Source organism: Pinus tabuliformis, chromosome 3_2 (assembly GCF_031772625.1).
Source record: "Pinus tabuliformis cultivar Carrire ecotype Pingquan chromosome 3_2, CPIR1, whole genome shotgun sequence".
Taxonomy (NCBI): Eukaryota; Viridiplantae; Streptophyta; class Pinopsida; order Pinales; family Pinaceae; genus Pinus; species Pinus tabuliformis.
Genome location: NC_142302.1, coordinates 258,981,670 through 259,558,385, shown reverse-complemented (window position 1 = coordinate 259,558,385; position 576,716 = coordinate 258,981,670). Strand labels below are relative to the sequence as shown.

Sequence of the window (576,716 nt, the reverse complement as noted above, 5' to 3'; positions counted from 1 at the left end):
ATGGAATGGGTTCTCTCCCATTGGTTTTCTTGTCCTAGGTCCAAGCATCCATTGAGTGCTCTAGGGTTTTTTATAGTGTCAAAAGTCAAAAGTCCTTTGGAGGACTCATGTATCAAAGAAAATAAATGTATTATATAATAAAAAATTGTCTATAAACCACCAAAATGATCACGTCATCCAACTCTTAAAGTCGGCCTAGAAGAGGCATATGCACCCACTCAAAAGGCTATATAAAGGGAGGAATTTGACCTCCATTATATACACACTTGGATATACTTCTCTGATCTGATCTAAGGTAAAAAAAAGAGGTGTGAAGAAACTAGAAGAAGGTAGTGAAGATGAAATAAAGATTTGACCTATGTTTTCCTCCCTCACACATGTGAGTTTTCTATGGAAGGCTAGGGTTTCCACAGGTCCGAAGTTTGCAGAGACAATGACAGATTCGTCAAGCAAATTTATGGGTGGTTGGCCTAGTGTTTTGGTCAGTAGTCTTGTGTCTTGGTCCTGGAAGAATTCATTGAAAGAAATTTTATAAGCATATGAATTTATTTTGGCTTTCCCCTTGTGGATTTTTCCCTAGCTTGGAGCCTCTCTTTGGCATCTCTATTGTTTGCATTGTGATTTTCTTGTTTGGTATTTATCTTGATGATGAAAAACAAAATAATTAAAGAAGAACGAAAAGGTATCACAAGAACTTGTCAAAGATAAGAGAAATATATTATAAAAACAATTTTATAGTCTACCCTAGATTTCTTAACACTGAGAACAATCTTCATCATCATCTTGACTTACGTGCTTTTGATCTTCATAAAGATCTTGAAGTTTTTCCCAAAGATGTTTGATTGTTAAGCATGGAACAACTTTTGATTTTATAGTGTCTAGAAGATTATTAAGGATTAGATTCATGGCTTTTGTATTGTACCTTCTAGATTAATCAGTAGATATGTCTCTATAGACAATAGAGTGTCCTACCTCATATCCATGAGCTTGCAAATAAGCTTTTGTTCTTCCTTTCCAAAATACAAAACCTCATTCACTAAACATAGTCCATGACTAACTAGTTTCTCTTCATTAGCAGTAATAGGATCTAAAATTATTTCAATACCTGACTTGCTTATTTGGTTTTCCCATCTGTGCACTCTGAGATCTTCCTTCCAGTTGTTAAGCTACTACTAGACGAACCTTCTTTGATACTACTTGTTGGAAATACTGAGAGAGGGGTGAATCAATAATTTATTATCAATTAGTATTTTTTAATTTCACAGAGTATTAATTGCTACTAGCATAAAAAAAACATAAACACCATTCAACAGTGCATAACAATAGAGATAGTAGACGCAGATATTTTTAGGTGGAAACCCCTTTGAGACAAAAACCATCGAACGCTTCTGAATATTTGTCTTCAAAAGATTTGCATCAAGTTTTCAACTCCAACTGAAGGAGGCTCCAACCGCCTGATTTACAGGATCCAACTGGTAGGATGTTCCTATGCCTTGTTTATCAGTTGTATTAGGAAGGACACTCCAATGCCTTAGATTTCATGCTCCAACCTGACGGATGCTCCAACACCTTGTTTACTAGCTGCTACTGAACGAACATTCCAATGCCCTATGAAAGAGACAACCTTCCCTAGAACCACCATTCCACCCTTCAATGTTCTAAGGCTACAACTTGGAGGATACTCCACTCTCCTACCATTCACCAACCTACCACCTTAATTAGCCGGTGGACCTCATTTCAAAATTTGCAGACTAGATCCACATGTGCTCTAGATCAATACAAAATATACTAAGATATAATCACTGATACTTTTGTTTCATATGTATATCAATATCAAACCTTGACAACCTCATTTCTCAAATCACATCAATCCCTAGCTATCAATGCTAATGTTTTACTTCAACTTTTGTTGTTGAAACCCTAGCTACACAATTGTGACCAACACTGCTTTTCGTATAGATATATCTATTATCAACTCAAGCAATAGTATGCCCAATCCATTGACCAAATTACCTATACTATCTATTCTCTAGGATCTCAATATTGTAATACTGCAACTGCCATGAGCATAACCCTAAATGCCACCAATCTTAACGATGCCCAACTGTAGGTTGTATCCTTGACAAATTTGTGATCATATGATGGCATACCAATACACTGCAACAAACCTTGGCTAATCATACCAATGTCATCAACTATTGTGAATGCTTATGATCTTAATACTTTTCCCAATTCTCAATTTGGATCAATAATGCTCTAAAAAATCATGTTAAACCATATAGTAAACTAATAGTTCTACAAATTTTCCAATGTCTTCCAGTTCCAAAATAACTATATATGACCATATATATGTTCTATGATTTTATTCTTTCATTCATCCTTCAAATGACTTGCCAGAACACCCACATTTGTTAAATATGCAAAAAAATGAACAAATATGAAAGGAAGACATACCTCTAAGGCCCACAAACCAAAAACTTAAAAGTTCAGATACATATGTTAATCCAATATACATACTATGTAATATGCCATCTTTTATAAAATTTTCCTGGCCCACAACCCACTAACTTGTGAATCCAACATATAGATGAAGTATACTATGTAAATCAACAAATTAATCTAATGTATTCAAGATCACAAACTTTGTGAGACCCGTGGCTGTAGTTGTGGAAGCATCCATTCCTCTTACAATTGAGTGAATCTTTCATAGACATTTGAATTGAGACAAATACATTATAAGTTCATGGACGCCAAAATAAAGCAAACCAGATATTGTTATCAACAAAAGAACATGTGCATCATGCTCCAAAGTTTGAGAAATATCCTTGCGTATACATAGACTATGTGGAATTTGTACTTGTGAAATGGAGGCCAAATGGTATCTCAAGCCTTGAACACCACAATTTATAAACAATAATCATGTCCAGTGATGGCCCTAATCTACAATAGTAGACTCGATTGAACGTGCTAATTAATTTTCAGCAGTGCGTACTTGTTCTCAAAACCTAGCTACTTTGGGATGATCACAAATGATGCCACAAATAATTAAGAGTGAGGAAATAAGACTCTTGGCCTGAGATATTTCGATCTTCAACTGCAAGAGAGATGCCAAATGAATCCCACAAAGCATACAAATACACCCCAATGAATCCTAGAAGTATGATAATAAAACCAATGAACCCTTCATCGGATATTGAAATGTTGTTCAGGGGCCTAGACTTTCATAGCATGATCATAGTTGATATTGCATTAGATGTTAAAAGTGTAACTAGGTTCAGTCTTCATAATGACATTTGTAATTGTGACTTTATGTAATTGATGAAAATAAGAGAATAAAAGTATTTTTGTAGTACTTGATTCATGTGTTTCATGATCAAGGAATTTTATTTTAGTTAAGGTTCCCATTGAGAACCTTTAGGATTTGTCATCTAGTCATAAAAGTTAAATTGAGTCAATTTCATGTATGAGGATCCTTCTTGGGCATGCTACATTTTGTATGAGTCATTAAAATAAGTATGAAATCCCTCCAAGCCAAGCACATGACCTCTCCTTCAATTCGGCTTCAAAAGGAATAGTAATATCTCTCCAAATGACACATCGGCCTAGCTTGATGATAAGTCAACTTATTATCATTCCAAACAACTATAAATAGGCCACTTAGCCTCATTTTAGAGAGAAAAATTTTGGTCAAGGTATGCAATAAGAAAGAAGTGTGAGAAACCTAAGAAGGAAGCCTCCTCACCAGCGAAGAAGAAGGGAAGATATACAAACTATTCCAGATCTATTTTAGGGTCGTCTCTTGTCACTTGTACGAGGAAGGAAGGCAAGATTTTTTGCAGAAGAAGTCGTGAAGAGTTCTAGAAGGGTAGAGGCTAGTAGGGTCAGAGGGAAGCCGAATCAAGGGAAGATTCATTGAATACATCAAGTCGAAGTATGGAAGGAAGTCTCCCCTCCAAGAAAAGTGATAACACGGTACATCATACATTACATGTGCTGCATTCTAGGGTTGTTGAAGTAGCAGGTCTAATATAAGAAGTCGATATCTGAAAGATAGCAGAGAAGGAAGGAGAAGAAAGTAGTTTGACCATTAAAGAAAGGAGTTAAACTAAGAGGTCTTGTGGCTTGTTCTTGGAGTGGAAACTAGGACAAGGGTCTTGGACTTGGTATTTGTCAATTAGAGTATCTATATGAAGAAGATTTTTTTTGGGTTTTCCTCTCAAGTGGGGGAGGTTTTGGTCCTGGCTTATAGCCTATATTTTGTGTCTCTTGTCTCTTTATGGTTTATGCTTGGTAACTATTTGATGAAGAATAACATAATAATAACATAAGTAAAAGAATATCCTAATAAAGAAGTAAAAATAATTCACAATCAATTATCTATCTAAGAGAAATCACCTATTCTCCATGCCCTATATTTCTCAACATGGTATTCAGAGCTAAGGTGACTAAGTCAAGGAAGGGCATCTTATCAAAGGACACTCAAGGATCAAATCTAAAGGATGGAATCAAAGAGAAGATCATCTTGAAATCAAGATCTACAAAGAAAGCATTAAGAACCTAGATCAAATAATTCTACAAAGTATTGGGATCATCAACAAGAAAAGAAGGCCAAAACCCTACATCTACTCGAGTTGAAAAGATCTACGAATCAAGTTGAAGTGTTGTGAAGACTATTCATGCACAAGAAGCTAGATCAAAAGGCACTATCATCAAGACTCTAAGCCGATCTCTCTCTCATTGAAACAAGATTCCTACCATTGAAGACATCATCAAGAAGTCATCATTGATCTTCATCAACAAGACTTCACCATCAAAGGGATCTCCCTCTCTGTGAGGTCAAGGATCATTATTGAAGACAACTATCTTCATCAAGGAGAAGTTTTATATTCTATATATCATCATCAACATCAAGGAAGTAGCAAGGAGAAGGAGCACCCTATCAAGTAATTATATTTATTTCCACATCTGAATCTGTCAAATGTCTTTTTGCAAGGAAAGAAACAAATTGGTTGGGGCTTCAAACTATCTTGCATGGAATAAAAGGATAGATCTTCATTGAAAATGAGGTTATGGAACATGTCAAAGGATCTATCACTAAATCAAGAAAGGAAGATGCTCAATATCTTGTAAAGTATATGAAAGGGGAAGTTAGGGCTCAAAGGATTAGAATAGAATCTATCAAGGATCCCCTCATCCCATATGTATTCAAACTCGAAACTTCAAAATAAATCTATGAAAAACTGGTAGAGTTGTATTCCGTAAGCATTGCTGGAGAAGTTATCTCATTAAGGCAAGAAATCTACAAGCTGAAGATGTCAAGGGAGGATGGAATAGCCTTATATTTTATGAGGATATCTAAATCTGGGATCAAATACAAGATCTTGGAAAAGTCTTGTATGATAGAGAAATGACTACAATTGTACTAAATGCACTACTAGAGGAGTGGGGTAACTTTACTTCAAGAATTTATGGGAAGAAAAAAGCTACTCCATTCTAAGAACTATGGTACTGTGCAATATTGAAGAATCTAGAACAATGTTGTAGGAACCCCGCCCCCCGGAACAAATGCCCGAAACACGATCCGTATGGATCAGTGGCCGTACGAAATGCATTTCAGAATTTTTGAAATGCAGATCGGGCTGAAAAAAATGGTTCCTGCCTTGTCGGAACCGTATGGACCGATTCATGTTTCATATGACAGATCGGTCTTACTATCCATGGTGGTTTCGAGTTGGATCCGTACAGATCGGGACTGCTTCGCTGGGCAGCCAACCGTTTTCGCCGCACAGGCCACAATTTGGCTCTTTTTTTTACTTTTATTTTTAATTTTTGTTTGTTGGGGGTGGGTCCAACTTGGGTTAGGGTGAGGAGTGAAGGGATTAAAAGACCCTTTCATCTCTCATTTTCTCACTTCTATTTTATGGGAGCTTGGAAAAGAGAGGAGAAGAGAGCTTGGAGAAGAGAGGAGAAAAGAGGAGAGACTTGAAGAGAGTTCGGAGGAGTGAAGAAGGAGGAGCTAAGAGAAGGAGGAGCTTGGAGGAGTAAAAAAGGGCTTCCATCTACAAGGGATAAAAAGGTAAGTGCAAACTCCAAACTCCCTTATTTTTTTGTTATTGTTTTTTGTATTTTCTCCTCCCTCTCCTAGTCTTTCCCATTATTTCTACTTTCTCATTTAATTGCACGTTGTCCACCACCTATATCCATATTCCAAGATGGTGTTATTTTGGCTTCTATGTATCATTCCACTTTTGGTTTTATTGATGGAAAGGGGGAGTAAGAATAGAAGGAGAATAACAAGAGGTAGTGGTCCCCATATGAGTGACCCAATGCATGATGTGGAGGAAGGGGGTGAACCTGAAGGGAACACTGGAACACTAAAGGGGAAAGCTACATTGATACCCTTGTGGAACTACATGACCAAACTTGAAGGGGGAAAGGGTGGTGGAAGCTACAATTTTTTGTTCCCTCATGGTTGTCATGGAGGAAAACCATTTAGTGGTTCAAACAATGTAAACTTTTAAATGAGAACTATAAACTCAAAACGAGAACTCTAGCTAAAAAACCCCAAAAAAACATGAAAAACAGTGCTAAAAACGAGAAGTGTTGATGTTGGAATAACACTTCTTTTTAGGGTAAATTTTCAACATGTCTTAAAAATGGCAGTGAAAACCAATTTTTTGTGCAAAAATTGTGCAAAAAACACCCTGGAAACGAAAAGTGTTGATGTTGGAATAACACTTTTTTCCTAGGGTAAATTTTCAACATGTTTTGATGAAATAAGTTTTTTTTTTTTTTTTGTTAAGGACAAATTTTCAACATTTTGAAATAATGGCGTAAAAGATTTTATCATGACTCCGAAAAACATTAAAATTTCAAAAGAATAATGAAAACATAAATTTAAAAAATAAAAAACAAAAATTAAAACAATGAAAAAGAAACAAAACAGTTTTAAAAAATTAACAAAACATAAATAAAAATATATATTAAAAAAACATAAAAAAAAAAAAAAAAAAAAAGACAAAAAAATCAAATATATAAAAAAGGCAAAAAAAAAAAAAATTAACAAAAAAAAACCAATAATAAAAATGTTAAAAAAGAATAACAAAATTAACCGATAACAATTAAAAAACTATTTTTTTTTTTAAATATAAAGAAATAAATAATAACAAAAACATATTTTCCAAAAAAAACATAAAGAATGTAAAAAAAATTATACGATAAAAGAATTTGGAAAAAAAAAAAGTTATTTAAAAAAACTATCAAATTAAGTTTAAAAAAAAAAGACAAAACAAAAACAAAGGAAAACAAACTAGATTTAAAAAAAAAAAAACTAGAAAATTAACCAAAAAAAAAAATTAAAACATTTTAAATAATTAAAAAACAAAATTAAGAAACAAACAAACCAAAAAAATTAAAAAACTACTAAAATTAAATTAAAAACATTTAAAAAAAAATCCATTATAATTAAAAAAAATATATTTTCAAAATAAAAAAAATAAAAAAAATTGCGCCCCGACAGGACGTTGGGCCACTGAAGTCCGATTCTAAGAATCGGCCTTTAGACAACCCATGGGGGCGCGACCTTGGGCGGCGAAGCTGCGTGAATCAACCCTCAACCACCCGGTGGCCTGTGGGGGCGTATCCCTGGGCGGTGAAGTTGCGTGAATCGTCCCTCAGCTACCCAAGGCCGCGCCCCCACGGGCCAGGGTGGCTGCCCGTGGGGACACAATTTTTTTTTTCAAAGTTTGAATATATATATATATATATATATATATATATATATATAAAATTTTAATGGTTTTTTGTTTTTAAGGTTTATTATAATTTTTTGTGTTTTTTTAAATGTTTTTAGTTTAATTTTAGTAGTTTTTAATTTTTTTTTTTAAATTATTTAAAACGTTTTAATTGGTTTGGTTTTTTTTTTTTTTTTTTGGTTAATTTTCTAGTTTTTTTTTTTTAGTTTTTTGTTAATGATTTTTTAAATTTTTGTATTTTTATTTACTTAATTTTATAGTTTTTTTAAATTTCGTTTTTTTTTTTTTTTTCCCAATTTTTTTTTGTCGTTTCAATAAAAAAAATTACATTTTTTATGTTTTTTTTTTTTTTTCGTTTTTTATATATATTTTTATATTTGTTTTTTTAAGTAATCAACATTTAAAAAAAGAGAAATAAGACAACTAGAAAATTTGTTAAGTAATCATAATTTAAAAAACAATTGGACTTGAAAAATTTAAAGTGTCAAAAAACGTAACATTTAAAAAAAAATATCCACACTTAATACATTAGAAAATTTAAAGTGTCAAAAATAGGCCCTCTAAAAAAAGAGTTGACGTTGCATCAACACGTTCAAAATCAGCATGAAAATCACTAACATTTAAAAACAAATATTTATATTTGATACATAAGAAAATTTAAAGTGTCAAAAATATGCTTCGAAAAAAAAAGAAGTGTATTTTGCATCACCACTTTTCAAAATCAGTTGACTTTTTTGCTACCTCAATGAAACAGGTAATCATATCCGTTCCTGTTTCAAAGTTTACATTGTTTTCATATACCCGTGCGAGGAGGCATATTTGTGGGGTGATGGACAATGATGATAAAAAGGGTGTTATGGGGATACAAATTTGCCCAAACATTTCAACTGACCAAAGAATAAAATACATCCAAATAGAGGAGGTTTCACAAAAAAAGAAAGAATCAAAAAACTCAGTCTAAATCAAGGGCAACCTCTAGATTTGGTAGCTCATCTCCTCTTGGTACTTTTGCAAGCTCTAGAGGTAAAAGAACAATGGGAGATTTCTTGAACGTTGTTGGGAGGGATGATGTGGATGGAAAGATAGTCCTATTTCTTTGTCCTCGCATTGTACCATTCACTGTGCTTCGCTCTCCCTATTGGCATGAAATGGTAAAGGCCATCATTGAAGCCCCAAAAGGATACAAGCCCCACAATTATGAGAAAGCTAGAATGATGTTATTAGAAAGAGAAAAAGCAAAGATTCAAAGAGATTTGACACGTTTTACAAATGAGTGGGTGGATTGTGGGGTATCCATTGTAGTAGATGGGTGGACAAATATTAGAAACCAACATTTGATAAATGTTCTTGGTGTTTCTGTTAGTGGTGCAATATTTATTACATGTCATGACTCCTCCTCCATCAGTGCATCTTCCGAAAACATTGCAGATCTCCTATTGCAATCAATCAAAGATGTTGGTCCAAATAATGTTGTTCAAGTGATCACAGATAATGCAACAAATTGTAAGGAAACAAGAAAAGTTATTGAGCATACTCATCCACACATCTTTTGGTCTGGTTTCCTGGTGCACACATGAAACCTTTTGATGCATGATATTGTGAAGCATAAATAATGTGGGTGGATTAATGAGATTTACAGGAGAGGGAAGCAACTCATTAAATTTATCATAGGGCATACAACGGTAAACTGCTTCTATGGCACTTACTCCAAGTCGCAGTTGCTTAAACTTGCAAAAACAAGATTTGCAAGTTATTACCTCACCTTTAGGTGGCTAGTGAAGGTGAGACAAAATTTAACTAATATGGTGGTTGTTGAATCATGGGAGAAAATTAACACTGATAGAGATGGTGATAATGCAACCAAGGACACTATTCTTGACATGTACTTTTGGTCACAAGTTAAATATGTTTTGCAAATCACCAAACCAATTTATTACATGATCAAGTTTGCAGATTCAAATCGACCAATAATTGGGGAGGTGTATGAGAAAATGGATAGCATGTTGAGACAGATCAAAGACATTGTTGAGCCTAGAGATATCACCTTGTACAATTATATTTGTGCAGAGGTGGAAAACCGATGGGAAATGCTTGCATGCATTAGCATATGTTTTGACACCTAAATACTATCATCCATCATGGCTTTCAACACCAACACCTGGGGGGGGGGGAGTGTTACCGGGAAAAGTGTCTATTTAGAACTGCTCTATCCCACTAAGGTGTGACAGTTGCCTTAGAAACAAACAGAGAAAACTACTTTTGTATTTCCTTTATGAATTAAAGATAGAGGGGGATAGAAAGAACCGACCTGTGTCTTGCGCTAATCCTTTGATACAATCCCTCTCTTCTTTGACAGCTTCTAGCTACCTGCTCCCTTACTTGCCCAGCTTCACCAAGTTCCTGTAAGATCACAGAAGAAGAAAACTACACAAAGACATGGATCTATATTCATAAAAAGCTTAGGATCAGATTTAAGCTAAACATACAAATGTAACAAGCATCAATGATACACAAGCATGTAGGAGAAACTCAAATACTTTTATTGATATAACAAGAAGATCCAGGAGGAGTTACAACCGATGATTCCTGATCCAGCATCAACCTCCCAGCAAAGAAGCCCCTTCTTCACCTCCAACAAAGCATAAATCACCCAATACTCTGATATTTATCTCAAAACCAACAGCAATTCCTTGCAATGCACAAAATTCCAGCCTCTGGATCTCTGGGATAAGGGATCCATATATAGATGTATGCAGGGAGGATGAGTCAGCTTATGATTTGATTAGTGGCTTCTCTCTGTCAGTTCTTGCTTCCACTTGGAGACTGAAAGCCTCTTACTCATCCTTGGTCGAATTCAGTGAGGCAAGTGTCATTGGAGAAGGTTCTGGAAGCTTCCATTGTCTTTCCACCTCGCGGAATGGCACTGCCATTTGTCATTTCCCGCTCAACGCACCCTGATAGTGCATTTAGGTGCGTTGCAACGCACCCAGCTAGTGTATTTAGGTGCTATGCAACGCAGCTAGCTAGTGGAGCAGCTGAAATGATCCTGATTTGACTGATTCTGAGCAGTTTCTGGTGGAGAAATTCTGGGAGAAGCTGTAATTTGTTGACCTTGTTCCTTTAGGGGTTGGAACAACACTTTTAGGGATTTACGAGCCCTTGGTTTATGGACATTTCATGCTTGGTGCTGCAAGGCACAAAAATGTCTATAACAGTTGCCCCCTAAAGTATGAGGCCGTTAATCGGGTGAAATGCTTTATTATGAGGATCCGAAGTTCTTTCAATGCTGGGAGGAGACCTGTAATAAGATACAATAAAATACATTATCTTCATACTATTTTTCATGATCTAGCTGAGGCGGGCATTCCCATGCTCAGCTTTATAAATTCATTTTCATGTACATAGGACAGACAATCGTCTGAGTGTAGACTGATGATTCTGATAGAGCCATCATCCTTTTGGTAGGATGATTATCTGTGCTGCAATGTTGTACATTTAATGTCTTTATATTCCTGAATATATATCGTAGCCCGGATGGATGAAACTAGATCCGGGGTCTTCAATCTCGTCCGATCTTCACTCGAAGTACAAGTCGATCCATGTGAGAAATGTTTTGAAGTCGAACATGGAAAGACATCGCTTGATTACCAGTCAATGATGTAAACTGTTAACAAGCGCGAGAGGAATCACCGATAATGATAATGACCCTCAAGGTACTACAGTACAATTCACGTGGTGTGAATAAAGGACTTGGCGTCGAACACCACGCAAAATCTTTCGGTCGAAGGCCATTGATGTAAACCTGTCGCCGGAAGTGAGAAACTTGCCATTGAGGCATGCAAGCTTCAAAGTACTGAATGGGGTGTTCCTAGACCAACTTCTTGGATAATGAGTTGATGTCGACAAGAAGTGATCCGTCAAAGGAGGGCCTTAATGAATCCCACATCAATGACACGGAACGGAGCAAATGATTTTGATGGAGGTGAAAACGATCTGATGATATATGGTTCAGGGTGGCGGTCATGAAAGTATGGAGTATAATGTATGGTAGTGGGTGGGACACAGGTGACTTCTCTGGATGACTTCTCTTGAACATGTCGGCGACACTTATGTGATGGATTGGTAGCATTAACCCCAAATGTGGATGGTATGACGTGACCATGGTGATGTGACCGATGAATGAAACAACCCAACCTGACTCGGACACGGAGTGGAAGTGTCATGTTCAAGAGCGACTTGCTACCAACAAAGATTCTTTGAGTTTTCTTCCCAATTTTTCCCCAGTCATTGCTGACCAGTACCTCTTTATTTTTGTCAAGCTTGAGGAGGATGACATATGCTTGTTCTATAATTTGCCCTTCGGGAAAACCCATCGCTATGTTTTAACGAGCCTAGCAATAGTGAAACTCGTTCTCGTCTAAAGACAAGTTTGTCGCTATTAATCTTTTTAACGAGTTTAACGACAAAGATAACTCGGTCCTTTTCATTTTTAGAGAGTCTGAAAAGATACGTAAAGGTAACTCCAAAATTCCTTTTTCGTCATCTAATCCCTTAAGTCTGAAAAAACATAAAACAATACAAAAGGGATGAATTTTCGATAGTTTTAACGAGCCGAAGAAAACAAGCGCTCGATCTTTTTGTGCAATAATCCCTCAGGTCCAAAAAGATTAAAATCTAGAGGAGGGATAGCACTTCCTGTCCCTTTAACGAGCTGGAAGGCCAAGGACTCGGCAATCTTTTCATATTTTACGAGTCAGTTGAAAAGAGCTTAAAGGAGACTCGTCTTTTGAGGAACGAGTGATAAAATGGGTAGCAGCTGATTCCAGGTAAGGTTTGGAATTTTCCAATCATGACAGTGTCACAAGGATGGCTAGTGAAATCACTCTTCGCAGCTGTTCCTCAAAATGGGTAAACAATCAAATGGAGGTGAATGATCGGCCAATGGAAAAGTGGAGGTGACGGTGCAAACACGACCAAGGCTTTAATGGTTGAAGTTCTACATTCACGGTGGTTATTTACCGGGGAATAGTTCATTTTTTAACGAGCTTAAACGCGGGTGGAAACATTTGCTCGGTCCGGGCTTATTTTTTAACGAGCTTGAACCTCGCGGTAAACACTGCTCGATCCGGGTTTATTTTTTAACGAGCTTGAACCTCGCGGCAACATTGCTCGATTAATCCAGTCATATGATAAGAATGTCTCATATAAAAACGACAATTTTTAGAGTTTTGCCCCACATCCTTTCTTTATGCAAGTTAGGTAACGACTAATCTAAAAAACAGATAAATAATCGCTCTTTGCTTGCACTCCAAAAGGTTTGCATGCCCCCAGGTATAAAACAGAGTTTCAAGGTTACCTCTACTTCTCTCCGCCAAAACATTTGTTTTAACGAGAGAGGCCTACCTCTTACAGGTTACCCAAAGATTGTTCTATTCACACTGCAAACAAAACACTTCTTTGGCAATGTCTACCGAGATAAACAAAGGTAAGTGGCGGCGCTCGCCAACCCACATAACTTTGACAAGAGAATCTTGTTCTAGAATAACCCCTCTTCCAATCACGGACGGGGTATAGACTAGTCATATTCTCCCGCGGAAACCTACCCTATACCCGAAGTTTTCCTGCCGAAGCAAACCAGGACGCACGCCCCCAGGGTTTCAGTCATATCCCTCCGAATTACTCGCGCTCATTGGGAGGACGGACTGGAGATTGAGACATTTCTTGCGTGAAAAGACCATTTAGGGATGGTATATGACTATTTGCTCTGTATGATCCGGGGAATGAAAGCTGGTCTACGAGCTTGACCACTCTTCCTTCGTGCGGAAAACACATTACTCTAAAGAGTGAGGAGACAATCGCTCCCATGCAATAAATATAGTCTCTTCCAAGGAGTAGATTGTAATCTAGGGGTCCTTGAACTACCATTACGTTCAGGTGAATGGTTTTCCCTCTCAATGTTATGGGCATATCGGGAAGGATCCCTAAAGGTCGACTGGTTCCTTTATCAAAGCCTGTCATATTTCTCATCTCAGGAAAAAGCGATGGCGAACCAAGCGCTTTCCAAGCAGTCGAGGAAAGGATACTCACAGAAGCCCCCTCATCTATGATGGTACCAACCATGACCATTCTATATATTTGAACGATAATTCGGAATGGTATGCTTGCTGGTAAACGGGGTCTGCCTAGTTGATTCCAGTCGAAGGAGACAACTAGGTTGCTTGGAGGTGGGATCGAATAGACGGCCGGGTATGACTCTGATGAACTTCCTTCCTGCGGTAAAGGAACGGGTATATTGCCCCCATGTTCGTTGGAGTCTGTGCTTATGAAGAGAATTTGGACGGTGTCATCCTTGTTCTTTTCAATGATTGTATCATCTGAAGATGAAACCTCTGAAGGCAAGACCGGGTCAACTGCCGCCTCGACCTTTTGACTTTCATCTGGTATGGATCCAGATGGTTTATCTTCAATGATAGGTGCTTCAGCTGACCACCTAAGTGGGCCAGCTGGATTTTCAACTGGCGATGGACTCGGCAAGAGTTTTTTATATCCAGGAGGAAGTCGTAACGGTGAAACCGGACGATCATCCAAAACTCTTTTAGCTTCGTCTAAGAAGGGACAACGGTGGACGGCATGATCGCCTTCACACAGTTTACAAGGAAATCTATATTTTCCTTTTTGTCCTGGGACTTCACTTTCACTAGTTGACGGTGCGCTTTCAACATGATCACCAGAGGTTGACGACACCGGGTTGTGCAATCTAGGGGACCAGTCCCTTAATATCCGAGGGATGCAAGGACAATCTCTATGAAAGTGGTCTCCTTTGCAAATGACACATGGCGATTTAGGCCTGGTCGGTGCAGTGTGTGGATTTTCGTTAGACGACACTCATTTTCCCCCATTCGCCTTTGGCTCCTTCTTCTTCTTCTCTTTCTTCTTCTTTTCCTTCTTCTCCTTAGGAACCTGACTTTTGGCTTTACCAGCCCCATCAAGCGAAGAGGAAGGAAGAGAGGAAGAATTAGATGAAGTAGAAGGTTGGTGGGCAACTCTTGACTCGTCTAATTGCTGATTCAATTGTTCAGGAAAACCAATTGTCAGTCCTGGAAGCGACAATGTGGCCATATGGGGTGCACCAACATCTCCCCAAGAGGAGAAGGGACTAGGATTTCCACCAAGGGGAATTCCTTGGTTGGTAGACTCCATTTTCTCAACCCAAGATCAACGTAGGAAAGGGGTAATGAATATTCCGTTTAAAATAAATTTTAAGACACTTTGACACAACTTGTTTTTTCAGTTTTAAAGAGTCGAGAAAAAATAAAAGATGACTCTAGTCTCCTTCGATTTTTAATGAGCCTGAAGTGACAAGTGCTCAGATGGACCTTTTCCGTTAAGGAGTCTGAAAAGGAACGAAAGGGACTGCTCTGGAGATCTAGGTAGAGGGAGTACCAAACCAATCGCAAAACTGCAGAATACTTTTTACGGTACGACAGTCAATCTTCCCGAATGCTGTGTTCAGTGCATTGCGATCAATAGGGCAGCAAACACGGCTTCCTATGGATAAAGGATTTAAGCCTATAGGGGTCTCCAATATATACTCGACGGTACGTGGGAGCACAAGTCCGTACTGGCACTTATTGTCTCAAAGTGGAGGAATCACCCAACCATCAGTGAGGACAACAGTTACCAGGCTTTACGACGCCGGAATATGTCTCTAGCCTAGACCTCTAAATGTTGTGCGTTAAGTTCCAAAGCGTTGTTAGATTCATTGAATTTATTTTAAGTTGATCTTTCTTATGAAGTTTTCCTTTTGGGTTCACCACGAGATGTAGATGTAATTCCTAAAATGCAATCTAAAGATGATAAGAAAACTTTTATCTCTTTTCAGCAATGAAAATTCTAGCTACTAGGGGAAAAGAAAGACACAATCTTTTCACAAAGAGCAAAGAGCACACTGTAAATGCACTTTTCCTAAATCAAGCCAAACAGAATGTTAATATGCAAATGCACATGTGCATGTATTTTTTTTCGACTTTCTTAATATTGATGCTAAAAAGAAAGTTGATGTACAAATCTGAATTTGCTTTCAAGCGACAAACACAAACAAGCTTCTTTTCGAAATCAAAAGATAAAGATGATTACGACACTTTACGATTTTGAAATGAACACTCATTTTTGACACTGGAAAATCACAAATTCAGACCAAAGGCAAAAGTAAAAGTATAGTCAACCATCAACAGCAATCAAACTTTTCCTATGATCAAAATCGACACTTACGACAGATCTAAATCAAAGGACGACAGTACGACTATTCTACTTTTACAATGGAAAACTGTAAATGATGCAACAAACACACAAAAACATCTACAGTTCTTTTGTACCAAGGAGGCGGAATTACAGCAAGGAAAAGGGGTTTTTAAACAGACACATACACTGATCACAGGCTGCAAAAATCAGAGATAAAACTGGAAAGAATGAAGCACTAGAACCTCAGCTGCACAGGGCTAGTCTGATCAGCGCACCTGTAACACAGAGAAACTGGATTGCAGCACAGGTTTCCCTCTCGGGAACTGCGCTGAAATGCAAGGACTCTTCACAGTACCTGTGCTGGGGCAGAAATGAGAATTATGTCCGGGTTTTGGGTCACGGTTTGCAGTTTAGTCTTTGGTTTTTGGCCGAGTAAAAGCAATCAGTAATGCACAATCAGAGGGTAGATCTAAGGAGGGTCTAAGAGCTATCACAAAGGGCAATCAGATCATTTGTGAATCAGCTGTTCAAATCATAAACAGATCCAGTGAATGGATTGAAGTAGCAGATGTCTACTTTGCATTTGTTATGGCAAAGGCAGTTCGAATGCTACTTATAAGCTTATGAAACAAACAACAAAAGATACACAAAACTAATTAGACAATCATCCCCAGCGGAGTCGCCATTTTGTTACTGGGAAAAGTGTCTATTTAGAACTGCTCTATTCCACTAAGGTGTGACAGCTGCCTTAGAAAAAAACATAGAAAACTACTTTTGTATTTCCTTTATGAATTAAAGATAGAGGGGGATAGAAAGAACCGACCTGTGTCTTGCGCTAATCCTTTGATACAATCCCTCTCTTCTTTGACAGCTTCCAGCTACCTGCTCCCTTACTTGCCTAGCTTCACCAAGTTCCTGTAAGATCACAGAAGAAGAAAACTACACAAAGACATGGATCTATATTCATAAAAAGCTTAGGATCAGATTTAAGCTAAACATACAAATATAACAAGCATCAATGATACACAAGCATGTAGGAGAAACTCAAATACTTTTATTGATATAACAAGAAGATCCAGGAGGAGTTACAACCGATGATTCCTGATCCAGCATCAACCTCCCAGCAAAGAAGCCCCTTCTTCACCTCCAACAAAGCATAAATCACCCAATACTCTAATATCTATCTCAAAACCAACAACAATTCCTTGCAATGCACAAAATTCCAGCCTCTGGATCTCTGGGATAAGGGATCCATATATAGATGTATGCAGGGAGGATGAGTCAGCTTATGATTTGATTAGTGGCTTCTCTCTGTCAGTTCTTGCTTCCACTTGGAGACTGAAAGCCTCTTACTCATCCTTGGTCGAATTCAGTGAGGCAAGTGTCATTGGAGAAGGTTCTGGAAGCTTCCATTGTCTTTCCACCTCACGGAATGGCACTGCCATTTGTCATTTCCCGCTCAACGCACCCTGATAGTGCATTTAGGTGCGTTGCAACGCACCCAGCTAGTGTATTTAGGTGCTATGCAACGCAGCTAGCTAGTGGAGCAGCTGAAATGATCCTGATTTGACTGATTCTGAGCAGTTTCTGGTGGAGAACTTCTGGGAGAAGCTATAATTTGTTGACCTTGTTCCTTTAGGGGTTGGAACAACACTTTTAGGGATTTAGGAGTCCTTGGTTTATGGACATTTCATGCTTGGTGCTGCAAGGCACAAAAATGTCTATAACAGGGAGTAGGAGAAAACCACACCTAGATCTACAGGTTCACGAAAAATATATGATTGCATTGAGTAAATTAGTCCCTGATGAGGAGGAGGCTATCATGGTACAAAGACAGTTGAGAAACTATATGCTTGACACTGGTCCATTTGGGAGCATGCATGAAATTAGAGATTGAGTGACTTTTTCTTCTCTTGAGTGGTGGAACATGCATGGAGGTGCTTCTCCACTTCTACAAACTTTGGCATTGTGGATGTTATAACAAGTGGTAAACACTTCTTCTGTAGAGAGGCGTTGGAGCTCTTATTCTTTCATCCACGGTTTTAAAAGGAATAGGTTGAGTTTAGACCGGGCAGAGAGATTGGTTTATGTTCATTACGACTTGTGATTGTTGACCCATTACTGTGATGATGCAAAGCAATACCTTAAGGTTTGGGACAGGAATCCAGAGGAGCGCAATTTGGAGAATGGAGTGTTGTGATTAGAGAAATTAGAGGACGCTCTTGTCCAGGTATGTCCATTATCATATGAATTTCAAAACTCAATCAATAAGTGCTATGTCCATTGAATTTAAATGTGTAAATTTTTCTTATAATCATTTCTCTAATTCCCATTTTTATTTTTTTTGTTAACTAGTGGTTTTTTTTTGTATGATTTTTTTGAGCAATTCTAGGATGATGATGATCTAGTTGATATGCCACCCCCATCTGGTCCCTTGGTTCCCAGGTTCCATGGTTCAACACCAATAGTAGGGGGTTCGTCTTCATCAATTTCAATGCCACAACTTCCACAGGCACCATCTTCTTCATTGCCACCACGTGGAGGCCCACCGCCACATTCTCTTAGTGGTGGAAAGAGGAGAGGTTAGTAGATATATTCACAATTTACTACTTTTGTCATAGATTAATCATTAGACTTGTAGGCTTGTTGTGAATTTGAACTTTTTTGTCTTGGTTGTGGCCAAGTGGCCTATTTTGTAAACATTATTATTTGAATTTTGGACATGACTAATGTTGATAGTTGTTCACTTGCTAGATAATATGTTTTATGCTTTATGTTTTATAATATGCTCAAATGTTTTATGTTTTATAATATGCTTAAAAATTTGATCTATATTTGTAATTTCTAGGATGTAGATGGTTGATGCTCGAATAATTGATCATTGATATAAAATGGAATCATGGATGCCATATCTATCTTGATTTATGTAAAAAAATGCATATTTTCATGTCTTCTACAACTCATTTGGTATTTAGGATGTTTGTTTTCAATATAAATGCAATATATATATATATAGATATATATATATATATATTTGTGTGTGTGTATATAGTAGATTCTTCCGAGACGCTTCGCTTCCTATATTTTTACAAAATGATGCTTTCGCATCCCCGCTTCCAAAAAACATCCCCGCTTCATGCAACGTTGATCTAGACTAAAGGTCAAATATGATGTGGGAGAAGGTGAGAAAAATCAAGCTTATGCTTCAATAACAAGAAGAAAGAGAAATTTTGGAAAGTTTGGTTCCTGGAAAAAGAAAAGGGACATGTCTAAGATTAAATTTTATGGGTGTCAAGAAAATGGACACTGAAAAATAGATTGTCCTAAGATCAAGATGGATAATAACAAGAGAGGAAGAGAAGAATCTCATATCATTGAAGAAGTGGAGGAAGCTAAAAAGAAGAAGTCCAAGATAAAGGAAGTAAGATATCTCTACTATGACTGAGATAGTCTCCCTCACCTAAGTTCTTTTCAAGTTCCTAAGACTTCCGTTGTAATATATGGCCATCATGATTCACTAAGAAAAATGACGGGATGCATCAAGGCATCATATAACCATTGAAAGAAAGAGCTTGGGACATCATCATAGAGAAGCATGAAAGATGGTTAGAATCTATGGAAGTCAAGGATATAGATCTTGGGAATCTCATTGGAAACATAAGTGGCAAGGTCATGTAGTACAAGTTTCATCATATATCTGTCAAAAGGAAACATCTGTTGATGGGGATATTTTAGATCCTCAAGATTCTCTTATGGAATCTTCATTGAAGGTTAACCGATCAAGAAAGGAATAAAATGTTTCATCAAGAATTCCAAACTTGTGGAATTCATGGGATGATGGTATGATGACATAAAAGGTGAAGAAGATCAAAGGGTTGAAACTCTTTGAATCAAGGAAGTTGGTGTAGGAATTCTAGATGACCCAAAGAAAAATGTGGTATGTATGCTTATATTCAATATTAGAGTCATTTCATATGGTTGCAAGTAACATGGATCTATCTTAAGAGCATGATAAAAATAAAAAGTATCTCCTCCTCTGAAATGATGCAAGAAGGCATGAGTCACACATTGTCTAGATGAAATCAACATAATATGTCCTCATATGTAATATGAGGTGGTTGACAACAACTGGAGGAATTCTGCTTTAAAATTCCTAGAAATTAAATGTGTGAAGAAAGGAAGATATCATGGGATATTAAACCATGAAAAAAAAAGGAAATCAACATCCAAGGACCAAGAAGATTTGACTAGGATACCTCCATGAAATATATGAAGGCTTTGATGGAGTCTGAAAAAGAAAGAGATCCTTGAAAATATATATATATATATATATATATATATTTGGAGATGTGTCAATATGTATGAAGGATGTTGATGCAAACTAGAAGATGTCATGATGAAATACCATCACAAAAGTAACTTTGATTTTAATGTTCATTTCTTTATTTTTTAACAAATATTTGGATGGGCTTATGCAGGGTTTCCGAGGAAAGATCTATGGATATCTTCCACCATTGATGCACATATAGTAGGATGAAATATCCTTAATGAGACATGGCATGAAGGCATGTAAGGTATGAAATGATGGATCACTTTCTGATGATGACATGACTGACTCAAGAATGAAAGTGATGGATGGTTTGTGCCCTATGAAGAAGTCCCAAACCTGAAGGCTTCTAGATAACTAAAAGAAGTTCATGACATCATGAGGAGAAGTTCTTCAAACAATTGTTTGTCCCATAATCTCCACCCGAGGAGATATTGTAGGTCCCTAATTGATCCAGGTAGATATTGGTGGCCACCCGCCTATTCCACTTGGAACCCCACCATTATTTCTTTTAGTTTTTTAGTTTCCTTATTTGTAGCACAATTTACTATTTTTGGCAGTTTTTTGGGTCCTGAACTTCCGGAGTCTTTTTGAGGCCCTAAACCACATTTTTTGGGAAAATCGGGGCCAACATGGGTCGTGGACGATTTTTGGCCATGCAAAAGTTGTAGTCCTTAGATAGATATTTCTAACAAGGTAGTGTGCATGTCGAACGGATATTGCATGCCAAAGTTACGACCCCGGGAAGTTGATGTACTAATTTACCCAAATGGGGCCCATAGTTTGGTGCTTCGTCTCCTAGGGTTAGATTTTTGGATGTTCAGGGTTTTCCATTGTTTCTCAATAATAAATAGGCCTTTGAGCCTCATTGTAACACACTTCAGAGGCATGTAGTTCCACATCTCAGAGATAAGCTACCATCGCCCAAGCTAGTCTCATTTCCATTCTATTTGTAAGCATATTTCAGTATTCGATATTAATGAAATGAAGTGTTATTTCTGCTGCATCTATGTATTTATGGTTATATATGTAATTTTTTGTGTTCCTGGTTAAATCCATATCACTAATTAAGAGGGAGCCTGGAAACAAGTTTCTTACTTGGTAGAAACTTGGAAGCAAAATTTCCTAAGCCAAGAGGGAGCTTAAGTATATTCCTTCCATAGGAATGAGTACATTCCTTTATTGGAATATATATGTCCTCCCAAATTGAGAGGGAGAGATAGACACATCATTTCTATCTTCAATTGGGAAGGGTAAATGGAGGATTGGTCAAACATCTACCATTTGATGCTCTTTGAGAATGTGTTAGGGCATCCAAGATAAGAGTATTTGTAGAGGATCGATATTCTTTGAGGACTGGGAATCTAAGATAAGAATAGTCCTAGTAGAACACACTCTGAGAACCCGAGTGGGATATGTTCCGAGAGAGACAATGATGATGGTTTTTACACATCATTGGTCTCGCCAGCATTGTCCTCAGATATCGTGGAGAGATAGAGTTGTTAGTCAAGGCCTTGCTATCTGACAATTTTGGTTGATATGATGCCACAAAGATGGGTTACCAATCTAACTCTTCTTATGAGAAATTCTTCAGATTGAGAATGACCAAGTACCATTATGAATAACTTCCTAGTTAAGAGGGAGTGTTGAAAAGTGTAACTAGGTTCGGTCTTCATAATGAAATGTGTAATTGTGATTTTATGTAACTGATGAAAATAAGAAAATAAAATTATTTTTGTAGTACTTGATTCATGGGTTCATGGTCAAGGAATTTTATTTTAGTTAAGGTTCCCATTAAGAACCTTTAGGAATTGTCATCTAATCATAAAATTCAAAATGAGTCAATGTCATGTATGAAGGACCCTTCATGTTACATTTTGTATGAGTCATTAAAATAAGTATGAAAACCCTCAAAGACAAGCACAATACCTCTCCTTAAAGTTGGCTTCACGATTTTTTGTAGAAGAAGTCGTGAAGAGTTCTAGAAGGGTTGAGGCTAGTAGGGTCACTTGGGTAAGATGTATCAAGGGAAGATTCATTGAATACATCAATCCGAAGTATTTAAGGAAGTCTCCTCTCTACGTAAAGTGATAATAAGGTAAATCGTACATTACACGTGATTCATACTAGGATTGCTGAAGGTAGCAGGTCTAATCTAAGAAGTCGAGACCTGAAAGATAACAGAGAAGGAAGGAGAAGAAAGTAGTTTGGCCATTGAAGAAAGTATTTAAACTAAGAGGTCTTGTGGCTTGGTCTTGGAGTGGAAAATAGGTCAAGGGTATTGGTCTTAGTATTTGTCAATTGAAGTCTCTATAAGAAGAAGAATTTGTTTGGGTTTTCCTCTCAAGGGGGAGAGGCTTTGGCCCTCACTAATAGCCTATATTTTGTGTCTCTTGTCTCTTTATGGTTTATGATTGGTTCATGTTTGATGAATAATAACATAATAATAATATACGTAAAAGAAGATCTTAATCAAGAAGTAAAAAGAATTCACAATCAGTTATCTATCTAAGAGAAATAACCAAATTTCCATGCCCTAGATTTCTCAAAAATTACATCCCAATGAATCATAATCACCAAATGAATCCCACAGAGAATACAAATACATCCCAATGGATCCCAAGAGTACGCTAATAAAACCAACGAACCCTTCATCATGTATTGCAATGTTGTTCAGGGGTTGAGACTTTCATAGCATGATCATAGTTGATATTGCATTATAAAATTCCTTTAGGAGGACTAAACCATTACACTCATATAGTTTTTATAGGGGGCTCATAGAGGCAGTCGAATGCTTATTTGGAGGGAGATATTAAAAGGTTAAATTCAAACTTAGAGGAAAAAACCCCTTCTTTGAATATTTATTTTCAATATAGATTTTCAATTCCTTAAAATAACCTTTTTAATTATTTAATTTGTTGGAGAAGAGTCACATAATTTTGAAAAATTTACTTGGCCAAAGAAGAGTTGCCACATCTTCATCCTTTGGGGTTGTAGCCCACAAATTTTGGGATTTGGCCTTCCAAAGGGAATATCTTGCAAAACATAAGGTGCCACAAGGTGTACCATATACTGTTGGAATCAACATGATGAGGAGCATTAACCGGCGATGATATTGTGAGAAGATACACTGATCTTCAACTTTAAATACTTTAATAAATGTGGGGCTTCTAGGCTTTTCTAAGGGCTTGTTCCTTTTGAGATTCCATCTGATGAAACATAGACAAATATTAAGTGTGTTCATTAACATACATTGGCATCACTGTCACAACACCATTCAACATATTACGCACTGGTATATCTCAAAAAATATTAATGAGTGATGCAACTGAAATGTTTCATTGTTGCAATGAAGTTATTTTCTTGTTCTTGGTTGAGATAGGGATTCAGGAGGACATCCTTAGAGAAAGCCAAAAATTTCCATGGATCGCATATTTTATACTTCAGATTTGAGAAAAACAATCATAGAGGTATAACACTAGCCCTGACAATAATGGAGAATATTAAGACTTATAAAATTTCTCTAGGAATCCATAAAATTTCCTAAAGGTCACACAACCAAATACCCTCAATTATTCACCACGAAGTATCCATAGAAAAATAATTTTGAGTTACTTCATTAATTAGGACGAGAGGATAGAGCTTCAGAAAATTTGAACTAGCCCCAAAACTGATGAGGTTATTCCACAAGAAGGCTCTAATTAATGCTTCATAAATCCATGAACAATGATAGGTCTAGTATGCAAGATTCAAGTCTTAAGACAGTTTCTTCCAGTGCAAAATTTTTTGACCTCAAAATATACGCATGTATCCTCAACGACTTGGATCAAAGATAAGCATGTTACCTTTGACACTCAGACATAATAGATCAAAGGATAATCATGTAACCTCTATCTCTTTGAAACTCGGACAAGATAGCTTCATAAATATTTTGCTTCAGACTTCAATTGAGTGCCATGTATTCCAATGATTTGTGCCTTAAGAGGGCCGAAAAACACAATGATGAAAATCCTTAGAAAGCTTGAGCTATCCTACAAATGTTCCAAAAAAATTTCTTCAAATTTGTCTTAGAATTTCCACAATCTTTTGCAAAGGGATGTCTCAATAAAATGCTTCAAAAGGTTACATAGATTGTTCAAATATTCTCTCACAATCTAATTCAGACTTTCCCTACCACATGGTCGAAATTCCCACAGAAGAACATTATGTCTGTGTGTATGAATGTGGCCATAAAAAAATTTATATGAGTCTATATAGGGTTCCAAATGACCTTAGAATCCCCAAAAAAACCCTTTCATAAAGACAAACAAAGAAAACCCCACAAAATTGCTTCAAATCTTCGACAAACCTCATATCTTCAAGACTACACAAGGTGGTAGATGGTCATTAAGATAGCTCATACAAGATCAACATTTAATCCATACCACTGTTGAGAAATCAAGTCACCTTATATATTTAAGAAGAGAATTTATATTCAGGACAACTTATGCAAAATAGAAGGGAAATATGAAATTCAAATTCAATAATTGGAGCCAAAATATTTTTAATTTTTGGAGGCTGACTAGAAATTTAATATATTATTCCATTTATTTTTCCAAATTTTTAATATGTTCTTGCAAGTAAATCCAATCAAAATATGCCCTCATTATCTTGTTTCAAGGACTTTGACCATTATTTTGAGGCAACAACTTCAAAAGGGCATATCTCTTCAATCAAAATGACACATGAGGTGTTACACTTGTTGTTAGAATCATAACGACAAGTGATATTAGATGAAGATGGTACTGTAAGTGAAAAAATTGATATGTTCATCCAAATCCCTCATCCAATGAGGGGCATCATGGTCACATTGTAGGAGCTTCTTCTAAGGTATCTTAATCAGTGAAGCTTCCAATCAATGTAGTCTAGACAAATATTAAGAGCGCTCAAACATTGATGTTGGCATCAATGACAATATCAATCAATAAACCCTCCTTCTAGGGTTTATAAATTAGTGAAGCTTCCAATCAATGCAGTCTAGACAAATATTAAGAGAGTTCAAACACCGATGTTGGCATCAATGACAACATCAATCAATAGATCCTCCATCCAAACAAAAATATATTGTTGTGTGTATTGAATACTTGATTAAGTGGGCTAAGGTGAAAGCTGAGTGAAAGAAACAACTAAGAAAAAGGTGGCAAAATCCTTGAGGGTGTAGATTTTCCTTGTAGAATCAAATTGTAGATTGTAATATGTTAAACCAATTGAATTTAATGTACTCTACTCATCAACAAAAATAATAAATGATCGATGAAATCACGAAGCATATAAGAGAAAGAATTCACTCACACATAACACAATGATTTTCTAGGGAAAGCCACACCTAAAAACCCTTGTTATCTATATATTGCATTAGTAAAATAATCTGGATGAATACAATATGATTAGCTCAACCTTGAGCTCAACCTGCACAAGTATTTTTTATCCTCTACCTGACTGAGTTCCTTTAGCCAATACTTAGCCAAATTTCCAAGCCTCCAAGCTCCTAATTCCTCGCGTTGTTCCCTTGGGAATTAGCCTCTATTTAATGTGGAAATTTCTCAATTATGAATTGTGTAATCCTCATAGGCCTTTCTTTGACTGCATGCACCATCGGTTTAATTTATATGATTTTACAAATGATAATACATCGTCCCTGAACTCCAATCTCAACTAGCTCTTTCTCTAATTTGACATGCATGAGTTAATTATGAGTGAATCTTCAGTTTACTTGTTTATCACTATAGGTTACACCCCACTATTGCAGGTTACACCCCACTACTACAAGTTACACCCCACTACTACAAGTTACACCCCACTACTTCAGGTTACACACCACTACAATGAGTTACACCCCACTATTGTAGGTTACATCCCACTACTGCAGGTTACACCCCACTATTGGACCTCCCACTAATTCCTCCAGCAGTTGGAACTAGTTTAGCTGACTTTAACTCAGTTAGACTTAATTAAATAATTACAACTCAAAATAAACTCAACTAGTGCTCCTAATTGTAGGAGACACTCTATATGACTCTAGTTAGACTTTAACCTTGTTAACTATTACAAGTTGTCGTGAGATGTAAAATTGCAATTTAATTCCCAATTTAATTCAAGGACAAATTAAATTAATATTTTTCTTGATGTTATTTTAACATTTCTTCTTGTTATTTTTCACACTCCCTCTCAACAAGAAAGGAATTCAAATCTATCTTGCTTCAATACCCTTGGAATGTTTTGCATGCAACACTTGTCACTGTTTTTGTTTCTACTGCAACATCTGCAAACCAAAAAGACATCCAAACAAGATAAATTGAATCAACTGTGTCTGCAATTGTCTACTAGGAAAAACTATGTTGTTGTTGACTCTGCTACTAAGCCTCCTTCTCTACTGTCAACATTCCTATGCACTCCTCAGTATTTGGCTAACACTAATCCTCCTGCTACTGAATAATGTGAGCCCCCATAGCAAGGTAATTATCCATGAGACAAAAAACACCTCAATGGATCCTGCCCAATTTCTGAAATTCTTGGACTAATATTTCATATCACCCCACCTCACACCTTAAGGTATGGCTGAATGTGCTCCTTCTGCTCACTTAGCTCAACATTTCCCCCTACTGGAGGTCTCTTCTTGAGTGGATGTCTCCACTAGTCCTCCTCTCTTCTTCTCCAATTGTGGCTACTCCACAACTTGTTGAGGATGCTTTTGAGGTTGCATGTTGAGAGGTAATTCATGATCTCTCTCAACCACCAAGTATCTAGTCTCTGCCTTACTCCTCAAGGCTTTACATGTGTCTTGTACCTCAAGTGTATATAGGTTCTTGACTCACACACTGATATGTTTCACTTGTCTCATAATGACGTGTCTAAGGAAAACCTTTATTTTTCTAAAAATCACATCGTAGCCACAGTCTTCTAATACTGCGATGAAAAAAATATTCGTCTTTAGTCCTAGAACATACATATCATTTGTGAGTCTAAGAGGAGAGCCAGACTCCCTCTAAAAATTAACATTAATGAGGTCGGTCGCGCTATACCTCCCATCATCTCCAAAATCTATGTTCTGCTTGAGGTCTTTCTCCTCCAAGTCATTGAAGAGATCTCTATTCCTCGTCATATGGAAGGAGGCACTGCTGTTGAGATACCACATGCTTCCCATTACAGTTCTTTCCATGCATGCAATACGAGTGAAATCAAGTTCAAATTATGAATCTAGAGCTTCACCCGTTGCTGCTACTGCTAACTCCTTCTTGCTTGTTTTCTTCTGTGGGAATTTTGTGGCATAGTTCTTGAACTCGTGACAGTGAAAACACTTGATTTTCGATAAGTCCTTATTCTTTCTGCCCTCCTTGCCTTGTAACTTGTTTCCCTTGGATTTATTTTCTTTGATGACTAACACAAAGTTGTCTTCCACTTATTTGGATGAGGTCCCATCTCTGGTGTTATGTCGAATCTCTTCTGGTACCAAGTCAGACCACAACCGCTCCCACTCTGGTAGCTTCTCCCTCCCATTAACTAAGTCTTGGTAGTTGTGCCAGCACTTGGGAAAGCCTAGAAGTGCTAGGCTCACCATATCATCGTTAGAAAATGTAACACCAACACCTCCAAGCTCATCCTGACATTGGATGAACTTGGTTAAGTACTTCGGTATAATGTCGCCCTTCTCCATCTTGATCTTTGTGAGCTTGTCCTTCATTTCTAGCTTCCCGTAGTCATTATTGTTTTGAAATTGGTCTAGCAAGGCCTTCCACATTGCAAATGAAGTCTCCTTACCCTGGAGGTTTGAGACAATATGATCTTGAACTCCTTATAGGATAATCCTTATTGCCTTCTCCGCACACTTTCTCCACTCTGCCAGATCCTGAGCATCAATTGGCTTAGGAATATCTTTGTCTATGAATTCCTTAAGCCTATTGTCTTCCAACACTACCTCCATCTTATCCTTCCAAGCAATATAGTTTGAACTACTCTCAAGGGAATATTCGAGTCTCAATCCATAAAATGACATACTGCTAGCTTTGAAATATGATACTGCAAATTCGATTTCTCCTACAAAATACAAAATTGTATTCTCCTGTTCTATATTGATTTATCTCCAATACCATGTATATTTTCCTTGTAGATTCAAACTGCAGAGTGTAATATGCTAAAATAATTGTCTTGAATATACTCTACTCATCAGCGGAAACAATAAATGATCGATAAAATCACGAAGCATATAAGAGAAATAATTCAATCACACATAACACAACGATTTTATGGGGAAAGTCACAACTAAAAACCCCTGCTATCTGTATATTGCATTAGTCAAAGAATCTAGATGAATACAATATTCTCAACTCAACTTACAAAAGTATTTTCTATCCTCTACCTAATTGTCTGCCTTTGGCCAATACATAGCCAAATTTCCAAGCCTCCAAGCTCCTAATTCCTGGCGTTCTTCGCTTGGGAATTAGCCTCTATTTCATGTGGAAATTCCTCAATTATGAATTATGTAATCCTCATAGGCCTTCCTTTGACTGCATGCACCATCGGTTTAATTTAGATGATTTTACAACTGATAGTACATTGTCCCTGAACTCCAATCTCAACTAGTCTTTCTCTGATTTGACATGCATGAGTTAATTATGAGTGAATCTTCAGTTTACTGGTTGATCATTGCAGGTTACAACCCACTACTGCAGGTTAGACCCCACTACAACAAGTTACACTTCACTACTGTAAGTTTGATCTAGGTGGATATTGGTGGCCACCCGCCAATTCCACTTGGACCCCCACCATTGTTTCTTTCAGTTTTTCAGTTTCCTTAGTTGTAGCATAGTTTACTATTTTTAGCAATTTTTTCAAGTCCTAAACTTCTGGAGCCGTTTTGAGGCCCTAAACGATGTTTTTTGGAAATCTACCGCTATCAATTTTCTGTCTAAAATCATCTTTTTTGTCATAGGCCTTGGAGAGAGCTTTCCAATAGGTTATCATGCACGTCAAATGGAGATAATATGACCAAGTCACGACCCTGGGAAGTTGGTTGTCCAACTCACCCCAATGGGGCCCATAAACGCTTGGTGTTACATCTCCTCGGGTTAGAGTTTTGGTTGTTTAGCGTTTGCTCTTATTGTTCAATAATAAAAAAATCCCTTGAGCCTCATTGTTACACAGTTCAGAGGCATGTATCTGCCACATCTCTTCTTAGAGATAAGCTACCATCGCTCGAGCTAGTATTATTTCCATTCTGTTTGTAAGCATATTTCAGTATTTGATATTAATGAAATGAAGTGTTATTTCTACTACATCTTTTTATTTATGGTTATATCTGTAATTTGTTGCGTTCCCACTTAATTTTGGATCAAAGTTACACCCCACTACTGGACCTCCCACTAATTCCTCCATCAGTTGGAACTAGTTTAACTGACTTCAACTTAGATAGACTGAATTAAATAATTAAAACTCAAAATAAACTCAACTAGTGCTCCTAATTGTATGAGGTACTCTACATGACTCTAGTTAGACCCTCAACTCAAATTAACTAAGCTAACTAAGTCAAATTAACTTGGTTAACTATTACAAGTTGTCATGAGATGTGGAATTACAATTTAATTCCCAATTTAATTCAAGGACAAGTTAAATTTGTATTTTTCTTGATGTTATTTTAACATTTCTTGTTGTTATTTTCAACAGAGGGGAAACATCTTCTACAAGTTTGGTTTCCTAAGATAATTGGTGACAAACCAAGGTTCCAAATTCACCTCTAATATTATTGAGGGGATAATGAAGCAACAACACATTTGACACTAGAAATCCACTTCCTACCACCCATAAGCAAATGGGAAGGTGGAATTCACTAACTAGCATTTGGAGAATACTTTGGCCAATGTCATAAAGACTAGCAGAAAATATTGGGAAGAAAGGATTATTGAGGCCACCTAGGCCTACAACACCACTTGGAAAACCACCACTGGGTTCACCCCCTATGATTTAGTATATGGAAAGAAGGTTATTATCTTTTGAGTTTGAGTACAACACATTGAGGATGACAATCTTGCTTGACATGGATCTCACAAAAGCACAAGATAAAAGGTTATAGCAATTAAATGCACTTGATGAATATAGGATGCAAGCCTTATTGCATACCAATGTGGTACAACTACAAAGAAAATATGGCATGACAATAATATTAAAACTAGAGCCTTCCAGGAGGGTGATTGGGCCCTCTTGTGTAACTCTGGTTTTAAGGATTTTGAAGGGAAGCTCATGAAAATATGATTGGGGCCTTATATAGTTGAAAAATTCTATGATAATGGATTAGTCAATCATTAGAACTATAAATGAAGAGCATATTCCACTTTTAGTAAATGGTTATTAGTTGAAATTATATAAGAAGCCCCTCTCCAAGTTGAATTTACTGATCTAATAAGTAACGAGTTGATTTTTATTTAGAGCCTCAAAGCTCCAAATCCATTTAGCCTATGAATAGCAAGAAAGAAAGAAAGACAAAAAATAAATAAGAAATTAGAGAAAAAAAACCTCTAGTGAAAACCTCCAATAAGGTATTTGAGTAAGTCTCATTAGTTGAAAACCTCAACGAGACAACTAGTGAGTCTAAGAAAAAGAAACACAATAAATAACCCCAGATGAAAACTTCCTCCAGGTAATTGGGGTAGACCTACTGGCTGAAAACCTCCATGAAGCAGTTAGTGGGCCTCGAAAAAGAAAAAAAGAAGAAAAATGAAAAAAAGATAAATTGTTATGTTTTATCTTACCTTGATTTTTGTGCAAGTATCACAGAGGAAAGGACCAGCAAAGTGGATCAAACAGACCAACCTACACACTTGGCCCAAGGAATCAATTCATGCATTCTCATAGGGCCCAGATAGTGCCCCTACACCATTTTTCATCATAATCTCACATTCATTGCATCATATCCACATCTCCAAATCTTTTCCATACATTTCTTCCCACTTCCTTGAATTACTATAGGAAATCCTGTAATGATATAGGATTATCCCAAATTTAATAAAAAGTTACATATTGAGGAATATCTTTGCATCTAAGATAGGAAATAGCATTAGAGGCATCCTAACACCTATCCATTCCATCAATCATCCCATTTTTTCCTCCATTGTTCACAATTTTAAATCCTGCAGCAACACAAAATTCTTGTTTTTCCATCGCACCCATAATCAAAAGCCTTTCCATCACCATCATCAACTCCTACTTGAATTATCAACACCCCTTGTTTTTTTAGAAGAGTATTTTGATGAGGGATCTATGTTGTTACTATAAGAGACTACATGGTATTTGGCATTCTTGAGAAAGATCAAAGCATGCCACAAAGTCGTACATCTCCATAGTAGCATTAGCCATTCAGGCACCCTTTCCAGTTCTAAACAAATGATCTTAAGTAGTTATAGGATTTCCCATAAACTATTACAAGATTACTTGTTCAGCAGCAAGAGCATGACAACACCTGCAAATAAATCAAAGCAACCTCCAACATCACAAAATGGTAAAACATCAAGTATGAGAATTTCTTACAATTACCATTTGAACTCATTTGAAGCATTGGGAAATGTTATGAGTGCAAAAGGTGAATAGTTTTGTAGGCAGATAAGACTAACTAAGGTCTCAGTTAAATTTGGTAGAAAAATCCACTTTTTCTAAGAGTTCTCCACATGTGCGAGGGAAAATAAGACAAAATCAAGGGATCATTCAAGAAGTAGGTCGTTGTCACTTACTAATGACAAGAAAAGTGGGAGTACAAGGACACTAAGTGTTAGGCCCCTATACTACTAGTGTAACCCCTTATTGTTATTAGTACAACCCCCTTATTATATTGATGTACCCATGTAGTGCCCATGTTGTTACTATTGTGCCCCATAGAAGCCCACTATTGTTATTATTGTGCCCTTACATTATTATTGTTATGTCGGCTCTGATTATATTATGACCCCTTAGACTCCTATATATAGAAAGGAGGTCTTTTCATTTGTATCATCCAAGAATTGTTCATTTATGTAATGTAAAGGAGGTTTCCCCCTCGAAGAGGCTGAATTTCTAAGGCATTGATCTATCTTTTCTATCTTTTTGTGAGTTGGTTTCATAACATTTGGTATCAGAGCTTTGGATTCTAGGGTTTCGCTACTCCAAATAGGTCATCGTGGAATTTTCACTATAACTTTTTTTTGCGACGTTTCAGAAGTGAAAAAAAAAACCCATTTGAGACAAAATCTCACTAAACCTCGGATCTGGATTTCAAATCTTTTCGCGCTATATTTGCGGAGATATGATCTGAGGAAGTTGGTCTTTTTGCAGACTCCTGAATTACATTCCAAACAGGTGACCTGGGGAAAATTATCATAACATTCTCTCTGAGCATCGGATTGAAATTTCATAAGAAGGTACAGAAATAGGACAGATTGTAGTTTCTTGTATATATTTTTCAGAGCCAAAGGTCAAAACAATGACACGTGGCACGTCTTACAAATTCGCTCTACTGAACTAGTCTATAATCAGGTCACTGCGGGAGATTTGGCATAACTCTTCCTTGGAGAATCCAATTTGGATCAGACTGGTGGCATTGGAAAGAGGATGTAGAGGGCTACTACATGTTGCAATTTCAAAACTTAAAGATATGAAAGTATAGAGTTACAGTCGTTTGAAGATCGAGCTCCTAAAATCAAGAAAAAGCAAGATGAGGAAGTTTGATGGCAAGGATCCGGTAAATTGGATACTTTAGATGGAGCAATATTTTGATCTACATGGTGTACCACTATTACAAAAGGTATGTATTGCATCTTCATATTTAGAACCGGATCAATTTTTATGGTATAAAGGGCTTTGTTCTCGTAAACAACTTGTTACGTGGTCAATTTTCACGGAGGAAATGATAGCACATTATGAGGATACAAAGAGCAACACCTTCTTTAGAGCAATACCACAACAATTGGAAAGAGGAAAAAGGCTTTTTTACATAGTGGAAAGTAAAATTATGGAAACAAGGAAGTCTATCCCTCACAACTATAAAGATGGAAGTGTTGTTTCTCCTAGCCTTCCACAACCTACAAGGGTTACACCACAACAATTAGAAGAAAAAAAAGAAAAAGGGCTTTGTTACAATTGTGATAGAAAATGCACTAAAGGTCATAAGTGTGCTGAGAAGAAATTATTTTACATAGAGTATGAGGAGGAGGAAGAAAAGGATCAAGAAACATCAAAAGAAGAGGATATATGTCAGGACCCAACCCCAGAGAAAGAAGAAATGAATCAGACCATATCTTGTAAATCATTGGCAAGAATTACCACTCCTCAAACTCTCAAGATAGAAGGACATATCAAGAAGAAAAAGGTGCAAGAAGTGAAATATCACATCGAGAAAGAAGAAATGAATCCAACCATATCTTGTAATTCATTGGTTGGAATTACTACTCCTCAAACTATCAAGATAGAAGTACATATCAAGAAGAAAAATGTTCAAGAAGTGAAAGATCACATCTAGCATCAGGAAATGAATCCAACCATATCTTGTAAAGGATTGGAAGAAATTACCACTCAAACTCTAAAGATAGAAGGACATATCAAGAAGAAAAAGGTTCAAGCAGTGAAAGATCACATCGAGCATCAACAACAAGTTCTCCAACTTTAAAGGATAATGCCACTTTGGTGCAAAATCAAATGAAACAATAGGTAGATCAAAATCGTAGTGAAAAATGTTTTGATGTAGGTGATTGGGTATTTTTACTGCTACATCTCAAGCAAGCTATTTATGAGAAGGAAATGTTGGCAATACTACATGCACTTAAAAAATGGCGACCTTACCGAATGGGAAGACACTTCAAGGTAAAAATGGATCATGATAGTCTTAAATACTTTTTAGAACAACTATTATCTTTAGAAGAACAGAAAAAATGTGTCACAAATATGTTGGGTTATGACTTTGACATCATCTATAGAAAATGGAAGCAAAATTTTGTTGCAGATGCACTCTCAAGAAAGGATGAGGACGTGGAAGCATTGTTTTGTGCTATTTCTATTATCCAACCAGATTGGATAAATGAAGCAAGGGATGAATGGAAGAAGGAGTCCAACAATGTAAACTTTGAAACGGGAACTATAAACTCAAAACGGGAACTCTAGCCAAAAAATCCCAAAAAAACATCAAAAACAGTGCTAAAAACGAAAAGTGTGTATACTGGAACGATGATTTTATTTTTTAGGGGTCAATTTTGAACATGTTTTAAAAATGGCAGTGACTACGAAATTTATATAAAATTTTTGTGCAAAATATAGCTTCAAAATGAAAAAGTGATGATACTGGAACGATGATTTTTTTTTTTAAGGTCAATTTTCAAACTTTTTAAAAAATGCTAGTAAAACCAAATTTTTATGTGCCAAACAAAGTTGTTTATGAGGAAAAAAACACATTAATGTTTTTGGTAGAATATCATTTTTCTTTCCTAAGTATAAATTCAACATGTTTTCAACCATTACATGCCATGGTTATTACACCTAAACATAGATGGACAAATTTAACATATCACATCAGGCACATTTCCCTGATTATCCTTATTTTAATTTTGAGCATGAAAAATTCATAGGAGGCCAGGATTTCGCTAAAAAGAGGAACTGGAGTCAGATTACATTGAATCTCCTCTAATGACCCTCGCTAAACTGATCACCCTCTCCATAAAATATGTTCACAAAAAGTTCACAAGGAATCCCAGAAGCAAGTTTCATTTGTTCTAAAGCAACTCAGTTACACCTCAAGAACCTTATTACTCCCTCATAAATGTGTTCCCGAGAAATGAAGGTAGGATAACTTCATTTGCTATCAATAAATCTCAAACCTAGTTGCCAGAGGATTTTCTCTCAAGAATGAAAACTTCATTTGCTATCAATAAATCTCAAACCTAGATGCTAGAGGATTTTCTCTCAAGAATGAAATAATTGGAAAAAACAAGAAAGTTCCCAGAAGATAACTCTAGTGTCAATCACAATCCTAATAATGCATCATCAGTGAAATCATACCCCACATGTAGGGAGAATCCGATGAGCTACCTACGACCACTCGATTTACTTTGATTAGAGTATCTAAGGCCATAATAATAATATATTCTAATTTCTTTCCAAACCTTTAAAGGAAGGTCACTGTCACTGTCATCTTATGAACCACAATAATAACTTTGATGGCATTTTAAATATAGTTACATGGTATTTTGTGTTTGTCTTATTTTGTTGCAGGTGACTCATGAGGAGCACATTGATGCTAATACCACAATGGGAAACACAACCAAAATGAGCAAACTAAGTTTGGACCTCCATTAACATCAATTACCACTGAGAAAGAATTACATTTGTCAAATTCACTGCGAATATCTTAACAACAACATAAAAACATCTCCCTTGGCAACAATTCTAAAAAGTCAACTAAGTCAAGAATTTACACCCAATATAAGGAGACACCCCTATTAATATGGTTATTCAGTGTGTTGCTTCCCCCACTATTATCAATTAGATGTTACCCATCCTCATATCTAAATAAAAGAAAAAGGAGAAATAAAATAAATGAAAAGCACCCCAATGGGGGAAGTAACGAGGGATATAAAAACCTTTTATGGGACTATGAACATCTAGTTGGTAGTAAATGCTTATTATTTCATTGTGGTGATTACATTGTAGACATAGAAACTCATTAATATTGGAAGAATACTTTTAGAAATCCTTGAGTCATATTTAAGGAGTCAATAATAACCCTAATGACTTCACAACACACCCTATTACCAACTATCTTATATCTGACATTTAGTCATTAATTTGATCTTATATCTATCATTTAGTCATTAATTTGATTATTTTCTTATTATTGAGTTATATAATTATATCATATTATGTTTGATCCTAAATCAAATATTTATCAGAGTGAGGAAAAGATACTCCAAACTATACTCACCAGAAACTACAGTAAATAAATGGGAAACCTACATGAATAAAACAAAACTACAATGCAATTTAATTGATCAAAATAAAATAAAACTACAATGCAATTTAACTCATCAAAATAAAACAAAACTACCTTGCAATTAGATTGAGACTACACTTACTGAGAAATCAGTAGATGTATGTGTAATCTTTAAAATATCCAAATCGATTTCCCATGTTGTATAATCTATGGGTTTATCCATGAAATTCTCACCATATTCCAAAATCGACAAAGAATGGATTTACGAGACTAATAAATCATTGAAATCTATAATTTAAAATATTGAAAATGATACAAAATGTTTTAAAATTGTTTCAATCATAAATATTGCACATAAAATTATATTTCTGCCAAATTAGCTATGTTTTACATTTAGAATAGCTAGTAAGATAATAAATTTGGTTTTGAGAATTTTTGTATCCATTTATCAACCTACACCATAAATTATATGATACTTAATATACAATGAATTTCCAAAAATTTCCATATTACAAGGAACCATCTAAATTCCACACTACCAAATATTTTAGGTTCATATATTACAAAAAAAATCTTTAAAAATATACAATAATTACTTATTTATCAAACCAACCACACTTGTAATTTATAACATAAAGAAATAACATCTATTAATATAAAATGTTGAATATAATACAAAATATTAAACCGTGTAATTTAATATTTAAGCAAAATCTCAATGAAAAAGTCTAGAAAAAACAAAATTTCCTATTTACTAGGATAATTTAATTATCTTAATTTTTCTCATAGATTTAAATTTGATAAATCTATGCATTATAAATTTATAAATTATATGATTTTTACTTAGCTTTCCAGATTATAAATTTATAAATTCTATATTTTTTACTTTACTTTACAATGACATAATTATCATAGATTTCTACGTATTTCATTTGCTGTAAATTTCTTATGCATAAAACTACATCCATCCACCATTATCATTTATTAACGTATGCCATTCACAGTAAATGAATGCTCGAATATGTAATTGTGATTAAAAAACTGCGAAGAATCTAATATCATGAACTCTAATATCCAGTGCATCATTCCTAAGCCGAACTCGAATTGCCGTTTTAATTCGCAAATCGAATAGAACTGAATTTTTTTCAGCAATACGGCCGAATTTGGTAACTATTACTATACTGCATTTCAAAAGATGAGCTCCGCACACCCATTTCCTGTTCTCTTTTCTTCTACTTTGAGGCGAGTTGATTGGGCTATTAGAGTATTCGAGCAATCCGGTGGTGGGGCGATTCTGAGAATCGACCCGCCACCGCCCCGCCACCACCGCTGGTGGCGGGGCAGTGGCGGGTCGATTCTCAGAATCGCCCCACCACCCGATTGCACCATGATGTGAGTCTGAGTCTGAATTATGAACACTTTTTCTCCTTATTGAAATGGAAGACTATCGGGACTCGGAGAAGATCCGTGCTAAAATTCACCCAACCAGAATATGACTATGTGGGTCACAATTTCCTTATGAATGACAACCACGACAAGTTTTTGGTTTCCTATCATATTTAAAAAGTGTATCTTTGTAAGAGGATTTTCAATCATTAGAGTATTCGAGCAATCGGGTGGTGGGGCGATTCTGAGAATCAACCTGCCACTGCCCCGCCATAATCGAGGTGAACTTATTGATCTTTGGGGGACTTTACTACGTGCAAATCAACTTGCAACTAAGGAATTAGCAGTGTTTGGCAACTCTAAGGTGATTATTAACTGACTACAAATAATGTTTAATTTTCAGCCGCAACCCTCACATATTAATTTTGAGCCGCATCCCTCACGTATTGGATCCAATCAATTAGAACATTGATGAGGACTTTCCAGAAGTTAACATTTACGCATATCTATAAAAAGAAGAATCATGTAACAGATCTCTCCCAAAAAGGAGATGCAATAGCTTGCCTGGAAAAATCTATTTCATAGCTTATGACAATGGATCCCTTCTCAATTTGGAGAGTATAAAAATAAAATGGATTGTCTTTAACAGCTTCAATAGAATCTGTTATGAAGATGTTCATTTGAAATAGTTTTGTTATATCTTTTTTCATGAAAATCTTTTAGAACACAAACGGTTATTGTTTTGGAAATACTGTAACAACAAATGGTACACAATTATATGAGATAAATATTCTAAATAGTTTGTAGAATTATAAAGACTATAATGTCATAAGTTTTCTTTCTTTCCATAATCAATCTGTGAAGCATGATAGTTTTTTCTTATTCAAAAAGTTAAAAGTGTAACCAATAAAATCCAAACTCTAGATTAAAAGGTCAAATTACATTGATGTTTCAAAATTGAATTCCTTCCATTATTTAAATAAATTTATCAAATTGTTTGGGCTTAACTTTTACCAAATATCCCACTCAAAAAGTTTCTAAAACAAAAATTTAAACACACTATAAACTGCAAAAAAAAATCTAAAAGAAATGTAAACTCCAATCAAACAACTCCAAGGTCCCGGTAAAGGACACAACCTCAGTGTCCATTATTCTCCTCTGATGTTTGGTAAAAGTACAATGCCATTTTGTTAACCTCATTCTCATTTACAAAATCATCAAATATAAAATACATATATTGCAATCATGTTGACTCACGGTGTGTTATATATTTTATTATGGTTTATTCACGTAGACGTAACGTAATCATGTTTACTCACTGTCTGTTACATATTTTATTTTGGTTTATTCACGTAGACTTAACTTGCGAGAATACAAATAAATAAATTCAAAATAATATTCACAATTATAGTATTTTCTCGCTCTCATTTTTCTACAGCTTTTCCATTAAACAGTCTCTGAATAATTCTAATTAAAATAGATGATTTTATTTTTTATTTTTTTGGGGGAAAAAACGCGAAAATAATTTAACAAAATACAGTTTATTAAATTAACTAAAACCAGCTGAAAAGATGAAAACTTACATAAAAACTTACATGGTCACGGGTTGTGCTTGACTCGGGTTTCCGGAATTTTAATTTGTTTATGTAAAAAATTAGTTTAACAGTGGAGATTTAACCTCCGCATAATATCTAAAATATTCACATTAATATTTACAGATCAAATGCTCAATTGATTCCAGAATTATTTATGGGTTTGTTGAAAAATCCATTTAAAAATCTTAATTAAAGTATATTTTGGGTTGTCACCCCCTGTCCAACTTTTCACAACTGAGCCGCATAAACTTAGCTATATCCAAATTAGGTTTAAATTCACTGCATCCGAGAAATCCAACACACCCAAGCTATATTCTTTAATTTCGTTCTTGATTTCTTCCATTGCTTAACGCCTCCTTTGTGTCGACACTTCTTGGCTTGGTTTCATTATGTATATGAGTCGTGGCTAAAGAAAGGGTCATGTTCATTCAATCGGTTTGGCTAACGCATGTCTCCCATGAGCCGAGCCAACCCATGGCCTATACAACCAATTTATGAGATCTGTTGAAACTGCATGCCCCCACACGATGCGTCCCCACATAGCCGACTTGGGATTATATTGGTAGAACAGATGATAGTAGCCCTTGTAGAACAATGGCGCATTTGGATCATTCATTCAATGTTTAACGGACTGAAAATGATACGCTGTTCTATAATGAGTATTCGAGCAATCGGGTGGTGACCCGTCATCGCCCCGCCACCAGCGGTGGTGGCGGGGCGGTGGCCCACCCCCTGATTGCTCGAATACTCTAATAGCCCAAGCAACTCTCCTCAAAGTAGAAGAAAAGAGAACATGAAATGGGTGTGCGGAGCTCATCTTTTGAAATGTTGTATACATGCACAAAGAACTTTGACCATCAGCGCATGGTTCTCCAAATTATAACACTGATGCTGATGGCCTATACAACCAATTTATGAGATCTGTTGAAACTGCATGCCCCCACACGATGCGTCCCCACACAGCCGACTTGGGATTATATTGGTAGAACAGATGATAGTAGCCCTTGTAGAACAATGGCGCATTTGGATCATTCATTCAATGTTTAACGGGCTGAAAATGATACGCTGTTCTATAATGAGTATTCGAGCAATCGGGTGGTGGGGCGATTCTGAGAATCGACCCGCCACCGCCCCGCCACCAGTGGTGGCGGGTCGATTCTCAGAATCGCCCCACCACCCGATTGCTCGAATACTCTAATAGCCCAAGCAACTCTCCTCAAAGTAGAAGAAAAGAGAACAGGAAATGGGTGTGCGGAGCTCATCTTTTGAAATGTCGTATACATGCACAAAGAACTTTGACCATCAGCGCATGGTTCTCCAAATTATAACACTGATGCTGATGGCGATTGTGATTGTGCAGAAACTCTTCTAGGAGCTCTGTTGAGCGGTGATTTCTCTTTGTTGGAAACAATATATTTGTGCATTTACGTGGGGTGATATTTATCTTTAATATTTTTTGCGTTATATATATATTTTTTTTATTAAAATCTTTTCAAATTTACCCATTTTCATATTAAATGTTTTGAGTTAGTCTAATTACAATTTGTGGTTTATTAATATTGTTATTAATCTTATGTAATTTATAACTTTGAATACATTTAACAAATAATGTTAATTAACCAAATTAGCATGAATATTAATTTTTATTTTAGCATTTTAATTTCTTATGATAAAGTAAGTTTGTTAGTTGAAAAGTTGTATTCACTTTTTAAAAGTCATAAATATTTAAATGGAATATGGTATGTACACCTCCATATCCTAAACAAGAGAATTGTCGCCCAAATTAATTGTATATATTTATTGCTATCCAAAATAAGTTCCAAGATAAGTTTCATGCATCTGTTATGGTTTGTCACTTTCCATTTTCTCCATTTTTATGTTTAAATTCTTTCAATTTAATTATTAATTCAATAATTTATGAAAGTTACACCTTATTTCTTTTTATTTAAATTTAAGAAAATTTCTGTTTTCCCTAATTGGAATTTTTCTTCACTTGATTAACATTGGTAGTGGATGATATGTAGTGAGTTCTTTTTATATATTACAATTCACCATTATTAAATTAGTTGAGTTTGTTTTATTAATTTTGAAAATTGGTGTAGAATTGATATAAAATGTTTTAAAGTGATTTCATGTTTGTGAAAATATTGAATTTTGATAAAAATGAATGTTGAGTAGAATGATAAATACATTCTATTTTATAAAGTGACATGGGCGTTGAGGAGGTGACATGGGCGTTGAGTATGTGTTTGCATTACCATCTTTTCTTAAATGGTATTTGAAATAGTTATTCAAGAAAATTTCTAAACATTTCAGCCTTTCATTCAGCAAAGAATTAATGCTCTTCAATTTCTTCTAGATGCAATGCAAGAAATTGGGTTGAAGAAAGGGGACTTTAATTAATCACGTGTGGCAAAAAAGGCAAAGAAACCCCAACCATCATTACATGGAATGTTTGGAAAGACATACATTGGGAGATTCACAGACATCAAAGACCCATTAGAAGAGGAAAATGAACAAAATGAAACATAAAATATTGTGGAAGAAGACAATGATGAAACTCTAGAGGACGAAGAGTTTGGATTACGTGACATTTTTGATTAAATTTAAGTTATGCTTGGAAATCAAGCTTTGCAATGTTTTGACTTTGACATTTTATGAGAAGAATAAACACTCAATTAGGGTTGTTATACGTTCAATATTTGTAACATGTGATTTTCACATTGATTTTTAAGTTAATCATTATTTTTTGAAAAAAAAGTGATTATTATTATTTTTTTGACATGAAATTCATAAAAAAAACTATTATTTAACCATTTTTAGTTAAAATTATCGTATAAAAATTGTGATTTTGACATGTCAATTCTAGTAAAAAATTATCAAAACATGTAGTTTTTTAGTTATATTTATGTTAAAAATGGTTATTTTTATGTCCATTGTTAAAAAATATTGTTTTTTAGAAATAATTATTTCATGTGGAGCGAAAAATTAATTAAGGATGTATAAATATGTAGAATATCGAAAATTCTAAATATCGACCTCCTAATTTAAAAATGCAAAACAATAAAAACCTTACTAAAAAAAGTTAAAATTAAAATAAAAAACAAGAAAATGTGAAGAAAACGACCACTTCAAAAATGATCAAATTTACAAAATAATTATTTACATTTTATACATTAGAAAATTTAAAGCCAAAAAACAGGTCTTTTAAAAAAAGGGGGTGATGCAAAATACTCACTTTTTTAAATCAGCATGAAAATCACTACCATTCAAAAACGTAATGTACATAAAACTATCCTTCCCATGACATTCCTTCCAAAAACTATGCTCTGAAAAAAACATGTTCGTTCTGCATCACCCCTTTTCAAAATCAGGTCACTTTTTTGCTATCTCTACGAAACGGGTAACAGTATCAGTTCCCGTTTCAAAGTTTACATTGTTCGGACGAAGAAGTATGGCCACTTATTCAAAATTTGCAAAAGATCCCAATTCAAACAATATTGCCAGAAATTGAAGAGGAAGGAAAAATCATATTGGAACCTGGAGTAGTCACAGAAACAAGACCCCGACAACTATGAAATCGATAAATTTCAGAGCATCTCATCAAGTGGAAGAACTTACCCGTTGAAGATTCCACATGGGAGGACAAGAATTTTATACAGAAGCATCAAGAACTACTCAAGCGTTGAGGACAACACTTTTTGAAGGAGAGGGGCATGTTAGGCCCCTATACTACTAGTGTAACCCCTTATTGTTATTAGTACAACTCCCTTATTATATTGATGTACCCATGTAGTGCCCATATTATTACTATTATGCCCCATAGAAGCCCACTATTGTTATTATTGTGCCCTTACATTATTATTGTTATGTCGGCTCTGATTATGTTATGACCCCTTAGACTCCTATATATAGAAAGGAGGTCTTTTCATTTGTATCATCCAAGAGTTGTTCATTTATGTAATGTAAAGGAGGTTGCCCCCTTGAAGAGGCTAAATTTCTAAGGCATTGATCTATCTTTTCTATCTTTTTGTGAGTTGGTTTCATAACACTAAGACCAAAGGAGGTAGGTGGGGGCCAACTTAACTACCGCACGCTGAGGTTTATCTCATCCACCACTTGACATTGTCTTCACTTAACCCCAGGATCAACTTCATCTCACCACCTATTCTAACTTCTTGTTATGCATGAAATTAGTTTAAAAAAACTTGGAAGTCTAGCCCCAAAACAAGAGAAGGTTCCATATATCAGAACTAGTATGTAACAAGTTACAGGATATTGAGGATTTTGCTACATGGCACAAAACATCACTAGAAATGCTCGCAGAGGTCCCAAATAAGCTAAGAAAAAAATGTTTCCTCACGAAATCATAAGTCTAGCATCTCTCCACTTCCTTACTTATGTCTGACACAAGGATTGATGCTTAATTACTTGAATTTATCAATCATCAGGTTTTATATCAAGGGTTTGGATTAACAAAGGAAAAATTAATCAATATTTTGTCTTCAAATATGCCGAATGGTTTAAAATATGGAGTGATAAGTCATTTTAAAGAATTGGTTGAAACTTGTGAATTTTTATTACCTACAAAATTCCCTACTACCAAACCCTAATTCCTATAATAGCACAAAGACAATATTCCCTTGAAATTATTTTTTTCCAAACTTGTGAAAGTTGTGTCATACAATGGGAGAGGGATTCAACAGGAAATAACCCCCTGATACCATTGAAATTCATCAAAATCTTGAGGTTAGGGCTATCTTAGAAAATTGTCACTAGCTAAGGTTCTTTGAGAAACTTACAAGATATGATGATGAAATTTACCTAGAGTTTGCCATAAACTTAAAACACCTTGAAGGCGAGGAAGTAGTCATTGCAATCAAAGGGTTGATAACACACATTGATGAAAATTTAATTAGTAGGGTCACTACCCTTCCAAAGGGGATATAATGGAGTAAAGAGGAGAGATAAGAAGTCATTAATTCCAAGAAAGGATTTTTCCTCCCTAAATGAGCAACTAGTTGAAGACAAAAATGGAGTTGGAAAGTAGAGTGTATTGTTGTACCCTGGAGACAACCCCTGGTTGTGGGAGGTCAATGCCCAGGACATCTATAAAAATATGATGATTTTTTTTAAATGACTGGTTAGAGCAGGGTCATGAGGAATTCAATGAATATTCTAGTTCAGAAACTCATCATTCTTGACCAAAATGGCCAGGTCATTGAGGATTGCGGGCCCTTAAATTGATGAAGTGGCAAGAAGAAATTAATATAAGAGACTAGATTAAAACTTGAGCCAAATGGAATTCAAGCTCTAAAACCTGAGAGTGACATTAATGAAAAAATAGAAAATATGAATGGAATTTTGGAAATGGTGGAGCTTCTATTAAGGTCCTTAAATTAATTGCAAGTACCATTTGCAGCACAAAGAAGCATAGGTAAATCCACAACTACACTTAAGTGAACCTGCTTCTACATACACCTATTTTAGCATAAGAAAAAATAGCATGAAATACTAAGCACACAAGAGAAAGCAATACATACTACAATTTTCTCAAAACCTGGAATCAAACTAATATTTTACTAACAAATTTATGAGAGACTTCATTATTACATGACTATCAAACTCCCACCCTTCAAACCCTTACTTTATCTTCATATCTCACTTTTATGTTTTTTTGCCAAGTTAACTATCAAAATCAGTTATCTAACTAATTTGTTATTACAATTATGAAATTGTTTTATCTAACTAATTTGTCATTACATTTAAGAAATTGTTTAATTTATTTTATAGGGTTTATATAATTTACTATTAATAAAAACATTTAAATAAATTTAATATTATATATAAAATAATATATAATATTAAATTCTCTCCCATTTCAATAAATTTACTACAGTGCATGGTCGGGGCTTTTATTTAACCCAAAAACTTATCTACAATAAACCTTTGAAAAAATGAGATGGAATAGAACGAAGGCCAAAACTGCAAACCACAAACCACTATGCAGGGATTCCTATTGTGGTTTCAAATAGGTAGGGGGAAGGGGAGTGGTCCCCGCTTTCAACACAAACCATAGATCTAATCATGGGTAGTATTGATAAAACTACTCAACACGGGGGTTCCCCTCCTCTTAAACTTCGACCAGATGAGGATTGTTTCAGTTGACTCCTCGGCGTTGACCAAATATCAAACGCCAATCATTGGAACACTTGCAGGATACTAAAGTTATGAAATATTTCTTGCACCTATACATAGCCTCTTTCAAGTTTCATGATGTTGCCTCTAATATTGTAATTATTCTTCTTCGGTATCTGTACATGTTTTTAATAACATGAGAATTTCATAGTTTAAATTTGTGAGAAGAAGTTTTCCCCAAGAATGATATGATTTGCATTCTCTCCAACTCCAAATCGAAATTTCACAATATCATCCATCTCAAGATGTCGAACATCAACGCGTCACCTCTGCAAATTCTAACTTTTAACATATTTGTTCATAGGAATTCTCCTTACAAACAAATTCCAACCCCACTATACACTTTGATATTCAACAAGTTTTTTTTAATACATCCAAAGTCATAAGCATAGGAAGGCTTTTCAATGTCACAACAGAACACCAAGGCAGCCCTTGCACTCCCATGATTTGTTCAATGTGTCTTTGGTTAGTGCTGTCTAGCAACAAGGCAGATTCTTGCCTATGACTTTCATTGGGTATCATAAATATGTAAACTATGATCTGATGCATGCCACCAAAGGGTGTGTGCATGCTGATGTCATTCAATATTACTATAGAAACCTGAATTTCCTATGCATATCTCATGTTCCTCAAACTTGTCAAGAATCCGTGTAACGTTACTCTGTGTAACCTCCTCAAACTTGTCAAGAATCCGTGTAACGTTACTCTGTGTAACCTCATATCAAGTAATACTTTTGATTTAACTTGAATCATAAATAAACATGTATCCAAATATGCTTGTTTACGAAGCTCTTCCATAAGATTCTAATGAAACGTGACCAATCAAGAAATTATGCCTGACATTTTATCGTCTTGGGCAAAATTTTGCTTTGAAAAGGCCATGTGCCAAGTACCTGAATAAATCTGAAATCTGGAACAAAATGCCTATAGCTTGCCATAATATTTGACAATAAAAATCACTGGGCATCATGCTTACTGCTTCTGTTTGTTGTTTAACCTCACAAATATGTAAACCCCATCCCGCTACCTCATTAAAGTAGTATGGAACCAAAGTCCCACCATGAAGAGGAATGGATGTAGAGAAAAGTGGGTACTATGGAATTGAGCAAATAATTCCATTCTTCTCTAACTTTATAAGAAGTTATATTATCATATGAACTCCAATACTTGCTCCATCAACACCTTTGGTCACAATACATTTTTTCAGTTGTGCTCCACGAAGGGGAAACTACTATCTTCAAAGCAAGCTCACAAATATGTTGCAGCACATTCTTTTCATAATCTGGGAAAAATTAAATCTTGAAAGCTATGAAAAAATCGTAAGTAGGAAAAATAATCTCGTGTCTTCCCTTTGGCTTTTTTTCTGAGCAGCATAGTTTGCGTAACTTGGTGTATACCCTTTTAAGAAGATCAGCAAAATCTCCCATACCATTCACATTTTTTTTAATCTTCCCCTATGGAAGTCAATTGCGGTCATTCTGAAAAAAACCCATGTTGATATTTTTTTGAAATTCGCCTCCAATTGTCCAAAATGAGCACTTGGAATTCATTGTTTGATACCCATGCGAAAATTTACCAAAGGTTGATTAATATCACACTTCCCAACAATTTCAATTTTTCATGTTGTGACTTTTGAACTCTCCAGTTTCAAAATAACATAAATAGAAATATGCATTCCAAGACAACAACAATTCCAATTAAGATTGCAACTAGTGTTTTTGCCTTGATGTTCTTTTCTTGGAGCTAGAAGTCCATGTTATGATGTTCTTTTCTTATGTGGCTCGTAATTGAAGTTGCAACCTCTACTTCTCCTCTTCTGCTTCTTGTAGAATTCTCCTCAATTCAACATTCTCTACTTGAATGCCCTTGTTGATCTCTTCATTTAAATGATTAGAAGAAGATGAAGAAGAAGAATATTTTCTCGAAGATGGAGATGGAGCATTGTCCTCTGCGCTCTCTTTATCCTACTCCTCTTTTGTCATTTTCTACTCAGAATCTGCAAACAATATATCTACCATGTTTTCCATCCTATAGAAGGCCTCGTAGAGATCTTGGTTCTTCTCCATTTCCCTTCTTGTGGCACATTCAATTTCTCCCATGAGGACTTTCACAATCCTTGGAAAAAAGGTTAGACCATTCTAATACCACTTGATCTAGGAAATTTTCATGAGTGCTTTCAAACAAAAATCCCCATTATATAAAACCTTTCATTGACACTTACTTCTACTTATGAAATCATGAGCAATGTGAATTATTAAATGACACTTTAGTAAACCATCGACATGAAACAAGGAACAAATAAGAAGCAAGCATAAACACATGATATGATAACAAAGTTCATCCAATGAGGTCTATGTCTATGGGCCTAATGTCAAGAGTGGAGAGGTCACTTCATTAGTCGTTGCAAGAAGATGATGAGCACATGATGCAATCTCTGTCAATACAAGGATGAACCCCCTTATCTAGAGTGGCATGTCTCTCCCAAGAGACGTTCTCTCACAAAAATCTCACTCACAAGATGTTCTCCTTCAGCATGACAAAGGAACAATCTCTCACATAAAGTGGCATACAATGATCCTCTCACACAAGGTGGCATAAATGGACCTCTTGAATTTGTTGATCAAATTCAAATCATAATCTCAATCAAAACCAGATGAACACATAATAAAAAAAAATACATATTATACTTCCAAGTCTAGGGAGGGCCTAAAAAATGGCTATTCAGATGAAGAAATGACCTACTTCATCGTGCTCCTTGCGAGAAATCATGAAATTTGAGTATAAACACGACCCCTTTCTATCTCAGTCAAATCTGGGCTCCTCGGGAATCTTTTAGATTCATCACAAGATTCTCTTATGGACATGGGTGAAAAATATGTTGCTCATATGAAGAAATAGATTACACCATCAAAATCCTAGTGAAAAACTGGTTCAAATGAGTATAAACTTGATATGATTCTGACATCGTAAAAATTCTGCCATCAGGGAATCTTTTAGATTCCTCAAGATTCTACTAAAGAATACTAGCGGTTCTAAACCTTCGGCATGCGGTAATACATCCAAAAAATTATCCCATCTGACGTGCACTCCCCATTTGGAAACGAGAATATTCCCCTAAAATATTATGTGGAATATTTTATACAATATTATTGTCTTGATACAAGTGACCAACACTATGTCTAGGTTTTTGCCATGCGGTTCCTCTCGGCCTCTATCTTCATTACCCGAATGGCCAATGAACAAGGTATACATATAAGAGTTTCGACAGACTTATCAAAATCTTCAACTATCATAATAGTTGGGTGAATTAAATTTGGTAGTTGGTTGGGATGTGGTTGGTCCCAAGTTCAATTCCCCGTGCTCCATATTTTAATAAACAACATACTTGTCATCGTATATAGTTGTGTTGATCCCAAGTTCAATTCCCCGTGCTCCATATTTTAATAAACAACATACTTGTCATCGTATATAGTTGTGTTGATCATCGAGTAGTTAGCAACATGACCACCGTTAACAAAATATAATATTTAAACAACTTCATAAACAATTTTTTTGTCGGCATATATAAGGTTTTCGTTGCCAGATAAACCATACAAAAGCCTATATATAACAAGATGGGTTGCATGGAAGCTAGTTCATGCCTTAAGCGGGGAGCGAGGCAGGGAGCGAGTGGTTGAGGTTAGGGATTTGTTTCAACTACCTGATTGGATCTCTCTTGGTTGTGCACTCAGTAAGGTGAAAAACAGATACGACTAGGGGCTTTGTTGGTTTGTAAAATTTTAGTCTACAAATTGTTACAAACTTGACTAAGTCGACCAATTTGAGTCAGAATTAGTCCTCGGTCTAGTTTAAAGGCTGATTATATTAGTTGTGAGGTCTAGCTAGCCGAACCAACCAATTCTAGTTCCGAATTCGCTGGGTTTAAAAACATTGTAGTAAGAAATAGAGTCTAAGGCACATTGTTGGTTGGTCCTATTATCCACTAGCCTATAGAGGAATTGTCCTCACAAGCATGTGTTGCTGGAGAAGGTAATGAATGGAAGAAGATTTGGAATTTTTTTTTTTTTTTTTTTATAACTTAAGGAATATGACCATGATAGAAGAAGAAATCAACAAGTAGCAGACCATCTTATGTTGATAATGATTAATACACAGTCCCAGTCAGAAGGGAGCAGAACAAGTCCTGTCAATTCGTGTTAATGCATTGGTTTGGTTTCAAAGGACTCAAAATTCCATACTAGATAACAGTCTTGAGGAGTTAGAGAAAGTTTGGAAAATCCTTACAACCAAAGACCACATTGTGATGATTGTCAGGGCTTAAATGAATTGTGATTGTGCTCTGTTTTGGGTGATGAAAATTCAAATATAGTCTGACCTTATGTGTCCAAAGTTCAGACTGGTGCAAAAGTTTAGCAGATATTGAATAATACCAGTTTCTTGATTTCATGGACATGGATGTTAAAGTTCTTTCAGTGTCTAAGGAGCTCTAAAGAATATACAAAATGCTCTTGGAAAGGGAAGGTTCAATGAATGAAGTAAATGAAATTTCTTGGTTATGGGTCATAGTGAAACCAAAGTAATGTGACAGGGTTGCATCGTTAGCCGTTTTTTATCCACCAGTATGTTTGAAATATTTCAAAGGATCCTGAAGGTTGAGAGGCACCACTCCAAACAGTGGTTATGATGGATTAGTGTTGTTATGGAAATGTATGTCCCTTCTCATCAGAGAGGCAGAGGTATGACAAATTTGGGCTAATTATCTGCCATAAATTCTAGTACAAATTACCCAGGTCTACTAGCACTAACACTAGAAGATAGACCTGGCAGTAACAGAACAATATATAGTGGGACTCTTTGCAGGTTTTTACAAATATCTGTGATATTTCCAGAGTATTCAAGTATGGTGCATCACTTGATCAACATTAAAACTTGTACTGTGGTTCATAATTGGTCATTTTCTTCTGTTTTTGCATGAATAAATCACTAGCTTAATATACAATTTGCTGCCGACAGTGCTCCAGTTTGATCACACTCAAAGTTCATATAATATTTCAACATCTTTATTTGTTAACATGGAGAAATATTACAATGATAAAACATGTACTAGATTTAATGAGTAGTTATAGAAAACAAGAAATTAGTTGAACCATAATGCTTATTAAAAAAATGTAACAAATCTAACTAAAAATGTTCCAAACCTACTTTGCAATGCTCGCAACTTCAACATATGCATCCTCAATCTGTTCTGCAAGCTTGTGGAGAAATATATTTGATATGCCCCCTGCAGCGACTCTATTCAAAATTCCAACATATGCATCATGAATCTGTTCTGCAAGGCCGTGGAGAAATATATTTGATATGTCCCCTGCAGTGACAATAAATCTATTCCAAATTCCATTAAAGTAGCCATCTTCACATTTCTTTCTATGAAGCTTAACCAACCCAATGACCTTGAGGAGGGGGACAAAACCTAGTATTTTTGCAATGTCTGCAAAGTATCCATCTTCGCATTGGTTTCTATGAAGCTTCACGGACCCAGTGGCCCTGAGGAGGGGGACAAAGTAGCCCAACACCACTAATAGCATCCCCCAAAAGAGTGCATATGCATTATTTTCCTAGTGATTTCTGACAACTTAGTGAGGCTTAACATCCTCATTAGGTTGGAGGATTCCAGAACTACCAGATCTGAATACAGAAGTCCAAGAACATTGCACATAATGATGAGGGTTGGATGAACATTAGCACATAATGATTAGGCGTAGGAATTCATCTGGTAGGTCCATACACTGTAGAGCTACAAACATTCAATCTATTAAAAATAACTCTTATATGGTATGTACAAACAACAAGGGAAATTAAGAGGCTTGGCAATTCATCCATACAAAGAAGAGCATTTTGATATAATGATAGAGGTTTGCGAGTTCATCCAGTTAGCTTTACTAGGGATTACTGGAAAAAATCATATATGGTATGCAGTGAGCAATGAGATGAGTATTTTGTTAGTAGCATTGCAGCAATGAGTTGACTAGAATGATACATTTTCATATAATGATGAGACCTGTTAATTCATCCAGAAAAAATTGTCCAAGGCCTACTGGAAAATCTCTTATATGGTAGAATTGAACTGTGAGATGGTTATTCTGTCAATAACATTGCAGAAATAAGACAATGATGAGGCTACAAAAAAAATGGAAATCAAGTTATAAAAATAAAAAGATGTAGAACAAAAACTACATTTACATTTATCCTAGACCATTTCATTAAGCTAGTTGTCCAACCAATTCAAGATCTCAGTGCAATGAAGAGGTCATGTTCATCCATAATATAACATTCAAAACAAGAGAAGCATAGTTTATTAAAAGATGAAAAATTTAGAGATGCTATCTGAGATTTCTTATTCTACCATTATAGTTATTCTACTATATGTCCAAGCCTAAGAAATAAGAACACACGGGTACCTCTCTCTTTCTTCAATTAAATCATTCAATTGATGTCTTAGCTTCTGAACTTCCTGTTGCTACCCATCGTAATCAAGTAAATAGTTTCAAAAATTTCTCATTGAAGTGCTTTGACAACTATTAAGCATACACTCCACAACTTGGGCACAATATGCCACTATTGTTGAAGAAGAGCTTCCTAAAGCAAGCATGAATATTTTATTCAAGAAGGAAGTCATTCGAAAGGATCTTTCTCTCAATTCATCAGAGGATGAGGATACATCTCCTCAGTCTCCAACATAGGCATACATCCCAGAATATGAAGAAACTATACTAGGAGAGAGGTTGTCACAATGTCACAAAAGGTTTGCTCCATTCAAACCCTCCTCTGCTGATATGGTTTTCATCCTAGATGTGTATTACTCTGATCTAGATACAGAGAAGATTATTAAGTCATCCAGTAAGAAAATAAAACAAACAATATAAGGAGAAGGGATTGTGACATAAGAATCGATGGTCACTGAAAACACTGCTACATAGATATATGAGACCATCTCAGTCAGAGTCTCCTTTATACAATCCTCTCGAGACAACATTGTTCAGATGATGAAGCATCTGGAATAGAACAAGGAAAAGATCAAAGCTTTGTAACATGCTAATGAAGAATTGAGGAACAAATGTGATGTTGCATCTGCTAGATCCCAAGACATGCTCGCTTTAAAAAGTTGTGCATTGAAATCAGTTAAGGAGCTCCACACAACTCATAATGAATTGTACGCTCATGCAGATCAACTTCGAAACATCACACAAATATTTCACTAGTTCATTGCAGGAGCATAAATGAATATAAATCATGTTGAGCAAGCCAAATTATTGATTGAAGACCCCACCAGGTGGGAGGAAGAATACAAAGGTCATCCTCAACACCCTCCCATGATGAGTCTTTACAAAAATAGGTTCCATACAGTGGAAAATGATAGAAGCTTAGCTGCTTCCAAGGTACTAATAAAAAAATCTTCAACCTTTCATCAAGATGGAGATTCCTTGCTCAATTCCACTTCAGGACTCATTTCCTGCCTCCATCTCCCTCCATTGCTCAATTCCGAAGTGGAGAAAATAAAAATATCAGAGAATTTGTCGAAAATCAACCAATTGGCCAAGACAAAATTGGACAAAATTTAAGAATTGGAGCACCTTACTATGCAGGATATTGAAAAATTGGTCCTTTGGTTCAATGCCTTGTCACCTATAGTAGCTAACCCGGGTGTTGAAACTTCTTCTTTATGGGTGTGCACTGAATCATAAATTGGTGGAGGATCAACCTAGTTGGGGGCTAGGAACTTCTCAATCAGCCAGTGTTATAATGCTTTCTATTCTCAAGATTATTACAGTTGAAAACATGAGAAATTTATTTTCCTAGAAAGAAAAAGACAAGAAGAAAATGCAAAAAAGTAAAATAAATCTCTAGTCACCAACCACAATCCAATTCTTAATACATGTTTGATACATATTTGTACAAGGGACAGATTGGCACCATATCTAACAAACCAACTACCTATGTTTTTCACCCGTGTTAATTTGAAAAGGGCCTACTTGGTTTGCAGACAAAAGCCCTAATTTTTTTGCCAGAGGTGGAGCCCAACCTTGGCCATCATCTGCTCCATCAACATTCATAGTGATTTTTTTTTTTAATTTTTTTTATTTTTATTGCCGATTCTACAGTTTCCATTTTCTCCCCAGCAAAAAGCTCTAGCTTCTTAGGTACCCAACCCCTAGCTTAGTCAGACAATAAATTCACTATCTATAAGTATAGTCCTTTTCACTTGCATGAAAAACCCACCCTAATAGAAACAACTCATCGGGCAGCCGTGGTGGAATAGACGCAGAGGGGGGGTTGTTGGTCTTTCCGGTTAGTACCACTAGGATGGGTGTTGGTGTCATTGGTCACATTAGTGATAAACTGGTAATTTTAGATGTCTATGAATTGCAAATTGCAGCTACCCAAAATAAAATATGCCAATTTCAGTTTTCCATGGAAGATAATTAAGGTGTCCAAGCTACCCAAAAATGATTATAAAAAATTGGAAAAAAATTATAGCCACCAACAGAGAACAACATAATAATTTCAATAGATCTGTTGATAAGAGCGTTGGGTTAGAATTTTTCATTACAAAATTCAATGCACGCAGATGTAGCATGTATAGGCAAAAGTTTCCTCGCTCCTTAAATTAAAAAAAAAAATCCTTTATCTAGATTAGATAGATTTAAATGCAACAGAGTGAATTCATGAATACAGGAAAATATAACATAGATTAGATAGATTTAAATGCAACAGAGTGAATTCTTGAATACAGGAAAACATAACATAAAAATATGTGGCGAGGTTCTAACCAGGTGAAATCAACACTACCATCACCCTGCAATGACTAATGATGCACAAATAAACAAATTTTTTCATTCATACATTCTAATGATGCACAAATAAACATATTTTGTCATTCATATGAATGTATGAGAATGTTGGAAAATAAAAAAGTAATAAATTAAATTAAAAAGAGAGGTTGTCACACCCTTGCATGCTTCCCAGGTGTCAGAGGTATCGATTCACAAGTTCAAATGTGTGTTCGTCTAGAGTTATCTGGAAACACCTTCTTCTATTGTCAGTTAAAGAAATCTGAATTGTCTTAGACTTCATGGTAGGAATCCTGAGCACAGTAACAATCAAAATTGCATCCACACATGATGTTCAAATGCCCTCGACATTGGCATCCCCAGGCAATTTGACCTCCTCCTCTGTCTGCGAGATCTCTCCTTGAATGTGAATTGGGATTTCTCTCTAATAAGTTTCTGCAACTTCCTTCACATCCTCCCTAACCTGAGCATATGAGATACACTTGCTCCCTCAATGCCCATGCCTTCCTCTACCGCCGCCAACGATTCTTTCACAGATAAAGCAAAAATGCCTCTAGATTCTTCGAAAGGAGATGAGAAGACCAGACCAGGACTACGGGATGAAGAGACCAAACTAGGAATGCAGGGTGAACCAGAAAGACCATGGCAACATGTAATCCTTGGGCGTTTCTTTAATGTCCATCATCGCAGGTTCCACACCCTTGTTTTCCTCATGGAAGTGGTAATATGACGCCTAAACAAAATAGAGATATTCTCCCGCTCTTCTTCAGGGAATTGAAACTGAGCTTGTTACACAGTTGTTAAATAATAGAAACCCCAAAGGATCCCTTGAATCATGGCCATTCCCTCGAGAGTTTCCCTTACATAAACCAGGGATGAATGAATGTGAGTTTGGTTCATTTGGTTAGCTTCTCCATCTGGCATGGAAGTAGGACCTATGGCCACAGTTCCATTCATACAGGGTCATAGGCATTTATACATAGCCAATTGCTAGTAACTTTTGGGTTGGGCTGGGAGAATAGGCTGGAATCGGGAAGCTCCCTTTCCCCTTTTCTGCATCTTTGTTTGAAAAAGAACCACTTACTTCGAACCAGTCTTGCGGTACCTGTTCCAGAAGCTGAGGCAGATACTGAAGTAGCAATGGAAGCATATTCATGAATTCCTGTTACAATTGAGCATTGGGATGGGTAGAAGTAGAAGGTCTTTACTCTTAGGTAACTTCTTTATTTTTTCTTCATGATTAATTTTCACTTCACAATCATCCACTTCGCAAATGCTTTTATGGCTCTTTGATGTTATGAATATTTTGATGCTCAAGATCATCGATCATGCTTGTATGGCTAATAGATTCATAATGAAGATTTCAAACTCATCGATCACGATTGTATTCATGTTGCAGAATTCCTTCAGATTGTTCATTCCTCGGATTCCTTCAAACTGATCTCCGGTGCTATTAAAAACTATGACAGTTTTATTGATCAAACTCATTCAGCTCATCAAGCTCAACGCTGAAAGATGAGCATGCACAGAGCCATGTGGTCTAGTCTCTATGTGGTCTGCTGGCAGGTTGGTGGTATCTATGTGGTCTGGTGTCAGGTTTGTGGCATGTCGCGTAATTTTCCAGACACATATGTAAAATATGAGACACATATGTAGCAGGGGATATATATGTAACAGGGGATATATCTAAAATGAAAACCAAAAATTTCATGCCATGGAACTAATTTTGGCATTAGTTTACACTCCTTAAATATATGAACAAAAAAATACACATAATATATGATTTGTTTTGGTTTTCTTTGGGAAGGGGCCAAATAAGACGATGAAACAGAAAAAATTATGGTCGAAACAATAAAACTATTTTCGAAGCCATGGTGAGGCAGGGATTAACTGGGTTAAAATAATATTAACGCCTACTATTTTGATTACTATAGTCCCATCCACACTGCGACAGGGACTGATAATACCAAACATTTTGAGTTCATTGGTTAATATAGTTGTGTATTATTTAAAATGGGTACACCATATGCCCACCCTCTAATTTGTTTTAATATAACCAATCCCCGAAAAAAAAACCAAATTCATTGGGATGGTTTGGTTATAAATTTTGGATCTTTATGGGTTGGACCATAACCACATATGATTTTTGTTATCTCTCTCTCTCTCTCTCTATATATATATAGATATAGATATAGTTTTAATGAGATCTTTTAAAATTATTTTATTTGTCTTATGTAGGTGCAAGGAGCTAATGACTGAGCGCCAAGTGTCAATGGATGATTGGATAGTTTGTTGCTACATGTGCCTTATGGGTCTGATTTTTCCTGTTGACTACGATTCCATGTGGCACTCTATGGGTCTCCCTCTTTTTCTTGTACTTTCAAACTTCAAACTACAATAAGTTTGTCATACGAGCCCAAATTTGAGTGTCATTTTCTCCATTGGATTCAAAACGATGAGATCTACGACTTGGACTTGATTTTACTGAGAGTTGAAGAATTTAATTTTTGAGGTTTTCCAGAGCCACCTAGATCAAAGGTGGATGTGCATTGTAATTAAGCTTCTGTCCTATGGACTAGGAGGAAATGGATATTGAATTTTGACTTGAGCTAAAACTACTTTCTAAAGTTAAAGCATCATCATCGTTCCCATTTCTATTTGAAGTCAAATTCTCCATATTCACACTCCCACCATCAACATCCTCATCATTGTTTTTGTAGCAGATGCTAATGCAGATCCATGGTTCTCAAGTTGTATATTTATACTTGTTAAAACCACCTTTTCCATCTATATTTGGTGATTGTGAATATGTAGCTATAATTCCATCTTAAGAAACATCACAATTGACATTTCCTGTGCCAAAAGTCTTAAAATATCTTTGGTTAAGTTCATTGTAAGAATGAAAAAAGATTCGGGATCCTTCCTGAAAATGTTGTTTCACAACCATGCTTGTTAATTAATGCAAGTAAATGAACTTGAATCTCGCTCCATGTCAACAAAAGATATTCCTCGTTGAAACTTTTTATCCACTCCTGAAATTGCAACACCTCAACTTGTAACATTCACAAATTTTCAGCTCTTGTTTGGATCTCATTTTCAGGTGCCTTCTTTTCCTCATGTGACTTGCTTAATTCTTCCATCAATCGCTCTATATTGTTGTCCCTTTGAGCAACCCTTATGAATTGGAGATCTCCTTTTGCAAATTTTCTAAATTTCAAGTTATGATTGTAGTCTCTTCATTGAGGGATGTTTTTCCTAATTGCAAAACACACATCTCCATCTTCAAAAGTTTTAGATATGTACTAGCTGTCAATGTTACAGTAGAAAGGATTTTTTTTAACTTCCTCAACATGTAAATTTTTTGTTTGAAGGTACTTGCTTTCTCAAATATAATCTTGAGCGAATTCATGTTGTCAGCATTTGTTCTTTCTAATCACTTCCCTGCAATATTAAGTAGAATAAGTATGTTTCGAAGCTTCGTCATCTATACTTTCAGTTCCTTTTTAAATATCATTTTAGAGGAAAGGTTATTCAACAATGAAATATTTTTTATGTTTGTTGTATGTGAATCATCCTTTCTAGTTATAATATTTGTTGAATTATTACACCATGATGGAATGAGATTTCATTCAAGAGGTCCCCTCTAGCATGCTTTCAATAAAAAATGCACTCTTTCTTCTTTGCTTATCTTTGACACAATTTCCATTGGATAAAGCTAGAAACATTTTAGTAAATAAGCAACAAGTCTCCCAAAATATATCACCTCTAAATAATCCAAGTACTTCAAAATAGGCAGAGAAATATGAACCTCATGAAGCATTTGTACATAATGAAGCATATTCTCAACAATTTCTTTTGCCATATATAATTTTCAGTACCCATTCTTTCACCTTGAGAATTAGAGTTTGCGTAAGGAAACCCCCTGCATTTTATCCCTATGATATTTTTCTAAAACACCTACCATACCCAAAGGATGAGATAGCATATCATATTGTCAAGTATATCTCTTATGAAGGAAGGTTGAGCATATTTTATGCTTACCAATTTAGGCTTGTTTATCAATTAAGATTCAAAGTTGACCTTCCTATTCATGAAAGGCTAAGTATTACACGCTTCCTCCTCTAATCCCTAAAAGAGATGAACACCATAGTGAAGGAGGGAATATAGAATTACCTAGCCTCATTAGATTAATAGATATGGATGTTGAGCTTTCAAGTGCAATAGAAACAAGCACTAATTTATGAAATACTGCTAATTAATTCAAATGATGTAGATCTTCCTTAAACAACTCCAATTTATCATTAAGCAATTACACTTCATAAATTAAATCATAAAACCATAAGGAAAGTAGAGATCACAATGCATAAAGAGAACACAAGATTTACCATGGGAAAACCCACTTGGGGGAAAAACATAGCAACATTTTTCTTAGAGAAATTTTTTAGTTCAACAAGAGATACATCTAATGCAACTAGTCAACTATGAGGTCAAACTAACCAACAATTATTATGATCAAACTTGGTCAATAGGACTCAAGTCAAGCCTAAAATATTCCAACAACTCAACTTGATCTAATATACCCTAGGCTAAAATACGACATCCAAGAAACTCTCTACAAACCTATAAATTTGGGCCCCCAGTGTGCCCAAAATGTTGAAAAGTGTAATTAGGTTTGGTCTTCATAATGACATGTAATTGTGATTTTATGTAAAGAGATGTAAAGAAGAAAAAAAAAATTATTGTAATGCTTGCATCATGGGTTTCATGAGCAAGAGATTTTGTTTTAGTAAAGGCTCCCATTGAGAGCCCTTAGGAATATTTTCATCTAGTTGTAAAAGTATAAAAGAGTCATTGCCATGTAATGAAGACATGTTACACATTGTAAAGAGTCATACTTATCTATGTAAAGTCATCCTCCGGCACCTTGTCACTAGCTCTCATGAAGTCAACCTACAACAAAGGAATAAGTTTAGAAAATGAAGTCGGCCTGCTATAGGGATCATGTCAGCATAATGGACATGGACCAAAGATTATATATACCCATACTAGGCCTCATTCGGATACATGCAATTCGGTGAAGGAAGTCTAAGAATAAGTGTGAAAATGAGTCTCTAGGTCAGCGAAGGAGGAAGAGAAAATAACGAAGGAAGATGGTCATCATTGGAGGACTGTCTCTAGGCCATATTACCCTCACATGTGCGAAAAATTGTAGGTCCAAAAGGTGACAAGGTCCAAAGTTTGCAACAGTAAAAGGGTGATCAAGTTTAAGAAGGGACTTCACTCTAGGAGGTCAAGTAAGAAGGTGAAATGAGTCTCTTTCTTGAGAATACTATACAAGGAGCGAAGAACATCTAGGGATTCTTTGGTGGAGTTGTTGAACATCAAGAAGAGGCTGAAATCCTAAAGGAAGCCAAGAAGAAAAGGAAGAAGAGCAAATTGGAAAGAAGGCTAGTGAGTTGGTATTGGGAGGATTTTAGTGTCAAGGATCCTTTTCATGGTCTTGTATTCGTCAATTGAAGATCTATAAGAATAATTTTGTTTGGGTTTTCCTCTTAAAGAGTGATATTTTTTGGCCCTAGCTGAAAATCCTATATACTATGTCTTTTGTCTCTTTATTGTTCACGATTTGGTAATTGCTTGATGAAAATAACACAATAATAACTCAAGAAGAGAAGATTGTAATCAAGAAATAAAAGGTCTATCACAAGTAGAGAAATAACCTAATTATTGATGCCCTAGATTTCTCAACATGGTTACAGAGCTAAGGTGCTAAAGTCAAGAAGAGGCATCTAATCAAGGAGGCACACAAGGATCGAGTTTTCAAGAAAGAGATCAAAGCGAGACAAAAACTAGCAAAGCAAAAGATCCACATCATACCAAAACCCTAGATTGAAGAAATATACTTCAACAAGAGTCTTGAATCATCATCAAGGAAGGAGCAGAGAAAATTTCAAAATCCTAGAAGCATTTCTAATTTGCACTTATTCACCATCACGGAATTTGAAGTATCTTGAGGATAGAAGGTTAAAAACACTATTATCATCTTCTAAAGGTTCCAAGGCTCTATCATCTTCAACAAAGAAACATCCGAGAAGCATAGGGATCAAGTTGAATATTCTATCTTCACCTATCAAGTAAGTACCTTTTCTATAATCCAGTCTAGCAAAATGACTTCATGTTTCAAGGAAAAATATAAGTTGGTTGGGACATCAAACTTCCTTTCTTGGAAAAGAAGGATAGACATAGTCCTCGAAGTAAATGAAGTTATTGATCATGTTCACAGGAATGTCTCCAAAAAAACTAAAGATCAAGCACTATTTGAATAAAGGGATCTAAAGGCTCAAATATTCTTAAGGAATCTATCAAAGATCCCCTCATTTCCTACATAGTCGAGTTGGAGACATCAAAAGAAATATATGATAAGTTGGTAGAACTATTCTCTGAAAGTACAATAAGGAAGATCATATCACTTAAATATGATCTATATGAATTGAAGGTATCAAAGGATGAAGGGATATCTTCATGTCTCTCAAAAGAATCCCAAATAAAAAATCAACTGCAAGATTTAGGAGAGATGATATATGATAAGGAAATGATCTCCATTATTCTGAATGCATTGACAGATGAACAAGTGTTGCGGCCTTAGAATTCTGTTGCTGAAACATGGGGGAGAACCACCCGGTTTGGACCTTACGACAACTCCTTTTTCGTTTAAAGTGGTGGCTCCGACTGGGGATAATGGGACCAGTTTCCCAGTGTGGGTTTTAAGATGAGAGTGGGTGGTTCATGAGTGTTTGCAATAGAATAATGATAATATAAATGACTTATTCTATGATGCAATTATCTAACTAATTTATTCTAATATAAACCCCAGTATTCCTATGTGGTATGTGATCTACAAAGATCTGCTCAACATGTGATAATAAAGATTGATCACAACTAAACAGAGATGATAACGTATAAAGATAATTTCTTTGACTAAATAGTTAGTCAAAGAAATTTATAAAATATATCACATATATGATGAGTTATATATGAAAATCACAATTTCAGCTAGGCATCATACAAAAGTGCAATTAACGCTTAACAGAAACAATAAACCTCACATACAATTCATGAAATTAAAGTTTTGCCACTAATTAAATGTAAACATAATCAATCATACAAGATAATAGTACCATATGTGCAAAGTCCTACCCATTTGAAAAATGACATAGACCAACTTCTTTCTTCAAATCAAATTGTCTCCCAATAATAAAATAGTGCATCAAAAAAGGAAAGTAGTCTGATATCTAAAAGAAACGATCATGTTCCATAATTTCACCAAAGCATTCACAAACTTACAATAGTGCATTCTTTGCAAATGTTTTTGATAAAATTCTGGACCCTTCTCTAAATGCATGAGAAGGGTATCAATACTATTCTAATTAATGCGCAAAAATAGATTATACAAAAGTTGAGGATGTTTCAAACAACCTTGCTCCTAATTAGGTAACTAACTCCAAAAATAAACAGTGTCTAAATGAAAAGAACTAAGAGGATTACTTGTTGTCTACCAGCTTGTCCTTCAAATCGCATATATTGGTCATCGGTTGAATTTAAGGTGGTGCCCCAAAATGTGTCTTGAGCTGTCCTATGAAAACCGCATCGGTGAGGGGTGACAACATCCGTTGAGCTGTATGAAGGGAGCATTTGAGAGTCATAATCTGGCTATGTGGCTTGACGAGGTACTGCCAATACAACTCCCAGTTGGTCCTGGTCAATTTTGTAATTACCTCCCTTTGAGTCTCCGCCTTTTCTTGCCAGCTTTTATACAGAGCATTTGAATTGGTAATTTCTTTCAGATTGCCTTCTTTAATCAGGTTGGTGGCAAATATTGTGTGATTCACTGCCTTAATGATATTCTTTGATACCTCGGCTGCCCTTGCGACTGCTAGCTCGACCTGTTTGATTCTCACATCCCAATCCGTGAAGAGAATGTCTTTATGAGTTTCCTCAATCTCGGGTAGATTGGCTTTCTTTCCATCTTTTGTTTCCTGCCATTCGATGAACTCAGAGATTCTGGTGTTTAAATCATTAAACTTGATTCTCTAGTTGATTGCCTTATCTGTCAGTTGGTCACTAGTAGTCAGATAAGGAGTAATGTGTGACATCTTTTGGTAGAAATACTCTTGCTGTTTCACCAAAAGGGAATTTAATTCTAGTGCCTCTTTAATAAACTCCTCAGTAGTGGGAACATCCTTGTATCTTTCCATGGCTTGCTGCATTTCTTGGAGTTGCATGTTTTTGGCTAATATATCAGCTTCATGGCTTATTTTCAGGACCTCCATGTCTTGCTGCAATTGTGTGAGCTGCTCAGCCGCTTGCCTGTTTACACTTTCTTTCTCTGCTTCGAGCTGTTGCTTGAGTTGTGAAATCCTCTCCTCTTTTTCCCTTAACAAAGTAGAGACTTCAGTAGCCTTGTCCATAGTGGCCGATGCATATGCTCCTATGAACTGTGATAGTCTACAAGTTATCAACCAGATTGAAAGGAATGTCCTTCCAAACAACGTCCATCGGCTCGTTTCCAGGTGGGAATTCGAGTGTGTCTACCCTTTTCCTTTTTTTTCTGCCTTCTTACTACAACCTTGTGGAGAGGGCTATAGAACACATCAAGTGGAGGTATTTCAGTTACTTTCAAAACAATTTCTGATGTGGGCAGAGAAGGGATAATTTCAGTATGCTGGGACATTGTCGCTTGTTCCTCCATAGGCTTGGACTATTCACCGATAGACTTGGGCTCTATATCCTTATGAACATGCAAAGGAGTTTTATATTCCACTGTTTCTTGGGTATTTGTCGCTTTGGGAGTGCCTTGCAATTTCTGATTAAATTGATCCCACTCTTGCTCCAAACTACTGCCTTTGACCTCTGAACTGATTTCTGTAGTTAGGGTGCTCATCACTTGTTTCTCAGCTGACTTCCTACTGGACTCAACTGTGTTATCTGTGTCTTGGGGTTTCCCTGTGTCTGGTGTCTTCTCAGTATTTACCTGAGAATCTACTCGAGAACTAGGACCTTCACTATCAACAATGACACTTGGTGTAGGCTTATCCTCGGGCTTTAACAAATGCATTGGGATTACTTCGAGCCTTTCATTTCTGAATTCTTGAAAGCTTTGAAAATCTTCAAGTTTTAGATTCACCTTTTCCCATTCGAACGCTTGTTCAAAGGATTCAGCCGACTGTAAAAAGTCTTCAAAATCATTATCCTCATGGTTGTATTACTTGAGCTTTACTGCGGTAGTGATATTATATGCCACTTTGTCTGGATCAAATTGCCTCTTAGGCAATGTATGAAGCTTGACAGCTTCCATATGTGCTGACTCTTTAGTAGCATGAGAAAAATTTGCTAAAGCAAAAGAAACACATAGGAAAAAAGGGCCTGTTAGTGTCAGTCTTTCCAGCCTTCCTCCAGTGATCAAATATTCTCTTACAAAGTGATTTTAAGGTGTCAAGGTCAAATTTTGTCATTTCAATGAGTTTTCAAGCAAAATTTGGTCACTAGGCATTAGGTCTAGGGTTTGCTTTCACTCCTTCCAAAGTTGCCCAAATGTCAGTCTATGTCACTATTCAGCTGAGTCTATCATTATTTAGAGGGTTTTCATCATCATGTCAGGTTCCATTGGGTCATTTTACACCTTTTTCATGCTTCAGTTGCACCTAGGCAAGGTTCATTTCCCTCTCCTAGGGTTTTGAAGGCAATTTCTCTTGAATGGTCAAATCAATAGCAAAACTTGTATCCAGAGGTTCACACACCTTCCCCTATCCTTAAAATACCTTATCAAACACTTCCCATCACTGAGATCCCCCAAATTCCTCATTTTCGCACAAACCCTAGTTTCTTGCTACAACCTGGCAATTTTCTAGGTTGGGCATGTGTTTTGCCCTTTTGGACCCCTTCCCCTCACTCAATCTCTGAGATTCCACTTTTCCCTGCTTCTTAACATCTCTCCCTACTTCCCAAAATTTTCTCAACAATTTAGAAGCCCCTTATCCCCTTCATTTCGCTTCATTTCGACAATTCCCTTGTTCCACACATCAGGATAGGTTTCACTCAAATGATGTTTATGAGAAATAAAAGATGAATTTGGGAAAAATTAGAGAGTTTTTTGTCCAAAACAGGCCAAGGAATAAAAACCTCCTTCACTTTTTACACAGGTGTCATGGTTTTAGAGAAATGTCAAAAATACAATCGCCTCGGGAGAATTGATGAACCTCTGAAGTGACCTTGGGAAAATCACGTTTTCTCCTAGCTTGGTTGTCCAAATGGCTTTCTTGATGAGTCAAATGATAACTTGACACAAATATATTTCCAATGAGCTATAATGAGATCAATTTGGAGTTGAGGAAGGCTTTCAAAAGTTGACTGTAACAACACTCTGCCTTTGGGCAGCCTCATTTGGCACATTTTGACCAGTCTTGGGAGATTTTATTTTTGACAGGGAAAATGAACTCCAAATTGAATTCTAGTTGGGTTGGAATGTAGACTCAAATACCTTTCCAACGAGCTATCCTGCACCTAATTTGGACACCGGGAAGGCCTCCAAAAGTCTCCTGGAAAAAGGCATGGCGCATATAAAGAGCGCGGCACACATGGAGAAAATTTCCAATGTAAATTTACACTGGCGCGGCGCATATAAAGTGCGCGGCGCATATAGCCTCAAGCCTGAAAATTTTTGGAAAATTCAACAAATTGCTAATGCTTTGCCTAGATTTTCCAGGTAGGATTGCTATCTTGCTGTTGCATTAAGTTTTATGATAAGAGACCGTGGTTGATGGGTGATAGTGGTTGCAACAAAAAGTCTCAAAACCTACTTCTAAAGATCCTCAAGATAATTGCTGCCAAGGTTTTTGAAAAATAGTTTGTCACTAAATATATCATTTTCCCATAATTTTCTCCTCCATTTGACTCCATTTTTCCCCAAATCCTATTGCTCCCTACCCCCTAAAAATCATTACATCCCTATTCCCAAATCCCTGCTACCCATTCAAATCCTAAAACCCCAAAACCCTAGCCCTTGTAAAAATCTCCCAACCCTATACAACAATCCCAAACCCTAAACCCTATTCCTATACATAAATCCCCAAACCTCACACTCCTAAAACACAATCAAGTGACTGTCCTCACATTGCAGACTTCACTTGATTGAACAATATCCTTACCCTCACTCCATTATACCTACTGTTCCATATTCCTCACAGCTCCTCATTTCCCTTGGCATATTTGGCACTTGGAGACAAAGACATCAAGCCTTCATTTCTCATTTTCAACAAATCAAACATACACTTTTCATGGACTTTCAACACCATGGAGGCGGGCACCGATACATCATATGACCAAGACAATGACTTTACAACTGAAACTGCATACACCAGGAGGGTACTGAGGATGCACAAAACACATGATCGGCTCCAAATCTTGACTGAAGCTTCTTTGGTTGAGCATGGCACTTTATGGGGGACCTATAGTCCAAATTTCAAGAAATTTGGAGAAATTTTTGACATTTTGGAATTTTTGCACTAAAAAACAGGTTTTTTCTCTATATGCGTCGCGCACCTTGCGCGACGCATAGGATTGGGAGCTCCAAATTACAAATGGCTTGCAGTTTTGGATTTGTCATGAGAAATCATGAATTTTGGTACTTGGACAAGAAACTTGGGCAAGTTCTGGGTCCCCAAAAGGTCAAAAAACATGCAAAAAATGACCTCACTGCCCCTATTTTGACACACAGGAAGCAGTCTTGGGAGAATGCACTTTTGGAGAGGCAAATGGACACCAAATTGGAAAATTCCACTTGGGTTGGAAAGTAGACAGGCAGGGCTTTCCAACAAGCCAACCTAAGCTCAATTTGGACTTCAGAAAGTGCCTCAAAATCAGCAGCAAAGTAGCGCGACACATATAGAAATCAGCGCGGCGCATATAGATTTTTTGCCCAATTTTTCATCTTTCAGCTTAGAAATTCGGCCAGTTTGACTAGTTTTGATTTGTGATGTAATTTTTGACTTCTCTTGATGTAATTGATTGAACATGATGTAATTTTGACACTTATTTACTTGTTCTAGAAGATTCATTCACCAAAGAGTGAAAATTTAATGAATGAATTAGTTTCCTACCTTATAGAGGCAAGTTGTTTTGACTGCCTAGATTTTAGTGCTTTGTTTAGAATTGGTTGAAACAGTTCCTAGAATGATGAGATCGACCCCTAGAGGCAAGGGAAGAGGTTGGCTTGCCTATATTATGTAATTTCTAAGTCATTTTCATGGTTGGACTCTTGGGAAAAGCTTGACACTCTATTGTACATTCACTTCTACATTTTTGGCAAAGGAAAGACCAGGGTTTTGCAGCACTGTTTAGGATCCTTGTGGCTTTATGTGCTGATGGTGTGCTTCTTTCAGTAATTGTAAGTTTTTATGTGTATCATTTTCCTTCTCTCATCTTCTGCAATTGAACAAATGAAGTGTTAAGGCAGAATCCATAGATTGTTATGTTCTGCCTTTAAGTTTGTTTGATTTTCCATGTTTTCGTCTGTTTAAGGAGAATCCTTGAAAGCTTCTTGCTCTCCTTAGCTTCTCATCAGTCAGATCTAGCCATTCATTCTCTTTAAAAGCATCAAGACAATCGCCTACCTTGCCCCAAGTAGACCTCTGCAAAAACTGTGTCTCATCCCTACACCCAAAATTGCCTTTCCCTTTGATTCAACAAAAACCTCAAAAAATCAACCTCAAACTCTTTGTACTTCATACCTAGCCTAAGATCAGTTACAAATTTAGTCATCTCAAGCCTCATCAGTTACCTTTTTCTGAGATTGACCCGGAGAGAGCCCTCTCCTGTCCTCGTAGGGCTAGCTACGAGGCTGAGCGTGGTTTGATGTGGACCTAGAACCTTGTCTTTTCAGCCTGAGACAAATCTAGGCTCTAATAGGGCTATAATGACTTCTTGCTATCTTTGAGAACTTTAGTCAGGCTTTTTCCCACGGTTTAGTAGGAAATCTCTCTTGCTAATAATTTATCAGAAACATGTAAAGGAAGGACATGTGGATCAGCTATGCTACCAAAAACCCTAATGTAGGTGAAGCATTCTTCAATGAAATATTTTCCGACAGTAAATAGGTCTATTGCGGCTTCTTGGGAAAACCTGGGGGCTTTATTGAAAATTATTTGATGTAGGGGAAACACAACAACATGAAATATTTTATAGAAGTGAGGTATATAATGCGATTCCCATATTTGTTTATGACTGAGATGGATTGGGTAGGGGTCCTGTAAGGTCCATTTCCAACCCATGGTTGGAAATGTCATGAAAAAACAGATGACATCCATAATGTATGCACTAAAACATAACAGATGGAGGTTACCTGGAGAGGAGGCTTTCTTCTGTTGATATTCTGTAATGGTGGCGGCTAGGTTATCATATAGGATGGAAGGCCAATTCATGATGTGGGAATTAACACATGAATCAATCAGAGGGATCCATTCTATGGAAAACTTAGTATTATTGGGTAGCCCATATAATCTACATAACATAGTTGTTGCATAGTTGTAGGGGTTTTCCAAAGAGGCTATAACATACATACCCGATTTGTCATATTTGAATTTGTTGTCCAATACTCTCCAACCCTGAATCAGCTTGAAGGGGTCTGGGTTCTTCTTTTTGAAGTTGGCCACAAATGTGTTGTCGTAGATATCCCGAGGGTCAGGTATTTGGTACATTTTCTTCAAGTCCTCTGCTCTGAATGACCTTATGAGCTCCATTCTTGAATTCTTGAATTGCCTATGTTCAATGATGAGGTTTTCCATCACCCACCTGATCATATCCATGTATGGAAGGATTTTAGGTCTTTCTCCTATCCTATGAAGGAAAGAACAAGAAGCATCTTTGAATTGAAGTCCTGAAGGCCTTGTTGAGTCAACTGTTTCTCTCATGACAGTGATTTTAGGACGTTCGTCCTCAAGCCTATTGTATATGTCCTCCCAAGTTGTTGTGCCTCCGACAACGTCTCAAGCTATATCAGAGAAAATAGGATCCATCTCTATAAACACGGATTCAACAATGGTCTGATTGCTCTGTTTTTGCATCACCTTCCTTAGTGACATGTCTTTTGTAGCTTGCCTGAAATAGACAAGATATATTAGCACAAATGGTATCGGGTAATTATGATTGAAAGCTTCTCTGCAATTACTTTGGATCGTGAGAAAGGTTTAATGAGATACTCGATGTTAACTACCCATAACTTGGAAAATGATTATCCTTCCTTGGGCCGCTAAATGTTTATTAACCTATCAATTTGTTCATTTTTATATTTAAAACGTAATTATTTCACACGTTTTACCTCTCTTAATTGCACATTGCAATATTTAAATGGATACAGTATAGCGGTACTAGATGCATAAAGCGAAATGCGATTGCGAATATCGCAATATCGTATTTCGCAAATCACTAATAGAAATTCTAATGGCACAACTAAATTTATTCTTAAGTTTGCGAAGTGTGAAATGCAATTTGCGAAATGACAAGATGTTATTTATCAGGCTATTGCAGCGGGAGACTTGATCGCAGATCGCAATTTTTTGAAGATGTTTTAAGATAGTCACACAGAAAAGTGTGATTTGTGATTTGCGATGCGTATTTCATCCTTACTTCGTTTTGCAAGGTTTTGCTAGGTATTTTCTTAGAGTTAGGTATTATTATCCTAAGCCTACCAATTTAAAAGGGTCCCCATTTATAACTCTAACCTTAGCTATTGTTGTTTATAAATGGGGGCGTTGTTTCGTAGTACAACAATTGGAGATTCACTTGGGAGAACCAGTTATCTTTGAGTAGTTTTATGAAATTTCTAAAAATTTTCAAAGTAATTAGAGTTATAAGAATAGTGATTACATGAGTTATAAGGTAAACAACATTTCTCTAGAATCATCATTACTTGCTCACTGTACTTATTTTATTACTTTACTCTTGTAATGATAAAAATATAAACCTTCGCATCAACCAATAATAAGATTTAAAGTAATATAGCAGGTGTGTTCTGCAGATTAGTTTTTTGGTGTTTACTCATTTATCATAGATAGAGCCTTTGCTGCCAGCAGGTGTTCATAGCCTTGACAGGGTTATCTTTTAACCAAAAATGATTCATTATCCCATTTGAAGGAATTTTCAAATTCAAAATGACATTCACTTGCTTTGAATCTCACTTGGACCTTGTCTCTTTTTTCCTTTTTGAATATAATATTTTTCTTTTTGGTTTCTTAAAAGAAATTGTCTAGGCGTGGTAACCTAATAATGACAATGCCATTCATTGGTTGTAACTAAACTGAACAAGCTAGCTCTTGATGAGACCCCTTGTCTTCTGATCGAGGAGATCATTAGCTATTACCTTGTTTGATATGCAGTATTGGTAATATCAGTTTAATCATTTCCCTATGAACATGGTAAACAAGCTCGTAATGAGACTTTTTATCTTCTAAGTTTTGTATATTTTAGAATTACACTCTAAAAAAGGAAAATTTTATCAGATGGGGTGAATCATTGGTTCTTTTGAGAATTTTGGATGATAATGATAGAGTTTTTTAAGATACTCATCTACAGAAAGTCCTTACTAGGTTAAAGATTCTTTTCTTGACTGATAACAAAACATTCATACTCTATAAAGATAAGAGTTTGTTCGTAGAATAAATGTTTTAAGAAAGATCAAGTTTTTCCAAAGAAATCAAGTTTACTTTAGTACTCAAATGCCCTAATTATTTCTTTTAACTCTTACTTACGTATAAAAGCGAAAAAACAGAAATATTATCAAAGATTTTATTTTGAAAAGCCAAAAGAAAATAACCGTTATTTTCCTAAGAATCCTAAAAGCAATATGTTACAAAATGGGAAGAGGTTATCTCTTAAGAAAAGTATTTTTTCAAAATTTTCCCATTAACGGGCAAAGAATTCTTCTTACCTGACAAGTCTTGTAAAAGAAATGTTGATTGTCCAATTTTTTCAATGATTTGAAAAGGGCCAAGCCATAGTCTGTGGAATTTGGTATGTGTTAGAGTCGGTCTGGTCAGTCCTCCGTCAGAGATCAAAACTCTTTATGCATTTCATGTTTAGGTGTCCCGCTCCATTCACTCAGCTGCATTCTGCTAGGGGCATGCCATAATCTGACGGAGAAGGTCATGCTAGTCATTCCCCTCATGTTTGGTTCTTGCTGGCTTATGTCTTTGTGTCAAATAATCAAAAAGTCCATAACAGTTAAGGTCTGGTCCTTTAACAGACAAAAGTCATTTTTGGTCATTAGGTCTAGGGATTGATCAATTTGGTCTTTAAATATGTCCAGTAAAGCCATGCAGGCCAGAGTGATGTTCTTGCAAAGTAATGATCCGCAGAGTTTCATCATCATATTGATAAACTTCGACTGTTCTTCAAAACTCTGTTTTGAAGAAAAGTCAAACAGTGCTATTGGTGAAAAAAATTTCAAAAGGGGTCTACAGTTGATTTCTTCAGATGCAGTCATGGTTTCCGTGGCCAAATGTCCTGTCGTGCAATCCCTGCAAAGAGTGCTAAAAACGTCATCGCTTGAGCTAAAATTTCAAAGGGAAAGTGAAAATCAGTGTGTTCTAAAGTCAGTGAAAAAGTGTCAAAACATAACATTAGAAAAATGGGTTTTCAAGGAAGAAAAAATTTAACCCATCACTTCCAAGGCTATATATACAAGTTTTCATCAAAATCAAAGGCATTGTGCTAATCCAAGCCTTGGAGAAACGTTGCAAAAGGTGTGAGTGTGCATCGTGAGTGTTTGAGGGAGTTGGAGGCAGTTTGAAGGAGCGTGGCGCATATACTCAGGGGCGCGGCACACACAGAGCCTGCCCGCAATTCAAATTTTCCATAGGCACGGCGCATACCCAAGGCACGACACAGTGGGTTTTGCGCGTGACGCACACAGACCAAGGGCCGAAACAAGGCCAAATCACCTCCAAATTTTTGTGAAGCCCATCAAATTAAAAGGTAGGCTCTTTGACATCATTGGTTCATCAAGTTTTATAAATGATATGGTGGTTTATAGCGATGTTTGAATGCAACCAAATTCAATAAAATCAACCATAAGAAATCACCAAAAAACCATGATGGCTAGGGTTGCTAAAGTGGGTTGTTAGTGCCAAGGTTCCATTCCACCCATCATTTTCCCCTCACCTACCATTTTTCCTATCCTCCCTTTCTCATTTTTCCTAATATCCCTGCCCTAAATTACTACCAAACCCTCTCACCTATCCCTCCACTATTTGGTCAACATAACATCCCAAACCCTACCTTGTTAAAACCCCAAACCCTACCCTATCGAAATACCCAAACTCCTCCCATATCCCTAAACAAATTTCTCCCTATAACCCCTATTCCCATTACATTACTCCCCTCCTAATACTCCCTTGTTTCATTGTTCCCCTTGGTGGCAGATATCAAAGCAACACCCAGCTTCACCATCATCAAAGGGGTAGCCTAAATACAGTTTATAAATAGCAGTCATGGCATCCGAGGTTTCATCAGAGTATGAGGTGGAGACCCACAGTGATACAACTTCAGGAGAACAGGCCCCTAGGAGACATCACAGGAGTGGAAAACATGTTAGGGATGAGCCAAACACCCTCACTGAGTTGCAGGCATGCCCTCTTGCTATGTCATGTTTCCAGCATTTAGCATGTCTTGAATTTTGTCAAAGGGTGGCAAATGTCAGAGTTCATCATGAGTTGGCCCGTCTTTTTGCACTTCACCTACATGGAGGTCAGTCTATCTTGGCTGGGGTCACTTTCACATTGACACCCGAAACCGTATCAGTGGCAACAGGCATACCAAACATTGGAGAACAGTGGCATAAGAAGAAGAAGGTGGAGAGGCATCATTATGAGCCTTACATTAAGGCCAGTTGTTTGAGTCAGCTCACGAGAGTTTTCCCATTCATATTTTTGAGAGATGAGTATGCTCCACTCATGAAATTGATCATGAAGTACTTCAATTGTGAGGGGAGGTTTTCTCGCTTTTATGCCTATCACATCAGGTTGCTCATGCACTTTACCAGGGTGCGGATGATGAACCTCCCATTTTTCATTTGTGGGAACATAGAGAGGATGAAAAATTTCATGCAGCACAAGACCCCTCGACAGCAGCTCAACAGTGTTTATCACTTTGCTCTTATGCAAATTTTGGTGGACCATCAGTTGGGATTGCAAGGTATTGCTTGGGAGGACTTCATCTCCCGTGACTTCTTTAGCGCTCCACAGGTAGTATTAGAGGCAGATCATTAGATAGGTGGCCCATCTCATCAGTATGAGCGACATGAGACTGCTACTATGCCAGTATACATCACCTATCAAAAAGGCAGTAGACCTTTGTTTGCAGCAGCAAAGCGAGTGTTATCTCCACCCGGGGTGGAAGGGGCCTCGCTTCCAACATCAGCATCATAGGAGCAGGGCAGAGGTAAGGAGACAGTGCAAGAGGAAGGGCCATCAGGTGAACGAGAGACCGAATTCGTTCTCCTTCATGATGATGAGACAGATACAGAACCTACAAATGCAGAGCTTACAGAGATCATCCAGGAGCAGCAATCAGTGATTGAGGCCTTATCCTTGACTTGGAGAGGGCCAAGTGGAACATGAAGTACCTGGAGTAGAGAAACAAGTAGCTTGAGGATCATCGAGCGATTATGGAGCTTCAAAACATTCGTGAGCATTGCCAAGCTGCTCAAAGGAGAAGAGCTGAGCTCACATCATTGGAGCAAGAAATCAATGAGGATCAGGAGGCCCATCTTGAGAGTGTGAAAATGCACTTGGAGAGGCTACTGGACAAGGTTGATCAGGACCTTGCTTTGCTGAGACACATGGCTTATCATTATAGGACACGAAATATGAGTGCAAGGGCTTGGATAAGGAGCTTGAAGGCGAAACTGAGGAAAGCAACAAGAAAAGAAAAAGAGGCAAAAGAGCAAGATCGGCTTTGAATCTTGGCTGAGGCTTCCTTGGCCCATCATAACACCCCATAGAGAACTTCCAGCCCAAATTTCAAGAAATTTGGGGAATTTTTGGTCACATGACAAATTTTTGGGCAAAACACAGGGTTTTTCTCCCTATGGCTAAAAATCTAGAGCTCCAAATGAGGAATGGTTTGCATTTTTGGATTCATCATGGAAAATCATGAATATTGGTGTCCGGACAAGAAATTTGGGCAAGATCTGAGTCTCCAGGAGGTCAAAAACACCCAAAAAATGGCCTCTCTGCCCCTTTTTTGACACAGAGGAAGCAGTCTTGGGAGAATGAAGATTTGGAGGGGCAAATGAGCACCAAATTTAGAAATTCTCATTGGGTTAGAAAGTAGACAGGACAGTATTTCTAACAAGCCCACTTGGGCACATTTTGGACACCTACAAGTGCCACAAAACATGCCCCAAAGTAGTGCGGCGCACAGAGGAAAAATTGCCAAATTTGCTTCCGTTTTGCGAAATTTCGATTCGCGACTTCTCCAAGTGGTCCCGCTCATCTACACTTCGATTTTTTGGCACCAAAGGCGGAATTTAAAGCATTTTCTCTCCAGATGGGCTTCTATCCAAGTGGCGAAGGAAGGAAAACGGTCACCCAAGCCAAATGTCATGTTTGTAGCGCTGCACCTGTAGCTGATGGTTGGCTCTTCATCTCCATTTTGTAATGATTCGAGTAACTCCCCAACCCTTGGGCATTCTATCTCTTCATGGCACATTCTATATATTGTATGTAAGCTATTTGCAAAGGGTTGGTTGGCTTGTAACTTCTGGGAGACTGTGGGAAAGAAACTCTGTTTCTTCACTGTGTATTTTTGATAGAGAATTAATGAAAGGCGGCGACTCTGTTTCATGAGATTCTTGTGGTTGTGAGTGTAGAAAATGTGTCTCTTATGTTTTCATATGTATTTCGTTATGTTTCATAATTCAATTCATGTTCATTTCCAGTGAAATTTTCTAAGTGAGATTAGGTAGAATTCAATTTTATTGCTCTTCCTGTGGGAAAATTTCATGTTCAGTGTTCTTCTTCTGATGAAAAGGATTCATGTTCCTATGCCATTTTCACACTCCTCAGCAATCTCTCCGTTCCGTGTTATTCCAAACTAAATTGCTACACTTTCCGCCTGCCTTGCCTCACGAAGTAATCTGTGCCTTTGTATTAAATTCCCTTTTCTTTGCTAACAGTTGGTCCCATACCATCCCAGAAGCTCGGTCATTCGTAAAAATTGTTTCTTGTATCCATATTTACTTACTAGCCTAAGATCAATATTTCATTTTAAGTCATATCAGACCGTTTTTTTCTTATCTATTCACTGAGCGTGACTCGAAGAGAGCCCTCTCCTGTTCTGGTAGGGCTAGCTACCAGACTGAGCGTGGTTTGTGGTTACCCTGAATTTCGCCTTCCTTTAGCCTAGGGCAGATTTAGGTGCTAACATAGTGGCGACTCCACTGGGGAACAAAACTGAAATCAAATCCCCTTGTTTTATAATAATTCTAAGCTTCTGGATGATGAGCTTAGGATTGGATAGGCTGAGTAAGTTGGTTGTGTCCTGTGATTTTTCTCAATAGCACGCTGGCTTCGAGACGATATACCAGAGCCAATCCAGACCCGGATCCTCCTCACATTTACGAAAATCCCAATTTGATTCCAAGACTCCTTCGTCAAGAAAGCACCATAACTCCCGTGTTCAAGTCTCATTCATGTCCTGACATTTTCGAGTATCTTGAAGAGCTTGAGTTTGACGAACGATTTGAAATATCATTGTTTGAGTCTAAGTCCGAAAGGGCTATTGATTATACTATCCTCAATCCTCAATTTCTTGTAGATATAGAAACAGAAAGAGCTAATCAATCAATTGATAATTATATTGCAACACAACCTCAAACTCCAATTGCTAGCCCCTTACAAACTGTGTGCACTCCTCCAACACCTCCGAGGCCAAATCCACCGGGAGTGATGGCTGCCCGTTTCGCACCCCTTGTTCTGTTAGGATATTCCGACACATAGGATATAGTTAAGTTCAACTTGGTCTAGTATAGAGTTAGGTTAGAGTTAGGTAAAGTGTGTTTCTTTACCGTTGTACATTTTGTAACTTACAATCCGACGGTCACGATATGTAGTGATCCGACGGTTCACTCTCACCTCGGTATTACCGACACTTGATCCGTGGCTTGACACCCGATTGGTCCATGAGTTCTATTTAAAGCGCATGGAGGGTCATTGTTCGGGTAATCTGTGCATGAGAGAAGCTTATGTAAATTTTCATTCTTTGATTAATAAATTGCCTGTAGTACCCACGTTGGGACAGGCCGTGGACTGTTTCCCTCCTTGCACTCTGAGGGTTTTAACCACGTCAAAAATACTGGTGTATTGATTTGAGATCTGGTTGTGAGCGGTGTCCTTTTGGTATTCTTTCTGTGGAACTTACCCTGTAAATTCTTACATGGTATCAGAGCTATTTGAGGGCCGCGTCCGTTGGTGATCCAAATCTGAAGCCGGTAGAACTGCATGCGGCTGTCGTTTCCTAGATCTGCTGTTTTTGACTGCTTTCGGGTCGAGAGGACTGCTCTGTTGCATTCGGAGCATCTGTTCCAGTGAGGAACCCCTTTCGTTTCACACGAAAAGGTTTCCGGTAGCCCTAGCTGCGTCATTTTTCAGATCGGGAGGTATACAGTGTTTTTTTTGCAGTTTACTGTTAATTTCTCTCTGCTTATTTCGGTCTCAGTTTATTTAGCCTTTTTTTTTAACCGGATCTATACCTTTCATTTCTGCGTATGCTCTTTGCCCTGCGACTCTGTGCGATCTGGGCAAATCAGAAACAGAAAGGAAGGATTTTTCTCATGCGTATGCTCTTTTCCCTGCACCTTAGTGTGATCTCGGAAAATCAGAAACATTGAGAAAAATATTTAGTTTTTCGGCTAAAGCTAACCTTGAGATTTTTTTTTAAAAATTTCTAGTTTTTTGGCTAAAGCTAACTTCGAGCCGCAAGGTTCGTTTTTCTTTGCATATTCGTGTTGGGTTTTGTGTTTTGTGTTTTGTAGGGAAAAAGAGCTTTCTCAAGGCAAGCACGCAAACCGAGGCCCCCCCCCCCTCTCTCTCTCTCTCTCTCAAATTTTTTGTATAGATCAATTGGTTCAAAGCTATTTTTAGAGAGTAGAGGTCTTGGGTTCAAGTCTCCATTTTGTGGGGGCGGATTTTTTCATTCCCGCACATTCGCGCACTTTGCCGGCATCGTCAACAAGTTTTTTTCAAAAAAGCCATAACTTCTTCATCCGGAAGCCTTTTTCAGAGCCGTTTTTTTTAAAACCGCCTATTTTTTCGAGATCTATCCGTTGGTACACTTACTTTCAGCATCTTCAGCTTCAGTTTTTAAAAAAAAATGGAAAGTCCATGCCAAGTCATTCTTGACAGCACTAACTACTTCCAATGGGTAGAATACATGGAAGATTTACTTAGAAGTAAAGGTCTCTTCAGAATAGCCACAAACCAAGAGAAGAAACCAACAGATGAAGACAAGGCGGCAAAATGGGAAAATAGACAAGATCAAGCACGTGGTTTGATAGGGATGTCTATTTCTCCTGATCTTAGATTCCACATTGCAGGACTTGAGACTCCTCATGAAGCATTAGAAAAGCTTGCTAAAGTTTTTGGGATTAAAAATGAAATTAGATCCCATCAACTTGAAAATGAGCTGCTTACTTTGGATCCTAATAATTTTTCTTGCATTGAAGATTTCTTGTCCAAATTCAAGACCCTTAGATATCTCTTGGAAGGTGTTAAAGTTAAGAAAGATGATGGTAACCTTATTTATTCCATCCTTACTAAGTTAGGACCAGCCTACTCTGTATTTGTTTCCACTTTCCATTCTACAAGGGAAGCTTTCATTTGTCAAGGACAAGAATACAAGGCCCCTTCCTTTGACTCCTTTTGTGATTCCTTAATAAGAGAACAAGAAAAACTCTTACACCTTGGTCTTCTTAATCTTGGAAACTCTTCCACGAAAGCGTTAGCCGCCCAGCAGCACCCAAATTCAAAGAATCCTAAGAAGTCATATCCTCAAAAGAATGGTCCTAAACCATCTCAGCCTCAAAATGAAAGATCATTTCAGCAAAATGATAAGACCAATAAAAACAAATGGAAGAAGACTGATAGACATTGTAACTTTTGTAATCGAGATGGCCACTTAGAATCTAAATGCTTTAAGAAGATGGAAGCCTTGGAAGCCACAATGAAGAAACATAACATCCATCTGGAGCCTACTTCAACTTCAACTTCCGGAACCGCACTTTCTGCATGTCATCGTCAATCATCTCAGTCTGGTTATGCATTAAATGTATCTTCTTCTTCTTCTCATTCTCATGAGTGGCTCATTGATTCTGGAGCCTCTTGTCACATGGCCAAAAACCAAGCCATGTTTTCTTCTTTAAATGATTGTAACACCAAAAATATATATATTGGTGATGATAGATCTCTTAATGTTGTAGGGACTGGAACTGTTCATCTAGACAATGGTCAGTTCAATGATGTATTATGTGTTCCAAACTTATCCTGCAACCTTCTATCTGTCTATCAGATAACTCATTCAGGTGAAGGTAAAATTGTTGAATTTTCACCTCATGATGTTGTAATCAAGGATCTAAAAGATCCTAAACAGATTCTAGCTACTGGTCTTGCTGATGATTCCAAAAGGTTGTATAAGTTTCACAACTTTGGGTCATCCCATCTTCCCTCAGTATTTGTTGCTCATAATGATGAAGTGAGCAAACTTTGGCATGAGCGGTTTGGTCACTTAAACTATCGCTCCCTTCAGCATCTATGTAAAGAAAATATGGTGACAGGTCTTCCTATGGTATCTTGCAAAGATGGTGTTTGTTCCGGATGTGTACTCGGAAAACATCATCGGGACAGTTTTGACAAACGTGCCTCTTGGCACGCCTCAGCCCCTTTACAGCTTGTGCACAGTGATTTATGTGGTCCTCTTCCTGTTGCTTCATTCTCTGGCTGCAAGTACTTTCGTTTTTTTATGGCACTCCTAATAGTATTACTGCTCAGCAACATGTAGACAAAATGGCAGACTTCTATGAACTCCATGAGATCGATGCGGAGAATGTGGCAATGAGACTCTTTGTACAGACATTTGCAGGTGATGTGAGGAAATGGTTCAGAGGTTTGCCGGCAGCAAGTATCACTACCTTGGCTGAACTACAAAGACAATTTTTAAATCGATGGGAAGTGAAAAAGAATCCCCTTCAAATTCTGGCTGAATATGAAAAAATCAAACGAAACGCTGGTGAGTCGGTCCAAGATTATTGTGTTAGATTCAATGCAGTCTATAACGAAATTCCAGATCATCTAAAGCCACCTGTGGGACTAGCTATGATGAAGTTTCCAGATGGTTTTGATGCTGACATGGCCTACCAATTAAGAGAGAGAGAACCGGCCACAATGGAAGACATGCAGAAAATTGCGGTCAGCATTGAAGCAAATCTTCTGTCCAAAAGAGCTAGAGCCGAAGCAGAAAAGAAAATCACTGTGAAAGAAGAGTCTTCTTCAATGGATCAACTACTCAAAAAGGTAGAGAAGATGCTTGAAAGGGTGAAGCTCGACAAGCCTGAGCCACAAGTTATAAATCCTAACTTCCGTGGCCAGCAGCAGCCACAATATAGAATAAGACAGAGAGATCAGCGAACCCAAGAGCAGGCAGCACAACAACCAGTACAGACACCTTTGCAGCAGAATTTTGTGCGTGGACTGGATTCAGACGAGGACGAGAATGTAATAGGTGAGGAAAACCACCTCTTTACTCCAGATGAGCTGCCTACTTACGTTACCGAAGAAGAAGAGTGTGCGATGAGTTTAGCTGCACACAAAGACACAGATTTCATTCTAGCTAGTGACACTGTTTTAGAAGAAGAATCAGAGGAGTATCAAAGGGGGTATATGAATGCTCTGTCCACACAACAGCAACGATATTCACTTAGAAACAAAGATGTGCCGACCAAACCAATTCAGAAAGAGAAGGAGGTTGAAATAGCAAAGAATGATTCATCAGCTACACAAAGAAAAGGAAAGCAGGTCGTTGGTCCGGAGAGCAACAAATCAAAATCAGCAGAACAATCATAGCAGCAAGCTGCATCAAAAGAAAAAGAAAAGAAAGAGATCCCAGTCAAAAAGGTAGAAAATACTCCCGCTTTTAGCTTAGTGAATGAGATTTCTAAGTTAAAGGTATCCATCCCCTTGACTGAAATAATGAAGAATAGCAGTTATAGAGGACAAATATCTAAGATGTTGAATTTGGACCCAATGTCCGACATGGTGAATGTTTAAGACGATCAGCCTGAAATGATTTTTGGGCCAGCATGGAATGGTGAGTCTCCTGATAGCGATATGCCACCCTTTTATATCAGTTTATGATTGCATGATTTTGTGTTACATAATTCCATGTTCGATTGCGGAGCTTCTCACAATCTCATGCCCAAGGCTATCATGGATAAGCTCGATCTGGACATCACCCGGCAATACCATGATCTCTATTCATTTGATTCCAACAGAGTGAGATGTATAGGACTCTTCAAAGACTTGGTTGTGAGTTTGGATCAGCTTCCCATGAAGAATGTTTTGATGGATGTGGTGGTAGCAGATATTCCTCCAAGGTTTGGCATGCTTCTTTCCAGGTCTTGGGTAGCGAAATTGAAAGGGACACCACAGCTGGATTTCTCCTATGCAACGATCCCGGTGTTTGGACAAATGAGGAAATTATATCGGGAACAAAAAATGAAATATATGATCACAAGCAAGGAGAAACCTATAAATCATCCAATTAACTATGTACATATAGATTTAGAATCTTTTGTTTGTTTTTAGATAGTTTAAATGATATAGATAGTCAGATAGTAGAAGCAGATGATATTCCGGAAATAACAGAAAATTTTAGAGAAATTTTGAAGAAAGAAGGACAAGAAAAGCAGAAAAATGTTGGGCAATCAGCTAAAAGCAATGGACAACAAGTAGACAAGACACAGCAAATAGATTTCCAGCACTTGCAAGAGGATGAAGAAGGTTTGTGGACCATGGATTTTGATGGAGCAGCGGGAAATGATGGCGCTGGAATTGGAATTTGGGTATGCAGTCCTTTCTCCACCCCAAACAAAATGCCTAGCAGCGTGAGGGTTTGCTCTTACAAGCTGGCCTTTGAGTGTTCAAACAATGAAGCTGAGTATGAAGCTCTGATTGCTGGCCTGAAGATTCTTAGAAAGCTGAATGCTAAAAGGTTCGGTATATGGCAACTCCGAATTGGTAATAAAGCAGGTCAGAGGTGAGTATCAAGCAAAGCATCCTAGGATGTGGGCCTACCGTAATGCAGTTTTAGACATCTTAGAATTATTTTCAGAATACACCTTGACATGTGTGCCTCATATACAAAATAGTATTGCTGATGCTCTTGCCAAGGCAGCAAGTAGTTTGAAGATCCCCATGAACTCCAGCAATAACTTTGAAATCCATGTCAAGCATCGTCCAACCATTCCAGACAATCAAATATATTGGCAAGTGTATCAAGATGATGAGGAGATTAAGGATTTTCTGCAAAACAAAGGCAAGTTCAAAGAAACCTCAATTGATGTAGAAAATGACGATGGTAAAGGGAATGGTACAGATGACGTGCAGATCAATGAAATGGATGTGTTGCAGCTGAAGAATAACATTATTCCTAAAGGCTTGATACCTCTAGAAGAACTTTTTGATCAGGATGATGTAGCCTGCAAGCCAACATTACAGCCAACAGAGAAGAGTGTAGAAGAGGTCAACATCAGAACAACTGCCAATCCTAAGTTGGTAAAATTGTCTAAAGCATTGCCGGCAAAGATCAAGGACAAATACATCAGTTTGATGGCTTCATTTGCAGATGTGTTTTCTTGGGACTATTATGATTTAAAGACCTATGATACCAATATTATTCAGCAGATGATACCCATCAAGCCCAATCAAAAACCATTTAGACAGAAGTTGAGAAGGATAAATCCAAAGTTGCTGCCATCTATTGAAAAGGAGGTAAACAGGTTGTACAAGTCAGGTATCATTGTGCCCATCAGATTTTCAGATTGGATCTCTAACTTGGTGCTCGTACAAAAGAAGACAGGTGAGATCCGCTTGTGTATTGATTTTAGAAATCTAAATAAAGTATCATTGAAGGACAATTATCCACTACCCAAAATGGACCATATAATTCAGCGAGTAGTGGGGGCATCTCGTATGTCATTGCTGATGGTTATTCCGGATATAACCAAATTTCTGTCCATGAAGATGACAGAGACAAGACAACATTCACCACTCCATGGGGAAACTTTCATTATGCCAAAATGCCTTTCGGTTTAAAGAATGCAGGTGCCACATTTCAGCGTGAAATGGACTTGGATTTTGCAAATGAGAAGGATGTGTTTTTGGTGGTGTACCTGGATGATTTGACAGTGTTTTCCAAATCTGATGAAGAGCACATGCATCATCTAAAAACTATCTTTCAAAAGTGCAGAAAATATGGTTTATTGATGAATCCGAAGAAGAGCTTATTCGCCATGGAGGAAGGAAAATTACTCGGGCATATTATCTCAAAAGATGGCATTCATATTGATCCAGCATGTGTGCAAGCAATTCAGCAAATCGATCTGCCCCGGAATAAAAAAGAGATACAATCGTTCAAAAGTAAGATGAATTTTCTGCGTCACTTTGTGCCTAATCTTGCTAAACACTTAAGAGAGATGACCAACATGCTCAAGAAGGACAGCCAAGTGAAATGGATAGAGGAGGCTGTAAAATCTTTCAACTTGGTCAAATTGGCCCTATCTTCAGCTCCAGTTTTAGTCAGCCCGGACTACACTCAGGATTTCATATTGTTTTCATTTGCTTCGGAGCACACTATGGCAGCAGTATTATTGCAGAAAAGAGATGATCATGAAAGACCCATAGCATTGTTCAGCAGGGCTATAAGAGATGCAGCTTTAAAGTACAACATCATTGAGAAGCAAGCCCTGGCACTAGTGAAAGCATTGAAGGATTTCCGGGTATATATTCTACATTCTCACATTTTGGCCTATGTTCCTAACGCTGCTGTAAAAGATGTTTTAGTGCAGACCGATCCGGAAGGAAGAAGGGGAAAATGGATTGCAGCCTTGCTGGAATATGATGTGGAAATAAAGCCCACAAAGCTGGTAAAAGGACAGGGATTGGTGAAGTTAATGGCCAAATCAAACTTGCATGCCTTGGACATAAATCTGATCGCTGCTATGTCCGATGAGAACGAGGAAATATCGTCAATTCAGGTATCGAAAATGTTTGCTCTATCCCCATGGTATTCAGATATAATATATGTACTAAAAAATCTATCAACACCGCCCGGCATAACTAGAAACAAAGCGAGAACACTCAAGTTGAAGGCTGCCAAGTTTTGCATTTTAAATTCTGCGCTGTATTGGAAAGACCCCGGTGGCGTTTTGTTAAATTGTTTGGTGGAAGAGGAGGCAAAGAAAGTCATGGAAGATTTCCACGGAGGAGAGTGTGGTGGTCACCGTTTTTGGAAGTCAACAACAAATAAAATTTTGAGAGTAGGGTACTATTGGCCTACATTGTTTGCTGATGTGTACAAGATGGTCAAGTGCTGTCATAAATGTCAGATTTTCGAAGGAAAACAGAAATTACAACCTTTGTCACTTAAGCCTATTGAGGTGAGCGCTCCTTTCCAGCAGTGGGGGTTGGATTTCATTGGTGAAATTCATCCCGCTTCTTCCGGTCAGCATAGATGGATCCTCACAGCGATAGATTATTTCACAAAATGGATTGAGGCAACTCCCACCAGACAAGCTACAGATACGGTAATCATTTCATTTCTTGAAAATAACATCTTGTCTCGCTTTGGTTGTCCAAATAAGTTAATCACCGATAATGCAACAGCTTTCAAATAAAAAAGGATGGTAGAATTTTGTCATAAATATCACATCATTTTGGGTCACTCAACTGCCTATCATCCGCAAGGCAATGGATTGGCGGAGTCTTCGAATAAATCATTGGTCAACATCATCAAGAAGCTGCTGGAAATAAATAAAAAGAGCTGGAATAAGAGGTTGGTCCATGCGCTTTGGGCAGATCGGATCAGTCAGAAAAAATCCATTGGTATGTCACCGTTTGAGCTTGTTTATGGAGTTGACATAATATTTCCCACCTCTCTTGCTGCCCCGGTAGTCAGACTTCTTCAGGAGGCCAGTAGTGAAGAAGATCCCATGCAGAGAAGGTTGAATCAAATGGTCCACTTGTAGCAGACAAGAGAAGAAGTTTTCAAGAACACATCCAAATTGCAAGGAGAAAATAAAGAAAATCTATGACAGAAAAGCAAAGGCCGATAGATTTCAGTTGGATGATGTGGTGTTGAAGTGGGATGCAAGGAATGAAGAGAAAGGTAAGCATGGAAAGTTCGAGAATCTTTGGAAAGGTCCTTTCAAGATTGCAGCATATAGGGGTCAGAATGCCTTTCTTCTGAAGGAAATGAACGGGGAAGATTGTCCTGGAGGGCCGATCAATGGTCGGCTGCTCAAGCGGTACCACTGCTGATTTATTAACGCTGCTTCCACTGTCATTGTAAATACCATTTTTATTTCAGTTTGGTTTCAGTTTGTCAAGTTAGTTTTTGAGTCATTTCAATGTCAAGTTTGAGTCAATTTCTTGGTCATTTCAGTTTCATAAATAAGTCAGAGTCCTATGTTGTAGTCGAAATGATGACTCCATAGCCCAATGGACAAAAGGCACTGTCTAGCTCCTCCAGATATTTGTTGTTCTTGGCACCTCCAAGGAGCTACCATCCCCCATTGGAGCCAATATTAGAGTCGGCCTGGTCATTCCTCCGTCAGAGATCAAAAATATTTATGCATTTCATGTTTAGGTGTCCCACTCCATTCACTCAGCTGCATTCCGCTAGGGGCATGCCATAATCTGACGGAGAAGGTCATGCTAGTCATTTCCCCTCATGTTTGGTTCCTGCTGGCTTATGTCTTTGTGTCAAATAATCAAAAAGTCCATAATAGTTAAGGTCTGGTCCTTTAACAGACGAAAGTCATTTTTGGTCATTAGGTCTAGGGATTGATCAATTTGGTCTTTAAATATGTCCAGTAAAGCCATGCAGGCCAGAGTGATGTTCTTGCAAAGTAATGATCCGCAAAGTTTCATCATCATATTGATAAACTTCGACTGTTCTTCAAAACTCTGTTTTGAAGAAAAGTCAAACAGTGCTATTGGTGACAAAATTTTCAAAAGGGGTCTACAGTTGATTTCTTTAGATGCAGTCATGGTTTCTGTGGCCGAATGTCCTATCGTGCAATCCCTGCAAAGAGTGCCGAAAATGTCATCGTTTGAGCTAAAATTTCAAAGGGAAAGTGAAAATCAGTGTTTTCTAAAGTCAGTGAAAAAGTGTCAAAACATAACATTAGAAAAATGGGTTTTCAAGGAAGAAAAAATTTAACCCATCACTTCCAAGGCTATATATACAAATTTTCATCAAAATCAAAGGAATTGTGCTAATCCAAGCCTTGGAGAAATGTCGCAAAAGGTGTGAGTGTGCATCGTGAGTGTTTGAGGGAGTTGGAGGCATTTTGAAGGAGCGCGGCGCATATACTCAGGGGCGCGGCGCACACAGAGGGCGCGGCGCACACAGAGCCTGCCCGCAGTTAAAATTTTCCACAGGCGCGGCGCATACCCAGGGCGCGGCACACTAGGTTTTGCGTGCGACACACATAGAACAAGGGCCGAAACAAGGCCAAATCACCTCCAAATTTTTGTGAAGCCCATCAAATTAAAAGGTAGGCTCTTTGACATCAATGGTTCATCAAGTTTTATAAATGATATGGTGGTTTATAGCAATGTTTGAATGCAACCAAATTCAATAAAATCAACCATAAGAAATCACCAAAAAATCATGATGGCTAGGGTTGCTAAAGTGGGTTGTTAGTGCTAAGGTTCCATTCCACCCATCATTTTCCCCTCACCTACCATTTTTCCTAATATCCCTGCCCTAAATTACTACCAAACCCTCTCACCTATCCCTCCACTATTTGGTCAACATAACATCCCAAACCCTACCCTATCGAAATACCCAAACTCCTCCCATATCCCTAAACAAATTTCTCCCTATAACCCCTATTCCCATTACATTACTCCCCTCCTAATACTCCCTTGTTTCATTGTTCCCCTTGGTGGCAGATATCAAAGCAACACCCAGCTTCACCATCATCAAAGGGGCAGCCTAAATACAGTTTATAAACAGCAGTCATGGCATCTGAGGTTTCATCAGAGTATGAGGTGGAGACCCACAGTGATACAACTTCAGGAGAACAGGCCCCTAGGAGACATCACAGGAGTGGAAAACATGTTAGGGATGAGCCAAACACCCTCACTGAGTTGCAGGCATGCCCTCTTGCTATGTCATGTTTCCAGCATTTAGCATGTCTTGAATTTTGTCAAAGGGTGGCAAATGTCAGAGTTCATCATGAGTTGGCCCGTCTTTTTGCACTTCACCTACATGGAGGTAAGACTATCTTGGCTGGGGTCACTTTCACATTGACACCCGAAACCGTATCAGTGGCAACATGCATACCAAACATTGGAGAACAGTGGCATAAGAAGAAGAAGGTGGAGAGGCATCATTATGAGCCTTACATTATGGCCAGTTATTTGAGTCAGCTCACGAGAGTTTTTCCATTTAGATTTTTGAGAGATGAGTATGCTCCGCTCATGAAATTGATCATGAAGTACTTCAGTTGTGAGGGGAGGTTTTCTCGCCTTTATGCCTATCACATGAGGTTGCTCATGCACTTTACCAGGGTGCAGATGATGAACCTCCCATTTTTTATTTGTGGGAACATAGAGAGGATGAAAATTTTCATGCAACACAAGACCCCTTGACAGTAGCTCAATAGTGTTTATCACTTTGCTCTTATCCAGATTTTGGTGGACCATCAGTTGGGATTACAGGGTATTGCTTGGGAGGACTTTATCTCCCATGAATTCTTCAACGCTCCACAGGTAGTATCAGAGGTAGAACATGAGATAGGTGGCCCATCTCATCAGTATGAGCGACATGAGACTGCTACTATGCCAGTATACATCACCTATCAGAAAGGCAATAGACCTTTGTTTGCAGCAGCAAAGCGAGTGTTATCTCCACCCGGGGTGGAAGGGGCCTCGCTTCCGACATCAGCATCCTAGGAGCAGGGCATAGGTAAGGAGACAATGCAGGAGGAAGGGCCATCAGGTGAACGAGAGACCGAATTCGTTCTCCTTCATGATGATGAGACAGATACAGAAACTACAAATGCAGAGCTTACAGAGATCATCCAGGAGCAGCAATAAGTGATTGAGGCCTTATCCCTTGACTTGGAGAGGGCCAAGTGGAACATGAAGTACCTGGAGCAAAGAAACAAGCAGCTTGAGGACCAGCGGGCGATTATGGAGCTGCAAAACATTCGTGAGCATCGCCAAGATGCTCAAAGGAGAAGAGCTGAGCTCACATCATTGGAGCAAGAAATCAATGAGGATCAGGAGGCCCATCTCGAGAGCGTGAACATGCACTTGGAGAGGCTGCTGGAAAAGGCTGATCAGGACCTTGCCTTGCTGAGACACATGGCTTATCATTACAGGACACGAAATATGAGTGCAAGGGCCTGGATAAGGAGCTTGAAGGCGAAACTGAGGAAAGCAACAAGAAAAGCAAAAGAGGAAAAAGAGCAAGATCAGCTTCGAATCTTGGCTGAGGCTTCCTTGGCCCATCATAACACCCCATAGAGAATTTCCAACCCAAATTTCAAGAAATTTGGGGAATTTTTGGTCACATGACAAATTTTTGGGCAAAACACAGGGTTTTTCTCCCTATGGCTAGAAATCTATAGCTCCAAATGAGGAATGGTTTGAATTTTGGGATTCAGCATGGAAAATCACGACTACTAGTGTCTAGACAAGAAATTTGGGCAAGATCTGAGTCTCAAGGAGGTCAAAAACACCAAAAAAATGGCCTCTCTGCCCCTTTTTTGATAGACAGGAAGCAGTCTTGGGAGAATGAAGATTTGGAGGGGAAAATGAGCACCAAATTCAGAAATTCCAGTTGGGTTAGAAAGTAGACAGGACAGGATTTCCAACAAGCCCACTTGGGCACATTTTGGACACCTGCAAGTTCCCCAAAACAAGCCCCAAAGTAGCGCGGCGCACAGAGAAAATGGTGCGGCGCACAGAGGAAAAATTGCCAAATTTGCTTCCGTTTCGCAAAATTTCGATTCGCGACTTCTTCAAGTGGGCCCGCTCATCTACACTTCGGTTTTTTGGCACCAAAGGCAGAATTTAAAGCATTTTCTCTCCAGATGGGCTTCTATCCAAGTGGCGAAGGAAGGCAAACGGTCACCCAAGCCAAATGTCATGTTTGTAGCGCTGCACCTGTAGCTGATGGTTGGCTCTTCATCTCCATTTTGTAATGATTCTAGTAACTCCCCAACCCTTGGGCATTCTATCTCTTCATGGCACATTCTATATATTGTATGTAAGTTATTTGCAAAGGGTTGGTTGGCTTGTAACTTATGAGAGACTGTGGGAAAGAAACTCTGTTTCTTCACTGTGTATTTTTGACAGAGAATTAATGAAAGGCAGCGGCTCTGTTTCATGATATTCTTGTAGTTGTGAGTGTAGCAAATGTGTCTCTTATGTTTTCATATGTATTTCGTTATGTTTCATAATTCAATTCATGTTCATTCCTAGTGAAATTTTCTGAGTGAGATTAGGTAGAATTCAATTTTATTGCTATGCCTGTGGGAAAATTTCATGTTCAGTGTTCTTCTTCTGATGAAAAGGATTCATGTTCCTATGCCCTTTTCACACTCCTCAGCAATCTCTCTGTTCCACGTTATTCCAAACTAAATTGCTACACTTTCCGCCTACCTTGCCTCACGAAGTAATCCGTGCCTTTGTATTAAATTCTCTGTTCTTTGCTGACCGTTGGTCCCATACCATCCCAGAAGCTCAGTCATTCGTAATTTTTTTTTCTTGTATCCATATTCACTTACTAGCCTAAGATCAATATTTCATTGTAAGTCATCTCAGACCATTTTGTGCTTATCTATTCACTGAGCGTGACTCGGAGAGACCCCTCTCCTGTTCTGGTAGGGCTAGCTACCAGACTGAGCATGATTTGTGGTTACCCTGAATTTCGCCTTCCTTCAGCCTAGGGCATATTTAGGTGCTAACAATATGTCTACCTTTTTCCTTGTGTGCTTTGTCCCATTTCAAAACTAATTCACCTACTTCAAAAGTTTTTTGACTGGCGGAAGTCGTATCGTAAGAAGCTTTGACTAATTGTTGATGATGGAAGTGGGTTGCTTTAGCCTTTTCTCGTTCTTCTTCAAGCTTAAGAATCTAAAACTGTCTAGCCTGGAGAGAAGAAGAAGGATTTTCATCGATGAATTGTAATAGGGTAAGAGATGGGATTGCTATGTTTGTGGGAATAACATCTTCTTTTCCATAAACTAAAGCAAAAGGAGAAGAACCAATAGAGGCTTTCAGAGTAATTTTATCTGCCCATAAAGCAAATGTTAATGCTTTGTGCCAATTCCTGTGATTTTGATCAAAATTCCTTTTGATAATTCTAATGAGGTTCTTGTTTATTGATTCTACTAATCCATTACCTTGTGGATAATAATTGGCTGAATATTTCAACTTGAAATCTCGCTTTAGAGCAAATTCTACCATTGTATTTCCAAAAAAGTAAGGTGAATTTTCAAACATTAAAGCTGAGGGTAAGTCAAACCTGGTAATTATGCATTGATTAATGAAGTCTGTGATGCTTTATGTATTAGCTATATTTTATGGGACAACTTCTACCCACTTTGTAAAATAATCAGTAGCTGTAAGGATGTACCTATGCTGTTTGGAAGAGTTAGGAACAATCTCACCAATTATGTCTAATCCCCATTGTTCAAATGGTTTTTGGATGTTAATTGGTTGTAAAGGAAATGTTGGATTTCTTTCTCTTCCGTCTATGGTTTGACAATTGTTTCTCTTTCTTGCATATTCATGTGCATCCTTAAATACTGTTGGCCAATAATATCATGCATGCAGGATTTTGTGAGCTGTGGTATGTCCCCCGAAATGTCCTCCGGCTGGTCCATCATGTAATTCCTGCATGACCTTTTTGGCTTCAGGTTTCTCCAGTCATCTTAGCAATATTGAATCATAATTTTTTCTAAATAATACATCATTGACTAGTTCATACTGATTTAATTTCAATCTTAAAGCTCACTTTGTTTTATAATTAAGATGCATAGGAGCATATCAGTTTTTTAGATAAAATTTCAAATCAACATATTGTGATTGCATATCATTGAGGCTTACCTCTGATATTTTCACTTCATTACCTTGATCTTCTTCTAGAGGTAACTGGGAAGCTCCTGTTAACGTCCTACAAAAACCTTGGCCCTTGACAATTTTAGCTAGAGAGATTTCTACATCATATTCTTGAAGCACAGTAACCCAAGTAGCTCTTTTCTCCCCTACTTCTCTTTGGACTAATAATTATCTTACTGTAGGGTAGGGTACAACTATATTTGTATGGGCTTTAAGAAGAAAAGGTCTGAAATGTTTCAAAGTTTTAAAAACAACAAATTCTTGTTTCTCGACAGCTGAATAATTTAATTCGGCACCTTGCAAGTTAGAATTGAAAAAAGAGATGGGTGCCTTGATATTTTCATCCTTTAGCTGTGTCAAACTGTTGCATATGATGTATCAGATGAAAAAGCATATAATACAAAAGGTTTGAGAAAGTCAGGGATTTTCAATGAAGGAGCATTAATAATGGCTTTTTTAATCAACTCAAATGACTCTCTTTCATTCTTGTTCCATCTGAAAACTACATTTTTTTTGTATCATTGCTTGAAGGGGTAGGACGATTTGTGATAAATCTGGAACAAATATTTTTACAAAATTTATTTGGCCTAGGAATGATTGCATGGTTTTTTTGTTGTGTGGGAGGGGAATCTTTTCGATCTCTTGGAATCTATCAGGATCAATGTAAATTCCTTTCTTGGACACTATAAACCCAAGGAGTTTTCCTTCTGGTGAAGCAAAATAAGATTTTTTGGGATTTAAGGAAATGGAATATCTCTTGCATCTTTTGAAAATGTGCTTCAAGTCAACTAAATGTTTGTTCCTATCCTTAGAATAGACTTTGATGCCATCCAAGTAAATAACAACTGATTTATAAATTATACCTTTGAAGGCAATGTCCATAGCACATTGAAATGTGGCACCAACATTAATGAGTCCGAAAGGCATCTTCTGATAGGCATATGTTCCCCACTTGGTCCTGAATGTTATCTTCAATCTATCATTTGGATGCATAAGAATTTGATTGTATCCTGAGAATCCATCTAGAAAAGACATTAATTCGGAGCCTGCAACTGATTGCAATATGTGTTCCATAGTAGGCAAGGGAAAATTATCTTTTTGACAAGCTTTATTCAGGTTTCTAAAATAAATACAAATACTAATAAGGGCACCTACCCACTGAGTGTCTAACAGGGAAGATTATTTTGGCCTTCAGAAGCTTGTTTAATTCAGATTTGATTTGACTCTTAAAGTTTGGGTGGATTTTGCGAAGCTTCTGTTGAACTAGCTTTTCGTCCGAAGTCATAGGTATGGTATGTTGAATTACAGAGGTATCGTAGGTCTTGAGATCTGCATAATCCCAGGAAAGACATCTTTGTATGTTTTCAACAACCTAATGAATGATATTCTTTCTTCAAATGATAGGTCAAGACCTAGGTTGACATTTTGAGGTTTTTCAGTTGACCCTAGGTTTACTACTTCAAATCTCAAAGTAGAACTTTGAGTTTTGGAGTTGGTAATTTTCTTGAACCTATCCTTTAGATCATAGAGATCTTCCATCTTAACTACAGACTTTGGGATTGGGTTTTGATCATGATTATGTTTGATTTCTAGATCATGCTCATGTTCATTTATGATCTGTTCTTCATACGACCCTTCTGATGTAAGGAAATTAAATATATCTGCATCGTTGTTGAATTCTCTCCAATTTGTTACATTAAATCTATTGAAAATCTATTTGGACTAAAGTCTTCTGAGGGTATAAGCTTGGATGCCACATTAGCAAGTAATTCAACACTTGCGTTTGTAGTCTAGGGACTGAAGAAATGTTAAAAGCAGAAAAATGAGAAGTCAAATACTGGGCTAACGATTGATAATGTTTAAGGTGCCCAGAGACACAATGAATTGTATTTCTCACATGTTTCACAATTATTTCAGAATCACCATAAACTTGCAGGTATTTGACATTAAGACTGATGGCTTTATACAATCCTTGGATTAGTGCTTCATATTCAACGATATTATTAGTGCACTGGAATTCAAGTCTGCAAGCTAGCATGGTTTTCTCTCCTTGTGGATTGGTCAGAATGCATCCTGCGCCCGCATCGTCTTCAGATTTAGAACCATCGAAATAGAGAGTCCAGAATAGAGAGTTATTTGAAACTTTATCTACTAAATTTAGACATTTGGAAGCATCTGTTTGTGAAAAAATTTCGATTTGAGAAACTACAACATTATCTGGAAAGGGAGACCTCTGAGCATTAAAGGATCCAAAAAATGACTCGGCTGAGTAATTTCCAATGATATTATTAGTGAAGGCAACAGGTTTGTTGCTTCCCTTGAGGTCAGTGACTATATATTTCATGAATTTCTCTTAGTCTACCCTGATTTGTTTTGGTTTACCATTGTGTGGCAACCACATGTGAGACCAATCAATTGTGAAATAACCGTGCAACTTTTCATACCAATCCCTACTGAGAATCAAACCATAAAATTTAGGGATATCAGCCACCAAAATATCAATTATTTGTGAAACTTTTGGATTAGAGGAAAGCCTAATTGAAACTGATGTTATCTCTCCAAGAACCTCTACTTTTGTCCTGTCTAACTGAACTATGTGTACTGCATATTTTTGAGGTGTAATGTTCAATTTGGTACACACAGCTCTTGGCATTATATTTGAGGAGGCTCCTGAATCAACAAGGCAGTTATGAAAATTCCTGTTGAAAATTTCATAAGTGAGAAGAAATGGAGGAATATGAGAAATAGACCTATCACCAATTAGAACTAGATCTGAAGGATCTACTTTGTTTGAGGATGAGGGAGGTTTTCCCATATCGTAGGCAGCTTGAGTAACTACAACAGATGACAGAGGAGATACATGAACTGCTTTTAACTCTCTTAATAGAATTTTTTGTTGCTACTTGAGTTTAGTGAGCTCATGTAATGAGATGTTTTCTCTAGTCTTTTTCATGTCTTCAACTATATTGTATTCCATTGTATCTGAGATTACCAATGTTTTTGAGGCATTTGGGGAATCTAGAGGAATAGGATCAGTTTGGCTAGTCTTAGATTTCTTAGCTATTGTTTTCTCCTTTGCAGGAGTAGCAGTTTTTTGTTTCTAATTTGTGATAGACATGTCAGGAGAGTTTTTACTTCTTGTAGTCACTGGCATTGCTTGTGCCTCTTCTTCATTTGGGAGGATGAAATCCCACATTCCATTTAATTCAATTTCTTCTTCCATTTCAGCTTCCTCTTCATTTGGTGAATCTTCTTCTACTTCTTGATCAGACTCAGCATTTGAAATGGTGTTTGGGGGTTGCGATGCAAAAGAAGGGTTCCTTTTGAATGAGAGAAAAGGTTTCTTGGGAGCAAAGGATTCTGCGACCTGTTTTTTGATTTCAACCATTTCATTAGACATTGTTTTTAACACTTTCTGAAGGCCTTTAAGATTGAAAGGGTCCTTTGAAGCTTACTTCTTAGAGTCATTCTTAAACGTTACTTTCTTTGACTTCATTTCGTCTATTTGTGATCTCTTTTCCAAAGCTATAATTCTTCTTTCTACAGGCATGGCTTCTTTCATGTTTTCTACAAAAGTATCCTTATTGGCTCTATCTACAAAAATTGCAATATTAGAAGGAAGAGATGATATATACCATTCTATTTGTACATCTACAATAGGTTCAGAGGTAGCTGGGATTTTATTTAGCAACTTATTAAATTTGGAGTTGAAATATTTGATCTTTTCATCTGGATTAGCTTTCAAATTATAAAGATCATTGATCAAGGATGCTATGGTCCTATCATCACCAAATTTTCAAGGAATACTTCTTGAAAGGTATCCCAGTCTCTAATTGAACTTGCTAGAAGGGAAAAATACCAAGATCCAACAGATCCTTGGAAAGTATAAGGAAACAGTCTGATTAGAACATATTCATGTGCGACCCCATTAAGATTCATGGCTAACATAAAATTATTTAGATGTTCTTCGAACGGGAGAGCATAGTCAGGATTGTATTTAGGCAACCATTTTTCTGGGTTTGCTGGGAGTGCATTTGGATTTGAAACTAGGATAACACCACGATTTTTCCAAGGTTGATTGGCCATAACTTGAGTTGGAGACTAAGAAGATGGGAAGGTTAATCCAGAAGTAAGTATAGATGGCGAAGAACTTACTACTGGATTAGTACTACTAATGGTATTACTAATTGGAGAAGTGGATAGTTGAGAAGTCATGGATTGAGTAGAAGCGAATGGGGAAGTGAATGGATGGAAAGGTGATGTGATCTCATTGGTATCTGTTTCAGATCTTGATGAAGTAACTTTCCTATGTCATGGAGGGATGGGGAACTCGAAAGGGGTGACCCAAAGCCTTTCACTTTGTAGTATAGTCAATACACTAGTTTGTTGTAATAAGGAGGTAACACTTTCTTTAGAAACTTCGGGTCTCTCTGGTTTCTTGGAGGAAATGGATATCTGTTCCAATTTTTGTATCAAAGAATGAATTTCGGGAGACTCGGAAGTGTAATCTGAAGAGGATGGTTGCCTTACTACTTCAGGAGACGAGGGAGATGTTTCTACAACTTCAGACTTCTGATCAAGATATTCTGAACGAGATATAGAAGGTGTATAAATTGTGGATGGGTTTTGACTCTTATGAATGTTTTGTGAATGATCTTTAGGTTTATTTGCCATTCACAGTCGAATGCCCTCCTTCTAGCTCCAAAATGTTGTGGCCTCATAATTCTGCTGCCAAAACATGGGGGATAACCACCCGGTCCGGACCTTAAGACAACTCCTTTTCCGTTTAAAGTGGTGGCTCTGACTTGGGATAATGGGACCAATTTCCCAGTGTGGATTTTAAGATGAGAGCAGGTGGTTCATGAGTGTTTGCAATAGAATAATGATAATATAAATGACTTATTTTATGATTCGATTCTCTAACTAACTTATTCTAATACAAACCCGAGTATTGCTGTGTGGTATGCGATCTACAAAGATATCTGCTCAACATGTGATAATAAAGATTGATCACAACTAAACATAAATGATAACATATAAAGATAATTTCTTTGACTAAATAGTTAGTCAAACAAATTTATAAAATATATCGCATATATGATGAGTTATATATGAAAATCAAAATTTCAGTTAGGCATGATACAAAAGTGCAATTAACGCTTAACAAAAACAATAAACCTCACATACAATTCATGAATGTAAAGTTTTTCCACTAATTAAATGTAAACAGAATTAATCATATAAGATAATAGTACCATATGTGCAAAGTTCTGCTCATTTGACAAATGAAATATACCAACTTCTTTCTTCAAATCCAATCGTCTCCCAAGAATACAGTAGTGCATCAACAAAGGAAAGTAGTATGATATCTAAAAGAAATGATCATGTTCGATAATTTCACCAAAGCATTCACAAACTTACAATAGTGCATTATTTGCAAATGTTTTTGATAAAATTATAGACCCTTCTCTAAATGCATGAGAAGGGTATAAATACTATTCTAAATAATGTGCAAAAATATATTATACAAAATTTGAGGAGGTTTCAAACAACCTTCCTCCTAACTAGGTAACTAACTCCAAAAATAAACAATGGCTAAATGAACAAAACTAAGAGGATGACTTGCTGTCTGCTAGCTTTTCCTTCAAATTGCATATATCGGTCATCGGTTTTTGGGGAGGTTCCCCAAAATGTGTCCTGAGCTGTCCTGTGAAAATCACATTGGTGAGGGGTGGCAGCGTCTGCTGAGTTGTATAAAGGGAAAAATTGAGAGTCATAATATGGCTATGTGGCTTGACGAGGTACTACTAATATGACTCCCAGTTGGTCCTGGTCAATTTTGTAATTGCCTCTCTTTGAGTCTCTGCCTTTTCTTGCTAGCTTTTATAGAGAGCATTTAAATCGGGAATTTCTTTCAGATTGCCTTCTTTAATCAAGTTGGTGGCAAACAGGGTGTGATTCACTACCTTAATGATATTCTTTGATACCCCAACTACCCTTGCGATTGCTATCTCGTCCTGTTTGATTCTCACATCCCAATCCATGAAGAGAATGTCTTTATGAGTTTCCTCAATCTCGGGTAGATTGGCTTTCCTTCTGTCTTCTGTTTTCGACCATTCGATGAACTTAGAGATTCTGGTGTTTAAATAATTAAACTCAGTTCTCTGGTCGATTGCCATATCTGTCAGCTGGTCACTAGTAGTTAGATAGGGAGTAATGTGTGACATCTTTTGGCATAAATACTCTTGTTGTTTCAATAGAAGGGAATTTAATTCCAATGCCTCTTTAATAAGCTCCTCAGTAGTGGGAACATCCTTGTATCTTTCCATGGCTTGCTGCATTTCTTAGAGTTTCATTTTTTTGGCCGATATATCGGCTTCATGGCTTATTTTCAGGACCTCCATGTCTTGCTGCAATTATGCGAGCTGCTCATCTGCTTGCCTATTTACGCTTGCTTTCTCTGCTTTGAGATGTTGCTTGAGCTGTGAAATCCTCTCCTCTTTTTCCCTTAACAAAGTAGAGTCTTCAGTATCCTTGTCCATAGTGGCCGATGCATATGCTCTTGTGAACTGTGATAGTCTAGTCAAGTTCTCGGTCGGATTGAAAGCAATGTCCTTCCAAACAACGTCCATCAGCTCGTTTCCAGGTGGGAATTCAGGTGTGTCTACCCTTTTCCTTTTTCTTTTCCTTCTCACTAAATTTTTTTGGAGAGGGATATAGAACACATCAAGTGGAGGTATTTCAATTACTTTCAAAACAATTTATGATGTGGGCAGAGCAGGGATAATTTCAGTATGTTGGGACATTGTCGCCTGTTCCTTCATAGGCTTGGACTACTCACTGATAGACTTGGGCTCTATATCCTTATGAACATGTAGCGGAGTTTTATATTCCACTATTTCTTGGGTATTTGTCACTTTGGGAGTTCCTTTAATTTCTTATTAAACTGATCCCACTCCTGCTCCAAACTACTGCCTTTGACCTCTAAACTGATTTTTGTAGTCGGGGTACTCATCACTTGTTTCTTAGCTGACTTCCTGTTGGACTCAAATATGTTATCTAGATCTTGGGGTTTCCCTGTGTTTAGTGTCTTCTCAGTATTTACCTAAGAATCTACTTGAGAAATAGGACCTTCACTATCAACAGTGAAATTTGGTGTAGCCTTATCCTCGGGCTTTAACAAATGAATTGGGATCACTTCGAGCCTTTCATTTCTGAATTCCTGAAATCTTTGAAAATCTTCCGATTTCATATTTTCCTTTACCCATTTGAACGCTTATTTGAAGGATTCGGCCGATTGTAACAAGTCTTCAAAATCGTTATCCTCATGGTTGTATTGCTTGAGCTTTACTGCAGTAGTGATATTATATGCCACTTTGTCTGGATCAAATTTCCTCTTAGGCAATGTATGAAGCCTGAGGGCTTCCATATGTGTTGACTCTTTAGTAGCATGAACAAAATTTTCTAAAGCAAAAGAACCACACTTGATAGGAAAAGAGGGCCATAATGACTTCTTGTTGTCTTTGAGAACTTTAGTCAGGCCTTTTCCCACGGTTTGGTAGGCAATCTCTCTTGCTAATAATTTATCAGAAACATATAAAGGAAGGACATGTGGATCGGCTGTGCTACCAAGAATCCTAATGTAGCTGAACCATTCTTCAATGAAATATTTTCCGACAGTAAACAGGTCTGTTACGGCTTCTTGGGAAAACCTGGGGGCTTTCTTATTGAAAATTATTTGATGTAGGGGCAACACAACAACATGAAATATTTTATAGAAGTGAGGTATATAATGCGATTCCCATATTTTTTTATGACTGAGATGGATTGGGTAGGGGTCCTGTAAGGTCCATTTCCAACCCATGGTTGGAAATGTCATGCAAAAAACAGATGACATCCATAATGTAGGCATTAAAATAGAACGAAGGGATGTTATCTGGAGAGGAGGCTCTCTTTTGTAAATATTTTTTAATGGTGGTGGCTAGGTTATCAGATAGGATGGAGGGCCAATTCATGATGTGGGAATTAACACAAGCATCAATCAAAGGAATCCATTCTATGGAAAACTTAGTATTATTGGGTAGCCCATATAATCTACATAACATAGCTACTGCATAGTTGTAGGGGTTTTCCAAAGAGGCTATAGCATACATACCCAATTTTTCATATTTGAATTTGTTGTCCAATACTCTCCAACCCTGAATCAGCTTGAAGGGGTTTGGGTTCTTCTTTGTGAAGTTGGCCACAAATGTGTTGTCGTAGATATCCTGAGGGTCAGGTATGTGGTACATTTTCTTCAAGTCCTCTGCTCTGAACGACCCTATGAGCTCCATTCTTGAATTCTTGAATTGCCTATCTTCAATGATGAGGTTTTCGATCACCCACCTGATCATATCCATGTATGGAAGGATTTTAGCTCTTGCTCCTATCCTATGAAGGAAAGAATAGGAAGAATCTCTGAATTGAAGTCTCAAAGGCCTTGTTGAGTCAACTATTGCTCTCGTGATAGTGATTTTAGGACGTTCGTCCTCAAGCCTATTGTATATGACCTCCCAAGCTGTTGCGTCTCTATCAGTGTCAGAAACTGTATCAGATAAAATAAGAGCCATCTCTGTAAACTCGGATTCAACAATGGTCTTCTTGCTTTTTTTCTGCATCACCTTCCTTAGTGACATGTCTTTTGTAGCTTGTCTGAAATAGACAAGGTATATCAACGTAGACGGTATCGGGTAATTAAGACTGAAAGCTTCTATGAAACGGATTTGGATAGTGAGAAAGGTTTAATGAGATACTTGATGTTAACTACCCATAACTTGGAAAATGATTATCCTTCCTTGGGCCGCTAAATATTTATTAACCTGTCAATTCGTTCATTTTGATATTTAAAACGTAATTATTTCACATGTTTCACTGCTCTTAATCACACATCACAATCTTTAAATGGATACAGTATAGCGCTACTAGATGCATAAAGCGAAATGCGATTGTGAATATCACTATATCGCATTTCAAAAATTGCTAATGGACATTCTAATGGCATAGCTAAATTTCTTGCGAAGTTTGCGAAGTGCGGAATGCGATTTTCAAAATGAAAAGGTGCTATTTATTGGGCTATCACAGCGGGATACTTGATCGCAGATCACAATTTTTTGAAGATGTTTTAAGATAGTCATGCAGAAAAGTGTGATTTGTGATTTGCGAAGCAGATTTCATCCTTAGTTCGTTTTGCAAGGTTTTTCTAGGTATTTTCTTAGATTTATGTATTATTATCCTAAGCCTAAAAATTTAAAAGGGTCCCCATTTATAACTCTAACCTTAGCTATTGTTCTTTATAAATGGGGGGGTTCTTTCATAGTACAACAACAAGGTAACCTTGTATCTAATAAGGAAGAGGAATCCATCCCATTCAACAACTTGTGGTCTCTATGCAAGACAGAGGAAAATAGGTTGAAGGGAGAAAGTGATAAAAGATCAAATAAAAGGAGTCAAACAGTGATAGAGAAAGGGAAAGTTTGGTAAATCTAGTCCTCAAAAGCAAAGGAATAACATGTCTAAAGTTCAGTGCTGTAGATGTCAAGAATATGGGCACTATAGAAGAGATTTTCTGAAAAGGGATAATAACAAGAGAAACAAGGAAGAAGCCCATATTACCAAAGAAGTGAAAGAACCTAAGAAAAACAAACCTAAGAAGGAGGAAGTGAAATATCACTGCTATGACTGAAATAATCTCCTTCACTAAAAGGTATTATTCTATTGTGTAAAGTATAGATAGAAAGCCTTGTAAATAAGATAGGACACATCATATTAGAGTATGGAATCATGGTAGAAGCATTAAACTAGCTTGAATCATAGGAAACATGGAGGATGTTTGAAACAAAACCTATAACAAACATCTATGTAGGATATAGCTCTTGGAAACCTCATTGAAAACTCAAGTTATACTCATGAAAAGGGAGAAGTCATCTAGTACAAGGTTCATCATACATCTATCAAAAGGAAACTTCTGTTGATGGGGATACTTTAGATCCTCAAGATTTTCTCATAGAATATTCATTGAAAGGTTCACTGATCATGAGGGGAAGCAAGTGTTTCATCAAAAATTCCAAAATTGTGGAATTCATGGGATGATGGTATGATGATGTAATAGAGAAGTAGATCAAAGGAATTACTTCATTCAAGGGAAGATGTTACAAGAAGTTTGGATGACCCAAAGGAAAGATGAGGCACGTATGCTTACATTTTATATTAATGAAGTCATGTTATATGTTTGTTAGAAACATGGATCAATGCTCTATCTTGAGAAACATGATCAAAGAAAGGATTTTCTCCCTCAAAGTATGTAGAAATGCATGGGTCACATATTTAATAGATGAAATCAACATAATATGTCCTCATATGGAGTATGAGGTGATTGACTATAATTGAGGAACTCTAATTGGAAGTTCCTAAAGAAGGAAAGAAAGAGACTATGGAATATGCAACAATGGAAAAGGTCGGCAACATCCGAAAGACCAAGAAGATTTGACTATGTTATCTCCTAGAAAGATATAAAGACTTTGATGGAAAGTCTGGAAAATATGGAGACCCTTGACAATACATATATTTTGGATATGTGTCAACATGTATGATGGATGTTGATGCCTACTAGAATATGTCATGATAAAAATACCCTCACAAAGGTAATTATAATTTAAGTGTTCATTTCTTATTTTTGAACTAGTATCTAGATGGGCATATGTAAGGCTACCAAAAGGAAGAATTGTGGATGTATTCCCAAAGGAACATGTAGAATAATGTAAGATCCTCTGAAAAAATCATATGAAGAAGGCAACATGACATGAAGAAAGGCCAGATATAGACTGATGGATCACTTTCTGATGAAAGAAATGATGACATGACTAACTCTTGGATGAAAGTGATAGATGGTTTGTGCCCTGTGTAGAAGTCCCAAAAGATGAAGACTCTGTGATGAAGGAATTCATAACATCGAAGGAAGGAGTTCTTCAAGCAGATAAGGAGCTATTGTAGGTCCCTAATTAAGAGGGAACCTAGAAATAAGTTTCTTACTTGGAAGAAACTTGGAAATTCCTAATCCAAGAGGGAGCTTAGGTACATTCCTTCTATAGGAATGAGTACATTCCTTTATTGGAATAGGTATGTCCTCCCTAATTGGTAGGGAGAGATAGACTCATCATTCTTGCCTTAACTTGGGAAGATATAATAAAGGATTGGGTAATCATTTGGCATCTGATACTCTTTAAGGATGAGATAGGGCATCCAAGATAAGAGGAGTCATGGAGGACCTATATTCTTTGAGTACTGGGAGTCCAAGATAAGAATAGTCCTTATGGACACACCCTAAGAACCTGGTTGGGGTATTTTCCAAGAGAGACAATGATTAGGGTGTCTATAAATCATTGGTCTCGCCAGTAGTGAGCTAGATCTTGTGGAGAGATAGAGTTGTTAGTGAAGGCCTTTCTATGTAACAACATTAGTTGATATGATGCTATACAAATGGGTCACCAATCTGATTCTTCTTATGAGAAATCCTTCATATTGAGAATGAAAAAATACCATCATGAATACCTCCCTAGTTAAGAGGAAGTGTTGAAAAGTGTAACTAGGTTCGGCCTTCATAATGACATGTAATTGTGATTTTTTGTAAAGAGATGTAAAGAAGAAAAATAAAATTTTTGTAATGCTTGCATCATGGGTTTCATGAGCAAGAGATTTTATTTTAGTAAAGGCTCCCATTGTGAGCTTTTAGGAATATTGTCATCTAGTCATAAAAGTCTAAAAGAGTCATCGTCATGTAATGAAGACATGTTACACATTGTAAAGAGTCATACTTGTTTATGTTCATCCTCCAAGACCTTGTCACTAGCTCTCATGAAGTCGGCCTACAAAAAAGGAATAATTTTAGAAGATGAAGTCAGCCTGTTATAGGGATCATGTTGGCCTAATGGACATGGACCAAAGATTATATATACACATACTCGGCCTCATTTGGAGACATGAAATTCGGTGAAGGAAGTTTAAGAAGAAGTGTGAAAATGAGTCTCTAGATCAACGAAGGAGGAAGAGAAATAGTGAAGGAAGAGGGTCATCATTGGAGTACTATCTCTAATGCCAGATTACCCTCACATGTGCGAAAATTTGCAGGTCCAAAAGGTGACGAGGTTCGAAGTTTGCAGCAATAAAAAGGTGATCAAGTTTAAGAAGGGAATTTTCTCTAAGACACCGAGTAAGAAGGTGAAATGAGTCTCTTTCTTGAGAAGACTATACAAGGAGCAAAGAAAATCTAGGGTTTTTGTGGTGGAGTTCTTGAATGTCAAGAAGAGGCTGAAATCCTAAAGGAAGTCGAGAAGTAGAGGAAGAAGAGCATATTGAAAACAAGGCTAGTGACTTGGTCTTGGGAGGATTCTAGTGTCAAGCGTCTTTTTCATGGTCTTATTATTCGTCAATTGAAGATTTATAAGAATATTTCTGTTTGGGTTTTCCTCTCAAAGAGTGAGAATTTTTTGCCCTTGCTGACAAGCCTATATATTGTGTCTTTTGTCTCCTTATTGTTCATGATTTGGTAATTGTCTTGATGAAAAGAACATAATAATAACTCAAGAAGAGAATATTATAATCAAGAAATAAAAGGTATATCACAAGAAATTATCATAAATATAGAAATCACTTAATTATTGATGCCCTAGATTTCTTAACACAGAAATTTGGCTTGCCCAAAATATGTTGCCTAGAAAATTGCCAAGAAACACACATGTGAGCTAGAAGATAGAGATATATAGATGCTAAAGATGAATTTTTCCTTCTGGTCCTTCTTTATCCTTCTTCTCCTTTGCATGGATGCCTAGAAATAGACTTTCTTGTGTGAGGCTGAATGGTGTCTTTGTGGAGGAGGTTGAATGCTTTTATATAGTATTTTACCTTTGTGAATGGGTTTAACTCTTTAGTGGGGCCGAATTGACTTGAGGGAGGGTCAAACTGACTATTTTGGAGCCAAAAATTCAAAATTCAAATTTCAAAATTCAAAATTTTCTCTTTTAAATATGACATGAAAAACATGTCTTATATAAATTCTTTCAAGGGATAAACAAAGAAAATGGCATAAAGAACATGTCTTACAAATTATTTATACATTAAAAGGGCTAAAATATAAATTTTGAAGGCCAACCATAGCTAGAAAATTCAACACTCCCTCTTAGTTAGGAAGGCATTCATAATGACTAGATAAATGTTCTTTTAGTTGAAAATTTTTCTCTAAGAAAAGGTTATAACAAATCATCACCATAATCAAGTCATAATTGTGACACATGGTAAACCAATAGCATCAATCAATTACCATAATCTGGTCAATACATTAGACCTATGGTATATCCTTACCATAATTTGGATCAATAATTCAGACATGATAAATCATCAACATCAACTAATTACCATAATTCATGTTAGTGCTTCAGACCTTCGATATATACTCACCATAATTTGGGTCAATGCTTCAAACTCACGATACATCATTTAGCATTAGCCAATCGCCATAATTCGGCTTGATACCTAACACATGGTATCCAAACTATTCTTGGTTCACCATCATTCAGTTCAATGACACGTGGTGAATCTCCAAAGGCCACACTCTAACTGTATAATCCGATCCTCGATGCTAAATGAACTGGATTCTCTAGGACCATTCTTCTTCATTCGAGTAAACATACTAGACACATGAAGAAAAATTTTCCTTTTCCAGACCATTCTCCCTAATTCAAGTCAATATACTTGACACAGGGAGGATCTCAATTTACAATTCTATCTAATCATCACTTCCTCTCAATGAGAGAGGGCGTTCTAAAAAATTCCCAAGATTGTCCCTAAAGTATACAAACTTTTGTCTAGACAGAGGCTTTGTAAGAATATCAACGATCTACTCACCAGTAGAGACATAGTGGAGCTTCATTAATCCCTTATGCACCATGTCACATGAAGTGGTAATTTATCTTGATGTTCTTTGACCTGTCATGGAAAACCAAAGTATTTGTCTACTTCAAACAAGTTTTATTACCGCAATATATCATGGTCGGCTCTAGCACATGATTAAATAGGCTTGCGAGTAACTTCTAAAGCCACACTACTTCACAAATCTCTAAATTTGTTGCAATATATTCTTCCTTGGTAGTACTGACTGCAATAGATGTATGCTTCCTGCTCATCCATAAAATCATAACAAACCCCAAACTAAAGCAACCTCAAGAGGTACTCTTTCTATCATCAACACTCCCTGCCCAATCTGCATTTGTATATCCCTGTAGCTCTATGTCACCATTTGATGCATATCTCAAATAATAATCAATTGTACCACATAAATGCCTCAATACATGATTTTCTACAATCTAATGATCATCTCTTGGTTCCACCTGGATCTAGATTCAAGTGTTTAATACAAATAAAATGGATGGCATGCTATTAACTAAATACATTAGTGAGCTAATTAGCTTCTGGTACATGAATGGATCTACCAAATCTAGCTCAGAGTCTTTCAACTTTTCCAAATTTATCGCCATGGGAGTTTCCATCAATTTATAATCCAATATTCCAAACTTTTGCAGGATCTTAATAACAAAATTTCCTTGAGCAAGGAGGATTTCACTAGAAGTTTCCTTAATTCTAGTCCTAAGTAATAGTGCATCAACCCAAGATCCTTCATATCAAATTCAAAGGCCAACTCCCTCTTACATCGAATAATGAGATGCTACACACCTATCAAAAATGACTCGTCAACATATAATAATAGAATCACAGGTTCATTCTTCTCGACCTTGAAATATAGGTTTATATCTAATCACTTTTGGAGAAACCAATTCTTGTCAAGTAGTTGTCAATTTGTGAATACAAGGCTCTTGGTGTTTGCTTAAGTCCATACAAGGCTTTCTTCAATCTATAGACATAAGACTCTCTTCCATGAACCTCAAAACCTTGATTTTTTTCAATATACGCTTCTTCCTCAAATATGCCATTAAGAGAAGCAACATTTACATCCATCTTATGTAAATTCCAACCCATAGAAGAATAAATAGAAATAACAGATCTAATGGTAGTATACTTGGCAACCAGAGAAAAAGTGTCATCATAGTCTTCTCCCTCTTTCTGGGAGAACCCTCCAACCATAAATCTCTCCTTGTATTTGTTAATACTGCCATCCATTGTATGTTTGATCTTTTATACCCATTTGTAGGTCACTATGGATTTCCCTTCAGGTCTAAGCACAATCTCCCATACATCATTTTCATAATCGATTGGTATTATTCCAACATCCCATCCTTCCATACTTGTTGGATAGTTGATTCTTCAAAAGTGGAAGGTTTAAAATCAATAATATTATTCATTTGTGTTGCATATCAAGAATACCTATTAGGTCTCTTCCTTTCCCCGAAGGCGTTATCTAGTGTTTCATGTCTTTTTACTTCATGCAAGATATATCAAATCCAAGCTAGCCTCTTTCTAATTTCAGGAACAACAATCAGATCCACTGGTTTTCTAGGCCCTTTTGGCTCTTCTTGACGATCTATGAGATGCTTTACAATATTGTATGGACCTATACCTTCTTCCTTGGGAGTTTCACATTATTTTCCATCATCAAAATCCATGGAAACTTCTTTATATTTCCAATAGACAACATTTTCATCAAAGGTCATGTCCCGACTAACTTAAACCTATATTTGACATGGAACATAAATTCTATATGTCTTTGATGACTCATTGTATCCAAAAAATACTCCTCTATTTCCCAAAGCCTCTAGCTTCCTTCTCTTATCTTTAGGTATATGGATATAAATAGGACAACCAAATAATCTCAAATGACCAACCTGTGTTTTTGTCTAGTGAATGCTTCTTCGGGAGCCTTATTTTCCAGAACTTGATGAGGACTTCTATTTTGAATGTAAACAACTGTCATAGATGATTCAATCCATAGAAACATAGGAAATTATTGATCATGCATCATTGCCTTGACATATTATTCGATGTTGTATTCTTTCTTTAAGCAACTCCATTTTGTTATCGAGTATAAGTCATTATCGAATCCCTCTTAATCACAACTTCTTTGCAAAAGGAAAAAAGCTCCTTAGAAGTATATTCTCCTCCATTATAAGATATTAGGATCTTCATCTTCTTTCCCTTCAAATTTTCAACTTCATCCTTAAACTCCTAAAGCTAGTCAAAGACCTTATCCTTTTTCTTCATGAAGTAAATCCATGTCCTACGAGAGAAATCATCAATAAATGTTACATAGTATAAGAAGCCCCAAAGATATTTATTGGCATTGGACCACATATATCAAAATGGACTAGATCCAAAATTTCCTTGGATCTACTTTCGCTGGTTGGAAAAGGCTTGTTGTCATTATTTCCAAGTGCACAACCTTAACATACTTATTCATGCTCCACCTGCAATTCTAGAGCACTTGAAACCATCTGTTTTAAAGTAGGAAAAGATCTATAGTGAAGGTGAGTGTATCTTCTATGAAAAATATCACATTGATTAATATCCTTATGTACAAATGCTTGACTAGGTTAGTTCAAGAGTCTATACAACCTTCCTTCACGAATTCCAATTACTCTAGCATAATCTATACTAGAGCCCTTTGGCCATACAAGAACTTTTCCATCAACAAATGCTACTCTATCTCCCTTATCTTCCAAACATGAAATAGAAACCAAATTCTTTTTCAAACCAGGTACATAGTATATTGCTTAGATGAACGTTTTCACCTAATACCAACTCAATAGAAGTCTTTACAATTACTTTCACTGCATAATTGTTGTTGTCTCCTAGCTCTACCTTTTGTGATAATCTTTTTTCCATTAAACTTGTGCAGTTGTCAAGATCTCCCATCATGTGCCTTAAGGCACCACTATCTACTATCCATAAATCATCGATATCTGCAATAGAAACTGTAAGAGAAGAGAAATAAAATAAATATTTTTCACTTGATGTTGAGAAATGGCAACAAGAAATTCTAGTTTAATTTGTCCTTGAATTAAACTGAGAATTAAAATCGAATTCTATTCTCATAGAAAATTGTAAGTAATTAATTAAGTTTAATTAACTTAATTAGCTTAGGAATTTTGATTTGGAAGTCTTTCTGTAATCATGCATTTGTTCTACCTAAATTTTAGGGGTCCAGGATGAGTTTATTTAAGTTGTAATTAGATAACTCAGTTTGAATGAGTTATAGACAATTAAAATAGTTCTAATTTTTGGTGGAACTGATAGAGGATTAGAAGTGAGTTGGTGCACTAGTGCATGTGGTGAAGTAAAATTATAAGTGCGGACACGAACGAATTCCTCTAACCTGATAATGGGTCTAGCCACAATAGATACATTCTATGGAAGATTTCCTTAGGTTAGAATCAATCAAGAGGGCCTACCTCTTGGTCACTTATCCTGCTTGATGATGTCCTCGCTTGCTTGCTCCAACAATCTCTCGCTTCCTTCTTCAAGCTCCTAAAACAAGTAAACAATAACAACACACAAACATAATAATAGACAAATTGCAATTCCAACTACTTAACAAGTCAAGAAACATTAAGACATGAATATGTAATATTACAAAACATGTAGGAAATCAATCGATAGTTGCATATATTAATATCAAAGAGAGATTACAACCATTCGTCTTGACATTGCAGTCTTCCTTTGACAAGACTAGGTTCCCACACACTTCTGCTAGCATTCCATGATGGCCTCAATCAACAATAGTTTTAAGGCTCTTCCCTTTAGGCTTCACTCCAAACCAAAACATACTTCTCCCTCACACAACTAGATAGCTACAACTAGTAATAGCTTTCTTCTCTACTCCAAACCAAAATAGCACCAAAACTTTGCAACTATAACACTCACACACTAGTTTGTGCTTGGGAAGAAGGGAGGTTTATAGAGGAAATATGGATGGGAGATGGATCCTCTTCTTATGGGAGAAGGACTTATCCCTTGAGGTAGTTCCATCATTATAGGGGAAAGGAGCCCAAATTTTCATCCTCAACCCCATCTGCCCAAACCATTTACCAGACTTCTGTTACGAAGCTTCTAGAGATGGAAGCTTTAGTTCTAATTTTAAAAAAATTTCCATAATAGGACTGATGTGACTGGAACATAACTCAGTCGCTCCAGTTGGCATGAGGAGTAGTGATAATATCTGCACATCAGCGCAGGGAAGACAAAGGCCATTAGCGTCGGTCCTGTAAACTGGGCAAAACAAAAGTTTAAGGGGAAATGGTGCAAAAGGGAAATGATCTGCTCATGAAGAGGGACACAATGGAAGTTTCTTCATGAAGCAAAAGCATGTGGGGTTCACTGTAGAGGTCCTCCAGGATCAAGGAATGGGGAGTATAGGGACAGTGGAAAAATGTTGTGTAACGGATGCCCCATAAAGTGTGAAGGTCGAGCTAGAGTGAGGGATGAAATGCTTTATAAATCAATGCGGGGAAACGGTCTGCCATCAGAAAGCCTGCAAGCAAGTCCATATACATATACATAAAATGAGATTTCTATCAAATGATACCTGAATCGTGGCATGGAAGCAGCCATCCAGAGAATGATCATGTAAATGGATCTAGGTATGGGCGCAACCATCCGTCAAAGAGGGCCATAATGAAACCAAGGTATGGTCGCAGCCATCTGTCAAAGAGGATCATAATGAAACCAAGGTATGGTCACAACCATCCAAGTCTGGCACTAGATGACAACTCGAAAGCGCTTTTAGAAAAAGGCCTTAATTTTGCTCTAGTTCCTACAAAAATACCTGTGCATGATATCATTAGTAACATTGAGGTAATCATCAGAAACACTAATCAAAATGTTGCAGAAGAAATAAGACAAGATGTGGCTAGAATTCTCAGAAATGCCAGACCTCCTCCCAGCAACATCTCCAAAGAAGAATCCTTAGCGTTAAAAAACATCAGAAAGAACAAGGACATCATAATTCTAAAAGCAGACAAAGGAAATACCACTGTTATTATGGATAGGACAAATTATGACAATAAGATGGAAGAACACCTGAATAAGAGTGGCTGCTATAGAATGCTTAACAAAGACCCCAGCAACAAAATTCTCCGCCTCGTGAGAAACAAAATCAAAAACTCCTCTCTTGATTCTACTATTAAGAACAGATTAATTCCAAATAGTGTTGTCATCCCTAGAATTTATGGGGTTCCCAAGATACATAAATCTGGAATTCCTCTCAGACCCATTGTGAACACCATGGGATCCCCCACTTACTGGTTAGCAAAATACCTTACAAACAAGCTCAGACCTTTATCAGGTAACACTCCCTCTTATATCAAAGATTCTGCTTCTTTCATAGAATGGATTAAAAACCTAGAAGTTAGTGATAATGATCTCCTAGTTAGCTTTGACGTAGTGTCTCTCTACACTATGATTCCTGTAGATAAAGCCATAGAAGTTTTAAAGAATATTACAGACCATGAAACTGTAGACCTAGTAGACATTTGCCTAAAATCTTCATACTTCAGCTTCAAAGGTAAAATCTATGAGCAAACTCATGGAGTTGCCATGGGTTCTCCTTTATCTCCTCTGATTTCCAATTTATATATGGAACATTTTGAACAAATGGCCCTTAAATCTTTCCCCTTTACCCCCGATGAATGGAAAAGATATGTAGATGATATTTTCGCTAAATGGAGACATGGTTTAGATAAGCTTAATGAATTCTTATCCCACTTAAACAGCCTCTCTGAGCACATTAAATTCACTATTGAGATTGAAAAAGACAACCAACTCCCCTTCCTAGATGTCCTCCTTACCAAGAAAAATGGCAAACTAAGCCACCAGGTCTTCAGAAAACAAACTCACACCGACAGATATCTTCACTCTAATTCCCACCACCATCCAAAGCAAAAAGTAGGAGTCATCAAAACCCTAGCTACCAGAGCTTCAAGAATCTCTGACCCTGAACATTTAGAAGATGAACTTAACCATCTCTACAAGGTCTTCATCAACAATGGCTATCAAAGAAACATTATCCAAAAGATATTTAAAGAATCCACAACCAATAAACAAAAAAGAATAACTTTGGAAAACCCTAGAATCTCCTTACCCTATATCAAAGGAACAACTGACAAAATCGCTAGAATTCTCACCAAGCATAACATTAGGGTTGCCTTCACACCCCCTAACACCATCAAAAACATGCTAGATTCTGCCAAAGACCCTATTGACCCAAAAAATCTCAAAGGTGTTTACTCTGTTCCTTGCTCTTGTGGCAAAGTCTATATAGGAGAATCAGGGAGATCCTTTGGCATTAGGCTAAAGGAGCATATTAATGACATTTCAAGAAATAGGTCAAAAAAATCTGGTCTAGCTGAACATGCATGTTCCTCCTCACATTATATTTGCATGGAACAAGCTAAATTAATTCATAAGGAAGACCATCATTTAAAAAGAAGGGTAAAAGAAGCAATCGAAATCGAAAAATCCTCTAATAATATGAATAGAGACGACGGACTAAAGTTAAGTGACACCTGGAAACCCCTTCTAAATAAAATAAAAAAGCAGCAAACATAGTTGCATCCACATGACAAGAAATTAATAAATAAATATATAAATAAATAAACTCAAAAAAAAATAATAAATAAATAAATAAATAAACAAGAATTTAATTAAAGCTAAATAAATAAATAACAATAATATAAAAATAAATAAATAAATAAATATAAAATAAATAAATAAATAAATAAATAAATAAAATAAAATAAAATAAAAATTAATTAATTATCATTTAATTTATCATTTACTAGCCGACCAAAAAAAAAAAAAGCTAAAATTTTTCCAAATAACTATTAATAAGCTCCGCATGTCTCTCTTCTCAAACACAAATCTCATTGCCCTGAAGATGGACTCACTAAGTTAGTCCGAAACGTTGGTTTCAAAACTGCTCACATGTTTTTCCTCACAAATAAAAAAGGATTACATACGATAACTCATGGTCTGGTCACAACCAGCCATCTGCAAGAGACATGCATATCATCACAACCATGTCACACCACTTCGCAACCTGGAATTTTGTGATTTGAGTCTAGGGTCTTGCTCTCCAACACGACCCGATCAAAGTACAGATCCTAGCATGTGAATAGATGTGTTGACATCAAACATGCTAGAAAGTCATTTGATTATTGGTCAATGATGTAAAATGTTAAAAAGCGCGAGAGAAACCACCAATAATGACAATGGTCTTCAAGGTACTATCAACACAATTCACGGAATGTGAATATAGGAACTGAAGTTGAACACCCGTGAAATCACTTGATCGAAAGCCAATGATGTGAACTTGTCGTCGAGTGCGAATAACTTTCCATTAGGGCATGCAAGCTGTAAGGTATCAGAAAGGAGTCTCTTGGTCAACTTCTCGGATAGTGAGTTGAAGTCGACGAAAAGCGATCGCATTGAAGGGGGGCCATAATGAATCCTACATCATCGACGGGAGATGAGAGGATGCAAAATGATTTGGGATGATACAGAGAATTAGAGGTAAGTGTAACTGCAGAAGGACAACTCTTGAACATATCGACACAATTGGAATTTTGGCAGCTTTTGGATCCATAGGATCAATGGTCATGATGACGTAGCAGAGATCAAATGGAAGGAAAAATGAACGGCCCAAACCCAGGAAGGTCAACAATGCCAAGGAGGATGTCCCAACCTGATACAAAGCAAAGAGTGTCATGTTCAAGAGTGAGCTGCCGACATGACTGATAGATTTACAAATTCCCCCCCACCATTTTTGGAAAGTACCCCAATCATTTTTTAATCGCAAGCTTGAAGGGGATAGCATATGCTTGCATTGTAAATTCATCCTTCAGATGAATCCGGCCTAGTGAGTTTAACAAGCCCTAGGAAGGAGAAGCTCACATTCATCATGGTGACGAATCCGATGTCATTTAATATTTTAACGAGTCCGACAAAGGTGTAACTCAGTATCTTTTTCATGTTTAGAGAGTTTAAAAAAGACACGTAAAAGAAGACTCCACATGGTCCCTTTTCATACATTTCTATCTCTCAAGTCTGAAAAGGTAGAAAACGATACTCGAGAGAACCGCTTGACCATTCCAGTCAAGGAGTACCTTTTTTGTAAATAGTGCCTCCCAGCCCGAAAAAAGGGGTAAACTTGATATTTTCATTAAAAAATGAATAAAAAAGGGAAAAGTAAATATATTTTTACCATTTACCATTTTACCTTTGCTGTGAAGACTTTTTACCCACTTTCGCCCTAGTTGTTCCAGAGCAGTTTGCAGGAGATCCGGGAGGTCAATTGATGAGCCGCTAGTTCCAGGTAACAACCGAAGCCCTAAGCTCCATTTTCATGCTATTTATTTCTTCTTTTAGCCATTTTTTTGGATTTTTAGGGAGGTTTTTAAAAATATTTTTTGCCCTTGGTCGACGCGATTTCCAGGCACGAAATCACGCTGGTCGAGGGTGATTAGCAAAGCCATCCACACTGATCAGTGCAATTGTTTTTAAAATAGGCGCGCCAATGCCGTGGATAGGGAAAAATCCTATGTTCTCAAAAACTGACCATTTAATCTTGAATTTTATGTGCCAAGGATGATTATTGACTCAAATTAATGGCTTTTGCAGGAGAGAATCATCGAAAATGGTGGATTGGAAGGAACGGGAACATGAAGATGTTGACACCCAGGCAATGAATGACCCAAATTTCCTGGAGGCCTTGAGGACTTGCGGGCTCCTCAAATTCTTTTGTACCCCAGGAATGTGGGCCCAACTCGAGTTGCTTTGATACCTGATAAGTCTTTGGGACATTAATCGGGAGATTTTTGTCATTGGTGACCTAGAGATGTAGTTGACAACTTCAGATATTTACTTCATCACCAGACTGTCTCACAGAGGTGAGGTAGTGAACTTGTATGGGTCAAGTTCGATCGAGGCAAGCATATCTTCCCTTCTTGCCGAACACTGCCCTGAGGCCATGAAATCCAAGAGTGGGAAGATATAGATTTCCAGTGTGCGGGATCAGACACTGAGGGTGCTTCTACTAACTATCAATAGAGTGGCGGGGTCCCAGGTGGAACATGAGACTAACAAGTCGAAGTTCCTTTATGCTATTGACTGCACAACTCCCATGATCTTCAACAGGGCAGAGGCCATGAAGATGAACATGAAGCGCCAGTTGTCCAAGGCCACGGTGGGGAATTTGAAGCAATTTGGCTTCAAATATGTACTTGTGACCTTCTTTTCGAAACGAGTGCCAATTGTTCTAGTATCCTCTGACTGAGGTAGATCCTCCTATGCCACGCAATTTGTGGATGGCCCGTTGGAGTCATTTGATGCCCAATATCACTGGGGGTCAGCATATGTCATACTGACCTGCATTCTTCTCATGGCTACGACGACAAATGATCGTCATGGAGGACTGACCTAACGGTGGCAATGATTTCTGTGGAGATCCAGATATGCCCTTACCAGATGGAGAGGACTTTGATGACCAAGGTAAAAAATCAAATTTTTAATTTTGAGATTTTTTAATTGTTTTCGATATACATGTGCTTATAACATTTCTCTTGTTTATGCAGAATTTGGACCACATCAGCCATATGGGATGTCCTTGATAGCCAGGTGCATCGACCGCCCTATTGATGTTGTTACCCCTTATCAAGAAGGGAGCGATAACAAGGAGGAGATCGCAAGGAACCTTTAGGGGTTAACTCACGGTATCCCAGAGTATGCTCGGATAGGAGACATGCCCTGTCAGTACCAGAGACAAATGGTGGGAATCTGAGATCTGCCAATTGCTAAGTCACGTTGCACGAGCTGTCTCATGCTACCATGACCACCATGCTGATTAGTTCCTAGGTCCAACACTTACATATTTTTGAGGCCTGCGTGCCACAGATGTATGAGGCCTGCGCACCGCCAATGTTATTTTAAACACACATATTATGTTTTGGGGTTCTGATGTATCAAAAATTCTCACCACATATATATATATATATACATGTATGTATGTATGTATGTATGTATGTATGTATGTATATATATATATATATATGTTGTATTTTCCTATCTATTATGGTACAATTGGTTTTTAATATCTTTTACATGTTTCATAAATGTCTATCCAACACGTAATTAGCTAATGCATCTATCAATGTATTCATGCGTCTAGGAATATGATGATACGTAATATAATAAAAATGCCTTTCCAATAGACGGATACGGAGATACATTCTCAATATTTGAGGGTTCCTGACAGAATATTTCCTGTTGAGTTGAAGGACGACAAGTTGTGAATCTAGGTTGACAACCAATTCTCTGATGCCCAGATCAATGGCTACTAACAACAGTTCGATGACCACACTGTATTCAGCAATGTTGTTGGTTGTGCGACCTAGGCAGATACCTTGAAGGTCAATCAACTCATCGTTAGGGTCATAGATAGCCCATGCCATGGATGATAGGTTCCGAGTACTACGACAACCACCATCAGTGAAACCAATGTGAGGAGTCGCAGACATCTGCAAAGCAAGAAAATCATAGTAAACAGGAAAGTTGTTTGAAAACTATCACACAAAACCACACTATAAAAAAATGAATCACACACCAATGTACATAAGTAACCATGCAAGATGACCCAGGCATAGTACTTTTTGAGGTAAAGCCCGTTTCAAGGCATATCGAGAGGATTTCCTTCATAATCAATAAGCTCATAGGCTTCTTTCTACAAAACGTGTTTCACGATATAGGGCCCATGCCACATAGGTTCGAACTTTCCTGCCCCCAACTTATTGTTAGCTTGGTCGTATAATAAGACCAAATCACCCTCAGATAATGCGCGAGGGGAGATCGACTGATCGAAATTGGATTTGACCCGTTTCTTTCGTGCTTTGATGACCAAGGCAGTGAGACGACAAGTCTTGTCCAGTCGTTCTAAATATAGGAGTTGTTCCTCTTGAGGTAATGTTTCGGGGAGGAGTTCAACAAGTAGCTTGAGTGAAGGAATCTCGCATTCGATCGGTAATGTTGCTTCCAAACCATAGATCGGCTGGAATGGTGTGAAACTAGTTGCATCTTTGGTTGAAGTTTGATAATCCCACAAAGCTGAAAAGAGCATGAGATGCCAATTTGACTTGTGCATCCCAATAGTACGCCGAAGCATTGTGACCAAAAACTTGTTCACGGCTTCAACTTGGCCGTTGGACTGAGGGTAATATGGGGTCGAGCCATCATGGCGTAAACCCAATGCAGATGTCAGATCTACCATCATGTAATCTCTGAAATGGGATCCATGATCTATTACAATGGCTTGGGGTACGCTGAACCTGGAAATAACATGGTTAAAAAGGAATTGAGCTGTCGTCTTACCATATGCAAAATATGTAGGCGTCGCTTCGGCCCATTTGGTGAAATAATCCACAGTGACGATAATATAGCCATGCCCCCCGGTCGAATGAGGGTTACATGTCATATAATCGATGCCCCATTTGGCAAAGGGACCAATGGTAATGACGGGGTGTACGTGAGTGGGACGGGCGTGCATCTTGCATTGGTAAATTTGGCATTCGTGGCACTTACAGACATCAAGAATGCAGTCCTTGAAGATAGATGACGAAAAATAACCAGCACGAAGGATTTTTTGAGTTGTGGTGTAAACAAACATATGACCACCACATGCCCCGGAGTGGCAATCATTGAGAGCTCTTTCAACTTCCTCGATCGTAAGGCATCAACAAAGAACTGAATCGACATGAACACCGTATAAAGTATCGCCAATAATACAGTAGGGTTGGGAATGATGTTGAATCCTTCGACGATCATCCTTGGTCAATGCGGACCGAAACTTGGACGTTTGGAGATACACGATGATATCACCATACCATGGATCAATGGTGCTAATTAGGAAAAGGGTCTCATCTAGAAGTTGTTCATATGCACCAGTAGGGAGAGCTTTGGAGGGAAGGGAACAAATAAATTCGGCAAAAACAAGTGACTTCTTAGATTTGGCTGTAGTGAAGACCAAATTGAATTCTTGCAGGATAATGATCCATTTAGAATACTTGCCCCCCAGCAACTGGCGAGCCAAGATATAGGTCATAGGGTTGCAATCAGAAATCATTATAGTTGTATGTAAAAGGATATAGTGCTGAAAGCGTTGAACAACCTGAATGGCAACCAAAGCCAACTTCTCGACATGTGCATAATGTGTTTCAATGTCGAGGAGATTCCAACTAAGGTAGTAGATTACATGTTCGCTGCCTTCGTCGTCGTCTTGTACCAAAACCATAGAAATGGTGCTAGGGGTCGCGGCTAGGTAAAGGAAGTAATCTCGATAATAATCCGGCAAATGCAACAAAGGAGCATTTATGAAAACCGCCTTGAGATTGTCAAAAGATTTTTGGGCCACCTCGACCCATGCAAAGGGCATTCCTTGTTTGAGAAAATGAGTAAATCCTGTGGCTAGCCTGACATAGTTGGGTATAAAACGACAGAGAAAGTTGTCCTTTCCTTGTAGGCTCTGGAGTTGGTGCAGTGAGGATGGGGGGGTAAATTTACAATGGCCTCGACTTTTAGCGAATCCAGGCGAATACCATCCTTGGAAATGATGAATCTGAGGAGTCTTCCTGATTCCACGTAGAAAACACATTTTTGTGGATTTAACCGAATGTTATAATGTCTGCAGCGTAGAAAAATCTTCCGAAGATGGTCTGGGTGATCTTGGCGCTTACGAGAATGGGCAGGAAGGTCATCCAAGTAAGGCTAGACAATGTTGCGAATATCATGAAATGCGTAGGACATTTCCCGTTGAAATGTGGCTCCAACATTTTTGAGGCCGAAAGGGAGCTTCTTGTATGCGAACATACCCCATGGGTAGATAAAGGTTATCTTTTCTTGGTCGGTCAGTGCGATATTAATCTGGTAATAACCAGAAAAATCATCCATAAAGGAAAAGATCTCGCTCCCGGTACATTCATCAGTGATTTGATCAATGAAGGGAGTAGGATAGTTGTCTTTAGGACAGACATGATTAAGATCTCGATAATCCACGCAAACGCAGATCGTCCCTTGTTTTTTAGTCACCGGGACAATATTGGACACCCAGTCTGTAAGGGGAATGGGATAGATGAACCCAACCTTGAGAAGCTTTTCAACTTCACCCTTAATGGCAGTGGCCTTCCTAGGGTGCACTGGGCGAAGCCGTTGGCGAACGGGCTTTGCGTGCGAATACGTTGGTATTTTGTGCACCACAATGCTAGGATCAATGCCAGGCATTTCTTCGTAAGACCATGCAAACACATCATGGAATTCCTGAAATAGACGAGTATATGTCTTGATCTCATCCAGAGAACAAGATACCCCAATATGAACATGTTCAACGATACCAAGTTTGATAGAAATGTCAATCGACATCATTTGGGTAATATTACCCAGATTTCCTTCCGACCATACTTCATGAGTAACAGTCAGTGGCAAAAATGGAGAAGATGACTCTTCGAAAGCGGTAGACATGACCACCGGGCAAGGCAGAACAAGGAGCGATGATGAGTATCGATCCATGGTGGTTATTCAAGAGACATGATTTCCATGATACCTTCATCACTGAGGAAGGCCTCGACTAAGGGATCAGATGATTCCAAAGTGCCAAGCCAAGGGGATTGAAAGTACATATCTAGAGAGGTCTTCGACATATGAGAATCGGAGGATGCAGAGTTCGAAGCCGAAACAATTTCCACGTAATTGACTTCGGCAGGAGTAAGCAGCATAACCTCGCCCCAAGTATCAACAAGATTGTTGGAAATAATACTGAGAGGGGGGGGGGGGTGAATCAGTATTATCAAGTTCTTTTAATAAATCTTCCTTATTTACACTTTGAATTATTTTTGCATGTCAGTATCATAAAATAATGAGCATGAACAAAGAAAACAAATAGTCACACCAAAGAACACCAGATGTAAGGTGGAAACCCAATGTGGGTGAAAACCACCTGCTGCAATATGTCTCTATCTTCTTTCAAATTAGAAACTTCTTTTACAATGGTTTTGTACTGGTGCAGTCCTTTACCAGTACGCAGGCTGCAACGTGCAGAGAGCTACAACTCTCTCTCATTTTCCAGTCTCTTCTGGAAGGGAGCTACAACCCCCTACTTCTTTTCTTTCAAGGACCACTTTTCATAAATTTTCAAACTGGATCCATAAACATCAAGAGATCATCAAGTAAAAGTAAATCACCTAGTCAACTGCAGTAACCAGATCAACAATAACAGTAAACAGAACCCAAAACACCTTATCAACAGAGAAAAGTCAGTCAAATAAATGCCTCAATACAGATACACAGTTTTTCTTTCTCTGGCCTGCGTGGCTACGCACTTCACCTTCTGCTCCACTGCGTATACCCGCAGAGAGCCTTCTACTGCACCGCGTACCTACGCACTGTTTCTTCAATCGCGTTGCGTACTGTTACTGTAGGCACACACCCACAGATACTATCGCTCTGCGTACTGCTACTGTAACCACGCACCCACAGATGCTATCGCGCCGCATACCTACGCACATGCGGCTTCTGAAGCGCCGCGTACTTTCCCTGTGCCTACGCACCTGAACCTCTGTCACGCTGCGTACCCACGCACTACGCCTTCTTCTGCTCTGTGTATCCACACACTTCTCCTTCTTCTGCTCTGCGTACCCACACACTTGCACCATTAATCACCTGCGTACCTCTGATTAGGGCCAAATTGGCAGTCCCCCAGTGTGCCATCGATAGTCAGATTCTCAGATATGATCATGCGCTCGAGAGATCACCCTTCATAGATTCGATTTCAACTTCACTTTTATATAGATCAAGCTTTTAAAACAATAACCCAATATTTCAGATCTTAAGATATTCAATTTTCAAAGATACTTAGCCAAGTGATCTCCTTTGCTTTATATAGGCAAGCTCTTCCTAAAATCATGGATCAATACCATAGATAACCAATACAAGGGGCCCAAAAACATGGGGCTCAATAATAATAATAATATAAAGCAATACCACGGGCCAAAACCATAGAATCAAGAACGGCGGGCTAAATACCACGGGCCAAAACCATAGAATCAAGAACGGCGGGCTAAATACCACGGGCCAAACATAAGAAACCCCACGTGAGCGCGCTTCTCTGCCTTGAAGTAAGTGAACTGGGGGTACGCACCTTCTGAACGAGTGACCTGCGTGTGCGGCCGCAGTCCCTTCACGGCGTACCTGCGGGTACGCACCTTTTGAACTATTCTCCTGCGTACTTCTTAATTTTCAACATTTTGAGAGCCTGATCAGAGCATTGCCACTTGAGGGTGTTGCCATCAAGTACAACATCTGTATCATAGAGCCATACCAGAATCATAATGCCAACAATCTCCCCCTTTGGACTTGATGGCAACCTCAAAATCTTCAACGTCATTCTCCCCCTTTGACATCAAGGGCAAAGGGTTATGCTCCCCCTAAGAACATGCTCCTCCTGAATATAAACCAGATCTGCAAAGAAGAACCATAATCCACCAAACACCATAAATGACCATGAAAGAGATAGAGACATATTGCAGCAATATTCAGACCAACATCCATGATCTCCTTCTGTACGTCCTCCATAATGCCAACAATGCATTATATGCTCCCCCTGAACCTGTGCCATTCGATCTTCAACCAATCCGCAATTGCGTACAACCAACCATCAGAAGAGATTCAACAAGATGATGCATCAACAACCCCCAGCTTTTGCCTGAGGTATTCAAAGGTCTCCCTGGGCAATGGTTTGGTGAGTATATCAGCAACTTGTTCCTTAGAAGGAACATACTCCAACTTGACCTTTTGTTCAAGTACTTGTTCCCGGAGAAAATGATACTTGATCGGTATATGCTTGGTCTTTGAATGCATGACTGGGTTCTTTGAAATGCTGATTGCACTTGTGTTATCACATAAGATGGAGATAGGTGGTGTACAAGTGATTTGAAAATCCTGCAAGGTCTGCATCATCCAAAGGAGTTGAGTGCAACAAGATGCAGCAGCAACATATTCTGCTTCAGCTGTAGACAAGGCAATCGAACTCTGTTTCTTGCTGAACCAAGATACTAATCTGGAACCCATAAAGAACGCACCACCACTTGTGCTCTTCCTGTCATCCACGCTTCCTGCCCAATCTGCATCTGTATAAGCATGAAGTGTGAGATCTGTATCTCTAGGATACCATAAGCCATAATTTTGAGTCCCTTGAAGATATTTAAAGATTCTCTTCACTGCCTGAAGATGAGCTTCCTTCGGATTCGCTTGAAATCTTCCAACTATTCCCACTGCATGCATGATGTCTGGTCGGGTACCTGTCAAATAAAGTAGACTTCCAATCATAGATCTGTAGGTTGGTTGATGCACTGCTGCTGATTCATCATTTGCACTGAGGCTACATCCTGTGACCATGGGTGTACATACTGGTTTTGCATCTTCCATGCCATATTTCTTCAAAATCTGCTTGAGATACTTGGTTTGAGACAAAAAGATCCCTCCTTCTTTTTGTTGGATTTGCAAACCAAGGAAATATGTCAGTTCTCCCAGCAAGGACATTTCGAATTCTTTCTGCATCACCAAGGCAAAGCTTTGACTCATAGCTTCTTCATTGCTGCCAAAGATAATGTCATCTACATACACAACAAGTATTAGCAATTTGTCATTTTCAACTTGTATATAAAGATTGCTGTCTGCTGATCCTTTTGAAAAACCTTGTTGATGAAGATATTTGTCCAAACGATAGTACCAAGCCCTTGGAGCTTGTTTGAGCCCATAGAGAGCCTTTTTCAATATGCATACAAGATTTGGATCATTTCCAAGAATGAAACCATCTGGCTTCTCAATGTATACTTCTTCTTCCAAGTCTCCATTCAGAAAGGCTGATTTCACGTCCATTTGAAATACTTTGAAGTTTTGAAAGCTTGAGAGAGCAAGGAACATTCCGATGGCCTCAAGTCTTGCAACAGGAGCAAAGGTTTCTTCAAAATCTATTCCTTCTTGCTGCGCATACCCTTTACAAACAAGTCTGGCCTTGCTTCTAATTACTTCTCCATTTTCATTCAATTTATTTTTGAAGACCCATTTTGTCCCTATAACATTCTTATCCTTTGGTCTAGGAACCAGCTCCCAAGTGTTGTTCTTTTCGATCTGCTCAAGTTCTTCATCCATTGCTTTCACCCAACATTCATCTTTGCATGCCTCTTTCACATTTTGTGGTTCAGTGGAAGAGAGTAATGCCAAATAGCTTGAAGCTTCTGCAACTGTTCTTCTTGTTTGTACACCTGCTTCTTTCTGCCCCAAAATCTGAGATTCTGGATGATTCTTCTGAACATATCTGGATGGAGTCTTCTCTTCTATCCTTTTCTGCTCTTCTGGTTCTTCTTGAGGTTCTTCTTCTTCATCATTCTGTCTTTGAGGGTAGTCTTCATCTTCTTCGATATCTTCATGATTTACTTGCCTAGGAATGTATCCCTTCTCATCAACCACTACATCAATGCTGTCAACAATTCTTCCAAGTCTTTTATTGTAGCACTTGTATGCTTTGCTGTGTGGAGAATAACCAAGAAGAATGCCTTCATCTGCTCTAGGTTCAAGTTTTCCAAGTTGCTCATCAGTATTCTTAATATAGCATTTTCTCCCAAAGATTTTGAAGTGCTTTACCGAAGGAGTCTCACCATACCAGAGCTCATGAGGAGTTTGAGTGCTGTTCACCCGGACATTTGTTTGTTGAGAATAACAACCGCAGCATATGCAACTTCACCCCAGAAAGTTGCGGGAGTTCCAGACTCATCAAGCATAGCACGAGCCATTTGTTGGACTGTTCTGTTCATTCTTTCCACTACTCCATTTTGCTGAGGAGTTCTAGCTGTAGAGAATTCTCTTCTTATCCCATGTTCTTCACAAAAATCGAAAAATTCATTTGAGGTAAACTCCCCACCTCTGTCGGATCTGAGGCACTTAATTTTGTATCCTGATTCATTTTCAACCAAGGCTTTAAAGGATTTGAATTTTTCGAATGCTTCATCTTTGTGCTTCATAAGTCCTAACCAGACAAACCTAGAGAAATCGTCAATGAATAATATCAAGTATTCTTCTCCTCGAGGTGTCCTTTTCCTGAATGGTCCACATACATCTGTATGTACAAGCTCAAGAGGCATGCTAGCTGCTCCTTCCTTCTCTGGAAAGTTAGTTCTGGTTTGCTTTCCAAACTGACATGATTTGCATATGGTGTTGTCTGGAATTTTGATATCTGGAAGACCGCGAACTGCCTGATATTTGCATGCTTTCCTTATTTGTGAAAAGCTTAGATGCCCCAACCTCCAGTTCCATAACCAGTGTTCATCATCCTTGCTTAGATAGCATTGTTGTTGTCCTTCTTCAAATATGAATAGATTATTTGGAGTTCTTTTACCTTTGATCACCGTTTTACCTGTATCAAGATCACGAACAAGACATCCATTTTATCTAAATATCACCTCGGTTCCTTGATCACACATCTGGCTGACACTCAGAAGATTATGCTTCAATCCATCAACATACAAAACATTTCCAGCTTTGACCTTTTCTTTTAACTGAGCAGTGCCTTTTCCTTTTATAGTTGCAGGAGTATCATTTCCAAAAGAAATTTTCTTTTCCTTTTCTAAAGCAGAATATGATTCAAGTTTTTCTTTATCACCTGTCATATGCTTCGAACATCCACTGTCAATGTACCATAGATTTTCCTGTCCCTCTGCATAAAATGCTATCCCACATCTTTCTGTTTGTGGTTCCTTTATTCTCCATGTTTTGGTGCTTGAGGCTTGTTCCTTTGTCTGCTGAAACCTGCTCCTGCATTTAGAATCTTCATGACCAAAGTTATTGCAAATAGAACATTCAACTTCATTTTCAAGAACCGAAAAGTTGTTATAGGTCCTTTTTGTAATCCAGGTCATACTTCTTTGTTTTTGAGCTTCTCTAGTCATGATCGTTTTATAGGCAACACATTGAGCTGCTTTGTGACCAAAGTTATGGCAAGAAAAGCATTGTCCATTGAAGAAACTTCTGCGGTTATCAAATCTTCCGGCCAAACGATTGTAATTTCTATTGTCATTCATTCTTGAAGCAAATTGAGAAGATTTTACCTGTGGCTGGTTGTAGCTTTTGTTCATCCTTAAGACGGATTGCCCCTGGTTTTCCTGATAGTCTTTGTTTGTAATTGGTCCCTGCTTTACCTGGTGATCTCCATTGTGCTTTTGCTCATTCCTTCTTGCTGCATCAAGATAACTCTTTGAGGTGGATGCTTGAGAAGTTTCTCCATTATAGCCCAGACCTGTCTTGTTTAGAGGAGAACGCTGTACATTGATGATCTCATCCAGAGTTTCAGATCCTTTGACAAACTTAAGATTAATAGCCTTTGTTTTCTCAGTCTCTTTTCTAAGACCAACAATTTCACCTTCTAACTTTTCAAGATATTTTTCTTTTTCATCAATTTGAAGTTGTAGAGTATCAATGATCCTATTCTTTTCTTTTATACATGTCTTGAGTCTAGAAATTTCCTCATAAAAGCTATCCACATCTATAGCATCCATGTAATCATCATCTTCAAATGCCATTAAAAGTTTATAGTCATTACCTCGTTCATCTTCATCACTATTTGATAGACCATCACTATCTTCATGAGTGTAGTAGCTTTTCTTATTTGCAATCTGTTTCTTGTTCCATCTAGCAGGTTCCTTTCCTTTATCCTTATGAGGAAATTTCGCAGCATAATGACCTACTCTTCCACAAGCAAAGCATTTAAAAGTTAACTTACCTCTGAACCTTCCAGTACCCCTTTGAAGATTTCTGACAAAATTTGATTCTTCTTCTTCTTCTTCTGGCACGTGACTTGCTTCATAATAGTCTCCTTTGCCTGAAGCCTTGAAAGCAGCTTCTCTTCTGTCTGATGGACCTCCCTTTCTCATTTCATAAGCAGTTAGAATTTCGTGTAGCTGAGACATAGTAAGAATTCGTAGATTTTCCTTTTCTTCTATTGCAGACACTTTAGATTCAAACTTGGGGGACAATGATCTTAGAACTTTTTCAACCACAATAGCCTCTTTTATTTCTTCACCCAAGTTTTTCATGCAATTAACAATCTCATCTACCCGAAGGAAATAGTTAGCCACACTTTCATCATTATACATTCTGAGATTCTCATACTGAATCCTGAGGGTTTGAAGTTTAGCACGCTTTACCTGTTCATCTCCTTCGTAGCTCAAGACAATCTTGTCCCATATTTCCTTTGCGGATTTATATTGCATAACCTTTACGAATTCTGTTTGAGATAAGCATCCTAGCAGAGTATTGATTGCTTTAGCATTTGTTTCATATTTCTTCTTCTCAGCCGAATCTGTAGGAGTAGCTGAAGGAAAAGTGTAGCCTGTATCTATGATATCCCAAACTTCTGTACCAAGAGATTGAAGATAGGCAGTAACTCTTACCTTCCAATAATTGAAGTTTGTCCCATCAAAGATTGGTGGCCTGATTGATGCTTCCCTCTCGTAGTTGCTCATGATGAATGATCTTCCTTCAAGTGATCAAGCTTCTTTGAAGGACCTGCTCTGATACCAATTGTTGGAAATAATACTGAGAGGGGGGGGGGGTGAATCAGTATTATCAAGTTCTTTTAATAAATCTTCCTTATTTACACTTTGAATTATTTTTGCATGTCAGTACCATAAAATAATGAGCATGAACAAAGAAAACAAATAGTCACACCAAAGAACACCAGATGTAAGGTGGAAACCCAATGTGGGTGAAAACCACCTGCTGCAATATGTCTCTATCTTCTTTCAAATTAGAAACTTCTTTTACAATGGTTTTGTACTGGTGCAGTCCTTTACCAGTACGCAGGCTGCAACCTGCAGAGAGCTACAACTCTCTCTCGTTTTCCAGTCTCTCTTGGAAGGGAGCTACAACCCCCTACTTCTTTTCTTTCAAGGACCACTTTTCATAAATTTTCAAACTGGATCCATAAACATCAAGAGATCATCAAGTACAAGTAAATCACCCAGTCAACTGCAGTAACCAGATCAACAATAACAGTAAACAGAACCCAGAACACCTTATCAACAGAGAAAAGTCAGTCAAATAAATGCCTTAATACAGATACGCAGTTTTTCTTTCTCTGGCCTGCGTGGCTACGCACTTCACCTTCTGCTCCCCTGCGTATACCCGCAGAGAGCCTTCTGCTGCACCGCGTACCCACGCACTGTTTCTTCAATCGCGCTGCATACTGTTACTGTAGGCACGCACCCACAGATACTATCGCGCCACGTACTGCTACTGTAGCCACGCACCCACAGATGCTATCGCACCGCGTACCTACGCACCTGCGGCTTCTGAAGCGCCGCGTACTTTCCCTGTGCCTACGCACCTGAACCTCTGTCGCGCTACGTACCCACGCACTGCGCCTTCTTCTGCTCTGCGTACCCACGCACTTCTCCTTCTTCTGCTCTGCATACCCACACACTTGCACCGTTAATCACCTGCGTACCTATGATTAGGGCCAAATTGGCAGTCCCCCAGTGTGCCACCGATAGTCAGATTCTCAGATCTGATCATGCGCTCGAGAGATCACCCTTCATAGATTCGCTTTCAACTTCACTTTTATATAGATCAAGCTTTTAAAACAATAACCCAATATTTCAGATCTTAAGATATTCAATTTTCAAAGATACGTAGCCAAGTGATCTCCTTTGCTTTATATAGGCAAGCTCTTCCTAAAATCATGGATCAATACCATAGATAACCAATACAAGGGGCCCAAAAACATGGGGCTCAATAATAATAATAATATAAAGCAATACCACGGGCCAAAACCATAGAATCAAGAATGGCGGGCTAAATACCACGGGCCAAACATAAGAAACCCCACGTGAGCGCGCTTCTTTGCCTTGAAGTAAGTGAACTGGGGGTATGCACCTTCTGAACGGGTGACCTGCGTGTGCGGCCGCAGTCCCTTCACGGCGTACCTGCGGGTACGCACCTTTTGAAATATTCTCCTGGGCACTTCTTAATTTTCAACATTTTGAGAGCCTGATCAGAGCATTTCCACTTGAGGGTGTTGCCATCAAGTACAACATCTGTATCATAGAGCCATACCAGAATCATAATGCCAACAAAGATCTAGTGCAGGTATGATCCAAGGATCAGATTTGACCGAGATCATGTTGACAGAGGCAACATGTGGAGGTGGGAGTGGAAGAATTCCCATTAAGGAAGAATATTTGAAGAGACCTACCCCCACACTCTCATAGGGAGCACTAGAGTGCTTGACGTATGGAACATTTCCATTCGAGGAGGAAGAGGCAAAGAAAGACAGTTGATCAACGGTGACAATTTTCCCTTGATGGGGAAAATGAATCACGCAAAACAAGGAGGAGGCCACGGCATGCATGGAATGAGTCTAACTTTGGCCGAGTAGAAGATTGTAATTGAGATTGGCATTGACAATTTCTACTTTGACTTGCACTATCTTGACTTCTAGGGTGATGGCAAGGTTAGGTAAGACACCGAAGGGTCACGAATCGTGCCCATCGAAAGCTTCCAAAGTGTTCAAATACTGGTTCAATGTAGGGGAACCAATAGCCTTCCAACATGCAATTGACATGATGCAGGTGGAAGCACCTTCATTGATAACAATGGAGTGGATGGTACTCTCATTGATGATTACTTGAATAAGAAAGGAAATCTGATGAGGGAGCCGTGGAACATGGTTCTCTAGATCGAAACATATCAAATAGAATCGGTGGGATCGATGCCCCTGATGACTGACAACAAATGTTTCTGCTGTGATGGGCAGCTTTGGAGTACCTCGAGAGCCTACATGGTTGACAGCGCCTGAGCCAAATCCTCAACAATATTTTAGTGCTGAGCAACCCGGTCGTTGGGATTATATGAGGATTTCCGCAACACACCTCGAGAGGGTGGCCGTGTAGCAGAATCAGGGTTAGGGCGCTGAATTTGTAGAGGTCCAGAACTCGGGGTAGAAGAAGAAGGTGTAGCTTCTTTCTCTTTCCCAGCTACCGAAGCTGGAGTTTGATAGTATTTCGATAAGGTAGCTACATTAATAGGCATGCTCATCATGTACACTTGAGATCCAGAGGAAGCAGATCGAGGTTGATCTACCATTTGGGTCTGCTGAGATGGAAACGACTCTTTGAGGATAGCATGGGTCCCTTTGAGCAGGCAACTAACTTCATCGTCTAGGACAATCCTTAGTGTAGTGATCCTCCTTGCAAATGAGGTAATGATAATTAGGTTTCCGTTGCGAAGATTAGCCAACAGACGATTTGGGAGGACCCTGTTTCGGGGCATCGGTTTTAGCTTTGCCTTTGTATTTCTTTTTTACTTTCGTGGATTTGTCTGCTGTGATAGACTGGATAGCGTGGACATCTGAGGTTTTACCAGGGCTAGGTGGATTCTGAGATGAACTATTAGGAGCAGCATTCGAGGCCGTATTCTGTTTGGAAGAATTTTTAGCAGGGGTCTGGGATACTGAACCAATAACTCCATCAACGGGAGGAACAACTATTGACTTTGATGTTGCGGGATCATATGATGGCTGCGGAGCATTAGGTAATAACATGTATAAAGTGCCAGACTGAGAGTAAACTAGATCCAAGTACTAGGCACGAGCGATGGCCTGCTCTTCAGTAACACATCCACCCATAGCTATATCGCAAGAAATTTGGGCTATGAATGATTTGGTAAACCATTCAGTGAGAAACTAATAAAAAATCTTGAATTTGATCAGGCGACGTCTATGTCTCCATTCATGGATGTGATCAGAGATGTGTGTTTCAGTATCTTGCTTAAGCGATGTGAGCAAATAGGTGCCAGTTTCATAACAAACGGGCAACTGAAAATGCGTGAGGAAAGCCATGGCTAAAGAGTTAAAGTCATGGTAAGTACTTTTAGGTACCTCGATGTACCATTTCGCTGCAGCACCCATGAGGGTTCGTTGGAAAAGACGAAGACGAATGGAATCATCCATGTACAAGTTCGACGAGCACTAGAGGTGATATGTCATCACATGGGCCTGAGGATCTTCTTTAGCTTTTCCATCGAACTTTGGGCAATCATTTGGTATCTTGGACGACACCAGAGGCTAGTACAGAGAATGAAGGATCGGATCATTCGTAAGGCGCGATACATCTGCCAACTCAAGTGTAGCCAAGAAAGGTAATTGAGTGTTAAAAGGCATGGGAGGTCGATAAGTGGGTCCATAGGGAGGATCCCATCCCTGCTGGTAAGGATTTTGGCCCCACAATGGGGGATTTTGGCCATATGGCATCTAAGGCTACCCCCATTGCGGATTACCTTGACCATAGGGAGGATTTTGACCTTGAATACCTTGAAACTATCCAGGCATAGGTTGTTGATAAGCAACGTACGAGTTAAAAGCCTGTTGAGCCTGTTGACCTTGGACATATGGATATGGGACCTGTTGTCCTTGAACATAGGGCTGATGAACCTGTTGTCCCTGAAAAAGAGGATTCTGGACCTACAGTGCTTGGGCATAAGGTTTATACACATGTTTCCCTTGGACGTAGGGGTTTTGTACCTGGTGCCCTTGGCCAGCAGGATTCTAAACTTGTTGACCTAGGATAAGAGGTTTTTGGGCCTGCTGCTGCAGGACTTGACCTTGACCCTGCCCCTGCAAGGGTTGACCTTGTTGGTATGTATATAAGGGTTATCTCTGCCTTGGTTTGTTTTGTTGTTGCAAGGGTTGACATTGCGGTTGAAAAAATTGTCCCTGGGGTTGCATAGGTTGGCTCTCGAGGGTATGGGTTGAGAGGTGTGCTGAGCATATTGCATCTACTGTTGTGCACCTTGCTGCAACTGTTGTAAGGATTGACCTTGCGATTGTTGCAGGTGACCTTGCTGCGGGATAATTTTCCCTTGCTATTATGCAGAGAGCCATTTCTGCAACAAAGGTTGCCCTTGCGGTAACAAAGGCTGCCCTGGTTGTTGTAAAGGTTGTCCTTGTTGTTGCAAGAATACTTGAACAGTGCCCAGGAAATTACCAAACTGAATCTGGCCGTAGCCAGGCTGGATGTACTGCCCATATTGGAGGGTGTAAGGTTGATTAACCAATCCTTGAAAACCATACGGAATGTAAGGATTTTGGTATTGGACCTGAGCCCCATAGGGCTGCTGACCATTGCTCAATCCAGATGGACCAATGGGATTCTGAACCTATTGGTACCAGACATTACTTGATCCAGTAGGATCAGCAGGGTTATAAATAATACCAAAAGAGGGCTAGTTTATACCAAGCATGTGAGATGCTCACATTAGTGGCACCTGACACCATAGAAACATTCAGGTTCTTCCCCCCCAGGTGGTGGCACAATCTGGCCACTGACTAATGGGACAGAGGAACTGATAGAGACAATCTTTGAAACTATCGGTTGTGACTGACGTGTAACTGGGATCGATGATACAAGAGTATTCAAAATGGTGGGTTGCACCGGGACTAAAGTAACAACCTGTTGGGAAGTTGTGTTCATGACGAACGGACCTGACGTAGGCCTGATGCCTGATGCCCATACAGGATTATGGTAAAGTGATGAGGCACTAGGTGTACTTGAAACCAAGTGCCCCAAAGACACATAGTTGGGTGGAAAACTGGCGGGAATACCTTCCAAAAAAGTGAAACCCTCAGGAGGAAACTGCAATTGCAATTCTTACCCCTCAATAGTGTGTGGAGTAGAAATTTCGGACTCATCCGGAGATGTGACTGGAGCATCACCTTCGGGTTCCATGTTTGAAAACAAATGACAACGAATGATCGAACATGTACTGGGGGATAGTTCCAAAGGAACACCTGGTTGGTCGTACAGACTGTAAGGACGCTAAAGTGATATCTCAACAACGTCGAATAGAGGGTTCATAGGATAGATAACCAGTCCAAGTTGACCGCCAGTGGTCGACAAGTTCTCTGGAGTTCGAACGGAATTGTCCAGAGATTCTGGGCCAAGATCAACAGATGACCCTGTATTGAAAGTGGGTGGGGGATGAGATGACAATGGTTGAACACTCAAAACAATTGCAAGTTCAACATTTTGGTCCTCAAGTGACTCTGATAACTCAGGAAACGACTCCTCAGACAATCTTTCAAATGGAGGAGAGGAAGAGGAATTGTGTGAACCAGATGGTTTAGCCACGATGACCTTGTCTTAGTCGACGGAAAAAATAACTTCAAGGATTTAAAATGTCCTTTTAAGGGAACACATGATCGCGGACAATCAATTATTAAGACGCATAAAATACTAATGCTCTTTCATTTTTTAAGAGTCGAGAAAGAAAAAAACATGACTCTATCACTTTCGATTAGAAATGAGCTCGAAAGGACAAGTTCTCAAATGATATTTTAAATTTAATGAGTCAAAAATATCAAATGACTACTTTAGATGATCTAGGTAAATAGGATTACCAGGCAATCGTGAACTGCAGAATACCTCCTGGCAAACCAAGAAGTACGAGCAGGCAATCTTCCCGAATGCCATGTTCGATGTATCATGTTTGCAAGGTGGTCGACCCAGCTTCCTAAGGATAAAAGGATTGCAGCCTAGTGGGGTCTCATGTTATATACTCAACGGTATGGGGAGCACAAATCTGTACTAGTGTTGTCTAATGCCGAAGCTAACAACAGCTGCTAGCTTTAACGATGCCGGAACACGTCTCTAGCCTAGACCTTCTAGATATGATCGTTAATGTCAAATGTGCCTTAGGTTAATTGATTCATAATAAAGTTTATCTTGAGTTAAGTTTCAATTTTCAGGTCTTATAGATGCTACTAGAAAAAACCTTAAATGCAACTAAATGAAACAAGACTCTTTCAATTCGATGAAATGCCTACACTAGAGAGGGTAGAAACTACTCAATCAAATACAAACAATCAAGCAACTGAAAATGAAATGATCTTTCACTATCTTACTTTTTCAAAAAATAAACTAATGAAAAATGCATTCTAATTCCTAATTTCCTGACAAGCACTTATCTGTTAGTCCTTTAAGAAGCAAAAATTCTCTTCCTTTTTCAAATGCTGATGCAATTCTAGTCTTTTAAAAGATGAAAATTATCGTGACATAATGATGCAACAATCTAGAATTTCATACTTTTTCATGAAACAACAAAACAAGCTTTCACATACAATCTTTCAATGAAAAAGTTCTTGAGACAATAAGGTCTTCAAGCAGATGAAAACATGAAAAGAGAAGTTCATTTAGATCAATGAACCATCGACTTTGCCAAACACAAGACCAACAATGTAATCTATGTCGAAAAAGAAACGTTCAAGAAAGTCAATGAAACTTTTTCAAACTTGTGCAAAAAGAGGTCAAATTCGTAAAAAGGACCAAAACAAAATGCAAAGAGTAAACACACCTACAACCCGGCTTAGTGATTTGACAAACTGCTGAATGGGAGACCAACTATATTTCCTCAAAGACCAAGCACCACATATGCCTAGAAAACGCATCAATTATCGCAAGGGAAGAGTAGCAACAGAGACGAAAGATCAGAGAAGCACTTGAAATTATTAAGCATCCTTGTAATCTGAACAGAGACAATGGTATGGAGATTAGCGGGAGCTGGCTTCCCCTGATCAGGGAAATCAAAAAGCATCAACCCATCCCCAGGTAAGTCTTCAAGCAGGTAAGTTTTTCCTCCCTCTCCTATCCTATTATTATTGGTCAGTACTTTTTATTTATAGCATAATTAGAATTATTAACATTAAAATACTTTAATATATTAATTTCTACATAATGATTAATTAATATATTAATTATTATATTAATTAATTATTTATAATTGTTAATATAATTTGGTTCATATATTAATTTAATTTATATATAGAAATTGATATATTCCCTAGTATTTCTATAATAATTAATTTTTTATCCCTTCATTTTATTAAAATAGCTCCTTTAACCTAATAATTAACTTTTTAATACTTTAATATAATAATTTCTATATAACTATTAATTAATATATTAATTATTATATTGATAAATTATAAATATTTATTATTTATAATTATTAATATGAATTAATTTAATATATTAAATTAATTTATATAGAAATTAATATATTTTAGTTCTATTATCAAAAATTTTAGTATCAGTTCTAATTCCTTTTTAATCTATAGGTTATAAACCTAATAATTATTAAAATAAATTTTTTTTATAAAAATTCAATAAAATAAAAGTAATTTATTAAAAATGAAAAATAAATTAAAAATAAAAATAAAATAAAAATAAATTTAGATTCAAGCCGACCATGTGCTGTTCCTAAAAATTGTGTCCTCATGAGTATTTATTCTATCCATTCTGCTCTTCTTTTATCATCATTCTCTAACCCTGATGATGGATCCCATTTGGGATTTGAAACGTTGGTATAAAAATGTGCATATTGTGGATTCTCCGGTCAATGATTCGAAAAGTACAAACCACAGATCTCTTAAATCCAAAATAGACAAATTGCAATTCAACCTACTCAACAAGTCAAGAAACATTAAGACATGAATATGCAATATTACATAACATGTAGGAAATCAATCGATAGTTGCATATATTAATATCAAAGAGAGATTACAACCATTCGTCTTGACGTTGCATTCTTCCTCTAACAAGACCAGGTTCCCACACACTTCTACTAGCATTCCATGATGGCCTCAATTAACAATAGTTTTAAGGCTCTTCCCTTTAGGCTTCACTCCAAACCAAAACACACTTCTCCCTCACACAACTAGATAGCTACAACTAGTAATAGCTTGTTTGTCTACTCCAAACCAAAATAGCATCAAAACTTTGCAACTATAACTCTCACACACTAGTTTGTGCTTGGGAAGAAGGGAGGTTTATACAGGAAATATGGATGGGAGACGGATCCTCTTCTTATGGGAGAAGGACTTATCCCCTGAGGTAGTTCCATCATTATAGGGGAAAGGATCCCAAACTGTCATCCTCGACCCCATCTAGCCAAACCATTTACCAGACTTCCGTTACGAAACTTCTAGAGCTAGAAGCTTCGGCTCTAATTTTAAAAAACTTTCCATAACAAGACCGGCACGACTGGAACACAACTCAGTCGCTCCGGTCAGCGCGAGGAGTAGTGCTAATCTCTACACATCAGTGCGGGGAAGACAAAGGCCATTAGCACCAGTCTTGTAAAGTGGGAAAAACAGAAGTTTTAGGGGAAATTTTGCAAAAGGGAAATGATTTGCTCATGAAGAGGACACAATGGAAGTTTCTTCATCAAGGTAAATCATGTGGGGTTCACTGTAGATGTCCTCCAAGATCAAGGAACGGGGAGTACAAGGACAGTGACAAAATGTTGTATAACAGTGCATCCTCAATGCTACTCTAGCTAACTGAAGATTCCCTCATGAGAAAATTAGGCATGTCAGTTCAGAGAAAGACCTAGTTGAGACTAGAGTGCAGGGACAGTGTACTATCAATTGTAAAATTATCCAGTTATACATATCATGCATGCAATCCGAAGAGGACATAGTTTTGGATTGTGCAATTATGGAAGAAGGAATTCCCAACTAAATATAGGCTATTCCTATCAGGAATTGAGCAAGGAAATAGGGGTTGTACAGGTCAGTGTGATCTTGTGAGGCAGAGAGTTGATCATACTTGTGTAGGAATTGTTCTTGTGAGAACAAGTTTTGTATTCACTCAGATTAATGATTAATGCAATAGATAGTTTTGATTTTGAGCAGAGGATTTCCCCAGATAAACAATTGTGTTATGTGCCTTTGATTATCTTCCTCTTTTCGATTATTGTTTTCATCGATCTATTGGTTTTTGTTTTTTAAAGATTAGAATAAATTCTTGTTTTATGTTTTAATACATTTATGATTTGTGAATCTATAGGAAAATCTACATGGTATTAGAGCTTAAGAGAGTATACTAGAGGAGATTTCGAAGTTTTTAGTTTTGAATTACAAGTGAAATTCAAATTTGCAATACATACTTCAGGATTGACAAATGGATTTCTACGTTTGAGCCTCGAGTATGCCTTGGAAGGCATCTCGAATTATATAGCTTGGAAGGATAGGATGGAGGCTGTGATGGAGGATAATGGCCTCAAGGAATTCATTGATTAAGAAATTCATAAGCCAACAGAATCAGATGCACAGAATCTAACCAAATGGAAGAAGTGTGTGGCAAAGGCGAGGTGGATAATCCTTGAGGGAGTTTGAGACCACATTGTCTCGAGTCTCCATGGGAAGGAAACTCCGTATGTTATGTGGAAAGCAATGATGAACCTATTCCAGAATATCAGTGACCATAGGAAGTTGGCACTGAAAGACAAATTTGAAAAATAAAGATGGAGAAAGGTGAGACCATTTCAAAATACTTGACCAAGTTCATTCACTATCATGATGAGCTTGGAAGTGTTGGAATAATTGTGGCCAAGGATGATATGGTGATCATAGCTCTCCTAGTCCTTCCCAAGAGTTGGAATAACTATCAAGACTCTATTAATGGGAGGGAGAAGCTGCCAGATTGGGAAAGACTGTGGTCAGATTTGATGTAGGTGGAGATTAGAAGGAACACCAGAGATGGTTCCTCATCAAAGCCTGATGATGAGGAAAATTGTGCCTTAGCAAGTAAGGAAAGGAAAGGGAAAGGGAAGGAACCCCATTCCAAATTAGATTCTTTCCATGGAGGTAAGAAGAAATACATGAAGAAAGTTAAGTGCTTTCATTGGCAGAAGTTGTTCCATTTTACTACAAATTGTCTACTCAAGAAGTCCAAGAAGAAGTCCTCATGAGGAGCTGCTAGTGAGGTTTTGGCCTCTCAATTCTAATTGGACTTTACTTTCATTGCATGCATGGTGTCATCAATGATGGGTAGTGTATGGTACCTTGACAGTGGAGATTCATTCCACATGAATGGTGACATGGAGTTTTTCAGTGACCTGGAGGAGAAAGATCTCCAAATGCATACTGAGATGGGTGACGACGAGAGGTATAGTGATATTGGATTGAGCATAGTTACTTTCAGAGGGAGCAGGGTTGTCCTCTCACCTTGAGGGATTTTATTTATGTTCCCTAGTTGAAGAAGAACTTAGTATCAGTCGCCATGCTTGAGGATAGAGGCTCTTATGTGATTTTATCGAAAGGAAAGACGTTCCTTCAACACATAGCCACGTGTTAGGTAAAGAAGATAGGGATTCAAGTTAAGAATCTCTATAATTTGGAGGTAGAGGATTGTGCTGCTTTGAGCATGAAAGTAGAGAAGGTGCAGAGGTGAGACATTGGTGAGTTATGGCATAGTCGATTGGGCCACTTGCATCATGGGGCTTGGAAAATCATGCATAAGATCTCTACTGGTCTTCCCAAAGGTACGCTAGAGAAAGTTGATACACGCAAGGGGTGTACTTTGGGAAAATACACCAAGGCTTCCTTTCACAAAAAAGACAGTCGAGAAGAGGTAATTCTAGAGCGCGTCCATTCATATGTGTGTGGACCATTCTTGACAACATCCATGTCAAAACACAGGTATTATGTTATATTTGTTGACGAATTTTCTCGTAAATGCTGGATATTTTTCATGCAGAAGAAGGATCGAACTTTCAGAAAGTTTTGTGAATTTAAAGCATTTGTTGAGACAGATTCTGAAAAGAAGGTTAAAGCTCTGAGGAATGATAATGGTGGTGATTATGTCTCAAATGAGTTTAAGAACTTATGTGGAGTAGAAGGGATTAAACAGGAGTTGGCGGCACCCCATAACCCACAACAAAATGGGGTGGACGAGAGGAAGAACATAAGCATTGTAGGGGAAGCACGGGCGATGTTGCATGATCAGGGCCTACCACTACACTTGTGTTTTAAGACATGCAACTCAATAGTTTATTTTCATAACCGTAGCCCCCATGAGATTCTTGGGATGAAGACACCAGTGGAGGATTATTTTGGTAAGAGACTGGATGTCGGTCACTTCATGATTTTTGAGTCATTCGTACATTGCCATGTGAAAAAAGATGCATGGAAGAAGCTTGAGCATACATCAGAGTTGGGGATATTGGTGGGGTACGCTGATACACCTCACAACTATCGGGTGTACTTGTCGACTAGAAGGATGACAATGGTTCACAGGGATGTTAGATTCAATGAGGAGAATACCATGCGAGTTTCCCTTGAGAGGGAGCTTGAGCTACATGTGGTTGAGGAGGTTTTAGTTGCTAAGGTTAAGGAGCCTTAGATTGATGTGGAGAAACCACATGCAGAGGATCCAAGAGTGGAGACATCCACTCAAGCAAAGTCTTCTAGAGATGGGAGAAAGCGCACCAGAGAGGCCAACAGGTTCTTGCATGATGCACAGGAGAATGTGGGAGTACCCACATCTCAGTGCAGGTATAGGAGGTCACTTGAGAAGTACACTAGATACATGGATCTTATGAGAAAATGTGTTGATACAAAGCCATCATCCTTTGAGGAAGTAGTACAATAGCTAGTTTGGGTTGATGCCATGGTGGAGGAGTATGAATCCATAGTTCGTAACAATGTTTGGGATGTGGTCCGAGACCAAAGGACAAGTCAGTGGTGAGCTCCTGATGGCTTTACAAGGTAAAGAAAGTTGTAGATGGTAGTGTGGAGAAGCATAAGGCCATATTGGTGGCCTGTGGCTTTTCATAGGTAGAGGGGATTGACTATGATGAGACCTTTTCTCCTATTGCAAGGTACTCATCGATCAGATCTATATTGGCACTATCAGCACAAATGGGTTGGAAGATACATCAGATGGATGTAAAGACAACTTTCCTTAATGGCATGATTGAGGAAAAGGTGTACATAGAGCCTGAAGGTTTTGAGACCTTAGACCATGAGTCACATGTGTGTCGGCTCAAGAGGGTGTTGTATGGGTTGAAGTAAGCACCTTGTGCTTGGTGCACTAGGATCAATAGCTACTTCACCAATTTGGGATTAACCAAGAGTGAATTGAATGCGAACTTGTACCACATAGTGGTGGAAGGTAAATTGTTGATCATAGTTTTGTATGTCGGCGATTTGATTTTGACAGGTGATGATCATCTAATCAAGTCTTGCAAGGAGGACCTTGCAAGAGAGTTTGAGATGAAATATGTGGGGCTCATGCATTAATTTCTAGGCATGGAAGTATGACAGGGTGATGGGGAATTGTTTGTGTCTTAGGGTAAGTATGCCAACGAGATACTCAGGAGGTTCCACATGGAGAGAAACAAACCCATTGAGACTCCTCTAACATGTAACTGGAGGAAGGAGGATGATATTTCAGGGGAATTAGTGGAACCTACTATTTACAGGTAGCTTGTGGGTTCACTCATGTATTTGGTGAACACACGACTAGATATGTGCTATGTAATTAACCAGATTAGTCAAGCAATGGTTAGGCCTACCAAGCTTTATTGGAAGGCGGCAAAGCATGTGTTGAGATACCTCAAGGGAACTACTCAGTATGGATTTTGGTATAGATGGAAAGAGGGAGTGAAACTTCAAGGCTTCACTAATGTATATTGGGTAAGGATTCCATCCAATAGGAAGAGCATATTAGGAGGGATCTTCAGTATTGGGTCAGCGGAAATTTCTTGGTACAACAAGAAACGGAGATTGGTTGCACTTAGTTCGGCAGAGGCAAAGTACATGGCTGCAATTCAGGCAACATGTGAGGCCATTTGGATGAGGAAGATTCTAGTTGGTTTGTTTGGTCAGCAAATGGATCCAACTGTGTTTTACTGTGATAATGGGAGTTGTATCAAACTCTATGAAGATTCAGTTTTTCATGATCGGTCTAAGCATATTGATATCTAATATCATCATCTCAAAGATTGTGCATTGAGGCGGGTTATGTTGTTAGAGTACATTCCCACAAAGGAGAAAGATGTTGAAATTTTGAAAAAGGCATTATCAAGATGTAAATTCCAGTTTCACAGAGACAGGATCGGGGTAGCCGATAATCCCTTTCTTGTTGAGAGGGAGTGTTGAGAATTGGAAACAAGAAATTATAGCTTAATTTGTCCTTGAATTAAATTGAGAATTAAAATCGAATTATATTCTCATAACAATTTGTAAATAGTTAATTAAGTTTAATTAACTTAATTATCTTAGGAATTTCGAGTTGGAAGTATTTTTATAGTCATGTATTAGTTCTCCCTAAATTTTAGGGGTCCAGGATGAGTTTATTTGAGTTGTAATTAGATAACTCAGTTTGACTGAGTTATAGATAGTTAAACTAGTTCTAACTGTTGGTGGAACTAGTAGAGGATTAATAGTGAGTTGGTGCATTGGTGCATCCTTAGTGCTACTCCAACTAACCGAAGATTCCCTCATGATAAACTCATGCATGTCAGTTCATAGAAAGACCCAGTTGAGACTAGAGTGCGGGGACAATGTACTATAAGTTGTAGAATGATCCAAGTTGTACAGATCATGCATGCAATCAGAAGAGGAAATAGTTTGGATTGCATAATTATGGAAGAAGGAATTCCTGATTAAATATGGGCTATTCCTCTCAAGAATTACACAAGGAAATAGGGGATCAATATGCAAAAAATTTTGCTAAGTGTTGGTCAGTGCGGGCTTGTGAGGCAAAGAGTTGATCGTACTTGTGTAGGAATTGTTCTTTTCAGAACAATTTTTGTATTATCACTCATATTTCTGATTAATGCAATAGATAATCAGGGTTTTGAGCAGTGGATTTCCCCAGAGAAACAATTATGTTATGTGTCTTTGATTATCTTCCTCTTGTCGATTATTGTTTTCATCGATCTATTGGCTTCAGATGTTTAAAGAGTAGAGTAGATTCTTGTCTTGTGTTTTAGTACATTACATGGGTTGTGAATCTACAGGAAAATCTACACTTGATTCTTCATTCTTGGGTCTCTTTGTAAGTTCGTTGATGTCTATTTCAATGGAATGCTACTTTCCCTTTCTCTTTCTATGATTCAAAATTTCAATACAATCATGTCTATAGTGACCAAATTTGTGGCATTGATAGCATTGAACTTTTGACATATCTCTCTTTCCTTGAGGAATATATCTTCTTCCTTCGGGTCTTCTTCCTTCATTTCTTCTTTGGAAAACAAACTTATTTGTTCCTCCTCCCTTCTTGAAATGTGTTGCATATGCTTGAGAGTCACCTTATTTGGATATTTGAATCTTCCCTCTTGACATGAGCATTGATTATTATTGAGTGCATGCAGTCCATGGTTCATCAAAATTTAGAGCTTCTTTTCTACCACATATCCCCGATGCAAATGAATTCCATGATTCAGGTAAATCATTAAGTGGTTAGTCACTATTTCCTTTTAAGGAATAATTTCATCAATTTCTTAAAGTCGATCTCTCAATTGAGAAATACTCATGAGATATGAGGTTATAGTATAATTCCTTGTAATTCTAACATCATGAAGCTCATTCTTCAAACTCATTGATTGACCAATATTGTTGATAGTGTATAAATTAGTTAGGGCATCATAAATTTTCTTTGAAGAGTCAAGATTTTTTATGTATGGAATCAAATGATCTCTGATAGAATCTACAATGATACTTCTAGATGTAATATCATCTTTCTCAAATTTTAATTTTTCTTCATCCTTTTTGGGTTCAATGACCTTTCCCTTCACAACACCCAAGAGTTCATTCTTTGCAAGAAGGAGATCAATCCTTATTTTCCAAGCCCTGAGTTTGTAGCTCCTTCTAATTTGGTTTCAACCTGCATATAAGAATGAGCCATAGTAACAAAAAAATAGATATATCTTAGATGAGGTCTTCTATCCCTTTAGGAAAGCTTTCCAAGAGTGATCTCAATGTCCTATCCTTCATCAAATCTATAATAACATGTTGATTTATCAAGTGCAATAGAAATAAACACTAATTTCTGAAACACTAATAATTACTTCAAATGATGTAGATCTTCTTCTAACAGTTCTGGTTTATCATTATGAAATTACACTTCATAAATTTAACGATAAAACCATAAGGGTAGTAGAGATCAACCTTTTTCTTAGAGAAATTCTTCAGTTCAACAAGAGATCATCTAGCTAGTCAACTATGTGTTGAAAAGTGTAACTAGGTTCAGTCTTCATAATGACATACGTAATTGTGATTTTATGTAATTGATGAAAATAAGAAAAATAAAATTATTATTTTAATGCTTGTCTCATGGGTTTCATGAGCAAGGAATTTTATATTTAGTGATGGCTCCCGTTGTGAGCCTTAAGGATTTGTCATCTAGTCATAAAAGTCAATTTGAGTCTATGTCATGTATGAAGGAGCCTTCTTGGGCATGCTACATTTTGTATGAGTCATTAGATAAGTATAAGTAGCCATCCAAGACAAGCACAAGAATCTCCCTTCAATCAAACTTCAAAAGGAATAGTAATGTCTCTTCAAAGGACATGTCAGCTCAGCTTCCTATCATGGAAAACAACTATAAATAATCCACTCGACATCATTTTAGAGTAGATATTATCGGTCAAGGTATGCAGTTGGAAGAAGTGTGAAAAGGTCATCAAAGAATCTTTATAACCAACAAGAAGGAGGAAAGGAGAAGCAAGGTCTTTTGGCTTTGGTTTGGGACTATTTCTTGGGAAAAAAAATTCACACGTGTGGAAGAAACTAGGGTTTCTATAGTGGGTCCATATTTTGTAATAAAGAAAAAGAAAAGGATCTCCCAATCTATCCTATTGCTAGTCGAGTTAATCTAGAGAAGCTTCCAAGTATAGCGAAGGAAGGAATCACCTCCAAAACATGTCTCTACTCCTCACACGTGTGGTATTACAACAGTTTAAGGTGCAAATCTATAGAAAAGAGGTTGAAGTTTCAGGGTAGCTGAGAAGTGCAGAAGAAGGAGAAGTTTGACTTGTGTTGACTTGTGAAAGGAAGAGAAGCAACAAAGAGAAAGAAATTGTGTCTTGGTATTGGAGTGGAAAATAGGTCAAGGGTCTTGGTCTTGGTATTCATCAATTGGAATCTCTATAAGAAGAAGAATTTGTTTGGGTTTTCCTCCCAAGTGGGAGAGGTTTTGGCATTGGATAATAGCCTATATTCTATGTTTTTTGTCTCTTTATGGTTTATGCATTGGTAGTTGTTTGATGAAAAAGAACACTATAATATAAATAAAGGAAGATCCTAATCTAAGAAAATAAAAAGCATTCACAAGCAGTTACATTCACAAGTAGTTACTAATAGAAGATAAATCACTTGATCTCAATGCCCTAGATTTCTCAACATGGTATCAGAGCTAAGATGATTAAGTCAAGGAAGGGCATCTTATCAAGGACACTCAAGGATCAAATCTCAAGGAAGGCATCAAAGAGGATATCATCTTGAAGTCAAAGGAAACATCATAATTCTAGATCAAAGAATTTTACAAAGAAGTATTGGGATCATCATCAAGAAAAGAAGGCTAAAACCCTACATCTACTCAAGTTGAAGAGATCTATGAATCAAGTTAAAGTGGTTTGAAGACTATTCATCCAAATGAATCTAGATCAAAAGGCGGTGTCATCTCACTCTCTGTGGGATCAATGATCATTCTTGAAGAAAACTACCTTCATTGATCTGAGTTGACTCAACTCCCATATTTAACCAAGATCTTTTTCTTTCATGATGTGATTAGAATTTCATTTAAAAGAGCATAAAGGAACACATATGCATGTTGTAAAGAAGAAGGAACATGACAAGAATCAAAAACATAAAACACAAGACGTTGATAATGGAGTTCGTCCAGGAGGGACTACGTCTCCGCACCCCAATGTCAAGATGGTGTAGGCTAGTGCATCAAGTGCTGGAAAGAGTGATGATGTACATGAATGTGTTTTCTCTATCATGCAAGGAATATGCCCTCATGCAGGAGTGGCTCCAAGAGATGTTCCACTACAGGAACTCTCATTCAAAAAAGGACTCCTATCAACATGACATAATTTCATGTATGTTAATAATGAGCATCCCGCCAACATGGCATCAAAGGGATATCAATTCAAACATACATGGTGACACATGAGTATCCTTTCAACATGACGACAAATGGATCTCAATCAAAACATGACAATATGTACATCGCACATCAAGAACAAAACAAGATCCCACATCAAACATCACACAGGGATCTATACAACACAATGCATCTCAAGAAAAGTGACAAAGAAGTACATGATCACACTACATATACCTCACATCTAGGAGTTATTTGAAGAAGATGATGATAAACTGCTGGATCTAGCTATAGCATCAATCTTGTGGCATCGAAGATCATGGAAATGACTGCTTGCCCATTGAATGATGACACCTTGTTTTGCTCTACAACAACCCCCCATTTCATATCATTTTTATTCTCAAAACTATAATATGAAATGGGCCCCTTTTTATTTTAATTGGTATCAACTTAGTATTATTCAAAAAGGTCCAAAAACAAAATGAAAACATTACAAAACCTTTTTGATAAACCAATTAATTGGTCTTATAATATATAAATGAGTAATATTTTATCATTGCGATAAAGCAATCGCCAGATCGCATGTCGCAATGACAAAGGAGGCATAACTTAAAGACCCATTGGTTTTCTTCGACGCGACAACACGCAAAAGGCTATCGGATATCGGCAATAACGAGTTATCATAACAAACGTCCCTTTCGCTCCGATGCGATGCGATATCGCTATCGGCGATCGGAGATGTACCATGCATGCTTTTCAAAGTTCTCAGTTAATGCTCCCGATGCGATGCGATATCACTATCAGCAATCGAGGATTCCAAAAGGAACCAATATAACGATTTAAGTTTTCCCCGACGGCCGATTGCGATAAAGCCAAAAGCGTGAATTTCAAAGAATTGATAAAGCAGGGATATTACGATTAATTCGTATTAAAGGCCTTATCTTCCCAACAACGATTCACCTGTGCTCAACTGCCAAAACTTCCAAGGCACGCTTAAACAAATCATTTGGCCAATAAACGATATGATGGGCATTTAAAGGATTGATAGGTTTTAACAGCCATTTAATGGAATAGTAAGTCTAAAAAATCTTTTCACAGATTGTATCTGCGGCCACTTTAAGTTAATCCTTCATCATGCATTGATTAATATATCTCGCTCAATTTTGGTTTGCGCTACCAATTCTCTGTATTACGTTCATTTTCACTCCTGTGCAGAACTCTTCCGAAGCAGTAGATTTAAGCAGAATGGGGAAGAAGTCTAAGAAGACTGCAATAGCCTCCGCTTCGCCAGCCACAGGACAACTCATCGCTGATCCAGGAACTAAAAGAAAAGGATTGATATCTGACACTACATGTCTAGGACTCGGAAAAACTACTTGGCAAAGTACCTATAATTTGATTGAAGCCGAAGAACCCGAGGTGACAGCAGTACAAGCCACAGTAGATACCACTCGAAAATCTGATGCTACTCTAAAGGATTTAGCCGACTCTTTCCTTCATCGGATAGTAGCTCGGGAACAAATTCTCCCATATACGGATGTAGTGAGGTGGGCAATTGAGGAAATCCCAATCACAGACAGAACCTTTTGCACCAGAGATGGGAGAATCTTCGGTTCATTTCAACCTAATGATTTGAGGCAAATGTATCATTTTCCTGTACCAGAGAAGAAGTACAACAAGGCATTCCTGGAGAAATTCAGAGAAGAGAACGAAATTGAATCCGAACCCATTCGGGATTGGAGGCAGAATCCAACAAAACACAAGCATGAGTCTTCGGGTAAGTACTCTGTTGATTCTCTGTGTTCTCCTTATTGTTATGCTGGGATAATGATGTGTAGGTTGTGGGGGTTGCATGATTCCGCTAATTCCACTATAGAAATGGTTCCTTTGATGGAAGCGGCATGTAATAGTGAAATAATGGATTGGGCAAATATACTGTCAGATAAGCTAGCAACCGCAGTTCTTGATTTTAGAAGCAAAACCCGCGTCACTGAAAGGCTTATTCCCCCATTCTACTACAGCGCTTATATCCTGGACACCCTGTGTTTTAATTCTGAATTTCCCGTGCTTGGATGGAGGTGGACTCCAGAAGACCCCATGCCCATTCATATATACCATCAAAGTTGTGGAAAACTTACTATAAGCACCATTTATACCAAATCTGCAATGGCTTTATGTTACCCATTCACTACTCTATTTTTGATAAACCTGCTCCTAAGATTTCCTACCAAGCAGGGGTTGATTTGACATCCATAGGAAGATGGTTCGGAGAGGAAAAATTTACTTATATAAGAATTTTCGGCAGCCAAGCTAAACCTCATGTCCTTCCTTTGTACATACCCGATAAACTGTTGGCTAGGGAGATAGCCTATCAGATTATGTCCGAAGGAGTTACACAAACTCTAAAGAAAAATAAGAAGCAGGTTTGGCCCTCTTTTCCTCTGAGATGCGGTGTCTACACTTTGCATGATTTTAAACATGCAGAGAAAGAAGCTGAAAAGATGAAGGCATTAACTCTAGCAACTCTCCCTAATAGGCGATTTGATCCAAACAAAGTCGCCTATAATGCACTTGAACAGGCCAAATTGACAAAGTTTGATCATAAAGAAGATAAGTTCGATGACCTGTTCTCCTCAGCCGAGTCAATGTCCCAAGTTAAATCGCTGGCCAGAATGGAATACAAAGATGACGGGTTAGTTGAATTCAACAGACTTAGAGAACAGAGGTTGCGAACTCTGCCTCTAGATCTGTTAGCAACAACCTCAACGACAGAATCAAGCGAGCCTGAGCAACGACTCACTAAGGAACCTTTTATTACATCAAAGAACAGGATGAAGTTCATATGAAAAACAAGAGGAAACCCAGACGAAAGAGCAGAAACAGAGTAGCATAGAGGTGAATGTAGATGCTCAGATTGACCCGAAATTGCTCCAGGAATGGCAGCAATTCGACTCAATCATCAGCAATCTTGAGTGCTCTAAGGAAGTCGAGACATCAAAAGCGGCTGACACACAGGAGACAACTTCAAAACAGGTTCCAAGTGGAACCAGCGGCCTACCCAGTTCTAAAGAAGTAGAGATAATCCCTAAAGATCCCTCCGATCAGATTATTTTGCAAGTAGAAGAAATTCCTCCCTTAGATGTCTTCTATAGCCCAAGACACAAGGTTGTGGTAAAATGACAGCGGAAAAGGAGAAGGACTGATCAACCTTCCCTATTCCCAGAACAAACAGTGACGGGCAACGTGGTTTGGAAAGAGGAATTTGACCCCTCTGATGACCTGACAAAACTATCTCAATATGCTGGAGCCTATTCGGCAGCGACAATAGACAAGGCATCAGAGGTGAGTAATTTATTAAAAACAAAAGACCAGGAGATCTTTTCACTACAAGCACAACTATCGGAGGCATAGCAGAAGGCGGAGCAAGCAGAACGGCAATTGTTTACACAACAGCAAATAAATAATCAATTGACTAAACAATTGCAGGAAGAGAAACAGAGAATTGATTACAGTGTAGTTCAAAAGCATAAATAGCTGTCTGAGGCATTGGCACAACTAAAAGTAGCAAATGAACAAATGATGAAGTCAAAAGATGAGCAAATTGCTCAACTATCAGCCCAGCTAAAGAAAACAAAGAATCTTCCACAACTAGCTGAATTCAGAGCAGAGGCATTACCAATAAACAAGGCATTGATAAGAAAGATAAAGCTTGTATGTCAACAAATCGCCCAGGCGGAACCGTTATGCGATTTGACGACATCAATAAGTGAAAAATCGGAAAAAGCTAGAACAGACTTGGATCAAGCCAATGAAACACTAACTAATTTTCTTGAGTGGTAAGACACCGATCAGGGACAGGCGGCTAATTTACCAAAAATCCTGGAATCACATAAGGAGATATTATTTACCGAATGGCAGTGCCAGTTAATGAAAGCAGAGAGAGCAATTTCAAGATGCAAATTAACCACAAGTAATTTGGTTGAATTGGTTAATAATACTCTCTACTTGTCTAACATGATTTCTCAATGTACTCCAGGTAAATTGACAGCGGCTAAAACATTGGAGCAGTCATGTTATCCGGAACTAGAGAAAAATGGGAGATTAATCGCAGGAATTAACAATTTGACATGGGACACCTATTGGTTCTTCTTAGTCAAACCATACAGCCAGAGAGCCGCCCTCAAATGCCTCACAGATGCAATCGGGTATATCATTCCCGATATACAGGATGCCACCTATGCTGCCCAACTCAATTCTCGTCTCAACAGACCACCAGAAGTGGAGCAAATGCTGGCATATCGCAAGCTGAGCGTAATTAATCAATTTCATAGGTAGTTAGATTAATTAAGTATTTATAGACCCTTTCATGTATTTAGAAAGGGTCGTAAGTTTTGTATATGACTTAAAACCTGAAGTTACACTACTATACTTCAGGCATATTCTTTTATAAAACTGGGCCAATCATTCTGATTTTGACAAAGAAGCTTTTATGCGAATGTGCACTACTGTCTTTGTTTGAAAGTATTTCTGAGTCAAAAGAAGAATTTCAAATAGCGATTGATATTGGGAGTGATTAGCAGCTCATATGGTACTATTATCTATGTCTGAGTTCATTCTTTTTATATGAATTGTCATTTGATCGCTTTTGCTATTATCGGATATATGCATGTGTTTTAAACAACATTCTTTATTCCTTCCACTATTGGATGTTTACAGTATGCTTTTCTTTTGATCATATATGTATCGATAATATAAATGATAAGTGTAGCAATATTGTGTTAATCACTTTGTTTAACTATTTAAACAAAGTAATCATTGAATGAATAAATGTCTATGTTTATTAGATAGAGTCATCTATATGCCTGTCAATAGACAAAGATCATCAAGCGCTACATTTCAAAGAATAATAGTTCTCGAGATTAGTAGTAGTTCTTTTATTTTTGCTGATAGATTAAGTTATTCACTTATCGTTAGATTAGATAATAAATCGTTCATCCACCCCTTTTATTCATTATTGGGAAACTGGTCCCATTATATCCAGTCGGAGCCACCATTCCAAACGGAAAAGGAGCTGTATTAAGGTCCGGACCGGGTGGTTATCCCCAATGTTGATACAACGATTTTCGGGGCATCAACACACCTGCACTCCACTTTGAATAGTGGCCGAAAAATGGAATGACCAAATGGAAAATAGGATTACACCATCAGATTCATGGTGTTGAATAGTGTAAAATCAACTGTCAAATTTCTGAATTCCGATAAAGTGAAAATATAGGGCTACAAGAATCTTTTAGATTCCCCCTAGATTCCTTAGAGATTCCTTCCTCTAGGTCATCTAAGGATCTATTGCTCAGATCAAAATTCTGATCTCGCCATTGAGATCCTTACGAAATTTTGAGAAGAATTAGTATGAAGTTGGTTGCGTTCTAACTCTGGCGAATTTCAGCCTCCAAGGAATCTAGAAGATTCCCTTAAGATTCTCAAAGATTCTCCTCTACAGGGAATATTCAAATCTGCTGCTTAAAAGGTGAATCCGCCCTCGCCATAGCATTCCCTATGAAAATCTGAGAAAATTGACTGTAAAATTGATTACATTCTGATCAAAAGAATTTTTACCTCCCAAGGAATCTTAAAGCTTCCTTAAAGAATCTTCATGAAAATATTCCCTATAATATTCTAGGAATCTGCCTCATTTTCTGTGCCCAAGGTGGACCCCCACTATGCTGCCATGCCTCCGTTCCGTCACTCTCCCATTCGTTATTCCGTCCTCCATTCTCCCCGTGCAAATGAAGTTGAAGGTTTATATAGACGTTCATGGGCGGAGTTAACAAAACCCGACCACTTGGCGTATTGGTTGGTTCGCCCAGGATAGGGCGTTATCTCCCTGCATAGATCACGGGTTTGAATCTCAAAAGTGGCAATTTGTTTTATTTTTTAACATGGCACGTTGTATTAATGGCATGCGGTTTTGGGTTGACCGTTATAGTGTTACGTTTTTGTTCTTTGGGTTGGGCCGCCCATGTGGTCGGGCAGGTTCAATTCCCGTCGGCCCATAAATATTATATGGCACATATTTGTTGGTGGGGGGCATGGGCTGAGTCCACCGGAGGTGGCCCACCCACCCCAACGTTTAAACATATTTGTTATGAGGGTTGGTGGTTGGGGGTCCAGCGAGGTCACGACCGCCAGCCCAATTTTAATAAAAATTTGTTTTAATATATACCTAGTTTGGGTCCAATGGAGGTGGCAGGGGTCATGGCCCACCACCTATTTTAATATTTTATTTTTTTATTTTTTTCATAATAATGTCATTTTTTAAAAAAATTTCTAATATAAGGGATATTAGACAAATTAAGTATCCAACAAATTTTCCCGCTCTCGGGAGCTAGATTCCATGTCCGGGGCTCGGTCAATTTGTAGGACCATTAAATTTGGCCCAGTGGCCAACTTTGACTGAAAATTTGACTGGCTCTTTCTCCCTCATACGAGCTCAGATTTGAGCGTCGTTCGCACCATTGGAATCAGCGTGACAAGCACTTCGATCTGGTGTTGGTTTGGGAGAATCTAACCACTTTGAATTTTGACCCTTTCTAAGTCCTTTGGGACTTCTGCATGTGTTTGGAGCTACCTAGATCAATCTTCCCCACTAAGGAGCTTTTGGTGCTCCAAAAGTATGAAAGTAATATGCCATTGCTTTGTACCTTGTCTGCACTTACAAGTATCCGATATGTCACCCTTCCTTCTCCTTCACCTTTTTCCTTCGAAGCCATAAGCGATGAGCCGACACCTGCAACCTCTACAAACATGTAGTACATTTCTACAAATTACATGCTTAATTCATATGACCAACTAATGACCCAAGCATCCCATACTTTCCACGAGTTTATAACACATACTCGGTGGTCAAGTTTACATCAAAATGGAAACAATACCCCAGCTATGAAAACAAGGCCAACATATCATTGTTGCTTCAACAAGAGATGGAAAACACATCATCACTGTAACACGTGATTTACAAAAATAAGGCCAAACACTATTGTTTCTCCGACAAGTGATGGAAAACACATCATCACTTTCACAGTTTAAAATGCAACTCAAAATAAGACTAGACATCATTGTTGCTTAACAAGTGATGGAAAACACATCATCACTTTTACATCTTAAAATGCAACAAATGATTTACAAAATCATGATCGTGACAAGATAACAACTATAGAAACCATTTTTCACTTATCGATGTGAATGGATCATCCCCCTGTGGTGGTTTTTCTTGTCGAACGACCGTTTCCCCTGGTTCATGCACAGATGCTTTGTTTTTAAGGTTCTCCTATGGATGGAGCCTCCAACATGTGGATCTTTGATGAACACTTCTGTCGCAACGACTACAATAGGTCTTCTTTCTCTAGATCTGATTTACCTTCTTCTTTGCCTGTTGTTGAGAGGGTCTTTCACGCCTCATCTTTTTGTGTGCTGCTATTCTTTTCCATCACTCAACAAATGTATGGTTATGTAATCCATAAAAGGTACATGTTTTTCGATGCCATGTTTTATGTCCATTATTAACAACATGATTGCAATCGAAATGAATATTCGAATATTGAGACTTGTTATAGCTTTCCTTGTTGTCTTTGGTGTAATTATGGCGATGAGAGCTTGCCTCAGCTCTTTCCTTGTAATGGGAACTACCATGGGATGATGGGGATGTGTTCCCATCATTCTCTTTCCTCGATTATTTCAACGATGTCTCAGAAGCATCTGACACCTTTGAAAATTCTCCTTCAGTGTATCCCAAGCCTGCAAATCGAGGTTTCTGCAAAACCTCCAATGGCTGAGTAATGCCTCGGCTATTAACACCAAGTTCTTCTTCCTCTTTGTACCTCATCTTAGTAAGGAGCCTCATGTTTGTCCTTGTAATTGGTATCTCCACATTTCCAACATAAATTATACTATGTGAGGATGAAACTAAATGGAAATCAACATCTTTTACCTCCACTTTCGATTTGGAAAGAACTAGTGAGGGCTTCTCATTATCTATTGTTGGTGGTTCGCTAGTTGTCTTAACATATTCCCCAAATTCCTTTCTGACATACCCAAGTCCTGTTCGACACGATAATTCCTCTACTTTGATGGGGTTGACAATGCCTTGGCCATTAATGCCCAAGCCTTTTCCTTCATACCCTATTTTCTTCAATAGTTTGGAGCCAATTCCTGTGGTATGATTTTCAAAAACAACGAAATCATCATCATGAGACATACATGAAATCAGAGAACTACTTTTTACCTCATATGGGTCACGCTGCAACTTTTCCAAGGCCTCATCCTTAGCTTGCAGATGTTGTAGCAAACTATGTTTCTCCTCTTTCTCTTCTTGTAGAAGCATCTTCAATTCAAAGTTATCTACTTGAAGTCTCTGGTTGTTGTGCTTCAGTTCTTCCAGGGCCTCTTCCGTGGCTCACAACTGAAGTTGCACTTGCTGCTTTTCCTCTGTCTTTATTTGTAGAGCTTGATACATTATATCCACCTTTTTGGACACTCTGAGCATGGTCTCATACATCGTTTTGTCATCCTCCATTGTTGCACGTTCCATTCTTCACGTTCGCAATTCACTCCCACGCAAAGACCGCTCTGATACCAAACTTAATCCGAGTTTACTCAACTCCTAGGTTTAACCAAGATCTTTTGCTTTCGTGATGTGATTAGAATTTCATTTAAAAGAGCATAAAGGAACACATATGCATGATGTAAAGAAGAAGGAACATGACAAGAATCAACAACATATAACACAAGACATTGATAACAGAGTTCGTCCAAGAGGGACTACGTCTCCGGGCCCTGGTGTCAAGATGGTGTAGGCTACTACATTAAGTGCTGGAAAGAGTGATGATGTACATGAATGTGTTTTCTCTATCATGCAAGGAATATGCCCTCACACAGGAGTGGCTCCAAGAGATGTTCCGCTACAGGAACTCTCGTTCAAAAAAGGACTCCTATTAGCATGACATAATTTCATGTATGTTAATAATGATCATCCCGCAAACATGGCATCAAAGGGATCTCAATTCAAACATACATGGAAACACATGAGTATCCCATCAACATGATGACAAAGGGATCTCAATCAAAACATGACAATAAGTACATCTCACATCAAGAACAAAATAAGATCCCGCATCAAACATCAAACAAGGATCTATACAGCACAATGCATCTCAAGCAAAGCGAAAAATAAGTACATGATCACACTGCAAATACCTCACATCAAGGAGTTATCTGAAGAAGAGGATGATAAATTGTTGGATCTGGCTGTACCATCAATCTCGTGGCATCAAATATCATGGAAATGACTGCTCGCCCATTAAATGTTGACACCTGCACTCCACTTTTGAAAGTGGCTGAAAATGGAATGATCAAATGGAAAATATGATTACACCATCAAATTTGTGGCGTCGAATAGTGTAAAATCAACTTTCAACTTTCTGGATTCCGACAAAGTGAAAATTTGGGGCTACAGGAATCTTTTAGATTCCCCCTAGATTCCTCAGAGATTCCCTCCTCTGGGTCATCTGAAGATCTGTTGCTTAAATCAAAATTCTGATCTCTCCATTGAGATCCTTGTGAAATTCCGAGAATAATGAGTATGAAGTTGGCTGCATTCTGACTCTGGAAAATTTCAGCCTCCAAGGAATCTAGAAGATTCCCTCAAGATTCTTGAAGATTCTCCTATACTAGGAATCTTCAGATCTGCTGCTCAAAAGGAAAATCCAACCTCTCTATAGCATTCCCTCCGAAAATCTGAGAAAATTGACTGTAAACTTAATTACATTCTGATCAAAAGAATTTTTACCTCCCAAGGAATCTTAAAGATTCCTCAAGGATCTGCATGAAAATATTCCCTGGAATATTCTGGGCATCTGCCTCGTTTTCCATGCCCAAAGTGGACCCACTCTGCACTACCATGCCTTCGTTCCATCACTCTCCCATTCGTTGTTTCCTCCTCCGTTCTCCTCGTGCAAATGAAGTTGAAGGTTTATATAGACGTTCGTGGGCAAAGTTAACAAAACCCAGCCACTTGGTGTATTAGTTGGTCCACCCAGGATAGGGCATTGGTTCCCCTCATAGATCATGAGTTCGAATCTCGAAAGTGGAATTTTTTTTTCCTTTTTAACATGGAGTGTTGTATTAATGGCATGTGGTTTTGGGTTGACCGTTATAGTGTTATGGTTTTGTTGTTTGGGTTGGGCAGCTCGTGGAGCGGGCCGACCACATGGCCAAGTGGGTTCGATTCCCGCTGGCCCATAAATATTATATGGTACATATTTTTTGGTGGGGGAGGGGCGTTGGTCGGGTCCATCGTAGGTGGCCTACCCACCCCAAAGTTTAAACATATTTGTTATGAGGGTTGGTGGTTGGGGGTCCGGTGGGGTCACTGCTGCCGACCCATTTTTAATAAAATTTGTTTTAACATGTACCTAGTTTGGGTCCAATGGAGGTGGCGGGGGTCATGGCTCGCCACCTATATATATATATATATATATATATATATATATATATATATATATATATATATATATATATATATATATATAGATATATATATATTATTATTACTTTTTTTCATAGTAATGTCCTTTATTTTTAAATTTGTCTAATATAAGGGATATTAGACAAATTAAGTATCCAACAAATTCGCCCACTCTCGGGAGCTAGATACCATGCCCGAGACTCGGTCAATTTGTAGGACAATTAAACTTGGCCCACTATGCAACTTTGATCGAATCTTTGACTGGCTCTTTCTCCCTCATACGAACTCAGATTTGAGCATCGTTGGCACTGTTGGAATCAGGGTGATGAGCACTTCGATATGGTGCTGGTTTGGGAGAAATCTGAACACTTTGAATTTTGACCCTTTCTGAGTCCTCTGGGACTTCTGCATGTGTCTGGAGCCACCTAGATCATTCATCAAGGAGAAGTTTTCTATTCTATATATCATCATCAACATCAAGGAAGAAGCAAGGAGAAGGAGCATCCTATCAAGTAATTATATTTATGTCCACGTCTGAATCTATCAAAATGTCTTCTTGCAAGGAAAGCAACAAATTGGTTTGGGCTTCAAACTATCTCGCATGGAATAAAAGGACATATCTGAATCTCATTGAAAATGAGGTATGGAACATGTCAAAGGATCAATCACTAAACCAGGAAAGGAATATTCTCAAGCTCTTGCAAAGTATATGAAAGGGGAAGTTAGGTCTCGAAGGATTCTCATAGAATCCATCAAGGATCCCCTCATCCCATATGTATCTAAACTCAAAAATTCAAAAGAAATATATGACAAACTAGTAGAGTTGCATTCTATAAGCACTATTGGAGCAGTCATATCTTTAAGGAAAGAAATCTACAAGCTGAAGATGTCAAGAGAAGATGGAATACCCTCATACTTTATGAGGATATCTGAAATATGGGATCAACTACAAGATCTGGGAGAGGTCATGTCTGATAGAGAAATGACTATAGTTGTACTCAATGCACTACTAGAGGAGTGGTGAAACTTTACTTCAAGTATTTATGGGAAGAAAGAAGCTACTCCATTCCAATATCTATGGTCATTATTTAATATTAAATAATATAGACTAAAGGCCAAATCTGAAGTGGGAGCAGGTGAGAAAAATCAAGCTTATGTTACAATGACAAGGAGAAAGGGTGGAAAGTTTGGTTCTCAGAAAAAGAAAAGGTACATGGCTAAGATTCAATGCTATGGGTGTCAATAATATGGAGACTACAAAAGAGATTATCCTAAGACCAAGAAGGAAAATAACAAAAGAGGAAGAGAAGAGGCACATATCACCAAAGAAAAGCTGAAAAGAAGAAGTCCAAGAAAGAGGAAGTAAGAGGTATCTATTACTGAGATAGTCTTCTTCACATAAGTTCTTTTTAAGTTCCTAAGTCTTCTATTGTATGATATGTCTATCAAGGCATCATAGAAGCATTGAAAGCAAGAGCTCAGGAGATCATCATATAGAAGCATGAAATACGGTTAGAATCTATGGAATTCAAGGATATCTCTTGGAAATCTCATTGGAAACATAATTGGAAAGGTCATCTAGTACAAGGTTCATCATGCATTTGTTAAAAGGAAATATTTGCTGATGGGGATGCTTTAGATCCTCAATATTCTCTGATGGAGTCTTCATTTAAAGGTTCACCGATCATGAGGGGAGGCAAGTGTTTCATCAAGAATTCCAAACTTGTGGAATTCATGGGATGATGATATGATGACATAAGAGGTGAATCATATCAAGGGATTGAAGCTATTTTCAATCAAGGAATATACTAAAGGAAGTTTGGATGACATAAAGAAAAATGAGGTATGTATGCTTATATTCAATATTGTAAAGTCATGTCATATGGTTGTAGGTAACATAGATAAATTCTCTATCTTGAGAGCATAATCTATAGTAATAATATTCTCCTTCAAAGGAGTGCAGGAATGCATGGGTCACACATTCACAAAATGAAATCAACATAATATGTCCTAATATGAAGTATGAGGTGGTTGACATTAATTGGAGGAACTTTGATTCAAAGTTCCTGAGCATGAAATGTGTGAAGAAAGGAAGGAAGAGATCGTGGATATGAAACCATGGGAAAATACAATCAACATCCAAAGACCAAGAATATTTGACTAGGATATCTCCATTAAAGATATGAAGACTCTGATAAAGTATGAAAAGGAAGAGACCCTTGACAATATATATATTTAGGATATGTGTCAATATGTATGCAGGACGTTGATGCAAACTAGAAGATGGCATGATGAAATACCATCACAAAGGTAATTTTTATTTAGGTGTTCATTTCTTATTTTTGAACAAATATCTAGATGGGCTTATGTAGGTTTGCCAAGGGAAGATCTATGGATGACTTCCACAACCTATTCTCATGTAGTATTATAAAATATCCTTATGGAAACATGGCATGAAGAAGGAAGCATGACATGAAGAAGGCAACATGACATGAAGGAAGGCTATATATGAATAGATGGATCACTTTCCATTGATGACATGATTGAATCATGGATGAAAGTGATGGATGGTCTATTCCCTATGAAGAAATCCCAAAACATGAAGACTCTTGAAAAACAAAAAGAAGCTCATGATGTCATGAGGAGGATTTCTTCAAGCAGTTGATTGTCTGATCATCTCCACATGAGGAGCTAACATAGGTCCCTAATTAAGAGGGAGCCTCAAAACAAGTTTTATTACTTGGAAGAAACTTGGAAACAAAAAATTCCTAAGCCAAGAGGGAGCTTAGGTACATTCCGTCCATAGGAATGAGTACATTCCTTTATTGGAATAGATGTGTCCTCCCTAATTAAGAGGGGGAGATAGAGACATCATTCTTGTCTTCACTTGGGAAGACATAATGGAGGATTAGGTAAACATCTGGCATCCAATGCCCTTTGAGGATGTGTTAGGGCATGAAAAATAAGAGTATTCATAGAGGACCAATATTCTTTGAGGACTGGGAATCCAAGATAATAATAGTCCTGGTGGAACACACCCTGAGAACCCAAGTGAGGTATGTTTAGAGAGAGACAATGATGAGGGTGTCTATACAACATTTGTCTCACCAAAATTGTGCTCAAATCTCATGGAGAGATAGAACTATTAGTCAATGCCTTGCTATGTGATAATGCTAGTTGATATGACGCTAAAAACAAGGGTTACCAATCCGGATCTTCATATGAAAAATTCTTCATATTGAGAATGACCAAGTACCATTATGAATACCTCCCTAGTTAAGAGGGAGTGTTGAGAAGTGTAACTAGGTTTGGTCTTCATAATGAAATGTGTAATTGTTATTTTATGTAATCGATGAAAAGAAAAAAAATAAAATTATTATTGTAATGGTTGTCTTATGGGTTTCATGAGCAAGGAATTTTATTTTTAGTGATGGCTCCCATTGTGGGCCTTTAGGATTTTTCATCTAGTCATAAAAGTCAATTTGAGTCTATGTCACGTATGAAGGACCATTCTTGGGCATTTTACATTTTGTATGAGACATTAGATAAGTATAAATATCCCTCCATGACAAGCATAAGCATCTCCCTTCAAGGGCATGTCAACTCATCTTCATGTTAAGTTAGCTTATTATCATGGAGAACAACTATAAATAGGCCACTCGGCCTCATTTCAGAGCATAAATTTTCGGTCAAGATTTCCAGTTAGAAGAAGTGTGAAAAGGTCATCAAAGAAGCCTTATAACCAACAAGAAGGAGGAAAGGAGCAGCGGAGTATTTTGGCATTGGTTTGGGATTGTTTCTTGGGAAAGCAACTTCACACATACGACAGAAACTAGGGTTTCTACAGTGGATCCATCTGTTGTAATAAAGAACAAGAAAGGGATACCCAATTTTGTCATATTGCTGGACAAGATCATCTAGAGAAGCTTCCAAGTATAGCGAAGGAAGGAATCAACTCCCAAACTTGTCTCTACTCCTCACATGTGTGGTATTACAACAGTACGATATGTAGATCTATGGAAAAGAGGCTGAAGTTTCAGGGTAGTTGAGAAGTGTAGAAGAATGAGAAGTTTGACCTGTGTTGACTTGTGCAAGGAAGAGAAGCAACAAAGAGAAATAACTTGTTTCTTGGTCTTGGAGTGGAAAATAGGTCAAGGGTCTTGGTCGTGGTATTCGTCAATTGGAATCTCTATAAGAAGAAGAATTTTTTCAGGTTTCCCTCTCAAGTGCAAGAGATTTTGGCCCTATATGATAGCCTATATTTTTTGTCTCTTGTCTATTTATGGTTTATGCGTTGGTAGTTGTTTGACAAAAAAGAACACTAATAATCTAAATAAAGGAATATCCTAATCTAAGAAAGTAAAAAGCATTCACAAGCAGTTACTAATAGAAGAGAAATCACTTGATCAAGATGCCCTAGATGTCCCAATACTATGAGGTAAAACTAAAAACAATGCTCATGGTCAAACTTCGTCAACATCCCTCAAGTCAAGCCTCCAATCTTCCTAGCAACTAGGCCTAATCTAATATTCCCTAGGCCAAAATTTGGCCTCCCAGAAAATCTCCAAAAGCCTAGAAATTTTGCGTGTCAATTTACCCAAAAATTTGGTCTACCCACAATATGCCGCCCTGAAGCACACATTCGAGCTATAAGTGTGAGAGAGAGAGAGAGAGAGAGAGAGAGAGAGAGATGCTAAAGATAAATTTGTCCTTCTTGTCCTTATTCATCCTTCTCCTTCAGTTGGACGCACAGAAACTGTCATTCTTGTCTGAGGTCAAATGGTGTCTTTGTGGAGGACGTTGAATGCCTGTATATAGTTTTCTTTCTTCATAAATGTGTGTGTCTCTTCATTGGGATTGACTTGACTTGAGGGAGGGCCGACTTGACTATTTTGGAGCTAAAAATTCAAATTTCAAATTTCAAATTTTCTCTTATAAATATGACATGAAAAGCATGTCTTATATATGTTAGGATATTCCGACACATAGGAAATAGTTAAGTATAAATTGGTCTAGTGTAGATTTAGGTAAAGTGTGTTTCTTTACTATGTACTTTTGTAACTTACAATCTGATGGTCATGATATGTAGTGATTCGACGGTTCATTCTCTCCTCGGTATTACCAACACTTGATCCGTGGCTTAACACCCAATTGGTCCATGATCTCTATTTAAAGAGCATGCAGGGTCATTTGTAGGGTAACCATTCATGAGAGAAGTTTATGTAAATTTTCATCCTTTTATTAATAAATTTCCTGAAGTGGCCACGTTGGCTCAGGCCATGGACTATTTCCCTCTTTGATGGTTTTAACCATGTCAACAATATTGGTGTATTGATCTGTGATTTGTTTGTGAGCGGTGTCCTTTGGTGTTCTGTCTGAGGAACTTACCCTGTAAATTCCTACAATATAAATTATTTCAAGGGATAAATAATGAAAATCAAATGAAGAACGTGTCTTACAAATTATTTTTACATTACATGGGCTAAAATATAAATTATCAAGATCGACCATAGCTAGAAATTTAAAAAATAGATGCATTAGAACATCTTCAGTGACCCATTCCCTAGGTGTATCCTTTTGACATGGATAGAAAAACCTTCTTATAGGCCCAGGCTAAATTACTAGAACCTCAAAAAGAGTTCACAGAACCCCAATTTGAATTGGCAAAACCTCAGACAGGAATAATAGAGCCTCACGAAGAATAGACAAAGCCTCAAGTAGAGTTGATAAACCACAAAAGAGGTCAACCAAAAAGAGGGTAGAAAATGCACTGGAAAGCCTTGTAGCACATAGAGGAGAAGAAATCTTGTCAAAAGAAGAAAAATAAATTTCAGCTATAGCAGCACTTAGCACCCCCACAACGCCAAAGATAAGTGAATCTTCCCAATATGTTACTTACACTAGGTAGATAAAAGGCACCAAAATATGGTATAGTGGCAAGCCTAGGCCACCTTCTCCCACTCATATCACCATTAAAGAGACCCCTATCCCATAAATAGTAGAGCCTCGGGATAAACAAGAGAAGAAGTTAAAGGCACCAAAGATAAAAACATAAAAAAAAATACAAACATTTCTTGAGGAAATGAGGCAACAAATAAAATCAAAGGAGCAATATGCTCAAGTGTAGGAACAAGCTTCCCTACTATAGGAACAACTTGCAAAAATTACAAAGTGAAATGGCAGCAAAGAAACCAATTCAAAGGAGAACCATGTCCTTCTATTCTTGGATTGAGGAAGGAAAAAAACTTCCCATACACGTAGCACCACAACTATTCCTTGTAGTAGAGAAAGAGAAGGTTCAATCTCACCAATAGAAGATAATTTCCCAATATAACAGTGTCGTTGTTATCTCCAAAATGGAAAATGAGATGAAGAGAATGAGAGAATAAATGGCACTCTTAAGGTTTAGTGAATCAAATAGAAGAGATCATTTGGAGAAGGAAAACAAGTAGTTGAAAAACCAATTATAGTAGACACAAAAATTACTATAGGAGAGGGACACTGAGGTTGCAACTTTGGAAATAAAATTAGTCACCATGGCACACCTTGTTGAATTTATAACTATGGTCGGTATTTATAATGTATATTTGGTAACTTAATATACTTGTATTTATCATTGTAAAGCATATTTATAAATTCTAGAGTCAAAGGAAAATTTATTTTGAGTCAAAATCCTATTGTGACTTTTTAAAGATGAAAATTTGAATTTTTTAAATGTAACTTTTGGCTCCAAAAGTGACAAGTCAGTGTCCCTCAATGTCAAGTCGACCTTGGCCAAGAGACACATTCATTCAACCAAGATAGACTACTACATAAGGTATCTTGACCTCCTTCACTTGAGCATTCACATTCTCTCACACAAGAAAATTTCTAGGCAAGCAAGCAAAGGACAAGGAGGAATAAGACGAATAGTAGCAAAAAATATCTCTCTTTTCTCTCTTGCAACTTGCACGTGTGGGTTGGATATTCTCTCTATCATTTACATATTTATGGGGAAATTTTTGTAGGGGGGCGAATTTTTTTGGGTAATTGGGGCAACTATTGCAAGGCCGAAATTTATAGGGAAACTTGCAATTCTAGGAGGGACAAAATTTTGGGTCAAATAGGGAAAAAAAAATTGGATCAAATTGGGTGACTTGACTTGGAGGAGAATACAAAATTTGACCATAGGTCTAGGTGTGTCTCTTATCGAACAAGAATAATTTCTCTATTGGAAAAGGTTGTTGGATTTCCCCCTTTGTGTGTTTTCCAAGGGTAATGTTATGAAATTTATGACAGAGAGATCAATTATTACTAAGATTTACCGATATTTACAGAGATGAATAATATAATAACCAGCAATAATACACATCAATATTATACACATAATATTTATCCAGGAAAACCCCAAATCCAGGGAAAAACCCAACCCAATGAGATCTCATTAGCATTGGCCAAAACCCTGGCGGCCAAGTGAGCCTTCACCACTCACCTCCAGGCCTCTCTTACAATGAAGTATTCTTAGCCTTTTATAGGTTCCATTTCATGAAATACCACATACAATAATACCATGGGTACACTATACCATGTGCCCAAAATCACTACTATTTAACCAGGTCAACCTTAACTCAAGCCCCGAGTCAATTTTACATAACAATTCCCCCCTTAAACTTGACTTAGGGTTCCTTGACTAAATCCAACCAAAACCTACTAAGTGAGACAATATCGCTCACTCTAGCCCTTACCCCCTTCAAATTTTTTACCAGGGGTTTGTTAACCCGACATCCCCCTATTACCTAGGTCTAACCCAGATTTTACTAGTAATTACCTAGGGGTACGCATGCCTTACCAGGTCTTACAGTAGTATGCCCATTTACATGCAAATTAAAAATTTCACTCCATTATAATAAAAATTTTTTTGTTTACCCTTGTTGTTGTCTTTGTACATATGACATCAATGTCCATATAAAAGGAACCCATCTACTAAATTACATGGGTCACCAACCACTGTAACCGCTAGTTATCTAGGCGTTCTTTTCAGGTACATGGTTCATCAATTAATTAATCCATGTGCACATATCCTCCTCGTCCACTGAATCTCTCATGACCCAATAGTGTGCAGCTTTGCTTCACAATCTATGGCTTTTGATCTAGATCTGCAAGGAAAACTCAATTATCTCTCTATCTACCAGGCTAATACAAACCCTTGGCAACAAAAAATGTCCTTCTAAAGCCAACTTAGCTCTGATACCAATTGTTAAGAAATTTACAGCAGAGAGATAAATTATTACTAAGATTTACCGAGATTTACAGAGAGGAATAATAAAATAACCAGCAACAATACACATAAATATTATACACATAATATTTATCCAGGAAAACCCCAAATCTGGGGAAAAACCCAACCCAATGAGATCTCATTAGCATTAGCCAAAACCCTAGTCAATCCGGCCAAGTGAGCCTTCACCACTCACCTCTAGGCCTCTCTTACCACACCACGAACCATAATACCATGGGTACACTATACCATGTGCCCAAAACCACTACTATTTAACCAGGTCAACCTTAACTCAAACCCCGAGTCAATTTTACCCAAAAAGTAAATATTATCTTATTTTGTGCATTATGATCTCTATTATCCTATTATTCTTTATGGTTGAATTTTTGGAGTATATTTTCTGAATAATATATTGGAATAATTTAAAACAAGATCTACATCAAAAGTAATTAGTAGAATTTCATAAAGAATGTGCTAACCCTAATTGCACTAAGAATATCAACATGGTTTCAAAGCTTTGGTCAAGGAAGAAAGGAACATTGGGATCACCTTGACAAAACCATGGAGAGTTTTTATTCAAGTCCTTATTGTACATTGGTTTCTATGACTTCCTATATGAAATATGAAAACAAGCTAGAGGAAGCATTGAACTTCAGAGCTTGGAAAGTTAGAATAGATATTAATCTTGCAAAGAACAAAGTTTTTGACATTGTGAAAGGGAAGATTGTTGAACCAAAAGATGTAGGAAAAAAAACATTCAAGAAGGATGACATCACTACTATGAATCTTATAGTGGACTCCATTAGGGATCATCTGGTTCGCTACATTGCAAAACTTGATACTTCAAACAAGATTTATGATGCCCTAATGAATCTCTACACTATCAAGAATGTTGGTAAATCAATGATCTTAAAGAGTGAACTTTGAAATATAAGGATGACTAATGTTGACACAATGGCTTCTTACTTCATAAGGATTTCACAAATAATATATCAGATTCAAGCAATTGGTGAATCCATTCTTGATCAAGAACAAGTGATTACAACACTCAATAGTCTTCCTAGATCATGGGTTGTTTTTGCAGTAGGTATAAGTAGTTGGAAGGAATCTCCTACATTTGAACAACTATGGACATCTTGTGCTTAATAAGGATCAAGATTAATGACTTAGAGATCGTCAATATGAGGAATTTCAAGCCCTTGCAGCTCGTTTCAAGAACAAGGGAAAGAATATGTTTGGACCTCAATACAAGAAGTCAGGAAAGGGTTATTCTTCCTCCCATAAGAAGAAGAAAGACTTATCAAATATCCAATGTGATGGATGTCAGGAATATGGACATTTCAAGATACATTTTCATAATATGGTCAATAACAAGAAGAGAAAAGGGAAACAACATGCTTCTGTAGAAAATGTTGAAGATGAAAAACTAAAGAAGGCCAAAGGTGATAAGGATTTATTTTAATTTTCTACTTTGACAGGTTCCTTTACAGATGATGATAACATTTGGCTAGTAGACAATGGAGCATCAAGACACATGACCAGAAAATGTGGGAATATTTTAAGCATGACAAAAAATAAGTTGCCTCAAAGGGTTGAACTTGGAGACAATCATAGCTAAGAAATAAAAGGAGTTGGAAATGCATCCATAGAGATAGAATTTGGTAACAATGTACATCTCAACAATGTTCTTTATGTACTAGGTTTGAAAAAGAATATTGTCTTTGTTTCTTTTTTGAAAGATAAAAGAGATAAAGTAGCTTTTATGGATGGAAACGTACTTGTTTGGTCCAAGGTCTCTAGTATAGATGATGTTATGGTTATTAGGATCTGTGATGGAAGGTTGTATAGACTTGTGATTCAACTAGATCAAGAACTAGTAAATGATGAGATAAATCCAAGTGAGTTATGGCATAGAACATATGGACATCTTCATTTCAAAGAATTGTCTGGGTTGAGTCAAATAGTGTCAGGGGTTCCTAAACTGTAGATAAAGAATGATGGTGTATGCAAAGGTTGTGCTCTTGGGAAGAACATTAAGAAACCATTTCCAAATAGTGATAACATATCTAAGGAATATTTGCACTTGATTCATTCTGATGTATGTGGTATAATGCTTATGAAATCGCTTGGTGGTTCATTGTGCAATGTGACATTTATTGATGACTTATCCCATAATACATGGATATATCTCTTGAAGACTAATGATGAGGTATTTGACAAGTTCTAGGAATTCAAAGCTAAACTGGAAAACTTGACAGGTACAAATATCAAGATATTGAGACCCGGCAATGGAGGAGAATACACCTTGAAAGAGCTTGTTGCTTTCTACAAGAAATTTGGGATTAAGAGGGAGCTATTTGTCCCCTATAATCCAAAACAGAATGGTGTAGTAGAATGAAAGAATAGGTCCATTGAATAATTTGTCAAGGCCATGATACATGATTTGGACTTGTCATTGTTTTTATGGGGGGAAGCATCACAGACAACTGTGTACATTCAAAATAGAAGTCCTCATAAAGTTTTGAAAGGCATGACTCCTAAAGAATCATTATCTAACATGAATCCAGAGGTTGGACACATGAGAATATTTGGTTGTCTTGTATAAATTCATGTTCCTAAGGATAATAGGAACAAACTTGATCATTCAAGAAAGAAAAGCATATTTTCTTGTTACAATGAATCATCAAAAGCCTACAAAATATACATTCTAGAGCAACAATGGATTGAGGTTAGCCAAGATGTAACCTTCAATGAGAAAGTGGCATATTGTAAGTCTAAGGAAGTCTCCATGGATTCGTTGGATGAATTAAAGCAAGAGACCTCAAGGGAGGAGCATTCGAGTTCTACATAATGTACCAAAAGGCCAAAAGGGCCTCAAAATCTAGTAGAACCAACCATAGTTCCAGAGATCAAGAAGAGACCATCATGGCTTAGATCTACATTAGAAGAGGAAGAAGGACATGCTGATCATTATGGCACATCTAGAGAAGTTAAGAAACCCAAGAGGTTTTTTATCTATGTATCTCTCATGACAAAACTTATTGATGGAGAACCTTCCACATATGAAGGAGCAGGTAGCCAACAAGTATGGAAGGTAGTGATGAATAAAGAGTACCAATATATAATGAAGAATGATGTTAGGGAGATTGTGCCAAGTCCTAAAGGGAAGTCAATGGTGACTTCCAATTGGATATACAATATCAAGCATGTTGTAAATCATAGTATTGACAAATACAAGGCACGGTTCGTGGCCAGAGGATTATCCCAAAAAGAGGGAGAATAATATGATGATACATTTGTTCCATTTTTCAGGCACACCTATATTAGATCCATCATTTCTCTTGTTTCTTTGTTGGGATGGAAATTGCACCATATGGATGCGAAGACTACTTTTCTCAATGGTGTGATTGAGGAAGAGGTGTACATAGAGAAGCATCAAGGATTTGAGGTATATGGAGAGGAATACCATGTTTGCAGGTTGAAGAAGGCCTTGTATGGACTCAAGAAAGCTACAAGGCTTGTATGCTCATATTGACAACTATCTGATGAGACTGGGATTTACCAAGAGCAATGTCGATCCAAACCTTTACTTTAAGGTTGTGAAGAATGAACCTGTGATATTAGTATTATATTTTGATGACTTGTTTCTGATAAGTTTTGAGCCTCTTATCATTTAGTGCAAGAAGAAATTGGATTCAAAGTTTGATATGAAGGAACTTGGGTTGATGCTAGGACTATAAGTATGGAAAAAAACTTGGCGAAGTCTTCCTTAGTCAAAGAAAGTATGTGTTAAATATCGAGATTTGATATGATGGATTGCAAATCCATGGCGACTCCCATGGTGACTAACTTAAAGAAGTTATGAGGCCCTGACTCCATATTGGTAGATTCATCCATTTTTTGGAAACTGATTGGTTCATTGATGTATGTTGTTAACGCTAGGTCGAACATATGCTTTACTATAAACATGTTGAGGCAGTGATAGGTTGAACCGAGACATGAGCATTGGATTGCAGTAAAGCACATCTTGAGATATTTGCGTGGTATGGTAAATTATGGCTAGAGATATGTTGGAAACAAGGATGTATATCTTCAGGGATATATGAATGTTTATTGGGCAGGAATTGTTGAAGATACGAAGAGTACCTTAGGAGCATGCTTCAGTTTCGGATCCGCTATGATATCTTGGATGAGCAAGAAGAAGAGATTGATTGCAATTAGCACTTCTGAAGCAGAGTACATCATAGTATGGTCAATGAAGCTTGTACCGAAGCAGTATGGCTCTAGAAGTTAATGAGACTTGTACCGAAGCAATATGGCTCTAGAAGTTGTTCGCAAGATTGTTCAGCAAAGAGTTGGAACCGACAGTGATACACTGCGATAATCAAATTTGTGTGAAGCTTTCAGAGAATCTTTCATTCCATGATAGCCCAAAGCATAATGAGATTAAGTACCACTACATATATTACATGGTGTAGAGGAGATCAATAAGCTCAAGTACATCTCCATCGATGAGCCGATAGTTTATGTTCTGATGAAGTCGTTGTTGAGAAACAAGTTTGTGTACTTCATAGGCAAGTTGTGGCTCATGGATATTACCCCTCTCATTGAGAGGGAGTGTTGACATATTTGTAGCATGTATGGGCATTCCCTCAAAAGGGATAATGGGTCCAAGAGACCAATAGTGCTCAATAGGGAGGGTTGAGTGAGTGTCTCTTAGAGGAGGACCCTAATCACACATTAGAATAATGGAGTGAGTTCATGGACCTTGATCACACACCAGGCATGATGGAGTGAGGTACTTCAACATGTGGACCCTGATCACACACTAGGAAGGGTGGATTGAGGTACTGGACCCTAATCACACAGTAGATAGAGTGGAGTGAGGTCCTTCCATCATCTAGACCCAATCACCAACAATGAAGGGGTTGAGTGAGGCCTTGAACCAAAGTGATCACTAGGAAGGGTGAATGAGTGCTTTCCAGTTGAGGGTCTCAATGTTTTTTGCCTAGGGAAAGGCCATGGGATTCGAGGACTGATTACTCTAGAGGAGTGAGTCCTGATATGCTGATGACATTGCCATGGATTTGGTACCACCCTAGATATGGCCACTAGCAGATGTCGATTTTAGATGATGATCTTGATGATGGTGGATAACCTTTTTCTTTAGAGAAATTTGTAAATTTGAGAACACCTATGATAGTGATTATGAATACCTCCCTAGCTAAGAGAGAGTGTTGAATTTGTAACTATGTTTTGTCTTCATAATGTATATTTGGTCACTTTATGTACTTGTATTTATCATTTTAAATCATATTTAAATTCTAGAGTAAAAGGAAAATTTATTTTGATTCAAAGTCCCATTGCGAATTTTTAAAGATGAAATTTTGAATTTTTGAAATGTAACTTTTAGCTCCAAAAGTGACAAGTCAGCTTCCCTCCAAGTTGAGTTGGCCCTAGCCAAGACACACATCCATTCAAACAAGACAAACTACTATATAAAGGCAGATCAACCTCCTACTCACACAAGACAGTTTCTAAGAAAGCAAGTGAAGGACAAGAAGGATGAATAGGATGAATGGAAGGAAGAATTATCTCTTTCTTTTATCTCTTGTAACTTGCACGTGTGGATTGGCTATTCTCTATGTGGTTAGAATTTTCCTAGGGAAATTGTTGTAAGGGGTACAAATTCTGTGGGAAACTGGGGAAATTGTTGTAAGGCCGAAATTTTCGGGGAAACTGGTAATTGTAGAAGGGCCAAAATTCTAGCTCAGACAGGCAAAATGAATTGTTGAACCATATTGGGTGACTTGACTTGGAGGAGAAGAACAAGTTTGACCATATGTCTAGGTGTGTCTCTCATTGAACAAGAAAAAATTCTCTATTGAAAAAGGTTGGGCTTTTCTCCTTTGTGGGTTTTCCAAAAATAAATCTTGTCTTATTTTGTGCATTATGATCTCTATTGTTCTACTATTATTTATGGTTGAATTTATGAAGTATAATTTTTGAATGACATATTGGAATACGTTAAAATAAGATCTACATCAAAAGTAATTATCAAAATTTTAGAAAAATTGTGTTAACCCTAATTGCACTAAGAATATCAGCACACCTCCCTTTAGAGGTAGCCAATTCCAAGAAAATCTCAAAGACTTACTCCTTATTCCTAAAATACCAATAGTGTAGGTTTCAGATAAATATGATTGCACACAAATGATCCCTCCCTCTACAATAAATTGGGGACTTCATTAACTTATGCCTACAATGCAACATAAAAGACAAGACCAAGGCTGCTAAATTTTTACCTTCACAACCTAGTGCTTCTAGATCTGATTGTATGCGACCCAAATCCATATTTTGGAGATGCATAGTTAATGGCCCTAGCATCTTGGCTAAGGCACGAGGAGGTTGGAGTTGAAGAACTCAAAAGAACCATGGATGCAAAAATAAAGGATCCACTTTGGGTTAGACTTAAACATCCCAATCCATCTATCCTCACTCAAGTGTGCTTGGGGTTCCAACCATTGGATTTAATTGATGTAGCTATGCCTATTGTATCTTCACCGACCAAGTCCTCCCATGCTCAAATCGAGGCAGACAAGGAAGCCATTTTTTTAGCAAATCCAACACCTTCAACAATAGGTCCATGATATCCCGCAAAAATCCAATGCCAAGTACAAGCAACGACATGACCAACACAAGGTTCCACATAAGTTTCAAGCACGGGGGCTTCACTCAATGAACCTCTAAGATATCACGTGCATCCGTGGCATACTAAAAAATACCCTTTATTTGACTACATATTGCAAAATACCTCTAAAAATCACAATATTTAACCCCCTACCAATATGAACCCAATACACCTTCCCAATTTAAAAAACCCCTAATTTCACTAGATATTGTAGGTATCCATTTTTTCATTAACATTTTTTATACCCCTTTATATTTTTTCATTAACTTTGAGCTCCATTTTTTATATATACCAATATAAAAACCCTTTACCCCCTATATATCTCCCAATATATTATGTCACTTTTTCCTCAATATATACCCCCCAATATGAATGCATGTGGTATGGTATTTCTTCCCTAATGAAGCCACCATAGTTTCAAGTTGGTGATAAGTTGTGGTTACATTTATAAAAAGATCACCTCACGAGCCCCAATAGAATAATCATACCACTTCGATATGGGTTGTACAAAATCACAAAGACAATGGGTGACAATTCTTTTGAATTAAGTATCCCCCCATTCCTTGGCTTGTACCCATTGTTCAATGTGAAGCTGCTTCAACCATATTATCCACCTCTATTAGATGCCTTAGAGGGAGCTAAGCAATTCCCCCCCCTCCCCCATAGAGCTCAATCCTAACTGCATTAAATAGGCCACAATGGATCATATCATGAACACCAAGATGTATGATACTTACCAACAACATATCCAACTCTATTGGGTTGTGAAAGCTGAGCAACTTCTTCACCAAGGCAAGTGGCTCACCAAGAGCCAAATTCAACATAAATTTCCCCATTTGATGGGGGGCGCTCAACGTAATGGAGATCATTACTTCTTGAGAGTGAAGGATTGATCTGGGTAGATATTGGTGGCCATCCACCTACTCCACTGAATCAAAGAAATATTCTCCATCTTCACAGTTTTTCTACAATTTTTCGGATCCTAAACTTCCAAGGCCATTTTGAGGCCCTAAATAATGTTTTTTGACATGATCAGTTGAAATGTGTAATTCTCAATTAGACCTTTCCAACATGTTACCGAGTGTGCCAAAGATACATTGTATGCAAAATATATGTCCCTGGGAAGTTGGTGTACCAACCTGAGTGGGGCCCACAAGCCTTTTGGCATTTCTTCTCATAGGATTAGGTTTTTGGATGTTTAAGGTTCCATCATTGCTTCTGATGTTGAAAAGGGACTTTCACCCTCAGTCTAACTCATCATGGTGAAAGCGCATAGTCGTCACATTTCTTCAAAAGATAAGCTACCACCATTCATGTTAGTTTGTTTCATTCTACAGTTTTATTATTTCAACACCTTCCATTTATTAATAGAGGCCAAGTTTCACTGTCTCTTTGTGCTTTGGTTATAAATTTGTATTTCATTTTGTTCCCTTCATAAATCTGGATCAAGGTCATATGGGAAATTCAATTTGGGAGGAGGTAAAACTACATCTCTGATGCATGTACAATGCAACATAAGAAAACAATTAATGGATTACAAGCAAATTAAGTAGTGTGGAATAAATTATAGTATTCAAAAGTGATCAGTTTGAATTGTAAACTGGTCAAAACGGCCAGTTCATTAACTGAAGCTACCCTATCGGTAGAAAAATTGGGTCGAACTACCCTCAATAATTTTTTAGTCAAACCGGGCATAAACTGACCGGTTTATGACGAAAAAGACTTATTTTCCCATAAACTGGTTGGTTCCATCATAAATCGATTGGTTCACTATCATGTTGGACACAGAACACAGTTATTTTGGTTTTTGAGGTGGTTTTGAGGGAAACTATGGATTGTTTCCCTCCAAAAACAACCCCTCCAACCCAATAAAAGGAGGTCTCCCCTCTCATTTGCCTCACACATCTCACTTGAAGTTTTTGTGAGCCTCATTGTGAGCTTGGAGAGTGTTGAGTTTTTCTAGAGTAGTGGAACCGCATAAAGTTTAAGCTAAGTAGTAGCCACCATGCCTCCAAAAGCCAAGGATACTACAAGGGTTCATTGTGATATGATTAATGGAAAAACGATTTGCAAATATTGCCAAAAATCTATTGAAGGAGGGGGTATTAACAGGTTCAAACAACACATGGTTGGGATAGGAGGCCATGTAAAGCCATGTAGAGGACCAAATGAAGTAATAGGGCATATTAGGCAGCATACCTTCAGAAGTTTGAGACTCAAGTCACTCAACCACCAAAGAAGTTTATGACTCAAGTAATTGCAAAGTTTGAGAGTTGAGACTCAACCAACTAAATTTGGTCATGATGAGAAGTTTCAAGTGATAATGTTGATCACTAATATCATATATGTAGAATTTTTGTAGGCCAGTGACCCCATAGCTTGTAGGCTTTGTTTTTGGACTTTAGATGCCATTTAGATCCTCACTGATTATATATTTTGTTGTTGATATGTATTGCACTTGATGCCATTTTGATATATGCACCTTTACATGTGTTGTAGCGGCTACAACCACCCTCCAAAGTTTTTCCTTCACTTCGTTTTTGAATCCTCCCTCCTCAAAATCTTAGCATCCATCTTGTACTTCTCAATTACTTGTGTTTCATTTGATTTTATCTTTTGCTTAACAACTTGTTTTCACTTACTTGTTCTGTCGACTAACTGCAAGCTGACCCAACAACTTGGTTCACATCTGGTCTTTGTGTTTTTTAGGAAAACTGAGCAATCCTAAAGGGCATCTGCCTTGCACTCAAGAATTGCGTAGAGCAGCCCAACAACTACCTTGCACTCAGAAATTTCATAGAGCAAGCCAACAACCTTCCTCTGGAAAATTACACAGAGCAAGTAGCCTAGCCTTGCTCTAGAAAATAGCGCAGACCATCCTGACAGTGAGTTGAGGCTCAAAACTGCATTGAGGCTCAAAACTACACTGACCCAACAGGCAGCCAACCTTGCTTTGGGAAATTGTGTAGAAATTGTGAGACAGTCGAGGCCACTCCACCTAGAAACAATGCAAAAGCTTCCCCTCAGTGGTTCTTTGTTGCATGTGCTGGTAGGTTATAAAAAAGCACAATTATTCATTGCATGCATGGCAACTTTTCCTCGAAAAAGTAAATGAAAAAAAATGAAAAATCATCCCTAGATTTTAGGGATCTATTTTTAGCATTGGGAGTTACATGCAAAATCGATTTAGAAAATTCCTGCCAAGTGTCGCTTTTTCCTATGTTTGTGGCATGTGCATCATAAACCCTAAATCTAACAAATCTATTTAATGGATGCCCTAGAGCTCATTCTTCACTTTCGATCTTGGATCTCTGGCATTCTCGAGGCATCTAGGAACCTTCGCACAGTCGGAACAACTTTTCCAGGTAAGTTTTATTTTCATGTCTTTTGTCACTTTTTCTGTCGCTTTTGATTTCTTGTCTTGTGTGAGTGTTGTTTTCCTTGTTTTAGTGAATGACCATTAGCGTTTCAATGTATTTTAACTTGGAGAAGTGTTGTTTCAGGTTTTTCATTGCATTTCCTTAGTGTCGCATGCATGACCCTGTTTCTACACTAACAGTCGTCGTTGCGGTGATTCCCTTCATGAGCTTCATTGTTTTCTGTTTGATTGATTTCTACAATTTTTGGATTGCATGCATGTTTATTCACTCATATTTGCACCATCTTTGCACACTTATTCAATCCTTCTCGTTTTCAGGTTTTCCTTGGGTAGATATGCATTACCTTGGCCCAGATCTTGCTTCTCCTGGCATGCACTACGCATTCTCGGAAGTCAAGGCTCTGCATTGTCTCCAAGAATTCTGCAGAGGTTTCCCGACACTAGCTCCCAGCTATACTTTACACAATCCTGGGAGACAGTGCCCAATCCATCCCACTGGGACTGCACAATGCGCATTTCTAGACAACAACCCACCTAGACTGAACTACGCATTGCACAGTTCCAGTCCACAGTCAGCCTCTCTGGATTGTACTCTGCACAGTTCTAGTCAGCAGTAGGCCTCACTAGTAGCTGGGACTACACAATGCGCAATTCTAGCTGATAGTCTCCCAGCTTCTTAGATTCAATGTTGTGCAGTCTTTCCCAACAATCATCAAGTGTGTTGTATGATTGATTCCTAAGTTGCTTTATGATTTTCAGCTAACATTGGCTTTCCATGAGCTTCTTCTCTGTCTCCAGGTACAACATGTGTTGAGTATATTCTCAGCAATACAAGTAACATGGCCTCCGATGGAGTTGGATCAAAGGACATAGTTGAAAATAGTACTGGAGATGTGGTTGAACAAGTGTCTATGAGCTTGCGCATTTAAGCAAACACATATTTGTTCATTGAGAAAGACATTAAGATCACATGGCAAGACATCAACACTATATTCACAGGAAACTTTGAGGAGAATCTGGAGGACAGTCATGTCTATGTCAACATTCATAAGTCTAGATTGTACAAGGTTGCATGTAGGTATCCCATCTTCCCGTGCACAGGTGTGATCCATTGGATTGTCTCACACATTGATCCCGAGACGATGATAATGAGCACTGTTAGTGGAATAGAGCTTGTTACCTTCAGGGAAGAATATTATCAACAGATGTATCATTTGCCGCAACCAATGAATAGCATGGATGCACTGTTCTACACTCCCAACAGCAGCGCAAACACAAGAGACATCTTGAAGCATTGGGTAAGGGAGCCATCCAAGTTCAGGACGACACCCAACCAGATCTACAAGACAAAGACACTCAAGAAGGTTTACCGAATCTTGGTCATCTTTGCACATTGCTTGTATGCCCAAGAGAGTATGGAGACCTTCCCGTAGAGTTGGGTTGTTATGTTGGATCAGCTTGAAAGTGAAGGAAATCCTTTCAACTACTCTGACATGTTGTCTCTTCAGCTGAAAGTGCATGTATCAAATGTCTGGAGCTCACCCAAGGATCAAAAAGCAAGATTCTTCATGTCTGCCTACTTGCTCGATATAATCTATGCCCGTCAATAGCTTCCTGGCATGGGTTGGGCATGGACAACTTCAGAGAATGTTGTGAACGTATATTGCAAGTTTCTCTTAGAACATATCTACTGAGGAGTCATGGCTAGACTATCTGACCACTTCATTGCCCCTCTATACACGATGATCTCTGAATATGATCTTCCTTTCCTGTCCCATGCAACAATGGAGGTGTTGTTGGACATTGCATATTGGTACGCCTCACTTGATGGCACCTTCATCAGGATGTAAAATGTAGAGAAGGCTCTGGATTTGTTGCTAAAGTTTTCCATAGACAAGTTGGTCATGCAAGAGGTTTCATACCGCATCTCGACAGGGTTATCAACTAGATTGCATAGGAAGAAGAAGGAACCATGGCCTATGATTCATTTGTGGATTGGTTTATACACGATCCAGAGTTTGAAAGAAGAAGACGCCAAGTTCAAGGACTTCAAGAAGTTTAAGTTTGGGACAAAGAGTTTCAATCAGTACGATCTGCATGGCTTATGCAGGGACCATTGTATGAGAGTGTATTATCCTTGGATCCACGGGGCATGTCAATAGCCAAAGGAAGACCCTTGGAGATATTGTTATAACTCCTCTAGGCTCAATGAACTAGTTAGCATAGTAGTAGAGTGGCTAGCAACACCACAGGGATCAACAACAACAATAGCAGCAAACTTGCGCAAGACAAAGGCAAGATGAAGATTGTCGAAAGTGAAAAGGCGGAGCAAAGCTACAAGTTTAAGGAAGATCCACTTCTTGAGAGAGTAGCTTTGGAGATTGAGGAAAAGAGGCGATAGTGTGAGAGGAGAAGAGCACATAAAAGAATAGATAAGCAAATATTGGAAGTAGTAGGAAGAAAATTGCAGGAAGTAGAGCAGAAGCTCAAAGAAGAACAAGAGTTGTGCATAAGAGAGCAGGAAGTGCAGTAGGGACAGGAACAGGAGGAAGTGCAAGGCACTCAGACAGTGCAAAATGAGCTGATACATGTTGAAGACTCAGAGCCTCTAGCAGCAGATGATGATTAGGGTGAGCATCCATAGGAATGGGAACTTGCTCAGTAGGATGAACCGATAGTGGAACCAATGGACATGGATATGGTATAGACGGAACAGTATCAGGACATTGACCTCATACCAAAAGAAATCGAGGTCACCCCACATGCTTCACCAGCTCCAGCAGTAGAGAAAGTCCCAAGTGAAAAAGGGGATACCATTCTCCTTGAGGATGATCCGAGAACATATGTGTACAACATAGGCTTTGATGAGTCACAACACAAAGTTGTATAGGCATGCAAAGCACACATCTTGGATGAGCATGCATCACCTACACACTTTGAAGAATGGGTGACTGTTTCAGATGTGGGAAGACAAGGTGATTGTTTCAGATGTGGGAAGACATCCAGCTACCTTGGCCGATGCTACAAAGGCTTATGCTGAAGCCATGAGATCAAGTGTGAAGTTCTTGATAACAGAAAATGAGTGCATGGCTAAGGAATTGCAAGCAACTAGGTAGAGAGAGGAACAATCAACAGGATCCGCAAGAGTAGAGATGAAGAAAGAGGTACTTGTTGAAGTGCCGGCTCTTGAGACAGTCATGCAGAGACTATATGACAGGTTTGTCACCGTGCACAAGGCAGTTTTCCTTCTACATGGCCATCAACATCAATACATCAAGATAGCACGCACACTCACAGACATGCATGCCGTTGTTGATCATGTACAGACATGGAAAATGAGGTAAAAGGGAGCCCCGCTTCACTTGCACAAGATGATGAAGCCACAGGTAGAGTTGTAAAAAGCATGCATCTGGAGTCTAATTCGGAACTTTGAGGAACTCTCGTCACTCATCACTAATGTTGAGGCTTCATATGCACAGTTGTTCAGGAGTTTGGATGTCGTTGTGAGAAAGTACGGTACCCCATCAATTAGAAAACTCACCGAAGCAAAAGAGAAGAACCAAGTCTGACTGGAGCTCGACACGTACTTTAATCAGTTAATGCACATAGCCACCAGCACAGATTTGCAGATCAACACAAAGAACATGCAGAGGTATGTCATCGGTTCGGTCGTGCTCAGGACTAAGTTGTGCATGTTTAGGAAAAGTTGGATAGAGGTTCCAAATTAGTATACATGGAAGCAATGGAGGCAAGAGTTTGTTTCCAGAAAGGCATCATCAAATAGTACACAGACACCATTACGCAATACCAAGCTTGGCATTAGTTTGTCACCGAAGATCACAAAGAGGATGTTGACAACTTGGTCTTTCCACAACCATCCAAGTCTTAGTGTTGTCTTATCTTTCTAACTCAAGCCTATTTTTGTCCCACATGGGTATATGTGGAAAACGTATCATTATTGTAAACATGACGTAAAGTGAAATTCCAAGTGTCATTAGTGGAATGCAAATAGTCATATGTAATGTAAAGAGTTTTGTAATGAAGTTGAAGAGTCATGAGGGTAGTCCAAGAGTCACAAAGGGGAATGTCAAGGGGTACCACACCCTTTATTATAAATAGAACCTCATAACTCATAGTATAGGATTTTTGGAGCCAAGCTTTTGCTAGGCATTGCTTAGAGAGGGCTTGGAGAGTATTGTGACGAACCTTGGCTTCTCCACAGTGCAGAGAAAGTACATCTCTTTGGAGGAGCAGACGTTGTTGACTGTAATGTTCCACTATTGGGGCTAGTGGTTTTCAATGGTGTATGTATGGATGGAACTTTCACTATTGACTGTAACGTTCCACTAATGGGGCTAGTGGTTACCAATGGTGTATGTATGGATGGAACTTTCACTATATATATATATATATATATATATATATATATATATATATATATATATATATATATAGAGCCAACACGTCTTCATGCATATGTTTTTATTATAGTTTGACTATTTTTGTTACTTTAGCAATGAATGTTGTTTAACTTACACATTTTTGTATACAATTGTATGAATCTTGTTGAAGTCGTGTTGTTGGTTTAACTCATCACTTTGGATTTTCAACTATTCTACTTTCCGGCTTGTGATGTCATTCATCTCATGTGTTCCTTTCATGTTGCATACTATTACAAGTTTTTAAGGGATACACTTATTTTCACCCTTCGTGTGTTAGAACCCCCCATGCATCTCACTTGACTTACTACAAGGTCACACACTTGCTTCCAACAAAGATATATTTCTTACCTCTGCACATTATCACAATCAAGGCATAGCTTTACTACCCACTGATGGGACTCCTACTTCAAATGGTATGAGGTCTAGTTGGGACTTCTTACCGAGGAGATCCCCTGACATGTTGGCGAGTCCAGCACAGTCAACATTTCTGGCACTAGAAGGAGGGCCAAATGACAAGCTGAGTCCTCAAAGTCTGTTTTGAATCTCTACACACCTGTCATGACTAATTATACAGTTAATCCTATGAGATTTTTGTCTTATGGAAATGATTTTGAAATATCAAAGGATATCTGGAATGACTTGTCACATAACACATAAGATGGTGAAGGTGGAGCAGATTTTATTAGACGCAAAGTTTCCTTCACTGGTTTCTATTAAGGCATGAAATCCATTAGGATTACATTGCCTGTTCGTTTTTCGCATTCGTGCTTCATGGGTATGAAATAATGTGGCATGTCACACTACCCGATGCCTTTATTCACTCTTTTAATTAGTTGGTTGGAGAGTTGACAATTGCTTTCTATCAGTATGATCGTCAAGCACTCAAAAAGAAAATTCTAGAATTAGGGAAAGCACCTAATGAATCCCTCGTGCAATTTTTGGAACGCTTTCGTAATCTCACATATCAAATCCCTGAAAATGAAATTGATTGGAAATTTATTCGTGAAATATTTAAGTATCTTCTTCACATATCTGAAAATCTGCATATCTTAGAATCGTTTGAACCCCTCCCAGCATACCTCAGTGTTAGAGCTGCCAAATCCAAGATGGACAATGTTTTTGTCACAGGTGACCGTCCATCATCCTCTCATCAAACAACTCTAGCTCTGCAGTGCGAGATGGGAAAAGGTACATGTACATATGTTGAACTATCACATCCTCCCACCCCACCTTCTCTAGATATCTACACAGATTTGACTTGAAAAATTATTGGTTGTCATGATGTCTCATTTTCTTCTCATTCTGTTGATCCTTTGGATTGTATTGTGTTGTGTTCTCTCGTTCCGGACTCCACACTTGTTCTTCACGAGGATCAAGTTGTCGACAAAGTTGAGGTTGAGAAGCCAACCTACACTGTCATTTATGATGAGTATGTGTGGTTATTTGAAGAATAAGTCGCAACGAAGGATGATCTCCCTCCATCCGGACCTCATCCGCTTTATCCTGATATCTTTCGTGATTCTGCCATTTTTATTTTCCTTGTGAAAACTCATCATCGGATGTTTCTGCTTCCAATCATTCACAAAACACACCAGATGTCAGTCTGTCATTACATTGAAGAGAGGACACATCTTTCTTTGCAATCCTCCCATTATATCATCTTTTCTTTCTGAAAACCCATAGGGGGAACATTCTTGTTTTTCATCAACCCCTCTATATGATTCATCGGATCATGAGGATGTTGATGAACATATCGAATTGTATGATCGTGGTTTTTGTGATCTTTTTACTCCTTCATTCGATCACGATGTTGATTCATTCATTGTTGATCTTTCTAAGCCACCAGTCTTTGATGATTTACCTACTAATGAAGTGGAAACCCCATAAGTTGTCGAGGCACTTCGGCCCAAGCCGATGTTTATTTCAAGTTCTCTCTGTCTTGAGGTCAATTCCCCTTCAGATCAAAAATTTCTTGAAACACCCAAGGATCCTCATCACTCTCTTATTTACATTGAAGATCAATCTAGTTCACAGATTTCACATCCTCCACCTGAATCACATGATCCCATCGCTCATGCATTGGAGGAATCATACACAACGAGCACTCTTGTGAAACATAAGTTGTCTTCCTTTTTCATGTTTGCTCGTTTGTCATGGTCAAAAGAGTGTGTGTGCTTATTATCCGCATATAGTGTGTTGCATCACCATGATATGTTCGCAGAATGCTTATCTTGTGCTTTTACTCGTTTCTTTTATGTGGACGCTTTTAAACTTGGATCGTGTTGGTCTTCACTATTTTATCTTTCTTGTTTGTTGGTTTACATGCTTATCTTTCTTGTTAACCATGCCTTCACCAACATGGGTCAACCAATGCGTCGGTGGTTGCATTGGAAATATCACTTCACGTGAATAGGCCCATGTGTTGTTTAGTTTAGGAGTAGGAGTAGTGTTTGCTTTTGTTTTTCTTTGTTTGCATGCTTTCTTTGCTTTCTTGTTTAGGTTTCTTGCTTGCTTGCGTACTTGGTTTGATTTATTTTACTTCTTCTCTTTTCTTGTTTGTTTTTTTACTTGTTATGTACCCATAGGTTTAGTTTTGCATGAAACCATGTGTGGATCTTGAGACATGCAGGGTGAAGTACAAGAGGGCTTGCACAACTATCAACAATTGGTTATCTGTTGTTCTCTCTCTTTATGAAGAGATTTTTTTCTTCAATCGATGATACCCTGATGGAAAATATGTTATGTTTAGAGTGAGTCTTGGTGAAAACACAACACTCTCACTTTTAACTAGTACCACCTACTCTAATCGGTTCTTTTGGGTTAACCCTTGCCATCTCAATCAAGTAGAGTAAGGTGAGGGGGAAAACCTTAAAAAGTATGTCAAAGGTATATATAACATACTTCTCTAAAAGGATAAACTCTTCTATTCTCAATAAGTTGGGATCCCTCTTCCTCTTATGAAATAAATAAGTGCCTATGCACAGTTCTTTGAAAATGAAAAAATGAAAAAAGAAAAGAAAAACAAACAAACAAAAAAATAAGGCGAAAGAAGAGAAAGGCTTCCTGTGTAGAGAAGTGATGCAAGTAACTCTGTCAAGGTACTGACCAGGCTCATTGGCAACGAAGCGATGCTTGTGTGCTTGCGTGACTTCGTTGCGGTACTATCCAGGCCCACTGGCAGCGGAGCAACACCGGAGATGAAACTAAGACTCTGGAATTTATATTACTTGTGCACCAATATACCCCTCATCCCCAATCAAAATAACTCAGTTAACTTGGCTTGGTATGTGTGTTGACTAATCAAGAGAATGACACGGATTATATCTTTAACTCAAGCTTAGGGTTGAAGCCATGACGATCAAAGAATCAAACAATACTTCTAAAGGAGTTAGACTCGCTTTACACGAAACAAGGTCCATACATAGAGCTCAAGTTCTACCAGTGTGTCACCAATGTTGTAGTAGATACAACCACCCTCCAAAATTTTTCCTTCGCTTTGTTTTGGAGCCTCCCTCCTCGAAATCTTAGCAGTCATCTTGTATTTCTTAGGTACTTGTGTTTCATTCTATTTTATCTTTCTCTTAATAGCTTGTGTTCACTTCCTTGTTTTGTCAACTAACCGCAAGCTGATCCAGCAACTTGGTTCACATCTGCTCTTTGTGTTGTCTAGGAAAACTGTGCAATCCTAGGGGGCAGTTTCCTTGCACTCAGGAATTGCGCAGAACAATCCAACAGATGCCTTGCACTCAGAAATTGCGTGAAGCAGGCCAGTAACCTTCCTCTGGAAAATTGAATAGAGAAGATAACCTAAACTTGCTCTGGAAAAGAGCACATACCATCCCGACAATGAGTTGAGGCTCAAAACTGCACTGACCCCGCAGGCAGCCAGCCTTTCTCTGAGAAATTGTGCAGAACTTGTGAGACAATCGGGGCCACTTAGCCCAGAAACAACGTATAAGCTTCCCTTCAGCGGATGTCTATTACATGTGCTGGTAATTTTTTCGGTTCCCTCTAGAAAAAGACAATTCTTCCTTGCATGCCTAGATTTAGGGATCTATTTTTAGCACTGGGAGTTACATGCAAAACCGAATTAGAAACTTCCTGCCAAGTGTCACTTTTTCCTAGATTTGTGGCATGTGCGTCATAAACCCTAAATCTAACAAATCTATTTAATGGACACCCTAGAGCTCATTCTTCACTTTCGATCTTGGATCTCTGGAATTCTCGAGGCATCTAGGAACCTTCAACACAATCGGCACAACTTTTCTAGGTAAGTTTTGTTTTTCATGTCTTTTCCCGCTTTTTCTTTCGCTTTTGATTTCTTTGCTTGTGTGAGTGTTGTTTCCCTTGTTTTAGTGAACAACCATTAGTGTTTCAATGTATTTTAACTCAGAGAAGTGTTGTTTCAAGTTTTGCATTGCAATTCCTTAGTGTCACATGCATGACCATGTTTCTACACTAATAGTCATCGTTGCGGTGAATCTCGTCATGAGCTTCATTTTTTTCCATTCGAATGATTTCTGCTATTGCTTGGATTGCATGCATGTCTATTCACTTAGATCTGCACCATCTTTGCACACTCATTCAGTCCTTTTCATTTTTAGGTTGCCCTTGGGCAGATTTGGGCTGCCTTGGCCCAGACCTTGCTTCTCCCGACATGCACTGTACATTCTCGGAAGTCAAGGCTCTGCTTTGCCTTTAGGAATTGCACAGAGGTTGCCCGACACTGGCTCCCAGTTGTGCTCTGTGCAATCTTAGGAGATAGTGCCCAGTCTAGCCCACTGGAACTACGCAATGTGTAGTACCAACCAACAACCCAGCTTGACTAAACTACCATTGTGCAGTTCCAGTCCATAGTTAGCCTCTCTCAACTACGCAGTTCCAGTCATTAGCAAGCCTCACTGGTAACCGGGACTGTGCAATGCGCAGTTCTAGCTGACAGACTCCGAACCTCTTAGAGCCAATGTTGCACAATCTTGTCCAATAGTCATCCAGTTTGCTGCATGATTGATTCCCGAGTTTCTTTATACTTTTTAGATAACATTGGCTTGCCGTGAGTTTCTTCTTTGTCTCTAGGTACAATAGGTGTTGAGTAGCTTCTCAGCAGCACAGGTAACATGGCCTCCATGAGAGTTGGATCAAAGGACACAGTTGAAAGAAGTACTGGATATGTGGTTGAAAAGGTGTCTATGAGCTTGCCCATGTATGGAGACACATGTTAGAAAAATATTATATATGACAGAGAAATGCAAGACATATAACATGCGGAAAAACACAAACACATAAAACCAAAGAGACACAGATATACATGGTTCACCCAGTTTGGGCTACGTCCACCTAGAACAACCAGTCCTTCCTTTCTCTTATCCAACAAAATGAAGAGACACAACCTACAACAGATCCGTTGTAATATTCTTTGTTCTCTCTCACAATCTCACCTCTCTGTTTCTCACTCTGAGAATACACATTTATATCATAGCATCAATACAATACCCTCATACAAATAGAGGGGTTTCCTTCTAGGGAAAAAAACCCTAAGCTAAACATAAATTCTACCGTCAAATCATCCGCCCAATGAACAGCCCAGATTGACTAGAAATTACTATACGTTTACAAGGCAATTTACATTTATTTTTAGTTTCGGGGCAGCCCCGCCGGGGGACCGGGGTCCCTCGCTGGGGGAAATATCCCCCCCCCCCTGCACCCCCTCATGTTGAGGGGTGTACAATCTTCCTGGGGTATACATCTGGCTGAAACAAAGGCCTCTAAATTAGGATGATAATCATGCTCCACACCCAACAATCTCCCACTTGGAGAATGATTGTAGCAACTCCACCGCTGCTTCATTATGCTGGACAATGACTCCTCTTTGGACCTAGATGTTTCTCATCTTCATTGTCATCCTTGAAGCCCAATTGAAACTGAGCATGTTCTCAGTTTCTCCCTGGTTACAACTTTTGTTAGCATATCTGCAAGATTTTGGCTACTGTGTATCTTTTCCAGCTTCAACTCTCCATCTTCCAACACTGATCATATGAAATGGTACTTGAGCTGTATGTGTTTAGTCCTAGAATGAAATGTTGAGTTCTTTTCAAGATGAATGGCACTTTGGCTATCACTGTATAACATGCCCATATCATGCTTCTTACCCAATTCATCCATAAACCTTTGTAACCAAATCATTTCTTTACTAGCCTTTGTAGCAGAAACATACTCCGCTTCTATTGTTGAAAGTGAAACAACACTTTGGATTTTTGAAACCCAAGTGAAACTTGTTCCACCTACAGTAAATACATATCCTGTAGTGCTCCTCCTATTATATCTGTCACTTGCCATATCTGCATCAACATATTCCTATAAAGAAATGTTTGAACCACCAAAGAATAATGCTTGATTTGTGGTACCTCTCAAATATCTGAGAATCCATTTCATTGCCATCCAATGTTCTTTTCCTGGATTGTTCATGTACCTACTTAAAATTCCCACTGCATGTGCAATATCAGGCCTTGTGCAGACCATTGCATACATTAAGCTTCCAACTACTGATGCATATGGAACTTTATACATATAATCCATATCTTCATGGGTATTTGGGCACATCTCCTTACTAAGTTTGAAATGGCTAGCAAAAGGTGTACTAACTGGTTTTTCATTGTGCATATTAAATCTTTTCAACACCTTTTGTATGTACTCATTCTGAGACAATGTTAATTTGTGATTTTTCTCTGTCTCTAGTTATTCTCATACCAAGGATTTATTTTGCAACTCCCAAATCCTTCATTGCAAATTAATTTGCCAATTTTCTTTTGAGCACATTTATTTCCTGCATATTAGGCCCTAAAGCATGTCATCTACATACAATAACAATATAATATAGCTGCCATCATTTTTCTTTTTCATGTAAACACAATGATCAGAGTGACATCTAGTATAACCTTGTTCAAACATAAACTTGTCAAATTTTAGATACCACTTCTTTGGAGCCTGTTTTAAGCCATACAAGCTCTTCTTCGACTTGCACACTAATTTCTCCTTCCCTTTTACCTCATATCCTTGTGGCTGTTGCATATATATCTCTTCCTCCAAATCCCCATGGAGAAAGGTTATCTTTACATCTAATTGCTCAAGATGCAAATCTTCAACTGCTACTAGACTTAAAATAGTTCTGATTGAAGTCATTTTAACGACAGGAGAAAATATTTCATCAAAATCAATACCTTTCTTCTGTGCAAACCCCTTCACCACAAATCTAGCTTTGTACCTTTGTTTTCCTCCATCTTCTTCCTTCAGCCTATAAACCCATTTATTCTGCAATGTAGTTTTACCTGCAGGCAACCTGACTAAGTCCCAAGTTTGGTTATGCATTAAGGAGTCCATCTCTTCTTCCATGGCTAGCTCCCACTTCTTCTTGCTTTCAACCTGCATTGATAACATTCGGGTTCACCAGAATCAGTCAACAATAAATAATATAATGAAGGAGAGTATCGTTCAGGGGGTATACTTATCCTGGTAGATCTTCTAACACCACTTTCAGGTGTTTGGGGTGCTTGTTGCTATTGTGATGGTTGATGTTGTTGTGGTTGTTGATTATTATTATTTTCAGGCATCTTTACTTTTTCAGTGATCTCATCAAGAACTGTGTATTCCTTGTTTTCTTTTTCCTGTTTCTTTTCCTGCAACTGATTCTTATACAATACCTTTTCATTGAATATTACATCTCTGCTCCTAATGATTTTGTGATTTTCATGATCATATAAGTGATAACCAAAATCATTAACACCATATCCAATAAAGGTACATTTCTTTGATTTTGCCTCAGGCTTTGTTCTATTTTCTTTATTAATATGGACAAAGGCCTCACAACCAAAAGGCTTTAAAAAAGAGTAGTTTACCTTTTTACCTGTCCTTGCTTCCTCTGGAACACCACCACCCAAGGAACTTGAAGGCCCTCTGTTTATTAGATAAACAGCAGTATCTACAGCATCTACCCAAAATTATAAAGGCAATCCTGCATGTAATCTCATGCACCTTGCATGCTCCATGATTGTTCTGTTCATCCTTTCTGACACACCATTTTCTTGTGGTGTTCTTGGAACTATATTCTCTCTGCAAATTCCATGCTCTAAACAGTACCTATCAAACTCTTTGCTACAATATTCACCTCCATTGTCTGATCTGAGACACTTCAATTTCTTTCCTGTCTCAATCTCAACCAAAGCTTTCCATTTCTTGAAAGTATCAAATACATCAGAGTTATTCTAAATACAATAAATCCAAATTTTTCTAGTTGCATCATCAATAAAAGTAACATAATAACGAGATCCACCGAGAGATGATACCTGAGCAGGTCCCCATACATCTGTATGCACAAGCTCTAATTTTTCGCTCCTCTTTTCTTTTCCAACTCTGAGAAATCTGACTCTCTTCTGTTTTCTATATATGCAATTCTCACAGAAGTCCAAATCAACATTCTTCAAACCTGGCAACAAATTCCTTGAGTGAAGAATCTTCATCCCCTTCTCACTCATGTGTCATAAATACAATGTACCAACCTTTTCGCCTTTTGCTATTACCAAGGCTGCTTTGGTGACCTTCCAAGCTTTATCTGTGAAGGTTGTCACACAACCTTCACTACCTAACTGCCCTGTTGAAATTAGATTTTTCTTTAGATCTGAAACATGCCTTACCTCCTTTAGTAGCCATTGGTTTCCATTCTATTGTTTTACAAGAACCTCACCCATTCCAACAATTTTATAGGGTTTATCATCACCCAAATGGACTTGTCCAAAATCTCCTTGAACATAGTCATGAAAATATTTCTTATCAGGTGTGGCATGGAATGAGGCCCCTGAATCTACCACCCAGGAATCAGTAATATTTTCAAAAGAAAGAATCAAAGCATCTTGTAACACCTCACCTGTCACATTTGCTTCATGATTGTTTTCTTGCTGTGCATCTCCTTCTTTTCCCTTCCGAGATCTACAGTCTTTCTTTAGGTGTCCTTTATTTCTGCATTTCCATCACATTATCCCTGATCTGGACTTGGATCTGCCTTTCCTTGATTTACTATGATATCCTGAGCTCTTTCTTCTTTCCATTCTTCTTCCCCTAGACTCTGCATTCAAAGCATTACCCGATGTCTCACCGAAGCTTTTCCATCACATTTCCTCGCTAAGGATAGCATTAAAAACATCATCAAAATTTAAAGTACTAGATCCAGAAACAGAGTTACTAATGGCCATTACTAAACCATTCCAACTTTCTGGAAATGAGCACAAGAATAACAGAGCTCTAAATTCATCATCAAATTTTACCCCTACAGAACTTAACTGGCTTGTAACTGTATTAAAATCATTTAAATGGTCTGCAACAGATCCACCTTTCGACATCTTCATATTAAATAACCGTTTCATAAGAAATACCTTGTTTAAGGCCGAGGGTTTTTCATATAGTTTCACAAACGCTTGAATCAAACCCTCTGTCGTTGTTTCCTTCGAAATGTTGAAGGCGACCGACGCTGCGAGGCACACCCGTACTATTCTGAGTGCCTTTCTATCGAGAATGTTCCATTCTGCATCTGTCATAGCCGTCGGCTTCTTTGCTTTTCCACTCAATGGTAGGTACATATCTTTCTGATACAGATAATCTTCCATCTGCATCTTCCACAGCGAGAATTTTTGGCGTGAAATTTCTCGACCCTAAACTTACCATCTTCCGCCATTTCTCCCACTCGAACGAGGAACCCTTCTTTCCTGCGAGTTTATCAACCAAATAGACCTTCGGATCTGATACTAGTTGTTAGAAAAATATTATATATGAAAGAGAAATGCAAGACATATAATATGCGGAAAAACACAAACACATAAAACCAAAGAGACACAGATATACGTGGTTCACCCAGTTTGGCCTATGTCCACCTCGAACAGCCAGTCCTTCCTTTCTATTATCTAGCAAAATGAAGAGACGCAACCTACAACAGATCTGTTGTAATATTCTCTATTCTCTCTCATAGTCTCACCTCTCTATTTCTCGCTCTAAGAATACACATCTATATCGCAGCCTCAATACAATACCCTCATACAAAGGGAGGGGTTGCCTTCTAGGGAAAAAAACCCTAAACTAAACATAAATTCTACTGTCAGATCATCCACCTAATGAACGGCCCAGATTGACTAGAAAATACTATACTTTTACAAGGAAATTTTACATCTGTCTTTAGCTTCGGGGACGCTGCCCCCAAAACCCCCGCTGGGGGACCGGGGTCCCCCATCTTGAGGGGTGTACAATCTTCCTAGGGTATACATCCGACTAAAACAAAGACCTCTAAATTAAGATGATAATCATGCTCCACACCCAACAACACACATTTATTCATTGAGAAAGACATCAAGATCACATGGCAAGACATCATCACTATATTCATAGGAAACTTTGAGCAGAATCTGGAGGACCGTCATGTCTATGTCAACATTCATAAGTCATGATTGTACAAGGTTGCATGCAAGTATCCCATGTTCCCATGCACAAATGTGATCCACTTGATTGTCTCACACACTGATCCTGAGACGATGATACTGAGTAGTGTCACTGGAGTAGATCTTGCAACCTTCAGGGTGGATGATTATCAACAGATGTATCATTTTCCGCAACCGGTGAATAGGATGGATGCACTATTTGACACTCCCAACAAAGACATGAACACAAGAGACATCTTAAAGCATTAGGTAAGGGAACCATCAAAGTGCAGGATGACACCCAACTAGATCTACAAGACAAAGACACTCAGGAAGGCTTACCAACTCTTGGTCGTCTTTGTATGTTGCTTGTATGGACAAGAGAGTACGGAGACCTTCCCGTAGAGTTGGGTTTTTATGTTGGATCAATTGGAAAGTGAAGGAAAGCCTTTCAACTGGTTGACATGTTGGCTATTTAGCTGAAAGTGTACGTATCAAATGCCAAGAGCCCACCCAAGGATCAACAAGCAAGATTCTTCATGTCTGCCTACCTTCTTGATGAAATCTATGCCGTCAATAGTTTCCTTGCATGGGTTGGGCATGGACACCTTCAGAGAATGTTGTGAATGTATATTGCAAGTTGCTCTCAGAATGTAGCTATAGAGGATTCATGGCTAGACTATATAACCACTTCATTACCCCTCTGTACACAATGATATTTGAATAATATAAGCCTTGCATGTACCATGCAGCAATGGAGGCATTGTTGAACATTGCAGATTGGTACGCCTCACTCGATGACACCTTCATCAGGATGTACAACATGGAGAAGGCTCTACATTTGTTGCCAAATTTTTCCACATACAAGCTTGTCATATAGGAGGTTACATACCACATTTCGATAGGGTTAGCAGCTAGGTTGCACAGGAAGAAGAAGGCAACACGGCTTATGCTTCCTTTGCGGATTGGGTTGTACGTGGTTCGGAGTTTAAAATAAGCGGATAATGAGGTCAAGGACTTCAAGAAGTTTAAGTTCGGCACCAAGAGTTTCAATCTGTATGATTTGCATGGCTTATGTAGGGACCATTGTATGAGAGTGTGCTATTCTTAGATCCACGGGGCGTGTCATTGGCCAGAGAAAGACCCTTAGAGATATTTCTATAACTCCTCTATGCTCAATGAACCAGTCAACATGGAAGTAGAGTGGCTAGCAGCTGCACAAGGAGCAACAGCAACAACAACCACAAGTAGCAAACCTGTGCAAAACAAAGGCAAGAGGAATATTTCCGAAAGCGTAGAGGTGGAGAAAAGCTACAAATTTAAGGAAGATCCACTTGTTGAGAGAGTAGCTTTAGAGATTGAGGCAAAGAGGTGACAATGCGAGAGGAGAGGAGCGCAAAAAAAACGAGATAAGCAAAGATTGGAAGAATCAGAGAGAAATTTGCAGGAAGTAGGCAGAAGCTCAAAGAAGAACAAGAGCTACACAAAAGTGAATAGGAAGCGCAACAGGGACAAGAACAGGAACAGGAGGAAGTGCAAGGTGCTCAGGCAACGGAAATTGTGCCAATACAGGTTGAAGACTCAAAGCCTCCAGCAATAGATGATGAACAGGGTGAGCAGCTGCAAGAACATGAACTTGCCCAGTAGGATGAACTGGTAGTAGAACCGAAGGACATAGAGATGGTACAGCCTAGGACACTGACCTCATGCCAAAAGCAATCAAGGTCACCCCACAGGCTTCACCAACTCCAGCAGCAGAGCAAGTCCCAACTGAACAAGGCGATATCGTTCTCCTTGAGGATGATCCAGGAATAGATGTGGACAACATAGCCTTTGATGAGTCACAACACAGAGTTGTACGGGAGGAGAGCACATCCTGGATGAGAATGCATCACCTGCGCACTTTCAAGAATGCGTGATTGTGTCGGATGTGCGAAGACATCTAGCTTCCTTGGCCGATGCTACAAAGGCTTATGCCAAAGCCACTAGCTCAAGTGGGAAGTTCTTGATAGCAGAAAATGAGCATGGTTAAGGAATTGCAAGCATCCAGGTAGAGAGAGAAACAATCAACAGATCCACCAAAGCAGAGATGAAGAAAGTGATACTTGCTGAAGTTTCGGCTCTTGAGACATTCATGCAGAGATTGTATGATAGGTTCATCATTGTGCACAAGGCAATTGTCTATCTACATGGTCATCAGATAGCGCGCACACTCATAGACATACATGTCATTGTTGATCATTTACAAACATGGACTATGAGGTACAATGGAGCCCCGCTTCACTTGCACAAGATGATGAAGCCGCGGGTAGAGTTGGACAAAGCACGCATCCAGAGTCTGATCCGGAACTATGAGGAACTCCCGCCGCTCATCACCAATGTTGAGGCTTTGTATGCACGGTTGTTCAGTAGTTTGGATTTCATGGTGAGAAAGTATGGTACCCCATCAATTGGAACACTCACTGAAGCCAAAGAGAAGAACAAAGCCCAACTAGATCACAACGCGTACTTTGATCAGTTGATGCACATGGCCACCATTGCAGATTTGCAGATTAGCACAGAGAAAATGTAGAGGTATGTCGTTGGTTCAGTCGTGCTCAGGACTAATTTGCGCATGTTACAAGATGAGTTGGACAAGGTTCCAGATCAGTATACTCGGAAGTAATCGAGGCGAGAATTCATTTCCATAAAGACATCATCACACAGTACACAAACACCATTGCGTAATACCAAGTTTGGCATCAGTTCATCATCGAAGATCATAGAGAGGATGTTCACGAGTTGTCTTTCCACAACAATCTGAGTCTTATTGTTGTCTTATCTCGCTGACTCAAGCCTATTTTTGTCCCACATGGGTATATGTGGAAAACGTATTATTATTGTAAACATGATGTAAAGTGAAATTCCAAGTGTCATTAGTGGAATGCAAACAATCATATGTAATGTAAAGAGTTATGTAATGCAGTGGAAGAGTCATGAGGGTAGTCCAAGGGTCACAAAAGGGAATGTCAAGGGTCACCCCACCCTTTATTATAAATAGAACCTTGTAAATCATAGTACAGGCTTTTGGGAGCCAATATTTTGCTAGGCGTTGCTTAGAGAGGGCTTCGAGAGTATTGTGACGAGCCTTGGCTTCTTCACAGTGCAGAGCGAGTACATCTCTTTGTAGGAGCAAGTGGTGTTGACTGTAATGTTCCACTAATGGGGCTAGTGGTTGTCAATGGTGTATGTATGGATGGAACTTTCACTATATATATAACAGCGCCGACACGTCTTCATGCATATGTTGTTATTGTAGTTCGACTATTCTGGTTACTTTAGCGATGTATGTTGTTTAACTTACAGACTTGTGTATGAACTCTTTTGTATACGATTGTATGAATCTTGTTGAAGTTGTGTTGTTGGTTTAACCCGTCACTTTGGATTGTCGACTATTCTGCTTTCCATCTTGTGATGTCATTCAATTCATGTGTTCCTTTTAGGTTGCGTACTATTACAGGCTTCTAAGGGATACACTTCTTTTCCCCCTCCATGTTTATAACCCCCCATGCATCTCACTTGACTCGCTGCGAGGTCAAACACTTACTTCCGACAAAGATATCTTGCTTACCTCTGCGCGTTATCGCAGTCAAGGCATAGCTTTACTACCCATTACTGGGACTCCTACTCCAAACGGTCTGAGGTCTAGTTGGGACTTCTTACCGGGGAGATTCCCTGACATGTTGCTGGGTCCAACACCGTCAACTATAGAAATTCCCACTGTAGATCAACAGATTATGCAATATACTAAAGCAAAATACAAGATCTAGTTCTACAACAAACTTGCAGAAACTTAATTGAATATGAGCAAGATCAAATAGAACACATATAACTGAGAATGAGAAATCAATCACACATGAACACAAGAATAACCCGGGGAAAGCCTCATCCTAAAGCCCCAATCTCTATATTATCATACAAGTGTAAATATGTCCAGATTACACAAAGCTTTAGCTCACAAGCTATCCAGCTCTCAGTACAATCCCTCAATGCTGCTCATTGTTGAAAATAGCAACAAGAAATGCTAAAATTAGTAATGATAAAAATAGCATTGCTATAAATAATATTTTAGGTACCAGTGTTGGGCATAGTAACAAGGAATGAAAAATGGAAATGGTAAAAATAAGCATTGCTATAAATAGTATTTCCGGATAGATTCCAATTTTAGTTAGTCCCTGAACTAAAATTGAGAAGTAAAATTCGAATTTGATCTTAGCAGTTGTTTGTAAAATAGTTAATTAATTCATCTTGAATTAATTAGTTGGAGAAATTCAAACATGAAGTCTTTGTGAAGACATGCAACAGTGATCCCATTGATTGAGGAATTTATCCCTTAGTTAAAGAGATGAGGATGAGTTGTAATATTGAGTTGTAATTAGTTAGCTCAGTTAACTGAGTTAAGTCGAGTTAGATTAGTTCAAATAGTTTGTTGAACTAATTGTGAGTTTAGTTAGTTAATGCATGCATGCATGTAACTGTTGCACTTCAAATAACTGAATATTCTCTCATAAATAACTCATGCATGTCAGTTCAGTAAGAGACCCAGTTTAGATCAGACGAAGGGACAATGTACTATCAATTGCAGGATTTTTCCTATATAGAAAACTCATCCATGTAGAAGGAATTATCTCCTTCAGGATTGTGCAGTTACTACTGAGCCAAGTGAGCCGTATGAGGTGGGAATTCACACAAGTGGAAGCACTGGACTACAGGAAAAATTGCACAAGGAAATAGGAGGCTTGGACGGCACAGGAGAAGGTTTGTGAGAAGCCTTTGACTATCTATGAGTAGTAGAGGGATTGTACTGAGAGCTGGATAGCTTATGAGCTAAAGCTTTGTGTAATCTGAACATATTTCCACTTGTATGATAATACAGATATCGGGGTTTTTAGATGAGGCTTTCCCCAGAGTATTCTTCTGTGTTCATATGTGATTGATTTCTCATTCTCTGTTATATGTGTTCTATTTGATCTTGCTCAAAATCAATTAAGCTTCCGCAAGTTTGTTTATAGAAGTAGATCATGTATTTTTCTTTAGTATATTGCATTATCTGGTGGTCTATAGTGAGAATTTCTACATGGTATCAGAGCAAAGGTGATCAAAGGAGAGAACTGTATACAAGAAGGGAGAAGTTCGAATTTTGAGGTTCCTGAATATAGAAATCGAGTTCTTATCACATCTCAATTTCACCAATGGCATTCAACAGTTTAAGACTCGAGTATGCCCTTGATGGTAGCTCAAATTATATAGCCTGGAAGGATCGCATGGAAGCAATATTAGAGGACAACGGTCTAAAGGACTTCATTGATCAAGAAGTCCCCAAGATGGCAGCAACTAATGCTACAGAATTGGAGGAATGGAAGAAATGTGTGGCTAGAGCAAGGAGAATCATCCTAGAGGGAGTTCGAGACCACATTGTCTCGAGCCACCATGGGCAGGAGACACCATTTTCGATGAGGAAAACATTGAAAGATCTATATCAGAGCAGAAATGATCAGAGGAAGTTGGCACTGAAGACAAGCTTCGGAAAATCAAGTGTGAAAAGGGCGACACGATCTCTACATATCTAAACAAGCTCACCACCAGTAGGGATGAGCTTGGAAGTGTAGGGATCACGACAGTTGATGATGACATGGTGAGTCTTGCACTCCTCGATCTTCCTAAGAGTTGGCATAGCTACCAAGACTCAGTTAATGGAAGAGAAAAACTGCCAAATTGGGAACGACTTTGGTTGGATCTAATGCAGGAGGAGATAATAAGAAACACCAGAGATGAATCTTGATCATCCAAGGAGGATGAAGAAAATTGTGCCTTAGCGAGTAAGGCAAAGAAATGGAAGGAGAAAGGTTCTCATCCCAAATCGAGTTCTTCCTATAGTGGGAAGAAGGTTGTCAAATCAAAAGTGTGATGCTTTCATTGTCATGAGGTGGGCCATTTTACTACAAATTGTCCACTGAAGAAATCCAAGATGGGATCCAAGGAAGGATCTGAAGGTGAGGCATTGGCCTCACAGTTCGAGTTGGATTTCACCCTCTTCACATGCATGGTTTCATCCATGGTGGGATGTGTTGGTTTCTTGACAGTGGAACTTCTTTCCACATGACCGGTGACAAGAGTTTGTTTAGTACCTTGGAGGAGAAAGATCTCTAAATACTCATAGCGATGGGTAATGATGAAAAGTATAGTGTCTCAAGTGTAGGCACAGTTGTTTTTAAGAGGGAGCATGGAGCTCGCATTACCTTGACCAATGTCAAGTATGTACCAGGACTGAGGAAAAATTTGGTGTCGATCGCAATGCTGGAAGACAAAGGCTATGATGTAGTCTTCAATAAGGGAAAGGTTTTCCTTCGACACATCACCATGAGACAAGTGAATCAGATCGGTTCACGAGTCAAGAACCTGTATGCTCTTGAGGTTCAAGATGCATGCAAAGCCTTGAGGAGCAAGGCAACTGATGGAGACTTGGTGGTTGAGAGGGAGAGTACATTACCTCTCAACATGCAGTGGCAAAAGAAGTCTCAAACAATTGTGGAGGAGCCATAATCGGTGAAGCAGCTTCAGGAGGTTGTGGAGTAGCCACAACTGGAGAAGCAAAGAGGAGACCAAGTGGAGGCATACACTCATGCAAAGACCTCTAGTAGGAGGAAATTTCAAGCCAAGTGGGTAGAGGAATCACATGCATCCATACCTCCAGGTCGGAGGTGGGGCAATGTGGAGTGATAGTCCCAAAAAGGCTGGAATAGGGGCAGGATCATTGAGGTACCCAACCTCTTTGATTAGACCTTGCTATGGGAGCCCAGGTGAGGAGTAGCAAGACTAGCTGAGTGGGTAAATACAGATGCGGATGGAGCAATAGAGAGAGCTATAGTGCAAAAATTCCAAGACAATGCAGAGCTAGCAAGCTGCAACAATGCGAGAGGCACAAGAGTGTTGCACTAGTGCAAGATGGCACAGAGAGGTGTGCAACGGTGCAAGATGCATGGAGTGTTGCAGCAGCTCAGAGGTCACAGAGGGAGCACTCATCAGCGGCAAAGGGAGCTTCAGCATCAGAGGTTATTTCTAGCCAAACAGGGAGGTCAGTTGGGAGACTTTTTGTTTCTAGAGTTGCTGGAGCAACAACACTTGGGAGAAGTGTTGCATGCAAAACATTCCAAAGGTTCAGGATCGAGTTCGAGTTGAATGCCTTTCTTGTTGAGAGGGAGTGTTGAAAATAGCAACAAGAAATGCTAAAATTAGAAATGATATAAATAGCATTTCAGGTACCAGTGTTGGACGTAGCAACAAGGAATAAAAAATGGAGATGATAAAAATAGCATTGCTATAAATAGTATTTCGGGATAGATTCCAATTTTAGTTAGTCCCTAAACTAAAATTGAGAAGTAAAATTTGAATTTGATCTTAGCAGTAGTTTGTAAAATAATTAATTAATTCATCTTGAGTTAATTAGTTGGAGAAATTCAAACATGAAGTCTTTGTGAAGACATGCAATAGTTATCCCATTGATTGAGGAATTTATCCCTTAGTTAAAGAGATAAGGATGAGTTGTAATTAGTTAGCTCAGTTAACTGAGTTAAGTCCAGTTAGATTAGCTCAAATATTTTGTTGAACTAATTGTGAGTTCATTTAGTTAATGCATGCATGCATGTAACTGCTGCACTTCAGATAACTAAATATTCTCTCATAAATAACTCATGCATGTCAGTTCAGTCAGAGACCTAGTTGAGATTAGAGGAAGGGACCGTGTACTATTAGTTGGAGGATTTTTCCTGTATAGGAAACTCATCCATGCAAAAGGAATTATCTCCTTCAAGATTGCATAGTTACTACTGAGCCAGGTGAGCAGTGTGAGGTTGGAATTCACACAAGTGGAAGCACTGGACCCTAGGAAAAACTATGCAAGGAAATAGGAGGCTTGAACGGCACAGGAGAAGGTTTGTGAGAAGCCTTTGACTGTCTATGAGCAGCAGAGGGATTGTACTGAGAGATGGATAGCTTGTAAGCTAAAGCTTTGTGTAATCCGAACATATTTCCACTTGTATGATAATACAGAGATCGGGGTTTTTAGCTGAGGCTTTCCCCAGAGTATTCTTTTGTGTTCATATGTGATTGATTTCTCATTCTCTGTTATATGTGTTCTATTTGATCTTGCTCAAAATCGATTAAGCTTCCGCAAGTTTGTTTGTAGAAGTAGATCAAGTATTTTTCTCTAGTCTATTGCATTATCTGGTGATCTACAGTGGGAATTTCTACACTCATAGATAGTCAAAGGCTTCTCACAAACCTTCTCCTCTGCCCTCCAAGCCTCATATTTCCTTGCGCAGTTTTCCTTGGGGTCCAGTGCTGCCACCTGTGTGAATTGGCCTCTTCACACACTCACTAACCTCTAATCTAACTGCACAATCCTGAAGGAGATAATTCCTTCTGCATGGATGAGTTTCCTATATAGGAAAATTCCTCCAACTAATAGTACATTGTCCCTTCCTCTGATCTCAACTGGGTCTCTGACTAAACTGACATGCATGAGTTATTTATGAGAGAATATTCATTTATCTGAAGTGCAGTAGTTACATACATGCATGCATTAACTAACTGAACTCACAATCAGTTCCACAAACTGTTGGAACTAATCTAACTGGACTTAACTCAATTAACTAAGCTAACTAATTACAACTCAAAGTACAACTCATCTAATAACTTTAATTAAGGGATAACTTCCTCAATCAAAGGGATAATTGTTGCATGTCTTCACATAGACTTCATGTTTGATTTTCTCCAACTAATTAACTCAAAATGAATTAATTAATTATTTTACAAACAACTGCTAATATCAAATTCAAATTTTACTTCCCTATTTTAGTTCAAGGACTAACTAAAATAGGAATCTAACTTGAAATTCTATTTATAGCAATGCTATTTTTAGCGCTTCCATTTTTCATTCCTTGTTGCTATGTCGAACACTAGTACCCGAACTGCTATTTATAGCAGTGCTATTTTTAGCGCTTCTATTTTTAGCATTTCTTGTTGCTATTTTCAACACTCCCTCTCAACAAGAAAGACATTCAACTCGAACCCGATATTGAACCTTTGGAATGTTTTGCATGTAACACTTCTCCCAAGTGTTGTTGCTCCAGCAACTCTAGAAACAAAAAATCTCCCAACTGACCTCCTTGTTGGGCTAGAAACATCCTCTGATGCTGAAGCTTCCTCTGCCACTGAAAAGTGCTCCCTCTATGACCTCTGAGCTGTTGCAACACTCCATGCATCTCGCACCATTGCACACCTCTCTGTGCCATCCTACACTGGTGCAACACTCTTGTGCCTCTCGTATTGTTGCAACCTGCTAGCTCTGCACTGTCTTGGAGCTCTCTTTGCCACTCCATTCGCATCTTCATCTACCCACTCAGCCAGTCTTGCTACTCCTCGTCGGGCTCCTGTAGCAAGGTCTAATCAAAGAGGTTGGGTACCTCAATGATCCTGCCCCTATTCCAGCCTTCTTGGGACTGTCACTCCACATTGCCCCACCTCCTACTTGGAGGTATGGATGCATGTGATCCCTCTGCCCACTTGGCTCGAAATTCCCCCCTACCGGAGGTCTCTGCATGAGTGGATGCATCCACTTGATCTCCTCTCAGTTTCTCTAGTTGTGGCTGCTCCACAACCTACTGAAGTTGCTTCACCAATTATGGCTCCTCCACAATTGTCTGAGACTTATTCTGGCACTGCATGTTGAGAGGTAATGTACTCTCCCTCTCAACCACCAAGTCTCCATCAGTTGCCTTGCTCCTCAAGGCTTTGCATGCATCTTGAACCTCAAGAGCATACAGGTTCTTGACTCGTGAACCGATCTGCTTCACCTGTCTCGTGGTGATGTGTTGAAGGAAAACCTTTCCCTTACTGAAGACTACATCATAGCCTTTGTCTTCCAACATTGCGATCGACACCAAATTTTTCCTCAATCCTGGTACATACATGCCATCAGTCAAGGTAATGAGAGCTCCATGCTCCCTGTGAAAAACAATTGTGCCTACACCTAAGACACTATACTTTTCATCATTACCCATCGCTATGAGTATCTGGAGATCTTTCTCCTCCAAGGTACTGAACAAACTCTTATCGCCGGTCATGTGGAAAGAAGCTCCACTATCAAGAAACCAACCACATCCCACCATGGATGAAACCATGCATGTGAAGAGGGTGAAATCCAACTCAAACTGTGAGGCCAATTCCTCACCTTTAGATCCTTCCTTGGATCCCATCTTAGATTTCTTCAGTGGAAAATTTGTAGCAAAATGGCCCACCTCATGACAATGAAAGCATCGCACTTTCGATTTGTCAACCTTCTTCCCACCATAGGAAGAACTTGATTTGGGATGAGACTCCTTCTCCTTTCGTTTCTTTGCCTTACTCGCTAAGGCGCAGTTTTCTTCATCCTCCTTGGATGAAGAACCATCTCTGGTGCTTCTTCTTATCTCCTCCTGCATCAGATCCGACCAAAGTTGTTCCCAATCTGGCAGTTTCTCTCTTCTATTTACCAATTCTTGGTAGCTATGCCAGCTCTTAGGAAGACCGAGGAGAGCAAGACTCACCATGTCATCATCAGCTGTCGTGATCCCTACACTTCCAAGCTCATCTCTATAGGTGGTGAGCTTTTTCAGATATGTAGAGATCGTGTCGCCCTTTTCACACTTGATTTTCTGAAGCTTGTCTTTCAGTGCCAGCTTCCTTTGATCGTTGTTGTTTTGATATAGATCTTTCAATGTTTTCCACATCAAAAACGGTCTCTCCTTCCCATGGAGGCTCAAGGCAATGTGGTCTTGAACTCCCTCCAGAAGGGTTCTCCTTGCTCTAGCCACACATTTCTTCCATTTCGCCAATTCTGTAGCATTAGTTGCTACCGGCTTGGGGACTTCTTGATCAATGAAGTCCTTTAGACCGTTGTCCTCTAATACTGCTTCCATGTGATCCTTCCAGGATATATAATTCGAGCTGCCATCAAGAGCATACTCGAGTCTTAAACCATTGAACACCATTGGTGAAATTTGAGATGTGATAAGAATTCGAATTCTATAATCAGGAACTTGAAAATTCGAACTTCTCCTTCTTTGTATATTGTTCTTCACTTTTATCACCTTTGCTCCGATACCATGTAGAAATTCCCACTGTAGATCAACATATTATGCAATATACTAAAGTAAAATACAAGATCTACTTCTACAACAAACTTGCGAAAGCTTAATTGAATATGAGCAAGATCAAATAGAACACATATAACTGAGAATGAGAAATCAATCACACATGAACACAAAAGAATAACCCGGGGAAAGCCTCAGCCTAAAACCCCAATCTCTGTATTATCATACAAGTGGAAATATGTCTAGATTACACAAAGCTTTAGCTCACAAGCTATCCAGCTCTTAGTACAATCCCTCAATGCTGCTCATAGACAGTCAAATACTTCTCACAAACCTTCTCCTTTGCCCTCCAAGCCTCTTATTTCCTTGCACAGTTTTCCTTGGGGTACAGTGCTGCCACCTGTGTGAATTGGCCTCTTCACACACTCACTAACCTCTGATCTAACTGCGCAATCCTGAAGGAGATAATTCCTTCTGCATGGATGAGTTTCCTATATAGGAAAATTCCTCCAACTGATAGTACTTTTTCGCTTCCTCTGATCTCAACTGGGTCTCTGACTGAACTGACATGCATGAGTTATTTATGGGAGAATATTCAGTTATCTGAAGTGCAGTAGTTACATGTATGCATGCATTAACTAACTGAACTCACATTCAGTTCCACAAACTATTGGAACTGATCTAACTGGACTTAACTCAGTTAATTGAGCTAACTAATTACAACTCAAAGTACAACTCATCCTGATCACTTTAATTAAGGGATATCTTCCTCAATCAAAAGGATAATTGTTGCATGTCTTCACATAGACTTCATGTTTGATTTTCCCCAACTAATTAACTCAAGATGAATTAATTAATTATTTTACAAACAGTTGCTAATATCAAATTCGAATTTTACTTATATATTTTAGTTTAGGGACTAACTAAAATAGGATCTAACCAAAAATGCTATTTATAGCAATGCTATTTTTAGCACTTCCATTTTTCATTCCTTGTTGCTATGTCGAACACTAGTACCCGAACTACTATTTATAGCGGTGCTATTTTTAGCACTTCTATTTTTAGCATTTCTTGTTGCTATTTTCAACATCAACAACATGGTATATATATCAGAAAACTTTTCTTATTTTGTCTCTATAGTTTTGGAATCATGGTTTTAAATCTTAAAAATAGTTTTTTTCCATTAGAAAAATTATTTCATATGTTTTTTTAAAACTAGTTTGACTAATTCCGGTTTACAACCCGATTTATTAGGTGGACATGTCCAGTCATTGGTTCTAAATTTGAATACTATGGAATAAATAAAGATAATTTAAAAATAAAAATAAAAATGAAATGACTCAGGGTGGAATAAACTAAAGATTAGAGGAGGGAAAAATATGAATTATGAATGAAAATTAAATAAATTGTGAAAGATGTAACAAAAATGAGAAACAAAGAATAAGTAAAAAAGAAAACTTGGGGAAAGATAGAATCAAGAGAGTAGTGAGAACAATAAGGATTTTGTTAAGATAAGAAGAGGGAAATAAGGATGAAGACATTGAAGAAAGGTTATGAGACATAATAGGGAACTGAGATGTAGATTATAGGCAACTCACAAGGAGAGGAGGAAAATCCAGTAAGATGATGTTAAAATAATGATCATTTCTCGTATTTTAAGATTATTTTTGTTATGTAGTTGTTAGGTCTCAAAATTTTTATTTTAGATAGAGAATTATTGGTTGAAATATTTGTAGAGAGATTGTAAGAAATGATTGAATCAAACGTTTCTTCATAGCCATGTATAAATATTGATCATCTTAATCAAAATGTCTATGTGTTTTCTTATTATTAAACTAATGCATTGCTCCATATTCATTGGTGTAATATTCTTCATTTGGTATTAGAGTTTGAGTTGAGAAATTTTGTGAAACTTATTATGATTCTTGATGAATTTTGTTCATGCTAATTTGTGCCACTTCACATAACATCAAATCGTAAATGGAAGACCAACGTGAACTATGTAATAACAACAAATAAGGCACTAATTTGTGCCTCTTCACATAACATCAAATTGTAAACTCAACTGGAGGGTCGCTTCACGGAATTTTCACCCTATACCATAGGGCAGAATCATTGTCCATGCATCCTAAATTCATATGGCACCTTTGCACTTGTCACCTTTTCGAGAATCTTTTAACTCTTTTTTCTTCATAGGGCACCTTTCCGACAGGGCACCTTTAGTCAACTTCATAGCTTGATTTTTCATAGGGAAATTTTGCTCAGATTCAGAGGGCACCTTTGCTGAATTTTCATCTGTAACCTTTTCTAAAAAGGTCGACTTATCTAAAAAGGCTCAAGGCTTGGAGGCCCATCAAGACTCAAGGCTCAAGGAGGGGCCCATCAAGGCTTCAACCCGTCGGGCAAGTTCTTAAATGGCATATCAACGTGAACTCTGTAATAACAATTGTTGAGACAATGTGGAAGAGTTAAGTTTTGAAGCCGTAAGTCTGCATGTCCAAGGAAACTTGTGACGACAACCATGATCGAACAATTGTGAACCACTGTGAGTGAACCATAAGTCTACAACGAACCATTGTTTTGAGAACCGGTGAACCATTTCCTGTAGCTTGTAACATGTAAAGCGAAGACCTGCAGCCTGTAGAATGTCCTGTAGCGCATGAAGACTTGCATTGTATAGCGTGACCTCTGTGGCGTGTGGAGGATCAATTACTAGACTTATGACCAGACTTGTGGTATGGATGATGTGTGATCAAGGATAGTTGGTTTTCATTTTTTTAATTCATTTGAAGGACTGCTTGTTTTATGTTAAAGTGCATAAGCATAAGCTCTAAGGCTAATTGTATCTATTAGAACATGGTAATGCATGGAGCATCCTATGTTTGTGATGGTTGTGGTGAAGTCCAAGTGAACAACCTCATATGAATTTAAAAATAAATAAACAAATAGAGTTAATATTTTAAAGTGCATGCATATGAGAGGGTATGTTTTCTATTAAACAAGTGGACATATTGTAATTCACATTCGTCTTTTTTTTTTGTCAAGTTGTTTGTGATCTTCTGGGTTTGACTTATGGCTTAAGGAGCCATGACCCAGGGGCATCTAATCCGTCAAAGTTACTTGGGGAACGCACCCGGCCTGGGCCACACCAACCTGTTGTGCTGTACAACAACCCCCCATTTCATAAATTTTTTCTTTAAAAATCATAATATGAAATGGGTCCCTTTTAAACATAGATGTGTGAATAAATTGGTATTAACCCATTATTAGAAAAAACCCTCATCAAAAGGTCCGACTAAAATATGATATCCCTTTTAAACAATGATAAAATAGGTCTTTTAAACAAATCATAAATCTTTTTATTATTACGATAAAGCGATCGCAAGATCGCATATCGCAATAATAAGAGGAACATAAATAAAGGCCGATTGAATTACTCCAATCCGAAAAGGGAAATCGCTATCGGATATCGGGAAAAGGCAAAGCACATCGTATATAAGGCACCCCCCATTCCTCCGATGCGATAAAAGGTATCGCTATCGGCAATCGGCTGTGGTAATCAATGCATTAACTGTGACACCTTTAAATCTCCCGATGCGATAAGGCGTATCGCCATCGACGATCGGCGATTTCGCAATAGCGTAAGTAAAGTGACCCGAGCCCTGCCCCGATTGCGATGCATTAAATCAAGGCGCGCGTTTCTAAGCATATTAAAGATTGGCATACATTATATCACCTTTGGTGATTGAACGATATTTTGGACTATTATTAAAACCCTCCCTTTCACGTCGCCAATCATCAAATGCGATTAGCCGCCAAAACTCTAAGCCACACTTGAATCAATTATTCACCATATAGACGTTATGATGGATATTTAAAAGCTCCCTTATCATGATTGACAAGTGAAGCGGCCAATTAATGAAGCAGTTATGCTGAGATTTTCTACTTAGATTCTATCTGCAGCAATTTCACTATGATCTTTGTTTACTCGCTAATAGATATAACTCTTTCATATTGGCTCATGTTATCCATTTCTTTGTATCACGCTGGTTTCCTTCCTTGTGTAGAATTCCGTCGAAGTATCAAGTTTTAAGCAAATGGGAAAGAAATCCAAGAGATTCGCTGCAGCAGTGGCCCCTGCAGTAATAGTCCAGCCCACCAGTGACCCAGGACCCAGCAAAAAGGGCCTAATTTCGGACACTACATGTCTCGGCCTTGGAAATACAAGCTGGCAAAGCATTTATAATTTAATTGAGGTAGAAGAACCGGAGGAAGTTTCTGAAGAAGCTACTGCAGGCTCAACTAATAAATCAGACGCCTCCCTGAAAGATTTGGCCGACTCATTTTTACACAGGATAGCAGCTCGGGAGAAAATTCTTCCTTACACTGATGTGGTCAGATGGGTGGTTGAACAAATTCTTATTTCTAATAGAACATTTTGCACAGTGGATGGAAGAGTTTTCAGTTCATTTCAACCTGATGACTTGAGGAAAATGTATCATTTGCCCGAACCTGAAAAGAAATACAACAAAGCCTTTCTGGAGAAATTCACAGAGGAGAACGAGACGGAATCAGCTCCGATTAGACAATGGAGACAGAATCCCGCAAAGCACAAACATGAATCATCGGGTAAGTACTCCGTGGATTCCTTGGCATCTCCTTACTGTTACGCTGGGGCAATGATGTGTAGGATATGGGGAATGCATGATTCAGCAAAATTTACTATCGAAATGGTTCCTTTAATGGAAGCGGTTGTTAGTAGTTATGTCATGGATTAGGCGAATATATTGTCTAATAAATTAGCCTCTGCAATTCTTGGTTTTAGATTCAATTCATGCAAAACCACTAGGACTATTCCACCCTTCTTTTACAGTGCTTATGTTATGGATATGCTTTGCTTTAATTCCGAATACCCGATACTTGGGTGGAGGTGGACGCCACAGGACCCTAAGCCAATCCACATCTATCATCAGATGTTAAGGAAGGCACATTATAAAGACCACTTGTATGAAATCTGTAATGGTTTCATGTTGCCTATCTATTATGCCATTTTTGATAAGCCTGCCCCAAGGATTTCCGAGGAGGCAAAAGTTGACTTGACTGCTGTGGGAAATTGGTTCGGGGAAGATAAACTCACATATATAAGGGTGTTTGGTAGTGCCACAAGACCCCATGTCCTCCCATTATATGTACCTGATAAACTATTAGCACGAGAATTAGCTTACCAAATAACAACCGCTGGAACGTCCAAAACTCTTAGGACTTCCAAAAAGCAGCTATGGCCCATATTCCCTTTGAGATGCGGTGTTTATACCATACTTGATTGGAAACATGCTGAGAAGGAGATAGGAAAAATAAATATGCTCAATCTTGCGACCATTCCTAATAGGCAATTCGATCCCCGGAAGGTTGCCTATAATGTGCTTGAACAAGCCAAACTTACTAAGTTTGACCATGAGAAAGATGAATTTGATGATCTATTTTCTTCAGCAGAATCATTGTCTCAGGTTAAAACATTGGCCAGGATGAAATATAATGATGAAGGACTGGTAGAATTTAATAGGCTCAGAGAACAGAGGTTGCAAACTCTGCCTCTGGACTTATTGGCTACTACACCAACAACTAAGTCAAGAAAGCCTGAACAGAAGAGTATTGGCGAGCCTCCAGCTACAGAGAAAATTCTCGAAAAGGGAAAAGAGTCAAAAAAAGGAAAAGAGAAGGAAACAGAGCGGGAGAAAGAAAAGAAGCAGGACAGTGAAGTTATTGATTTAGAGACTCAAATTGATCCTAAACTCCTCCAAGAGTGGCAACAATTTGACTCTATTATAAACAATCCCAAGATTTCACAAGGATTCGACACACCCCAAGTGACAGTCAGTCAAGAAATGACCACGACTACGATTCCAATTAAAGGAACCAGCGGCCTACCCAGTAGCAAAGATGCGGAAATAATTCCCAAAGATCCATCCGATTAGATTGTTTTACAGATAGAATACATACCACCATTAGATGTCTTTTATAGTCTTAAACATAGTGTTGTGGTGAAAAGACAGAGGAAAAGGAGGAGACTTGATCAATCTTCCCTTTTGCCAGATCAAACAGAGATGGCTAATGTGGTGTGGAAGGAGGAATTGAACCCTTCAGATGACCTTACGAAACTCTCCCAGTATGTTGGAGCATATTCAGTAGCCACCATGGATAAAGCCTCGGAAGTAAGGAGTCTCCTTAAGGAAAAAGATCAACTGATTGGTTTATTGCAGTCGCAGATGTCTGAAGCACAACGGAAAATAGAACAATTGGAACAACAGCTATCAACACAGCGGCAGACAAACAACTAATTAAATGAGCAATTGCTCAAAGAGAAATAGAGGATAGATTCAAGTGCAGTGCAGAAACAGAAGGAATTGTCCGAAGCATTGGCCATATTAAAGGCGATGAATGAACAAATGAGCAAGATTAAGGATGAGAAAATCGCTCAACTGTCACAAGAAGTAGAAAAGTTCAGGAGCCTTCCTCAAGTAGCAGAGTTTAGAACAGAAGCTCTACAAATCAATAAGGCATTGATTACACAACTAAAACTGCTATGTCATAACATTTCTCTAGCTGAACCTCTTTGTGAGATTACTACATCAATAGTTGATAAATCAGTTGAAGCTAGACAGGATTTAGAACAGGCCGATGAGACCTTAACCAGTTTTCTTGCTTGGAAAGACTCCCTTGAAGGACAGGCTTCAGATCTGCCCAAAATTCTAGAGTCACACAAAGACATCCTATTCCTAGAATGGCAGATGCAACTAATGAAGGCAGAAAGAGAAACCTCAAGATGTCGGTTATCTACTAGCAATTTAATTGAATTTGTCAATGACACTCTTTATCTGTCTAACATGATTTCACAGTGTAATCCAGGTAAATTGACATCGGCCAAAGCCTTGGAACAAACATGCAATCAGGAATTGGAAAAGAAAGGAAGACTAATCGCTGGCATCCAAAGTTTAACTTGGGATACCTTTTGGTTTTTCTTAATCAAGCCACACAGTCAGAGGGCTGCACTCAAATGTTTAACTGATGCCATCAGTTGCATGATCCCCGAGATCCAAGATGCCATATATTCAGTTCAACTGAATTCTCACCTAAGTCGCCCTCCAGAGTTGCAACCGATGCTAGATATCTGCCAGCTCAAGCCGAAGGGAGATCATCCAAAACAATGAATCATGCTTCCGACTGAGGACAAGCCGATTTTGAAGAGATATTCATAGCATAGTTGTACCAATTAAATAGCACTTTTATTTTGTAATTAGTTAACTTAATTAGTATTTATAGGCCCTTTCATGCATTTGGAAAGGGTCCTCAGTTTTTGTATAAACTCAAATTAGTAAGTCAGACTATTGTGCTTCTGATCTATTTTTTATGAAGACTGGGCCAATATTTTGAATTTTGACGAAGAAAGCTTTAATGACATGTGCACTATTGCCTTTTGTGGAAGTGTTTCTAAGTTAAAAGAACGAATTTGAATGTGGTTGATATCGGGAGTGATTCAAATAACATATGGTACTATTATCTATTCTCTTGTGTCATTCTTTTATGTGAATTGGTATTCGTTTAAATTTTGCTATCATTGAATGTATGTATGTGTTTTAACAGCAATCCTTGTACTTTTCACTATTGAATGTCTAAGGACTGTTATTCTTTCAATCATATCTATGTCTATGATATATATGAGGAATAGTGTAATAATGTTTACTTGATTGCTTTGTTCAACTATTTGGGCTTAGTAATTAACATATGAATAAATATGTTTGTTTACCAACAAGAGTCATCTATATGCATGTTTGTGGATGAAGACCATCAAAAGTTACGCTAAAAGCAGCAATTCCCCGGGATAGGATAGTTGTTTATAATTTTATTTTTAGATTAAACCATTCATCCATTATCATTAGATATTATAGAATCAATCATTTATCCATCCTATATACCAATCATTGGGAAACTGGTCCCATTATATCCAGTCAGAGCCACCACACCAAACGGAAAAGGAGCTGCCTTTAAGGTCTGGACCGGGTGGTTATCCCCGATGTTGATGCAACGATTTTCGAGGCATCAACATTTTTGGCGCTAGAAGGAGGGCATGAACTGTGAATGGCGAGCAAACCTAAACCTATAACCCATTCTGAGAGTAAATCTCTGTCCACCTCACCTCGTACCTCTCGTTTGCATGCTGGAACTCCAGTATTCAAGCGAGAAGAAGAGGAATCAACTACCACTGCTCAAACCCACCATACTTCAGAACGATTAAGTCCTGAGTCCCCTGAAGTTCAGTCTCTCATCCATAAACTTCAAGGCTTTTCGATATCACCACAGAAATCTGAGGTATCTCAAGGCAGTGAGACTTCGCAATTAAATCTACCTCACCCTCTAACCAGACTTCAGAGCGGAAAGCTCGGTATCGAACCTACTGAGTTTCCTTTACCTAAAAGGAAAAGGGAAAAAAAGAATACTGAAGGATCTGACAGTGAAACTTTCTCATCATCATCTTCCATCTCATCTTCCCCAGCGCGAAGTCAGCCATCCACTCCTCCATTACATATTTTTGTTCAACAAGGATCAGGAACTTCAACATCCCAACCTATTCAATCCTCAATATCAACTCCTTCCCAAACATCTGGAATATCATCAGCAATATCATCCACTACTAGTTTTTCAATGGCTCAGAATCCATGGAATAGTCCTGGTGCGGTCACCATGCCTGCACCATTACACCCATTGCCTGATTTTCCTGAAAAATGGTTACCCAAGTTTAATCCAGATGCTGGAACACAAGCCGAAGAACATATTAATAATTTCATGTTATCAGTTAATTTGAAAGGAGTGACAGAGGAAGATGTTGTCGTTAGGCTTTTCTGTTATAGACATTTTTGTGCCTTACAGCATGGAGCATGAAATGTCAATAATCTAAGGGATCCAAAGTCCCTAAACATGTTGTTCTTACCCTTAGAGGAACAAGGTTAGCAAACCACAGCACTGCAAATCAGTTCTCCACTGAAAAACACTCAAAAACAGGTCAATTTTGGATCATAGCAGCTGCTCCAAAGGCTACATGCGCTGCATCGCAAGTGCAACAAAGGCTACCTGTGCTAGGCATACTTTGACATGTGGAGGAATCTTTTTCTCAATGTGCCAGTGCCCAGGAAGCTTCCAAAAAGACACTTGATCATAAGATTCGCCTAATGATGAGTTAAGAGCTTCTAAAACTCCAAGTGGAAGGCAGAAACTCTGAGTGAAGGACTGAAGAACAACTGGAGTTGAAGAGGACAACGAGTCACACATCAAGCTGACTTATCTTCACTCCAAAACTCTATATAAGGATCTCATCCCATGGGATCTAGGGAAGGCCGGAATTTAGTGCAAAGGATTGCTGTTGGTTTACAGTTGTGAGCATTGGGTGATTGCTTGAGGGAGGTGAAGAAGAGATTTCTCTCCGTCGGGAAGGTGATGCTGGATTGGACCTCTCGTGGTTGTATCACCGCCTGAACCTTACTTCCATATATTAATAAAGCTTTTGAGGTTCTTCTATTCGCATGTGTTTTCAATGGTGTATTGTCTTACTTGCGTCTTTGATTTATGCTAATCCTTGAATCAGTTATGAATGCATGCTTCTTGTAGTTTCCTTTCTTTGTCTTGTTTGCAGGATCTCGTGTAGCTGGGCCCGTGAAAAGACTTGGATCTGGGAGCAAGCGGCAAACAAAGGAGATTGGATCGACCATTTGCGCAAGACATCGGTAAGTGGATCTCTTCCTTCTATCTCTTGCATGTCATAAAGAAGAAACTTTAGATAGCTTTGCTTTCAGCTGTTGCTAAGGAACTGTCACCCTTAGAGTGGGTTAGGGTCATTCCGAGTTGGATACTTTCCCCCACAACAGACTGGCGACTCCGCTGGGGAGCGTGTCTTGTTGGTAGCTTGTGTTTCTTGCTATTCATTTCTTAAACAAAAGAGTACCGAATCGAACTGCATGCGAGTCCTTCGAATGCAAAGTAGAGGGCAGCTACTCTAGCCCAGTGCTGGGCCTGTTTATGATTTGAAGAGCAGATCCACAAGGACTCTTTTTAGCTCTTTGTGATAGTGTTCATCTTCCTTTAATCATCCTCTAGTGTATACTTGACTGACAGCCTCTGATTTGGCCAAAAACCGCTCATTTTTTAGCAAACTGTGACCCGGAATCTGAGAGAGACGTGACTTGTCTCATCAGTGCAGCTGCAACAAAGGCTACCTGCACTGCAACGCAGGTCCCGAAGGGGCTACCTGCGCTGCATCTCAGATTGACAGTGCAACACCTGCGCTGATCCAGTTTTGCCTTGTGCAACTGGGATTCCCCACTGTCTGTTGCTCAGTTTTCAGTATTGTTTTTGCAGCCTGTTGTCAACCTGTATACCCAGCTGAAACCACTTCTCTTTGCCTTCATTCCGCCTCAGTTGTGTGAAGAAACCGTGATTGTTCTTATTGTATTTCTTGCTGTCATTCACAGTTTCCCGTAACGAAAGTGAACTAGTCTTGCTATGACCTCTTGGATCTAGACCTATGAGAAAGTGTCGTTGTGATTCTAAGAGCTAGTTTATTGCTGTTCATAGCTGCTTGAGCATTTGCTTTCGTTATATGGTTTGAATTTCAGTATTTCTTGTGTTGAAATGAGTGAATCTTAAGGTGTTCTTTTGATTATTGGACATAAACTTGTTTGCTTTCGCTTGAAATTGAATTCGAAATTATACAACAACTTTCTTTTTGTAATACATCAACATTAAGGAAGAAGAAAAGAAATACTTGCATTGTGCATGTGCATTTTGACAGTTTGCATGTCAATTTAGGAAAAGTGCATCAGTGTGTGCTCTATGATCTGTTTGAAAAGATGATGTCTTTCTTTTCCTTCAGTAGTTAAGGTTTTCATAAGTTGAAAGAATTGAAAAAGCTTGCTTACCATTCTTAGACTGCATTTAGGAGTTGTATCATACATCACGTGGTGATCCATAAAGGCAAACTGCTAAGCAAGATCAACCTAAAAAGAACTGAATTTATCTAACAGCGCTTTGAAACATAACGAAACACAGTAGAGGTCTAGGTAGAGACGTGAACCGGCGTCGTTAAACATAGTGACTGTTGATCTCTACGAAGGTGGGTGATTCCTCCTGAGGGACGATAGCACTAATACGGACTTGTGCCCCCGCGTACCGTCGCGTATATTGGGGGACCCCTATAGGAACAAAGCCTTTATCCATAGGAAGCTGTGTCGGCCGCCCTACTGATCGCGATGCAGTGAACACAACATTCACGAAGATCGACCACTCGTACCGTAAAACGTATTCTGTGGTTTCGCGAAAGGTTTGGCACACCCTTGCCTAGAACTCCAGAGTAGTTTCTTTTGGCCTTTTTCAAACTCTATAACTGAAAAAGTCCATCCGAGCATTTGTCACTTCGGGCTCGTTAATACATCGAAGGAGACTAGAGTCATCTTTAGCTTTTTCTCGACTCTTAAAAATTGAAAAAGCAAGTTGTGTCTAAAGCGTCGTCATATAAAATTCATTTTAAACGGAACATAATCACTTCCTATTCCTGCGTTGATCTTCGAAGTTAGTCTTTTGGCATCGTAAGTTCTTGTAGAATCGCTAAGAAATCTTTTGGATAGACTAGATATGTCTGAACAACCGTCGAAATCTAGGACTGTGTCGTCTGACACAGCAGCAGCAGAACCTCCTGCTGCTACTCCAACGATGTTCGCTGGTATATCATCTGTCCCGGTAAATTGTCAACAACAAGCCAGAGTCCAATCAGGGACGACAATATGGTTAGTTCCTATTTCTTCATCCGGATTATCATCTGGTACTTCTTATGTTGAAACTCAACAAATTGATCCAATGTGTCTTCAAAGGCCAATTTACCCTTTAAGTACTGGATTTCCACCATGTGGAGGGCAGTATGCTCTTTCGTTGTTCCCTCCTAGAGAACAACCATATGAGAGTTTACAACAAGGATCAGGTCAAACTGGAATTACATCCAGCGGTCGGGTACCAATGCTGCCTCAACAATCAGGAGTTGCATATTCAATGCAACCAGTACACCCTGTGTCGAATATTCCCACCACACCTGCTATGGCGAAAGCGTCGCAAGTACAAGCGCTACCTGTTGTAATACAACAACCTCTTGTCTCAGCGGCTCAATCACAATCTCAGGGTAGTGCCTCCTTATCTGGAGCGACTCAAGCTCAAACAAGTACTGTGACTCCTCATCTTGGTCAATCATCCAGTATTGGTCAACAGCAAATGGTCCAACAACCAAAGCTGGTTCAATCTCAACAACCGCCATTCCAGCAATCATATCAAGGACCTGAGCAACAAGTCTTTGTGAGTAATGGGCAACCATGCTATAATGGTTATGCCCATCAACTTTGTCAAAGTTGTCAGCATTATGCTGGTCTGCAAAGACCCATTGCTCCGGCGATACCATCTTATCCTGGATATGCTTCGCCTAACCTGAATCAACAGTTGCCCTTTGTAGCAACTCTAGAATTGCCAGATCTAAACCGGCTGACGAATGATCCAATTGCTTATGCCCCTTGGTGGCCAGCGATTCTGCATAAACTTCCATCGGACATTCCTAAATTCAATGGAAATCCAGGTGAAGACCCGTCGAATCACGTCATGACTTTTCATCTGTGGTGTTCATCGAACACTCTAAACGATGATTCGATAAGACTTCGCCTCTTCCAGAGGACATTGACAGGTCCAGCGGCTAAATGGTACATTGAATTGCCAAGAGCCTCTTTCGACAATTTCAACTCCTTAGCCACGACTTTCTTAACCCATTTTCAATTACCGATAAGGTATGAAACGGGAACAGAACTCCTTACCAACTTCAAACAGACAATGGCCACTCACATATCTGATCATATACATGAGTGGCGACGTCGTTGTAGGATGGTGAAAACTTACGTTCCCGATCAGCTGTTAGCTGAATGGTTTATAAAGTCGTTACTTCCGGCTATAACGGAAGATGTGGCCAAGGGGGGGGTCGTAACAGAGGAGCAGGTCATTGCTCGTGCTCAATATCTGGACTTAGTATATACTCAGTCTGGCACGCTCTACGACAAAATACCTGACGCCCCCAGACCTGAATTTTCAATTCCTCCCCCTCCTAAATCGAATACTGACTCTCACGCCAGTAATGGCGTGACTGGCAAACGCAAAATTTCTAGTCAAAATGCAAATGAGGAACTTCTTGCCTCAGAAGTAAATGCCATGTCGACCGACAAGGGCAAACAACTGAAGCAACCAGGGGGCAAGAAGAAAAAGAAAAGGAAAGGGAGACCCCCAACAGGGTGTCATATATGCGATGAGGATCATTGGACGAAAGATTGTCCACATATAGCTGAAGTTAAGAAACTCTTCAAGAGTTCAAAAACCCCAGCAGTATTGACTGATCTGTTTCCTAATCCAAGACAAAATCTGGTTGCTAATCAAAATGCTTCCCGATCCCAAGTGCTTATGTTGTCTACCTCAAAGCAGCAGAATAATGCTTTGACAAGGAATAAAGATTACAGGAATCCAAAGCAGTTGAACTACAAGGCAAATAAACAACCTAGTAGTTCAACAACAACTTTGGCCAAAGTCGTGCCACCCATCATTCCTGAACCAATGATAAAGTCGCCAAAGGGAGTAGTACACAAGTCTACATTTAATCCTCGTGAAAAAATAACACAGGATTATAATATAATAGAGGACCTGGCCCAATCGTCGTCCGCTATGTCGACACTTGAGGTACCGCAAAATTGCACCTCCCAAGAGCAAGCTTTATTATCAGCCATAGGTGGGATCGGCCCAATGGATTCCAATCTTGTGGCCTTTGATCATAAAGGATATGACCCTAAGATACCAGCTCAACTAGCTTTCCTTATTCAAGTGAAAGCCCTCAACAAAACTGTTCACCGAACAATTATTGATGAGGGGGCATCTACATGTCTTATGTCGATGAGTTGCTGGAAAAATTTAGGCTCACCACCCTTGTCGAAATCGTCAACGACGTTAAAAGCATTTGATGGACGATCATACACTCCATACGGGATTCTAAGTAACTTGCAAGTTGAACTGGGGGGAAAAACAGTAGAAGTTGATGTTGAAGTAATCGATGGAAACCTCGATTACAACATCCTACTGGGAAGGCCTTGGATATATGCCATGGCTGCAGTTGTGTCGACCTACTTCAGGACGATTGTATTTCCTTTTCAAGGAAAAATTACAATCGTCGACCAACAAACATTTCTCCCCAACAGTTCTCAAGTTACGGGAAGCAGCACAATGATCCATGACAGTAATCAATCGCTCCAAAATATCGGAATAGGTCTCCTAAAAGACCTTGCCTTAATGGGTACTTTTGCCCTACCGCCGGTGAGTAATCTGGCGGAAGTAGCCACAGTGGAAACCTACAATATGAAATCTTCTATATCCAACGGATTCAGAAGATTCCTAAATATTTTGTCAGCATGGATCATCGCCCTAATGGAAATACTGTAAATACAGTGGGCTCCGAGGACGGTTCTTATCTCGTGTCAACCTCGTTAAAAAATGAAACAAGGAGTCACGAGGATAGTTCTTTTACTATGTCAACCTCATTAAAAAATGAAACAAATCCCCTTGTCAAAATTCAAAGGTAAACCTTCATTCCAACCACCAAGTTGAATGCAATGAAGCTTGGGGGGCACCCTCCTTTGACATGCGTTATTATGATGCTGGGGGCATGCAAAAGAACGAGCAGTTTTGGCAAAGTTCATGCTCGTTAAAAAATAAACGCAAGATACGAGCAGTTTTGGCAAAGTTCATGCTCGTTAAAAAATAAACGCAAGATACGAGCAGTTTTGGCAAAGTTCATGCTCGTTAAAAAATAAACGCAAGAACCGAGCAGTTTTAACGCGGACTTCATGCTCGTTAAAAAATAAACATAAGCATGTGAGCAAGCTTTCCCCAGAGTTCGAGCTCATCCAGAAAAAATGAACCGGTAAATAACCATTTGAGACCGTAAATTCGTCAGCCATAAAAGCCTTGGTCGTGTTTGTGCACCGTCACCTCCACTTTTCATTTGGCCGATCATTCACATCCACTTGATTGTTTACCTATTTTGAGGAACAGCTGCGAAGAGTGATCCCACCTAGCCATCCTTGTAATACTGCCGTGATTGGAAAATTCCAACCTGTACCTGGAATCTGTTGCTATCCCTGTTTATCACTCGTTCCTCAAAATACGAGTCTTCTTTGAGCTCTTTTCACTGACTCGTAAAAAATGAAAAGTTTGCCGAGTTTTGGCCTTCCAGCTCGTTAAAAGGACCGGAAGAGCTATCCCTCCTCTAGATTTTAATCTTTTTGGACCTGAGGGATTATTGCACAAAAAGATCGAGCGCTTGTCTAGTTCGGCTCGATAAAGATATCGAACATTCATCCCTTCTGTATTGTTTTATACTTTTTCGGACTTAAGGGATTAGATGACGAAAAAGGACCCCTGGAGTCTACTTTATGTACACTTTTCAGACTCTCTAAAAATGAAAAGGACCGAGTTGTCTTTGTCACTGGGCTCGTTAAAAATATTAGATAGCGACAAACTTGTCTTTAGACGAGAACGAGTTTCCCTATCGCTAGGCTCGTTAAAACATAGCGATGGGCTTGCCCGAAGGGCAGGTTATAGAACAAGCATATGTTATCCTCCTCAAGCTTGACAAAAATAAAGAGGTACTGGTCAGAAATGACTGGGGAAAAATTGGGAGAACCTCAAAGCTTAATGGTAGCAAGTCGCTCTTGAACATGACACTTTTGCCTCCGTAAATATCGGGTTGGGTTATTATCATTCACCGGTCCCTTCGCCATGGTCTCGCCATATCATCCATACATGGGGTAATGCTACCGATCCATCACATCAGTGTCGTTATATGTTCAAGAGATGTCATTCAGAAAGTGTCAACTGGGTCCCATCCACTACCGTACATCATCTTTCATCCTTCCATGACCGCCACCCTGAATCATATTTCACAGATCGTTTTCACCATCATCACTAGCTCCGTTCCGTGTCACTGATGTGGGATTCATTAAGGCCCTCCTTTGACGGATCACTTCTTGTCGACATCAGCTCATTATCCAAGAAGTTGATCTAGGAACACCCCCTCAGTACTTTGAAGCTTGCATGCCTCAATGGCAAGTTTCTCACTCCCGGCGATAGGTATACATTAATGACCTTCGACCAGGAGACTTTGCGTGGTGTTCGACGTCAGATCCTATATTCACACCACGTGAATTGTGCTGCAGTACCTTGAGGGTCATCATCATTATCGGTGATTCCTCTCGTGCTTGTTAACAGTTTACATAATTGACTGGTAATCAAGCGATGTCTTTCCATGTTCGACTTCAAGAAATTCTCACATGGATCGACTTGTACTAGAGTGAAGATCGGACAAGTTTGAAGACCCCGGATCTAGTTTCATCCATCCGGGTTGCGATATATATTCAGGAGATAAAAACATAGACATGTGCAACAAATGATCATCCTACTAAAAAGGATGATAATTAAAAGCAGAGAATTATCGGTCTATTATCAGACGATCGTCTGTTTATGTACAGCAAATGTATTTATAAAGCTGAGCATGGGAAATGCCCGCATCAGCTAGATCATGAAAAGAAAAGTATGAAAAGATAATGTATTGTATTGTATTTTGTTACAGGTCACCTCCCGACGATTGAATGAACTTCGGATCCTCCTAATAAAGCATTTCACCCGATAAACGACCTCATACTTTAGGGGGCAACTGTTATAGACATTTTTGTGCCTTACAACATGGAGCATGAAATGTCAATAATCTAAGGGATCCAAAGTCCCTAAACATGTTGTTCTTACCCTTAGAGGAACAAGGTCAGCAAACCACAGCACTGCAAATCAGTTCTCCACTGAAAAACACTCAAAAACAGGTCAATTTTGGATCATAGCAGCTGCTCCAAAGGCTACCTGCGCTGCATCGCAAGTGCAACAAAGGCTACCTGCGCTGCATCGCAAGTGCAACAAAGGCTACCTGCGCTGGGCGTACTTTGACATGTGGAGGAATCTTTTTCTCAATGTGCCAGTGCCCAAGAAGCTTCCAAAAAGACACTTGATCATAAGATTCGCCTAATGATGAGTTAAGAGCTTCTAAAACTCCAAGTGGAAGGCAGAAACTCTGAGTGAAGGACTGAAGAACAACTGGAGTTGAAGAGGACAACGAGTCACACATCAAGCTGACTTATCTTCACTCCAAAACTCTATATAAGGATCTCATCCCATGGGATCTAGGGAAGGCCGGAATTTAGCGCAAAGGATTGCTGTTGGTTTACAGTTGTGAGCATTGGGTGATTGCTTGAGGGAGGTGAAGAAGAGATTTCTCTCCGTCGGGAAGGTGATGCTGGATTGGACCTCTCGTGGTTGTATCACCGCCTGAACCTTACTTCCATATATTAATAAAGCTTTTGAGGTTCTTCTATTCGCATGTGTTTTCAATGGTGTATTGTCTTACTTGCGTCTTTGATTTATGCTAATCCTTGAATCAGTTATGAATGCATGCTTCTTGTAGTTTCCTTTCTTTGTCTTGTTTGCAGGATCTCGTGTAGCTGGGCCCGTGAAAAGACTTGGATCTGGGAGCAAGCGGCAAACAAAGGAGATTGGATCGACCATTTGCGCAAGACATCGGTAAGTGGATCTCTTCCTTCTATCTCTTGCATGTCATAAAGAAGAAACTTTAGATAGCTTTGCTTTCAGCTGTTGCTAAGGAACTGTCACCCTTAGAGTGGGTTAGGGTCATTCCGAGTTGGATACTTTCCCCCACAACATTTTCCCTTATACTTTGCAAGGATCAGCTGGGTCTTGGTATTTTTCCCTACCCTCTGGATCCATTACCAGTTGGAACATTTTCCAAGAACAGTTTCTTACTAAGTATGGCGATGATAGATCTTTAGCCACATTAATCAATGATCTCTCCAATCTTAGGATAGAGCTTAAAGAACCTATTAAGGAATTCAACTCACGATTTAATAAACTCTTGAATAAGATTCCAACCGCCTCTAAACCAAGTGAGCAAATCAGAAGTGAATGGTATATAACTGTCCTACCCTCAAATATAGCTATTTTTGTAGACAGGGCTGCAAAACCAACTTTAGCTGAAAACATGAAAGAGGCGCTCGTTGTAGAGAAACGTATTAATGCTTTAGAAAAGAAAGCTACTCTTGAAGATAGAAAATCCAAAAAAGTTTCTTTCAAGGATGATTCAAAGAAGAAAACCCCTAAAGATCCATATGATATGGAAGGTTACAAAAAGTCCTCAAGACCATGTCAAATGAAATGGTCGAAATCAAGAAGCAAGTAGCTGAAACCTAAACAAAAAGGCCATTTAGAAATTTTAAGAAACCTGAATCAAAACCACCAAATGTTATATCCAATGCTGATTCAGATCCTGAAGAAGAAGAAGAAGATGAAACAGTATTGCCATCTGAGGAACTTGAAGAAGAGGAGACTGTCGAATGTCATGGGATGTGGGATTTTATTTTACCCACCTTCGATATAGAAAATGAACAAGAAGCTTTCCCTGTGACTACCAGGAGTAAAGGTACTCCTGAACCTGTCCAGACAACTTCGAAGTAAAGGAATGCAGGTTCCACTACTACCAAAGAAAATATTCCTACAAAGAAAGCTTCAACGATACCATCCCAAAATCAACCATCATCTTCAAATCTACCTTCAACATCTAAGACATTGGTAGTATCAGATTCTATGGACTACAATATTATCGAAGATATGAAGAAGACTGAGGAGAATATTACTATGTTTGAACTTAGCAAACTCAAACATCAACAGAAATTACTTCTTAAGGAGTTAAATGTCGTTCCTTCTTCACCTCTTCCTAATGCTGTATTGTCCAAAGCTCTAATGATTTAGGCCAACCACCTTCTGGTAGAGTGGAAGCTACTGATGCGGTCTTAATTGGGGATAGATCAAATTATCATACTCCTCCTTTCCTCTTAACCTATGAAATCTATAATAGAAATCTACACAACTGTTTGATTGACTCAGGGGCTTCCTCTAATATAATGCCAACTTCAGTTTGTTCGAAACTGAACATTGAAGCCCAAAAGTATGCAATTCATATTGTACATTTGGATAGAACTAAGGTCCAGGTTTTAGGGGAAATCAACTCAATATTTATTAGGTTATCAGCTGATCCTAGAGTGGTCCAAAGAATTGATATTTTGATCGCTGATATACCTGAATTCTATGGGTTGATTTTAAGTAGAGATTGGTCTGAAAAACTCCATGGTTATATTTCTACCGATTGGTCCCATATGTGGTTACCTTATAAAGGAAAACCAAATCAGATCAAGATTGATCGAGAGAAACACATGACCCATACAGTTACCGAGTTTGAACAAGAAAACCAACCAATAGCATTCAATAACAATATTTTGGGGAATTATTCATCTAAATCATTCTTTGGCAATTTCACTGCCCAACCATCTCCTTTCCCAGTTAATAATTTCACATCTCAGATCGAAAACTTTTCACAAACAGATAGCTCAAGATGTGTTAATGTCGCTAAGAAAACTGTAAATAAAATTGTTGATAATTCTTTATTTTGGTCACTATATTTTGACGGGTCTAAATCTAGTGAAGGTTCAGGAGCAGGATGTATTTTAGTTAGTCCTCAGGGAGAAAAAACTATGTTATCATGCAGATTGGAATTTGAATGCACAAATAACACAGCTGAATATGAGGCCCTAGTTCAAGGACTCTACAAAGCAATTGGCCTCAAGGTTCAATATCTGAAAGTGTTTGGTGATTCAGAAATTGTTATTAAACAGGTTAGAAATTCAATTCATTGTCTTTCTGGTCATCTTAAACACTATCAGTCTCTGGTACAGGAACTCATCTCTCAATTTTTAGCATTCAATATTTCTCCCATCCCTAGGTCCCAGAATGCAGCAGCAGACCTGCTAGCTAATGTTGCTTCCAGACTCCTACCATCCGAAGATTACAACCTGGATAGATTTTTAGTAGAGTTAATTTTTAGACCATCAATTCCCGATAATGTCACAAATTGGAGAGTGTTCAATCATGATGAAGACATTTTAAACTTCTTGACTTCTGACAAGTCCTACGATGACCAAATCATTGATGAAAGGGATCATGACCTTCAGATGAAAGAAAAGCAAGAGGAAAACTCAATACCAAAACCAGTGGTCAAGCTTGAAGATCTTTATGATATTAAAGACAGGTTTAAACGGGTAACCAATTCAAAACTCCAGAGTTCCACTTTAAGATTTCAATTGATAAACCTAGGTACTGAGGAAAACCCTCAAAACATCAATTTGGGACTAGGACTTTCTTTAGAAGAAAGAACAACATTCATTAGGCTGTTAACAAAAAACAAATATGTCTTCGCTTGGAAATATGATGATTTGAAAACATACGATGCATCAATCATTCAAGATACTGTTCCAATGCTCTCTGAACAAAAACCAGTGCAACAGAAGTTAAGAAAGATTCATCCTAACCTAGAGAGTTAAATAAAGGTGGAATTAAATAAACTCTTGAAGGCTAAGATAATTTTTCCTGTGAGACATTTAAACTGGGTCTCCAATATGGTGCCTGTTAGAAAGAAAAATGGCGATATCAGGATTTGCATTGATTTCAGAAATCTTAATAAGGCAAGCCAAAAGGATAACTTCCCTTTACCTACTATGGAGCAGACATTACATTCGGTAGCTGGTTCAAAACTAATGTCCTTTTTAGACGGTTTTTCAAGATATAACCAAATTCTGGTTCATCCTGATCACAGGCTTAAAACCACCTTCAGAACTAAGTGGGGAACTTATGCCTACCAAAAAATGCCTTTTGGACTCATTAATGCAGGAGCTACATTTCAGAGAGCCATGGACATAGCGTTCAAAGGATTGCTCAATAAATCAGTAGTCGTCTATTTAGATGATATTACTGTATTTTCCAAGAAAAGGTTAAAACAAATCTTTGAACGTTGTAGAAAGTATGGTATCTCTCTTAATCCGAAGAAGTCCTTTTTTGCCCTTAACCAAGGAAAACTTTTAGGCTTCATTGTTTCAAAAGATGGTATCTTTATTGATCCAGACAAAATTAAAGAGATTTCTGAAATTCCATTCCCTCATAATAAAAAATCCATGCAGTCATTTTTGGGTCAAATTAACTTTGTTAAAAGGTTCGTTCCAGATTTTTCCCAGATTATTTTACCATTGCAAATGATGATTAAGAAAAATTTGGTGTTTAAATGGGGATCTGCAGAAAAGGAGGCATTTGATTCCATTAAACAATCAATAATTAATGCCCCTTCTTTAAGCACTCCCAATTTTTCTAATCATTTCATACTATATACCCTCGCATTCGCTTCGTCATATGCAGCAGTGTTGACTCAAATTAATGATCAAAACTTGGAAGCACCAATTTCGTTTTATAGCTCAAATCTTCAAGGTGCTGAACTAAATTATTCGGAAGTTGAAAAACAAGCCTTTGCTGTGTATAAAGCCATAAAACACTACAGGCCCTTCCTCTTAAAAGCTCACACAAAAATTATAGTTCCTTTTTCAGCAGTAAGACAATTACTAGTTCAAAGGGAATTAGGGGAAATGTTAGGGTCCCACCCTAACCCCCTTATTTATGTAGTGGGATCGAGTCATAGTAAAGAGTCAATAAAGCCCATATTAATAATTGTAAGTGGTTAACCCGCAATTAATGACGGGACCACAATTAGTTGCAAATGGGCCATGGTATTAGATAGATGGTATTAATAAAACTCATGGTATTGATCCATGGTATTGCATGTATGAGTCATATATAAAGGATAGAGACTCCCTGCGAGGAGCATCGTGTCTTATTTTTGTATTGAGCTCGGCTCTATTGGAGGTTGCCCCCTCGAAGAGGCCAGTGAACATTGCTTTCTGAATAATAAAATATTTGCTATTGTCTCTCACTATTCTATGTTCTGCGTATCTTTCTTCGCATATTCTGTATTTGGGTATCTTTTGCAGGTTAAGAGCATAACAAGTGGTACCAGAGCACTTTCTTGGGCAAAAGTGGAGAAATTTTTTTATTTTTTTGCAAGATTTCGGGGGCGGCGAGTTTGCAGATCAGATCTATATATTTTGGTGCAAGATCTGCAAAATCTAATTGCAGATCTGGATTCTTTGTGAAAAGATAGCCAATTTCAAAAAAAAATCGGTTGAATCGGAGTCTGAATGAAGGAGATATCGCTGATCTAAAAATCAGTGGGGTTGTAGACAATTTTTCAGGGCAGTGAGTTTGCGGCGTAGATCTGGACGTCCTAGTGCAATATCTACAAAATATAATTGTAGATCTGAAATCTTTGTGAAAAAATACCTAATTTCAAAAAAACAATCAGTCGAATCGGAGTCCGGATGAGGGAGATATCACTGATTTAAAATCAGCTCTTTTTGCAAAAATTTTGGTGACGGCGAGAGAGTTGCAGTGTAGATATGAAATTCTAGTGCCCGTATCAAGATTTCTATCACATGGGCAGATGCAGAATGATTGTTCCATTTCCAAAAACAGGTCATAATATGAATTCTGAGCAATATTGACTAAACTGTGACAATTCCAAATTTTCGCCAAGTGAATTTTTTCCAAACCTTCATGGCTTCTAGCAAAGAATTTTTTACAGGGAATGATAAGGGTCCTACTATTGAAGAATACATAAAAGAACAGAAATCATTAGGGAAAAACAATTGGAAATGGTGGGTAGTGGAGCTATTTAGAGAGGAGGCAGCCACATGGCAGGGATTTCTTCACCTCAAACTCTCAAAATCAGAGGTTTTATTAAACATCGCCCAGTAGTAGTCTTGATTGATAGTGGAAGTACACATAATTTCTTCCATCAAAAAATCGCAGAAGCAATGCATTGTTTTGTACGAGAAGTTTCTAACTTCCAAGTCCAAATTGCAGATGGGGGCACAATGAAATGTGAAGGCCGCTGTGAAAATGTCAAACTTCAAATGGGGGATTATCAGTTGAAGACCCACATGTTTGCCATACACATGGGAGGGTGCGACATTGTCCTCGGTGCTGAATGGCTTCGCACTCTTGGGCCAATCACAATGGATTTCCAAGAGTTATATGTGAGTTTTAAGTAGAACAACTCCACACATACCCTCCGTGGACTCCAGGCGGGAGCTCCCTCTATCATCAGCTCGCATAGGATGGAAAATTTTCTAAAAAAGGGCCATCATGGAGTTATAGCTCAATTTAATGCCATCCAGGCAGTCGAAACCAAGTCTCTGTCGATTCATCCTGAGATGCAACAGATTTTAAATAACCATCTGCCGGTCTTTGACAAGCCTCATGAGCTTCCACCCTCGAGAGGGGAACATGATCATAGCATCACCTTGGTTCCAGGGGCCCAACCCCCAAATGTGCGCCCATACAGATATCCGTTCACCCAAAAGAATGAAATAGAAAAAAAATCAAGGAACTTTTGGAAGCAGGTGCCATTCGTCCCGGCATTAGTCCTTATTCATCACCGGTGGTCATGGTGCTCAAGAAATATGGGGAGTGGCGGATGTGTCCAGACTTCAGGGCCCTCAATAAGTTGATAGTCAAAGATAAATTTCCCATCCCGGTGGTTGACGATTTGCTGGATGAACTCAATGGGGCTCAATTCTTCACTAAGCTGGATCTTCACTCAGGCTACCACCAAATTCGCATGAAGGAAGTCGACATTCCAAAGACTGCTTTCTGAACTCATGAAGGCCATTATGAGTTCCTGGTCATGCCATTCGGTCTTTGTAATGCCCCATCTACTTTCAGAGCCTTATGAACCACCTTCTCAAACCATATCTCAAGAAATTTGTCCTTGTCTTCTTCGATGACATCCTCATCTATAGTTGCACTTGGGCCGCACATCTTCAGCATGTAGATCTACTCTTGCAATTGCTCCGCAAGCATAAATTATTTGTCAAGATGTCCAAGTGTTCGTTTGGCATGGAAGAAGTTGAGTATTTGGGCCACATTATGGGGCGTGAAGGTGTCAAGGTGGACCCCAAAAAGATCCAAGCAATGCAGGATTAGCCTCAACCTAAGACCTTGAAGAGCTTGAGAGGATTTTTGGGTCTCACAGCCTATTATCGCAAATTTTTTCCGCAATTATGGTCGCATAGTGAAGCCCCTCACTCAACTCCTGAAGAAAAATTCATTCTTCTAGAACGAGGACGCATAAGAGGCATTTACAGCTCTCAAAAATGCCATGTGTTCCACTCCAGTCTTAGCACTACCTGACTTCACCAAATCTTTTGTCATTGAATGTGATGCTTCGGGTACGGGTATTGGGGCGGTCTTAATGCAGGAAGGGTGACCTTTGGCCTTGATAAGCCAATAACTAAGTGGGAAGAATCTGGGCCAATCTACCTATGAGAAGAAAATGATGGCCATTTTACATGCAGTAGAGACCTGGCGACCTTACTTATTGGGGCGACGTTTCCAAATCCACACAGACCATCACAGTCTTAAATATTTTTTGGAGCAACGCCTATCCTCCCCACAACAAAATAAATGGCTCGCCAAAATGCTGGGATATGATTATGAGATCATTTACAAGAAAGGGCAAGAAAATAGTGTAGCAGATGCATTATCTCGCCAATTTGAGGAGGGAAGTACCCTGCTAGCAATTTCCCTTCCCATTCCAGAATGGATTGAAGAAGCTCGTAGGGAATGGTTTTCACATCCCGAGCTCTCCCAACTCATTTCTCAATTGCAGGCGGATCCAAATTCCACCAAGGGCTACTCGTGGCAGGATGAGATTCTTCGCTACAGGGACAGAGTCATAATATCGCCAACATCCACCCTCAAAAGTCGTATTTTGGCAGAATTGCACTCATCCCCCATTGCAGGACATTCAGGCTTTCAGAAGACGTATGTTCGCACCAGAAGATCATTTTTTGGACAGGCATGAAAAAGGACATCCTCACTTTTGTAGCAGAATGTGATGTCTGTCAACGCCACAAAGGGGAGACTGTCAAAGCACCAAGCACATTACAACCATTGCCCATCCCGGCAGCAATATGGACGGAGGTTTCTATGGATTTCATTACAGGTCTTACAAAGTCAGGAAACAAGTCAGTCATCATGGTGGTTGTGGACAGACTTTCGAAGTATGCTCATTTCTGCGCCCTACCCCACCCATTTACACCGAATTTGGTCGCTCAATCTTTCATGGATCAGATCTTCAAATTGCATGGCATGCCCACTTCTATTGTGTCCGATCGCAACCCGATCTTCACCAGTAATTTTTGGCAGGAACTCTTCAGGCTACAAGGCACCCAACTAAAACTCAGTACTTCTTATCATCCACAAACGGATGGTCAAACGGAAGTCGTCAACAAATGTCTGGAAACCTACCTTAGGTGTTTCACTTCAGAAAAGCAACATATTTGGGTACAATGGTTACCTCTAGCTGAATGGTGGTATAACACCAACTATCATGCCACCACCAAAATGACTCCCTATGAAGCAGTATATGGTCAACTCCCTCCTTCCCCTACTTATATCAATGGGGGCTCAAAGGTACAAGCAGTGAATCAACTCCTACAAAACCGCGCAACCATGCTCGCCCATATTAGAGAGAATCTTCATCAAGCTCAAAACCGCATAAAGCAACAGGTAGACCAGCATCGCTCAGAGCGCCAATTTCAAGAAGGGGATCAGGTCTTTTTGAGGCTGCAACCATATAAGCAAACATCACTCAAAGACAAGGGTTGTCAGAAACTATCTCCAAAATTCTACGGACCATATCAAGTACTTCAGCGCATTGGAGAAGTAGCCTACAAGCTGGCTTTTCCGCCTACTGTAAAAATCCATCCAGTTTTCCATGTCTCATGCCTCAAGAAAGTGATTGGGAACAATTGCAGAATTCAAACCAGTCTACCTGAATTGGACGAGGAAGGGTCAATCTGGCTCCAACCTGAACAAGTCCTAGACACACAAGAAAGGCATCTGCATGGCCGCATGATTAGGGAAGTTCTCGTCAAGTGGAAAGACACCTCTCCGAAAGATGCAACTTGGGAACCAGCCACTATTCTTCAACAGTTTCCGCAGCTTCAGCCTTGAGGACAAGGCTATTCTTAAGGGGGAGGGCATGTTAGGGTCCCACCCTAACCCCCTTATTTATGTAGTGGGATCGAGTCATAGTAAAGAGTCAATAAAGCCCATATTAATAATTGTAAGTGGTTAACCCGCAATTAATGACGGGACCACAATTAGTTGCAAATGGGCCATGGTATTAGATAGATGGTATTAATAAAACCCATGGTATTGATCCATGGTATTGCATGTATGAGTCATATATAAAAGATAGAGACTCCCTGCGAGGAGCATCGTGTCTTATTTTTGTAACGAGCTCGACTCTATTGGAGGTTGCCCCCTCGAAGAGGCCAGTGAACATTGCTTTCTGTATAATAAAATATTTGTTGTTGTCTCTCACTATTCTATGTTCTGGGTATCTTTCTTCGCATATTTTGTATTTGGGTATCTTTTGCAGGTTAAGAGCATAATAGGAAAAGAGAGAAAATTGGGTCACAGCATTACAAGAATATAACTTGGAAATCAAGCCAGCAAAGATTGTCAAAGGCCAAGGTTTTTGTAGGTTGTTAGCAAGAGCATCCAACATTCAAGAACCTGAAAGTACAAAGGATACTGAAGAAATCAATCAGAGAAGTACCACAGGTCCTGAATCACAATATACAGATCTGATTTTCTATTTGAAAAATGGGTACGCTCCTTCCAATCTCTCCTATAAAAACAAACGTGCCATTAGATTGAAATCAAAAAACTTCACAATTATAGATGATGTATTATTTAAGCGAAATTATGATTCAATTTTATTAAGATGCTTAGAAAAACCTGAAGCTCAAAAAGTTTTGCAGGAACTTCATGATGGACCGGCAGGAGGACATTTTGGAGCTAACACCACAGCTCACAAAATCATTCATGCTAGGTATTATTGGCCCACCTTGTTCAGAGATACTCATGAATATGTAAGGAAATGCCAAAGTTGTCAAACATCCAGTGGAAGACAAAGAAAACCAGCTTTCCCTTTGCAACCAGTCAACATTGAACAACCATTTGAGCAATGGGGATTGGACATCATTGGAGAAATCACTCCACATTCATCCAAACAACATAAGTATATCCTTACTGCCACTGATTACTTTACTAAGTGGGTTGAAGCAATTCCTTTAAAGACAACGAACTCTAAGGCAATTATGGAATTCATTGACCAATTCATTATTACCAGGTTTGGTGTCCCAAACGCTCTTGTTTTTGATAATGCATCTTATTTCTCTGGAAATTCTATGTTTGAGTTCGCTATCAAAAGGGGATTTAAATTGAGGTATTCTGCAAATTACTACCCTCAGGGCAATGGTTTGGCAGAGTCTACCAATAAAAACCTTATTAGAATTATTAAGCGAACTATTGAACAAAATCATAAAAACTGGCATAAATCTTTGATATTTGCACTATGGGCTGATAGAATAACCCAAAAAGCCTCTATAGGCACTTCTCCATTCAATCTAGTGTATAGAAAGGAAGCTGTCATACCAGCTAACTTAGTGCTTCCATCCTTAGCTTTAGTGCAGTTTATTGAAGAAATTCCCTCATCTTCTATTCAACTAAGACACGATAAAATTTTGAAACTAGAAAAAGAAAGGGAAAAAGCCAAAATTATACATGCAAAACATCAGCGAATTATCAAGTCATCTTTTGATACAACTTCAACCAGTTCAAAACAATTACAAGTTGGTGATCTAGTTTTGAAATGGGATAAAGCCCATGAGGATAAAGGAAAACACACAAAGTTCCAGAAAATGTGGCTCGGGCCATTTCAAATCAATGAGAAGATAGGCCCTTCTACTTTCATACTGCAAGATCTATTAGGAAAGAGAGACTCTCTTCCTGTTAACGGCCTTATCTTGAAAAAATTCTTCAATTGAGGAGGTAACCCCTTTTCCCTTTGTAAATATTCAATTTTTAGTTAAATTTTTGTACATAGTTTAGATTGTTAGGATTATAGAAAAGTAAAGTTAGCCTTCCATTGGTCTTTACTATATTGAAAAAAGTTTCTCAAAAGAAACAGTTATGATATTTGCTTTTAAAATGGAAGCCTTAAACGAAAGGAAGATTTCTAGGAAATTAGGTATATTTAGATTCTGAAACCCCATTTTATTTTTGTGAACTCTTCTCAAGGATTAGAAGTACTATAAACCATTTTAATGTTTTTAAGAAGCCTGAAAACGGTTATCAATACAAAACAGATACCGATTCAATCTTAGCATCTTCAACTCTTATCCTGTCATCCATCTTCTCTTAAGGAGAAAATTGTTCATCCCATTCATCAAGGGTTATAATTACTCAGAGTGTAATTCTAAAATATATTTGAGGTAAAAGATAAGAGGTCTTATTACAAGCCTGCTTACCATGATCATAGGGAAATAATTCAACTGACATTACCAATACTGCATATCAAAACAGGGTAATGGCTTATAATTATAAGACAAGGGGTCTCATCACGAGCCAGCTTGTTCAGTTAAATTATCACCAGTTAATGGCATTGTCAAATAGTTGGCTACCAAACCAGGACAACGAATTTTTATCTTGCAAAATAAAGAAAAGGAAAAAATGATACAAAAATATGAAAACATATTTCTGGATTCATTCTTTTTAATTATACTCTGAAACAGATGGGATAATGAACGATCAAATGGTTAAAAGGTATCCCTGTCGAGACTATAGACGTTTGCTGGCAGCAGAGGCTCTACCTATGACAAAGGAGTCATTATAAAGCTAAGTTGGAAAAGTTTTTGTTTTATCATTAGCAACCAATTAAGGCTAATTTAAAACATAGAATGTATTTAATTGTAACATGAGAAGAGAATAGCAGAAATAGTTATCATTACATTCAGAATTTATGTTTGCCTAGTTATATTAGAATTTTTCGCCCAGATAAGATTTTCAGATTCAAAAAGTTTAAGTATTCTAACTTTTCCTAGAGATAACTGTTTCTCCTAGTGAATCGCCAATTGCTGTGCTGTAAAACAACCCCCCATTTCATAAAATTTTTCTTTAAAAATCATAATATGAAATGGGTCCTGTTATCACTAAACAAATTTCAAAGAAAAGGGGTAAGGTGAGGAAGAATTGGTCTTGGTCACTTTCATGTTCCTTTCATGCATAAGAAGCACTTGGCAAGCTCAGGGTCAGCATAGATCAAAGTTCTCCATTTCAATTCAAGCAAGGCAGTTAGCACTCAAGAAGAAGAATGTAGCTTTGAGGAAGTCAAAAAGGAAATTGATGTCTACCAACCTTGAGATTTCCAAATTCAAGGAAAGTGCAAGGAAACATGCAATTGAAAAGGAAAAATTGAAGATCTAAAAACACAGCTAAGCCAGTGGGAAAGGTTTCCTTAACTAAGGAAAGTCACGCAGCAAGTAAGGTTAAGTCCTCAAATTTTGATGATTTGCCTTGTTGAATTTTTCCTTGAAAAATGATGCCTCTGCATTTAGTTTTGAACAACTTTAGAACAGATGAAAGGGACATTCCAAGATAAATAAACTCAAGACAGTCGGATTTCGGCATTAAGCTGTGTTTTTGAAATTACACAGCAGTTTCGCAGCGCGCTGCGAAACCCCTGTAGCAGCCTGTTTCAGCAGAAAAAACTCTGTTTTCTGCGTTTACTAGTAAATTTCCAGAAGGGGTTCTGAGCAGCTGAAAACTTAATTTTGAAAAATGAAAGAGGCTTTTATTCCTAACATACCAAAATACAAAAACCTCTTTCATTTTCTTCAAATTCGTTCTGAGGTGGGAGGAATTTATGGTTAAACTTGCGCTACGAAACTGCTGAAAGTCAAGCTTTGTCTACTGGTTTTAGCAGTCTTTTTCAAAATCAGTTTTTGGTTACAAGAAGACGTATTTTGGAATTATGAGGGAGGTTTCTCTTCATAAAATGTCCATATACAATAACCTATCTCACTTTATTCATAAGTGTTTTCAGTTGGGATATACTAAACTTTCATTGAGACCCTAATTTCAGAAAACGGATTTTTCCTGTTTGCCACGTGTTTTTCAAGGACAGTTTCTGGACAGCTGGAGAAATGTTTTCAAAAACCAGGAGAGGTTTTTGTTCTAGGAAACATGGGATACAAAAACCTCCTTCAGTTTCGTAAAATGTGTCATGGATGAAGAGATAAAGGCTCTGCAATTTTCAAGGATCTAAACCTAAAAACAGGAAAACATGTTCCCTAATTTCTAGGGTTTGTCATCAGCAGTTGGGTGACCACGTGGGAGGCTTCATCAAATTCGACTCCTTGAGGTTGCAAGTTGTCAAATAATGCTTTAAATGCTTAGATAAGGTTGTTGAATCATGATAAGGAGTTACACTCCTAGTTGTATTAGGTCTCTAGGACTGCTAGTTAGGTGTCATTTGCATTTAATAGTTAGTTTTGAGTATCAATAGGTGTCATAGTAGGATGAATTCGAATTTCCCTCATGCTGGAGGAGGAATCTAAGTTGTGTAAAGAGATCTATATATAGCAGAAGAGCTAATGTACAAGGGGTTGGAAATCTTTATGGAAAAGCTTGTATTTGGCATATGTATGACTCATTTTCAATAATAGATGCTTGACTTTGCTTCTCAGGATTCATGAAGGGTTTTTCATGTTCAGAATATGTGATGTTGTCCTTTTTCTTAATTCTTACAGTGGTATGGATGTATAATCCCTCAGAATTCACTGAATGTGCTCTGACTTCCTGTATACATGCATAAACTGTGTGTCCCATATGAGTTTATGTTCTGAATATTTAAACGTTGAATGCCCTGACTTCCATGTAAGGTTGAGTTCATTGTTATATTGAGGTGTTGTTGACTCCATAAGCCCAATGGATAGTTTTGTTTAATGTGTTTCCACCATTCATATTTTTCATACTTGTTTCATAGAGTTAGCCATCTAATCTTTATCAAAATCGTTAACCTTTGAGAGAGCCCTCTCAGGTTGAGGAGGCTAAGCCTCAGCCAAAAGTTGGTTTGAAATAGTTACTTGAAGTCTTCCTGATCTACAGCTTTCCAGGGCCTGATTTTGAGATAACAGGTCCATTTTAAACATAGATGTGTGAATAAATTGGTATTAACCCATTATTAGAAAAAACCCTCATCAAAAGGTCCCACTGAAATATGATATCCCTTTTAAACAATGATAAAATAGGTCTTTTAAACAAATCATAAAGCTTTTTATTATTATGATAAAGCGATCGCAAGATCGCATATCGCAATAATAAGAGGAACATAAATAAAGGCCCATTGAATTACTCCGATCCGAAAAGGGAAATCGCTATCGGATATCGGGAAAAGGCAAAGCGCATCGTATATAAGGAACCCTCCATTCCTCCGATGCGATAAAAGGTATCGCTATCGACAATCAGTTGTGGTAATTAATGCATTAACGATGACACCTTTAAATCTCCCGATGCGATAAGGCGTATCGCCATCGGCGATCGGCGATTTCACAATAGCGTAAGTAAAGTGACCCGAGCCCTGCCCTGATTGCGATGCATTAAATCAAGGCACACGTTTCTAAGCATATTAAAGATTGGCATGCATTATATCACCTTTGGTGATTGAACGATATTTTGGACTATTATTAAAACCCTCCCTTTCACGTCGCCAATCATCAAATGCGACTAGCTGCCAAAAATATAAGCCACGCTTGAATCAATTATTCACCATATAGACGTTATGATGGATATTTAAAAGCTCCCTTATCATGATTGATAGGTGAAGCGGACAATTAATGAAGCAGTTATGCCGAGATTTTCCACTTAGATTCTATCTGCGGCAATTTCACTATGATCTTTGTTTACTCGCTAATAGATATAACTCTTTCATATTGGCTCATGTTATCCATTTCTCTGTATCACGTTGGTTTCCTTCCTTGTGCAGAATTCCATCGAAATATCAAGTTTTAAGCAAATGGGAAAGAAATCCAAGAGATCCGCTGCAACAGCGGCCCCTGCAGTAATAGTCCAGCCCACCAGTGACCCATGACCCAGCAAAAAGGGCCTAATTTCGGACACTACATGTCTCGGCCTTGGAAATACAAGCTCGCAAAGCATTTATAATTTAATTGAGGCAGAAGAACCGGAGGAAGTGTCCGAAGAAGCTACTGCAGGCTCAACTAATAAATCAGACGCCTCCCTGAAAGATTTGGCCGACTCATTTTTACACAGGATAGCAGCTCGGGAGAAAAAACTTCCTTACACTGATGTAGTCAGATGGGTGGTCGAACAAATTCCTGTTTCTAATAGAATGTTTTGCACAGTGGATGGAAGAGTTTTTGGTTCATTTCAGCCTGATGACTTGAGGAAAATGTATCATTTGCCCGAACCTGAAAAGAAATACAACAAAGCCTTTCTGGAGAAATTCGCAGAGGAGAATGAGACGGAATCAGCCCCAATTAGACAATGGAGACAGAATCCCGCAAAGCACAAACATGAATCATCGGGTAAGTACTCCGTGGATTCCTTGGCATCTCCTTACTGTTACGCTGGGGCAATGATGTGTAGGATATGGGGAATGCATGATTCAGCAAAATTTACTATCGAAATGGTTCCTTTAATGGAAGCGACTGTTAGTAGTTATGTCATGGATTGGGCGAATATATTGTCTGATAAATTAGCCTCTGCAATTCTTGATTTTAGATTCAATTCATGTAAAACCATCAGGACTATTCCCCCCTTCTATTACAGTGCTTATGTTATGGATATGCTTTGCTTTAATTCCGAATACCCGATACTTGGGTGGAGGTGGACGCCACAAGACCCTAAGCCAATCCACATCTATCATCAGATGTTACGGAAGGCACATTATAAAGACCACTTGTATCAAATTTGTAATGGTTTGATGTTGCCTATCTATTATGTCATTTTTGATAAGCCTGCCCCAAGGATTTCCGAGGAGGCAGAAGTTGACTTGACTGCTGTGGGAAATTGGTTCGGGGAAGATAAATTCACATATATAAGGGTGTTTGGTAGCGCCACAAGACCCCATGTCCTCCCATTATATGTACCTGATAAACTATTGGCACGAGAATTAGCTTACCAAATAACAACCGCTGGAACGTCCAAAACTCTTAGGACTTCCAAAAAGCAGCTATGGCCCATATTCCCTTTGAGATGCGGTGTTTATACCATACTTGATTGGAAACATGCTGAGAAGGAGACAAGAAAAATAAATATGCTCAATCTTGCGACCATTCCTAATAGGCAATTCGATCCCCGGAAGGTTGCCTATAATGTGCTTGAACAAGCCAAACTTACTAAGTTTGACCATGAGAAAGATGAATTTGATGATCTATTTTCTTCAGCAGAATCATTGTCTCAGGTTAAAACATTGGCCAGGATGAAATGTAATGATGAAGGACTGGTAGAATTCAACAGGCTCAGAGAACAGAGGTTGCAAACTCTGCCTCTGGACTTGTTGGCTACTACACCAACAACTAAGTCAAGCGAGCCTGAACAGAAGAGTATTGACGAGCCTCTTGCTACAGAGAAAATTCCCAAAAAGGGAAAAGAGTCAGAAAAAGGAAAAGAGAAGGAAACAGAGCAGGAGAAAGAAAAGAAGCAGGACAATGAAGTTATTGATTTAGAGACTCAAATTGATCCCAAACTCCTCCAAGAGTGGCAACAATTTGATTCTATTATAAACAATCTCGAGATTTCACAAGGATTCGGCACACCCCAAGTGACAGTCAGTCAAGAAACGACCACGACTACGGTTCCAATTGAAGGAACCAGCGGCCTACCCAGTAGCAAAGATGCGGAAATAATTCCCAAAGATCCATCGATCATATTATTTTATAGATAGAAGACATACCACCATTAGATATCTTTTACAGTCCTAAACACAGGGCTGTGGTGAAAAGACAGAGGAAAAGGAGGAGACTTGATCAATCTTCCCTTTTGCCAGATCAAACAGAGATGGCTAATGTGGTGTGGAAGGAGGAATTGAACCCTTTCGATGACCTTACGAAACTATCCCAGTATGCCGGAGCATATTCGACAGCCACCATGGATAAAGCCTCGGAAGTAAGTAGTCTCCTTAAGGAAAAAGATCAAATGATTGGTTCATTGCAGTCGCAGATGTCAGAAGCATAGCGGAAAATAGAACAATTGGAACAACAACTATCAACACAGCGGCAGACAAACAGCTAATTAAATGAGCAATTGCTCAAAGAGAAACAGAGGATAGATTCGAGCGCAGTGCAAAAACAAAAGGAATTGTCTGAAGCATTGGCCAGATTAAAGGCGATGAATGAACAAATGAGCAAGACTAAGGATGAGAAAATCGCTCAACTGTCACAAGAAGTAGAAAAGTTCAGGAGCCTTCCTCAAGTAGCAGAGTTCAGAACAGAAGCTCTACAAATCAATAAGGCATTGATTACACAGCTAAAACTGCTATGTCATAACATTTCTCTGGCTGAACCTCTTTGTGAGATTACTACATCAATAGTTGATAAATCAGTTGAAGCTAGACAAGATTTAGAACAGGCCGATGAGACCTTAACCAGTTTTCTTGCTTGGCAAGACTCCCTTGAAGGACAGGCTTCAGATCTGCCCAAAATTCTAGAGTCACACAAAGACATCCTGTTCCTAGAATGGCAGACACAACTAATGAAGGCAGAAAGAGAAACCTCAAGATGTCGATTATCTACTAGAAATTTAATTGAATTTGTCAATGACACTCTTTATCTGTCAAACATGATTTCACAGTGTAATCCAGGTAAATTGACATCGGCCAAAGCCTTGGAGCAAACATGCAATCAGGAATTGGAAAAGAAAGGAATACTAATCACTGGCATCCAAAGTTTAACTTGGGATACCTTTTGGTTTTTCTTAATCAAGCCATACAGTCAGAGGGCCGCACTCAAATGTTTAACTGATGCCATCAGTTGCATGATCCCCGAGATCCAAGATGCCACATATTCAGTTATGAATTCTTGCTTAAGTCGCCTTCCAGAGTTGCAACCGATGCTAGATATCTGCCAGCTCAAGCCGAAGGGAGATCGTCCAAAACAATGAATCATGCTGCCGACTGAGGACAAGCCGATTTTGAAGAGATATTCATAGCATAGTTGTACCAATTAAATAGCACTTTTATTTTGTAATTAGTTAGCTTAATTAGTATTTATAAGCCCTTTCATGCATTTGGAAAGGGTCCTCAGTTTTTGTATAAACTCAAATCAGTAAGTCACACTATTGTGCTTCTGATCTATTTTTTATGAAGACCGTGCCAGTATTCTGAATTTTGACGAAGAAAGCTTTGATGACATGTGCACTATTGCCTTTTGTGGAAGTGTTTCTAAGTTAAAAGAAGGAATTTGAATGCGGTTGATATCGGGAGTGATTCAAATAACATATGGTACTATTATCTATTCTCTTGTGTCATTCTTTTATGTGAATCGGTATTCATTTAAATTTTGCTATCGTTGAATGTATGTATGTGTTTTAATAGCAATCCTTGTACTTTTCACTGTTGAATGTCTAAGGACTGTTATTCTTTCTATCATATCTATGTCTATGATATATATGAGGAATAGTGTAATAATGTTTGCTTGATTGCTTTGTTCAACTATTTGGGCTTAGTAATTATCATATGAATAAATATCTTTGTTTACCAACAAGAGTCATCTATATGCTTGTTTGTGGATGAAGACCATCAAAAGTTACGCTAAAAGCAGCAATTCCCCGGGATAGGATAGTTGTTTATAATTTTATTTTTAGATTAAACCATTCATCCATTATCATTAGATATTAGAGAATCAATCATTTATCCATCCTATATACGAATCATTGGGAAACTGGTCCCATTATATCCAATCGGAGCCACCACACCAAACGGAAAAGGAGCTGCCTTTAAGGTCTGGACCGGGTGGTTATCCCCGATGTTGATGCAGCGATTTTCGAGGCATCAACACAACCCTAAGTTAACTAGATTTTTTAGCATGTCTCCTCCTTCTAGCACAGGGCACAACCATCCCCAGCAAAATTCTATTATGGGTAACCTTACCAACGAGACCCATCCTCAATTAGTTATGTTAATAAAACTTGACATCTTTATATTTTTAATAAAATTCATTTTATAAAAAAAAAACACCGAAATATGAAAAACTTTAAAAAGATTCTTGTGAAAAGTTTCACCACATTTATTTATTTATTTATGAAAATATGAGAAAGAATTAGCAAAGTATCTCGCATAGTGTTGGTGAATTTTAATCCAATTGTAAACAGAGTTTATTATTTCCTATTCTTATTGAACACTCTACGTACAAAGAGTTTTATCTTTTTTCTTATTGGGATTATATTGTAATTTTTTTATAAATAAGATGTAAATGTGTATATGGAATGTAATATTTTATATTTTCAAAATAATAATAAAAAAGTGGGAGTGGTTGAGTTTCAATTTTGTGTGCCTTTTTTTGTTTTTATATTTTGTTCAATTTTTACAATGGCAATCATTAATATAGTATTTTAAAATTTACGAAATACTAATTATTTTCATTAAAACAAAAAAAATCAACGAATATTTATAAGCAACTATCTATGGGTATAATCTAAGTTATATGATTTGTGTTCAATGACTTTAAAACTTGAAAAAAATTAAAATTTTGAAACTAAAATTTCGCATTAAATTCACAATAGTAAAAAGAAAATTGGAAATTATACATATATAAAAATATATAGATATATATATATATATGAATGGTGGTAACTCTTTAGATTTATATATATAGAGTTAAGAATTATTAACTCTTTATATATATATATATATATATATATATATATATATATATTTCAACATTCAATTGTGGGAAAACTTAGTATAATTTAATTGTCAAATCAGGTGTGAAGACAATTATATTTGGTTGCTAGTAGTGAATGTAGGTTGACTCATTGTTGTTATTCAAGGAAAACCATGATACCTGGAATGATCTATTGGTAGTTCGTAGAGGGGAAGATTTTCATCTTGCCAGATGCCTTTGAGTCTTGGGTCATTAACATGTTTTACGAGGAAGTGTTAATTTGGTAGCTCAAGGAAAAATTCCCTCCTTTGGACAGTCTTCCTCATCAAACAAAACCCCTCCTATCCCTTGGAAGAATTTAATTTGGTTGAGGAAAATGTAATTTTAATTTGGAAACCCACATGTGCACAAAAGGACAGGTTGTCCCTACAAAGAATTTGGACACCCTTTGAAGCCTATAAATACAAGTCATGTGACCCTCATTTAGAAACCATCATCAAGCATATTCTTCTTCTCTCTTCTTTGATTTGGCTCGCACAAGTATAAAGTGGTTTGCGTATATTGGTTTGTACAAGTCTGAAATTGCAGGGTTTGAAGCTCACACGTGTCATCTAAGGTTTTCATTTGTAGTTGCAGGGTTGCTACAGGGAATTTTCGGTTGCAACCGCAGGCATGCAGACTTATCCATGTGGTTGGAGGGTTTCAACCACACGCACATACACTCTCTCTGTAGAAATTTTGAATAATATAACAATTATTCATAGAGATTATCCCAATAATACACTATTTGCGGAATGCATGCATAATACATAACCTCCTCTACGTTGATCATCAATTTTGCGGAATTAAAAACAATGAAACATCAATCGCATTCACACATTAACATAGTATGTACTGGGGAAAGCATATAGCTGAAAACCCCCAACTATCTGTATATTATAATGATAGAGAACATGTAACAATACATAGTACAATACTCCTCACAAGTACTCAGTACTATCTCCACCTGTTACACACAAACTAGCTCAGATCTGAATCAAGTCACAGGTTCAAATCTCCTTCGCTGTCTACCTGCCTCTACTATGCAATCCAAAGCAAGAATAGGAATGATCCAAGCTCGTTTTCCTTGGCTTGTACTGCACAATCCTCATTGGAAATCTCCATCAATGCATGTGCAAATCTCATGCACAGCTATAGTCACAACTGATAGCAGTCTCACTCTTTTACCCACCTCTAACACTTGTCTCCACTGAACTGTCCATGCACTGAGTTAACTGATGTATTCTTTAGTTGCTTTATGAGTTAATAATTAGTGAATTAATTAACAATTAATTCACATCACTCATCACTAGTGTATTCTGCAGTTAGACTAAATACAACTAGTTCAACCAAGTCAAACTGAACACAACTCCATCAACCCCTCAATCAACTCCACCAAACTCAATCACTTGAGTTCTAACTAAAGTCCATCATGCAATAGCTCAATTGACCCATAAGAAAAGCGTATTTCCTTCTGGCAGCTACATGTGCCACATCTGTAGCTCGAACTGAAGTGCTCCAAGAGGATAAGATAATGTTTATAGTCCAAATATTATTAAGAGCTAATAATATTCGACTGTTCTATTTTTAGCCTGGCAATCTAAAAATAGACTCCGCCCATATGTCTAAAAATAGAATTCCATCTATTTTTACCACCATGACCAATCATCCTCAAATAGCATCCTGCAACTCATAGAGCATGATCCATATGTCTAAAAATAGACTTTGCGCCAAAAATAGCCTGCGGGCCCACTTAGTGAAGACAACTCCTTTCCACTAAGCTCCATCATCTTGTTGCATTTTCAACACTCCCTCTCAACAAGATATGGATTATCAGCAACCCCTATCCTGCCTCGGTGGTATTCGAATTTGCTCCTGGTGAGCGCCTTCGTCAAGATATCAGCATCCTAATCCTCTGTTGGAATGTATGAAAGTAACATGATTCTCCGCTGCACACAATCTATGATATGATGGTACCTGATGTCGATGTGCTTGGATCTATCATGAAATATTGGATTAGCCGAGAGTTTAATGCAACTCTGGTTATCACAATAAATCACTGTAGGCTCCAAGTGTGACTCGAACAACCCGACCAGGATCTTCCTCATCCATATAGCCTCGCATGCAGCCAAACTTGCTGCCATATACTCGGCCTCTACTGAACTGAGTGCCATGGATCTCTGCTTCCTGCTGTACCAAGAAACTGTTGTCGACCCGATACTGAAAATCCCTCCAGATGTGCTCTTTCTGTCCGTTGGGCTCCCTGCCCAATCTGCATCCGTGAAGCCACATAGCTTCAACTCGTCCTCCTGTCTGTACCACAATCCATATCCCGATGTGCCTCTGAGATAACGCAATACATGCTTGCCTGCCTTCCAGTAGAGCTTGGTTGGCTTAACCATAGATTGTGAAAGTTGGTTAACAGCATAGCATATATCGGGTCGTGTATTGACTAGATACATAAGCGACCCCACCAACTGTCGATAAACAGTGGCATCCACTACCTCCGCTGAAGTAGCATCCTCCTTCCTCCAACCTCCAGGAAGAGGAGTATCAACAGGCTTGCAGCCATGCATGTTGAACTTCTCCAATATCTCCCAAGCATACTGACCCTAAGAAACAAATAGTCCGTCACTGCACTGCCAAATTTCCAATCCCAGGAAATAATGAAGGAGGCCCAAGTCCTTCATCTCAAACTCCTTAGAAAGATCATCCTTGCATGAAAGTATCAACAGCTCATCACCTGTTAGAATCAAATCATCTACATAAAGTACAATGATAAGCAACTTACCCTCCACCACAATCTGGTATAGGTTAGGATCTGCCTCACTCTTGGAGAATCCAGGTTCGGTGAAATAACTGTCTATCCATGTGTACCAAGCACGTGGTGCTTGTTTCAACCCATACAGCGCTCTCTTGAGCCTGCACACATGCGACTTACTGCTGAAGATCTCGAAACCTTCAGGTTGCTCTATGTACACCTCCTCCTCAATGACTCCGTTGAGAAACGCAGTCTTCACATCCATCTGATGAATGTGCCACCCCATCTGCGCTGAGAGAGCAAGAATCTTCTGTATGGAAGAATACCTTGCGACAGGTGCAAAGGTCTCCTCATAATCGATCCCCTCTATCTGTGAAAAGCCTCGGGCAACAAATCTTGCCTTGTACTTCTCCACACTCCTGTCAGCTGCCTGCTTAACCTTATAGATCGATCTCGAACCCACCACTGATTTCCCTTCCGATCTTGGGACAATCTCCTATGCACTGTTTCTGACAATCGAATCATACTCTTCCACCATGTCATCTACCCATGCGGGATCCTCCACAACTTCCTCGAAAGAGGATGGCTCAGTCACAACACATTTGCTCACAAGAGCCATGTATCCAGTGTACCGATCAGGTGACTGTCTCTGTCTGCGTTGTCCTGTAGGTGGTCCTACAACCTTCTCTGCATCTTGAGCCAGTCGCTCAGCTTCTGTAGTGCGCTTTCGCCCTCTGATGGTTGGCGCTGCATGAGTGGTCTCTTCCACTCCATGAACTTCATCTTGTGGCTGATCCACGTCCTGAAGCTCATCCTTAGGAACTAATAGCTCCTCATCTGCATGCAAGTGTGGCTCCCTCTCAAGCGAACACTTCATGGCTTTCTCCTCCTGAAATTTGATATCCCGTAGCACAACAGTCTTGTGACTGTCTGGAAAATACACACGATAATTGTGGGGCGTATCAGTGTACCCCACAAATATCCCAACCTCTACGATCAGCTCCAGCTTCTTCCTGGCATCCTTTGTCACATGCATGTAAACGTTAGAACCAAAAATCCTCAAATGGGAAATATCAGGCCTCTTACCAGAATAAGCCTCCTCGGGTGTACTCATGCCAAGTATCCTGTGAGGACAACGGTTCTGCACATATACTGCAATATTGCATGCTTCCGCCCACAAGTGAAGGGGTAGGCCCTGATCATCCAACATCGCCCGTGCAACACCCACAATCGTTCTATTCTTCCGCTCAGCAACCCCGTTCTGCTGTGGGTTATGGGGAGCTATGAGCTCTCTTCGAATCCCTTCTGCGCTGCAAAAGTCCTTGGACTCGCCAGAGATGAGTTCACCAATATTGTCTCTCCTAAGAGCCTTCACCTTCTTCCCCGATTCCTTCTCAACCAGTGCTTTGAACTCACAGAACTTTGAGTATGTCTCGCTCTTCTTCTACATGAAGAAGATCCAGCACTTTCGAGAGAAATCATCAACAAAGATCACATAGTACCTGTGCTTTGCTGTCGAAGCTACTGAGAAAGGTCCACACACGTCTGTGTGAATTCTCTCAAGGATCGTCGTGGCGCGACTATCCTTCTTGTGAAAGGTGGCTTTTACAAATTTTCCCAAAGTACACCCCTTGCACTGATCTGACTGCACAAGAGTGCCTTTAGGAAGCCCAGTAGTAATCTGCTGCAGTATCTTCAAGGCTCCATGGTGAAGGTGGCCCAATCTCCTGTGCCACAACTCGCCATCATCCCGACTCACCAATCCTTTTGCCTTGCATGCCATTTCTACGCAGCCATCTACATGCAACTGATAAAGGTTCCTGACTCGAACCCCTATCTTCCGGGTTTCTCCAGTTGTCTTACTGCGTAGGAAAGCCTTTCCCTCGCTAAAAACAACATCATATCCCTTGTTTTCTAACATCGCCACAGAGATAAGATTCTTCTTCAATCCTAGAACATGCATCACTTCCTTCAATACGAAGGGTTTACCAGACTCCCTCTCAAAGGAAATGGTACCGATACCGGTCGCACTGTATCTACCATCATCGCCCATCTCAATGTGCACTCCAAGATCTTTCTCCTCCAGAGCAGAAAACAAATCTCGATCTCCTGTCACGTGAAAAGACACACCACTGTCCAAGAACCATACCAATCCAATCACACTTGATACCAAGCATGCGATCAATGAAAAATCCAGCTCAAATTGCGAGGCTAAGGCCTCTCCAGCTGCAGATCCAGCAGCTTACTTATTTTTCTTCTTCTGCGGACAATTTGTGGCATAATGTCCATGTTGGTGACAGTGAAAGCACTTCACCTTGGACATGTCCTGCTTCTTGCCTTTCGCACCAGAATGAGAAGCTTTCTTGTTCTTCCCCTTCTTTGCTTTGGCAGCCAAAGCGCAATTTTCTTCATCAGATGCCTTTGATGAAGATCTGTCCCTGGTATTCCGCCTAATCTCCTCCTGCACAAGATTTGACCAAAGTCTCTCCCATCCTAGTAATTCCTCTCGACCATTGACAGAGTCCTGATAGGAATGCCAACTCTTCGGAAGACCAAGGAGAGCCAAGATCACCAAGTCCTCATCATCGACAGTCACCCCCACACTTCCCAGCTCATCCCGACATTGAGTGAACTTCGTGAGATACTTGGGCATACTGTCTCCTTTCTCACACTTAATGTTTCTGAGTTTATCCTTGAGCGCCAACTTCCTCTGGTCGCTCTTGCTTTGGAATAGATATGTCAACGCTTTCCACATCAAGTATGGAGAATCCTTTCCATGTAGGCTGGATACAATGTGATCCTTCACACCCTCCAACAGAATCCTTCGACACTTTGCTGTCTTCTTTTTCCAAACCTCAACGTGAGCAGCATCAGTAGGCTTTGGGACCTCAGCCTCTACGAACTCCTTCAACCCATTGTCATCTAACACCGCCTCCATCCTGTCTTTCCATGCAATATAATTCGAGCTGCCCTCAAGAGCATACTCCAATCGCAATCCGTTGAAAGACATTTCAAATTCGAATTCCACTAGCTCAAAAATCAACCGCTTCTGATCTAAAATTCATGAGAACAAAGTATTTCTCGTACAGAGATTGAATGTATGGGATTTTACCAGATATCTCACCTTCCAAAAGAAGGATGAATCCAGAGGCTACCTGGCCTGATTACAAACTCTGCCTGAAGAAATAAAATGTAACCACTTTATGAATAATAGATCTGATGATCAACTCTGCTCTGATACCATGTAGAAATTTTGAATAATATAACACTTATTCACAGAGATTATCCCGATTATACACTATTTGTGGAATGCATGCATAATACATAACCTCCTCTACATTGATCATCAATTTTGCGGAATTAAAAACAATGAAACATCAATCGCATGCGCACATTAACATAGTATGTACTGGGGAAAGCATACAGATGAAAACCCCCAACTATCTGTATATTATAATGATAGAGAACATGTAACAATACATAGTACAATACTCCTTACAAGGACTCAGTACTATCTCCACCTGTTACACACAAACTAGCTCAGATCTGAATCAAGTCACAGGTTCAAATCTCCTCCACTGTCTGCCTGCCTCTACTGCGCAATCCAAAGCAAGAATAGGAATGATCCAAGCTCGTTTTCCTTGGCTTGTACTGCGCAATCCTCATTGGCAATCTCCATCAATGCATGTGCAAATCTCATGCACAGCTATAGTCACAACTGATAGCAGTCTCACTCTTTCACCCACCTCTAACACTTGTCTCCACTGAACTGTCCATGCACTGAGTTAACTGATGTATTCTTTAGTTGCTTTATGAGTTAATAATTAGTGAATTAATTAACAATTAATTCACATCACTCATCACTAGTGTATTCTGCAGTTAGACTAAATACAACTAGTTCAACCAAGTCAAACTGAACACAACTCCATCAACTCCTCAATCAACTCCACCAAACTCAATCACTTGAGTTCTAACTGAAGTCCATCATGCAATAGCTCAACTGACCCATAAGAAAATCGTATTTCCTTCTGACAGTTGCATGTGCCACATCTGTAGCTCGAACTGAAGTGCTCCAAGAGGATAAGATAATGTTTATAGTCCAAATATTATTAAGAGCTAATAATATTCGACTGTTCTATTTTTAGCCTGACAGTCTAAAAATAGACTCCACCCATATGTCTAAAAATAGAAGTCCATCTATTTTTACCAACATGACCAATCATCCACAAATAGCATCCTGCAACTCATAGACCATGATCCATATGTCTAAAAATAGACATAGTCTAAAAATAGACTTTGCGCCAAAAATAGCCTGCGGGCCCACTTAGTGAAGTTGACTCCTTTCCACTAAGCTCCATCATCTTGTTGCATTTTCAACACTCTCTGTGCGGTTGGAAACTAGGGTCTCATTTTTACAATTGATCACAGGCTAGAAAGTTATCTCTGATCATTGTTGTTTCTAGGTTCATATTTCTAAACATTGTTGGGTTGTTTTGTTGGATAATTTTGTGATTGAAGGTCTTAATCATTGTACTCTCTCTTTGCTGAAACATTCAATGACAATATAATAAAATGAAGACTTTGAAATGGTTTTCCCCCTTGTGGGATTTTTCCCTGGTCTCTGACCAATCCTCGTGTCTCTATGTGTGAATGTTTTTCTTCATTGTTCCTTTATGTTCCGCTACATTGATTATCATATTGTTTTCTCTGTATAATTTCATATGTTGTTAAGGATGTTATGATGTTGTGGGGTAAATTAAATATATAAATGATGAAACACAATTATCTAAAGCAAAGAACAATATAGCCCTAAGAAAAATTAATGGGAAGTCAAGCTCTTAGCTAAGAAAAAATAATTTTAGGGCATACTCCAGGCCCATATAATAATAATAAATGTCGACAATATATATATATATATATATATATATATATATATATATTATTCAAATATTATATTTCTAATATAGTTATTTATAAATATAGAAATTTATTTATAAAAAAATTGTAAGCTAATACAAAATTTTCTATTAACAGCAAAAAGGATTACATTGAATACATATAGTTAACAACAGACCAAAAGAACTGACCTGGGAGGTCATGCCTCCAACCATATATGACATACCAAGCACATTTTCAACCTGTAAACATATGTGAAAAGATCTCTTCTAATATCAAACACCAAAGGTGTTAAAGGGTTTTTCTTTTTTCCCCTTTCTCTTACAAACATCTACCCATCCTACATATTTATAAGTTACAATTGAGGAGGATGACATATCCTCATTTTTCAGAGAAATCTCCACCACTACCGCCTCCTCAGAGTGCAGGACATCCTATCACTATCTAAATGATCCAGGGAAAATTTTAAGAAGCCCCCCTAAATTTACATGTATAATAAATGGGCGAATCTCCATGGTATATAAGAAAAATGGAAGGCGATTTTATCAATAATATGATATGTATATATAATTTTTTGGCGAATCTCTCACCAGGCATGGCGAATATTTTACTCAATTATAAAATCTTGTGTTTATTGAATACACAAATGAAATCATTGCATTTCTTTAAAATATCTTTTGAAATCAAAATTACCGATATTTGATACCTTAGTAGATCCAGAGTAAAGATGGATCTATGCAGGTGAATACCATGGGTCAATACCATGTGCCATTTTGGTGAATACCATGGGTCAATACCATGTGCCATTTTTATTTTTATTAATACTAATATCAGGGTTAATAATGTTTTTTTGCATGGTATTAATAACAATCTAGTCCATGGTATTTGTCCCATAGTATTTTGCCCATAGGTTTCACCTAAATATAAAGCATTTTTTGAGTGTTCATAAATATAAGGTGACTTATGGAGTAAATATAAAAAAAGGTTTTATTTGTTTACCATACCTCTCGTTTATTTATATTTTTATTAATTTACCATACCTATTTTACAAATATGGTATTTGGCCCATAGGATTCACTTAAATAAAATCTCTTTCTTGAGCCTTCATAAATAGAACGAGGGTTATGGACTAAATATAAAAAGAGGTTTTATTTATTTACCATGCGTCTAGTTTATTTATATTTTTATTTATTTACCATACCTTTTGAGTAAGTATAAAAATGTTAATAAATTTACTGCATAACATAAATAATTACTAAGAGGAATAAATATAAAAATAACCAGCAACAACCATAAACACATAAACACAAATGTTTATCCAGGAAAACCACAAATCCGGTGAAAAGCTCAACCTAATAAGATCTCATTAGCATTGGCCAAAACCCTGGCCAATCCGACCAAGTGAGCCTTCGCGGCTCACCTCCAAGTCTTGCATTACAATGAAGTCCTTCCAGTCTTTTGTAAGCTCCATTACATATAATACCACGGGCATAATACTATGGGTGCACAATACCATGTGCCCCAAAACCATCACTGTTTAACCTCGTCAACTTTGACTCTATCCCAAGTCAAGTTTACCTAACAAAAAAAAGCGTTTTATTTATTTACCATACCTCCACTTTACTTATATTTTTATTTGTTTACACCCTTGCATGTATATAAGGTGATTTATGGAGTAAATATAATTTTTTTTTAATTTATTTACCATACTTCTCATTTATTTATATTTTTATTAATTTACCATACCTCTTTTATAAATATGGTATTTGGGCCTTTGGCCCATAGGATTCGCTTAAATAAAACCTATTCTTGAAAACGGGCGAATGGATTCACTTAAATAAAACCTATTCTTGAAAATGGGCGAATTTGAAGGTTGTAACTCCTAATTTCAAGGGCTAAATTAACCTTTTTTACCCTCTCCCTTAAAAGAAGGTGGGCTATTTGAGGTGATTTGTAAAAGTGTACTATGATACAAAATAATCGCCCACTAAAAATTTAAAACCCCTTAATTTCGCCAAAGGGGGAACATTCGCCCCTAAAATGATCAAACTCATGAAGTCATTTCCGCCCACTAGTTGTAGTCACGATTAATGTTGTTGAGCATTCATTCTTCGTAGTCTAAGGATTATTTTCCATTGAGGATGGACGTGTATCGACTGTGGGTTGCATAGGATCTTGCGAGGCTGGAGAATCAGGAGATGTCTTTTCTTGTTGAGGGTTTTCCTTCATATTACTTGTCGCGTTCTTGATGTTTGAAGCTTCCTTCTGATCACGCCATCCATAGTGGGTTTTCATGGCTTCGGGGATCCTGACACCCCTTTAGGGCATGAACTTTAAGATGACCCGGGCTGTTGACAAGATCTGCATCTAAAAGTTGTGTTTTCATAATCTAGAGGCTGATGATGTTCCTTGCCCTCCCATTTTAGGATGATTTTATGTGGGAGACCTGCACTTAAATCTAATTCAACATAAATGAAAAAAAATGAGATGAACTCATGAGCTAGTCTCCCATTGTCTATTTTGACAAAGCATCCAATAACATTTCTAATAGCTTCAAGGAAATCCATTTGAATCCACTGGAGGGGTAAGTTTGGAAATATTATTGAAACCAGAGTTGCCAGTCTTCATGGAGCGCAGGTTGAACTCCGGAAACCATGGTTGAATTGAGAGTCCCGAACGACCCCAACACTAGGGACCCTAGTCAAAAACCATTTTTCGCTCTTCAAGATCCTTAAAGAAGACTACAAAATAACCTTTGTAACAAAATAACATATCACAGCTCTGCGTCCAATTCTCAAAAACCTAGTTCCCAAGGGCAGAAGTCGACAACCATAATCCATTAAAACGACAGATGACTGCATGTTGAACATAATAATGAAATCTTTATTGTGGTGAAGAGCGCATTCATCTAGAGCATTGGAGCTTCCAATGAATGTTCAACCACAAAGGTCTGGTCAAAAAGATCCTTTAAGGGTTGGGAACTAGAATCTGAATTAAGATCTTCTTTAAATGAGAAGGGTTTTGAGGTAAAGGATGCCCCATTTCCTTTGGCACCTCCTCGCAGTATGGCAATGAGAGAGATAGAGGCATCCTTCTTGATGCCATAATCCCTTAGATCATTTTCCAAATTTAATTGCCTCCCCTCATAAAGGATTCTCATGCTCCCTTTTGGAATACTTGTCAGCGTATAAATTTTTCCTTCAAGTGAAGATATAACCTCCCATTCACAGACCCTGAGGCACAAATATTTTCCAGATATGATTTTACAAAATATTGGGAACATAGCCTCCAAACCACCAGTACCATCTAACGGATAAATATTGGTGTCAATGGCTTTGGGATCATGCTCATCTATGGTGGTTGAGAAATCATCCCGTTCCTCCTCTCCACGGGGTCCCTCTCATGTGCACTTATCTTTGTGCCTTGATATTTTGGGAAGCCCCTAGTAACCTGATGCAGAGCATCTGGCATTCATATCCTTTGTGAACCATCTTGTTGAGGAGTTCATCGCATTCAACAACGCCTAGGAGGACGATATTGGATCGTCGTGCTACAACCAACGAAGCCCCTAAATTGGAAGCATCCATTGAGCAGAGCACTCCAAATCCGCTACCCATAGAAACCCCACATAGGGGAAAATGCCAAAACTCCACCATGAAAGACCAATCTTGACTATATAGCTCATGACAAGTAGGGACAAACGTAGGAAATCCATATCCAAAGGCAGAGAAAGTGTCTGGAGAAGCACCTATGGCAGTGACAACTACAAGCTTGAAAAAACTACGTAGAGAAAACCTAGCGAGTCTCTCCATCTCTTTTTTAATTTTGCAAATCAAACTTATAGTTTCAAGAAATTCTCTTTGAAATTCGAGCAAATTTGATCACAAAAAGAGTTAACAATTCCTTAAAAGAAAAAAACAAGTTTATATCATTTAAATATTTATAATATAAACGAAAAATTAACACAAAGATATTAGATTACAACAAAATATATATATATATATATATATATATAAAATTTAAGTGTGGTACCAATAAAAAATTAACACATATATAGTGAAAATATAAAAAATTTAAATATTAAAATATATTTTTAATTTACATATATTTTTTTTACATTAATTTTTATATTTTATTGAAATATTACGCTTTTATTATAATTGTTTATAAATTTATATAATTTAAGTGTGCAGTATAAATAAAAAATAAAAAATAAAAAATTGTAAAAGTAAAGATAAACAAATAGAAATGAAAAATATTAGTAAAAAAATGTTGTATTATATGTAAATTAACATCATGAGCATCTTTCCAAAGCTAACTTAACTCGTATTGGAATATCCCTCTTTGTCAAGTTTGGTATTTAGAGACAACATTCTATTAGTGTAAATAACTTGGATTATTTTAATTTTTTTTAAGCGAGTAAGTTTAGCATTTAAGGTTTTATTGTTTTTTCTTAAAAAAAATATTATTACGAATTTCTTTAAATTTCATGTGATTTCATAATAACTTGAAACGAATTTCAATAAAATTTTAGATAAAATTCATGAAAATATTGGTGTTCATGTTTGACTTGGTTCAACTTGAGATTTCCCAATCTTAAAAGCAAAAATAATTTTCGAAAAAAAAATAGATATCAAGAAACACAAAAACTTCAATATTTTCTTTTGTCACAAATTTGATCATCTTAAAAAATATTGGTATGCGAAATTAAAAGATAATGAACCAAAAAAAAAAAGTGTCAATACAATTATTGAAGAAACCAAAAGAAAAAGAGGTAAGTGTAGAGGATCAAATAGTAGACTTGTGACCAGACACGTGGTATAGATGATGTGTGTGAAGTATTGTTGGCATGCATTTTTTTAACTCATTTGAAAGACCGGTTATTTTATGTTGAAGTGCCAGCTACTTTTTTGCATACAAATAAATATAAAGCACATAAGTTCTAAGGCTAAGGCTAACTATATTATGTATCTATTGGAAAATGGTAATGCACGGAACATCCTATGTTTTTAATGGTTGAATAGTCAAAGGTGAAGTCTAACTGAACATAGTATGAATTAATAGAAGAAAAAAAAAGAGGTCGGAAATATTCTTAAAGTGCGTGCACATAGGAGAGTCATGTTTTTCATTAAACAAGTTCATATATGGGTAATTCATATTCTTCATCATTTTTTTAAGGTAGGTTATTTGTTAGATTTTTTAGAAAGTTTTTTGGTATTTATTTTTCGCATAGTTTAACGAGGTGGAGGAGTTGCCTGGAAAGTTATAGAAATTTCGGTTATATTTAGAGAAAATTTGGCAAGGATTTTTGTAAATCCAAATTATAGTTGTTAAACTTCAAAATTTTAGGTGTCCTAGACATTTTTGATGGTGCTGAATCCATTTCTACCATCAAAAACACGATTCAAACACTACCTCTACAAAAAAATTTGAAATTGTTTTCCCTGGATTCCGGCCACTTTTGGTCATCCAGGCAATTCCTTCCCCTCATTAGACGACTCCTTTATTTTTGGTCAAAATTGCTCAAAAATCTTGTAGGGATTTGTTAGAATCACAAATTTGAGTTGTGAGCTCTTCACAATTTAAGTGCCCCAGGGGTTTTTCAGTTTATTGAATTCATATATGTATTCAAGACCCAATTTAAACAACAAAAATAAAAGAGCTGACAAAAAAATATATTCATCGAATTCCAACCAAAATCTCCCAAAAAATATAATAGTTAAACACTGTCTTTTTTTAATAAGGTTCATTCTATGAAAAAACAACAAATGAAAAAGGAAAAACCTTTAAATATTCTTGTGGAAAATTTTGGCCACAACCCTTTTTTTAATAATTTTTTGAGGACATGAGAAAGAGGTGGCAAAGGATGTTAGAGAGCTATAATACTATAAATACAAAGAGTTTCTTAAAAGAGAGTTTATTGGGATTATTTTGTAAAAAAATTCTAAATCAGATGTAAATGTGTAATGGAGTATAATATTTTCAATTCTTAATATGATGGAAAAAGTGAGTTAAAGTGGTTGAGTCTTAATTTTTTGGGATAACTATGCCAATTTTGAGTTGAAGTGAGACATTGCTTATGTTTTTTTTGTTTATTTTAACATCATGTTCAATCTCTACAATGACAACAAGCAATACATTGTTACTAAAACTTGCAAGTATTAATTATTTTCATTTGAACAAAAGAATGCAACCAATATTTATAAGCAAATATATATGAGAATTGGTAATTAATGGTTATGACCTAATTCATATGGTTTGTGTTTTTGTTCAAGTTCGTTCGACAAAAATTCAGAAATAAAATTTGATATATATATATATATATATATATATATATATATATATATATATATATATATATATCAAAATTCAACGACTTTAAAGTTTGACAAAAATTCAGTAAATAAAATTTGGTACATATTATAGTTAAGAATTGTTGTATAACTCACGTATATATTAATAATGAAAACAAAATTTAAAGATTAAAATATTTTTGAATATATATATGTGTGTGTGTGTGTGTTTCTTGAAATATTATACTTATATCATAGTTATTTGTATAAAAAAAATTAGCACACAGACATTCAAAAATAATAAATGATAAAAACAAATTAATATATATCTCCAAGCCTAAAAGGGTCAAGAATCTTTATAAATTAGAATCTTATTGTAGAAGACCAACTTGAGCTAAGGAAAGAGGTCCAAAAGGTAAAGGAGGTAAAGAAAAGAAGGAAAATGAGCAATCATTAGGAATAGGAAAGTTATTATCTTAGATATAGTCCAAAATAAAGGTGATAAATAGGAATTGGGCACACTCTGAATCCTCTTCTGGATTGTCGTAGTTTTCCATGGCCTAAAGGTCTTATGTTAAGTTGGATCCCAAGTGATATTGATATTATTTTCTTAGTTGAAACTTGGGAGAATAAGGAATCTAGGGTCACTCACATAGATGGATTCATTCTCTGGTCAACCTGGAACAAGAAATCCTCTTGTAGAGGTTTTGGTCGTACAACTTGTTATATAAAAAATAATGTTTCTTCTCACATTCGGCTTCAATCAGTACCTTTGGATCGAAATTTCTGACACTAGCACTACTAGGATTTTTCTCACAAACTGTTATTTTTCTCCTATCAACTCTACCTCCTATAGGAAAAACATCTTGGATAAGGATTGCCCCTTCAATACCTTAGAATAGGATATCCATAGTCTAAGGAATGAAGGCAATATATTTTTGCTTGGGGACTTCAATGCTAGAATTGCTACTAACCAAGCTACTCTCCTAAGTAATAAATCAAACCATAACCCCTTATGGCTAGAGGAGGATTTTGGCTTAGCTAGTAGCTTCAAAATAAATTTTGAAGATACAATTGAGAACCTATTTGGTATCAAGCTAATCAAGTTGTGTAGTTCCCAAGACATGATTATTTGTAATGAGATCAATAAGTTGCCAACCTCTAGTTGAATGACTTGTATTCATGGGCTTGAAAGTAGTGTTGTGGATTACACGATATCTAATACTCTTGTTCTCAACTATATTGTAAATTTTGACCTCCTAAATGACCAAGAGCTTGATTCAAACCACAAACCTCTATCCTTAACTCTTAAACCTAGCATGAAAACCAACCACATGCAAAAGAATTGTGAGAGTCAAAAGCATACTCGTTTTGACATAAATAAAATGGATCCCTTCTTAGAGGATTTAAAAATGGACTTAGATTTATTAACATATAATGATATAATTGATCACATCTACCACAATTTTACTACTACCTTTTCCACTACCGTTAACATGTTCTCTACCGATGGGTCATATAAAAGGAATAAGAGAACTTCCAACCCTCGGTATGATAATGATTGTAAAATTTCCAGGAAAGCGATTTGAGATGCCCCTAACAAAACTATAAAGCTTGAAAAAATCAGTATGTATAAAGCTCTTCTAAAAAGCAAGAAAAGGTCTTGTATAAATAAGTGGCAAGAGAGTCTTCTTCATCTTTCTAAAGTCGAACCCATAAAGTTCCGGAGGAATATTATTGTTTGTAAAACGAAGGAAAATAATTTGATACCCATAAAGAACTAGGATAATTATATTAAGAATCTTTATGATTCCCCAGACACCATGGGAAACATTTTAAACACTCCTATAGAGGAGGACTACTTTTCTTTGGAAGACATGGGGATTGGGATTAAGAAGATCACTAGTGGCTAGGGATATTGAAGGCTACCAAGCTGAAATTTTCAAGATGGGAATGTGAAAATTCAGAAAACCTGAATCCTATTGCAGCAACTAGTATTATTTCTCCTAATTTTTAATTAATTTAACAATTTATTTGCTACAACAAATATTAAAATAAACACACTGCAACCTTCACAAATAAAAAAGAGGAAAAATAATGCGTTAGAAACTGAGAAATGCTAGCACATACACATAAAATATGAGACAATTATTTTTGAACAAATGTCCCCAGAAAAACCCAACTTGGAAAAACCGGTGCAGCAGTGAGGGTTTTTATTATTATGTAGCAGTGAAAATATGAGTACAATTTGGATGCCTAAACCCAGTAATCCATTGCAAGAAAATATGGGAAAAATTATTGAAGGGAATTACCCTTCCTCCACAAGCAATCCCAACGCAACCTGCCTACAGAGAACTCGGCATCCTAAAGCCTCTGCGTTGCACTGCACAGTCACTATGACGTCAAGCCTCTAACTGGTCTCTGATGAAGTCACTTTTTCTTCTGTTGTTGAAGAAATTGTCTCTTTGGCCCTCTAGAACCTCTGCCTGGCCACTAGAACTGAGTATGGATTTTCTCCTCAACAAATCGAACTGCCCTCTCTAAAGCAATTGTGCAACCCTCTACGCTGCCTCACTGGGAAAACTCGACCTTGTTGCTGTTGCATCTCCAAATATGTAAAACTTCCTCTAGATCACTATCCATGCCCCTCACTCACTGCTTCAATCTTTGGCTCTCTCTCCAACAACTAATTGTTGCTACTCAGGAAATCGGTCTACCAAGGAAATCGAACTACTTAAGTGTATTCTCCAAGTGCCCATCGACTTCTTCTTATAATCCTTTGTTGGGACTCCAAGGGCCAAGATTAAATCTTAATCAATGGCTAGGATCATCTTGAAGTCAATCTGTGTGAGTTTCTAGATGTTTCTCACCATGACTTAATTAATTTTGATTAATTAACCATATTCCCTAAGTTTAGACCTCGAAAATATTTAAAAACTCGTTAATAATCTAATTAAGCCATCTCTAAGTGGAATTTCCAAAAACGATTTCTGGGTCTTGGATATCTCATGCATTCTAGCCTCTTCACCAAATTTCATGGCTAGAACACATCCAATGCTACAAAAACTAACACTCCCTCTTAGCAAGGAATGTGTTCTAGCATTACACACCTTGTCACAACACTTTATTTCTGTATCATCTCCTATAACGTTGTTGATGTCTAGTTGCTACTGCCCACCAACTATTGTGCAACCCTTATGTTGCATCTGTGTTGTTGTTGACACTGCCGGAAATATTTAAAAACTAGTTAATAATCTAATTAAGCCATCTCTAGGTGGAATTTCCAAAAATGATTTTTGGGTCTTGGAGATCTCATGCATTCTAGCCTCTTCACCAAATTTCGTGGCTAGAACACATCCAAGGCTACAAAAAATAACACTCCCTAATAGCGAGGAATGTGTTCTAGCATTGCACACCCTTTTATTTTTGTATCATCTCCTATAACATTGTTGATGTCTGGCTTTTGCTACCCACCAACTATTGTGAAACTCTTATGTTGCATCTATGTTGCTGTTGACATTGCCATATTGTTGCCAACATTGCATCTGCACTGCAACTCCCTCTCATTTGTTGTTGCTGCAACTGAAACATCTACAATTGAAAGGAATCTAAAATGTTGAATCAATTATGTTCAGTGTGATGCATCTATCTCCTGAGTCTCTGACTACTACTAGCATCTTCATTGTCATTGAAGAATTTGTGTTGTTGCCAACTCTGCACTGAGTCACCTGCTATGTTGTCAACACTGCACTACATTCCTCAGTATTTGAGTGCTACTAGTCTGCAACTGTCATGCAGGTTCTGACTGCATCAACTATCATTGATCCATCATGCTACTAAATATTGTGGGCCTTCGTATCCAGGTGATGATCCACGAGGTGGAATCCTCAAGGACCCTACCCAATCTCTGTAGCTCTCTAGGGCTACAACTCCAAGTTGTTGAGAATGCAACAAGATAATGAAGCTTAGTGGAAAGAAGTCGCCTTCACTAAGTGGACCCGCAGGCCATTTTTGGCGCAAAGTCTATTTTTAGACTATGTCTATTTTTAGACATATGGATCATGGTCTATGAGTTGCAGGATGCTATTTGTGGATGATTGATCAAGTTGGTAAAAATATATGGACTTCTATTTTTAGACATATGGGTGGTTTCTATTTTTAGACTGTCAGGCTAAAAAAAGAATAGTTGAATATTATTAGCTCATAATAATATTTGGACTATAAACATTATCTTATCCTCTTGGAGCACTTCAATTTGAGCTATAGATGTGGCACATGTAGCTGTCAGAAGGAAATACGCTTTTCTTGTGGGTCAGTTGAGCTATTGCATGCAGGACTTCAGTTAAAACTCACGTGGTTGAGTTTGGTGGAGTTTATTGTGGAGTTGATGGAGTTGTGTTCAGTTTGACTTGGTTAAACTAGTTGTATTTAGTCTAACTGCCGAATACACTAGTGATGAGTGATGTGAATTAATTGTTAATTAATTCACTAATTATTAACTCATAAAGCAACTAAGAATACATCAGTTAACTCAGTGCATGGACAGTTCAGTGGAGACAGGTGTTAGAGGTTGAGATTGCTATCAGTTGTGACTATAGTTGTGCATGAGATATTGCACAATCAGTGGGATTGAGTAATGCCAATGAGGATTGTGTGGTTCAGCCAAGGAAATACGAGTTTGCTTCAGCCATTCATCATTATTCTCTTGCAGGATTGCGTAGTGGAGACAGGCAAACAGTGGAGGAGATTTGAGGAATCAGATCTGAGCTAGTTTGTGTGTAACAGGTGGAGATAGTACTGAGTACTTGTGAGGAGTATTGTACTATGTATTGTTACATGTTCTCAATCATTATAATATACAGATAGTGTGGGGTTTTCAGCTGTATGCTTTCCCCGGGTTACATACTGTGTTAATGTGTGCATGCGATTGATGTTTCATTGTTTTTAATGCTGCTAAATTGATGATCAACGTAGAGGAGGTTATGTATTATGCATTTATTCTGCAATAGTGTATAATCAGGATAATCTCTGTGAGTAAATGTCATATTATTCAAAATTTCTACATGGTATCAGAGCAGTTGATCATCGGATCTACTATTCAGAAAGTGTTTACATTTTATTTCTTCAGGAAAAGTATGTAATCGGGCCAAGTAGCCTTTGGATTCATCCTTCCTTTGGAAGGTGAGATATCCGGTAAAAGCCCATACAGTCAATCTCTGTACGAGAAATACTTTGTTCTCACGAATTTTAGATCAGAGGTGGTTGAGTTTTGAGCTGGTGGAATTCAAATTTGCAGCAGTGTTTTCTTGGTGTCAAAGTTGAAATGTCTTTCAACGGATTGCGATTAGAGTATGCTCTTGAAGGCAGCTCGAATTATATTGCATGGAAAGATAGGATGGAGGCGGTGTTAGATGACAATGGGCTTGTTATAGACATTTTTGTGCCTTACAGCTCTAAGCATGAAATGTCCATAAACCAAGGGATCCTAAGTCCCTAAAAGTGTTGTTCCGGCCCCTAAAGGAACAAGGTCAACAAATTACAGCTTCTCCCAGAAGTTCTCCACCAGAAACTGCTCAGAATCAGTCAAATCAAGATCATTTCAGCTGCTCCACTAGCTAGCTGTGTTGCATAGCACCCAAGTACACTAGCTAGGTGCATTGCAACGCACCTAAATGCACTACCAGGGTGCGTTGAGCGGGAAATGACAAATGGCAGTATCATTCCGCGAGGTGGACAGACAATGGAAGCTTCCAGAATCTTCCCCAATGACACTTGCCTCACTGAGTTCGACCAAGGATGAGTAAGAGGCTCTCAGTCTCCAAGTGGAAGCAAGAACTGACAGAGAGAGGCCACTAGTCAAATCATAAGCTGACTCATCCTCTTTGCATACATCTATATATGGATCCCTCATCCCAGAGATCCAGGGGCTGGAATTTTGTACATTGCAGAGAATTGTTGTTGGTTTTGAGATAGATATCAGAGTATTGGGTGATTTATGCTTTGTTGGAGGTGAAGAGGGGATTCCTTTGCTGGGAGGTTGATGCTGGATCAGGAATCATCGGTTGTAACTCCTCCTGGATCTTCTTGTTATATCAATAAAACTATTTGAGTTTCTCCTACATGCTTGTGTATCATTGATGTTTGTTACATTTGTATGTTTAGCTTAAATCTGATCCTAAGCTATTTATGAATATAAATCCATGTCTTTGTGTAGTTTTCTTCTTCTGTGATCTTACAGGAACTTGGTGAAGCTGGGCAAGTAAGGGAGCAGGTAGCTGGAAGCTGTCAAAGAGGAGAGAGATTGGATCAAAGGACTAGCGCAAGACACAGGTTGGTTCATCCTATTCCTCTTCGTTTATAGTTCATAAAGAAGAATACGAAAGTAGTTTTCTCTGTTTGTTTCTAAGGTCACTGTCACACCTTAGTGGGATAGGGTCGTTCTGAGTAGACACTTTTCCCGTTAACAAAATGGCGACTCCGCTGGGGATCGTGTCTAGTTAGTTTGTTTGTGTTTCTCTTGTTGTTTGTTTCATAAACTTAGAAGTAGCAATCGAACTGCATTTTCCATTAACAAATGCAAAGTAGACATCTGCTACTTCAATCCATCCACTGGATCTGTTTATGATTTGAACAGCTGATTCACAAATGATCTGATTGCCCTTTGTGATAGCTCTTAGACCTCCTTTAAATCCACCCTCTGATTGTGCATTACTGATTGCTTTTACTCGGCCAAAAACCATAGATTAAACTGCAAACCGTGACCCAGAACCCGGATAGAATTCTCGTTTCTGCCCCAGCGCAGGCTCTGTGAAGAGATTCTGCATTTCAACGCAGTTCCCGAGAGGGCTACTTGCGCTGCAATCCAGTTTCTCTGTGTAACAGGTGCGCTGATCAGCCTAGCCTTGTGCAGCTGAGGTTCTTTGCTTCATTTTTTCAGTTTTGTCTCTGATTTTTGCAGCCTGTGATCAGTGTATGTGTCTGTTTAAAAACCCCTTTTCTTTGCCTTAATTCCGCCTCCTTTGTACAAAAAGACTGTAGATGTTTTTGTGTATTTGTTACATCATTTACAGTTTTCCATTGAAAAAGTAGAATAGTCATACTGTCGTCCTTTCATTTAGATCTGTCGTAAGTGTCGATTTTGATCTTAGGAGAAAGTTTATTTGCTGTTGACAGTCGATTATGCTCTTACTTTTTTCTTTGGTTTGAATTTGTGACTTTCTAGTGTCGAAACGAGTATTTATTTCAAAATCATAAAGTGTCGTAATCATCTCTACCTTTTGATTTCGAAAAGAAGCTTGTTTGTGTTTGTCACTTGAAAGCAAATTCAGATTTGTACATCAACTTTCTTTTTAGGCATCAATATTAAGAAAGTGAAAACAAATACATGCACATGTGCATTTGCATATTGATAGTCTGTTTGGCTTGATTTAGGAAAAGTGCATTTACAGTGTGCTCTTTGCTCTTTGAGAAAAGATTGTGTCTTTCTTTTCCCCTTGTAGCTAGGATTTTCATTGCTGAAAAGAGATAAAAGTTTGCTTATCATCTTTAGATTGCATTTTAGGAATTACATCTACATCTCGTGGTGATCCCAAAAGGCAAACTTCTAAGAAAGATCAACTTAAAATAAATTGAATGAATCTAACAACGCTTTGGAACTTAACGCACAACATTTAGAGGTCTAGGCTAGAGACGTATTCCGGCGTCGTAAAGCCTGGTAACTGTTGTCCTCACTGATGGTTGGGTGATTCCTCCACTTTGAGACGATAAGTGCCAATACGGACTTGTGCTCCCACGTACCGTCGAGTATATATTGGGAGACCCCTATAGGCTTAAAACCTTTAATCCATAGGAAGCCGTGTCGGCCGCCCTACTGATCGCAATGCACCGAACACAGCATTCGGGAAGATTGACTGCCGTACCGTAAAAAGTATTCTGCAGTTTTGCGATTGGTTTGGTACTCCCTCTACCTAGATCTCCAGAGCAGTCCCTTTCGTTCCTTTTCAGACTCCTTAACGGAAAAGGTCCATCTGAGCACTTGGCACTTCAGGCTCATTAAAAATCGAAGGAGACTAGAGTCATCTTTTGTTTTTTCTCGACTCTTAAAAATTGAAAAAACAGGTTGTGTCAAAGCATCTAAAAATTTATTTTAAACGGAATATTCATACCCTTTTCCTACGTTGATCTTAGGTTGAGAAAATGGAGTCTACCAACCAAGGAATTCCCCTTGGTGGAAATCCTAGTCCCTTCTCCTCTTTGGGAGATGTTGGTGCACCCCATATGGCCACATTGTCGCTTCCAGGACTGACAATTGGCTTGCCAGTCTGGCTCTTCTCAACCAATGTCATTCAGAACACCACCATTCCTGAACAATCGAATCAGCAATTAGACGAGTCCAGAGTTGCCCACCAACCTTCTACTTCCTCTAATTCTTCCTCTCCTCCTTCCTCTTCGCTTGATGGGGCTGGCAAAGCCAAAAGTCAAGTTCCTAAGGAGAAGAAGGAGAAGAAGAAGAAAGAGAAGAAGAAGAAGGAGCCAAAGGCGAATGGGGGAAAACGAGTGTCGTCTAACGAAAATCCACACACTGCACCGACCAGGCCTAAATCGCCATGTGTCATTTGCAAAGGAGACCACTTTCACAGAGATTGTCCTTGCATCCCTCGGATACTAAGGGACTGGTCTCCTCGTTTGCACAATCCGGTGTCATCAACCTCTGGTGATCATGTTGAAAGCACACCGTCAACTAGCGAAAGTGAAGTCCCAGGACAAAAAAGGAAAGCTAGATTTCCTTGTAAACTGTGCGAAGGCAATCATGCCATCCACCGTTGTCCCTTCTTAGACGAAGCGAAAAGAGTTTTGGATGATCGTCCGGTTTCACCATTACAACTTCCTCCTGGATATAAAAAACTCTTGCCGAGTCCGTCGCTAGTTGAGAATCCAGCTGGCTCGCTCAAGTGGTCGGCTGAAGCGCCTATCATTGAGGATAAACCATCTGAATCCATACCAGACGAAAGTCAAAAGGTCGAGGCGGCAGTTGACCCGGTCTTGCCTTCAGAGGTTCTATCTTCGGATGATACAGTCACTGAAGAGAACAAGGATGACACCGTCCAAATTCTCTTCATCAACACAGACTCCGACGAACATGGGGGCAATTTACCCATTCCCTTACCGCAAGAGGGAAGTTCGTCAGAGCCATACCCGGCCGTCTACTCGGTCCCACCTCCAAGCAACCTAGTTGTCTCCTTCGATTGGAATCAACTAGGCAGACCCCGTTTACCAGCAAGCATACCATTCCGAATTATCATTCAAATATATAGAATGGTCATGGCTGGTACCATCATAGATGAGGGGGCTTCTGTGAGTATCCTTTCCTCTACTGCTTGGAAAGCGCTTGGTTCACCATCGCTTTTGCCTGAGATGAGAAATCTGACAGGCTTTGATAAAGGAACCAGTCGACCTTTAGGGATCCTTCCCGATGTACCCATAACATTGAGAAGGAAGACAGTTCAAATGAACGTAATGGTTGTTCAAGGACCCTTGGATTATAGCCTACTCCTTGGACGAGACTATATTTATTGCATGGGAGCCATCGTCTCCTCACTCTTTAGAGTAATGTGTTTTCCTCACGAAGGAATAGTGGTCAAGCTCGTGGACCAGCTTTCATTTCCCGGATCACGCATAGCAAATAGTCATATACCATCCCTAAATGGTCTCTTCACGCAAGAAATGTCTCAATCTCCAGTCCGTCCTCCCGATGAGCGCGAGTAATTCGGAGGGATATGACTGAAACCCAGGAGGCATGCATCCTGGTCTGCTTCGGCAGGAAAACTTCAGGTATAGGGTAGGTTTCCACGGGAGAATATGACTAGTCTGTACCCCGTCCGTCGATGGAAGAGGGGTTATTCTAGAATAAGATTCTCTTGTCAAAGTTATGTGAGTTGGCGGGCATCGTCACTCACCTTTGTTTATTTCGAGCAACATCGCCAAAGAAGTGTTTTGTTTGCACCGCGAATAGAACAATCTTTGGGTAACCTGTAAGAGGTAGGCCTTTCCTGATAGAACAAATGTTTTGTCTGCAAATTGAGGGGTAACCTTGAAACCATATTTTATACCTGGGGGCATGCAAACCTTTTGGAGTGCAAGCAAAGAGCGATTATTTATCTGTTTTTTGGATTGGTCGTTTCCTAACTTGCATAAAGAAAGGATGTGGGGCAACACTCGAAAGATTGCCGAGTTTTTATATGAGACTTTCTTATCATATGACTGGATTAATCGAGCAGTTTTAGCACATAGTTCAAGCTCGTTAAAAAATAAACATAAGACATGAGCAAATGTTTCCACCCGCGTTTAAGCTCGTTAAAAAATAAACTATTCCCCGGTAAATAACCACCATGAATGAAGCATTTCAGCCATTAAAGCCTTGGTCTTGTTTGCACCATCACCTCCACTTTTCCATTGGCCGATCATTCACCTCCATTTGATTGTTTACCCATTTTGAGGAACAGCTGCGAAGAGTGATTTCACTAGCCATCCTTGTGACACTGCCGTGATTGGAAAATTCCAAGCCTTACCTGGAATCAGCTGCTACCCATTTTATCACTCGTTCCTCAAAAGACGAGTCTTCTTTAAGCTCTTTTCAACTGACTCGTAAAATATGAAAAGATTGCCGAGTTTTGGCCTTCCAGCTCGTTAAAGCGACCGGAAGTGCTATCCCTCCTCTAGATTTTAATCTTTTTGGACCTGAGGGATTATTGCACCAAAAGATCGAGCGCTTGTTTTGTTCGGCTCGTTAAAACTATCGAAAATTCATCCCTTCTGTATTGTTTTATACTTTTTCGGACTTAAGGGATTAGATGACGAAAAAGGAATTTTGGAGTTACCTTTACATACCTTTTCAGACTCTCTAAAAATGAAAAGGACCGAGTTATCTTTGTCGTTAAACTCGTTTAAAAAGATTAATAGCGACAAACGTGTCTTTAGACGAGAACGAGTTTCACTATCGCTAGGCTCGTTAAAACATAGCGATGGGTTTGCCCGAATGGAAAATTATAGAACAAGCATATGTTATCCTCCTCAAGCTTGACAAAAATAAAGAGGTACTGGTCAGCAATGACTGGGGAAAAATTGGAAAGAAAACTCAAAGAATCTTTATTGGTAGCAAGTCGCTCTTGAACATGACACTTCCACTTCGTGCCTGAGTCGGGTTGGGTTGTTTCATTCACCGGTCACATCACCATGGTCACGCCATACCATCCACATTTGGGGTAAATGCTACCAATCCATCACATAAGTGTCGCCGACATGTTCAAGAGAAGTCATCCAGAGAAGTCACCCGTGTCCCATCCACTACCATACATTATACTTCATTCTTTCATGACCGCCATCCTGAACCATATATCATCAGATCGTTTTCACCTCCATCAAAATCATTTGCTCCGTTCCGTGTCATTGATGTGGGATTCATTAAGGCCCTCCTTTGACGGATCGCTTCTTGTCGACACCAGCTCATTATCCAAGAAGTTGATCTAGGAACACCCCATTCAGTACTTTGAAGCTTGCATGCCTCAATGGCAAGTTTCTCACTTCCGGCGACAGGTATACATCAATGACCTTCGACCGAAAGATTTTGCGTGGTGTTCGACGCCAAGTCATTTATTCACACCACGTGAATTGTACTGCAGTACCTTGAGGGTCATCATCATTATCGGTGATTCCTCTCGCGCTTGTTAACAGTTTACATCATTGACTGGTAATCAAGCGATGTCCTTCCATGTTCGACTTCAAAACATTTCTCACATGGATCGACTTGTACTTCGAGTGAAGATCGGACGAGATTGAAGACCCCGGATCTAGTTTCATCCATCCGAGCTGCGATATATATTCAGGAAAATAAAGACATTGAAATGTACAGCACTGCAGCACAGATAATCATCCTACCAAAAGGATGATGGCTCTATCAGAATCATCAGTCTACCATCAGACGATTGTCTGTCCTATGTACATGAAAATGAATTTATAAAGCTGAGCATGGGAATGCCCGCCTCAGCTAGATCATGAAAACAGTATGAAGATAATGTATTGTATTGTATCTTATTACAGGTCTCCTCCCAGCATTGAAAGAACTTTGGATCCTCCTAATAAAGCATTTCACCCGATAAACGGCCTCATACTTTAGGGGGCAACTGTTATAGACATTTTTGTGCCTTACAGCTCTAAGCATGAAATGTCCATAAACCAAGGGATCCTAAGTCCCTAAAAGTGTTGTTCCAGCCCCTAAAGGAACAAGGTCAACAAATTACAGCTTCTCCCAGAAGTTCTCCACCAGAAACTGCTCAGAATCAGTCAAATCAGGATCATTTCAGCTGCTCCACTAGCTAGCTACGTTGCATAGCACCCAAGTACACTAGCTAGGTGCATTGCAACGCACCTAAATGCACTACTAGGGTGCGTTGAGCGGGAAATGACAAATGGCAGTATCATTCCGCGAGTTGGACAGACAATGGAAGCTTCCAGAATCTTCCCCAATGACACTTGCCTCACTGAGTTCGACCAAGGATGAGTAAGAGGCTCTCAGTCTCCAAGTGGAAGCAAGAACTAACAGAGAGAGGCCACTAGTCAAATCATAAGCTGACTCATCCTCTTTGCATACATCTATATATGGATCCCTCATCCCAGAGATCCAGGGGCTAGAATTTTGTACATTGCAGAGAATTGTTGTTGGTTTTGAGATAGATATCAAGTATTGGGTGATTTATGCTTTGTTGGAGGTGAAGAGGGGATTCCTTTGCTGGGAGGTTGATGCTGGATCAGGAATCATCGGTTGTAACTCCTCCTGGATCCTCTTGTTATATCAATAAAACTATTTGAGTTTCTCCTACATGCTTGTGTATCATTGATGTTTGTTACATTTGTATGTTTAGCTTAAATCTGATCCTAAGCTATTTATGAATATAAATCCATGTCTTTGTGTAGTTTTCTTCTTCTGTGATCTTACAAGAACTTGGTGAAGCTGGGAAAGTAAGGGAGCAGGTAGCTGGAAGCTATCAAAGAGGAGAGAGATTGGATCAAAGGACTAGCGCAAGACACAGGTTGGTTCATCCTATTCCTCTTCGTTATAGTTCATAAAGAAGAATACGAAAGTAGTTTTCTCTGTTTGTTTCTAAGGTCACTGTCACACCTTAGTGGGATAGGGTCGTTCTGAGTAGACACTTTTCCCGTTAACAGGGCTGAAGGAGTTCATAGAGGCTAAGGTCCCAAAGCCTGCTGATACTGCGCAAGTTGAGGCTTGGCAAAAGAAGACAACAAAGTGTCGAGGGATTCTTTTGGAGGGCGTGAAGGATCACATTGTGTCCAGCCTGCACGGAAAGGCTTCTCCATACTTGATGTGGAAAGCGTTGACAGATCTATTCTAAAGCAAGAGCGATCAGAGGAAGCTGGCACTCAAGGATAACCTCAGAAACATTAAGTGCGAGAAGGGAGACAGTATGCCCAAGTATCTCACGAAGTTCACTCAGTGCAGGGATGAGCTGGGAAATGTGGGGGTGACTGTCGATGATGAGGAGTTGGTAAGCTTGGCTCTCCTTGGTCTTCCGAAGAGTTGGCATTCCTATCAGGACTCTGTCAATGGTCGAGAGAAATTGCCAGGATGGGAGAGACTTTGGTCAGATCTTGTGCAGGAGGAGATCAAGCGGAATACCAGGGACGGATCTTCATTAAAGGCACCTGATGAAGAAAATTGCGCTTTGGCTGCCAAAGCAAAGAAGGGGAAGAACAAGAAAGCTTCTCATTCAGATGCGAAAGGCAAGAGGCAGGACATGTCCAAGGTGAAGTGCTTTCATTGTCACCAGCATGGACACTATGCCACAAATTGTCCACAGAAGAAGAAAAAAAAACAAGCTGCTGGATTTGCAGCGGGAGAGGCCTTGGCCTCGCAGTTTGAGCTTGATTTTTCGTTAATCGCATGCTTGGTATCAAGTGTGATGGGATCGGTATGGTTCTTTCACAATGGTGCGTCTTTTCACATGACAGGAGATCGAGATTTGTTTTCTGATCTGGAGGAGAAAGATCTTGGAGTGCACATCGAGATGGGCAATGATGGTAGATACAGTGCGACCGATATCGGTACCATTTCCTTTGAGAGGGAGTCTGGTAAACCCTTCGTATTGAAGGAAGTGATGCATGTTCCAGGATTGAAGAAGAATCTTATCTCTGTGGCGATGTTAGAAGACAAGGGATATGATGTTGTTTTCAGTGAGGGAAAGGCTTTCCTACGCATTAAGACAACTGGAGAAACCTAGAAGATAGGGGTTCGAGTCAGGAACCTTTATCAGTTGCATGTAGATGGCTGCGCAGCAATGGCATGCAAGGTAGAAGGATTGGTGAGCCGGGATGATGGCGAGTTGTGGCACAGGAGATTGGGTCACCTTCACCATGGAGCCTTGAAGATACTGCAGCAGATCACTACTGGGCTTCCTAAAGGCACTCTTGCGCAGTCAGATCAGTGCAAGGGGTGTACTTTGGGAAAGTTTGTGAAAGCCACCTTTCACGAGAAGGATAGTCGCACCACGAAGATCCTTGAGAGAATTCACACAGACGTGTGTGGACCTTTCTCAATAGCTTCGACAACAAAGCACAGGTATTATGTGATCTTTGTTGATGATTTCTCTTGAAAGTGCTAGATCTTCTTCATGCAAAAGAAGAGCGAGACATACTCAAAGTTCTGTGAGTTCAAAGCACTGGTCGAGAAGGAGTCAGAGAAGAAGGTGAAGGCTCTTAGGAGTGACAATGGTGGTGAATTCATCTCTGACGAGTTCAAGGATTTCTGCAGCGCAGAAGGGATTCAAAGAGAGCTCATAGCTCCCCATAACCCATAGCAGAACGGGGTTGCTGAGCGGAAGAACAGAACAATCGTGGGTGTTGCACGGGCGATGTTGCATGATCAGGGCCTACCCCTTCACTTGTGGGCGGAAGCATGCAATACTGTAGTATATGTGCAGAACCGTTGTCCTCACAGGATACTTGGCATGAGTACACCCGAGGAGGCTTATTCTGGTAAGAGGCCTAATATTTCTCATTTGAGGATTTTTGGTTCTAACGTTTACATGCACGTGACAAAGGATGTCAGGAAGAAGTTGGAGCTGACCACAGAGGTTGGGATATTTGTGGGGTACACTGATACGCCCCACAACTATCGTGTGTATTTGCCAGACAGTGGCAAGACTGTTGTGCGATGGGATATAAAATTTCAGGAGGAGAAAGCCATGAAGTGTTCGCTTGAGAGGGAGCCACACTTGCATGCAGATGAGGAGCTATTAGTTCCTAAGAATGAGCTTCAGGACGTGGATCAACCACATGACGAAGTTCATGGAGTGGAAGAGACCACTCATGCAGTGCCAACCATCAAAGGGCGAAAGCGCTTGACAGAAGCTGAGCGACTAGCTCAAGATGTAGATAAGGTTGTAGGACCACCTACAACTCAACGTAGAGAGAGACAGTCACCTGATTGGTACACTGGATACATGGCTCTTGTGAGCAAATGTGTTGTGACTGAGCCATCCTCTTTCGAGGAAGCTGTGGAGGATCCCGCATGGGTAGATGCCATGGTGGAAGAGTATGATTCGATTGTCAGAAACACTGCATAGGAGATTGTCCCAAGACCGAAAGGGAAATCAGTGGTGGGTTCGAGATCAATCTACAAGGTTAAGCAGGCAGCTGACAGGAGTGTGGAGAAGTACAAGGCCGATTTGTTGCCCGAGGCTTTTCACAGATAGAGGGGATCGATTATGAGGAGACCTTTGCACCTGTCGCAAGGTATTCTTCCATACGGACGATTCTTGCTCTCTCAGCGCAGATGGGGTGGCACATTCATCAAATGGATGTGAAGACTATATTCCTCAACGGAGTCATTGAGGAGGAGGTGTACATAGAGTAGCCTGAAGGTTTCGAGATCTTCAGCAGCAAGTCGCATGTGTGCAGGCTCAAGAGAGCACTGTATGGGTTGAAACAAGCACCACGTGCTTGGTACACATGGATAGACAGTTATTTCACCGAACTTGGATTCTCCAAGAGTGAGGCGGATCCTAACCTATACCAGATTGTGGTGGAGGGTAAGTTGCTTATCATTGTACTTTATGTAGATGATTTGATTCTAACAGGTGATGAGCTGTTGATACTTTCATGCAAGGATGATCTTTCTAAGGGTTTGAGATGAAGGACTTGGGCCTCCTTCATTATTTCCTGGGATTGAAAATTTGGCAGCGCAGTGATGGACTATTTGTTTCTCAGGGTAAGTATGCTCGGAGATACTGGAGAAGTTCAACATGCATGGCTGCAAGCCTGTTGATACTCCTCTTCCTGGAGGTTGGAGGAAGGAGGATGCTACTTCAGCAGAAGTAGTGGATGCCACTGTTTATCAACAGTTGGTGGGGTCGCTTATGTATCTGGTCAATACACGACCCGATATATGCTATGTTGTTAACCAGCTTTCACAAGCTATGGTTAAGCCAACCAAGCTCTTCTGGAAGGCAGGCAAGCATGTATTGTGTTATCTCAGAGGCACATCGGGATATGAATTGTGGTACAGATAGGAGGATGAGGTGAAGCTATGTGGCTTCACGGATGCAGATTGGGCAGAGAGCCCAACGGATAGAAAGAGCACATCTGGAGGGGTCTTTAGTATCGGGCCGACAGCAGTTTCTTGGTACAGCAGGAAGCAGAGATCCGTGGCACTAAGTTCAGTAGAGGCCGAGTATATGGCAGCAAGTTTGGCTGCATGCGAGGCTATATGGATGAGGAAGATCTTGGTCGGGTTGTTCGGTTCATACTTGGAGCCTACTGTGATTTATTGTGATAACCAGAGTTGCATTAAACTCTTGGCTAATCTAGTATTTCATGATAGATCTAAGCACATTGACATCAGGTACCATCATATCAGAGATTGTGTGCAGCGGAGAATCATGTTACTTTCATACATTCCAACGGAGGATCAGGATGTTGATATCTTGACGAAGGCACTCACCAGGAGCAAATTCGAATACCACCGAGGCAGGATAGGGGTTGCTGATAATCCATATCTTGTTGAGAGGGAGTGTTGAGAATGCAACAAGATGATGGAGCTTAGTGGAAAGAAGTCGCCTTCACTAAGTGGGCCCGCAGGCTATTTTTGGCGCAAAGTCTATTTTTAGACATATGGATCATGGTCTATGAGTTGCAGGATGCTATTTGTGGATGATTGATCAAGTTGGTAAAAATAGATGGACTTCTATTTTTAGACATATGGGCGGTTTCTATTTTTAGACTGTCAGGCTAAAAATAGGATAGTTGAATATTATTAGCTCATTATAATATTTGGACTATAAACGTTATCTTATCCTCTTGGAGCACTTCAGTTTGAGCCACAGATGTGGCACATGCAGCTGTCAGAAGGAAATACGCTTTTCTTGTGGGTCAGTTGAGCTATTGCATGCAGTGCTTCAGTTAGAACTCATGTGGTTGAGTTTGGTGGAGTTGATTGTGGAGTTGATGGAGTTGTGTTCAGTTTGACTTGGTTAAACTAGTTGTATTTAGTTTAACTGCAGAATACACTAGCGATGAGTGATGTGAATTAATTGTTAATTAATTCACTAATTATTAACTCATAAAGCAACTAAAGAATACATCAGTTAACTCAGTGCATGGACAGTTCAGTGGAGACAGGTGTTAGAGGTTGAGATTGCTATCAGTTGTGACTATAGTTGTGCATGAGATATTGCACAATCAGTGGGATTGAGTAATGCAAATGAGGATTGTGTGGTTCAACCAAGGAAATACGAGTTTGCTTCAGCCATTCATCATTATTCTCTTGCAGGATTTCACAGTGGAGGCAGGCAAACAGTGGAGGAGATTTGAGGCATCAGATCTGAGCTAGTTTGTATGTAACAGGTGGAGATAGTACTGAGTACTTGTGAGGAGTATTGTACTATGTATTGTTACATATTCTCAATCATTATAATATACATATAGTGTGGGGTTTTCAGCTGTATGCTTTCCCCCGGTTACATACTGTGTTAATGTGTGCATGTGATTGATGTTTCATTGTTTTTAATGCTGCTAAATTGATGATCAATGTAGAGGAGGTTATGTATTATGCATGTATTCCGCAATAGTGTATAATCGGGATAATCTCTGTGAATAAGTGTCATATTATTCAAAATTTCTACACAAGTCTCCCCACCTCACCCTTGGAGGTATCGTTGCCATTGTCGCAAAGTCTTCCTCCAACCTAGAGGACAACTTGTCAATCTCAGCTAACGCTGCCTGCTAGTCCTAGTTTTATGAATTATCCTTCTTCCGGAGAAGACATTGCATGTTGTAGTGACTGAGCTCACCACACCTGAAGCACTTGAACTTTGATAGGTCTTTCTTCTTATTTCTTTGTTCTCTTTTCCCTTGACTGGGACCCCTTGATGTGAGGGCCACATTCTCCTCCTCCTTCACCACCTTCAATTCGATGTTGCTACTGCCACTAATGAAGCTCTTTAACAGAGCTCGTCTCAACTCCTCATGCTGCAAATCAACCCACATTTTGTCCCATCTTAGTAGTGTGTCTCCTCCCAATATACTATGGACGAAGACCTGCCAATCCTCTGAGACACTATTGAGTGCCGATCGTACTAACTCTGAAGGTTGACACGCTACCCTAATAGCTAACAGCTAGTCTTGGACCTCCTAAATCCTGGTGAGAAAGGGATCTATGCCTCCCCCCTTCTGCATCCTAATGCAACTCAGCTTTTCCTCTAGGAACATCTTTCATTGCTCGGAAGTACCCTGGTACAATGTGGAGAGAGCATCCCACATTTATTTGGTCGTTCCCTTAGCCACTATATGTGATATTATATGATCTTGAACTCCATCCAAGATCAACCGCTTTGCCCTCGCCATTTCCTTATTGTATTCTTTCTGCTGATTTGCATCCCAGGGAACTCCCACTACATTATCAATGTAGGCTTTCAGGCCATATTCATCTAGAGGGAAGGACATCCTAGCATTCCAAATGACATAGTTGGAGGATCCATCCAACCTATCCTAATCTCGAAGCCCTACAGTGGCCATCTCTAAAACTTTCGAAAACTCCCTCTTTCCCTATGCTCGGTTTTTGCTCTATTATTTGCACTCCCTTCTGGAATGTGTGGTTCTATTAGCTGATACTGCCAATCTGAAACTAGGAATATCGAACTTTAGGGACTCAAAGTTCCCTGAGAGAAATTTTACCTCGGTTGTGTGTGCTTTTCTCTTCCACCCAACGCGAATTCTGCTTCTGCAACTTACAGCAAAACCCTCTGCGTCCAACCAAGAATCTGGTCAATGAAAAATTGAGTTGTTATGACTTCCTCTACCTGTTGGAATCACTAATATGGGAGATTCGAACTTTTTTTGCCCCCTGCACTAAAAAATCAAACTTCCCCAAGCAACTCGGCCTGCCTGGAAATGAATTACATTGCCTCAATAATTTTGGCCAGTTGCTCCTTCTAAGCAACGAAATTATTTCCTTCTCTTATGAGCTTCCCGTTGATCACTTACGCTCTAATACCATGTGAAATTTTCGAAAACTAGAATCCTTTCGCGGAAACTGGTTTTATTTCTCCTAATTGTTAATTAATTTAACAATTTATCTGCTACGACAAATATCAAAATAAACACACTGCAACCTTCACAAATAACACTGCAGAAAAATAATGCGCTGGAAACTGAGAAATGCTAAAGAACACACATAAAATATGAGACAAATATTTTTGGGCAAATGTCCCCAGAAAATACCCAACTTGGGAAAATTGGTGCAGGAGTGAAGGTTTTTATTATTATTCAGTAGTGAAAATCTTAGTACAATCTGGATGCCTGAAACTGGAACTCCACAGCAAGAAAATATAGGAAAAATTATTGAAGGGAATTACCCTTCCTCCACAAGCAATCTTGGCATAGCCTGCCTACATAGAACTCAGCCTCCTAAAGCCTTTATGTAGCCTCTGCACTACACTACATACTCAATATGACGTCAAGCCTCTAACTAGTCTCTGATGAAGTCGTTCTGCCTTTTGTTGCTGAGGAAATTGTCTCTCCGACCCTCTGGAACCTCTGCCCAGCCACTGGAACTTAGTACAAATTTTCTCCTCAAAAAATCAAATTGGCCTCTCTGAAGCAATTACACAGTCCTCTGTGCTACCTCATTGGGAAAATTCGACCCTCTTGTTGCTACCTCTCCAGATCTGGAAAAACTTCCTCTAGATCACTGTCCCTGCCCCTCACTCACTGCTTCGATCTCAAGCTCTCTTTGGAAACTAACTGTTGCTACTCAGGAAATCGATCTGCCAGAAATCGAACTTCTCAAGTGTATTCTCCAAGTGCCCATCGACTTCTTCTTATAATCCTCTGTTGGGACTCCAACGACCAAGATTAGATATTAATCAACGGCTAGGATCATCTTGAAGTCGATCTGTGTGGGTTTTTAGATGATTCTCAACTTGACTTAATTAATTTTGATTAATTAAACATATTCCCTAAGTTTAGACTTAGGAAATATTTAAAAATTGGTTAATAATCTAATTAAGCCATCTCTAGGAGGAATTTCCAAAAACGATTTCTGGGTCTTAGAGATCTCATGCATTCTAGCCTCTCCAACAAATTTTGTGGCTAGAACACATTTGATGCTACAAAAACTAACAGAGAAAATCTATCTCCATCCCTCATATACACAAAATCCTCAATTTGGCAGTGAAACACAACTTCCCTAAGCCTTGGACGCAAAGCCTTATTGAGCCTATCTTTAAAAGTGGGGATACAAACATTCCCTCTAACTATAGGACCATTATGATCAGCCACATTTTAGCCAAATTATATGGGCTCATTTTAGAAAACAAGATTAGTCTCTGGCTTGAAAACCATGGTAAAAGAGCTAAAGGGAAAGTTGGTTTTAGGAGACATCACTCGACTATTGACCATCTTTTCACTCTCAATATCATTGCCAAGGAATGTTGCAATAATAAAATTAACCTTTTCTTTTCTTTTGTTGACTTTAGAAAATCCTTTGACATGATTCCGCAGGATAAGCCATGGCAGATACTTGAAGAGATAATGGTTCCTATCGAGTTGAGGGTTATTGTGACTAAGCTATATGATAATGTTCTTTCCAAGCTTAAGACCATTGAGGGTTGGTATGAACAAATTAAATGCAATATCGAAGTTAAGGAAGGGTGTCCCTATCCCCTACCAATTTTGGCATTTACATTGATAAGCTAGAAGAGTGTTTGGAAGCTGCAGGATGTGATGGCCCCAAACTCACTAGTATGGTCATTAATCTTCTCCTTTATGTTGAGGATATCATTCTTCTTTCCAGAATCCATGATGATCTTGACAAGAAGCTTAGAATCCTCCTTGATAACTACTCCAAGATGGGTATGACTTCTATTAATGACAAGAATAAAGTCATGATAATTAAATCCAAAAATATCAACAATGATAATTTCATTTATGATGACAATCACTTGGAGAAAGTTACTTCATACAAATATTTAGGTATTGGCATTCACCATCAATATCAACTAGAATTATAACATTGAGAAAAGGATAATAGGAGGATGAAAAGCTTATTATGGACTTGAAAACAATTATAAGTCAACAATTCTTTGGGTATGGAGTAAACAAATGCTCCTCTTTGAGACTCTCATCACCCCTGTTATATTATATGGATGTGAGGTTTGGGGTTGTAGTATATCTAGAGAACCGTGAAGAAATATTGAGTTGATAGAAAATAAATTTATAACTTACAACCTCAAGATTAAAGGAGAAACTCCTTACCCCGTCATATTGATTGAAGCCAGTGTTTCCTCCATTGAAAGCATGGTTATGTTTAGGTATCTAATGTATAAGAAGAAGCTTTACAACAAAAATGCCAAGAGGTTCCCCAAAATTACTTCTAACTATAAACAAAACCCCCACCTCCACCTCAAGCGAGGCTGGCATAAAGATACCCAGCCTTGCATTGACCATTGGGGGATAAAGAAAGAGACGATCTTAGAGAATAAGGATAATATTAAAAATACTATTACTTCCAAATTTTAGGATAAGTTATGTGTCGATAAGGAGTTAGAAGGAAAAATGAAGCCAAGGTATTATAAGGAGGTGATCAACCCCAATCTTGCAAACCGTTTTTTTTTTTTTTTTTGGCTAGTGCTAAGAAGAAAATGAACGCTGTGAAGATAAAAACTAATTCTCATGAGTTTTGGATTGAGACTAGGCGTTGGCCAATTCCCAAAACACCTTGGAATGAAAGAGTACATCACCTTTGTAATACTAAGAAGGTTGAGATGAAAAACACGTTCTCTTGGATTTCCCCGCTCTTACTCACATCCGTTCTCATTTCCAAAACCTTTTCCACACTACCAACCTTTTTGATTTGTTAAGTTTGCAAAACTATAATGATATGGGAACACTTCTCTCCCTTCTTTTTTATCATAGAAATAAAATTTTATAGTCTCAATTAATCTCTTTATTTCTTAAGGTCTGATAGATCATATTGGTCTTAGTAGACGTTAATTATCATTGTCATCATATTTCTTTTATATATTTAATTGAAATATTTTTTAATATACACATATTTCTTTTACATATTTAATTTGTATATTTTAATTGAAATATTACATTTCTACTATTATTGTTTATAAATATTTAAATTTATATCATTTAAGTGTATGTGGCATAAAAAATTAACACACACACATATAATTTAAAATATAATTTTAATTTACATATGTTTCTTTTATATATTTAAATTTTATATTTGATTGAACATTAATATTATAACTATAAATGTTTATAAATATATATATACTTTATTGAAATATTAAATTTCTAAAATATTATATATATATATAACAATAATAAATTACAATAAAATTAAAAATTAAAAATTTATGTCCTCTTTTATATATTTAATTTTTATAGTTTATTAAATTATTACACTTCAATTATAATTGTTATATATATATATATATATATATGATGTATATTTTATTCATCAAATAAGAATGAAAATACATTTTGCATATGTGAGGTTGCATTCCAAAGACGGACATAAAAGATAGAAAAAAACACCTAAAAGAAGTCCAAAAGGATCAAGCTAGAGACCCTTCCTCAAGGAAGAAGAAAGCTACACATTTTAACAAACATTTTAAATGAACCCTATGGATCGCACAAAGCAAACCCTAAGCCATAGAACAGAGAAAATCATAAAAACATGGCACAAAGGCTCGACAAAATACACAAAAGGGTGCAGGAACAACTAGGAATAGGCTTCCTAGATAGTCCAAAGAATAAGCTTAGATATGGGCCTCATAAAAAACCATTGCAGAAAAACCCAAAATAACCCATGATAGACCATACGCAAATGACTGCAACCATGACTCTGGAGGAAGGACATGAAACGACAGTAGCACGAATTGGGCAGGCACACTAGCATAAGCCACAATCAAACACGTCGCCATAAAAGGAAGCAGTGACAACAAACCCTGCAAAGAAGAAAGCCCCAGAATAAAACCAAAGCTAGAAGGCCCAGGACAACCAACGATAATCACAAGACCGATGACCCACAAATGCAGCAACAAGAGACCACAAATGACTACAACAAAACGGACAATGGTGCAACTTTGACCAGATGAAGCCCTAAAAAAAAGCATGCGACCATAACAAAACCACACAAACCAACCCACCACAGTAAGGGTACCATAGACCCACATCAACAATGTCACCAACAAGGAAAAATTGTTGTGAAATCAAGCGACAAAAGGCATGAACCAGGGGTTCAGACAGCGAGGGTTCCATCTGTCGCGCCCCCACTCCCCCTAACTCCCTCGATATATATATATATATATATATATATATATATATATATATATATATATATATCAAAGATTAAAATAATTTTTAATTTACATCTCTTTTACATATTTAACTTTTATATCTTATTGAAATATTTCACTTCTATCATAATTGTTTATAAATATATAAATCTAAATCATTAAATGTGTATGGTATAAATAAAAAATTAACATATCAAAATTGTGAAAATAAAGATAAACAAATAGAAATGAAAATTATTATTAAAAAAAAATCATGTTATATGTATATTAACATTATGAGCATCCTCCTAAAGCTAACTTAACCTGTATTGGTATCTCCCTTGTTGTCAAGTTTGACATTCAGAGACAACATTTTGTTAGTGCAAGACACCTGGAATTTTTTATTTTTTTAAGCGAGTACATTTTAGCCTTTAGGGTTTTATTGCTTTTTATTACAATGCTCTTTGAATTTCTTGTGATTTCATAACAAACTTGAAATAAATTTCAATAGAATGTTAGATAAAATTCATGAGATTATTAGTGTTCATGTTTGACAAAGCACCTATGAATGAGCAACAATCACTAAACTACAAACATTAAGGATTAAATGTGAAAATGCAAAGATGCAAAGTAATGCATTAGTGAATTATTACATTACAAAAGTTTAGGATATTTTGAATCAGATATGACATTAGGTAAAGAAGTTCCAAAAAGAAGAATGATTGAGAAGAGGTTAAGGAGCTTAGTACAAAAATTTGAAATGGTCATTATAATATCAAGGTTTTTAAATATCACAATGTAATGAGGATTGATGAATTAAGTAGATATTTGTTAGTTGTTGAAGAGATTTCTTCAAGTGAGAAAATGGAAGATGCTTTATCTAAAAGTATATAGGAGAAGATAAAGAACTGGAGGAAAATTTCATAATCAAGGTTTTTAGAATCATAATACAAATTAAAAAAAAAAAAAAAATACAAGGGAATGTATTTTCTTCAAGAGGTAGTGGAAGAAGTCTAAGTCAGTTTAGAGGCAAAAGCAGAGATGGATCTCGAGGAAGTATAAGAAGAGTAAGTGGAATAGGAAGACATGGATATCAAGAAAGACAAGGACAAAATTTTTTTGTTTGCCACAAATTTGGTCATCTTGAAAATTATTGTTATGAAAATAGAGTGTATATTGATTTGAGATGTTTAATACATATGACATCTCAGGAAGAGTTGTTTACTAGAATACATGGTAACTATTCTAGTAAAGTTATATTTGGTGATGACAATATATCATAGTTGAACAAGAAAGATACATTTTCAATTTCAACATTGCAAGGGAAAAGAATCTTATTGATGACAATTTGCTAACACCAACATTGAGGAAGAATCTAGTTTCTGTGGGACAAATGATGGAGCAGAATGGTAAATTAGCATTCAACAATAAAAATGCTTAATCATGGATAAGTTGAATAAAGATGTAGTTGTATCAAGAGGAGAAATCACTGAGGATAGAATTTTAAAGCTCTATTTTGATTCAAGCAACTCACATAGTTTGAATGCTACAAAGTGAATAACAAGCTTTGGAATTTAAGTTTGGTTTTCTTAAGGAAGAATAATATGGTGAATGGTATTTCTTATATCAAAATGGATGATGAAGTATGTAAAGGATGCATATTTTGGAAGCAACATAGAGAAACATTTTCAAACAGGGCATGGAAGGCTAGAGAACTAACATTGATAAATTCAAATTTGTGTGGTCCAATGAAGACAATGTCTTTTGGAAAGATATATCATTTTCTTACTTTCATTGATGATTATTGCAAGAAGACTTGGGTGTATTTTTTACTAGAGAAATGTAAAATGTTTTCTTATTTCCTTTAGTTTAAGGAAATGGTAGAAAAGCATAGTAGCTTGAAAAATTTTACCCTAAGAACATATAATGAGGGAGAATATAAATCAAATGAATTTCTAAAATATTGCGGAAAAAATGGAATAAAGTGAGAATTTACAAATTCATACTCTCTTCAACAAAATGTAGTTGTTGAAAGGAAACATAGGATCATAGTTGAAATGGCTCAAAACATGTTAAAAACAAAGTCTCTTGGAAATGAATTTTGGGTTGAAGTAGTGCACATGAAAATTTACACTCTCAACATATGTCCTGCAAGAGTAGTGTTGAATTTGACTCTAGAAGAAACTTGGTTAGGATATAAACCAAGTGTTGGCATATGAAAGTATTTGGTTGCACTACATATGCACGTGTCTAAGGAAAAGTGGAGAAAATTAGATAAAAAAAGTACAAAGTGTATCTCTATTTGGTATTATACTGAAACAAACAACTACATGTTATTTGATCCTTAAACATAACAAGCCATAATAAGCTGAGATGTTGTCTTTGGTGAGCAAGGACTTTATTACCTAGAATATGTACAGATAGAATCAGATAAACATGAGGTAGAAATTGGTTATGGATCCAATGTTAAGGCAGATAATAATAAGCCTAAGTGACTAACCAAAGGTCATTCTGAAAATGATATGTTGGATAAAAATTTTGAAAAAAGAATCACTAGATCACAAAGTTCAACTATAAATTTTTCACTTATGGCTAAAGTAATCATATATCAATGATCCAAATAATTATGCAGAAGCATCAACGAAGAAAAAATGAAATGAAGCCATGGAAGTCGAGTTTAATGCTTTGGTAAAGGATGATACTTGGACTTGGTCAAATTACCGAAAGGAAATCACACTCAATGGGTGTATAATACTAAGCATAAATCAGACGGTTCATTGATAAACATAAATCTTATTTAGTTGCAAAAGGGTATGCTCAAAAAGAAGGGATTGATTTTACAGAGACATTTGCTTCGATAACCAAAATGAATACAATCATGATGGTTCTTATATTGGTTGCATAATATAAATGGACAATTTATCAGATGGATATTAAATCAACATTCTTAAATGGTTATGTAGATAAAGAAATCTATGTAAAGTAGCCCGAAGGTTTTAAATTCCAGGAAACGAAGATCATGTGTACATGTTAAAGAAAGATTTGTAAGGGTTGAAGAAAGCACCAAGGGCTTGTTATTCAAGAATTGAATACCAATCTTTATATAATTCAGTCATGACAAGACATTCTTATTGTTGAACTTTATTCGAACAATTTTGGATTGTTTCAAAGGTTTAAGTCACATATGGTTGCAGAATTTGAAATGAAAGATCTTGTTGAGATGCAAGTTTATTGGGAATTGAAGTACAATGAAAGAAATATAGTAATAATATTTCATAAATCAAGTATACTTGGGATATTTTAAAGAAGTTCAACATGTTGAGTTGCAAACCAGATGCAACTCCTTTGCAAGTTGGGTTGTATTTATACAAAAAGTACGAATCCAATCCATTTTATGCTAGTCTATATCATCAGCTGGTTGGAAGCGTGATCTACTTAACTACAACTTGACTAGATATAATTTTTGCAGTTAATATCATATCCAGATTATGTAAGAATCCAAAAAATTGCTTTAGAAGGAAGCTAAGAGGTTTTTGAGATATCTGCATGGTACCGCTGGCTATGGATTAGTATATAGATCTCCACAGTATTTTAATCTAATTGGTTATAAAGATTCAAGTTGGGCAAGTCACATGGATGTAGGAAAATCAACTTCCACGTATTCACTCAACATGGGTTCAACAACAGTTGCTTGGAGTATTCAAAAGCAACCTACAATCTCTCTCTCCACAACTGAAGCAAAGTATAAGTAGCAACAACAACTTGTGAACCAATATGATTAAGAAAATATTTGGAAGATCTACATGAGCAACAGGAGAAACCTACTAGGTTGATTTGTGGCAATCAAAGTGCTATTAAAATGACCAAGAATCTAGTTTTTGACAAGAAGACCAAACATATTGATATTTAGTATCATTTTTCTTCGAGACTTCATTCAACAAGGTGTAATCGAGATCATGTATTACATAATAAAATATCAGGTTGTTGGAAATATTGTTATTGTTGATGTCAAAGATAAGGGGGGCTAAATATGTCCAAGATAAATATTGGAAATGAATATCGTTGGAAATATTGATTTTGGACTTTTGATGCCCCATTTGGATACCTTATCTTTGAAGGAATTTTTTCTCCAATTACCTAGATCAAATGGGAACATAGGACATATGGTTGGAAATATTATTCCAAGACTTTTCCAAAGATATATGGCACTCCCTATTGTGAAATTTTATAAACTGAAATTCTATTGCAGCAACTGATTTATTTCACCTACTTATTATTCACAATAAGTTATTTATGAAATACCTTCAACAAATATTAAAATAAATTCTATTGCAGTTATCACACAATTACCCAGAGAAAAATACATGCACAAGAACCAATCATATCAACACAGTTGTTTTTGGACAATTATCCCCAGAAAAACCCAATGTGGAAAAATCCGTGCAACAGATGAGGGCTTTATTAATCTTCAATAGCAATTGCTTTTACAAGGAATGATTTTACAGAGAAACTGGAAGAAAATGCCTGAGACTTTCCCTTTGAGACTTTCTGACACTTTGGAGACCCTGCTCCCACTCATGCGTCACCTCTGCGTCACTCTGTTTGGCTCAGTGTGGCCCTGAGTGGCTCTGCATCCCTCTGCGCCAGCCTACGTGAGGGTTGCATCTCTCCTCTGCACTGTGTCTCTCTCTGTGTTGTCTCCCACTATCCCTGTGTCACCTCCTCCTCAATCAATGCCTGTTGTTGATGCCCTCCTCTTCCTCCACCCTGCAACTCTCCCTATGAAACCGATCTCCTTTACTTGAGAATCGATTTTCCTAGAGATACTAAGTATCTGTAGGTGTGTCTCCAAATGATCCTCAAGTCTTCTCTATACTTTTCATGTTGATGAATCAACGGGCAAGATTAAGTCCCTAATCAACAGCTAATATTAAAACAGACTTGATCCTCGTCTCTTAGAAGCTTCTTAGCCTTATCTTTATTAATACCCATTAATATTTTTATTTTCCTAAGTTTAGACTTAGGAACCCATTAAAAATGTTAATTATTTTAATAACTCCTCATCCGAGTGGAATTTCTCAAAACGATTTCTAGGTCCTGGAGATCTCATGTGCCTTAGCCTCTCCTCCAAATTTCAAGTCTAGAACACATCTGATGCTACCACAAATAAACAATCCCTCTTAGCGAAGAATGTGCTCTAGCAATGCTTCACTAAAGAAACATCACATTGATCTTTCGCATCGGTACCTATGTTGATGCTTGGCCTGCTGCCTCACATCCCTTGCACCGTTTCTTCCTGTATTGTTGCCCATGACACTGCCACTACCACTGATGTACATGTACTACATCTCCCTCTCAACATGTTACATCATGTTGCCCATAGCACTGCCACTGCTAGTTGTTGCACTGCAACTCCTGACACTTATCCGTTTCTGCTAGTGAAATGGATTCTTTACCATCCCCATCTTCTCCCTAAAATAAACAAACTTTGTTCTTCCTAGAGCCTTGGTGAGGATGTCTTCCACCTGTTCTCCTGTAGGAGTGTACCTCAATTGTATTGCTCCTTGTTGGACACAGTCTCTGACAAAGTGACACCTGATATCAATGTGCTTCGACCGATCATGAAATACTGGATTCTCAGAGAGCTTGATGCAACTTTGATTATCACACATGATCACGGTCGCTTCCATCATTCTCTTGAATAGATTCACACTAAATTTCCTAAGCCATATGGCTTCACACAAATTTGTGCTAGTTGCCATATATTCTGCTTCAGTTGAGCTCAGAGCCACGGATTTTTGTTTCCTACTACACCAAGAGGTCATTCCTAATCCAATGTTGAAACATTACCCAGTTGTACTTTTTTGATCCACTGAACTTCCAGCCCAATCTGTGTCAGTGAACCCACTAAGCCTGATGTCATTGCCTCTAGTTTACAATAGTCCATGCTCGACTATTCCTTGTATATACCTAAGAACATGTTTGGTTGCTTCCCAGTGCGCCCTCTTAGGTTCCACCATGAACTGACTGAGGGTGTTGACAGCGTAACAAATGTCTAGCCTGGTATTGACCAGATACATTAGGGACCCCCTATAAGTTTCCTATACAAGGTGGGATCAATGTCTTTATCTTTTGATGCATCAATCTTCTTCCAATTGGTGATCATCGGAGTGGCCATAGGTCTACAATCTTGCATCCTGAATCTCTTCAAGATTTCCGTAGCATATCTCCCTTGTCTAAGGAAGATCTTACCCTTTTGCTGCCAAACTTCCAACCCTAGGAAATAATGCATCTGTCCCAAATCCTTCATGTCGAATTATGTGGCTAGGTTCTTCTTGTAGTCTTTGATGAGCCTGGATGATCCTGTCAAGAAGAGATCATCCACATATAACACTAGGATGAGGCTCATTCTCTACGAGAAGATAATAGAGATTAGGGTCTGCATCACTCTTGACAAACCCCATCTTCTGTAAGTAGCCATCAATTCGATCGTACCATGCTCTAGGTGCTTGTTTAAGCCCATATAAGGCTTTCTTTAATCTGCATACATGAGATTTCTTCTCATGTGTCTCAAAACCTTCTGGTTGTTCAATGTATACTTCTTCTTCTATTACCCGGTTCAAGAATGTCGTCTTGACATCCATCTGATGAATCTCCCACCCCATCTAAGTTGCAAGAGATATCACAGTTCTAATAAAAGTATACCTAGCTACTTGGGCAAAGTTTTCTTCGTAGCCTATCCCTTCCTTCTGAGCATATCCATTAGTCACAAACCTGGCTTTGTATTTCTCCACACTGTCGTCTGCAGCTTATTTGACCTTGTAGATCCATCTTGAACCTACCACTAATTTGTCTTGAGGCCTACTTACCACTTCCCAGACATCATTGACCATTATATAGTTGTATTCCTCCAACATAGCATCTACCCATACTTGATGCTGAATGGCCTCCTTAAAAACTAGAAGGTTCCCCAACCTGAGCTACTAAGGCCTGGTATCTATCTGGTTGTCTTCGCTCCCTTTTATTATTCCTGGGTGCACCAATGAAGTCCTTTGCATCCCATAGAATCTATCGGAGTTCCTAACTCGTTCTTCCATTGGTAGTAGGCACATCTATCAGCGCTTCCTCTTCCTGAGATTCCTCCTATTTTGAAGCTTTGTCTTTAGGAGAATTTTTGGTACTAGTTTCCGTTGGTCGAAGTGGTTTGACCAATGGCTCGTCTTTCGACTGCTCCTCGGAAGACATTTCTCGGGATTTCCTGAAAGCTTTGTCCTCCATGAACTTTACATCCCGCCGAACTACTACCTTTTAACTCCTTGGAAGATAGACTCTATATGCCTTAGCATTCTCGCTATATCCCACAAGATATCATTTCTCAGCAGTTTGATCTAATTTCTTTCTCTTTTCTTCGGGTATACGACAATACGCTAAACTCCCAAATATCCTGAAATGACTGACTTCAAGTGTCTTCCCCGTGAAGACCTTCTCCGGAGTGATTTTGCCCAATGCCCTATGTGGAGTCCCGTTCTGGACATAAACTGTCATGTTTCATGCTTCTGCACATAGAAATTTAGGCATATCCTGATCATACAACATTTCCCTAGTTGCTTCTACAATAGTCCTGTTTTTCCTTTCTGCTACTCCATTCTGCTCCAGATTGTAGGGAGTTGTCCACTCTCTTCTGATGCCTTCCTTAGTGCAAAAATCGGTGAAGTCCTTATCAACATACTCTCCACCATTGTCTGAGCGCAACAATTTTATCTTCTTTCATGTCAGATTCTCCACTAGAGCCTTGAACTCTTTGAATCGACCAAAAACCTCATCCTTGGTTTTCATAAAGTAGATCTAAGTCTTTCTGGAATGGTCATCGAAGAAGGAGATGAAGCATTCAGCACCACTAAGAGCTTTTGTGGACATCGGTCTGCAGATATCTGAGTGTATCAATCCTAGCACACTCTTAGCGCTATTGTTACTTCTGGAAAACGTTGCTTTGGCATACTTTCCCAGAGCGCACCCTCTGCATATATCATCTCGTTCAGTACTTAGTTGTGGAACTCCTAATATTGGTTTCCTCAGAATTCTCAGAGCCCCATGGTGTAAGTGTCCTATCCTCCTATGCCATAGTTCATTCAAATCTTTGTCTCCATTACTACTGGTGATTCTAGCTGCAACATGTACAACATGTTACTTTTGATTCCAATCTGGGCTTTCTTTTTCCAACTCGGGTGTTTGACATATACTTTCTCCTTGATGAATAAAACGGCATAGCCCTTGTTTTGAAGTTGAGATATAGAGAGTAAGTTCATCCCCAATCCTAGCACATGTGGCACATTGGTTTCTCGAAGCCGCTCTCTTGCTTCGGTTTGAAAGACCACAGTACCTCTTCCTACTGGAGTACACTTTGCCTTATTTCCCATGGTGATCTGAAAATTCATTCTTTCTTCCTAATAATCTGAAAAACATTCTCAAATTCTCGTCATATGCTAGGAAACTCCATTGTCTATATACCAAACCTCAGAGGAGGCAGATCTTGCTAAGCAAGCGACTTCGTCTTGCAATCTGGAAGCTAAAATAGAATAATCATAATTCATGTCCCTTGTGCATGCTTCTGGAAATTTGCGTGAGTCCCCTTGAGTGGATGTATCTGCATCATGTTTTTGACCCACAGTTGATTTCTCTCTCATGTTCCTGGATCTATGCTCTGATACCATGTGAAAATTTCTAAACTGAAATTCTTCTGCAGCAACTAATTTATTTCACCTACTTATTATTCACAATAAGTTATTTATGAAATCCCTTCAACAAATATTAAAATAAATTCTATTGCAGTTATCACACAAGTACCCAGAGAATAATACATGCACAAGAACCAATCATATCAACACATTTGTTTTTGGACAATTGTCCCCGAAAAAACCCAATGTAGGAAAATCGATGCAGCAGATGAGGGCTTTATTAATCTTCAGCAGCAATTGCTTTTACAAGGAATGATTTTACAAATAAACTGAAAGAAAACGCCTGAGACTTTCCCTTTGAGACTTTCTAGCACTTTGGAGACCCTGCTCCCACTCCTGCGTCACCTCTGTGTCACTTTGTGTGGCTCAGCGTGGCCCTGAGTGGCTCTGCGTCCCTCTACGCCAACCTGTGTGAGGGTTGCGTCTCTCCTCTAGATTGTGTCTCTCTCTGCATTGTCTCCCATTGTCCCTGCGTCACCTCCTCCTCAGTCATTGCCTGTTGCTGATGCCCTCCTCTTCCTCCACCCCACAACTCCCGCTCTGAAATCGATCTCCTTTACTTGAGAATTGATTTTCCTAGAGATATTGAGTATTTGTCGGTGTGTCTCCAAATGATCCTCAAGTCTTCTCTTATACTTTTCCTGTTGACGAATCAACGACCGAGATTAAGTCCCTAACCAACGGCTAAGATTAAAATAGACTTGATCATCGTCTTTTAGAAGCTCTCACCCTTATCTTTATTAATATCCATTAATATTTTTATTTTCCTAAGTTTAGACTTAGAAACCCATTAAAAATATTAATTATTTTAATAACTCCTCGTCCGGGTGGAATTTCCCAAAATGATTTCTAGGTCTTGGAGATCTCATGTGCCTTAGCATCTCCTCCAAATTTCAAGGCTAGAGCACATCCGATGCTACCAAAACTCAACACGTATAACTCCATAGGCATGAAGAGATTTGAAAGATTTCGTCAAAATGACCGAACTAAAGTACAAGCAGGCTTGCCTAACCAATTTTACAAGTCAACCCCATAAGTGAATGTACAAACACTATAAATAAAGGGCATATGAGCTCATTTGAACACAATCCATGCAAGAAGAGATCTAAGGTTGTAAGAGGAGCTGAGGAATAACTTTTGGGGTGATTCTTAGAGTCTAAGGTTGGAAGTAGAAATGTGATTTATGGGGTGAATGAGTCATATGGGAATTTTCACTATAACTCTTATTATGGGATGTTTTGTACTGTGAATCTTGGAGGATACAAATAGAATATCTTCATGTATGTATTGTTCAAATTTCAAACCTTGGTGCACTATAATTTCAGGTAAATGCTCTAAGAAAGTTAGACTTTATAAATGCTCCTAAAATCTTCTTCAAACAAGCCAACGTCAAATTTTCACTATAACTTTTGTTCTAGGATGTTTCAAACTGTGAAACTTGGAGGATATAGATGGCATATCATAATGTACCCATGGTTAAAATTGTAGACATTTGTGTGCTATAATTTTGGATATGTGCTCTGCGAAAGTTAGGCTTCCTAAATGCTCCTGTAATCTTCTTCAAACATGTCAGCTTGGAATATTTTCTATAACTTTTGTTGGGGATGTTTCAAACCATGAAACTCGGAGGATATATATAAAATGTTTTCATGTACCTATGGTTCAAATTACAAGCCTTGGTTCACTATAATTTTGAAGAGATGCTCCAAGGAACTTAGGATTCTTGAATGCTTCTAAAATCTTCTTCAATTAGGTCAGCTTTGTATTTTTGTTATATCTTTCTTTTTGTGATGTTTTAGAACATGAAATATTGAGGAGACAAAGAAGAGATCTGAAGGAACTTATGATAGAAATTTTAGATCATTTTTAGCTATAATTTTGAAGATATGATATGATTAAATTTAGTGTTCTTGAATGCTCCTGAAACATGCTTGAAACATGTCATCTTGGTATTTTTGCTATAACTTTATTTCTAAGATGTTTCAAACTGTGAAATTTGGATGAAACAGAAAAGAGATCTCTAGGTACCTATGGTATACATTTCATAATCTAACTTCCAAAATTGGATATGTGGCATGTTGTGCAAATTCGTTCCTGGGAAGAAGACAAAAGCAACAAGTTTTGGGAGAAGTAGAATTGATGAAGGAAGAAGCAACAGGCAGGCCTATTGAAGGCTAAAGTAACTAACAGACCTAATGAATGTATAAGAAGAAAGCAAACTTGGTAAATGTAGAAGAAACTAACATACATTGTGAAGAAGTAAGCAAAGTAAGTGAAGTAGTTTGATGCCTATAGATATTTGCAGCAATGGGGATTGGTGTCTCTTATAGGTTGGTGCATACAAATCTTGCAATAATGTGGATTAGTGTCTCTTGTAGGTTGGTTCCTATAAAACAATAGAGCAGATTGGGGTCTTTGGTATGTTGTTGTCTGATGGCCCTCAGTATTGCAACAACATTGTTGCAACTCCTAAGGGTCTCAACCTTAATTGTCAACCTAGGGTTCATAAAAACTTAAGAGGGGTCAGAATTGTATGTGTAATAAGAAATGTCTATTTATTTTGTTGACTCTTATATGAGTGGAAGTGTTGACATGAGATTTATTTACACAGACAATTTTAATTGTTCCATGCTACATGATCAAATTGCAAATTGCTACCATGAGTTTGTTTTGCTACAGAAGACAGTTCAGTGAGCAGTGAAATGTGCTAAATGCAAGGTTGGAAAGAAAAAGGGGTTAGGGAAAGGCTAAGAAATGATAATTCACTCATTTCCATGTCGTCACATTAGTGGTAGAAGGATTTATTCAACAAAATGTGTGGTTATAGAGTCTCCTATAGCTGCAAAAGCAAGGGACTATGTAGTCACGGTGAAACAATAATGACGGAAAACAACTAAATAGTAATAACTTGAGTGAACTAAAATGAATAAATAAATATGTAAATTGAAAAATATAACCACTACTAATGCTATCATCTAATGCTCAAGCATTGTGCAACAAAAGATTGTTTAGAAACAAGCTAAGTAATCCTGCATAAAAGTAATATTCATAAATGAACTATGGAAATGAACAAATGCATCAAGAATAATGATACGAAAGTGGTTTTGAGCACCTGGGCTGGGCCCTAACCTAAGGAAGCTCAGATCCTTGAAGGAGAAGCATACTAAAAACTAGAACCAAAGATGACTTCCATTAGTTAAAGAATTGCTTGTACATGATAGAAAAATTCAGAACTTGGAAATTAAACTTCCAAATGCTCACTATTGTTATTCTCATTATCCTGCTAGCTTGATAATGGGATAATTGAGACCTCTATTTATAGAAAATGAATTAGGGGAAGCCTCCATAAAATGAGGATTGTTTTCCCTCCAAAACTCATAGAAAATTAGATCATGTTCCCTAAGTGACCTCATAACAACACGAAAGAGTATTTATTTTCTCAATCTAGTTGAGTTTGAACCTTATGTAGTAGGGGACAGGTCCCATGAATCTCTCTTGTTGAATATCCTCGTAATATGTGCAAAACCCTTTTAATATCGTGCACAATAATAATATTAGGCATGTAAAGCATGACAAATCTCTTGAGCCATCCTAGGAACTCATTTAAGCTAAGAAAATGTTATTAAGTGTTAAAAAGAAGGTCTAATATAGCTTTTATGTGCCTAGGAAAGGGTAGATGGGCATTATGTTTTACCTAATTGGGAGGTCCATCATAACCCCCTACTTAAACTATGGCTCACCCTTTGAGCAACCTACTCCTCCTCCTTCCTATGTTTTTCATCATTCGTATCTTTGATAACATGCTTGACATTCCATGCTTAGCTAGAAGTGGATGTGTTTGTTGAATGGAAACCTACATTTTCTTCAATGCGCTGCCACTCCTTTGACTCCTCTTCCTAACTTTGAATGCTCATAAAGTCCTAATAGTAGGGGTGGATTAAATCTAAGTCCAATCCATTGAAATCTAAGCTTCTAAATGATCCTTTTATACAAAGGAGTCTTGTAAAGTGTAGCTTGCAACCTATTAGGTGAATGGTATTATGATCTTCATGATGTGAGGTAGTGCTTGCCATCTCCTTTGGCAAGCTTGTGAGCTCTTCTCTCCCAACAGTCTGAAATTGTCTTCAAAGTGGAGGATGACCTCCACTTGCCTGTTTTTGTAAAATTCCACCATTTAGGATCCTCTGCTAGGAGTGCATGAGACTAGGGTCAATAGAGTTGTGGAGGGATTTGTCATAGCTATGTTGAACATATGGAAGGTTTCCATCCCATGTATGCAGGTGCTTGGAGTTGTACATATGCAAGATATGCACAATCATCATGTTGACCACTTGTGTTTGTCCATCTTATTGGGGATGAAAGGCAGTGGATTCGGTCAACTTGGTGTCCATGAGACACCAAAGACCAAATGGCATTGAGGAACCTATTGTCCCTATTTGAAATAATGGTTTGTGGTACCTTAACATGAACCCAAACATGCTCAAGAAAGAGTTTAGCAATGGCTTCAACTATGATACTCTTATTGCACAGTGCTAGAATGGCCATCTTAGAGAACTGGTCGACCACCACAAACACACAATCATTATCATGCTTGGTAGATGGAAAAACTGACATGTAATCCATGGACACTGAATCTCATGTCTTGTACAGGTTAGGTAAAGGAGTGTACAACTGTAACATACCTCCCTGCCATTTTTATTTTTATTTTTTTGAATTGTGACTAATTGAACCAGTTCAAAATTGTATTGATGACTTTATTTGCATATGCCAGAGCCCTATCAATTTTTCCTTTTATTTGTAAATAGTGATGAGGTTAGTTGGTTGCAACATCCCAACCTCCCTAATCTGAATATGGCCAAGTATCAATGTACTTGTTCTCATTGGAAAATATATACCCACAGAATTTACGTCTGAAATTTGAAAGACATGAAAACCAATGTGACAGCCTAATACACCTATCACTATGTTACTTGACAGCTCACTATTGAATACATGAACGTAAAAGTTTGGGAGCATAGTCAAGCAGAATTTCCCTGAAGGTTAACATGTATTTACTCTTGTGCATTACTACATACATATTGTAGCTTCAACGTTTGTACAACAGTTCAATATATGAAACAGAGTCTCAGAAATTGATTCAGTCAAATGACTTACGGAAGCATGGCAGACAGGTAAACACCAGGGTACCAAAGCAATTTCTGCCATAGCAGGACAGGTGATCTATAGTATAAACTAAATACTGAAACACATGGTTGGTACATAATCATTCTCTATTCTAACACCCCAGTCTAAATGTAACACTTGTTGTGACATCCCTATTATATAGCATGCGTCCCTATTTTTTCTGTTGATGAACATGTCTCCAAAACTAAACATTTCCTAACTAAGATCTGCTATTTTCCAAACGCAGTCCTTGCTAAGGACAGTTTCTCAAGATCTAACCTATTTATTGGATTGAGATTCCTCTCAATTTCTTTTTCGACATAAGACATGGACAATTTCTATGGGTGCTTGGTGGGTTTATTGTTACCACTAACATTCGTTTGCTAGTTATATCTCTACTACAACACACAACATACAGAGGAGAGCCAAGAAGATATAGGAACTTTACTACAGGTTATAAATTTTGAGCTTAATCCAATAAAATGAAAAAGGAAACGATCAGAAGATCCACCGGAGGTATCCACATCAAGCTACATAGTGATTTTAAACTAGATAATTTCTTAGTGTTTGATTTGGCAGCATCTCAAGCAATCTACAAACTAGAAAACCTTTAAACTCATCCTATAAGAAAGCATCTCAAACAATCAGAAAACTAGAAACTTTTACACTCATCGCATAAGAGAGTACGCCGAACAATTTGAAAGATTTTATGGCCATGGCAAAGAAATAGAAAGACAGATAAGTTTGCTGCCAAATCTTAGTGTTTGATTGTTACCAATATCCATTGGTCATGGAATGATGTTGCATAATTCGTTGGGACAGTCCAATAACCTCTGTCAAGAAACCTCTTAGACGACAATATTATTCGACCGCAAGGGGAATGTAGGTGTAGACTGGCCAAGGATCACACAATTAGGTTTCATATGACCAGCAGCACTATGTTGTAATTTCATGCATCCAACACCATGTTAAAAAGACAACATTTGTTTAAGCACCAGTATTTTATATCCATTCCTCAAAATGACACCCAAAATATCGTATGCAGAATGACATAGTCTATGTCAATTCCTCTTAATAACACATGATAATCACCCAGAAAATTCACATTTCAAATGGCATGAGACAGCATTTGTTTATGCACTATTAGTCTATATTAATAATAATACCTCAGAAGCAAACTTGAGAAAGCGTACGTATAATATGATGCATTACAGCTTCCCTTACTAAATGCATAAGAAACCAAGTATTGTTACAGTTAAGAAGGGTATGAATAAACCGTTACACACACACCAGCATGGTTACAACCATTAATTTTAATTCTTTTACTATGTTATATACTAACAATATCCATCCTTACAAAAGGTATGAGTGAACCATTAGGTGTACAATCCATAAAGAGAGCATACATACATCAAATAATTACTATTGCACAATCCTTGAGGAAGACATGTATGAGTAGGACCAATTAAATGCTAGAGCCATCAAAGCAAATTAATTAAGGTGCAGACCTCAGAGAATATTTACATTACAGAGAAGTACCAAGATAAGATTATCATTGGACATGATCATACCTTAGGTCAAACAGGGGCAATGTTATGGTGTGCTACAGCCAATAGTATATGACTAGATATCCATTCCATGGATTATGTTTGAGGCAAAGGGTAGGTTTTTTCCCCTGGCCTTCATGGTACTTTTTATTATAATCTCAAGGACCTAAGACTATGCATTAATCAGTACCGGAGATCTTGCATCCTACCATCCCAGGGTGCGTTGCCTACACAGTCTATGGTTATACTTTGGCAGAGGTATTGATCAACTGGTGCATAGTAAGCTACCCAGATAATTTCAACCAATAAATCACTTCAGGAGGGACACTGGGGTAAGGTTCAAAATTTTCCACCCAACCATTGGCAAGTTGCCCAAGGTGCAGCTGCCACCCCCTAGCTGATGAAACCCATCCCAATGTCCATCCCAAGGAATCCAAAGGTCTAAGCCACCTCTACCCTACATGTAAGTGCTTAGTTATAGACAAACATAGGGATTCCAGAGAAATTTCTCCTCCACCCTTCAGCCCATGAGGGACTCCAAAAGCCAAAATCCCCACCCATGCTTAATTTAGGGAATCCAAGGATGTGCCTCCACCCTGCATGTAAATGCTTAGTTGTAGGCTAGTACAGGGATTCCAAAGGAATTTCTCCTCTACCTTTCAGCTCATGAGGGACTCTAGAGGCCAAAATACCCACTCGTGCTTAATTTAGGGAATCCAGGGATGTGCCTCCACCCTTAAATGACTCAGCAGCTCCACCCAAAGCTCGGAATCCATAGCCTACAAGTTGAGAGCATCCAGCAAGAAGACCAGTGTTGGGCATCTAAAGGCCTCCACCCTCTTTGCTAATGAGGGCTCCATAGGTCACAATTCCATACTCAGTCCATTTCGTGTACACCTCAGTTTATAATTTCATCCTCATAATTAAAGATGTTATAGCTATAGAGTAGTTGCATGAGGCATAAAGGGTGTCCTAGGTGTTAGGGACTCCCAAATATTATGCAGCGAGGAAGACCAACTATAGTAACTACTAGAGAGTATTATTTCAATTAGCAAACTTCTAAGAAGCACCTTTTGCATACATCAAAAGCTAAAATGTAGCTAAAAGGTGCAGGGAACCAATACGCTCCATTGTTACAAGGCAGGGCACCAAGAACACCTTATTTTGGTAGAGGTGACTATAAGGAATTTTTTCATGACTAAAATAATGGAGGGTCGTTTGTTAACCTAGTCAATCAAAGTGTAGCAGGAAGTGTATTTCTAGTCAAACTGTGTGTAGGAGGTATTAATCCCCGAATTTTTGGGCATGTCAGGTGAGGCAAAATGGACATAGTGCTACCTGGGGAGTATATTCTCTAGCATAATTTATTTAGAACATGTATCCACAATCTTAGTTGATCCAATTTTGTATGATTCCTGTTTGTCAAGCTAAACCCTAGCATCCAAACACTAGCTAGGCAAGGAAAAACAATAGTAATCAATCTCTAAGACCTTAATTGGTTCAACGTGACTCACCTATATTGTTGTAGGTCCCCCTGCCGCCCTCGTGATGCTGACAACACGCCTCTGAGCTCGTGCCTCCGTTTCTTTGTCGTAAATTCCCTTATTATCCTCCTTTGATGTTGATTCAATGCCATATTCTTCTTCTCCTCACTCATTCACTCCTATTGTTTTCTTTCTCTCGTTCTTCCCTTGTCCTCTCCTGGCCCAATTCCTCCCTTTTTCTATTGTTCAACCCCTGCCTCTGGTTAGTTATCGCTTGGCTAATTGGGTTTCCATCTCCTACAATTTGGCCTCCCTTATTCTCCCAACTTGCCATTTGCCTTCTTCCTAGGCTTCTTCTAGAATTGACCAGGTGTGGGGGAAAAATTATCCTTCGCCATGTGCAAATACAAGGTAAAATATCTACCATCCCTTCCCCAATTGCTCGTTGTGAACCCTATCTAGTGTACACCTCCCGCTTCTCAGTTTTTGGTTGGGTTGTATATGCCTTGTCCGCCTGACTGAAAAAGGAAAACCTTATGTTGTCCCCCATACACCAGGTCTTAGGTTTATCCCATACTTGGCTATTCAGTATGATATAACTTTAATTATTATCATGACCTGAGGTTCCACCTAGCTCCTCCTAGGTAGTCAAATAAGTTCTTACCTGATGTATTTGAAGTATTTTTTCAACATCATGAATCAAAAGAATGTGTTATTAGTAATCATAAGTGGCCACCTTAAAGAGGGACTATTATGCTGGTGATTAAAGCATCATTAATGTACGGTCACTAGTTAGGGTTTTGATCAATTGGTTGCTATTCATTATTATATTTGTGGGCATAGTATATTTATGATCTTCCCATGTATATAAGGATAAGTAAGAAGTGTTTACCATGATCATGCAAATGTAACTTCAATATGCACACCAAGATTAACAACAAAATATTTACCATATCTATACAAAAGCAAAGTGATGGGGCAATATATACATTACATACATGAATGTACTAAGATCAGGACCATTAGCTTCAAAACTACATATTTACAACATGATTGGGTTCATTACAACAAACCTTGCATTTTTTATGGTTGGTTTCGCAATGGAACAAGTGGCGCAAAATCTAATATACCACTAGACATCTTGTCGAAGCTTTGGTCGGTAGAAATACTATTAAAGTATTGTTATTGTCTTCTCCACGTCAAAATTCCCTGCCACCCAACTGTAATGTGCCTCCTAGATTGACTTGGCAAGCTCGCTTGAAGGAACACAAAATTAGCCCAAGTAGCACAACAATGCATCCTAGAAGTGGAAGTTTGGAACTTGTTTGCCGCCATCAACATTCAGTATGTGTCAGTGAATTATGAGTCACTATTGTATAATCATGGCCACCCAGAGGTCTCATGCCCACAAGAGCTAAAAATTGTGGTTAACACCACAATTGAGGACCGACTGAAGCAGTTTGCAACGTAATTGGTGTCACCCTTCTTGCATTTGATGGTCAAATGGAATTGCTGCAGGTATGTGGACCATTTATAATGATGATCACTTTGTAACTTCCCTTGTGTCTACATAAATTGTAGAGGTTTGTGATCGATGTGGATGATCGTCTCTTTCCCCATAATATAATGCTTCCATTGTCAACAAGCTTGCACAATGTAGTACTTCTCCTTATCATAGGAAGGATATCTTTGAATAGTATCAGAGTATTTCATTCTGATAGGCCATCATATGTCTTTCTTGAGTGAGGACTACACCAATGGGATAATCAAAGGCATTTGTCTCAATCTCAAATGGCTATTGCAAGTTTGGTAGGGTGAGGACTAATGCAGAGCAAAGGTGGTGATTTAGATCATAGAATGTCTTTGGTTGTGACTTAGACCAAAAAAGCTTTGCTTTGCTCTTCCCTTGGTCACTTCACTGGGCCAAGTGATATAAGAGAACTCCAACACGAATGTTCAATAGAAGTTAGCAAGGCCCAAGAAGCTATGAAGCCCTATTAGAATCGTTGGGGTTGGCCAAACTCGAATAACTTGGATCTTGGGTGGATACACATACATGATTTTCTCATCAATGATGTAGCCTAGGTATTGGACCTTGTTCATGTTGAAGGAGCATTTTTCCAAGTTAGCACATAGTTTGCGTTGTCACAGTGTGAAGGACTTATTGAATATGTTGCAAGTGTTATGCCCAACTCTTGCTAAAGATGAGGATATCATCCAAATATACAACCACAAAAGAATTGGTGAAAGGACGCAAGATATCATCCATCATCCTCATAAAAGTTGTCGAGGCATTCATCAGACCAAAGGGCATGACCAACCATTCAAAAAGACCCTCCTTGGACTTAAAAGCAGTTTTCCATACATCAGTTGGTTCTATTGGACTTGGTGTTAGACGAACTACAAATCAATCTTACTAAAGTACTTAACCCCCTTGAGTTGGTCAACAAGGTTGTCAATTTGGGGAATCAGGTATCAGTTCCTCACTATGATTTTTTCCCGGGCGTAATAATCAATGCAAAGTCGCCAAATCTCGTATGTTTTCTACACGAGTACAATTGGGCTTCCACAGGGTGAGGAATGTTAAAATTGGGTAGCATTGAGAGGTACTCCCACAAGCCCTTAGTGCTAGGCTTATGAGAGAAAATCACTCACAAAGATTGTGTGGGATTTGCCCCCGAGTTCGGGGTTTTGGACCCAAAGGAGTAGCCTTGGAACCCAAGCAAAATAATTTAATAATCTAATTTAATGTTGAGGTTGAGTTGGAGGGCTCTTGAAGGAAAGGAGGGCTTCCTATAAGACCTAAGAGACAAATATAAATAGAGCCAATGGAGATGCTAATGGACAAGAAGTGTGATGGACTATTCTTCTTATGAGGAGGCTAAAAGTGACATAGCCATAGATCTAACGAAGGAAGAAGGTCATAGGAGCAAAGGATAGCTAGAGAGGTGGAATCTTTTATGTGTTCTAGACAGCGAAAGGAAGTTGTTACCAAAGGAAGAAAGGAAGCAAAGTTTTGTGGTTAAAGAAGGTTTGTCTGAGGACTATGTTTGAATAGTCATGCTCAAAAAGAAGTCGTGAAGGATGTTTGGAGGCCTAGTTACAGGTTGCAGGGCCTACCGTCAAACAAATAAGGAGCTAGTTGAAGACCGAACAACAGATCAAGGAGTAGACAGAAGGCTAGTAAAGGTAGGTCAAGGTGGTCTACAACTAGTTGAGGTGGACAGTAAGGCAACAACAAGCTGGCAGCAAGGTTTAAGGGATGTTGAAGAAGAACAAAAGCTAACAACAAGGGTATTAGGGTGGATGCAAGGGACAATAATAGTTGAAGGAGGATTGTGGGCTAAAGAAACATTCCCAAGTAAGTGAATTGGTTTGTTGATTAACCTAATTAGCTGCCCATAGCCTTATCGCGCGAACTAAGGCAGTCGTTAGTGGTGAGTTAGCGTGTTACAGCACTGATACAGATATCTCCTTGCACTAGGAAGCGCACAACAGTAGTATTTGAAGCCTTGTAGATGTTGTATGTTGCACAGATCATAGTATTCAAAACCAGTCGATTCAAACCATAAATCGGTCAAACTAGCCACTTCATTAGGTTGGGCCATCCAACCACTAGAAAAATAAGTTTTGAACCTTGCGGGATAGGGTTTTTGGGCCCAACCGACCATAAATCAGTTGATTTATTGTTAGGCCACTACAAACCGCATGACAGGCATATTTGTGCTTTTTGAAGCGGTTTTGAGGAAAACTAGGGGTTGTTTCCCTCCAAAATAGCCCCTCCAAGCCTTTAGAAGCATGTCTCCCCTCTCAGTTGCTTCACACAACTCAACCCTAGTAATGTTGGCAATCAATGGTAATGTTAAATTCTTAAAGTAAAAGGATGAAAATAAAATATAAAGGAAAAAAATAAAAGATAAAGGAAATGTCAGTTTTACTTAAATTTTTAACATTACCATGAAATGACTCTAGATGTTTGAGAGTGGTTTTGATCTCATTAGATTTCATATGGAAAAACTAGAATTTTAGATCTCACTCAAAATCCAGCAGACTTAATAGTTTTCAAGGTTTCGGGATTTGGGGGATTGCAATGTTTCCATTTGATTTTGTCATGTGTGAGGGTATAAGATTGGCATTTGATTAAGAGCATGAAGACCTTTAAGTACCTTGATGTTGTTGGCATTGATTGTTGAACTTTGTTGATATCGGTGATATTGGTTGGTGAACTCCTCTACCATGGCTCTAACAAAAATGCACCATTCACTAGAAGGAAAATAATTGGTGAGGCGTGCTAATTTTTTTCTACCATATTATAAGGTTGAGGAGATGAACCCTTCACTCAAACCAAAATCATTGGTTAGGCATGATAAACTTTTTCAATGTCTACCATATTATAAGGTTGAGCAATCCAAGTCTAAAGACTTTGAGCTACATGATGTTTATGTAGCTCTTGTTGATGATCCCATTTCTAAAGGTGTTGAATCAATGATGAGTTTTATGAGTGAGCATGTTGATCAATGATTTGTAGTTTTAATGTCTAGTTTTGTTGCTATTGTTACTACCACTAAGGTTGCAGAGGAGTCTGAGGAGTCCTTAGCAATGTTGCATTAATCATTATCGGGATTAAATCGGTGCGGGGAAAAAATTGGTAAAAATCGGGAAAAAATCGTAACATACAAAAATATTCATTTTTTTTCAATTTTTTTAATATCTAAAGCATCTACAACATAAAATAAATACATTGACACATAAATATGATAAAAGAACTAATATATAAGATGTTTAATATCATTTCTAGTGCCACATCACACATAACAATGAATCATGTCCTGAATAGTAAGTCTTGACTCATGACTCCCAACTCAGCCTCAAAATATCAACAAAAAATATAATAATGTATCTCATATCATGAGTCATAATGTCATATACAATGAAATGAACCAAATAACTAAAGTCTAATACTACTGATTTCCTTTGCCCCTCTAGATGTAGATGTCGGTGGAGTTGGCAGTGGACTCTGCTGTGCTCTAGAAGCTGAAGAACTAGGAGCTATAGGAGGTAGACCACGTCCTCTACTGGTGACAGGGGTAGCTTGGGTAGGCTGTGTCACCTCCTCCTCCTCATAATTTTATTTTATTTTTTATCTATTTTATTTTATTTTTTTCGAGATTTTTTCATAAAAATCGCTGAAAAAAATACATGTATTTATCGGCAGATAATATCGCCGATTTCAAAAACTGAGCCAGACAATGTTTATATAGCTCATGTTGATGATCCCATGTCTAGTAGTGTTGATGAGTTTGATCATGATTAGCAGTGATCATGTTGATCACTAATATTTAGACTTGTAGGCCAATGGCCCCATAGCTTGTAGCATTTTTTTTGGACTCTAGAGGCCATTTAGTGTCTCATTGATTGTGAATTTTGTTGTTGATATGTGTTGCACTCGGTGCCATTTTGATATATTCCCCTTTATATGGTATATAGATGAGCAAACCTTACATATTTTGCTTCTATTGGTTTGGAATCACTGTTTTAAATCTTAAAAATAGTTTTTTCATTGAGATCATACCAGTCTTGGTTTGACCAGTTCTAGTTTGAAACCCAGTTAGATAGGTGGGCCAATCTAGTGAACAGTTTCAATTCTCAATACTATGGGACATATGAGAGCCTGAGGGACTTGGCCTCAGCCCTAAGAGTTTTGGTCAAGAGGATTTCACTTAATATTGGCGTAGTATAAGGATTGTAAAGGGCCATGATCCCTAGTATGGGAGCCTTGTGTGTATTCTTATTAATGGACTTGTAAGAAGCTTGTTTGGGTAATGAAATCTTGTGTACTATCTTTGATCTGATTGTTGGTATATTTCATTGCGTAGGATTCTTTTAAGTTAGGCATTTCTAGTGTGCTTATGTTCCCTAGCTAAAGGCATAGATGAAATATGTGGCGCATGGATTTTTAACATGGTATAATTGCTACTTTGAAGAGAACTTGGGTCAGAAGTGTGCACAGGTGGTAGCTCTAAGAGAGAGTTGTGCTGTCTTGTTGTTGAAGGAAGGACAATTGGTCAAAATGGTTTCTCGCTTGAGGTTTGAGGACCAATTGGAAGGGACTTCCAACTACATTCATGGAAGGAAAAAATCAAGCTAATATTGTTGGTGAATGATCTGTGGGATTATGCCAACACCGAGATCAAAACACCAAGTGATGTAACAGCTTTGAGTTTGCATAACAAAGTTTATGCAAAGTCCAAGTTGATAATTTTTTATGGAGCGAGGGATCACTTGAAATTTGAGTAAACCTATAAGGATATAAGTCAAAAATACAATTAAAAAATGTAGTTTTATTTCTTTTCTTTTAAAAATTCATAACTCTTATTTTATCATTTTTATTATTTTATTATTATTTTCCTTAGGAGGTCCATTTTAGACCTCAAAATTCCCCTAATGACTGCAATAAAGGACTTCTCAGAACAGTGGAAGCCATTCATTAAAGGAGTATTCTCACAGGAGAAACTTCCAAATTGGAACAGGTTAAGGAATGATTTCATCTAGGAGGAACTTCGAAACGAGGATCTTCAATGGAAGACTAATGGGGAAAACATCGCCCTCACAAGTAAGTTGAAGAAGGGAAAAGGGAAGTTCAACAATGGAAACAAGGACTTAAGAAAAGTGAAATGCTTTGCATGTGAAGAGTATGGTCATTATGCAAGCAAGTGTTTGCACAAGAAGAAGAAAGGAGGAAAAGAGAAAAAGCCTGAAATGGCAATGGCTACTCCAACTATAGTTGACGAGGATGAGTTCACTACAAGATTCGACTAGGAGGATTCTTTGATCTCTCATTTCTCCAAGAGCACCATTTGTGAGGGTGCTTGGTTCATAGATAGCGTAGCATTGAAGCATATGATAGGAACTAGAGAAGTATTTGAGAGCTTGACCGAGTGGGATTCTAAGCTACATGCAAAGATTAGTAATAAGAGTCAACATACAATTAAAGGAATAGGGACTATACCATTCAAGATGAAGTTAGGAGCATTGCTACAAGTCCAGGATGTACTTTGGGTACTGGAGCTCAAGTGCAACATGCTTTTAGTCTCACCAATTGAGGCAAAGTGGTTCGATGTTATTTTCTAGAGCGGAAAAATGAAGCTCAAGCCTAATGGATCTAGCTCTAACCTAGGATTTGTTCCTAGAGTCAAAGAGAATGGCCTATATATGCCAAACAATGCCCATAGTCCAAGGAAAGAAGAAGGTTATTGAGACTCAAAGGGAGTCTACTTCGAAAGGGAGTTCGCAAGTTGAGAGGGAGAGTTAGCAACCCCAAAAGAGTGCATCAAAGGAGACTTCCATATCTGAGAAGCAGCAATGGACTAGCTTAAGGCCTATCAAGAGTAGAAGAGGCAGGCGACTTCTAGTAGCAAGAAGGGTTTTGTTTTTATAGCAAGTTTTGCTTTAGTGATGAAAGAAGAAGCATATGATGAATGTTGGAGAGTAACAATGGAAGATGATGTGTTTGAGTGCGGGAAACAGAGATACTTCCAAGGAATGGAAGTACCACCCTCGCTAAGAGGGAGTGTGGAAATTGGGTAACATCGGGAGGTACTCCCACAAGCCCTTGGTGTTAGGCTTCTCAGAGAAAATCACCCACAAAGATAATGTGTGGGCTTTGCACTCGATTTTAGGGTATTGGAACCAAAGGGGTGGCCTTGGAACCCAAGAAAGAGAATTTAATAATCTAATTTAACGCTGAGGTTGAGTTGGAGGGCTCTTGAAGGAAAGGAGAGCTTCGTAAGAGACCTAAGAGACAAATATAAATAGAGCCAATGGAGAGGCTAATGGACAAGAAGTGTGATGGACTATTCTTCTTGTGAGGAGGCTAAAAGTGACCCAGCTATAGATCTATGGAAGGAAGAAGGTTGCAGGAGCAAAGAACAGCTAGAGAGGTGGAATATTTTCTATGTTTTGTACAACAAAAGGGAGTCATTGCCAAAGGAAGAAAGGACGTTGATTTTTGTGGTCAAGAAGGGTATGTTTAAGGACTGCGTTTTGTTAGTTTTTGTAGCATCAGAGGTGTTCTAGTCTCGAAACTTTATGGAGAGGCTAAAACACAAGAGTTCTCCATAATCCAGAAATTGTTTCTGGAAATTCCACCTAGAAGTGTCTCAATTAGATTATTGGCCTATTTTTAAATATTTCCTAAGTCTAATATTAGGAAAAGGGGTTAATTAATCAGTATTAATTGAGAAAGGTGTGAATCATCTAGAAACTCACGCGGATCGACTAAGAAATAATCTTAGCCCTTGATTAAGTTTTAATCTTGGTTGTTGGGGTCCCAACAAAAGATTGTAAAGAAGTCGATGGGTAGATGGAGAACACACACTTGAAATAACTTTCCTTGGAGACTTCGATTTTCCTGAGAGTAGCAGTTGTTGCCAGAAGAGTTCGAACTTCAAAAGGGAAGCAGAGAGAGAGGGGCAAGGACAATGAGGCCAAAGGAAGATTTTCCAAATCCAGTGAGTACTTCACAGAGAGGCCAATATTTTATCCAAGAATTTGCTCAGAGGCAACGCAGACCCTCAAGTGAGCAGTTCGATTTTGTTGGAGGGGAAGACGTTTTCAGTTCCAGAGGTCGGGAAGAGTTTCCAGAGGGCCGAAGAAGCATTTTCCCAGTCAGCAGTAGGCAGGACGGCTAGATTGGAAGTCGATTCAAGCAACATGTGTGGCAGGTAGCTGTAGAGTGATGCAGAGCCTGCGCAGGCCAAGTTGGACGGCTAGCTTTTTAAGGGGCAATCAAGTGCCGAGAATGCTCGGAGAGGGTGATTTCCCTCAAATAATTTTTTCCAGTATTTTCTCTTTAGAATTGCCAGTTTTTGGCATCGAGATGGTACTCAGATTATTTCATTGTTGCTTAATAATTAAAACCCTCATTTGTTGCATCGTTTTTCCCAAGTTGGGTTTTTCCGGGGACTTTTGTCCAAAAATAGTTGTCAATTTTTGTGTGTGTGTGCGAGAATATTTCTTAGCTTCCAACGCTATTATTTTCCGCAGTATTTTTGTGAAGTTTGCAGTGTTTATTTCATTGTTGTCGTAGCAATAAACTGCTAAATTAATAAAAATCTAGAAGCAATAATACCAATTGTTGCAACATGATTTCAGACTTGAAATTCTCACATGGTATCAGAGTGATTTTGATCAGACAGGGAAGCTTAGAAGCGGAAGCAGAAATTCGTTGTTCGGAGTGAGCAGCAGGACGAATTTTTGGAGGTTGTGCAGAGCCTAAGCCAGGCAGTGCGAGTTGCTCATAAAAGTTCGATTTTTCAGTGCAGGTTGGCAGAAAAATTCGACTTGCCACTTGAGTAATTTTAGCAAGAAGAGGGAGCAACAACTCAGGTATTTTCACTGGGCAGATTCCTCGTTTGGGCGCAGAAGGACTTTTGCAGTAGTTTGTAATAGAAAAATCAATGTCGAATGGAAGAGAAAGGCACACACAGAGGGAAATTTCTCTCAGGGGATTTCGAGTTCTAGAAATCCGAATTTTTTTTCCTGTTGCAGATTCACAGAAAATGTGAGAAATTTTTCTCACTCCAACAGAGAGTGCGAATAGTTGATTCAGTATCCAAGTAGAAGAAGAGGGAGATTTTCGACCAGAATCAGAGATGGCCACAGTTGGGCTTAGAGATCAGGATAGGTTGGAGGGAGCCTCCAACTTTGTCATCTAGAAGGCTAGGATGTCCTTCCTGCTAGATGAACATGGCCTAAAAGCCTATGTGGATAATGTGGTGGCAGTTCCTCAAGATGCAGATCAACTAAAAGAGTACGGGAAGGAGATGGCGAAGGCAAACGATTGATCTTGGATAGTATCCGGGACCATATAGTCTCACATGTGGCACACAAAGGGACGACCAAGGAAATGTGGGATGCTCTCGTCTAGCTATATCAGAACACTTCTGAGCAACGGAAGATGTTCCTGTAGGAGAAGCTGAGAAGCATCAAAATGATGAAGGGTGAAAGCATAGACTCCTTCCTCACCAGGATTCAGGAGGTCCGAGGTCAGCTTGCAGTCGTTGGGGAGGCACCTCAACCAACAAAGCTTATACGTTTGGCACTGAATAGTGTCTCAGAGGAGTGGAAGGTGTTAGTCCAAAGTATCTTGGGCAGAGACATTGCCTAGATGGGACAGGATGTGGTCAGACTTGTAGTAGGAAGAGTTGAGGTGAGCTCTACTAAAGAGTACCATCAGCGGGAATAGCAACAAGGGTGTGAAGGGTGAGAAGGAAGAGGAGAATGTGACCCTAGCATCGAAGGGTCCCAGTCAGGGATAGGGGAAAAAAAGAAGAAAAAGGACCTATATAAAGCCAAGTTACTTCAGGTGTGGTGAGCTTGGCCAGGTGTGGTGAGCTTGGCCACTACAGTATGCAGTGTCCTCTTAGAAAGAAGGACAAGCAGGAGAAGCAGGAGAAGCAGGAAAATCGACAGCGTCCACAAAGATAGATAAGTTGTCCTCCAGGCTGGAGGAAGATTTCGCGATGTTTGCATCTGTACCTCCAAGAGAGAGGTGGGGCGATATGGAGTTATAGTCCCGGAGTTGTAGAGTTGGAGCAAGATCCTTGAGGTGTCCTCCTCATGGACCATTACCTTGCTACAGGGGCCCATAGTATTCAGTAGCAGGATGGATCGGTGTTAGTGATGTAGTTAGATTACCTGAATGACAGTTGCAGAGTAGTGGCAGTCAGGGGTTAAGGAGCACAATGCAGTGTTGACAGCAGAGCAGGAAGCTCAGTAGAAGAGTTAGCAGTAGCGCAAATTCTTTAGTGGACAATGCAATGGCTAGTAGTAGTCAAATACTCAGGAGACAAATGCAACAAACACAGTTGATTCAGTATTTAGGACGCTTCTCAGATGCAGTAGTTGTAGTTGCAGCAGCAACAGATGAGTGAAAGTTGCAGTGCAGATGCAGAGTTGGTAGTAGTATGGTAATGTCAACAATAGCACAGATGCAACATCAAATTAGTACAGTGATTAGTGTGCAGTACTCAAACATTAGCAGTGTGATAAAGGGTGATACAGAGACAGGGTGTTGTAGCAGCAATGTAGCACTAGAACACCTTCCTCGCTAAGAGGGAGTGTTAGTTTTTGTAGCATCGAAGGTGTTCTAGTCTCGAAACTTTGTGGAGAGGCTAAAACAGAAGAGTTCTTCATACCCCAAAAATCGTTTTTGGAACTTCCACCTAGAAGTGTCTCAATTAGATTATTAGCCTATTCTTAAATATTTTCTAACTCTAAACTTATGAAAAAGATTTAATTAATCAGTATTAATTGAGAAAGGTGTGAATCATCTAGAAACTCACACAGATCGACTGAGAAATAATCTTAGCCCTTGATTAAGTTTTAATCTTGGTCGTTGGAGTTCCAACAGAAGATTATAAGAAGAAATCGATGGGTAGATAGAGAACACACACTTGAGATCAATTTTCTTAGAGAGTTTGATTTTCCCGAGAGTAATAGTTGTTGCCGGAAGAGTTCGAGCTTTCGAAGGGAATTAGAGATAGAGAGGCGCAGGAATAATGAGGTCGAAGGAAGATTTTCCAAATCCAGTGAGTACTTTGTAGAGAGGTCGAGATTTTCTCCAGGAGGTTGCGCAAAGACAGCGCAGACCCTCAAGTGAGCAGTTTGATTTTGTTGGAGGGGAAGATGTTTTTAGTTCCAGAGGCCAGGAAAACTTTTGAGAGGGTCGGAAAAGCATTTTCCCATTCAGTAGCAAGCAGAACGGCTAGATTGGCAATTGTTTCAAGAAGCACGTGTGGCAGCGAGCTCCAGAGTGATGCAAAGCCTGTGCAGGTCAAGTTGGATGGCTAGCTCTTTCAGGGGTAGTCAAGTGTTGGGATCGCTCTGAGAGATGGTAATTTCCCTCAGATAATTTTTGCCAGTATTTTCTCTGCAAGATTGTCAATTTTCGACATCTAGATTGTACTCAAGTTATTTCACTGTTGCTTAATAATTAAAACCCTCAGTTGTTACACCAGTTTTCTCAAGCTGGATTTTTCCATGGACTTTTGTCTAAAATTAATTGTCAATTTTTTGTGTGCACGAGAATATTTCTCAGTTTCCAGCGCTATTATTTTCCGCAGTATTTTTGTGAAGATTATTGTGTGTTTATTTCATTTTTGTTGTAGCAATAAACTGCTAAATTAATTAACAGTTAGAAGAAATAATACCAGTTGTTGCAATAGGATTTTAGACTTGAAATTCTCACATGTTTGACTAGTCGTGGTCTAAAAGAAGCAACCAAGGACATTTGAAAGTTTGGTTATAGGGTGTAGGTCGTAGGTCCTGACAAACAAGGAGTTGGCTAAAGATTGAACATCAGAGCGAGGAGCACAAACTGAAGGCTAGTAAAAGTAGGTCGAGATAGTCTGCAGCTAGCTGAGGTGGACAATAAAGCTACAACAAGTTGGCAACAAGGTTTAAGGGTTGTTGAAGAAGAAAAAGGCGAACAGAAAGGGTATTGGGGTGGCTACAAGAGACAATAGTAGCTGAAGGAGGACTACAAGCTAAAGGAACATGCCCAAGTAAGTGAATTGGTTTGTTGATTAACCTAGTTTGCTACAACAATAGTATTTGAAGTGTTGTAGGTGTTGTATGTTGGGAAGATGAGGGTCTAAGAAACTTGTCCTTATCCCTAAGAGTTTTGGTTAAGAGGACTTATCCTGATATTGGCATTGTACATAGATTGTAAAGGGCCATGATCCCTAGTACAAGAGCCGCATGTTTTCTTATTAATGGACTTGTAAAAAATTTGTTTGGGAAATAAAATCTTGTGTACTATCATTGATCTGATTTGTTGTTATATTCTACTATGCAAAATTGTTTAAAGTTAGGCATTTTTAGTGTCTTTATGTTTCCTAACTAAAGGCATGGACCAAATCTAGGGTGTGTGGATTTCTAAGGAACTCAGTTGGAAGTGCCCATTTTGGAGCAACTTTGGGACCCGATGCTTGAATCCCTCATTTTCTAGAACATAGCAGCGGTAGATTGGCCCATTTGGTAAAGGTGTGTCGGGGGTCAGATCAATTGAATGTTTGACCTGACAGTGCAGAAGTACCTCGATGGGTGAGGAGGAGGTGCCTTTGTATTCTTCCATAACTTTTTCCACCTGCTTCTGTTGCGTTGAGAGGCATTGTGTGGAGGCCATGGATGTGGCCATAATCTTCTCCTTACTTTGACAGAAAATCAAGAAGAAGACAAATTTCCCAGTCTAGGAGATGACCTTATTACAATGATTAACAGAGATCAAAGAAATTGCACTATGTGGAGCTACCTCTAGTATCATGTATAGTTGTATTCTTAAAGTAATAATAACACTACGAGGTCTAGACTCATATACAACATGATGCTTCTGGAAGTATGGTTGGCCTAAAATAACATTACAAACTTCAAGGGGAGCAATATCACACAATATCTCATCCTTTAAGGGCTTGATGTCGTAGGGAAGGCGACAATATTAACTGATGTGGAGATCTCGTCCTTTATAGAGCCACTAGATGGTGTATGGCTACGAGTGTGGTTGGAACAAACAAAGTTCATTCTTCAGGTTAAATGCTCCAGAAGACTTGGAATATAAAGATCTCCATTAAGATACAAGAATATATATATTAAAATGTATGAATAAGAATGATGATACAATGAGAGTGAAGACCCTGTATATATAGCCAGGTAAGTACCCTTTCACGAACAGGCATGTCTACAGAGACATGCCTCTTTGTTTAACTAATTATTAACTAACTAATCATTATTACAATTATTTATATTTATATTATTTATATATATATTATTTGTAACATTGCCTTCCTCCTCAAAAATCTTTGTCCTCAAAGCTTTTTGATGCAAAAAGGCTTGATCTCTTTTTCGGTTTCGAATGTCTTCTCGTCTCGGCACTGTCATCTTTGTTGATACAAGTTGATATGATCTTCTAAGTGACAAACAAAACTGTCGCACTGAGAAGGGATCAAACCATCCTAGATTAATCTTCTGTGGAATATTCTGATCACTGGAATTTCGTAACGAATTGTCATCATAGGACTGGATTGAGGTTACATCAATATTCTTTGGAACATCAGTTTGTTGTTTCTGTTCTGAATGGTCCCGATACATAGCTTGGTTGAGTTGTCTACTCTCATGATTCAGATGTCGATAGGGAACCTTTTTGGTTTGACTTTCCCTTATTAGGTGTGGAAATTTTTTTATTTCCTTCTGGTACTATGGTTGTTGAGTTAGGTACACAATCTTCATTTGGAATTTTCATCATCTGGATTGTAACATGTGAGTGTGTTTTTCCTTCAACTGATTGATCCTCTTCTTGAGTTCTGCTATTGACTGGTTCAATATTTGTTTCTTTATCTTCAACTGGGGATGTTATGACTGGCGACTTCGATACTTCCTCTTGAATACAATGTTCTAACTTGTCTTTTAACAACTTCTTGTCCTTCTTAAGCTTTTTAATTTGTGTTAGTAATTTTTCGCAATGATCCAGTCGAAAAAAAATTTCATCTCTATTAGCAGTGATTTTGTCAATTTTATTTTGCATATTTTGTAGTACTTTTTTACCTTCTTGAAAAATTACTTTTGAAATATCTTGGATGTCTTCTAGTGTTACTGAATTTGGCTTCATGGTGACATCCTGTAGTGTTATTTTTTTCTTTTTGTAAAAAAATGTCAAAAACTTCTTTTTCGTATTCAGGTTGAAGGCACTGTTGGAATTTCTAAGTCTAACTGTTAGAAACCCTTCATGTACTTTTCTGATTTATTTGTCTACTTGTTCTGATTAATTAACAAGTTATTTACCATGTAAATACTGAAAATAAATACAAGTACATACTCAACACATTACAAATCATCAACTGAAGGAAACAAAACAAGCACACAAGTGACACCGTTGCTTTTGGACCAATGTCCCCAGAAAAACCCAATGCAGGAAAACCAGTGCAGCTATTTGAGGGTTTTATTATTATGCAGTTTTTGAATATAATCTGGGTGCCAAAACCAGCTCACCCAACATAGAATAATCTCGGTAGTAGTACCTATCTATTCGGAAGTAGATATTCTAGCTGAAACTCCGAATAAACACTCTGACAGCTCCCAACTCCAATTTGCCCCACGAAAACCCCAGCGTCCTCTAGGGACTACGTCAACCCTTCCTGGCCCTGTGTCAGCCCAATAACCCCTGCGTCAACCTCTGGAGGCACTGTGCCAGCATTTAGAGCCTCTGCATCACCCACGTTGGCTTTCTGAGGCACTGCGCAGCTCTTGGTTGCCTCTGTGTGGGCCCTAGCTGGCTCTGCGTGGCCTCTCGCTGGCTCTACGTCCCTCTCTCCCGGCTTCTTCATTGATTCTCCCGGTACCCTCTCTGCCTCTCTGCTTCTATATTCACTACCCCTCAGGTGCAACTCTAATCAATCTTTCGACTTCCTCAAAAAACCTTGCCCCGAAAAATCAAAATCTTGATCAACTCGGTGTGTTTTCCAAGTGACCCTCAAGCCTCCTCTTATACTTTTCTCATTGACAAATCAACGACCGAGATTAAGTCCCTAATCAATGGCTAAGATTAGATCTGGCTTGATCCATGACTTTTGGACCAGTCTAACACATTTTTATATTAATTCACATTAATATTTTATTTTCCCTAAAGTTTAGACTTAGGGACTCCATTAAAAATATTAATTATTTTAATATCTCCCAAACTGTTTAGAATCTGCCCAAACCCTTTCTGGGTATTGGAGGTCTCATGTGTCTTAGTCTCTTCACCAATTTTCATGGCTAGAGCACATCTGATGCTACCCCAAATCAATAGGAACCAAGGGTTTCCATCCAAGGTAAACCCAAAATAATGTCACCTTGATCGCTCCATAGGGTTTGAACTGAGAAGTGCGATATAAATGTATAATCCTCAATGTTTAACTGTAAATTGGTTAGGTCATATTTTTTGTTGCCAAAACAGTCTAATTTTTCGATTATATTTGACTCTGGGATCACTAATTGGTTTGCGATTTTAGGCGTTATATAATTTTTATCTTCGGCAGGTGAGATAGCAATAGTGACATCTTTTCCCACAATGGACCCTTTAATTCTAAATAGCACTGAAGCATAATTACGTGAAGTTTTCGGAAATCTTCCTTCCTTCAATTCTGAATTAGACTCCATTTTTCTCAACCTTATGGTTTTAAAAGTACCCCTTTTAATATTTACAATAAACACTTTATACCTTTTTTTTTAATCTTCAAAAACTTTTAATTATTTCTTCCCCCTTTTTTTTAATAATATCCTCTTCCTTTTAAAAGGAATCTTAATATATTTACACAATATGGTATAACTTGGCACTTAAATCCCTTTCTAAAAGGTGTTTGAACCTTATAACTCCTTATGTATTTCAAAAAGACAATTTAAATAGTCTTTAGTTGACTTTATATATATATATATATATATATATATATATATATATATATATAGCAATGTTGCATTAATCGTTATCGGGATAATATCGACGCGAGGAAAAAATCAGAAAAAAATTGTAATTATTGGAAAATAATCGGAAATAATTAGGAAAAAACCGTTTGGTACAAAAATATTCATTTTTTTTCAATTTTTTTAATATCTAAACTATCTACAACATAAAATAAATACATTGACACATAAATATGATAAAAGAACTAATATATAAGATGTTTAATATCATTTCTAGTGCTAAAATCACACATAACATTAAATCATGTCCTAAATAGTAAGTCCTGACTCCTGAGTCCCAACTCAGCCTCAAAATATCAACAAAAAATATAATAATGTATCTCATCATGTCATAATGTCATATACAATAAAATGAAGAAAATAACTAAAGTCTAATCCTATTGATTTCCTCTGCCCCTCTTGCGAGAAAATGCCACAGCTTTCCTTTTCCCTCTAGACGTAGATGCTGGTGCTGGTGGAGTTGGCAGTGGAGTCTGATGTGCTCTAGAAGCTGAAGAACTAGAAGTAGGAGCTATAGGAGGTAGACCACGTCCTCTACTGGTGGCAGGGGTAGCCCAGGCAGGTGGTGTCACCTCCTCCTCCTGTTCCTCCTCCTCCTCCTCCCCCTCCACTACATCCTGCACTAACCAATCATTAGCAAACTCCATGAGAGGCCTCTCGGCCTCAACCCTCCATGCAGCAGTGGTGTCAATCCCATCCAATGAGATGGCCTCCACATCAGGTGTCCTCTCAAGTTGCCTCAACCACAATCGAAGATTGTAGTAGACGTAGACCATGTCATTAAGTCATTGGGACTACAACTTGTACAAAGATCATGAAATAATAATTAATAATTAAAAAAAAATATTGTTTAATGAATTCAAAAATTTATTTGGAAATTTGCAATATTTTAAATGTTTAAGTGTTAACCTGTTGCGCTTCTTGTTGTGTATTTTTTCAAATACACTCCAGTTGCACTCACATCCTGAGGAGCTACATGTTTGGCTGAGGATGCGAATGGCAAGATTTTGCAGAAAGGGTACCCTGCCACCATACATTCTCCACCATGCATCTACAACAAAATTACAAATAAAATTTTAGATAAACATAAGAAAAAAATGGAATTTGAAGAGACAATGAAATTTGAAACAAAGTTACAAACTAAAAAATACCTGGCATTTTAATCGTCATATCAATGACAGCGATCTCAAAGCCAAATGTGCCACCTGCCATCCTATATGTCTCAATTTCTTTAGAGATCTCTATACGTCTGGAGATCGCAACATCTTTTGGACATAGGATAAGAATCCATCCATGATCTCAGCATCAAAGACAAACCCACATGCATAAGAAAATGCGGGGTTCAGGAAAAACCCAACAGCATGAATGGGACGATGGAGTGTGTTGTTCCATCGCTCATCAATCACTCCCCATAGGAGGAGTTGTCTCTGAAACCCATCATCTCCCTTATCATCATAGTAGGCCCGAATGGCTTCTTTGGCCCTGTCCATGGCCTCATACAAATAGCCCATTGCAGGCTTCTCACCATCAACCAACCGAAGAACCTTTACCAAAGGTTCAGTAACAGCGCACACCTCCTGCACTCCCGCCCAGAAGTCTTCCTGGTATGAAACTAGTCTGCATACGACCTCTCCCTCTGGTTTGCGGCTCATTGGCAAAGCATGCCACTCCTCTGAAAGAAACATTCTCTTCACATCCCACATAGAATTCAAGAGGGATTGAAGAGATATCAAACTGGTGGCAAACCGCGTAATGGCGGGGTGCACCAACTCTTTGTTGTTGGTGAATCTTCTCATCAAGCTAAACACAGATGTATGGTTATATATCAATTTTGTAATGCTTTTGGATGAATCAACAATATCTTTGACAAAGGGAATTTTCCCTATGTCCTCCAAAATCAAATCAATATAGTGTGCATCACAAGGTGTCCAAAATAAAGTAGGATGCCTGTCCATAAGCATCCTGCCAGCAACAACATAATTTGCAGCATTGTCCGTTATGACTTGGACAACATTTTCTGCACCCACCTCCAAAATAAACACATCTAGCAAATCACATAAAGTTCTTGCATCTTTGATTTGTGCATATGCATCAACAGATTTGATAAACATAGTCCCCTTGGGACAACTAACCAAGAAGTTTATAAGGGTTCTCCCCTTTTGGTCAGTCCAACCATCTGACATAACAGTGCATCCTATTTGTGCCCATGATGCCCTAAAATCCTCCAATATTTGGGTGCAGTCAAGCTTTTCATTTTGAAGAATCTGGCCTTTAAAATCATGATAAGGGGGGATTTTGTACCCTGGGCCAACACTTGTAATAGCATCAACAGCAGGTTGAAAAAATGGATTATTCCTTACAATGCTGAAAGGAATATCACTCCAAAGGAGAAATTTTGCCAGCAACTTGTCAGCTTGTTCTTTCTCAGTTCTTTTTAGCATTGAACTGATAGATGGCTGTGAACCAGGTGTGGTTCAAGGAACAAAAAATGATGTGGCAGCTACCGGATTGGTTGATGCTGCAGTAGAACCAGTGCCACTTGCTTCAGCTGACTTTTTTAGTTGCCTCTTCATTTCTTCTTTGGCCTCTCTATTCTGGTCTAAAGCTTCCAATGCTTTCATGGCTCTTCGGATGAGTTCAGGATTTGTTTTTGTGCAAGGCCCTACATCAAATCCAGGGATTTGTGCAAGGTGATACTTCAATCTGTACACCCCCCGGACATATGGAACCCACACAACTTGCAAGTCAAGTTTAGTCTATCATTCGGAGCTTTAGGTTCACCAAATTCCCAGAAAGGGTCCAATTTCCTTGGCATATTTGTTTTTTAACTTTAAAGTTGAAAACTTAAATGGTGTTTCAGTGAAGTTGTGAACCTATGGGAAAATAAGGATTACAATTTAGTATTTACAAGTTACAAACTTACAATTTAGTATTTTAATTTTTACATTGTACAAAAACTAAAAAAAATTACATACATTTTAAGAAACCCCATTCCAGAATCCAAACCCAACCAAAAAAAACTAAAACAATACATCAAAAACCCCATTCCAGAATCCAAACCCAACCAAAAAAACTAAAAAAAAATTACATTGGGCAAATTTCATAAACCCCATTCCAAACCCAAGTTACCCAACCAAAAACAATGAAAAAAAACAAAAACAATGAAAACAAAAAAAAATTGGTGCCCATACCAAGTTACCCAACCAAAAACAATGAAAAAAAACAAAAACAATGTTTAAAAACAATGAAAACAAAAAAAATTGGTGCCCATACCGTTTCTATGGAGATAATCGGTCTCCTCCTCTTGATTTTCTCCTCCACGCACTTGAAAAATCTCCAAGCCCTCTCCAACACTCCACTGCCCTCCGCGCGCCTAACTGTGCAAATGAAATGAAAAAAATCGAATTTTGCATTATAAAACCTCGCTGCCCCGACCCTCAGCGATAAATTGGGAAAAAATCGCGTATAAAAAAAACGCGAGTATTACTCGCAATAATATCGGCTTCGGGAAAAAATCGCGATATTATCGTGATTTTAACAACACTGATATATAGTAATCCTTATTCCTCTTTCAAATAGTAATCCTTATTCCTCTTTCAAAGCTGTGTAATGAATATATTATCGCGATTTTAACAACACTGATATATAGTAATCCTTATTCCTCTTTCAAAGTTGTGTAATGAATCTTTACTAATTCATTTTCTTTAAATGGGCATGGGATATTTTTATTTGACTTTCGACACTTGGCCCTTTAATATTTCTATAATTCCAATTTTTTTTTTGACAATATGTTCACCCTATAACTCAATGACTTATTAATAAATTTGGATTTTGACCAATCGATATGTTGTATAGGTGCGACCCTTCAGATTGGAGTTTTTATTTTTATTATTTTTAAATAACATTTGCAGTGTATAGGTTGTACGGAGAAACTTCATGCTAGCAACTACCACAAAGGTTGTTGGTTGAAGCAACATGGAGATTGTTGGCAACAGGTGTTGCAGATTGGAGGAAGGGACACAATGGGTGATCTTCGGCGGCAGTGGCGACGACAGAGGTGTCTATGGTGTGCTCATGACACAAAAGGGTTAGGAAACCAATCGTTATGTTCAAGAGGGCCTTTGTTTGGGTAGGAAATAGGGGTGGGGGTCATGACATTGATAGTGGGTAATTAAGTGATTCTTGGGAACGCAACCAGTGTATGGTTCCGATGCAACTGAACTATATCTCATGATCAATAAAGGTAGGTTCATTCATTGGGTGTCAGCGGAATGGTTGCGGCGTGGGAGAATGTGGTGGCTTGGTTTGCCTAGTTCGTCAGGCTGCCAGAGGTGGCTCATAGTTTTTTTTTTATTATTATTTTTTTAACATATAATTAATTTTATTTTTTTTATATTAATTTTTATTTTTTAACTTTTGATTTTTTTTCTAGTTTTTTATTTTATTTTTTTTATATAATGCTTTTTTCCTTTTATATTTTTTCTTTTAAACTATTTTTTTTGTAATTTTTTTGTAATAATAATAATAGCTTCTTTTTTTTAATATATTTTTTTAAATGGCCTAGGGCCTCTGACGAAATCAGTGATGGAGAAACTCCAAGTTTGGTGTAGCGAATGCTTCAGTGACGACGACAACAAGGTTTACGATTTTTATTGCCAAGGACTAGGATCGGAGAACGAGCTTTGTGTAGCGTTGAAGCGGTCAAAGGATCGAACTACTCTGATACCAAATGGAACGAACAAAGTTCGTTCTTCAAGTTAAATGCTCCAAAAGACTTGGAATATAAAGATCTCCATTAAGATACAAGAATATATATATTAAAATGTATGAGTAAGAATGATAATACAATGAGTGAGAGCCCTATATATATAGTCAGGTAAGTACCTCTTTGTTTAACTAATTATTAACTAACTAATCATTACATGATTATTACTATTATTTATATATATTTTATTCGTAACGGTGTTGTCGATAGGACCAACCAGTTGACGACCTCTACTGGAATGAGGTTATTTTGACTTCTGCGATCAACAATGAAATGCAATGGAGCACCCTTCACCCACATTTGTGAGTGAAAGAGGCGCTCACCTTTTTCTAGATCTTGAAGCTCACATTGTTAGACCTTGGTGGTGGCAACGGTGGCACCAGGTTCTGCATCGATGATCTATTTCCCCTTGTCTAGGTCTAATTCAGAGTTGGAAACTACATCTGACTTTGAGGATTTTAGATCGGCCACGAATGATTGCTTTATGCAACATTCATCGGTGTTATGAGGGGAGCTCTTATGTAACTTGCATCGCTTTCCCATGTCTTTCTTTGTCTTCTAATCACTATCGAATGCCCTTACCCTCCGATTATAAGGAATTTGCAGATCCAAAGCCTCACTTGTGTTTAGATTTTTGCTCAATTTTGATACCATATCGATATGTTGTGCCAAGTGAGGAGATGTCTAGAAACTTCATTTCTCTCTTGATGTAGTTGTGTAGATTAGCACCAGATGTCACTCGGAGTTTTTGATACCCAACTTGGTGTGCAAGGTATGACAGATATTTGTGAACTATAGCATTGTTTGGTCCCTATCTTGTTGTAGTGTGGTCCATCTCATGTACTAGTCTGTGTAGCTTCCAACGTAGTAATATTGTTCCTTAATAGCATTCCTAAAAGAGCCCCAAGTGGGTGTGATTGTAAACAGTGTAGATTCCTCCATGCCTTTTGCTCTCGGTAAGTTTCCCACCAATCTTTGACATTGGGGGCAACCTTAAGGAGTGCAAAGGTAATATTTTCTCTATCGAAAAAATTGTGGACTGAAAAGTACACTTCTAGAAGATTTAACCATTTGTCTAGAGCATCTGCATCTATCTAGCCTTCAGATATAGAAATATCAAAATTACTTATACCTATAAGGGGGTGGCGCCTCGAAAGTGGCCAGTTGATGAAGATGTGTCAACTATTGGCATCCATCAAAGGATCTGGGAAAAATTATCGATCATCTCATCCCTTCGTCGCATGAGGGATTCCTCGAGCAACAGTTTAATAGGATCTCTTGTTCTCTCGTCTTTCTTTTCTTCCACCATGGGAGGTCATCAAGGTTGGCAAGGACGGTCTTGCAAGGACTCAAGCAGTTAGAGTCTCAATTCCTTATACCCCAACCTCGTTGGGGACATGCATAGAAAAATATATAAAGAGCAAACTACTTTGATACCACTGATCAAGATTTATGAAGGGAATGAAATGAAACACAAATTTATAACCAAAACACAGAGATATATTGAAACTTTCCTTCTATTAATAAATGCAAGGTGTTGAAACTATAAAAATGCAAAATGAAAAAAACTAGCTGAAATGGTAGTAGCTTGTCTCTAAGAAGAGATATAACGGCTATACAACTTCTCCAGAGGGAGGTACAATGAAGCTGAAAGGCCCTTTTAACATCATACGCAATGAGGAAACCCTAAACATCCAAAAACCTAACCCTAGGAGATGAAACACCAAAAGGCGTGGGCCCCATTCAGATTAGTTGATACATCAACTTCCCAGGGTCATAACTTTTGTATACATTAAAATTCAATTACCGTTGTGATCTCTAATAAAATGGGCACAATTACTTGTAACTTATCCTTGCCTAGTTTACTCTTGGAATACAACAGAGTTTCAAAGTTTCAAAATAATTGTATGGTGAAGTAAAGGTGTCAAGACACAACAAAATGGCTAATTGAAAATATATATATACTCCTCCCAAATTGAATTTCCCGCATGAAACCCTGCAGATACCTGGCCTCATCTACCATTTGCAACATTTATTTATTTTTCCTACTATGTGCCATGACGATGAGTGTGAAGTATTCAAGCTCTAATAATAAAGAATAGAAGTCCAATGATCATAGTGAGATACAACCGTTTTGTAGCTTGTAAGAATCTTAGACCTAATCTGTGGGAAGAATATAAGTTAGATAATAGTTTCCAAAAGATCTGATCTGATCTATGTTTTTCTGTATTTAATTCACATATGCTTTATTATGTGAACAATCAATTATAATTTTTATGTTTCAACTTCGTCACCTGAAAATTGTAGTATAGTTGAAGTTTAATGTCTCTTTTTATTGGAGACAACTTGGATGTCCCTTCTTTTTTTGCATTAATAGTCTTCTCTTCCTGAATTATATGTGACTTTCATTTAAAATTCTATAAGAAAAATTCTGGAATGATTTCACTAAAAACTTGATAATGTATAACCACTGGAATAACTCTGGTAGACTCATACTTCATATGTCTGAACTCTACCAATAAACTGTATCTTGGATTTCTTCCATAACAATGGCTGCAAGAGCGGGCCGGTAAACAGTTGATTTCATATTCCTAACAAGTACAAAAATCTGAGACTTTTTCTTCCATTTTGTCTCATTCCATTGTTCTGCTCTCAGTTGTCCCAGAATAGTTCCTTCACAGAAGGCTAGAGCCACAGCTGGAACACTGTTACAGTCCAAAAGAAAATGTTTTCAATGTTTCTGAATTGAAATCAAACTGTCCCACTGAGCACCCTAAACCATGATTTTAAAAAACAGTTAATCCCATACCTGCCCCGACAAACACCAGTAGTAACAAATCCAATTGGCATCCGCAAATTTTCTTTCCCACATGTTGAAGCCATGTCTGCAGATTGCATTATTTCCCTATTGTCCCTCCATTGCTGCCTGCATTCTGCATTCCTCAGAGTAGGAGGAATCTCCAGCCCTTGCCATCCTTGAGATCTGCTTTCTCCTCAAAATTTGTTAGTGACAACAATAGCAAACATTCAGTGACAACCAAATGAAAAATCTTTTCTTCCATAAATCACTTCTCAGAGTAAATTGGAGTCCATAAGCAATTTGCACAAAATAATTAATGTTGACAAATGATGCAACATTGAAACAGTCAGCTCCCATTAGACTTGTTTGTTTAAAAGACATATTAAAAGGGAAAAAAGCAGGAAAAACTGGCAACTGCGATTAAGAAATATACAGACCTAGAACAATATGAAGTAAAATCATTCACTGTTGGTGCACATACAATAGCACCTTCTTCAAAAGCACCTTTTCGAGGGGCATAAAGAAGAACTCTCAAAAAGCAAGGTTTACAATCAGCAATTACGGCGTTTGACCCTTTCAAGCTCCACGCAAGTCTTCCCTTTTCCATCAAACAAAAATAACTTAGTTTTCCACCATTATAAGTCTCTGGAAATATAAGCAAGTGAAGGCCATTTATTCCTCTCAAATGCTGCCTCAATATGGCTGCAGTCCTTGCTATGAAACCAGGAAAACAAGAGTATGTATTTTGACTTGGGGATAAATCACAACCAACTGAATCTGTATTTCGCTTTTTTTCTCGAATTTCAAACTTGTTCTGTTCAGAACCTCCTGAGCCAAAAGCACATTCATTCTCCGATGCTAATATTCCACTTTCTGCTTCTGTAGTATTGACTAGCATATTCACTCCCCCATTGCATCCTGTTTGGGCAGCCCTCTGTATACAGTACCACGGAGGAGGAACGAAAATTGAAGGGGGGCTTTTTGATGGAGGCCTAAGAGCAATCGTCTCTTCATATGCTGCAGCTTCATCATTCATATGGTCCTCATAGGCTTTGCAGTCAGGGAAGTCATATGGAAATGATGGTAAACCTGCCTGCAAAGACAAACCGTCCATGAGCAATCTATAATTATCAATGCTAAAAAATTTTAAATGAGCTGCTCAGTCTCTGTCTAGATTGTAATCCATTAACTGGCTTTGATCTGCATAAGCAGAAAAAATCTGAAAAATGATTTTACAATGCTCACATCAATTGACAGCCACCGGCGCTCCCTTAATCCAATCACTTGTACTCCTCCAAGGACAAGAGGAATCCAAAAGGCTCGAACCCATCTTATTGGAAGAATAATGGACCATCTACCAAAATATCAGAAAGATAAGTATAACCAATATGCTAGGTTGCACTAAACAATTTCAGAAAGTTGCTCATAAAATTGTTGGCTGGAACTAAGAAGCTAAGTTGATAGATTACAAGCTAGAAGCAACAAATGTGCTTGAGCTTGGCAAAGAGGGGTTGAAATGCATAATCAAAGATCCCAAAATACTTCCTGGAAAAACAGACTTTTGTATACAACAGAACCCAAATAAATAGCATCACAATTGTACACTTGTAATATGGAAATTTTCAATCCTGTTTTGAAGAACATTAGAAACATTATAAATCAGAAAGATCAGCATTCAATTGAAGGCAAATTTCTGAGCAAATTGAGCAGATGAAAGTTAAATGCTCATTTTGTAAAAGATACCCATATGGTACTCATCTTCTTTCAATCATCAAAGTCGTAATGCTCGATTAACAATGACAACTATGGTTAAAGAAGGTTCTAACAGGACCATATAGATAAGAAACTAGACATGGAGCAAATAAAATAAGATAGATATGATACTTTTACTTAAAACTTTATTAGACTATGTCAATCATCTCTGCACCTACTTTCAAAGGAAAAGAGAGAATAAAATGTCATCTTCTAGCCAGTCTACACCTCTAAGATATTTTCCTGCTTCGGGCTACAAATTGAAGGAGTTTCGATGTTATTTTATAGCAATGTCCTCAAAAATATATAACCTTCATCATGTTGTCCTCAATACTTGTATCTTCCATAGGATTCTAGGCCAAAAACTGTTCTTGAGTCTTGTTCACATCAAAAGGGACATACTTTTGTGTTCACTCAATATCCTATCATGGTACAATTTTCCTGAAGAGTGTGTCAATAACACTTGGTCTATTTATCAAAAAATAAGTATCAGAGAATGTAGAAAAAGTATGTATTTGCTTGTGTAAAGAAAATACCTAATTAAGCCAACTAATCAGCCAAAACTGAAAACTAAGAGTAAGGTAAACCTCTAGCAGGCATTCCCACTACAACTTAAATCCACAGGTTGCACCATGTCCACCAACCAAGGCATAAGCAAAGACTCCAAGAACACACCTTATTCTAGTCATGAATGCTCTTCCAGCTACAGAATTTCAGTCTACAGTCTATAGACAAAAGAGAAACTAAACAGTGAAAAGCTGATATTTACCAGGGGAAAGGACGAAAGTACTGAGACTGTTTTATCAGGTTTTACTATTTTAGCAATCCACGCATTATAACTTCGTGGAATATTTGAAATGGGCATGAGAACTTCAGCTACAATATCGGTTGTGAAATTCATGGGTCATATTCTAGCCTTCACTTCCCCGTTTTGCCTATGGATTATAGTTTCTACAAAACAGCCTCATTAAGATCTACAACAATGTACAATGCAGCAGCCAAAGAGTGAACGCAAAACTTAAGATGCAAAGCAGTAAAAGAAATGAATTATAAACTACATCCTAGAGCTCCTACTTAGAACTACATCAGAGAAATAAGGAACATACAAAAACATTATCATTCATGCCTCCTATTCCTGGTCCATGTTCTGAACAACTATAAATTTCAAGCAGAGAGTGACTTCCAAGGAGAGTGCAGAAAGTTTCTGGACGAAAAATATGAGATTGATTTGTCAAGTGAAGCAGGTGCCTAAGAGATTACAGCACCACTGGGATGACAAGCTCAATTGGAAATGGGTAAAATCTCTGTTCTTTTGGGGTGACAGGCTCTTTTGGTCTGTTTTCTTTCTCTTAGATGTTACCGGGTCTTATAAAAGTGAACCAAAATAAACGAAATGTTTTACTTCAGGAAGAATTTTAAAGGGGAAATGATGCTTCACTTTATCAAGGGCCCTATGAATATGAGAGCATTCTTTGAGTCTTCCAAGACAAAATTACAATTATGCACAATTTTGAGTTTTGCTATGATGGACTTAGGAAAAGTGGGTTAGGAGGACCCCACTTTGCAATTTTGGCTCCAACATAGGAGAAAGGGAAGAAAATTGAAATCATAGTGGATGGTGTTGAAGAATGTATCTAGTGTCGGTCTTCATAATTGTATTTGTCAAAAGAAAAGAAAAATAATTTTTTTATTAAAGAAAGATTGACTTATTAAAGCACGGGTTTCATGCTTGGGTCAATGGTCAATGCAAGCATTGTGTGCTCTAGGTTTTATATCTTGAGTCAGGGACATAGTCATGATGTAAAAGACCCTTCATGGGCATACTTAGTCAAAGAAGAAAAATTATCTCTATGTCAAAACGGGACTCCTCCACCAAGTCAGCCCTCCTCTAAATGTCAGCCTATCTCTCCTACAAGTCGGCCTCAAAGGAGCCTCATTCTACTATATATACTCAAGCAACTCAACCTATTGAGAGACACTCATTCATCCTCATTTGATCTGCAGTTTGGCTTAAGTTAGGAAACGCAAACACCTAGAAAGAAAAGAGAGTCAAGTCAAGCAAAAAAGAAAGGAAGTCTGTCACGCTATGGAGAACCAAAATTTTGATGTCACACATATGATCTTGAAGCTGATTACAGGGGTCGAGATTAAGAGATTGAGTTGCAGAAGTTGCAGGGAAGAAGAAGACAAGGATCTAGACGACTACTTGTGTTAAGGGCTGACTTGGTGGTTGGAGTGAGTCTATATCTTTGGTCAAAGGTCAGGAATGTCTCAATCTGATTTGAATCTACTAGTGGAAGAGTTCAACTGAGTTTTCCCCTAAACGAGGGGTTTTGCCCAGGCTGAGCGCCTATATCTTGTATTCTCTTGTTGTCTTTGAAGTTTTGGCAATTGTCTTGATGATAATAATGAAATAACAAAGAAGAAGAAGAATTAACTAATCACAATAAATTGTCAAGTAAAAGAGAAATCAAATTAATGAGAAGCCCTAACAATGTTACCCTAGATTTCTCAAGATGGTTTCAGAGCTTGGTTGATTTGTGTAAGGGTAGGAAGAAGGTCATCAAAGGCTTCAAGGCATCAAGAAGAACCTAAATACCTAGGACTGAGTTCCTAGAGGCATCAAATCGAAATTTTGGGCACATCTAGAAGCCCTAGTCACTGTGTTAAGGCCGCAGGCCTGAGGAGAAAAGAGCAAAGTTTTCAAGAGGCTCATAACTCCTGTTCTGGAGCATTGAAAGGCTAATCTGATAGCCTATAGAAGGTCGAGCACTTTGAAGAAAAGAATGCAGTTCTGGGCACAATATAAAAGACCTGTAATCGTCATTGAAAGGGTCCGAATTCTCTGAGCCTCATCAGAAATCCAAACTTCAGAAGCACTATGCATATACATGGTTGATCGAATCATTGTTTGAGCTTTCTCTTGAAAGGCTAGGAGCAGTTTCTATCATTAGCAAAGGAAGCACGTAGTCCGAGTTTGTTGAAGATCCTATAAGCCTAGTTGAAAGGCTTGAAGAGAAGCTACAGCTATCCTAAAGAGGAGCCAAGTCTCCTATACTAAAGCTCTGTGCATAAATATATTTCAGAATGCTTGTTTTAAAACTTCAATCACTTGGATAGGGAATCGAGACTCCTCATAAAGCACAACTGTATAGCCACAGTCATCTTGTGAGTGGACCGAGACCCTTTCTAATCTTGAAACATTGCAAATAGAATTATTTATCTAAGAAGAAGAATCAAAAATTCTGAGCATAGGTGTTTTGGATAAAGTACATCCACAGTGATACTCAAAAGGAGCCAAGATCTACTCTATAGACCTGTGCATCTAAAATTGTTTGAAGACACTCTAGGTCAATCTCGAACAATTCATCAAATTACAATCCTGTACCATCATCTTGCAGAGATATAGAAGCCGAATTCTTGCATTAGAAAAAAACAATTCTGGATAATATATATATATATATATATATATATATAGGAGTAGACTACACAGTCACATAGGAAGCCGACCTTGTGAAGTTTGGACAGTGGGACAAGAATTACCACACCTTTTTAGAACCTGTTGTGTGTTAGTTGAGTATACAGTGGAAGTCTCTGAGCTACATATACTTCAGTGCTTTTGGAAAAGCCCTATTTGTAGGGACTTCACAAGAAAAAGACAGAGTGGTCATCTTTTAAGATTCTCTGGTCTTCAAAAGAAAAGTTACAGGAAAGAAAGGAGCTTGCAGTTGTAAAAAGATTATGCACCAACTTGTAGAAAGATCATTGAAGTCATCAAACAAAGTTGTAGAACCAGACAAGCAGGATGTCAAGGAATGGAATAAACACTTCAAGAACGAGATCTTGTGAAGGCAGCAGTCCTGTAATGGCATCCTGTAGCAGGTAATTTATAATGGTTTCTTTGATCATGAAGTACAGAGGTAAGCAATCATGGGGTACGTATATCATATTTATTTGTTAAGGGTCTACCAAAAGATGGTATAGGGTTAATTGCTTATGTGGTTCTAGGGTATGTTGTTTTCATTATTGAAAGTTGATTGTAATCCCTAGATGGTTCATGAGAAACCCTAGTGATGAGAAAACCCTAATCCTAAGTTGTTTGTTCCCTCATAAAAACCCTATATCTAGATTTCTAGGGCGTATATCATAAACCCTAGTGATGATTGATGTGGATGATGATTCGATTCTTACTAAATCTAGGGTTTGTACTTAGAAACTCTAGGATTCCATCCTCCATTGTTGCATAGAAACCCTAGATTGACAAATTGACATCATGCTTATGGTATCACATATTTTGCTTGGTTGCATTTGTCGTTAAGTATTGCAGGTATAAAGATTATGGCTAAATTCGGCGAAAGCACTTCAATGAAGGAAACCCTATAAGGTTTGTAAAAGGAACAACTCCAGGTATGTCTAAGACCATAAGAACATCTTCATTAAAGGATACGATCATTTTAAAATTTATTACTAGTTTCTTATGTTTAGGTTTTTGAATCGTAAGGATTCTTGTTAGGGTGATTAATCATTAGATTGAATCTACGCTTATCATGCTATCTCTTGTTTGATCATTTTTGGTCAAACCCTAAATTTTAGGGTTCACGATAACACCCTAGCCTCTTGATGCTTAGGGTATGTTGACAATAAAACCCTAGCCAATTTAGCGTTTGATGAATTAGAGTTTATGGCAAAACTCTTGTAATAGAAAATGTGAAGATCCTAGGAATGAAACCCTAGGTGTATGTGCTTTTGCATAATCAAAACCCTAGCTTGATCATAATTGTTGTATAACTTTGATGTCTTAATCTAAGGTCTACATCAAAAGCCCTAGAAAAATTGATGTGAAATTCTAGATAATGTAATCTTAGATATAAAATGCTTTCAATGCTAACTTGATATACATGATTATTGAAATCTAGGGTTCTTAAACCCTAGTAGAGTCTAACATAAAGTTCTAAGTGCATATTGTTGAAAGTTGAAAACCTAGATATACAATGTTATGATTGGATTGACTTTATTTTGTTGATGATATCCAAGACTTTAAGTCTTGATGATGAAATCTAGGGATTGTAACAAAACCCTAGAAAAATGGTTAAAGTCGAAAAATTCGAATAGATGAGACTCTTTCTAATCTTGGGAACATATATAAGATTATGTTTTGGATATCTAAAAGTTTGATTTCTTATTGCTCCCATGCTAACTTGATATAGCTGATTTTATGCTCTTGTGAATATGTAAGTATTGTTGAATAATTGCAAGTATAAGGTCTTCAAGATGTTGAAGATGGTTGTCTACCTCATACTTATTAATAACGATAAAACAGGGAACTACAAGAATGACCTTGATACTAGATGAAATGATGTCTTTCCAATGATATGATATTATAAAGAAAGAAGTTGTGATCAAGAAGTTTGATAAAGAAAGAGTATGTCTCCCTAATTGAGAGGGATCTTGAACAAAAGTGAATGACATGACAAAAAGGCCATGAAGATGTTTAATCAAAGAATAGTTGAAACACTACCGATGGTTATTCGTGAAGTTGTGGTGTTGTGAAAAATGCCTAGGTTGTGTTTAGTGTTGTTGTAAAAAGAAGAAAGATTATGACGAAAATGTATTTGGATAATATGATGTCAACCGAAGCAACATCATAATGTTCGAGGACCCCAAAGTTTTGTGCTAACTTGTGTATATTTGAGAAGTTTATTACTAATTGGGGTTGTGATTGTACAGGTAGATCTCTCCATAAAAGATGAAACATTTTAGAAGCATGCTTGGATTGATGAACTTGACAAAATTTAGTTGATAAGCAGAGATGAAGCATCTTGGGGGGACAAGATGCATGGGAGGACATTTGGCCAGCCTATGATAATGTCTAGATTCCTGAAGTAGGGAGGGTGGCGTTGGTCATAGAGCTTCGACCTTGGATACGAACCTATATCCTCGAGTTGGTGTTAGAGCCAAAGCTTGATGGTTCCTATAGAGGTTGAAGATTGAAATACACCTCAGTCCCACCCGGTTAGAAATTATAGTCAAGTATCTAATCTATAGCACTGTGTGTGCTATGCCTCTTCGTAGAGCATATCATTTTGAAATCTTCCACCTTTGTATAAATGTAATTAGGAATAACTCCCTAGTTAAGAGGGAGTGTTGAAGAATGTATGTAGTGTCAGTCTTCATAATTGTATTTGTCAAATGAAAAGAAAAATATATTTTTTATTAAAGAAAGATTGACTTATTAAAGCATGGGTTTCATGCTTGGGTCAATGGTCAATAGGTCAAAGCACCCATTGTGTGCTCTAGGGTTTATATCTTGAGTCAAGGTCATAGTCATGATGTAAGACCCTTCATGGGCATCTTTAGTCAAAGAAGAAAAAATATTTCTATGTCAAAAAGGGACTCCACCAAGTTAGGCCTCCTCTACATGTCGGCTTATCTCTCCTACAAGTCGGCCTCAAAGGAGCCTCATTCTACTATATACACTCAAGAAACTCAACATATTGATTAGCACTCATTCATCCTCACCCAATTAGCAGTTTGGCTTAAGGTAATGCGAAGACCGAGAAAGAAATGAGAGTCAAGTCAAGCAAAAAAAAAGGGAAGTCTGCCACGTTATGTGTGAAAATTCCTTAATCTAACACATCAGAATCCCCTACTGCAATTTTTGGTTTACTATCTCCTACTTGTTCTTTACATTAACAAGTTATTTAATTGCATAAGCATCGAAGTAAACACAAATGCAACCTTCACAGACATACAAACCATACACTGAAGTAAACAGAAACAATAACACAAGGGACACTGTTATTTTTTGACAATCGTCCCCGAGAAAACCCAATGCAGGAAAACCGGTGCAGCATTTATGAGGGTTTTATTATTAAGCAGATTCTTGAATACAACTAGGGTGTCAAAATTGGTTCACCCAATAGAGAATGTCCTTGGCAGTAGTACCTCAATCCGGAGACAAATATTCCGACAAATCAGCAACCGGATGATCAACCCCACAGTGACTCTGACTGTTCCTTGTGCTGGACAGCGAAAGCTGCTCCAAGCACTGATCTGAAATTGCGTCACTCTTCAAGAACTGCGTCACCCTCTCTCGGCTGATCTGCTCTCATTCTGCCCCACAGAATCTTCCCAGCGCTGCCTTTGAAGCCCTCTGTTTCCTCTACATCAGCCTCTACGGCCCTATGCACTGCCTCCTTCGGCCTCTGCGTCAGCCCTTCTTGGGCCTGCGCTATCTCTCCCGGCACTTCACTGCCTCTTTGCTACGTATTCTTCAGCCTTGGATGAAAATCCCTTTTTGAACTGCCCCTCGCTGCAATTGATCACTAACTCGATTTCCTCAGCAAACCCTCAAGCCTCCTCTTATACTTTTTTTGTTGATGATTCAACGACCGAGATTAAGTCCCTAATCAACGGCTAAGATTAGAACTGGCTTGATCCTCGTCACTTAGAACTTTCTCACCCATTTTATATTAATACACATTAATATTTTTATTTTCCTAAGTTTAGACTTAGGAACCCATTAAAAATATTAATTATTTTAATATCTCTTCATCCGGGTGGAATTTCTCCAAACAATTTTTGGGTCTTGGAGATTTCATGTGTTTTAGCCTCTCCACCAAATTTCATGGCTAGAGCACATCTGATGCTACCCAAAATCAACACTCCCTCTTAGCGAGGAATGTGCTCTAGCAATGCTTCATCATTGAAGCATCACACTAATCTTCCGCATCAGTCCTTTGCACTGATGCTTGGCCTGCTGCCCCGCATCCACTGCATTGTTGCTTCCTGTACTGCTGCCCATGACACTGCCACTGCCACTGCTACATTTGTACTGCAACTCCCTCTCAAAATGTTGCATCATGTTGCCCATAGCACTGCCATTGCTAACTGTTGCACTGCAACTCAGTTACCAAGAAGTAACTGACTTCACCCAAACATTGACATCTTGGTCAGTCTGGAAGCCTCGTGATGCTGAAGGTACCTCAGCTACTATCCTATGCTCCCTCCGTTGCCACTGCGCTGCTGCAAACACCTTTGTGCCTCTCACACTTTTGCAACCTCCACTGTGCTGCCTCAGATTTCGGCACTCTAGCACTGCCATTATTGCTCCATCACACCTTGCTCCACTTGACACCTGTCATCATGCTACTTTCATTAAGGGCTCCCGTAGCCGGATGTGATCCAAGAGTTCGGGCACCTCAAGGATCTTACCCGTCTTCTGTAGTCCTCTCAACTACAGCTCAATGTCTCCCTACCTCTTCTCTAGAGGCGCATGAGCACTCATGGCACAATAGTCATCAGTCTCGACATCCTTCTCCACCTTTGTTGGAGCAGCCTTTAAGTCAGAAGCTTCTCCCTTGCCTTTCTTCCTGGGGCACTGAGAGGCATAATGTCCAAGCTCCCCACAGTTGAAGCACTTGACCTTGGAGATATCTTTCTTCTTCCTCTTTTGAACCCCCTGTTGTCCTACAGATGCTAGAGCTGCATCCTCCTCCTCCTCTTTCTTGATTCAAACTCCCTTACCTCTACTCCTCACCTTTGTCAACCTCCTGATCTCTTCCTGTCGAAGAGATGCCCACATCTCCTCCCAACTGGGGAGAGCCACTCTGCCCAAAATGCGTTGGACAAACGTCTCCCATTCCTCGGAGACTGCATTCAGATCAATCCTGACCATAAACTTTGGATCCGGTGTAGACCCCACAGAAGTAAGCTAGTAACGAATTCCTTGCAACCTGAGAAGTAACGGACCTATCTCCTCTCCTTTCTGCATCTAATATGACCTCAGTTGATTCTCTAATAACATCTTCCACTACAGGGAAGAGCCCTGGTATAAGGTGGTCAACGTCTGCCACATCTCCCTTACTGTGTTCTTCTCAGCAATATGTGGTATGACATGATCCTTGACCCCGTCTAGAATCATGCATTTCGCCTTTGCCTCGGCCTCCTCATACTTCTCATTTGCATTAGGGTCAACTGGGACAACAACTGTTTTCAAGGCATAGTCCTTGATGCGATGTTTATCCAGGATTGTCAGGATCCTAGCCTTCCAGATGACAAAATTGGAAGCCCGCCCAGTCTGTCCTGATCCCTCAATCCGTTCACTGCCATCTCTGCTCCTCTTCTCTAGACTCCCTCTAAGTCTTTGATTTCCCTCTCGGAAATCCTCTGGCCAACTATCGAATCACTCCTCTCCAATCCTCCTTTGCCTCTACAACCCGGATCTAGATTTCTTGGCTAGAAATTTGTCAAGGTAGTGCTTCCCTCTACCTTGGTCCAGTTTCCTTAGACATTGTTCTGCACTCATAGAAACAACGTCCCACCTGCTCCACATATCAAAATCTGCTCAGCGCCCTTAGCCCTGACAACTGAAGAATCTAAAGCCCTTCGAGCTCTGCCCAATCACAATGAGAGGCGAATCAGCTCCTCCTGGCCACTGCGTCAATCCTTCCTGGCTAAGAAAGATGACTTGGCACTGTGTAGGTCTAAATTGTCCCCCCTCTACCTCTGCACTGGCCTGGATAGCTGATACAGCGATTGCGTCTTCCTCTCCCGGCTCAGAATGCTGACGCAGGCACTACGTAGGTCTGAATTGTCCCCCCTCTACCTCTGCGTTGGCCTAGATAGCTCACACAGCTACTGTGTGGGCTCCTCCCAGCTACCACGTCTTCCTCTCCCAGCTCATAATGCTGACGCAGGCACTGCGTTAGCCTCTGTATCACACTCTCTGCACTGTGTCACTCCTCCTCTCGCCTCTTCAGCTCTAGAACAGTGCTATATCTCGGGACAGTCGCTTCTCTGCTGCAAATTATCAGATTATCTTGGTTGGTGTCTTCAGTCGCCTCTGATCTGCAATCGCTCTGATACCAGGTGAAAATTCCTGAATCTAACACATCGGAAACCCCTACTACAATTTTTGGTTTACTATCTCCTACTTGTTCTTTACATTAACAAGTTATTTAATTGCATAAACATCGAAGTAAACACAAATGCAGCGTTCACAGATATACAGATCATGCACTGAAGTAAACAGAAACAATAACACAAGGGACACTGTTATTTTTTTACAATCGTCCCCGGAAAAACCCAATGCGGGAAAACTGGTGCAGCGAATATGAGGGTTTTATTATTAAGCAGATTCTTGAATACAACTAGAGTGCCAGAATTGGCTCACCCAACCGAGAATGTCCTTGGCAGTAATACCTCTATCTGGAGACAGATATTCCGGGAAATCAGCAACCGCATGATCAACCCCATAGTGACTCTGACTATTCCTTGCGCTGGATAGCAAAATCTGGTCCAAGCACTGCTCAAGAACTGGGTCACATTTCAAGCACTGCATCACCCTCTCCGGCTGATCTGCTCTTAGTCTACCCCACAGAATCTTCCTAGCGCTGCCTCTGAAGCCCTATGCGTCCTCTACGTCAGCCTCTACGGCTTTTGCATTAGCCTCTACGGCCCTCTGCGCTGCCTCCTTCGGCCTCTGCGTCAGCGCTTCTTGGGCCTACGTTGTCTCTCCCGACACTTCACTGCCTCTCTGCTACGTATTCTTCAGCCTTGAATGAAAATCCCTTGCTGAAATGCCCCTCACTACAACTAATCACTAACTCGATTTCCTCAGCAAACCTCATCCCAGAAAATCAAATTCTTGATCTCTCTTGGTGTGTCTCCAACTGATCCTCAAGCCTCCTCTTATACTTTTTTTGTTGACGATTCAATGGCCGAGATTAAGTCCCTAATCAACGGCTAAGATTAGAACTGGCTTGATCCTCGTCACTTAGAACTTTCTCACCCATTTTATATTAATACACATTAATATTTTTATTTTCCTAAGTTTAGACCTTAGGAACCCATTAAAAATATTACTTATTTTAATATCTCTTCATCCGGGTGGAATTTCTCTAAACGATTTATGGGTCTTGGAGATCTCATGTGCTTTAGCCTCTCCACCAAATTTCATGGCTAGAGCACATCCGATGCTACCCAAAATCAACACTATGGAAAACCAAAATTTTGATGTCACACATATGATCTTGACGCTGATAATAGGGGTTGAGACTAAGAGATTGAGTTGCAAAAGTTGCAGGGAAGAAAAAGACAAGGATCTAAACGACTACATGCATTAAGGGTTGACTTGGTGGTTGCAGTGAGTCTATATATTTGGTCAAAGATCAGGAATGCCTCAATCTAATTTGAATCTACTAGTGGAAGAGTTTGAATGGGTTTTCCCCTAAGCGAGGGGTTTTGCCCTAGCTGAGTGCCTACATCTTGTGTTCTCTTGGTGTCTTTGAAGTTTTGGCAATTGTCTTGATGATAATAATGTAATAACAAAGTATAAGAAGAAGAAGAATTAACTAATCACAAGAAATTGTCAAGTAAAAGAGAAATCAAATTAATGAGAAGCCCTAACAATGTTGCCCTAGATTTCTCAATAGATGGTGGGGGCCACCCCAAGAGGAATATGCACCCCTTGAAGCAACACGCACTTGTGGAGAGAGAGAGAGACAAGAGGGGGTCGATGTATGGGACCCACATGGAGAGAGAAGGAGCTCAATGATAAATAGGAGGAGAATGCATCATTTTGGGGCTTTTGATCATTTGACAATTGAACTCTCTTGTACGCTTGAGCTGTTGAGCCAAGTCTACACAGTGTTGTTCAGCACACGAGATTTCCGAGGGGAGATCTCACCTCCATCTTCGATGGACTTCGAGTGCCACCCTAGGGGAGCTATTGCTACACTTTGGAGTTGTTCTGGGAGATTCTACAGGGGAATTCGAGCCATTCTTGGAACAGGCTCGACGCAGAAGGGCACACGCACTCTTAGGTAGGTGAGATAGCAATAGTGACATCTTTTCCCGCAATGGACCCTTTAATTCTAAATAGCACTGAATCATAATTACGTGAAGTTTTTGGATATCTTCCATCCTTCAATTCCAAATTAGATTCCATTTTATTTTTTGATCGATAATAAACCTTCAAACTTATTATTCCTTAAAACCTTAGTATTGAATTTTAAAAATTTCTCCTTTATCTTTCTTTAGCAATTGTATAAACTTTATAACCCCTTATATATTATTTTCCTTGTATACCATTTTATATCTCTTATAAAAATATCCTTCTTATATATATATATATATATATATATATATATATACCTTCCTCTTTTTAATTATGAACCTTTCAACTTAAATTTATTTTATTTGACTTTATGAATATTTATTTACTTTTTTTTTTGTTGCTGCCTTTGAATACCCTTTTTTTTTCTTTTTTCATTTTTTCTTTTTAATTAGAATTTCTAAGATATATATAATATATGTTTTTTAAAGCGCAAAACAATTATCAATAATAACGAGACCAAATTGACCCTTCCTATATGTACGCCTTTTTCCAATGAATAATTATATATAGTTTAAATTTATAATTTATATGTTCAAAAAAACTTAAATCTTTTCCCTTTGCTCTTAATCCACCCAAACAGTCAAGGTGCATGATTTGGTAATAGCGAAGGGTTTTATATATATTTTTTGTTATTACTATATAATATAACCAAATGATGTGGGCGTAATGGGCGGGTGGGGTGCAATGTTTCGAGCTCTTAAAAAATGCCAATGAACACGACTTTAGAAGGGCATTGGTCGTGGAGAGAGTGATGGTGGATAACAGTGGTTGGCAACATCAGCTTGCTGGAGCTGGCGATGATGTAGGGCGACAACTTAGTAGACAACGCTAGTAGTGGCACGGTATTGTAGAGAGGAAGGGAGGACAAGGGTAGATGGAAGGATCAGGACGTTCGATGGATTAATGGTTGGTTGCAGATTTATTAGCAGCAACGTGTTGTTGGCCCGTTGTGGCTTGATCGGAAACAACGGCAACGGCGATGGTGGCTTATGGCCACTGGTCGACAGCCTTGGCAGCCGCTATGCAAGGTATATCCCTTTTGATATATATTTTTGGTTGATTTATATAAGGTGCTTTGATATATATATTTTAATACAATTTATTTTTATTATTAATTTTTATTTTTCTAATATATATATATATATATATATATATATATATATATTTTTACTTTGTTTTTGTTGAATTCTTTTTAACTTTTAAATTTTAATAATTTTTTTGAATTTTTTGCCTCTAATTTTTTTTTTTCACACGGCCAAAGGCCTAAGTGGCGATATGGAAAACTCCAACTTTTTGTAGCGAAACGCTTCAACGGCAACAATGTTGACAAGTTTCATGGTCAAGGACCTTGATCGGAGAAGGTGGCTCTATGCATCGGTTAAGCAAGCTAGAGGACCGAACTGCTCTGATACCAAAATGAAGAGAACAAAGTTCGTTCTTCGAATTAAATACTCCAGAAGACTTGGAATATGAAGATATCCATTGAGGATACAAATATTATATATTAAATGTATGAATAAGATGATGATACAATGAGAGTGAGGGGCCTGCTTATATATTAGGCAGGTGCCTCTTCATGGAAAGTCATGTCCCATTTAGACATGCCCTTTCAACCTAATTACTAATTAACTAATCATTATTACAATTACCCTCATTACTTATATTTATATTATTTATATATATTTTAGTCGTAACATATGCGTTGTTAATAATTGCCTTCTGAGACCTAGATCTCCCAGAAAAAAAAGTGAATACTTTTGCGGAATCCCTGATCAAATAAATCCCTCACTCAACGCCACTTCCCTTTTTGTGATGGCACAACTATGATTCCACTTTTCTTGTAATTCTTTGTTTCATGAGTGTGAGTATCAGTGAATGGGGGACTTTTGACTTCAACTTCCACTTTGATCAACATAAAATAGTTTCTCAAGTGAAGTCTTCTATTGTGGTTAGCATTTCCATGACCTTTTTAAAGTTGCAACACACATGCAATGCTTTGACAACATATACTACCACAAAGGAGGGATATAACAGAGTCAAAAGACTGCAGAGGCCGTATAGGGATGTCAAAGGTTCGAATATAACATGTACCAAATCGCTATTGGTAGAAAGTAAATGAATATTGCAGCATTTACTTGCCATTTTACTATGCTCTCAGCTACATACTAGTTCCAGAAAATTAGCAAAGAGGAACGACAAAGATCACTTAATATTTGCGCATTTACTAGCCACTCACTATATTTTGCAACTTGTTTTATTAATTGTTGAGCTTGAATTGTTTGAAAAATGGCTCCAATTGCTGGAGTAATAGAGTTACTAAACAATTTGATACTCTCTACTATGGATAATACAGTCAAAATAAACAAAGGATTTTCTCACTAATATTCACAGTTGTTTACAACATGCATAAGAAAATATATATTTTTTGCAGCTTGAATCTCTGCTACAGCAAGAGGAGCTACAACAACATAGTCATGATTTCAAACTTGTTTTTGTTCCGAATAATCCCATTTTTTAGTCCAAAGTTTATTGTAATCAACAGCAAGAAATTGTTCAGATCAATGAACCCAATACAAGAGCAGGTTTGAATGCAGAAGCCAAGATTCAGCGTACACTTCCCAAGTCAATCATCAGACCTTGGGAAGAGCTTGTCCATAACAAGCATAGAATTGGTCTTGGATATGACAAGGATGTGTCCTTTCATATTTCAGATTACTCAAAGCGCATCCAGTTTCAGAGTGCTGGATTTATTCACGACAATTCATCTTTAGTTGTTCCAAATCCTCCTTTTCCACAACAGCGACAACAGAATGTTAAATGCCAACATTGTGACCGAGTTGGCCATCTGAAAGATCATTGTTTTGATCTTCATCCATGTGAGCATTATCATAAAACCACTCATCATTCAAACAGATGCTTCAGAAACAAACCTCCTGCAAGAACAAAGATTCACCTTGGATGGATCGCTTCTTGGCAATGGGCTTCAACAACCACGAAGATATTTAAGTCATATGTCAGAATTTCTTCTAGAGTATTGAACAGTCTTGCAGTTGAGTTTTCTCCATCTTCTCACCTTGTATCTGACAGGGGGGAAGTGATGGTCATATACAAGCTTCAAAGCCACATCAAGCGAGCCTGAGCCACAACTTTCCATACCAGATTCAGAGTTGTAGCCAGAGACAAAGATGCCCCTGAGCATGCCTTTGGTTGGTGGTTAGCCTTAAACCATCTATACGGGGTGAGACCTCCCTCTTCAAAACATTTGGAGAACTTCCTCTTGCAGAAGACTTTAGCTTCATGCCACATTTGGAAGAGCTCCGGGAACTGCACTAAGCGTTCCAGTGTTGGTGGTCATCCTTAAACCACCACCTTATGCCAACATTTCAGAGAGCACATTCAGCCTAGTGCTGCCATGCATTTTGCACATTTTTTATTACAGCTCTCTTCTTGAACTCACGAGTCATACATACCCCATAGGATTAAGGGTGGGGATGTTGGACACCTAATCCTCTAAGAGTTGGTGTTGACGCTGAATAGTCAAAGGGAGTCCAAGAGACCACTTGGAATATGAAACCAAGGATCACTTCAATGTATTATAAATATGTATCATTGTAAATAATAATGGATTCAAGGATTATCTTTCATATCTCATGTCCACCATGGTTATTTTGAACACATATATTGTACTCCCCTTGATTTGATAATAAAATGGCTCAGCTTAGAGCAGATTTTGGGAAATTTGTGGTTGTCTAATTGCATGTTTGGATTTTGTGTTGCATGTTGTGATTTTGCTTGATTATCACTGTTAATTTCCTAGTAGGAATATTACAGCTAATGCAGGAAATCTATTACCCCTTTAATGACATGTTCATGATCTTAAGATGAAGCACAAACCATCACATGCTCCCTCCCATGCGAGTGAGAAGAATCAGATTCGCTCTGTCCCATGTGGTTAATAAATTGTTAATGATCTTACTTTCAACTTGCAATGAATGGTTTCTATTTCAGTTTAATTATCTAGATTTTGTATTCTTTTTACTTTCTGAAGTTTCTTAATAATCTTTTTTGCTTATCTTAGTTGTTATATATATTCCCATATTTTTTTCAAACTACATATTTTCAATACTTTCTTTTTAATCATATCAAATACAAATCAGAATCTGAATGTCTATAGGGTAAATATGTATACAATCAAGTGCCAAATCACATTTTATTTAAAGTTGCTTTATTGTGTGCATGTTCCATAACCCGTCATCTAATTGACTGTCTATAAAAAGTTTGTAAATGAAATAGCAACAATTTTGTATGTTTAGATGTTTCAATGCAAGCAGTTTCCACGCCCATATTACTAAACATTTCTGAGGTTAAAATAACATTCTATTTTGAGGTGCAAGAACCATATACAGTAAATTATGAAACAAAATTCCACGGTTATAAAGTATCCTTACAGAATTGCTAAATTTCATAATGCTAAATTTCATAATGGCTAAATAAAGTTTGATGTCAACCCTAGAAAATGGCTAAAAATGCATGAAAAACTTTAAATTAGTTTCCATAATGCACTTTTAAACAAGACCTAACCCTAGGACATACATTAACAAGTCATTAAATGCCTAAAACACAAGATTTTGCTACAATTGAACCCTAATTTACCACAAAACAAAAAAAAATGACTTATATTTTAAAAGAATGCCACAAATGAGATAGACTAGTGTCTTCTCAATCTAGGGCATATGGAGTCTAAGATACAAAAAATTCTAGGGTTTACTTGGAGTGATTCTAAATTCAAACAAAATTAGGGGCAACAGATTCTAAATATAGAAAAAATTAGGGAAGATAAACTACATACCCTAGGGTTTATAATTCAGGTTACCTATCTCTATTCCTCAAAATACTTGAAAGAAGGATTTAGTTCAACAACAGACAATAAAGAAAATACCATATAAACTAATTTAGCACAAGAACCTTAATCCCACGGAACATAATACCAAGATAAAGCAAATAAACTAACTTACTTCACAATAGAATGTCCAAGATCCACCATAAGCATCCATTTAACAAGATCACATCACATCACAAGATCCACCCACAAAAGTTGCTCTACTAGTCCTCCATTGTGCATTAGAGAAAAAGACCACTAATAAAGAGTTTTATGTTCCAAATGTGACAATGATCCAAGAGGAAATCGACTCCCTTATTGATATGAGGTTAACCAAGTAGATTTCCTTCAAATTAGACTAAAAAGCCCTAAAAATTATTAAATTCGTGATACAAGGTGGATGTGTCATCATGCCAACCCCAAAGATAGCTAAATCAATGAAATAACACAAAAATAAGCCTCAATGTGTTGAAGAATGTAACTAGGTTCAGTCTTCATATTTATATTTGAGCCATTACGAATGTATTCATCGAAAAATGTAAAAGAAAAATTTATTATTATTCTTATTAAAGCATGGGTTTCATGCTGGGTCATCATTTTATAGGTCAAAGTCCCCATTGAGGACTTCTAGGTTTTATATTGAGTCATTAGAGTTATTGTCCATTTAATGAGACCTTTCTTAGGCTTTTGAATCAAGTAAAAAGAATTATTATTGAGTCAAATATGTAATTTGTCACCTACACACCAATTCGACCCTTGCTTGATGAAGTCGGCCTACAAGAGGACAATTTGACCCAGAAAAGAGACTATATGTACAAGTGCAGTTTGATCTATTTGCTCATTGTAATGTCCCTCCCTAAATTATTTTGGAACAAGATTAATTTCTACATTTTGGGGCCGATTTTGGAGGTGGTGGGGCCCATTTGATTTTATTAGGAGGCTAGACTTAGTAGAAGTTATTTCGATGTGGTTAATTTGTACGTGGTGGGCATCCACACTAGGAGAATATGCATTCCCTAGTTCGATTTGCATGGAGGGAAAATCGATGGTTAAGTGAGGGACCAACGATGGAGGGAAAGTGCTCCATGAAATCTATATAAGGAAGGCAACTCTCCTCATTTCGGCATCTTATCTTTTCACATATTGAACTCAATCTTAGTTGCTCGAGCTGCTTAGTCGGGTTACTGTGTTGTTTAGCACACGAGTGTCTTCGAGCGGAGATCTCAACCCTTGCTTCGGTGAATTTCGAGTGTCAGCCCTAGAAGGGAGTTCTTCTTCATCTCAGTTCGTAGCAGCAGCAAGGAAATGAGTTACATCAACTGTAAGTCCAGTACCAGCAGTAGGGGGATTTACAACAGCGTGGGGATTGCGTAGTCATGGCGTGAGGCACTCCGAGAAGTTGGGGAGACAAGAGCATCCTTTCATCATTTTCAGGAGTATAGAGGGCAGCTACAGACAAGAGGGCCATCCTACACGCAGCTCTCATTTCATCACACACAGGACTGCATCATCTCCTCCATGATTGTGTAGTCATTGGAGTGAGACTCTTTGGGGCAGCACCATCCGGGGGAGTTTGGAGTTGGGGTGCTGGGAGATCATTTGGAGGGCCATTTGAGGAGGATTGTTGGAGTTGGGAGAGCAGAGATTGACAGGATCAGTCACAGCAACAGAATTCGAAATTGGAGGAGGGCCAAGCTATGAAGGGTCAATTTTTGAAGGTTGGAACCAAGGGAAACCCTTTCTGGGATTTTCTGGGTTTTAGGCAAGGATCACATTCCTAATTTTATAGAATATTTTGGGCAAATCTGAGAGGTCAAACAGAGGTCCCAACTCAGCCAACAATTAAAGGAGCTAAGGGGAATTTGGGCCAAAATTCTAAGGTCAACATTTGGCCAATTTCGCCATGGGTTATTCTGGGTTTCTTGCGTAGAGGCTAGGATAAATTTCCCAAAATTTTAAGAGCAACAAGGAAAGCTCTAATAGCGGATCATTTCAAGTAGCAACACCTTTCTGGGCAGTAATAGCGCAACTCTTGGGCCGGATTACTAGCAGATTTGAGGAGGGTATTCCAATGTTCAATTTGGGCTTTTGCTAGCTTGCCTAGAGCAAGCCCAGGTGCACACATTCCAGCACCTTGTCGTACAACACTTCCAATTCAATAAAATGGTAGACAGCGCAGTTTGGTTGCCAATTTTGTGGTCTGAGGGTCTGATTTAATTTTATGGTGTGATTTTTATTGCCTGCTTTGCATAGCACTATTTTTCCTAGTTTGGAACATTATACTCATCAACTCAACAAGTTCAATACACCAGAAGGAAGTGCAAAAAGGTGCGAAGTTCAAGGAGAAGAAGGAAGGATTGCAGAAGAAGAACAAGACAAAGTTTTTGGGCTATCTCTCTCTCTCTTTTATGCAAATTGATGAAGTCAGCCTACAAGAGGACAATTTGACCCACATAAGACACTATATGTACAAGTGCAATTTGATCTATTTGCTCATCAACTCAACAAGTTCAATACACTAGAAGGAATTGCAGAAAAGTGTGAAGTTCAAGGAGAAGAAGGAAGGATTGTAGAAGAAGAACAAGATGAAGTTTCTGGGCTATCTCTCTCTCTCTTTTATGCTAAGTTACTAGGTTGTTGCTGGGTCAAAGATCTAATGCTGGGAAGGTCGAAGTTCTAGATTTGTTGGGTCAAAGTTCTACTGCTGGGAAGGTCGAAGTTCTAGATTTGCTGGGTTAGAGTTCTAGTACTGTAGGGTCGAAGATCAAGATCGAAGTTGCTGGAAGGAAGGGTTGACTTGGTTGTTGGAGGAAGTTTGTGTCTAGATCGAAGAGTCTTGGATCATCTCATCTTAACTACTGAAGGAAGAAATTTGACTAGGTTTTCCCCTAGATAGGGGTTTTGCCCTGGCTGAGTGCCTACATCTTGTGTCTGTTGTTCTTGTGATCTTCATACACACATAATTTGGTAATTTCTTGATGAAAGATAATATAATAAAGAAGTAAACAAAGCCAACATAATTCACAAGTAATTATCAAGAAAGAGAAATCAAACCCTAATTCTACTAGCAGTGAATACTCAACACAATGAAGCAACGTGTAAGTCTAGAGTCCTCAAAAGGTGACATCATAATTCAAAAGGGATGTTTCTCCATGAAAAGGTGCAATGAATAGCTCAAGGGATGTATCTTATCCCATAAGTCATGCTTCTCCTCCAAATGGTGTGCCACAACACCAAAGTAGGATCTTAAGCCCACGCCATCCTCCAAAGCTCATGTCATCATCAAATGAGGTGCTAGGATGACATCATCAAGCTAGGGCATCATCTCATCAAGGTAGAAAGTGAATCTACCCCTCCTACAAGTCCCAAGTGATCAACACCACCAATCACCATCAAGAAGGTACAATGACATCGTAAGGGTGTCTTGTCATCTAAGTCAATGTCCTAACATCAAAGGTCAATGTCCCAAGTCCTGGGGCTGGAGGAGGGTCGCATCATTTATGCTAAGTCCTCATCAAGGACAACACTCCTCAAAGGGGCTCCAAAGTCCATCATCAACTGTTATGTGTCATCAAAGAATGTGGTTGTATATCCTCTACAAAGTGCTAGAGAAGTATCATCTCACCCCTCAAGGGAACCTAGCTGCACCTATAAGAATCACCTAACACATACTGAAGGAATCAAGTGAAATCAACATTGTGTGCATAAGAACCATAAAAGCATCAAGGTGGACCATATTCAATGACAAATCCATTAAAGTACTTCTCACAAGTATCATCTTCAAATGTCCTACAACTTATGATTGTGCACAAGTTACCACACTTAAGTATGGCAGGGTTATCACATGACCTTATTAAGTACTTCCAACCCTAATGGGAGGAACAATTCCTAAGCCAATCCTTTCAAATGATAAGTGCAAGTATTAGGTGTTATGACTTGGGGTTTAATTCATGAAAGCTTTCATAGTCTTATACTAGGTTATGCAAACCATTGTCCATGAGCGCCTTTGTAGAGGGAGCACTTAGCTGCTTGAGTTACCTTCCCTCACCTTTGTTTTCCCAAGCCCCCATATTTTCCTTTTTCAGTCTTGCTTTGATACAGCTTGTTTAACAAGCTTTATTGATTTATCAAATAATAATAATGATATGATCCCCCATTTAATGATGGGCAGTTTATTGCTTGGTTGGGATCTTCAAAGAGAATTCCTTTTACTCTAATAAGCACAATATGCATGGTGTTAAATTTAGGTATGTTCTATGCTTTAAGCAATTTATTTCAATTTTCACAGTTAGCTCAATACCTTTTCCAAATTAGCAATCACATCAGCATTAAAGTAAACTGCAGATAGAACATAAACATAAATCGCAGAAGACAAGCCAAGATAAGAGGACACAAGATGTGGCGCTAGCCAAGGACAAACCCCAATATGGGGAAACCCTTGATCAATTCTTCTTATATGTTCTTCAATAGTTCAGCAGAGAGAGAGAGAGAGAGATAGTACGTTTACAACAGAAGTCAACACTTTGACTTATCTAGATAAGAGCAAAGATCATCTCTAAGAAGATGATACATGAGATCAGTTGAAGGCATGTTGCTTCAACTAATTCTCCAAGGTGACTCCTTCACCTATCGTTGTGTTGCATTTCGTCATCATGCTGCACCTCACTACGCTGCACCATGCTGCACCCATCATCACTATGCTGCATCTCATCACGCTTCATTAATCATGACTATACCCATCATTGTACTGCATTACATGCCATTGATGCACCATGTTGCCATCCTGACCTATGTGTTGGCTGCACCTTGCTTGCTTGTTGTCCCTAGCATGCTTGTTGTCCTTAGCATGCTTGTTGTTGCATGCTAGTTGTCCCTTGCATGCTAGCTGTAACATTGCATGCTTGGTGTATTTGTTGTTAAGTACCATACAACTGTCCCAATGTTAGTTAGTTGTCCCTTGCATGCTGCTCTCCTTCAAAGAGAGATGCTCTGGCTGTTTCGGCAGTTCCCAGCAGTTCCGATTGTTCCCAGCAGTTCTGGTTGTTCCAGGCAGTTCCGGCTTTTTCGACAGTTCCGGCTTTTCCAGCAGTTCTGGCATTTCCGGCTTTTCTGGCTTTCCGATAGTTCCGGCTTTTCCAGCTTTTCTGGCAATTCTGGCTTTTCCGGCAATTTCGTCTTTTCCAGCAATTCCGGCTTTTCTGACTTTTCTAGCAGTTCCGGCTTTTCTGGCAGTTCCGGCTTTTCCAGCAGTTTCGGCTTTTCTGGCAGTTCCGGCTTTTCCAGCATTTCTAGCTGTTCCGGCTTTTCCGGCAGTTTCGGCTTTCTACCCTCTGGATCAGGCCAATGTTATTCCTTAAGATCTCTCCTCCTACTAAAACTCAAAGACAAGTAGAGAGAGGAAGAGATCCGAGGTGTGTTGAAATGAATTGAAGGCCACCTCTATTTATACTAAAACGTTGAGCACATGTGGGGTTTATTTGGTTGTTGGCCGACCTTGACGAATTGTCTTATAACGCAAATAAATTCATAACTCCATGAATACTTATCGGAATCGGATGATCTTTAGATCAATCCTACACCTCTTGATGAGAGGGATCCAAGAAAAATATCAACTTCCATAAATAAGATGACCCACATGGAGTTTGGCCCTAGTTGCCAATTTTAACACTCCCTCTCAACTAGGGAGAACTCCATCCATTGATCCATATGTCCAATTGTACTATCTCTGCCATCAATGCCCTGCACTGCTCTGCTCGACTCAGATCTGTTAAGCTCTGCTTTGCTTTTATCTGCTGAGCTCTGCTCTGCTGAACCATGAAGAAGAAGAATTGATCGAGAATGTCTCATACCATTCTCTACTGACCCGAAGTCAGTTTCATCTGAAGAGAGTGTGTCACATCACTCTTACTAACCCGAAGTCAGTTTTATTGATCCCAGATCAATATCACAAGAGAGTGTCTCAAACCACTCATACTGATCCCAAATCAGTTTCATTGATCCCAGATCAATGTCACAAGAGAGTGTCTCAAACCACTCATACTGATCCCAAATCAGTTTCATTGATCCCAGATCAATGGAGGTCATCCTAGCATAGGGAGTACGGTAAATACAGCGATGCGTCCATCAATAGTACTACTATGGTCCCGATCCTCATTTCCCTGCTCATTGATCAGATGAGAGGTAATTCCCATGAGTCCCAGACTACTCTAAGTGTAGAAGATAGTGAATCAAGGAATAGAAAAGAAGCATGATGAATCTAAGAGCTTGAGTCGAAGTGTAAAGTGTGTCTTGGGTCATAGAGTAGGAGAAGGCTCTGCAGCTGTGTGCGCAGAGGCCTAGTAGTCCGCAGCTGAGTGCGCGGACCCTTGCAGCTGAGTGCGCAGGGCAGGTCGAGTCTGTAACCGTGGGAAGAATTAATAAAGAGAAGTTTACCATATTTCTGTGTATCTTTTCTTGCTTTATGTATTATTGGGTATAATTTGCAAGTTTACTGTTTATTTGCTGCGCAAACTTATATGTATGTGTTGTATAAATAAATATAACACAAGGCTTCTACTTACGCGAAGATAACTAACTAGTGTAAGAAGGTAAGTAAGATCTCGAGTGTGATTTAGGGAAATAGTGCAGAATGCTACTCCAACAGCACGGAAGCCCCACAGCCCCTAGTTAGGGCTGTGCGAAGGCGAATCTATCAGGGCGCGAAGGCCAGGGAAGTGCGCGAAGCAACCTACGCGCAGGGACTAGCAGTTGGACCAAATCAACCCCTCAGACATCTCAAGGGTGCGGAAACCTGGTTCCAGCACCCCCCCATACTACTTTGGGTGAGACCTCAGTCCGCGCTCCACGGACTGTTGCCGAAAGGGCCAGTAGTACAGGGATTTGTTTGGCTAATTAACTCCGACCCTGGGTCAAGCCCCAACAAACCAGCAGAGCTGCATGTCCCTCAAGTTCATTCAATGTATTTCGAAGCCAAACCGGCCTCTGCTTAGTTTCAGGAATAATAGTTGGGTCCACTAGTTCATTGGGCCCTTCTAGCTTTACTTGATGATCTATAAGGTGATCCATACGTACGGGGGGACCTGGACTCACATTCTTGGAAGCTTGATGTTCCTCATCATCATTAGAATCGATATGAGCTTCTTCGGACTTTCAATAAGTTGCATTTTCATCAAAGGCAACGTGTCGGCTAACTTCCATATGTCGTTGTCCTCGAACATAAAGTTTGTAGGCCTTTGATGACTCACTATATCCAATAAATATTCCCTTATTTCCATAAGGCTCCAGCTTCGTCCTCTGTTCCCTTGGTACGTGAATTTAAACTGGACAACCAAAGATCCCCAAAAGCCAAACCTCTAGTTTCTCACATGTGAACGCTCCTTTAGGAGTCTTATCCCACAATATGTAGTGAGGACTTCTAATTTGAACATAAATTGTTGTCATAGATGCTTCTCCCTATAAGAACATAGGCAAATCTTGGTCATGAATCATCACCTTCGAAGCTTCCATGATGGATCTATTCTTTCTTTCAGCAACCCCATTTTGTTGGGTATTGTAAGGGACTATCAACTCCCTCTTACTTCTAGCTTGCTTGCAAAAGGCAATGAGTTCCTTGGAAGTGTATTCTCCTACATTATCTGACCTCATAATCTTGATCTTCTTTCCTATCGAGTTTTCTACATGAGCCTTGAACTGTTTAAACTTGTTGAAGACCTTATCCTTGTGTCAGAAAATCAGAAAGGAAGAAAGATTTCCTTCTCTTGATAATTACTTGTGATTACCTTTGAATTCTTATTATCTTCTTATCATCAAGCAGCTACCAAAACATAAGTACACAAAGACCAACACAACAAAGACACGGGATGTAGGCTCTCAGCCAAGGCTAAAACCCCATTTCTAAGGGAAAACCTGAAAATTCTCTTCTCTTCTATAAAACCAAATCAAATGAGATGACCAAGACAAAGACCTCCTCCAATCCACCAAGTCAGCCTTCCAAGATGATTCTTCCAAGATGATCAAGATCATCTTTTAGTCAATGAGATTTAGCCTTCTTCAACATTGCAGCAAACCCAGACTTCGTCCTCCTGCAACAAAATTTTGGCCCTACTGCAGACCTGCAACTTCGACCCTCCTGCAATAGCCTAGAAACTCGCACATGTGGCAGAAAAGAGAGAACTTCGGCTTCTTTTTCTTTGACAAGAGTCTCCTTCTTCTTCACTAGGGTTTCTTCTTCTTTTCTAGGTAATTCACACTCTTTCTTCACTTCAAATTGCAGATCAAACATGTTGATTTGATGGATGCTCAAAATAGGTCGAATGGCACTGCTTTTATAGTCTTTCTGTGAGATCGAATTCCTTCAATGAGGCCAACTTGACTACAGAGCAGGCTAACTTGGTGGAGGAGGCATAAAATACAATTTTGACTCAAAAATAATTTTTTTCTTGACATACAAAGCCCAAGAAGGGTCTAGACCATAATGATAAGGACTATGACTCATGACATAAACCCTAGAAGCACTCAACGGGTGATTTTGACCTAGAAATAAAACAAATGAAGCATGAAACCCATGCTTATAAATAAATTTTCTTTTACAATAAAATTTATTTTCTTACTTTTGACAAATACATTACATCATTACTCAAATATAATTATGAAGGCTGATACTAGTTACATTTCTCAATACTCCCTCTTAACTTGGGAGGTATTCATAATTGTTCAACCAGTACAAGGTTGACCTCAATTTGAAATGTTCTTAAGAAGACTACAACAACATACACAATGTTGGGGATACTCTAACTGCCAAGGTATCCTCCCAATAGGGACTAAGGTGTCATATAGGCCTCTGCCACTATAGGTACCATCAGGCTATAGCTCTAGTATCAATCATGTTGATAGGTGGTTGTCATTGATGTCAACCCAAGCAGCATCAGGAGCTACCCCGATCTTTGTTGAAAAATTTGGCATGGAAATTCGTGGTTTCTTGTCCCCTAATCAATCTAGATAGATTCTCATCGAGAAGATATTAATCTTTTTCAGAGCATTAGTTAATCTTCAATTATTATAACTATTCAGTAAAAGCAGTAAACAACAATGCAAAAGATAGAGATGGTACGCACAAGATTTTCAGGTGGAAAACCCCCTCTAGGTCAAAACCACCAACCGCTTTTCTAATAAGTTCTTTAATCTCCAACCCCAACTGAAAAGAAAGTTACAACTTCTTAGACCTCTAGAAAAGCATTCTTCTCCAACTCCCACTGGAAGGATGTCCCAATGCCCTAGTTTTATCAGCAGTCAGCTGAAAGGATGCCCAACACCCTAGCGAGCTACAACTCACCCTAGCACCACCCTACCACCCTGAAGTGTTTACAAGCCCCAACTTGAAGGTGACTTCATTCACCTACCTAGCACCACGCTACCACCCTATAGAGACAAAATAAATAAAATATGTGGACTCCCATATCAGGGACAATGATCCACGTTACAATCATTTTCAATAAATGACAGACAACACTAGGACCATACCCTTATTCTGATAGACATTGACAATAAAACTGACTCTCCCCAACAATGCCCTTTACAACTTTTAGGCAACTTGACTCTTTACAAAATATGGGCTCTCGTACCAGGGACAATGGCCTAGTTACAATGATTTGACTCTTGATTTTTTACAATGCTTCTCAACACATATGACAGTTGTTGATGATGTGACTATGATGGTTGCTCTGTCTTCATAGGATGTGCAATCTGACTTGTTGAAAGGATGCCTTCAAGAGGTGATGAGAACACTTGTTTGGTTGTCACTTCAATACCTTGTGTTCTAGAAACTTCTTCCACTTGCAAATAAAAGTTCCCAAGACAATACCCAATACCCAAAGATAAAACAAAATACCCCTTTTATGAAACTTACCTCTACCTGCAATACACTTGTTAGTCCAAAAACAATAAATATACAAGGCTTACAAATTAGATGATAATGATACGTAGCTTAAGTAAGCTTGTGCCTTGTGTACTGCCCTTATGATGTCTCTTGACTTGTCAACCAACTTTACAATCAACCAAGGACTAGACTGACTGTCAACTATGACAGACCTAAAGGATACTTTACACACTACCTAGACCTAACAACAAACCAAAGAAAACTACACAAGAATCTTAATCAAGAACTAACTATGATAGACCCTAATCAATGCAACAAACCTTGACATAATTATGTGACAGTCTTTAATGCAAGTTGTGTGTGACAAACTTTAATGCAAGGTGTATGAAAGACTTTAATGCAAGGTGTATGACAGACTTTAATGTAAGTTGTGTGACAGAGTTATCATAAATGTTAGACAACATAAACTACTCACTATAGTGGAATGCCCTAAGTCTTACCCAAGAGCCTTAGAAACATATGCTTATGTACACAATAGTCCTAATGCATATCCCCACAAGATATAATACGCATGCAACAAGAATATGGCACAAGACTTTATACCACAATCTTAATTACAACAAGACCTATACACCAGACCTAGAATACAATGCCCTAGCCTTATTGAACTAAACCTTAAAAAAGACTAAACAATACACTTGTTTACACCTCACACCTCAAGAATACTCACAATTTTATGTCTTGATTAAACCTTCTATATACGTCGCACTTAAATCAGGCTTGTGGATGATACCTTTAAGAGTTCAGATGCCCTTCCAACTAGTGCTAGCTCCTCATTGGTTGTTGCTTGATTCTTTTCAAACTTTATGCACCAGATATCACTCAAACGTCACAAAGGTTTCCTTAAAATGCCATTCACTTCCCTAGAATGAATGTTACAGCCTATGGTTAGGTCTTCATGTATTGATTGAGAACTTGAGTAACCTTCCAAACACCTCAATGCCTACAAAAGTCTTTTAAAAACCGTACAGGTCTTGGTTCATCAAGATAAAAGGTCAATCCATGATCATTAGGTAAAGTCAACATATTTTAGTCCTTCGCTAGCCTCTAAACTACTTCATTGCTCCTACTCCAAAACTGTTCTAGCATACGGTGCCCTAAAAGGAGGTTTTACAGGTCTCGGTCAAGGCATACAATAGTTTAGATCTTAATACATGCCAGCAAAAACCAATATCCAAACAGTGATATAAAAAACCTTCCTCGCACTACCATGGATCTCTGTAATTAATCTTCATTGAAGCCCGAATTTCAGTGGAGACCTCCTTTTGATTAGACGTTGAGCACTTGCATTCATTTGTGAGATAGAGAGTAGTTTTTATAGTGATTGGTGACCATTTAGGATAAGAAGAGTAGGGCTTCAAAAGTTGACCATTGGAGGATTAGCAGGGGTTTCAATAGGTGAATGTTTGAGGAGAATTTTGAGGTAGACTAAATGATATTATTTAAGCCCTAAGAAAACCATTATAATGAAAAGTTAGATGTTGAAAGCCTTATGTCAATGTATTATAGCATTTTGGGGAGTGCTTCATTAATGAATGTTGGAGGAGACTTTAGGATCTCTAATTATTTTGAAATATTTATTTATTTATTTATTTTTAAAATGCTTTGCCTTAAGCTCCACTAAAATTTGAAGTCAATGATTGGTTTAGTGCATATGGTCTTACCTGGTTGTGAAGTCAATAATTGGTTTATTTCCTTTCGTTCTTGAAATTATTCAACTTATACACAATGAGATTGTGGCGAGAATTATTGTCATATATTGACAACATAGGTGAATTAATGATAATGTGTTATGTCACAACCCTTTGGGGTTTTAGCCCACAAAGCTGGGTCTTCAACTTAAAATACCAATAACTTTCAAACCGCAAAGAACTGTGTGGGGTACCACATATCATCTAAAAGCCCTTTTCGAGGAGTCCATCTAAATTGATTAGGGCACAAGAAACCACGAATTTCCATGCCAAATTTGCCGACAAAGATTGAGGTAGCTCCTAGTGCTGCTTGGGTTGACATCAATGACAACCACCTATCAACAATCTCCCCCTTTGGCATTGATGGCAACACAAGTACTCCCCCTGTGATCATAACTCCCCCTAACACCATGCTTCTATCATTCCTAAAGCTTTTTCTCCCCCTTTCAAATCAATGGCAAAGGGTAACTCCCCCTAACAACCTGCCTCTCTTGCGGACCTATGACCTGCCTTAACTCCCCCTATCTACTTGACGAGATAATGGAGTGTTCTAATGAAAACTTGGGAGAATCCCAAGTTTTCGGCGAAGATACTCAAATGTCTCATGCGGCAATGGTTTGGTAAAGATACCAGCGATTTGTACTTTTTCCCCAATGTATTCAACTTTGATGTTCTTCTCGGCAACTTGTTTTCCAACAAAGTGGTAATTGATTGGAATGTGTTTTGTTTTTTAATGCATCACAAGATTCTGGGAGATACTTATGGCATTAGTGTTATCACAAAAGATTGGAATGGGTTCATCAAACTTTACTTGAAGATCTTACAAGGTTTGTTTCATCTAGAGGACTTGCGTACAACAAGCAGTTGCTGCTATGTATTATGCTTCTGCTATGGATAAGGAGATTGAAGATTGCTTCTTGCTCAACCACGAAACAAGACAACCACCTAGATAGAAGGTTGCTCCACTGGTGCTCTTACAATCATCAACACTTCTTGCCCAATCAATAATTGTATATGTTGTAATAATTAACTCGTTTACTTTAGGATACCATAGTCCATATTCTGTGGTTCCCTTGAGATATCGGAAGATCATTTTTACTGCAATGACATGAGATTCTTTTGGTGTTGCTTGGCTACCTGTCTGACTGCCTACATCACATCTGGTCTGTATCCGTAAATAAATCATCCATACTTTGCTTGCAACTTGTCAACTTCGAAATGCTTTTTCTGAATGCTTGCTTGACATACTATGCTTCACATGAACTATTACTGTTGATTTTATATGTCAATATGAATTAACTTGACCTGCGACTGAAACTGTCCTTAATATTCCTTTATGGTTGTTGTCTATCAACCAGCCAATGATTGATCTTCAAATATGCCATTGTTGTTGCTTCGACTCCCCCTCTCCAATATTCACGGAGTCATCATGTTGGATTCTTCAAAATAATGTACCACCCAACTCTTCGGCTGGATTATCCTGAACCTTTTCACGGTCTAATGTACTTGTAGTTGCCTCAATATTTGTTGCCTTTACAAAGCCTGAAAGCATTACCGCTGAAACTTTTTCATTTTCTTGATCTTCTTGCATCTGTTGTCCTTCCCTGTACCTTATGTTAGGGTTGTTATTCATCGAGGATTCCATCTTGTACCTGCAAACTCAAGTTATTTGCCCATACTTATGGCATTTGTAGCATTCAATGTTGGCCCTAAATAATGGAGCATATGATGTAAACTTTCTACTGTCAAAGTCGTCGTGAAACATGTCTTGTGATCCTGCAAACCTACTTCTAGGATACCTGCTTCTAAGGTTTTTATTCCATTGATAATTGTACCTATTTTGACAATCCCCACCCATATGTCCAAAGTTAGAACATGAAAAACAATAACCATTAAACGAATTTGTGTACTTGAATGAGTTATCTTATCTAAATGGTATTTTCTATTCCTTCCTGTCTCTTGATTACTTCTTGGAGTTGTGTCATTTTTAATCTTCTTTTGTCCTTTATTTTGATTTGGCATTTGAATGCTCGTGAACTCATCCAATGCTCTAGAGCTACTTGCAAGGTTTTGCTGGACATTTCCCCTTTTTGCTTCCTTTCGTAGAGAGACTATTTTGACTTCTAGTTCTTTCTTTGCCTTGTTTTAACTCATTCTTGAGTGATTCTTCAATTTGTTTGGCTTCTTCTAATTGTACTCTAAGACTGGTGATTTCTTCTTCATTCCTTTTGTTGAGGTTCTTGGTGTGTTCTTTTACTTCCTTCAATTCAACTTCCAGAGAATTGACATTTTTCCTTTCTGTTTTGAGTTCTTTTATAACTCTGACAACTTCGTTTTGAAATTCGATTTCAATCATTTCTTCTTCTTCATCTTCTTCTTCATTAGGTGCTTCCTTCTTTTTGTGCTTAGCCATAAATAATACTCTTTCTTTGTTTTCTTCATCACTGTCACTCTCTTCTTCAGATGAGGAGCTATCTTCCTTGGAGAAGAAGCTTTTCTTAAACCCTTTCTTGTTGAAATTTCGACCCTTCTTTCCTTTTGTATATGTTTCATTCTTATGAGGACACTTAGCTGCAAAATGACCAATCTCACCACAATCAAAACATGCTAACGGAAGTTTTCCTTTGTACTTACCTGTTCCTCTTTTCATCTTCCTCGTAAGGTAGGCAAATTCTTCATTTGAAAATTCCTCTTCTCCTTCCTCTTCTTTGCAATTACTAGATCTTGGTTTAGATACCTGTTTGCCCTTCCCAGTCTTCTTGGATGCTGAAAATGCAGTTTCTATATTAGATGAACCATTTTCCTCTTCAATCCTCATTTCATATGCTGTAAGTATCCCATGTAGTTCATCCATACTCAAGCTGCTTAGATCTGATCTATCTTCTAAGACAAAAACCTTAGGATTAAATCTTGCTGGAAGAGTTTTGAGGACTTTCCGAATGATGACCTTTTTGTCAACTGGTTCTCCTAATCCTTCCAATGCATTTGTTATTTCATCTACACGTTGAAAGTAAGTTACAATGTTCTCATCTTCTTTCATCCTTAGTTGTTCAAATTGAGCTCTGTAAATTTGAAGTTTTGCTTCCTTGACCTTCGAGTCTCCTGCATATATGTTTTGAAGCTTGTCCCATAATTCCTTAATTGTTTTACAACCCAATACTTTAACATAGACAATTTGAGTAAGTCAAAGGAATTTGAGTAAGTCCACATAAGATCCTTTCTTTGGCATCATTTTTGGTATTTTTCTTACCTTGTTCATTTGTTGCTGCTTTGTAGCCCTGCTCTACTATTTCCCAAACTTCATATCCTTGCACAAGTAAATGAACCTACATCCTTCTGCTCCAAAGTGCATAGTTATCTCCATTAAATAGAGGAACTCTATTCTTGGTGTACTCCATGATCTCCTTCCAGTTGCTAAACTGTTACTGAAGGAACCAGGCTCTGATACCAATTGTTCGAAACACTGGGGGGGGGTGTGAATCAATATTCCTTAGCAATTAGCACTTTATTAATCTTTTTTAGAGCATTAGTTAATCTTCAGTTATTATAATTATTTAGTAAAAAAAGTGAACAACAATGCAAAATATAGAGATAGTAAGCACAAGATTTTTAGGTGGAAAACCCCCTCTGGGTCAAAAACCACTAAACGCTTTTCTAATAAGTTCTTTAATCTCAAGCCCCAACTAAAAAGAAAGCTACAACTTCCTAGAACTCTAGAAAAGCATTAAGTGGTTTTTGACCTGGAGAGGATTCTCCACCTAAAAATCTTTTGCTTACTATCTCTATCTTTTGCATTGTTGTTTACTGCTTTTACTAAATAATTATAATAACAGAAAATTAACTAATGTTCTAAAAAAAATTAATAAAGTGCTAATTGCTAAGAAATATTGATTCACCCCTCCTCTTAGTATTTCCAACAAATCCAACAGGTTATAGATACCAGCTAGGCCTCCATGTCCTCACACCAACCCTTATAGGGATCCAAGTATCAACACTAAACTAGAGCTCCACACGATACCCTCCCTCATGGGATCTAGACATCAACTGAGATCTCAATATTAACCAGGCCAAGGTGTCCTTCCAAGTACCATCATATAGGTAGTTTTATGGTACTCATCTCTCCCTCTTAACAAAACTAGAGATATCCACCAATCCGAGCATGCTCCTAACATAACCTAACTTCTTGTTGGGAAGAGATTTTGTCAACACATCAGCTATTTGTTCATTTATTGGCACGTACTATAGCTTCACGACCCCAACTAGTATCAAACTTCCAATATATGCATTCTTGTATGCTAGCACAACAACTTCGAGGTCTTCAACTATTCTCCAATAGCGCCAAACTTCAATCTCAGCACTTTCCAATTCTTGTCCACGACTTCATCAATCACGAACACAACTTTATTAATCACGAATAAACATTTGTAGTGCTTTGGCAATTCTCCAATCCTCATTCTTTCTTCATGGTCTTCACTATAGTTGTCACAATATGTCCTCCCTCTTAACTGGGGAGATATACACTTTCTTTATTCAAGCTTCTTCTCTATTATGGGACAAATTTATCACCAATTCAGACACACATGGTCCTTCTTTAGCATCATCATATCATCGGATAACTTCAATCTTCTATCTTCACATGGCAACAAGGTCATCTATTAATTCAGCAATGTAAACTTTAATGCCATCAAGACTCTTATAGCTCCCTTTTTCTATCATGCTCAACATTATCATCATCATCAAATATGAGGTAGGTACACATCTTCAACATCTTTGTAATCAAGCATGAACATATATATACAAAAGCATGAAGTTAATTTTATCAATATATGGTTAGCATATTATTACAATAGGAGCATCTAGTGTTAAGAAATCAAACGTTAGATATCCAAAACCCAAAACTAGTTAGGTTCACAATCAACAAGGGTTACATCCTTCATGTCCTAGATTTTTACAACAAGCTTTGCTAGGATTTTGTCACAAACCCTAGATACCATCATCAAAACTAAATCTTAGATATCAATAATCAAATCAAGTCAATCAAAGCAAAACCATTTTTACATCTAGAGTTTCTAGAATCTTATATCAATCTCTACTAGGGTTTTGTCATAAACCCTAGATATAATCATCAAAACTTTAATATTAGATATACAATTGTACTAAGATAGGGTTTCAATCATATGGAAGCATATACACCTAGGGTTTCATTCCTAGGATCTCAAAATCAGCTATTACAAGGGTTTTGTCATAAACCCTAATTCATCAAACCCGAAATAGCTAGGGTTTCCTCATATGTTCTAGATGTCATCAACAAACACTAAAAGGTTAGGATTTCATTGTTAACATCAACAAACCTTAAGCATCAAAAGGCTAGGGTTTTATAGTGAACCCTAAAGATTAGGGTTTTACCAAAGTGAACAAAAAATAAAGAGTATGACAAAGGTTGATTTAATTTAAAGATTAATCACCCTAACAAATAAGAATCTTTACGATTTAAAACCCTAGACATGAGAGAGTTAGTAATATAAAGGAAGACAAAATTATCGTACCTTTTCATATGAGGAATATCTACAACAAATTTTGTAATTTTAAGCATACCTTCAGTTGCTCCTTTTACAAACCTTGTAGGGTTTCCTTATAGAAGGGTTTCCTTATAGAAGGGCTTCCTCTGCAACAAATCTTCTTCCTTCTTATTTGAAGTCTCTCTTAGAATCTGGCCATAATCCTTATTGCAAGCATTCGTTTAGAGTATACCTACAAACTTTCCCTCCAAGGAGAGCACAAGAGAAAGGATTATAAACAAGCACAAAAAGAAACTAGACAAATAGAGGAAGTCAACAAAGAAAAGAAATGAAGAATAGAATACTTATCTTTTTATAAAATGGTGGGAAGCTCCCTCTTGATCTTACATCAATCTAGTCTTGTGAGGGATTCCTTCAACTCATCAAAACAAATCAAGCAACATATTACATCTATGAACACTAGAAATCAAAAAGAAAGATTGATTTTACAAAAATTAAAACAATAACTTGTACTATAGGTAAAGGATCTATGAGACAGAGGATTCTAAAGTCAAAGACTTATTCTATGAGACTTCATAGAATAAGTCTTTGACTTTAGAATCCTTTGCTTTAGATTTCTTGGAAGGATTATCATAATTAGCAACTATAGCTTGGTCCATTTCTCTCTTCTTCTTCTTAGGATTATCAGGGCATTGATTCTTATAATGTCCCATCTTATGGCAATGATAGCATTCTATTTTAGAGAGATCAATCTTCCCATGATTTTTCTTTGGCCCATAAACATCTGATTTCCTCCTTTCTTCTTGACACGAGTAGAGTAGGCATTCGGAACATTTTCTTCATTTTCGTCTTTTCCCTCTACTAAAGAAAGACGAGCTTCTTCTTGTATACATGCATACCACATTTCTTCGAAAGATGGATAATTCCTTCAACTATTAATTTGAGTTGCAAAGGCATTCCAAGACTTTGGTAGTCCTAGAAGAGCAACAATCACAAGTTCTTTATCAGGGACTATCTCATCAATTACTTGCAACTCATCTTCTATACGCGCAATTCTTACAAAATAGGAATACACTTGTAACAAACTAAATTTATATAAAAGTAAACACAAATAATGTAAAAGACAACAAATAAGATTAATGATTAATTAGTTAACAATTAATGAAAAGGTATATCCCTAGGGACATAACTGTTAGTGAAAGGGTACTTAATTGGCTATATATACAAGATCCTCATTCTCATTTGTATCATCCTACATCAATTCTTTTATACAATATACAATTTACTATTACTATCCTACAATGGATGTCTTAGTCTTCGAAGTACTTTAAATATTTTCGTTGCGTATACGACTTTTGGTTGTTACATTGGTATCAGAGTTGTTCAATCCTCTGAATGCTCAACCGCTGAAGAGAATCAGTCTGATCTAGCCTTTGGCCATTAAATCTTCGTCAACCTTGTTGTCGTCACAATTGAAGTGTTTCGCTACACAAAGTTGGAGTTTCTTTGTTTCGTCATTCGGGGCATTGGCCATTAAACAAACAAACAAAAAAGAAAGAAAAAAATAAGATAGTCAAAGAAAAAAAAAGTACATATAAAGATTAAAAAAAAAAAAATTAAAAAAATATAATCCGATGTAAATTTTGAAGGAGAACATTCATATATATAAAAGGGTTGTACATTATTGATAAAAAGTGCATGATAAAGTTAATAGGGAATCTTTCCAAATATATTTAAAACTATACGTAAGAGAAGGAAGAGTAGATAATATTATCTTGATTCTTCATTAAGTGGTTTACAAGCTAGTGGTTTTAGCAACCCGTGGTAATGACCCATAGTATTTTCAAGGTAAAAGAAAAACAAAAGGAATACAAAAACTTTTCATGTGAATGATAAGTTTTACCTTTCACGTAGAGAAAATTAACCGAGTCAAAGGCACATAAGTGGACATATTTTATATTATAACCCAAAGAGGTGAATAGCCACGTTTCACTAGGGTTGTAACTTTTCAAAAAGAAAAAGAAAATCTTATAAATAAAAGATATGTAAAGAAAAATTTTATATTATAAAGGGGTATTTTAAAGAAAATTCAAGTCATAAAATTATTGAAAATATATATAAGTACAAAGCGGGTATTATTATAGAAGGTTTAAATCTAGAACTATAAAGAGACATAAGGATGACAAGTTATAACAAAAGAATAGTACTTTTTAAAAGCATTATAATAAATATAAGGTGCAGTTTATTTAAATAGTGGAGCTATATTAACTTATTTTAAAGTGGGAAAAAATATATAATTGAGGAAAATAAAAGTTAAAGGAATTTATAAAGGTGTTCAAGTTTATCAAATAAAAGGGCACTTATTTTAAAGAAGAAGTCCATTTTTGAAGAAAAAAGTGAATGCAGCCTAATTCTAAAATGATGAAGGACGATTTTCCTATAAAGGTGTTTTAATTACACATCACAAGTTAATTACATTAAGAGGGACTATTCAAGAGACAAAAGTTAATATTGTTATTAGTACAAGTAACGACGAAAATTACATAAATATTAATCTAGCGAATCGACTATTAATTTCAGATGCCAATGTAGGCGAAACAACAAAATGGAAAAAAATATGAAATTAATGATTTACAAATAACAGTAGATCATTATGAGTGCATATCCCAATTTTGTGTTGTAAAAATGTATGACATGGAGATTGACATAATTTTTGCTCAACCTTGGTTTAGAGAATTGGATGCATTCATGTTAAACATAGAGAAAAAAATGTTGATGTTTTCTTATAACAGAAGGATGATCACATTTCGAGACATGACAATGAAGTCAAAATCGATAATTTCCTCGTCAGAAGACTTTAAAGATGTTACGAAATTAATATCTCAAAGGAATCAAAACTCAATATCGGAGAAGCAAAAAGAGTTTGAGGATGCCATATCAAATAAAGCAACGAAAATTCTCATTTAAAAGATCATATCCAGAAACTACTTGCACAAGTCAAAAAGTGTAAAACTAAGAAGCAAAAGTTAGAACAAGAAAAAGAAAGCTTTTACGAAAATGTTAGAAATATATATTTCTAATTGCTATTAAACTGATAATAAAACACCAGATAATTTCTTAATGTAATATATATATTGATAAAAATTGAATGATGTTTACAAGGCTGAGGCGGTGCTCCTTCAATAGGAGTTGACTAGCCATGCCTAATTAGAGAGACATGTCCTTTGGGGACTAATGTCTCTTCATTTAGCTAATTATCTGTTAATTAATTGATTACAACTAATAATGTATTTATTTAAATAATATTTTAATGTTTTGATATTTTAATTAATTGTTATGAATTTTAAGTTCATAACATTGTCTTCCCCTTAAGATGCTTGTCCTCAAAGCATAGGTAGACCTGGGTGTTGATGCAAGTAACATTCTGATTCCCAAGATGAATCTTCCTCTGGTAACCTCTTCCATTTGATGAGGTGTTCCTTTATTGTCTTGGATCGTAAAACCTTTTCTCGGGTAGTGAGTATACCTTCAAGTCTAAGGACTATTCTTCCTTCTTCATCGGTCTCTGGTATTTTTGTTTGTGCTATTTGGTTTTGCCCTAATACTCTTTTGAGACTTGATACGTGAAAGGTATTATGGATTTGGCAGTTGTCGGTAACTTTAACCCATAAGCTACACTACTTATCTTTTTGATTATCTGGTACGGTCCATAATATTTAGGTGACAATTTATTCTTCCCTTGCTATTTTAGTGATAGTTGCTTATAAGGTTGGAGTCTAACAAAGACCCAATCTCCCTCCTCGAACTCTCTTTCAGAACGGTGTTGGTCGGCTTGTTGTTTCATTCTATTATGAGCCATGGTTAGATTTTCTTTTAGTAAGTTGATGATCCTTCAACTTTCTCCTAGGTGGTCTTTAACTGCTGGTACCCTAGAATCAAGGAGTGCAAAGTCCTTCCACCTCGGTGGCTCGTAACCATATAAAGCTTGGAAGGGTGTCATCTTAGCTGACGTGTGGTACGCAGTATTATACCACCATTCTGACAGGTGTAGCCACTGTGTCCATCTATTTTGTTTACCTCTAACGAAACAACGAAGATATGTTTCCAAACATTTATTAACGATTTCAGTTTGCCCATATGTTTGGGGGTGATAGACCGAACTCATATTGATGGATATTCCTGCTTGATGGTAGAATTCCTTCCAAAAATTTCCTTTAAAGCTTACATCTCTATCGATGACTATGACCTTAGAAAACCAGTGTAGTTTGTAGATATTTTTACAAAACACATCAGCGATTTGTTTAGTTGTGTCAGTCTTTTTAATAGCCATAAAGTGGGCATATTTAGTGAGCCTGTCGACTACTACAAATATTTTATCCTTTCCGTCAGATGCAGGGATTCCTTCAGTTAAATCCATCAAAATCTCCTCCCACTTCTGATTTGGAATGTGTAGTGGATGTAGCAATCCTAGAGTTGGAGCATTTTCGCTCTTGTTTCTTTGACAAATATCACATTCTGCAACATATTTCTGAATTTCCTTGCTCATACCCTTCCAATAGAATGACTCTTGGATGTTGTAGTAAGTCTTGTAGAAACTGACATGTCCGGCTGCTGGTGAATTGTGAGACTCTTTTAGTATTTTCACCTTAAATTTGGATGCAAGAGTTAGGTTAATTCTACCCTTGTACCATAAGATGTCATTTTTCCACTCGAAATTGGTATACTGACTGATATTGTTAATCATGGAGTCACAATCCTTATCCTTGGCATATTCAACTCGCATTTTGTCCAACCATTCCAAAACAACTATCATGGCGACACATGTTGTGTGATCGTCATCTTTACATGAGAGTGCATCAACTACAACATTCTCCTTTCCCTTCTTGTGTAATATTTCTAAATCGAAAGTTGACAACTTCTCTATCCACTTCTATTATTTTGTTGATAATGTCTTTTGCTGAAGTAAAAATTGAAGACTGATGTGGTCAATTCAGATTGAAAATTTACTTCCAAGCAAATATTAGCGCCACTTCATCAAAGCGTGTATGATGGCGAGCATCTCCTTTTGGTATGTTGATTTTAAGCCTTCTCGTTTATTAAGTTTCCTACTCTCAAATGCTATAGGGTGGTTGTCCTGCATTAATACAGCTCCAATTCCAAACCCAAAAGCATCACATTCGACTACGAATGGTTTGGCGAAGTCAGGAGTTGCTAGTACTGGTGTGCTTGACGTAACTTCCTTTAATTCCTCAAAACACTTTTCTGCTTAGTCATCCCACTTAAAAGCATTTGTCTTTAACAAATTCGTCAGGGGTGTTGTTAGATGTGCATAGTTTTTTATAAATCTTTTGTAATACCCTGTTAAACCTAAAAATCCCCTCAGCTTAGATATGTTCTTGGGTTTGGGCCATTCTTTGATTGCCTTGATTTTGTTGGGATCCACTTGGACTCCTTCCCTCGATATAATATGTCCTAGGTATTCAACTTCCTTCTGCCCAAACGTACATTTTGATAGCTTGGCGTAAAACTAGTTCTTTTCCAAAACAGACAACACTTCTTCTAGATGTTTGAGATGTTCTTTCCATGTCTTACTGTAGACTAGAATATCATCGAAGAAAACTAATACAAACTTCTGAAGATAAGGGTGAAAGAGCTCATTCATGGTTGCTTGGAAGGTGGCTGGTGCATTTGTTAATCCAAATGGCATGACCTTGAACTCGTAATGCCCTTCATGAGCCCTGAATGTTGTCTTTTCGATGTCATCTAATCTTACTCGTATTTGGTAGTAGCCTGATCTTAGATCTAACTTGGAAAAATATTCAGCACCGTGTAATTCATCTAGCGCTTCATCAATGCACGGAATTGGAAACTTATGTTTAATAGTGATTTTGTTTAAGCCTTTGTAATCTATACATAATCGGAAAGATTCATCCTTCTTTCTGACCAGTACTACGGGTGCAGCGTATGGACTTCTACTCTTCGTAATAATTCCATGCTTCAGCAGGTCTTGTATTAAGCGTTCTATTTCTATCTTGTGGTGATGGGGATAACGATATGGCTTAACATTAACTAGAGTTGAGTCTGGTTTGACTTCAATAATGTGTTCAATTTGCCTTTCCGATGGTAACTTTATTGGTAGATCTTGGAAAACCTTCTCGTATCTTTGGATCAAAGCTGAAATCTCTGATGGTTGATGAGTCCCTTCTATCGATAATAATTCCAAGTGCTGACATTGTGCAACAAATGTTGGTGCCCCCTTGCGAATAAGCTTCTTCATCTGTTGAGCGGAGATGACTTGCGTTGGTGGTGCCTGAAACTCGAACAACTGATATTTCCTTCCATCCCATTTGAATCTAATGAACTGTTTTATGTGATTTGCTAAGTATGTGCCTAGTGTTCTTAACCATTGTACACCCAAAACAACATCTACTCCTCCTAGGGGAACCGTATAAAAACTAGACTCCATTGCATAGTCACTTAATTGCAACTTAACCTTATGGCGCTTGCCCACTCCATCTATATGTTTTCCATCTGCTACCATAACCTTTAAGTCTGCTACCGAGCAAGCAAAGATGTTCAGTGTTTTTGCAACATTGACATCTACAAAGTTGTGCGTACTTCCTGAGTCTACTAGAACGATAACACTTTGCTTCTTAATGTGACCTTTAAGCTTCAGTGTTTGTGGTTGAACTATCTGTGATGGCTGCTATGGAAATTTGTGGCATATCGTCTTCTGATTCTGGACTAGGGTTTACATTTTCTTCATTGTCCTCTTCGTCAGAGTTGTCTTTTGAATATTCCTCTTCTTGTTCAGCTTCACAGTTGTATAATTTTTGTGTTGCGCACTTGTGTCCTACGTAATACTTGTCTCCGCACTTCCAGCATTTGCCATCCTTTTCCTTTTCGACATTAGAATGTTGTTTGCCTTCATTTCGCAATGGTGGTGGGATGTACTTGCTAGTATTCTCTGACGAGGGCTTACTTGCCTCCCCTTTGGAATAGTTGTTAGTCATGTCGTTACTGACATATGGTGCTTTGTGAAGTTTATATTTCCGCTTGATAATTATGGTTGCGTGTCTGGCCTCCTCAATGGTTTTTGGGTTTATGCAATTTTAACTCTTCGCAAATGTAATCTTTAAGGCCACAAAGATACATTTTTAGCAGCTCCTCATTTGAAAACCCTCGCTGCCTTACTGCTAATACTTCCCATTCGTGAGTGTATTCACTCACTGATCCTTTTTACTTCAGGTGAAAAAATCTCACGTAGACATCATCCTCCTCCTCATCATGAAACCTTTTTAAAAAAGCGTTTTTAAAGTTTGGCCAATTGAACGAGAAACCGGTGCATTTAGACGACCACCACAAAAACCAATCGTACGCTTCTGCTTCTAAGTAGTTGGATGCAGTCATGACTCTTTCTTGTTCATCGAGTGGAGGGTTTGCTAGAAAAATTGCATCCATCTTATTTACCCATACGACAGCGCCTTTAAAGTTCTTACCATCATACTTCAGTAATTCATTTTTTATTTTAAGATGGTTCCTTCCGGAAGATTGAGTATAATATTGGCTTCCTTCGACGTGAATTTGGGGTATTTGTTGCTTCTCACACCCTAGTAACTTATGCTCTAAAGAAGTCTCCCCTTCTGGAGTCTTGGGACTCTATGTAGCTGAAGGTGGATCGGTCTCTCCGAAGCGTCGGCTCATTAAGTTTTTTAAGTAAGAGATCGTTGGCCATCTGGCCCTGCTTACTAACTGACTTCTCGACGCTATCCAGGCGTTTATTTAGCTTGTTGATGTCCTCTTGGATCTTTTTCATACCGTCATTGTTGTCGCTTGTCATTTTGTTTTGATTAAGTTAAATTAATGCCACCCCGCTAAACAATCATGTCGCCCGGTCTTCGACGGTTGACCCTTCCCTTTGCAGTCTCACAACGGTTGACCTTACCCTCTACGCGGATATCAAACCACGACTGCAGCACCATTTGGCCATGGCAATCGACGGCGGGTCGCAAGTCAACCTTTTGCTCAGATATCAAACCACGACTGCATCACCAACTTGGTCATGGCAATCGACGACAGGTAGAACTTGCGACAACACGGTGGTTTGTGGATGGTGTTCGCAGAGGCTGTTTGACGGACAACATGTTAGCGTTGTGTAATGGTTAGCAACAAAGTCACAACAACCATCACCAGTATATGCCTGCACCTGCCCAGTCACGGCCTTGGACCTGCAGATGGGACCGGTGGTCGAATTCTGTTCGGCGTGTGCTCAATTGACCGCAGTGAAATTTCTCCCCACGCAGACATCGATTCCTACACGTTACTTTTCTTCCACACGGTAGAGCACAGGGAACTTCGATTTTTCCGGTAATTCTTGCAACAGCAACCGCAGAGCAGGCTGAGGATTAGAGGCTGTAGGGCCTGACGGCCAGCGGGATGTCTTGGGCGTCACCAGACGGTTTCGGCTCTAATACAAATGTTAGAAATATATATATTTCTAATTGCTATAAAACTGATAATAAAACAATAGATAATTTCTTAATGCAATATATATATATATATATATATATATATATATATATATATTGATAAAAATTGAATGATGTTTACAAGGCTGAGGCGGTGGTCCTTAAATAGGAGTTGACTGACCATGCCTAATCAAAGAGACATGTCCTTTGGGGACTGATGTCTCTTCATTTTAGCTAATTATCTGTTAATTAATTGATTACAACTATTAATGTATTTATTTAAATAATGTTTTGATATTTTAATTAATTGTTATGAATTTTAAGTTCATAACAGAGAAGCTCAACGAAAGTTTATCAGAGAAGGAAGAGGAAAATTTACACTTAAAGAACCTTAATAAAAAATTATTAGAACAAATTAAAAAATTAAAAGATCAAGAGAAGGATAATAGCGACAAGATCAACCATTCAGAAAAAGAACTTTTACATCTAAAAAAACATAACCAAAATCTTCTTAACCAAATTAAAAAACTTAAGACCGATAAGAAACCATTGAAGACTAGATACGAAGAACTTACTGCAAAGGAAGCATCAAAATCTCCAGATGTAGCAGTCCAAACTGGAGAAACAAACATCAATACCACTAATCTTGCAATTCAGGTGAATCCAAACCCTACTGAAGTAAAGACGTACTCAAAGGTTGCAGTTCAAATGATGGACACCCCAAATGAGGATTCAGTAGTCAAGTCAACAACAACAATGTCTGAAGGAAATCAGGAAACTTCCATAAAAACGTTTGAGGAAGCTCAAACAAGAAAAATTCCTTATCTACATCTGAATCACAAGAGTAGACACCTTAATCAATCTACAAATCTATATCACGCAGAACATAAAAAAAACTTATGTTCCGAATAATATTGAAGTGAGCTCAATCCAGTCATACGATAACTATTCACCACACATCTCCAAGGATCATAAGATTCCCCAGAAGATTAATCTAGGATGGTCTGATCCGTTTTCAGTACGACAATTTTGTCTATCCCTCATAACTGTTAGATGCACATGGAATGTGAAGAAACATGAATGATAAAACAATGAAATTGCATTTCTATTGATAGAGATATACATTTACAAAACATTGGAGTGACCGTTGGATTCATCGTCCAACGTCTCTTGGACTCCTTTCACTGTTTATCTTCCACACCGTAACCTTTAGAGGATTGGGTGTCCAACATTCCCCCCCTTAATTCGAACGGGTATGTATGAGTCCAAGAAGAGAGTTGTAATATAAAATGTGCAAAAATGCATGGCAACACTAGGCTGAATGTGCTCTCTGAAATGTTGGTATAAGGGGGTGGTTTAAGGATGACCACCAACACTAGAACGCTTAGTGCAGTTCCCGAAACTCTTCCAAAGATGGCAAGAAGATGAAGTCTTCTGCTAGAGGAAGTGTCCCTGATGGTTTGGAGAGGGAGACCTTCAACCTGAAACAGGGAGGTCTACAACCTGCAGTGGTTTAAGGATGACCACCAACTCTGGAATGATTAATGCAATTCCTAAAACTCTTCCAAAACTGGCAAGAAGTTGAAGTCTTCTGCTAGAGGAAGTGTTCCCAATTCTTTGAAGAGATGTCTCAACCTCGCATAGATGGTTTAAGACTGATCATCAACTGAAGGCATGCTCAAGGGCATCTTTGTCTCTGGCTACAACTCTGAATCTGGTATGGTAGGTTGTGTCTCAGGCTTGCTTGATGTGGCTTTGAAGCTTGTAGATGACCATCACTTCCCCCCCTGTCAGATAGAAGGTGAGATGATGGATAAAACTCAGCTGCAAGACTTTTCAATTCTCTAGAAGAAATTTTGACATATGACTGAAATATCTTCTTGGTTGTTGAGGCCCATTGCCAAGAAGCGATCCATCCAAGATGAATATTTGTTCTTATAGAAAACGTTTTTTTTGAAGCATCTGTTTGAAGAATGAGTGGTTTTATGACAGTGCTCACATGGATGAAGATCAAAACAATGATCTTTCATATGGCCAACTCGATCAAAATGTTGGAATTTAACTTTTTGCTGTGAATGTGGAGGAGCAAAATCTAGAACAGGAGAAGGTGAACCGCCATGAAGAAACCCAACACTTTGAAATTGAATGGGCTTGGAATAGTCTGGAATATGAAAGGACACCTCCTTGTCATATCCAAGACCTGTTATGTGCTTGTTGTTGACAAGTTCTTCCCAAGGTCTGATGATGGGCTTGGGAAGCATATGCTAAGTTTTTGCTTCTGCATGAAACTTTGCTCTTGCACTAGGCACTAAATGTGAATCAACCTCAGTCTTACTAATTTCATCACTTGTTGGTTGTTGATTATCCTTGAACAGAGGATTGTTTTGAACAAAAACAAGTTCAAAAGGATGTGTTTTCTGTTGTAACTCATCTTGTTGAAGCTGTGATTCGAGCTACAAAAATTCTATATTTTCTTGTGCATTGTGCAGGCAGTTCTGAATATCTGTGAGAGTGTCTTTGCTGACTTTCACTGTGCTTTTAGCAGTAGACATGATTAGAGTTCTTAATAACTCTAACAAAGGGTCAATTTGAGCCATTTTATTAACAACTCAAACTTAGCAAAAGAAGGAGATTCAAAAAACTTGGATGCTTGAGTTTGCTATACTGCCTCAAGGGAAACTCCAAAAAAGCAAGCTCTATGTGCCCAAAACATGAGTGAGACTTTGATGGTGACTGCAATTTTTGAAAATGATGACCATTTTTTTTTAGAACTTCCAACTATGGAATTCCCAAAGGACAAGCCCTACTACTCAAATTATGGAAGACCCAACTCAGAAAACAAACCTAACTTGGAATTTTAGCAAAGGGATTGCAAATAAATGGTTCCAAATACTCTCTCTTTTAATGAAGAATTCTTATAGAAACCATATACAGAAACAACACCAAAACTTGAGATCTTCAAGGACTAATGCAGTTTCTTTTAAAAAAATATACCCCAAAATTGAATGTGGGCAAATTGTACCAAGACTCTGAAATTTTGTGAGGTGGCCCTTATTATATTTGAAGCTCAGAGAATAAATAGAATGAGAGTGCAGCCACACCATGGCGGTGGAGAATGACAGTGATTTAGGTGGACAAAGCAGTCAAGCAGTTCAGCAAAGTTCAAATGATCAACTGAAGAATCTTAGCCTTATGGATGAATTTAATTACTTTTCTTGTAATGCCATCAATTAAGGAATCTGACCCCATTCAAAAACCAAAAACCTATTGATTTCATTGGCAAAAGTGGTCCAGTGATCCAATAAAGCCTGATTGATCAACTAAAAAATCTTAGGCTTATGTGTATGCATGTAATTACTTTGCTTGTGATGCCATCAATTAATGGTTGCCCACTGCAGAACCAGGCACTTGATCAATCGAAGACTCTACTCCATTCCTAACCCAGATGCCTCCCATTTTAATATATGGTACGACACGTATAGAGAAAAAATGGTCTATGTAATACTCACAGGTTGCTCAGAGCACAAGAATTCCAAGAGACTATGCATGGTATTGCATGCGTTATATAGTGGTAGCGGTAATTAAAACGAAAACTGGTAGTATTAAACGCATATGGCAGCGGATTGCAGAGACTGTAGGGCCACAGACAGCGTGGTATGAACTATATGCAACAGAGCATAAAACACAGTTGTATGGAGGTGTTTTTGTAAACCAGCATTTGTATATACAATAAACGCAGCGGTATCACTGTGGAGTATGGACCAGCGTGGAGTATGGATGTGGGTAATAGCGTTCAAAGTAGGAGGCTGTGGGATTGGGAGCGTGCAATGTAACCATAGCGTTCAACTGTGGTCACCACAGTTATGGTATGAAACATTCAACACTAAAACACAGCTAGCGTATACCATTCAACGCTAAAACACAATGAGCGTTCAGGTAACAGTAAAATGTGGGCAACAGAAGCAATAAAGCATTACGACTGGAAGCCACAAGAAACCAGTGGACCGGGAGCTTCATGTTAACCAAGTGGATTGTGGAATGTGAGAAGGGAGAGTGCAAGTCTGGGCAGCGCCACCACATTGAAAGTCGCAAGTTCGTTCTTCACTGGGAGCTCCAACAATGGTATGATACCATGCGTTATATTAAAAACCACAGTAGGTCATAACACCATCATGTAACATTAAAATATAAAAGCAACATTCACAGACATAACACTCGGTTTCCGCGTCATTGCACAGACATTTCATTCTCCATGTAGATTGGCGAAGAGTGCGGTAGTTCAAATTGTTTTGGATGCAACGGCCAACCTTCAATTTTTCAAGTTTTAAAGGGCATTAGGTAGCCAAGAAAGTGAAAATGCTCAAGCAGAAATGATAGATCTGACAAGCTGAGCAAATGATAGAACTCAGATTGGAGCAGGGCAGGAATGGCTCGGCTCTAATACCATGTTAGACGCACATGGAATGTGAAGAAACATGAATGATAAAACAATGAAATTGCATTTCCATTGATAGAGATATACATTTACAATACATTGGAGTGACCGTTGGATTCACCTTCCAACGTCTCTAGGACTCCTTTGACTGTTTATCTTCCACACCAAAACCTTAGAGGATTAGGTGTCCAACAAGAACATCATATTGTCTTGTATCTACAAAGATGAAAGCTCAGAAATAAGAAGATATTCCGATCAACAAAAGAGAACCGATCCTTCATCAATAAGCTTTGAGGGCAAAGCTTTTTGAAGGGGAAGGCAATGTAACAAACTAAATTTATATAAAAATAAACACAAATAATGTAAAAGACAACAAATAAGATTAATGATTAATTAGTTAGCAATTAATGAAAAGGTATGTCCCTAAGGACATAACCGTTAGTGAAAGGGTATTTACCTAGCTACATATACAAGACCCTCATTCTCATTTGTAACATCCTACATCAATTCTTTTATACAATACACAATTTACTATTACTATCCTACAATGGATGTCTTAGTCTTCGAAGTATTTTAAATATTTCCTCTGCGTATACGACTTGTGGTTGTTACAACACTGTATCATCCTTTGTCATTTTGATTATTCAGAATTCATTCTTGAGACTTGCCACTTGCCAAATATTCTTGATTGTAAAAAATTTGAAGAGAGCATCATACATTTTTATTGAAAAATCTAGTGTGGATATGTAGGGAATCAAGTTGTCTTTGACTCCATCCACTATTAAGTTCATGGCAAGAATATCAGTTTCTTTGTACTTCTCCTTTCCAACACCATCAGAGGGTTCCTTCACCTTTCCTAGTACAAAATTCAATACCTTATTTTTTGCAAGGATGAGGTCCATCCTTGTCTTCCATGCTCTAAAGTTAGAGTGTCCTTGAATCTTGTTCTCAGACTTCATTGATGAGGCCATAGGTGTACTTACTTGATGAAAACTAGATATCTTTATAGCCTTCAATTATCTTTCAAGACTTTCTTTCTTCTATCAAATGGACTTCTCTTCTACTTATGATCTTACTTGCAAACTTTTATTGAATCCTTCCTTAATATGATGAGAGCTATTGATCTTTAAGTTTCCTTTTTCCTTCTTCTTCACCTTAGCTCTAGTACGATGTTAGAAAATCAGAAAGGCAGAAGGACTTCCTTCTCTTGATAGTTACTTGTGATTATCTTTCAATTCTTATTATCTTCTTTTATCTTCTTATCATCAAGCAGCTACCAAAACATACGTACATGAAGACCAACACAACAAAGAAACAGTATTTAGGCTCTCAACAAGGGCTAATACACCTTTTCTAGGGGAAAAACCTTAAAATTATTTTCTCTATAAAACCAAATCAGATGAGATGACCAAGACAAAGACCTCCTCCAATCCACCAAGTCAATCTCCCAAGATGATTCTTCCAAGATGATCAAGATCAGCTTCTAGTGAACAAGAGTTAGCCTTCTTCAACACTGCAACAAACCCAGACAACTTCATCCTCCTACAACAAAATTTCTTCCCTACTGCAGACCTGTAACTTCGGCCCTCAACCCAGAAACTCGCACGTATGGCAGAAAAGAGAGAATTTCGGCTTCCTTTTGCTTTGACAAGTATCTCCTTCTTCTTCGCACTTCTTTTCTAGGTAATTCGCACTTCTTTCTTCACTTCAAATTGCAAATCGAACTTGTTGATTGGATGGATGCTCAAAATAAGTCGAATGACACTGCTTTTATAGTCTTTCTGTGAAGTCGAATTACTTCAATGAGGTTGACTTGACTGGAGGGCAGGCCGACTTGGTGGAGGAGGCACAAAATACAATTTTGACTCAAAAATAAATCTATTTCTTTACATACAAATCCCAAGAAGGGTCTAGACCATAATGACAAGGATTATGACTAATGACATAAACCCTAAAAGCACTCAATGGGAGCTTTTGACCTAGAAATAAAATAAATGAAGCATGAAACCCATGCTTATAAATAAATTTTCTTTTGCAATAAATTTTATTTTCTTTCTTTTGACAAATACATTACATCATGACTCAAATATAATTATGAAGACCGATACTAGTTACATTTCTCAACACCTTAGCCTTCATGAAATAAATCCATGTCTTTCGTGAGAAGACATCAATAAAAGTCACGTAGTATAGGAAGCCACCCAGAGATGATGTTGTCATAGGTCGACATACATTTGGACGTATTAGATCCAAGATTCCCTTGGACTTACTATCACTACTTGGAGACAATCCCTTCACATTCTTGCCAAGTGCACAACCTTTGCATACTCCTTCATGTTCTATCTGGAGTTTTGGAATACCTATAACCATCTTCTTTAATGTTGTTAATATTTGTTGTGTATGTGAGCAAATCTTCTATGCCATAATTCACACAAATCAATGTTATTGTACTAATGCTTGAGTTGGTCATTCCAGGAGTCTATACAAGCCTCCTTCTCTAACGCCAATCACTTTAGGTAGAAATCAAATTCTTTTTCAAACTAGGTACATACAATACATCATTTAAATGAATATTTTCACTTGACTCCAATTGGAAATATCTTTCTTTTCTTGAGGGGCAGGTCTTCTAGCTGTATTTCTTCCTTGGAAACCAAACATCATTCTTCCTCCACCATTCTTAGACTGGGCTACAAATGCTTGGGAATCACCATCTTGAGGTCTCTAAATCTTTCCCTTTGATATAAGTCTAGATTCCTCTTGGGTACAAGAGATCCATAGTTCCTCAAAACCTGGAATATCATTTCTACCAAAAATACTAGACAAAAATGAGTCCCATGATTCAAGTAGCCCATTAATAGTTGTAGTCACTAGTCCTAGTTCCAGAGATAATTTCCCCAATGGTTTGAAGTTGATCTCTTAAATGAGTTATCCTCATGAAGTAGGAGGCCAAAATGTTTGTTCTAGTCATTTGAATGTCATGAAGTTGATTCCTTAAGGACATTTTCTGACCAATGTTGTCGATAGTATATAACCCTACTAGGGCATCATACACTTTCTTTGAAGTTTGTAACTCTGAAACAAATGGAATTAACTAATCTTTGATGGATTCAATAAGAATCCTCTTTGCCTTGACTTCAGCCTTTTTGTGCTTAACTTTTCCTTCATCGTCTTCAGTAACTTTTCCTTTTACATATTGTAAGATATCATTCTCTTCAAGAATGAGATCAATTCTTGTCTTCCATGTCTTGAAGTTTGTTGCACCTTCTTGTTTCCTTCCTTACAAGAGGGAGCTATCCGTTTAGAGTTCTTGGTCATAGATAATAATGCTGAAAAGAGAGTCTTCTAATTCAGAGAGAGGGTTTTCAAGGAGTGATCTCAATGTCCTTTCTTCACCAAAGCTCTGATAGCATGTTGATTTTTCAAGCGCAATAGGAACACGCACAAGTTCCTGACACTAATAATTACTTTTAATGATATTGATATTATCTTTAGCACTTCTAGTTTATCATTAAGCAATTATACTTCAGATAGTCAACCATAAAATGTAGTAGGATAGCAGAGATCGCAATAAGACAATGATGCACGAAGACAACACAAATTTTATCCTGGGGAAACCCTCTTCTAGGGAAAAGCCACGCAACCTTTTTTAGATGAAATTATTCAATTCAACAAGAGATACATCTAATGTTCCAATCAAAATAAAATCAAACTGACTAGCAAGAAAGCCCCGATCAAACCTGGTCAAATTGTCTTCAAGCCAGGTCAAACTACTGCGCAAAAGGATTTGGTCAACTCTAGTCCACTAGGCCAAATTTCAGCCTCTTACTTAACCACGGAGAATTCGATCTAATGCCCAATGAACCCCCCAGAAAACTTCAGCCTCTTAACCACAGAGAATTCGATCTGCTGCCAAATGAACTACCCAGAAAACTTCGGCCTCTTTCCATATGTGGGAGGTCAAACAGAGTCAAAACAAGAGCTCGATCAACACTTGCATAATCTGGTCAAACTTCAAATTGTTCCTTCCTTTCTCCTTTGCTTAGATAGACAGAAGATATCTTGTGTTTGTGTGATATGAATTGGTTGTTGGATGAGGAAGTCGAAATGCCTTTATATAGTGAATTGATAAGTCTGAATGGGTGTGACAAGGGCGCAAGCCCACTTGATCTTTTGGTGTCAAAAATTTTTGATTTTGAAAAATTGAATTTCCCTCTTTTGAAGTTGACTTGAAATCCACATTTATATTTATCTTTTCATATATATTTGGAGGGCTAAAAAATATTAATTATGGACACCGACCATAGCTACAAAATTCAACAATCATAAGGACTACTTATGGCAATGGACTCCAATGAGTGATAGGCCAGTTATGAGTATAAATCTTGGCATGTCGCTGAGTTAATGAAACTTGAAATGTGGTTCAAAAGTGAAACCAGGAGGAAAACAATCTCAAGTCAAGAGTGTCAGGCACCAAACTTTGCAAGGATGATGTCTTGTGGTATTTTCTACTTGCATCTAGTTATGTACCAAAGGAGAAGGATTTGCACTCTCTTGACTAAAGCCTAATCAACCTCCAATAAATAAGGCCCCCAAACCTCTAAGCCATTTATAATTATGGGCTAAATAAAGGAATCCATTAGAGACATCTTGGACGGGATGTCCTAAAAACAATGCCAACAACACTATCTCTCAAGAGTGGCTAGGGAGCCATAACCTTTTTCTACATGAGGTTGAAAAGCATGTTGAAGACTAAAGTGAGGCCTTGAGAACTATACCCCCAAATAAGTATAAGTGTTGATGATCTAAATCTCCTCTTCTATGAAAAAGAAATGGTAGTCTAATAGAGCCTTCTCTGACCCATTGAAGAACACCACCCCGGTTTCACCTAGGTTGAACTTCAGCTATCAAAGATCACAAATAAATGCCAGAGCATCTAAATGTCTCTATACACCCCCTGAAGATGATGCCAATAGTAACACATTGTTAGCGAAGAGCAAGATAGAAATCATGGTCTAGTGAAGAAAGCACCCATCACCATCCTAGATATGATCATGCAAGGACTCAAGCTCATCTATGTAGATACCAAAAAGAGTGGGGGACAAGGGGAATCCATGCTTGATGCCAATGGTACTCCTAATAAAGTCAAACATCCTATGAGCAATGCAAAGATTGTTGAAGTTTCTAAGTTTACTTAGTTTAGAAACCATTCATGCACTTTTTCTAATTTATTCCTACCTACTTGTTATTTTTCTTTAACAAGTTATTTACAAAGTAAATACTGAAAATAAACACCAGTGCATGCTCAACATATTACAGATCAGCAACTAAAAGAAATAAGAACAAACACACCACATGACACCATTATTTTTGGACCAATGTCCCCGGAAAAACCCAATGCGGGAAAATCGGTGTAGCTATCTGACGATTTTCTTATTAAGCAATATCAGAGTACAATCTGAGTGCCAAAACTGGCCTACTCAACAGAGAATTTCCTTAGTAGCTATACCTCAAAGTTTGAGAGAAATCTCCTGGCTGAAACCCCAGAAAATCCTTCCGGCAGCTCCTCGGCACAAAACTGCTTTGCAACCCCAGCATCTGCCGAATCTGGAATGCGCTAGCGCCTCTCTGTCTTGTGCTGGCCCTGCATCAGCTTTCTGGGCCTCTGCATCAGACACGCTGGTCTCTCTAGTGCTTTGTGCAACACTTGGCTGCCTCTGCGTGGCCCTGCGTGAGCCCTTGCTGGCTCTGTGTCACTCTCCTTGGCTGCTGCGCTGCTCTCCCAGCACAAACCTTGCCTTCTCTGTTTCTCTGTACTCAATGCCCCCCAGCTGCTCTCCCGATCACTGATTCTATCTCTCTTAGCAAACCTCGCTCTAGATAATAGAATTACTGATCACTCTGGTGTCTTCCAAGTGACCCTCAAGCCTCCTCTTATACTTTTCTCGTTGATAAATCAACAACTGAGATTAAGTCCCTAATTAACAGCTAAGATTAGGTCTGGCTTGATCCATGTCTTTTGGACCATTCTAACACAGATTCATATTAATACACATTAATATTTTATTTTCAGTAAGTTTAGACTTAGGGACTCCATTAAAAATATTCATTATTTTAATATCTCCTGATCTGTTTAGAATCTGCCCAAACCCTTTCTAGGTATTGGAGATCCCATGTGCCCCAACCTCTCCACCAAATTTTGTGGCTAGATCACATCCGATGCTACCCCAAATCAACACTCCCTCTTAGCGAGGATTGTACTCTAACAATACTCCTCACTGAGTATTACTCTGATCATCCGACATCGGTACCTGTGCTGATGCTAGGCCTTCCAACCCAACATCCTCTGCACCACTGCATCCTATACTGCTGTCCATGGTTCTGCCACTGCCACTGTTGCATCTGTACGACAGCGCCCTCTGCATCCGTGCTGCTGCTAGTCCTTTCTCCCAGCACTGCATCCGCACTGCACCTCCTCTCATCATGTTGCATCGTGCTGCCCACTGCTGCACTACAACTCAGTTATTGAGAAGTAAGTAACTGATCTCCCAACTGACTTCCTTGTTGGGCTAGAAACACCCACTGATGCTGAAGCTTCCTCTGTCGCTGACAAGTGCTCCCTATCTCTGACCTCTGCGTTGTTGCAACAACTCTCTGCATCTCACACTATTGCACACCTCTTTGTGCCATCCTGCACTGGTGCAACACTCACGTGCCTCTTGCACTCTGCAGCCTGCTAGCCTTGTGTTGTCTCGAGACTCCTGCACTGTAGCTTTGTCTGTTGCTCCATTCGCATCCGTCTCTACCCACTCAGTCAGTCCTGCTACTCCTCGTCGGGTCTCCCGTAGCAAGGTCTAATCCAAGAGGCTGGGTACCTCAAGGATCCTGCCCCTCATCGCCTGTAATCCGCCTGACTACAGCTCAATGCCTCCCCACTTCCGCTCAAGTGGCGTGTGTGCACTCATGGCACAGTCATCGTTTGTCAAAACTTCCTTCTCTGCCCGTGTTGGCACTGCCTTAGTCTCAGAAGACTCTCCCTTACTCTTCTTCCTTGAGCACTGGGTCACATAATGACCCATCTCCCCACAGTGGAAGCACTTGATCTTGGAGAGATCTTTCTTCTTCTGCTTCTCCTGCTTTCCCTCAGATGCTAGGGCCACATCCTCCTCCTCCTACTTGACCTTGATCCCTTTGTTTCTGCTACCTGCCTTTGACTGTCGTCTGATCTCTTCCTGGTGAAGAGCTGCCCACATCTTGTCCCAAGGTGGGAGAGTCCCTCTGCCCAAGATACTCTGAACAAACACTTCCCAATCTTCTGAGACAGCATTCAGGGTTGTCCTCACCATAAGCTCCTGATCCGGTGTCGCTCCTATAGCAGTCAACTGGTCTTGGATCTCATTCAGTCCTCCAAGGAAGGTGTCAATCAATTGACCCTTCTTCATCTGATACGACCTCATCTAGTTCTCGAGCAACATTCTTCTCTGCACAGAAGTATGCTGGTACAGGTTCTTGAGAGCCTCCCACATCTCAACTGTCGTTTCCTTCTCGGCTATATGTGGTACCACATGATCCTTGACCCCATCAAGGATAATGCACTTGGCCCTCGCCATCGCCTCTTCGTACTTGTCGTTATCATTGGGGTCGACTGGGATAGCTATAACCTTCAAGGCGAAGTTCTTGACACGATTCCTGTCAAGCACTGATAAGATTCTAGCCTTCCAGACTACGAAGTTCGATGCTCCATCCAGTCTATCCTGGTCTCTTACCCTGTGTAGTGCCATGACGCTCCTCTACTTCCCTCCTGGAAGTTCTCTGTTCAACTCCTCTGAGTCTCTACTTCCCATCTGGAAGTTCTCTTTTGGACTCCCTTTGAGCCCTGATTTTCCTCCTGGAAATCCTTCTTGTCGCTTGTCGAGATGCCCCCTACTCTGATCGTCTTGTGCAACTACACTGCTGATCCAGGTTCCTCGGCTAGAAACCCTCGGTAACAACTCCTTTGGCCCTGCTCTGTCAGGTACTGTTCTGACTACAGTACCTCACCAACTCCACTTTGCAATATTTATGCACCCTTCTAGACTCCAGCAACTGCCTCTCTATGAACTGCATCAGCCCCTCTGCCTCACGCTGGCTCTGCATCACCCCAAATGGGTCTGTGTCAGCCCTCTGGCCCTCTGCGTCAGCAACGCTGGCCTCCCTGAGGCTCTACACAGCTCCCGGCTTCTTTCGTGTGGCTTTAGCTAGCTCTGCATCACACTTCTTGGCTTCTGAACTACTAGAAACAACTTTTGTCACCTTGGGATAGTTGTTTTCTACTGCTATTGCTCCGCTCAGATGATGTCTTTTAGTCCTCCTGTGATCTGCAATCACGCTTTGATATCATGTTGAAGTTTCTAAGTTTACTTAGTTTAGAAACCCTTCATGCACTTTTTCTAATTTATTCCTACCTACTTGTTATTTTTCTTTAACAAGTTATTTACAAAGTAAATACTGAAAATAAACACCAGTGCATGCTCAACATATTACAGATCAACAACTAAAAGAAACAAGAACAAACACACCACATGACACCATTATTTTTTGACCAATGTCCCCAGAAAAACCCAATGCGGGAAAATCGATGCAGCTATCTGAGGGTTTTCTTATTAAGCAATATCATAGTACAATCTGGGTGTCGAAACTAGCCTACCCAACGGAGAGAAATCTCCTGGCTGAAACCCCGAAAAATCCTTCCCGTAGCTCCTCAAGACAAAACTGCTTTGCAACCCCAGCGTCTGCCCAATCTGGACTACGTCAACCCCTCTTTGTCTCACGCTAGCCCGGCGTCAACCTTTCTTGGCCTGTGTCAGCCCCAGGAGGCCCTGCGTCAGCTTTCTGGGCCTCTGCATCAAACACGCTGGCCTCTCTGGTGCTCTGCGCAGCACTTGGCTGCCTTTGCGTGACCCCTTGATGGCTCTGCGTCACTCTCCTTGGTTGTTGCGCTGCTCTCCCGACACAATCTCTGCCTTCTCTGTTTCTCTGTACTCAATGCCCCTCATCTGCTCTCCCGATCACTGATTCTATCTCTCTTAGCAAATCCCGCTCTAGAGAATAGAATGACTGATCACTCTAGTGTCTTCCAAGTGACCCTCAAGCCTCCTCTTATACTTTTCTCGTTGATAAATCAATGGTCGAGATTAAATCCCTAATCAACAGCTAAGATTAGATCTGGCTTGATCCATGTCTTTTGGACCATTCTAACACAGATTCATATTAATACACATTAATATTTTATTTTCCCTAAGTTTAGACTTAGGGACTACATTAAAAATATTAATTATTTTAATATCTACTGATCTGTTTAGAATCTGCCCAAACCCTTTCTAGGTATTTGAGATCTCATGTGCCCCAACCTCTCCACCAAATTTTGTCTCTAGATCACATCTGATGCTACCCCAAATCAACAAAGATGACCATGAACTAACTCATACAAGCCCATAATGGCAATCAGAAGTGTCTCATAAATACCAATGCCTTTGAGTCTCTGGAACAATGCCTCAGGTAAAATAGAGTCAAAATCTTTCCAAAAGTCTATAAAATAGCAATAGGTTTTCGAAGAGTGATGTTGCACCTCCTCAATAACGGCCTCGAGTGTAAGGATGTGATTAATGGTCTAATGTGTGATACAGAAATTTGCTTGTCCCCTAGCTCTAAGGAATCTCCTCTCAAGCTTGCTAGAGAGGCTCATATGAAAGACATGATTGTCCTATAGTTGTTTGGATGTAAATTGAGACTTGATTTGTGGATTGGGTGAATAGTGTGGTGCAACCAAGCTTGTGGAAACCCTGTATAAAAAACATGATTAAATAGGTCAACCAAGTAGCAATAGAGGGAAGGAAGACCGTGTTTAAAGAATTCTACTAGAATCCTTCCTCCTCTACCACTTTGTTGGTACTCATCTCCCAAATAGCCTCCTGAATAACTTGATAGGAGAATAAATAGTAAGAAAGCGAGGAGAGGTGACTTGAATTGAGGTTTGCACAAGGACAGTAATAATAATAATAATAATCTATTTTTAAGGTCACTACCAAGCCATACACCAAATTGGTATATGAGGCCACATTGTTTGTGGGACAAGGGACACACCTCCGTGTAGCGATTTGACTACTAAAGTCTAAGGAGGTGTACATACTCTACCGCCCTCAGGATTTGAACTTGTGACCTCTTATGAGGAAGCACATGTTCTTAACCATTAGGCCTAGCTAGTGGAGGCATGGGAGAACATGGAAAATAGATTGAGATCAAGTAGGAGGAGGGAGTGGCAGAGAAAGGAGGTGTGCTAGAAGTTTTTAGGGGTATGGAGAAGGGAAGCACACAATTCAAGCCTCCAAGATATGAAGAAGCATTTCTTGTGGTGAAAGGAAGCACTAGTAGGAAGCTTTAATGATCATGGGAGAAGGCATCGCTAAGTTAGCTACGGAGGGCTTTGCAATCTACATCATACCATCAGTTTTTGGGGAGAGAGGTGGTTCGAGTGGTGCGAGGATATATTTTAAGCACTACTTTCGGGATAGCAGATGAAAGACAAACATATTTAGTTGATGCAAAGTTGAGAGATGAGAATAGGGGTTCAAAGGGTAACAACTAGAGGAGTTGGGTTGAAAAGATGTTCAGGTCTCCATTGTCGAAAAGAATAATCAATGAATGAATTGAATTGATTTACAATGAGCAATGAAGCTCAATAAATAATACAAATGTATTTACAGAAACAGCAAGTTTCTACTAAGAAACAGAAACAGCAAGTTTCTAATAAGAAACTGCTAATAAGATCACAGACGATCTTATCCGAATAAAATACATAAATGAGCATTAAACACTAAAATAGCATTATTCTAATACCCTCCCTTAATGCTCAATCTATTTACAACACCTATAGACCCTCTGAATTTTACAAACTTATCAGGACCAAGGGGCTTGGTGAAGATGTCTACTGGCTGCTCCGTTGTGGGAACATACAACAACTAAATGGATCTGTCTTCAACAAGCTGTCGAATGTAGTGACAATGGGTTTCCACATGCTTTGTTCGTTCATGGAAGACTGGATTCTTGGCGAGTTTGAGCACTCCCTGATTATCACAGAACAAGGGAGTAGGACCTGCCTGGGAAACATGCATATCCGCAAACATACGTCGAAGCCAAACTGCCTCACTAGATGCCCTAACTACTCCCCGATACTCTACTCCTGTCGAGGAGAGAGCCACTGCCTACTGCTTCTTACTAGTCCATGTGACAGCACCGGATCCCAGACTAAAACACATACCCATCGGTAGATTTACGATCATCAACTGAACCTGCCCAGTGGGAATCTGTGTAACCACTGAGTGTAGGATATGAACTCCAAGTGTACAGAAGTCCATAATCAGGAGTGCCACTCACATAACGCAGCACACGTTTTGCTGCTATCCAATGATCAGCCTTAGGAGTTATCATGAAGCGTGAAATGTAGCTAACCGCAAAACTGATATCAGGTCTAGTGGCAGTAAGGTAGATGAGGCTGCCCACTAATTGCCTGAATAAAGATTCATCCACAAGTGATGAGGATGACTGAGCTAAAAGTTTGAGCCCTGGTTCCATAAAAGGCGTGGCAGGTTTGCAATCCTGCATTCTGAACGTGTCCACAAGACTTCTGGCATACTTGGACTGAGAGAGAAAGATGTCGTTCTCAATCTGCTAGACTTCAACCCCCAAACAGTAATGAAGAAGTCCCAAATCTGTCATATCAAAAGTGTTGCACAAATCCTGTTTGATCCCATGGATCAAATGTGTTGAATTGCCAGTAGTAATGATAAGGTCATCCACATAGACAACCACAAACAAAATATCATCACCAGTATGCTTGATATACAAGTTTGCATCAGATGGATTCCTCTGAAAGCCATGATCTGTTAGGTACTTATCAATTTTCATGTACCAAGCCTGAGGGGCTTGTTTCAGACCATAGAGTGCTTTGACTAATCTATAGACTTTCTGTTCTTGACCGGCAACCTTGAATCCTGGAGACTGCGTCATGTAGACTTCCTCCTGTAAGTCAACATTCACTTTACGTCCATCTGATGGACTTTCCAAATGAACTGAGCTGCTAAGGCAAGGACGAGCCATATGGTACTCATCTTGGTTGTAGGAGCAAAGGTCTCCTCATAGTCTATGCCTTCCTTCTGTGAGAACCCTCGAGCAACAAGGCGAGCCTTATACTTGTCTAGGGTTCCGTCAGCTTTGTATTTCACTTTATACACCCATTTGCAGCTAATGGGCTTCTTCCCTGCAGGAAGATCAAAAAGGGTCCAAGTGTGATTCTTCTGAAGACTCTGGAATTCAACTTCCATAGCCTGTTCCCACTCAGGTATACCCTTAGCCTCTAAATAGGTTTGAGGCTCAAAAACACTGTGTAGGTTAGCCATAAGAGCAAAATTTACTGTAGGCTACTGTTTGCTCTTATTTTTGGAAGTTCTACCTTCAAGGAGCTCATTATCCCGGAGATCACCAATTGTTTTAGCCCACCATTTAGGCCGGAGAGTAGAACCAATATCTGGAGTAGGTGGAGGAGGCTCAAGAACAACAAGAGCAGCGAGAGGAGGATTATTTTCCGAAGGGAACTCAGGTAGTGCATCATCAAATACTGATGTTGCATCATCCCTCCCATCAGGTGGACCTAACGGAAGAAGAACACTGTGAGGCTGATCCTCAGAACACTGCTCAGAAGGAGGGGACTGAAAGAACCCTCTGTCTTCATCAAATACTACATCCCGAATGAAGATAAGACGATCAGTGTCTATATCTATCAGTCTATAGGCCTTGTGGTGATCATTGTACCCTGTCATCATGAGTTTTTGGCTTTTGGAATCCAACTTAGAGCGCTTAGCAGCTGGAATCCAAACATATGCAACCGACCCAAACACTTTGAGGTGACTAATCTTAGGCTTACGGCCACGGCCAAACCAAACCTCTTCTGGAGTCTTCCCCTTAACAACCTGAGTAGGTGATCGGTTAAGAAGATAGACAGCAGTAAACACAGCATCAGCCCAAAATTTGTTCGGAACACTCTTGTGTTGTAACATGGAACGAGCCATTTCAACAACTGTACGGTTGCGACGTTCGACAACACTGTTCTGCTGAGGAGTGTAGGGTGTAGTTAACTGGCGTTTGATGCCATGGGTATCATAGAAGTTGGAGAAAGCAGAAGAACAAAATTACCCCCTGTTATCTGTCCTAAGAGTTATGATATTACAGCCAGACTCTTTTTCAACTAAGGAATTAAACTTCTGAAAGATACCAAATACATCAGATTTATGTTTTAGAAAGTACACCCACATCTTTCTACTGAAATCATCTACAATAAGCAAAAACTATTTGCAACCAGTAACTGAAGATGTACTCAAAGGACCACAAATATCAGCATGAATTAACTGGAGCAATGTTTTAAAACTCCGACTCGGCCGAGGGTTGACTCCGACTCCGACTCCGACTCGATATTGACTCGGCCAGCTCGATTTCAATGACTCGATCGTTGTAAAAAATACATTAAATATTTATTTTATTTTATAAAAAAACATAATTTTAAAGATTTTCATTCATGTTTCCAAACACACAGCATTTTCTCTCTGTTATCTTAGAAGGCATGATATTCTTCCAAGTTATGAGTGTCTTTTTGGTGGTAGTAGCACCATAACGCAATCTTATAGGTTAAAGTATTAGGTTTACCCAGTAAGGCGAATGGTTCTAGTTTTAGTCTTTGGTGGGGGTATGCTGGTAGCCTCATCGCTGATCGCATTCTTGTTTGAAACATGAAGTCTATAAGCTTTAGGCTTGCCTTCACCACAAAAGCCTTAGCATGACCAGTTTCTAATATAATGAGTTAATTAATGTTTGCTTCGAAGTTCGAGCGTGGAGTGTGTGGGTGTTATTGAATGTATAGACATACTTTTTTATCATGATGTGCTGCATTGGTAAAAGGGCATGTGAACCCATCATCAGGAAGGGTGGTCACTGTGTTATGGAATGCAATGCATGCTCAGCGAATCAAGGTTGAATTGAGCCTTTTGTCATGTTGTTTTGTGTTTAAAATGGTTACTAGGCCATGTTTATCAACTTCAGCAATGCTTACATGTGTGACAAATTGAACAACGAGGAGCTAAATAGCACTTAACCAATTTTTAAAACAACTTGGAGTCCCCAACACTCAGCAAAATCTTAAAAATTTTAAAAATATATATAAAAAACGTTGTTTTCGGTGTTTACTGGCCGCATGAAGTGACCCGGCCGAGTAGATACGAATCCGGCCAAGTCGGCCGATTTAAGATTGACCCGACCGAGTCATGCCATGACTGGGCCAGGTCAATCTTAACTCGGTCGACCGAACTGGATCTTCTGCCGAGTCGCAAATTTTTTAACCGACTCGAACCAACTAGGTCGAGTCGATTCTGAGCCGGCCAGCTTTTAAAACACTGAACTGGAGTACCTTAGATGCGCGCCAAGATTCTCCATCCTTGAATGAAGACCGATGTTGCTTGCCAGCTTGATAGTCGCTGCACACTCCCAAATGTTGAGTCTGAATATCAGCTAACCCTGACACAAGTCCCTCCGAGATAGCTGAGAGAGATACTAAATGTTTAGATGCCCATATCTCTGATGCCACAAAGTGCTGATGGGAGAAACACGAGCTGCTAGAACCACTTCTGGAGAATCACCAGCGTCAAGAAGCCTGTATAGGCCATGAACCTCTAGGCCAACAGCAACCATAAGATGAGTTTCCCTGTCAATAATGGAGCACTTGTGCGCACTGAACACCACATCGAGCTGAGAAGAGTTCCTCATAATCTGGCTGACAGACAGCAAATTAAGTTCCATACCAGGAACATAGTACACATTCAGGAAGATGAGTGTGCACCCATCAGACTGGATCTGAACTGTACCTCGGCCAACCACTGTGTACTCCTCACCTCTGTCGAATACCACGGAATCACTGAAAGATGAGAAGTCAGTAAACCAATCACGCCTGTGTGAGAAATGACGTGATGCACCAGAGTCAATGTACTAGGCAAAAGGCGGGGCATGATCTGAGGACCTCTTAGCCATAAAGGCGTAAAAGGCAGATTCCTTCTACTCGAAATGTTTTGCAACATTCGCTTTCTGATGAGACCCTCCCTGCTTCTTTTGTTCAGAAGCAATCCTCTGTCGGCAATATTTCTTCATGTAGCCGAACTTGTGACAGTAATTACACTACACATTTTTCTTCTTAGCAGGATCAGAAGGCTAAGAAGAACCTTTCTGCTGAAAGGACTAAGAGGACTGATATTTGGCAGCAAAAGCATTTTCTGAGGAGGCTGATGAAGCACCACTACCAAACTGTTGTTTCCAACGATCCTGCTGCAGGAGTTTGGTGCATAACTTCGGAAACTTCAGATCAACATTAGTGGAGGTAATGTTGAGTGTTTCTATGAAGTTTTCATAAGGTTTTGGTAAACTTTTCAGAGCAATGACTACCATATCTTCTTCCTCCATGGTCCGACCAATGGCTTCAAGTTGATCTCGAATGTCTTTAATCTTGTTAAGATGTTCCTGAAAAGACATACGTTCGTCCATCATGATGGAGAACAACTGATTCTTCAGAAAGAAAGCTCTGCTCTTGTCGGATGTCTCGTGCAATTCCTTCAAGTGGAGGTAATGTTGAGTGTTTCTATGAAGTGCTCATAAGGTTTTGGTAAACTTTTCAGAGTGATGACTACCATATCTTCTTCCTCCATGGTCCGACCAATGGCTTCAAGTTGATCTCGAATGTCTTTAATCTTGTTAAGATGTTCCTGAAAAGACATACGTTCGTCCATCATGATGGAGAACAACTGATTCTTTAGAAAGAAAGCTCTGCTCTTGTCGGATGTCTCGTGCAATTCCTTCAAATGTTGCCAGATTTCAGCAGATGTCTTGCCAAAAGGAATCTGTGGTAACTGATCATCAGTCACAGAGAGTTTGAGAAGCATAACAGCCTCTTGATTTCGATCATCAAACTTATCTTGATCTTCACCAGGTGTACCAGGACTGAGCTCTTTGCCCAACACGAGCTGGTGAAGACACCTATATTCAAAAATGGTCAACATTCTCTGTTTCTAGATGTTATAATTGGTGCCATTAAAGCGCTGACTGCCTTCCAACATCAGGTTGGTTAGTGAGGCCATCTGCACGTTTCCAAGGACACACAAAATAACAAAGGAGTCCGACACGAATTTCAATGCAAATGTCGGCCGATCCGGACAAAATTTGACAAGCGCTGGTGCAATATGAAATAGAACCAGAAATCGTTCTGAGAAGCTTAGGCAAGGAGAAACTTGGAGGTAATTGCATGCCCAAAAACTAACGTGTATGCAAAAAATCTATGTTTTCTGAAGAACCAAAAACATATACTGAGAGAGATTGATACGGGCAAGCGTGGGCAAAAATTTTGAAAGTCAAAGCTACTAGAATTGTAGGGGGCAAATTGGGAGCGATACCAGACGTAATTGAGAGCAACGAGACCAATCCCTCGCAAAAGCCCAACCAGCAATCGAATTACGGCAATGGCACACGTCCAATTATATTGACATTTCTGGCCGCTACAAAAACAGGCACCGACTGCACGTGTAATCCGAGACTTATCCTCTCAGCATCGCGAGCCACCTTGTCCAAGTGCAAGAGATACTGATTCCTCGAATGATAAATCGCCCGCAGGAGCCTCTTGACCCTCTCTCCATCATCGTAAGATCCCGATATCAGATACGCCAGTCTGGACGCAGCAGGTATCCCATCCACACTGGATTCGAATTTGAATATGAGCTTGCGTGGCGGCACCTCCGGGCGGCGAGAGTACTAGGTGGGTCACAAGGGCAACGCCAAAACTCCAAGAAGAATCCGACCTCGAAGCAACAGGCACCAACGACAACTATCTCACTAAAAAAATTCAGACTCCTAGAGAGCAATTTCGAAATGAAGCATGAAATTTTTCAAACAATGAAAAATTATTTCGAAAAAAATACCCGAGCTCTGATACCATAATCAATGAATGAATTGAATTGATTTACAATGAGCAATGAAGCTCAATAAATAATACAAATGTATTTATAGAAACAACGAGTTTCTACTAAGAAACTGCTAATAGGATCACAAACGATCTTATCTGAATAAAATACATAAATGAGCATTAAACACTAAAATAGCATTATTCTAATAAAGAATAGAGATCCAAGGTAGGCACGAGTGAGGCAAAATTTGTTGGAAAATGTAACTAATTTCGGTCTTCATAATTGTTTATGTACTCATGTCATTATGTATATCTTATGTTACAAGAAAAAGAACAAAGAAAAAAAACATTATTTTTCAGCATGGGTTTCGTGCTCCATTTTGATGGTCATCTAGGTCAAGCACGTTCTTCACGCTTCTAGGGTTTGTCATGTCAAAAGAATTTTTTTCTTGAGACAAGAGAGTCTGTATCATTTGTATAAGACCCTATTGGGCAAGTTGTAACATGTAAAAGATATTAATTTTGAGTCTAGAAAGTCCTAGAAACCTCCAAGCACAAGTCGACCCTGGCAATGACAAGTCGGCCTAAAGGAGGGTATTCGAACCCCTCAAATGTGTATAAATAGAAGCAACATCGACCTCATTTAGCACCAATTCGATCTCTCTCAAGAAGAAATTCGATCTATAGCTGGGAACAAGGAAGAAGCTAGAGCGAAGGCCAAGGAAGCAAGGAGAAGTCAAGAAGAAGAAAGAAAGTTTGTTTTTGGGCTCTTTTCTCTCACACGTGTGAATATTAGGGTTTCTGCAGCTTCAAGGAAGGTTGAAAATTGCAGGTCTAAATTGCAGGAGGCCGAATTACAAATCCAAGTTGCAAGAGGGTTGAATTCTCTAGTTTGACCTTGGAGACCTTGGATTGTTTGAACGAAAACTTCTTGAGGAATTAACACGTGCCAGAATTAGGGTTTCTGCAGCTACTACAGGCCGAAGTTGAAGTTGGAAGTTGGTTGAACCAGAATTGATCCTCGTTGATTTGGTTGATCTCTGACCTAATTGAAAGGGCTTCTTGGACGACTGACTTGGTGCTTGGAGGAGGACTTAGTCTAGGGTTTGGATCTTGGTTTTCTCATTTGAAGCAAACTCTATAAGAAGAGAAGAGATTATTTCTGTGTTTTCCCCTTGAAGGGGTTTTGCCCTAGCTTGGAGCCTATATATCTTGTGTCCATTGTCTTTATTATTTTTCTCTTGATAATTGTTTGATGAAAATATCTAATAAAGAAACACAAGCAATTATTAAGGTTATGGAGAAAATTGAATTAATAGTTGCCCTCTTGCATTCTCCAACATGGTATCAGAGCAAAGATGAACAAGAGAAGGCAACTAAAGGATCATCTTGAAGGGTTTGTCAAGGAGAATCACTTACAAAAGGAAACAAGGAAAGAAGACCCGTTGATCTAGAAGGAGGGTTACTACATCAAGAAGACCTCATCATCAAGCTCTCATTGAACGAAGGAGGGACAAGTATTTGTTGAAGATTCTCTAGTACATCATCTTGAATGAGAAGGAAACAACAAGGAGTCTTGGGATAATCATTCACTATTTGAAGTTGTTTCAAATAAATCATTATTGAAGGCATCCTAGAAGTCATCACTCTAGGACATCTTTGAAGTCTCCTTGTAGGTCTTGAAAAAATCAAGATAGTTGGAGACATCATCTAGAAGGAAGAGTCTTGGTTGACAAGTAAGTATTATATTGTCTTCTATGCCTCAATCTACAGATAACATGGCTACATTTTGCAAGGAAAGCAACAAGCTCATTGGATTAACAAACTTCCTAGAATGGAAGAAAAGGATTGACTTCGCACCAGTGTTTTAAAAATCGGCCGGTTTGAACCGGTAACCGGTCAAACTAGTTGGTTCACTAGCCCATCGGGTCAAACCGGCAGAAAAACCCAGTTTGACCCCTCCCTTCACCAAAAAAATTAGAAAAACCGGTCCTAACCAGCCAGTTTAGGATGGAACTGGCCGATTTAGGATGGAACCAGCCAATTTAGGATGGAATCGGCCAGTTTATTGCTAGGGCAACCATAATCCCCACAGAATGCATTTTTTTGAGTTTTGAAGCTGTTTTGAGGGAAATTTGGGGTTGTTTTCCTCCAAATATAGTCCCTCCAAGAAAAACATGCCTACCCTCTCATTTTCCTTACACAATTAATGGTAATGCTAAATTCTTGAAGTAAAAGTGACATTTCCTTTCATTTTCATTTTCATCATTTTACTTAAATTTTTTACATTACCATGAAATGACTCAGGATGTTTGACAGTGATTTCGACCTCATTGGATTTCATATAGAGAAACTAGAATTTTATATTTCACTCAAAATTCAACAGACTTAATGGTTTTGAGGATTTCATAGTTTGGGGGTTTGCAATGTTTCCATTTAATTCTATCATGTGTGAGGGTATGAGGTTGGCATTTGTTCAAGAGCATGAAGCCCTTTAAGAACTTTCATGTTGGTGGCATTGATTGTTGAACTTTGTTGATGTTGGTGGTATTGACTGTTGAACTCCTCTACCATGTCCTTAACAAGAATGCACTCTTCACTCAAAGGAAAACAACTGGTTAGACATGCTAATCATTTTTTACCACATTATAAGGTTGAGGAGATGAACCCTTCACTCAAACCAAAATCATTGGTTAGGCATGTTAAACCTTTTCAATTTCTATCATGTTATAAGGTTGAGCAATCCAAGTCTAAAGACTTTGAGCTAGATGATGTTTATGTATCTCTTGTTGATGATGTTTATGTATTTCAAGTAGCGTTGAATCAATGATGAGTTTCATGAGTGACCATGTTGATCAGTGATTTGTAGTTTTGATGTCTATTTTTGCTACTACTACTAAAGTTGTAGAGGAGTTTTAGGAGTCCTCAAACTCTGAGCCATATTATTTATGTAGCTCATGTTGATGATCTCTTGTCTAGTAGTGGTGATGAGTTTGATCATGATGAGGAGTGATCATGTTGTTGATCATTGATATGTAGACTTGTAGTAGGTCAGTGACCCCATAGCTTAGAGCATTGTTTTCGGACTCTAGAGGCCATTTAGAGCCTCATTGATTATGTATTTTGTTGCGGATATGTATTGCACTCGATGCCATTTTGATATATTCACCTTTACATGGTACATAGATGAGCAAACCTTGCATATTTTGTTTCTATTGGCTTGGAATCATGGTTTTAAATCTTAAAAATAGTCTTTTTTCATTAAAAAGTAATTATTTAATGTATTTTTTAAAAACTGGTTCGTTTAGACCTGACCAGTCTCGGTTTGACTAGTTCCGATTTGAAACCCAGTTGATTAGGTGGACGGGTCTGGTCACCAGTTCTGTTTTTTAAAACATTGCTTCGCACTCACAGAAAATGAAGTCATGGAGTATGCCCTTCGAGAAGTAGTTGTTCCAAACAAAGAGAAGACTCAAGAATTAACAAAATACAATGCAGAAGTAAGGGCACAAAGGATCATTGTTGAATCCATTAAAGATCATCTTGTTCCCTTTATTGCTGATTTGAAGACATCAAAGGCTATGTATGATAGAATGGTAAGGTTGTACTCTATAAGTACATCAGGTCAAAAGATTTCCTTGAGGAATCAATTATATAAAATAAGGAAATCGAAGGATGAAGGCATGCCCATCTATCTAATGAAGATCTCACAAATAAGATATTAATTGCAAGGGATTGGGGAGACTGTTTCTGACTCTGCAATGACCATTTGTGTATTAAATGCCTTGCCGCCTGATTGGAGAAGTTTTGCAACTAATATCTACTCAAAGAAGGATAAGAAACCTTTTGATGAGTTGTGGGCTCAATGTATCTTGGAAGAATCAAGGATTAAAGCAAAGGATGACACTGAATCAAATGAAAGGTCTCAAGCCTTTATTGCAAGGTCCAAGAAGTTGAAGAAAGGGAAGTTTGGAAAGTCCAAGAAAAAGACAGATATGTCCAAGTTCAACGAGTATGGTCACTTTAAGAGGGATTATCCAAACAAGCAAAACAACAAAAGGAAAGAAGTGACACTCACATAATTGAAGAAAACAGAGAACCTAACAAGAAGTCGAAAGGAAAAGCTCCCAAGGACCTTTACTATTGAAGGAAGTTCCATCTTTGTTAGGTTCTTTATGAAATTTGTCTTTCTTTTATTAAGTAGAAAGTAGAGTAGCATGCATCGTTGCATTCTCTAGAAAAGTCTTGATCTTTGTAAAAGCATGGCATCATAGATACAAGCATGTGATAGTAGAATTAGAGTCTACATGATCAAGTTGCTTTGAAAAGTTATCTATTATCAAAGAATGAAAAGATTAGGATCATATTGCATATTGTAGTTCATCCAAGAATTTTCTAACATCATGTTAGAGGTAGTCATTTTGCAAAAGGGTATCATCAAGATCCTATACGATCCATCACTCTCGAAGGTTCTTGGAAGAACAATTATGACTAGTATGTATTCCATCTAGTATGGAGTCAATACTCTTAAAGGATGAAGGAATGCAGATGGTCAAAGACAATGAAATTCTCCCTTATGAAAATAAACCTATCTCTAGCAAGTATAAAAAGCAAGCTCGTTTAAAGGATGGCTAGATGGTTATATGGAAGCAAAGGTATGCATATTTTAAGTAAACTCTTCCTTAAGATAAGGTTTCATATTTAAGAATCATGAAGAGTTCCATGTGGTTACTTGATGCCTAGAAGACGAAGTTTGGTCAAGACTCTCCCACAAGATAGCATAAAGATGATAATATTGGTCAACATCAAGTATGGTCTCCGGAAGAAAGAAAGGGAGTTAATAATGACAACTCCTAAAAGAAGATATTGTAGCTTGGTAATCAAGCTCGATCCATGGGTACTCTAATTAAAATGAATGCATGAAGAAAGATTCATGTGGAGATGGATCATGCGAAAGGATGTTGATCTCGAAGAACTCAAGCAAGTTGATGCTTTGATGAGAGGGCCATCATGACAAGGTAAGTCTGATACTTAATACTTTTATATTGGTTATCTAGTTAACATGTTGTTTTGCTACCTGGTAGGACATTGCAGGAATGCATGATGACAGTTGAGGCAAGTTCAACTGTGGGTGTTGAACTCAATTCAAAGAACATATGAATTGAGTATATGATTTTGGCAATTATGAAGTCAAGGTGTTCACATCATCACCTTCGGATTGAAAGGTAGCAGTATAAGAGGATAACCTGATGTTCATAAAGATCACTTTCAGAGGGAGCTATGTTTTGGAAGGGTCAATATAATGCCTTCATTGATGACAACTAAGGGAAAGTGATGTGAAAAGTTGATGGTCTGAACCCTATCACAACATTGAAGGAAGAAGATGGCTCCATGATACCCTGGCAGGAAGAAAGCTCGATATAATGAGAAACGAAGGAAAAGAGGGAGCCATTCAGCGATCTCCATGAAGAACTGGTAGTTGATACATTTATGAAGACAAGATATGAAGCTTGTGGTTGTGACTTCCCAAATTGGAAGGAAGTCAAAAATCTCCTCTATCTTTGAGGAGTAAAGGAGTCTCCTTGAATAGAAGCAAGAATCTATTCCCTGATGAAGAGGGAATAGGGATATACTCTCTAGTTGAGAGGGAGTGATGATGAACATGACATTTGTATTCTCCATGTGTCATGCACTTGACCACGAACAACGTAAACTTTGAAACAGGAACAGATACGATTACCCATTTTTTTGAAGTAGCAAAAAAATCATTCGATTTTGAAAAACGTTGATTCAAAATACACTTCTTTTTTTCGGAGCATATTTTTGACACTTTAAATTTTCTTATGTATCACATATAAATATTTGTTTTTAAATGTTACATTTTTTGACACTTTAATGTTTCTTAAATGTTGATTACTTAACAAATTTTCTAGTTTTCTTATCTCTCTTTTTTTAAATGTTGATTACTTAGAAAAACAAATATAAAAATATATATAAAAAAAGACAAAAAAAAACATAAAAAATGTAAGAAAAAAAAAATTATCTTGTAAACGATAAAAAATTAAAAACAAAAAAACAAAAATTTTAAAAAACTATAAAAATAAATAAATAAAATTAAAATTAAAAAATTAAAAACAAACCTGATTTAATTATTAAAAAAAGCATAATTAATTAAAAAAAAATTATTGAAAATACACTATAAAATAAAAATAAAAATAAAAATTTGGAGTGACGCTCCCACCAAGGGACCCGGGGTGTAGCCGTGGGCGGGGGAGATGCGTGCAGCTCCCCCTTCCCACAACCGTGCCCCTCAGGCCCCTGGGCAGGGGGCGAAGGTCCGATTCTCACGCAGTTCCGCCCGCCCACAACCGCGCCCGCCGGAACCATGGGTGGGAGCAGCGCTCCAAATTTTTTTATTTTTTTATAATGTATTGTTAATAAAAAAATTAAGATTTTTTTTAATTAATTATTTTTTTAAGTATGATGTTTTTTAATATATTTTTTATGATTTTAATTTATTTAACGGTTTTTTTTAAAAAAAATTGTTTGTTTGTGAATTTGTTTTTAAATTATTTAAAATGGTTTTAACTTTTTTGGTTAATTTTTTAGGTTTTTTTTCAAACAGGTTTGTTTTTTAATTTATTTTCTTTTAGGTTTTTTAATAATTTTTTAAAATGTGTATTTTTATTTATTTATTTCTATAGTTTAAAAAAAAAATTGTTTTTTATGGTTTTTTTTAAATATGTTTTGTTATTATTTATTTCTTTATATTCTTTTAATTTTTTTTTCATTTTTTAATTCTTATCTTTTATAGGTTAATTTTTATTTTTTTCACATTTTTATGATTGAATTTTTTTTTGTCTTTTCTTGGTTAACTTTGTTTTTGTTTTTGTTTTTATTTTTATTTTTATGTTTGATTTTTGTTTGTCTTTCTTATAAATTTGATATTTTTTGTCATTTTTTAAATTTTATGTTTTTTTAATATATATTTTTATTTACTTTTTGTTTTTTTTTTTCATTGTTTTTATTTTGTTTTTATTTTTAAATTTATGTTTTCATTATTCTTTTGAAATTTTAATGTTTTTCAGAGTCATGATAAAATATTTTACACCATTATTTCAAAATGTTGAAAATTTATCCTGAATAAACAAACAAACAAACGTTATTTCAACATCAACACATCAACCACTTTTCATTTTCATAGTGTTTTTGCACAATTTTCGCACAAAGAATTGGTTTTCACTGCCATTTTTAAAACATGTTGAAAATTTACCCTAGAAACAAAAAGTGTTATTTCAGCATCAACACTTGTCATTTTCGAGTTCATTTTTCATGTTTTTGGAGGGGTTTTCGCTGAAGTTCTCGTTTTGAGTTTATAGTTCCCGTTTCAAAGTTTACATTGTTCAAGACTAACAGTCGTAAGTCTAAGTGAAGACCATGAAGGGAGAATGGTGAAAGGAGGATTGGATAAGCATCTGTGATTTCCTTGAGGATAGAATAGGAAATGGAAAAACACTCTTTAAGGATTGGACAGGTATCCAAGACAAGAGTGGTAGAAGAGGATCGATATTCTTTGAGGATTCAAAATCCAAGATAAGAATAGTCCTTAGAGGACATACCTAGTCAACATCCGAATGGAGTATGTACCTTGAAGAGGTAGTGTGGTATCTGACGTAAAGCCTCCCAGCATTATGCTTTTGTATAAGAAAAAGCTTGTCAAGTTAAGGCCTTGCTATGTTGACAATGTTGGTTATAATGTTTGATGCTTAAAGATGGCTTGCCAATCCAACACTTCTTATGAGAACTCTTCATTTTGAGAATAACCTTGTACTAGGTGTACAATTATGAATACCTCCCTAGTTAAGAGGGAGTGTTGGAAAATATAACTAGTTTCGGTTTTCATAATTGTCTATCTACTTGTGTCATTATGTATATCTTATTACAAGAAAAAGAAGAAAGAAACAAATATTATTTTTGAGCATGAGTTTCATGCTCCAATTTGATGATCACCTAGGTCAAGCATGTTCTTCATGCTTCTAGGTTTTGTCATGTCAAAAGAATATTTTTCTTGAGTCGAGTCATTATCATTTGTATGAGACCCTATTGGGCAAGTTGTAACATGTACGACAAATTAATTTTGAGTCTAGAAAATCGGACCTAGCAATGAAAAGTCGACCTAAAGGAGGGTATTCGAACCCCTCAAAAGTGTATAAATAGAAGCAACATCAACCTCATTTAGCACCAATTCGATCTATCTCAAGAAGAAGTTCAATCTGTAGCTGGAAACAAGGAAGAAGCTAAAGCAAAGGCCAAGGAATCAAGGAGAAGTCAAGAAGAAGAAAGAAAGTTTGTTTTTGGGCTCTTTTTTCTCGCACATGCAAAGATTAGGCTTTCTACAACTTCAAGGAAGGTCAAAAATTGTAGGTTCGGATTGCAGGAGGTCGAATTATAGATCCAAGTTGCAAGAGGGTTGAATTCTCTAGTTTGACCTTGGAGACCTTGCCTTGTTTGAAGGAAGACTTCTCGAGGAATTGAAATGAGCCAAAATTAGGGTTTCTGCAACTACTATAGGGCCAAAGTTGCAAGTCGAAGTTGGGGGGTGAAGTTGAAGTTAGAAGCTTGTTGAACCAGAATTGATCCTTGCTCATTTGATTGATCTCTGACCTAATTGGAAGGGCTTCATGGAGGGATGACTTAGTGCTTGGAGGAGGACTTAGTCTAGGGTTTGGGTCTTGGTTTTCTCATTTGAAGCAGATTTTATAAGAAGAGAAGAGATTCTTTTTGGGTTTTTCCCTAGCTTGGTGTCCATACCTTGCGTCCATTGTCTTTATTGTTTTGCTCTTGATAATTGTTTGATGAAAAGATCTAATAAAGAAACATGAGAAGATAAATACAGTTCACAAGCAATTATTAAGGTTAAGGAGAAAATTGAATTAATAGTTGCCCTATTGCATTCTCCAACAAAATTTGGGGAGAGGGGAGATCAACTTGAAGGGGAAAGGAACAGAGGGGGTAGTCAGCTAAGGAAGGGGGTTTAAAGAAGCACACCTAGGTAAGTAGCTTTCAACTAGTCATGACTTATTCAACTTCACTAACTCCCCCACAGTGCAGGAAGCATGTGAAGTGATTGGAAACCAAGAAATGGGGAGGTCATTCGGTATCAGCAACTCGTGAGATTTTCCCAGCTATAAGAGGTGCCTACGATATGCTCTTCCAACAACTTGTGAAGTACTATTGTCTCAGGATCCACCTCCAAAGCACAAAAAGTATCTTCAGACAAGTCATGGGGAGGAATCAAAAGAGCTCTGGTGTGGATGTTGAAGTCACATAGTGTTAGAAAACCAGAAAGGTAGAAAGATTTTCTTGCCCTGAAAATTACTTGTGTTATACTTATGTTCTTATTTACTTTCTTTATATTCTTCTTTTATCCTCTTCTCATCAAGCAATCATCAAAATAAAACATGAAGATCAAGGACACTAGGTATAGGCACTCAGCCAGTGCTAAAACCCTTAAGAAGGGAAAAACCCAATCAAACTCTTCCACTAGTAGATTCAAATCAAACTTGAGACAATCCAAGGCCTTAGACCAGACCAAAAGACCTTCCTCCTCCACCAAGTCAACCTTCCAAGATGATGAACCAAACACTAGAAGTCAACTTTTGTCAAACTGCTTCAACCCAGCTTCAAGTCAGAATTTCGGCCCTACTACAGCCCTACAACTTTGGCCCTCCAACAGCTTCAGAATTTTGCACATGTGAGTCAAAGGAGAGAGAAATGGTCTCCAAACTTCTTCACTAGGGTTTCTTCTCCTTCACTAGGGTTTTTCTCCTTCTTCCAAGAATTTCGCACTCTCTTTTCTTCTCCAACAACTGCAGATTGAACTTGTTGTGAATGTGCTCCAAATGAGGTCGAGTTGTTGCCTTTATATAGTGGATTTTACCTTCCAATGAGGTCGACTTGTCTAGGTTGAGGCCGACTTGGTGGAGGAGGCCTAAATGACTCATTTTACATAAAAATAATTTTTTTTCTTGATAAACAAAGCCCAAGAAGGGTCTATTACATGATGACATGGACAAGGACTCTTGACACAAACCCTAGAAGCCTACAATGTAGGCTTTGACTTATTAATCATTGACCCAAGCACAAAACCCATGCTTTAATAAGTCAATTTCTTTTTCTTTTTTTTGACAAATACATTACATTATGACTCAAAACAATTATGAAGACCGACACTTGTTACATTCTTCAACGCTCCCTCCTAACAAGGGAGGTATTCATAATTACATATATACAAAGATACATGCAAGATCTCAAAATGATATGCTCTATTAAGAGTCATAGCACACGCAATGCTACTGATTAGATACCTGACCAAGGTATCTAACCAAGTCGGACTAAGGTGTGTTCCAAGCGTTAGCCACTCTAGGTACCATCAAGCTTTAGCTCTAACACCAACCCAAGGATCTAGGTGTCTATCCAAGGTCAAAGCTCTAAGGCCAACGACACCCTCCCTACTTCGGGATCTAGACATCATCATAGGTCGGCCAGATGTCCTCTGAAGCATCTTGTTTCCTCAAGATGCTTCATCTCTCCTTATAAAATAAACCAAATATATCCACCAATCCAAGTATGCTTCAAACATTCAACCTTATTATGGAGCGATCTGCACAAACCTTTGGGATTTTCAAATATACTGATGTTGCTTAGGTCATCATTATATTATCCAAACACATCTTATTTGGAAGCTATCTTCTTCAACTTTTCTAGTAGCTCCAAACTTGGCCTTGGCACTTCTTTCAAAAACATCCAAGTATTGTTCACAACGAATAACCATCAGTATTGCTTCATTTATTCTTCGATTTCAAACATCCTCGTGGCCTTTTCATTAAGTTATTCACTTTTCTTCAAACTCCCTCTCAACTAGGGAGATACACACTCTTCTTTATCCAAGGACAAGTCCAACAACTATCTTATTCTTCTAGTCATAAGCTTCGTCTTTTGTATTAACAATTCATTGGAGAATTTCTATCTTCCAAAACTTCACCATTCCTTAACAAGATCATCTATCAAACTTTGATTTCATCGAGGTTCTCACAACTCCCTCTTTCCATCATGCTCAACATCATCATCAAATTATCATCAAATATGAGGTAAGCATCTTCATCATCTTGAAGACTATGTACATATAAACCTTAACAACAAGTACAACCAAATACAAATATACATGTACAAAAGCATGAAGTCAACTTTATCAATATGTCATTATCATAATAAATCAAATTTTAGACATTCAAGACCTAAACCTAGTTAGGTTTTATAATCAATCAAGAGTTTCATCCATTAGACTTCTTGCAACAACATTTACTAGAGTTTCATCACAAACCCTAGATTTTATCATCAAAACTAAATCATATCAATAATAAAAAAACAATATAATTCTAGTGTTTCATCATCAAGCCCTAAAATATCAATCTCTACTAGGGTTTTGTTACAAACCCTAGATTTCAAAAACTAAAACATGAATATCAACAATCAAGTTAGCATATTATCACATCTCTATGGGTTCCATCAATACTTTCTAGAAATTTATATCAGTCTCATACTAGGGTCTTATTGTAATCCCTAGATACAAACATCAAACTCCAAAAATTAGATATACAATAAATCTTAACCAGGCTAGGGTTTCAAGTATACGAAAGCACATACACCCAAGATTTTCATTCCTAGGATTGACTATTGCAAGGGTTTTGTCATAAACCCTAATTCTATAATTCTATGGTTTTATCATATAGCCTAGACATCAGCAACAAACCATAAAAGGTTAGGGTTTCATAACATCAACAAATCTTGAACATCAAGAGAGTAGGAATTTCATCATAGGTTTCAAACTTTATCATCAAACCCTAAGTGGACTAGGGTTTCATACCCTAAGCACCAAAAGGTTAGATTTTTACAATGAACCTTAAGATTAGGGTTTTATCAAAACAAAATGACAAGAGATAATATAATAAGGGTAGATTCAATCTAACGATTAATCACCCTAACAAGAATCTTTATGATTCAAAAATCCTAGACATAAGAGGTTTAGTAATATATAAAGCAAATTTCAAATGAGAATGTTCACACCTTCTTCTGCAACAAGTTAAAATCAAAACACACCTTGAGTTGTTATTTAACAAACCTTGTAGAGTTTCTTTAGCAACAAGCCTACTTTCATGACACAAGTCCTTTCTTGAAGTTTCTTCCATAACCTCTGTGTAATCTTACAAGCTTTCCTACCAAGGAAAATACAAAGAAAGGATTATGAGTATACAATACAAATAAATCTAGGTGTGTGGAGGAAATCAAATATGAAAGAGGAAACAAAGAACAATATACTTATATTTTGGTAAAATGGTGAAGGCTCCCTCTTAATCCAATCTTTCTGAGGGATACCTATAACTTAACAAAACAAATCAAGAATTTCTAATAAGACATATAAAAGAAAAACTTTACAAAACTTAAAATAGTGATCTAGAGGAATATGCAAGGAAAGACTTAATAGTATAAGTCCTTGACTTTGAATTCTTCAGCGTTGTTCTTCTTTGGTGGAGCTTCATCAACAACATTTGCATGCTCTCTTTCTCTCTTTTTATTCCTTGTATTTTCAAGACATTGACTCTTGTAATGTCTCATCTTATGACAATTGTAGCATTCAATCTTTGATAGATCAACCTTCTTCTTTGGTCCTTTGAATTTCTTATATCCCCCCTTCTTCTTCTGATTAGTAGAGTATGCATTGGAGGTGTTGTCCTCATCTTATTGTTTGCTAATGAGATGTGGGCTTCTTCTTGACTGCAAGCATTCCACATTTGTTTAAAAGATGGTGTGTCCTTCCAACTACTAATACCTGATGCAAAAGAGCTCCATGATTTTGGTAGACTTAATAGTGCAGCAATCACAAGTTATTTTTTTGGTATAGCTTCATCAATGGCTTGGAGCTCATCTCTTATTCAGAGATCCTCACAAAATATGAAGGAATAGTATCATCTTTTGTCATCTTCATTGTTCTTAGTTCATTCTTGAGACTAGCTATTTGTCCAATGTTCTTGATGGTGAATAGTTTGGAGAGAGCTTCATACATCCCTTGTGTAGTATCTATGTTGGATATGTAGGGGATTAGATTGTCCTTTACTCCATCCACAATTAGATTCATGGCCAAGATGTCAGTTTCCCTGTACTTTTCTTTTCCTGCATCATTTGTTGGTTTTTGAACTTTCCCTTGAACAAATTCTAATACTTTATGTTTTGCAAGGATGAGATCCATCCTTTTCTTCCATGCTCTATAGTTGGTAGCTCCTTCTAACTTATTCTCTATCTTCATTGAAGTTTCCATAGATTTTATAATGTTTTCCTTACTAGATAATAGGTCTTCCTCTTCTTATATGATCCTTCTCTTTGACCCTTTTCAATAGATCTTCAAGCTGCCCTTTTCTTTCCTCCTTCACCTTAGCTTTGCTACCATGTTAAAAAACCAGAAAGGCAGAAAGATTTTCTTGTCCGGACAATTACTTGTGTTATACTTATGTTCTTATTTACTTTCTTTATATTCTTCCTTTATCCTCTTCTCATCAAGCAATCATCAAAATAAAACATGAAGATCAAGGACACCAGATATAGGCACTCAGCCAAGGCTAAAATCGTTAATAAGGGGAAAACCCAGTCAAATTCTTCCACTAGTAGATTCAAATCAAACTTGAGACAATCCAAGACCTTAGACCAGACCAAAAAACCTTCCTCCTCCACCAAGTCAACCTTCCAAGATGATGAACCAAACACTAAAAGTCAACTTTTGTCAAACTACTTCAACCCAGCTTCAAGTTAGAATTTCAGCCCTACTACAGCCCTGCAACTCTGTCCCTCCAGCAAATTCAAAATTTCACACGTGTGAGTCAAAGGAGAGAGAAAATGGTTTCCAAACTTCTTCGTTAGGGTTTCTTCTCCTTCGCTAGGGTTTTTCTCCTTCTTCCAAGAATTTCGCACTCTCTTTTCTTCTCCAACAACTGCAAATCGAACTTCTTGTGAATGTGCTCCAAATGAGGTTGAGTTGCTACCTTTATATAGTGGATTCCGCCTTGTAATGAGCTCGAGTTGCTACCTTTATATAGTGGATTCCGCCTTGTAATGAGGTCGAGTTGCTACCTTTATACAGTGGATTCCGCCTTCTAACGAGGTCGACTTGTCTAGGTTGAGGCCGACTTGGTGGAGGCCTAAATGACTCACTTTACACACAAATAAATTCTTTCTTAATAAACAAAGCCCAAGAAGGGTCTATTACATGATGACATGGACAAGGACTCTTGACACAAACCCTAGAAGCCTACAATGGAGGCTTTGACCTATTAATCATTGACTCAAGCACGAAACCCATGCTTTAATAAGTCAATTTTTTTTACAATAAAATTAATTTTTCTTTCTTTTGACAAATACATGACATTATGACTCAAATAAAATTATGAAGCCCAACACTAGTTACATTCTTCAACACATAGGAGGATGACCTCCCCAGTTGCTGAATACTAATTGATACGTGTGTAAATTTGCATAGGGGTCTCCATCAAAAGCATTGTGGACGGAAAACACTGATGAGGCAAGCAGGAAGTAGCAAACAGCGATGTAGATATCCCTGGATAGAAGGGATATGCAACTGACCTGAATTCACATAAATCTGGCCAACTCGTCTGAGGCCAGATAGAATTCTGTATAAAATTCATCTACTGTAACACAACTAAAAGAATTATAGGAAATGTTTCTGTTGTTCATGATAACATAACTTCTTAAGAACAGAAATTCCCCGGAAGATCTTGATGGTTGATCATCAGACGTACAAGAGGCTTCACACATTGGAATGCAAAGCTAGTATGATATAATCCATCAAGTACCTTGTCGCCTCAGGCAGGAAATATACGTACTGTGTACAGGTCAATCAGTAAGATTCAGTATGCAAGGACTTTCTCAAATTCCACAGAGAAACGAGTTTTGCTTGTGCAGAAAATGGTGTGTGTATGTCAATGTGCATAGACATTTACCTAAGAGAAAACCAATAGTTATGGGCAAATAACCTCTCCCTTGAAAGCAAAGGTCTTATTAAAGATGGCCTAACAGAGTCACTGTCATCAAATTTCAATCACAGAGAGACAAAGACATAATTGGGGTCATGCTTTTTTAATTAAAAGATGCAATAGTGATATTTTTGTGGTTGCCCACACTTGCTTTAATAGATGATACTTCTTCCTTTACATAATAAATCATAGTTGCTGAAAAGAACATGGTGGCCATCATTAAAAGAATCTCAAATTCTCATCCAATGTGATAATATCAGTATCGGCAAAATATCGGCGAGGGTCCAGAAAACATCTTATCGGCAATATCGGCGAAAATATAGGCAAAATATCGGCAAATATCGGCAAGCATAAAAAATCAAATTTTTCAGATTTTTAAACATAGCCGATATTTTGCCGAAATTTTGAAAATATCGCGATATTTTCGAATATCGCCAAAATTATCAACACTGTTTTCATCAACGTTCCTTCACAATTTCACATGTCAAGGTGACCACAAATTGAACTTATTTTGCAACAAATTCTACCAAGTGCATACATCATCAGAATGATGCGACAGTGACAGGCCAAGAGAAAGGGTTTACAAAGATTAAGTTAGGACCTATGTAGGTTCATCTCTGATTTCTCAAACCTGCAAAATCAGTACATCATTTATAAACCCATTGAGTTGTTTATGCATCCAGATTCCATAGCACCAAATCCTAGACTTACAACTGAATGGTCAGAAACTCATAACTACGAATGACTAACTTACAATGTCCATCTCCATAGCCACACATTGTCAGGTGAAATTGAATGATTTTCAATTATAAAATGTTGTTTTAGTATTACAAAGGATGGCAATTTGTAAAAAGCAGATAAATCAAAGATATTCACTTTTCAAATCATTGCAACAAAGTAGAATCAAATGAAAAAACAGTAAAGCTTAATCCCACTATGTCTGAAGCCAAGGTTTCTAATCCCACTATATTTATATTAAGCAAAAGGAATGTTTTCTACTTATAAAGCAATTATGTACATGAAAAATACCTTGCTGCAATGAAACAGAGGAAGCTCTACTTACCCACAAGCTGAAGAACTCTTATTATCATTCTTCAGAAGAAGAATTGGGCACGATCTGCTGAATCCTTCTTGGTATTTTTCCAATGTCACACTTCCAAGGCCCTCTTCATTTAGGTGATCATCTAGGTGAAAGAAAGCTACACGCTGCTGGTGACGCTTCTGGCTAAGTAGATGTTCAGTCAAAGGGGGATCTACAAAGAGACCCTTGCTCTGAGAATCCCATAATGTCTTGTTTTCCATATGTATAGCATGAGAATTACGTGCATTTTGAATTCCTTCTTTGGACATGGTGAAAGTGAATTTACCCCCTGATAAATTGACATTTTCTTCATTTTCATTCTTCCCCAATGTCTGTATATCTGCATTAGTACCACCTGACTCCCCTATATTAGATACTACAGAAGGGTTCCATTGTGTCTGGTCATCATGAGTCACAGAAGACACTCGAGGAAGATATTTGCATTGTTTGGCAGGTGTATCACGAGGATCATAAACTTGCATAGACAGAACAGCATTATTTGGCAGCATATCAGCATGTGCCAGAAGATATGCTTCTGAAAGCTGAGAAATCTGGGAAGTAGAGAGCCCAATACAGTCTAGACTATCTTCAAACTGAAATCCCTTAGCAGGATCACGTGGCCTATGGATCACAATCAGGTATAAATTTAATAACACCAAACTAAGCCTCTAAAACAAAACAAAATGAAGCAAAGTAAGATGAAACGATATTAATGTCCACACATAACCAAAGTAGGTCAATAAAACTCTAAATTTCAACAGGTAATGAAAGTAATAGAGCGTCTAGAGCATCTCCAAACACAAGAAGTTAAGAAAGAAGACAATGAACCTGTAGAAATAATATAACAATATTAGGTGATATTTACTTGTAGACATTTTCTTGTAAAATCTCTAAAAATAGAGAGAAAAAAATACCAAGAAATAGGATACAATATCTTCTGCAATAGTTGCAGAGCCTTTGCACCTAAAACATCCAAACGACCAAGTTCTCCTCTCCGTGGGAGGCACATGAGTTGTATGCCGTCCTCCTCAATCTGAAATGATTTACTCCATATAGGTAAGTAAAACATGATAAACATTTTGCACTTAAGAGTGTTAAATCAGAACAAGTTATGTAATCTGTTAAATCTTTGAGCTTCTTCCACCAAATACTCTTTGGCATAAGAAAAACCTTTATTACAGAGAAATAAGTTATATCAACGTCCAGAGAAGAACAATAACATTCAGTGATGCTAGCAAGTTAAAACAATGTCAAAAAAGTCCACTATCTCTTGTCATATTCAGAATGTGAGATACAAAATATCAGTGTGATGCAGCTGCAGAAGATCAAAGATAACTGGGATTCTATAGCATGTCTGTATATCATAGCCGAGTGGAAAACATCATCAATGGAGGGGTCAGCTAAAGTTGCAAACTTGAAAGCATCCATGTCCAATTCTAAAGGTGTTGCCAATCATCTACCGTAAGTACGATGTCTCTCCTGATTCTTAATAAATTTGGAAGTACTGCTGGAATTAGGATGTCCCTCCTGATCCTTAATAAATTTGGAAGTACCTGTTTTGTTGCTTGAAAGGAGTGGAACAGGGTCCCCCATTATATTTCTTCCTGAGAGGCATCTCTGCTGTCAACCAAGGTTCAAGTGTGGCTATTCATATGGAGGAAGTTGGTGATGAGATTATCCACTCCGCCTAGAAGGTCTATCCCACATTTGAAATAAACCACTATTGGCTGCAACTATGCTTGAATTTTAATGTTAAAGACAAGTCAGTTAAAAGGCATCTTAGGCATGGAAAGTCAACCATAGTCAAACATGTATAGCAGTGATGGAAATATTAGAGTGAGAGGTGGTTCTTGCATATGGAAATTGAAAAAAGCTGCAAAAATAATCTAACAAGCTTCCTATGAATTAAATTCTAATTCTTATTATTATGTACTCTGCTGCTCCCAGGATCACAATTAGGGATACCGGGTTAAACTTTGTTAGGGTTTCTGCTGAGTATTTCTTCCTGCCAAAGGCCTCCCTTGCGGCAGGGTAGGGGCGGAGTGGTTCCCCCTCCTCTCCTGGTCTCCTGGACCCTCTGGCCAGGAATTAATTTCAAGGTAGGCTGCTGCATTCAGGAGCATGGTGGCTGCCACTGTCAAAAAGTCCAACAACACAATGGCCAATCCAATGCACAGATTTGTCAAAAGAATGGAACATGTTGCAAATGTTAGAAACACTTCTGCAAAGCCCAAAAGAAAATCCATTTTCTATGCTGAGGCAGTCCTAGTGGGCAAATTTACAAGATTTTGGTTTAAATGCAAACCATGGAAAAAAGGCTGCAAAAGCATTGGATCCCCCATCTGAAAGGATATCTCCTATTCTACTTTTGCGACAAAAGCTTTTATGCATGTCAAGTCTGTTGACTGCTAAGTTGCACTTGGCAGATATTGTAATGTCCCTTCCTAAATTATTTTGGAATAGAATTTATCGACTACATTTTGGGTCCCATTCAATTTTTATTAGAAGACTTCGGAGTTAGAAATAAGATATTTTGGCATTTTGTTAGTAGCATGTGGAGCCACCCACAAAAGGATATACACACTCCCTAAGCCAATGGTTCGAAATGCATGAGAGGGACAATCGAAGGCTTGGTGAGGAACCCATGAAGCAGGGAAAAAGTTCCACAAAATCTATAAAAGGAAGGAAGCACTCCTCATTTCACTCTTTGGCATATCGAATTTCTTCTTAGTTGCTCGAGCTGATTAGCTGGGTCACTTGTTGTTTAGCACAAGTTGTCCGAGCGGAGAACTCACCCTTTCTTCGGGGGACTTCGAGAGGTTCATCCATAATCTTCCGGAGGTGATTTTCAATGTGATTTCCAGCATTTGTATTCGGAAATTTTCTTGTGGTGCATATTCCTGGAGGACGCAGTGGGGAAATTGAGTTGAGATCCTTTGCATCCTTCACAGGAGCTATTGTGGGGAGAAATTCTGGGAAAGAAGCTTTGGTGATTTGTTGTTCATTTGGGTGAGTTTTTGGGCTGAAGGTGATAGCTTCCTTCAGTAAGGATTTCGCAGTGCTTGGGCCAGCACAAAAGGAGGAGACTCGGCACACATGGGAGGTGGAGACTCGGCCATTGGAGTTGTTCTTTGCCAGGAGAAAAAAAAAGGAAGTATTAGTGGAGATGATTGCTACCTTTCTGAAGTATTTGGGAGGATTTTGCTAGTGTATTGACAGTCAGTGTGCTTCAGCAGTTCTGGAGGGCGTAGGACTCTTTGGGGGTCGATTTGGGAAGTCAAAACCAGGCCAAACCATATCTGGGATTTTGTGGGTTTTGCTTGAGAAGCCTAGATATAATTTTGCAAAATTTTTTAAGCACTGGAGTTGGGATTTTCAGCCATATATTTGCAGCAGACAATGCAAAATTGTTGGGGATTGTGCAGTCCAGCAGTTGGACAATTGATTGTAGCTCTGGATTGTCATTGCTTCACCTAAGTTTTGCTCTGCTTGCCTTTGACGCAAGCCCAGGTGTATTCCTTCCATATTTTGTACTCTTGCACCAGTTTATAATAAAATGGCTCTGCTGCTTCCATATTTCTGATTGTTATGGGTGTATTCTAATTGCATTGAAATTTTTGTGGTGAAAATTTGTTATTTACTTGCATATCATTGTTTTTCCTATTTTGGGACATTACAGTGGTATCAGACTATGTTGCAGGAAATGTGGCATAGAGGTCCGTTTCCGTACGAAAACGGGTACGAAACGTGGAAACACGTTTGGTACGGCCGTGAAACACGTTTCCGTCCGTACTGCCACGTTTCCCAAAACGGAAACGTGGCTAGTACGGCCGGAAACGCGTTTCAGGGCCGTACAACCCACGTTTCCTCATTAACTTGTGTTTTTTTAATTTTTTTTTTAATTTGTTTTTTAATTTACTTTTAGGGTATGTTAGTGACTTCTAGATGTGTGTCTAAAGTTATAAAAATGAATTTTTGCCCTAGTGTTGATATGCAGTTCATTAGGAAGTTTGAGGCATATACAGTTCATGGTAATGTTAAATTCTTAAAGTAAAAGTGATACTCCTTTATTTTTCATTTTCATCCTTTTACTTAAATTTTTAACATTACCATGAAATGACTCAGGATGTTTGAGAGTGGTTTCGCCCTCATTGGATTTCATATGGAGAAAGTAGAATTTTAGATCTCACTCAAAATCCAGCAGACTTATTTGTTTTTCAGGATTTCAGGATTGGGGGATTGCAATGTTTCCAGTGGATTTTATCATGTACTAAGGTATGGAACTTGTATTTAATCAAGAAAATCAAGCCCTCTATGCAGGGGAAACTCCCAATAATCAAGATCATGTAGGGTACTAGGGAATGAAACGTGTATTTAATCAAGAGCACTAAGGTCGTTCGACTATGTAGGAGGAGACTCCCAATACAACAGTGGTCCTTCTAAAGAATGGGATGTGGATGCAAAAAATCCTGATTTGGATCTCTCTCTTGCAGCCTTATAGTCTTTATTGTACTTGCAGCCTCATATATTAATATAAATAAAGGCTGATCTTGAGATTTGGATATATAATAAACGTTGCTTTTGCATATTCCGATATTTTTATTTTCATTATGTGATCATTCATGAGTAAATGTGATGTAAATTAAATCTTAATGTTTAAGTGTAATAAATTATAATGTATCATTTATGCTTTATGATTGCACACACACACACACACACACACATATATATATATATTCGCGTTTCCCTGTTTCCAAAATTTGGGGAGGTCGCGTTTCGTATCGCTTCCCGTTTCGGAAACTCGTACCCCTTTCCCCGTTTCGTGCAACTTAGGTATCAGAGCTCAGATCTAGGCTCAGCCCGTGGGGGACTTTTCTATGAGTGAGGAGGACAAACAGAATATTACCTACAGGAGGCAAAGGTATCAGAGCAAGGAGAGGGAGCTAGAGATCACTCCAGACACGGAGGACCGTGGGAAGGCGGTGATAGCAGAGGGCATGGGGGAGCACAAGAGCAGACAGGAGGTGGCCTTTGACAGTCTCTTGAAGGCCCTGAATGATTTGGCAAATGGGCAGAAAGAGATGTTAGATGAGATCAAAATACATAACCGGGAACTAAGCACTCAGCGAGATTTTCTATTTGGAGAGACTTCAAGAGCCTCTCAACCTAAGTTGCACAAAACGGGGAAATGGGTACGAGTTTCTGAAACGAGCATGGGTACAAAACTTGACCCCCCCAAATTTTGGAAATGGGGAAATGCATATATATATATATATATATATATATATATATATAGGACATTTAACAAATATGTGCAGTCATAAAGCACATACGATACATTCTAATTTATTACATTATCATTAAATTGTCAATTGTCAATCCATAAACTATAAGTCTCTAAATTTACATCACATTTACTCATGAATGATCACATAATGAAAATAGCAATATCCAAAATCAGTAACGAGAAATTTCTAATTTCTTGTCTCGTGCTTGATTGGGAGTCTCCTCCTACATAGTCGAACGACCTTAGTGCTCTTGATTAAATACAACTTCCATACCCTAGTACCCTACTTGCTCTTGATTATTGGGAGTCTCCCCTGCATAGAGGGCTTGGTTCTCTTGATTAAATACAAGTTCCATAGCCTAATACATGACAAAATCCAATGGAAACATTGCAATCCCCCCAATCCTGAAATCCTGAAAAATAGATAAGCCTGTTGGATTTTGAGTGAGATCTTAAATTCTACTTTCTCCAAATGAAATCCAATGAGGGCGAAACAACTCTCAAACATCCTGAGTCATTTCATGGTAATGTTAAAAATTTAAGTAAAAGGATGAAAATGAAAAATAAAGGAGAATGTCACTCTTACTTTAAGAATTTAACATTACCATGAACTACATATCAACACTAGGGCCATAGGCTTGAACATTAGGCTGCCCCACTCAAAAAAATCCTCTTTTTTATAACTTGAGAGGCATCTGGAAGTATCCAGAAGATATTTTAGTCGCCCAATAAAAAATTAGAAGCAAAAAAATAAAAATAAAATACAAGAAAAAGTCAAGTTAAAAGAGGAAACTCCACCGTACGGCCTGTAAACACGTTTTCGGCCATACTGGTCACCTTTCCTCCTCGAGAAACGGGCCATTTTCCAGGCCGTATTGTACGAGTTTCCTCGTTTCCGTTTCGTTTCCGGCCGAAAATGGACCCTTCTCCAATGTTTCTTGCAACTTAGCTCTCAATGGTTTGACCACCCTTCACCTACTGCCCAGCCATCATCCTCTAGTGGGCCAACTAGAGCAACGCTACCTTCTTTCCTACCTTTGGCACCTGGTGAACCAGGAGGATTTGATGATCAATCGCTTATGGGAGAGCATTTCAAGGAGTGGCAGTCCATGGGAGCAAACTTCAAAGAAGCACTATCTTTCAGAAATTTTTGCCAGCTCAAGCAAAATGAGAAGGGGAGGAGCTATGCAAGCCATGGCATGTAGAACTATGAGTTGCAGCGCACCATTGGGAAGATGTACTTCCGCACATACGATGGCACTACCAAGTGCACAGCACGTGCTTGGGTGGAGAAGCTGGACACCTATTTCCAGCTCAATAGGATGACAGAGGTGGAGACCATTAAAATGGCCACTTTGCATTTGGAGGGGAGGCACACGAACGGTAGTTTCATGGCTTGTCCACTCTGGATCATGCCAGCGTGACATCCTATGAGGATTTCACATTGAGAGTAGTGGAGCGTTTTGGTCGAAGGGATCTGGAGGCTCACTTCAGGGAGTTGACCCAACTCAGGCAGATAGGACATCCAAAGCATTATATTTCAGAGTTCCTGAGGGTCTCGGTCATGGTACCGTATTTGTCGAACGTGAGGAAAGTATACACATTTGTAGAGGGGTTGACAGAGCCACTGCGTGGACTGGTGAAGTCACACAGACCCTCTACTCTACTAGAGGTTGTGACTTGTACGAGAGACCTGAGGGGGGGCATCCCCAAGACTCGGACAACCTTTCCACCACGCACTCCCTACCCCCAGAAGGGGAGTGACACTGGAACACCCCCAATGCAGAGAGTAGTCCAAGGGCAGGGGCAGCTAGACAATGAGACCAAGAGAGACCTCAAGAGGAGGAAGTTGTGTTTTACATGTTGAGATCCATGGGCACCGGGCCATCGGTGCACAGCGGGAAAGGCCCATTAATCGAGGTCTTCTCGAATAGCGATCAGGAGGATGAGGTGGAGATGAAGTATGGTGGGGGAAACAACGAGCGTCCGGTAGAGAGGGGACCACCACCACATGGGGGAGCATATTTTGCACCATACGGGGGAGTCCTATCCTCTTTGTGCGGGGTTCACAAATTTTTAACCATGAGGATCAAAGGCACAGTGCAAGTGCAACGTGTCTCAGTCTTAGTAGACAGTGAGGCCACCCACAATTTTATTGATGCCCAGATGGTCCAGAGGAGAGGCATCACAACTGCAGAGTTTGAAGGGTTTTCAGTTCTGATACTAGGATACAAAACTATGCAGTGCACTCGATATGTCCCCGCTTTGACAGTGACCATGGGGAACTATTCGATGACAGACCATTTCTTCATGGTGGACGTACCAGACACCAATGTGGTGATGGGTGTCCAATGGTTGTATTCCCTTGGCCGAGTTACCACTGACTGGAGGAAACTAGAGATGGAGTTTACCGGGCCAAATGGTAAACTAGTAGTTCTTCGGGGCATGCATTCATATCCTCCACAAAGAGTCTCAACCCACAAGATGGAGGCTGATTTGAGGCATGGGGACATAGCATGGGCAGTAGAGCTGAGGATTTCAAAGGTTGGGGGACGAACCAAGCTGCCACACCCAGATATACGGGCTATACTAGACAGATATCCGGTAGTTTTTGGAGATATACCACCAGGGCAGCCACCTGACAGGGGGTTTGAGCACACTATAGAGTTGGAGCCTAGTGTGCAGGAAATCATTACTACACCCTATAGGCATCCCAAGCCTATAAGGATGAGATTAAGAGGGCCATCAGGGAGTTATTGGCCTTGGGCCACATCAGACCGAGTTCTAGTCCATTCGCTTCTTCAATCGTGCTACTGAAGAAGAAGGATGGAACTCTACGCATGTGCATTGACTATAGGGCACTCAATAAGAAGACATTGAAGAACCGGTATCTCATTCCATGTATTGATGAGTTGATGGACGAGCTTAGAGGAGCCAAATACTTCTCTAAGATAGATTTGTGGTCTGGGTATCATCAGATTCAGGTGAGGGATCAGGATATTCCGAAGACAACTTTCAGATGTCATTATGGGCATTTCGAGTTATTGGTCATGACCTTTGGGTTGACCAGTGCACCTGCTACCTTTCAGTCATGCATGAACCATTTTTTCAGAGGTCAACTGAGGAGATTTGTGCTAGTATCCTTTGATGATATCTTGACCTACAGCAAGACATGGGAGGAGCACTTGCAGCACCTAGAGGCGGTGTTACATATCTCGGAGGAGGAGCAATTCTACGCCAAGATGTCCAAGTGTCAGTTTGGGCTTACGGAGATGCTCTACTTGGGACACATCATCGGCGCAGATGGGGTCAAGGTGCACGATAAGAAGATCAGGGCCATTCGGGATTGGCCAGTACTAGAGATGTGACAGCACTGAGGGGGTTCTTGCGCATATACACTTATTACCAGAAGTTCATTAAGGGCTTCTCAATGTTGGCAACACCCGTCATTGATCTGACAAAGAAGGGGGCTTTTGCATGGACAGGTGGAACTCAGACAGCATTCGATCGCCTTAAGGAGGTGATGAGTTGTTGCCCGGTATTAGTATTCCTGGACTAACACAACCCTTCACATTGGAGTGTGATGCATCAGGTGAGGGGATCAGGGCAGTCTTGTCCCAAGGTGGGCACCCCATTGCTTTCCAGAGTCAGAAGCTCCTACCTCATGAGAGGTCATATTCCATATTCGACAAGGAGATGTTGGCCATTATGCATGCTTTGGCCAAGTTTCGACAATACTTGGTGGGTAACCGGTTTCGGGTGAAGACAGATCACAACAGTCTTTGCCACTTCATGGGGCAAAAGGGCCTCAACGATAGACAACAGAGATGGGTCAGCAAGGTGCAGGCCTATGATTTTGATATCGAGTATGTGCGGGGGAAGCACAATGTGGTAGCCGATGCACTATCTAGGAGACCTGCAGGGCTTTCACTCATGATCATTTGCCATGACTAGAAGGCACAGCTATTAATGGAGTACTCTAAGGATCGTCGGGCATGCAAGGTCTTGGAGGGAAGGTATACAGTTGAGCGCTACTGGGTGATGGACGAGGTTATATACTACAAGGGGGGCATATTTTTGGTTTCGGGGTCACAGTTGAGAGAGAGTATCCTTCATGCATATCATGATTCCCCTTTACTTAGGCACCAGGGATTCAGAAATACCTACATGGCAGTGAGAGAACGCTTCACGTGGAAGGGCCTCAAGGGGGACGTATTGAGGTATGTTCAGGAGTGTGAGGCTTGTCATAGGAACAAGGGGGAGTTGACCCATCCAGCAAGATTGTTGTAGCCACTCCCCATTCCTGAGGGGAAATGGGAGAGTATCTTTATGGACTTCATCATGGGGCTTCCCTCAGTATAGGGGAAGGATTGCATTTTTGTGGTGGTCGACCGACTGACCAAGTATGCACATTTCTTTGCCATTCCGACACAGTATTCATCTTCTTAGGTGGCAGAATTGTTCTTTAGGGAGGCATTCTACCTGCATGGGCTCCCTAAGACTCTAGTCAATGACCAAGATAGCCGATTTATAGGGGGATTCTGGCAGGAGCTTTTCAGGATAGTGGGCACAGAGCTCACCCTGAGCACTAGTTACCATCCACAAACCGACGACCAGACAGAGGGTAAACAAATGGCTAGAGGGTTATCTCAGGAACTATGTGACATGGCAACAAAGGGCATGGATTTGATGGTTGCACTTGGGAGAGTACTGCTACAACACCACACATCATATGTCCATTGGTATGTCTCCCTTCCATGCTCTATATGGTTATGATGCTTTATCTTTTGCTGACATCGTTTTTGGAGACAGTCGGGCCCCAAAGGCCAAAGATTTGATCCTAGAGAGCCAAAACATACTCAAGGCTCTTAACGATAATTTGCAGAGAACTCAGAATCAGCAGAAGATATATGCTGACAGGCATCGGGTTGAGAGGCATTTTGAGGAGGGTGACTTGGTGTACCTTCGATTGTAGCCATACTGACAGTCCACTCTGAAACAGAAGGGGGCCGAAAAGCTGCAACGATGATTTTACGGGTCGGCTAGGTTTTTACCGAGTCGGCTCTGTAACAACTCAGTCAACTTGGTAACAACCCGGTCGGCTCAGCTCTTTGAAAAAAATCCTAAAGCACATTTGTCAAAAGTTGTTCCGCCTCCTACATATCAACAGTTGGGTTGTTGTTTATTGCATATTTATAGCCCTAAAGTAATCTATCACTGTGAGAAAGTTTTGAAAATTACAAGGCCGAAGTATGGTTATCCTAGTGGCATGAATTAGAAAACTGAAACAATGCATTGAGCCATACAATGTTTTTAAAAAGGCAAATGTTCTGGCAATGGACTAATAGATACATATTTACCTCTGATTGTTCTGGAGCTTGACCAGAATTAAATCAAGGGTTTTGAGACTTCATTAGGGGCAGATTTCTTGAAATCATCTCCAGCAGTCTAGGTAGAAGCATGAGACAAGCCGTCCTGTAGCAAAGGCACAAATTTGAAGACATTTGTTGATCAATTCATTGGCTTATCATTTGGGAAGCTATGATTGGTTGCAGAGAATTGGTATTATTGTTGTTGTAGTCTAGTGATTGTCCTTGGGTTGAGGCAGAAAAGAATCTTGGCATTGGTGGCTAAGTATGAACTTTGTATTGGACAGTGCACTGGGTGCCATTTTGATATAATGGATATATTCATGAGCCTACTTTGATCATATGTTATCTTCTCTCTATATTCTAAAGTTTTGTGTTTGGAAACATGAATGAAAATCTTTAAAATTATGTTTTTTATAAATAAAAAAATATTTAATGTATTTTTAACAACGACCGAGTCATTACAACCAAACTGGCTGAGTCGATACTAGGTCGAAGTCGGAGTCGGAGCCAACCCTTGGCCGTTTCTGAACCGGAGTCGGAGTTTTAAAACATTGCTATAGGGTGATCAGGAGGGTTGGAGAGGTATCTTGTGAGTTGAAGCTACCACCAGGAAGCACGATCCACAATATTTTCCATGTTTCATGCCTCAAAAGGGTGTTGGGGCCACAGGTTACAACAATTGTGGAGTTGCCTCCACTTGATGATGAAGAGCATCTAGTTTTGGAAACGGAAGCCATCTTGGCAACCAGGGAAAGGAAGCTCTGGACAATCAGAGAATACTTGGTGCGTTGGAAGAGCTTGTTGGATGAGGATGCTACTTGGGAGGGCGAGCACATACTTGAGTATCCATCACTAAATTTGCTTGGGGACAAGCAACATTTAGGAGCGGAGGACAATAATGTCCCTTCCTAAATTATTTTGGAACAGCATTAATTTCTACATTTTGGGGCCAATTTTGGAGATAGGGCCCATTCGATTTTTATTAGACGACTTAGGAGTTAGAAGTAAGATATTTTGGCATTTTGTTAGTAGCATGTGGGGCCGCCCACACAAGGAAATACACACTCCCTAAGCCAATGGTTTGAAATGCATGAGAGGGAAAATTGAAGGCTTAGTGAGGGACCCATGAAGGAGGGAAAAAGGAAGGAAAAAGGCTCCACGAAATCTATAAAAGGAAGGCAACACTCTTCATTTGACATCTTTGGCATATCGAATTTCTTCTCAGTTGCTTGAGTTGCTTAGTCGAGTCACTTGTTGTTTAGCACAAGTTCTTTGGGCGAAGAACTCACCCTTTCTTTGAGGGACCTTGAGTACCACCCTAGAGAGATTCATCCACAATCTTCCGAAGGTGATTTTCAATGTGATTTCCAACATTTGTATTCAGAATTTTTCCTGTGGTGTGTATTCCTGGAGGACGCAGTGGGGAAATCAAGTTGAGGTCCTTTTCCATCCCTCAGAGAAGCTATTGTCGAGAGAAATTCCGAGAAAGAAGCTTTGGTGATTTGTTGTTCATTTGGGTGAGTTTTTGGGTTGAAGGTGATAGCTTCCTTCAATAAGGATTTCGCAGTTCTTGGGCTAGCGCAGAAGGAAGAGACTAGGCACACGTGGGAGGTGGAGACTCAGCCACTGGAGTTGTTCCTTGCCAGGAGAAATAAGGGAAGTATTAGTGGAGATGATTGCTACCTTATCGAAGTGTTTGGGGAGGATTTTGTTGGTGTATTGACAGTTAGTGTGCTTCAGCAGTTCTAGAGGGTGTAGGGCTCTTTCAGGGTTGATTTTGGAAGGTCAAAACCAGGCCAAACCATTTATGGGTTTTGTGGGTTTTGCTTGAGGAGCCTAGATATAATTTTACAAAAAAATTTAAGCACCGGAGGTGGGGTTTTCAGCCATATCTTTGCAGCAGACAATGCAGAATTGTTGGGGACTGCAAACTACAGCAGTTGGACAGTGGATTGTAGCTCTGGATTGTCATTACTTCACCTGGGCTTTGCTCTGCTTGCCTTTGAGGCAAGCCCACATGCATTCCTTCCATATTCTGTACTCTTGCACCAGTTTATAATAAAATGGCTCAGTTGCTTCCATATTTCTTATTGTTATGGGTGTATTCTAATTGCTTTGAAATTTTTGTGGTGAAAATTTGTTATTGATTGCATATCACTGTTTTCCTATTTTGGGACATTATAGATATATAAAGACTCCATGCCCATGACACAGAGTGTACAACAAAAATTTTCCAAAGTTCAAAAGTCAACAGGGCTTTTCAGCCCTTTTCACCTTCTTCTTTCTTCTTGAATCCTCAAATTCTGCAACCCTGCGGGGATATTGTAAAAATGTCACTAGCCTGATGAATAAAGCTATGTAACAGGCCTAGGTGACTTGGGATTTGATCAACAATTTAGTACACCTTGGAGTGGCTTTTCACTTGGTTAATTATTCTCAATTTTCAATGGAAAAAAATTAATTGAGTTTTTTTCACTCCTCGCATACCCCCAGAGCCAAGGTGATGGCTTGAAGGTTGAGACCCTACTCCATCTTAGTGTCTATGGTCAATGTATATTACCATGTTAGGTCATCTTTGAAATTTCACGAATTCGACCAAGTTAAGATACGAATTTTTAATAATTAAAAATCTCCCACGAGACCAGATTTCTAATTATTTTTTATGTAAGATGTAATAATCTGATGTCAGAAAATGTTGACAGTGTATGAGTAATCAAAATTAGACCTCTCCACCTCAACATTCTTCTAGGACATACTTTGACGGGTGAAAAATCACTTCTATCCCCTCAAAACCCACTTTTCCTAAAGTCTAGTGGGGAAATCAGGAATAAATTGGCAGAAAATAAACAAGTGGAGAATATTAATTAATAATTCCACATGCCAAATGATGAGGAAATGAGTTGAAAAATCAACTCAGGTCAAAAGTTAGTCAAAGACAAGTTGGATGGGTGATATGGCATCACACATCATCAAAAGTTAATGAACTCAACAAATCGATTTCGTGGGCCAGAATTAAGGGTACAATTTTCCTATCTAGCAGCTCGAATCTCCTTGTGATGATCAGCACAAATGTTGGAGGATCAGTTAAGGATTTGATTTCCATTTGTGTGGTAGTGTGTCTCCATTATTCCTCACACTTGGCACCTACACTATAGTCCAGCTCCACGCAAATCAGCTCAAGCCGCCTCTATGCAAATCCTACAGCACTCTACACGCAGTTTGTTGGGAGATTGATTGGCTCAGTTTTCAAAGGTGTCATTGCTTTGTTTTATGGTTGAGGATTTCATGGGAGTTGGCTCCCTTTCCACCTACTAGAATCCACAATTGGCATCTACACAAGGGAACTCGAATTTGCACATGGAAAATATGTTGTCCAGGCTCAAGGAAACGACTACCACATATGGGAATTCAACTTACAGTTTGCTAGGGTCTCTGACACTTGGAATTCCACTTGCTATCATTGGGATTTTCACCTCTCCACTTGTCATTTGGCATTCACATTGAGATTCTTTCCACTTTGTGTATAAATCCACCATGAGAGCTCTCATTTGCCCATGGTTGGAAGCTTGTGCTTATTGTTACTATGCTGGAATTGATATTGAATTAATAAAAGACTTTGGGGGATACTTCTTGGTGTTCTGAGGCTATTGCTTGTGGATGAGGTATAATGTTCCATTTTATGTTGTTATGCATGCTATGATTATTTTCCCTTGAGTTTTATATTTGCAATCTAGTTGATTTTGTGCATTTCCTAAGGGCATTATTGTCTAAGGAGGGGAGATTTGTAATTATTTACAATCTCCTTTGACCTTGCCATATCTTGTGCATTGTTGCAATTTGTTGTTCTCGGTTTCACAAGAAATTCAACCTTGCCTCTATATGACAAGACTCCTTTGCACTAACAATTGGTTTGCAAGTTTTTTTTATGTACAAAGGCAGGTTACCAAATCCCTTTGGAGTTAGGGGAAGTCTTCGGTTGGACCTGTTGACCCTTCCGCCTACACCTACCTATAGGTCAGTGAGAAAAGCCTTCAACCCCACAAAGTGTGGTTGGTGGCAGGGAACTCAGAGAAGGGGCTGTCACACTAATCCCGACTCTCTCCGTTTGAGCTATCTCCTAGGTTAGCTAAGGGGGGTGGTCCCTAATGAAAAGTTAAGTTAAATGATGTGAGTTTCTAGGAAAATTTTATAGTGAAAATGGATTACTTTTAAGGATTTTATGGGCAGATATGAAGTGAGCAACTTGAAATAACAATGTCAATCTAATATGATTAAAAACCATAAAACCAGTACCTTATAAGGAATTTTCTCAACAATTTAAAGATATATTTGCTCAAAGTAAAATGCAATGCTCTCAAAAGAGAAAACAAAGTAACCCTAAAATGTAAATAAGAATTGTTAGCACAAGATATGTAAGATACAAAATGCTTTTGAGATAATCAACTTTATAAATCAAAACATGTGAAACATATCTTGCCAAAACACAAAAATTAGTAATTAACTTGGAAATGTAAAAGAAAGGAAGTGCTAAACCAAGACATCAATATGCAATTAAACTCGAAACATGAAAAGAAAACACTTGTTTGAAATGATTACAATACTTGCTTTTGGAATAGACTTTGCATATGAAAACTCAAACCATCAAGAGACAAGTAAGCAAATGTAATGGAAAGTGCTCTTGGTTAATTTTATTAATTAGCTCTACAACAAGATTACAATTTAACTCTTCAATCCTCAGACCTCACCCTCGCCCAATGATATGGATATCACAGTGAGGAGTCAATAGAGGGGTAGAAGATCCCTAAGATGTCTACTTCAACCAACTTATGTTGGAAGTAAAATTTTAATGAGGCTTGAGGCCTTCCTACACTAAAATGCCTAGATGAAATGTAAATTGTGTTAATTCCCCAAATTAAAATAATGATACATGCAAATGCTTCAAAGAGATTGATTTGCAATGCTTGAGAATGAAATAGTGTTCAACATAAGTTGCAATTATAACTTCAACTGGAAGAATAAAATTAGCTTACAAGTGTTGCATCTGTTTCATCAATGAATTAAAATGATACAAGTAATTTGCTTGAAAGTAAAATTTGTTTCAAATAGGCAATGACAATAAATTGCTCCAATATTCAAGATAACAATGTAGCATAGAATTGAAGCATGTATTCAAGTGCTCATGAAACAATCTACGAAGGTAAATGGAAATGAATCAAAGTTTGTTAAGAATATAAAATGCTTGCATGTAAAGGATGAATTTCCCAAAGTAAAGTGTAAGCTTGTAGCTTCAAGCAACAATGAGATAGATAATGCAAAGCTCAAATGAAATTGTAACAAACTTTAACTTAATGAAATGTGATAGTGAGGTTGTGTTAATTCCCAATTAAAGCATGCATGTAAGTGAATGAAGTATGAAAGCTTAAACCATGCAAATGTCAATCCACCCAAGAGAAGCCTCCCTCTAAATGGGGAGATAGGATACCATGGGAGAAATCCCAAGCTCCCACAAGCAAATTAGATATTTTATTAATATTACAATGAGAAGAGGGCCCTTAAAGGTTCTCAACTATACTTCAAGGAGAGTCCTCACAATAATTGCTTGAAACTTGGACACTAGACCTCCTTTCTTGAAAAAGTAGTGACAAGATCTCCCAAAACTTATGCAAGGGAAACAAGGTGTGAGTTTTCGACAAATGCCCATGGCTTAAAAAGGAAAATGGGCAACCCTCTAATGAACTCGACTTGGCCAAAATAAGCCTCAAAAGGGCTCACGAAATCCTTGGAAATCGAACCCCCAACACTTGCCGAAGGTCCTGCAAACACTTGTTAGATGTTGCGGGAAGTTGCTCTTCAAAATCTGCGACACAAGAGTTAGCAATGGCTGCAAAATAAGTTAAGTATTAATGGAAAAACCAGTAAGATAAAATGTATATGTACAGCTATAATTTACAAAAGGCTAAGCTAAAGAGTGAGAGTAAACTCTCATTTTTGCTTAGCCATCTTCAAGCTCTTAGATAGCAAATGAAAGAAATGAAGTACAATGTTTTTTAAAAGAGATTTAAATTTAGAAGTTCTCGGCTTGTGTACAAGCTATGTGCCAAAATCCCTGCAAAACCACTTTGTAAGATAAGACTATGAAGGTTTAAAGAACAAATGAGAGCTCCTTTAAGAATGTATCAAGAGTGGGTTGGTCTCTCGAAAGGCTTCCCCTCACGCTTGATTTTGTAATCCCAACAAGATGTTCCCTCTACAAAACTTCAATCAAGAATTAGTTCCATATAGATTTAGCAATAAACAATGATAAGAAACTCTAGAGATTTATTTAAAACCAACTAGAGCATTCTATACCTAGAGCATACTTCTAAATCAAATGTCAATGCAAGATAGCTCTATATTAACAAATCTACAAGAGCATATGGAAGCAAATTAGATCAAAGCATGAGTAAAAAAAATTATACCAATGCTCAACAATTCATCACACTCGAAAAGGAGGAACACCTCATGAATGAAACTCCAAAGTCTTTATTGATATTTCTGAAAGTGTACAAGGCAGCAGCACTTCCGCAAGCACAATAACTAGTAACAATATTATTACAATGTGAGAGCCCATGGCTCTATTATATAGAGAGTTGGGAGCAAATCCCAATGAAGAATGACAATGACAAATGGCATTGGAGCCAATCCCAATGTAGAAGTGATTAAACAAGTGGCATGAGGTGACAATCCCAAAGAGAAATTCGAATTTGTTGAATGGAGCTCCAATGCCAAGTGTAAAAATCGAATTCTGGCAAGTAGACATCATTTTCTTCTTCACTTACGTGCCAAATTCGAATTTTATAGTGGAACGACAAGTGTATATGGGTGTTAACCCATGTGGGAACAATTTCCCACAAAAATCTCCACCAAATGTTCTCCCAAATCCTCCCAAATGTGCATTAACTTTACAAATTCGAATTTCCAAGCAGCTTTTTCATTTAATGCCAGAAATTCGATTTTATTTGAGCACATGTCCTTTCCTTGATTTTAGGAGTCCACATACCCTTGGGACTTCACTTTAAATCCCCCATAATTTTCCACTTCATTTCCACAACATTTAGCATGTGTGGATATTTATTTTTCTCCATTTATTTAATTTATGGCTTAATTAATTGCCAAATTTCTCACTAAACTTAGGAAATGTGGGTTTTGAGGGTCCAAAACACATTATTAACCCATCAAAGTGTGTCATAGTAGAAAATTGAGGGTGAGAGGTGTAAATTTGATTACTCATACCCCATACAACTTCTATAGACTACACTTATTACAATTTAAATACAATTTTATTTGCAATTTTTGACCTGCGGGAAATCTAAAAAATTAAAAAATAACTACCAAGACCTAACCAAATTCCACGAAATTTTTTGTGTGATCTGGTATGATAATATACATCGATTCTAGACACTAAGATGTGTCAGGGGCTCAACCTTCAAACCGTCACTCCGGCTTTGGGGTAAAACATGAGCGAAAAAACCTAGAAAATTATGTGCCTCTGAAAAAGAAGGGATAATTAACCAGATAAAAAAAACACTATAAAATGTACTCGTTTGCTGATCGAGTCCCAACATCCTAAGCCTGTTACAGACTCAAAACTCATCATTACTAGTATCACTTATTACAATTCCCCATAGGGTGTGGAATCTGGGTACAAGAAAGATGATGAAAAGATAGAAGTAGAGTTAAAAAACTCCGTTGACTGATAATATCTGATGGTACAAGTGTCCTCTGGATCATCCTTAGGCATGAGTCTTCATATAATCATCAAGTGCCAATCCAGTGGTCAACAGGACCATCCAACTCCAAATATCTCAAAGAGCTCACAAGCCACACAAGAATTCTCCAAGGATATCAAGAGACATAATTGAAAGGGGGTTTCATGAGCCCTATGCTTCTATCCCATCTCTATAAACCAAAATATTTTATTTTCCTATTTGTGCAAGTATTGATTTTATCAAGCGATTGAACGCTAGATCATTGGGTTTAGGCCCATTTTTCTCTCATCAAGGCAGCGCTTGCGAGTTGATTTGAGTGAGGAAATTTGTAATATAAATGTATTTTATATTTGCATTGGATATTTAAATTCTTTCCATCTCATGCCATCAAATTTCCTTGCACATTTTCACATCTTATTTCGCTGTTTTTTAATTGTCTTCTCACTGTTTTTTGTGGACAGATTCAGTGGTTGTCAAGATACACTAAATTTGCAGACTTTGGGTCAGCGAGGAGGCTTGTTAAAGATTGTCTTTTAGGACTGAGTTTTGATCCCCTGAAAGCTATCTTCTTGGACAGATTGCGCTAAGAGTGAAAGTCAATGAATTTCTCCAAGACTCCTTCCCTTTTTCGTTGTCTATTCTTCATCCAAGACCTCACATGATTGAGGGATTCTAACCATTTTTTATTCACATCAAGGCTTCCAAGTCTTTCTCTTGTAATAGTTTCCTCAAATAGATTTGTAGTCATTTATTTGTGACTTGGGAGAGAGCGATCTTGGTTTCCAAAAACACATATTGTAAACTCTTCCCAAAAGCTAAGTCCTTCATCTCTATAAGAGGGCCATCACATCCTTGGCCAATAATAAAACAATTTTTTCTTTGGAAGCTTGGCGATTATCCCCTTGGCATCCGACTCCTCCTCACTTTTGAGAGAAGGTCCCTCTTTGCATGGTGTTTGATTTGAGTTCTATTTCCTTTCTTTGAAGTTAGATCTAATTTGTAAACTTCTATCATCTTCCCTTTTCATGTTAATTTGTTTATTTCACATGTTCACACTATGTATCTACCAATGCGCATTTCCTTGTGAGTTATATTATTCATTTCAAGTTTCATCCCATTCTCTACATGCTAAGTCACTTGCTTATTTACAGGATTGTGCTCTCAAGGATTTAACTTCATTTTCATTGCAAGTTTCTTCTCTTACATGCTATTTTTTCAAGCTAATTCACTTTCGTGTTCATGCTAATGTTCTTCTGCAATCTAGTTTAAGCTGCACGAAATTTTTGACTTCATGCTAATCTAGTTTCATGCTCATTCACTAGTCTTGAGTTAATTGTCTCATTTTGATTTAGCATCCAACCATTCACTTGTATATGCTCTCAATATTTTGATTTTATTTACATACAAGTGATATTTAATTGGTTGGTTTAGTTTACTTGTAGCTTACTTGATTTAGATTTGCTTATTCACATCATGTCTAATTTAACTTAGTTCATTTTCTCATTTGCAATTTGCTACTTCACTTTGAATTTGCAATTTGTCATTTTGCTCTCTAAAACTAACATCCAACACAAGTTGGTTGTATGGAGACTAGGACCCCTTCCTCAATTCTCGTTACCCAAGTTTGTGAGAAGGTAAACATGTGACCATGTACTTAGGGTATGCCTAAGTGTTGCATCAGAATGGTGGCACATGGGTAGACTTGAGGGACTAGGTGGATCTTTGGTAATGAAGCTAAGCTTCTCCACTTGAGGCCCCTTGCTACTATCCCTATCCTTACAAAGGCAAAAGTTTAGAGAGGAAGTTTTCACCTTAAAGTAGATTAGAGTAGAACTGATAAAATTAACTAAGAGCATTCTATGTTACATCATTTTACTTTTCTTGCAACAATTCTCATGCTTATGCTATCTTGGGTTTATTAAGTTTCAATTGCAAGGATCATTTACTTTTCAAGTGGCATTTCATTTTTTGCAAGTATTGTGGGTTTAACTTTACAAGCATTCATTCATATTATTGTACTTGGAGTATTTTATTCAAAGTTCATTTTGTTTATCTTGAAGCATTTGGAGTTTATTTACTTCCTTTGGAATATCTCTCATTGGTGCAACTTTCACCTCAAGTTATCTCATGTGAACGACTTTACATTTCCAAGTGCAATTGTACCTTGTTATTTTCCATTACATGTTCTTACGTTGCAAGTTTAATTTACTTCCTTGAGCATTTATCTTTTGCAAGTTATTTATTGGCATTGGTCTTATTATTTCAAATCTTGCAAGGATTCTATTTTTTTGAATATCATTGTTTATCTATTTACTTTACATGCTCATGGTTATATCATTTACTTGTTGAAGTACTTGCATGTTGTATTTTGATGGTTGAATCTATTAATTTGGCAGCTTAGGGACAAATTCCCTCCTTTGGACAGTGTTCCTCATGAAGAAAGACACCTCCTAACCCTTGGAAGAATTTAATTCGTTTAAGGAAAAATGTATTTTTTAAGGTGAAAACCGACATGTGCACAAAAGTACAGGTCAGCTTTAAAGAAAAACTAGGCACCCTTGGAAGCATATAAATACAAGACAACTCAACCTCATTTGATCATCATCATCAAGCATCTTTTTCTCTCTCTTCTTTGATTGGCTCGTGCAGGTCTCAAATTGATTCGTGAAATTGGTTCATACAAGTCCGAAGTTGCAATGTCTGAGCTCGCACGTGCGAAAAGAAGAAATTGACTCAGGGTCTGTTGTCGCTTAAATTGTACAAGCGATATGCGACAACGATCACGTCGGGGGCTATTACTCGAATCCCCGACCTCTCCGTTCTAGATGTCTCCCAATAGCGGGCTATGGGAGTTAGTCCCTATGAAATGTGAAGATGGGAGGACTTGTTGGCAACCAACAAGTCTGGGAGACACAATGAAGGGCCTAGCAACTTGATTAATTTAGCAAGTTTAAAGATTAGATTAGATTATCTTCATAGATCAATGCCTTAATGGAGTCAAATACTTGCTTTATACAAATTATTTACCAAGTAAGTGGATGAATAGTTGTTTCTTTAGAAAGCTTCACTATCCTAAATGAGATGCAACTCCTAAAATCTAAGTGAGATGCAGAATCTTGGTTTATTTTGTTGAGAAATCTAGGGGCAACTAGATTAGATGATTTCTCTGACTTTGATAACTGCTTGTGATGTATTTTTACTTAACTTTGTAATGTTCCAAAAACGAAATAACAGTGCTAAACAAGCAAAATACACATATGATACAGAAAAATTCAGACAATAATTAAACACCCATAGAATTGCACCAAAGCTGTGCCAAACTGAGTCATTTTATTATCAAAGGAGAGTACAATGCATGGAATGTGTGCACCTGGCTTGCCAAAGCAAGCTAGACAATCCTAGGTGAGAAAAATGTTGCCCAAATGCAAAGGAAAGATTTACTCAATGTTTTGCGTTGGTCCTAGAAATTTTGCAACTGTTGGCTGGAAGAAACCCATGTTTGAGCCTCCAAAAGTGCTCAGAAAATTCCACCAAATTAATCTTGAGCACTCCACCACAAACCCAGAAAAACCCAGAAAGGGTTTGGCTATCTCCAAGCCAAAGTCGAACACACAAAATGGTGCAAATTTCCCAACTAACTAGCAATTCGCCCAGTTATAAGAATAAGGATTTCAGGTCCGAATATCGCCTGGAAAATTCTGGAATTTTAGCTGGAACTCCTCTCACAAAACCCATAAATGGTTTGGTCTGATTTTGACCTCCCAAAATCGACCTCCAAAAGGAACTGTGCAGTCCCCAACAATTTTATATTGTCTGCAACAAAGATACAACTGAAAACCCCACCTCGATTGCTCAAAAAATTCTGCAAATTTATATTTGAAGTCATTGTCAAAAACTCAGAAAAACCCAAAAATGGTTTGGCTTGGTTTTGAACTTCCAAAAGTGACCCCCAAAAGGCCCTACGCCCTCCAAATCTGTTGAAGCACACTGTCTGCCAATACACTAGCAAAATCCTTCTCAAACACTCCAGAAAGGTAGAAATCAACTCCACCAATACTTCCCTTATTTCTCCCGACAAGCAATAGCCCTCTGGAAGAATGTTACAATGGCCACACTAGATACACTACTGCGTCCTCCATAAATACGCACTATTGGGGCGAACTGAATACAAACGTTGGAAATCTCTCTACAAATATACTCCAAATGATAATGGATGAACCTCTCTAGGGTGGCACTCGAAGTCCCCTAAAGAAAGGGTGAGTTCTCCGCTTGGAAAACTCTTTTTAAACAATTAGTGACCCAACAAAACAACTCGAGCAACAGAATCATATTCAATACGTCAATACGTCAAGAATGATGAAATGAGGAGTGTTGCCTTCCTTTTATAGATTTTGTGGAGCCTTTCTCCCTCCATTTTCCCTCCTTTGTGGGTCCCTCACTAAGCCATCGATTTTCCCTCTCATGCAATTCGAACTATTGGCTTAGAAAGTGCTTATTTTCCTTTTGTGAACAAAACCAAAATAACTTACTTCTAACTCTTAAGTCTCCTAATAAAATCAAATGGGCACCATCTCCTCCAAAATTGGCCCCAAAATGTAGAAATAAATCGTGTTCCAAAATAATTTCGAAAGGGACATTACAGTCCTCCCCTCCAAAAATTGTTTGTCCTAAAGCAATGCCTGAACAAGTGCCCTCTCCGACTATTGATCACCACTGTAACCACCAATAATGCCAGGGTCCCAAATGTACCATTGAGTCATCCCCAATCTCAGCATTGTCCTGACATGAAGGAATCCCTTGATACCAGGGTCCTAAGCCATCCTAATCAATGTGAAGCACACCTTGCTCCACTCACTATCCAACCAGATACACATACCAGAAGCCCTTTGCATACTATCAATAAGTAGAGCTTCATGATAATGTAGGACTCTGCCCAACTACCCATGAAATTTCCCTACTGAGTAGTCCATCTCATGCACTACAAGAGTAAACTCCTAAAGATGCAATCCAATCCTTGTGAAATTGAACCCTCGTCTACCCGGGCCTCCCCTGATCTCCTCTTGTCGATCACCCTGCCACACCAGTGAAGTTCCCCACACCATCAATGAATCACTAAAACCAAATGGAATATCTGGATGGCCCTCCCCTGTAGAAACCAACTCACCTCTATGGGTAGTTGAACTGCTCAACCTTGTTATGCCAGAATCCCCTGTCTGTCGCAGAAGGAACCTATCCTGCTGACATCGTGACAATTTGGTCATGAATGATTGCCTAGCATGCTCGTACCAGAGCCTCCTCTCCCATAACTCTCAGCCATAATCTATGTGATGATCGAGGCTAGGCCAATCTTTCCAAAGTGACTCAACAGTGCTAGCGCTTATCACTCCATGGCTAGCCCAAATCCTAAGCAACAATTTGCCTTGTCCTATAGTGAGGGCTTCGGTGATCCCCCATGTGTTCGCTTGTGAATGAATCAGTTCGCTTATTATCCCGACCATGCTCACTGAGGAGTGGAGTATCCCACCAATCCACTGGATCCCTGGATCCCATAACCATACTGGAGGTCCATAACCCACAATCCTCTTTGTCTACTATTGTGATATGCTGCTAGCTGTTGGGACCCCTTTGTGCCCCGTATCTGCCTCTTGTAGGTATCCAATAAGTAGGAATTGAGCATTAAGAACCTGTACTGCAAATATATAGCTGCTCTGTGCCTACCAAATCACACAGCAAGATCTGCTATCCCAGCTCCTGATGATGTGCACAGTACTGCCAGAAGCCTAGGCACCATCCTGCCAACAAGGACTACTATCCTCTGCACCTCATGCTCACCTAACGCCTCAAGCTATCCAGCTGAAAAAGCACCATGTAACTCCCTCTCGGTCACCTCCCCAAGTGTGAGCCTAGGGGTGGAACATATACTACCTCGACAATCAACCATGCCATCCTAAGCCTGTAACCCTCAACTCGTGCACCTAGCAAGTGTCTCAACTGGAGAGTCTCCTCTCAGCCCATGACACGCAGTGTCTCATCCAACTGCCTAGGATTAGTCTCCCATGCCCTGCTGCCTGAATGGAGAGTGTCAAAGGGCAACAACCAAACTCTCTGTGACTGTAAGCAACACTGGAGGATGATGGGTGGGTATGTCCCAAAGAGTATGATCAAGAGTCTACTGGAATGCTTAAGAATAATCCTACAAGCGACCCTCTCTCCGCCTCGGATCTGTTGATAACTCCCTCGAGGCCCTGCCTCCACTAAACATGGTGTCCCCAGATGCTCAACAATGTCCTCATCGATCCTAGGTGAGTTGCGTCCAATGGTACACCTATTGTCCCTGTCCATAAGTCTCCCTAGAGGCAATGCTCCAAGAGCCTGTTGTGCCGCATCATGTGTCATTGCATACCACCAAGTACCACAGCACTCCTTGACATGCCATTATATGCAGCAACCTGTCCCTGTACACCACTAGATACCCCCGGCTACGGCTATACAATCTTGTACCATCCTCTGTCCTGCCTGTGTCAATGCACATGTCACTTCCCGCACGTCCTCAATATGATGTGAGTCACTCCTCCTACCCCACTATGTAAACCGACATGCTATGGTATAACACCATGTATCTCCATGCTCCTCTGCAAGCCATTGTTCCTCGCTACATAGCCCTGCACACCATTGGGTGCTATGGCCTAGAATTGGGTCTGCGTGCATCAGGCCACATCCCTCTATATAACAATGGACGCTACGACCTGACTCTGTGCAGTGTTGTGTACCAGTGCCTACTATCATACCACCCTGTAACATATGGTATCCCGCATGTGCCAAAGTGTCCGCCACCTTGATAGTGACCCCACCATGACACGCGTCATGTCCCCTCATCCATCCAGGTAGACCTAAGCACCCTAACTCCACTCCTGCTAGAGAGGATATCTCTGTTGTGTCGATCTTCTGTGACCCCCAAGTCCTAAGCCTCAATGGGAGAACATCGTCTCCATACAATATCCGGTCTGGTGGCCTACCCATGCCACCTCCTCCAACCATCTCCTGCTAGAGAATGCTAATCATCTTGCGCCCCCATGCGCAACCAACATGCCAAAACAACCAATGGAGTCTGCTCACAAACCACCTAGCCACTACCATCAACTAGAACTCCCCTAAGGAATGCATGCACTCAGGCACGGGGTTGACTACCTCATCAATGCCATAGCCATCCCGCATGTCTAATATTGAATAGGAAGCCTTACCTGGATCCCAATGCCAACCTGGGCCTCCAGCACCCTCGATGTCTGAGAGCTCCTATTGAGCTTTACTCCGAAGTACGACCATCCCCATGAGTCTAGCCCACTCCACCAGGTACCAACGCAGAATCTCTCGCCATCCAACCCCAAGAGAGGGATCGAATGCACAAACTCTAGCACATAGAACAAGCCCTCCATCATGCAAGTGTTGCACCTTGCGCAGCTCATGTCGACTCAACTCACCATCCAAAGTCAACAAATAAAATTTGTTAGGGAGTCTCTGCATCTCTCTCTCCATGTTGCAAAGTTAGTTTAGCAATGTTGCAAGCCCCATCTATATAACCCCAAAGAGAGCTATTATCTGGAAGTACTGCAACTCTGTTGACAGTCTATGCATCTATCAACTCTAAGTCAGTGGTTGGCCCCAAAGAAGATTACTCGTCCTCCTCCACCATGGGCTCAACATGAGTCACGAACTTCCCCTCGATGGCTAGCTCACGCCCCTCTATGTGCTCTCCATTTTGTTGTAGGTGGTTGTCATCCCGCAACTCTATCATAGATCTGGATGCCTCTGTACCTATCGGCTCCTCATCAAGGGTGGTGATGTCTCTCGGCACCTCATCATCCTGTCGTGCACTGCTATCACCTGAAAACTCGGTCACGAATCAGGATACCTCAACAACGGATGTCACCTTCTCAATGGGTGGTGGTCCAGCATGAATATCACCCAAAGGTGCAAGGACATGAGGAGGACGATATGCACAGTGTGCAGGATGAGCCATTTTTGGATAGTCAGCGAGTGGCTCGTGTTGAGCCTAGAATGGAGGATGAGCAAACACTCTTGGGGCCAGCGATTGGAGAAGAGCAGGCAGATGTACAGGCAGCTACCAGGGTGGTAGTATTTGCAGATATTGTTCATCTAGAGGCGTTGGGACCTGACATGACAGTTTTGCAGATGATGAGTAGACTGGTGGGGCAGCGAGTTTCCAATCAGATGGGCGAGGCTCTTTTAGAGGCATTCGTGCAGCGATCCTTGGGTCTACCCATTGACGAGGTACGGGTCGATGCAATGGCAGCTAGCAAAGTTATAGTATTTCCAAGCAGCAACCCTCTCCAGGAGTAAATTGATGGAGCGTGTAGCATGGGTTACCCACTTATAGGAAGGGAGGCAGGCGTTCCTAGACATATTCGGTTGATTGGGTGGGTAGCGCTGCATGAATTGAGCATGGTGCACCTCAGTGAACTCATACCTTGTATAGGTGCACGTGCATCTAATCCTTCCCACAGGATGGATTAGCGGGAGATCATGAGTTGGTATCCTATTGATGGAATATCATTTTTAGTTAGGAGTAGTGTATTGCAGGAACCCTTAGAGGTGAGGGATATTACATGCTTTAGTTGGCAGCAGGATGTAGGTTGGCTAGTCATCAGTATTTCAGCGCAACATCAATATGATGAGATTGACCTTGGTTTATGCCAAGGGTTGGATTGGAGAGAGGTGATGAGTTGGTACGCAGTGGATGGAGCAGACTTCACAGCGGGAGCTATAGCACAGTGAGAGCCATGGAGCATTGATGCCCCTTCTTGGTGGCAATGGGATCTACGAGGATTTGTTGATGACAGGTTCAGTCAGAGATTGGTCTGGGATTCGGGCATTGAGGGGTCCGTTCATGATGGGTTGACATAGGAGAAAAGCATCACCTAGTGGTTTGTATGGGATCCACGCATTGGGTCTCAGTTGCGTCGAGCCACCAGATTGGTCCATAGATTAGGATTCCTTGAGGGCAAGCAATCATGGGGCGAAAGGACTGTCATGTCCCCAGTTTTATTCTTCTTCATAGTACAACCAGGGTGGATTTCCAGGGCAGGAGATGGCCAAGTCAGTGGAGCAGGTTTATGTCATCAGGGGTCCCGATGGAGTTTTGAGGAGTTCTCATGGGTTCAATGGCATTCGCTTGGCATATTCATCATCATGAGAAGTTCTGCACATCTTGTTTTTGGTTCCGTGACTTTCTGATAATTCTCGTAAAACAGGGTTATTATTGGCATAACTTAATTAATTATGCTTGAGGTGGCATTCCGAGGAAAGTCATTGATGGAACACCTCAGTGTAATAGCTCATTGGAACCTGAACGAGAAGATCTACAAGATGGGATGCTGAGGAGTGACTTCCAGTGGCTGAAGATAGGATGGTGGGTGATTTACCATTTTCCTTAGTTAAAAATGACTTTAATAGTCATCTAATTAAGGAAAAATAATTAATTAGAAGCAATGTTTTAAGACTCCGACTCCGACTCCGACTCGGCCGAGGATCGACTCCGACTCCGACTCCGAAACGGTAATGACTCGGCCGGCTCGATTTCAATGACTAGGTCGTTGTAAAAAATACATTAAATATTTATTTTTTTATAAAAAAACATAATTTTAATGATTTTAAACATAATTTTAGAGATTTTCATTCATGTTTCCAAACACACCTACAACTGGAGTCCTTGCTGGCTGTGAGACTGAGGATGGTGGATTGGGATCTGCATTCAACTGAACAGCATGTTCAAGTTCAATTGATGTCTCGATATCTAAATCTAAATCAAGATCCTCATCAAGATCAAACTCTGCTGGACAACTCTCCATTACCCAATCTCATGTTGGATCAATGTCTTCCAACACAATGGGATCTGAATCAGGTCTTTTGTTCAGCAAATGGTTTCGTCTGAGCCAGAGGTTGTATTGGACATAAACTAGATCATTTAACCTTTTTTGATCCAAACGGTTTCTCTTCTTTGTGTTACTTGGGAGCAGGAGCGAAAATGGGAGCAGGAGCGACATTTTCAGAAGCTCCTGGTTTGGGAGCGAATCCCAGAGGAGTTCGACAACCAATGTCACTAACATCAAGGTACATAGAGGGATTGGTGCTCTTGATTAAATAAGAGTTCCACACCCTAATACATGACAAAATTCAATGGAAACATTGCAATCCTCCAATCCTGAAATCCTGAAAAACTGATAAGTCTGCTGGATTTTGAATGAAATCTAAAATTCTACTTTCTCCATATGAAATCCAATGAGGCCGAAACCACTCTCAAACATCCTGAGTCATTTCATGGTAATGTTAAAAATTTAAGTAAAAGGATGAAAATGAAGATTAAGGAGAATGTCACTTTTACTTTAAGAATTTAGAATTACCATGAAATTTGAATAGCATATCAATAGTACAGAGCATTTGAGTGTGTTAAATAGGGTTTGGGAGGGGGAATGGACCCCAAATGACATTTAGCAAATTCATATAACACCTTGGAGTCCAAATCAATCAGAAATCACCTTAAAAATCCATTAAAAAATATTAAATCGATGTTTAACGTGTTCTGGGCTGCCTTTTTGTGACTCGGCCGAGTCATAACAGAAACGGCCGAGTTGGTCGAGTCATGGCTGACTCGGCCAAATGTACGTTTCAAAGGCCGAGTCATGGCTGAGGGTATCGACTCGGATCAACTCGGCCATTTCGGTATCGAAACGGCCGTTTTTTAAAACAATGATTAGAGGAAATGGGCCAAAAGTGACTTAAGTAAAATAAAATAAAATAAAAGGGGTCACTTAAGATAAAGTCAATGGAGGAGCGTCTAGAATAATAATAAAATAATAAAATAAGATGCTTCTAGAGGCTTTGAGATCTATAAAAAGAGGAGGAGAAGATCATTTGGGACATCTTGGATATTGAAGTTGATATTGTTTCTTGTATGTGAGGTTGAGAACATGGTTCTCTACTCCATTGGTAGCCCCAAGACAAAAACCCTCGAGTGATATAGAGAGATTGGGTGAGCACCCATATCCCCTTCGTGGATTCATTTAGAATCCACAGGTGCAGTGATCATTTCTCTGTTTCAATTTGCAAGTCGGAGGGTCATTCCCAGCTATTGTATTGGCATCTATCTATAAATAATAAAGCTAGATTTTGGTTGCCACATTTCTCATTGTTCCTCGTGTTGTGATTTTTAATGAGATTTTATGCAATTCGTAGGTTTGTGGTTTCAGTCAAATTTCTGGTGTTTCGGTTTCCATGGCAATTTCCTGTTAAGTGCCACATAATTTGATTTGAAGGGTTTGTTCCAAATTTCCTTCGTTTGCGACATTAAAAACTTGATTTGCTTCTTCTTTCACTTAATTATTATTATTGTTCTCTATCATCAAACAGCTACCAACCAATGAAGATCAATGAGACAAGGAGACACAAAATGTAGGTTGTCAGTCAGGGACAAAACCTCTCCTCTTGAGAGAAAAACCCACAAGAACTCCTCTTCTTCTAGAGCTTCAGATGATGAATTCCAAGACCTCACACACTTGTTGAAGACACCTCCAAGACCAAGTCAATCCTTTGATGAGCTTTCCTTCCAACAACTTCTTCAACCTCAGCGACTTTGACCCCTGTAGTTTCTTTTGCAACATCGACCCCTGTAGTTTCTTTTGCAAATTCGACCCCAATAGATTCTTCTGCAAAAACCCTAGCTCTTGCACGTGTGAGATAAGATGGTGATTTCTTCTTCTTTCTCTTTCGCTTGAGTTGATTCTTCTTTCTATGTAACTCGGCTTGCAAAGCATGCCCTAACTCGACTTCTTTCTCAAGTCTACAATTCGGTCTAGCTGTTGCAAATAAGTGCCCTAATTTTCTCGCACGTGTGAAGGATAATAGCCCAAATAAAATCCAAAAACCTCGCTTCCTTCTTCTTTTTTGTTAGATATTTAGGCTCCTTTTTCGTCTTTTTATCCTCCTAGATTGAACTTCTTGAGAGTTGATTGGATGGTCTTCAAGTGAGGTCGATGTCTCTTATATATAGGCTTCACAAGGTGCTCGAATAGCGCTTCATGAGGTCGACTTGCTCTTTCAAGTAGGCCGACTTGTTTTTTCTTGTTTGGCAAGGTCTTGGAGGGTTTTTATGACACTTTTGACCATACAATAATTTTCTTTACAAGATACCACATGCCCAAAAGGGTCCTCCATACATGACAATGACTCAATTGACTTGTTGCCTCAATGACAAGCCCTAGAAGCACTCAACGGGTGCTTAAACTATAACTAAATTTACCTTAAGCATGAAACCTGTAGACCACTCTGTGTCAACTACCCTATAGAAATACACATTTTTGCCAAGCAATTCCATCATGTTCGAGCAGTCAGATATCCAGGATTCATCATCATCATCAATTTATTAAAGTTGTAAACCCAAATTCTGCAACTTTATTGTAAATGATCCTAGTATGACCGTTCAATTATGTAATAACACCTAGGTAAGCCTCTGATTTTGGCAAAGGATTCCATCCTAGGAAGTTTTCTAACCTCACCAAATTATGTGTGTTTCTAAACACAGATAATCGGCAGAGTTTTTCTTCCAGCTTAAACCCCAAAGCTAGGGTGGAATTCGTTAACAAAGTCTTAGGTGAGTCCTAGTGTTATATCAAGTCATTTCTATAAGTGTGTTTGGGAATTTAAGCACATTTGGATAAATTATTTTATTACAAACACACTTGGTCTATACTAGATCATATTGTGTCGCAGAATTGGGTAAATTATTAAGGGTCTATGTCTAAAGATATTTTCCCCTTTCAATGATTGAATTAGTTGTAATATTTTGATGTAAAAATATTTTGTTGTATGGTCCCTCATATTTAAACACCATGGCTAAAAAGATTATTAATACCCTTTAGTGTCAATTAATTGATTTTTCTAGCTAAATTAAATTAAAATCTTAAACCAAAAAATTAATTATTTTTATTTTTTGTTTTTAGGCAAAAAAAGGCAAAAATATTAGCCAAAAAATAGCCAAACTTTTAAAATTGAGAGAAAATAAAATTCTCTCCAAGTGGAAAAACGAATTTTGGTGAAAGTAGTCATTTCCAAGGAAGAATTAAATTGACAAACCCAATTCCAAGGCAAAAAAATCACAAGAAATTCTTTGGGACCAAAAAAATTAATTTTTACAAGAAAAAAAATAAAAATTAAAAAAAAAAAACTATGGGTCCAGTTAGTTGAAGAAAATTCGTGAGTCCAAAAAAATTCCAATTTCCAAGGTCCTTTATCAAGGAAAAAATCATTTTTTTAACAAAAATTGAGCTTATGGACCAAGGTGATTAAGTCAAAATGATTTTTTGAGGAAAAAAGGGAATTATTATGGAATTCGAATTCCTTCATCAAGATCAAGGGGCGACATTTATTTTTGGCATGGATCAAGCACCAAGTAGTTGTTATCATCTAAGATCAAGTCAAAAATGTGCAATTTATTGGACATGTCGTTTTCCACTTGGAGGGGGATCTAGATCTCTCTAATTTCTATATAAGGAAGCTATTTGATCCTCATTTGACCGAAAATTTTGTAAAGAAGCTCTGAGTCAAGCTTTGCCGCTATAATATTTTTCTGGAAATAATACAAAAGTCTTTGGGGTTTATTCATGGTTTTTTGTTCCTCTTTTGCTTCTTGTGGTAAAAAAAATGAATTGTGTTCTTAATGCTAATTACAAGAACACTCAAAGAGTCATCTCTCTCCCGAGAAATTACAAGATTTAGAATGACAACATGATCCTTACTGAGATTCACTGCTGTGGCATTTAACAGATAAATATCCTTGCATAGTAAGAGAAATCTGTAGGCTACCTGGCACACAAAGCAGACTCAATCTAAAGATCGACATAGACACAAACACTCATCCTAAAAGATCTAGCCACTTTAGGTTCTTCCCTATGCTCGCACATAGAGACGCAGGCTTCTCAGATCCTTACTCTAGACTTGACCCGAATGCCTTCATTTGGGCATTCCTCTTCTTTATATAGCCAATTCCTTGAGAAAAATCTTCCCTCGTGAAATCCATGACTTCAAAAGTAAGATTCCTTCATATCGATTATCCGTGCAAGGAAATCGTCCGAAAAAGAAGGATTTGATAGTCCCGTGCAAGGGTATCAAAATCCTTACAATTATTATGTGACATAAAGAAAGTAAAATGTCAGGAATCATTGCTTTCGGGTAACCTTGGAAGGACATCCGCGCAGAGATTCTCAGACATATCTAGTATTATGTGCTGGTGTGTACAAAATGGAGATTCTTTTACGAAGAACCCATGAAAGAAATGTCTAACACCATTGTCGGTTAGAAAGACTTTACAGTACAAAAAATGACACTTGTGGGTGGGTATAGTAACTATGTCGGAAATGATCTATGAGACTTGTGGAAAAGAATTGGACCGTAACTTCTTTTTCAGATTCCCAAATCTGATCTTCATGATTTTCTGGAGGTTGAAGAAAATTAATTTCTTCAAAAGGATTATCGTCTGGATTTGATTGATGATGAAAGTCATTGTATTCCATTCTGGTCCCATCAGTGCTTGAGGCAAGATGTCTCGCACAAATCCTTTGGCTTACGAACCGGTGAGTATGACCACATCTCCTTATTGCATTTGGGAAAGTGATATCTTCTATTTCCGTGACATCTTTAAGACTTATATACAAAACTCTAGTATGGAGTGAGTCGGGTACAGAAAAACCATCAATCTTCAACCGTGTGCACTGATAGGGCATGGTGAGGATAGCACTGAGACCATAGATTTTCCACCAATCTATAAACCAATCTGGGAGAGGATCTTCTTGATTCATTCTTTCTGTTGGCCAGTGTTCATAGCTGAAATCAAATTGGAGATGATAGAAGAAATTGGATGAGATATTTTCTAAATTCATCATTTGGAAGAAAGCAGACTTTTGTCTTTCTGGATCAAAATCAGTCCTTCTAAGAGGATTGTTGAATTGTTTAATTGTGAGTCTGCAATTTCCAATTCTGTTATCATCTTCATAGTAAATTTCATAAGCGATGTTTCCAATATGAGCCAAATAATCAAGTTCTTGAATGGCCAAATCATTTTCAACTTCTTGATCATCCCAAGTCCAGAGATTGGGAATACCTTCTCTCCACCTTATCTCTTTTACTGGGTACCATTCATCATCATGATCAAATAGCATGGTACGACTGATATTGGGATACCTGACCCATCCATAAGGGGTTTCTATTTCAACACAATCTTCGACTCTTCTTATGAAATTGCAGGCTAAAGAATGAATAGAATTCTTTTCTAAGAATTCCCTGGATAGCATATCAACAAAAGAATTCTTGTGGCCAGGAATGAATTCAATTTCAAAATTATATTGACTGAGTGTCATCATCCATCTTACCATTGCAGCATCTTCAAAATCACATTTTTGGATGGCGAATTTTAATGCCTGACAATCAGTTTTTACTAAAAACTTTGTATAGATAACAAAATCTTTGAATTTTTCAATTCCCAGACAGACTGCTCTGAGTTCTTTCTTGAGGCTTGCCTAGTTTGTCTGAGTTGTAGACCATAATCCAGAGGCATATTGGCAGATTTCTAGAGGTTCTTTCTTTTTCTCTGGATTTTCTTGGCAAAGAACAGCTCCCCATCCAATATTACTAGCATCTGTCATGATTACCTTTTTCCAGTTTTCTTGTATTGGACTTAAAGGCTGGATTCTGCGGATCCTTTCTTTGATTCTCCGGACAGCTTTAGTGCATTCTTCATTCCATGGGATCAGTTCTTTTTGTAACCTCTGGTTCAAAAGTTTTCTTTCTTGGGCACAATGCTGAAGAAATTTAGATACATAATTAAGGCTTCCTAGAAACCTCTGCAGTTGTGTTTTATCTAAAATTTCATCAGGAAAATTATCAATAAAATCCAAACTCCTCTGGATTACTTGGTAGGAGCCAAACTATATATTGTATCCCAGAAAGTCTATCATTGTCTTAAATAATTTCATCTTTGATTCAGAAAGAACTATTCCTTTTTCTTTTACTCTCTGGAGGAACATCTTCAAATGCTTGATATGAGCAGGAATATCTTCTGAATGAATTAAAATATCATCAATATACTTTTTAAGAAAATCTTCCATACCTTCAAAGGTTTCATCCATGATGCGCTGAAAGGCCGAAGGGGCATTTATCAATCCAAAAGGCATTATGTTCCATTCAAAATGGCCTTCTGGTACTGAAAAAGCAGTCTTCCATTTGTCTGATTCTTTGATCCCTACCTGCCAAAATCCTGATTTTAAGTCAAATTTAGAAAAAATCTTTGACTTAGAGATCTGTGCCAAGATGGTAGATGGTTTTGGAAGAGGATAGGCATCATAGTCAAGTAGATTATTCAGAGGTTTATAATTTACTACTAGTCTGGGCTTTCCTCTGGCTACTTCAGCATGCTTGTTAACATAGAATGCAAAGCAAGCTATTGGACTCTTACTTTTCCTGATCAAACCTTTCTGTAAGAGTTCTTTGATCTCTTTTTTGCAGAGGGTTAACTGCTCTTGATTCATTGGAATGGCCTTTGATCTTCTGAGTTTTCCATTAAAATCCTTTTTTAATGGTAGCTCAACTTCATGCTTATTTACATGCCAGAAAGCATTAGGATCCTTTGAACAACATTCGAGAAACTTATTTCTGAGATCCATTATTTCTTTATCAAATTTTCCTTGTTCCATATTTTCATCTATCCTTAGGATTTCTTTCTTCTTTTCCATCTTTGCCAACAAATTCTCCAATCTTTCAATTCGTTTTATTCTATTGGGTGAGCTTGAATTTATGAAAGGGAAAAATAATTCCTTACCTTCCAATTCCAAAAAATAGTCGAACCTCTTTGTTTGTTGGTCAAACTTTGCACCATGTTTCTGGAAATTTTGAAAGAAAGGTGTTCCCACACAGCACAATCCATAACTGTGACAATTGGACAAACAACTTTGATTCCAATGGATTCTGTAAGAAAGATATCCACTGAAACTTCTGAAGTGGTCTTGATATCTCCGCTGGCCGTTGTGACTTTTGGACAACTTGTAGGTCTTAAGAGATGAGATTCTACAACTGAATTATTTACAATATTAAGCCTGGAACCAGTATCCATGAGGACTTTCCAGTATTCAAATCTGGTACCAATTCTGACTTTGAGCTTAATGCAATACATCACATCTCCAGTAATTTGATTGCATCCTAGACCAGTCTGATCTGTTTCTTCATCAGAATCATGCTCATGAATTTCTACTCCTTTAAACGGTTTCTGATGATAAGTATAATTCTGTGTTTGGGCTGAGAAAATAGGTTGTTTTGAACTGGATCCTTGTTCATTTTCGGCTTTCATTCTTCTGAGTTGACAGTCCTGATGACTTTCAATACAAAGCCTTTGGTTCTCCTTCACTGTCTTTCTCAATTCCTTTATTGCTCTATGGATGCTAGGCAAGGTTTGTGGTAGATCTTCACCAAAATCTTCTTGCCTGAATTGTCTTGTCAAAGCTTCTACTGAGAAAAGAGATGTTGGTGGCACATATCCTCTGTTAGGATTATTTTGCTTTGCTGGTTTTGAACTTAACTGATTTACCAACAATTCTTTATACATTTCTTTCAATTGGGGATCTGTGGCTGCCATCATTTGTGCGAACAAATTTCTTGTTTGTTCTTTTGTCTCGGGTTGTTTCATCATATTTAGAGAATGACACTGGCAGACATCTGGATCACTGCAATCACAATTATCTTTAAAACATTCTACACAGTGGGGATCATTACAATATTCATCCTCAGAATCAGAAGTGTTAGAGTCAGAATTAAATCTATTTACATAATCTGATTCTTCTTCACTAGTGATTTCTTCACAACTTTCAGGCAAATTCAAATAATTTACCTTTCCAGATTTATTTTTGTAGAAGATTTTCTTCTTACCTTTTTCTGATTCATCTTTCTTTCTGTCTTTTTGTAAGTCTGGACAATTTGGGGAAATATGTCCCTTCTGGTTATAATGGTAACACTTTACTTCCTTCTAGAGTGCTTCCTTTTCTTGTAAGCACTTTGTTCTCTCCCCCCTGAACTTTTAAGGGCAGAAAGATGCCATTGTTTGCATAATTGTTGATAACCATGCGGCTTTCTTGGATTTGTGGCTGCTCAAGCAATTTTCATTTGTGAGAAGAGTTCAACAATTATTGCTTTAACTGCTTGCCTAATAACTCCAAATTTGTAGTCACCAATCTTTCCAGGTAATTTGGTGACTATGGCTTGTGAAACCCATAATGGTAAAGAAGAGATGAATATTTCTTTCCATTTTGGTTCAAGAATGAGTTCAGGAGATAAAGTATGCAACCTGTGTAGGAACTCATTAAAATATTCATCAAAATGTTGCATATTATGGAGTTTCATAGCAACCAAAGTAATAGTAGTTAAATCATTGTTAATCTGTGGAAACCCAATGAAATTTACAGTGATGCCATAAAGTAAACAACCAATCATATTGTTTACAGGGAGTGATGTTGTCGGGTCCATGTATACACTTCCATCTGCATTCAAAACTTGTGAATTTTCCCATGTTGTTAACAGAGCGGGATCTTTCAATGTTTCAGCTTTTAACCATGAGTCTAAAGATCCTTCAAACCCACCAATAATTCTTCTGGTAGAATTAATGGGTCCAATATCATCAGCCAAATAAGTTCTATAACAAACAAGCATAGAATGCATAACTGACAAAACTTCTGCCTCAGTGCAATTATCTATATTCCACGAATATGTGGAAGATGCAGACCAATCTTTATGATATTCAGATTTCATCAAGTCTCTTCTGTCTGGGGCAGGACTCCAGGTAGAGTTCCAGGTAGATCTGGATGTGGTTGCATGGACCATATGATCTTCAGGAATGTTAAACTGAGCTTTGTCTGTCTCTATCTTATCCAACCCGATATCTTCTTTGTCTTCCTCATCATACCATTGTTTTCTTCCTCTGCTTTCTTCATTTTGATCCATTCTGTCAGAGAGGAACTGGTTGATGTACTGGAATGTGAGGATGTTATGGGATTTGATTTTAGATGTCCAAAATAACTTGGGGCAGCAAAAAGACTGTATGGATAAGAGGTTTCTGGTTTGGGAAACTCTATTTCTATAGGCTGTTTTATAAGACTTGATACTGAACCAGAGATAGTGTAGGGCATTTGTGATGAAGGTTCACTGAACAAGCTAGTGGATTTGTAAGAGTCTAATGAAGGCTTCTTCTTCAATGATTCAACAGAATTGGAAACATTCAAAACTTGCTTCTTTATAACATCAAGACTGGAATTTACTCTAACAATTTCTTTCCCATGAACTATAGCTGCATCAACTATCTTCTTTTCTGTGGATATTCTGAGTTTATCCAAACTTTCAGCTATATGTTTATCATTTTCTGCTAAATTCTTGACATTATCATTTAAACAAACCAAAGCATAATCCTGCTTTTGCAACATTCTATTCATTAAGTCTTTCAGAATGTTATTCATTTATTTTATGGATTTATGTCGGTTTCTCAGATATTTTTCCAAACTGGAAAGAGCAAGATTACTCCAGTTTGTGGCCAGGACAGAGTCTTTCACCGAGTCCTCTGTCTGGATTGGGAAAAGTTTGAAGATTTTCCCATCATTTTTTCTGACGACAAAATTTTTCCAAGGTGGAAAATCATTGTCATTTTCATAGATCTGTCCATCAAAAAGTTCCCATTTATGTTTTGTAGGGGAACCAGATCTAATCATGTTTACCTGCAAGCAGCTACAGATATCTTTTATCAATTTTTCTCCTTTCACCCTTATGGCCTGCAAATCTCTGGGCAGGTTGGGTTTGGATAACATGCTTTGTATTTTTGGAGAAAATTCTGGAGTCACAAGGGGAGATGGAATAGTAACAGGATTGGATTCCATCTTTTCTGCTACAAAATTATCAACATTTAGAATTCTCTTCTGCCTAGCCTGATTTAAGAAATTTTTCCTCAAGGATTCCTCTATCTGATTAGAGGAAGGATAATACCACTCATAAAAGGAAATCCATTGATTGTTGGATTTCATCCATTTTTTCCATTCCTCATTTTTCTGAATGTTGAAATTTTTCCTTTCTTCTTTAGGCAGCAGTCTGAGTTCTTCAACATATCTGCTTTCAGATTTATGTGTGAAAATGTCCCAATTAAACATTTTCTTTTTCCATTGATTGTCAGGATCATATGGACTAATTCCTTTATAGATTTTCAGAAAGGCAGAAATTTCATTATCTGAAGGAATTTCCACATGCCTTGGAATTTTATTTTTGGGATTTTTTCTGTATGATGGAATTTCTGATCCATCCGTGAAACCTAAACCCTGATGGCTATTTTTCTGTGTTGACTGAATAATTATTTCTTCATGAATGTTGAAGAAATTTGTCTTAGTATATTCTTCTTCAGATTTACTTTTATCTGGTATAAAAGTAATCATGTTTATTCTCCTTCTGTCATCTTCAATATTGCCATGTGGATTTGGTGGAGGTGAAGAAAATTGACAGAAAGTTTTAGAACAGTGTGGATGGTCACAGACAGCAGCTAGGGAATTACTAGAGGAAGCAATTTCACTCAGAACTAATTTTTTTACAGTATGGAGAAATATAGGATCAACTGAAAATGTGGGACTAGTATTTACAGATGTAGAAATATTTACAGAAGGTCCACCATGCTCAGCTCATGACTCTGGAAAGATAATATGGACATTACCATCTCTGGTGGTAAAGATTGTGGAGGAATTGACAGGAGAAGGTCGAGTTGGTTTTCTGATGGATTCCCATTTAGTAACCCATTCGGAAGGAGGTTTTAATTCAAATCGGGGAATCATCTAGGGTGCAATAAGATTCATGCCATAATCATGGGTGATTAAAGTGGTGAATTCAGATTGTGATGAGACAGATTTAACCATAGAAGGAGTAGTCTTTTTATAGAATTTGACTACTGAGGACCACCATATGGCTATGTTTTTACTATCATCATCAAAATCATCATAACCATGTGTTTGTAAGCCTAACATCAAAGCATTTATAGCATTTGGATCTGTTAAGGCTATGGAGAAATCAGGAAAGCATGACCATGAGGCTGGGCCATAGGCAAGGGTCCCTTGGCATCCACCAATAAGGGCTTTAGGAAAAGTTCTCCATCTTCGATCAAAAACACAAGAGAAAAAGGCAACATCCTGGCCTTTTCGGTGTAGAGGCTGGATACCTATTTGGACATGGCCAAAATGGGCAAAATTATATCCCACTTTTCTGGCAGCATCAAACTAGAATTGATTTATGATATTCAAAGAATGGAGGATATTATTATTTGAATTTGTTTGCAAAACTTCTTCTTTGACCTTATATCTCCAAAACTGGATGGAGTCCAGTAAACCTAAGTTTTTGTAAACATTTTTCGAATCTATTTTTGGAAGAGTCCAAGAATCAGATGCAACAGGTTCTGAAAATAGATTAACAGACTTATCAAGAACTATAGACTCTGTAACAGATGAGTTTCTTTTCTCTATATTCGCTTCTTCTTGTTCTTTTAGAATTTCTTCAAAGGATTTATCCCCAAATTCATGACGAGAACTAGATACAGATAAAGAATCCATAACAGCATGAAGAATTAAGTATAGCGGAAGACAATTAACTTATGCAACTTCAGAGTAATAGATATAAATCTTCAGAATGCTATGTACCAGATTTATCAGTATTGTGATCGTAAACAGAGCAGGTTTCGCGGCTCCTCCTGGAAAGAAGTTCTAATCTCCTAGTCTTCAAATGCCATAGACACCATCCTCGGCTTTAACAGGCAACAGACATTATCGAGACTCAAGCAAACTCAGATGTTCCCAACAGTATGCTCAAACGAAATGCAACTTGGCTCTGATACCATTTTATTACTGATATAAAACTGGTAATTACAAGAACACTCAAAGAGTCATCTCTCTCCCGAGAAATTACAAGATTTAGAATGACAACATGATCCTCACTGAGATTGACTGCTGTGGCATTTAACAGATAAATATCCTTACATAGCAAGAGAAATCTGTAGGCTACCTGGCACACAAAGTAGACTCAGTCTAAAGATCGACACAGACACAAACACTCTACTGAAATTAATTTTTTTATATGTTATTATTTCATCATCCAATTGTTGGATTAACTATTTGGACAGGTATCTTGCATTAGTTATTGGGCTTAGAGAAGCATTTTAAGTTAATTGATCTAGCAGGTATCTCTAGATATTGAGATTTATTGTGTTATCTAGTCTCTAGTGATCTAATAACTTGATCTTAAGTTTGTAGAGACTTCAGGTATTCAAATCTTGGGCGTGAGGGAAAGTCTTCGGCTAAACCAACCCACTCTCAAGTCAAGAAAACTCAAGAGTCCATCTGATTAAATTTCATGGCTTATCTAACGATTTGATTTGCAGAGAATTTGGCTATTGTTCACCATAAAAAATTATTTATCTCATCTATTTGAATTTATTTGTGCATTATTGATAGATCTTCTTATATAGAGCTATTATTTGCTAATCATGGAACCGAGTTGGACTCATATTCCATCGAATTAGCCTTTGTAGATTTTGTAAATATATTATGTATTTTCTAAACCTTGTATCTATAAATTTTTGTATATATTTTCTTGGATTTTCCTTTGTTTTGCAGATCTAAAGAGGAGGATTTAGATTGGTTTGGAGATTTCTCCAATAAAATTTTGCAGGTGGATCTAATATATTATCAAGAGGAAAATCGAGGCAATTTTAAGTCCTCAAACCCTTCATCTATTAACCCAAGATATTTTGGAGGGTTTTGATAATTTTTTCTAAGCAAATCACATTAACTCTGGCTCTTTTTCATTTCAGCCATAAGGATTCTAGAGGGTTTGTTTTATTTTTGTTATCATATTTCTAACACTTGTTTTTTTTTAGAACAAATCCTTGGAGTATTGCAAGAAAATCTGAGCACTCACTTTTAAAAGAGGGTTTTAGCAAGAAAATTATTCAGAACAAGCTAAAAACATTAAATCCATCACATAGCAGTCATAAGAAATATAATAAATGTTTGGCTACCATTTCTGGTTATTTGGTGACTGAATTTAATCATTAGAGGTCTGACATATATATTATTGCAGAGTTCTGATTAGGTCTTATTTCATTCTACAGTTGACTGATCTCAACTTGCAGAAATCTGATCTAGGTTGACAGTGACCTTACAGTGGCATCTTTCAGATCTGAGACATTATTCCTAATTAGTTGTTATGTGTTAGCTCTTCTTAGAGTTCTGATTAGGTCTTATTTCATTCTACAGTTGACTGATCTCAACTTGCAGAAATCTGATCTAGGTTGACAGTGACCTTACAGTGGCATCTTTCAGATCTGAGACATTATTCCTAATTAGTTGTTATGTGTTAGCTCTTCTTTTTTCATCTTCCGTGACTAATCTTGAGATGCAGTGATATGATATATATCAACACTAGTTACAGCAGTTTGATCTCTTGTTGGCAGTGATATTTTGAGGTCTGATTTAAGGTTGCAGTGGTATTACTAAGGTCTAGCACAAGTATTCTTGGCATCTAGATTGGTTTAATTGCATTTGATGGTTAATATTGAGATCTTGTGGACTGTTATACATTAAATAAGCTACAGCCAACTTATCTCTTTGATTGACAGTGCCCTTTTGAACGTCTGGGGCATATTTAGCAAAGCTAATCATTAGCATAAAGACAGCAGATTGATAATGTCTCTTGTTTCAAAATTTGGTTGAGGATAGCCTTTACATTTCTTACTAACTCTCTCATCTCCCTTTTGCGTCTCATTGTGCGTATCACAGTTGCATCATTGGTCTCTAGATGCATTTCATTTGTGTAAGTGCTTCTCCTTGCAAATTCCATTGCCTAGTTTAATATCTTGTTGCATTTAATCAATTTAATTTCACTGATAACAATATCATCCAAATGCTTATGGTGGTGCTCAATGTCACATGCTTCGGGTTCGAGTTCGGGTTCGGCAATGATTAAGTTCGGTTTGAGTTTGAATTTTTTAATGAGGTTCAGATGAGGTTTGCCATTATATATATATATATATATATATATATAATGAATTATAGGATAAAATTGTAAAAAATCAACATCAGTAAACATCAAAATTATTATCACGGACATGGAAACTACAATGATAAATTACAAGCTTGAGCTGTGGCATGGAGTTATGAGTTTTGATCTATGGACTTGGTCAATGGCTATGAAGTTCGATGAGGTTCGTCGAACAAAATTGCTATCACGGACATGGAAACTACAATGACAAATTACAAGCTTAAGTTGTGACCTAGAGTTATGAGTTTTGATCTATGGACTTGGTCAATGGCTATGAGGTTTGATGAGGCTTGTCGAACCTCAAAATTTTTTTGAGGTTTGCCAAAATTCGAACATCAAGGTTAAAGTTCGACGAACCTTGTGACATAGGTGGTGCTCTATTAGTCTTTAAAGATTTCTCTCGTCCAATTTGCCAAATCTAATAAGTGGAGGAATAACTTTAATAAGCTCATATAAGTGATTTGGAAGCACTGATATAATTGTTTCATTGAGTAATATTAAAGTGCTTCTCCAATTGGTTCTTGTAGTAGTATTTGACATATTGGTTTTAAGTGTTCTTATCTTGTTGTCATTGGAGCACTCTTTGTCTAGTAATCTCATTGAAGCAAATCCTAACTTTGTCATCATTTGCATTCGCATCCTGGCATAGTTTTGCATCCTTAAAATTTACTTCCAAGCCTAAGCTTGGTCAAAAGAAAGTTAGGATCGCCTTTCTTTTGTAGCTTGCGAAGGATAGACCCTCTTTAGTGGTTAACACGGTGAATTTGCAGTCGTCAAAGCCATGGTCTCTATAGCGCCAAAGGCATCGGGTGGTTAGATCTCAAGGGGAGGGATCGTTAATCAAGCCATAACTTGCTTCCCCTTGCTTTCTCTCCACAACTTACTCTAGAGACTAGCCTCAAAACAACTAGGAGGAAGGATTCATCTAGATTAAGCATCTTAATTAAAATTAACCAAGATTTTGCATTTCACATTAGCTTAGATCTTGCATTCATTCCTTGTTGATCATTGGTGATTGGAATTGTGGGCTAAATTTATAATTTGCAAGTTTATTGTATCTAGAAATATCATCTTTTCTTGCAATTGTCTTTCTTTAAGGTTCATTGCTCATATATCTGGTTATCTTGGTCTTTAATTTTCTGTGCTAACTCTTCTTGCAGCATTATTGTTATTGTAACTTTGAGTATCTATTTCTTGCAAGTTTCTAAATTTCCATTGAGCATTGTATAGGCACTGGTCTGTTACATTTATATTTTGTATCTGCCTTATTGATCCCAATTGCATTTATCTTAATATACATTGCTCATAAACTCTCACACTTGCTTTAATTAATAATCAAGTTACATTAATAATAATTGTCTTGCCCTTAATCTCCTAGGACTTGTTGTTCCAACAAGTTTTCTCTTTCATCATTACCTTTAGGGACTACCCCCCTTGACTTAGCTAGGAGAGAGTCTAAACGGAGTGAATAGGGATTTAGAGTGACAGCCCCTATTTTGAGCGTTGCGCCTTAGGTGTACACTTCAGATGATAACAAAACCCATGCATCAAGAATGACAATAATAAATTTCTTTTTCTTCTTTACATCAAATACATAAAATTATGATTACATATGTCATTATGAAAATTGAACCTAGTTACATATTTCAACACTCCCTCTTAACTAGGGAGGTTTTCATCAGTGAAGCACCACCCGTATAAGACCCACGAGTACCCGCGGGTCTTGGCAGGTTCTATACCGAGTCAAGTCACTCGCATAGAACCCGCACTTAAGACCCAGACTCCACGAGTATTTTATTATACTCAGCTACCTGTATAAGACCCGCGGTTATGCTATAGAACCTATATCGGACCCCTATAGAACTCGTCGAGCCTCAAAAGGAACATTTCTTTTTCTTTTTCTTTTTTGGAAATGAGGTGGTGGGAAAGGGAAATTGGAGGGATTTGTCATTCACTTGTCATTTGAGTGTTTGGCAAATTTCTATGAGTGTTGAGTGACTCCATTGCACAGTGAAGGAGCTCTTGGAGGAGGCTAAAGGAGGCTTCATCGGATCAGACCCAGCTTCAGGTAGAATTCATGAACCTTATTTGAATGTTTTCCATGTAATTTTTTTGTATTCAATTTAGTTTTTTTTTTTTTGAAATTTTTTTTATGTTTGCAAAAAAAAAGTTATGTTTGGGCGTGTGGCTGAGTTTCTCAGCCACACAGGGTCACTGTGTGGCTAAGAAACTCAGCCACAAGGCCTGCAGGCTGAGAAGGACTGCCTCCTCAGCCACAGGGCCAAAAAAATTTGCACATTAAAAAAAAAAATCAAAACCAAAAAAAAAATATATATATATATATAGATATATTTCTTCCAGATTTTGTCACCATGCCACCAAACGGTTCTAGAAAATCTCGTGCTCCGACATGGGCACATGATCAACGAATCATTGCTAGTAATGGTCAAGTGCAATTATTGCAATGCCACAATGCATGCAGGCATAAACAGGCTCAAATACCACCTAGCCAGAATTCCTGGGAATGTTGTGGGATGTTGTCAAAATTCCCTGATGAAGTCACTAATGAAATGGCAGCTGCTTTGGAATCCTTTAAAGAAGAAAGGTCTAAGAGGGCAAAAAGGAAGGATGGCATTGTTGGGATAGGTAGATCTTCATCTCAAAGTGAAACACAGATTCAAAGTCTAGGTATTGGTAACCCGTCTTTAAGTTCTATGGCAAACAGGGGTATAACCACTTCTATCTTCAGTCCTCGTACAACTCTAGGATCTCAACCAACCTTGGATAGTTTTAATGAAAAGAAGAGGAAGGAGACAGATATGGCAGTGAGGAGGTTTTGGTACTATAACAGTCTTTCATTCAACTATGCAAAGTCTTATTTTTATCAGCCCATGGCGGATGTCATTGCAAGTGCTGGCCATGGATACAAAGCCCCATCTTATAATACACTTAGGGGGAAAGAGCTAGATGAGGAGCTTGAGTGTGTCAAGGAACAATTGGAAAGCATTAAAACCTCATGGAAATTTATAGGTTGTACAATTATGTTTGATGGCTAGAAAGATCAAAGGGGTGGAACAATAATAAATTTTGTTGTAGCTTTCCCTAAAGGAGCCATGTTCCTAAAATCCATTGATGCATCTGCAAATGTAAAAGATGCACATTTGATTTTTACATCATTGGCTGATGTGGTGGAGGAAGTTGGGGTTACAAATGTTGTCCAAGTAATCACAGACAATGCAGTAAATTATGTGGCAGCTGGAAGGTTGCTTTGCGCCAAATATCCCACCATTTTTTGGACCCCATGCGCTGCCGATTGCATAGACTTGATGCTAAAGGACATTGGGAAGTTGGAGTGGGTGCAAGATGTTGTGCAATAATTCAAGCAAATTACCAAGTATATTTATAATCATGCTTAGGTATTGAACCTTATGAGGGAATTCACACAGAGTGAGCTTAGTTGCTCAGCTATCACACAGTTTGCTACAAACTTTCTTTCCCTCAAATACCTTTTGTATGAGTACCAAGCTCTGAGAAGAATGTTTTGTAGTCTGCAATGGGTATTTTGGAAAGATGGCACAAAACCAGAAGCATTGTCTGGGAAAGCCTCTGTCCTTGGTGATAGTTTGTGGGACAAATTCACTGAGATTGTCAGCTTCACTGAGCCCCTTGTGAAAGTCTTGAGATTGATGGATGGAGAGAAACCTGCAATGGGATATATTTATTGTTGGAATTTGTAAGTCTAACCCGTTAGAAACCCTTCATGTACTTTCTGATTTATTTCTACCTACTTGTTTTGATTAATTAACAAGTTATTTACCATGTAAACACTGAAAATAAATACAAGTACATGTTCAACACATTACAGATCATCAACTGAAGGAAACAAAACATGCACACAAGTGACACTGTTGTTTTTGGACTAATGTCCCTGGAAAAACCCAATGCAGGAAAACCGATGCAGTTATCTAAGGGTGTGTATTAGTAAGCAATTTCAGAATACAATCTGGGTGCCAAAACCAGCTCACCCAACAGAGAATAATATCGGCAGTAGTACCTCTCCTTCAAGATAGATATTTCAGTTGAAACTCCGGATAAACACTCTGACAGCTCCCAGCTCCAATCTGCCCCACGAAAACCCCAGTGTCAGCCTCTAGGGATTGTGTCAGCCCTTTCTGGCCCAGCGTCTGCCCAGCGTCACCCTAGCTCGCCCTGCATCAGCCTCTGGAGGCATAGCGTCAACCCTTAGAGCCTCTACGTCAGCCACTCTGGCTCTCTGAGGCACTACGCAGCTCCTGGCTACCTCTGCATGAGCCCTGGCTGGCTCTGCGTGAACCTCTGGCTGGCTCTGTGTCCCTCTCTCCGGCTTCTGCGCTAATCCTCCTGGTACTATATGTGCCTCTCTACTTCTGTGTTCACTGCTCCTCAACTGCAACTCTGATCACTCTTTCAACTTCCTCAGCAAACCCTACCCCAGAAAATCAAAATCTTGATCAACTCGGTGTATTCTCCAAGTGACCCTCAAGCCTCCTCTTATACTTTTCTCATTCACAATTCAACGGCCGAGATTAAGTCCCTAATCAACAGCTAAGATTAACTCTGGCTTGATCCATGACTTTTGGACTCTTCTAACACAGTTTTATATTAATTCACATTGACATTTTATTTTCCTTAAGTTTAGACTTAGGGACTCCATTAAAATAATTAATTATTTTAATATCTCCCATGCTGTTTAGGTTCTGCCCAAACCATTTCTGGGTATTGGAGATCTCATGTGCTTTAGCCTCTCCACCAATTTTCGTGGATAGAGCACATCCGATGCTACCCCAAATCAACACTCCCTCTTAGCGAGGACTATGCTCTAGTACTACTCCTCACTGAGCATCACCCTGATCATCCAGCATTGGTTCCTGTGTTGATGCTAGGCCTGCTGCCCAACATCCTATGCACTGTTGCATCATGTACTGGCACCCATGGCCCTACCACTGCCACTACTGCATCTGTACGACAGCTCCCTTTGCATTTGTGTTGTTGCCCATGGCCCTGCCACTCCCACTGCTACATCTGCACTACAACCCCTCTCATTATGTTGCATCGTGCTGCCCATAGCACTGTCACTGCTAACTGCTACACTACAACTCAATTACTAAGAAGTAAGTAACTGATCTCCCAACTTTGACATCTTTGTCAGGCTAGAGACACCCTCGATGCTAAAACTCCCTCTGTCACAGACAAGTGCTCCCTCTCTGACCTCTGCGCTACTAGAACAACTCTATGCATCTTGCATTGTTGCGTCACACTATCCTAGGAATCCTGCACTGTAGCTCCCTCTGTCGTTCCATCCGCATCCGTTTCAACTGACATCCGCCAGCACTGCTACTCCTCTTCGGGGCTCCCGTAGCCAAGTATAATCCAAGAGGTCGAGTACCTCAAGGATCATGCCCCTCATCGCCTGTAGTCCATCTGACTACAGCGCGATGTCTCCCCACTTCCGCTTAAGTGGCGTGTGAGCACTCATGGCACAGTCATCCTCTGTCTCCACTTCCCTCTCCACCCTTGCTGGCACAACCTTGGTCTCGGAAGCCTCTCCCTTGCTCTTCTTCCTTGGACACCGGGTCGCATAATGACCCAGTTCCCCACAGTGGAAGCATTTGACCTTGGAGAGGTCCCTCTTCCGTTTCTCCTACTTTCCCTTAGATGTTGGGGCAGCATCCACCTCCTCCTCCTTCTTGATCCTGACCCCCTTGTCAATGATTCCTGCCTTGGTCAACCTTCTGATCTCTTCTTGGCGAAGAGCCGCCCACATTTCCTCGCAATCTAGAAGGGTCGCCCAGCCTAGTATGCTCTGGACAAACACCTCCCAGTCTTCAGAAACTGCGTTTAGGGTTGTTCTCACCATCAATTCTTGATCCGGTGTGGCCCCTATGGAAGTCAGTTGATCCCGGATCACCTTCAATCAACCAAGGAAGGTGTCGATCTGTTCTCCCTTTTGCATCTGGTATGACCACAGCTGATTTTCTAGTAGCATCTTCCTCTGCACAAAAGTATGCTGATACAAATTTGTTAGAGTCTCCCACATCTCATTTGTTGTATTCTTCTCGGCAATATGTGGTACTACATAGTCCTTAACCCCATCAAGGATGATGCTCTTGGCCCTCGCCATTGCATGCTCGTACCTATCATTATCAGTCGGGTTAATTGGGACCGCTATTGTCCTCAATGCGAATTGCTTGAGACGGTTCCTATCTAGAACAGATAAGATTTTGGCCTTCTAGACTACTTCGTTTGAAGCTTCGTCCAGTCTGTCCTAGTCTCTTACCCCGTTCACTACCATCTTGATGCTCCTCTACTTCCCTCCTGGAAGTTCTTGCTGTGACTCCCTCTGAGCCGCGATTTCCCTCCTAGAAACCCTTCTGCTAATGTCGAGATGCCCCCACTCCGATCATTAGTGCAGCTGCACCACTGATCCGGATTTCTTGGCTTGAAATCCTCGACAGCAACTCCCTCCTCCTTGGTCTTGCCCTATTAGGTACTGTTCTGACTACAATACCCCACCAGCTTCACTCTGCAACTTACCCACAACCTCCTAAACCCCAGCAAACTGAAGGTTAGAGCTTCTAGGCTCTGCACAATCCCAGCACTAGCAAAATCCGCACCTCTTGGGCACGGGCATCAATCCTTCCTGACTAAGAAAGACGACCGGGCACTGTGTAGGTCGAATCTGCTCCCCTCTGCCACTGTGCTAATCCTCTTTCCGGCTCAAACTGATGATGCAAGCACTGTGTCACCCCTTCCTTGCTGCTTCTATGCTAGGAACAGCTTCTGTCACTCAGGACAATTGTTTTCTACTACTGCTGCTCTGCTCAATTGATGTCCTTAGTTCTCTTGTGATCGGCAACCATGCTCTGATACCATGTTGGAATTTCTAAGTCTAACCTGTTAGAAACCCTTCATGTACTTTCTGATTTATTTCTGCCTACTTGTTCTGATTAATTAACAAGTCACCTGACACAGGGATTCGGGGTTCGTAGGATACGGGGATTCGAGTGTCGAATTCGGACACATTGACCCCACGGAACAGGACACGTAGGATTCGTTATATATTATTTTATTAAATATATATATATATATATTTTAAAAATTAGATATTTCTTACACAAATTCTCATTAATGATACAAATTCATTGATTTCAAACATAGATCCTCACCTAGATGTTAGTTTTACTGTTTACAAAGTAACATTATAGCATGCATAGTACATATAAAATTCAAATATCTGCATAAACCTTCACAAACCTCATAAACCCTCATAAACCCTACTAAACCTGATAAACCCTCACAAACCTCATAAACCCTCTCTCATAAACCCTCACAAACCTCATAAACCCTCATAAACCTCATAAACCCTCCCTCATAAACCTCATAAACCCTCACTTTTTTGGGATTCGAATCCCAAAATCAGGACACGATGTGTCCTAACGGGACATGATTGGGATTCGATGGTGTCCCGTTAGGACACGTGGTGTCCCATTTTTGGATTCGAACTCCCATCGAATCATGTCGGATTTGTGGGATTCGGACACGTGGCCTGTTTTGGACGAATCCGGTTTCATAAGTTATTTACCATGTAAATACGGAAAATAAATACAAGTACATGCTCAACACATTACAGATCATCAACTGAAGGAAACAAAACAAGCACACAAGTGACACTGTTGTTTTTTAACTAATGTCCTCGGAAAAACCCAATGCGGGAAAACCGGTGCAGCTATCTGAGGGTTTGTATTATTAAGTAGTTTCAAAATACAATCTGGGTGCCAAAACGGCTCACCCAACAGAGAATAATCTCGGCAGTAGTACCTCTCCTTCGGAGATGGATATTCTGGTTGAAACACCGGATAAACACTGACAACTCCCAGCTCCAATCTGCCCCACGAAAACCTTAGTGTCAACCTCTAGGGACTGCATCAACCCTTTCTGACCCAGCATCTACCCAGCATCATCCTAGCTCGCCCTGCGTCAGCCCTTAAAGCCTCTGCGTCACCCATGCTGGCTCTCTGAGGCACTGCACAGCTCCTAGTTGCTTCTGCGTGAGCCTTGGCTAGCTCTGCGTGATCCTCTAGCTGGCTCTGTGTCCCTCTCTCCCGGCTTCTGTGTTGATCCTCCTGGTACTATCTCTGCCTCTCTGCTTTTGTATTCACTGCCCCTCAGCTGCAACTCTGATCACTCTTTCGACTTCCATAGCAAACCCTACCCCAGAAAATCGAAATCTTGATCAACTCGGTGTATTCTCCAAGTGACCCTCAAGCCTCCTCTTATACTTTTCTCGTTCACCATTCAACGGCCGAGATTAAGTCCCTAATCAATGACTAAGATTAACTCTGGCTTGATCCATGACTTTTGGACTCTTCTAACACAGTTTTATATTAATTCACATTAATATTTTATTTTCCTTGAGCTTAGACTTAGCGACTCCATTAAAAATATTAATTATTTTAATATCTCCCAAACTGGTTAGATTCTACCCAAACCATTTCTGGGTATTGGAGATCTCATGTGCTTTAGCCTCTCCACCAATTTTTGTGGCTAGAGCACATCCGATGCTACCCCAAATCAACATTTATGAAGGCACGGACAGGGCAAGAGAGGCCATCAAGACTTTCTATAAGGGAAATGAATCTAAATATCTCTCTATATGGCAAATTATTGATTCCAGGTGGGACAGGAAACTACATTCACCATTGCATGCAATGGAAGCATATCTCTATCTGAGCTTATTCTATAATGAGGGGTCTAGCATTCAAAGAGATCCCGAGGTGATGAGAGGTGTCATGATATGCATTAAGAAGATGTTCCCAAATCAAGATATTCAAGACAAAATGAACATACAACAAGATATGTACAAGGAAGCATCTGGCATGTTTGGATTCAAATCAAGCCAACGTCTCAAGGACAAGAAAATGCCTTGTAAGTGCAAATTGTTAGAACTTAGCTTGTAATTTTGCTAGTCTCTTTTATATGTTTGGCATTGCAAACTGATAATCTTTGTTGTTTTTTTTTACAATTCATTGGTGGATAGAGTGTGGCACCGAGGCACCATAATTACAAGAATTCGCCATCAGATTTTTGAGTCAACCCTGCAGTGCTTCTTCTTGTGAGCGCAATTGGTTAGTGTTTAAGCACGTCCACAGCAAAAAGAGAAACAAGTTGGAGCATGAGAGGTTGGAGAAGTTGGTTTTCATCTACTACAACCTTTGAATGCTCACAAAACAAGCGCAACCAAAGGATACAGATCCAATTTTATTGGATATTATTGATTTAGAGTCTGAATGGGTTGTGGAGGAGGAGTCCCCTAATTTGAGTTGGCTTGATGAAGAGACTGGGGATCTCTCTAGTTTTCCATCTCAAATGGAGACTCTAAATACACTTACCTCATAGTTGCTTCAGCCTTCCGATGTTAGCACTAGCTCCACGAGGGCTTATTGTAGGCGTAGTCGTCCATGAGCGATGAGAGTCAAGATTGTTATGAACTTATGAGACAATCATTTATCATTTATGACATATGCATTTGAATTTTGAACTTGCTGACATTTTTTATTTTAATTATGGAATCACGAGTCCTTTTCTTATTCAGTATCTAAATGTTTTGCTTACAAAAATCAGATATGTTATGTTGTACTTTTATAGATATGAGATGATGTTATGAATTATTGCATATATTGTGGTTTTTATAACTTATAAGGATTGGAATTGTCATTAGTTTCTTTTTTGTGCTTAAAATTTACCATATTTTAACGGTTTTTGTATTTTGACTAGTCTTATAAGGGTCGTTCTCGAGTCTTATATGAGTCGACGAGTCAATGTCGTGACCAGTTTTATACAAGTACGAGTCGTGCAACATTGGTTTTCATAATCTATACGAGGTACTTAGACATCCTCATACTGAAGAATTCTCATAAAAAGAGTCGGATTGGTAAGCCATCTCATAAGCTATTTACTCTACTTGGACCAGTGCATCTCATCATACCAACCAGCATTGTCACATAGCAAGGCCTTGACTAACAGCTCTATCTCTCCACAAGATTAAACTACAATGTTTGCCAAACCATGATTGATAGACACCATCATCATTGTCTCTTAAGGCACATACCCCACCCAGATGTTCACAATGTATGTCCTTCTAAGACAATTCTTGTCTTGGAATAACACATTCTCAAGGAATTTCCTCTTCAACTACTCTTACCTATTGGACGCCCTACCACATCCGCAAAGAGTATCAGAAACCATATGCTTACCCAATCTTTCATTCTTTCTTCCTAACATGAAGTCAAGAATGATGTGTCTATCTCTCCCTCTCAGCTAAGGGGGATATACTCATTCCAATAAAAGGAATAGACTCAAGCTCCCTCTTAACCAGGGACTTGCCCAAGCTCCCTCTCAACTAGGGACTTGTTTCCAACAGCAATTATCTGCTCTTTAGTGGAGATCACATACTACCAACTGCTTGTGGGCTCCTCTTTCTACATCATGTCATGAATTTCATCTTCTTCATCATAACTTCTTTGTAGGGCATCGACCATCTTCTACATCACTTTCTCTTCAACAAGCGATAGGGTTGAACCAATGTTTTTAAAACCGGAACCGGTGACCGGACCGGTCCACCTAATGAACTGGTTACCGACCGGAACCGGTCTAACCGGGACTGGTTTGGTCTAAACGAACCGGTTTTAAAAAAATACATTAAATAATTAATTTTTAATGAAACAAAACTATTTTTAAGATGTAAAACCATGATTCCAAGCCAATAGAGACAAACTATGCAAAGTTTGCTCATTTATATACCATGTAAAGGTGAATATATCAAAATGGCACCGAGTACAATACATATCATCGACAAAATAGCAAAATACATAAGAAATGAGGCTCTAAATGGCCTATAAAGTCCAAAAACAATGTTGCAAGCTATGAGGCCATTGGCCTACTACAAGTCTACAGTGTACACATGATCAATCATCAAGTCCATCACCACTACTAGACACAGGATCATCATCAGGAGCTACATAGACATCATCTGGTTCAGAGTCTGAGGATGCCTCAGCCTGATCTGCAACCTCAGTATCAATGCCACCAATGACAATAGAAGTGGACTTAATGGAAGCACGAGTTTGTCGACCTGCACGACTAGTGCCTTCCATTGGTTCCTTGCCTTTCCTTGATGCCGCTACTGATCCTGGTTCTGATGCCGCCACATCATCTGCCTCATCCCCCGCTAAAGCCATGTCGATATCAAAATCAGCCTCAAACACAGGATCTTCAGTCTCCTCCACCCATTCTGATGTTGGATCAATATCGTCCAACACAATGAGATCTAGATCAGGTGATTTGCTCATCATTTGGTTCCTCCTCAGTCGAAGGTTGTATTGCACAAAAACAAGATCATTTAACCGTTTTTGTTCCAAATGGTTTCTCTTCTTCGTGTGTATGCGCTCAAAAACAGACCAATTGCGCTCACAACCTGACGCACTGCAAGTTTGACTAAGGACTCTAATTGCAAACCTTTGCAATTGAGGACACTGGCCACCAAATGACTCCCACCAATGTGCTGCAAAGAAAAAGACATTAATTAGTAACTTAGTTTATAATTTGAATTGTAAAGAACGTAAACAATTTTAACTTGAAATGAAAAACAAAATGGAAATTGGAATTGCTTACCTGGTTGGTCCACATCTCTTGCCATCTTTGCCAAGTTTTTGCCAAAAGTACCACTTGCCATATTGAAAATAGTAAGTTGTCTATGTATTTCCAACTGGTCTACATGGCTAGGGACCATGCGCTCCAAGCAATCAATCAATCCAGCTCTGACCTCCCCATCATGCTGATCTCCTAGCCGATTTTTATGGTGATACCTTGGGTTCAAAAAATACCCGGCTGCATGTATAGGACGATGGAGTTGATTGTTCCATCTGTTATCAATGATCTCCCATATACGGCCATATTTAGCTAACATGTCCTTGTAAGCTGCCCGTATCTGCTCCTTTGCCTGATCCATAGCTTCATAAATGTAGCCCATGGCCAATCTTTCCCCATCCACCAACCTTAGCACCTTAACAAGGGGCTCGGTAATTTTCACAAGCTCTACAGACCTTTTCCAAAAATAAGTGTCTAACACTTTCTTTTTGGTGTCTTTTCCATCTGGTCTACGAGCCCACCGAGATTCAGACCATTCATCAGAGGAAAACATTTTCTGCAAGTTTTTATGTTGACCATTGAGACATTGCAACGTGAGGAAGTGAGTTGCAAATCTCGTAATTGCAGGCCTAACAAGCTCTTTGCCTCCAGTGTGTTTCCTCATTAGGTTCAATACCCATGAGTGGTTGTAAATGTATTTTGTAATGCACTTGGCATGCTCTACAGTGTTTTTACCCACTCCACTTTGCCTATATCCTCAAGCATGAGGTCTATGCAATGTGCAGCACATGGAGTCCAAAATATGGTCTTATATTTGGCCTCAACCATTTTCCAGCAATAACATAGTTTGAGGCATTATCAGTGATGACCTGCACAACATGCTGCTCCCCAACTTCCTGAATAACGTTATCCAAAAGCTCAAATAGAAGGATTGCATCCTTTACCTTATCAGATGCATCAACTGATTTCAAAAACATGGTTCCTTGAGGGCAAGAAACAAGGAAATTAATGATAGTGCGGTTCTTTCCATCGGACCATCCATCTGACATAATGGAACAACCTGTTTTGAGCCATGAATCTTTAAAATCAACCAAATACTCATCAATGGAAGATATCTCTTTTTGCAAAAGAGCTCCCCTCAAGTCATGCATACTAGGGCCTTTGAAGCCCTTTCCTGCAGCTATAACAGAGTCCCACATAGCTTGGTAATAAGGTGAGCGAGCAGCATTAAATGGGATATCTGAATCATACCACCATCTAACAATGTATTGGTGAGAAGTTTCTTTGCATTGTCTTTTCCAATGTTGATCCAAAGTGGGTTGAGAACTTGGCTGGGAGGAAGTGGGATTAGAAGAGGCAATGTTGGCAGAAGATGAGAAATAACTTTGGATGTTTGTTCTCTTTGTTCCTTTTGATGGTTGGCCAATAGAAGGATGAACATAGTGAAAGGGGTCATTGGTGGAAGGGATAGAAGTGGAGTCTTGAATCTCATAATCATCATACCCACTCTCTTTCATGGCTTCAAATAATTCCCTCTTCCTTGCAATGTCATCTTGGATGGCCTTCTCCCTAGCCTTATCCTCATAAAAATTTTCAAGCTTGGAAATGTATTCTGCCCTAATAGGACCTAACAGTGCATTTGGTGCATCACATGGCTTTACTTGGCCTCTTATCCCAGCCAAGTGTTGTTTCAACCTAAGAATACCCCCACCTCCAATAGATTTATGGCATAATTTGCATATCATTTTTCCATCAATTACATCACAATGAGCCCATGCACTGTCCTTTCCTTTTGAAGCCATGTTTGCTTGAAATAATAACAATTTGCAAAGAAATCTGCCATTTAAAAAAAAAAATTGCAGCTAAACAAAATGGAAAACCAAAGATAAATGTAGGAAAACAAATGCACATGCAAGGCTCAAGCTACAAAATTTGATAGCATAGAGCTAGAGAGTTTATAGCATACATGATAGATCATAGAAGTGAGAAGTTTATAACACAAAAAAAATTCATGGACAGCAGACTCAAATGAGGAATTATCAAGTGCAAATCCTTACCTGGAAATGCAAACTAGCTCCCTTAGCCTCCTCTTGAAGATGGCAACTCCACTGACAGCTACACACTATCTCCAAAATAGCTCCAACTCCAACTCCAAGATGACTACTTCAGCAAAAACTCCACACCCTCCAAGCTCACAAACAAACTCACAAACACTCACAAACACTCCAAATCAGTTGTGTGAGACAAATGAGAGTGAGAGGGGTCTCTTATAGCTTGGAAAGGGTGTTTTTGGAGGGAAAACACCTTTACCTCCCCCCCAAAACCCTAAACCACAAACCAAATCCGCCTTTTTGCATGGTTCGATGGGCATGCCAAAAACCGACCGGTTTAGGACGGAACCGGCCGGTTTGATACAAACCGGCCGGTTCTGTCCTAAACCAGCCAGTTTTCACCGGTTAGGGCCCAAAAAAGGCGAAATGCAAGGTATAACCGGGTTTTTTGGCCGGTTCAAACCGGCCAGCTTGCTAACCGGACGGTTTGACCGGTAACCAGTTTTTCAAAACGGTTTTTAAAACACTGGGTTGAACCAATAGTCATGTCATCCTTCTCTTCATTGGAAAGTGATCTTCTAGTCCACATCTAGCTATCCTCCATATAGTTACCTCTTCCAAGTCATGTTTCTTTTAGGATCTTCCATCCATTCTCATGAGTACTAGTTGTAAGTAACTTCTACAACTCTCTTTCGATAGCTTTGTTTCAACCCAACTAGATGTTTCCAAATATCAAAATGAACATCAAATCAAAATTACCTTTTTATGATGGTCCTTCATCATGACATCAGCTTCTTGCAACATCAACATCTTGCACATGTATGACTCCATCTCTAAGACATTCAATATCAATGGTCTCCTTCTTTTTCAAACTTTATCAAGGCCTTCATAACTTCTCCATGGAGATGTCATAGCTAATTCTTCTAGTTATCGAATGTTGATCACTTACCTTATCTTACGTGACCATAGTTGCATTTTTCAATAACTCTTCTTCCTTTCTTCACATATTTCTTTCCTCAGGATCTTCTTTACATGGTTCTTTCAACATAGGAACCATGATTGTCAACCACCTCATATTCCATATGAGGTCCTATTATGTTGATTTCATCTTATCAATATGTAGAAGAGTTCAAGGCACATTGTCTACATGGCTTCACACATCATTCTAATGGAAGAGATCCTTCTTCTTTGATCATGCTCATGTAATAGAGCATTTTTAACCCATACTATCAGCAACCATATGATGACATGACATTATCTATCTATTACCATATATATATAGACATCTTCCTTCTTTTGGTCATCTAGACTTCCTTCTAGCAACTTCCTTTTCTTACTTGAAGATGAAAGTACTTCAACCAACTCAACTTGATGCACATCTTTGTCACCATACCTTACCAGTGGATCCCACACAAGGTGGAATGTGAACTATCTACGAGGCACTTGCTCCTTCTTAGTAAAGGTGAACCTTCTAATGAAGATTCCAATGGAGGATCTTGATTATCCTCATCCTACAAATGCTCCTTCCTAATAATGATGATGCATGATGATTTCTTTATTTTCTATCTTGTTGATGACATTCCTCCAACCATACATATTGCTACTGTGGTTATTCTTATATGCTTCTTGTTGACCACTCCATGTCAACTACCCCATAGTTGTACATTTTTTCGAGCAAGGATTTCCATCATGTCCAAGCACTCAGATGATCCACAGATTCATCATTATCAGCTATATGTACACTGGAGTTTTGTAAACCCATTCAACATTTTGTAATGTATTTGATCCTAGTAAGACAAATGTATGTAACAACCTAAGTAAATTTATTTTTCTGATGATGAATTCTATCCTAGGAGGTTTTTCGTCTCACCGATTCATGCGTGTTTCTAAACAAGGATAATCGGCAGAGTTTTTTCCTCCAACCTCACCCCAAAACTAGGGTGGATTTTGTCGTCGAGATCTTAGATGAGTCCTAGTGTTATTTATCGAGTCTCTATAAAAGTGATTTAAGAATAATTCTAGCTATTTGGTTAGATTATTTTATTACAAGTCACTTAGTCTACTAAATCACATTTTGAGTCGCAAAAATGGGTAACTTATAAAGGGTCTATAATGAATGGGTGTTCCCCTTCATGGGTTAGAATCTAATATTTCATGTAAATAATATTTTAGCTATAATGCTAAAATATTAGATGGTTGGAAAAATTATTAATCCCCTCATGAGTCAATTAATTAAATTTTTTGGCTATAATAAATTAAAAATGTTAAGCCAAAAATTTAATTAATTTAGGTCCTAGGAAAAATTAAATTCTCCAACATTTAAAATTCGTGGGTTTTAAAAGCTTTTAGTTTTTGCAGGTCCCCGGCCAAGGGAATATTGAAAATTTCAAGATATTTTGGACCCTTGAGCCTTAGTAGCTAAGTCAAAGTCAATTTTTTGAGTTAATTAACTCAAAGTAATCATTTTTGAGTTAATTCAAAAGAAATTAAAAGTGAAATTTGATTTTCTTCAAAAAAGTAACTTAATTTCAACGATGATGATTAAAATATCATTTGATCTTTATCAACGGTCGAGATTACTTTTATAGAGATCAAGTCATCTAGTTGTTGGAGAATTTATCTATAAATTAGAGGTCTCTCTCCATTATTTGGATTCGATCATTGAATCGTGTACTTGCTCTGAAAAGCTCTTATAGCTTTTTTTTGGTTAATAAAAAGCAAAGACTTTGGGGTTTCAAACGGTGGTGTTCCTCTTTCAAATTTATGTGATAATATTGCTCTTAATACTTTGTTGTTTTTATTTGTATTTGCTAGATAATAGCCTTTGAAGATTGATCTGTGCACAGGTATCTTGCACAGATTTATGGGTTTTTTAAAATATCATTTTGATTTGATAAAGCTAGTAGGTATCTCTATTTCTTGATGATTTTATGATTATTTTGAATCTCTATTAATTTAGCAATCAGATCTAAGTGTGTTTAAGTTATTATTCAGGATTTGGGTGTTTGGGGAAGTCCTCAGCTGGACCAACTAACTCTCATATTACGGAATCTAAAGAGCCTATTGTTTTTAATTTCTGAAGTCATCTTAGAAAATATTTCATTTGCAAGGTTTTCTGGGCTTGTGCCTCTTTAAAATTTCCAGTTTATTTATCAATTTGTGCAAAATTGTTTAGATCTGGCTAATAGAGGGCTTTGATCTGCAGATCTAGGAGCAGGGTTGGACTCATACTCCTCAAATCTGCTCGACTTGTGGAATATTATTGTAGATTTGTAAATTTCAAATTTTTTAATTCATTGGAGTTTTGGGGATTTCATATTTTTGTATATACATGTTTTGGGGTTTTCTATCTTTGGTTTGTGTAGGAACAAATCTGAAGATTTTCGACGATTTTTGTAGATTTTGGAGACAAATCTAAGCCCTGGAGGGCAAGATCTGATCTTCATTTTATTTGCAGGTCAAAGAAAAATTTCAGAAAGGAAACTCGTAAGATTTCGAGTTGGGTTCTGCAAATCTTGCAAAAGATCGTGGGCAAATTTTTTTTGGGCCTAGAGGCCCTGCGCTGGCCATCTCCAACCCTCGGCCCCTTGTCTTTCCTCACGGCCTAGCTTACGGCCTCCCATGCTCCTCCTTTCTCCCTCTCGGCCTAGCTCACGACCTCCCTTATCCCTCCAGCTCCTATTCTTTTGGCTCCATTGTTACCTCTCCTCCCTCGTCTCCCTTACGGCCTCCCTTTCAGCCTCCCTCTCTCCCTTACAGCCTCCTCCCTTACGACCTCCCTCCTCCCTTACGGCCTCCCTTTCTCCGTGGGCCCTCGATCCCCTACCTTCTCAACCCTCACCCTCAAGCCCTCGGCCCTAAGCTACCTCCTCGACCTCCTTCCTTGCACTGGCCATCTCCATCTCTCGAACTCAAGGCCTTCCCTTTTCGACCCTCATCCTTGCAACCCCTCTTCCTTCACCCTCTTTCACCAAAATTTTTCACTAAAATTTCTAAAGAATTTTGACGAAAATTCCCTAAAGATTTTAACAAAATTTTGACAAGAAATTTTCTCAAAAAAAAAATCTGAGTTGGCATCTGGATCTGAAGATTTTCAGTGATTTGGGAAGCTTATCTCAAAGTATCTTCAAGCCCCTAAGGGTTGACTGGTGCACATCCTCTAAACCCTTACCCCATTTCATTGATCTGTTTGAACGCAAGACTAACACTGGCATAGAGTTTCAGTTGGCTGAAGTTTGACAACAAATTTAGTTTGCTTCTTTTACTCCAATACACTTTAGAAATAGAATTATCTTCAGAAACTTTTGCATGCTAATTGACAAATTTCTGAATATTATTTCTTTGCTTTTCGGTAATTTACTTTTGAGTTTTAAGATCAAATGCATCACTAGATTGGAAATAGTTAAACTCAGAAATTTTCTAAATTGTTGGTTATAAGTTTGTCATGTGAAGTTTCTGTTGTTACACATAGCAAAAATATGAATCTTGAATGGTTATAGGATCACTGGTTTAAAATAAATTGTTGGCATTTTCATTTGTTTTAAGCGCAGACTACTAGAGCTGATATTTCAGACTTTGCACCTAATTGTTGTGGTCTGAGTTTAAACACTTAATTTAATTCTTGAAGTGCATTTGTTTTTACACGCTCATTCAAGTAGGACTAATTTAGTTTTAACTATGCATCTAATGATCTCTGATTGGGTACCTCATACAAATGTATTTCTGAATATAAAGTGTTTTATTTCCAGCGTTTTACATTGGTTTCCTATTGTGTTTTCAGTAATTACTTGTGCATACTTCATATTTTACATTGCTAGTATAAATATTTGTTTTCACATTAAGATCATTTTTCCGAACCTTAAGTTAAAAAACACTCATGACATATCTTAGAATAACTCATATTTTAGGCCCTCTTTTTGCCATCGCATCATTTCACTTTGCATTTGCATACTAATCTAGTACTTGCACATTAAAATTTTACTTCCAAGCATAAGCTTGGTCGATAGAAGCATTGAGGGATCAAACTTAGAACAGGCATTTAACTAAAATTAACCAAGTCCCTGCATTTCACACAATTTTAAATTTTGCATTTGCATATCAGATAGTCGAATCATTTAGCAGTAGTTTCCCATCCATTACTTGGCCTTTATTGCCTTCACAAGATAGTTGACTCCACAAGGCACTACTATCATTTTCCTCAAATCAAATTGAAACCTTTAAAATCTTGCACAATCTAAACAAGTATTGGTTGCTTCACTGTGTCTCCCAGATTGGTTGGCTCCCAACTAATCTTCCCTCATTCCATTTCCATAGGGTCTACCCCCCTTAGTCTGTTATTTGGAAACAGCTCAAACAAAGAGATTGGGCATCAGGGTCTACAACTAATCTTCCTGGAGTGAGGGAATATTGGTTGGCTTCCGACTAATCTTCCCTCATTCCATTTCCATAGGGTCTACCCCCCTTAATCTGTTATTGGGAGACAGCGCAAATGTAGTCTGTTATTAACTAATTGCAGTGCCAAGAGAACATTTTTTTGTTGGAACGGACATATTTGCAGGGGTCAAGTTTGGGTTTCCTTGAGCCTCTCACTCAGCCTGAAAACACAATCCATTCCAGACTTCCGAAATAAGTAACAGGGCGGAATCCTTCAAAAGTTCATTATCATTTGGCTATCGAATCATTGATAATTTAAAGGGTTGAATTTTGTGGATTTGATTCTTCCTGTACGCAGAGGTATATTTCAGCAGTTAAGACAATTTCCTTGAAAAAAAATCACATTTAGTTAAAAATAAATAAATAAATAAATATAAATAACAACAGCGCACCTGTCGTCGAATGCCCGACTTACCAGCCACCTTCAAAAAGTCGTACACTATTTAAGAATTGAAAGGTTGAAAGGTTGCATTGAGTTAAGGAGAATGGGCATGACTTTTCATGCATTAAGACGTGATTTTTTTTAGAAGTAAAGAAAGTTATAAAGTGAAAATAATAATTACTAAAGTTATTAAGGAGGGATCTTAATATAAAGAAAGGCGAAGAATTAATTAAAATAAAATTTCCTAATCACAAGTTTGGGGAATTATAAAAAAAAGTTATATTAAAAAGTGAAAAATCAACATATCATAGAATAAAAATAAATAAACTGTTGGAAAAAAAAGGGAGATAAAAGAAGTGAAAAAATGGAATCTCTAAGTAGTGAACAAAAAAGAGATATAGAAAAATTAATCACAATACTTGAGCAACAACATGCTGAGCAGAGAAAGAGAATGGAATCCATATTCCAAGTTGAATGTCCATCATCACTCCCACAGAATGATGTAATCCAGTGTACCGAGAAAGTGCAAGAAGATCAAGAGAATGGCAAAATAGCCAAAATCCAGCAAAACAAGAAAGCGTTAGAACACGAACATAAAGATCTTGTGGATATGCATTGCAAAGAAATAATGGAAAAGGACGAAGAAATTTCTCATCTCAAAGACCATGTCGAAAAATTACTAGCACAAGTAAAAAAGACTTAAGGTCACAAAAAAAGAACTCGAGAAGCACTTATCAAAACAAGAAGAGGAAACCTTGCGTTTAAAGAACCTTAATAAAAATTTATTAGAACATATCAGAGATCTAAAAGATGAAAAGCTTAAATTTCAAAACACTGAAAATAAAGTTGACAAATCAGAAATCAAAGAACTTTTACGTCTGAGAAACCATAATCAAAGTCTACTCACTCAAATTAAGAAACTTAAGGAGGATAAGAAAGCATTAAAAGACAAGTTGGAACAATTCACTCAAGAAGAAGTGTCGAAATCTATAGTCGCAATAGTTCAAGTTGAAAATAAGGGAACGAATACTGATTCGGTAAATATGACAACTCAAGAAGACAAGTTAGTTGAAGAAACGACACACTTAGATGTTGCAATTCAGACAATGAACATCCCCAGTGAATGTTTCATAACCAACTCAACATCTTCGCCAGAAGAAAATATAAAAATTGCTGCATACCCAATAAGGGAAAGTCAAACCAAAAAAGTTCCATATCGGCATCCGAATCATGAGAATAGACAAATCAACCACGCTACGTATTGGGACCATTCAAACCAAAAACAACAAACTGATGTTCCAGAGAATAATGACGTAACATCAATTTCATCTTATACTGACAAGTCGTTACAAAATTCCAATGATCAGAATACTACACAGAAGATTAATCTAGGATGGTCTAATCCCTTCTCAGTGTGACAATTTTGTTTGTCACTTAAAAGATCATATTAGCTTGTATCGACGAAAATGATTGTTCCGAGAAAGAAAGTCATTTGAATCCGAAAAAGAGATCAAGCCTTTTTCATCGACAAGCTTTGAGGACAAGGCTTTTTGAGGAAGAAGGCAATGTTACGAATAAAATATATATAAATAATAATATAATATAAGTAATGAGGATAATTGTAATAATTGTTAGTTAATTAGTAATTAGGTTGAAGAGGCATGTCTAAATGAGACATGACTCTCCATGAAGAGACACTTGCTTGATATATAAGCAAGCCTCTCGTTCTCATTGTAAATCATCATTCTTATTCATTCATTTTAATATATAATATTTGTATCCTCATGCATATATTTATATTCCAAGTCTTCTGGAGAAATTAATTTATGGAAGGAACTTTGTTCGCTTCGGTGCCAAAACCTCTCCTCTTGAGAGGAAAACCCACAAGAACACTTCTCTTCTTATAGAACTTCAAATGACGAATTCCAAGCCCTAAGACACTTGTCGAAGACCCCTCCAATACCAAGTGAATCCTTTCTCCTTGATGAGCTTTCCTTCTAGCAACTTCTTCGACGCTAGTAGTTTCTTTTGCAACTTTGACCCCAACAGTTTCTTCTCTCTTTCGCTTGAATTGATTCTTTCTTCTATGGAACCTGACTTGCAAAGTATACCCTAACTCGACTTCTTTAGCAAGTTTGCAATTTGGTCTATTTGTTGCAAATAAGTGCCCTAATTTTCTCGCACATGCGAAGGATAATAGTCCAAAGACAATCCAAAAACTTTGCTTCCTTCTTCTTCTTCTTCTTCTTCTTTGTTAGATATTTAGGCTCCTTTTTCGTCTTTTTATCCTCCTAGATCGAACTTCTTGAGCGTTGATTGGATTGTCTTCAAGTGAGGTTGATGTCTCTTATATATAGGCTTCACAAGGTGGTCGAATATCCCTTCATGAGGCCGACTTGTTCTTTCATGTAGACCGACTTGTTGTTGCTTGTTTGACAAGGTATTGGAGGGTCTTTATGACACATTTGACTATACAATAATTTTATTTACAAGATACAACATACCCAAAAGGGTCTTCCATACATGACAACGACTCAATTTACTTGTTGACTCAATGACAAGCCATAAAAGCATTCAATGGGTGCTTGAACTGTAAATAAATTTACCTTGAGCATGAAACCCATGCATCAAGGATGACAATAATAAATTTATTTTTCTTCTTTACATTAAATACATAAAATCATGATTACATATGTCATTATGAAGATCAAACCTAATTACATATTTCAACATATTTCAAATTATATGCCTACCTAGGTGAATCATTCCTCTCGAGTCTCAACTCTTTTGAAGCTAGTCTCTAAAGTAGGTTGTGAGAGAGAAACACAGGGGAAGATAGTTGAGGCTATATTAACAATACCTCCCCTGAGGTTCTAACCACCCGATGTCTCCGGCACTGCAGAGACTATGGCTCTCATGATTGCCAGGTGACCGTGTTACTGTTAACCACTAAAGAGGTTCTAGACTTCGCAACCTAGATGAGAAAGGTGGTCCTAAGAGTCTTTCAACCAAGCTTATGCTTGGAGGTAAGTTAATTACATGCAAGTCTAGTCCTAAAATGAAAATGCAAGATGAGGGATTACTTTTAGTGAGATTGTTCGATGTCTTAAGCACTTAGAGTCAAATATCAATGATATTAGAACCATGAAGTACTTAAAAAGTTAAATCAATATATAATGGCAATCCTCACTAAAAGAGGGGATGCTGAATGAAACAAGATAGAAGGCGCCAAAATGTGTTAAGATCAATATAATTGCTCATGAAACAACCATAAACACAATGCTTCTTTCAACAATGCCAATTAGAACGCCAACTAACAATAGAGTGTTAATGTGTTAATTAGATACAAGAAAGAGATAGATATTAAACACAATTAGCTATTCCTCTTATTATGATTATCAATTGACTTGATTAGCAAGAGTGTAAACTTTAGATAGGAAGTTCACTTGCAAGTACGCAATATTAGTATGTTTATTATCACAATAGATCCACAAGAAAAACCAATAGCAATATAACCACTTATCCAACTATCCAATTCCCTAGCAATGAAACAAGCAAAGATATTCCTTAGAAACAGTGTCACAATGGGAGAAAGAGCATTAATCCACAATGTGATTTCTTAGAGCAATTAGCCAATCTTATTAGCAATCTAATTTAACCTTTAGAGCACTTGTGTTCATTAATTAGATTTGCCAATTATGTTCTTGAAACCAGTGTTGAAAATATCGGTATCGGCAAAATATCGGCGAGGGTCCAGAAAATATCTTATCAGCAATATCGGCAAAAATATCGGCAAAATATCGGCAAATATCGGCAAACATAAAAAATAATTTTTTCAAATTTTTAAATATAGCCGATATTTTGCCGATATTTTCCGATATTTGCCGATATTTTGAAAATATCGCGATATTTTCAAAACAGAAAATATCGCGATATTTTCTCGGCGATACATCGTTTTGCCAAAAATATCGCGATATTTCCGAATATCGCCGATATATCGCCGATATTATCAACAGTGCTTGAAACAATAAAGAGCACTTAAATGCAAAATGTTAATGCAAAAGATGACAAGACACTAATGATTCTTTTGACCAAACTTTAAGCCCAAATCACTTCAACAATTAATGTTTATGAATTAGATGAGTTCCTTAGTTATTTTTAGAGTCTTCAGTGTAATTTATTACTGCTGCAACCTTTTTTTCAAAGGTCTGCAAATTTATATCAGACCTTGCAATTATTATATAAGCACTTAGAAAACAATGCAAGATGTTAAGAATGAGCTAGAAAATTGAAACAAGAGACCTTCCAATGATTGCCAATTAGTTTTGTAGGCTATAGATCAGATATTTAATATTCAGATCAGACCTTTAAATAGCATATATCAGACCTATATCAACTCAGAAAATCAGTGATTCAATCTCTCAAAAAGCCAACAAGGTGCCAAATGAGCTCCAATGATTAGTTAAGGAAGTTAAGTGATTGTTAATTTGATCTTTGGTCACTTTTAATGTTTTTTATTAGAGTTATATGACTGAATAGATAGTTGTAGCAAAAAAGAGAAGTAGATGAGAGATAGAGAAGCAAACCAAGAGTCTTGAGGGTCTAGTTGAGCGCTAGAAGGCTTGGAGTTGACTTCCACTTCTTGCAACCACAATGTTAACAAGAAAATCGCTGCAAACACAAGATGTTAGAGATGAAACTCAATGTAAAATCTTACCACATACCTATTGAAGAAAAGGGTAACTAGGTTCAGTATTTGTAATTTTCTCAATTTAATTTTGATATTTGTACTTAAAAAGAATTATTGTTTTTATAATTAATATGAATGAGTTTCTTGCTCATTCCATAGGTCTAGGAAAGTCAAAGAGTCAAGATTATATTGAAGAACTCTTCTTGAGCATTTATGTAATGTACATGGGTCAACCTAGTGTCAATTAGCCCTCCAAGACAAGCTCCATCCTCCAAAGAAGAAGTCTGCCTGCAAAAACGATGTGAAAGTCAACCAAGTCGGCCTATAGATGACAAGTCGGCTCAGAGAATAAGTCACATTGATTCATCATGACATGTCGGCTTAAATAGGTGGGTCAAACCACTATGTATAGGCGTGTGAACTCAGAGTCAAAGTAAGAACAAATATTCAGATACATTTTCTGAAGCTTCGATGGCACAGTAAGAAATCTCGCATGAAAAAGACAAGGTTACAGTGCTATGATGAGAAGAAGGATTCTATGATCTTCGATGGGTATAGCAGTCTCCACACAAATACGATCTCAGTGCTCTATCTCCTTCTTGAGGATAATAATCTTAGTGAATTGAAGTCACGGTAACATACTCTCGACACACTTGTGATGAGGAGATACAATCTTTGCATTCGTGTAATAAAGATCTCAGTCATAGTCTCGAGTTGGCTGAATGACATATTCTCGACATCCTAAATGCAAACATAATAAAACACAGCTGTAATGTATCTCGGTGATCCCATCAGTCTCGACACAATTATGATGATCTCGCAGATCCTACAGGGACACTCAGTTTCGAGGGAGAGTATTATGATTAGTCTCGGCACAATTATGATGACCTCGCAGATCCTACAGGGTTAGTCACCAGGTTCGGCGAATTTGAACGAATAAGTTCGAAATTCACCGAACTTCAAACGAATACGAACTTATTCGTTCAAGTTCGCCGAACTTTATGGCGAACTCGAATTTCAAGCTGAACTCGAATTTGAACGCGAACATAATCGATTAAGTTCGTTTCGGTTCGATAAAAATCGTTTTGGTTCGATTTAAAAAATTTCGAAATGAATTATTGCAGGCCCGTTTTGCTTTTGGTTTCATTGTTTGCGGATGCCGGAGGGTTAGGTTTCAATGTTCATTGTTTGCGGAGGGTTATACCTACCACTGGTACTTGCAAAACTCAAATGTAAGAAATTTAGTTTCCATGACCATTATTTTACATTTCCTTATGATAATTTTCTATGAAATTCTAGGGTTGACTAGGGAATTCTTCTTATTTTCTCACAAGATGGTTTTCGCTACAATTGGGATTTTGTTTTGAGAATTTTTGGAGTTAGATATTTTCAATTTTACTTCCTTCCGCCATTGTTGCTACACATGCTCATTTTCTTTTAACTTTTACAGGATTTCGATACCAGTAATAGGCTTCATCTTTCCTGTGGCTTACATAAAAATTACTTATGTTTATGATTTTTACTCAGAAGCCCTAAGTTGGCTGAAATCACATTCTTTTGTTGTGGAATCTTTGTCTATAAGTTTTATTAACAACCTTTGGAGCAAATGCGCAGTCATTGTAGACAAAATTTTATATTAATTATGTTCATTTTTCTAATGAAGGGTTTTACCGTCCTATTAATTTCCAAGTTTCGTACTCTGTAGTTTTTTTTTATAGGGTCCATACCCACATGACCAATAATTTAACTCCTTTTCTTTCTTTTCCAGAACAGCATTTGCATTTTGTTACTATGTATGTTAAGAACAGTGTTTGCATTTTGTTACTACGTATGTTAATAATGTGTATACTCAGACAAGGTTTCTCTAACTTGTTGTATCACTTGAAAGTTGAGGTAGAACCTTATATAACTATAATTGATATTTCTCTCTTATTTATATAAAAAACTTTCTTTCTTTAAAACTGCAGTTTGCTCAATAACCATAGACAAGGTTTTACTCCCTTACTAGTTTTTTTTTTTTTGTTCTCTATGCATGTGTATGTTGTAAATTTTTTATATTATTATATATTCATGTTAGTGTATTTTGGGTATTTATGTTACTTTTATTTGGCTTTTATAACCAAACATGCATATTATGTAATTTATTTTATTTATCATGTATCTATATGAACTATATGATTATACTAAATTTCTTAAATGTAGAAATGATTTAAATGTTTGACCAATAATCTTGTGTCCTTGCAATGTGCATTATAGACTTTGAATTTGACTTTAAATTGATTATATATATATATATACAATTTTTTCCGAATTTCTATATGTCGAATTTTATGTCGAACTTTATCGACAAATTTTTAGTTGGCGAACTTTATTTGAATTTCAAGGTCGCCGAACTCGAACTCAAACACGAACCTGGTGACTTAGCCTACAGGAACACTCAGTTTCGATGGAGAGTATCATGATGATCTCACTGTATCTCAGTATATGCTCTGTCTCATGAGCAGCATATCTAAAATGATCAAGACCTCAACACAAGAAGAAAAATCACAGTCATAAGTCTCGGTATACTAGTGATGAGGATATCTCTGTCTGGGCATACTCACGATCTTGATGGAAGATCATAATCTCGATGGATCTGCAGTACTACTATATGTTATGATGAAAGATCTATATGAATGTACAACAGTGCTACAACTTCGATGAAACAGTAGTAATGATGACATCGGTGAAGCAGACGTAATAGTGATAATCTCAGCAGTGACAGAGTAGAGGATTTTTGTCTCAATCTTGGAGTGGCTTAATTAGGTTAAGAGTCATGGTCTTGGTATTTGTCAATGAGGATCTCTATAAGAAGAATTTCATGTGGGTTTTCGTCTCAAAGGGTGAAAGGTTTTGGCCCTGGCAGAAAGCCAACATCGTGTGTTCTTGTCTCTTTTGTTTTCGTAGCTATTTGATGAACCAAAGAAGACACACTCTAATAATGATAAGTGAAGATTGGAATAAGAAAGAAAAATTAAAAAACAACTCACAAATAGTTATCATGCTAAGCATAATGACCTTAACGACATTTGCCCTAGATTCTTCAACATGGAATCAGAACTATCGTTACAGCCAAAGGAAGGGCGGAAAAGAGACATTTCAAGGACCAAGTTTCGAGCAGAACATCAAAGCAAGGATATCAAGATCTACATTGTAGGATCAAACCCTAAATCTACAACAACAGTCTACATCAGCAAGAGTTTTTTGTCTATGCAATCAAGGAGACAATCTACAACAGCAAGAACTTGTGCCAACACAGTCATCATCGAAAGGCCACCAAGACTCTCATCAGAATGTCTACAAATCAAGATAGCTCGAAGGATTGCAAAACGAAGATCACATCAGCTTGGAGAAAGTTGAAACCCTAGCAGCAATCCTGATCCACACCATGAAAGAAGATCATCTGATGGAGCAGCTAATCATCCTCATGAAAAGGAGCAACCTCTCTATTGAGGAAAGACACTCTCATTTGAAAGAAGATCATCCATGAAGAAGCTCTTATTCATCCCCTTCATCAACATGATCAAGGTGAAGATTTTGTCTTCACAAATCAAGTACTTTTCATTAATCAATTTGGTAAAATGACTTCATGATTGCAAGGAGATCTATAGGTTGATGATTCATCAAAAGTCCTTGCATTGAATAAGGCAAATTGTCATAATCCTCATAGAAAAGAAAAGTCATTAATGTCTATGGAAAGGTCTCTAAAGGTCGAGCATTGTTTGAATGCAACAAGAGACTCATAGGATTCATATGAAATCACTCAAAGGTCCTCTCATGCCTATGTAGCAAAAGAGGAGACATAAAGAGAGATATATGAAATGCTAGAAGATATACTCTCTGAAATTATAGTAAAGAAGGTCACATCACTTAGACCTACACAAAAATAAAGGCATCAAAGAATGATGGAATATCTTCATAAGATCTCAATTGAGAGATTTGGGAAAGATGATAAGTAGTTAGTCATCATTGATAAGCAAGGTAACGAATGTCTATGAACAAGAAGGTTACCTCATCCGACAATTTGTGGTCTCTATAGAGAAAGACAAGTTGCAAACAAAAGTATTAAAGGTTAAAGAACTCAATCATGTGCAAAAAGAAAGAAAATTTTGGTCCTCAAACAAAACAAGAATAGTATAAGGTTCAATGCTATGAAAAGAATATGGAAAGAAGTTCATATCGTTGGAAAGATGGAGGAAGCTAAATAAAAGGGCCAAGGAAAGAGGGAGCAATAGATCTCCACTACGATTAAGATGGCCTTCCTCACAAAAGGATATTATCATAAGCTCCTCAATCTTTTGTTAAAGATATGACCATGATAGTAAGATGCATCGTGGCATCATGAAAGCATTAGAAGCAAGAGCTCGTGGCATCACCATGGGAATCATGAAGAACAAAATCCATGGCAGTCAAACATGAAAGACATAACTCTTGGGAACCTCATTGGACTTGAAGGAAAGGAAGAAGTCATCCAGGATAGGTCTCATCATGCATCAAGTCAAAAGGGAAACATCTGCCAGATGAGGATATACAAGATCCTCAAGATTCTCTAATAGAATCCTAATTCGAGGATTCACTAATCTAGAGAGGAAGCAAGTGTTTCAACAAGAACTCCAACTCATGGAATTCATGGATGATGTTATGGTGACATAAGAATAGAAGCAGATCAAATGGTTGAAGACACTTCAATCAAGAAAGATGTTGGAAGAAGCCTAGATGACCTAAAGGTGAAATGAGGTATGTATGTGTGTATTCAATTTTATAATGTCATGTCATATGGTTGCAGGGAATATAGATCATCACTTTTATCGTAAGAAGCATGATCGAGGGAAAAGGATCTCCTCCTCTAAAAGGATGCAGAAAAGCATAAGTCGCACTAGATGAAATCAACATAATATGTCCTCATATGAAGTATGAGGTGGTTGGCTACAATTAAGAAACTCAGATTGAAAGCTCGTGGAATGAAATGAGTGAGGAAGGAAGAGATCATGAGATATGCAACCATGATGAAGGCAATCAACATCCAATAGACCAAGAAGATTTGACTAGGAAATCTCCTAGAAGGATATGAAGACTCTGATGAAAGTCTAAAAAAGGAGACCCTTGACAATGGATAACTTTGGGAGATCTGTTAACATGTATGCAGGATGTTGAGACCCATAGGAAAATGTCAAGATGAAGAGCCATCCCATAAGTTACTATTTGATTTAATGTTATGCTTTGATTTCTTGAATAATATCTGGATGAGTTCATGCAGGGCTACTGGAACAAGAGTTGTAAGTACAAGTACAACTAGCATTCATGTGGTGGATGGAAATCCTTGAAAGAAACAATGATGAAGAAGTAGCCATATGACGAAGGTTCCAGATATGTATCAAGAAGGCCACTTTCCATGAAGAAAGGAATGATGTGACAAACCAAGAAGGATGGCCTATGCCCTACAAGAAAGAAGCTAAAACTAAATTTTATGACATCAAGGAAAGAAGTTGGTCAAGCAGTTGAAGAACCCACAAAGAAGAAGTTGCTCATGAAAAACGAGAATCCCTTGATAAGAGGGAGCTCTGACAAGTCCTTGATCAAGAGGGAGTTTGAATTAAGATCACCCCTGATTACAAAGGAGTGACAATTGTGTTTTTCCATGTCATGTGTCATGCACTAGACTAGGACTAACAACCGTAAGTCTAGATGAAGGCCATGAATGGAAATGTAGACACAACATTCTTGTCTTCACTTGGGAAGAAAGAATGGGAGGATTGGGTAATCATCTGGTATCCGATACTCTTTGAGGATGTGTAGGGCATCTAAGACAAGAGTAGGCAAGAGGACCGATATTCTTTGAGGGTTGGGAATGAAGCGAACAAAGTTCCTTCTATAATTTAATTACTCCAAAAGACTTGGAATATGAAGTTATCCATTGAGGATATAAATATTATATTAAAATATATGAATAAGAATGAATGATTTACAATGAGAACGAGAGGCTTGCTTATATATCACACAAGTGTCTCTTCATGAAGAGTCATGTCTCATTTAGACATGCCTTTTCAACCTAATTACTAGCTTAACTAATCATTATTTATGATTATTATTGTTTACAATTATTTTACATTATTTATATATATTTTATTCATTACATTGCCTCCTTCCTCAAAAAGCTTTATCCTCAAAGCTTGTCGATGATAAAGGCTTGATCTCTTTTTCGGCTTCGAAATTCTTTCTGTCTCGGAATAGTCATCCTCGTCGATACAAGTTGATATGATCTTCTTAGTGACAAACAAAATTGTCACACTGAGAAGGGATCAGACCATCCCAGATTAATCTTCTGTATAGCATTCTGATCACTAAAATTTTGTAACGACTTGTCAGCATAAGACGGAATTGATGTTACGTCATTATTCTCTGAAACATTAATTTGTTGTCTGTGGTTTGAATGGTCCTAATACACAACTTGGTTGATTTGTCTACTCTCATGATTCAGATGCCGATATAAAGTTTTTAGATTTTCTTCTAGCGAAGATGTTGTCGAATTGGTTATGGAACATTCATTTGGGATGTCCATTGTCTGAACTGCAACATCTACATGTGTCGTTTCTTCAACTGACTTGTCTTCTTGAGTTGTCATATTCACTGGATCGGTATTCGTTCCCTTATTTTCAACTTGAACTGTTGTGACTGGAGATTTCGATACTTCTTCTTGAGTGACTTGTTCCAACTTATCTTTTAATGCTTTCTTATCCTCCTTAAGTTTCTTAGTTTGATTGAGCAGACTTTGATTATGGTTTCTCAGACGTAAAAGTTCTTTGGTTTTTGATTCATCAACCTTATTTTCAGTGTGTTGAATTTTAAGTTTTTCATCTTTTAGATCTCTGATTTGTTCTAATAATTTTTTATTAAGGTTCTTTAAACATAAATTTTTCTCTTCTTGTTCTAATAAATGCTGCTTGAGTTCTTTCTTTGAGACTTTAGTCTTCTTCACTTGTGCCAGTAATTTTTCGACGTGGTCCTTGAGATGAGAAATTTCTTCGTCCTTTTCCATTATTTCTTTGTAATGTATATCCACAAGATTTTTATGTTCGCATTCTAACACTTCCTTGCTTTGTTGAATTTTGGCTATTTTGTCATTCTCTTGATCTTTTAGCTGCACTTTCTCGGTACACTGGATAACATCATTCTGTGGAAGTGATGATGGATGTAGAGAATGGAAGAAGGAATCCATTCTCTTTCTCTCCTCAGCCCGTCACTCCATTTTTGTAATAAATTGTTCTATATCTCTTGCGATTGATTGTTTTTGTTCCCTACTCAGGGATTCCATATTTTTTCTTTTTCTTCACTTCTTTTAACTTTGTATGGAATTTTTTTATTTTTTGGTTGTTTTAACTTCTTTTATCTCCCTTATATGTATATATATATATATATATTTCCAATATTCTCCCTTAATGTGGATTGTTAAAAACTTGAATACCCTTTAAAAAAAAGTTCTCCTTTATAATGTTGCCTTCTATATATGTATGTATTTGTTTATATTACGACCCTTTTTCAAAATAACTTTATTATCTTATAATAATAATAGTTTCACTTCTTTTTTTAAATAATAAATTGGTCCCTTCTTTTATATACTTAATTACTCCCTTGATAACTTTTAATGTCACTCCACTTAATATAAAAGTCACACTTAATATAAACTTTTATGATGTCACCACACTTAATAAATATAAAGGTCACGTCTTTTCATATGACACGGTCACGATGTTCACAATACTTTTTAAGTAAAAAGTAATATTTACCTTTCACGTAAGAGCTTTTGTATCCCTGTTTTTTCTTTAACTTTTAAAATACCATGGGTTGTTTTTAAAACCTCCTGTAAAAAGTAATATTTACCTTTCACGTAAGAGCTTTTGTATCCCTGTTTTTTCTTTAACTTTTAAAATACCATGGGCTATTACCATGGGTTGTTTTTAAAACCACGGGCTTCTCCACGTAAAAAGTTTTAAATATACTTGGTATGAGATTTTGTATCCATTTTGTTTTTTCTTTTACTTTTTTTTCTTCTTCTTCTTTTTTATTTTATTTACTTATATTTTTTTTTGGTTAATTTTTTTTTATGGCCAAAGGCCTAGAAAAATGGAGAAAAGGAGAAACTCCCAAATTCTGAGCAAAATGCTTCAATTGTACGGCAACAAGGTTGACGAATTTCGATAGCCAAGGCCCTGGATCGGAGAACGAGCTTTGTGCACAGGTCAAACAACCTAGAGGACTGAACTGCTCTGATACCACATGAAGCGAACAAAGTTCCTTCTACAATTTAATTACTCCAAAAGACTTGGAATATGAAGTTATCCATTGAGGATATAAATATTACATTAAAATATATGAATATGAATGAATGATTTACAATGAAAACGAGAGGCTTGCTTATATACCACGCAAGTGCCTCTTCATGAAGAGTCATGTCTCATTTAGACATGCCTCTTCAACCTAATTACTAGCTTAACTAATCATTATTTATGATTATTATTGTTTACAATTATTTTAAATTATTTATATATATTTTATTCGTTACAGGGAACCTAAGATAAGAATAGTCCTAAAAGGTCATACTCAGTGAACACTCGGATGGGTATGTACCTCGAGAGACAATGATGAAGGTGTCTATAAATCATTGGTCTCTCCAGCAATATAGCTCATGGTCTTAGGGAGAGATGGAGATGTTAGTCAAGGCCTTGCACTATGACAATGTTGATTGATATGATGCTATAGAGATGGGATTACCAATCCGATTCTTCTTACGAGAAATTCTTCCGATTGAGAATAACCAAGTACCATTGTAAATACCTCCCTAGTTAAGAGGGAGTGTTGAAGAAAAGGGTAACTAGGTTTGGTATTTGTCAATGTAATTTTGATCTTTATACTTAAAAAGAATTATTGTTTTTATAATTAATATGAATGAGTTTCTTGCTCATTCCATACGTCTAGGAAAGTCAAAGAGTCAAGATTATATTGAAGAACTCTTCTTGAGCATTTATGTATTGTACATGGGTCAACCTAGTGTCAATTAGCCCTCGAAGATCCATCCTCCAAAGAAGAAGTTTTCCTGCAAAAACAAAGTAAAACTTAGCCAAGTTGGCTCAGAGAATAAGTCACATCGATTCATCATGACATGTCGGCTTAAATAGGTGGGTCAAACCACTATGTATAGGCATGTGAACTTAGAGTCAAACTAAGAAGAAATATTCAGATACATTTTCTGAAGCTTCGATGGCACAGTAAGATATATCGCATGAAAAAGACAAGGTTACGGTACTATGATGAGAAGAAGGATTCTACGATCTTCGATGGGTATAACAATCTCCACGCAAATACGATCTCGGTGCTCTATCTCGATGATGCTCTGTCTCCTTCTCGAGGGTAATAATCTTAATGAATTGAAGTCACGGTAACATACTCTCGACACACCTATGATGAGGAGATACAATCTCAGCATTCGTGTAATAAATATCTTAGTCATAGTCTCGGGTTAGCTGAGTGACATATTCTCGACATCCTGAACGCAGACATAATAAAACGCAGTTGTAATGTATCTCGGTGATCCCATCAATCTCGGCACAATTATGATGATCTCGCAGATCCTACAGGAACACTCAGTTTCGATGGAGAGTATCATGATCAGTCTCGGCACAATTATGATGACCTCGCAGATCCTACAGGAACACTCAGTTTCAATGGAGAGTATCATGATGATCTCACTGTATCTCGATATATACTCTGTCTCAGGAGCAGCGTATCTAAAATTATGAAGACCTCAACGCAAGAAGAAAAATCATAGTCATAAGTCTCGGTATACTAGTGATGAGGATATCTCTGTCTAGGCATACTCACGATCTTGATGGAAGATCATAATCTCGATGGATCTGCGATACTACTATATGTTATGATGAAAGATCTATATGAATGTACAACAGTGCTACAGCTTTGGTGAAACAACAGTAATGATGACATCGGTGAAGTAGCAGTAATAGTGATAATCTCAGCAGTGACAAAGTAGAGGATTGTTGTCTCAGTCTTGGAGTGGCTTAATTAGGTTAAGAGTCATGGTCTTGGTATTCGTCAATGAGGATCTCTATAAGAAGAATTTCATGCGGGTTTTCCTCTCAAAGAGTGAGAGGTTTTGGCCCTGGCAGAAATCCAACACCGTGTGTTCTTGTCTCTTTTGTTTTGGTAGCTATTTGATGAACTAAGAAAGAAAAATTGAAAAACACCTCACAAATAGTTATCATGCTAAGAAGAATCACATTAACTACATTTGCCCTAGATTATTCAACCAGACCTGCAATCACAAGTAAATATCAAATTTTGATGCCAAAACCCCACAACCAAGCCAAAAATGCCCAACGATGGAAGGGAAAGGCCCAACAAGGCTTGCGACTAAGGTAAAATGGCCTCTAGGGCCTGCGCTAAGGGAGAAAAAGCCCTAGAAGGGTTTCTGCTAGCCTAATTAGGCTTGCAGCTAAGAAGAAAGGCCTTTAAGGCCTGTCGCAAGCCCTAAAGGGGTTGTGGCTAGATGGCAAAGCCCCTGAGGGCCTGCAGCCAAGCCCCAAAAGGGCTACCGCTATGGGAAGAAGCCCTTAGAGGGTTGCGGCAAGGAGAAACAGGGGGATCGAGGACTCAAGGAGGCCCTCTAAGAGCACGGCCAGCCCTAAAAGTATTGCGGCTAGGGTTAGGGCCCTAAAAAGTGTTGTGACTCACCCAAAGGAGCCATTAGGGCTCACGGCTAGCCCTAAAAGGCTAGCGGCTAGGCTAAAAAGGGAAAAAAAAAGGGAGGACGACAAGGCTAAAGGGGAGAACTACTAGGACTTGGAGGCCTCAAATAATTTCCGACAACATACAATCACAAAATTTCTCCAAAATTTGCTCAAAAATCACTTCAAAATGCTAGACTTCCCTTCTTTAGTTGGATGTTGAATTGCTGGGAGTTAGGGAGGCTAGATCTTACCCTCAAGGGCCTAGATCAGTCTTCCTTGCTTGGATGAATAGCCCAGAAATATTTTGTTGCTTCACACCCTTGAGTTATCACTTCAACAACTGAATAAAAGAATTCCAAACCCCAAATATATATACGAATAAATGAAACCCCAAATACCCAAGTCTTGCAAAATAACAAGGGTTAGAAAATAAAAATATTTACAAAATAAAATTACAAGCTCTTGTTAGCATATTAATTCTTTTTAGCCCAAGATCAAATAATATTTTTGAAAATATTTTTAAATAAATGACAATGGATGAATAATTTCGAAAGATAGATTGGCCAAAATTCTTTTGCGAAATTAATTACCACAACGAAATCTTAGTGCCCAAACAAGGTTGGCTTTTCCCCATAGTCTATGAACTTAAACCTAAGGGTTAGTGTACCTGTAGATCTCTATAAGTTTCTCAAGATAAAATTGTTAGATCATATAGTGAATCAGATCACCTAAGACAGCTTGTACCAATAAAATGTTCTTATCACTAACAAATGAAATAACAATTTGTAAAAAAAATATTCAGCAGAAGAAGAACACCATGAACTAAATCCCAAAGCCTTTCTATTATGATAAAAAATGTTCCCAGCAAAGCAGCAGCTCAATACCAACGTTACAAAAAATTTCTCATCCAGAGATCATGAAAATAGAAGCTTAATAGCTTCTTTATATAGACAAACCCCTCCAAGTAGAAAATGACGGCTAGTTGGCTTGATCCTTGTCAAAATAATCTAGACCGTCAAAAACAACTTGATCATCTTTTAATCTCCACCGTCAAATTTTTATTTTGAGGAATAATTCGATTTTTTCTTAAAATCACTTTTAATTAATCCAAAAATTAATATTTTGGATTAATTTCCTCGAAAATTTGACATTGACTTAACCACCAAGGTCCAAGGGCTCAAATTTTATTAAAATATCCATTTTTCCCTTGGTGGAGGACTTCCCAAAATTGACTCTTTTTTTACCCACGAATTTTTTATTATTTTCCAAGTGGAGAGAAATTAATTTCTCTATAATTATTTTTTACTCAAAATTAATTAATTTGTTGGCTTAGGATTTTTATTTAATTTAGCCAAAAAAAAATTAATAGACTCTAGAGGGAATTATTAATTTTTCCACCCTCAAATATTTTAGACATGGAGTCTGACTGCGAAGGACCATGCACTAAAATATTTTTACATCAAGATAATTACAAATTCAACCCTTAGAAGAGTAAATACACATTTAGATTAAACCCTCAGTACACTACCCAATTCTACAACACAATATGATCTAGTATGAAACCAAGTGTGCTTGTAATAAAAATAATTTAGCCATGGTGTCTGACTGCGAGGGACCATGCACTAATATTATTCTCAAACACACTTTTACGATAGATTCGATAACTAATGATAGACAGATCTGGTTACCTCGGCTGCCAATAACCCGGGATACTCCGCTAACACCCACAGCTCTCTCTTTAAACCCAATTCTAAAATTTTCAGGAATTAATTAAACATATGCAGTCAAAATAGAGAATGTGGATTTCCTTTGCCAAATGCCATGAGAGATCTCTCTCAAGCCTTTCAATCCTTTTTCCTCCTCTCATTCAATTCCATAGGGTTCAACCTATCAAGTGATGCAACAAGAAGGCCAAAACGAGCATTCAAAACCCAAAACGCAGCCTTGAAATTGTTGGCAGCCTCTTTTAAAAACCTATAGGCGCTACGAAATCATTTCGTAGCACTCCAAAAATCTATCTTTTCAAATTCCAGGAAGCTAAAATGACTCGGCTTGGCTCCCAATCAATTCTACACAGCCTGAATGGGTCCTTGACACAAGGAACGATCTCATACACCTTTCTTTGTCTAGATTAAACTCTCGCTCAAACCAACAGCCTGAATCCCCAATTAAAAGGGCATGACAACATCTTAAACAATGGTCCCCTGTTTCAATGCACATGGAGATTCTTCACATTTAACAACAGGCAGCTTTAATCAATAGAATGGAAAATGCACCAAGGGATATCGACCATCATACACACATATATCACACAGCCATACATACGTTGCACAAACCATCTATATGCAGCACAGTCCACAATCTTCAAAGAGTCAACAGTCTTCAACGCATTCGACACATACATAAACAACTGCAGCACAAGGTCTAATTTCTGACAGGCATACAACATCTCAGAAATAGTCACAGCCCACATATGACACTACCATATACCAACAGTAATAACACACACCAATAGACTAGCAACATACATTCTAAACACACCAACAACAACTATGACGATCATATAAAGTTACAGCTTCATAGCATAGGGGGGTAAATATGTTCGGCTCCAGATTACATTTGCACAAAGAACCAACTTGCCCCTAAAGCATACAACCACCACACTTCTCGACACATTCAGATTCTTAATACAAATTGACTCAACAAGTGCAGCCCTCAACAAATCGAATTAACATTGTATAGATAGAGAAATAAACAAGTATAAAGGCATATAAACAAACTACTCATTAATCAAATTCAACTATACATTAAACTAACCGGATATACAATGTGGGCATGTGCATCCCAGGCCTTTCGACCTCTGTCTCTTCTCCTCGCATTGGAGCTTCTCTTCTTCTCCTCCTCTTATACCTCTGCTGCACACCTCTCTTCTCAAACACTCTTTCTCTTTAAAAAGGAAGCTAACATGGGACAACCAAGAGTCACAAGAAATGATTCGTTTCCCCTTCTCACAAAATAAGGAAATTGAAACTATATTAACATTAGGAAATATTTCCTCCAACCTATTCTAAAACAAAACTCACTTCCTAATGCAAATATCTACAATTTCTTAACAAAAACATTTAAAATTTCTCCCAGCATCATCATGTGACCACGCCATCCCATTAGCAAGCTTTTGCTTTGTGCCCCATTTATGCACCTGCATCAATAACACTAGGACTCACCTAAGACCTTGTCAATGTATTCCACCCTAGCTTTGGGGTTTAAGCTGGAAGAAAAACTTTGTCGATTAGACGTGTTTACAAACACACATAGTTCGGCAAGGTTAAAAAACTTCCTAGGATGAAATCCTTTTGCCAAAATCAGAGGTTTACATAGGTGTTGTTACATAATTTAATGGTCATACTAGCATCATTTACAATAAAACTTGCAGAAATTAGGTTTACAATGACATATTTATGTTGGTTGATGATTTTGATCCTTGAAAAAAATTGTACGCTGCTTCCTCTGATTGATGACAAAATTGTGGATAACAGGACGGCAGGGTTGGAAAAGGGAAATTTCGACTACAGTCGCACACTTGACAGGGTTCTCCCTGCCGCTGGAGAGCTACAGTCACACTGATGATTACTAGCTTTGTGCGGCTATGACCTAAGCAGAATTTGATATTAACCGCAGGCTTGAAAACTATGATTTGGATCAAATCTGTCTATTAGGCTCATCTCTTGATATTGTTTGGTTGCCTTGCTGGATAGTCTTTTGATTGGTGAATTGGAACATTGTATACTCTCTTTGCTGAACATTTTATGACAATCTGATAAGAAGAATTTGAAAGGGTTTTTCCCCATTGTGGGTTTTTCCCTGGTCTTTGACCAAATCCTTGTGTCTGATATTGCTCTTGGTTGTCTCATGTTGTTTATTGCATTTATTATTCTATCTACAATTGCTATTGATAATTGAAAGATTAAATTGTTTTGAAAGATTGCTAATTGAAGAAAAGTATTGGACTAAAGTGATTGTAACAGCATAGAACAGAGGAAAATTAACATGGTATCAGAGCTAAGGTGAAGAAAAGCCCAAGAAGACGAGATAAGAGCAATCATTCTTGAAAGAAGCTAAAGGAGCCTATTTGATTTTGTTAAGATGGCTACCTCTTACTTCAAGGATAATGAGAAGTTGGGTGATTCATCTAACTTTGTTGCTTGGAAGATCAAGTTGGAAGTTATACTAGATGACAATGATGTTTTGGAATATGTGCAAGGAAAGGTACCTGAGCCTCCATCAAATGCTTTTGCTGCTATCAAATCCAAGTACAAGAAAGGTGAACTCAAAGCCAAGAAAATTATCAAATGGTTTTTAGGATCATTTAATTGTGTATGTTAGTAGCTTGAAGAAGTCTAAGGATATTCATGACAAGATGGTCGAGATGTATGAAGTCAACAACTTGAATCACATACCCTCCTTGAAAAGTCAACTCAAAGAGATGAAGATGAGAAAGGGTGAATCCATACAATCCTATATTATGAAAGCATCTTGCCTAAAGGATCAATTGCAATCTGCTGGTGAACAAATATCTAACAGAGAACTGGTGGTGGTGACTCTTCAAGGTCTTCCTCCTCTTTGGGAAACCTTCATTACTACTTCAAGCAACAATAATGTCCTTCTGTCGTTTGATGAGCTCGTTGGTAAATGCACTCAGGAAGAGGCTAGGGTGATTGCCAGAGCAAGGATTCAAAAGCATGAAAAAGGAGAGCCCTCTACATTTGTTACTCAAGGCAAGAAGAAGAGAGGTAGAGTGATGCAGGAGCATTCAACCCAAGAGAAAATCATTGTATTTTAGTAGACATAGGGGGTTCATGTGTTTGAGGGAAGTTGGATTCCTAAGTGTTAAGTTAATGTAATATTTAGGCTTTTAAGTGAGTAGGATAGGAATTAATTAGATAATGTGAGATATTTTGTAAATGCTCTCGAATGAAGGAGAACATGAGTGGTTAATAATGACGAGAGAGTTAGAAGTTAATTATAACTCTTAAGGTAGTTTCATGATTCGAGGAACTAGAGAGGACATTTAGGAGTCAGTTCAGTAGATAAAGATCTAAACCAGGAAATTGGTTATAGAGTCAGTCCTATGTATAAATGTAAGCTTACGAGCAGAGAGAAGGAGAAGACCACTAATATTGAAGATTAGGCCTGAGAGACAGAGAGTCTCGATATGTAATCAGTTGTTTGTTTATCAATACAGAGGTTTATCCCAAATTGTATATGTGTGTGTGTTACGGGTATTGATAGATTGAATTGTGTGTGAATTTGTAGGCTCTGTAACAGAGGTTGCAGGCAGAGTTCTGTAGAACACACAAAGGGAGAGAATGATTCAGAGGAATCATAATGGGTCTTTGAATCCAATTGGAGGATCGGAGCGGAGCTCTGGAGAGACAACGATGTGAGGATTCGCAGAAGTCAAGCTCAGGAGTGAATTGAGCAACAAAATAGCGGAAGGACGAGAACTTTTGAAGAAACCTGAACCATAGAGAAAACGTTGAAGAAATAGCGTAAAACATAAGTAGAGAGAAGAGAGGAGAAGTGAAGAGGTGATGCACAGCAACCATTGGATCTTATAGATCAACGGGCACGATCGATTTGCATGGTGGTAGAGCGCAGAAGTTAGTCGGTGACAAAGCGGTTTTTATACAGAAAGTGGTATTTCAGGCAGAGCAAAAGTGGTAAGTGGTATTGAAGGGTAATCAACCAATTCCCCTCATCAGTTGACACGTAGCACAAAACCGGAGAGAGAAAACCGCTTTATCGGGCGGGTTTTCTCCGTGCTTGTGTCTCACCCGAAATCATCGTGGACCGTTGGATCTATTGAGTGCAGATCCACGGTGGAGGATTGTCGCGCAAGTTGTTCGATCGGAGATTGGGGATAACAAAGGACGGCGGAGTATAAAGGAAGGCTTTGTTGCGCGGATTCGACGATCTATAGATGCGGGAGTAATCCTTTTGAAGTATGGCTTAAGCATTAAGCGCGATCGGAGATCGGAGAAGGGGAAGCGCAGCAGAAAGGATTGAAGCCACGAGATAGACCCGACAGAGTTATAGATGCGGGTCTAATAATTTGAGTTCTGGAAGGTTATGTTATCGCATATCGAGGATGCAAGGAGTGTGTAGTGTGACCGCGGAGAATCGCGATTGTGATAAGTGATAAAGGGAAACCTTGGAAACTATGCAAGGGCTTTAAAAAGTGCAGAAAAGGTACGTTTGCAATGGAATTCTATTATAAAGGGTTTATAATAGAGTAAAGCATCTATATGAGGTTTCTATGTGAAAGTCTAATTATAAGTGGGTTTGGTTATGATGGTGTGGGCTTAAGGTTTAATCAAGGTTAATAAGGGTTAATGAGTCCCGATAGAAAGGACATTAACTAAGGGTTAGACTATGGTTGAATTATGAAATCATTCCGCATAAGACTTGAGTAAGGGGACCTTAAACCATTCAATAAGAATTGAAGATTTGACTCGTTTGTGAGTTAAAATTCCTGGGACAAATGTACTTATGCATTTTACATGCATACTGTGGGTGTAAGTGGGGTAACCCTGCGTTATAGAGGGAGACCATCCAATCCAAGAAAGTCTTCTCATGAATCCTAGGATTCCAAGAGAAGGTTTATGAAATATAGGACTCAAGTTGAATGCTTCAACTGCCACAAGTATTGTAACTATCCCTAAGACTGTCTGAGAAAGAGAGATTCTCCAAAATCCAACCGAGGCTACAAATTTAGGTACAATGATAGGAGAAGAAATGATGATAGAAGAAGAGGAGATGATAGAAGAAGGATTGATAGAAGGAGAAGAGATACATCGGATGACTACGAAGTAGGCCATCGTCCTCAAAAGAGAGCAAGAAACTCCACGTATGAAAATAATGCAGTTGCTAGCCAATCTAAATACATTCTTATTTCTGCTCATTCTAGTTCTTCCCCTCCGGATTCGTATGTTAGTTGGTTAATAGATCGTGGGGCTTCTGGACATTTCTCTGGATACAAGGAAGTCCTCTCTAACCTAGTTGAGAGGGAGACAAGTTTGAAAATCATTCTTGGAGACAACTCTACTCATCCTGTCAAGGTTTATGGATCTGTCAAATTTGTTTTGGACTCGAGTGAATTTGTTCTTCTTCATGATGTGATGTACATTCCAGGATTAAAGAAGAAATTGGTATCTATTTCTGCTTTGGAAGACAAAGGTATGAGAGTAGCTTTCATCAAAGGAAAAGTCCTCGCATGGCCTATGGAATCTCGCATGAGGGATGCTTTTACCTTGGGATCTAGAGTTGAAGGACTCTATAGAGTCAATGGAAGACCTCTACTAGCAATGATCCATGACACTAATCATCAAAGTGAGCTATGGCACCAAAGATTGGCACATCTACATTATGAAGCCCTACCGAAATTGAAGAAGTTAGTCTTTGGGATACCTGATGTTCAAGCTAGTCATGATGGAGTATGTTTGGGGTGTGCCAGTGGAAAGAAGACAAGGGGACCATTCCCCTCTAGCAGGAACAAGACCGATGATATTCTTCAACTCATTCATTCTAATCTATGCAGACCTATGCCTGTGCACTCTATTGGTGGACATCTCTACTACATAATCTTCATTGATGACTTCTCCAGGAAGACATGGATATATTATTTGAAGCATAAGGATGAGGCTTTCGATATGTTCAAGAACTTCAAGGCATTGATAGAAAATCAAACAGGGAAGAAAATCAAAGTCTTTTCATCCTACAATGGTGGAGAGTGCATTTCAAATGAGTTCACCGACTTTTGCAAGAAGGAAGGTATCAAGAAGGAAACCATTGTACCTTACAATCCCGAGCAAAATGGAGTGGTTGAAAGAAAGAACAGGTCTATCATAGAAACTACCTGAGCCATGCTCCATGATCAAAAGTTGCCTAAGTTCCATTGGGGAGAAGCTACAAATATAGCGGTCTATGTACAAAACAGGGTTCCTCACCAAGCTTTGGATAACAAGACTCCCGAAGTATTCACAGGTGTGAATCCCGACATTGGACATCTCTGTATATTTGGTTGCCCCGTGTGTACTTTCATGTGTCGAAGGAAAAGAGGAACAAGTTGGTAGCCACCGGAAAGAAAGGTACATTTGTTGGATATTGTGAAAATTCTAAAGCATTTAGAATATACATATCACGTCAAAGTTAGATCGAGTTTAGAAGGGATGTAACTTTCGATGAAGATGTTTCCCTTGTAAAAGCAAGGGACATTCCTCCGCCTCCTCCTGCTAAGAAAAAAGGTGATGATGACATACTAGAAGGTCCTTCTGTGTTGAAATCTAAGAAGGACATAGTTGATGATCCCATGAAACTTATGGACCCCTTGGATCCTCCTCCAAGCCATCCCCCTACCAGGAAGAGACAATTATGGATTTGTGATACATTACAAGATGCTAAGAGATATGTTCCTACCAAAAGGACCTTTAAAGAAAGTAAGAAGACATGTCGATATCAAGGATACGTTGTAGCTATGAGCATTATGATCCAAGTTGAACCTCCCACTTTGGAAGTTGTGAAAGAAGAAGTTTGGAAGGATGCCATGGCCGAAGCATATGAATCGATTATGAAAAATGATGTATGGGATGTTGTTCCAAGACCAAAGGGAAAGTCTATCATAACTTCAAAATGGCTATATAAGATCAAGCACAAAGTTGATGGAAGCATTGAGAAGTACAAAGCAAGGTTCGTGGCCCGAGGTTTCTCCCAGAAAGAGGGTGAAGACTATAACAATATATTTGCTCTTGTTGCCGGCTACACCACTATTAGATCAATTGTTGCCCTTACTACTAATTAAGGATGGATACCAAATAGATGTAAAGACGTCATTTCTTCATGGCATACTACATGAAGTATATGTTGAGTAGCCTTCGTGATTTGAAGTGAAGGGCAGGAAGACTCACGTTAGCAGGTTGAAGAAAGCATTATATGGTTTGAAGCAAGCTCCCAGAGCCCGGTATGCCCATATTGACAGTTACATGGTGAAGCTTGGATTCACAAGGAGCAGTGTCAATCTGAACCTCTACTTCAAAATGATCCAAGGTATGCCTTTGATTTTGGTTTTATATGTTGACGATCTATTCTTGACAGGTAGTGAGCCCGTGATGATCGAGTGTAAGAGGGAGTTGGCATCAGAATTTGAAATGAATGATCTTGGTATGATGCATTACTTTCTGGGTCTAGAGGTGTGGCAAAGACCCGAAGAGATTTTTCCTTTCCCATGAAAAATATGTTGTGAATCCACTGGAAAGATTTGGAATGACTAAATGCAAGTCCCTAGCCACAACCATGGAGATGAATTTCAAGAATTTGTGTGGAGATGTTGTTGGACCTGATTTGACTAATCCTTCTAAGTATCGTCAACAGATTGGGGCATTGATTTTCCTTGTGAACACCCGTCTGGATATATGCTTTGCAATGAACACTTTGAGTCAATTCATGATTGAGACCCTTCATGCACATTAGGTTGCTGCCAAACACATATTGAGATATTTGCATGGGACAATTAACCTTGGTATGAGATATTTTGTCGGTAATGAACAACTTCATGGTTGCACAGATGTTGACTGGGCTGCAAATGTTATTGACAAGAAAAGCACATAAGGGTGTTGCATTAGTTTGGGGTCAACGATGTGTTGTACATGTTTCCCGTAGGCAGTCCTTGGCTGCAAAAACTACGCCAGGAAACCAACTCAACCAGCCTTTATTCAAGCTGGCCCTTGAACCAGAGGGGGCTCCCTTAGTGGTTACGAGGCTTTGTTTAACATTGTTCATGGTCATTGAACAACAGCCTATGAAGCACAATGGCCAGATTTATGGTTTTAATTGGGGGTGGTTGGCGATCAATGACAATCCCTATCCATGATTAAAGGCCTCTCTCATAGGGTCCCTTCTGAAAGTGTCAGCTTCCAGCCTGACAGAATGACTTAGTGTTAAAATTGGCAACTAGGGCCAAACTCCATGTGGGTCACCTTATTCATGGCTGATAATATTTTTCCTAGATTCCTCTCGTCGAGAGGTGTAGGATTGATCTAAAGATCATCTGATTCCGATAAGTATTTATGGAGATATGAATTTATTTTGATTATGGAATAATTATCAAGCCGACCAGCAACTCATGTAGGCTCAAAATCCCAACAGACGCATCTATTCATCATCAACATTTGTATATAAATACAGCAGGTCTTTTCCTCATTTGGACACACTCATCTCATCACATCTCTCTCTCTCTCTCTCCTGCGCAGAAAAGAGGCTCTTCTCCTACTGCGCAGAAAGGGACTCTTCTCTCACACATGTGGAAGGAAGGACGCAGAATTTAGGGCTGCAACTGCAAATCGGAAGTTTGACCAGCGTTGACCATCAGACTCTCTCTCAAAACTGCGTTGTAGGTGGAATTGACTCTCCTCAGAAAGCCGTACATTTTGGTGAAGGAATCAAGGCAATTCGACGGTCGGTTTGCAAAATATTGTCTGCACTAGTTTAGGGCTGATTTAGGGTTTGTTGCTGCTAATGCAAATCAGATTTATGTACTATTTCTCTCTCTTGAATTATTGAAGATAAAAAAAAGATTTGATCAAAGTGTTTCCCCATATTGGGGTTTGTCCCTGGCTAGCTGCCACATCTTGTGTCTCTTGTCTTGGCTTGTTTTTTGTCGATCGTTTAATGTTCTATCTGCACTTTACTTTATGTACATGTGATTGCTAATCTGTGGATAATAATAATAAAAAGAAGTAAATTGCTCTAAGCATAGAACATACCATAACTGAACATGGTATCAGAGCTGAGGTGAAGACAAAGCCCGAGCAAGAGCAAGAGCAATCACCGAAGAGAAGATTGGCAAGGCTATCCAAAAAGAACTATGGGGTCCTCAACACTCTTCCCTGCCGAAGACAAGCTCCATGAGAAGTCTGACTATCACGGATGGAAGATGTCTCTCGATCTAACCTTAGAAGATCAAGGAGTGTTGGACCATGTGAGAGGCAATATTGTTGAGCCTCCATCAAATGCACCCGCCGTTGCCAGGAACAAATGGAAAACTGGTGAAGTCAAAACAAAGAAGATCATCTGGGAATTTATCGACAAGCGCTTGGTCGCCTACATCTCCGACCTAAACACCTCCAAGGAAATCTACGATAGACTGGAGAGTTTATTTAAAGTTAATGATGCAAATCAAGTTTTGTTTCTTAGAAAAAAGCTGAAGGAAATTAAGAAGGGCAAAGATAAGAGCATGCAAGCATATTTCTTAAGAATCACCGAGATCAAGAACGATCTCCTATCTATTGGAGAAATTATTACTAATAGGGAAATGGCACTCTCAACCCTTGGAGGATTACCATCCCAATGGTACATGTTCAGGACTACTCTTCTCAACAATAACGTAATTCTTGGTTTCGAGGAATTAATGGCAAGATGCATTCAAGAAGAAACAAGGATATAAGAGCAAGAAATGCCCATGCCTAAAGTTCCTCCTGCTGCCTTTTCTTCTCATGCTAAGAAAAAAAAAAAAAAAATCTGGAACTAAATCAAAAAGAAACACTGGACCTAAGGGTGGAAAGAAAAGAACGATGTTACATTTGCGATAAAGCAGGTCACTATGCAAGGGAATGCCCTGATAGAAGGAACTCTCACCAGGATGACGATCAAAATCCCTCTCACGGCAATCAAAGGAATGGCAAATCTAATAGTAGAGGTAAAAGGAGTGCTAGAAATCAAGGAAGAGGACAAACATTCAAGAAGGCTAGAAATTCCAGGTATGAATCTAACATTGTTGACAATAAACAGGATGAATATTATCTACCAGTTGCTCTATCTACCTCTGCTCCTCCGGATTCGCTGGGAAATTGGCTTATTGATAGTGGTGCCTCAAGGCACTTCACTAATTACAAAGAAGTTCTCCATAATCTGATAGAGAAAGAAACTAACCTGGAAATTTTCCTTGGAGATAATATGAAAGATCCTGTGAAAGGTGTAGGCAATGTCTCTCTTAAATTGAATCAAGGTAATACGATCCACTTACAGGATGTATTATATGTACCTCACCTCAAAAAGAACCTGGTGTCCATCTCGGCAATGGAAGACAAAGGCCACAAGGTGACCTTCAACAATGGCAAGGTACGTGTATGGAAAAGCAATGTTAAATATGCCTTCACTCTTGGGTTTCAAGTTGATTCATTATATCAAGTCAGTGGAAGTCCGCTAGGTGTCATGTCTTGTGACACATCTCTTCAGTCTGAACTTTGGCATCGGAGGTTTGCCCACCTTCATTATAAAGCTCTACCCGATGTAAGACAAATGGTGACAGGGATGCTCGAATTCCGAGTAGAGAAAGAAGGTGTATGTCCGGGATGTGCCAAAGGAAAGCTCAAAAGGGGACCATTCCCCTCAAGCCAAAGCAAGACCTCCGATATATTACAGTTGGTTCACTCAGACATATCTGGTATGATGCCTGTGAACTCCTTGGGAGGATATTCATATTACCTTACTTTTACAGATGACTATTCTTGAAAGACTTGGATATACTTCTTGAAAAAGAAGGATGAAGTGTTCTCTTGGTTTCGACACTTCAAAGCCTTGATCGAGAATCAAACTGAAAAGAAGATCAAGATCTTAAGGACTGATAATGGGACTGAATATGAATCTAACGAGTTTCATGACTTTTGTAAAGAGGCTGGCATTAAGAGGGAGACTACTACACCATATACTCCTTAACAAAATGGTGTGGCGGAAAGGAAGAACCATACGATTGTGGAAGTTGTCCGTGCCATGCTCCATGATCAAAGACTTCCGAAGTTTCTATGGGCCGAAGCTGCAAGCACCGCCATATATGTACAAAACCAATGCCCTCATCAAGCATTGGGTTCCAAGACTCCTGAAGAAATGTTCACCGATAAGAAACCTGACGTATCTCATTTTAGAATATTTGGAATCCCTGTATACTTTCATGTGCCGAAAGAGAAAAGGAATAAATTGGGTGCATCTGGAAAGAAGGGAATCTTCGTGGGCTATGGTGAAAATACTAAGGGCTATAGAATCTATGTAGTCGGTCAAAGGGAAGTCGAGATTAGTCATGATGTCACCTTTGACGAAGATATGACTCTTAGCAAGGTGAACAATCTTCCTACTTTAAGGAGCTCTCAAGAAGCTGACACCAGGGAACCAAAAGAAAAAGATGATGTAACAATGCCCGATGTGGATGAACCCATGGATCCTATTGATCCACCTGAGACTTCCTCTTCTAGGAAGAGGCCCTCTTGGCTTAGGGGGCTACTCGATGATGCTGAAGGACAAACCGCACCCCGAGGAACCTTCCGTGAAAGTAAGAAACCTAACAAGTATCAGGGATACCTGATCATCATGAGCACGATCATACAAAATGAGCCTTCATCATTCTCAAATGTCGTCAAGCATCAAGTATGGAAGGATGCTATGACAGAAGAAGATGAGTCTATTATGAAGAATATGTCTAGGAAGTAGTTCCCAGACCCCAGGACAAGACAGTTGTCACTTCTAAATGGCTTTACAAGATAAAGCATTCAGCAGATGGAAGTACGGAAAAGTATAAGGCTCGTTTTGTCGCTCGTGGCTTCTCCCAGAAGGAAGGTATAGACTATGACGAGATATTTACACCTGTTGCCAGATATACCACCATCCGCTCGATCATAGCCCTTGCGGCTTCACAAGGATGGAACCTACATCAGATGGATGTCAAGACCGCGTTCTTGCATGGTTCGATCAAAGAAGAGGTCTACGTGGAGCAACCCGAAGGATTTGAGATTTATGATCGAAAATCTCATGTATGCAGGTTGAAGAAGGCTCTCTATGGGTTGAAGCAAGCACCCCGAGCATGGTATGAGAGGATCAATAGCTACTTGATGAAGTTGGGATTCACTAGGAGTGAAGTCGATCCTAACCTTTACTTTAAGGTTGAAGATGAAAAACCTCTCATATTGGTACTATATGTGGATGACCTCTTTCTAACAGGTGCAAACCCTCTCATTCACAAATGTAAGAGGGAGTTGGCTTATGAATTTGAAATGAAAGACCTAGGACTGATGCACTATTTCCTAGGACTTGAAGTCTGGTAGAAGCCAAGGGAAATTTTCCTATCTCAAGGAAAATATGTGGTGAAGGTATTGGAAAGATTAGGTATGGTGGACTGCAACCCTGTTACTACACCGATGGAGCTTGACTTTAAGAAATTAAGCAGTAGCGTTGCTGGACCTATTTTACGAAATGCCACCAAGTATCATCAACTCGTCGGAGAATTAATGTTCTTAGTGAACTCCCGTCCAGATATATGCTTCGCAGTCAACACGTTGAGTCAACATATGGTTGAACCTCACCACATACATTAGATTGGTGCCAAGAATCTGTTGAGATATCTTCGTGGCACAATTACTTATGGGTTAAGATACACTGCCAGAGATGTGAGACTACTTGGATACACTGATGTTGATTGGGCAGGCAGTGTGGTGGATCGTAAGAGCACTTCCGAGTGCTATTTCTCCTTGGGATCTGCTTCGATATCCTGGATGAGCAGGAAGCAGAAGTCAGTGGCTTTGAGCACCGCCGAGGCAAAGTATATTGCTGCTAGCATGGCCTCCTGTGAGGCAGTCTGGTTGCGAAAGCTCTTCAGTGAGCTATTTGGATTTACATTGGATACCACCGTGATCCTATGTGACAACCAGAGTGGGCTTTGTTTATCAGAGAATCCTGTATTTCATGATCGCTTCAAGCATATCGATATCAGGTACCACTATATTCGAGATATGGTCTAGCGGGGAGTTATAAGGCTCCAACATATCGGTACAGATGAACAGGTCGTAGACATTCTGACAAAGCCCCTAGGAAAGGTCAAATTTTTTATTTTCCGAGAACGACTTGGTGTCATTCAGAAACCCTCTGATGAGGGTCTTGTATGATGTATTGAGCTCTTGGAGCTCCGAGGGGGCGTGGGGTACTTCTTGGAGCGACATATGACCACAGGGTGACTCACCATCCCCTGGTGGTGTACGTGTACAGGGTAAAAGAATCAAAACTTTCCCTGTGACACCCCGTGGCGACTATGTAGCAGGATGATTAGTTCTCCTGTGAGGTCTGGATGATGTGTTCTCCATGACGATTGTGTAGCAGGATGATTAGTTCTCCTGTGAGGCCTAGATGATGTGTTCTCCATGGCGATTGTGGACAAGATGATTCGCTCTCTTGTGGGATAGAATGATTCGCTCTCCTGTGGACAGGATGATTCGCTCTCCTATGGACAAGATGATTCGCTCTCTTGTGGGACAAGATGATTCGATCTCTTGTGGGACAGGATGATTCGCTCTCCTGTGGACAGGATTGATTAGTTCTCCTGTCAAGGCATCCTACCCATGCAATCTAGGACTCATGGGAAATACCTCTCGTCTGATCAATGAGCAGGGAAATGAGGATAGGGACCATAGTAGTATCGATGGACGCATCGCTGTATCTACCGTTCTCCCTATGCTAGGATGACCTTCATTGATCTGGGATCAATGACACTGGTCTGGGACCAGTGGTAGGAGTTGTAACCACTATGACACTGACTTCGGGTTGGTTGAGCACTGGTCTGGGACCAGTGGTAGGAGTTGTACCCACTATGACACTGACTTTAGGTTGGTTGAGCACTGGTCTGGGACCAGTGGTACACGCTCTGAGACTAACTTTGAGTCAGTGGAGGATGGTATGATACATCCTCGATCACTTCTTCTTCTTCATAATTCGAGCAAAGCAGAACAGAGCAGATCAGCACAAGGCAGAACAAAGCAGAGCAGAGCAGGGGTCAAGCTATACAAGGCAGTGCATTTGATGGATGAATAGTAGCGACAGACAGACGAATTGTTGATGAAGTTCTCCCTAGTTGAGAGGGAGTGTTAAAATTGGCAACTAGGGCCAAACTCCATGTGGGTCACCTTATTCATGGTTGATAATATTTTTCCTAGATTCCTCTCATCAAGAGTTGTGGGATTGATCTAAAGATCATCCGATTCAGATAAGTATTTATGGAGACATGAATTTATTTTGATTATGGAATTATCAAGCTGACCAGCAACTCATGTAGGCTCAGAAGCCCAATAGACGCATCTATTCATCATCAACATTTGTATATAAATACAGGAGGTCTTTTCCTCATTTGGACACACTCATCTCATCACATCTCTCTCTCTCTCCTGCGCAGAAAAGAGGCTCTTCTCCTACTGCACAAAAAGGGACTCTTCTCTCACACGTGTGGAAGGAAGGATGCAAAATTTAGGGTTGCAACTGCAGATCGGAAGTTTGACTAGTGTTGACCATCAGACTCTCTCTCAGAACTGCACTGTAGGTGGAACTGACTCTCCTCAGAAGGTCGTACATTTTGGTGAAGGAATCAAGGCAATCCAACAGTCGGTTTGCAAGATATTGTTTGCCCTAGTTTAGGACTGATCTAGGGTTTGCTGCTGCTAATGCAAATCAGATTTTTGTACTATTTCTCTCTGTTGAATTATTGAAGATAAAAGAAGATTTGATCAAAGGGTTTCCCCATATTGGGGTTTCTCCCTGGCTAGCCGCTACATCTTGTGTCTCTTGTCTTAGATTGTTTTCTGTCGATAGTTTAATGTTCTATCCATGATTAAAGGCCTCTCTCATAGGCTCCCTTCTAAAAGTGTCAACTTCTAGCCTGACAGAATGACTTAGCTTTTTCAAGAATTATGGTAGAAGAATGTAAGGGAATTCCTAATAATTGCGCAATCAGACTGACTACTTAATAACTAGGGAAATTTGGATGCGTGTAGAAGATTTCTACAGCCCAACAAAACACATTGCAGAGTATTCAAGAAGGCCAAACTGAAACCAATTCTAAGAGGAGCTATTTCAGACAGATAGTCCAATAAGCTAATCTCTTTTAATGGTTATCAGAAGGCATAAAGCAAAAACCAATCAAAGATGAGTTATCTTGGACAAACAGTCCAATAAGCTAATCTCTTTCTAAAGGCTATGATTTTGCAGGGGATTTAAGAATAGACTGATACTCAATCTACACTTACCCAAACCTTCCTATAAATGCTTTGAACATGTGTAGAAATAAGATATGAAACACTAGAAAGACATACTAGAAAACACAAAATTCTGTCAAACTAGAGCCAGAAGGATTTCATTAGAAATCCTATAATAGAAGTTATTACAAAGTGAAGAGCCTTGGCATCAAAAGCCCACACATATTACTTCAATTGATGAAGTATTTATACAATTTCCTCACAAAATATCTTGATAAAAATATCAAGAGCTATTACAAATATCTGAAAACTGTATTACAAAAATAGAACACAAATAAAGGTAACTAAAACTATTTGAAGAGTTATTGTACTATCCTTGAGGATTTCTGTTGATAAAGAAGAGAAATTCGAATTTGATTGCAACTCATATTTGATGAGGTGGCCTCCAAGTCACTAACTGTCTTGAGCTTTTTCCTCTCGAATTTCTGAAAAATAGGGTCTAGTCATCCCTTCGAATATCTCAATCTGAGCTAGCTGTGTGAAAACTGAGAGAGGTTTTTGTAGTCTAGTATCTTAGGAACAAAAACCTCCTCCAGTTTCCCAAGATTCATCTCTGATTATCCACAATAGTTTCTGCAAAAAGGTGGCTTAAACAGGACATTGCACAGTCAGAAAAATAGGCTAAACATGATGAGAGTGTATCTCCCAACCCCTGACACCTGTGTGAAAAGTGAGATAGGCTTTTGTATTTTGGAATCTTATGAACCAAAACCTCTTCCAGTTTCCAAATATTCATCTTTGTTTAGTCAAAATATCCTCTGCAAAAAGGTGACTAAAACAGGAAATTTCTGGAAAACATGCCTTCAAAGATGCATTTGCATCTCCCAAACCATAATAGTTGTTAGAAAACTGAGAGAGGTTTTTGTACATGAGGATGTTATCAACAAAAACCTCTTTCAGTTTTTGAAAATTCATTCTCAGCTGTTTTTAAACCATGTTTGAATTTACTTTATTACATCATTTAATCATGTTTAAATGCATGATTAACTAAATCAACCAACTAATGAAACTTAAATTTAAATTTTGAGGGTGCATTTACTCTTGCAAACCCATTTATTATTTCTAAACTATTAAAACCTATTATATCAGCAGATTTAAATTATAAAAACTAATTATATTACAACACGATGATATCTTGGATGAGCAGGAAACAGAAGTTCATGGCTTTAAGCACAGCCAAGGCAAAGTACATTATTGCTAGCATGGCTAGCTGCGAGGTAGTTTGGTTAAGGAAGCTCTTTGGAGAGCTATTTGAGTAGGTCCTGGATACGATAGTCATATATTGAGATAACAAGAGTGGGATCCGATTGGCAAGGAATCTTGTAATTCATGACAAGTCCAAGCATATTGATATCAGGTATCACTACATTCCAGACATGGTGCAGAGAGGAGCCGTGAAACTCCATCACATTTCGATCAATGAGTAGATAGCGAGCATACTCACCAAGGCTTGAACTGATATATGTGACCCTCCCAGGTAAGGGTCCCGACGGATTGAGGACACTGAACTATGCTCTTCCCCCCTGTCTGAGCTCCCATGGTGATGAATTGAACCAGAGAGTTTTTGGGTTGAGGGAACTCGTGGACAATAGGTGTGTATGATCCTTACCTCACAATAAGTGTGTAACTCCCCTATTGTCATTTCAGGGTTGTGTTTGATCCTTACCTCATGGTAAGTGTGTATCTCTCCCTACAGAGTATACCCCAGTATGCATCCTACCCACAAGTTGGGCTTGTTGGGATTGTTGGGATTGTTCCTCCCGATCTAGAAAATGGGTTGAGATGTGACTTGGGCGTGTCTAATCCTTACCTTGTTGCATAAGTGTGTGTCTCCCCCAAGTGCCTTGGGTTGTATCTGATTGTTACCATTCATGGTAAGTGTGTGTCTCCTCCCAAGGTAGTGGTTGCAGGTGTTCTACCACTTGACTCTTTAGGGTCCTAATGGGAAGATCAGCAAACAATAGGATAGTTGTGATCCTTACCTTCCATGGTAAGTCGTATCCTACCTATTGTCATTGGATAGTGGGTGGTAGCAGAGGCTCCAAAATGATGATGCTTACAGGTGGTAGCAAAGGCTCCCCGATGGATAGAGGGTGGTAGCTTGAGCTCTCCTACGATGTCAAATTCTTCTTTTAAATTCGAGAGTGTTTAGCAGAGATGAACACAAATTAGCACAGTTGAGCAATGACGACATTTGATTTGATGATGATGAGATATTTGAGATGAGACATATGTTGCAGTTGGTAATTTCTTCCTAGATGAGAAGGAGTGTTAATTTGGCAGCCAAGGACAAATTCCCTCCTTTGGACAATCTTCCTCATCAAAAAAGACCCCTCCTAGCCCTTGGAAGAATTTAATTCGATTAAGGAAAAATGTATATTTTAAGGTGAAAGCCACATGTGCACAAAGTACAACTCAGCTTTAAAGAAAAATTGGGCATCTTTGGAAGCATATAAATACAAGACAAGTCAACCTCATTTGATCATCATTATCAAGCATCTTCTTCTCTCTCTTCTTTGATTGGTTTGTACAGGTCTAAAATTGATTCGTGAAATTGGTTCATAAAAATCCGAAATGGCAAGGCCTAAGCTCGCACGTGCGAAAACGAGAAATTGATTTGGCATCGCAGGGTTGGAAAAGGGAATTTTCAGCTACAGTCGCTCACTTGACGAGGTTCTCCCTGCGGCTAGAGAGCTACAACCGCACTGATGGTTACTAGTTTCGTACAACTAGGACCTAAGATATTTTGACTATTGACCGTTGACCGCAGGCTTGGAAAGCTTCATTTGAATCAGATTTGTCTATTGGATTTGTTACCGCTCAAACTAGCAGGGGATCCTACAGGGACACTTGTTAGGTCAAGAGCAACAATGAAGCTAAAGCCCACTGTCACCACAGCTAAAGCTTCCTACTCTTTACGAACTTTCACCGATGGGAGGAGACCCGATATATAGAGAATCACTTAGAAAGGATAGATCAACTAAGATGGGTGTGAAGTGATCTCAGGGACGCTTTCTTAGGGGAGGCTCAAGAATGGGACTTGCTTGCTTCTTAAGCAAGGTACAAAGCTTTCTAGGAGAAGGGGATGAGGATTTAAGGGCTAGGTTTAAGGAGTGTGGATTGTAAAGGAGCTTGCAAAACCCTAAAATCCTTGTTTAAACTCGGTTTCCCAAATGATTTTTGAAAAGTTGACTTTTCAAAAGTATGGGACCACATGGGACCAAGTGGACCCAGGTTAGGCCAAGAGAAGGAATTTAGCAACCAATGATAGACCTGACCTAAACAAGGAGGAGAAAGAGAACAAAGAATTGATTTTCAATTAAAGGTGCAAATTGATCCCTATGAGGTGTTGTAGCTAAATCTTGCACCTGCAACACAAGTGCAGCAAGAGGGAAGGAAAGCTCCCTAGAGATAGCCTATGGGTTGATTGTAGACCAGTGCCTAGGACATCTTAAATAGAGGAGTGCTTGTAAGGTTATATGTGAGGGGTTTGCGGCACTCCAATTGTCATGTAAAAGGTAATAGGAGGGGCTTGGTTCAATTAGCTTTTAAAGAGGACAATTCAGGCCAACTCATGGATCCAAATGTTGGGGGGTATTTGGGCAATCTCAAAGAGAAATGACTTCTCCTTTTGGTGGTTGACACACGAAAATGAGACAGCTTAAATTGAAGTTGTATTGATGGTGGAGAGGAGAAAAGGAGGGAGAGAACTAGATGCATAGGCTTGTAACAAACAGAATCCTAGGCAGCAATGTTCCAGCAAAAAGGGGAATTCAATGGATAGGGTTGTAAGCAAGACAGAATCCTAAACCATGGTTTTCCAATGAGATGATAGAAATAGAGGAGCAAAAGAAGGTTTCAGATCAAACATAACATGGGTATCGTTCTCTACCAAAGCAGCTAAGATAAATCCATAGATTGAAGAGGAACCAACTGCGTTCATTACACTATTTCAAAAAAAGAAAAACAAAGGTGAAATGAGATTACCAAGAGGAACTTGCTGCACATTAATCGTGCTTAAAATCAACAGGGAAACACCATTTATCCCAAAGGGCCCAATAACCAGTCCATACACTCAACCATGATATCAGTGAAATCCCCTAAAAACATATTAAACCAAAATGGCAACACAGAGTTCAGCCCTCGCGGGTCTGAGAATCTGGAATCCTTGTTATAGATTCATCCCCCTATTTATAAGAAGAGGGGGAGAGCTTTGAGTTACAATCAAAATATATGAGCTCGAGCCCCAGCTGTCATGCTAGACTAGCTGTCTCGGCTCTATAAGGCTCTGCTACCACCTACCTAAGATTACAACAGGGATCGAATCCCTTTCTTGGAAAAATACAGAAATAAATGCTTAGAGAAAGAAAGTCGAGAGAGGAAGGAGGAGGTGTCCCCTTGCTGCTTCAATGGAGGCCTTGGATGTAGCCACGTCCCTGATGTTGTCATGCTTCTTTTCCGCTGCTTGAGCCGGTTCACTGCAGCTCGACCGGTTTCTGTCAATTCTGCCTTAACTGCCTGAGTGACCTATTCAGTGGAATAGGGGGCGGAGTGGGAAAGGCGTGTGTCCAAGCGGTCCTTTTCTATGTAGAGGGAGTGGAGCACCATGTCATGTCATTAAGTCCTCCTAAGCCCCCCCCCATACTGTTCTACAGCTGCGCCATGCTCCATTAACTATTATAGTTGTCGGCCCATCTGCCCATTTAAATCGCTACAACAGCGTTCTCAGCACACCACGGCTGCGAGTCTTTTAATCATTTAAAACAGACAAAACAGGCGGCACTTTTGATTTCCCCCCCTTAGCCCCCTTATTACAACCCGTTTTGTGAATTTTCATATACGACTGGGGGGCTAGAACCAAGGGCTTAGCCCTCAGGCGCTAAGGCCATCAAATTCCTGTCCGGGGGCTTCTTTCCCTTTGTTACGCAAAATATCGCATATCAGCGCTTTACTATGTTTTGCTTGTGGCGCTTCCCTCTGTCCTCGCGGTCGCCGATTCGCGGGGTCGAGCCCGCCAAAAAAAATCGCAATCACAACCACAGAGAGGGGGAACTCTTTATCTTTTCTTTGGAGTGGGTCGATGGTCCAGACGCGAGGTCCTTATAGATCTTGCCATAATACTTCATCACGTCCGGAAGTGAAGTCCTGCATATCGCAATCGCTCAGCACCAATGTATTAAGCTTTTTCCCCTTAGCCACTACAATCACCGATCTGCAGGGTGACGTCATTACTGCCACGTGTCAACCTATGAGTGGTGACACGTGGCACCCAGAAATGGTCCCATGTCACCCCCAAAAACACTGAAACCAGATAACAAGTGTCCCATGCCATGTCATCAACTGTACTACCACATCACTATTGACATTAGTTGCCCTGTCAGCTCTGAAGACCAATCGCATGCCACCACGTGGCCTCTAGGAGGAGAGAGAAAATGGCTCGCCCGGCCCTATTTTTACAAGCATTTCCTTTGTATTTGAAATTCGGCCCTCCTCGACGATTTCGTTCTATATTGCAATATCGGCGATTTTCAACAATTTGTGACTACAACCTCCACCAATCGCCGATCGTCGATGCCACATGGAGAGAGAGAAAGGGGAGGCCTAGCCCTCGTTTTGTCAGCCTTTTCCTTTGTAAATTGTTTTCTCGGCCCCCAGCAATGCTACACAAAAATCGCAAATTGGCGGTTTGCAGGTCTTTAAAATTTTAGAACTCGTTGATATGCCGAACTGCAGGACTGTTGTGATGCGATATCGACGTTCGGGACTGCGATGTGCCGATATGTGATAAAAGGTGTGCCCGGACCTGCTGACTGTCGATATGCGATATCGGCGATTGGCGATCGTTGATTTTCGTTCCATCGTTGTTCCTTGCCTGCTGACCTTCGTTGATCGTCGGTATCGTGAGATTGCGAGACTGCGATATCGACCTTCGGCACTGGGAACCACCAATAATAGTATGTCTGTGTCCCGGGGCCCTGTTGATAGCCGATTGCGATTTACTCCGGACCCCGATTGCGATTTACCTCCATACTTAGTCATTTTTCTTTACTTGCTGGGATTTTCCAAGGTAATCTTCAACAAGGTCTAACTTCTAATCCAGGAGTCATTTTTTGGACTTCAATATACCGTTGGAAATCTCTTTCCGAGCACTATGCAATGGGGAGGGTTTGTTTTGGCTCTGATAGCTATTCTGGCCTAAAAAATAGCTTCAACTTCACTGTTGTTTGGCACTTAAGGCAACTGATAACTTGTGAAGCAGTGAGTGACAACATGAGGAGCTAGCCTAAGGATACTTATCGCAAAAACCAATCTCGAAGCTAGGGCTCGGGATATCTCAGAACCCCACCGTCAAAATTTCCTCAAATTTGGAGGCCTAGGAGACACACCAGCGCAGTAGAGGCCAATAGATCAAATTTTTCTTATGGGTGGTTTATCGGGAAAATGATCCTAGGAGTCATAATGTGGCTAGACTTAGAATAAAGGAGAGGTGAAGAAAATTGCTTGTTTGAGTGATCACCTTATGGTAGACCAGTGCCTAATCCTTTGGGGAGATTGGAGTCAAGAAGAATATGAAGATAGACTTTGTTTCTAGGTCAAGGAGGCCTTAAGATCAACTTCGCTTGTCACTAGGGAAAAAGAGAGTGACCTTACAAGCTTTTATACTTCGTTTTGTAAGGTGAAGTGACTTATCAAGATAAATTCAACAATAGAATTATCCCTAGGAGAATTTGTTCAATATACATGGCCCATACATAGAGATATGCTATATAGAAACATAATTCCACAGTTTCGCAGTAAATGCATGCAACACCTAGTCCTAGTATAGTGAAAATCTCATTATCAATGCATGTGAAAAAGTAAAAGAATAATAGCATTAAATTTGCACTTACATGTAAGAGGATATATCCAACGACTAATATGTTGAAGAATCTAGGGCACATGAATTTAATGAGATTCTTCTTGACTTGATAACTATTTGTGAGGCATTTTTAATTTCCTTATTAGCACAATATTTTCTTTGACATTATTAGAGTGTGTGTTTCTTATTTCATAAAATAGCTACCAAAAACAAAGAGACAAGAAAACATGATGTTGGCATTCTGCCAGGGCCAAAACCCCTCCCTCTTGGAGAGGAAAACACGCACATAATTCTTCTTATAGAGATTCAAATTGACGAACACCAAGACCATGACCCTTGACTTTCCACTCCAAGACCAAGACACCAATCCTCTTCTTCGTCGTTTTGAGTTCATCATCATTGCATTACTTAGATCTTCCTTGTTGTTGTCATCATTGAGAACATTATTGTGCTTCTACTGAGATACTCATTATGACAATGAGATCTCAACTGCACCATCATTATTGTATCATCTTGTTGCACTACTACAGAGATTTGAGATCATAGTTGTGACTATACTTAGATCATGATTGTGTCTTGATGTTATGCCGAGACTGTATGATCCTCTCTATTGTAGATACATTAAGACTGTGACTGCGTATATATACAAGCTGAGATAGAGCATGACTGAGGTTCTTTATATGCATGCCGACACTGTAACTTTCGAGACAGTAATCATTGAAAACTAGATCATGGTCATGAGACTCATATATTTTACTATGAGGATAACAGAGGTATCCAAAATCTGTTTTCCCACAAAACATTATAGAGAGACCCGAGATTATGTATCACTGTGCTTGCCACCGAGATCATGTCATTATGCCTACCCGAGATTATGTGTCACCGAAATTTCAGAGTGATCCGAAGTCCTGTGATCTAAAGTCCTGTGATCCGAAGTTCTGTGATTCGTAGTTCTGTGATCTGCAGTTCTGTGATCCGCACGGAGTTCTGTGATCCACACACAGTTTTGTGATCCGCAATTCTGTGATCTGATGTTCTGTTTTTCTGTGGTGACTCTAGCCGCCTATTTTATAGGTGTTGTGCCTCCATAATAAGCTGACACTACCAAGTGAACCGACATGACTTTAAAATCATTTTTGTTGGCTGACGTGACGTGTTTTTCATTGTTTCGCTTGCTTGTCTTCAAGAGGATTGTGTTGGTCTTGGAGGGTTGTTCTTAAACATTCAGTTGACCCATATATATTACATGAAGGCTCAATAAGAACTCCTTACAAATGACTTTGACTCTTTGAATTTTCTATACCTATGAAATGAGCAAGAAACTCATTCATTTAATTTACAAAAATAATATTTCTTTTTCTTGACAAGTACAAAGATCAAAGTTACATTTGTAAATACCAAACCTAGTTATATTTTTCTTATGGGTGGTTTGTCGAGAAATGATGCCCTAGGAATCTTAATGTGGATAGACCTAGAATAAAGAAGGAGAGGTGAAGAAAATTGCTTCTTTGAGTGATCACCTTATGGTGGACCAGTGCCTAATCCTTTGGGGAGATTGGAGTCAAGAAGAATATGAAGATAGACTTTGTTTCTAGGTCAAGGAGGCCTTAAGATCAACTTCGCTTGTCTTTAGGGCAAAAGAGAGTGACCTTACAAGCTTGTATACTTCGTTTTGCAAGGTGAAGTGGCTTATCAAGATAAAGTCAACCATAGAATTATCCCTAGAAGAATTCGCTCAACATACATGGCCCATACATAGAGATATGCTATATAGAAACATAATTCCACAATTTTGCAGTAAATGCATGCAGCACCTAGCCCTAGTATAGTGAAAATCTCATTATCAATGCATGTGACAAAGTAAAAGAATAATAGCATTAAATTTGCACTTACATGTAAAAGAATATATCCAATGACCAATAGACTTGCCAATCATGAAGCTCCAAGATAAGAAAAGATAATCCATACATCAAAATTCATCCATGCTCCAAAATTTCGTCCACCAAGAAGGAATAGTGAAAATCTCAAGAGAGATACCAATCAAAACCAAGTGATGATGAGAAATGAACTCTCATCATTTGTATTTATACTCTCCTGATGAGTTAAATTTACCTATTTGAGCCTAAAGTAGCCCCTAAAATAAAAATAATGTGCAAATAACTAACTTTTGGTGAGAAGCCCGCCAAACTAGCTCATAAACAAAATAACAAGTCTCTCGAGAGGTCGAATGATCAATGATACATGTCGTTAGGCTCTCTAAGAACCCTGATGAAGTCCATAGGTGCCAAAATGATGAATTGCATTTCCAAAAGTAATGGGCAAGGGATTGGCCCCTTGTTCTCCACATAATGAAATTGTGGTGCTCCCAATAGTTATGAGGGCACACAAGTGACCTCATGGGTCTCCAAGGTGTTGGCAAGGGGGAGGGGAAAGTTGACCCTACGTGGACCGAGTGGAGGAATGTGGACCTAGGTGGGAGAAATGATGAAAGGGGTTCTAATGAGTGGAAAGGGAGTAATATATATGGATGAGGGAGCGAGACCACGCAACCAAAATCAGGGTTTCCCATGTAATATCATAACTAAAGCCGAAGGGTCAGTAAAAGAGATCCCACGAGACTAGAATCCAAAGTTAACATCCAAAAGGGGGTCTAGGGGACAAGAGCATAGACCTAGCCCATTATTTCCACCGAATCACCCCATTAATCCATTCCCAGAAGTGTCCATGATAAGCAAACTGCAATACTCAATTACCTAATGACAAGGCATACCTTTAAGTTCGGGAGGCCCACCTTCAATCATACGATCATGGCAGATGGGTGAGGGACCACATGGTTGGCTCAGGTGGCGAAGAAATGGCACAACGAGCTAGTTGGTGGCTGCAAGGGATTGCTGGTTGTCGACTGAGGACCATCTTGGAAAAAAAATTCTCCTAGGGATATCACCCACAAAATGGTGGGTAACAGCGCTCATCTCTTGATATTGTTTGGTTGGCTTTGTTGGATAGTATTTTGATTGCTGAATTGGAACATCGTACTCTCTCCTTGCTGGACATTTTATGACAATCTAATAAGAAGAAGAATTTGAAAGGGTTTTCCCGTTGTGGGTTTTTCCCTGGTCTTTGACCAAATCCTTGTGTCTCTTATTGCTCTTGATTGTCTTCTACTGTCTATTGCATTTATTGTTCTATCAAAAATTGCTATCGATCATTGAAAGATTAAATTGTTTTGAAGGATTGCGAATCGAAGACAAGTATTGGGCTAAACTAATGACAACAGCGTAGAACAGTGGAAAATTAACAGAATCTCTTGATTAAGTAATCTTTCATCTCCTAGAACTCGTTTAGGATCACTAACCAAGCCTTAGATTTCCTTTAGGGTCTACCCCCCTTGGCTTCATCTAGGAGAGAACCTAGACAGGGGAGTTGGAAATTAAGTGGCAGCCCCAATTCTTAGCTTGCTTGCAAGGGCACACCAAGTGGAGTTAGAGACTTTCTCCATGCTAACCTTAGGTATGGAATCAAGCAGCAACATTCATGGCATTGTTGCCAAGGATAAGTCCTCTTAAACCCGGAGTACGACTAATTTTGGTTTCTAGCTTTCGGAAGCTTTTAGAATTAGGTTTTTTACCAAGTGGCAACTCCACTTGATCAATTTCTTGCAAGAGTTTTTACTAGGAGTCATCCAAGTGGTCTAGTTAGCCCCACTCTTGATCCTGAAAGGGTTTTTAGATTGAGGTTAAATAGACTCTCTTCTAGTAGACTTCTTGCTAATCTTGGGCAGGAAGCTATCTCTGACATCTACTTTCTTTTTGAGGGTCAAGTTGAGCAAGACGTCATGGATGATTTGTTTGGCCCTTGTGATTTCACTAACATAAATGGTTATCCTCACAATATTCCTGATAAAGCCATTGAAAAATCGCCTTCCTTGCAAGGCAATAATGCAATAAGTGCTAGGACGTACATAAGAAACTTCAACTTGTGTGTCACTAACTAGTGTAATGGTGCAAATTTTGAAGATCTGAAGATGAGACCTTTTGTTCTCTCTTTGGAGGAGGATGCACTTGACTGGTTCATGGAACAACCAGCTTACTCTTTTGACAACTTGAAGAAGATAGTAGATGCCTTCAATGAAAATTTGGTGACAAAAAAGAAGCAAGGCATCTTCTCAATGCAATCAGCCACATCAAGAAGCAGGAAAATGAAACTCTGGAGCAATTTAACAAACGATTCAATGATATAGTGAAGAATACACATGATGATCTCAAGCCTCAAGAAAAATCTATTTTCATCTATTATGCTTATGCATTCAGTGTTGACACATCCTATGAGATGAGAAGAAAGGACCCTGCGAATCTAGCTTAAGCTTAAATAGAAGCCTTAAGAATAGTAAAGACTAGAAAGGATTCTGGAAAATATAAGATCCCTAGTTTTAGTAGGGGTCACTCAAAGTCCCATGAATCTAAAGGAAAGGTTGAAGCAAAAGAAGTCGACCATGATCTTATTAAAGAGTTAACTCAATTCATCAAGTTTATGGAAATCAATCACACTAACCAAATGAATGCCATCCAAAGTAGGTTGGTGGCAATGGAGAGAAATCAAGAAGGGAAGTTCCAAAATAGAAGGAATGATCAATGGCGGAAAAGAGGGCCTCCCCATAGCATAGGCCATCTAATCCTCTTGAATCTACAAATTTGGTTGAGGATTCACTTCCTTATTATAGACCTTGTGATGAAATGCACGAGGAAGCCACTTGTCCCATAGTAAGAAGAATTATTGAAAGTGAACAAATCATCTTGATTGGCAAGGAGCATCATTTGTCTATGGAAAATTGGATGGAAGTTATGGAAAAAAAGTAAAAAGGTTGGTAAAAAGCCTCCATTTTGCTATATTGTGGACAATTTTGGTGAGTCAAATAAAATCACGGAATTATATGGAGAAAAGCCTTCTTCAAGTCAGATTTTGGGGATAACCAAAGATAGAGGAATAATCTATCAAAGAAGGGGCAAGGAACAAGAGAAAACTCAAAGTACCCCAAAAGCTTTCACTCCACCTACATCTGGTTTCAATATTGATTTGGGAGGTTGGATAAATAATGCTAAGATCATAGTACTTGTAATTGAGATCCTAAAGTTTCCCTCCAAAAAGTCTAAGTTGTTGAAAGCCCTTGATGCACCTCATGGAAAAGAAATGGCAAATTTTGCTACGGATGGAATTGAAGATGCACCCATTATATTGCAAAGTATGGATATAGGTAGAAGTAATAAGGATAATCAACCTTTCTTCATCACATTATTGGTTAATGGTTTGCTTCTACACAAACAAAAGTTTGATTCAGGAGCCTCTTCTTGTGTCATGACTAAGGTGGTCATGAATCAGCGAAATTTGAGGATAACTAGACCATCCCACAATATTTGCGCCATGGATTCGAAAATAATTGAATTATTGAAGTATGTGGTTTGATCAAGGATCTTCAAGTCAACATGGTTGTGCATCAAGATATTACGATCACCGTGGACATTGTGGTGATTGATGTACCCTATGCATGGGGAATGTTGTTATCAAGGAAGTGGGGAGTTGATATAGGTAGTAGTTTGCAAATGGACTTAACTTGTGCTACCACCCCAAATAGTGAGGGCATCATGGTGAGATTGGATAGAGAGTTGGAGAGAAAATATCATATGGAGAACCCAAAGAAGCCTCATAATGAAATTGTTTATGAATCAAATGATTTGGGCAACTATGTCGTTTTGGCTAACTCCATTGCTCCATTAAAAGATAAGGTTGAAGGTACAAAGGATTAGCTTTGGCACATGAACTTTGATGGGGCTCACTCAAAATCTAGTATGGGTGCAGGAATTGTCCTTACCTCACCCCTTGGTCACATTTTCAAGTTTGCTTATAGATTGGAATTTATTGCTACCAAAAATGTATCAAAAGATGAAGCTCTTTTGTTGGGTCTAGAGTTAGCAAAGGACTTGAAGATGAAAATGCTAAGTATCAAAGGGGACTCATATTTGGTCATTCTTCAAGTGAAGAATCATTTTACTTGTAAGAATGATAGGCTTAAGAAATATTGCAATGTTGTTTGGGATAATATGGAATTTTTTGATGCATTGAATATTCAAACAATTTCTAGAGAGAAGAATAGTCAAGCTAATGAGATAGCAGTATCAGCATCTACTTTACAACTTCTAGAGAACTTGGTGGATGATAAAAAGAAAATGGAAGTAATCTTTAGACCATTAGTGGCTGATAATATTGAGCATTGGCAAGTATTTAATGATCAGAGTCAAGTGAACATATTTCTTAACAACATGGAAGAATTTGCAGATTTTCAAGTTGGCTACAAGGAGGAAGGATGCAATTACGTGGTGTGTGCAAATAATAAGACGAATCCCACTCTTAGGGGTCAAGTAGCCTTGGAAAGACTCTTTGATATGCATGATGTTGCAAGAAGAAAAAAGAGAACAAAATTGATCTAGGGGGCTACCTTGAAGTGAATATTGGCACAAGCCAAGATCCAAAGATTGTAAAGTTTGGTGAAGGCGCAACTCAAGAGGAAAGAAATAAAATCATTGATCTACTTCATGAGTATAGGGATGTTTTGGCATTTTCATATGACAAGCTTAAAGGATATAGGAAAGATGTTATGGAGCATACTATTCCCCTTAAGGTTGAAAATGCTAAACCCTCTAGGCAAAAACTTAGGCAAATAAATCCTAAGTTGGCTCACTTGGTTCAAAAAGAATTGCAAAAGATGTTGGAGGTAGGTATTATAGCTCATACTAGGCATTCTACATGGTTCTCTAATTTGGTGATAGTAAGAAAAAAAAATGGATCAATTAGGCTTTGTGTTCACTTTGGAAATCTTAACTTAGCCTGCCAGAAAAACAATCATCATTTGCTCGACATGGAGACTTTGTTGCAAAGGGTAACAAAATTGGGTATGATGTCTTTATTGGATGGATTTTCATAATACAACCAAGTTATAGTGAAGAAGAAAGATAGACATAAAACTACTTTCACCACACCATGGGGGACTTTTGAGTATTTAAGAATGTCTTTTGGGTTGAAAAATGCAAGGGCCACCTTTCAAAGGACCATGGACTATGCCTTCAAGGGCTTAATTGGAAAATTTATTGAGATATATCAAGATGACCTTACTGTTTTTTCTAAAGATGGATTAGATCATATTGGTCATCTTAGGCAGATTTTTGACAGGTGTAGAGAGTATGAGATTTCCTTATATCCGGCAAAGTCTATATTTCGGGTGACTTAGGGAAAGTTGCTTGGCCACATTATTTCTAATTATAGGATCAAGATTGATCCTGAGAGAGTGGAAGCAATTCAAAAGTTCCCAAAATTTGTTGAAGTTGCTAAACCTATCCAAAGTATTTTAAAGAAGAATGCTAAGTTTGAATGGATGGATAGTGGGGAGAAATATTTTATGAAATCAAGAGCTTAATAGCAAAAGCACCTGTTCTTGTTGGTCCTAACTATGCCAAGGAATTTATGATATTTTCCTTTGCCTCGGAGGATACTATTGTAGGAGTCTTACTTCAAAAAAATGATGAAGGACATGAGCAACCTATAGCCTTCATGAGTAGAAATTCAAGGGTCAGAATTGAAGTACCGCATTATGGAAAAACAAGCATATGCATTGGTTAAGTATCTCAAGCATTTTAGAGTTTATGTGGGATATTCTTGAGTTATTGTTTTTATTCCACATTTCGCAGTGTTGACCACTCAATGTCAACTACCCTATAGTAGTATACATTTTTGCAAAGGAATTCCATCATGTTCGAGCAGTCGGATATCCAGGTTTCATCATCATCATTCTTCAGTCTATCAGAGTTGTAAACCCAAATTCTACAAGTTTATTGTAAATGATGCTAGTATGACCGTTTAAATATGTAACAACACCTAGGTAAGCCTTTGATTTCGGCAAAGAATTTCGTCCTAGGAAGTTTTTTAACCTCACCGAATTATGTGTGTTTCTAAACACGATAATTGACAGAGTTTTTCTTCCAGGTTAAACCCCAAAGCTAGGGTGGAATTTGTTGACAAGGTCTTAGGTGAGTCATAGTGTTATATCAAGTCTTTTGTAAAAGTGTATTTGGGAATAATTTAAGCACATTTGGCTAAATTATTTTATTACAAACACACTTGGTTTATACTAGATCACATTGTGTCGCAGAATTGAGTAAATTATTAAGGGCTTATGTCTAAAGGTGTTTTCCCCTTTCAAGGGTTGAATTAATTGTAATATCTTGATGTAAAAATCTTTTGGTACATGATCCCTCATATTTAGACACCATGGCTAAAATATTTTGGTGCATGGTCCCTCATATTTAGACACCATGCCTAAAAAATAATTAATACTCTTTAGTGTCAATTAATTAATTTTTCTGGCTAAATTAAATTAAAATTCTAAGCAAAAAAAAAAATTAATTTTGAGTCAAAAAATAATAATTTTTATTTTTGGTTTTCTAGCAAAAAGCGGCAAAAATATTAGCCAGAAAATGGTCAAAAAATTAAAATTGAGAAAAAATAAAATTCTCTCCAAGTGGAAAAACGACTTTTGGAAAAAGTGGTCATTTCCAAAAAAGAATTAAATCGACAAACCCAATTCCAAGGAGAAAAAATCACAAGAAATTCTTTGGGACCAGAAAAGAATTATTTTTTCAAAAAAAATATATTTTTTGGGTCCAGTTAATTGAAGAAAATTCGTGGGTCCAAAAGAAGTCCAAATTCCAAGGCCCTTTATCAAGGAAAAAATGAAATTTTTAATAAAAATTGAGCTTATGGACCATGATGATTAAGTCAAAAATGATTTTTTGAGGAAAAAAGGTTAAAATAATATTTTTTTGGACCTGGAAAAAAAGAAATTATTATGGAATTCGAATTTCTTCATCAAGATCAAGGGACGAGATTTATTTTTGGCATGGATCAAGCACCAAGTAGTTGTTATTATCCAGGATCTGGTCAAAAATGTGCAACTTCTTGGACCTAGCCGTTTTCCACTTGGAGGGGGGTCTAGATCTCTCTATTTTCTATATGAGAAGTTATCTGCTCCTCATTTGTGATCGAAAAATTTGTAAAGGAGCTCTAAGTCAAGCTCTATCGCTGTAATATTTTCTAGAAATAATAAAAAGTCTTTGGGGTTTATTCATGGTAGTGTTCCTCTCCATTCTTCTTGTGGGTAATATTTTTCTGAATCATGTTCTTAATGCTCTACTAAAATTAAATCTTTACAAGTTATTATTTCATTAGCCAGTTGTTGGATTAACTATTTGCATAAGTATCTTGCATTAGTTGTTGGGTTTAGAGAAGCATTTTAAATCAATTGATCTAGCAGGTATCTCTAGATTTTTTTTAGATTTATTGTGTTATCTAACCTCTAGTGATCTAATAACTTGATCTTAAGTGTGTAGAGATTTTTACGGTATTCAGATCTTGGGCATGAGGGGAAGTCTTCGACTAGACCAACCCACTCTCAAGTCAAGAAGACTCAAGAGCCCATTTGATTAAATTTTGAAACTTATCTAACGATTTGTTTTGCAGTGGATTTGACTATTACTTACCATAAAAAATTATTATTTCTCTTATCTATTTGAATTTATTTGTGCTCCAATTGATAGATCTAATAATTAGAGCTATTAATCACTAGACAAGGGAATGGAGTTGGACTCGTTCCTCTTGATCTAGTCCATTGTTAATATTGTAGATTAATTTTGTAAATAATTTTTACCTAACCCTTGTACATTTATTTTTTCATTTTTTTGTATATAGTATTTGGGCTTTCCTAATCTAGGTTTTGCAGATCCAAAGTGGAGAGATAAGGGTTTTGTTCACTAACTGAATTTTGCAGGCATTAAAGCCTAGAAAACTCAATTTTTTTACCAATATTTACGTGTTTGCAGGCCTAGTAGAGAATTTGGAAGTTCTAGTACTGAATATTGCCATAACAATATCAAATCTGAAGCTTTCTCCATTGCAAACCCTAATCTTACGAAAAATAATAAATACAAAGCCTAAAAACACTTCAAATTTAACTCATAGCAATCACACATCCACCACAGGTGCGTTGGTTATAATATCTTGCTATTTTAAGGGTTGATTGGGGTTGTTAATGGGTTGATATCATTATTACAGCGGCACTTCCATAACTTATTTTGGACTTCCTGGCATATAAGGGGTATCTATCATTGAAGAAGAAACCTCTCTAGCAGTGACTCATCTCCATACCTTGAAAATCGTTGAGTCAAGGAGTTTCCTCTTGTTTTCATCTAGGGCTTGTTACCGCTCAAACTAGCAAGGGTCCTAGGAGGGGATCCTAAAGGGACAACTATTAGGTCAAGGGCAACAATGGAGCAATAGCCCACTGTCACCTCAGCTAAAGCTCCCTTCTCTTCACGGATTTTCACTGATGGGAGGAGACCCAGTATGAAGGGAATCACTAAATGAATGAGTCAATGAAGGGATAAAGAATGATTCCTAGGGCCTATTCACAAGAGAGACTCAATTTTGTGGTTTGCTTGCTTGAGAAGCAAGGTGTAAGGCTCTCTATGAAGGGCCAAGGGGATTTCAAGGGCTAGGGTTTGCAAATAAGACTTGTAAAGGAGGGGCTTAGTCCAATAAATCTTTGTGGAAACTTGGATTCCAAGTGGCTTTTGTGAAATTATCTTCAAGAGGTTGCAAGACGACACAAGACCAAGTGGACCCAAAGTTAGGTCAACAGGGTTGAGTTGATCAATCAAGGGTATGCTTGACCTAATTGAGGGGAAGAAGGAGATCAAAGGAAGAATTTTCAACAATCTTAATACAATGATCCCAATGAAGGGAATCAAAGGGAAAGAATCAATCTCAGAGCTAGGGCTTCAAATATCTCGAGATCCCACCATCGGAATGGATTCAAATTTGGGAGACTCCTAGGAGACACAACAGCGCAGTGGAGGCTAAGAGATCGAATTTTTTTGATGGGTAATTTGTGAGAAATGTGATGCCCTAGGTCCCCTATGGAGGCTAGGCCTAGAAGAAAGAGGGAGAGGTGATAAAGAGTACGCTCTTTGGTGATCACCTATGGAGGACCATTGCCTAATCCTTTGGGAGAAATGGAGTCAAGGAGATTCCAATGCTTGGGATGATTTCACTTGGTCAATGAGGCCTCTAGAACAATTTAGCATGGCAATTAGAGCATGGGACAATTGCTTCAAGGCCTTTATACTTCGATATGGAATAATGATGACTTATCAAGATAAAATTTCAACAAAATATCTCTAGGAACATTCACTTATTCAAACATGGCCCATGACATGATGCAACGCTATAAAAAGACAAATTTCCACCATTTCACACAAGAAAAGCAGCAAATTTCAGCCTAGTATAGCGAAATTCTCTAGCAACATGCATGTGACATAAGAAAATGATAAAATAGCATTAAAAGAGCACTTACATGTGAGAACAAGTATATCCGATCATCATCATATGCCAACATAGAAGCTCCAAGACAAAAATGAAGAGATCCAAACATTAAAATTAATCCATCCATCCAATTTCGTCCTCCAAAAAGAATAGCGAAAATCTCACAAGAGAGAATGATCCAATCCAAGTGATGATGAGAGAAATGAATCACTATTTATACACTTCCTAATGAATTCGAATTAGCTAATTAGGCTTAATTTAGCCCCTAAAATAAAATAATGTGCATAATAACAAAACGTTTGGTGGCAAGCCCACCAAATAGCTCAATAATGTAAAGATAAGCCCTCAAGAGGGTTGAATGATCAACAATGTGAATCATTGGGCCTTTGAGGAGGCCTGATGAAGTCCAAGGGGCGCCATAATGAAGAAATGGCCTCTAAACATAATGGACAAGGGGTTGGCCCTTTGTTATCCAATCAAGAACCTGTGGTGCTCCCAAGTAGGTGTGGGGGGCACAAGGACATCCTCCTGTGTCTCCAAAAGGATCAAATATGTCTGTAGACTATTTGTAAGGGCTGGAGCAATGATATAAGCCCTCCCTCTACAGCAGGAGGCATCCTAGAACATCTGCCAAGTGTATGGTGCAACTGTGGAGTCAGTTGGGCATGGTGGACCAAATGCATCATCCTCATCCAGAAGGTGGAACACGAGCAATCAATGAACGCTTTTGGGGATCCATGAAGTAATATTTGCTATGGTGGAGGCCCATGGTTCTCAATTCTCACCTTTCAAGTGTCGATGTGGGCCTCTGGAGGGTTAGGATCCCATATACGGAGACCAAGCCCTAAATAAAGACCACCTGCAATCCTTCATAAGATCCAATGCGTCCCATTGCCCTCCAATACAACAAATCATTAGAATAATCAAATAATAATGCTTACAAATCATGGGATCAATGGGGCACTTCATTGTGGCATGCCCTTTCATAGTGGACTTTGGCATGTACAAGTGTCTCCAAGCTCAATAAGGGGTTAACCAAGAACCCTATTAGGTGGTGTCAACCTCCAAAGGGGGTGGCAAGTCCATAGTACATCCTTTAAAAGGTAGGTGGAAAATGATATAATAACGGAATGGAGTGGGGGATCAGGGGAATCACCCAAACCAAGGGAATCATCCAGACCACTTGTCAAGGTGCATGGGTAGCTATAATAAGGGAAGCCCACACCTGGGTATATGAGTGTAGGAGGGAGAAAATCATGGTACATGAAGTTGAGAAAAATCTAGGGTGTAGAAATTAATTGATTTCTCTTATATTAGTAACTGCTTGTAAGTGCTTTTTACTTCTTTAGATTAGAATCTTCTTTTACTTAGGTTATTAGTGTTCTTCTTCATCAAACAGCTACCAATGCATAAACCATAAAGAGACAAGAGACAGAATATAGGCTATCTGCCAGGGTCGAAACCTCTCCCACTTGAGAGGAAAACCCGAACAAATTCTTCTTCTTATAGACTCTTCAATTGACGAATACCAACACCAAGACCCTTGACCTATTTGCCACTCCAAAACCAAGACACAAAGCCCTTTTCATCTTCCTTGTCAAAGATAGTCAAACCATTTGCTTCTTCTTCTCGGCTTTACTTCAGAATTTCGACCCCTTAATTTCGATCTACAACTTTTGGTTCCAAATCAGAAACCCTAGTTTGTATAGACGACCAACTTTGAACTTTAACTAGCCTCTCTTTAGAAAGAGACTAGTCCTTTCCCTTTGACTTGTCCTTCACCCAGCTTGGTTACCTTTAGATGACTATAACCTTCTCGGCCTCCTTGTTGCAATAGACAGGTTTGCAACTTCGCACTTGTGGAGATTACTTAGCCCAAAACAATGTTGAAACACTTCGCTCTTTCTTCATGTCTCCTCGTTGGTTATAGGGCTTCTTCTTTATCACCTTCGCACTACTTAACTTCAGACTTGCTTCACCTAAAATTTGTGCTCTGAAATGAGGCCGAGTGGCCTATTTATAGTTGTTTGCCATCATAATAAGATGACTTGTCATCCAACTAGGCCGATGTGTCATTTGGAGAGATGTTATTATTCCTTTGAAACCGACTTGAAGGGAGATGCATGTGCTTGTCTTGGAGGGCTATTTATACTTATCTAATGACTCATAAAAAAGGAACATACCCAAGAAGGGTCCTTCATACATGACAATGACTCATTTTTACTTTTATGACTAGATGACAAAACCTAAAGGCTCACAATGGGAGTCAATACTAAAAATAAAATTCCTTGCTCATGAAACCCATGAGACAAGCATTACAATAATAATTTTATGTTTCTTTTTTCATAAATTACATTTTATCACAATTACACATGTCATTATGAAAATTGAACCTAATTACACTTTTCAACACTCCCTCTTAACTAGGTAGGTATTCATAATGGTACTTGGTCATTCTCAATTTGAAGAATTTCTCATAAGAAGAGTCGGATTGGTAACACATATGTTTAGCATCACATCAACCAGCATTGTCACATAGCAAGGCCTTGACTAACAACTCTATCTCTCCACGAGATCTTAGCACAATGCTAGCAAGACCAATGATGTATAGACACCCTCATCATTGTCTCTCTCGGAATATACCTCACCTGGGTTTTCAGGGTGTGTTCCACCAGGACTATTCTTATCTTGGATTCCCAGTCCTCAAAGAATATCGGTCTTCTACGACTACTCTTATCTTGGATGCCCTAACTCATCCTTAAAGAGTATCGGATGTCAGATGTTTAGCCAATCCTCCATTCTGTCTTCCCAAGTGAAGACAATAATGATGTGTCTATCTCTCCCTCTTAATTAGGGAGGACATATCTATTCCAATAAAAGAATGTACTCATTCCTACAGAAAGAATTTACCTAAGCTCCCTCTTGGCTTAGGAATTTCTAAGTTTCTTCCAAGTAAGAAACTTGTTTCCAAGATCCCTCTTAATTAGGGACCTATAGCAGCTCCTTAGTTGGAGATGATGGGACAACCAGCTACTTGAAGAACTCCTCTTCACGATGTCATGAACTTTTTTTCGTTATCTAGCAGTCTTCATGTTTCTACATAGGGCACCCACCATCCATCACTTTCATCCATGAGTCAGCCATGTCATCATCGGATAGTGATCCATCAGTCCATATCTGGCCTTCCTTCATGCTATGTTGTTTTCTTCATGCCATGTTTACTTAAGGATCTTTCATCCTACTACATGTGCATTGGTGGTGGAAGACATCCATAGATCTTCCCTTGGCAGCCCTGCATAAACCCATCTAGATATTTGTTCAAAAATAAAGGAATGAATATTAAAATCAACATTGCCTTTGTGGCAGTCTTTCATCATGAAATCTTCTAGTTTGCATCAGTATCTTGCATACATATCGACACATCTCCCAAAGATATATATTGTCAAGGGTCTCTTTCTTTTTCGGACTCCATCAGAGTCTTCATATATTCCATGGAGATATACTAGTCAAATCTTCTTGGTCTTTCGGATGTTGATTGCCTTTACCATGGTTGCATATTCCATGATATCTTCCTTCCTTTCTTCACACGATTCATTCCCAGGAGCTTCCAATCAGAGTTCCTCAATTGTGGTCAACCACTTCATATTTCATATGAGGACATATTATGTTGATTTCATTTATTCAATGTGTGACCCATGCCTTCCTACATCTTTTCAATGCAGGAGATCCTTTTCTCTTGATCATGCTCTCGGGATAAAGCATTTATCCATGTTACCTGCAACCATATGACATGACTCTAAGTTATCAAATGTAAGCATACATACCTCATTTTTTTCCTTTGGGTGACCCAGACTTCCTACAGCAAAGTCCTTGATTGAAAGAGCTTCAATCCCTTGATCTGCTTCACTTTTATGTCATCATACCATCATCCCATGAATTCCACAAGTTTGGAATTCTTGATGAAACACTTGCTTCCCCTCATGATCGGTGAACCTTTCAATGAAGATTCCATTAGAGAATCTTGAGGATCTAAAGTATCCCCATCAGCAGATGTTTCCTTTTGATAGATGTATGATGAACCTTGTACTAGATGACCTTGCCACTTGTGTTTTCAATGAGATTCCCAAGAGCTATATCCTTGACTTCCATAGATTCTAACCATCTTTCATGCTTCTCTATGATGATGTCCCGAGCTCTTGCTTTCAATGCTTCTATGATGCCTTGATGCATCCCATTATTTTACTTAGTGAATCATGATAGCCATATCTTACAACAGAAGACTTAGGAACTTGAAAAGAACTTATGTGAGGAAGACTATCTCAATAGTGGAGATCTATTACTTCCTCCTTCTTGGATTTCTTCTTTTCAGCTTCCTCCACTTCTTTGGTGATGTGGACTTCTCTTCCTCTTTCGTTATTGTCCTTCTTGAGCTTATGACAATCTCTCTTATAGTACCCATATTCTTGACACCCATAGCATTGTATTTTAGCCATGTTCTTCTCCTTTTCATGAGGGCCAAACTTTCCAAATTTTCCCTTTCTTTTTCTCATTGCAACATATGCTTGATTTTGCTCACCTGCTACCATGTCAGATTTGACCTTTAGTCTAGATTCTTCAATCTTGCATAATGACCATAGATCTTGGAATGGAATGAAGTAAAGTTACCCCACTCTTTTGATAGTGCATTTAATACCATTGTAGTCATTTCTCTATCAGACATGACTTCTCTCAGATCTTGTATTTGATCGTGAATTTCAGATATCCTTATAAGGTATGACGTTATTCCATCTTCCCTTGACATCTTCAGCTTGTACAGTTCTTGCCTTAATGAGATGACTTCTCCAATGGTGCTTACGAAATACAACTCTACCAGTTTGTCGTAGATTTCTTTTGAAGTTTCGAGTTTAGATACATATGGGATGAGGGGATCCTTGATGGATTCTTTGAGAATCCTTTGAGCCCTAACTTCCCCTTTCATATACTTGGCAAGAGCTTGAGCATCTTCCTTTCTTGGTTTAGTGCTAAATCCTTTGACATGTTCCATAACCTCATTTTCAATGAGATTCAGATTTGTCCCTTTCTTCCGTGCAAGATAGTTTGAAGCCCCAACCAATTTGTTGCTTTCCTTGTAAAAAGACATTTTGACAGATTCAGATGTGAACATAAATATACTTACTTGATAGGATGCTCTTTCTCCTTGTTGCTTCCTTGATGTTGATGATCATATAGAGAATAGAAAACTTCTCTTTGATGAAGATAGTTTTCTTCAATAATGATTCTTGATCTTCACAGAGAGGGAGATCCCTTTTGATGGTGAAGTCTTGTTGATGAAGATCAACAATGACTTCCTGATGATGTTATCTTTGTAGACTTCAAGGTGATCTTTGCTTTGATGCCTTCCTTGAGATTTGATCCTTGAGTGTCCCTTGATAAGATGCACTTCTTTGACTTGGTCACCATAGCTCTGATACCATGTTGAGAAATCTAGGGCATAGCAATTAAGTGATTTCTCTTCTATTAGTAACTACTTGAGTGCTTTTTACTTCTTTAGATTAGGATCTTCTTTTACTTGGGTTATTAGTGTTCTTCTTCATCAAACAACTACCAATGCATAAACCATAAAGAAACAAGAGACACAAAATATAGGCTATCAACCAGGGCCAAAACCTTTTCCACTTGAGAGGAAAACCTAATCAAATTCTTCTTCTTATAGAGTCTTCAATTGACGAATACCAAGACCAAGACCCTTGACCTATTTGCCACTCTAAGACCAAGACACAAAGCCCTTTTCCTCTTCCTTGAGTCAAAGATAGTCAAACCCTTTGCTTCTTCTTCTTCTTCTCGGCTTTCCTTCAGAATTTTGACCCCTTGATTTCGGTCTGCAACTTTTGGTTCCAAATCAGAAACCCTAGTTTGTATAGATGACCAACTTTGTGTGAAAATTCCTAGACTCAAAAGAACCCCTACTGCTGCAAATTTGAATCTACTTCACCTACTTGATTTTTAAATTACATTCATCATGTTATTCTTCTAAACACTGAAGCAAATTACTTCTGCAGCCTACACTAATTAAATATTTGATCTCATGAAACAGAAAACAGAGCAAAGAACAAGATACATAAGACACACTTATTTTTGGACACAATAGTCCCCAGAAATATCCAATGCGGGAAAACCGATGCAGCAACTCTGAGGCTTTATTATTATGCAAGAGAAATATCTAAATACAAATCTAGGATGCTCATCTAGCAATCCTTTATAGAGAAAAACACTGACGGAAAATCTGAGTGAGTTTTACCTCACTTCATCTGATTGATCCGGCACAAGACTGGCTAACCCCGGCTATTTCTGCGTTGGCCCTGCGTAGGCCTTGTGTCAACATTTCAGGCTCTATGTCAACCTTTCAGGCTCTGTGTCAACCCTACGTCACCTCTTCTGCCCTCTGCGTCAGCTATCCCGGTTGTTCCAGTAGTTTCGGCTTCTGCATGACAAGCAGTTTTTCTACGTTAGCTCTCCCGGCTACTGCGTTGCCTCTACGTCAACTCTCCCAGTTGTTCCGGCAGTTCCTGGCAGTTTTGGTTGTTCCGACAGTTCTGGATTCTGGGTGACAGGTAGCTTTTCTGCATCAGCTCTCCCGACTTCTGTGTTGCCTCTCTGCTGGCTCTCTCCGCCTCTCTGTCAATATTCTCCGAAAAGTCCTTCTCCCAAATTCTCAGTGCCCCTCTGCTGCAAGATCTCCCCAATCAATTTTCCTCCTAAGAACTTCTCCCCTCAAAAAATCAATTTCCTCAATCTCTCTGTGCGTGTTTTCAAATGTACCCCAAGCCTCCATTTTATACTTTTCCTGTTGAGCCTTCAACGGCCGAGATTAAGTCTCTAATCAACTGCTAAGATTAAAACATCACTTGATCCATCTTCTAGATCATGCTCACCCATATTTTGATTAATACCCATTATAATTTTAATTTCCCTAAGTTTAGACTTAGGAACTCCATTAAAAATATTAATTATTTTAATAAAATACAATCCGGGTGGAATTTCACCAAACATTTTTTGGGTTCTTTAGAACTCATGTGCCTTAGCCTCTCCAACAATTTTCAAGGCTAGAGCACTTCCGATGCTACAAAAAACTAACACTCCCTCTAGCAACAATGTCCACCTGCATGCTGCTTTGTCTCTGAAGCACCTCCTTTCTGCATTGTTGCTGCCACCAACATTGTGCTACTGCTACTATTGTACTGTCGCCCATGACACTGCCACTGCCACTGTTGCATCTAAAATACAACTCCTCTCAAACGTTGCATCTATTATGCTGCTAGCACTGCAACTGCTAACACTGCATTTGTACTGCAACTCAGTTGCTAAGAGAAGCAACTGAAAAACATCCAAAATTAGTTGAACTTAACTGTGTTCAGCATAATACAATGAATGTTGGAATCTGACTACCACTGATTCTGACCCTCTGAATCTTTTGTGCTACTGTTGACTCCTGCACTGTGCCAACTACACTGTTGCCAACCTTGCTCTGTGTTGATTAGTCTTTGGTCCCCAACTACTGCATCTGTCCTCCAAACACTCCACTGCATCATCTGACACTAAGTTTGCCTCGCTAATGTTGAATCTTGGGCTCTCGTAGCAAGAAATTGATCCAAGAGGTGGACTCCTCAAGGATCCTACCCATATGTAGTTCTCCCGACTACAGCTCAATATTGCCCCATCTCTCTCTTAGAGATGCATGGGCACTCATGGCAAACTCATCCTCGTCAATCTTTGCGGCTGCAACCTTTGGATCATGCTTCTCGTCCTTATCCTTTTGCTTCAAAGGACGCTGAGATGCAAAGTGACCCATCTCGCCACATCTAAAACATTTCACCATCAAAATGTCCTCCTTCCGCTTCTGCTTTTGTTGTCCCTTCAATGCTAGAGTTGCATTCTCCTCCTCCTCCTTCGTCTTTGAGCCACTCCCACTGTCGCCACTTAGGTTGACCTTCACTAGGTCGCTCCTCAACTCCTCCTATTGAAGAGCCACCCACATCTCCTCCCATGAAGGTAGTTTTTCTCTGCCCAATATGATTTGGACGAAAACTTGCCATTCATCTGAGACTCCATTTAGGGCTATCCTCACTATCGCGGTTGGCTGAGGAGTGGACCCCACTGCAGCAAGCTAGTCTCTAGTGTCCTGAAGACGTTGAAGATAGAGGTTCACCCCTTCTCCTTTCTGCATCAAGGTCCGCTGCAACTTCTGCTCCAAATACATCTTCCGTTATTCGGAAGAGCCTTTATAGAGTGACGATAAGGCTTCCCACATCTCTCGGGTTGTATCCTTGCCATGCAAGTGTGAGACCACATGATCTCGAACTCCATCAAGAATGAGCCTCTTTGCCTTCCCCTGCTCAGCCTTGTACTTCTTCTTTTGATCGTTGTCAACAGGAATAGCTACAACACTATTGATGTAGGCCTCGAGATCATATTTCTCCAGAACAGCTAAGATTTTGGTCTTCCATATGACATAGTTGGAAGCTCCTTCCAACCTGTCCTGATCTCTGAGCCCATGCGATGCCATCTCACCCAACTGTCGAACTGAATCCTCTAGTCACTGCTCAGTTGCTCAGCAAGTGAGAAATTCAAACTTTCTGGAGGAAATTTCTCTAAGGAGAAAATTCCCCTTCTATGTGTCTTCGTTCTTTTCCAGCGGATTTCTGCCCCGGCAAAAACTGAGCCCTTCAAGCACTGCGCTGAGGCTCTGTGTCACTCCCTCTGCTTCTACAAACACACGAACTGGAAAGCGTACCTCTCTGTCGTCTCACTCAGAGAGAGATTTACTCGGATCTGCTTCCCGGTAAGGATTGCGCAATCTATTCAAGGGGATTCGAACTACTACCAAGTGCAACTTTTGGCCTCACTACTCAGCACTAGATCTGCTCTTTCTATTTCAAAATCAATCCTCTAACACCATGTGAAAATTCCTAGACTCGAAGGAACCCCTACTACAGCAAACTTGAATCTACTACACCTACTTCATTTTTAAATTACATTCATCAAGTTTTCTTCTAAATACTAAAGCAAATTACTTCTGCAGCCTACACTAATTAAATATTTGATCTCATGAAATAGAAAACAGAGCAAAGAACAAGATACATAGGACACACTTATTTTTGGACACAATAGTCCCCGGAAAAACCCAATGCGAGAAAATCGATGCAGTAGCTCTGAGGGTTTATTATTATGCAGGAGAAATATCAGAATACAAATCTAGGATGTTCATCTAGAAATCCTTTACAGAGAAAAATACTAGCGGAAAATCTGAGTGAGTTTTACCTCACTTCACCCGGCTGATCCGGCACAAGACTGGTTAACCCCGGCTATTTCTGCGCTTGCCCTGCATAGGCCCTGCGTCAGCATTTCAGGCTTTGCGTCAACCCTACATCACCTCTTTTGCCCTTTGCGTCAGTTATCCCGACTGTTACGGCAGTTTAGGTTGTTCCCGGCAATTCCGGCTTCTACGTGACAGATAGTTTTTCTACGTCAGCTCTCTCGGCTGTTCCAATAGTTTCGGTTGTTCCAACAGTTCTGGATTCTACGTGACAGGCAGCTTCTCTGCGTTAGCTCTCCCGGCTTTTGCGCTGGCTCTTTCCGCCTCTCTGTCAGTATTCTCTGGAAAGTCATCCCGGATTCTCACTGCCCCTCTGCTGCAAGATCTCCCAATCGATTTTCCTCCTGAGAACTTCTTACCTCAGAAGATCAATTTCCTCAATCTCTCTTTGTGTGTTTTCAAATGAACCCCAAGCCTCCATTTTATACTTTTCTTATTGAGTCTTCAACGGCCAAGATTAAGTCTCTTATCAACAACTAAGATTAAAACATGACTTGATCCGCCTTCTAGATCATTTCCACCCATATTTTGATTAATACCCATTAATATTTAATTTCCGTAAGTTTATACTTAGGAACTCCATTAAAAATATTATTTATTTTAATAAAATACAATCTAGATGGAATTTCACGAAACAGTTTCTGGGTTCTTTACAACTCATGTGCCTTAACCCTTCCACCAATTTTCAAGGCTATAGCACTTCCGATGCCACCAAAAACTAACACTTTGAACCTTAACTAGCCTCTCTTTAGAAAGAGACTCCTTCCTTTTAATTCGGCTTCCCTTTGACTTGTCCTTCACCCAACTTGGTTACCTTTAGATGATTGTAACCTTCTCGGCTTCCTTGCTACAATAGACAGGGCTAGAACTTCGCACATGTGGAGATTACTTAGCCCAAAACAGTGTTGAAACACTTCGCTCTTTCTTCCTCTCTCCTCGCTAGTTATAGGGCTTCTTCTTTATCACCTTCGCACTACTTAACTTCAAACTTGCTTCACCGAAAATTTGTGCTCTGAAATGAGGCCAAGTGGCCTATTTATAGTTGTTTGCCATCATAATAAGCCGACTTGTCATCCAGCTAGGCCGACGTGTCATTTGGAGAGATGTTATTATTCCTTTTGAAGCCGACTTGAAGGGAGATGTTTGTGCTTGTCTTGGAGGGCTATTTATACTTATCTAATGACTCATACAAAATGTAACATACCCAAGAAGGGTCCTTCATACATGACATTGACTCAATTTTACTTTTATGACTAGATGACAAAACCTAAAGGCTCACAATGGGAGCCATTACTAAAAATAAAATTCCTTGCTCATGAAACCCATGAGATAAGCATTACAATAATAATTTTATTTTTCTTCTTTTCATCAATTACATAAAATCACAATTACACATGTCATTATCAAAACCGAACCTAGTTACACTTTTCAACAAATGAGTTACCCCAACCTTTGTTTTTCCACCCTTTTTCATATGCCTTTTACCTTTGATTGATTTTTCTTCATAACTACTCGAGGCTCTAGGGGATGGAGAGCATGATGTGTAATATGTAGCAATGGATACGCCCTTAAGGTGAAGTAGTTCATCGCCCACCAGAGGTTGGGATAATCATGGTTTCTTTAATGATGGAGGGGGCTCATAGGAACTAGGGTGATGGCCATAGATAACGAGTAGAGCTCATGTTTGGCTTTTGCCCACGTGATAAATTTGTATGTCTTGGCCATCTTTTGCATTTTATGGTACATTTCTTGTTGAGAGCAGCGAAATTATGTTTTTTATTTGCTTTCTAGCTAAATCAACCTTTGGGGCATCGTTCCAGGCCCAACCCAAGGTGTGGACAAGGGGAGGGGTCAGCTAACCCTATGCGGACCCAGCGAACACATGTGGACCCGATGGGAAAAGGTATGAATGGGGCTCAAGTGAGTGGAAAGGGAGTAATGTAGGTGGTGTCGGGAAGCGGGACCACACAACCAAAATCGAGATTTCCCATGTAGTGCCAACCCTAGAGCTAATGGCTAGTGGAGGAGATCCAACTGGACTAGGATACAAGGGTAACCATGAAATCGAGCGATGGAGACAAGAATACAAACCTAACCCACTATTTCCGCTGAATCCCCCCACCAATTCATGCCCGAAAGTGCCCATGATAATTAAGGAAAATCACTCAACTATACCAATGAAAAGCCATACCTTTGAGGTCGAGATGCCCACCTTCAAACATACATTCATAAGTTATAACAGATGGGCGAGGAACCACATGGTTGGCTCAAGGGGCGGAGAAAATGGCACATCGAGCTATCTATGGGCTGCAAGGGGTTGCTGGCTACCAATTGAGGACCATCTAGGAGAAAAAATTTCTCCAATATACACTACCCACAGGTGGTGGGTAACAGGGTCATGAGCCTCTCTCACTGTCATCAATTTTGGAGGACCAAAGAGCTTGAAGTTTGATCCTTCAAGAAATTATTGAGGCATACTATCATTAGCTCATCTCTTTGAAGCTATCTAACTTGGTCATCATCTTACATTTGCATCCTAGTTTAGATTGCATCCTTAAAATTTACCTCCAAGCCTAAGCTTGGTTGAAAGAAAGTTAGGACCACCTTTCTTTTGTAGCTTGCGAAGGATAGACCCTCTTTAGTGGTTAACATGGTGACCTTGCAGTCATCAGAGCCACAGTCTCTACAGCACCGAAGGCATCAGGTGGTTAGATCTCAAGGGGAGGGATCGTTAATCAAGCCATAGCTTGCTTCCCCTTGCTTTCTCTCCACAACTTACTCTAGAGACTAGCCTCAAAACAGCTAGGAGGAAGGATTCATCTAGATTAGACATCTTAATTAAAATCAACCAAGATTTTGCATTTCACATTAGCTTAGATCTTGCATTCATTCCGTGTTGACCATTGGTGATTGTAATTGTGGGCTAAATTTATAATTTGAAAATTTATTGGTTGATTGCTCATATATCTGGTTATCTTGGTCTTTAAATTTTTGTTCTAACTCTTCATGCAGCATTATTGTACCTATTTCTTGCAAGTCTCTAAATTGCCATTGAGCATTGTAAAGGCACTGGTATGTTACATTTATATTTTGTATCTGCCTTATTGATCCCAATTGCATTTATCTTAATATAATTGCTCATAAACTCTCACACCTGCTTTAATTAATTATCAAGTTACATTAATAATGATTCCCTTGCCCTTAATCTCCTAGACTTATTGTTCCAACAAGTTTTCTCTATCATCATTACCTTTAGGGACTACCCCCTTGACTTAGCTAGGAGAGATTCTAAATGGTGTGAATAGGATTTAGAGTGACAGCCTTGATTTTATAGGGAAATTCAATGAAAATTCTAGCAATGGCTACTCATGGATTCTAATAGCTACTCATTACTTTACTAAGTGGATGGAATCCATCCCTACAAAGTTTGCCACTAAGAAGGTAGTGATGGACTTTATTGAAGATAAAATTATCACTAGATTTGGAGTCCCAACGAAGATTACTACAGATAATGACAAAGCATTTAGCTCATCGGAGGTTTTTGTCATTTTGTTCTAAGTATGGCATTATCATATCACATTCTTCACATTATTACCCATAGGGAAATGGTTTAGCATAATCAAGTAAGAAAAACTTGAGCACCATCATTAAAAAGATTGTGGGGGACAACAAAAGGGCTTGGGACAGCAAGATCAAATATGTGCAATGGGCAGATAGGATTACCAAGAAAAGCTATACAGGAAAGAGACCATATGAACTTGTGTATGGCTTGGATGTTACTTTAGTCGTGCACTTGAGACTTCCAGCTTACCAACTCCTTCAAAAATTTACTCTAGAAAAGTATGCAGTTCAACACAAGATTGATCAGATTGTGAAGTTGGATGAAACAAGAAGGAAAGCTTTGGACCAAGTTGCAAAAATCAGGAGAAAATCAAGAGAAGTTTTGACAAATCTTAAAGACAGATACCATTGCAATAGGGGGATATGGTACTTATATGGGACCGCAGAAATGAGAAGTCAGGGAAACATGGAAAATTTGAGAGTTTATGGCTGGGCCATTATATTATCAGAGGTCAAGTAGGGCAGAATTCATTCCATTTGAGCACACTTGACGGGGATCAATTGACTTACCAGCAAATGGCCAAATGCTCAAATTGTTCTACCAAGAAAACATTTGATGCCCATGGGGGCATTTTCGTATCATATTCTAACCTCACTCTCTTTGCATTTCTTGTTCTTAGAGTTAGTCATTTATTTATGCATTTCCTTTACAACATTTATTTATAGCTCATGTCCTGTTGGTTTTGGATTAATCTAACATACATGGTGCATGCAAGGTGCATGTGCTATTGATGTGCTTTGTTGTTTGATTTCAATGCAAATTCCAGGTCCTCGCATGTTCTCATGAGATATCTAGCATGCGTCTCCATGTGAAGCCAAATGTTGACTGCTAAGTTACACTTGGAAAATATATGAAGGCTCCATGCGCATGACACAAAGTGTATAACAAAAACATTTCAGAGTTCAGAAGTCAACAGGGCTTTTCAGCCCTTTTCTCCTTTCTTCTTCAATCCTCAATTTCCACAAACCTACAGGGATGTTGTAAAAATATCACTAGCATGATGAATAAAGCTATGAAACAGGCCTAGGAGACTTGGGATTTGATCAACAAGTGAGTACACCTTGGAGTGGTTTTTTTCACTTGATTAATTGTTCTTGTTTTTTAACTGTGAATAATTGATTGAGTTTTCTCACTCTTTGCATACCCCCAGAGTTGGAGTGACGGCTTGAAGGTTGAGCCCCTAATATTAGTGTTGATTTTCCACGACACTCGAGAATCTAGGTTTGGGTCTTACAATCTCTGACACGACCAACTCAAATGCCACAACAATACTACTTTGCACAGTGGACTAAACACAACATTAAATCAACTAGTGCACAATAAACACCTTTTTACTTTTTTCAACCCAACTTCATTATATTAACAATCTTTAATACAATTGTCTATGGCTCTCGTACCAGGGATCAAAACCCTCATACAATCACTCATAAAATAATACAACTAGGGTTTGGTGTCAGTCCTTTAACAACCAATCTACCCTAAACAAGATACAACTGACTTACTTGTCGATGTAGTCGACTCCTCAGCTCCTTTCAGTCCAAGTACCTTGAACACAATTGCTAGTCCTTATGCTTCCAATCTACGGCTCTACTAATCTGCCTCTATAAGTGAGCTCAACTCCTTTAGGTCGTTGAACATGGCTCCAAACAATGTTGCCCTTAAGTTGCCCCTTTGTCCACCAAGGATGTCAACACATAGGGACTTGGATTAGCTATTCACAATTCCATTTGTGAACAGCTCTTAGCTCTGCCCAACTTTTGTCAAATGGATACTACAAAAAGACAAATCTAGGGCACGAAGGCTGCCTTCTTCTCACTGAAGATGTCCTTCTCTGTTAAAATTGGCAACTAGGGCCAAACTCCAGATGGGTCATCTTATTTATGAAAGCTTATATTTTTCTTGAATTCCTCTCTCCGAGAGGTGTAGGATTGATCTAAAAATCATCCCATTCTGAAATGTACAAATGAAGTTGTGAATATATTTTGATTATGGACAAATTGTCAAGGTCGACCAGCGAACTCATGTAGGCTCAGAAGCCTAACAGTCACGTCTATTCATCCTTGACGTTTGCCTATAAATACATGATGCCTCCTCCTCATTTGGACACACTTCACTTCTCACACATCTCTCTCCTCACATGATTGGGTACAGATTTCTGGGCAGCCTCTCCACACGTGCGAAGAAGAAGATAGTCATTCTCTGTTTTGGGCGTTGACCAGATTTGACCAAAATTTCAGGACGCCGAAATTTCAAGAGGCCGAAATTTCAAGTCACTGAAATTTCAAGAGGCCGAAATTTCAGGACGCTGACTTTGACCAGCGTTGACCCTATTTCACTGCGTTTTTGTGAGGGAAATCTCTATTTGAGCAAGCCACATTTCTGGGCACAGAAATCGAGGCATTCTGTACCATTTGACTAGCATTGACTATAGAGAATTGACTGTAGGTTTGACTTTTGCATTGACCAAGTTTGACTATGATTTTCAAGACTGTTTTTGGGCTGATTCAAAGGACTGTTGGAGGCCGATTTGACTAGGTTTGACCGAATTGTTTTGGAGGTCAAATCTGCCCTGTTGACCAGCGTTGACTTTTCTGGTTAGGGCCCTTTTGCTGTTGTAAAATATCAGATTTGTAAATTGTACTATCTCTCTCTGCTAAACTATTGAAGACTAAAAGAAGAATTGATCAAGGGTTTCCCCACATTGAGGTTTGTCCCTGGCTGGTGCCACATCTTGTGTCCTTTTGTCTTCTACTGTTTATGTTTAATGTTCTATCAGTGTTTTACTTACATGTTTATGTGATTGCTAAACTGAAATTGATATTGGGCTCGTATAGAAATTGAAGTAAAATTGCTCTAAAGCATAGAACATACCATTGTTGCCTCAAATTAACATGGTATCAGAGCTGAGGTGAAGACAAAGCCCAAGCAAGAAAGAAGAGCAATCACTGATCAAGAACAAGCTGAAGGATATAAAGAAGGGAAAATGTGAGGATATTCAATCCTACTTCATGAGGATTACCGAGATAAAAAATGATCTTCTTTCGATTGGTGAAGCTATTGCTAACAAGGAGCTCACTCTCATTGCCCTTGGAGGTCTTCCTCCCGAATGGCATGTGTTCAACACTACTATTCTCAATAACGACAGAATTCTAGGTTTCGAAGAATTGTTGACTAGATGTTCTCAAGAAGAAACAAGGATGATGGAATTAGAAGAATAGGAATAATCCTACCACATTCTCCGCTCATGCCAAGAGGAAGAACACTGCAGGTTCAAAGAAATAAAGTCAAGGAAGACCCGGATTCAAAATTGGAAGGAAGGGAAGATGCTTCATTTGCAACAACTTTGATCACTATGCCTGGGAGTGTCCAAATAGAAGGGACACGTCTCATGATGATGATCACAATCATTCCAGGGGCAACAACAACAATCAAAGGAATGGCAGGTTCAAAAACAAAGGGAAAAGGAATTCTTCCGCTACTCAATTTGGAAATGATCGTGTTAGAAAATTATATATTACGGAGCAATGGAACACAAAATATTGCAGAAATATAAACACAAAAAACACATAAAACAAGAGAGACACAGATATACGTGGTTCACCCAGTTTGGGCTACATCCACGAAGAAACAGTCAGTCCTTTTATTATATTATCTAGCAAACTAAAGAGATACAACCTACAGCAGATCTGTTGTAACACCCTCTTCACTCTCAATCTCCTCTCTCTTCGTCACTCAGAATACAGAGATACATAGATGCAATACAATTCCCTCATATATAGTGAAGGGTTGCCTTCTAGGGCAAAAAACCCTAAATTAAACATAACTTCTACCGTCAGATCATCCGCCTAATGAACGGCCCAGAGTGACTAGAAATTACTAGATTTTTACAAGGCAATTTTACATCTGTTTTTAGCTTTGGGGGCACTGCCCTCAAAACCCCGCCGGGGGACCGCTGGCCCCCGAACCCACAATCTTCCTGGGGTATACATCCGGCTGAAACCTTTGAATACAGAAGATAATCAGGCTCCACACCCAACAATCTCCCACTTGGAGACTGATTATAGCAACTCCACCGCTGCTTCATTTTCTAGACAATGACTCCACTTTGGACCTGGTCGTTTCTCATCTTCTTCATCATACTTGAAAACCAATTGAAACTGAGCAGATTCTCAGTTTCTCCCTGGTTACAACTTTTGTTAACATATCTGCAGGATTCGGGCTAGTGTGTTTCTTTTCCAGCTTCAACTGTCCATCTTCCAATGCTGACCGTATGAAATGGTACTTGAGCTGTATATGTTTAGTTTTGGAATGAAATGCAGAGTTCTTTGCAAGATGTATGGCACTCTGGCTGTCACTGTATACCCTGCCCAACTCCTACTTCTTACCCAATTCATCTAGAAACCTTTGTAACCAAATCATTTCTTTACTAGCCTCTGTAGCAGCAACATACTCTGCTTCTGTTGTTGAAAGTGCAACAACACTTTGGATTTTTGAAACCCAACTGACAGTTGTTCGACCTATAGTAAATACATATCCTGTAGTGCTCCTCCTGTTATCTCTGTCACCTGCCATATCTGCATCAATATATCCCTGTAGAGCAATGTTTGAACCACCAAAGCATAATGCTTGATTTGTGGTACCTCTCAAATACCTGAGAATTCACTTCACCGCCATCCAATGTTCTTTTCCTGGATTTTTCATGTACCTGCTTACAACTCCCACTGCATGTGCAATATCAGGCCTTGTGCAGACCATTGCATACATTAAGCTTCCAACTGCTGATGCATATGGAACTTTAGACATATGAACCATTTCTTCCTGAGTCTTGGGACACGCCTCCTTACTTAATTTGAAATGGCTAGCCAAAGGTATACTAACTGGTTTTGCATTCTGCATATTAAACTTTTTCAACACCTTTTTTATATACTCACTTTGAGACAATGTTAATTTGTGATTCTTCCTGTCTCTAGTTATTCTCATACCAAGGATTTGTTTTGCAGCACCCAAATCCTTCATTGCAAATGAGTTTGCCAATTTCCTTTTGAGCACATTTATTTCCTGCATGTTAGAACCTGCAACAAGCATGTCATCTACATACAATAACAATATAATATAGCTACCATCATTTTGCCTTTTGAGATAAACACAATGATCAGAGTGACACCTAGTATAACCTTGTTCAGACATAAACCTGTCAAATTTTAGATACCACTGCCTTGGAGCCTGTTTTAAGCCATACAAGTTCTTCTTCAACCTGCACACTAGTTTCTCCTTCCCTTTTACCTCATATCCTTGTGGCTACTGCATATATATCTCTTCCTCCAAATCCCCATGAAGAAAGGTTGTCTTTACATTTAACTGCTCAAGATACAGATCTTCAACTGCTACTAGACTTAAAATAGTTCTGATTGAAGTCATTTTAACAACAGGAGAAAATATTTCATCAAAATCAATACCTTTCTTCTATGCAAACCCCTCCACCATAAGTCTAGCTTTGTACCTTTTTCTACCTCCATCTTCTTCCTTCAACTTGTAAACCCATTTATTCTGTAATGTTGTTTTACCTGCAAGCAACCTGACTAAGTCCCAAGTCTAGTTATGTGCTAAGGAGTCCATCTCTTCTTTCATGGCTTGCTCCCACTTCTTCCTGGTTTCTACTTGCACTGCTTCTTCATAACATTCTGGTTCACCAAAATCAGTCAACAATACATAATATAATGAAGGAGAGTATCGTTCAGGGGGTCTACTTATCCTGGTAGATCTTCTAACACCACTTTCAGGTGTTTGAGGTGCTTGTTGTTGTTGTGGTTGTTCTTCTAGCTGTTGATCATTATGATTTTCAAGCACCATCACTTTTCCTGTGATATCGTCAAGCACTATGTATTCTCTGTTTTCTTTTTCCTGTTTCTTTTCCTGCAACTGATTTTTATACAAGACCTTTTCATTGAACATTACATCTCTGCTCCTAATGATTTTGTGATTTTCATAATCATATAAGCGATAACCAAAATCATTAACACCATATCCAATAAAGGTACATTTCTTTGATTTTGCCTCAAGTTTTGTTCTAATTTCTTTATTAATGTGGACAAAGGCTTCACAACCAAAAGTCTTTAAAAATGAGTAGTTTACCTTTTTACCTGTCCATGCCTCCTCTGGAATACCACCATCCAAGGAACTTGAAGGCCCTCTGTTTATTAGATAAACAACAGTGTCTACAGCATCTGCCCAAAATTGTAAAAGCAATCCTGCATGCAATCTCATGCACCTTGCACGCTCCATGATTGTCCTGTTCATCCTTTCTGACACACCATTTTCTTGTGGTGTTCCTAGAATTGTCTTCTCTCTACGAATTCCATTCTCTGAACAGTACCTATCAAACTCTTTGCTGCAATATTCACCTCCATTATCTGATCTGAGACACTTCAACCTTTTCTTGTCTCATTTTCAACCAAAGCTTTCCATTTCTTGAAAGTATCAAATACATCAGATTTATTTCGAATACAATAAATCCAAGTTTTTCTGGTTGCATCATCAATAAAAGTAACATAATAACGAGAGCCACCAAGAGATGATACCTGAGCAGGTCCCCATACATCTATATGCACAAGCTCTAATTTTTCGTTCTTCTTTTCTTTCCCAACTCTAAGGAATCTGACTCTCTTCTGTTTTCCATAAACACAATTCTCGCAGAATTTTAAATCAACATGCTTCAAACCTGGCAACAAATTTCTTGGGTGAAGAATCTGCATCCCCTTCTCACTCATGTGCCCAAGCCTATGATGTCACAATGTCGTATCTTCTCCTATAGAGATTAAAGCATTAACAAAATTAGAAATACCATTGCATAAATACAATGTACCAACATTTCCTCCTTTCGCTATTACCAAGGATCCTTTAGTGACCTTCCAGATTTTATCTGTGAAAGTACTTACGCAACCTTCACCTCCCAACTACCCTGTTGAAATCAGATTTTTCTTCAGATCTGGAACATGCCTTACCTCCTTCAATAGCCATTGATTTCCATTCTACTGTTTTATGAAAATTGTACCCATTCCAACGATTTTACAGGGTTTATCATCACACAATCGAACCTGTCCAAAATCTCCTTGAACATAATCATGAAAATGTTTCCTATCAGGTGTGACATGGAATGAGGCCCCTGATTCTACCACCCAAGCATCAATAATATTTTCTAATGAAAGAATCAAAGCATCTTGCAACACATCACCTATTACATTCGCTTCATGATTGTTTTCTTGTTGCGCGTCTCCTTTTCCCTTCCGAGACTTGCAGTCTTTCTTCAGGTGTCCTTTCTTCCTGCATTTCTAGCGCACTATCCCGATCTGGACTTGGATTTGTCTTTTCTTGACTTACCGCGATATCCAGAGCTCTTTCCTCTTTCCATTTTTCTTCCCCTAGTCTCTGCAGTCAAAGCATTACCTGCTGTCTCACCGGAGCTTTTCCGTCGCATTTCCTCGCTAAGGATTGCACCGACAACATCATCAAACTTTAAAGTATTAGATCCAAAAACAGAGTTACTAATGGCCATAACTAAACCATTCCAACTTTCTGGCAATGAGCATAGAAATAACAGAGCCCTAACTTCATCATCAAAATTTACCCCTACAAAACTTAACTGACTTGTAACTGTATTAAAATCATTTAAATGGTCTGCAACAGATCCACCTTCTGACATCTTCATATTAAATAAACGCTTCATAAGAAATACCTTATTTGAGGCCGAGGGTTTTTCATATAGTTTGGCCAATGCTGACATTAAACCCTCTGTTGTCATTTCCTTTGAAATATTAAACACTACCGACGCCGCTAGGCACAGCCGTATTGTTCCAAGTGCCTTTCTGTCGAGAATATCCCATTCTGTGTCTATCATACTCATTGGCTTCTTTGTTTTTCCGCTCAATGGTAGGTACAGATCTCTCTGATACAGATAATCTTCCATCTCAATCTTCCACAGCTGGTAGTTTTGGCCGTTGAATTTTTCGACCCTAAACCTACCATCTTTCGCCATTGCTCCCACTCAAACCAAGAATCCTTCTCTCCTGCGAGTTTATCAGCCAAATAGACCTTCGGCTCTGATACCAGTTGTTAGAAAATTATATATTACAGAGCAATGGAACACATAAAATATTGCAGAAATATAAACACAGAAAACACATAAAACAAGAGAGACACAGATATACGTGGTTCACCCAGTTTGAACTACATCCACGGAGAAACAGCCAGTCCGTCTTTTATTATATTATCCAGCAAACTGAAGAGATACAACCTACAGCAAATCTGTTGTAACACCCTCTTCGCTCTCAATCTCCTCTCTCTTCCTCACTCAGAATACAGAAATACATAGACGCAATACAATTCCCTCATATATAGTGAGGGGTTGCCTTCTAGGGTAATAAACCCTAAATTAAACATAACTTCTACCATCAGATCATCCGCCTAATGAACGGCCCAGATTGACTAGAAATTACTAGACTTTTACAAGGCAATTTTACATCTGTTTTTAGCTTCGGGGGACCGCTGGCCCCCGTACCCCCCTCACGTGGAGGGGTGTACAGTCTTCCTAGGTATACATCCAGCTGAAACCTTTGAATACAGAAGATAATCAGGCTCCACACCCAACAGATCGAGCTTCTAAAAGAACAAGAAACTCCAGGTATGATGAGTCTAATGTTGTAAATTCTAAGCAAAAGGAATTTTATCTTATATTTGCCCTCTCTACTGCCTATCCTCCGGATACTTTGGGAGATTTGTTGATTGACAATGGTTCCTCAAGGCACTTCACCGGGTACAAGGAAGCTCTTTCAAATCTGATAGAAAAGGATACAAATTTGGAAATTATCCTTGGCGACAATGCCACCTATCTCGTGGAGGGAGTTGGGAATGTTACCCTTCAATTGAATCAAGGTAACACTGTTCATCTTCAAGAAGTACTATATGTACCTGATATAAAAAAGAATCTAGTGTCTATCTCAGCGATGGAAGACAAAGGATTCAAGGTGGCATTCATCAATGGAAAGGTACGTGTGGAAAATAAATTTCAAAGAAGCACTTACTTTTGGATTCAGGGTTGACAATTTATATCAAGTTGGAGGAAGTCCATTGGGAGCCATGTCTTGCGACACATCTCTACAATCTGCACTATGGCACCTGAGATTAGCCCATCTTCATTATAAGGCACTACCCGATGTGAGACAGATGGTGACAGGTATGCCCGAGTTCAAAGTAGAGCATGAAGGTGTATGTCTTGGATGTGCCGAAGGAAACTTACAAGGGGACCATTACCCTCAAGTAATAGCAAAACCACAAACATATTGCAATTGATCCACTCTGACATGTCTGGTATGATGTCTATAAACTCCTTGGGAGGATACTTATATTATCTCACCTTTGTGGATGATTATTCTCGCAAGACCTGTATCTACTTCTTGAAGAAGAAGGATAAAGTGTTCACCTGGTTCCAACATTTCAAAGCCTTGATCGAAAACCAATTCGAGAAGAAAATCAAGATATTGAGGATTGTTAATGGGGCAGAGTACGAATCCAATGAATCCCAATATTATTGCAGAGAAGTTCGCGTTAAGAGGGAGACTACAACGCCATACACTCCCGAGCAGAATGGTGTGGCTGAAAGGAAGAATCGCTCTATTGTAGAAGTTGTTCATGCCATGCTTCATGATCAAGGCCTTCCGAAGTTTCTATGGGCTGAAGTTGCAAATATTGTCGTGTATGTTCAAAACCGATGCCTTCATCAAGCATTAGACTCCAAGACTCCCAAAGAAATGTTCACTGGTAAGAAACCCGCTATCTCTCATTTTAGAATTTTTGGAAGCCCCGTATATTTTCATGTGCCGAAAGAGAAAAGAAGCAAATTGGGTGCATCTAGGAAGAAAGGAATCTTTGTAGGCTATAGTGAAAATTCTAAGGGATATAGAATTTGTGTGGTTGGTCAAAAGGAAGTTGAGATAAGTCATGATGTCACCTTCGACGAAGATATGGCCCTCAAGAAGATCAACAACCTTCCTATCCTAAGGAAGGACAAAGAAGCTGACAGCGGAAATGAGGGTGAAAAAGAGGACGAAACGATGCTTGATGTTGATGAACCTACGGATCCTATTGATCCTCCTCCTCATGAGCCTTCTCCTCCAAGAGGAGACCCTCATGGCTTAGGGAGACTCTCGAAGATGCTGAGAGACACATTGCACCAAGGGGGACTTTCCGTGAAAGCAAGAAGCCGAACAGGTATCAAGGATATTTGACCGCCATGAGCACTATCATTCAAAATGAGCCTTCATCATTCGAAGAAGCCGTGAAGCAACAAGTGCGTAAGGATGCTATGAATGAAGAATACGAGTCAATTTTGAAGAACTATATCTGGGATGTGGTTCCTAGACCCCAAGACAAATCGGTTGTCACCTCTAAGTGGCTCCACAAATCAAGCATGGAGCTGATGGAAGTGTAGAAAAGTTCAAGGCTCGCTTTGTTGCTCGACACTTCTCTCAAAAGGAAGGTGTAGATTGTGATGAGATATTTGCACCTGTTGCCCAATACACCACCATTCGCTTGATCATAGCCCTTGCTGCCTCGCAAGGATGGAACCTACATCAAATGGATGTCAAGACCGCCTTCTTGCATCGTTCAATCAAAGAGGAAGTTTATGTGGAACAAACCGAGGGGTTAGAAGTACATGATTGGGAAACTCATGTATGCAGGTTGAAAAAAGCTCTCTATGGATTGAAGCAAGCACACCAGGCTTGATATGAGAGGATCGATAGCTATCTGATGAAGTTGGGATTCACTAGAAGTGAAGTTGATCCAAACCTTTACTTTAAGGTTGAAATGATAAAACTCTTATTTTGGCACTTTCTATGGATGACTTCTTTCTTACAAGTGCAGACCCTCTCATTCACAAATGTAAGAGGGAGTTGGCTTCTGAATTTGAGATGAAGGACCTAGGACTGATGCACTACTTCCTAGGGTTGGAGGTCTGGCAAAATCCAGGTGAAATTTTCCTCTCTCAAGGAAAATATGTTGTGAAGATATTGGAAAGATTTGGGATGGGGGACTGCAAGCCTGTGACTACTCCAATGGAACTTAACTTTAAGAAGTTATGTGGTAGTGCTGCTAGACCTGAATTGGGAAATGCTTCTGAGTATCATCAACTCATAGGAGCATTGATGTTCTTGGTGAACTCCCGTTTGACATATGTTTTGCAGTTAACACATTGAGCCAATACATGGTTGAGCCTCATCATATACATTGGATTTCCGCCAAGAATCTTCTGAGATATCTTTGGGGCACAATCACTCATGGACTGAGATACACTGTCGGAAATGTGAGGCTGCATGGTTATTCTGATGTTGATTGGGCTGGCGGTGTGGTGGATTGCAAGAGCACTTCTGGATGTTGTTTTTCTTTGGGTTCTACTTCAATATCCTGGATGAGCAGGAAGCATAAATCGGTTGCCTTGAGCACCACCGCAGCCAAATACATAGCAGTTAGTATGGCCTCTTGTGAAGTTGTCTGGGTGAGGAAGCTCTTTAGTGAGTTGTTTGTACATATGTTAGATACCACCGTGATCCTCTGCGACAACCAGAGTGGGATCCAATTATCAGAGAATCCCGTGTTTCATGATTGCTCCAACCATATAGATATCAAGTACCACTTTATCCGGGATATGGTACAACGAGGAGCAATAAGGCTCCATCACATTAGAACTGATGAGCAAGTCGCTGATATTTTGACAAAGCCTGTGGGGAAGGTCAAATTCTTGGCCTTTCGAGAACGACCTGGAGTCATGGAGGGACCCTCTTATGAGGGTCTTGTATGAGAGGGACACTACGCTCTGGGAGCTTCGGGATCTTGGGGTACTTCTTGGAGCAGTGAGCAACCATAGGGTGAGTGGTTCAGCCTTCCCCTAGTGGTTTCCTGTGTACAGGGTGAGTGGTTCATCCTTCCCCTATGATACCCCTTGGCGACATGTAGGCAGGACGAGTGGTTCATCCTTCTCCTGCTAAGACATCCTAGCCATATGGTCTGGGACTCATGGGAAGTACATCTCATTTGGCCAGTGAGTAGGGAAATGAGGATTGGGACCATAGACTACCGATGGACGCATCGTGTACTACCATACTCCCTATGCTAGGATGACCGATATTGATCTGGGATCAATGGGAATTGACTTCGGGTCAGTAAAAGTGATATGAGACACTCTCTTTTGATTGGAACTGACTTCGGGTCAGTAAGAGTGGCATGAGACACTCTCTTTTGATTGGGACTGACTTCGGGTCAGTAGAGAATGTTATGATACATTGATTGGAACTAACTTCGGGTCAGTAAAAGTGGTATGAGACACTCTCTTTTGATTGGGACTGACTTCAAGTTAGTAGAGAATGTTATGATACATTCTCGATCACTTCTTCTTCTTCATAGTTCAGCATAGCAGTGTAGAGCAGTGCATTGATGGCAGAGATAGTACAGATTGGCAGATAAATTAGTAGATGGAGTTCTCCCTAGTTGAGCGGGAGTGTTAAAATTGGAAACTAGGGCCAAACTCCACATGGGTCATCTTATTTATGACAGCTGATATTTTTCTTGGATTCCTCTCTCTGAGAGGTGTCGGATTGATCTAAAGATCATCCCATTCTGACATGTGCAAATGAACTTATGAATTTATATTGATTATGGACAAATTGTCAAGGTTGGCTAGCGAACTCATGTAGGCTCAGAGGCCTAACAGTCACGTCTATTCATACTCAACGTTTGCCTATAAATACATGATGCCTCCTCCTCATTTGGACACACTTTAGTTCTCACACATCTCTCTCTCCTCACATGATTGGGTAAGGATTTCTGGGCAGCCTCTCCACACGTGCGAACAAGAAGATAGTCATTTTCTGTTTTGGGTGTTGACCAGATTTGACCGAAATTTCAGGAGGCCGAAATTTCAGGAGGCTAACTTTGACTAGCGTTAACCCTGTTTGACTGTGTTTTTGTGAGGGAAATCTCTGTTTGGGCAGGCCGCATTTCTGGGCACAAAAATCAAGGCATTACGTACTATTTGACCAACATTGACTACAGAGAATTGACCACATGTTTGACTTCTGTGTTGACCAAGTTTGACTATGATTTTCAGGACTATTTTTGGGCTGATTCAGAGGACTATTGGATGCCAAGTTGACTGGATTTCACTGAGCTATTTTGGAGGTCAAATCTTCCCTGTTGACCAGCGTTGACTTTTCTGGTTAGGGCTCTTTTGCTGCTGTTATAAAATATCAAATTTGTAAATTATATTATATCTCTCTATTGAGAACTATCATTAAAAGAAGAATTGATCAAGGGTTTCCCCACATTGGGGTTTGTCCCTGGCTGGTGCCACATCTTGTCTCTTGTCTTGGCTTGTCTTCTACTGTTTATGTTTAATGTTCTATCAGCATTTTACTTACATGTTTATGTGATTGCCATACTGAAATTGATATTGGGCTCGTATATAAATTGAAGTAAAATTGCTCTAAAGCATAGAACATAGCATTGTTGCCTCAAATTAACATTCTCCAATAGTGAACTACGGCTAACAAACTAGCTCACTTAGCTTCCCTTTACCCCTTCAAAGATCAACCCATTGAGCACCAACAACTCTGCCTCTCTCAGGGTTGTAGTTCTTCACAAGACCTGCACTTAGGGCTTCAAAGACACCGTCTAATTGCCCTCTAAACTTTGTCCCGAATGTCCTAACTTTATTTTACCGATGCAATTTATTTTTAAATTGCATAGTTTTCAAAACAAAACAAAACAAAAAATTAATTTCGTTCGCACTATGTAATAAAGTTTGGCATATGTTATAAATGCCTCTTGAAGTTTATGTGCAAATAAATTTTATTTAAATGTTAGTTAAGATAATGTCGTCAATGGAGTTATCTACCAAGCAGTCTTCGACGCCCTGGATTATCTCTGCTCAAATCAATGTGAAATAAACGATTGTGGCCCGCACTCATGATAGTTAACGAAGGGGGGGTCCGCAAAATGGTTTCATTCAAACCACTTAGCATGACGTGACCAGCACTCAACGATTGTGGGACCTCCCCCCCTCATGAATACCATTTACCGCTGCACTGCCTCCCCCACAAACCACCTTCCACTCGATTTCTCCCGCCGCCACCACGACCGCCAAATTGACCCCGCCATTTCTTTCCGTAAGTTTAACAATTTAACTGTTGAACTCATTTATTCTTTCCTGTCAATCATCCAATAGTTACTTTACAATGCGCCGAGCATTAATATCTATAACAATTATTTCAAATCATCTGATAAACCATTTATCCTCCATCCACCTATCTTTATCATCCATTTCGACAGTTATTGCAGAGGTGTTCAGCGACAGCAAATTTCTGAATTTCACAGTCAAGCACTTCAATTAGCCAACAAATAACCAGGTATTGTTCTCCTTCGTTCTCTTTTTATCTGAAATGGCTAGTCAGAAGGGGAAATCTAATATCTTTGTTGAAAATCCCATGCTTCCTCCCGTCCCTAATTTGGATGTATTCCCTCTAGTAGATATCAATTTCAAAATCTTAGAAACCAAATGTGAATTCGATTTGTATGAACTCCACAATTGGGCATTTCAGAAATTTGAAGAAGCCAATGAGGAATTCAACTTTCGAGACTCCATATTACCACAATTTATTTTCCCCCAGACTTATCATTTCCCTGAGTTTATTACTTGATGTGAGAATCGTTATCTACCTAGTCAAAGAACAATTGTACCCAAAAATGGAAAATCCTTGTTCTCTATAACCCCATAATCTATTCGCCAAGCCCTGCGAATCAATCCTCCAAATTCTCTTCATACATTTTCAGTTGATTCATTGATGGAAATCTACCAAAAACTCACCTTTCAGCAGAGAGCTAATATGTTTGAGTTTTTATGCCAAAGGGTTTTGAATTACCTCATCATAACCCACCATATCCTTCAGCAACCTTTCCATAAATGATCAGACAAGTAATTTCTATGGCTTGTTGTCTTTTAGGTTACCAAAGTGATGAATGGGTTGATGAAGTAATTTTAGGGCTTTTGTCAGTCTTTTCACCTGCTAAAAGGCCCTTCGTTCTTTTTAACTTTTCCCAGTTTATCTCAGAGATTATTCATGAACAGTTTTTGAAGTTTAGTGCAAAAATATCTTTTATGCACCAATATGTATTGGTGTATTTATTTTTATATTATCAGTCTGAAAGGTTCAAAATGCCACTTCAAAAGTTTGACTCACAAGGAAAACCGTAGTTTGTTATTCACTGGACTTCATTAGTTAGAAAAAATTCAATGTTAGGATATTCCGACACATATGAAATAATTAAGTACAACTTGGTCTAGTGTATAGTTAGGTAAAGTGTGTTTCTTTAGTATGTACTTTTTGTAACTTACAATTTGACAGTGACGATATGTTCTAGACATGAAGTGACCTGACAGTTCATTCTCTCCTCGGTATTACCAACACTTGATCTGTGGCTTAACACCCAATTGGTCCATGATCTCTATTTAAATAGCATGGAGGGTCATTTGTTAGGTGACCGTTCATGAGAGAAACTTATGTAAATTTTCTTTCTTTTACATTAATAAATTACCTGAAGTGGCCGCATTGGCTCAGGTCGTGCACTGTTTCCCTCTTTGAGGGTTTTAACCACGTCAAGAATACTAGTGTACTGATTTGTGATATTTTTGTGAGCGGTGTCCTTTGGTGTTTTATCTAAGGAACTTACCCTGTAAATTCCTACATGGTATCAGAGCTATTCGAGGGCCGCATCTGTTGGTGATCCAAATCTGAAGTCAGTAACTGCATCCGACTGTCGCTTCTAGATCTACTGTTTCTGACCACTTTCGGGCCAAGAGGATTGCTCTATTGTGTTTAGAGCAGTGTTCCACGGGGACGCGTCCCCCAAGGTTGGGTGTGCGCACCCCTTCACCCCACGCACACGGGACGGGGGGACGTCTGGGGAAACGTTTCCCCACGTCCCCCTTTTGGGGAGACGCACAAAGACGCAGGGGGGACGTTTCCCCAGTGTGGGGGACGTGACTCCTCAAAAGGGGGACTCCTGGGCGTACCCCCTCAAAATGGGCTATGCGTCCCCCCTTAAATTTGTTTGTAAATAATGATTTATGACAAGGAAAACCTAGTATTTGACCATATTTCCCTACTAATGCTTATGCAATCCATGGTAATGTTAAACTCTTAAAGTAAAAGGGAAATGAAAGATAAAGGAGAATGTCACTTTTACTTAAATTTTTAACATTACCGTGAAATAACTCAAGATGTTTGAGAGTGGTTCCTACCTCATTGGATTTCATATGGAGAAAGTAGAATTTTAGATCTCACTCAAAATCCAGCAAACTTAATAGTTTTTCAGGAATTCAGGATTCGATGGATTGCAATGTTTCCATTGCATTTTGTTATGTACAAGGTTATGAAATTAGTATTTAATCAAGAGCACCAAGCCCTCTGTGTACTTTAGAGTGACTTTTAGACTCATCACTCCATTGTTTTTGAGTTTTAGTTATATCAATTTACTATTTTAGTCTTTAGATTTCAGTATCTAGTATGGTCTATTTTGCTTAAGTACTAACTAGATTTCGGAATGATAAATGATGAATTCTAATTTTAAATAAATTTAGAATCTAGAATGATGAATGATGAATTTAATTTTTAAATCAATGTAGATTCTAGAATGGTGAATAATGAATAATGAATATGGATCAGAGTATTTCATTATTGAATCTCGTGGTTTATGGATTAATCATGTATGTATTAGTAAGGATGATGAGCATGGATCAATGTATTTCATTATTTAATTCAATTATGTATGTATCATTCTATTTATGCTTTCATTATTGAATATGAATTTTAATATATATATATATATATATACCCCGACGTCCCCCGCCCCCCTAAATTTCAATAAAACTTGAGGGTACTCCCACACGTCCCCTTTGTGTGTCTTCCCGCACCCGCGTCCCCCGTCCCGGAGTCTTGGTGGAACATTGGTTAGAAGCATTTGTTCTAATGAGGAACCCCTTTCATTTCACGCGAAAAGGTTTCCGGTAGTCGTAGCTACGTCATTTTTAAGATCTAGAAGAATATAGTCTTTATTTGCAATTATATTTATTTATCTCTCTGTTTATTTCAGTTTATAGTCCTCTATAATTTTTTATTACCGGATCTATACCTTTCATTTCTGTGAATGCTCTTTGCTCTACAACTCTGTGCGATCTGGGCAAACCAGAAACAGAAAGAAAGGATTTTTCTCGTGCGTATGCTCTTTTCCGCTGCGCCTTAAGCGCGATCTCGGAAAATCAGAGAGATTGAGGAAAATATTTAGTTTCCGGCCAAATCTAACTTTAAGCCGCAAGGCTTGGATTACTTTTGCTTGTTCATATTGGGTTGTGTGGTTGTTTTTTTGTTTTGTAGGCAAAAAGGGGTTTTCCCAATAAGCACACTCCAAAGCTTCAGTGAGCAAACAAACAAAAACACCTTCCTCCTTTCCAAAAATTACTAACATTTTAAACTAGCTCACTTGGTCCAAAGTTACTTTATGAGAATAGAGGTCTTGGGTTCAAGTCTTTCTTTTTGTTGAGTTACTTTTTCAAAAACTATATGTAACTTACGTTTTAAAGTTACTTTATGTAAAAGTGTTCTCACCCATTATAAAAAGTCAGTTACTTATAATTCTAAAGTCACTTTATCTTTTATTTAAGTTACAATTTAGTGGATAGTTCATAAAGTACCATTGTAAAAGTGACTTTCACTTATTTATAAAAGTGGGTCACATAAAGTAATCTTTTTTTTAAAGTGAGCTAATTAGATTAAGTTTGTAAAAGTAGGGGATTTTTTTATATAACATTATCATTCATTTCCCAACATTCACATAGTCTATCGGCATCTTCAACAGCGTTTCTTTAAAAAGCCATAACTTCTTCATCCGAAAGCAGTTTTCAGAGCCACTTTTTTTAATCGGCCTAATTTTTCGAGATCTTTCCATTAGAACACTTAGTTTCAGTTTCTGCAGCTTTAATTTCTTTTCAAATGGTAAGTCCATGCCTAGTTATTCTTGACAGCACCAACTACTTCCAATGGCTATCCTACATTATGGATTTACTTAGAAGTAAAAGTCATTATAGAATAGCCTCAAGCCAAGAGTCTAAACTTAAAGATGAAGATAAGCAAGCAAAATGGGAAAATAAGCAAGATCAAGCACGTGGGTTGATAGGGATGTCTATTTCTCCAGACCTTAAATTCCATATCACAGAAATTGATACCCCCAATGAATCAATGAAACAACTCAATAAAGTTTTTGGAATTAAAAATGAAATTAGAGCCCATCAACTCGAAAATAGGTTGCTTACGTTGGACCCCAATAATTTTTCTTCCATTGAAGATTTTTTGTCCAAGTTCAAAACCCTTAGAATTCTCTTGGAAGGTGTTAAGGCTAAGAAAGTGTTGGAATTTCTAATTTTAACCCGTTAGAAATTATTCCTGTACTATTTGATTTATTTCTTCCTATTTGTTCAATTACTTAACAAGTTATTTACCGGGTAAATACTAAAAATAAATACAAATACAGTATCAACACATACAGATCATCAACTGAAAGTAAACAAGCACATAAGTGACACTGTTGTTTTTGGACTAATGTCCACGGAAAAACCCAATGCGGGAAAACCGGTGCAGCTATTCAGAGGGTTTTATTATTATGCAGTTTCAGAATACAACCTGGGTGCCAAAAATGGCTCACCCAACAGAGAATGCCCTCGGCAGTAGTACCTCTCAGTCGGAGACAGAAATCCCGGCTAAATCACCGGATGAACGATCCCACAACAACAATGCAGCTTCTGTTGCTCTGCATCACTCTGATAGGGACTGTGTCACCCTATCCAGCTCTAATCTGTCCCACGAAAAATCTCCCAGCGCTGCCTCTAGGCCCTACGTCAGCCTCTCTGGCCCAGCGTCAGCCTCTCTGGGCTCTGCGTCAGCCTCTGGAGCTCTGTGTCTCACACACTGGCCCTCTCTAGCTCTCTGCAGCTCCTGGCTTCCTCTGTGTGGCCTCTAGCTGGCTCTGCATCAACCTCTCCCGGCTTCTACGTTGATCCTCCCGGTACTAACTTTGCCTCTCTGCTATGTATTCACTGCCCCTCAGCTGCAACTCTGATCACTCACTCAATTTCCAAAGCAAACCCTGCCCCAAAAAATTGAGTTCTTGATCTCTCTCAGTGTGTTCTCCAACTGACCCTCAAGCCTCCTCTTATACTTTTCTCGTTAGTCCATCAACAGTCGAGATTAAATATCTAATCAACAGCGAAGATTAGATTTGGCTTGATACATGACTTTTGGACCATTCTAACCCAGTTTTATATTAATACCCATTAATATTTTATTTTTCCTAAGTTTAGACTTAGAAACTCCATTAAAAATATTAATTATTTTAATATCTCCCAAACCGGTTGGATTTTGCCCAAACCATTTCTAGGTCTTGGAAATCTCATGCGCTTTAGCCTCTCCACCAATTTTTGTAGTTAGAGCACATCCGATGCTACCCCAAATTGACACTCCCTCTTAGTGAGGATTGTGCTCTAATAATACTCCTCACTGAGTATCACTCTGATCATCCAGCATCAGTCCCTGTGCTGATGCTAGACCTCCCTGCCCAGCATCCTTTGCACTGTTGCATCCTGTACTACTGCCCATGGCCCTGCCACTGTCACTGTTGCATCTGTGTGGCAGCTCCCTTTTCATCTGTGTTGTTGCCCATGACCCTGCCATTGCCACTGTTGCATCTGCATTGCATTCCCTCACATCATGTTGCATCGTACTACCCATAGCACTGCCACTACTAACCGCTACACTGCAACTCAGTTAATGAGAAGTAACTGATCCTCCCAACTCTGACATCTCTGTCAGGCTAGAAACACTCTCGATGCTGAAGCTCCCTCTATCGCTGACAAGTACTCCCTCTACTGACCTCTGCGTTGCTGCAACAACTCCAAGTATCTCGCATTGTTGCCTCGCGTTGTCCCAGGGCTCCTGCACTGTAGCACCCTCTGTCACTCCATCCACATCCGTCTATACCGACATCCGCCAATCCTGCTACTTCTCTTCGGGGCTCCTGTAGCAAGATATAATCCAAAAGTTTGAGTACCTCAAGAATCATGCCCCTCATCGTCTGTAGTCCGTCTGACTACAGCTCGATGTCTCCCCACTTCCTCTCAAGTGGCGCATGAGCACTCATGGCACAGTCGTCATCTGTCTCCACTTCTTTCTCCGCCCTCGCTGGCGCTGCCTTGGTCTCAGAAGCCTCTCCCTTGCTCTTCTTCTTTGGACACTAGTTCGCATAGTGACCCAGTTCCCCACAATAGAATCACTTGACCTTGGAGAGGTCCTTCTTCTTCTGTTACTCTTGCTTTCCCGCAGAGATGCTAGAGCAACATCCTCCTCTTCCTCCTTCTTGATTCTGACCCCCTTACCGCTACTCCCTGCCTTGGTCAGCTGTCTGATCTCTTCTTGACGAAGAGCCACCCACAATTCCTCCCAATCCGGAAGGTTCAACCTACCCAGTAAGCTCTGGACAAATACCTCCCAGTCCTCTGAGACTGCGTTCAGTGCGGTCCTCACCAACATCTCCTCATCCAGCGTGGCCCCTATGGAAGTCAGCTAGTCCCGGATCTTTGTCAATCGCCCGAGGAAGATATCTATCTGCTCTCCCCTCTGCATCTGGTATGACCGCAGCTGATTTTCTAGAAGCATCTTCCTCTGCATGGAAGTATGCTAATACAACTTCTTCAGGGCATCCCACATCTTATTTGTCGTACCTTTCTCGACAATATGTGGTACCACATGATCCTTGACCCCATCAAGGATGATGCACTTAGCCCTAGCCATTGCTTCTTCGTACTTTTCATTTTCAGTCGGGTCAACTGGGATCGCTATCGTTTTCAAGGCGAAGTGTGTGATGCGATACCTATCTAGAATGGACAAGATCCTGGCCTTCTAGACTACGAAGTTGGAAGCTTCGTCCAGTCTAGCCTAATATCTCAGCCCATTCACTGCCATTTCGCTGCTCCTCTTTCGACTCTTTCAAGTCTCTCAACTTACCGTCTAGAAGTTCTCAGTTTGACTCCCTCTGAGCCTCGATTTCCCTCGTGGAAACCCCTCGGTCAATGTTGAGATGCCCCACTCCAATCGTTTGTGCAACTGCACCACTGATCCGGATTTCTTGGCTAGAAATCCTCAGCAGCAACTCCCTCCTGCTTGATCTTGCCCTGTTAGGTACTGTTCTAACCACAACACCCCACCAGCTTTGCACCGCAACTTACCCACAGCCTCCTATGCCTCAGCAATCTGAAGGTCTGAGCCTCTTGGCTCTGCGCAGTCCCAACACCAACAAAATCTACACCTCTTGGCCACAGCATCGATCCTTCCTGACTGAGAAAGATGACCGAGAACTACGTGGGTCAAGTCTGCTCCTCTCTGCCTTAACGTTGATCCTCCTCCTGGCTCGAACTAGTGACGCAGGCCCTCTGCATCACCCCTTCCTTGCTGCTTTCTGCTAGGAACAACTTTTGTCACTCGGGACAGTTGTTTCTGCCGCTACTGCTCTGCTTGGTTGATGCCTTCAGCGTTCATATGATCTGCAACATGCTCTGATACCATGTTGGAATTTCTAAGTTTAACCCGCTAGAAATTCTTCCTGTACTATCTGATTTATTTCTTCCTACTTGTTCAATTACTTAACAAGTTATTTACCATGTAAACACTGAAAATAAATACACGCACAGTGTCAACACATACAGATCATCAACTGAAAGTAAACAAGCACACAAGTGACACCGTTGTTTTTGGACAAATGTCCCCAGAAAAACCCAATGCGGGAAAACCGGTGCAGTTATTCATAGGGTTTTATTATTATGCAATTTCAGAATACAACCTGGGTGCCAGAAATGGCTCACCCAACAGAGAATGCCCTCGGCAGTAATACCTCTCAGTCGGAGACAGAGATTCAAGCTAAATCACCGGATGAATGATCCCATAGCAACAATGCAGCTTGTGCTGCTCTACGTCACTCTAATAGGGACGGTGTCACCCTATCCAACTCTCCAGCTCCAGTCTATCCCAAGAAAAAATCTCCCAGTGCTACCTCTAGGCCCTACGTCAGCCTCTCTGGCCCAGCGTCAACGTCTTTGGGCTTTGCGTCAGCCTCTGGAGCCTTTGTGTCTCACACGCTAGCCGTCTATGGCTCTGCGCAGCTCCTGGCTGGCTCTACGTGGCCTCTAGCTAGCTCTACGTCAACCTCTCTTGGGTTCTACGCTGATCCTCCCGGTACTAACTCTGCCTCTCTGCTATGTATTCACTGCCCCTCAGCTGCAACTCTGGTCAAACCCTGCCCCTGAAAATCGAGTTCTTGATCTCTCTCGGTGTGTTCTCCAACTAAACCTCAAGCCTCCTCTTATACATTTCTTGTTGGTCCATCAATGGCCGAGATTAAATCTCTAATCAACGGCTAAGATTAAATTTGGCTTGATCCATAACTTTTGGACCATTCTAACCCAGTTTTATATTAATAAAACATTAATATTTTATTTTTCCTAAGTTTAAACTTAGGAACTCCATTAAAAATATTAATTATTTTAATATCTCCCAAATCGATTAGATTCTACCCAAACCATTTCTGGGTCTTGGATATCTCATGTTCTTTAGCCTCTCCACCAATTTTCGTGGCTAGAGCACATCCGATGCTACCCCAAATCAACAGAAAGAAGATGGTAGCCTTATCTATTCCATTCTTACTAATTTAGGACCAGCCTACTCTGTGTTTGTTTCCACCTTCCATTCTACTAGAGAAGTTTTTATTTCTCAAGGACAGGACTACAAGTCCCCCTCTTTTGATGCCTTTTATGATTCTTTAATAAGAGAGAAAGAAAAACTCTTACATCTTGGTCTTCTTAACACTGGAAACTCTTCTAAAAAAGCCTTAGCAGTCCAGCAACAACCAAGTTCAAAAAATCCTAAGAAGCAGCATCCCAAAAAGAATGGTCCTAAACCAAACAAGGGTCCTAAGCAATTTCAGTCTCACAACGAAAAATCAACTCAACAAAATGATAAGGCAACTAAAAACAAAAGGAAGAAGACTGATAGACATTGCAACTTTTGCAATCGTGATGGCCACTTAGAATCCAAATGCTGTAAGAAGATGGAAGCCTTGGAAGCAGCAATGAAGAAGCATAACATCCATTTGGAGCACTCTTCAACTTCATCTTCATCTTCAGGAATAACACTTTCTCCATGTGGTTGTCAAGCATCTCGGTCTGGTTATGCACTAAATGTATCTTCTTCTTCTCATTCTCATGAGTGGCTCATTGATTCTGGAGCTTCTTATCACATGGCCAAAAACAAAGCCATGTTTTCTTCTTTAAATGATTGTAACACCAAAAATATATATGTTGGTGATGATAGATCTCTTAGTGTTGTAGGGACTGGAACTATTCATCTAGACGATGCTCAATTTAATGATGTATTATTTGTTCCTACCTTATCCTGCAACCTTCTATCTATATATCAGATAACTCATTCAAGTGAAGGTAAAACTGTTGAATTTTCACCTCATGATGTTGTAATTAAGGACCTAAGAGATCCTAGACAAATTTTAGCTATTGGCATAGTTGATGATTCTACAAGGTTGTATAAGTTTAACAACTTTGAGTCATCAACTCTTCCCTCGGTATTTGTTGCTCATAATGATGAAGTGAGCAAACTTTGGCATGAGTGATTTGGTCACTTAAACTATCGCTCCCTTCAAAATCTATGTAAAGAAAATATGGTGACAGGTCTTCCTATGGTATCTTACAGAGATGGTGTTTGTTCCGGATGTGTACTCGGAAAATATCATCAGGATAGTTATGAAAACCGTGTCTCTTGGCACAACTCATCCCCTTTACAACTTGTGCATAGTGATTTATGTGGTCCACTTCCAGTTGTTTCATTCTCTGGCTACAAGTATTTCTTAACTTTCATTGATGATTTCTCCAGACGCACTTGGGTATACTTCTTAAAACTCAAGAGTGAAGTCTTTAACATGTTCTTGGCCTTTAAGGCCTTTGTTGAGAAACAATATGGACATCAAATTCTTAAGCTAAGATCTGATAATGACAGAGAATATGTTAACAACAAATTCATCAACTTTTGCACTGAGCATGGAATTCAATTGCAACATACTATTCCATATACTCCACAACAAAATGGTGTAGTTGAAAGGAAGAATCACACCTTAAAGGAAATGGCTAATTGTATGCTTCAATCTAAAGGACTTAGTCTTAATTTTTGGGCAGAAGCAATTAAATGTGCAAATTACATAGTAAATCGCACTCCTACTAAGGTTTTAAATAATATCACTCCACAAGAGGCATGGAGCTCAATTAAACCAAATGTAAGTCACTTTCGTGTTTTTGGAAGTGAAGCATGGGCCCATATTCCAGATGAGAAACATAAAGCCTTAGAACCTAAGAGTGAAAAATGTATTTTTGTTGGATATTCTAAAGATGTCAAAGGATATAGACTTCTTCAACCTAAATCCAAAAATGTTATCATTAGAAGAGATGTAAAGTTTGCTAAAAATATATCGGCCTACGAGCCTAGTTCGGCGGATGTGCCACCTCTCTTTATCCCTTTTACTTCTGAAAATATTTCTTCTTCAGATGATGACAGTGAGGATGACAATCCTCCCCCACCTTCTCGGGATCCGCCTTCCGCTACTCGGGATGTAGTAGGTGCTCTTGGAGGTGATCCTACAGATCAACGTCGTACACATTCTCAGTTTGATAGAGTCTCTTCTTTGTAGAAGCTTCAGGCCATCCAAATTGGGACATAGTTATGAATGAAGAATATTGTTCATTATTGGCAAATGATACATGGGACCTTCTTCTTCTTCCAAAGGGACGAAAACTTGTTAGATGCAAATGGGTTTACAGAACCAAATTTGGACCAGATGGAAAAGTTGATAAACATAAAGCTCGTCTTGTTGCTAAGGGTTTTTCACAAGTTGAAGGCATTGACTACACTGAAACCTTCTCCCCTGTTGCCAAAATGAACTCTATCCGCCTTGTTCTTTCCCTTGCTGTCTCTTTCAAAGTTTCAAATGGGAAGTCCATCAGATGGATGTTAAATCCACCTTCTTGCTTGGGGACTTGCTTGAAGAAATCTATATGGAACAACCTCCTGGATTTATACAAATAGACTCCAGCCTTGTATGGCCGCTTAAGAAATCCCTTTATGGTCTCAAGCAAGCCCCTCGGGCTTGGTATGCCAAAATGGATAGCTTTATTTTAGATAATGGCTTTTCTAGGTGTCATTTTGACAATACTGTCTACACCAAGAAAGTGGGTAAGTCTCTTATCATTCTTGTTCTTTATGTCGATGATCTTATCCTTACTGGTAGTGCTCCCAACCTTATAAACCATGTGAAGTTCAACTTTAAAAGCAGTTTGAAATGACAGACTTAGGACACTTGCATTATTTTCTTGGTCTTCAAGTCTTACAATCCAAAAAAGGTATTTCCCTTTCACAGTCCAAGTATGTCTGTGATCTTCTACACCACTTTCACATGGAAGACTCTAAGCCAGCCCCTTCTCCCTTTCAGTCTGGAGCCAAACTTTTAGTCACTTGTACTTCCCCTGAAGTTGATGGTACCTTATACCGTCAGCTTGATAGAAAACTTTTGTATCTGACCCATACCCATCCTAACCTTTCCTTTGTTGTTGGCCTTATTGCTCGGTTTATGCAAAACCCACATGAAAGCAGCTAAAAGAATACTTTGTGATGTTTGAGGTACAATTCAATTTGGGATTCATTATAGTGCAGAAGCATCTCCTCTATTGGTCGGTTTCACTGATTTTGATTGGGTCGGTGACCCTGATGATCGGAAGTCTATTGCAAGTTATGTCTTCACTCTTGGTTCTGGACCTATTACATGGGCTTGCAAGAACAGAGTGCCATTTCTCTTTCTTCAGCAGAAGCAGAGTATCGTGGTGTCGTTGAAGCTAGTAAGGAAGCCTTGTGGCTTCATCAAATCCTATCAGAGTTTGGTTTTCAGTGGCAACATCCGACTACACTTTGGTGTCATAATCAAAGTGCCATTCAACTAGGCAAAGATCCAGTCCAACATCAACGTAGCAAACACATTGAACTACACTCATTCATGACCATGTTCTTGAAGTGCAATATTGTTCAATCGATAATCAAGTTGCAGACATCTTTACAAAGGCTCTCACAGAGGCGAAGTTTACTAAACTTCGATTTATGGTTGGAGTTCAGGAAGTTGTCACTAAGGGGGGATAGGCTCTAATGCCTCCTTCCTTCTCCTATTGTGTCATCTTTGTACATCCTTCAATCCTATCCCAAGTTGTTCTTAAGGGGGGATGTTAGGATATTCCGACACATAGGAAATAATTAAGTACAACTTGGTCTAGTGTATAGTTAGGTAAAGTGTGTTTCTTTAGTATGTACTTTTTGTAACTTACAATCTGACGGTCACAATATGTTCTAGATATGAAGTGATCCAACGGTTCATTCTCTCCTTGGTATTACCGACACTTGATCCGTCGCTTAACACTCGATTGGTCCATGATCTCTATTTAAAGAGCATGGAGGGTCATTTGATAGGTGATCGTTCATGAGAGAAGCTTATGTAAATTTTCTTTCTTTTACATTAATAAATTGCATGAAGTGGCCGCGATGGCTCAAGCCATGGACTGTTTCCCACTTTGAGGGTTTTAACCACGTCAAGAATATTGATGTACTAATTTGTGATCTGTTTGTGAGCGGTGTCCTTTGGCGTTCTATCTAAGGAACTTACCCTATAAATTTTTACATTCAGAAGATTACTCTTTCAGTGATTTTATAGATCAATTTCTATATTTGTCATTGTGTCTCCTTAGCAGTGATGTTGTCCCAAGAATATCAACAGAAATTAAAAGAATTTTGCATATGAGTGAGCAGTCAAAAGTAGGAGACTGGTACTTATATCAGAAGTTCACAGAGATTAGAATTTATGGTTCTGAGTTACAACCATATAAATTGCCAGTTTTTGTTCATATGAGGATTTTTGCTCTAAAGTTTATAAGGCAGAGTTTGAATATGGATGAGATCCATTTTATATCCAGAAAGCAAAAGGCTCAAATTGGTCCATTTATTGTAAACACCAGAGCAGTTGATAAGGAAGTGGAAATTTTATTGAGCCAAATGAAGTTTAAGACTAGTTTCAGTTGGGTGTATGACCCTTGGAGTGATTTCATCTATCAGAGTTCAGCAAAAATCTGATCCTTACACTCATATCTCAAACCAGAAATTGAACAATATGCCAATCAGGAGGTATGGGAGGAGAATACTTTGCAGGAGGTTGAAGAACCAATTTCCAGTCAAACAGCTCTGGAAACTCCAAGACTTCAAGAGAGAGAGTTGAAGAGTCCACGTGAAAGTATGTCTCCTACTGGTTCAGGGTCTAAATCAGTAGAATTTAAAGTTTTCAAAAGGAGAAAAACAATGAATACAGAAGAAGAATTATCAGAGATGTGAAATACAGAAGTGTCTACTACAGTTGTGTTATCAAGCGAGCTTGTGTTTTCTCTACAACATACTGAGCAAAAAAATCCTAATACATCTACTTTCCCTTCTCCTAGTGAGCAAAGTGTTTTTGCTAGGTTCAGAGAAATGAAGAAGAAGAATGAAATGTTAAAGACTGCTACCTATTCTGAGTTTTGGAAGCAGACCTCTACTACTCAAACTAGACTCTTGTCTACATTAGACCCTGATAGAGGACAATTTCAATTGGCATTTCTTGAACCAAAGGTCTCGAATCCAAGATCAGCAAAGGATTACAAAACTTCAGTGTTCTCTTTTGACATTAAACAGATTCATCCCATAGATCAAATTGATCTACATAAACAAGTTGGTGAAATGATTTATTCTTCCCTAACAAGTTTTGCCATGGCAGATTCAAAACTACAAGCCTCTTTAAATAATATCCATTCACAACGTAAGTTGGAAAAGATGCCATCCTTAGCAAAAGATATGAGAATAAAAGCTTTAGAGGATATTGTAATCAAATTAGGATTAGATCCTAATGATATTAATGTTGCTTGGGAAATTATTAAGAACAGGAATGCAGACATTCAAGCACTGAGGAAACAATTGAAATTGCCTACAATAGATCATCCTCGTGCTTATGAAGTAGGGCAATTAAAGAATATGTTGTGTATGATTGTTGAGCAAAACATCCAAATTTAGAAAATGGAAGTAGATATGGAAAAACTTCTGAAGGAGAGAGAGCAGCAAGTTATTGTAGGAACTTCTACAGCAGGAATGGGGTCAACCGGCCAAGATGCCACTAAACATCTTTCTAAAGCTATGGGAGATCTATCACTGAGAAATATTGAAATTGAGAAACTTAAGACATCACTACAGAGGGCAGAAGACAGTCAACTCAAGGAGACAATGCATATATTTCAGAAGTGCAAAAGACTTTCAAGCTTACAAAACAGCTTGAGAAATACATGGATGATTCAACGAGTGCAAAGAACATGTTAGAAGCTAAAGAAAAGATCTGGCTAAACATAAATTCAGCCATCTCCTATCTTTGGTCATCTATAGAGATCATGTTTGAACAGGAACAGTTGGTGCATAAAGCAAAAGCAACCATTGTAGAGATCAAAGAGGAGCTGGACCATAGACCTGGAGAAGCAACAAGGATTATTAAGGTTTTGAACTCAAAAACTAGAGAAGAGCTTGAAGATATGGGAATTGAAGATAGAACAGTTGCAGTCCTTGAAGCGAGGAAAGTACGGACGAAGAGGAATTTGATGCTACAGTTAGAAAACAAATGTCAGAGCCTAGAAGTTCAAATCAAAAGATTTCATAGAAATTTTTTTTATTCTCCAACAAAAAGGACTCCCATCATTGAGAGATTCTCATGACCAATTGATCCACCTGGAAGATTATCAACAAAAATTACATAACATAGCAACAGATAATTCAAAGTTTGCTAAAGTTAAAGGAAATATTGATGGCAAAACTTTCCTCCAAGGCATAGAAAATGATTTGTTTATTTCATATGAAATTCACCATCTCTTTCTAACTAAGCCTACTTTTGAAAAGTACATTGAGGTAGATGAGGCATACAGAAAAGTGATTAAATTTTCATGTCTAGATGATGACAAATGGGATAAGTTCCTCGAACTTATCGAATGAACAAAAAGCAAGTTTAAAGGCAAGATTTGAGCAAGCAACAGCAGTGACATCAGCAGAACCAGATTTAAAGGTAGCAGTTACAAACTAGATCCTCGAATAGTGTGCACATTTTAGCAAATAAGTCCCAGAATTTCTATTTTGAATTGTATTATCTAAAATTATCCAAATCATTTGGAATAAACTCTATTTTATTGTAATAGATTAGATATTTTTTAGAAAACTCTATAAATACTTCATAATTCGAAGTAAGAAGGGTTGATACTTTGATAGAACCAAAGACATTATTGTATTTTGGAAATTTTGAAGATAATCAAAGGCTTTTGGCTTCAGTTTCTAGCAGCATTTGTGTTCATGTGAGTCTCCCTTGTGTAATCATTTTTGTTATTCTTCATGTGTTTGAGATAATATAAAAGTATTGGGTAAGACTAAGTTGAGTTTTGACCTCCCTGATAGCCCCTGCAAAGTTATTATCGTCATTGAGATTAGGTAATTGAACAGTTTGTTTAAATTAGCACCTTTGCATCATTAAATATCACCTTTTGTCATCTCTCAAATGCATAATTGTTAGCTATAGAAATCTTTATATACGACCCAACTTAGTTTGATAATACAAATATTTAGGAAGGATCTTTAATTATCATATATCTTCCTTTTCATTTATCAAAAGCATTTAAAAATTGGATGATGTTAGTATTGGAATCGACACTTTGAGAAATCTTTAAAATATCTAGGTTATGTACATGTGAATGATTTGATTCATTTATCATCCCTTTAAATAAATCCTCATTGAGATTCTTTGGCACAGTTCCCAAGCCTAGAACTGTCTACAAAGACACAACATCAAACAAGACTATCACCCAGCAAAATTCATCAACATAGAATGGCATACATACCTCTTCAAGATTCCTTCTTCCTACTGTTTGAAACCCTCGGCCTATGCAACTTTCTCTAAAGCTTTGGCCCATTGGTTAGGGCACCCTGGCAGTCCACGTCAGCCTTTCAATCTGTGGTCAAAGCCTCCTGAAAACCTGCGGTAAACCTCCCTTTATAAGCCTCTACTATGTGTTAACCTTGTGAACTGGTCCTATTAGGGTCCTATAATAATAGGATTCATAATTTTGAATTGGCTATGGTTAGTCTTGTAATATTGTACATACTTTTGCTTTCTGCAAAATGTTTTCCATATTAAAAATTTGAAAAATGTAAAGAGGGTATGTCCTAAAAAATAATCAAAGGACAAAAACAAAGAAAAAAAGATCAAAAAAGTGGAAAATATGAACCCAAAAAAAAAAGATCATGAAAGTGTGCAAATTCAAATGCCACTACCATTGCTTTACTTCGTAAAATAAAATTGTGTGCAGCTTGTCAGAAATGCCACAATCCATGATGGTCAAATAGCTTAATCTTGACCCATTCATGTTTTAAATTTGATATTGATAGATAGAGAATAAAGATCTAGCCAAATTGTTTAACCTTGGCAGATCAGTAGTTAGGTAGAAAATAAAAATGAGCTCATCAATTTAATCTGAGCCATTAGAAGTTATAAGGTTAGAATTAGATAGCTTGCTTATCAAAAGAGAAGGAAATAAAGGGTCAGCAAGCTCAAATGCACCCATTGAAATGAAGAAAAAAAATGTTAGGGTAAATAAAGGGTAGGTAGATAAAGTTTTGCAAAGTGCACAAGGTTGCTAAGTCAAAAGCACATTTATCATGCTTAATCCTATGTTTCATGTGCAGGATGAATTGTGAGAAAAAAATGATATTTGGCAACCTTCTTTACTAATTTCCCCTCATTCCACTACACCCCCACATATTTATTTGCTAATTTCCCCCATTATCCCTTCATTACTTATAAATACCCTTTTCCCCTCATTTTGACCTTTACCACTTGGTTTCACACATTTCCCTAGAAATTACCCTTTAAAAATCATCCCCCTTCCTAAAAACCCCTTTCGCTAGTGTGAAACCCATTCCCCATTACAAATATCACTTTCCCCCTTATTAATTTCCATTTTCCCCTTAAAAACCCACTAAAACCCTATATCCTAAGTTTTTCCTAAAATCCCGCATTATTTAATTAACATCCCCACTTCATATTCCCCCGATACCCTTATCAACCCACCAACCCTTGGTGCAGTTAAAAAACCCCACCACGTAACCCATGGTCCCACCTTATTACCTGCTGCTTATATTAATAAACCCGACATTATGCGCTAATTAATTACATTTTTGCGTAATTAAACCCCGGGCCCCACCAAATCACTTACCTGACTCCATCCGTGCAACTCAACTACGCGATAGCCCTCTGATTTCCTACCCCCGGATCCGACAGTGTACAGCCATATCACGCGGATTCATCGTCCGACTGATAATAGCCCGAGAGCACGCGAGATTCGCAGTTTACCCTGGGCACTATTCTGCTACGTGGCAGCACCAGGTTAGATCGCGTGCTCGCGAAAAATATCACTCGCCCTCCAAAAGCGGTGCGATGGCCCAGAAAACCACCTCCTCGGCTAAACCGAAAACTGCCCATTGTTCATTTAATTATTTCCACGCCAAAATGTGACCGTTACCCGTTAAAAGGCCGAAAAAGCCCCAAATTGTTCTTTTCGCTCGTTTTTCACTACAAACTGCTACTTAGCCATTTGCGACACCCTAAACCTCTGCGACCAAATTTGACCACCTTCTGTCGCCTGAAGACGCTCTGGATACCCAATTGAAGCAACCAGTTGACAATTGAAGCCTCAATACCTTCTGCAATTACCACAGAACCCCATTTGCACGCCAGACCGCTAATTTCCAGGTATTCTTGGGAAAAACCAGAACGGCCCTTCAATTTTAACACACACAGTGTAATTGAATGGTTAATTAATTGAATTAACTGAAGAAACCTTCCAGAAATTGAAAAGAAACTTATTTGTATATACCAAACCCTTTTCACAGACTATAATTACCAACCTATTGTTCCAAAACCTCTAAACCTCACTCCTGAAACCACTAAAAGCCTAATTCAAATCTGTAAACCCAATCATGGCTTCCCAAACTTCTCTGGACATGAGACCTCTGCAAACCCCTCACCTGGACATTGACCACCTTGCCTTAGCAAGCTGAGACTTTCAAATTAAGGACATTGCTTCCCCTGCCTGCCTTCTAAAGTTCCACTGCTGGAGTAAGGACAAATTTTTAAACCAAAATGATAACATTCACCTTTGGGAGTCTAATTTGCCCATTTGTTTCCAGAAGTACACCTATTCCCAGAAATCATTCACTTTTGTCATGCTTGCTACATTCCCAGCCAAAGAGCCATTGTCACCCCTGACCAGCAAGTTTTATTTACCATCACTGCAAAATCCATTAACCAAATGTTGCGTGTCCAACCAAACCCAAATGAGACCCCACTTTCTATTGAAGACTTGCTAAACCTCTATACCAAGTTAGACCTTCCCAGAATAGCCCAAATTTTCCAAACTTTCATCGTAGAGGAGTGTCATACTCCTACAGAAAGTCCTCCATATGCTACCACCATTTTTTCTGAGAGAGGCAGACAAATCATAACCATGCTCTCCTGCATTTTAGGTTACACCTCTGATGGACATGTGGATGAGGTTGTTCTTGCCTTCCTTTCCATCTTTTGCCCAGGCAAGCCACCTGCTATAATTTACAACTATGCTCAATTCATAGCAGATAGGATGCCTGAACAATTCATCAGACTACCAAGTGAGAGAGTTTTCAAGTATTCTTCAGCGTTATTTCATATGTTCTTGTACTACCAATCAGACAAATTCCCTGTCAACATTCAGAATTTGACACCAAAGGCAATCCAAGATTAGTCATATATTGGACACCCTTGATCCAAAAGTCCTCCACAGTATTTACTTACAACGACTTCATTGATTCATTTGTCCATCCAGTTATGAATATGCTAACCAATAGCCCTCGGCCCAGAATCAGTCAAGATCAAAAGAGTTTTACAGTTCGCCAAGAACAATAAAGTGGGACACTGGGTACCAGAACCACATAGAAATAAGGATATATGGATGCCAACTTGCCCCCTACAAACTGCTCAAATACCTCCCCATGAAGTTATTTGCATTAGAGTACTTTAGACAAATAATAAACTCTAATGAAGTAAATTTCCTATCAACTAGGAAGAAGACCCAGTTCAAAATGAAAAATCAATTGGGCCCCTTTATTTGCAATAATAGGGAAGTTGGACCAGAGGTCGATAACATTCTACAGGAGATGAAATTCAAAAACTATTTTATGTGGCAATATGACCCTCATGGAGTCATAAATACGCTAAGGCTCAAGGTCAAATTGAGCCCTTTCATTCATCATCCCAAGCCAAACATAGAGAGATTTTCCAACCAATCAGAATGGTTGGAAAACACTTTGATAGACATGCACAGTACTGGAGTTGATGTAGAGAATACATTAATTGATGTAGAAAAACCAGTGTTGTTAAAATCGCGATATTATCGTTTTTTCGCGATTTTTCAGCAAAAAGATAAAATCGTGAGTAGTACTCAGACTTTTTTTTTATAGGCGATTTTTTCGAAAAAAAATCGTGGGGAAAAAAATTATTTTTTTTTGAGGAGGAGGAGGTGACCCAAGCTACCCCTATCACAAGTAGAGGACGTAGTCTACCTCCTGTAGCTCCTAATTCTTCAACTTCTAGAGCACAGCAGACTCCGTAGTCTACTGCGGCCTGCCAACTCCACCGACATCTACATCTAGAGGGGCAAAGGAAATCAGTATTATTAGACTTTAGTTATTTGGTTCATTTCATTGTATATGACATTATGATTCATGATATGACATACATTATTATATTTTTTGTTGATATTTTGAGGTTGAGTTGGGACTCAGGAGTTAGGACTTACTATTCAGGACATGATTCACTGTTATGTGTGATTTTAGCACTAGAAATGATATTAAACATCTTATATATTAGTTCTTTTATCATATTTATGTGTCAATGTATATTTTATGTTGTAGATGGTTTAGATATTAAAAAAATTGAAAAAAAATGAATATTTTTGTACCAAACGATTTTTTTCCTGATTATTACGATTTTTTCCTCGCGCCGATATTATCCCGATAACGATTAGTGCAACATTGAGAAAAACAGATTGATACAAGTTCCTTCCTGCAGGGTCCATAACTAGGAGAACCAATGAACATTCCTCCTCTTTTACAGACTCCAGCAAATGAAGACAAAAGTACAAAGAGAACCAGAGAAGAAGGTTCTAGTTTAGCTATGGAAACCATGGATGAACAGTTTGAGATTAGTTACAGGAAGAGGCCCAAGCTTAATCCTGTAACTAAACAGGAAGACACTGACACTGATACAATGGTGGAAAGAAGCGAAGGCACAACAGCTTCAGGAGAAACACATCAGCCCTCAACATCTAACACTCAACTTATTGAGAGACAACTCAGCATGGAGGTCTCTTCATTCACCAGGCCTGTGGATAAAGAGAAGGATATCAAAGATAGATACAAGGAAATTAAGTTGAGAAATGAGAAGTTGAAGGCTAAGACTTATGCCCAATACTTCAAGCAGACACCTACAAATCAAAACAAGTTGATGTCAGCCTTTGACATCAAAACAGGAAAAATGCAGATGTCATTCATGCAACCTATAGTCCAGCAGCCAAAAACATCAGCAGACTATAGGAAAACAGATTTTGAGGTTTTGGCCAGGGATGTTCATCCCATTGACCAAATTGAGTTTCACAAGCATGCAGGTGAGATGATCTATTCCACCTTGACAGGTAAGGCTATGACTGCACACAAACTGCAAAGTTCATTACATAACATCACTGCATAGTACAAACTGGAAAAGGCCTCCTCACAAGCCAAGGATAACAAAATCAAGTCACTGGAAGACTTGGTCATTGAGCTGGGACATGATCCCAATGATATCAAGGCTACTGAGAAGTTGATAAAGAAAAAGAATGAGGACATTGTTGCTCTCAAAAAACAACTGAACTTCCTCATTCAGAGCATCCACAAACAAAAGAGGTCCTTGAGAGCCAAACACATCAGGAGGAAATGATGGACCTTGTTCTCCAACTAAATGATCAATTAAAAGAGATGGAGAAGGAGTTGGACAGCTTGATACAGCTGAAATAGGCTAGCCTTGAGACTGCCCCTGCCACTGTCATTCCAACAGTCACCACAACAGTACCATCAACTTTGGTAGCTTCATTAGCTCCTACAGCTCCACTAGCTACAACACTACCAGCTGCCACAGCATCTACATCAGCAAAGGTTCGACAAAAGCAGCAACTCAGCCAAGTGATGAGGCAAGTAAGTTGGCCAAAGCAATGGAAGACATGTCCATTCAGACCACAGAAATAAACAAGCTTAAGGAAAAAATAACAAGTCTAGAAAATGACAGTAAGCTTGCATAGATTATGCACAAAGAGGAAGTACAAAAGTCAACCAGGATGAATGAGAGGATAAAAAGCCTAGAGAAAGAGCTAACATTAAGGGAACCACTTGGCCAAGCTAAGGAACAATTATGGGCCAATATCATTGACTCTGTCAATGATATTTGGCCATCCATTGAAGTCATCTTTGAACATAGTGACTTAGTTAAAGAGGCTACAGAAGCCATACAGAGAGTTAAGGCTGAACTGGGAGACATGCCAAAAGAAAACACTAGACTAATCCATTTCCTGAACTCCAAAAACAAATATGAATTGCAAGAATTGCACATAGCTGACAGGACAGGCACAATACTGGAGGTGAAAAAGGTCCTCACCAAGAGGAATTTGATGTTAAACCTTGAGGACAAATGCCAAACCATGCAACAGGCCATAGACAAGTTCATGGTAAAGTTTGATGTTTTGAGGCAGAAGGGTCTACCCAATCCCTTAGTGATAAATGATAAATTAATGCCACAAGAGGACTACAACAGAAGAATTAGAGAGGTGGCCAAAGATTAGGTAAATACTTCCTCTATGAAGGCGATGCCTACTGGAAAGGTTCTATATCAGACCTTTGAGAACTTGTTTTACCTCCAGCATGAGGTAAAACACCTTTTTGTAAATAAACCCACTTTTGCCAAATACACTGAAGCAGATGAAATATACAGGAAGATGGTAAATATTCAATTACCAGATGTAGACACATGGGAGAAGTTAAATGACTTGCTAAAAAAATGAACAATCAAAATGTAAAAATACACAATAAAGGTGAAAACGGTACAGTGAAATTATATCAGGTGAAAGTGTATCAGTTGAGAGGTTAAAGTACAAAGGATAGCTAGCGTGAAGACCAACAGCAAGGCAGAGAATAAACAGCGAAATAACAGAGCATAAAGACAGCACAACCTAATAAATAAGGACAACATACAGCAGTTGAACATCTGTCTCTATCTTCTTGCATGAGGATATTTCTCTCCTAGATTAATTCCCAAGACAGTTTGGGATATTTTGTAAACTATTTTTGAATAAATACTTCATAATTCGAAGTATTTAGGGTGGATTGCTATACATTTGTAGAGTTGTATTGATCAGAAACCTGAGGGTTATTGTACCAATTTTTTCAAGTCAGTAGACTGCACTAAGTAATAAAGAGATTGCATTACAAAATTCATGTGTTGAGCTATTACAGTGAAGTATTTTCTTTGTCAAATTTGTTATTTTCTTATGTATCTCACAAAATTAAATGTTATCTAAAGTGAATGAATTAACTGGAAATTTATTTCAGAATTTGTTTAAGTACACTCTGTCTTGAACAATGAATCATTTCTATGTTTTCTTCTGATATCTGTATCTGAGAATCTTTGATTGCTCTCCCATCTCGGTTGACCTCTTTCACTTCCTTCATAATCTGGCCTAAGGAACCCTTAATTGCTCCATGGATCCGATTGAAAACCACTTCACCATCCAGCCTTGAGATCTGAAGTAACTCAGTTATCTTGCCCTATAGACACTATTTTTAGAATTTGATCCAATCCTGTTTGCTTGACATTTGACCCCATAGCCCAATGGGAAAAGACATCACTCTATTCATCTAAGTAAGTGATCCCACCACCAAATGAAAATCAAAACTTAAGTACAATCATAACTAGCCTAAAATCAATTAACTAAACAAAGTTAAATCAAAAAGAGAGAGCCCTCTCTAAGCATTAGGAAGGCTAGATCCTAATCTCCAAAGTAGGTTTGTGGTTACCTCTATTATTTCTTTCCTAATAACTCAAGAGAAATTTTGGAGTGATAACAGGTCCAACCACCTGTTTAGGCACTATGGTCCTCCTAGATGAGACTACAGGAGCTTGGCCCTCCTTCTAAGCCTCACAGAAATCTTGGTTTGTGTTAAACAGAGAAATCCCACCAATGCATGTCCACAGAACTACCCTATACGTTGCTTGCAATCTTCCCTTAACTTGGCCATGTCCAAACTTCAAAAGAGACAATTCATTGCTCCTCCGCTCCACATGAGCTAGCTCCTTAAGTGTTGCGGCTACCTCAGACCATATGCCTCTTCACTATGACAAATTTGCTCTTGGTGATAATGGCTCAAATGAGGTCACAATCCTTTCTATTTATGTGTTCTTTGGGTCCAACGAATAGCCCTTTGGGGCACCTTTTCAAGCCAGTCGACTTGAACTTTTAGTTACAAGCCCACTACACACAATCAAAAAAAAAATCTCTCATTCAAACCCTTCTTCCATGGTTGCCTTATGATCCCTAGGCTCCTTTTAGGGCTCTCCACTTGCCACCATGGTCAAACTTCCAAAATGCTTCTTGGTTTTGTGCCCACCACTTTGGGTAAAAAACCACATGCTTGGGTACGCTTGCCCACAAAGCCCATGTGGGTAAAATTCCTCCACTTCAGGAGAATCTATTGCTGCAATCAGATTGACTTTGGGTTCTTGCCATCCGTCTTTGATCTGTTTTTGCCCACTTCCTATTCCATATTTGTGAGATTCTTGATGTAAAGGCGGAACTCCAACATGCCTTCAATTGGTTTGTCATGTGAAATTCTAACGAGTCTTTCCCTACGTGTAAATTCGAGAATGAAATATATCTCATCTTCATAGAAGATGATATCGTTTTCCCTACCATCACGAATGAGTCCGTCCAATAATTCGCAAGCAAACTTATTCTTGGAGTACTCTATTAAGAGGTGGGTTCTCCAATCTCTCAAGAATGTGTCATGCTCGGTATTCTCTTCATATCCAACCACGTTAGATTGTAAGTCGTTACTCATACTTCTACAAGATATCATGCAAGTGACTTCGCCTTACTTGGGTATGACCTCTATTTGCTGGGTTGTTACAACTCGAGGACCATCGTTGGTCATGCCTCTTAGTATTTACCTTATTGCCCTTTGGTTCTAAGAATTCAATTTCCATAACTTGGTAATTCATCACGAACCTTCCTAGTGAGTACAACCATTGTACTCTGGTATTCCCAACACCATATTAGTATCTGCCAATTCTATCACATAAAAATCATCAGTAAGTGTATACTTACCAAGTGTGATGCTCAAATGTGGAACTACCTATGTGCATGTCATATGATACCCATCAACTACCCTCACTTCGAAGCCCTCAAATTCTTAGGTAGGGATGCCTCTCCTTACCACCACAGTTGCATCAATAAAGTTGTATGTTGCTCCACCATCTATCAATGTTATGATTCGTTGCCCTTGTATAGCACCTTTGATTTTGAATGTGTGATATTTAGGGACTCCTGAGAGATTGGCAATAGTACCTCCTTCAATTTTCGAAAGTGGCTTCTTAGCTGCTTTCAAGAATGGTGCTTCTTCAGAAATGCTAGGCTCCTTTCTTGGTGGTTGTGTTGTATCACCCTCATTGTCGCTATCCGAAAATACTTCAATGTAGTGAATCTTTCCCTTTCCCAAACATCGGTGACTGGGTTCCCATGGCTCTTTGCAAGTGAAGCAAAGCTTCTTTCTTCTAAGCTCATTTCGAGTTTCTTCATGCAACCGATCCTTCTTAGTTTCTTTCTATGTTGCACGAGTTTTTGGTACGTGGGTACTTTGGGTACGAGGGAACAAGTATCCGACATGGCAAGAAGCTTTGCCCAATTACTGGAAACGTCAAGTTGGGAGCGGCAATAATATAATATATTAAAATTTAGTATATAAAAATAAAAATATTTATTTATTTCCATCCAAAACTTGCCAATCAAATTCCATCCTGCAAATCCCATCTTGCAATGAAGTATGTAAAAGATTGAACTTTGAAACACTGCCAGAAAATTTATAGAAAATAAAAAAAATATTAATCCATCAACAATTTGCCAATGAAATTCCTTGCCAGCAAAGAAACATGTGAAACTCCCAAACCAAAAAAAGAAAAAAAGGCTATTATTACTTGATTATTATGTGATTTCATGCAACACTATATTATATTCAACTTCGAAATTCAAGTTTGAAAATTTATAAAATGAAACTAACTAACACGCTACTCTTTCTCTTTCTGACCATCACTGTAAATTTTTGAATCTTATCATTACAGCGTCAAGATAGACTTCAAGAAAGTAAACTTATTTGCAATTGTTGAACTTCAAGATTTGCAACAGAAGCTGCCAAGGAATGACTAGAAACTATCTATATTTTGTTGAAACCTTTGCTACATCTCCACGTCTTTGTCGCTTTACAGAGCCCATGCAGTCCATCCCCCTAACTTGACATGTATCACTTAGAAAATAAACAAATGATACCTTCTCTGCTCAAAATAGGTACCCGAAACATCAAAATTTGTAGTAGTGAAGCTTCTGAAAAGCTCCGCAGTACCCATTGAAGCTCTCGGCGATTTTGGAACGTTTCCTACCAGCTCCCAAGCTCTCAGCGATTTTGGAATGTTTCCTACCAGCTCCCAAGCTCTCGGCGATTTTGGAACGTTTTCTACCAACTCCCAAGCTCCCGGCAATTTTGGAATGTTTCCTACCAGCTCCCAAGCTCCCGGTGATTTTAGAACGTTTCCTACCAACTCCCAAGCTCTTGGCGATTTTGGAATGTTTCCTACCAGCTCCCAAGCTCCCAGGAGCATGGGGTACGTGCTCTCCAATGCCTGGGAGCGGTACCCATGTTACTATGGTTTCTTTGTCCAGAGATATCCTCTTTCCCTTATATTTTGGGGGGACTTGTGGTATTCTCCACTTTCGGTGCTACATCTCCCATATCTCGAGTCTTGTTGATGGCTTCCTGCAGTGTGGTAGGATTGAAGGCTTTGACCCATCCGTGTAGTGGTTCAACTAGACCTTCTACAAAGAGCATTACTTGTCTCTGCTACAAGAGGTCTATTACCATGACTGTTGTCCATTCAAATTCTGCAATGTACTCATCAGGTGTCCCTGTATGTTTGATTTTTGCCAATTTCCTAAAATGTATGTCAAGATACCTTCAATTAAAATGCTTTATCAATTGTTGGGTGAAGTCCATATAAGATGTTATGTTGGAGTGTCCCAAGGTGACCAGAACATGGTACCACCATTCATGCGCTTCCCCTTCCAAATGTAAAGTGGCATATCAAATAGTGTATGTTTCCTGCATGGGCTTAAATCAGAAATAGGTGTCCAGCTTTTGTACCCAAGCCCTTGCTGAGGATTTTAATGACCCATCAAAAGAGGGGATGGACGGCTTTCCTACCTTGCACATCAAATCCTGATTTCATTGTTCCCTAGGCCTATTTCAGTATTTAATGTTGTTGTCTTCATTGAAAGATAAATTTGCTCGTGTATTTTCTTCTAGTGTTGCATACTCCCGAAAGTACTCATTAACGAGTCCATCCTACATTGTTGCTCCTTGGTTGCAGGTGGCTGATTGTTTAAAAATTGCGGAAGTAAGGGTCTGTGACTTCTCCCACTAGTCACCCCATTGTTTGCTTGACCAACAAAATTGGACAAATCGGGATTGTGGTTGTTGTTCCTTTCAGCACCAATCTTCTTGCTAGCATTTACACCATTATTACCAAATTGTTTATAGCATGGACAATAAGTTGTATCATTTGTTGTTGTATTTGTATTAATATATTGGTCATTCGTTGTTGCTAATGGGTTATTTCTTACAAGAGACCTATTACCCACCACTTCATTGGCTATATCCACATGAGAAATTTTTCTCCATGATGAACCTAAGTCGGCAGCCCGCCTCCTACTAGCTCATTGTGCCATTTCTTTGCCACCTGAGCCAATCATGTGGTCCCTCACCCACCTGTATTGATCATATGTTTAAAGGTGGGCCTCCCGAATCTAAAGGAATGTCTTGTCATTTGGTAATTGAGTATTGGGTTTATTTATCATGGATACTTCTGGTTATGGATTGATGAGGGGAATTGGCAAAAAGGGTGGGCTTAGTTTGTGATCTTGTCCCTTTGATCTCTTCTGGATGTTACCCTTGGATCTTAGTCCCATGGGATCTCCTTTATTGACCATTTGGTTCTGGGGTGGTACTACTTGGGAAACCCCAACTTTGGGTGTGTGGTCCCACTCCTTTATCCGCATATATTACTCTCTTTCCACTCACTATACCCCATTCATCATTTCTCCCACCTGGGTCCACATTTCCATTCTAGGTCCACATAGGGCCAGCCTCCCTATCCCCTTACCCCCACCTTAGGTCGAGCCTGGAATGATACTCTGGAGGTTAAACCAATTAAAAGAAAAAAGAAAAAGAAAAAGCATAATTGGCCACATTTACTAGGAAATTGTACCACTAAATGCAAAAGATGGTCGAGACAAAATAATTAGCACGTGGGCAAAAGCCAATACATGAGCTCTACCCCAATCCATGGTCATCACCCTGGTTCCATAGGCCCTAGATGAGCCTCCTTTATCATTCAGGAACCCATGATTGTCCCAACCCCTGGAGGGCAATGAACTGCCCTACCTAAAAGGGGGTAATCATTGCTATATCTTACACATCATGCTCTTATGCTTTGAGCCCTGAGGAGCTTTGAGCCCTAGCAGTTAATTAAAGAAATTTCATAAAAGGCAAAAGGCATACAAAGAAGGGTTGAAAAATCAAGGCAGGGACACCTCATGTACCACGATTGCTCCCTCCTACACATTACATACCCAGATGTGGGCTTCCCTTATCTAGCTACCCCTATGCCCCAATATGTGGCCCAGGATTGCCCCTCTCATTTCCTACTCCATTCCACTTATTTATCACTTGCCACCCCCACTAGAGGGATGTACCTTAGACATACTATCCCCTTTAAGGGTTGAAACCACCTAATAAGGTACTTGGTTAACCCCCTTTGGAGCTTGGAGACACTAGCACATGCTAAAACCCACTATGGAAGGGCATGCCATTATGAAGTGCCCACTTTGTTATCCATGGTTTGTAAACTCTTTTACACAATTATTTTAATGACTGGTTGTACTGGAAGCCTAGGGGACACGTTGGATCTTATGCAGGATTACAAGTGGTTTCCATTTGGGTTTGGTCTCCCTATATGGGATCCTAACCCCCAGAGGTCTACATTGGCACATATAGGGTATGCATAGAGAGCCATTGGCCTCCACAACAGCAAACAGCACTCCACGGATCTTCATCAATGCTCAGAGACTACTAGCAATCAACTTTTGGGATGATGGCAATATGCTTGGCACATTATGCCACGCAGGCCCCCACAGGAGCCCCACACTCTTGGCAGGTGTCCCAGGACTTTCACGACGTCATGGCAGCATTCATTGCACCACTCAGACCCTTGCAGAGGGTCTATAGGCATCTTTGATTCATATGGAGGCCCATGGGGTCATTTATGTGCCCTCATACCCACTGGGAGTACCACAGGTCTACTACTTAGAGAACAAGGGGCCACCCCCTTGTCCATCATATTGGAATGTATTCCTTAGTATGGCACTTCAAGACATTATTAGGCCTTTGGAGGGCCCCATGACATGTACATATTATTATTTGGCCCCTTGTGAGGCTTATTTTTCCACTTGTGAGCTAGTTTGGTGGGCTTGTCACCAATAGGGGTTTTATTTGCACATTATTTTATCATTAGGGGCTAATGTAGGCCCATAGGCTAATTCGAACTCCTTAGGAGGCTATATATTGATGTTAGATACATTCTTTTGGATCATCACTTGATTTGGAATCTCTCTAATCATAAAGAACTTCGCATTTTTTCCTTGGAGGATATTTTTGGAGATGGATGAATTTTGATGTATGGATTTGGGCTATTTTTCTTGTCTTGGAGCTTTGTCTTGCAAACGAAATGCTAGTTGGATATACTCTATAACGTTGTAAGTAAATTTTAACATTGTTATTCTTGTTGTTGCATACTGCTAAAATTAAGGCTAGTTGCTACACAATTGAAATGTGGAATTAAGCATGTTTTAGCTAATTTAATGTATGGGCCAATGTTATATGAATGAAATGTCCTAGAGATTATTTGTCTTGGTAAGCTTGCATCATTTGCTTGGAAGTATAAATGCTTGAAGGTCACTTTTCTTTTCTTTCTCTCAACATTGGATGAAGCTGACTCTCTGGGCCTCCTTGATCAAGAAACCAAGTTCTTACTCATCATCATCCTTGACTCCATATCCCCAAGTGAATTAGGCACTAATCCCTAAAAAGGGTGGTCATCTTTTTCACCTTTTACCACTTTTTCCTAGGTCTAGCCCTCAAAGGTCACCTAGGGCATCAATTTCTCGGGAATTTACCCAAGGAAAAACTTGATCTCCTACAAGCTACAATGTCCCCTTTTAGGTCCCCTGCTGGTTTGAGTGGTAACAAGACCACCAAGCTCTTGTCCTCTTTGCCCTACTTTGTCTCCCATAGTTAAATGTTGGGTGTCCCTTTTTCTTCTTACTATAACGATGTCAGTATCTTCTGGAAGCATACAAGGCTTAGGCACTCATAAGCTGGCAAGATGCACAACCTTGATACCACTGTGTCCTAGGATAATTTTACCTCTAGGGTATCTATTCTAACTAGGTTTTTTCTTCAATAAAACATCAACAATAGTACATATTCATAAACAATAAGTGCCCAGCAAATGTAAAGCATTCAACAGTTATAAAGTTTTCAATGGAATCACATTTACTGTCTAATGAAATAGAGTTTGCATCCAAGTCAAGAATCCCCCCAATATTGTTTCAATGTCATAAATCATGCTATATTTAGTTGACTGCCCCCTGACCAATAATCCACTAATGAGATTCTGACAATAAACTAGTTCACCAAATAACATTGTCATATTCATCGAAGTGTCATTGTGTTAATCTAGCATCTAACGTTATTCTACCCTTACATCAACAAAAGGTCGAACTAGCAAACTTAGGGATGTAATTTACTGGCCTCATGGAGGCACACAAACTGGCCACAGAATCCTTTTATCCAATAGCCCGTAGAGGTATTCAAATCGGGGGCACCGTGTCGTAGGACATCTTTGGAATGTGCTCTATTCGAGATCCCTTCACCGCACTTCAACCACACTAGCTTTACACAAGCGGTCTAGTGATGGGACCACTTTCGCCCATGGTGACTCGCTTAAATAGACAGGTCGAAATAGCGAATTTATTGCTCGACAACCCATGTTGTCTTTAATGCTTGATTGGTGCTTCAGGAAAAACCATACGCTTTCCAGGTGAAAGTGTCATCGTTAAACTCAATGGGCAAGATGTCTTATGATGTGCCTTTCTGGTCTGGAAGAAAACAAGCAAACTAAGCCCTCGAATTCGGTCTTTTAGAGCATACGCTACTTCACTACACACTTTGGTAGCTCCCAAGGTAATCCGCACTATACCTGAACAATGACTTGTGGTTAGTAGACCACAGGATGTCACAGGAAGGTCTGGTTCCCAATGACAGAACTCAGTGACGATGAAATGTCTTCAACCTGACCTTTGCTCCACAGAGAACCACTGCCTTCAGATCGTACCCAAGTTGTTTCACAAATATATTGTGCTAGGACAAGGAAAATCGTAAAAACCAAACCCAAGCTGCTCCAATGTTGTGCCAGAACAAGGGAAAGGGTGACTGGGTAGGATGGGATCACCTCCACCGAAACTAGTCAAGAAAGAGAAAGGGGTTGTAAAACCCTCAGAGCTGCAGGCTCAAAGAAAACAGAGACAAATCAATCCAATTCAATGCTTCCCAAATGATTCTAACTCTCTTGTATTTATAGATTCCTTCATGGGCTCCCAAATGAGAGGGGTTGTGAATGCCACCCCCAATTTTGGGTTTTTTGGCCCAGACAACCCAACATTTTCACAGCGTTGCCCCAACATTGGGAAAATTGGGTTTTCCCCCTTTATCAAGACTATACCATACGGGATTGGATAGGCCATTTCGTCCTTCCATAGGAAATTAATTTGTAGGGGATATTACAACGGGTTACACTGCAATCTTGGAATAAAAGAACTATTCGTGGAGAAAAATCAAGAAATGGCCTGATGGTGGAAATATCTGTGGAAACTGAAGGCTAGCCCTTAGAAAGTCTCTATGTGGCTAGCCCTTAGAAACAAGGCATTAACATGGGAGTTTGTCCAAAAGCACACTAGGCATGGTCCAAGTCATTACATACTGTGAAAGCTGTCAGCAGAAACTATTGATCACCTACTAAAAAGCTGTCCATATGTGGAGAAAGTTTGAGCAGAAATGCATGTACTAACAGTTTGCAAGGGCAGTTGGCAAGGACAGTTTGTAGATGAGTGTATGCAGAATTGGGAACAGCATAAGGAATTAAGAGTCTTTGGAGGGCTACCCTTACTGGTATCATGGGAGATCTGTCTTGCCAGAAACTCAGAGATCTCCCAACACAAGTTAGTTCGATCTTTCCCATGCGCCTCACAAATCAGACATATATTTAAAAGTTTTAAAGCACCAGAGAAGAGGCCTACAGAAAAGAGAATTACCCATTTCCCAATTGAAAAAGCCGGGTAGTTGGGCTATTTTGATGGGGCAAGTCAAGGGCAGACTGAAGGTATTTTATTTATAAGTGATTATTATTTCTTCAAATTCAAGGCTGGAATATAAAGTGGTTCAAATAACTAAACAGAGTTGTTGGCATTCAAACTGCAGCTGAAAGCGATTAGAGAAAAGGGGTGACAGAACTACAGGTGTTTGGAGACTCCCTGTTGGTAATTAAATGAATGACAGGGCTAGCTAGGAGGGACAATATGATTCTCCAACCAATCCTGGAGCAGCCGAAGAGAATAGCACAAGGCTTTACTGAAATCTCCGTCCATCATGTGTATAGATAACTTAACACTAAGGCAGACGCACTGTCTCAAGAAGCTTGTTGCTGAACCCAATGACTGACATTCTTATTGACCAAAGGAACTAAGTTATTCAGACAAAAAGTCAGATGTCTGTGAAAAGAGCATGAGCAATAATCTCAAATGATAAGGATCCAAAAATTTCTGTATTGATATTTTGTTTATAGAACTGTTTCACGGTTTGTGCAAAGGAAATTCTACGTCCTTTTCTTTTAATTGATTAAATTCTGAGGCTGGATAGAGGAGGTGAAAGCCTAGGTACAGACCCTTTACGGGGTGCCATGACTCTCATTTTTTTTTGAGAAATATTCATATGGGAATAACAGGTGGAAGACTGCATTTAAAATATTGGCTGTAGGTTTGCATAAGCCTGTAAAATTTGTTTTTGAATGTGATTATGTGAGAGACTTTCTAAAAATGGAAGAGGTGGCTGTCAGCGTTTGGATGGTTAATGAAGCCCATGAGGGCTTTTCTTTCAGCACTCAACCTATATCCAAATTTTCAATTCAGTCAGTCATCACTCCTCCCAGGCTTATTTATGGTACATCGGTGTTAGGGACAGGTCTCTGGACCTTTCTGGCCATGCAAATTGTATATTTTAAATACTCTTTAAAACTGTTAAGTTGTTTGGTGCAGTTTTAAAATCCAGGATAGCATTTTGGGCCTTGGCATAGTTATGAGTCTCCTGTTGAGGATATATGTGAAAATATACAGCTCTGTTATGAGTTTAGATTTAATGAAGGCACGAATACTCTCTTTGGAGTGTTTTTGATAGAACATAATAAAGACAGTTTGTAATCCCTGGATCTATGATAAAGCGTATAGGAAGCATTGACTTTATGCCTTAGGGTTGTTTTGTTTTCATCTTTTGAAATGTTGAAACTTGCATCTGCAGAATGTACACTTCACTTCTATATCTAATAAAAGGTTACCAGTTTTTCCCATGGAATAAAAAAGTATATATGTCACCTGTCTCTGACAAGCAGACTGTAAAGTATTGAATGCATCATCAAAGGCAGCAGCATGGATCCATATCCATAAATATCGTGTTGGATTGTTCTCATCCTTTCCATCACTGTTAATAGCACATCCATCCTTCAAGTCTATGTTGGTTGTCTCTTTATGCATATTACTAGCAGATGGACACCACAAGTAAGTCACAGGTGCAATAGAGCCGTGAGGGGATTCCCCAACTTTGTTCAACTGCAAATGTAGATTTTTAGACATCGCTCAAATATATAGTTTGTACAATCATATACTAGATTTTCTGAGAAAAAGAACACAACAAAGTCACAATAGGGAACCTATTTCCACAAACTGCCTTACCATAGCAGTCCCATAGCACACTCCGCATAATTCAGCTTTTTGCATTTCTGACATGGATGCCACTGATGGTGGTGCAGGCTCTAGTACCATTCTCAGAACATTCAAAAGGGAACCCTGCCAAATATAGATAAGAGAACAAAAGTGCAATCAAAATAAAGTAATAAAAACAACAAACAGGCAGCAAGTGCTTGAACTACATGCAAAAGAATGCTTCCTGATACTACAAAGTAAATCTATCAAGTTCAACATCCTATCCCTGCAGAACAGCAGTAGGAAGCAATGAATTAAAGAGTCAGCGACTGCACTTGCCTCAGGGCCCTCCAACTGAACAGCGCTAAAGTAGCTTGCATCATGCAGCAGTGCCCTCGACTTGGACCATTTCAACACAGCCCTTGATCCTCTGCCTCTGCATTTTAAAGCATTTTTAATCAAGGGGATGCATACTGAGATCCCCCTAGCCTAAGACGTTACTACAGTCCAATTTCCTGCTGCAGGAAAAGTGAAGGCTTATCTTTTATCTCTGAGATTTTCATAGGCAATTTTCTAAAATACTTTGGCATTAAATTTCAATCATTGTCACCACTCTGAATATACTGAACTACTTGTTTCACCTGCGCATCTGCATGTTGTGTACTGGTACAATATTTCAAAGTTTAAAAGTTTACAAAGATGATCTACACTTCAAAAACAAACAGATCCTTCGAGCATTTTAACGATACATTCTCGGAAGATGCGGTCACTGATTTTACTATAAAGGTTATTCTGTTCAAATGGGAACATCTGTCAAGCACTTAACACATCTGCAAAACTTGAAACCCATGTCCAACAGGACAGCACTATCCAACCGAGGGAGTATGTCCGCTTTAAGTTCACTTAATTTACTTAGTTTAATTTTGGTGCATTGTTAACCTAAAATGCAGCATTTTAAGCCATAATTTGCAAATAAAACTATCAAAGTTGAAGCCATAATTTGCAAATAAAATGATCAAAGTTGTATTTTGTATGTAAAGCTGTTTCTTGATGTTATGACGCACTGCGAGCGTCATATATGCAGGCAATAAGAAAACAGAGAGATACAGTTTGAGAAAATAGACAGACACAGAGCAAATCCAAATTCTAAACTTGCACAAAATTTTGTAGACCGAATATCCGGCAAGTCTTTTAATGCTGGTGAATTCCCACAATTGGCAATTTCTCGGAAACATAAACTTATATTAAAGACAGGCCAAGCATTCTGTCAAACTCATTATTCTTCAAACATATGAAAGTATGAGATGGTTCATTGATGCGTACCTGCCAAAAAACCCCAACGGAAGATAGTAGCCCCATTTCTTAATCATTTTGAATCTCTTGGCATGCCAGACATGCATTACAAGCCTTGCAGTGCCGTCTCTAGAGTATCCAAAACCACCAACACTCCCACCTTTGAGCTCAATTCTTCGACGGACACACCTGCAAAGTTTCCTCAACTTTTCCGCATCATTATCATGGCCGTTTTCCTCCGCTGTTTTAGTCTTGAAACGATTGAATCTAGTCAGTGCGTCCCGCTTCCGCTTCTTCCAGAGGTTGACCTTGCGGTTGAGGTAGCTTGTGGTCCTGCGCCGCTGGCTACGAGGCACAGTAAAATCTTGGGCATCCTCCTCTCTCTTCCTTTTACGGAGCTTTACTCTCTTCTGGATGATAGAATAAAATGCTTCCACCTCCGGCGCTCTGGCATCTGCCAACTTTGTTACATTCACAGCGCGAGGAGGAAGGCGATGACGCATTTTGGATTCTTCTCCTTTCTCAATATGAATTTCCCGAGTCAAGCAAATATTGGGTATGTTTAATAACTCTATGTTCTGCCCATGGCAACGCTGATTTTATTTGTATAGTCTTTACTTTTTGCGCCCGATAAAGGCACGATTTTCTGTAGTGAATATACAATTCTGTGATTCCTTAGGTGTTCTATCTTTCTTGTAACTGCGAACCATAAGCTGGAATTTTACCTGGTTTCTCGCTCACCAGTGGTCATGAACTGGTATTTAAACCACGCTCTACAATAGAGCCCTCAATGTTTAACTGCGCCACCCAGAATCCGTGTTCTTGCTTAACTGAAAGAAAAAGGGAAAAATCTTGCAGACGTCAAAATGCTGTATGAGCGTTAGTTTTTTTTGTTATTGTAAATATCCAGCTCGGGAGGAGCAAAAGTCTCACCAAACACTTGTAGGGTTTAAGGTTTTAGCAGTTGCATTGCAAGTAACCAAATTCTTAAGGACTTACAATTGGTTTTGCCGGTAACAGCGCCATGATTTAAATGCTGAGAAGCCTTGTCACGTACTGTCATGAAGTTTTCCAATGAGGGTCCACGAGTTTAATTAATGAAATGATATTTTGAGTTTAATTAAGAAAGAAAGAAGAAAGATTATTTTAATGTCTACGAGGCTAAAGATAGTCTATGGGACAGATTGCTTCTTCATCAACTTGATGTATTCGGCCTTTTTTTTGTGAAGCTTCACAATAAATGCTTTCAATTTTTTGACAAACCCCTCGCTAAATAGAGTATCCCAAGAGCTACCTGCCAGCGTATTTGCATAACTTTCCATGTTGTCTTTGAAGGCCTCACATTCTAAAATGAAATGTTTTTATGTTTCCACTTTTCCGGAAGAACAAAAAATGCATACCCTTTCCTCCTACACTTCCTTTGGCCTTTTCCAGTGCCCTGTTTCACAACGGAGTTGATGAGAATTAGTCCTTAACTAAGCAATAAGAATTTTGGCTCTCCAAGAGATATTGGCCTCTATGTATGCTTTTGGTTGATGATTATGAGTGAGATTAAACACTTCGATATAGTAATTTTTCTTTCTTCCTAGCTCTTTATCCCAAGTACGTTTGTGGAATTTTTCCATAACAAAAGCTTTTATCTCTTTGATGTTTATGAGACACACATTTACTAAACCATTTGTTATTTTGCTGCATCCAAGTTTTTTTTCTCTTGCACAATCTATAATTAAAGACAACCTTAGGCCATCTACCCTCTTCCATTTGCTCAATTTTTTTTAAATACAATTGCTTCAATAGGAGCAGTCCCTGTTTCACTTAACAAAATATCATAAGGAACTGCACTTTTAATCTTAAATTTGTTTGTAATCAAACGCTTCTGAATTTTCTCAATTTGTCTCCACTGCATGGCGGAGGTAATGCTAGCCCACAGTTCACAACCATAGAGAATCACCGGAATCACTAGAAGCCCAAAAAGAATTTGAGTGGTCTTCCAGTCCCATAACTCTGCCTCTCTACACCTATTTTGAAAAACATAAAATGTTTTCCAACCCCCCAAAGTTCTTTTCTTTCTACAACCATTCCAGCGTAGATTTTTGTTGAAGTCAATCCTGAGGTATTTGTAATCCGCAACTTCTTCCAGAATGTTTCCTTCAAAGTAGAACTTATGATGGTTATGTTTTCTTTTCTTAGAGAAGACCACTACTTCCGTTTTGTTGATATTGACTTGCATCCCCACACTTCTACAAAAATGCTCAAGGGATAGTAAGTGCTCTTGCAAACCAAGAGACTTGCATCCCCACACTTCTACAAAAATGCTCAAGGGATAGTAAGTGCTCTTGCAAACCAAGAGCCGATTTAGCAATCAGAATAAGGCCATCTGTATACAAAAGAACCCTTATAACAAACTTGCACAAATAGATACCATCACCCCCTTGCGAATTTAACCACTCCTCAAGCTTGTCGATATATAAACCAAAAAGGGTAGGAGATAGTGGGCAACCTTGCTTGACCCCAATATCGCTTCTAAAACTTCCAAAACTATCTGTTGAAGTTCTAATTTTGACTTTCACATCTTCATACAGCATATACACAGCTGCTCTCAAATGTTTAGGAACCCCAAGTTCCTCCATTCTCTGCCAAAGTTTGTCCCTGGGAACCGAGTCAAACGCTTTTCTGAAATCAACAAAGCAACCAAACACTTCTTCCTTTTTCTCCCAAACTTTTTCAAGATGTGCCTTAAAGTTATGCAATGATCAACTATGGAATGTTTAGGTCTAAAATCTGTTTTCCCTTTAGCACGCTTATCTCTTTCTTTTGCCCACTTGCTAATTTTGTTTTCTAGCATGCTTCCAAATAGCTTTGCAAACAAAGGGTTTATCATGATGGTCCTATAATTGGAGGGATTATTGACGTCACCACTCTTGAAAAGAGGTATTGCCAGACTAGTTGACCAATCTGTGGGGAGCCCTTATTGTATGATGTTGTTGAAGATTTTTGTAATGTGAGGTGCAAGAATCTTTGAGCCCCACTTTAGATATTCTGCTTGGAGTTCAGCTAAGTCTTTTGCTTTTCCAACGCCCAACTTCTTGATACCCATCTCTACCTCTTGTACCGTGAAGAGTTCAGTATTAGTGTTGACCAAGGGGAGAGGGTCAACCTTGGGAACCTTCTCATAAAGTTGTCCTGCATAGTCAAACTATTTAGAAGCTGTAATATTATTTCCAATTGTTATCTTTTTCGGTTGGAGCTTCTTCCGAAATAATTTGGGATTATTTTTCCCAAGGAAGATTAGTTCTTCCCTCCTTGAAACCATGAAATCGGCATTTTTCTTGCTTAATAACTGCTTGTACTATTTGAGCTTTATGTTATCCTTGTTTGACTCGTTCCACATTCTCCTTGCCTTTTTGCATTCCTCGTCAAACCAAGCATTAACCGGAAAGCAATTTGTTTCAGACTTCTTAATTTTTGTTCTTTTGCACTTTGCAAGTGCACATTGAATTAAATGTGTTAATTCATGACTATGAAGGCTGTGAATTGTAATTTTCTCCTTCTCAAAGAGCCTCTCTAGCGTCATTTTGAAGGTATTACAATTTTATGGGGTCAAAAGAATTCTACCCTGTGGGAGATGTTGTTGGACATGCTGAATTTTTTACTCTAATTGTTTTTTTCCAATCCAAGAGAAACATAAATAAATTAGCTTGTGATCTGATTTGAAATCCCACCGCTGATCTCCAACCAAAACTTCTTCCATTTTCTCACACAAACCATGCGAGCAAATTACATAATCTACGACACTTGCTCCATTGTAAGTATTGCAAGTGAAATTACCAGACTTTTCCCATCTAGTCAAGCCATTACAAATGACTAAATCAAAAGTCCCACATAGTGTAAGCAATTGTTCACGAAAGAGATTGCAGCCCTTGTCCTCTGAAATTCTTTCCCGCTGATGATTACTTTCTTCTGTAAGCCAAATAGGGTCACAATCATCTTTACAACAAAGAATTTTAGCTTGCTCACTTGCAGTCCTAGCATTGAAATCACCCACTATAAGGACTCAACCTAGCTGTGAATATGTTGCAATATCCGCTTTTAAAGCTACAAATGGATCTTTGTGGTCAAACCCTCTACCTTTGTAGATTTTTGAAACCTGTGGCGCAAAATAGCATGCTGCAATTCTGATGTGGTTTCCATTTTTTGATATTTTAAACCAAATGAATTGCTTATTTGAGTCTTCTTTTTCTAACTGAATAAGACAATCTTCTTTCTCCCTTACTAAAACCATGATACCCTCGTGCCCTTTGCCATTCCCTGCTGCCTTGTTCCACACTGCCATCTTCCAATATCGTTCAAACAAAGGTGTCTTGCACCCTTCATGCTCATGTTTCTATGAGGCAAATTATGTCTCTATTTTCCACAATAGGCCCTAACCGAAGTGCTCGTCTCCATGGGTAACCTCTGCAGTTCCAACAAACTAATCTCAAGGAAACCTGGTATGACTTGATTGCTATTTATTTTGACATGCAAGACTCACATTTGAGTCTTTGTCCCTGTTTTCCCATACCGACCTTGCTTTCTGATTTTCTGTTGAAGAGTTTGTTGCCTATTCTTTATTACCATCTCGCTGCGCTGTTCTAGAAGGAGGTCCAAATTGCATTATCACAGCTTTGCCTTTATAAATCCATGCTCTCTTTCCTTCATCTCTTGCTGCCCTAACCTTTAAAATTTCCTCCCTTCTTTCCTCCTGTTGTTTTACAGTTAAATCTTCTTCTGAGAAAAAACGAGAACCCCTCAAGAGATGTTTCTTGCTTAAAATAATATATTTATCATGCAAGCTAGGCATAATGAATTTTATGGCCCTGGCTCTCTCCCCGTTAAACTTACCCACCCTCCATGTTTGGCATATTTTTCCTTGCCATAACAACTTGTCTTTCAAGAAGTCTCTTGCAAGGTCAAGAGTACATTCATTTTTCCCATAGTCTTTCATCCCTTTAATAATTATGTTTGATGCCCTATTTTGTCTTTCCTTGCCTTCACTATCTTGCATGTTGTCAACCTGAATATTTGTTTCTCCTTCCTTATTAGCAGAATTGCCAATAACTTGAGCCCAAGTTTTGGAAACTTTGGTGTAATATCCTTTCGTTTCTTCTCCTGCATTCTCTTCATGGTTGTTTATTTGGGCAATCATTTTCCCTTTATCCTGGGATGATTTCACATCCACCACCTCTGTACTTTCCAATACAAATTTCTTTATGTTTTGCACATCCACCTTCATGTGTTGCCATTCTATCTTCCCTATCAAGAGAGCTTCCTGTAGCAATGTTACTTGTTCTTTTAAAATTTTATTGCTTTTGCTAACGCCTTGTTCTCAGCCGTTATTATATGAATTTTATGATCTCTTTCCTGCCCTTTAGCTTCTAAAACCTCCAACCTTTGTTTTGCATTTAAAAATTCTTTCACATAAGATCAGATGACCAGGTGAGAAGTGTGGGTGTGAGACTATATAAGGCAGAATCATCAATGACTTTTCCTTTGGACTTCTTGTTGCCACGTGCTTGTGGAGGAGACTTGTTTGAGTTCTTTTTGCGAGGGTCTCGATTACTTTTCTTTTGAGACCGTTTCTTCCTTGTTTGCTCCCATTTTAGACGAGCTATTCTTCATTTTAAAATGCCCCGGTATTGTTTGGCATTAACCCAAACCCACTTCCCTGTTTTGGTGGATGAGGCAATTTTCACTTGTCCTAAATAATTTGTCTCCACATGTTCTGAAATTTCTGGTTCCTTTGTCATGTTTGAATGCATTTGCGGCTGCTTGCTCACTGCTCGATACTTCTGATGCATAAAAAACTCCCTACTCTCACACTACTCACTGTTCACTGTTCACTGCTCGCTGCTCTCACTGCTGCCCACACTGCTCACACTGCTCTACTCATACTACTGACCACACTGCTCACCACGTTGCTCAATGGTTGGACAAAAACCTCCAACTAATTCAAACCGAGCTACTCCTCCAAATTTAGTCGTGCTAAATCGACTGCCAAATCCTCCATAAATTATTCCTCTAATTATAATGCGAAAGCTGCGGCCATCTAATTATTCCTCCATAAGTTATTCATCTAATCACTATTCCATCCACTGCAGAGTTGGGAAAATAAGAAGACGCCTTGAAATGATATTTTATGGCACTATTAGTTCCATGCTTTTTGCGTTTTGCAATTCAATCTTTTTTTTTCAATGTAATGATGAGCTTGCCCAACTTTCCAACAATCCCCTCGCTGAAAAGACAATGCCAAGAAACCAATGCTAACATATTCCCGTAACTTTCTCTGATGTCTTTGAATGCATCACGTTCCAAAATGAAATGTTTTTTCTGATTCGACTGCCCCATACATGCAAAATGTACACACTCGTTCTTCCCAAGCTTCTTTAGGCCTTTTCCACTGTCCTATTTCACACCGAAGTTGATTCAAGTTGGTTCTTAATTAAGCAATAAGAACCTTTGCCCTCCACAGAATGCTAGCTCCAATGAACTCTTTTTGTTGTAGATCACACCTAGGTTAAATTCCTCAATGTAGTACTTCGTCTTTCTACCCAACTCTTTTCCTCGTACCCATTTATAAAACTTCTCCATAACAAAAAAATTTAGTTCCTTGCTATTATATTCCATTTTTGCATCCATATGTAGTTTTGTTTCATCCAAGTTTTCTTTCTTTCGCTCATGCCTTCATTGAAGATAACACTAGGCCATCTACCTACTCCCATTTGCTCAATTCTTTTTAGATATCTTATGAGCAGCACCATAACGAAAATATCAAAGAAATATATACAATATTTGTGTTGTTGGAACATACTTCTCCATAATGAAGATCTTAAAGAAATATATAAAATATTTGGATTGTTGGAACATACTTGGTCTTTTTAGATATCTTATGAGTTGCACCCTAACAAAAATATCAAAGAAATATATAAAATATTTGTGTTGTTAGAACATACTCCTCCATACCGATCTCAAAGAAATATATAAAATATTTGGGTTATTGGAACATACTTCTCGGTTGACCATCAAGATGAACTAGAGTTTGGGTTTCCAAGTGGAAATTCTAATTTTCAAAACATTTGAATTGGTTATTACTAGTGTTGTACAAAATGTATGGGCTTTTTTGGGATTTTTTTAGGTCACTAACAAAATTTTAAAACTTTCTAAACTTTTTATAAGTTAACATTGCAAATTAACATTTATTGTTTTTTAATAATAATTTAATTTATTTATTATTAATTTGATTAGTTGTTAATTTATGTATTTTATTGTTCACTTTTTGATTAACGAATCCAAAATTACAAGGGTCCC

The 576,716-nt window shown here is 38.6% G+C and overlaps 1 protein-coding gene across 1 annotated transcript; it reads right to left on the bottom strand.

Annotated features, from left to right (window-relative positions):
* Window positions 1-311,796: 311,796 nt before the first annotated feature.
* On the bottom strand, window positions 311,797-570,389 carry POP1 (ribonuclease Ps). Its single transcript, XM_089416212.1, has 10 exons — window positions 569,403-570,389; window positions 568,419-568,515; window positions 568,110-568,223; window positions 567,753-567,986; window positions 395,196-395,314; window positions 394,264-394,902; window positions 313,748-313,856; window positions 312,940-313,595; window positions 312,512-312,685; window positions 311,797-312,407 (listed from the first exon to the last, which is right to left on the bottom strand). Exons 1-10 carry the CDS (start codon window positions 569,873-569,875, stop codon window positions 312,215-312,217), a joined length of 2,808 nt encoding a protein of 935 aa, XP_089272338.1. The 5' UTR covers window positions 569,876-570,389; the 3' UTR covers window positions 311,797-312,214.
* Window positions 570,390-576,716: the final 6,327 nt, after the last annotated feature.

Excerpts from the sequence above, each read along its gene's own strand:
- POP1 (XM_089416212.1), bottom strand. The coding sequence starts at position 569,875 with ATGCGTCATCGCCTTCCTCCTCGCGCTGTGAATGTAACAAAGTTGGCA. Across the intron at positions 568,516-569,402 it reads CCGTTGGGGTTTTTTGGCAG|AGGCAGAGGATCAAGGGCTG; the intron begins GTACGCATCAAT and ends TTTAAAATGCAG. Across the intron at positions 395,315-567,752 it reads AGTCTGCTTGTCAGAGACAG|ATTGAGGAGGACGGCATACA; the intron begins GTGACATATATA and ends AAATCATTTCAG.